The sequence below is a fragment of the Caretta caretta genome, chromosome 5 (genome assembly GCF_965140235.1).
Source record: "Caretta caretta isolate rCarCar2 chromosome 5, rCarCar1.hap1, whole genome shotgun sequence".
In the NCBI taxonomy this organism is placed as follows: Eukaryota; Metazoa; Chordata; order Testudines; family Cheloniidae; genus Caretta; species Caretta caretta.
In genome coordinates, this window is record NC_134210.1 from 48,120,233 (window position 1) to 48,595,660 (window position 475,428).

General features: G+C 42.3%; 5 protein-coding genes across 25 annotated transcripts; 2 read left to right on the forward strand and 3 right to left on the reverse strand.

The window, feature by feature from the left end:
- The first annotated feature begins 122,909 nt into the window (after positions 1-122,909).
- On the forward strand, positions 122,910-175,149 carry POC5 (POC5 centriolar protein). Of its 10 annotated transcripts, XM_048851532.2 has the most exons (13): positions 123,256-123,326; positions 125,064-125,121; positions 126,344-126,428; positions 132,439-132,589; positions 152,383-152,579; positions 155,022-155,198; positions 159,516-159,620; positions 160,966-161,145; positions 163,610-163,772; positions 169,774-169,892; positions 170,884-170,997; positions 172,038-172,214; positions 174,703-175,149. In XM_048851532.2, exons 3-13 carry the CDS (start codon positions 126,345-126,347, stop codon positions 174,850-174,852), a joined length of 1,617 nt encoding a protein of 538 aa, XP_048707489.1. In that variant the 5' UTR covers positions 123,256-123,326; positions 125,064-125,121; position 126,344; the 3' UTR covers positions 174,853-175,149. The 10 variants fall into 10 exon arrangements, with proteins under 10 accessions (XP_048707488.1, XP_074984622.1, XP_048707492.1 ...); XM_048851531.2 differs by lacking the exons at positions 123,256-123,326; positions 125,064-125,121 and adding an exon at positions 122,910-123,061; XM_075128521.1 differs by lacking the exons at positions 123,256-123,326; positions 125,064-125,121 and adding an exon at positions 122,914-123,061 and having other exon boundaries at positions 126,328-126,428.
- Positions 175,150-176,480: 1,331 nt separating this feature from the next.
- On the reverse strand, positions 176,481-223,000 carry ANKDD1B (ankyrin repeat and death domain containing 1B). Of its 7 annotated transcripts, XM_075128532.1 has the most exons (16): positions 217,607-217,697; positions 212,141-212,237; positions 211,370-211,473; positions 209,559-209,657; positions 201,091-201,189; positions 200,892-200,996; positions 199,753-199,851; positions 198,258-198,356; positions 193,031-193,129; positions 191,846-191,944; positions 189,277-189,372; positions 186,442-186,540; positions 181,303-181,398; positions 178,835-179,033; positions 178,056-178,187; positions 176,481-177,774 (listed from the first exon to the last, which is right to left on the reverse strand). In XM_075128532.1, exons 3-16 carry the CDS (start codon positions 211,433-211,435, stop codon positions 177,716-177,718), a joined length of 1,446 nt encoding a protein of 481 aa, XP_074984633.1. In that variant the 5' UTR covers positions 211,436-211,473; positions 212,141-212,237; positions 217,607-217,697; the 3' UTR covers positions 176,481-177,715. The 7 variants fall into 7 exon arrangements, with proteins under 7 accessions (XP_074984633.1, XP_074984629.1, XP_074984628.1 ...); XM_075128528.1 differs by lacking the exon at positions 212,141-212,237 and having other exon boundaries at positions 189,277-189,369; positions 217,607-222,998; XM_075128527.1 differs by lacking the exon at positions 212,141-212,237 and having other exon boundaries at positions 217,607-222,996.
- A 634-nt stretch (positions 223,001-223,634) lies between these two features.
- On the reverse strand, positions 223,635-290,253 carry POLK (DNA polymerase kappa). 4 transcript variants are annotated; one of them, XM_075128524.1, is made up of 15 exons: positions 290,149-290,253; positions 270,135-270,310; positions 267,686-267,805; positions 258,330-258,482; positions 255,733-255,864; positions 251,841-251,994; positions 245,221-245,472; positions 241,314-241,438; positions 240,925-241,091; positions 236,437-236,469; positions 230,759-230,855; positions 229,229-229,400; positions 226,684-227,637; positions 225,319-225,370; positions 223,635-225,151 (listed from the first exon to the last, which is right to left on the reverse strand). In XM_075128524.1, the coding sequence occupies exons 2-15, from the start codon at positions 270,270-270,272 to the stop codon at positions 225,067-225,069; spliced, it is 2,634 nt and encodes an 877-aa protein (XP_074984625.1). In that variant the 5' UTR covers positions 270,273-270,310; positions 290,149-290,253; the 3' UTR covers positions 223,635-225,066. The 4 variants fall into 4 exon arrangements, with proteins under 4 accessions (XP_074984625.1, XP_074984626.1, XP_074984624.1 ...); XM_075128525.1 differs by lacking the exon at positions 290,149-290,253 and adding an exon at positions 290,029-290,108; XM_075128523.1 differs by lacking the exon at positions 290,149-290,253 and adding an exon at positions 289,729-289,831.
- Positions 290,254-290,410: 157 nt separating this feature from the next.
- On the forward strand, positions 290,411-449,585 carry CERT1 (ceramide transporter 1). 2 transcript variants are annotated; one of them, XM_048851577.2, is made up of 18 exons: positions 290,411-290,883; positions 294,706-294,840; positions 336,851-336,967; positions 387,537-387,644; positions 394,136-394,274; positions 396,714-396,797; positions 402,809-402,966; positions 408,951-409,043; positions 414,649-414,735; positions 426,176-426,268; positions 426,854-426,931; positions 435,173-435,268; positions 440,640-440,772; positions 440,882-440,952; positions 442,483-442,611; positions 443,086-443,215; positions 445,912-446,048; positions 447,543-449,585. In XM_048851577.2, exons 1-17 carry the CDS (start codon positions 290,788-290,790, stop codon positions 446,037-446,039), a joined length of 1,875 nt encoding a protein of 624 aa, XP_048707534.1. In that variant the 5' UTR covers positions 290,411-290,787; the 3' UTR covers positions 446,040-446,048; positions 447,543-449,585. The 2 variants fall into 2 exon arrangements, with proteins under 2 accessions (XP_048707534.1, XP_048707537.1); XM_048851580.2 differs by lacking the exon at positions 426,854-426,931.
- Positions 449,586-456,359: 6,774 nt separating this feature from the next.
- On the reverse strand, positions 456,360-459,817 carry MED18 (mediator complex subunit 18). 2 transcript variants are annotated; one of them, XM_048851585.2, is made up of 3 exons: positions 459,558-459,817; positions 459,118-459,203; positions 456,360-458,245 (listed from the first exon to the last, which is right to left on the reverse strand). In XM_048851585.2, the coding sequence occupies exons 1-3, from the start codon at positions 459,689-459,691 to the stop codon at positions 457,692-457,694; spliced, it is 774 nt and encodes a 257-aa protein (XP_048707542.1). In that variant the 5' UTR covers positions 459,692-459,817; the 3' UTR covers positions 456,360-457,691. The 2 variants fall into 2 exon arrangements, with proteins under 2 accessions (XP_048707542.1, XP_048707541.2); XM_048851584.2 differs by having other exon boundaries at positions 459,551-459,675.
- Between the last annotated feature and the right edge of the window lie 15,611 nt (positions 459,818-475,428).

A 475,428-nucleotide genomic window follows, 5' to 3' on the forward strand; every position in this document is an offset into this window, starting at 1 on the left:
TGACTGGCATTTGAAATCTCATTGAGAATTGTTGTTTGTATGAATGACCCACATAGCTCAATAAACTCGTTTTGTATGCGTGTGGAGAGATAATGGACTTGCATGCGCTTTTGACTCTCTTGCAATTCTTGAACATGTTTAACATGCTCTGATAAAAGTGGGTCATATTTTCTGAGGAGCTCAACTATGCCTAGAAAGTTTCCATTTGCATGATTGTCAATACATTGACTGGAACCAAAGAGAGCCAATCCCCACTCAGAAAGGAAAAGGATGACATTTAGGATGCGCTCAAGACGTTTTTTCCAGTTATTAGTTTCTGTAGAGAGTTCAGTGAAGAGTAAATTCTCAGCTGAACTTTCAGCTGATGCTGCCCTACTGGCTGATTTCCATGCAAAATAGCTTTCTTTGTTTGACGTCGAACTCTCATGTGATGGTATTCAGTCTTTCAACTTCCTCCAACCTCTGTTGATGCTCCATCCTGATTGATAAGAGAGAACTGATATTTGCAGCACTTTTGTTGAAAATGAAGCAGGGTGCACAGTACAAAGATTGTTTTTCCGTATTCCAGCATAACCAGTCTCTTGTGCAGGTCTCCATTTGGAAGAGTTTTTGTCAGCAGACGAGCAGGGAAAGCATGATTATCAGCATCTTGTGGAATGTTACTTGGCATTTCAAAACAACTAATTTGAAGAAAAGATTGCATTTGGGCAGCATTGCTTTTGTCAATAATTCCAAAGTCAGTCACAGTCAAACCTGTAGTACTCATGAATTGCTTACACTGCATAAGATCTACATCTTCCTGTCGCTGTTGAGTTTTTTGTTCGTACACAGGATCTTCTGCTGCATCTGTTACTGTTGGCACATCTTCTTGGCTACTGTCCTCATGTTCAGGTATTGGCATTGAAATATCAACTGTTGCAGTTGTGGAGTTTTCATTACCTGTAGCATTGTTTGTTGGGCAAGGTGTGTTTTCCAGTGGTTTGCGAAATGAAGTTATTGGCTTTGAGTTTTTAGCTGCTGCTTCACTCAGTTGTTTTCGCCGTCTCTTGCTTGCACCATTTTCAAATCTCCTCTTCATAGTGATCTATCTGTTCAATATGTAGCCTAGCGACACCTGAAATATTCTGTTGTAAAGTAGTAGCTTATCTACACTTGAAATCTTCTACTGTAAACGTACACAAATGTTGAATGGTTCACAAATGCTGAAAAGACTTAAAATGAAGGAATACTAATTAAGAACACAAAATGGAACAGTCAGACAGGTTATTATCCTTATCGCTGAATTAAAATTCAAGAACGCAAGGTATAATATAACAGGCTGAGCTGAAGACAAAGGGATGACATATATATAGTAAACACTGACATGGACACAGACAGAGGGATAATGTCCAAAAATTTCAAATGATTGTCCTCACGAAACTCACTGTACAAGACTGTCCTCACAAATTTTCACATTGATTCTGGGCCCCTAGATTACTAAAGCCTATGATGATGGCCAAGCTACCAAGCTAGGGCTCAACCAACCAACCAGTCACCTCTTTAAGCTACTATATGAAGATAATAATGAGGAATTCTCTCACATAAATAATTCCTTAGTCAACTAGTTGTAAAACTATAAAGACACTAAAATGTAACAATTCTCTACATTTCAACATGCACTTGATCCAGCACCAGCTACTAGCAGTGGTTTGTTTATATAATCAGCTGATCTGAGAGGACACATTCATCACGGTCTAATCTTGTGCCATCAGAACCAATATATTTTTATTAATATTTATGAACATTTTTAACTCTTTAATATGACAAAATCTATATCAGTTAACAAAAAATTATGTCTTTTACCAAATCACATCTCTTATTTGCTTAAATTTGCAGCTCTAAGCTGAGAGACTGTGTCACATTTTGGTCTGATAGGGATGCGCATAAAAACAAGTTGCGAAACTTATCAAATGCCAAAAAATTAACAAGTGTCTAAATTTGAGGCACCCTTTGCGCTTGAGGCCCAGGCCAAATGGCCCTCCTGCCCTCTCCGCCCTCCCCGATTGGCCCTGAGTACAACAATCACTTGGTCAAAGTCTATGTCTGTATTGTATACAAGAAGTCAGACTAGATTATCAGAATGGTCCCTTCTGGCCTTAACGTCTATGAATCTGTAACAATAAACGTCCATTTATATAGACTGACCTTCTGCTGACTCCAAGCGCTGCTGCATCAAACAAGGGATGGAAGAGCAGGATTACAAGCAAGGCAGGCTAGGTGTGAAGGATAGGCAGAGGGGCAGGAGCCAGGGTGGGCAGTGTCAGTGATATAAGCCAACTGTGAGTGACCAAGGATTCTGTGGGGGGAATTGATTGGATCCTTTCTGTTTGTGTCCAACATTTGCATTTTTGAAGGGGTAAAATTTTTGTTAAACTAATTTGGGGAGTGTATCTGATCTACACTGAAATGCACTTTCAACCTTTTCTTTTTAATCTTTGTGTTTCACTGAGGCTGGGCAGCATTTGTGGCTTGCTGGCTCTCTTTTTAATCTATCTATCTATACACAAACCTCAGTGATACGATGTGCTATCCACAAAGAAATCCTGTGTTTCATTTACAGCGCTGCATACTTCAGGCAAAATTTAAGCAAATAGGTATTTATACAAAAATCAAATACCTGAACGTGTGTTTTCAATCACTGGGCCAAACTGAAAGATAATATGTCAGGATGTGTAAGTTGACATCAGTGGTGTGTGAAAGCAAGTAAGTGGAGGTATTGGTTCACCCATAATTGGGATGTGACAATATCTGTGCAGTGTGGGAAGGGGTAATAAGCATAGGAGCCATAGCTCAGTTGTAAACTGTGTTCTAACCTCAACAAAGACTTGGGGACAAATTACACATTAGTAAGTGGATTGTAAGGTAGGGTACTCACCACCCATAGTGCCCCTTTGTGTCAGAGTGTGATGCTGAAAGGGGACCTTGTCTCTGGTGCCTCTGTCTGGCCATTTGCCTCCCACTAGGTCTTCCCTTGCTCAGCCCTCTGGCCAAGTCACATAAAGTTAAGACCCCTTCCAGGATAACAAAAGGTCCAAATGAAAAGCCAGACTAAACATCCAAATAATAATTATAATTCTTCTACCTGTTTGGGCCTCACTGCAATGTTTTTACTGGCCATCCCTCAGGGCTTCCCTCACAGGAACCTAATCTACTCCTTTAGTTGGGCTTGCATGGCCCTTCCTCAGAGGCTGGTAGGGGAGCCCAGACACACCCTCTGCTCAGAGTTCTGGCCCAGGAATCCTGTATTAAGCAGCTACACCTGCTTCTTGAGACATGCTGCTGTTTCCCTGGGCCACTTTCTACCAATAAACTCCTTTGTGCTGCTTCCCTACAGTCCGTGTATAGTGTAGCCTCCCTTTGGAGCTCAGGCTTCTGGATTCTTCCTTCTCTACTGAACTCATAAGTCTTCTACCCTTCTTGGGTTCCACAAAAGTGCTTTTCCTGACTCTACCTCAGGACCTCTCCCACAGGAACCCAATTCCTGCAGAAATCTTTCTTCATTTCTCCTTAGCAGGCTTTCAGTTTCTCTTTCCCAGGGACTCTGGCAGCTTCCCTTACAGATCTCTCTGCTCCTTTTTGTCCCTAACTCAGAGCTTCCCCCACAGAAGCCTAAGCAGTGTTGGTACCTGTGGGTTCTCCTACCTACAGGAGAGTCATGCCTACTCTGCAGTCTCTTCCTTTAGACTCAGGTCCCAGCTCTATTTAAGTAGTCCTGATTCCCTGCAGCTGAGGTCACTAATTATCATTAAGTTACCATACCCTAGCTGCTAGGTTACAGGCAAGGCTCAGCAGCCAGCCTGTGACATGGGTCTAAAAGTCTGGAAGAACCTCAGTGAAGGTACTTTCACAATGAGGAACTTGAATCAAGTGCGTATTACTCTGCATAGATACACTTGCCCCTAGTCCTGCTCCAACCCTGTTCTTGCTGCTGCCCTGCTCCTAGTCCAGCTCCAACGCCACCCTAGATGCCTGATTCTGGCTCAGAGCATTAATCCTGACCATCTCCATCCCAGTTTCTGACAGAATTCAGTTTAGCAACCATTGAAATGTTTTGTGAAATCGTGTTGGTTTTGCCAAAAATTCATTTTGGAGAAAAATCAGAAAAGATTCAATAATGTTGAAACATCCCATTTCGACATTTTTGGAAACAAATGTTTTGAACTTTTGTTTTGAAATGACTTTGTTCCATTGTTTTATTTGGTATTATAAAATAAAACAGTTAAAATACAAGACAAATACAATGTTTCTTAGGTGAAGATACATAATGAAGAAATATTTCCAAGCATCTAAGGCCCTGATACTGCAAACATCTCTGTGTGGGCACAGGACCTGAAAGGGTATAATACATGCAGAGTATTATGCCTTCAGAAAGTCATCAGCAAAACCTGAGATGGAAAAGACTGGGAAGTGATCTATAAAATTCCAAAACAGACTAAAGCCAAAAATGTATTCCTGATTTCCCCATTGCAAATCAACCACTGACATCTGTAACTTTTCCTCTTCTTTTCTGCCTACAGACTAATTGGTTTTCCAAGATGGAATTCACAAACAATGAACGTTTAGGATCTAATGCATTCGTTGTAACCATAATACCTTTCAAGTTCAATCAGTCCATCCTGACACAAACAGTAATCTCCACCTCTACCTTTCTCATTTTGGACGGTCCTTCTCAATTTAGATCCCGATTTTATCAGTCTTGACTGACTTCTTGCCCTCTCCAAGGAACAGTTTAATCTTTTTCTTCCCTTAAAACTGTTCATTCTCTGACCCAGTTATACCTATGAGGTCTGCCAGGATGATCAAGCTGATTGTAACGTAACTAGAAGGATAATGCATCACTTGTTCTGAATAATTATGTATAAGCAGAAAAACAAACATAATGTAAAGCCTCAGTTAAATGTGTCATGATTTTATTAGAAGTGAATGGGAACATAGGTATACATGTCACACAGACGATCATGTGCCAGCTTAGGCTTCTTGCAGGAGCAAAGCTCTTCTATTCACCACGGTTATTGTATGCAGTGTAGGTGCCAGGATATTAGAGAGACATTTACAGAAATGTAATCATATGATCTGTGGACACAAATCAAGTTTTCAGCCAATGATGACAGTAGCTGGTTACAATGTGGATGTGGCCTAAATGTCTTTAGCCTGCACTGCCTTTGAGCCAAATAATGGGTTGTTCCTCTATAGAGGACATGGAGCTCAGTAAGTTTGATCATTCCTTCATGGGGGGCAAGGGTGCCTCTTCTCCAGCAGAACAGGCAGGGAGGATTCAACCAAAACTTGTAGATCTGTTGAGAGTCTCCATGCCTCTGCACTGCCTCCTGGCCTCCTTAGTAGTATGGTTTCTGCAGAAGTCATGCTCCCATGGACATCCTAGCTGGCTGCTGCTCGTGGGCTTGCTGTAAGGTGAAAAACCCCATGTGTGAAAGGTACAACTTACCTCTTGGGGATAAAGGGAAATACTACATAAGGTTCCCTTAGCTCTGCCTTTTCCAGGCCCTGGTCTGCCATGCATTACCCATGGAGAGGTGAGGCTCAAAGCTGGTGCAAAGCGATACTTCTCCTTCCATAATCTCTTCCTCCTAGGATTCCCTGTTTTTTGGTCCCTTCCGTTCAGAGAGGAGCATTTGGCCCAATAAAACTATGTTGCAGATTTACTACTTTAGAACTTTTACAACATTACAGTGAAACTTCTCGAAGAGAAAAAGTCTCAGTTCTGTTCTTTACTGAGTTTAAAACTTCCAGTAAAAATACTAGTGATCTTTGCACATTCTAAGACATGCCAGATGAATGTTAAACTCAATTATGGGATAAGTAACAAAATTAAGGGTGCTAGAAATAGAAAAACCAGATGTGCTTATCAGAAGATAAGATAATAAAGAAGGGGAGGGGGTGTGGATAGAAAAAAGACCTATCCAGCATACCAGCTGGGGAAAAAATGATCCAAAGCAAAACAATAATGTCTAGCATTTACATATTTTCACTTAGGGTAAGAACAAAAAGTAGAAGAATGAACATGTTGGCAGAGTCAGACTTTTCAACAAAAATTCACTGCAGAAAACAAAACAAAAAACTAACCATACAGTTTAGTTAAAAAACCCACAAAAGGGAAAAGTTTCAAGTATGTAATTATAATGATTAAATTTAGACAAATTGTAGCATTCAGCAATGAGTGAATGGGCTGAAGACCAGGAGGGTCAGTTATGGGTGGTCTAAAGATCTTACAATTAGTGCAGATTATTCCTCATTGCTGTCATTGTCTGATTATCCTTTTCTTCACAGTCTCTGTTCTGCTTTAATTCTTCTCTTATTTCACTGGCAATCTGCAGCCCAGAAGCTTAGCCACCAATGCCAATATTATGTTGATCTGCCAGGAGTGTGGTTGGCCCTCCACAACCAGAAACTAAGGGCCAGATGCCAGTTACAGCAGGGTGGGGGCAGCTGCCAGTTACAACTCCCTGTCCCTCTCCCGTAGCCCCATCGTGGGAGCTGCTCTAACTTGAGCCAGCTGGCTATGACTTCCCAAGGAACCATAGCCAATTGGGGATAGCTGGAGCACATGGTGGTCTGGTCATACCCCTCTGCCTGAGATGTCCCCCTGTGCTCATGGTGACAAGGAGAAGGGTGTAGGAGCTAGTTCTGCTGGCTCTATGCCCCCTTGAGAATCTCCCAAACTGGGGGAACCCCAAGCAGGTGATTGGTAGGTGGTTTTCATTCCGTTTGGGCCACCTGAAGAGCACAAAAGGAGAACAAGGCAGAGCATCTACCCCTAAGATTCTCATTTGCGTGATCTCCTCACTTCATTCATTCTGTCTTAGATTTTAAGGTCTGTTCATGACTCATCTTGAGATGGATGAATATTTATATACTTGCCACACACTCGTACTCAGGAGTACCATCAAAAAACCTGACTTACTATGTGAGTAAACTTGATGTTCATATGCATTACCTTTCACCAACTTAACACATTTTTGCTGCCACAAAAACAACTGTCAAAATGGTACTTTAATGAATTATGGGAAAAACATAGCTTTGTGTCCACCTAATGTACAGCCTAGTATGTACAGCGGTCCCTGGACTGGATGGAACTAGAACTACTCGTAATTTGTAATCCTCTGAGATGACCAGCACCTCCAACTGAAGTAAGTTGAAAGTTGAGAACATGCAGCATCTCACAAGAGGTGCTAACTGTCAGTTTAAAATTGCACCCTAAGTCACCTTCAAGTGGCAGGCTTACAAACTATACTAACTATCTTGAATGGAAACACTCCTTTAACTGACGCATGCCTGTGGTTCTGACAGAAAAAAACTTCTAGTCTGCAAATCACATGTCCAGAGTTTAGACGACAGATTTCATTTCTAACCCGCTGTATGTACAAGAACATGGATTCATTATAGTCCTTCCATTTTCCCTCTCCCCACACTGGCAGGCAAAGGAGAAAGTAAACTTCAAAACTTCTGGACAGTAAGGATAGTGGAGACCTATATTTAGCAAGACCTAAACTCTGGAGGTGTAGCTGATATATCAGATCTAGTCAAACCCCTTTACTCTCCCATTTGCAGTGATCACTTTTAAATAAACTGTATCACCAAGTAGCTGAAGAGTTTCTTGTTCTCCACAAAGTGGCTTTTTAGAACTGCTGGTTTTGGTGTGGAAATGCTGCAGAGATTGTTAGGGGTGGGTGGACACTTTCAGCAAGAAGGCCCTGTTGGAAACTGATTACATTTGGGATAATAAAAAAAAGTGATTCCCCTAGAGATCTTTTGTAGGCGTAATTAGTAATCATAAAGGTAGGAGGATTTAATTATATGTACTAGTCTTCTGCTCTGTACAATGTAATCTTGACAGGCACCTCAGAATATCTGTAACGCTTTTCTTCTGCTTTTTTCAAATTCGGTGTACATTTATTGTCGATTAGCAGCACAAAGAGCCCAGAAGCAATGGTAAGGGATGTGGAGGAAGAAAGGAGGAGTTGCTGAAGTATTCTTCTTTTTGTTCTTTTGAGGTTAATACTAGTAGTGTCATTGTCTACTCAGTGTGTGACTGCTTTTAAGAATACTATTAAAGCTAAAAATCATCACTGATTTTAGAGATTAAGAAGCTGTATCTGGCTTCCCTTCAAGGGAAATGGCTTATTATGGAACAGTCACTCTAGAGTTAAGATTGTATTTATAACAGAAATTCAGTTACACAATATTTGCCCTGTCTCCGAGCTTCACAAAAAAACGTGACCGAAGCCTCAGAATTGGTAGATCTGCTTTGGGGCTGAGAGAGAATTTTTCTTTGAAATTCTAAAGTTATTTATAAAAGTGGTTCTTTAATGATGACACACTAAAGATAGAAGCAGGGCCGGCTCCAGCGTTTTTGCCGCCCCAGGCGGCAAAAAAAGCAAAAAAAAAAACCTTGCCGCCGAACACGGAGGCGGAGTGATGGTGCGGCCGCCAAATTGCCGCCAGCCGCAGAATTGCCACCGAGCACGAAACACGCTGTGACGGAGCGGCCGCCAAATTCGAGGGCAGATTGCCGCCCCAGAGCCCGACCTCCTGCCGCCCCTTTACATTTGCCGCCCTAGGCACCTGCTTGGTTCGCTGGGGCCTGGAGCTGGCCCTGGATAGAAGTGTTCAACAGAATTCAAACATTCTTTTTATTGCCTTTCACAGCAAAAGAAAGAAAGGAGGAGATAAACAACACTTAATTCACTTACCTGAGATCTAGAGCCTAATAACAAGTGGAACTACACTATGGAATATTACTTTCTACAAACTAAGGGCCTAATCCAAAACCCGCTGAAGTCAGAATTCCCCATTGATTTTAATAGGCTCTGGATCAGGCCTTAAACACATTCAGTGGAGGGCAGCGACACATGTGAGTCCAGCAGCCTGTGCTATACAGGATGCCAGACTCCTTAGAACCTGCGTGTGATTATACCCTGCAGCCAACCCATGGCTACAGTAGATATCCAATTATGTACAATCTAGACCCTTCGGATGGGATCCACAAAGGTACATATGCATTTAAGTCTGGCGTTTAGGTGCCTAAATCTTGGGTTTAGGCTCCACTGCAATCCACAAAATTCCCAATGAACACTATAGGTTCCTAAACTCACTCTGATTTTTAGGGAACAAATTCCCTAGGGGCCTATGTTCCCGCCTCCAAGCATGTGTACAGCTGCCTCTCTCTAGGTGTCTGGACACCTTTCTCCTACCTAAGCTGCAAAGCGATCCATGAACTGAGGAAAAATAGATGTTTCCCACTTCTCTTGCATGTGGGAGAGGAAGGAGGAAGTGGTGCTCTCACTGTCCATTTTATAACATTTAGCCCAGAGGTTAGAGCACTCACCTAGGATGTGAGACAGCTAGGTTCAATTCCCACCTCTGCCTGAAGTAGGGGGAGGAAAGGATATGAATAAGAGTTTCCCATCTCTCAGGAGAATGGGCTAATAACTGAGTTATGGGATATTCTGATGTGGGGCCAGGGAGAAAAAGAGCATGAAAATAACTTCAGAGTCCAGTGGTAAGGGCACCCACCTGGGAGTGAGGGACCTCAGATCTGGTCCTGTTGCTCCAATCACGCTTCCATTTATCCACAGTGGAGCAGCTTCAACAGGAGAGACTGAGGGAGCCCCACATCAGAATGCCCCACAACTTTCATGGATTGCATTTGAAGGTGCTTCTCTCTTCCGATTTGTTGTATAGGGAACCTAAGTGTGTAACTCAGACGTTGGGGATCGCACTGTTGTTCCTGTGATTTTCTAGGCTCCTAAAAGTTAGGTGCCATGACGCTGAGCATTGTCACACCGAAGTCCCTTTGTGGAAATACCCTTTGAAAAGATGCTGTTGTGAGGTCATTGTCTCTTTTGTTTTGTGTCTCATTTAATATCCTCTCACCACATCAATCTCTCAAAAGTAAGGCTGACAAAACTCTAAGGAAATTTGACAGCCAAAAAAACTTTGTTAATCTGGAATTACTTTTGCAGCAACATTTCTCTAGTTCCCCAATATTTATTCATCTTCCAAGAACATTGGAGGGGTGGAAAAAAGAGAAAGCAACAAGAACAAAACCAGAAAGCCAGTTAAAGCTGCACATCTCACACAATTGACTCATACTCCAATAGTAACCTAGCTTTAGCTTTGCCCAAGTTGATGCATTGAGGAATTGATATCTATATTTTGTATTGTATATTAGAGTAATCCCTCTAATTCAAAATACACTCTAGTTCAAGATTATCAGTTAGCAAGTACTTATTTTGCCCATTTCTGGAAGGATTTAAGATAAGGGGAAAGGAGAGCACATGAATTCAAACTGGAAGAGGTGCAAAGAAGGGCTACTAATATGCTCAGAGGAATGGAGAATCTACCCTGAGAAAAGACTTAAGGGGCTCAGCTTGTTTAGCTTAACTAAATGAAGGCTTATGGGAGATGCGATTGCTTTCTGTAAATACATCAGCAGAATAAACACCAGGGAGGGAGAGGAGTTATTTAAGTTAACAGCCAGTGTTGGCATTAGAACAAATGGATATAAACTGGCCATCAATAAGTTTAGGCTTGAAGTTAGACAAAGAATTCTAAACACCAGAGAAGTGAAGTTCTGGAACGGCCTCCCAAGGGAAATAGTGGGGGCAAAAAACCCAAACTGAATTCAAGACTGAGCTTGATAAGTGTATGGAGGGGATGATATGATGAGATTGCCTACAATGGCAGGTTGCCCATCTGTGATTGCTAAAAAAAAAAAAAAAAAATCTCCAATAGCTGTAGATGGGACACTAGATGCGGAAAGCTCTGAGTTACTACAGTGAATTCTTTCACAGGTGTCTGGCTGGTGGATTTCATCAATATACTTACGATCTAACTGATCTCCATATTTGGGGTCAGGAACAAATTTTCCCCAGGTCAGATTGGGTCACTTTAAATCATGATTTGAGGACTTCAGTAACTCAGCCAGAGGTTATGGCTCTATTACAGGACGGAGTGGGTAAGGTTCTGTGGCCTGTGATGTTCAGGAGGTCAGACTAGATGATGAAGTGAGCTGTAGCTCACAAAAGCTTAAGCTCAAATAAATCTGTTAGTATAACATAGCAATTTAGCGATGCCAGTAAAATGATGCCAATATAACTGGGAAAAGTCTCTCTGGTAGACAAGCCTTTTGGGCTAGATCCTCAGCAGTGGCCAAGAAGCCCACAGGGCAGCTCAGGACAGGGGCTGAAAAGATGGCATAAACTTGGGCCAGCTGTGTGCCACGTCAATCTCCCATCACAAGTTAAAGGAGCTTTCAGACAACTTTAAATAACACAGGCTGCTGGTGGCCCCAAAGGACCAATGTGGCAGCTGGAGGACAGCAGGGTGTAAGGTGTTGGAGCGTACTCTGCTAGACCTTTCCCTTCCCAGGCACTAGTGTCCCTTTACGGGTTGCTCCTGCTAGCTGCCTTGTCCAATATCCAAATTCTGGAGTCCTCAGTGAGTATTTTAAATAATAAACTTTATAAAAGAAATTAAAGTAAAACCATAAGCACCAGAGCTCTGTTGGTCGGGCAGAGTCACTGAGTAAGGTCAGAAACTGTTGCTAGGCAGAGTAGGAATACTAACCTTCAGCTGGATCACAACCACAACAGGACCTGCAGACCCATGCTCCTCAGGCCAGGTTGCCCTTTTGCACATGTGCAGATCTGCAAAGGTCACACAGCTGCACTCACTCTACTGGCCCTATGCTGTTAGCACAGCCTACATAGGGAAGCAACTGCTATGCCCCTGGCTGTCCCCCTGGGCTCTGCATCACCAGAGCAGCCCTCTACACTGGGGTGATCCCCGTGTCTAGCGATGGCAGCTTTAGGGCTAAAGCAATGTGGGGCATATGTAAGTACAGCAGGACCAATAAAAAAAGGAGAACAGAGAGAAATGGTCTATGGTGTGAATGCACAAAGAATACTTTGAGCCTGTGTTAGTAAGACGGGGGAACTATGAAATCTCATTTAACTACATTTTGAGTCATAGCGTCCAGGACTCTTGATAACAGTACACCAGTCTAGATCTTCATTTTAAAAAAGAAGTCAAAGGCCTGGAGGACGCTAAAAATATAAACAATGAGAGAAAAACATCCATCATATTGTCAGCTTTATCAGGGAATAAGTCATTGATGCAAGCGCTACACATTGAGTTATCAGACAAGAAACTGGAAAAATGCATTATGTGCATTTAGCATTGGTAAGGCACTGTGGTGGAAATAAATCAGTGCTGAATAGCGTTAGTCTTGTTTCATTATATGTTATTACAATACTATTTGCAACAATACAGCTTGTCTAGCAGTGACTGATTCATAACTGAGAAATGTCTAAAGTTTATTAGATCTTTTTTAAAGCTATATGCAAAAGTGCGTATACGGTGTATGAACACACACTGTGTCTACAGGTACTGACAAACTTTTCAGAAATATGTAAAATAAACTAGTAAAAATACGGTAGGATCAATTTTTTTTTCCAAACAAGTCTATGGTTACTATACTCATCCAGAAGGCAGGAATCTAGTTACATTAGATGAAAGTAATGTATGACAGAACTAAAAATATGAAAAAAATTGTTCTAGCTAGAGACCATGCAACATAATCTAAGCTGAATTTATATATCAATTGTCCACATGCAGCATATAAAAGTTTTGTTGAACTTAAAAACAAATGCTGCACATGAACACTTCACAATTTGTTATATTTGCCCAATCAGAAGTTAGCTAAAGTTACCCAATGTAGTTACATTATTTAGGTCTTTCCACCATTTTGCATTCTTGGTAGCCTTTAAACATGGGCCTCCCTTGAGAACAGGGCAGAGCCTCCGCACCGGGGTAGCTGCAGGAAGGACTGTGCTTTAGAAGGTATGCAGACAGAGTATGCACACTGCAGCATGGCCATGATCCAGCAAAGGAATTAAACTCTTATGTGAAGTTACTATTAAGCACATACTCAAGTCCCACTCAGTTCAATGGGATCAGCTGTGCCTTTGAAAATCTCCCCCATAAGCATGAACCCTGAATGTGTCTAGAGGGCAGAACCAGCGCTAGGCATAAGCAGACAAAGCAATTGGTTAGGGCCCGGAGCAGCTCAAGGGACCCCCTATTCATTATTAGGATGTGTTGGGGCGGGGAGCAAAATGTTCCTGCTTAGGCCCTCTGCGAGAAGGTGCAACCTACACACCCCAGAATTGTTGGCCAACTTCATGGGCTTGTGCAGAGGAGGAAGTAAGCTATGATCTTATATCCTCCTTGTCCCCTTTGGGGCTACTTAAACCCCCCCAGGTTACTACATCTGAGCAATCCTTGTGCTACTATATCTGGCCCTTGCTCAGGATGTGTAAGGAAGGGGAAGTTATGGTGTCCCCCACTCCACGTACCTATGCTGGTGCATATTTGTATCTCTTGGCACTCTCCTTACAAAGCTTTGCATTTTAAAATGCTTTTCGTATAAAGTTTATTCAAATCAGAATGCTGGGATTGGGTTGTTTCGGATAGTTAATACTTCGCATTTTACAGCAATTTACATTTCTAAAGTCCTTTCATTATTAAACTCAATTAAATCTAGTAAAACTTAATTACCCATCTCACAGGGGGGTGGAGAGGTTTAACCAGCTAATGTATATGTGATGCTTTGAGGTTCAACCCAGACCAGTAAAGGCTTGTGTCAGAGCCTGCCCTGGAACTCTGGGTGCCTTAAATGAGATGCCGCTGTGGCTCACATCAGCGACACCTGCCCCTGGCCTACAAACCTGCATGTCACAGCCTGGCTTCCATCATCCAGTTACTTTTTTCACAGTGACCCCAACACTCTCCCTGGTTCAAATTTCCCCAAAGCCGTTTATTGGTGTAACAATCTGCTGAAGTTCCCAGAACTGAGAGTTACTGTGTTACCCCTCTCAGCCTCAGCAAGGGAGAGTTTTACGACTGTGTGACAGCACCCTCTTCAGGACTCTGCCAGGCCAAACCTTGCCTTGCAGGTAATAACGAGTGAATCCCAACTCCCGAGTTCCCGACAGACATCTCCCTGCAGTGTCCAGAAGTTAAGTCCATGTTCCTTTAAAGAAACGGTATGCTGCAGCTCATTAATTTAACTGGGGCTTGACAAACACCCATTTCAGTCACAACACTGAATTGGTTTAGAGTAAAAACAAGTTTATTTAACAAAAGGACATAGGATTAAGTGATAGCAAGTATAACGATAGAACGGGTACAAGCAAACAAAAAGTAAAAATACACTTCTAAGACTAAAACTTAATTTCAGCAAGTTACACTCTTTGCCTAAGCAGGTTTCTCACCTAAACTCAGCTCCCAGAGACTTCAAACCCCTTGGTTGAAGGATTCAACATTTTGTGATTTCAAGAGCTCTATCATCTTAAACCCCCAAGTAATGGATAACCTTGGGGTTCTCTCCCCTATCTTTCTATAATCCTCTACAGCTTTGAAATGTATTCTTCAGTAAAATGTATTCGAACTGTATTCTTCAGGAAAGTAAACCCAGAAAAAGCTGCTCTCGCCTGCAGTGGTGTAGATGCCATGCTGTCTTCCCAAAGTTCATTGACTCTGCTTCAAGAGGCAGGAAGGCTTCCTGGGGGTGCAGTCTCCGTCCCCCCTCAAGATTAGGTATTCGTCTTTCCCCACTCGCTCTCCTGATGGCTTTGTCTACCTTGCATGTAAATGCGCTTTCCTTTGTCCCGTTACTTGTTAGCGTGCAGTAGCACTAACAGTAGAGGATAATAAGGTAACAGACTTATAACATCAGAAGTATCCAAAGAGAAGTATCCAGACCATCAGCATCCAGAAGCACACTGCACAGAGGCAGTTTTCCAGGCCCTGGAACTAACCTGCTCCAGATCACAACACCTTTGAGACAGGTTTCAGAGTAACAGCCGTGTTAGTCTGTATTCGCAAAAAGAAAAGGAGTACTTGTGGCACCTTAGAGACTAACCAATTTATTTGAGCATGAGCTTTCGTGAGCTACAGCTCACTACATCGGATGCATACCGTGGAAACTGCAGCAGACTTTATATACACACAGAGAATATGAAACAATACCTCCTCCCACCCCACTGTCCTGCTGTTAATAGCTTATCTAAAGTGATCATCGGGTTGGGCCATTTCCAGCACAAATCCAGGTTTTCTCACCCTCCACCCCCCCACACAAATTCACTCTCCTGCTGGTGATAGCCCATCCTTTGGCCCATCCAAAAGCCAGAATAAGTCAGAGGGAGTTAAGAGTGCTCAATATTTCACAGGGTTGGGCACAATTTCTCCTCCTCTTCCTTCAAATATTCATCATGTATCATGTCCCTCTACCCATCATGTAGCTAATCTATAGTGCTCAAATGATTCAGCTGGTGGAGCTCCATGGGAATCCATTACATTTATCCTAAACTTGGATATTACAACTCATTGACCAACAAAGAAGTTGTCTCCACAGTGAGTCCCATAGCTACACTAGTTGGAGCGCTGTTAACTTTTTCTCAGTTCCTCCAGCATCTTAATCAGTTTTCCTTGGTCTCCTCTGAATTCATCTACATGTTACTCAGCATGGTAATTTCCCCTACATTTAAAATAAGGTCTCAGATTTTACCTATGACTTTGATGTCCATAATAAAATGCAGATAGGTAGCATATAGGTAAAAAAGTATGACTTTGGCAGGAAGAGGGAAATGTAGATTTGAAAGAATTTTATTCCTCTGTAAGGGTAAATTCAAACTGTAAAACTTACTCATTTTGGAAATTTAACTTATTTGTGATGAATATACCAGTTCCTTAGACAAGTACTTTCAACAAGTGTGTGGGGAGGAAACCCTGATTACTATAACATCCCACATTTTCTCTGCCCTAGTTACTATTAGGTGAGTTGCCTCAGAATGCCCTGAAAATTAAATAACTTTAAACTTGAAACATTCTCCATTTTATTTATTGAGATGCTTAGAGAGATTAAATGCAAATTTGTTGCCTTAACATCAAAAGAAATTAAACCGATCTATGCTTTTCTGGCAAAGAAGCAATTACATGTAAGAAAGTTAAAAAAACCGGTTACCAAGCAACTACATTCAGCCTACATATATTGTCTATTCATAATTTCTAGCAAAGTACAGAAAATGACAGGTTGTCACTAAAGAACAGAGACACACAGAATTATAGCATTCTTACCCTGTGTTCTTCCTACAGGAGAAAGTTCAATTATATCCTACATACAATGATGAGTTTAAACAACTGCAGTAAGTATAAAATGTTAGGGTTTCTTAGAAAGAACACAAAAGGCAGAGAGAAGCTTCAAGAAAATAGTCACCACCTCTAAAGCAATTCTACTGTCTATCATACTTTCTGGACAAGTGTCCCAAACAAACTCTCTAGGTAGAAATGGGGCTTGAGCGTTCCCAGAGTTTTGGAAGAGGACCATGTGTTCCCGTTTGGCTTCATTGCTGTTTGTCATTTACAAATCATGGCCCTGATCTTGCAATGTACAACACTCAGGTTGGCTGTTGCACCCTCATTAACTTCAGCGGGACTCCCCTGGGTGTAGTGATCTGCTCACGTGATATAAATTGCAGGATTGAGCCTATTTTTTTTTCTGGGCTTAAAAAAAAACACCAAACAACCCAACTACGTTCTTTGTTAACGGGCTTTCCTGAAAGTCCATCCTTGCTTGCATTTCAAATACCTGATAAAATCCATACCCCACTGAAGTCAATGGGAGTTTTGCCAATTACTTGAGTGGAGCCATAGTCTCACTTCTGGTCTTTATGTCTAAAAGGGTGATGGTTGCTGAAAGGCACAGAGCCTGATGAATAGACATTCCTGTCTTACACATTTTTAAAGGGGTGTTGTGAAGATGCAGAGAGACTGCAGCCGGGCACAGCAGTGGTTAAAGAACACCTTTGGGTTCAGTTAGCTCTGCTGCATTATACCTGCAGCCAATGCCAGGCCTGGAGGAGGGAGAAAAGAAGGGAGCCTGGTTCAGTCAGGGGCAGGAGCTCTCTGGATGCCTGCCTGAAGGCACAGACCAGCAACCTGCCTGGCAACGCAGCCACTGCAGGCAACTAAGTCTTCCCTGGCCAAGGGGAACCTACAGAGAAGCCACAACTGTGGGGCAACTGGACTAGAGGGGCCACGCCCCAAACTAAAAGGACTTGCATAGAGAGCAGGCCAGGAAAACAGGCCCCGAACCCCCCCTCCCCACATCACCACCAGCACACACACATATGACTGGGAGAAAGATCCAGCTCCACTGTATAGAGGTTGAGCAACACAGGAGCCTGGGCCAAGATCTAAGGGAGAAGGGGGGGTCAGGTCTCCCTAGAGCCCCCCTAACCAATGATCTAGCCACTAGGCTGCCCGGCCATTGAGGGCCCTATCACAGGTGTATTTAGTTACAAAATTATGTTTGAAAAAGTAGCTGAAAGCTGAAAACTGATGTCATTGCAAGTTCAACAGATAGGCAGGAATATGAGAACCAGTCAGTTATTCTCTTGCAGTAGTAACAATGAGTAAGTGCCTGAACCCGTAAACATTCAGCACTTATGTCACTGCCACCCACAAGTAGGTAATGTATAATAAATGATAGAGGTTTGAGCAAATGTTACACTTGACTTGATAGTCTCCATTCTCCTTTCTGCCTGTTTCAGTCCCTCATCAGTTTCCCAAATACATTCACTTTGGGCTGTCATTTTTCCAAAATTTGTCTTATGCCCATGGTGAATCGTTGCACAACTTTGAGCAAAATTTGTTGTGCCATGTTTGAGTTTAAAAAGTACAAGCGTTGGGAAAATACAACATACACTTTTCCCATATGTCCCAGTAAAGCACAGTGTGATTGGGTAACACAAAAAAGATAAAATCTTCAAAATTGTCTTGTTTTAAAGTCATAAGGGCCCTATTTTCCATTTTCATTACACTAGTTTTATGCCATATGACCCTGATTGTTGTCAAGTTTTTAGTGGTTGGCTTGTTAACCATATTGCTTTGTTTATGCAAGTTTTTCTCAATAAGCAGCAAAAAATCATGACACGTCCTCTGCAAGTGCAGAGATCCTACATAGGATTCAAGACTTGCAACAAAGTGTCTCACCAGCCAATGCACTGCTTTGTGGCTGGGTACAGCATTGTCAGCTTTGTTCCTCACCATAATCTTGCTGACCAGCGTTTCAGGTCTGCTGCCGGCCATCCTTTGTCCTGCCACTCGATCCTCCAGCCAGGTCACTTTTTAGTCTGACACCTTTCGGGGTAAGTCAGAGTCCAGTGCAATAACAATCCAGCAGCCTTGTGCCAGAGCTTCAGACCAACTCTAAGCCCATTAGGACTAGGGTGTCCCGATTTTTAGTTCTTTGTCCTGTGTCCCGACTGATGTACGGTCGGGACGCCATTTGTCCCGATATTGTGGCTTTGGCTGCTCCAGCGGGGTTTTTTGTTTTGTTTTGTTTTGCTTCGGCAACTCGGCTCCAGCCACCTTTTTTTTTTCTTTTTTTTTCTTCCCCCATGTGCCCCGATATTTTGTCCATTTCATCTGGTCACCCTAATTAGGACTTATGACCCTGCTTCTTCCTGGACTTCTTCCTGCTGTGGTCTGCCTATAGGCCTTCTTTCCCAGCCCTCCAGGGGAAAGTAACAAAGGCAAGGCCCACCACAAAAATAGTCCAAACACGTTCCTGGCCTCCCTCCTTTGGGAGGTACCTGCCGAGCCGTATCATGAAGTGTTCATAGGAACCCTCTGCCAGCCTCATCCTCTGCAATGCTTCTGCTTGGTAGCTGGAGGGAGTGGTCAGTCCATCTCTCAGGGCTGGGCCCTTTTGAACTGGGCCTCTCCATTTTAAGACTCAATCCAAGACTGACGTGCTTCACAAGTGCCACAGAGCAGGGCTACCCTTTAGCCCCTAGTTGCCTGGTGTACATCCCGTCACAGGGCTGCCTGCACATCAGTATGTGATGTAAAGTGGGAAGGTCGGGGGTGGGTGGGGGAGGCGGGTGGGCAAGCGTATTAGTTCTACATAGGGGAACCACAGAGGCTGTTTTAGCTCCAAATCTATAGTAGTGTCTGCAGAGCAACTCCGTATCATTCTGGGGTGGAGAGGGAAGGATTGCTCCCATATTTCTTCTACAGATTTCCCCAACTGCCACACCTGGGGGCAGCGGGTTTCTCCTGAATTCATTGCATGTTACTAATGATGTTGGAAATAATAAAACAAACAGCTCAGACAGATGCAGGCAGATCAAATGGTGAGAATTAGATTTTTCGGTTGAATGAGGAAGCATCCATTTCTTTCTGCTAAGCTCTTGCGATAAATATATAGTCAGTGCAGCTAAGAAGTTCTGTTTTACCTTTTACAGGTGAGTAAAATATTTCTGGCCCTAACAGCATTCCAAATATAAATATAGTGATATCCAGGTCAAACCAAAAATATCCTCCCTAAAGGTGTAAGAAAAAAATTAACTGTATGTGTTATACTCTCTCCCTCTGTGTGTATATATATATATATATATATATATATATATATATATATTTGGGGTTGTGGGTGTCCACATCAGGAGACAAATGGGATCCAAGCCAGCACTTCTTGAACACCAGTAACTACCAGGAAATTCGCTTAGCAAGAAGTACAGGATCAAACCTATGCTGTACACTTGTGCACATATGCTACACACAAAGTAAACACATTAATAAAAGATGAAAGATTTGCACATTTAGCACCAAATTGTCAGCTGCTGTAAATCAATGTAACCTCATCGTAGTCAATGGTGTCCATTGACACGAGTTAAATATCTGATCCTCAGCCTGGAAAAGAATCTATTCATTCAAAGGCCTCTTCAAAGTTCGTATGAACTTTTTGAATTTCTTGTGTGTTGAGCCTGCCCTCTCTAGATTTCTGGTACTTCAAGCTTCCAGTCTGACTGGAAACACCATGAGAACCATTTTTCTCCTATTTTTTTGGCATTTCTGCTTCTAGTCCGGACTGGAACCAGGAGAGTCGGAGCTGAGCAAAACATGAAGAATAAAGGGAAGTTTGCCCGCCCCCAAGATCAAAAGGCTGTCGCATATCACCGTCACCACACACTGGAGAGGTGCACTGGCTCAGCAGGAGTTCTGAGAAGTGAATACACAATCCCACCCCCTCACTACTTCTTTGCAGAAATCTGCTATTGTCCTGTAAAGTCCTTATACTACTTCAGTGCAAGGACTCTTATTGTTCCTGGCTGTTGAATAACTGTCAACTGCGGGGAGAGGCTGGAAAATGTAACCCATTTTGCATAATTACATGCACGCTCTAAGTATTTATACCAATCTGCCTTATTTGTAGGTATATAAGAAAAAATCCTACCAGAGGTTGAGGTAGTGGAAGTGAGATAATTGACTAATGTTTTCAGTAGACTTAGTCCTCATTAACTATGGAAATGAATAATCAATTAATAATGGCCTTTGCCATCAAATATAGTTGTCCTAGAAGTTTACTTGAGACCTAAACAAAAGTTAAAGACAGCAGATGATGTCAAAAGAATGTGTGTGTCTACTTTTATTCCATAAGTATAAAAGTAGACTCCAGAGGATAAGGAGAGTCCAGAAAACAGAGTTAACCTTGCTATAGGGTTGGGTACTGCATAAAGTGAAATGTTCAGGTCAGGCGAAGACATCGATAAGTGATCAGAGAGGAAAAAGGCCTATAAATAGGAGTATGAAGTATAAATAGTTTGAATAATTACCCATAGGATGCAATGCAGATAAATAACAACAATGTGTATCTTCTTGTAGGAACAGAAACATTTGTGTGTTGCTGCTACTGAAAACTCTCATAAACTAGTCTTTTTACCTGCCTTAAAATATTAATGTTTTATATGTAAAACTTAATATATTTTTAACAAACCAAATATTCACAGTGCAATTTTTAAAATTATTTATCTCATATTAGTGGCAGTGCTTCGAAGCTCTGTTCCTTGTTGTTATCGTAATTATTAGCTATACACAGCACTTTACGAATCAGAGAACAGGACACAGTCCCTGCTCTGCAATGCTTAATCTAACTCCATCCTGTTGACCTCGCATGTCATTTTGCATGACAGAGTTGAATAACACAGTAATTCAGGCACCCTTCAAATATCAAGCGTATTCCTGAGCAGCAGCAAGGATACATCATAGATAGTGTGCACAATGTTATCTCAAATGAGGGTATTCTTAATAAAACAAAGCTGCATTATCTTGCTGGGTAGCTTGTGACTTGAAGTCGCTGGAGAAACTCTACAGAAAGTTAGTGCAGCCAATCTTTTTGTAATAGCTGCACTGTGATAAAGCAATGTCAGAGCTGCATGTGGTCTTTGTGTTGTAGGTGAGTTGCCCATTCAAGTATGTTAACAGATTAAGACCTACTTGCTTTCTTCCATACAAACTGCACTTAATATAGGTAATGGAATAGCTTTAAAATTAAGAACTTTCAGCATGACTGCCAGTGCAGGTGCCCTGCCCTGAAGTAAGTTACATTGCATGAGGGCAGCTATAACTTATAAATAGGCTTGGCAGAATTCAATTTTTTTTTTAAATTTTTTACAATTTCAACAGCTATTGATGTTTATTTTTAAGCATTTTTTCAATGTTTATCTATTTAATTTTTCACGGTTGTGGGAATTTTGTTGCAGGGGTCAGACATTCATTATTTAATGATAGCAGAGGTTGAGATTCAAAAAGTTAAAAGTTTTATAACTGTTAAAATACAAATTATCAACCTCACTTGTCAAAATATAATATTAAATATCCTTAAATTAAACTCTAATAAGTTCTCAAAAAGCATTTTTCTTACTTTCCTGTCTGTAAATTTCAATTATTGATGGAATTATTTTTTCTCAGTTCATGTCTATGGTGAAATTGATATTTAGCAAAAAAGAAAAAAAAAATCGAATCCTTCCAAACCTACTTATAAGGGGTTTAGACCCAGCGCCGGCTCTAGGCATCAGCAAAACAATCAGGTGCTTGGGGCGGCACATTTCTAGGGGCGGCAGTCCAGCGCCAGCCATGCTGCCCCTAGAAATGTGTCCCTGCTGCCCCAGCTCGCCTCCCCTCCACCTCCGCCTGCTCCACTGAGCACGCCACCACCTCTCCACATCTCCCCCCTCCCTCCCAGGCTTGCAGTGTACAAAACAGCTGTTTGGTGTGGCAAGCCTGGGAGGGAGGGAGAAGCCGAGCGGCAGCGCGCTCAGGGGAGGTGGCAGCAGCGGTGGTGGAGTGGAGGTGAGCTGGGGCGGGGAGCAGTTCCTCTACCCTCCCGTTACTTCTTGCTCTCCCCCCACCCTCGCTCACCTCCGCTCCGCCTGCTCCCCTGAACGTGCTGCCTCTCCCTCGCCTGAGAGGGAGGGGGAGAAGCGGAGCGGCAGTGTGTTCAGGGGAGCAGGTGGAGCGGAGGTGAGCTAAGGCAGGGGGGAGCCGCAGGAAGCAATGGTGGGGGGGGAAATGCGGCATGCCCAGGGGAGGAGGCGGGGCCAGGGATTTGGGGAAGAGGTTGGGAAGGGGTGGAGTTGGGGCGGCACGAAAAAAAACAGGGGCAGCCAAAAATTTTTTTGCTTGGGGCGGCAAAAATCCTAGAGCCGGCCCTGTTTATATCCATGGGAAATTGGTTTTAGCAGACTCCCACTCTGCCCATGCACCCTCGCTATCTTTCCCAACCCCATCCCCCAAATACCCCTTACTCTGGATGGGAGCTCCCTGCAGCACAGGAGGTGGTGAAACCAATGGCAGAGCTGGTGTGGGAGGCATCAGAAGGAGGTAGCAGGGTCACCTCCTCACTTGTGTAGTTTCCCCCTCCAAAGGGAAATCTCCAGCTGCTTTAGGTTCACTTTCCCCTGCAAACTGGCAGACCAGAGATTCCAACACATTAAATTAAATTGTTAGTTGTTAAAGCTTTGCCCAGATCTGAGTGTTTTCTTCATTTTTATTGGTAAATCCCATTTCACAGTAGTAAGAAACTAGGCCAGAGGGTTACTGTACTTTTCAGAGAGTTAAAGGCTCTTGACTATTGGCCTTGTGCTTTTTAACACCATTCAAGGCTTATTATAATTGGTCCAGAAATGCACTGTCTATTGTGTCTTGTTGGAAAAAACTCATTCCTTTCAATCCCAGCATAATTACATATGGAGAAATGTGACGAAATCTGATGGGCTTCCCACTTGTAGATGATCACTACTCTGAGTGTTTTGCCTTAATAAATATTTGTTAGACCCATCTGCTGATTAAGTGAACCTTAATCGAACAGATTACAGTGTTCATTTACTGAAACAGAATGAAACACCGTGTTATAGCAGCTCTGTGATATAGATATTTCGTGGCACTAACACTGCAACACTTTAGGTCCTCTCAGTCTTTACAAATTATAAAAAACATTTTAGTTAGTGGGGGTGAGGAAGACAGTTATCTAGCATGATCATAAATATTTGCTTGTGATTGAAAATTAACATCCAGAGTTTTGCCCACTAGGAAGTTTTAAACAGCACCAAATTGCAAGGCATGCACATCTCCAGTTGACTCGGGAACTATTTATTGCCTACCCAGCTGATTCAGGCAACCACTACCCCCAATCTCTATCCCAAGCACTCCTTTCCACTCAGCTGTCCCACCTTCCCTAGACATAGGACCCCCGGTATGGGGGAGTAGCTGCTGATCAACTGCTTCTGGGGAGAACAAAGGCATGGAATAGTCTCCTACTGATGACAGCTACTGGAGTAATATTTTCAAGTATTTCTTTACAGAGTGGAAGAATCCAAGAGGTACGTGCTGAACCTTGACAAAGGAATCAATGCAAGAGCAGATCGCAGGACATTTGTTCATTCAGTGCTCTCATTATTTTTAACACTGCAGATTTACTGCTGCTGAGAAAGCTTTTTGTTCTAATTATAACAAGTTAGTGGTGTGCATCAGTAGCAGCTGCTGCAGAGAGATTTTTCTGCTCTTAGTTACTAGCCACATTTGCATTGTGAAAAAAACAGGTTCCCAGAAACGGCTTCCATGTTCTGCTTTTCTGTCCCTGAACTTGATTCATATCTTTCTAACCACATTTGAGAAAAAGCAATATGTTTTTTACTGTTGTTTGTCATTGACATTAAGGACTTACAATGTTCCACACATGTACTGGGACTGTAGATGTGTACTTAGGATGATCACAGCCTTATCCTGGTCTGAGAATTACCTCTTGCTGCTTGGAGTCAGGCTTCCCTTTAGCTCCTGTCAGTGCAGGGGAATGTATTTTGTTGGTCTTCCCTGGCTTTGTGATAGGTCTGGGGTAATTTCAGATTTCTTCAAGGGTTAATACTACCCAGGGGTCCATTGGTCCTGTAAGATGGATCTTACTCTCTACATATATAGGTTGTTTCTTCCTCAATAGCTAAGCCTCTCACAATTTAGATATCACTCAGCATCCAAAGAGATTCTCTCTCCACATTTCCCATCTTTATTCTCTTTCTGCTCCTCAGTCTCTCTTTGTCCCTACTGTGAAGGGGTGATAAATAATTACACCATTAGTGGGGTATGAAGAGGCATGGTTAGGTTAGGGCTCAGATGCATCAATTCCACTGAAAGTTTCACAGCCAGGACCATACTGCTGAGAGCAGAAGACTCTACACCCAGCGCCAAAGAGGTTACCAAGGGTTCTGTTAGCTGTAGCATCCACATGGAGTTTAGTTGTCTTTGAGGGTTGTGGATGGCGAAATGGTGGGACACTAACAGCATCCCAATGCAAGAGGGTAGGGGGCTCACTGGTATCTAGTAGTGAGTTTCAGCTGCCCTGGCCAGTTGGTTGTACTCCAACTCATTAATCTCATGTAAGGTATCAACTGAAAGCTAATAACATTTATTATTACTATTATTGCATGGTGTACATATGGAGGACAAATTCAAAATTACAAACCTATTGGAAATTATGTTTGTGATGGGTTGAACTCCCCTTCCAGGGTGCCACCTGATGTGCTGGGGTTCCAAGGAGCCCTACCATTCCACCAGCCTCGGATCCCTCACCCTGTCCTGCAGTGTCAGGCACACACACCCATGTAGGGACACACCCAGCTGTAGAATCACACAGAGTCTGCCATCAGCTCTGTGTGGGAAGTCTCAGCTTGGAAATTGCCCAGTACTCAAGTGCACACACCCTCTGAGGTGTAAACCCAAAATTATATTGTCTTGCACTGTACAGAGATTTATACAGTGCAAACTCATGAAGTTCGCTCCCTCCCTCAATGTGGAGGAAGATATGCACAGCTTTTCGCCCACCCAGTTATGAATTGCACAAACGGGGTTTTAGAATAAACAAAAAACAAGTTTATTAACTACAAAAGGTAGATTGTAAGTGATTATAAGGGATAGCAAACAGATTGAAGCAGATTACTGAGCAAATAAAACAAACATGCAAACTAGACTTAATACATTAAAGAAATTGGCTACAAATAGTAATTTCTCACCCTAAATGTTGTTTTATGCAGGTTGCAGAGTTTCTTGAAGGTAAACTGCACTGCTTGCAGCTTAAATCTCCAGGTATACCTGTGACAGTGCCCCCCATAAGGCTCCATGGAAATATGCTTATGAATGTGTATATGACATAACTGGAATATGTTTTATGCTGCATATGCCATGTAGCATATCTCTGTAAAGGTTATGATCTACTGAATCTATTCTTCCTATTTGTATGCCTGTGTCATTATTGTATTCAAAGTTGTGAATATTGGCTGTATACTTGTTTGATTTTAAATAACCTTAGTAAGGCATTTCATCAGCTTCTTTAGAAAGGAATTTGCAAGTTAAGTGCCCAGTCAAGAAGTACTTAGTGCACAGTGGATCTTGGAAGGCTCCAATCCACATAAGAAGTCTACATGAGGACGTTCAAGGTAGCATGGACAATGGCTGCTGCCTGTAAAAACTGAGTCATGCATGGACATGTGACTTGCCCAGGTGACTCCAAAACTCCACCTTGGAGCTGGACTTTGCATAGGAGAGAGTCTCAATCCACAAGAGAAAGTCTATTTAAACCCCTGGGAGACCCCTTCATTTTGTCTTCAGATGGCTAAAGGGATAGCCTCTCCAACCCCAAGGATACCTGAAAGAAACTGTAACAAAGGACAGTAACTACAGGGGGTGTGAGTGATTGCTGGACCCAGACTAGAAGGAGACTAGTCTGTAAAAGGAAGCTTACTGGAATTCCTCTGAGGGTGAGGTTTCTATCTGCATTCAGTTTTCTTACTGTATTAGACATAGACTTGTGTGTTCTATTTTATTTTACTTCGTAATTCACTTTGTTCTGTCTGCTATTAATTGGAACCACTTAAATCCTACTTTCTGTATTTAATAAAATCACTTTTTTACTTATTAATTAACCCAGAGCATGTATTAATACCTGGGGGGGGGCAAACAGCTGTGCATACCTCTCTATCAGTGTTATAGAGAGCGAACAATTTATGAATTTACCCTGTATAAGATATATACAGGGTAAAACGGATTTATTTGGGGTTTGGACCCCATTGGGAGTTGAGCATCTGAGTGTTAAAGACAGGAACACTTCTTAAGCTGCTTTCAGTTTAAGCCTACAGCTGTTAGGGGATGTGGTTCAGACCTGGGTCTGGGTTTGCAGCAGGCTAGTGGGTCTGGCTCAAACCAGGCAGGGCACTGAAGTCCCAAGCTGGGAGGGCAGGGAAAGCAGGGTCAGAAGTAGTCTTGACACATCAGTTGGCAGCCCCAAGGGGGTTTCTGTGACCCAACCCATCACAATACCCTTCACAGGCTGACCTTTCTCACCTGGGCTAAGCCCCTGCCTCCCCCACCCCCAGGTTAGTTCCTTTGTTTCTTCGGATGTTTTCAGCACTCTTCCTTCTTGGGTGGGAAAGCAGTGGAGAAGAGCCCAGATTAATTAATTCTCCAGGTTTAAATAGGATTTACATATGGCAGGAATCCTTTGTTTCCTAGTTTGACCCCCACCCCTTTCCAGTGGAAAAATACCAGAAGTCCAAAACGATGTCCAGTATCAGGTGACATGATCACCTGACCCTGCAGTGTTAAAGCAGAATCCCAGGAAACTTCTCAGGAAGGAAGAAGATTAGCATATTCAAAGTCCTATTGTCCTTCCTAATGGCATGGGTGTTCCCCAGGTGCAAGCACTTTTGTAATTGATACATAGTCCATATTCCTAACTTCAGATACAGAAATGATACATGCATATAAATAGGATAATCACATTCAATAACTCATAACCTTTCCAATGATATCTCACATGACCCATCTTGCATAAAACATATCTTAGTTATGCCATATTCATATCATAACAATTTCTATGAAGAATATGGGGCGTAATGTTACAATGTTATCAAAGTGGATCTTGGAGGCAAGGCTAACATTGCCCCCCCAGACAAGGGAATGTGGCTCTGCCACCTGATGGCATTTCCAAGGTACATTATGAGACAAAGGGAATGCAATTTATATAGAAGCTAAACAGGACCATCAAGCCAACAAGTGGAGGAGATAACCACTCAGCATTACAGCAAAGGGAGGAGATTACAGGATCAATTTCCATTTTAGCAAACACCAACAGGGCAAGAAACCAGCATGAAACTTCCTTCTCCAGGAGACTCCCTGTCACCTTCCTCACAACTTGAATTAATTCTACTTTGGGATGTAACCATCAGAAGAGTCCTTTTCAAAGGTTCACTGGACTATAAACAGAAGGGCAAAGAACTGCAACTTACGTTTCACCTAAAAAGACCACAGAACCGAGCACTTTGGACTTTGTGGGGCATCCTGACCAGAGGGCTTGGTCAACCATCTTGCTGGAAGGTAGATTGGTAAGGAAACTACCTTGAACAGAGGCTGTAGCTTGTTTGTTGAGTCATAGCCTCTAGAAAGCATTTTTCACTTTTATTTTGCTTGTAACCATCTCTAAATCTATCCTCTCTCCTTTTATTAATAAACTTCTTTTACTTTTAATCTAAACCAACCCAGTATTGTGTCTGATTTAAAGTGGATATTAACTCCAGTTAATGTGGCAAGCCGCTAGGTATTGTATCTTTAAAGGAACAAATGAACCTTAATTTCTTTCTGAACGGTCCAGAAGAGGGTTACACATTGCAGAACACATGGTTTGGGGAAAATTCAGGACGGGGAGGTGTTGGGGGTCATCTTGCCAGATATGACCATTGCTGGTGGAGGCCAGAGTGTGGCAGTGGTGTAACAAACAGGCTGCTGAAATCAGAGCTACTGAACCAGAACTGCTTAACACATGGACACTCAGTGCATGCTTGTATGCTGGATGGAAGTGTCCAGACAAAAGAGCTGCTGCAGCAGAGCATTTTGAGGTACTCAGGGTTACAGGGCAGTCAGTGACACAACCACTCACTGTTCTGGATTGCACCCCACAATGTGACAAACGGTGTCTAAAGTTTCTGTTGTTCAGCTCATTAAGGGCCTTGTAAGGAGAAGAACACTAATTTCAGTCTAGAGGCAGATGGGGAACCAAAATCTCCCAAAGTTTAAAACAATATAATGTATTATTCATTTATCTCAATGTATTTAAAATGCATCTGTGACAGGGACCTGCCCTTTCTTAGAGCAGGAGAAAGGAGTAGCTAGGTCTATCATTGTCTAGCCTTTCCCAGGTCTTTTGCTCATTAAAATGGAAAATCTCTTGACTTTCTGATCCCCAGAAACCCACTGGAAGTAGAGAGGAGGAGGGAACCAGTAGGTGGTTGCTTCTAGATTAGCATTAGGGCGGGATTGGCTAGCCCCTTTGTACAAGAAGGCTGCCAGAGGGTGATGAGCACCTAGCCACTGGAATAGGATTTATCTGTGGGTGTGACGTAACAATACAACACCTGTTGCAAACCAAATATCTTGCTGCTGCAGGTTAGGGGATTCATTAGTTTAATTCCCTAGGCTTTCTCTTCTAAAGATGACCGTTCGAAATTTTGATTCTGGTCACAAATTTGGGGGGGGGGGGGCAGTGAAAGGGAATGTTTTATTATCATCTTGTGTGGATGCTTGACCACATCACTAAATTTCCAGAGAATTCAGTAGGACTTTTAGTTTTGTCTCAGGATAGTCCCAGAGCTATAACTGACCAAGGGATAATGAGGCTAGGATTGAAATGAATTATCTAAACCATGTAAAAAAAGTGGTTGTCTAATCTATGTTTAGCTTTCACTAGTGTATCTTACCTTCAGAAGCACCAAAATTCACTCCCAAAAGAAACAAAACACATTCCCTCAATGTACTGCATTGTGTGCAAAACATTTTATAGTGGCGGCTAGAAACTGGAGAGCGGAGAATTTAGCATCTGAAAGACCTTCAATGTTTCACTGAAGGATTTTTAGGAACAGGCCAATGCCCAAAATTTCTTGATCATGGTTAAGATTGCTTGAGAATCCATGCTGGCCAGATCTGGCAGATTTGGCCTACTGGCAGTAGCTTTGGTTTCCCCTGCCAAAGCAAAGTATTTACAGGGGATAGAAGAGAAATGTAGCTGCATGATCTCAACCAACTTAAACCAAATTCCAAAAAGACAGTTTCGAGTTGTTTCCATCAAAACCACCTAAAGTCCAACAAACATCTCAACATCTTCCTGAATTGCCACAGGCTACACCACGATCCAAAGCCTGAATACTTAGGTGCTACACTGAAGCACACCGTGACATTCAAGGAACATCCTACCTAGACTTTGCTGAGAATAAAGATAAGAAACAACCTGATCAGCAAATGATCTGGTTCTACCCGGGGAGCCACTGTGCAGACACTAAGATGCTCTGAGTTTGCTTTGTGCTGTTCTGTAGCAGAGTTTTGTTCCCCGATGTGGCTCATATCCTCTCACACAGGACCAGTGGACATTATACGAAACTATGCATATAATAACTGATTCTGTGAGATCAACCAACCTGGCCAGGTTGCTGGTCCTGTCCTGCATTGCCCCTTCTGACATCAGGTGATAAGTCGCCTTCCAGAATCTGCTCTTTAAGGTGCAAAACATACCTTATCTACTCCTGTTTAAAGATATGTCTGATCCACCTATCCACTATCTTAGCTCAAGGCACCCCGTTTGGACAATTCCTTTACAGAACCTCAGTGTCACCTCCAGATGGCGTACTAGATGTCAAGATCAATTTTCAAACCAATTTTCACCAACGCCTATCTCATGACAGATCCAACAGTCCAGACCCCCAGTTTTGACCTTCCACGCCATCTGTGGGCAAAGCTCAATTCCATCAGAAGTAGAGTAACTAGATGTGCCTCAGGTGACTATAAGTGGGGCCTTCTTGACGCTCCTTTGCCCTGTGGCCAATTAGAAGATGTAGATTAAATACATTCAGGCTGCAGCCACTGGCAAGGGCTGCCTCATGAACTTATATAATGCCCTTCCCTCAGCTACTGAATAGTTAAGACATTTAGACCAACCCGCTTGACTTGAATGTCTATGTGAATGCAATTGCAATAAATAAAATTTTACAAAAGAACTTTTCAAAAGCCCAATTGTCATGAAATTCTAGTTGTTTGAAGCACACTGGCTCACATTTATCTGAAACTATTATGACAACATTCATTTTTTAAAAATGGCTTCCAATTACCCAAGCTGAATTTGCTTTCCCCATACTTCAAGCAGAGCAATAGGGTTTTCTTTGTGCTTTCAGTGGTAGGCCCCTTCACGGACTGCTCCTTCTTTTCAAATTACAACTATGTATGTTAAGAATAGCTATCAAGGCACCTTACTTTCAGACTCTGAATGATCAAGTAGGTGTTGTTCTATCAGGGTTTCTGCCAATTCCTCTCCCTCCTGGAGAAAAAAAATTGTGTTGAATCCCCATCAACCCAGTTCTAAATAACCATGGCTTTGTACCTATTAAAGGAATCTTCCATTATCAATGCCAAACAAAGAATGACTCGTAGTGCAACTATCACATACCCAGAAAGTGCCCACCCCTGTCGTGGCTAGACACAATTTACCAAATTGAGATCAATGTATTTCTCCCGAAATAATGAGCATGTACTCTGTGTCTCATCAAGGTGACTGAACCATCTTAATCAAATGGATTGTAATTGGGAAGCTACCTACTGGGGGCCAGATTCTCAGCTGATATAAATTGCCATACAACAATTTACACAAGTGAAGATCTATCCCCAGGAGTCGAATTGCTATATTCCGACAGGTAGTCAAATACCTGAACAAAAAGATGCACTTGCATTTCACCTTAGAAGTGACTAGGCACCTACAAGTGAACTGGCATCCAGTGGAGGGTACAGATCCAGGTATAATGTGCTCAGTCACATTCTGTATGAGCTGATGCTTCTAAATTGCCTTCAAGAGGAGCCACAGTCACAGAATGCTACAATAATCTTGAAGCAACAAAGGCAGAGGTAACCATGGCAAGGTCCATATTGGGAAGAAAAGAGATTGCATTCTCTTGGCTGGTCACTAATGAAAGAAGGTGTTTGAGTCTACCACTTCTCTCTGGGACTCTAAAAGCAAAGCAACACACAGTTCAGCCAGGGATCTCTCTGAAAGGAATGGGTGAGGCTGACCTGAAGTAAATCTGCCATTTCCTGTTTTAGCCTACATTCACATCAACAACACTTCATGATGAACAGTATTGAAGGTTGCTGGTTGATCTAATATAATCAACATGGATGTTTAACCTCATTCCATTGGCCTAAGAAGACCCTTGATCAGCCACTTTAATGCTATCTCCATGCTGTATTCATATCTCTCCATTCTGTATCCATGGTGACTGGGCTTTGAAAACTGAGGCGATACCATATCCTGCTGAATTTGGCTCACCTCAGTCACCCTCTCCAAGGAGGAGAGATAAGAAACTTGATCAGCAGCAGTTGGGGAATTTGTTAATGTCAATAGACAGTTTTCCCCCCACACAGGCACCAGAGCACTGCAGCTTAAAAGCTTGCAAAGCTGCTTGCCCTCCTTCGGAGAGCCATTAATGCTCCCCATCAAGATGGACCCAACCATGCCTTCCTTGTTCCAACTATTTCAACAGTACATATTGATCTACAATAAAGGTGACAGTGTTATGTCACATATTCTGGATGGGATGCGGGAAGGAAATCTAAGATGTCATTTAAAAAGCTGTGCATTTTACAAAAACAAAGGAATAAAGACAATCCAATATGTCAATTTGCAAAACTTAAATCCAAAACATTAGTAGCTGTAGTTTTAGCATTTATACAAGAATGTAAACTATCTTTTAGCGAAACAGAAATCTACATGTATAAACACTATTATAGCACTCTCTCCTGAAATTTCTAATAAAAAAATTGCAGAAGACTTCTCTATCCGTCATTGTGTGCATTATATACTGGGAACCAAATTCCACCCTCAATTATTGGTATTCATCTCCCACAGAGGAATGAGTTGTGAGCATCTGAGGGCAAAATTTGTCCCTGGATAAATGCACAGGAAAGGCCGGATCTTTAAGAGTGATAAACACTCTCATCTCCTGTTTGTGCAAGACTCAGCACTCGTCAACATTACTCAGCAACATAAGTGACCAGCTCCACATTCTCACAAAAGTGTTTTGAAAGAAACTGTATGTAGAATTCTCACCTTCCACTATACGTAAAAAGAATTATAAAATTCAATTATTTATATTCTAATTAAAACACCATTATCAGGAGCTGGAAGTGGCCAGTATTTTCTCATGGTGCCTGCCACCTTGTGCTCTGGAATCAAAACTTTCTTTTTTTCCTAAAATTATTTTTTTAATCTTTAATCTTTTAATCTTTAATCTTAATTCTTTTAATAAATGAATAAAAGCTTCAGAGTGTGAACTGCATATAAACCAATGCAGTAATGTCTGCCTCAGTCTGGAACAATCATTCTAAGATAGTGTTTCTTAACCAGGAGTATGCATACCCCTGGGGGTACACAGAAGTCTTCGAGGGGGTACATCAACTCACCTAAATATTTGACAAGTTTTACATCAGGCTTCATAAAAGGCACTTGCAAAGACAGTACAAACTAAAATTTCATAAAGACATTGACTTGTTTATACCGCTCTATATACTATACGCTGAAATGTAAGTACAATATTTATATTCCAATTGATTTATTTTATAATTATATGGTAAAAATGAGAAAGGAAGCAATTTTTCAGTAACAGTGTGCTGTGACACTTTTGTATTTTTATGTCTGATTTTGTAAGCAAGTAGTTTTTAGTGAGCTGAAACTTGCGTGTACACAAGACAAATTAGCCTACTGAAAGGAGTACAGTAGTCTGGAAAGGTTGAGAGCCACTGTTCTAAGAGGTGTAAACTCATCTCACCAGTGTGTTCACTATGAAGTCTAATGATAGTAGTTTAAATAACTGCAGTGTTAACTATTTCACAAAGATCAAAGAATACAGAGGGAAATGTAAACTACTCATGCACCCTAGAGGATTCTTAATAGTATCAGCTCAAGAAAGAGACCTGGGTGACACTGTAGAGAGCTCATTGAAAACTGCACAATGTGGAGCTGCAGTTAAAAAGGCAAATAAGATAATAGGATGCATAAGGAGTGGGATAGTGAATAATATGGAGATTATTATAATGTCTTTATATTTTAAAATGTGACTTAATTAATTATATCTTATAATCAATGATGCATCCTCATCTGGAATTCTGTGTGCAGTTTTCACCCCATCTCAAAAGGAACCCATGGGAGTTCAGAGAAGGGTGATGAGAATGATCAAAAGCCTGGGGAAAAAATTCTCATTTAAAGAGGGACTGCAAAGATTGGGATTGTTTACCTGGAAAAGGAGAGAAACAAGAGGGGACATAATAAAGTATATAAAATAAAGAATAGTCTAAAGGAGGTAGATCGGGAACTCCTGTTCTCCCTGTCCCATAACACAAGAACAAGAAGACATTCAATGAAATCATAAGATAGTAAACTCAAAACCAGTAAGAGGAAAAATATTTTCAACCAATGTCTAAACAGTCATACTCATTGATACAGTAAGTCTAAAGACCAAAAATTTAATAAGATTCATAAAGGCATAGGCTAATTATGTAGATAATTTAGTATTCTAAATAAATATAACAAAAACTTTGTGGACAGGATATTAAACCTCATGCTTCAAGGTCTAAGCCAATCTCTAACTATTATAGAGCAGGATAAGACCTAATGTGGGACCACATTATCCCACATCTGCTATTGAAGGGTTCTTGCACCTTCCTTTGCAGCATTTGGTTCTGGCCATTGTTGGAGACAGAATACTGGACTAGATGGACCTCAGTCAGATCACAATTCCTATGTTCCTGTGGTCCTACAAGAAAGAAGTAGGATAATCACATGAAAATTCCACAGGTTACTCTGAGAATCATCTTCCTTCGGTGTCTTCAATGGGTAGAGCCTGGGAGAGTACCATTATTTTTTATTTTCCAGTCTGATATCCATTATCATGCATGTGTTTTGTGGGATTATGTGAATGGAAATAAAACACATCGCTAAAATGGGGATAATTATACAACTTCCTTTGCAAAGCACTTGGAGATCTGTAGATGAAAAGTGCTAAACAACAGCTATGAAATAGTAGTAGTAGTGGTGTGTTTAACCTGGTATCCACATGACACATCTAGGACCCCAAACCATGGGAAACATGCAGTCTCTTGCAGGGTCAGGCTCTAGTGAGGAGAATTCTTGACCACAGTGCCTCAGAGTATCTATCCCTTGGTCATAGATGTGAGCCAAATACCCACCAGGCAGGCACACTGTAAGTAATAAGGACTGATTTATCATTTTCTGACACATGTTCACCCATCAGACAGACAGATTTCATATTTTATGTTCTCTTCAACAATTTTCACCTTGCAGAAATTGCCTCCTGCTGAACAGACACGAAGAAGTAGCCTGGTATATTTAAAAAATGTTTTTTGGATGATTCATACCTTTTCTGAACAGAATGTCACCCACAGTATACACAGAAGAGAGAATAAATGTATTCCTCAGTCCTAGAGGAAGTCACAGTTCATGAAAAACAATTCATTTGACAAGAGGAAACAGTTGGGAAATGATTATCAAGCAATAAGATAGAAATCCAGTTAAAAAAAGAAACTTCATGTTATGCTTCTGTTGCATTTGCATCTTAGTGTGATGAGAAAACAGAGCTTGGATCACAATAGGGATATATAATGGGATGTATGGCACTGAAATAAAGAGACAGAGAGCCAACTGACAGACTAAAGTTAGAACTGTGAACAAGTTAACAACAACAGATATGGAGCCCAAACACAGTAGACTGAAGAAATGAAACTGTCTAAAGGAAAAGCAGTTACTGAACTACAATATTTATAGGGCAGATCTAGGTGCTCCCATGTGAGGTAATCTTGGATGAGCAACTTTATCTGAACAAGCCATCATGGTTCTTTTTAGAAGCATTTGAAGAGGACTCTAGTAAACCTCAGGGCTGTCTTTGTTTTTTCATTTCTGCATGATGACGGGGAGCCAAGTGTTTTCCCCCTTTTGGTCATGTGGCTTGCTTTTTCTGAAGAACACATACTCATCAAAAGTAAATTAAGGTGCATAATCCCCACTATACACACTAATGTTTACGGTGCAGCTAGCAAGTCAGGAAGTTACCTTTATTTAAATTACTTGTCATGGCAGCTTCCCCCTTCTGTAGCACCAGCTCTAATTACCTGGTGAGTGAGACTGCCAACATCATTATAAACAGCTTGTTATTCCTACCACAGCAGCAAAGCATGCCAATGGGCATGATGAAAAGAAAGCTGAAAACATGAAAATGGCTACACAGCTTGGAGGAGAAAAAGTGAATCGGTTCATTTCTTTTACGGAACCACTCGTTTGTGCTCTAATTTCCATTCCAGCTGCTTATTCTATAAGCCATCCAGACCTTGGTAGGTACTGCAGAGGTGGCACTGTCAAATGGACTGCATACTGCTTGATACAGCTGTCTAAAATTGGAAAACACATAATAAACCTGAGGTGGGGAAAGCCTGTAGCTTCACAGAAAGATTCTGCAGCAAATACCGTGCACAAGCTATCTATGCTCCCATGTCAACATCCCAAATGATTTATTGGGTAAGAGCTCTGATGGCACTGCCCTCAGAGTGAAAGGCACTTAGAATTTGATAGGTTTTTTCTGGGCTACAGAAATCAACATCCTTCTTCCCTTAGTCAGCAGCTATATTGTTAACATAAATCACATTAGAATATTAAACTGTCCACATGTGTAAAGTACCTATACATGGACTGCTATATGCCTCAGCCTGAAAAAGCCAGAAAGCCGCTTGTGGCAGATAGCCCAATAACATGGAAATAAAGTTAATTTTTACCACTAAGAAACATTTTTTTTCAAGTAAAAAATAATGTTGAGTCTCTCACATGCAGGTAAGCAACGAGAGGAGAGGTATATAATGCCTATGCACCGTTAAAAAATTAAAGCTGATTGACGTATACAGAGCCTGATTTTCTCCACACTTATCCAGGTTTTACACTATTGAAATTCCATGGACTCCATGAGAGCTACTCCTGATTTGCACTGGTGCGTGGAGAATCAGGCCTGTATAGTATTTGCTCTGTGAAACCATTTGCCTTTCTTTAATGGACACCTATAGATAATATCTGAAGAGGTCTCCATCTTCTTTCCATGCAGCCAGGTCAGGCTACAACTAAACACTACCTCCAGAATGGGATTTTCCGGCATTAACTGGCAGCAGTAACGTATCATACTGATACTATTACATCAATTCTTTAATAGCAGGAAAGATGGGAACAAACATGTTACATCCCACCTTCTTGCACAAGTACATGTGTGGAATTATTAGGTACCAAAAAGCCTTTCCTCCCAATGGATAAGTAGGTAGAATCTTTCTCTAAAACATACCTCAATCTTCTTATGGCTACGCATGATATTATATGAAATGCTATGGTCTCCCTTTCCTGCACAATTAATATTATACCTTTTAAAGTAGATTTATTATCTTGAACAAGTTGCATAACCCTTAAGCTGCAAAGTGCCTCTTGATATACACTTTCTTGCGCATATGGGCTAAATGCAAGTTTTATGTATTGGAAAATTTAGGAATAATGGAATTAAAAAGGTATAAAGGCCAGTCTACTAATAGCTGACTGCTTGTACAGAGACAATGGGGGTAAGATAATATCTTTTATTGGACCAAATTCTGTTAGGCCACGCCTACTCTACAAAATTATTTTGACATAAATTATGTTGGCATAAAACTGCCGCGGTTAGCACATCGCTTGTGAGTGTGCATACTCTGATCGTTTTGTTGCGGGTGTGTGTACTCACCAGAAGTGCTTGTATTGATGCACAAAAGTGGTGTGCCACCGGGAGGTATCACCACCATCCAGCGCACTGCTTTTTCAGAAGTTTTGGCAATGCGTGGTGGGGAAGAAAATTAGTTGTGCAGGGGTGACTCAGAGCAAGAGATCAACTTCCCATAATTTTTGAACCTTTTTTCAAAATCCCACAAATCTATGCAGCCCACCTTGCTATCCGCCATCTTCACCAGAAGTGTGGAGCCTGCACAGCTGTGCAGTATTGTCATGAGCATTGCAAGCACAGGGCGCACAATCCTGCAATATTTGCAGATCTGCAAGAAGAACCAATGATTCAGTGGGGAACATGATAATTTCTTGGAGGACAGACTGCTGTGGGACACAGCGAGAATCAATTCAAGGTTGTTGGTGGCATTCATGGAGCAGCCTCAGATAGTGGGATGCTGCTTCTGAGCCCACGAAATGAGCACTGACTGGTGGGAGTATACTGTAATGCAGGCTTGGAATGATAAGCAGTGGCTGCAGAACTTTCGGGAAGGCCACATTCCTGGAACTGTGTGCTGAGTTTGCCCCAGACCTCCAGTACAGGGACATCAAAATGAGAGCTGCACTGACAGTGGAGAAGCAAGTGGTAATTGCACTGTGGAAACTTGCAATGCCAGATTACTACCAGTCAGTTGGAAATCAATTTGGAATCAAGAAATCCACTGTGGGGGCCATTGTCGTGTACATAGGCAGAGCCACTAAGCACCTCTAAATAAATAAATTTGTTAGTCTCTAAGGTGCCACAAGTACTCCTTTTCTAATCACCTCTGCTGTGCAGACTGTGACCCTCAGCAACATGCAGGACATAGTGGATGGATTTACAACAATGGGATTCCCAAACAGTAGTGGAGAGATAAACTGCACACATATCCCTATTTTGACACGAGCCCAGCTTGCCAAAGAGTACTTCAACAGAAACAGCTACTTTTCTATGGGCATGCAAGCATTGGTGGATCACCAGAGATGCTTCGCTGACATCAGTGTGGGCTGTTCAGGGAAGGTGCATGACACGCACATCTTTAAAAACATTGGATTTTTCAGGAAGCTGCAAGCAGGGACTTTCTTTCACAACCAGGGATAACTACTTGAAATGTTGAAATGCCAATAGTGATCCTGGATGACCCGTTATTCAATATGGAATACCAATTTAAATTTATTATAAATATTTTGGATGTTTTTCTACATTTTCAAGTATATTGATTTCAACTGCAACACAGAATACAAAGTGTACAGTGCTCACTTTATATTATTTATTACAAATATTTGACCAGTAAAAAAGAAAAGAAATAGTATTTTTCAATTCACCTCATACAAGTACTGTAGTGCAATCTCTTTATCATAAAAGTGCAACTTACAAATGTAGAATTATTTTTTTTCACATAACTGCACTCAAAAACCAAACAATGTATAACTTCAGAACCTACAAGTTCACTCGGTCCTAATTCTTGTTCAGCCAATTGCTAAGACAAACAAGTTTGTTTATATTTACAGGAGATAATGCTGCCTGCTTTATATTTACAATGTCACCTGAAAATGAGAACAGGTGTTCACATGGCACTGTTGTGGCCAGCGTTGCAAGGTATTTACATGCCAGATATGCTAAACATTCAAATGCCCTTTCATGCTTCGACTTGTAGATTGCACTCGCTTTTCTATTTTTATTACAGTGCAAATATTTGCAATCAAAAATAATAATATAAAGTAAACACTGTACACTTTGTATTCTATGTTGCAATTGAAATCAATATACTTGTAAATGTTATACATCTTTTTGGATATTTTTCACTACATTTAAATAGGTATTTATTATTGTTTACAGTGTGATTAAACAGCGATTAATCATGATTAATTTTTTGATCATTTGACAGCCCTAAAAGAAACTGTGAAATTTTAAAACAAATTATATTTAAAACTTACTAAAACATAATAAATTAAGAGAACTGAACGTATGAAAGGAAAAGAACATTTATGTCCATTTCACCTACACCAACTGCGTGGCTTTCACAAATTAGTGTATGAGAAGCTGTGATTGTCTTTAATGTCCCCCAGATTGGAGTGGTAAGGGTAGTGCAGCAGCCCCTGATGTATGTGGAAAGTTGAGTTCTCAATGGGCTGCAGAGAAGGCGAACCTCGGAATGTTGACGTTGCAGGTCCACCAGCATCTGGAGCATCTGTGTTTGCTGCCTGAGAAGCTCCATTATGTCCTGATGCATCTCCCTCTCTTTTTCCTGCACCTTTCCCCACTCCACTTTTTCCTTCTCCAGACTCTCCTCAGTGTTCATCCTCCAGGCCCTGTGTCATGGTCCGATGCAGCACTGGCTTGCAGGATCTCATTGAACATGTCCTCCCAAGTCGTCTTCTTTATCCTCGTTATCTGGGTCAGGCATTTCTAGTGCGGCCACAAAGGGAGTTATTTCTTTCTTTCTATTAAGCTGTAGGCCAGAGTGAGTGGTTATTTATTGAATTAGAGCCCTTAATTCTGCTAAATTTTCTGGGTGTCCCTGTGGCCAGATTCCCAGTTTACCAGAGTAATAAGGGGTTAAGGTAGTGGCACAGTCTCTTAAGGAGTCAGTGCCGAATGCTACAATATCAATTAAGGTGGCTGGTTGGTTTTGTGCAGTTATGGGTCTGGTCAAACCCGCCATTACCTGCATTAAGCCCCAATGGGTTAAATAATTCTCAGGATCCTCACTGGGTTCTTGTGCCATTATCATCGCTTGTGCCATTAAATGCCTGTGGCCCATCAGTTCCCCAAAAGTTGTTAACAATGCTACAATATTTGTGTTGGGCTCGCAAAATTATTCTATCAATAACCGCCTGAATTTCGGATGCAGCACAGATACTCATTAGGCGCTACACTTCATTTGCATCCAGAGTTTCTCAGCCTGCAAGTTGGAGTGCATTTAAACTCTATTTAGAAAAATTTCTCGATTTAAGGATCCTAACCATTTTGATATGGCTTGGAGATTGGAGGCAGATGCAGGAGTTACAGCGACGGTAGTGCTCCCTCCTTCGTCTGTCACTATTGTAGTCGCAGTGTGTCTTATGGCTGCAACAGGGATTTCAAGTTCCTGGTTTTTAGAATCATAATCCCAAATATCTCCATCCCATACTTCACTGGTATCCCATGGTTCATTATTCCAATTGGGGTGCTGCTTTGCTGGTTGTCACCCCATTATCCTGCCATTACTGCCACTATCTGGCGGGTTTCAAATCCCAATTTTTGCTTAAGGCGTTTAATAAGGGATTCACAGTGATTATGATTGGCAGGGGCTCTGCCTTGTTCTAAAGTTAATTTCTTAACCATCCCTTGTAACACTTGATTCTCTCTATCTTATCCTTCTCCCCGATCTGCTCCACTAACTCTCTCTCTTTCTGTTTCTCTTCTCTAAATGCATCCCGAAGGGAATCTAACTGACTTTGTATTCCTGTTCCCAGTACCTTCCATTTTTCAATTTCTTTTTCTGCTTGGGAAAGCTTCTTATGCAGGGAGACATTCTCCTCTTGGCAAGCAGCCAGACAGATATGACTCATTGCATGCTTCCCATAATAGCCGGATTGCTGCCGAATCTCTTTTAGCCAGGTTGGAAGGTTTATACACCAGCATGTATTTAGCAAACTTGTCTTCTAAATCTGAGTTGGCATGGACATCTGCCAGTACCTGTTTGGTCCATGGACTATGTCCATATTTTTGCAGGATTTGTTTAAAAGGCATAATCTCTTGAACAAAAGGCAGTGATCCCTGTCCTCCTCCCTTGGAGGCATCATTTTTGGATTGCTTCCTTTTAAACATTCTTATAAAGGTGCCACCTTATATACTATTGCTTTATGTACCACTATTTGCCCACATTCCTATATTCTCCAGTGTGGGGTCTTACAGAAATCTATTCCTTGTTTGCCCATGCTCCTCTATCCTTCAGAGCTGGGTCTTACACAGGAAATGCAAGAAATATTGCCTGAAACTCCTATACCCTTTAGAGTTTACTCCGGTGCTTGGGTTAGAGTGAGAAACTCTATGTTCCCCTCTACTTTTACTTGGCTCGCTATGACCGACGATGTGCACACCAAATTCTATTACGATAGATCAATTTGTTTTATGCAGACTCTTACACTCTTACAATAAGCATGGTGTCTCACCTTGTTCCCGCCACCACAATTCTCCACCAAAAATGTTATGCTTATAAGAAGCACACGGAATCTTTTTTTAAGGGGATAAGGCAATCCGCCACGTTTATTGAGAGTACAATTTAAGCATTAAAATCAGCATATGCTTCCATACACACACACGCACACACACACACACCCCCCAAAGGTTCTGCAGCTGGATCTGCAGCTGGTTCTGCAGTCCTTCGTGTTGCTCTGTCAGTTCCAGTGGCCAGCTGAAACTGTACACAAGGGTGGGGAGGAGCTGGAGCTAGGCTTCTGTCAGATGCGTACGAAGGTCCGACGTTGATGCAGAATGAACCCAAAGTCCCATGGTAATACACCCTTCTTTTATAGTAATAAGTTCCCATACAAGTCTAGGGACCTTGCTGTGTCACACTGGAGCTGTTAATCATGAGGTAATCAAGATTGCTCCCAATCAACATTATTTTGGGCTGTTATTGGTCGTATCTGCAGCTGTTTCTTTTCTTGTTCCTCTGGTTCCACTCTTTATCTTGTCCTTGACTACCCTACAGCAAAGGCATATGGCCCAATCTGCCATCTGGATGATTCTGATAATAAAGTTGGTGCCTTTTGACTTCTCCACTCCCCTCTCGACTATCCGGCCCATTAGTACTGGAGCTTCCTATCTCTTCTCTGTCAGCAGGCCACACATTCTTCACTCACACACAAAACAGTAAATAATTTCAAAAGCAAGAATTACAGTCATAACAATTCTAGCCTTCTAAAGACAAACACATAAAGCAAAGAATCAAACCAAAACAATTTCTTCTTACTAATTCAAAGCTAACAAAATAAGCAAAATGGAAAAATATTACTGCTTAGAACAATTCTCATATTATTACTTAAAACAATTTGCTTAAGACAATTTCTCCCCATTAGGCTTTTGGCCTACATGGGCGGTGGTGATGGGGGGAGGACCATCAGGGCCACAATGGCTGCAGCTGCACATAAAACAGAGATACCATTGTCAGTATAGTCACTATGTAAAGCAAAACTTAAGATGAAAAAGTCACTCTCCTTGCTCCCCTAAAGTTTTAAGCACTAGATGCTCATTCTCACTGCTGCTTGGGATTGCTTTTGTGCATGGCACCAGTCACAGAATCATAGAATCATAGAATATCAGGGTTGGAAGGGACCTCAGGAGGTCATCTAATCCAACCCCCTGCTCAAAAGCAGGACCCATCCCCAACTAAATCATCCCAGCCAGGGCTTTGTCAAGCCTGACCTTAAAAACTTCTAAGGAAGGAGATTCCACCACCTCCCTAGGTAACGCATTCCAGTGTTTCACCACCCTCCTAGTGAAAAAGTTTTTCCTAATATCCAACCTAAACCTCCCCCACTGCAACTTGAGACCATTACTCCTTGTCCTGTCCTCTTCCACCACTGAGAATAGTCTAGAACCATCCTCTCTGGAACCACTTCTCAGGTAGTTGAAAGCAGCTATCAAATCCTCCCTCATTCTTCTCTTCCGCAGACTAAACAATCCCAGTTCCCTCAGCCTCTCCTCATAACTCATGTGTTCCAGACCCCTAATCATTTTTCTTGCCCTTCGCTGGACTCTTTCCAATTTATCCACATCCTTCTTGTAGTTTGGGGCCCAAAACTGGACACAGTACTCCAGATGAGGCCTCACCAATGTCGAATAGAGGGGGACGATCACGTCCCTCGATCTGCTCGCTATGCCCCTACTTATACATCCCAAAATGCCATTGGCCTTCTTGGCAAGAAGGGCACACTGCTGACTCATATCCAGCTTCTCGTCCACTGTCACCCCTAGGTCCTTTTCCGCAGAACTGCTGACTAGCCATTCGGTCCCTAGTCTGTAGCTGTGCAGTGGGTTCTTCCGTCCTAAGTGCAGGACCCTGCACTTATCCTTATTGAACCTCATCAGATTTCTTTTGGCCCAATCCTCCAATTTGTCTAGGTCCCTCTGTATCCTATCCCTGCCCTCCAGCATATCTACCACTCCTCCCAGTTTAGTATCATCCGCAAATTTGCTGAGAGTGCAATCCACACCATCCTCCAGATCATTTATGAAGATATTGAACAAAACCGGCCCCAGGGGCACTCCACTTGACACCGGCTGCCAACTAGACATGGAGCCATTGATCACTACCCGTTGAGCCCGACAATCTAGCCAACTTTCTACCCACCTTATAGTGCATTCATCCAGCCCATACTTCTTTAACTTGCTGACAAGAATACTGTGGGAAACCGTGTCAAAAGCTTTGCTAAAGTCAAGATACAATACATCCACTGCTTTCCCTTCATCCACAGAACCAGTAATCTCATCATAGAAGGCGATTAGATTAGTCAGGCATGACCTTCCCTTGGTGAATCCATGCTGACTGTTCCTGATCACTTTCCTCTCATATAAGTGCTTCAGGATTGACTCTTTGAGGACCTGCTCCATGATTTTTCCGGGGACTGAAGTGAGGCTGACTGGCCTGTAGTTCCCAGGATCCTCCTTCTTCCCTTTTTTAAAGATTGGCACTACATTAGCCTTTTCCCAGTCATCCGGGACTTCCCCCGTTCGCCATGAGTTTTCAAAGATAATGGCCAACGGCTCTGCAATCACAGCCGCCAGTTCCTTTAGCACTCTCGGATGCAACTCGTCCGGCCCCATGGACTTGTGCACGTCCAGCTTTTCTAAATAGTCCCTAACCACCTCTTTCTCCACAGAGGGCTGGCCATCTATTCCCCATGTTGTGATGCCCAGCGCAGCAGTCTGGGAGCTGACCTTGTTCGTGAAGACAGAGGCAAAAAAAGCATTGAGTACATTAGCTTTTTCCACATCCTCTGTCACTAGGTTGCCTCCCTCATTGTACAGCATCAGACATGGTGAGTATGGCCCATTGTGGGCTAGAAAAATGAGGAGGGAATTGCTTGGTTGCATGAAACTAGTAGCATAGGGCATTGGCACTGAATGCTGGCACCATTTTCCACAAGTGGTGGTGATTTTAGATGATATCTCACTCCTGAGGGTAACGAACACACAGAGAGCACAGCTGCTGCTGGCATCCCAAAGCCACGTAGGTCCATATACTGCTAGCCTGCGTACTGCAATGATGCCTGTCAAAGTTATCACTGACTGACATGGGAAAGTGTCCTACCGCAGAGTAAGAAATAAGGCTGCCATCCCTAGAAACCTTTGGCAGCGGATTGCGGAAAGGGACAATCAGAGGGGGGGCCAGGAGGGCCAATTGGCCTGGGCCTCAAGCTCAAAGGGGGCCTCAAATTTAGACACTTGTTAATTTTTTGGCATTTGATAAGTTTCGCAACTTGTTTTTATGCGCATCCCTATCGGACCGAAGTGTGACACACTCTCAGCTTAAAAATGCAAATTTAAGCAAATAAGAGATGTGATTTGGTAAAAGACATAATTTTTTTGTTAACGGATATAGATTTTGTCATATTAAAGAGTTTAAAAGGTTCATAAATATTAATAAAAATATATTGGTTCGGATGGCACAAGATTAGACTGTGATGAACGTGTCCCCTCAGATCAGCTGATGATATAAACAAACCATGACTAGTGGCTGGTGCTGGATCAAGTGCATGCTGAAAGGCAGAGAATTGTGACATTTTAGTGTGTTTATAGTTTTATGTCTAGTTGACGAAGGAATTATTTGTGTGAGAGAATTCCTCATTATTATCTTCATATGGCAGCTAAAAGACACGACTCGTTCGTTGGTTGAGTCCTAGCTTGGTAGCTTGGCCATCATCATAGGCTATCATAGTCTATAGGCCCAGATTCAAGGTGAAAGTTTGTGAGGACAATCTTGTACAGTGAATTTTGTGAGAACACACATTTGAAATTTTTGGACTCTGTCTGTATCTGTGTCTGTGTATACTATATCTGTCATCCCTTTGTCTTCAGCTCAGCCTGTTATATTATACCTTGCATGCTTGAGTTTTGGTTCAGTAATAAGGATAACCACCTGTCTGACTGTTTCATTTTGTGTTCTTAATTAGTATTCCTTCGTTTTAAGTCTTTTCAGCATTTGTGTACATGTTTACAGTAGAAGATTTCAAGTGTAGATAAGCTACTTCCTTACAGCAGAATATTTCAAGTGTGGATAGGCTATATATTGACCAGATAGATCACTATGAAGAGGAGATTTGAAAGTGGTGCAAGCAAGAGACGGTGAAAACAACAAAATAAAGCAGCAGTTAAGAGCTCAAAGCCAATAACTTCATTTCTCAAACCACTGGAAAACACACCTTAAACAATGCTACAGATAATGAAAACTCCACAACTGCAAGAGGTGATATTTCAAAGCCAATACCTGAACAGGAGAACAGTAGGCATGAAGGAGATGTGCCAACAGTAACAGATGCAGCAGAAGATCCTGTGTACGATCAAGAAACTCAACAGCAACAAGAAAATGTAGATCTTATGCAGCAAGAGCAATTCATGAGTACTACAGATTTGACTGTGACTGACATTGGTATTATTGATAAGAGCAATGCTGCCCAAATGCAATCTCTTCTTCAAATTGGTTGTTTTGAAATTCTAAGTAACATTGCACGAAATGCTGATAATCATGCTTACCCTGCTCGTCTGCTGACAAAAACTCTTCCAAATGGAGACCTACACAAGAGACTGGTTATACTGGAGTATGGAAAAACAATCTTTGTATTGTGCATCCTGCTTCATTTTCAGCAAAAGTGCTGCAAATGCATCAGTTCTCTCTTATCAATCAGGATGGAGCATCAACAGAGGTTGGAGGAAGTTGAAAGACCGAATACCATCACATGAGAGTTCAACATCACACAAAGAAAACTATGTTGCATGGAAATCAGCCAGTAGGGCAGCATCAGCTGAAAGTTCAGCGGAGAATTTACTCTTCACTGAACTCTGTACAGAAACTAATAACTGCAGCTGTGGAAACCACACACTAAACCTTGTAGGTGTTGACTGTGCTGAATCATGCAAGGAGGCAATTACTTACTTTGGAACTGTTCAGCAAATGTACAATCTCTTCAGTAGCAGTCCACAAAGGTGGGGAATTCTGAAGCAATATCTTCCTGTTTCACTGCATAGGATGTCCAAAACTAGATGGTCTGCACGGATTGATGGTGTTCAACCAGTTGCGCAGCATTAGAATTCAGTGAGAAAGGCTTTAAATGAGCTTGAATCTCTCAATCTCACTGCACAGGCTCAAACTGAACTTCAGTCTATTCAGAAGCACATGTCCAAATTTGAATACATTCTGATGTCCTTTTTGTGGATGAAGCTACTTACAATGATCCACCAAACGAATCTGGTAATTGAAGTACGCAATGCTACACTTGAAGTTAAGCGGGATAACACTGAAAGTCTTATCAATGACATTCAACAGATTCGTGAACAATGGGATGCGATCCTGACTGAGTCCAAATCAGTAGCACAGAATACTGGCATTTCATCTGAGTTCTCCACCAATCGCAACTTACCTACTGAATTCGATGCCGAGCAGCATTACAGGGTCAATGTCTTCCTTGTCGTCATTGACTCTATTCAACCAGGTCTTACACGTCGATCTGAGTCACTGTGACTAATTTGTACCCTTTTGGGTACCTTCTTTGGCAGTTCAACAGACTGAGTAATGAAGATCTACTTTCTGCAGCTGAACAATTTCAGCAACAGTACAACAAAGAAATCTCAAAAGGTCTCAGTGACAAGGTCATCTTCCTCAAACAAATATATTCCATGAACTTTAAATTGGATTGCAAGCCAAAGGAATTGCTTCAAGAAATGCTCGAACTTGGACTCTCCGGGGTGTTTCCTAATATCACACTTGCATTGTGTATTTTTGTCAGTTTGCCTGCATCAGTGGCTTCAGGTGAACGCACCTTCAGTGTGTTGAAGCAGGTAAAGTACTATCACCGTTCAACTATGGGACAAGAGCATTTGAATGGGCTCGCCATGCTTAATATCAACTATGACATTGCACAAAAGCGAGATTTTTCCTCAATAATTAGTGCATTTGCAGAGAAAAAGGCTAGAAAAGCATTTGTTAAATAAAAAAATATTCAAATTATGTCTCACTTTTTTTGGTGCCTTATTTTGTTTTCATGTGTTGTCATTTTTTATTTTTATTATGGCTAAGGGCCTCAAAAGCTGGAAGTGACCTCGGCCTCTCTGGACTTCTGAGAGGGCCTGATTGCAGAGTACCTCCGTGAAAGTTTCATTGGGGAAATCCCTCTGTACATAAACAAACTGCTCTGCATGCCTTTCCCTTCCTCTCCTCCCCAACTCTAGAGGGGACTGAAAAGTGGATAGCAATTCTACCTCTTTTGTTTGTACCACTACCTCTTTTAGCAAGAGTAAATTAATGAAAAGTCAAAAGCTGCGTTCTGCTATTTTGGGGCGGCCATCCCTGTACTGGAAAATTTATGTATACACTTATCTGAAGTTCCTAAGCTCCTAAGCATGTCTTTTGAAGGTGTTGTGCAAGTTTCCTCTGAGGACAAGGACTGAGAGGTTAGATATGGAGTGATTATTTTCTGAAGAAGTGTTCACCCATAGGTGATACGGTGTTTTTGTCTTTTATCATTTTTCTATGTAAGTTCATTCAAGAGCATATTGATTATCTGGTTTCACCCATGTAGTTGTTATTGGGACATTTAGTGCATTGGATGAGGTACACCATATGTTGTGATGGGTTTGTGTAGGACCTTTCTATCTTCACATAGATCATCATAACAGTGGAGATATGTCTGCAGTTTTTACATCTGTTGTTCTGGCAGGGTCTGGTGTCGCTTTGAGTTGGTGGGGCCTGGTTTGAGGGGAGCTAGCTTCTGATGAATGTGGTGAGGTTGGGACATTTTTTGAAGGCCAGAAGAGGGGGTTTTGGAAAGATTTCTTTCACGGTGTGGTCCTCATCAAGCATGGTTTATAACTGTTTGAGGATAGTCAAAATCTGATTTGATGTCTGACTGACTGACTGACATCAATCAGATTGATGACTGACATCTAATCAAGATGGCCCATTTAGATTATCACTACAGAAGTTTTTTTCTCCTGCTGATAATAGCTCATCTTAATTAATTAGCCTCTTACAGTTTGTATGGCGACTTCTACCTTCTCTGTATGTGTGTGTATATATCTTCTTACTATATGTTCCATTCTGTGCACCCAATGAAGTGGGCTGTAGTCCACGAAAGCTTATGCTCTAATAAATTTGTTAGTCTCTAAGGTGCCACAAGTACTCCTGTTCTTTTTGGGGATACAGACTAAGACAGCTGCTACTCTGAAACAACTCAGGTAGGGTTCAGAAGAAGGTCAAAACATTATTATTCTACACTGTAGTAGCATTTAGGAGCCTCAGTCATGGCTCAGGACCCTATTATGCTAGGCACTATACAAACACAGTATCATCATCAACTGCATAATAAGAAAATACTTAAAAAATAAATGGAGATCAAACAATTCTAGTTTTTCAACCAAAACCAGTCTTCCCACAAACATTTCATGCCTAATGGTAACATGAAAAAAGATGCAATGAAACTATTCTACTATTGGAATAAAATTCTACTCCCATATCTAGCGAGGCTAAACACAAAACATGTTTTTTTTAATATTTCTTCTTTTCCTTTTTATTTGAACATTTCTGAATCTTGTATTAAAAATTCATTGCTAGCATAACACCACTGACTTCAGCTGAGTTACATCAGGGATAAATTTGGCTCATTATGTTGTTTCTTTTCTGTGAGTTGGCAGCAGCAGCTCTCAGTCTCCCTCTCCACAGTTCTCAGCCTTTCAAAATGCAGTTTTTCAATTCACTGTCCCCTAAGGCCCAAGCCTTAGATGGACTCAGGTTAACTTGGTTTTACCTTGTGTACTATGAAAAATCCACTTACAGTCTAAGCAAGTAACATGCAAAAGTCAAGCAAACAATATATTGGCTTGGCAGAAATAAAGGCAAACTGCAAACTATAATAGTGTTTATGAAAAGATGGGGGAAAATTGCAATCTAGGCAACATGCTGCAGACAGGAGAAACGTGTGCTGTTAACAGAACTGGAAAATCCCTGTAAGATTTGATAACACACTATTTTTCAGAAGACTTACCAATACACAGATCTCCAAAAAATGATAAGGACAAATATTTTCAGAGAAACCGGATAGTAAAGATATTATTTTATCACTGTTCTTTAAGGGCCATAAGGAAAAACTAAGAAATCACCAGCTATGTTGCCCAATGTCTATTCTTGGTTAAATGTCTATTCTGATCACATAAAAAGAAAGCCTTTACGTAAACAATGGGAAGAGAGGGCCTAATAATGAACAAACAACATGGTCCTATCAAAAATAGGTTATAACAAACAAATCAAGAATAACTGCTGTGGCATTATATGAAATTTAATATCACCAGCTAGCCCCCTGTACACACGAGCCAATAAGAAAAAAGCAGCTATAATATGCTATTCACATATCCAGAAACAGTACTGTGTCCTTTGGAGATTTGATTGTGGATGTCTATTTTAGGTACATTTTAGTCAATAAACGTATCCAGCATATGGAGATGTATTTGAAAATATTCTAAAAAAGTGAGATTAAATTTAAAAATATTAGGGATTGATTTTCAAAATTTGGACATACAAAAATAAGCATTTGACTGCGTACCTAATTTATGTATACATTTATCACAGCTATGAATCCAAATTAGGGCAAAGTTTTGTAAAACAAGTCCCATACGAAGTCTGTGCAAAATATACATGTAAAGGTTACAAACAGGTAATTTTGATGATGATTTTTTGGTACATGTCATTGAATATCCTTCACGTGCAATTATCTGTTTGCACAGTATGTGTATATTTAGCAGATACATATTAAGATAGCCAAATTTTCAAAGATGCGTGTCTTTAGAGATTTGTGCTTTTTTATTTGTACAGTTGTTTATGTGCTTCTTGAGGTACCAGTTTTCAGCTTAGCACACAGGAGTTATATCTTTCTACCAATAACATTCCCTGCCATTTCAAAACACTGTACTATTACAAAATACAATCAGCAACACAAAGCTAACTTAAAAAGTGCCTTTCAAAGCATGTATACTTTCAGACTTAAAAGATCTAAAATCAAACGACAGTGAAAAAATATTAACCTGAAAAGACTTTACAGCACATCAGCAAAAATACTAATTGAGATCTCAATGAGACAGTTTTTAGGGCCACACTACTTTTTCTGGATATAAATGTAAGATTAAGCTTAGTTATCACATGTGCATTCAATCTAAACTATTTGGCTAGAACTTTTTAATCAGGGTTGGTTCTGTTAAGACCCTTCAGTTACCCTTCCTGTCAATTAATGGAAGATTAACAAACATGTGTGGCTGAATCCCTAGAATGATTTGAAAAATCTCACCCAAGGTTTTGAAATCCCCTCTTGCCCAAGACTACAAAATTGTAATTCCATTATTCATCTGATTTTTAAAACCTGAATTTAAATTAAAAAAAGCTGAAAAATATTGCACCTAAATATATCACTCCAGTGCTTAAGTTAGGGAGTGAACAAAACATGTCATGTTGGCTTCAGGCTCCACTAGAAGTGCACCACTGGAGTGGGGATACGTGTTTTGTAAATGAAAATGAAATTTACAGAGAAAAATAATTATATTCAAGCTTCTAATATGCATGCAGATATGGGCCCCAATTTAGCAAAGCACTTGCTAAGGCCTGGTCTACACTGGGGAGGGGAGGGGAGGCGGGAAATTGATCTAAGTTATGCAACTTCAGCTACCTGAATAAAGCAGCTGAAGTTGACGTACTTAGATCTACTGCCACTCCCCCAGGGACTCTGCCTGCGCCTCTCGCTCCAGTGGAGTACCGGAATTGACAGGAGAGTGCTCAGCGGTCGGATTTATCACATCTAGACTAGATGCGATAAATCGACCCCCGCTGGATCGATTGCTGCCCGCCGATCAGCAGGTAGTATAGACAAGCCCTAAGTGTTCTGCGGACTAGATAATAAATAAATAATAAAACCCATCACTTAGAATAGAGCTGGATTTCAGCAGGTACTTAAGTGCCTTTCCAATCAGGGCCATAAGGTACAGTGGGTGAGATCCTGGCCCCGCTGAAGTCAATGAAAACTTCCCATTGACTTGAATAGAGACTGATATTCACTCGGTATGTGGAGATACAGTTAAAAACAAACTCCTGAAAATATCCTTTTAAAGCATGTCACTGTTACTGTCACCAGTCCCTTTTCAGCCTTTTATAAGTAATTGAATAGAGAAAGATACCACCTTGCCACTGCCTGAGGTTCACTACATTGCGCTACAGTGCACACCATGAAGATGTGAAAACGGACTAATGTGTTGCACGCTAATTGGTCTGTGTCGATCCTGCTGGTGCACCCAAAAATTTTCCTAGGGAACTTTCTATACTAGGGAACTTTTAGTGCACACTACCAGAGTCCACACAGACCAATTAGTGCGCAACACATTAGTGCACTTTAGAAATCACTCCCACATAGTGAGCGTTGCAGCACCATCCACACATGCCCTTAGTCTTTGATCTTGAATCACATTTATACATTGATATGCTTTTTAAGTCAATGCAAAGTAACTTCGGGCCTGCAGAGAGACCAGCCACTATTATTTCTCATCTCTGTAGCCTTGTAAATTCATGAAAAAGATTATGAAGAAGAAATTACTCAGTTTTTCAGGAGGAAATATTTCCTCCACAAACATCCATACACTCCCAAACACCTGGAAAGTAATATCTTCAAATGGCTCTCTTCAAAAGGTATAATCAAAGTAGTCTCTCAACTACATTTCTCCTACTCTCCCTTAAACGGCAAAGAAAGAATAAATTATCTTTAAATAGAAGAAAAGGCAGAATCTACAAAACTCTTCCAGCAGTAGCCCAGCTCTAATATTTCTCATCATACTCTCATCCTAAGTCCAATTTTGTGCCTCTGGTTGTTTTTTTCTTAGTCACGATCCTGGTCTCCAATTTCAGACACTATCATATACTCCCTTCTCTCTGGATACATAATCTTATTCTTCAGCTGCATATTGCTTTAGACCAGGGGTTGGCAACTGATGGCAAGCATGCCAAAGATGGCACGCAAGCCAATTTTTAATGGCACGCTGCTGTCTGCCTTCCCTGGCAGACAGCAGCCTGCCATTAAAAATCCTGCCCTGCCCGGCCCGCTCTTCTCCGCCCCCCCGCCCACCACTCTGTCCTTGCAGGGCAGGCAAGCTTCCCCCTCCCGCTGCCTCTTCCCCCAGCATGCTGGGTTCCTGACCCTCCTCCTCTCCCTCCCTGCGGCAGATCAGCTGATGGCCCTTGCTAAGGAGGGGAGAGGGAAAAGCGGAGCCGCAGCACGCTCTCTGCTCCGGGGACCTTGGGGAAGGGGGTGGAATCGGCATATCCCCTCCAGCCCCCTACCATGAGCTGGTCAAGGCAGGGGGCTGGGAGCATCCCCATGACCCCAGCCCACTGCCCTGACCCCTGCACCCCCCCCACACCCCAGCCCTCTGCCCTGACCCCTGAACCCCCACACAATACCCAGCCCCCCACACTCCATGCCCTGACTCTTGCACCCCCCACATCCCCACCCCCACCCTGAGCACCAAACAGGAGTTCCTGCACACACACACACGTTCCCACCTGCATCCCTCACACCAGATGGGAGCTGCCCAGGTAAGCGCTCCACACCCAAACCTCCTGCCCCAACCCTGAGCCCCCTCCCTCATTCTAGCTCCTGGCCAGACCCTGCACGCCAGCCTGCTCCTTCACCCCCCAGCCCTGTTCTCAGCGCACTCCCACCCTCATCTCAGTGCAGAGAGAGGAAGAGAATAACTAGAACCAGGGAGAAGGTAGGTACCTACTCTGTGTAGACAGGGCCGGGACCCCAGACTGGCAGCGGGCTGAGCAGGGCTGGCAGCCAGGACCCTGGCTGGCAGGAGCCTGTGGACAGAACCCCAGACTGGCAGCGGACTGAGTGGCAGCGGGCTGAGCCGCTCAGCCCCTTGCCAGCTGGGGCCCAGCCACAGGCCCTGCTCAGCCCACAGCCGGCCTAGGTGAATGGAACCCCAAGCCAGCAGCGGGCTGAGTGAGCCGGCGGTGTAAGATCAGCATCTTAATTTAATTTTAAATGAAGCTTCTTAAGCATTTTGAAAACCTTGTTTACATACAACAACAGTTCAGTTATATAATATAGAGACATAGAGAGAGACCTTCTAAAAAATGTTAAAATGTATTATTGGCACGCGAAACCTTAAATTAAAGTGAATAAATGAAGACTCAGCACACCACTTCTGAAAGGCTGCAGATGCCTGCTTTAGACTGATGTCTTCTTAAAAATCTTTAGTTGCAACCTTTCAAGCCCAAGTTATTAATTAAAGGGACACTCTCTCGAGGAGTTTAGGTCCCAAATTGGTTTTGCTTAAAAAAAAGCAAAATTAAATAGTGGAGGTGCTGGGGGAAAGGCGCGCTATGAACTCTAAAATAGGACCTGATTCAGAAAAGCACTTAAGCAAGTGCTAAAATCCATTCCTGTTCAGGAAAGACTTAATCACGATTCTAACTTTAAGCATGTCCCATTGTCTTCAGTTAGACTTAATCATGTGTTTAATGCTTTCCTGAGTTAGGGCTGTGAATAGTTCTCATTATTAGCATTTTTTAAATTTTCATTAAATCAGGCAACAGGTATGTGTAGGTGATTTAAACAGTCCCCTCAAAGTGAGGGAAGACTAAACAAAACAATAGTGTGATAGCATATGAGACCCATAAACTAACCATAAAAGAAAATGAAATTGACTAGAACAGTTTTATTATCCACATTTTCACTACCCAAATACAAAAAGTAATTTGCATAAATTGTGAAAACTGACATTTTAAAATATTCCATTTTAATAAATAATAATTAATACCTAGCTTTTATATAGCATTGTTCGTCAGCAGATCTCAAAGCGCCTCACAAACTTTAATGTATTTATCCTCACAATACCTGAGAGATAGGAAAGTTTTGTAACCCCACTTTACAGCTGGAGAACTGAGGCACAGAGAGTCTAAGTAACTTGCCCAAGTATATTAGCGAAAGAGGTGAGACTTTTTTTTAAAAAAATATAAACTGAATCTTGACAGAGTCCCTTTAAAGTTATTGACTGATTTTCTGGGAACCCCCCCCTCCAAAAAAAAAAACCCAGTGTACTGGAAGCCAGCTAACCCAGTATTAGGGCTATCTAAAAAAAAAATCATCTCAGGGCTAGTTTTTTGATGTTCTTATCAAATATAAGAAATTTACAGAGTAGAAAATACTGTGAGTTATACAGATACTGCCTACTATATCTCCACAGGGTATCAATAAGCTGTGACCCTAAGAGCCCCTAGTGCCAACTGGCAAAGGGTTTACGGTCATGTAACAGCAATTCCTGTCAGGTCTGACAAACTCACTACACCTAACACATTGCTATCATAGCATTTATCTAGAAAAATGTTGTGTAAGGTGTCAAATAAAAGCTTATATCATACTGGTCATCATAAGCATGGTGAGGTGTATGTACGGTTGTTATACTAGAAGCTGTTTGTATGGACTAAAATTATGTTTAAACTAAGTAACCAGGCAGGGCTGTGAAACAGGTTTTTCTCAGGCAACGGAATGCTGGTTTACCTATCTGCCTAGCTCACCAATGTAAATCAAGCAATGTGTAAGTCAACACAAAGGAAGCTTTATTTGCATATTACATCATCAGGAAAAGCAAGTTAACAGGAGAGTGAGAAAGGTTTTCTGGACTAAAAGCAGGAGGAAAGGGAGACCCTTGGTTATCCATCATTGAGGGAGCACCTTTTGTAACCATGAAAGCTAGATCCTGGACCCTGGGAAGATAGTAATGCTGAGACATTGCTTTAAGTGAGAAACTTAGCTTAGACCAGTGGTTCTCAACCTATTTACCATTGTGGGCTGCATCCAATACTACCAGTATGACCCTGAGAATGCCACATGGGCTGCAGCTCTGTGCTGATTGGGCTGCAGATTGAGAACCACTGGCTTAGACAGAGATTTTAGCCTGCTAGCATTATGTTTAGTCTCTGAGGAGCATGTTATACTTTTGTTTTATTTGTAGCCATATCAGTTTCTACTATCTTTACTCGGTGTTACTTAAATCTCTATCTTCATTAATAAATGTCTCTGTGTTTTGTCCTGCATAGATCTCAGGGCTGTAATATTAAGCAAAGTGTGAATGCTTAATTGAATCAAATAACTGATGTGTATACTGTCTCTTTGGAAATAGTGAACATGATAATTTCTGTGAGTGTCCACCGACAGGGGCTGGATACTCCAGGGGAATGCTTTTCCAGGGGATTCAGGAACTGGGACAAACCAAGTATTACCTGCAAGGCAAAGTAAGGGCTGACAGAGACCTGAGAAATTGTCTATGGTGGCTAATTAACTGGGGTGACTGGGAGCTGTCACCAAGTCTAGCTCCAGCAAGTCTCTCTTTGCTAAGGCAGAGGGATAAGAGGTCACCCATAGTTCTGGATGCCTTGGGAAAGTGTCACATAAGCATATATTAAATACTTTGTCATCTGGCTAACCCATAGCAAGGGGCAGGGTGTTAATACACTTCCCTGGAGAAGCCTGGGCTCAGGGAATCACAGTCTCCCTCTTGGTCTTCCCACTGCTCTGGGGAGGAAGTAAAGCTACTACTGGCCCACTAAGTATACGACCTAGCATGTTGTGGGGGACTGGACTCAAGGCTCTACCCACTTCCCATCCCCTCCTGCCCACCTTCTCAAGTGGTTAATGTAGTAAGATGAGGCCCTGAAACATAAATCCTTGTATCAGAGGCCTGGTATGAGGCCTGAGGCCCGAACTAAAGTAATGGTTAAGACTTTGCTAACATAAAGCAAAGTTAAGCTGTGAGCCAGAGGCAGGCCCTGCTCACAAAAGTTGTCAAGAAGAAGGCTGCTAATTGGACGTATACACGTCTAAAGGGTATCAAGTACTAAAAGGATAAACGTGCCAGGGTGGCACTGGAACATTCAGGTACAAATACATTCCACAGAGATAATGAGGAACAGGCTGACCCATCCTAAAAGACAGGGTCAAAAGGATACTATGATGGATAGACTTGTTTGTTCAAACCAACATATACCAGTAGAGAGAAATCACCCCAACAGGCAGAGGGGTTGTACCTCAATGCATCAAGAGTGATGTGTAACTTGTTTGTACCTGTGTATAAGAATGCATCCCTGAGTGGATGTCTTTGTCCATCCTAGGGGGCAGTGGAGTATCCTGCCACTAACTGAGCTGTGTCCATTGTCAGGGTGCACATATTCGTAGTATGTCCTGTAGAGTCTGCTGGAAACTATTACTGTGCTTCATTTGACTATAAACCTGGCCAGATGCCTTCAGACCTTATCAGAGTCTGTGGTCATTGTGGGTTCTCTCGGGGTCTGCTGTGTCAGCAATCTGCAGAGCCAGGGCAGCACACAAAGGGAACACATGCACGCAGCCGACTGTTAACAACCTTGAACAAAGCAGAGCACCACACAGGTAACGTCTGATGACAGTTTATATAGTGGCTCTACAAAGACTCCTCCCCTGCATGTAGTATGTGGTGGGAGAGCACACCTGAACAAGGAAGATCCTCAATCTCTTACTCCCTCTCTAGACCAGGTATGCTGGTAGGGATGGAGAATGGGCACAGCCTTTCTTCCTTGTGCTGCTACATAGGATGGGCCACAATCTGGCTCTTTGCTAACCGTATTTAAATTTGTCAGCTAGGCAATAAGTAAAAGAAAAGTGAAGAATTCTACCCAATTGAACCTGATCCTGCAAAGACTTATGTATTTGCTTCATGTGAAGCATGCACCATGTGCCAAAGTCTTTACAGGATCAGAACTTTAGTTTGTATTTCTTTATAATTTTCTTCTTTTTTTCTTATTCCTATCAGATGGAAGACTGATTCTGGATTAGCATACATGGCCAACTAGTAAAAACCTTAGTGAAACAAACTCATACCTTCCAAAACAAATTGTAAAATGAATAATTAATCTCCTTATCCAGAATATCCTCACCTGTTACCCTCTCAAAATAGGCTCTCTCAGTTTTGCACTGTGTGGGAATCCTGAGCTCAAGACAAGGTAATGCTTTCTTGCTGACTCCAACAGCTGCTTCTTAGAGGAGAAATTAGAACCTGGTGTGTAATGCCGATTCAGCTGAGGAACCCATGACAGCTCCATCAAGAACTCAGCAGTGAACTGACAAATTAATGCCTACTTGATCTCATGCTGAAGCTTCATTTCTTGACTCTAATACCAGGTTTCCCCTTAGTTAACATTCAGTCAGTCATTCTGTTCCATCCTTAAAAAAATAAAATAAAATAGCTTGCTACACGCAAGGATTGTACATACATTTACAGAGTGTAAAATCCGACCAGGGGCTGAATTTCAAACACCAGATATCCTGTGAGGGAATGAAGGCAGCGGCACCTTAGCTATCATAACTTCACCATACACTTTCCTCTTATTCAAAGCAGCAAGATTCATTTTGGCATATTTATGATTTTTTCCCCTCCTCACCTTCCTTCTGCCCTATCAGGAACTCAAAAGAGATGCTGTCCATCACGAGGAAAAAAAAGTTGTTAGAAATACTGGCTATCAGGATTCAGAGATTTAATAAATAAACTTCAAATGGCTGGATGCTGGTGAGAAAAGCTGGTTGGGGCTTCCCCAAAAAATGATAATGGGTAACTAGGTTTACTCCAGAATGAGTTTAAAAATAAATGGCCTCTTGTGCATTAATTATCTATTTTGGATTATTTCCTCCCTCCCCCCCATTTTATTTGGTGTGCTTGTGAAAGAATTGACACTGCTTGATAATAAAAGTTCTCTGCTTAATTAATTAGGGCTAGATTCTGACTCTCCCTTCATGCCTGTGCAAAGAAGCAAGAGAAAGAACTCCCTTTACACACCTATGTGGGTTACTTGGCCTTTAGGTCCTGTCATGTAAGAATAAGTTGGCCTACTAGAGTAGGTTCATAGAGAGTCATACAGGGGAAGAGGGATTGCTCAGTGGTTTGAGCATTGGCTTGCTTAAACCCAAGGTTGTGAGTTCAGTCCTTGAGGGGACCATTTAGGGATCTGGGCCAAAAATTGGGGATTGGTCCTGCTTTGAGCAGGGGGTTGGACTAGATGAGATCCCTTCCAACCCTGATATTCTATGATTCCAAGACTAGAAGGAACCATTGTGATCATTTAAGCTGATCTCACGTGTAACCTAGACCCTAGAACTTCCAAAATAGTTCCTAAAGCATATCTTTGGGAAAAAAAATACAATCTTGATTTAAAAATTGTCGGTGATGGAGAATTGATCCTGACCCTTGATAAGTTGTTCCAATGGTTAATAATCCTCACTGTTAAAAATATACACCTTATTTCCAGTTCAGATTTATTAGCCTCAGCTTCCAGCCACTGGATCGTATTTCACCTTTGTCTGCTAGATAGAAGAGCCCATCATCAAATATTTGTTCCCCAAGTAGCTACTTCTAGACTACAGTCAACTCACTCCTTAACCTTCTCTTTGTTAAATTGAATAGAATAAGCCATGTCTTAATTTTTGTGGTTCTTCTCTAAACTCTCTCCATTTTATCAACATCCTTCCTGAATTGTGGATACCAGAAGTAGACACAATTCCAGAAGCAGTCGCATCAGTGTAAAATAGCCTCTTCACTTCTACTTGAGATTCCCTTGTTTATGCATCAAGGATCTCATTGGCCCTTTTGGCCACAGAATTGAACTGGGAGCTCATGTTCTGCTGATTATCCACCATCACCCCCCAAATCTTTTTCAGAGTCACTGCTTCCCAGGATAGAGCCCCCCATCCTGTGAGCATGGCCTACATTCTTTGTTCCTAGATGGATACATTTACATTTAGCCATATTAGAATACATTGTTTGCTTGTGGCCAGCTTACCAAGCAATCCAGACTTCTCTGTATTAGTGACCTGTCCTCCTCATTGTTTACCACACTTACTATTTTTCAGTCATCTGCAATCTTTATCAGTGATGGCTTTAGGTTTTCTTCCAGGTCATTGATGACCCTGTGCTATTTAACATTGTTAAAACAGATCTCTGTGGGACCCCACTAGAAACACACCCACTTGATGATTCCTCATTAACAATTCCATTTTGAGTTCTCTGGTAGCCAGTTTTTAATCCCTTTAACTTGTGCCATGTTAATTTTATATCTTTCTAGTATTTTTAATCAAAATGTCTTGTGGTACCAAGTCAAACAGAAATCTAAGTATATTAGATCAGCATTATTACCTTTATCAACCAAATTTTTCATCTTAATACATTAAAGGGTCAAAGGGACCATTGTGACCATTTAGTCTGTCTTCCTGCATAACACCGGCCAAAAAACCTCACTCTAACTCCTGCATCAATGCAATATCTTCTGGTTGAGCTAGAACATCCCATCAATTTTCTCCCATCACAATCTCCCTTCAGGCTGCTCCAGGAGTCTCTACAAGACTAAAATTATATGGCCCTGTAGTACAATGCCTTCATTTTCCATCACAGAATAAACTGGAGTCTTGGATTTCTCCCAGAAATTCTCTACTTTATAGTTCCAAAAAGAACATATTAAACAAAGATAACATTTTTACATACAGCTCAAATAACTGTCTTAGGTAGGTTAACTAGTATAAGGCAAAAGAACCAATCCCTGCAAGACCCCACTAGAAACACACCTGATTGATTATCATTTCCCATTTACAATTACATTTTGAGATCTATCAGTTAGTCAGCTTTTAATGTATTTAATGTATGTCATGTTATTTTTTATTTAAAAAGTAGAACAATATAAAATTGTCATGCAATACCAAGTGAAAAACCTTGCAGGAGTCTAAGTATATTACATCTACACTATAATTTTTATAAACAAAACTTTTAATTTACTCAAAAAAATATAAAGTTAGTTTGACAGAATCTATATTTAATAAACCCAGGTTGACTGGCATTAATTGCATTATCCTCCTTTAATTCTTTATTAATTGATTTCAGTAGCAGCTACTCTATTATCTTGCCTGGGATCGATGTCAAACTGACAGGCCTATAATTATCTGGGTCATCCCATTTAACTTTTTTTTAAATACTGGCACAACAGTAGCTTTCTTTCAGTCTTCTGGAATTTCCCCAGTGTTCCAAGGCTCATTGAAAATCAACACTAATGGTCCATAAAGCTCCTCAGCCAATACTTTTAAAGCTGTTGGATGCAAGTTATCCATACCTGCTGATTTTAAATGACTAATTTTAGTAGCTGCTTTTTAACATCCTTCGGAGATGCTCATGGAATGGAAAAACTGAGATCATCATATGTTATGACTACATAATCTGTTTTTCCCAAATACAGAACAGATATATTTATTGAACACTTTTTCCTTTTCTGCCTTATTGATAATTCTACCATTTCCATCTAGTAATAGACAAATACCATTGTTAAGATTCCTTTTATTTCTAATATACTTTAAAAATGTATTGTCCTTTAGTTGCTGGCCAGGGACTCCTCCTTGTGTCCCTTTACTTCCATTATCTATTTTCTTTTGTCCTAACTTTTGACTTATATTCATTACTATCAACTTCCCCTTTCTTCAAACTGTTTTTTTTTTATTGCCGTCTTCACTTCCACGCTAAACCAGGTCAGTTTTTTAACCAATATGACCTTCTTCCTCAATTGTGGCTCTTTGAGCATCTAGTAAAATGTTCTTAATCAAGTCCCACTTTACCATTCACATTTTTGTGTGTCTCACAGTTAAGGTTTAGATTTTGTCACAGTTATTTTTAGTAAGTCACAGACAGGTTGCGGGAAATAAACAAAAATTCATGGAAGCCAGGACCTGTCTGTGTCTTACTAAAAATAATGGAGGAGACTGACGGGGATGACGACAACTGAAGCCTGACCCGGTGGGAGGAGAGAGACTGAGCAGAGCCTCATGGCAGCTGGGGACTCACCACCACTCGTGGCAGTTGGGAGATCCGGTGCTCCCCAGCTAGCAGACAGATCCATCTCTGGGCTGAAGTGGAAGATGTCATGGAGGTCTCTGAAAGTCATGGAATCCATGACTTCCATGACAATCTATTCTTACTCATAATTGTTTTTAGCTTTGTGAAACTGGCCCTTTTAAAGCACCAAGTACATATTATTGGTCAGGACTTTATTCTGTCTGCACATTATAAATGTGTTCAAGTCATGATCACTTGTACCTAAGCCACTTTATAATGGCCCACTTTGTTAATCCAAAATTCAGATATAAGGCACCCCACAATGGCCTTTCTACCCTACTAACTCAGTTAACAGGTGGTGGCCCACCCTAGAATTGCCTAGGAATTGCCTAGGTTTTACTAGGGAGTTTGTCTGTGACCAACAGAGGACTCCTGAGAACCGACTAGTTCTGTTAACTCTTGGGAGGACATGAATACAACCTTCTGCTCAAAGGATTAACACTCAGGCAGTAATTTCTTCGAAAATAAAATATTCTTAATTTAACACATAATATTCTCAAATACAATAAGTCTAATGCATATACCAAAGGAATAAACTATAAACATAACAGGCATAAATTAGAATACAAAAACTATCAACACATATGCATATTCAGATACCCAATACCATACAATTAAACACAGTTTTAGGTGGTTACATTCTGCATGCAATGGCCAGTCACATGCAGAATGCTGACAGCACAACGTTAAAACATTAAGCACATAGACACACATACACAGACATCCAGCTTTATTAACTCAGGCATGCACATACACACTTCAATGGGAGTCTTCTATTAAAATCATCATGCTTACTTTCTCCGATGTCTTTTATTCCTTCTGAGAGGTCCTTCTGCTCGGTCTCCTGATGTTGCTCCAAGCTCTGCTTCTTTCTTCTGTGATTTCAGCTCTTACGACGTTCTCCTTCTTGGTCTTGAACTTCTTAATGGTTTCGCTACTGCTCCCATTCACGCCAGCGTGTTTCACTCACGCAGATGACCTTGAACACAGACTGACAGACTGACTAAAGCCTGCCAGCAGTCTGCCTTATATACAGTTGACCCGCCATTCAGCTTCAAGCCCTTTAGAATGTGGACCTGATTGAAAACTTGTGCCTTTAGAGGGACCTGTTTGAAGCCTTACGTTCTACCTGACTGACCCCTCCCTTCAGGCATGGAAGTGACCTTTATTTCACCCCATTCTACCTGCTCACCATTGGTCAGACCATTCTAAGGCCACCATTTTGGTATTCACAGCTCTAATTCCTTGTGGCTGCCATTTTGTTTTCACTCACTGTGACTGCTTAAAACTAACTTTTTAAAACTCTTATAATTACTAAACAAATTACATATTTATATACACCTTATCATTGTGTTTCATGGTCACCACTCCAGTTTCACTAATTTACATAAGCCCAAACCTCAATCTTTTCTCTGCTTCAGCTTATGGTGACAGATCAGCACCATTGATGCTGGACAGCGCCTAGTACTAAACAGCATTTTCAGCACACAGAGAGCAGCTGAAAACTCCTCTGAATCAACTTAGTTTTTGATAGTCCTCCTAGATGGGCAGAGGGACAATTCCCATGCCTGGATTCACAAGTTCAGAGCAAACATTTTCAAAGTTATAAAGTAAAACTTACATATTTTCTTACAGCATGGAATACCGACATTACAAGTGAGATTAATGCATGCTGCAACTTATAAGCATTTCATGGAGTCTAAACATTAAATACATTCTTATAAAACTAATACCTATTTTGAACAAAACAAACATACAGGTGAACAGGTTTGGTTTCCAGCTATAAGTTTGTCAGTTCTTAGCTAACACCTACAGCTTTGGTCAGAGCTGGCTCTTGGTTTACCAGCATCACAACCCCATCTTGTGCTTTAACTGTTAGGACATCAACCCATAAGCATTCAAGATCATTTTCTTCCAACTTATCAGTGACTCTGAAATAGGTGATGCCATTTTGCCACTGCCCCTCCCCTTGTGCCCACTCGATCCTTCCTAAATCAATAACCATTGATTTTAACATTCCCATCATCCTCCGGTAGCAGTGGGGAATGAGCACAGCCTGCGCTTCACCCCACTCACTGGTCACAGTAGCTGAACCAGCATGAGATGGTCCATTATTTAGTTATGATATAGGGATCAGTAAACTATTCCCACACTCAGAGGTGTGTCTGAGTCATAATGCTTCCCAGGGCTACTCCGGGGTTGTTGCAGTTTATAAACCATCCTTATTCAGGGCTGTGCCTAAACTCAGAATTTACCTTATCTGCTTGTACAGCACTTTGAAATTGTGACATGCTATACAAGTGCTACGTGGTATTATTACATAGTCACCGAGGAACACGACAAACATGTTACTAAGATACAGAGACATGTACAGTATAGTCAGAGAGCACAATATGCCTCACCAATGTGCCTCCATATTGCCCTGCATGCTGATGGCAATGCCTATCAGCCGCCACTATTGCACTACCCAAGTCCCACCCACTTTTACATTTTAACAGGTACTTCTAAAGAATATTTCTTATTTTCCCTATTAAATAGTGGCTAACTGCAATGGCATTTCTGCACTGCTACGGGAATTTGAAAGACAAAGCAGGAGAACTCATCTGGGCTCCTTTGGTCCTTCCTGCCTCATCTCTGGAACAGGCAAAGTAAGAAAAATACAGATCCCTTGGTGCTCCTCTTCAGCACCCACGCTGAGAGGGCCTGCCTTGTTTCCAAAGGACAAAGACTGATCATCCAGAAAAATGCCAGGGAAAGGGAACTTCAGGCTGAATGCAATTACTCAGACAGGATTCTAGTCCCCCTGGAAACAGAATTATCCATTCACTCCAGTCCTCTATGAATTGCAATGTTTTCTGCAAATGTACCATTTCCACTCCCAACTCCCCAACACACACTAAAACACTTTGACCTAAGAAGTTCAGGCTTAAAGAGGTTAAATCTGACCTTGGTCAGTAATGTTCACATTTTCAAAATGTGGCTTTAATGTGTGTGTAGGCAATTTTGCATATTCAATCATTTAATGTGAAATTGGGCATTGCCACTGGAGCACATGAATGACAGAATTTACACATGTAAAATCCCATCCCTTCCTCCATTTTCCTCCAGCAACTAATGAGCTGCCTCAAGAATACACCCATCTCTGATAGCCAATAGTCAGATACCTAATAGGAGTCCCAATCTCTGATACATCTCATTTTTTAAAAGGACATATGTAGCATCTCCATGTCTGGAAGGGATCCAAGCAACTGCTGTGTTCTAATAATGCATGTCGTATTTTATCAAGGGTGTTTGAACTCCATTGTATCTTGCAGTCAAAGACAAAGACAGTCTTAAAAAAAGTAATTGTAGTAGTAAAATAATTCCATATTACAGCTCAGAGACTAGTTTCAATAACATGTGAGTGAAGATTCCAGCAGCATATTGAGCACGTTGTACTCAGAGGAAAGGATAATTCCAGTCCCAGCGATGTTTTGTGCGGTGTGTGCGCACACACACAAGATTAATTTCTGGAACAGAGAATGGCAGGGAGGAGAAAACAGCCTTTGTTCCCTGAAGCTGGCTCATGCTGTTGCAATCAGTGCTGGCATTCATAACACACACTCTCATACACACACACTGCTGTGAGAAAAGCTTTTAGCATTCTGGTCCCTCCTTTTGATTCCCAACTGGAAATGATCAAGGAACAGAAAAATAGAGAGGAGAAAGGGGGAAGGAAACTGAGATTAATGTTTTATTTGCAATTTACATTCAATTGTTTTTATCTTTATAATAATTTGAAAACAATGGTGCCATGTTGCCAATGAAAATAAAATAGCGCCTATCTGCTTTGAACTATGGGCCAGATCCTAAACTCTTCCCCTTTGGCTGTTTTGAACTGTGCTGGAGGCTCAAGTCATACTGGCTACCTGGGGATTCCACTAGGTTAAGGGAAGTCACTGGGCAATAATGCCACTACGTCACCCCTGTCCGGGCACAGATGGCATGTTGGTCATGGCTGGGAGAAAGGGGATGTATTCCAATGTCCCCAAAGGGGCTGTAGCAGCTGCACCCAACTTAGAGCAGCCCTGAGGCCACAAAGTTGTGCTGGAAGCCAAATGGGTACAGGTCCAGTCTCAGAATTGGGACGGGGGACAGAGATGGCATCAAGCCACCCACCAGCTGCTCTGGGTGCAATACTACTGCAGCTGAGAATCTAAGCCTATATTCTTAACCTTAAATCTGCCCCCTTGTGCACAAATGTTATGATACAATATTTCACTTCCTGATGATATACTGTAATACTTGCGCAAGAGTCTATCACCAAACTGCTGTTTTTCCTGCATACATATATTGTCTGTAATTTTTTTTCTTATATTTACAACTATTTAATATCCAAAAGTCCAGAAGACGAAAGCTTTGGGATGTAGGTTCTCTTCTGTTTAAGGATATATTTAATAATTGTCACCACCCACATTTCAACCAGAAGCAAAGTCTTCCTTCTTTTGGTGCAATCCAGGTGATAAGGCAATTAACGATACAGCTCACGGAGCTGCACACACCTGCGCAGCACGGACTCTCTCTCAGAGAGGTGCAGCTCAGGGGCTGAGCAAGGGAACTGGGAAGCCAGCGTAACCAACTGTGAAGCCAGTTCAAGGCAACCTGCCACCGTAGGCAACACTTCAGTGTGCTGCCTCCACACCACGCAAATTCTGTCATGACGGAGAAGCAGTCAGGCCAAATCTGCCATCCTCGGCATCTTCCCAGAAAACCGCCATGCCAGGTAGCTGCCTCACTTGCCTATAGCTAGAGCAGCCTCTGTGGGTCATAAATGAGGTAGGGGATGGCAGGAAGAGAAAGGATTGTTTCAGGGCTAGGGCAGTTTGAATGCTGTCCTGGAGAAAAGACAGACAGTTACCTTTTTATGTAACTGGTGTTCTTCGAGGTGTGTTGCTCATGTCCATTCAACTTAGGTGTGTGCGCTCTTCCTGTGCCAGACATTTTTCCCCTCAGCAGTATCTGTAGGGGACCAGCTCTGATGTCCCTTGGAGTGACACAGGTATGCCGCAGCATATGGTGCACCGCCAGCCCCCTCCACCCTCAGTTCCTTCTTGCTGGAAACTCTGACAGTGGGGAAGGAGGGCGGGTTGTGGAATGGACAGGAGCAACACATCTTGAAGAACACCAGTTACAGAAAAAGGTAACTGTCTTTTATTCTTCGAGTGATTGCCCATGTCCAGTCAACGTAGGGGATTCCCAGCAGTACCCCTGGAGGCGGGTAAGGAGTTCACGGACATGTAGATTGCAATACAGCTCTGCCGAACCAAGCATTGTCCCTGGCCTGCGGGTCCGAATGCAAGAGGTGATCCAGTTAGAAATCCTTTGCATGGACACTGGGAGGCCCTTCATCCTATCAGCTGTAGAGATGAAAAGCTGAGTCGACTTATGGAAAGGTATTGTCCAATCTAGGTAGAAAACCAGAGCCCTTCTTATGTCCAAAGCACGAAGGCGTTTCTCTTCACTAGTCTCATGGGGCTTATGGCAGAAGACTGGAAAAAAGATGTCCTGGTTCATGTGGAAAGTGGACACCACCTTGGGGAGGAAGGCCGGGTGGGGCTGGAGCTGGACCTTGTCCTTATAGAAGACCGTGTATGGCAGTTCTGAGGTCAGGGCTTGCAACTTAGAGACTCGCCTCGCCGATGTCAACACTACCAGGAAAGCTACCTTCCATGATAGGTGAGACAGGGAGCATGAGGCCAAAGGCTCAAAGGGCGAGCCTGGACAGAACCAAGTTGAGATCCCACTGAGGGGCCGGGGACCGGACTTGAGGAAAGAGCCTCTCAAGGCCTCTAAGGAACCTGACTGTCATGTAATGGGAGAACACAGCCTGCCCCTGGATTGGTGGATGAAAGGCCAAAATGGCCACCAGGTGCACCCTGATAGAGGAGTACGCCTGGCCCTGGTTCCTTAAATGAAGCAGGTAGTTCAAGATTGATTGCACCGAAGAATACAAAGGGGAGATGCCTCGTTCAGCCACCCAGCAGGAGAACCTCGTCCACTTTGTGTCGAGGGCTTTCTACTCTCAAGGAGGACCTTCTGGACCCCGTCAGAATAGGCTGGTTCATCTGGGTTCAGCCACGCAACATCGACACTGTAAGGTAGAGGGACACAAGCTTGGAGTGCAAGAGTCGGCCATAATCCTGTGACACCAGGTCCAGTCAGTTTGGCAGAGGCCAAGGTGGGATCACTGATAAGCTTGATAGCTTCCTGAACCAGTGCTGGCGAGGCCACACCGAGGCAACTATGATAACCTGCACCTTGATTTTCACTAGGACCTTGCTGAAGAGTGGAATCAGAGGGAACATGTACATCAGGCTTCCTGCCCTGGCAGGAGGAAGGCGTCAGAGAGGGAGCCCTTGCCCAGACCCTGTCTGGAGCAAACCCCCCCACCCCCGGAAGAGCATGCCAGCTACCTCCAGGTAGAGCACCCACTCGTTGTGAGAGGAGAAGTCCCTGCATAGGTGATCTGCTAGCGTGTTCCTGGCACCCAGAAGGTGACACTTCTAGATAGATTCCATGGTCAAAACAGAAGTCTCAGAGATGGAGTGCATCTTGGCAAAGAGCAAGGATTGTGCTCCACCTTGCCTGTTGATGTAGAACATCGAGGCTGTGTTGTCCGTGATGACTCTGACTACTCTGCCCAACAGGTGAGGTAGGAAGACTGTGCATGCTCTGCACACCGCCCTGAGCTCTTTGACATTTATATGTAGCATCGATTTTTCTGGGGACCACATACCTTGGGTCTGAAGGGTGCCGAGGTGCGCCCCCCAGCCAAGGTCCAAAGTGTCTGAAACCAATTTGACTGAGAGAGAAGTGCTGATTAAGCAAAAAGAAAAGGAGTACTTGTGGCACCTTAGAGACTAACCAATTTATTAAGGGAACTCCTTCCAGGACCTTCCCAGGGTTGGTCCACCATTGCAGCAAGGTAAGTACCGTCACAGGGATGGTGACAACCTTCTCCAGGTGGTCCCTGGACTGGGAATAGACCATCGCCAGCCATTGCAGCAGGGGTCACATCCGGAGCCTGGCGTGGCACACCACATATGTACACGCTACCATGTGACCTAGTATGCGTAGGCAAACCCTGGCCATGGTCAGGGAAAACACGGAGACTTCCGCGATGTGGTCCATCAGTGCCCTAAATCTCTCCAGCAGCAGGAACGCCCTGGCATAGGTCGAGTCAAGCACCGCTCCGATAAACTCTATAGGCCGAGGCAACAGCACGTGGCTAGCAGCACCATTGGACCTGGAGTTGCCCTTGACGAGCCAGTCATTGAGGTACAGGTAGATCTGGATATCCCGATGTCTGAGGTAAGCTGTCACCACCAACGTGCACTTGGTAAATATCCATGGTGCTGTCGCTAGGTCACATGGAAGGACCGCGAAGTGATAGTGGTTGGGACCTACCATGAACCAGAGGAAGCGTCTGTGTCCCTTGAAGATGGTGATGTGGAAGTACGCATCTTTCAGATTGAGGGCGACATACCAGTCTCCTGGATCCAGGGAGGGGATGATGGAAGCCAGGGAGACCATATGGATTTTCAGTTTTGCAAAGTAGCAGTTCAAGCCCCGCAGGTCTATTATGGGCTGCAGAACGTCCTTGTCTTTGGGGATTAAAAAGATTGGGAGTAGAACCCCTAGTTCCTGTGGAGTACAGGAACTATCTCCACCGCACCCAGCTGTAGTAGACACTCTGCCGCCTGTTCGAGAAGATTCTCGTGAGAGGGGTTCCTGAAGAGGGATGTGGGGAGTTCTTGGAAGGGGGGATAGAAAGTAACTGAAGGGTGTAACCCTGCACCACTGTACTGAGGACCCATAGGTCCAGTGTTATAGACACCCACACAGGAAGGAAGGAAAAAAGGCATTGGCAAACAGAGGGGAGGAAGGATCCAGGGAACAATCTGGTACGTCACCCTCAGATGTACCCTCAAAACGGGGGCTTGCTCGTTTGCTTACTGCAGGTCAAGCCCGCTTGGGATATAGACAGGGGTTGGTGGCCAGGGTGCCTCTTGTAGCCCCTAGATCTTTTGTGGGGAGGCTCCTGGCAAGGGTGGCTCCCCTGGCTCTGAGGCTGCTGTGGCTTAAACCGCTTGCGGGCAGGACCAGGGATGTACAGGCCCAGTGTTTTTAGGGTCATGCAGGAATCTTTCAGGCCATGGAGTTTAATGTCCGTCTGTTCTGCAAGCAGGGTGTGCCCGTCGAAAGGGAGGTCTTGCATTGACTGCTGAACCTCCAAGGAAAGACCAGAGAGAAGCAGTCACAAAGCCCTGCGCTCTGAGATGGCCAATGCCATGGTATGGGCTGTGGTGTCCACCGCGTCCAATGCCACCTGGAGAGTTGCTCTGGCTGCAGTCAAACCCTCACACAGGATCACCTAGAAGCCTCAGGAAGGGAACTCTCGAACTTGGTCTTGGCTTGCTACATATTAAAATCATTGCGGCCTATTAAGGCCTGATGGTTGGCCACCCGCAACTATAGACTGGAAAACGAATAAATTTTACGCCCAAACAAGTCTAGTCTCCTTGAGTCTTTATTCTTAGGGGTAGCCCCCAGTTGACCCTGTCTCTCCCTGTGGTTGACCCCTCTCTACCACTAAGGAATTGGGAGCAGGGTGGGTATAAAGGTACTCGTGGCCCTTGGATGGCACAAAGTACTTGCGCTCCACCTTCTTGGAGATTGGAGGCAAGGAGGAGGGGGTTTGCCAGAGGGCATCTATCATTTTAATGACCCCATCATGTAGGAGCAAAGTACCCTGGCTGGAGCCGTGGGGCAGAGAACATTAAAGAGGGAGTCTGCAGGTTCCTCTAATTCCTCCGCTTGGAGGCCCAGGTTGGTGGTAACCCTCTTTAACAGCTCCTGATGTGCCTTAGCATCATCCTGGGGCACCAGTGGAGAGGGCCCCACTATGGCCTCATTGGACGACAACGAGGAGGAAGCCGGTACCAAGGGGTCCTCCCCAATCATAGGTTGTCCAGCGGCTTGCTTGCCCACTTCCTTCTGTGCCTGCAGGGTGCCTGCAGTCGAGGCCTCTTGGGCTGGAGGGGGTCAGGAGAGGGCGGTAGCTGGTCTCGCCAAAGCTTTGGATAGCGAGCGGGGGGCCTGAGAGGGCTGAGTGAACCCCCATGGGTATCACTATGCCGGCCACAGAGTTTGAGGCCATGGACCCGGCTGTGGCGCCGCTGACAGTCTGCACCGTAGGTGCCAGAGCCTGTCCCGCCACTAAGGAACCTTGGTCCAAACCTAAGCCAGAGCCCAAGCAGTCGCTCCCCTGCAACCAAGATGGGGTTAATTGGTGGGCCTGTCCCGATCGGTTCTGGTCGCCCCTCCCTGAGTTGGGTCTGGCTGATCTCGATGAGCATCTGGATTGGGGCCTCGGTGACTGGCAGTGCTCAGCAGATCCGCGACAGCCCCAGGCCAGCGATCTACACCTCATGCTTAACGAGTGGTACTGGAATGTGGAGTGGGAGCAGGAACGAGAGCAGGCTTGGCATCATGGAGATGCCACCCTGGAGGATTGCAACAGCCCAGGGAACTGTACTGTTGGTCCCTTGACCTGTCCCGTGAGCGGTACTGGTGCTGTGGAGATTCTGGGCGCAAACTCTGAAACTCCTGCCGGGGGCGCGTGCCTCCAGAGGTCTGCACCCGGTTACCAGCAAGCAGCGCCTCGAGCCTCTCTGCCCTTGTCCGAAGTCTGAAAACCGGATGGAGCTGTGAAGCTTCTGCCTATCACAGTCAGAAACGTGTCGGCTGCAAGAGGGCGACTGTTGACGGGACGTCCCCTGCGACAGGGAGCGCTGCCGGAAAGGTGGAGGCTGTGGTGGTTCCAATGTGGGTTTACCCCAGGATTGGGACCCCGCAGATGCTGGAGTGGGCAGTACTGGGAGGGACAGAATGTCTTGCGCTGCTTGCAGGGCCTCCGGTGTGGATGGCACCCAGAGCTGACAAGGACCTCCACAGCTATCCAGGGTAGCTGGCGGAGAGCAGGATGGGCTACACCACTCTACTTGAGCCGAGGCCCTGGATTGCGGAGGGAGTGAAGAGGCGCCAGAGACAGGGCCTTGGTCCACCCCAGACTTGTCCTTTCCCTTGCAGGAAGCTGGAGACCTTCCTCTCCCTGTCTTCCTGGGCTTCTTGGCTGGAACCATGGAAGGAGACTGGTGCCAGCTCATAGATGGTACCGGCTGGGTGCTGCACACCGAGGTCATGGTGCTTGGCGCTGAATGGGAACGCTGCTCCGGCATCGGGGAAGGGCAGACTCCATGAGGAGTGCCTTCAATCAAATGTCACACTCCTTCTTCGTCCTGGGCTTGAAGGACTTGCAGATTTTGCACTTATCGCTAATGTGATCTTCGCCCAAGCACCGTAAACAACTATTATGTGGATCACTAATGGGCATGGGCCTTTACAGCAATCGCGGGATTTAAAGCCTGGAGGCGAAGTCCCTTTAGTGACTTATTAAGTCTCTAACTTAACAAATCGGTTGAACTAAACTAGAGAGAAACTACACAATAAAATTTGCAAGAGGCAAATGAGTTCGAATGAACGAAAAGCAACGGCTCTAGCTGAAGCAGCACCAGCTCCATGCACCATCACTGGCAGCAAGAAGGAACTGAGGATGGAGGGGGCCGGTGGCACCTATATGCTGCATCATATGTGCGCCACTCCAGGGGGTTCCAGAGCCGGTTCCCTACAGCTACTGCTGAGGGAAAAAACTTCCAGCACTTGTGCATGTGGTGAGCACACACACCTAAGTTGAACGGACATGAGCAATCACTCGAAGAAGAACTGGATTCTCTCTCTGCCTCTGGCACAGAGTAACCACATAAGGCTGGCAAGTCACTTAGGCTACGTCTACACTAGAAATGATACAGTGGCACAGCTAAAGCTGAGCTGTTGCAGTGTAAACATTTACTACAGTGACAGAAAGGGTTCTTCCATTGCTGTAGTTAATCCACCTCTTCCGTTGACCTAGTGATGTCTATTCGGGGTGGGGGGGCCCTTAGGTCAGCTTAACATCACAAAGGGCATGAAATTTTTCACAGCTCCTTTGTTAAAAATGATTGTAAGAAGCCAGTAAGCTTCTTTATTTGAAAGGCCAGAAAAGCAAAGAGGTCAACTCCACACCTGTAAAATGGGCATAATACTACCCCCTCAGTTCAAAGTGGTGTTGTGAAAATTAATGTCTGTAAAGCACTCAGACAGTATAGTGATGAGTCCTATAGAGAAGCCCATGAGGAAACTGATAATTCTTTCTTCAGAGCAGGGTCTGAATAGTATGCAGTAGGTGAGACATGAAGCCACACATTGAATAATGAGGATAAAACAAAATATTGAATAGCTGCTCATTAAGTGAGCACTGTCCATCCTGTCCAATGAATGAGGTAGGGTCCTGTGGAAAAAAATAGTGTGGTATCCTGTAATGACAGACTACCATAATGTATACAGACTGGGTGGAGAGGTCAAATGAAGGTTGCACAGGCAACCTTAATTCTGGCATTGCCTAACTTCGCAGGTTTTTGCAACCTTAATATTGTTCAAACAGTATATAATTTTCTAGTTTTTTTAAAAAAGCATATTGAAAAGCCAGCAATACTATCATGTGGCATCATATTGATACCAACATGTTTATTAGCAGGGTTAGAACCTTTAGATCGACCACACAGACTTTTGCCACTTGAGCGAGCAGAGTAACTGATAGCAGAAACAGACTGTCATCCACTAAGTGGACCAGCAATAGCGGGGGATGAGACACATACTTGCCCACTGGGTTTTACAGACATTTGCCAACAGCAGAGGAATGGTGAGATTCAGGAATCTTGGGTTCTATTCCAGGCTCTGGAGGGGAGTGTTCTCTTGTGGGCACACACTTTCAGCCCATTCTACTCCATCCCCTCCAAACTGTCTCTTTTCTAGGCTTTTCTTGTCCTAGTCCCAGTCCTCTCATCCCCAACCAAATCTCCTTGCCCAGACACACCTAGTCTCCTCCTTTTGGCTCCCCATAGAAGTCCCAGTTTTTCCCTCTACATCTAGTCTCTCCCTTTTTCTAGTCCCAGTCTCCTTATTCAGTCAAGCCTAGTTTTCCCCCTTCACCTTAACTCCTCATCAGATCTGTCTCCTTTCCCCACCACCCATCTCCCCTTCCCAGCTGCTGCCCAGCCCCAGTGTCCCACAATCCTGGCTCTCAGTCCCCAGCCAGTTCCAGTCTCTCTCTCCACCCTCAACTCCCAGTCCTAGTTTCTCTCTTCCCTTCCCACTCCCAGTCCCAGTTTAACTAGGATCCTTTCCTTCCTCCCTGATCCAGATCTTATCCCCTCAACATTCAAATCAGGCAACTTCCTCCTCCGTACTGCTGGAGTGAGAGCAGGAGTGGGGAAGTCACTGAGGACACAGCGGAGACATGTCCGTGCTCTCAGTTCCCATGCCCATACAAACAGTGAGAGACAGTCCCTGCTCCAAAAGAGTTTACAATCTGAAGTCCCTATCCCAGAGGTGGACAAACTATGGCCCGTGGGCCACATCCGGCCCACAGGACCATCCTGCCCGGTCCTTGACGTCCTGGCCGGGGAAGCTAGCCCCCAGCCCCTCCCCTGCTGTCTCCTCTCCCCCACAGCCTCACCTCGCCATGCTGCCAGCGCTCTGGCCCGCCGCTCCTGCTGGGTAGCGCAGTAGCATGGCTGCAAGCTCCTGCTGCTCTGAGAGGCATGGTAAGGAGACGGGGAGCGGGGGGGGGAGGGTTGGATAAAAGGCAGGGGGTTCCGGGGGACAGTCAAGGGACATGCGGGGTTGAATAGCGGGTAGGGTCCCAGGGGGAAGTTAGGGGTGGGGCTGTGGATAGGGGTCAGGAGACGGCATGGGGGGTTGGGTTCCGGGGGTCAGTTAGGGGGTGGGGATAGGGGTTGGGGCAGTCAGGGGACAGGGAGCAGGGGGGGTTGGATATGGAGTGGGGTCCCGAGGGGTGGTTAGGGCAGGGGTCCTGGGAGGGAGCGGTCAGGGGACAAGGAGCAGGGTGGGGTTGGATGGATTGGGGGTTCTGAGGGGGGAAGTCAGGGGGCGGGAAGTGGGAGGGGGCGGATGGGGGTGGGGGCCAGGCTGTTTGGGGAGGCACAGCCTTCCCTACCCAGCCCTCCATACAGTTTCGCAACCCTGATGTGGCCCTTGGGCCGCAAAGTTTGCCCACCCCGCCCTATCCTGTATTGTAATTGACTTCAGTGGGGCTCTGTGTTGGCTAAAGCATGCAGTGGTGTTGACCACAATGCCAGACCAGTCTAAATATGCAAGACTATAGATGGGAAGGAAAACAGAAGAAAAGTGACTTACTCAAGATAACACAGCAGGTCAGTGGCAAAGCCAGGGATAAACCCCAGGTCCCCTGAGTCCCAGTCCAATGACCGATACACAAGATTATGCTACTTATCTAGACCACACTGCTTAATAGTTAGAATGGAAACTCTTGTGCAGCCTTAACTATAGCCCTACTGCTGTCATAAATTTAGCCTTCAAAATATGTTCTTTTGTTGGCCCACTGTGTGCCACACAAAGGCTTTGCAGCCCAGACAAAGATCCAAGATCTTTTCATTTTCATCCATATAAAAACAGAAACAGTCAGTACTGTACTGCCATGGCCAATAGAAGATTTTAGGTTGCTACCAAATTCACAATTGAACAAATTTGATACATAAAATAAAATAGAAAAGCCAGGCAATTATTAATTCAGTTTCACAGTGAAATTGTATTGCACATGAGAAGCCTTGAAGTCAATGCCTTCATTTAAAAGGACATCAAAATATTTCACACAAAATATTACAAACTCAGTGAAAACTTGAGATTGAAATCCATTTCCTCTTTCATGCTCACACACTGCATATTACTATAGTGTAAGCAGGGTCTGAATGAGCTCTCCCCTGACATCTAGTGATGAGCTGTGGAAGAGGACTTCAGGACCTGATCTTGTTTGCATGAGAATACCAACCCTGCCTAGGTGTTTGCATGGGAATACCAACCCTACCTAGAATGATGGGATTGTTTGCCCAAATTATCACCTTTGGCTGGTGTTGGATTCCCAGTCTCCTTGTTATTGGGGCAGGAGTAATAAAGGGTTGTTATTCTTGTTGTGTGCATCAAAGGCAGCAGAACTGTGCTTGGCATATCCCAATTGAGGGACTCGCCCTCAACTAAACAGCACTCACTAGGCAGGGGACATGAGTTCCAAAGCCCAGTGAGTTGAGAGAGAGGGTAGGGACAGGTATTTGTCCCTTAGGGTGTGGATCTTGCTTATGGGTCTTAGACACCATTTGAGCCTTCTTCTCTCCACTGTGTAATAAAGCTGAAATCACTGATACCTAGGTTTAAGTGTTAGACCTGCTTTAGGACGGTGTCTCTGCTGCAAGGGACTGCTCAGTATGCACCAACAGTGAAGCTCCCCCACTAATAGTTGAAATCACTGAGAGCGGTGTTAAGGGGTGGGACCTGAAGACAACCCGGTGGATTAGTGATCAGCTGGCAGAGCAGCCAGTGGAAAAGGCGTGGCAATTGGCTGGCAAGATAGCTGCTGGAGAGAACCAGAGTGGGGACCCACAGAGCGGCGTGGTGATCAACCAGCAGGGCAGCTGCTGGAGAGGATCAGAGCGGAGCCCAGCAGAGAGGCGTGGTGATTGGCCAGCAGGGCAGCTGGCAGAGAGGAGCAGCAAGCAAGTGCTTGTGCAGCGGAGCAAGTAAGGTGGCTTCTTACCACCCCTCCACCTAGGGTTCACCTCTCACCCTGCACATGTACCTCTGAACTCTGGGTCTGCACTGACCAAGGACAGGAACTGTGAGTGGGGTGCAGAGAAGGGATGGGCATATTAAAGGGACTTTTGGTTGCTGGACTAAGAACCTGAGGGAAAAGGACACTGCCCAACTTACTTGGGGGTGAGCTTTTGCTCATGGTTTATGATTATGACCCCTGTTTGCTGTGTTTTCCCAAATTAATGCCGGGTTACTTCCCCTCCCTTTTATTAAAAGTTTCTTTGCTACACTCAGACTCTGTGCTTGCGAGAGGGGAAGTATTGCCCCTTAGAGGTTCCCAGAGTGTGGTGTGCAATTGCCCCAGGTCACTGGGTGGGGGCTCGAGCTGGTTTTGTGTTGAATTGTTGCAAAAAGGAACCCCTACATACTGAACCCAACCCTTGTTGCTGCCAACGCTGACTGGCAGAAGGGTTACAGTGGGGCTACTCATGAGTGTTGTTCATGGCAATTATTCATCTGGAAAACTGCAATGAAGCATTTGTTTTGGAGAAGAAGAAAAAATAGGTAGATTTCTGATTGTTCCTACCAGTATTCAGAGGAAAAATAGCTATGGGAGCTATATTTATTTGGCACTGGTGCAACTGCTATTGGAATATTGTGTATAGTTCTGGTGTTCATAATTCAAGACAGATGTTGGTAAGTTGGAGAGGGTTAAGAGAAGAGCCACAAGAATGGTTACAGGATTAGAAAACATGCCTTATAGTGATAGACTCAAGGAACTTAACCTATTTACAAAGAGAAAATTAAGGGGTGACTTGATCACAATCTGTAAGTACATGGGGGACAAATATTTGATAATGGGCCATTGAATCTATCAGAGAACGCAATAACATGATCCAATGGCTGGAAGTTGAAGCAAGACAAATTCGGAATAGAAATAAGGTGTACATTTTTAAGAGTGAGTAATTAACCATTGGAACAATTTACAAAGGATCATGGTGGAGTCTCCATCCCTGACATTTTTTAAATCAAGAATGGACATTTTCCTAAAAGATATACTCCATGAATTATTTTGGGGAAGTTCTAAGGCCTGTGTTATAAAGAGGGTCAGACAAGATGATCAACATGGTCCCTTCTGGCCTTGTAATCTGTGAGATTCTGATCTTGTGCAAAGGGAGAGGGTGGGACATAGAAACTACATGGAGCCCTACAATTCTTTAAAAAAGCAGGCTCCATTCCCATGAGTTCTCCGGGCAGTGGTACAAAGAGTAGACCTTTCCATGAAGTCCCCCGGCCATTCCCCTTCCATCTGGCAGCATGGCTCCCTCAGGAACCATGCTGCAAAAGTTTCCCCCCTGCAATTGCAATCACTTTCCCTCCAAGAGGGGTAGAGAGGACATAGGGGGAGTTAAGGCTGCCCAGTGCAACATTAACTCCTTCATGTGTTTACTATTAAAATCTGCTAGGGTCAGAAGGGTCTATGACATGTAAAAGCAGCTGCTCCAAGGCACTGCCTCCAACGTGGCACACTATTGATCCTCAGGTACCAGACAACAGATCATAAGGGTTTGATTTTACAAACTGCCGAGCACTCTGGCCCCAGTTCAACAAAATACATAAGTACTTCAACTTTAAGCGTGTGAGTAGTCTAAAGGGACAATGCATATGCTTCAACTTAAGCACCTGTTTAAGCATTTTGGGGATCAGGGTCAGAGCCCTTGTAGGACTGTGCCCCAACAACAGAGGCTCTTCTGTAGACTTGGGCATGGTGCACCAGGCCAGGGAGCTGCTCTCCCTCCTCTGTGCCTTATTTCCACTTGATATTGCTCCCCTCCATCAACATCTAAGAGATACACTTTAAAAGGGCACAGCTAAATTTTGGGCCAACTATAATTCTTTCAGCATAGCTTAAAAAAATCTCTCTGGAGCTCTAAGGCATATAGAATCCTTCACCATTTTCAGACCTCGGCATATAATCAAAGGAATGTGAGTTATTTCTCCTGGAGCTCCCTGTAGTGCTGAGCCAGGGCAGGCTGCTTGCTCAACTTCCTTCCTCTTCTCTTGTCCTTTGGGCAGCTGTATCCCCACGTTCAAAAACCACTGATCTTAAACAATGAATTCCAAAAGAAAATGGTTGGTTGCAGCTTTAATTTAACAACCCCTTGTTCATTTAGTCATTCATAATGAATACAATGACCACTGCCCATAAGTTTAATAAAGTGCGCGATTCTGATCTCCCCCCAGTGTAAGTCAGGAGCTGCTCCACTGAAAAATCAGTGGCATCACAGCTGTGTAAAACTTGCTTAAGTGCCTGAGGAATATCAGGTCCAAAATTTTAGAGGCAACATTTTACATTATGAGCTCAGTTAACTTGGAATTTAACACATAGGAATATGGTTAGTGAGTGTCTGTTATGGAGAAAAATTTTGATTTTTTTGGCATCAGCATATGATTTAAATACTGCACACAGGTTAACCTGGCAATTGAGAAGACTAAACGGATTATAGTATTAATAATTCTGTAAATACAGCCTTGCACAATTCTATTCACCCAGGTAGGGATTTTTTTTTAAAGGGCATATAAAATATCTTCAGGGGTTTTTTTTATTGTAATTTTCTTTCTATTGAAGGGCAGACAAGCAGCGTTTGTTTGTGTGTGTACGCACATGCGCTCTCTCTCTCACACACACACAGAGCGCGCATGTGCGTACACACACACACACACACTCAGAGTATTGGATGTAACTGGGAACAAAGACTACAGGGAACAGAGTTTAATGGATTGTGATTACTGTTCTGGAACAGATTGAACCTCTTTATAGCCTATGAGAAGACAATGTGAACTGAATTCAAACAAAGAACTGATCATGGGTTTTACTGCAAGCTACATAGTTAAAAAAGAAGCTCTTATAATTTACAACTATGGACAACATTTCAAAGTAAAAAAGGATTTAAAATAAGACATTATCTGGAAAACCACAAACTTATTTATTTTCTCCTGATACAGCAGGCTACCTCCCCTGAAAGCAATACCAATTACATTCTTATTTTTATTTTAACTGTTATCATTACTATTGTTATGTTCTGGTTATTTTGCACGAACATAGTAACTTTCATTTCTTGTTGCTCAATGAAGCTGCTATTCATGTCTCTGTCCAGTACAAGTCCTTGCTGCTGCTGAACCAGACAATTGTACTTCAGCCAATGCTTCAAAATGAAGCATAGTCTGTTTCAGCAATTCTGTTTTGTTCCCTTCTTTACTTCAAATCAAGTATTCAGGCATTTTTCTCCTCTATAATCAGCAGGGTAAGGGGAGAGATGTTTTCTCAGCTATCCATACATGTTCCTGTGTAGCTAGTGGCATGGGGGAGGGGAGACACGCCATCTCTATGTAGGTACCTCCCTTTGTGGCAAAATATTCAGCTCTATGATGCGTCCAGCCTTGGTTTATTCATTTGTATCTGATATCTCCCCAAGTAGGAGAGGAACATGAGACTCCACTATTTCATAGGTAAATGACTCCTGCATTTTAGTAAGAGAATGAGCAAATTAACTAAAACTACAGCATGGAAGCAGCTGCCTCACCTTGCCATGCCATCCTGGTGCAGATATCCCTCTCATAAATCAGAACATGCCTGATCCCATTCCTTACCAATAGAGACTGCTGGGTAACAGTTGCTCTCTGTGGGACTGAAAGCGTTGATGAGTGAACCCATAAAAAACACCAAAATGACTATGAACCCGATTGCGATTTCTCTCACACCAGTGGTATTCAGGAGCAATTTCACCAATGCGAATGGGGTTACACTGGCATAAAAAGTGATGAGATATCAGAATCAGGCCCCAATTCTCTACCACTAAAACTCTACTTTTTCACTGAATTGTGGCAGGTCTGTTCTGTGTACCAACAACAGTTTTCACATCTTGAATTACTGTCCACAAACTGTGACACTAGAAATACTGGTGAGTTTGTCAGAATTGAGCTCAAGTCAAAGTTTTTTGCAGTAGAATATGACTGGGTATTCCCCCCTCCCAAGTCTGAATCCTCCCACAGACGCCTACACTCTTCTAGTCTCTTTGTACTGCCTGCGCAACACACATCTCCAGCAGAAAGACTCAAACAATTACCTAATGGTGCAGAACAAACACGACAGCCCTCTCTGCTGTGCCCCCCATTTCAATGAGGATGTGTTCTGTATGACTCAGAATGAATCAGACTGAAGAAACAGAACTGCAGCCTCAGAAATAATAATGACAGTGTACAATTTGGAGCAAAGATACTACACTGCCTAATCATTGCCCAGCACTTAATTTCATTGCATATTGTATGACTAATAGGATATACATGCGTACTCATGATCATGCTTTTAAAAAATAAATGCCCTTTAAATCAATCATAATTTGATTTTGTTAGGTGCATTATCAAAATAAAATAGTGAGTGATATCAAAAAATCCATTCCCCAGCCAACACTTCAGCTAAATTTTGCTTGGGTCTGCATGGGAGTGTATCACTTGGTTGAGGTCACAAGGACCCTTTACTCCTTAGTCTCATAGACTTTAAGGTCAGAAGGGACCATCATGATTATGTACTTTGACCTGCACATTGCAGGCTACAGAACATCTGCCACCCACTTCTGTAATAGACCCCTAACCTCTAGCTGAGTTACTGAAGTCCTCAAATCATGCATAACAGCCAGGCATGACTGGGCTGTGAATTGCAGGTTCCCAAAAAGAAGCATGGTTATGGACCCACTCTCTTCACATTGGTCTGCAGAGTCCACCTGACAAAGACCTGAGTGCATACTATGCCTTTTGGAAGGTTAGCAAGTCTGTCACTCCGGCACGTGCTCCTCCTGGGCCCCAAGAAGAATTTTGGCTGACTCAGCCAAAATTCCTCCTACTGACGTGCTCCTCTTCCAGTTCTCCTCCAGCACAAAGCATTTCTCAGAGCCCAACTCTGGCCCTTTAGGCACAGATTTTGTGGCAGTTATGTTCAGTCCGAAAATTCCCATTCTTAACCTTTCTTCTTACCTCAGCTAGATTTTCTTTTTTAAAAAATAGAATAGTCCTTTATTAAAATTTTATCAGACAGTTCTTTTGGATTAGAAGAAAAAAAATTATCTTGGATATTACAAAGCAATAATATCATTATTACATTCATGTATCAGGCTCTTACCCCTTCAAATCCTCCAGTATCTATTTTCTGGCTTGTTTTTCTAAATCTAGTCCTCTTGCATACACTAATGTTTCTTATTTCAGTGACTATTTTGCCAACTTCTTTCATGTATTTCTATTAAGCTCTACTCTTACATACTCCCATTTTTGCATTATGTCCTCTTGTTTTTCCTATATTTTTGTCTCCAATAAAGGGTTTATGTGGATCAAATTTTAGCAATACATAGTGAAAGGGTAATTAATCTCAATAAGGTCACTATTAAAAATCTGTTCTTTCACTATTAGGAAGAAGTTCAACCTCCTAAATCATTGCACATAACACAAATCCTTGAGATGTCCTACACTGCTCCATCTCACGGCCAACTGCATCTTTTCAAAAGCATTAAAGTTAATGCAGTACTTACTAACGCTTCTACAGAGGGACATGTTCCCTGGGGACAGTAACTCTGGACCATTGCAGCTGCACATTTTCAATCAAGAACATTTTATTTGTGTTTTCAGTTTGTTACATGTGGTAAATGCCAACATTTCACTTCCCCAGGCTGGGATGGCCTCTGCTCCAGAAGGGCTTCCCCAGAAAGATTTCTGAGTTCTGCTCTGCAAGGCAGAAGAAAGAGCATAAGGCTGCTTTTGTCAACTCTATTTCATCATTTTCTTACCACTAAAGGGAGATGAAATTGATTGTAAAGAACAGATAGATTCCTCAGCAGTCAGCTGCTACAGCTTCCTTTTGTTTCCCAGTTTCTTGATCCACTTGCTTCCTTCAAGGATGACTGCTGGGCTTTGCTTTCTTATTTGACTGCTGTGCTTCATTTGATACAGGAGCTCCAGAATCTGTCCGGAGAGTAAGTTATTCAGAGGCTCCCTCCTGCCCCAGATCACGAACCTCAAAGTCATTTTCACATGGGGAGAAGGGAAAGACAGAAAGGGTCACGCCAGAACAGCAAACGGAGTCTTCAGAAACTTTGTTCTACCACTTTTTTACCACTTCCAATTTTCCCTCACACCAGTCCTCCCCTCCGGGTGCACGAGGCCCCATGAAGTGCCATCTTGCAGCAGGACTGAGGGCAGAAATGGGGTGGTTACAGGAGAGGTTAGAACTAACCCTCACTACCCTGCCCCAAAACTCTGCAGAGGACACTCCCCACATCCAGCCCCTCTGATCTGAGCACACCAGGCCCCATGCAGCACCAATCATCCCCCAGACATGTAGGTTCAGGGAAGGGAGAAATGCCAGGAGGAGCTAGCCCTGAGGCAGAGACAGTAGGCTGGAGCAGACACAGAAGTAGTTGCAGTGGTGGGGGGGGGAGGCATGTGGAAGTGATGAGCCTCCACCTAACCTCCACTTCCTCATCCCCAGGACTGCCCGGGGCCAGAACTACACAGGGGTGAGCCTCCCATACCTCCAAGGGCACCAGGCGCCAGGTAGTGCTACCACTACCCTGGCCAGAGAAAGGAGGAAACTCTTGGGCAGAGCCAGCCAGCAGGAGCAGACATCAATAGGGCAGTAGGAAACTTGGATTTTTGGGGAGGGTAGGTGGTATTTGTTTTCCCCCTCCCAAGTTTTTACACTGGTCTTTCCTTCCCTGGCTGACTGGCAGCTTGCCCTAACACCCCAGCTCCATCTTCCAAAATCACTTCAGTTCAGCCTCACTCCTTCTGCCCTCTGCCTTTTCTTCACTACTTCTTCTCCTTTATCCTCTTTATTAACGTCCCCATAACATTATTAAGAGATTCAGGAAAAGAGCAGCCAGAGACTGCAGCATAAATAGCTTCATTGGTCCTACAAATCCCAGGAACTATGCACTTATTCTTAAGTGCCATCTACTGGCTCCCTAGATATTAACTAGCTACTCACACAGAAACAGAAGACTCCTGAAACAAATGTTCCCTTTCTTCTCTTTTAGTTAATCCCTTCCTTACAATCCCCCGTTGCAAAATTAAACAAAAAAAATCATGGAACTAGTATGACATTTGCAAACCACCACACTGTTTACTCTGCTGGTACACAGATTAACTGAGGTGGAGCAGAAATAAACCCTAGTTATAGTTTGGAGAACACAAACATTCTGTTTTACCTTTATGAAGCTCCTTGTCAAGTAGTTACAGACTACTGAAACTTTGGTTTTATTATTCAGAAAATTAGAGTGAAAGCAGCCATGAAGACTAGAAAGATGGAGATTTGTCTAGACATTCGCTGTGCAACACATTTAAAACTTCCACCAGCAGAGAAATATCTTAATTATGTTGTTGCAAAGTTACTATCTAGAACACTAAGGGTGAGATTTTGTTCAGTTACATTGGTACAAACCTGGAATAATTCTCTTGACTTTAGTGGAATTATTCTGAATTTACACTGGTACAACTGAGAACAGAGTGTGGACCAACCTTTTAAGGGGATTAGAGAGACAAATTAAGCAGATCATGTCTCTTATCTTAGGTACTTATAAGTAAGGTTAAGATTTTGTCATGGTTATTTTTAGTAAAAGTCACGGACAGGTCATGGGCAATAAACAAAAATTCACAGAAGCCGTGACCTGTCTGACTTTTGCTACTGCAGGTCCATAGTTTCTCCTGAGGTGGCTGGGAGCTGCTGGGTCCCCTCCCCACCTCCCATGTGCGTAAGGCTGTCACTGGTCGCTGGAACCCTGCAGGGGGACCCAGAGGAGGCTGTCACCATTGCTGGAACCCTGCTGGGGCCCCACTGGCTGCCAGCTCCAGTCCCACAGCTCCAGGGGCTGAAGCAGGAAATGTCAAGGGTTATCTCTGGATTCTGTGACTTCAGGGACATCAACGTAGACTTACTCATAAGGCTCATTTCTGTGGCATGTAAGCACCTTTAAAGTACTCATCCTCACAAAACCTCTGAGGTGGGGAAGTATTATTTTCCTTGTTTTACAAGTGGGGAACTCAGGCACAGAAAGACAATGTGACTTGTTATGGATCACACCAGAAGTCTGTGACAGAGAAGAGACTTGAACCCTCAAAAGGAAGTTAGTGGGTCATTTAAAAGAATTCACTATGTTAAGAAATATTAAAGAGTTGCCATTAGTAGAAGATCCTATTAAAAAGGAGAACAATAATACTGACTATCTAATACTGAATATAGCACACTCAAAACACTGATGTTTAGTGAAGACTAAACACCTATTGAGAGAAGAGGTCTTTTCCCCAAAGGGACAAAGAAATTCATAGATTTTAGGGCCAGAATGGAGCATTATGATCAACTACTCAGACCTCCTGCATAACACAGGCCAGAGAACTTACCCCAATGTTTCCTGCATCAAACCCATCACTTCCGTTTGAACTACTACACTAGCTTTAGAAAGCCATCCAGATAAATAGAGAAAACAGAAATCTTGTACATTGTACCCTGTGGTTAACTCACAAGTGAGAACCTAGACAGATGTCACTTTATTCCTCAAAGGGACCACAGATTTTTATGAAACACTGCAGAGGAGTCATTACACATTTGAAATAATTGACGAGTATTCCAGATTTCCTGCAATAGCAGTGGTATCATCCGCATCTTTATCAGATTGTTTATTCACAGTGTAAACAATTCAACCAATAGTTAAATCAGACAGTGATCCACCTTTTAAATGTTCCAGGCTTTGTTTATTTTGCAAATGAAATATAGTTTGCACACAGAACGACACCACCACACTGCCTACAGGAAACTGAATGGAGGAGGACTTAAGTCAACAAGATCAAGATTACTGCCATCTATCCAAAGAATTTTAACAGGAAAAGCATTAAATTTCTCTCTAAGATATTGCAGCTCAGGAAAAACTTCAGTTCAGAGGTGAAACTGCTTTAAAGTTAGTGATTAACAAACTGGGGATAATACGCATCCTGAAATCTTAATATACCATTCATTGATCCTCGAATTTAGAAAAAATATTTTAAAAAAAGTCAAGCAAAATGCAGATCTTAAGAAGCAGGCAGTACATTAACTTTTATATCTGAGACACATGGGATGAAATCCTGGTTCTATTGAGGTTGACAGCAAAAGTTGCATTGATATTAATGAGCCCAGGATTGTATCCATAGTATGGGTAAAACAATCTCTTCATTCTGGGTGAAATTCACACCTGTGCAAAGGGCCAGCACAAGGCCTATGTGCCTTTCTAGTTCCATTTAAGATTTATTTTAAGTGCTGCTTAAGTGGTGCATAGGCCTAATGGTGACCCTCTACGGGAGTGAATTTCACCCACTAAGAAGATTACCCATTTAACCCTGTCTGACTATGGGTAACACGGAAGGAAAGGGTGCATGATAACCACAGAAGGATGTGGGAGAACAAAAACTAAAAATTCACCTGATTTCAAAGAGGATCTACTTAGATGGTAAGCTCTCCGGCACTGGGACAGGCTTTTCAATACATGAATGAACAGTGTCTAACTGTACAATGAGGCCCCAGTCCTCAAGAACGGCCTTTATGCACTGCTGAAATTCAGGTGATGCTATTTTGGAAAACACAATGAGAAAACTAGGAAGATGTGAACGTATTTAAAAACATATTTGAATATTAGGTCTCTGTAAATACATAGAAGTTCTATTTTAAAAAGCAGTGTTCTGTATAACCAATAAGACTTTTCTACTGTGACTTTAAAAACTGGCTGCCTAACTGTACCATCAGTCAAGAGTACAACCTCCTGGTGAGTAGAAAGATCAATGGATACTTCTAGTCACTGAACAGAGCAGATATCCTTACTCCATTTCAATAGCAAGTATTAAATAAAGGGGTTTTGATTATAACAAGAAACTGAACTTTCTATCAACTGATTTTCATAATATGCTAAAGCACAACTTTACGGAGGTTATTTTTCCAGGAAGATATTGCAAGATCCAATGCTGAGTTGCCAGCCCATCAATAGCAGTTCTACTTCTACTGCATCGAATCTTAAACCATAATCATATGGATTTCCCTCACTAACGTTTCTGCATGAAACATTCATAAAGTGAACACAACACACGGCTTTTCAAAAATCCATAGGCACAGAAAAAACAGAAATATTGCTCCATTATCCAGCATTCAAGCTTTTAAAACAGAATTACTTCCCTGGTCTTTTGGTAATAAAGTGTCCAAACCTGCACAGTGCTTGCAAGCTTCAACTCCCACCTGCGTCAAATTAAAGGTGATACAGTGGGTTACAACAAAATGCAGAACCTCGCAGGGAATCAATATTTCTCAGGATCAGGGCAGAAGATCTCTTTCTTCATGTAAATTAGTGTATTGGTGTCCTGTTTAACTTGCAAAGGACAGATAGAGAGGAGTAACCAATTAGGCAGAAACCTGAAGCAGGCTGGACAGTGGCTTTGAAAAACTTCCAATCCAATTCCCAATTTTCCTCTCTCTTCCTGTACTCCAGCATTAAGAGTTTAATAAGATTTAAAATGATCTATTATAGTTTACTCTAATTTCCAGTATGCTAACTTGGCAGTAAAACCATATGCATTAATACAATTAGTTTTACTTAAATGGCACTTCTTGCAACTCATTGACAGAATATGCTGCCTTATGAATGGGTGACCCAGCAGAATCCAGGAACAGAGCAGCAAACATGAGCTGCAGCAGCAACTTCGTCAGTGAACCTGTTTAATTATATTTCATTGATTCTCAATCCTGCAAGATGTACAGCCTATTAGTTACAATGATTATTGGCACAAATATACCTCAAAAATAAAAACAGACTCACATGGATAGGAGTTTACCTACTGTCAAGGTTCCTTCCCCACTCTGAACTCTAGGGTACAGATGTGGGGACCTGCATGAAAGACCCCCTAAGCTTATTCTTACCAGCTTAGGTTAAAAACTTCCTCAAGGTACAGACTTTGCCTTGTCCTTGAACCCTATGCTGCCACCAACAAGCGTGTTAAACAAAGAACAGGGAAAGACGTCTTCCCCCCCCCCCCAAGCCCTACACCCCCTTTCCTGGGGAAGTCTTGATAAAAATCCTCACCAATTTGCATAGGTGAACACAGACCCAAACCCTTGGATCTTAAGAACAATGAAAAAGCAATCAGGATCTTACAAGAAGAATTTCAATGAAAGAAAAAGTAAAAGAATCACCTCTGTAAAATCAGGATGGTAAATACCTTACCAGGTAATCAGATTCAAAACAAAGAGAATCCCTCTAGGCAAAACCTTAAGTTACAAAAAGACACAAAAACGGGAATATACATTCCATTCAGCACAGCTTATTTACCAGCCATTTAAACAAAAGGAAATCTAACGCATTTCTAGCTAGCTTACTTACTAACTTAACAGAAGTTCTGAAGAGCATTCCTGACCTGGTCCCGGCAAAAGCTCCAGGCCAATGGGGGCTGCAGGAAGGGCGGTCAGCACATCCCTTGGCCTGCACCACTTCCCGCAGCCCCCACTGGCCTGGAGCAGTGAACCGCGGCCAGTGGGAGCGAAGATCGGCCGAACCTGTGGATGCAGCAGGTAAACAAACCGGCCCACCCTGCCAGAGGCTTTCCCTGAACAAGCGGCAGCCCTAGTTTGAGAACCACTGCCTTAGAGCACTCTTGCAAAAAATAATCAATGGACATAGGATGCCAATCTAGACAAGGAATTTGAAAACTTGAAATAGCTAATTAAGAAGACTCCAGTCCTTAGATTTTATGATTGCAAGTGACAGATTAAGGGGTCCACAGGTGCCACAAAGGCAGGCCTCAGGGCAACGTTACTACAAATGTACAAAGAACACTGGAGACCAGTGACATACGCTTCTGGGGCCCTCACTAAAATTGGATGTCAATATGCACAAATTGAGAAGAAAGCTTTAGCATTGGTGCACAGTTGCAAGAAATTTCATGTGTTCATCTACAGGTCATCGCTGAAACAGACCATATGCCTTTAATATCTGTTGCAAAGAAGGGACTGGCTGACACTCCTCCCAGAATACAGAGACTGTTTTTTCAGTTACAGTTTTATGATTTGAAGATAGAATATAAACCAGAAAGGGGTTTAGTGGTAGCGGACACTCTGTCTAGAGCTTTTGACAATACTGTAGCAGAAAATGATTCACAATCTGAGATATAGTGCATGTGAACCTTATTTAAAAAAAAACAAAACAAAAAACAAAACACCACTACTCAGTCTCTGACAAAATGTGGACTGTGTTTGCAGAAGTCACAGCACAGGATGAAACCTTGCAAAGATTGATCAAAGTTATAACAGTAGTTTGGCCTGGACACCATATACTTACTCCATATTTTCACTTCAAAGAAGTATTTTGTTTAGAGGCGACCAATTAATTGGTTCCCAAAGTGTTTCATAAGTTCTAATAAGCATGTCAGGATGTAAGACATTTAGGAACTGAAAAATGCAGAAGGGTCAGAGATGTGTTGTATTGGCATCAAATGAATGAGGATATAGAAAAAGCAGTTAAATGTGAAATGTTAAATTTACAGCCTACACCTGTGAAAGAGCCTATGCTTTAAAAATTTGGAATAAAGTTGGTGTTCATTTATTCTATTATGCTGACAAAGATTATGTTTTAATTTTAAATTACTCAAACTTTCCAGAGATTGCTTTACTGGACAACACCATGGCAAAGTATGCATAACATGCATTAAATCAATATTTGCTAGACATGGTATTCCTGTAGGTGTAATGTCAGACAACATTTTACAGTTTGCAGGATATGAGCTCAAGAAATTTGCAAGAGACTATGTGTTTAAGAATACTACAGAGAGTCCTACATACTCACAGCCAAATGGTCTTGTAGAGAAGGGTATACAAATAATAAAGAGGCTCCTAAAATGTGAAAGCATCTAATTCAGATCCTTACTTGGCATTGCTTAACTATATGGTAGCACCTTTGAGATGTGGGTTGTCTCCTGCAGAAATTCTGTTCAATGGAAAACTAAAAATAAGACTGCCTAATTTTGTAGAAAATCATGTTAACAATGACCGTGATGTAAAAGGGTTGAAGAAAGCTGATAAGAAAAACAAAAAATGCACTGTGATTGAGGGTCACAAGAACTAGAGCCTTTACAGCCTCAAGATGTTGTGTGCACATACGATGGAAATTGTTGGGAACAAAAGTCAACAGTTACCTGTGCAATGGCTCATAGGGCATATGAAATAGTCACTCCTGAAGAACAGACTTACCAAAGGAACAGGAGACATCGACAATACATTCCTGAAGAAAGGGAGGAGGAGGAATAGGGTTGCCAGGTGTCTGGGTTTTGACCGGAATGCCTGGTCAAAAAGGGACCTTGGCGGCTCCAGTCAGCACTGCTGACCAGGCCGTTAAAAGTCCAGTCGGCGGTGCAGCGGGGCTAAAGGAGGCTCCCTGCCTGCTGTGGCTCTGTGCGGCTCCCGGAAGCAGCAGCACATCCACCGTCCAGCTCCTAGGCATAGTGGCAGCCAGAGGGCTCCGCACACTGCCCCCACCCCAAGCACCAGTTCTGCAGCTCCTGTTGGCCGGGAACCATGGCCAATGGGAACCGCGGTGGCAGTGCCTGCGGATGGGGCAGCGCGTAGGAGCCGGAGGGGAGACATGCCGCTGCTTCCGGGAGCTGCTTGATGTAAGCACCACCCAGGGTCTGCACCCTGACCCCCCCCTCCTCCCCCGCATCCCTTAAAACATAAAATGTGTGATTTTTTTTTTTAAAAATTAGTCACTATATATATTATCTATATTGCAACATAATCAGACTGCAATTTACAGTATATTGTTTACTTAATTGTCTAGGTGTCTTGGATAAACAATTATAACAATATTTTAAATCAAAAATCGGACCAAAATATATATATTTTTTTTACCAAAAAGATTTATGCTTCTAGTTTTACAAACAAAACTCAGTAATTAGGCAGTTTTTGACAATAAATATTATGTACCAAGTAAATGAAAATGACTGTTTGGGTGTTTAGGATGTGTGTTGTGATGGAAAAACACATTGACTATGCACAGAAAATTATTACAGTCCTTTATATCTTGTCTTATTTAATAAAAAAAAATCAAGGAGTTCAATACAGATTATGATCTTGGTTTACTGCTCACACAATTCAATATTTTTAATGAAGCTGCTTTTAGTGTTAGAATGAGTGGGAAGGCTCAAAATTTTACGGCAGGCTTGTGACTTTAAAATGCCCAAATGTATCTGAAAAATAAAGTTTATGAAAATCTTATAAACCCATACACACAAATAGAAACAATAACCGATCTTGAGGGCCTAAATGACATAGTTAGAATAAAAAGATAATAATACAAAATTGATTCCTTCTATACCTCACAATGACCTCTTCTCAGAGAAAAACACCTTTGTGTCCAGCTCTTTAATCAGTTGACACTTTCTGTCTTCATAGAATCTGCTCCTGTTAGACCTCCATAATGCTGCACCTTACTTGCTTCACAGAAAATTCTCTTGGTGTTTTCTAAATTATTGTCCATAATGTCTTTTGCATATTTATTGTCTGCCCTTACAAAATAGCAATATGCCAAGAAAGTCCCAAAAGTCAGCATTCATGAACCATGACCTTTCTTTCCTGAAATCATGTTTGCTGTCTTTAATCAAGCTGCTATTTTTAGACATGCTCACTTCTGGATCCCTTAAGAGTTACCAAGTCTTAGCTAATGTGAAACTAAGTGCTCTTTGATATTTTGTTGTATCCTTAGGCCCTATTTTAAATAATGATGTTGCCATACTAACCATGTCACAGGCTACAAGAGTCTCACCAGAAATAAATAGATTTCTGAGAATTCTAATAAAGCATCTCTAACAACTTACCTTACTATTACGTAAGGCATAATAGTGTCCTGTCTGTTGTAGGCCGCTACTCATCATAGTAGTGGGCAGAACATAGCAGAACTAGCTGCATGGTGGGCACTGAGCCATTCTATCAGCAGAGGATATGATGCCTGACTATAGCCAGTATGGATAAGGAAACATACAGTTGGGTGCAATTTACATAACTTGAAGCAGCATGTAATCCCTTCTCAGGTATACAACTGGTGATAGCACACACAAAGCAGAACAGGTCTCACCATGACCCCTAACTAACAAACTATGCCTCCTTTAGGCCAGAGGATAGTAGCTGTAGTGGTGGCTGATCTCCCAACGTAATGCTCTCGAGTAGTAGGTTTGGAATACAGAGAACCTCAGAGTTACAAACACCAGAGTTATGACCTGACCGGTCAACCACTCACCGCATTTGGAACCAGAAGGACACAATCAGGCAGCACCAGAGACAAAAGAGAGAGAAAAAAAAGAGCAAATACAGTACAGTACTGTGTTAAACATAAGCTACTAAAAAAATAAAGGGAAAGTAGCATATTTCTTCTGCATAGTAATGTTTCAAAACTCTAGCATTAAATCAGTGTTCACTGGTAAACTTTTGAAAGAACAACCATAAAGTTTTGATCAGAGTTTTGAATAACCTCCATTCCCAATGTGTTCATAACTCTGAGGGTCTACTATGTTGTGCCTTGCAGGCATGAACATGGCCTGTGGAGCAAAAGAAGAAACCTCCCCATGACTTCTTCCCCCAACTACAGCTGGACAGTCCAGAGCAGTTCTATACCCAAAATCATTACCCAGTGGCTATAACAGTAAACTCTGGGAAACAGGCACTTTCCTTCTCTCCTCTCTGCATCTGCCTATGTCTCTAACCAGACTGCTTATTTTTTCAGGGATTTCTAGGGCTCTCTATTCCATCTGTCATACTTTTTCTCCTCTATTCCCAAACACTATACATCACAGATACCCTCTTTCCCCTGAGACCTGTGCTGACCTTCCTCTTAAGTCTGTTAACGTCACTAATTTCTTTATTTCAATACAGAGGAATACTATTTGACTCAATAACTCATCAGTCTGAGGATGGTTTCCTACTACCATCAGCATTACTAGCCTTTAGCTTTTTGACATTAACTGTTATGTATAGTGTGACAAGGACTGGAGAAATCAGATATTGAGAGGTATATAATGATTACAAGCATGTAATCAGGCACTCACCCATGACATGTCTCAGAGTGGCAAGGTATCACAATCTTTTTCTTGCATGTGGTGCCCTCTGTAGGCTTCCAGCCAACTTTAGTGGGTCTTCAGTGGCTTGGGCCTCCGGCCAACTCACAAAGTCCAAATGAACCTCTTCTGGGGTATCAGATTGTTTATTTACTAGACTCTTTATCTGCCTCCCTAGGGTCTTCAGCCTCAGCTCTAAGTCCTTTAAATTCATCCCTTTGTTCAAGCTCCCAGGTAAGCTTGTGGGATTCGTAAGAGAGCAAAAGGAATGAAAGAGCTGCCTGCAGAAGACTTGATGCCTGGAGCAAGCTTGCTAAACGACCTAACCAGAGACAGCTGGTGTGAGAAGGAATGTGAGCAGCTGTTTCCTTATAAGAAAGCTGAAACAGTTGTCTAAGGAAGCTGACTCTAGAAAGTCTCTAGGGGAATAAGCTGTCAGTATGACAGATACAAGCTGAACGTTGAGGCAGATCACCCCCTACAAACTCTTAAATAAGGGAAAGGATTTGATGAAGGAACCTTTTTGTTCACCCTGGCTCTGGGGTAAGAGCCATGCCTTGGGACAGATTTTGGGCTCTGAATTTTGCTTTTATATTATTGTTTGAGTAAACCTATATCACTATAAGGGTGATAATTGGACAAACAACTGTGTGGAGTCTCTGTAAAAGAGCCTGGAACAGGGAGAATAAAGGGCAGGGCAGAGGCACTTTGGCTACAAGAGGATACATGGGTGCAGCCCACTCAGCCACAGGATTTATGCAACTTTATCTGTGACTGGTAAGCAAACCCAGGGTTACCTACTATTCCAGCTTCCAATGCAGGGACCCTATAAACAGCACTTAGCAACTAACCTAATTGAGGCTTCTTACCTGGGCCTCTTCCTATATTGTCCCTTCATCTTCACCCTTATCTCAGGGTTAAGGTTCTTAGGTGATCTCTCTCCCTGAAAACCCTGCTATGCAAAATGCAGGCAAAAAACAAACTCTGCTTATTACTCAAGTTCCTTTGGCCAGAGAGGCACACCTTTTTTTTTTAATATATCCTAAACTTGAGGATAAAGGTATATTTAATAGCAATGATAGAAGTGAAGTAACTATAGTTACAGTGATAACTTGTTGTGGCCTGAATTTTAATATATATTTACTAAACAAGCACTGAAGTGGGTTGTGCAACACATGTAAAGTCCAAGAAACAGTTGAGTACTTGCTATAGCAATGCAGGGAGAATTACACAGATAGAAAGATTCTTTATGAAGAACTGAGATGCCTCAAAATGAAAGAATATAGTCTGAAAGGACTGGTGAGAGTTCTGGGAAAGTGGGGTAGCACAAAAAAAGCATTTCTTCACTTTTTAAAGGATATTTGACTGAGTGAGAGGATATAGATTTTTACTAATGCAAAAACTGTGGTAAATGGCAGTCATAGCTTCACATGCTGTGTTAATAAATAAATTCTCCAGCCTCCATTTTTGTCTGCCTGATCTTTTTTTCTGAACAAGCAGGAACTAATTCTCCCTAAGATGGGAGCTGCTGATCTTAAGCGTCCTCAGTCCTGAGACAGGGTGAAAAGTTTTGTCAATTGGCAGAAAACCCAGAATTTCCAAGATAGTGACTTGGCAAAAGGCCAAGTGTGTGTGTAGGGGTCACCAGAATCACTCTGAGGTAAACAATGGCAGTGAACATGTAAAAAGTTAATAGCTACTGAGCATGTGCAGTACAAGGTAAGAGAGAGGTTAGCTAGCTGACTAGTCACAGTGCACTCATGGAGGGGAGATGGATCAGCGTTCATGTCTCACCCCATTAGTTCCCGGGCCAGGGAAGCTAACGATCCAACCAGCAGACCAAATTCAGTGATGAATCGTGGTCACGTTGTGCTTATGCTAAGAAGAACCACACTCATACCTGTTACAACTAGTTCTAAAGATCACGTCCATCAGTCATAGCTCTGAGGTAAAGGTTAACATTGAGCATGTGCAAGTGAAGTAATTGCTTACAAGAATAGGAAGGTATTTTAGGAGAGAGACAGTGCAGCATAAAAGGCCAGCAGGCTGAATGGGATTTGGAGAAAGAGCGATATGGAAAAGATGGATGAAGGGGAGCTGCCACAGAGAGGGGGAAAAAAAGAAGACTCGATCAGAGCAAAGCTGAGTGATCAGAGCCAAGAAGCAGTGGCAGGCAGCAACTATAATTTAAAGGAATACCAACAGATATATAAAGTAAGCTACTATTTTTAATTATAGTATACCAAAAGTACAGTGTAGAATAGTATATAGGATTAGCCTGTGTGTGCTTATAAGAATGCATAATTTCTGTTAATTGCAATTTATCTATGTAAACTTCAAAGCACTTTAAGAACTGCTGTCAGAGATTTGTTGCAAACTGGTCCGTTGTAACAAAGCACTTCACTTATAACCATTTAGCATACATGCTACTGTAGCTTGAATGCTCTTTAAACTTGCAATAAGGGATTTGTGTAAGGGATTGTGCCTTATTTAGGATTTTTAGAATATACTGTACTAGGGATCATTAGTTACATTAATAAAAAGATACTTTGTTTTATCTATAAATAGAATACTGCCTGTGTCAATTACTTTATCAGATGGTTATATCTGTATCCTTTACTGTTTTCCTTAACAATCCTGGAAGTTTATACCTCAGTAAGGACAGATTAAGGAAGCAATAGGCAGGTCATTCTAGGGGCACCCAAAAATTCATTTTTCAGGGTAACAGCTGAGGTGGCTGCGCCATAAAACAACAGGAAAAGAAAGATCTCTTTAGCTTCCAAGATAGCTGCTCCAGTGTGGCTTCTCTAGGCTGGCTTAAAGGACTACCTTTGCTGCTCTTTTCCTCTGACCTCACTGCTTCCTGGAGCAGCAACGCCTCCAGCAGGAGCCATGAAGGCCTGGTACTGTTGGGATAGATAGATAGTGATTCATGTAATATATTATAGGTTATTGAAGCCTAGTATGAATGGCGTGTGCTTGACATGAATACATGCATTGCAAGTTGGCAACTGAAACAAGAATTTAAGGTTAAGAACTATTAGAACTATTTGTGCAAAAACAATTTTGTTATGTTTTGGGAAAAATACGGAAAATTAGCAGAAAAGGAAATGACACCAGCTGGACTGATTATAAAATTGTATGAGAATTGGAGGAAATGGAACACCTTGAATTATGGTAGCCCACCCAGGATTGTTTCTTTGGAAATGTGGGTAGAAAGCCTAGTAAACAAAGGCAAAGAACCAATGATGTGACAGAATGGACTATAAATGGTTGCCTCTGATCTTTGCAAATTGGAGTTGTTTATTAGAGCCCCCTGTGGCTATAGATGTGGTTTTTGCTGACTCCCCGCATCTTAAGATTTTATGATTGGAAGAAATCTCGACTGGCCATCAGGACCATTCTGACCTTTGGACTCTGGTATAGTATGTTTGGGGTGTGAATGCGGAGTAAGTAAAGTTTATTTTGTAATCAATAAAAAGCATTTAAAGTATTCTATAACAACACTTTGTCCAGTATCTGCCTGGTCCCCCATCCTGTAAGAAAACTTCTATTGCGGGTCTAACAGTACGTCCGTCACAAGGTGATGTCACAGAATTAGTCTTTCTGTTCTCTCAGAAAATAATTCCCAGTTTTGCCCAATACTTGCACAGTTCATTTGTAAATGCAGATGCTAAACAATTGTTCAATATCAAGTTCTTGTTTTTTAAACACATTTATCCGTTTGCTAACGTTTTGAAGAGGTAGACTCTTTTTTTATTTTGTATAAAGTCACACATCTTAAAAAGAAAAGGAGTACTTGTGGCACCTTGGAGACTAACCAATTTATTTGAGCATAAGCTTTTGATGCATCTGATGAAGTGAGCTGTAGCTCATGAAAGCTTATGCTCAAATAAATTGGTTAGTCTCTAAGGTGCCACGAGTACTCCTTTTCTTTTTGAGGATACAGACTAACATGGCTGCTACTCTGAAACCTGACATTTTAAAAAGTAATGATCTCTGTCTAAAATCTTAAATTGCTTTTTAAAATGTAGAACTTTCACTGCTTGTGTAACATAAGCTCCATACTTACTACAAATAGACAATTTCACTCTGCATTTTCTGCTAGCACCGTGGAGATGTCACTAGCACACAGTTGCATCTTTCAGTGGATAAACTAGATTACTCAAGTAATCTAGGCAGTAAATAAAAATCAACAGAGAAAATCTAGTTGCTAGTTAGTTTAGAGGCTTGAACTGAAAACAGGATAGAAACACGAGAGAGAGAGTTTAGCCACAAATAATCATATAATTTTCAGGTTTCTTAAGACTATATGTTAAAACTCTGTAACCAATGAGAGGAGAGAGGAAAAGGTTCCAGAGAGTGAAGGCTGCAGTCTTCCCTCCCCCACCCCCCAAAAAAAGCCATTTAGGAAACTATTGTAATTACAGCTGCTACTGAGAACTGATGATCTTTACTAAAGAAGCTATTTCTACAAGTGAAAAAGCCATACTAAAGTGACAAGTGAAAAGAGCTCCCTTTATGGAGGAAAAACTGTGCACAGTTCTAGGGCTGTTCTAGGGCATAAGCTTCTCCAGGACTGACTGTGAAGACCCACTTAGCACGGGAATTCCATAAGAGGGTTTTGAAGGGATATCAAAAGAACTCATCCCTTTAAACTGTATTTTATCAATTTATTCTTGCCAGAGAAATCATGATTAAGACAGAACTGAGAAATGCTACTCTTGGATCAGGTAGGACTGTAGATTTTTATTTATTTCCCCCTTCCTCCCCCCCCCCCACGTCACATTTACATTTCTGGGACTTTTATTTCATTACAAATGCCTCTAGGGGAAATCCTTACATCTGAGCAAGGCTCTGCATTCATAGTCTAAAAGAAATGTTTTTATAACTTTGCCTGGGGAAAAAATATTTGTTTTGACTTAATTGCGAACAGTCATTAATTATCTAAGAGGTAAAGGGATCTGGGGAGAACATTCATGCCCATCTCCAGATGGATGATATGCTTATGCATGCTGCAAAGGGAATTCTCACACGTTAATGTTGAATTAGGCTTTTGTGAATATGTGCTGAGAGGAGAATTTAAGACTGTCATAGGAGTTTAAAACCGCAATCTCTATAGTTAATTAATAGAACAGATAGGAATAGTTCACCTTCAACTGAATGCTAGCTTTTATATTCTATTTCCTTCTTCCTGCATCTTAGCAGACACTTACTTTAGAATTAGAAATGTTCACTACATTTTCACAGCTTTTAAGAGTCCATTGAAAGTAAAATCTCATGGAATACTCACAGTTCTCCTCCCTGCCTCTTTCCTTTGCCACTCTCCTAGCAAACAGCTGCACTTTTCCTTATTCCGCCTTTTCCTGGGCCACACTGGGTTGTTGTTGCTGTGGCAGTTAGCAGTATGGCTGCTGCTGCTCCTCGGCCTAGCACATACAAATAAGCAAGCATGAATGTATAGCTGGTCTCTGCTGTGTTAAATAAATCTGGCGTGAAACATACTAGTAGTTATGAAAGTATCTAGGGTCCTGAAAAATAGAAGCAGAGAACTAATTGTAAGTTGTTGCAGTGCTGGTGCCATTGACTGAGAGTGCTCTCCAATTAATAAAAGGAAAACATCGCTAAAAGATGAATGATGGCAAGTGAATGTTTTTGTTTTGTACAACAGTATTTAGTGCTTGCTAGAAGCTGAACATGGTGAACAAACTAGACCAGAGAGTGAAACCTTTGTGTATAAGGAATACAGGTAGCTCCTACAGAGTTGAAGGGGACATGTCCCTCCAATATTTTACTATTTTGTTCATATTCTTCTCAGTATGACTGCAGGATTGATACATTCTAACTGCTCCTCTACCTTTTAAAATATGATTGCATTACTACAGTAAGGCCCGCTCCTAAGTGTCACATAAGAGATTGAGCTGATGCATGTTTTTAAAAAAATAATAATAATAATAAAAAAATAAAAATACATGTGCTGATAAGAGTTGTGTTTTCAAATTGTGATGCTAATCTGCTAGTGTCACATCCTGAGAAGAAAACTTTGCCAAGAATTTTTAACTAGTAGCTTACATGGTCAAGAAATCAAAGCCCGTTCTTTTCCTAGGAATTCTCACAACAGCAGCTTCCAAGTGTGTTGGTTAATTCACAAATTGTATAAAACAGCCCAATACAAACATGCCTCCCACTCCATTATTAGTGATTTATTAATTTTATTCCAATCAATGTCAAGACTATTGAAATTCTGCAATAATCAATGTTGTCACACTCTATACATCTTATCTGCATAAACATGTCTTTATCTTCTGCCTTCTCCTGTCTTGTAGGTCTGTAACAATTTCCTATAATCACTTTATTCTATTTTATTTTAATTAAAACTCCCCCCGGCCCAGTCATCAGATTATATATTATTCCTCTTTTCAGCTATGTCTCATAATAATGTCCTTCCTAAATTTGGCTCATGTACCAGTTTGTTTTGTTTGACTTTTTGAATAGTTTAAAAGCTTACTCTTTAAACACCTACAATTCCATTTTGATTTTATGTTCATTGCATGTATAGCACAGTACAAGTTTAATTTTTTTTAAGAAAAGATCTTCCTTCTCAGCTTTACATTTCTCTGTGCTTTTCTGTTGTCCATAACACATTGGATCCAACTCAGCTTGGCATAAGCAGACACAGCTCCAATTTAATTTAAGTGGAATTGTGCCAGCTTAGTCCAGAAATTTAGCCCATTCGTATCAACATTTTCACAAGTGGCTGCTGATTTGGGCACCCAGACTGAGAAAGATTGGGCTTGATTACCAGAAGATCTGAGGACCCTTAACTCTAGTTGAAGTTAAGCTCCAGAGAAGTTAAGCTCAAAATGTCTCCAGCTTCCCCCACCAAAACAGAATGAGCTGAAGAAGACTTCTGTGTAAGCTTAAACGCTTCTCTCTCACCAACAGAAATTGGTCCAGTAAACGATATTACCTCACGTACCTTACCACCCCAAAACGAGGCATACAAAATCAATGGCTGCTTCTGAAAATTTGCCTGCAGGTCATTTTTATGTAAACTCAAGCATCTCTTTTTATTCACAGACAGAAATCTGGTCATTAGTCTTATGATGAAAAGGAGCTTCTCTGTATAAATGGGTAGAATTCTTCTATTAATTAGGTGGCAGCAATTTTTTAAGAAAATAATTACAATACTTTATAAAAGTAATTTTTGTTGTTATAAATGTTCACTATTATAATACCAAGGGTCATTTCAAAAAAAATCATTTAATACTTTGAGATAACAATTTTAAAACAAGGCAGGATTTAATTAGTCTTAACCCATATTTCCACCACATCAGTTCCTGGGGACCATTTAACTTGACTTCATTTGAAGAGCTTTGAAAAGAGGATGGTAAAGCTGAGAATCTAACATGTTCATCACCATACCAGTAATAAAGAAGACTTTTCCCCTTACTGGTAGCTGATAAAATTGTGTAAAATCTTGAGGGAAAATGGAATTAATTTAGTATTGGTAAAACACACTAGTCTCTGTAGCTCACGAAAGCTCATGCTCAAATAAATTGGTTAGTCTCTAAGGTGCCACAAGTACTCCTTTTCTTTTTACAGGTGAAAAAAGTTCTCTACAGTCCAAATTCTAGAAATTTCTACAGATCCAAAATGCATCACAAACAGCATGCTTTGAGAATTTGCAGCCCAACAGAGAGGGTGCTAAAGTAGTTATAAAGCACCCTCCTGGTCCTGGGGTGTTCCCATTCTCTCCCAAAGGGAGAAGCACATGCGGTGGAGTACCTTGATTTGGTAGGGTGTCTTTTTCTTTTCAATATAAATATACCTCTTGCAACGTGTTTTAGCACACATTAGAAGGCAAGGCCAAAGAAATGCACCTTGCACTTGGACCAGAAAATGGTGAGGTTTATGATGATCCTTAGTTCTACAGTCTTGGACTGTCTCTGGAGAAAATTCTGTCTCCTGTACAGACGAACTTTACTTTTATTGTTGAGAGTTCCATTTTGCCAGAGGAGCAGAGTTGTTGACCATGGTCAATGCCCTAGAGTTTTAAATGGTTTTTAAAGTATCCTGGGCCCAGGCCAGTGAGCACTTTGAAGATAAGGATTGAGACCTGAAACTTGATTAGAGGGGACTGGACTAGATGACCCCTTGAGGTCCCTTCCAGTTTTATGATTTTATGGGAAGCCAGTGTAGAGAGCAGGGGACAGGTTTGATATGTTCCCAGTAGCCTGCACTCCTGAGGAGATGTGCTGCAGCATTCTGTACTAGCTGGAGTTTTCTAACTGCTGAAGGCTTCACGCCCAGTTAGATTTCATTGCTGTAATCCAGTGAAGGGGTGACAAAAGCAAGTATAACTGGGACCAGGTCTTCATCCACCAGCAAGGGATGGAGTTTCTCAGCTAACTGGAGATGATAGGAAGAGTTACTTGCGGATGCTGCTATATAAGAGTTCAGTGTCAGCAGGGAATTATAGAATCATAGGGTTAGACGGGACTGCAGGGGCCTGAACTGACCAATTGTGGGTCTGTATCTTCAATGAAGGCAGGCACAGTGTCTCCCCAATCTCTTGAGAATACCACCTTCTGCCCACAAGCATCACCTCGGTCTTGCTTGGTTTTAGCTTCAGCCAGCTGTTCTTCATCCAAACATTGGGCCACCTTGAGTCTCTGTCTGACTAGTTCACCTAGTGGTTACATGTAGATGTTGAAAAGGACCAGATAGGAATTGATCCTTGTGGGACTCTACAAGTGAGAGGTGGAGGTTGAGTTTCCCATCACTACTTATTGGGAATGTCCATTTAGGAAGGACTCAACCATTTTATTGCATTACCCTGGACTCCTGCCACCTTCTTCAGGCAAAACAGCAGAATCTCATGGTCAACAGTGCTGAATACTGCAGAGAGGTCTGGCAGGGTAAGAACGGATGTCTGTCCTTTATCCACTGACTGAGAAGATAATCCATCAGTGCTGTTAAAGTGGAATTGAAAAATTCTGTGTCCTGGCCTGAATTCATACTGTGTTGTGTCTAGAATGTTGGCTTCAGTTAGATCTTGTCATTGGCCTTTTCTTAGCTTCTCTGTGAGCTGGGCAGTGATTGTCTAGGACAGATGTATCCAGGGTGGGTTTCGTCAGTGTTGGTCAGCCTATTGCATGGGTGGAAGGGAATAGTCCCCCTCTGAATGAGAGGTTGGCTACTTTGGTTAGAAGTGGCATTAGGTGTTCATGACTATTTCACAAGCCAGGAAGAACATGGGTCAGATTCAGTAGTCTTGGCTGTACTGCAGCCTCAAACCCACTCCCTAAACTGAGGCTTGTGAAGGTATCCTGGAAAAGTAGTCTTAGGACTGTATTCCATAGTGCCTGAGCCAGGGAAATCCATTCCCCGTCTAGATACAAAGCTTTTAGGGTCCTTTTTAAACCACTGCAGCCCCTTTTATGAAGAACAAAGAAGCCAGAGAGGTGCATGTGGGGAAAGGGCAGGCAGCAAATAATGTATTCACAGAGGTGTATGGAACATCTCCGCTTATCCTTCGTAGTTTTGCTCTGCAGTGGTCATCAGCTACTCATTGCAAAGAGTACTGTGGGTAGGTCAAGGGTTATGGTGGGTCAATCATACACAGTGTATTTCCACTAGGCCAAAATGCAAGCGGAATGGGAGCAGTAGACCACAACAACTGCTCCTCCTGCATATACATCTATTAAGAGGCCATGACCCATCTGTAATAATATCATGGTTAGTTGGGTCTGGGGGTTTCATCCCTGAACTCTGCAAAATTGTTGTACCTGGGGTTTGGTAAAATTACCAGGATTTGACCCCAATTATTTATTCCAGGAAATTGAGAAGACAGAGGGCATTCTTTGCCTGTCTGACCCTAGTGCAGACTTCAGCAAGAAATGTCTTTTGCCACTACCATCAATGAAACCCAGACTAAAACCGTCTCTCCTCCTATGCTGTGTAGATTACAGTAACTCCAGTGTACTGGAAGAATTTGTTTTCAAATGCAGCTTCATGACAGAGCAGCATGTTGTGTTGCCACCTGGTGTAGATATGATATATATACTTTTTTAAACAAAACCTCTTTCACTCCTATGTGAGCAAACCTGCATAATTCTCTCAGGAAAGGCAAATCTCTCAGGAAAAGAAAAATATCTCCGCTATTGACCAGCCTGCTGACTCATGCAATGGACTGAAGTTAATTCTGGTGCAGAAGACTATACTCCAACTTGTGATCTAGTCCTGTGAAGGATTCATGCAAGGTTCATGCACTTGGCAACATCCAGGGCACACCCTGAGTGTTTTGTGTAAGAGCAGTGCACACATGGCTCCTCTAAAGGGCATGAACCTTGGAAACTCGCCCAGAGGACATGAACCGTGGGAGTCCTCCCAGGACTGGGCTCAAGGCCCGAGAGCAAGGAATGCGGTAGATAGAAATTGGTAAATAAGAATATTAAACAAAGCCAGTGTATTCCTTTTATCTGTTGGAGTATGTAATGCGCAGGAGGAGGGAGAGAATAAAAGAGAGGGTGGAAAGCTGACAAGGCAGACCAGCCTGCTTGCTTGCTTAAAGCCTTGTTCTGTCTTGTATTTGGACCGCAACAACTGGCGCCCAAACGTGGGGCCCTCAGCACTCACCTCGCCCAGCAAAGGTTTCAGATGCATCACTCATCCGCTTCGTGGATCCCAGTGAGTATTTTTCATCATGGTAAGTATGGGAAGCTCCCTCTCTGCTTTGCAAGTGCAACACCGCAATGAGCTACAGTATTTGCTGCATAAGGCTCAGCATGATTGCCCCACTCGAGAACTCACTCTCCTGCTACAGGAGGTGAGTGCCCAATGCCCGTGGTACCCTGAAGCCGGAACCCTTAAGCTAGAGGACTGGGAGCGGTTGGGCCAGACATTGCACAAAGAGCCTTGGGCGCCCATGCAGACTTTACATGCCTGGCACCTCTGCCGCGACGTGATACAGCATGTCGCATCAGAAAGGCCCTTCCTCACGCCAATAGAGAGGCTGGTGATCTCGCCACTTCCATCCACTCCTGCAGCCATCCCCCCTCCTGGTGATGCGACATAGCGTGTCGCCTCGGAAAGACCCTCTCCCGCGCCAATAGAAGGGCTGCCAATCTCGCCACCCCCGTCCGCTCCTGCAGCCATCCCTCCCCCTGCTTCACCCCCAGTGCCTCAATTACTGCCGCCTCCTTTGTCTTCCCCTCTGGAGCCGGTGAGTGGTCACCGTCCCCCCGTGGGGCCCCCATGCTCCGGGGCCCCCCGGGGGGTCATCCACATCTGCTCAGGGGCTTTCGCTGGTGCAACAAATGGTTCACGCAGCGAAGACTCGCCCAGATCTTACAGCAGAGGAATTAGCTGATCTGGTCTCAGTTTGCCCGGTGACCTCGCAGGATGATGGCCAGGGCAACCAGCTTGCAAACTGGGTCAGTTTGCCTTACTCAGTGATCAGAGAGGTAAAGAAAGCAATTCACGAGTTCAGCCTCACTAGCACGTATGTACGTGGTCTCCTTGAAGGGCGAGGTACTGGGTACACCCTGGTCCCTGAAGATTGGAAGGCGCTGTTGTGCATGATACTGACTGGGCGTCAGCATGTTATTTGGCTTAGTGAGTATCGGCAGATGGCGGAACGCCAAGCCCAGGTATATATAGCGCAAGGGGTCACTTATGAGCAGTTAGCAGGGGAGGGCCTGTTTGCTACCGTTCAGATGGAGTCTCAACTCCAGCAGGCTGTCTTCCCCATTATTTCTGCCTGCGCCCAGCATGCTTTCTGGAAGCTCCTGGATTCAGGCAAGCCTACCAAAAGCTTTGCCAGTATCCGTCAGGGTGCATCAGAGTCCTTTATGGATTTTATCAACAGATTGCAGGAGGCTATCCTCCGACAGGTGGATAACCCTGCGGCAGCTCAGGAGATTCTGTTAAAAATGGCGGTTGAAAATGCGAACGAGGATTGCCGCCGTGCTCTCCAGGCAGCACAAGCCGCTGGTGTTCTAGAGCTGTCGGAAATGCTGCGGGCGTGCCAAAACATTGGCACACAAGCACATAAAGCTGGGGTTCTGGCCGCCGCCCTGCAGAAAAGCAAGAAGGAGGGGAAGCGTTGTTATCGCTGTGGTAAGGAGGGTCACTTTCAGTGGGAGTGCCGCTCATCGACGGCGCCCGCCCGCCCCTCAAAGAAGTGCCCGGCGCCCGCCCGCCCCTCAAAGAAGTGCCCCAAGTGTCGGAAGGGCTATCACTGGGCTAATCAGTGTCGTAGCGGATCAGGAACCCGCACGACGGGTCCCCCCCGAACCCAGGGCCAAACGGGGGTGTTCCGCACTCAGACAACTGTTCCTCTGCCTTAAAATCCATAGACTCCATGAGGGCGGCGACTGCTGGAAATGCAGGGCTTGATCTGATTATGCAGAAGGACGCTGATTTTCAGTTGTCGGGGGAGGTTTGCGCCGTACCTACACAGGTGATGGGACCTCTCCCTGCCGGATTTGTGGGTCTGGTTCTCCCTTGCTCACACGAAACAGGGTTTTTTTGTCATCCCAGGGGTCACTGACGCCGATTACACCGGCATTATTAAGGTTCAGGTGTGGACCCATCTTCTGCAGTCGCTCCCGCGTGGACGGTCAATTGCACAATTGATTTAAGTCCCCTATCAGGTGCCAGCCGCAGAGGATCGAGCCCGGGGCGGAGGCGGCTTTGGATCGACGCTGTCTCAGTCGCCACCTCACGACATGTCCTCTCAATTTGTTGCCCTAACAATGTCGCTCCGCCCCTCGAAACCTCAGTTAACACTTCTTTTAAATAATTTTCCTTTTACAGGGCTGGTGGACACTGGAGCTGACGTTACGGTAATTTGTGATCAGGACTGGCCGGTCAGTTGGCCAACAGTTCCTTCTAAAGAGTTGTGGGGGATCGGGGGTAGCAAACCTGGGCACCAAAGTTTGTCTTGGGTCACGGTCTCTAAACCAGGAGGCCGTGCCATTGCTACAATCCGCCCTTTTGTGCTCCCTATCCATCTCAATATTTGGGGCCGTGACTTACTTGTAAAGCTGGACACCACCCTCGATATTAATATATAATGGCCCAAAACCCTCCCCCACCCACCTTGCCCTCCACATTACCATTGGTATGGCAATCCTTAGAGCCCGTATGGATTGACCAGTGGCCCCTCCCCCTAGAAAAGCTGAAAGTGCTTCATTCACTTGTACAACAATATTTGCATGCACAGCGCTTGGAGAGCTTCACTAGTCCTTGGAACTAGCTGCTGTTATTTTGGCCTTTCAATTTTTTGCTGATTGTCCCTTTAATTTGATTGTGGACACGCATTATGTTTATCAGGTAATCGATCATTTACCCCTTGCCCTCATTACCCCTCAGATTGATGCGGACCTCCTCCGCCTGTTTTTGTCCTTACGGTATCTCCTCACCACTCGTAATTTCCCTTATTTTGTTGCTCATATTCGCAGTCATACCCCTCTGCCTGGGCTACTTACTGAGGGCAATGCGCGCGCTGATCGTGCATTACGTGGTCAGGTAAATTCCCTTTTTTCTGACCCCATCGAAAGCCATTCCTTTTTTCATCAGTCTGCCTCTGTTTTGGCCCGACAGTTTCACATTCCTGCTGATCATGCACGTTCTATTGTTCGTTCCTTCCCCCACTGTGCCGCTGCTGCCCCTAACTTTTCTTATGCCGTTAACCCCAGAGGTACCGCAGCGAATCAGCTGTGGCAAGTGGATGTCACTCACGTGCCACAATTCCACCCCTATTCGTTTTTACATGTTTCCATTGATACCTATTCGGGATTCCTCTGGGTGACCCCACAGCGTGGGGAAGCCACTCCCAAAGTTATTCACCATTTGCTAGCCTGTTTTGCTGTTATGGGTCGCCCGAGCCGGATAAAAACGGATAATGCCCCAGCCTATTGCTCCACAGCCCTCTCCACCTTTTGTGCCCAATGGGACGTCTGTCTCAAACACGGGATCCCTTATAATTCCACAGGCCAAGCTATTGTTGAACGTGCAAATCGCACGCTAAAAACCTTGCTTGACAAACAATTAAAACAAGGGGAGCTGCGTCTCTGAACCTTAGGAGAAATTCAGCAACAATTGCGTGTCCTTTTGTTTACTTTAAATAATTTAACACTGAATACAGATCAGCAGACCCCCGCGGATTGGCATTTTCATAAGTCCGAGGTACTGGAAAGACCGCGTGTCTATTACCGTCAGCTGCCCAATCTGCAATGGTTGGGCCCAGTACCTTTAATTTCTTGGGGTCGGGGATATACTGCTGTGTCTCTCCCTGCAGGACCATTGTGGGTTCCGGCCCGGTGTGTGCGACCGGCACTGAAACAGCATGGTGTGGCACCAGGGGCTGTCGAACCCCATACCGGAGTTTCAGCTGACTTTGGAGGAGAACGCGGTGCCTCCCGGGTCAACAATGGCGGGATGGAGACGGAGGAGACGTAGCGTTCCAAGCCAGCCCGTGACATGGGGAGCAGTGAAAGCATTGGTCGCCACGGCTCAACGAAGACTGGCAGCAAACCAACAGCCAGAGACTCCTGAGACTCTGTTTGTGGCCATTCTCACCCAAATTACTGCTAATTCTGTATTGATTGTGTGCCTTATGTGCCTCCTATTTCCTGTAGGGGTTGACTCGGGAGCGCCTCCTCTGTTATGGGCCCAAATGACATATAACCTATGGAAAAGATTGGCTTCAATAGCAAATGTTACCCACTTTTGTTTATTTGATTTTGTAGCAGCTGAAGAATTGTTAGGTATGTGCCTTATTCCAGTATGTCATCACCCTGAGGAAATAGGGAATGAGACGATGCTCGCTGCTTACGCGAACCTCTCTTCCCAGTACTCTAGCATGGCTAATTGGGGCCCGGCCAACTACACTTTACCTTCTTGGGCTTATTTTTTGCTGTTGCTGTGTGCACTGTATTTCCTTTTTGTTAAGGCTTTGTTGAGACCCGCCCTGGCAGGCTCCACGAGTTATGACCTAGTCTGTCCGGGAGTTAATGGCTTGCAAAAGCAAATTGATGGCTACCAGGAGATGGCTGAGCACAAATAAACAAAAAAGGAGGGGATGAAGGATTCTTGCAGGGTTCATGCACTTGGCAACATTCAGGGCACACCCTGAGTTTTGTGTAGGAGCAGTGCACACACGGCTCCTCTAAAGGGCATGAACCTTGGAAACTCGCCCAGAGGACATGAACTGTGGGAAGCCTCCCAGGACTGGGCTCAAGGCCCGAGAGCAAGGAATGCAGTAGATAGAAATTGGTAAATAAGAATATTAAAAAAAGCTAGTGTATTCCTTTTATCTCTTGGAGTATGTAATGTGCAGGAGGAGGGAGAGAATAAAAGAGAGGGTGGAAAGCTGACAAGGCAGACCAGCCTGCTTGCTTGCTTAAAGCCTTGTTCTGTCTTGTATTTGGACCGCAATAGTCCTGTGTCTAATCCCCACAGCTAGATGATTTGACAAGGGGAAAAGTTAGGATGTCAGGCAAGGGAATTACAGCACTCAAACTGAACGACAACTGTAGAGCTGTACATTTTTTCTATCGCTAACGCTATGATCCTGCCACAAACATTGAGTGTCACACAATCGCTCATATAAATGGGATACTGTTGGAGGAAGGATGAAAGATGGTTTGTTTTTTAAATTAATTTTAAATTTGTTTTTCTTTTCTTGCACATCAGTTTCCAAACAGATCTATACTTTGAATAGAATCTCCTTTATAAAGATTTGACCTAGCATTCCTTTGCACAAAGCAACTCTTAAAAGCAATAATATAAGTAGCATGAATATAATTAAAGCAGACAGATAATGATGGAAGCTATTGTTATTTCTAAAGGGTTTTTATTGAAGTTTAAAAGCTTTTTACTTATGTTCACAAAAAACAGTTTAATTGTTGCCAACAGTTTTGTAGAGTCAACAAGTAAGCCTTTTCTGCCTTTCTTTAAATATTAGGCTAATGCAAACAAGAATTACAAAATAAAAATTGTCTGTCTAGTTTTGAATAACAGATTTCAGAAGAAACTACAGTCCTTTTCTGAAAGATTTTGATATTGTGCATTTTATGGTCATTCAATACTATATAGTTATAGTAGAATTCTATAACTGCTGAAGGAAAATGTCACCATAAATATGTTGCACATATGCGTATTACCATTGAGGTCTCAGGAAATGTTGATGATCTCCTATCACAAGTGATTTTAATTGATCATCTGTTCTTTTTAGTTTTTTAAACTATTAAGATCTTTACCACAGAAATACTCAAGTAGTTGTTTAGCAAAATTCTTGATGGATGTTTTGACTACACTGAAGACTATTTCCGGCAGCAGGAATAAGTCAGTGAATTGGAATGGTGTGACAGAGCACTATTTGTAGCACCCTAGTCACTGCTGTTGCTGCAGCATGAGGAAGGCTGCAGGCTTAGCTATGAGCAGTTATATGCTTTCTGTTGTGGGACCGAGCACCTGCATGCTAATTGCTGGGCTAAAGTTGTATTTGGAGGATACAAGTGGAAGGAAAAGGAAGTAAGGGGGAACTCGGAGGATGAAACTGGCCTGAGGAGCAAAGGCTGTGGGGACACCTTCTCTTGCTATAAACCTGCAGTACACTGTGTTACTTTGCAAGGAAGGAATAAATACACACGTGGTGAAAAGGTGGTGTGTGTCTATGACTGAGAGTCCACACGAACTGGCCAGGCAGTACAGTTGACCAGGTAGTGACAGACACCCTATGACACATGGGGGCTTGTTCAGGAGCATTAATCTTCTCCGCTGAAAGGAGACTCTAAGGGGACCTGCAGAAGGGCAAGAGATGCAGGCACAATGAACGAGATGCTGCACTGAGTAGTGGAACAGCAAAAGGAGATAAAGACCCAGCAGGTGGAGAGGCAAGCACTTCTGGGTTAGCAGGCAGCGCAGCAACCAATGTTATAGGAGTTCAAGGAACAGGCCCAGATGCAGAAATGTCTCCTGCAGAGGCTGGTGAGTTCCAGTGAGGGGATTGGAAATTGAACAGTGAACCTGGGGAAATGCAAAATGTCCCTGGGGGATGACCTGATGCCTCTTTTACTAACCTATTAATGGGTGGCTACTTGTACTGGATGGGAGAAGGATGCATGGGCACTTTGGCTAGCCCCTTATCTGGCTGGTTGATACCCTGTCAGAAAAATACTGCCAAAAGTTCAGGGTAGCCAGTTGAAACGGCAGGATACGTCCCAGGGCCTTTGCACAGAAATTTTCAGATTGGACCACTTGCTGGTTGCAGCCAGATACAGGACACTGAGGCCCTAATGGACTCCATTATTCTGGAACAGTTTACACAGGGCCTCCCTGAGACTACAAGGGTCAGGGTTCAGAGACAGCAGTAAAATTAACAGAGGTGTATGTGGAGATGGACTTTCCATGGAAAGAGCTCTGTCCCCCTGTGGCCAAGGAGAGGGGAAATAAGGCTGAAGAAACTCATGCAGGGAAGCCCAGGAAGGAGATACAAGGGGGCCTCAGCTGCCTGTGCAGTAGCTTGCTACTAGTGCGGGGCAGAGGACACACAAAGAGAAACTTCACTTTCATGGACTGCAGGCTTGCAGAGTTCTATGGGTGGACAGGTGTAAAAGGGAAACCTGGGATAAGGATGATTCCTGTCACAGCAGGCTGAAGAATGACAGAGCATTGTGGATTCTGCAGTAGCATGTTCCCTTGTATAGAGCACCCTGGTTAAGTCTCAGTGGTGACAGGAAGGGGTGACAATAACTATTGTATGCATGGGGGAGTGAGGGAAAGAGCACTTATCCCATGGCAGTTATCCACTTGGAAGTAGAAGGGAAGTTTAGATGGCAGCAAGTAGGGACAGTGAAGTCATTGCCTTACTCAGTAATCCTAGGAACTGACTGGAGCCCATTCCCTTTATGTAAAATGTGTAGACTATGCAGGAAGAGAACCCAACTGCTGGATCCATGCAAAAAGCTCATCAGTATATACTCTCCAGTGAGTCCTCCAGGTCTAGTGTATGATAACCCTAGACATACAGTAACAAGCTCAGAAAAATGCACTACACAAGAAGACTTGGGGAGGGAGAGGAGGAAAACGTGAGAAGGGGGCAGTGAAACAGGGAGTGCTAGATCAGGGACACCTAGAGAAGGAGGGTAGAGGTTTGGCCAACTCCCGGGAGGTACAAGCCCTAATGGATGCCTGGAAAGGCATGGGATAGCGAACACACCGCAGAGGGAAGGGTTCTGACAAAAAAGCTTTGGTGGGCAAACCTATCCTACTAGCCCCAAACTGGGGGCAAGATAGGTCGGGAAGAGAGGGATCCCAAGATTATAGCTCTAGAGGGACAATTCATGGGGGTTGATATGAGCCTGGAGCCAAGTAAACTAGAGGAAAGATGTTTGGGGGAAACCTCCACCCTCTAATTGTACCTTTTGTGGGTGGAAGACAGGAGACCTTCACCAGTGTTCCATGGAAGGCTAGCTCCAAAGGGAACGGGATCCCCCCAGTAGAATCCCAACCCTGTAAAGACTGTAGGGCATGGGCAGTGAAGAAGACCTCTGCTGGAGGCAAGAGAAGACTTCCAGTGATATAAGCACAGGAGGGCTATGACAGGGCCCTGTGAGAAGCACCCTGGTCAGTGCTGTTGCTGAAGCATGAAGAAGGCTGCAGGCTCAGCAATAGCAATTAAACTTTTCTGTTGGGGGCTCACTTATGGTGAGCTCTTCATAAAACAATTTTAAAGTCATGACTTCTGAGGTATGAAGCACTTTTTCACTAGAGACAGACTCTGTTTATGACCATAGCAATCAATGTGTTAATTAGCTACAGGAGGGTATCACAGTTACAGGGTTAAATGCACTTCTCTTCCCCTCTGGTCTCTGAGTTCACCCCCTCAGGCCTTGTCCCCTTATCTCTCCTGGGGTGGAATCATGTGATTCTTCCCCTTTTAGACCAAGCCCTGGTCTACAGTACCCTGTGTATCTACCATGCTTACCTAGCAGGTCTGACTGAGTTCGGAACCTGCAATTCTCCCCATAGGAGTCTGACTAGTGATGAACCAATGACCAGGCAGCTGTCTTAAACCCAAGTATTGTTTTATCTTAACAGTAGGAATAAAGCATAACACAAGAGAAAAAGGATTTTAAATCCGTAAAAGGTCTACACCCCTCTCTTACCTAGAGTCCTGCCATCCTTTAGTAGCACCCCTATTCAGGCCTCACTTTCCCAGTCACCTCTAACCTCTGGGGTCAGTGTGTCAATCTATATCACTCTCTCTCCCTCTGCTTGAAGAAGTATGTCACTTTAAATCTAGTCAGATCTTTCTTCTCTTGTTCTCCTTGGACCCCACCTTGACAGTCTAATCCAGGGAGCTCATCAGGAGGTCAAAGGTAAAACACCAAAGCCAATGGCTCGTGTATTGTCTCTAAGTGTTAGTAGTCGGCTATCTCAAGCCATTAATCTGCTTCCTGATTATTTTTTCCAACAGCCTGCTATTAAACCAAAACATTCGTACATAAACATCCCAATGTTTAGCCCAGTATTGTCATACAGTAAACATCCCAATAACCAGGTCAAATACAGTATTCATACATTACAGAGTAGCCTCTCTTGCACCATGGAGGACTCGCTTATTAGTTTCCAAATTCAAGGGAAACTTATTGAGTATTACAAGAACTTGTGTGTGTGTGTGTGTGTGTGTGTGTGTGTGTGTGTAAGTAACATAGTTCAGGCCAAGCTTGACAAGCATGAAAATGTCATGCAGATGAGACTAAGTTCACTTATACCTTTTAAATCCTTCAATAAGTGTTTTGAAGAACAAGAGTTGGTTTTTTGTTGTAGGTGATATTAAAATGATTAAATCTGTGTAAAAAACACAGAGAGAAAAAAATAAGCGCTACAGTGTTTAGACTTAACTTTTCCTACATGGTTCAGGCTGTACAGATACTTTTTCTGGCTTCAAACCACTACTGTGACTCTTGTTTGGCTAGAAAAGCAAATGAATATAAGTAGCTGGAAAGGCCTAGAATCATTATCTTCCCTCAGTGAAAATATCTGTACATACCGCACTGCACTAGAAGCTAACAGTGAAGATTAGTATTTTTGATGCACAGTAGGAATCAAAAAGTTTCAGTAGATTTCATTAGTTGACAAAACCCGAAGTGTGGGAGGAGAATAATTATTGCCATTTCCCCACTCTCTAGGCATCTACAATTACTACAATGAAAAGGATAATCAGCTTCATACCCTTTGATCTCCTTTTCTTTTATCCACCTAATTACGAAGTGCTGGTGAACGTTTGCACACCTTCTGGTTTGAGTAATCATTGCAAACCTGCCCTGCCCCCCCCCCCCAATTTTCAAATGCTTGCATCTCCTCAACTAAAGGCAGTATCAGGTTGAAAAACTGACCCACTCATTTTCTTAAAGGCCAAATATTGCCCTGACTGGTGAGAATCCTATTGCAATTTATTAATTATTATTATTATATTTATTTATTTATTATGGACCATATGTTTCTGAACTGTTCTGTGGAACATACAGCATTGCTTTATTAAAGAAGGAGCAATGTGCACCCTAAACTAGTTTGTGCTGCACAACACAGCATATGCAATAGCTGTTCAGGAGCTTGACCGTGCTTCTAGTCAGAAGAATGTGTTCCTTAGGTATTCTGGCCTGAGGCAAGATAGCTTGATGCACTGTTGAGAGGGTGGATGGTGAAAAGCCTTACATTTCCTTTTTGCCCTCAACTGTTCCCATGCAGTACAGGTCATATTTGCCCCTATATAACGTAACTTCACATCTTTGGTTACTTTTTAGGAATATCAGAAAACATTTGAAAGATTTTTTTTTAAGAGTTTCACAATGTACATGTACCTCTTATGTAGAAACACTAATCAATCCTTTAACTGACGCATGCTGGAGCAGTCTTTTTAAATGCCCACATGGCATTGCAATATTTCTTTCACAGAAATGTGCCAATTGGGTAGAACTAGAAGTATATATTTACCCCATATTAGTGGTATGATGAGGAAGAAATTAACCCATTGTAAGGGACCAAAGCATAAGCGGCCTGGGCTAGAGATCACAGCTGGGCTGAAGTCCCCAAGTGAGGAACAGTAGCCAGTGAGCAGAGGTCGGAGGAATCTCCAGAGCCAGGTTCAATAAGAAAGAGCTGAATCCACTACGAGGGTCATCTAGTTGAATTTAAACCAGTGGTCACCAACCAGTTGATTGCGATAGACTAGTTGATCCTAGAGGATCTCCCAGTTGATCGCAATCTCCAGCAGCTTAGTGTGGCTGCAGCTAAGGCAGACTCCCTCTCTACCCCAGCCCCACACCACTTGCAGAAGTGGCCAGCGCAGCCCTGCAGCGCCAGGGGTTTCCCTGCTCCTGCCTGTAAGCACCACCCCCAGAGCTCCCATTGGCCGGGAGAGCTGCAGAGGCGGTACTTGCAGAGAGGGGCAGCATGTGGAGCCACGTGCCCCCCGACCTCCCCCATGGACCGCAGGGGCGCATTGGCCCCTTCCAGGAGTGGTGTGGGGCTGGGGTAGGCAAGGAACCTGCCTTACCTCCAGTGGCTCCTGGTCAGTGGTGGGCACAGCGAGGCTAAGTGCTGCCCACTGGGAGGCCACACCCCAACCCTCATCCCTGAACCCCCTCCTGGAGCCAGCACCTCATACTCCTCCTGTACCCCAAACCCCCTCCTGCACCCAAACACTCTGCCCCTGCCCAGACTCCCCTCCTGCATCCAAACTCCCTCCTGGAGCTTGCACCCCTCACCCCCTCATGCACCCAAACTCCCTGCCCCAGGCTCAGCCCAGAGCCCGCACCCATTCCCGAACCTCAGCTCAGTGAAAGTGAGTGAGGGTGTGGGAGAGTGAGCAACAGAGAGAAGGGGAGATGGAGTGAGCGGGGTGGGGCTTTGGGGCAGGGGAGGGGCCTCAGAGAAGGGGTGAGTTTGTCCTTAAATTCAAAAAGTGATCTTGGGTGTAAAAAGGTTGGAGACCACTGATCTAAACCATCCAAGACAGATGGCTATCCAGCCTCCTTTTGAAAACCTTCAGTGAAGGAGCTTCCACAATCTCCCTAGGCAGCCTGTTCCATTGTCCTACTATTCTCACAGTTAGGAAGTTTTCCCCGAAATTTGATCTAAATCTGCTATGCTGTAGTTTCAACCTATTGCCTCTTGTCCTGCCCTCTGTGGCAAGAGAGAACAACTTTTTTCCATCTATTTTATGGCAGCATGTGCCAGGTTGCTGGGAAGGAACACCTGAGCCAGCCCTCTGTCATGCCAGCTCCAATTAAGGGAGGTAAATTGGAGCTGTCTGGAAAAACCTGCACCTGACTGACAAAGGGGAAAGAGCCTGATTAATCTGGGGCTATATGTAGGCCCAGAAGAAGGAAACAGTGGGGAAGCTAGAGAGTGGTATTCTTCTTTCCTGGCTGCAGAGACTGAGAAGTTCCTAAGGCTGAAGCCCACAAGCTGTATGTGGTGAGAAGGTGCTGGGATTGCACGGTGTAAATAAACTGCACCGGTGATTGCTGAGCCAGAAGGTCTCTGAGTGGTTTTTGGAACGCAGCAGAGGCAGGTCCAAGGGGGGCCCTACTGCACCCTGCTACACAGTAATTGAAAACCACTATTATGTTTCCCTTACTCTCCTCTTTTTCCAGCTAAACATACCCAGTTCCTTCAGCCTTTCTTTTCTAATATAGCTTGCATTCTATTCCTTTTGTCACTTGCCTCTGGATCCTTTCCAGTTTCACTACATCCTTTCTGTACGTTGGTGACCAAAATAACTGGACACAGTACTCCAGCTGAGGCCTAATTATCACTGAGTAGAGCAGTACTATCATCTCCCGTGACTTGCACATTATGCTGTTAATGCAGCCTAAAATTTCATTTGCTTTTTTTTTTTTCCTGCAAAAGCATTGCATTGTTGACTCATGTTGATGTTGTGATCCACCACAACTCCCAGATCCTTCTCAGCAGTGCTGTTGCCAATTCTGTATTTGTGCACTTGTTTTTTCTTCCCTAAGTGTATCATCCTATATTTGTCTTTGTTTAATTTCATTGTTGTCTATAGCCCAGTTCTCCAATTTATCAAGATCCTTTTGAATTTTAGTTTTAGACTCAAAAGTGTTAGCAACCCCCCTCCCTCCACCCAGCTTTGTGTCATCCGCTAATTTGATCAGTATGCTCTCTATTCCTATATCCTGGCCATTAATAAAGGTGTTAAATAACACTGAACCCAAAGCAGATCCCTGTGAAACCTCACTTGAGACCTCCCTCCAATCTGAAATCATTCCATTAATAGCTACACTTTGTGGTTGTTTCACCAATTATGTATCCATTTAAAGGTAGTCCTGCCAAGTCCACTTTTCTCCAGTTTACTTATCAGAATGTCATATGGAACTGTGTCAAAAGCCTTGCTGAAGTCCAGGTATATTATGTCCACTGAATTCCCCCTATCCACCAAACCAGTTATCCAGTCAAAGAAGGAAGTCAAGCTGGTCTGGCATGATTTGTTCTTAGTAAATCCATTCTAGCTGCTACTGATTACCCCTTCATCCTCCAGATATTTGCAAACTGAATGTTTTATATATTGCTCTAGTATCTAGGTCAGGCTGACTAGTCCATAGTTCCTCAGCTCCTTTTTCTCCTTTTCAAAGATGGACACTACGTTAGCCCCTCTCCAGTCTTCTGGGACCTCATGTCATCCATGAGTCTGCAAATATAATTGCCAGTGGCTCTCAGATTTCTTCAGCTAATTCCTTCAGCACCCCGGGGGGAATAGCATTGGGCCCCGCTGACTTGAATTGATTGAAATTAGAAGGTCTCGGACATGTTCTTTACTCATCTTGATCTGCATCCCTTCCCCTTTATTGTCTATGGTACTTCACTAGTTGTCTGGTCACATGTTATTTTTGAGAGAAGACTGATAAGAGGCATTGAGCAGCTCTGCCTTATCTTCCATTACCAGCGCATCTTCTCCAGTGTGCAGAGCACCGTCCCTGATCTTTCTTTTTTGTCTGACATTTGTAGAACCTCTTCTTGTTGTCTTGCCAGATGTAACTCATTCTTTGCTTTGGCTTTCCTGCTTTTGTCCCTACACGCTTGTGCTATTCCTATGTATACTTCCTTGGTGACATGCCCCTCCTTCCATTTCCTATATGTATCTCTCTTGGCTTTTAGATAGCTTAAAAAGCTCCTTGTACAGCCACATTTTCTCGCTCTGGCTCCTCTTATCTATCTTCTGCATTGGAATAGCTTGATGTTGAGCCTGTAGTATTTCATCTTTTAGGAACTGCCAGCCATCTTCGACTCCTTTTCTTCCTAATTTGTCTTTCCATGGGCCCTTCTCTACTATTTCTCTGAGTTGGTTGAAATCTCTCTCTCTTTCTGAAGTCCAGTGTCTTTGTTTTGCTGTTCTCATGTCCTCCTTTCCTTTGGATCTTGAATTCTATCAGATCATGATCACTTCCTCCCAAGTTCCTGGCCACCTTCAAATTCACAACCAATTCATCCCTGTTGGTCAACACCAGATCCAAAATGGATGACCTCCTAGTCATTTCAATAACTTTCTGAATCAGAAAGTTGTTCCCCACACACACTAAGAACTTGCAGGACATATTATGTTGTGCTGTAATAGTCTTCCAACAGATATCAGGGAAATTAAAATCCCCAATTAATATTAGCTTGTGTGTGTTAGCTAATCTTGTTACCTGCTTGTAGAAAACCTCATCCACTTCCTCGTCTTGAATTGGTGATCTGTAATAGATTCCCACGATAACATCACTACTATTCTTTTCCCTTTTTATCCTCTCCCAGAAACTCCGTATGTCTCTTGCTCACTTCCTCTTGCACCTCGGAGCAAGTGTATACATTCATGACAAACAGTGCAACTCCTCCTCCTTTTTTCCCATACCTATCCCTATCCCATACCTATTCCCTTTTTTCCCTATCCTTCTGGAACAAGCTATATCCCTCAATGCTGGTACCCCAATCATGGGAGTTGTCCCACCAAGTCTCTGATGCCAATTATGTCTTTTTTTTCAATATACCATGACTTCCAATTCATCCTTGCATTGGTATACGGGGATTGAATATATTTTGCAGCCTGCCCTGTTACTTTTCTTCTTGCCTCTTTAATGCAGTTGTGATTTCCACTCCCTTCTCCAGAATTTAGCCCCTTCCCCTTGTCTTCATGACTTGAGCCTAGATGCACATTGGCCAGATTTTTGTCACCATCCCCCATAAGATCTAATTTAAAGCTTTCTTTATCAGATTAGTGAGATGTCCAAAGATGCTCTTCCCAGTATTTGGTAGATGGAACCCATCCCAGCACAGTAATCCTCTTTTCCAGAGCATCAGCTCATTGGCAGAGAAGCCAAAGCCCTCTCACCAACGCCATCTGTGTAGCCAGGCATTTACTTCCACAATTCAATGCCTGGGCCTTTTCCTTCAACAGGGAGGTTGGACTACAACATCACTTCCGCCCTAAACTCTTTTACCCTTCTTCCAAGAGACATGTAGTCTGCAGTGATTCACTCAAGGTCATTCTTGGCAGAACTGTTGGCGCCCACGTGGATAAGTAGGAAGGCTTGGCGTCCAAGGGTATGATGAGTCTTGGCAGACTCCTCATCACATGCTGAATTTTTAGCACCAGGCAAGCAACACATTTCTTGGGATTCCCAGTCCAATAGCAGATGGATGACTGCCCTCTTAGGAGAGAGGCCCTGACCACCACTGCCCTTCTCCTCTTGGGAGTGGTGGTCATAGAACCCCCATCCCTAGGGCAATGCATCCCATACCTTCCAGTTGACAGGATCTCCTTCTGATCCCTTCTCTCAGATGACTCTTTCAAGGCATTATAAGCAGTAGTACCTGTGCAGATAGAAGTAGGTAATTGCTTTCAGGCTATACTGGTTCTCCTCCTCCTGGAGATGACATGCTGCTAATTTTCTTCCCTTGAGGTCAAAATCAGACCAGGGTTGGAGGCCGGAGATCAGAGATAATACCAGGTTGGTATGAGGAGGCAAGGGTCAGAGTCAGGCTAGGATCAGAGGCCAGAGAAGAGGTGAGGTCTGGAGTCACAGCAGGCCCAAAGTATGTGGTGTTGCCCAAACAACGTCCTGGGCCACTCCTCAGGGTTCAAGAGTCCGGCTGGCCAATCAGAGGGCTACAGGGTCCTGTCACTCTGACTACCTTTGGCAGTAGTTCCTGCAGGGCCTATTCTCCACAGTGCTCCATGGATGAGGCTCTGCACAGCTTCCTGGTAGCACGGGGGGAACATCAGCTCTCTCAGACTTTGCAGATCCACGTTCTAGTTGCCCATCGTGACATTACCCTCTTCTTTAGGGGTACCCTTCCTCCAGATGGGCACTGGGCATGATTTATCCAGGTGGTTTCAATGAAACCTTTTAATCAGGTCAGAGGCATGGACATGGGCAACAGGTTCCCAGGAACATTCCTCAGGACGATAGCCTTCCCAGTGAATTAGGTAGTACAGTTTTCCCTTCTACAGTTTAAAGTCCAGGATAACATGCACTATATATGCCTCATATATAGTGATACATACAACCAAGATACATATACTTGCAATAACTGCTAAAGATCATGCAAATCTTGGATTGGACTATTCAGTTACATGAGACATTGCAAACCATCTACACCATAGGCAGCAATTCCCAACGTGTCTCAGAGATGAAAGTATGCCAATTTATATGCCTCATATAATTTATAATTAAAAAGAATAGGAGTACTTGTGACACCTTAGAGACTAACAAATTTATTGGAGAATACAAAAGCTTATACAGCTACTGTGATTTTGAGTTTACATTCCTTAAAAACATTCACTTTACAATAAATGTTTTTTGAAATCTAGTGCAAAAGTGCACAGGCCAATCATCTTATAGGAAGAAAAATTTATATTAACAGTAATGCAAGATGAGGTCACTGCAGATGCAGAGATGCATTTGTTTCCACAACTTCTAGATGAGACATTTCAATTCATTCATTTTCATCTGAGATCCTTTCTCACGTGATGTTTTCTGATGGCAATTGGTCCAATCAATATTTTGTAGTTAACGAACTTTTGCTCACATAGTTTAGCTTCCAAAAGCATCTGAGGAAAAAATTTAACTGGGTTAATTTGTGGTAGGATGATTGGGCATATGAAGGCCAGTTGTGGGTAAATAAGAGAGATGAAGCCACATTAATCACACAAGGAGCACCTTTTACTGAAAAGTCAACATTTGATGGACTCTTCTAAAGAACTATATATAAACAAGATGTCAACAAATTGACTATTTCTGGCACAACGCCATCCATCTTATTTTTCAGCTTCTGTACATTTCTTCCCTAGCTCTTTACACATCACTGTGACTAGACTTTAAAAATGTCACATGAAAGCAGAAAATAAAGGGAGAGAGAGAGAGCGCGCCCACTGCAATTAAAAACTCACAGCTGGCCTGTGCCAGCTGACTCAAGCTATGGGGCTGTTTAACTGCAGTTGAGATGTTTGGGCTTGGGCTGAAGCCCAGGCTCTATGACCCTGCAAGGTGGGAAGGTCCCAGAGTTCAGGCTGCAGTCTGAGCCCAAACATCTACCAGGCAATTAAACAGACCCGAGGCCTGAGTCAGCTGATATAGGCCAGCCGTGGGTATCTAACTGTAGCGTACACATACCCTATATTATCATGGACTCTTTAGTATTGGAAAGATACTGCACATTCTAAATTACTTACCACTTGGTATGACAATACTAATATTAATTTAAAGAATGAGAGATTTATAGAGTAAGTAGAACAAGGATAAGTTAGAATTAAAGAAGGTTTTAAAGGGGAGAAACAAAAGATACATAAAGAAAAGTGAAAACTTGGGAGATAATCTATGTATCTAAAAAAATCTGTGTTGATTAAACATGTTAGGTAATATATTTTGTTCCAACAATAACCACTTTGTTTACATTTATGCCTTTTCTCCCTATGCTTAGTCAGCTATTTGTTTCACATTGTGAAGCCTATGTGGCAGGATCTGTGTCTTTGTGTTTGGAAGTCACTGGAGCACGTTGTAGGCACTATATATAACAAATTAATACTATAAATATAGATGAAAATAGGAGAGACAAGAGAAAAGGAAGGAAGAAGAAAATATATGAACAACCTCATCTGAAAATATCTGATAAAATGTGTAACAAAGAAAAAGATAAATGGTGCATCATATAACCTCTCCAGCCCATTAACTTTAGCAAACTATACAGGAGGATAATATTTTAAAATATTAAGTGCAAACTTGCTCTGGCTCCTCATTCTGGTTTTCTAAAGTTTCAGCTCTAGAATCTCAACCCCGCTCCCCGCCAGAGTATATACTTATTCCATTCATAAATCTTACCTATCACTTGTGCAAACCTCACACAACGAAAACAGTTGTCTGAGAAAATTAGTTTGCAATTACTGTTTATACATTTCTCTGCAAGGAAAGACCCCTTACAGAAAAACCTTTTACACTCTTCAGCTGCCCTACCTAACATTTCAGAGCAAAACCAATTCATGTTTAACTGATACTACAACAGAGTCCCTGAATTTCTTTAGTCAGCATTCTATTGACAACATGGCAAAGGAATGTACACGGTATCAATAACCTTGAATGTGCCTTGGTAAGAAAAGGTCCCATCCAGTGATGAGCTGCCAAAAGCTGAAGGACCGGTTCCTTCAGTCACTCCGAGTCTTTGGCGGCACATCCTTCACTCCTCGCTCTGGGTCTTCAGCGGCACTGAACGAAGTGCCGCCGAAGACCCGGAGCGAGTGAAGGACGTGCTGCCAAAGACCCGGAGCGCCGCCTGATGCGTAAAAATTGCCTAAAGTTAACCATGTGCTTAAGTGTTCTCTTGTTACAGCATTCAAAAACTTTCTAGTTGCCTTACAGCACACTGTTGGGTTCCTTGTATTCTTTAACAACCGGTTCTAAACCAGCTTCAAAATTTAACAACCGGTTCGTGCAAACCGGCTCCAGCTCACCACTGGTCCTATCCCCCCTGACAAGCTAAAAGAAGAGTTCCTAGAAAGGAAATTTTCCAATAGTTAGTTCTCATGAAACACTGTAATTCTTTGCTGAGATGTTGGCTAAAATAGTGTGCTGGATTGGTGGGTCAGATCAGACTCTGTGTGGAACAGGACCTGAGGTTGGTGGAAGCAAAGGTGCACGTAACCCCACATTTACACTCTCCAGATCCTGAGCTGACCTTAGGGCTTCTCTTACTTGCACCCAAATGCAATGGTCTCTAAGGAGTTACTGTGGCAGCCAAGGAACACTGTAGAAAGGACTTGATGGGGGGGCAATCTGTGTGGGGAGAAGACTTTATTTTGAGGATGGCGACTGACTATTGATGGGGGTGAAGTTTTGTTGTGGTTTGGCTACTTTTATTTTGATTAAGTGTATTTTAATGGGTGTCAAAAGTGTCTAGAAGTAACAGAAGGGTTTTAAAATATATTTATAAAAATCTAAAATAAAATACAGTATATTTTGTGTGTATATTTGCTCTAAGTTTGGCCTGCTATACCCAGGGTTGTGAGTTCAATCCTTGAGGGGGCCATTGAGGGATCTGGGGCAAAAATTGGGGATTGGTCCTGCTTTGAGCAGGGGATTGGACTAGATGACCTCCTGAGGTCCCTTCCAACCCGAATATTCTATGATTCTAAATTTATACATTTAGGTGCTGTGTTACTTCTGTCATCAGGCTAGTGTCAGGCTAAATGTCATGTCTATTTCATAAGTTATCAGAGCTTGACTGTTGTACACCACATGGTGTAGCTGTCACCAGCATAACCCAAGGCTATAATTTAGTGTGGAAGGGTTTTACACCCCACCGCCTGTTCTACAAAAAGCATGATTTAAATGGTATCAGGATCAACAAAGAGACTAACGGGCAAAGGGACGCTCTCTATATTCCCTATTATATGCAAGTACAGCCTTAAAACCTAAGGCTGACTTTCTATTAATTATAGTCCCCGGACTTACTGCTATTGCCCCCTCAATGGTCACACGCAACACATGCATCCCATGAAGTGAGCCGTAGCTCCCGAAAGCTCATGCTCAAATAAATTGGTTAGTCTCTAAGGTGCCACAAGTCCTCCTTTTCTTTATGCAACAGAATGATTTTGCTCCAAATGCCAAAGATGTAGCCTTTGCCAAACACGGAGCGACAGTGCCAGTAGGAGCCAGAGGGGCACCCCCACTCTGTCTCCACTCCAGCTTCCGTTTCTGAGGGTTTCAAACAACCAATGGACGTGGGGGTGACTTTTATGTGTTTTGCTGAATCAGGCCCCAGCACCAGCGCGGGCAGCCCCCTGACGTGACGGGCCGGCTTATCACGGATTTCCGCCACTGACAGAAGCGTCTCAGGCAGCCGCGGCCCTTAGGCCGGGCCCAAGCGTCAGCCACGTACACTACGTGCCTCAGCCGACTGACGGCAACACAAAATCGGCCCTGCTCACGTGACACCCTCACGCTAACTGCCCGTTCGCTGCCCGCCTTCCCGGCCCGGGCAGCATCGCTGGCCAATCAGCGGGCGGAAGCAGTCCTGCCCAGACGCCGGTCTGAGACGGGCAGAGCGCTCCACTCCCAGAGGTGAGGCTCCGTGGAAGCGGCAGCGGCTGCCAGCCGATTGATTACAGGAGGCAGTTACTTGTAAGCCCCGCCCCGAGTTAATTGCGCACATAGTGATTGGCTGCGCTGCGAAACGGCTATCCAATGATAGGCTGCTTTACAAAAGTACTCAGAACCAATCTCAGCGGGTTTGGCTTTTACCGACGGCAGTTTGAAACTGTCAAGCTCTCGAGTCAGCCGGGGCCGCGCTGTGGGAGGCTGAGCCCGGAGGTGGGGGGCCGCGCAGGTATGAAGAGCTTGCAGGGGAGACTGAGTCCCTGCCAGCCTCCCTGGGGGAGGCACGGGGTGCTGCCTGTGGGAGGAGAAGGGAAGCGTGCACACCATACAGTGGAGCGTCTCCACAGCTCCAGGAGCTTGCAGATCCACCCCACCCCATAGCCACGGTCCCCTCCCCCCATGGCTACTGCCCTACAGCCTCGGCCCCTAATTCCCAGCCTGTCCTATAGCTACGGCCCCTCTGCCTCCTCATCCATACCCACAGTCCCTCCTGCCCATAACCTTTAGCCCTCTGTCTCCCTGCCCCATAACCATAGCTGCCGCTGCCCCTCTGCCTACATGACTACTTGTGGAGTTATCCACAGCCCTCACGGAGCACGTGACCTTCCACCTCCTATTTCAGATACCATAATAATCCTCTTCCCCGGTGGGAGTCAGTAACCTGTTTTCTCAGTTGTACGTTCCTGTCTTCTGCATTTCCCCAGAGACTTTTGAAGACTCAGTTGCTCCTCCCCATCTGCACATCTCAGCAATACTATTGTTCAGTCTGATCTTGCTCTCACTTGTGCCCTTTGTAACAATTGTTCACCCACCATTGGAGCAGCTCTACCGGTGGTGCTAATGGTGGAAGCTGTAGAGTGGACATTACTTGGAAATTCCAAATACAAAACTTAATAATATAGCTATCACCTGTGTTTGCAAACTCAGGTGAGGTGTGGAGGGAGGGGGGAAGATGTGGTGAACCCTGGCTTATATAGAGAGAGGACAGATTTTCTTTTCTAATCTACAGAAAGACTCCCCTGCTAAGAGCTGTGTCAATACCAGGTTATTTGCAACATACTAGGCTTACCAAAGAAAAGTAAAAAGAAAAGGAGTACTTGTGGCACCTTAGAGACTAACCAATTTATTTGAGCATGAGCTTTCGTGAGTAAGCATTGAACTGATCTCATATCCTCACTTAAAGTCAAGTGCTTTGCCCACTGAAATCAAAACAAATAAGTTACTCCCTGCCCTAATATGATCTTGATTTCTGAAAATAGTGACCTCAATGCAGTAAGCCAGTTTTCCTGTTTTGTTTTAGTGTGGGTTTCTGTTGTGAAATCTATTCTTCTGGATATAAACTGAGAGAATTCCAAAATTTAAGACATACTAGATTTTCTTCTTTCAAATAAATGACCCAAACCTGAAACTGACAAACCTTGCAATTGTTTTAGTGGCACAATAAAACGCACAGTGAAGTAATACAAAGTGTTTTAGCAAATACTTGAAATTTCACTCTGTATGTCTATATATATATCACCTATTATATAGTTTATGGCACATTGGGCACTAGCATTAATCAGAGACTCAGCGGTCCTGTCTCTTTGAGTTTGGACCAGAAACAATCACAGCCTTTAAATTGTTTTTAAAGCATTTTTAGAATGTCAATTTCTCTGTTCTGAGAGTAACTTTCCATTCCCCAAGTCATGGATAATTCAAAGGCAGGAAATGCTACATCTCCTGTCTTTGAAGTATCTACAACAGTGACCCTGAGCACTGAGAAACCAAAAGTGTGAATTTCAGCAAGGGGTTAAGCATCCTAGGGCTTCCAGTCTCTCTAACTGATTTTAAATGAGTTAAAACAAATTCAGAATCATAGTTGGGAAAGTAGCTTAAAGCTTTTCTTTATCTTTTTACATGACTGTATTGATCTTGGAGGCTATTGTAGCTAACTTGTTCTGATGTCTTTTTGTGCTATCCTCCACAGATGTGAGTTTGGGCCCTGACAGCATGCCTGCGCATCACTGAATTTAGTGGAGCTCTATGTGAGTGCAAGGGTGTGCCCATCTAGAATCAGTTGCAGAATTGGGACCTGGCATTATTAACTAAGTTGTGCTCCCATTTTTAAATCCATTTTATAAAGCAAGCTGCTGTAGCTTTGCTCTTTGCAATGTGTAACGCCCTGACAACATTTACATCAGATGACTGGATTTACGGGTTTATACTTGGTTGGTGTAAAAGTTCAGTATGGTGAAATCTTTGCATACATGATTTCTGCCTACAAAGTTTTCTTCCGCACACCAGAAATTTAGGAAAGTTACTTAAATTCTGCAAGTATTGAAAGTAAAAAACAACTATACTAGTGGCAAAAAGCTTATGTAGTGCAAGAAGAGCCTCTTTAGTTTGTTTTTTTCCATACAAAACAAAATAATACCTGAAACTGTTTAAGCAATACTGGATAATCAATTATTCTGAGTAATGGAGTCTCCCCTCTCTTTAATGTGCAAACACAACTTCCATCCACATTACTACATATAACTAGGGGAATAAGACACTACCTATTTGCTTGTCATTTTGAAAACAACAACAATAGATATACAGATACTTAAAGGCGGTTACTTTCTGCCAATTTAATGATAAAATTTAAAGGAATACTGGCAAATTAAAAATGATACTTCTATCAAAAAATATCTATTTAAAAATTAGATAGAAAGTATGTTTTCAGTTCTCTTTTCATATTTTATTTCACTTGTATAAACAGCCAGTTTTGCCTGTTGTCTGTGTAGGTCTTTTTATACACAACCCTTTCCCCTGTTTATAAAACCACTTGCATGAACGTACTCTAGACAAAACTTCCCTGTTCTCTTTTGCTCAGACACAGCTAATAGCTGTTCCTCACATGCACACCAGATAACTACACCGCCCTGTTATACACTGTCTAATCAGTCCTCCTAGCTCACAAATTCATACTTGACTCAATAATCATTTGTTTATTCACCCATTCTCTTCCGTATACCCTAAAATTAATCAGTTTTCTTTCTGTGCCCAACAAAATCTATTGCCTTTCAGCAGGGGCTCTTCAAAGCTGCAATACGTCAACACCTTTCTTCCTGTTGGGCCTCAAGTCCTTTGGCTGCTGCATGTCCCAGGTCCCTACATAGGGTCTATCCTACCCAACTCCTTTGTTTAGGGAAGGGCCACAATCATTTGTTGTAACTAGAAAATGAAGTTCTGCTTCTGGTATTTTATAGAATTGTCTTTGTGCAGAATGTCATCAGATGAGGAAACAAGCACAAGTCCAGTTTTGCCAAAAGACTCAGATCGAGGCAGTTCTGTCTCTTCAGATCTTCAGGTAGGACAGAAGCAACTGCATTTGAACCTCTTTTACGGCATTTTATTTGACAAAGTGTAACTGTGAAGAAATGCTGTGGATAACTTTTTCATCTTTTTAAATTTTTATTGATTTTAGGCATACAAGAGAAATAAAAATGCTAATGGAAGGAAGCAAAATAGAGAATACAAGCAAAATTTGAGGCTTTAATAAGCAAATAACCACACTGAATCTTTACTAAGCAAAAATTAGCAAACTCGATGTAATTACACAAAAAAATTTAATATATGGAGCATGTGTCTTAACTTAAGTTTAAGAGAGAGCACATTAATCCCAAAAGTAGAAAAGTGCTGCTTTCTTACAGCTGTTCTCACTGGTGTGCATTACTAAATTAAAACAATAAAACTACTATTGAGGATAGAAAGCATCATTCTGCCTTTTGACCTTAGTGGCTAACCAATATTCAAGATCCTGAATGTTCTTTCTGTTAGGAGGAAAGAACGATGCTAGTAGTTTCTTTGGTGCAATCCTGTTTATTTACAAAGAATGTACATAGTCCCGTTTCCTTGAACACAATAGCAATCAAACAGAAGGCAGTTTCTTTGCTTGATATTCCAAGCCTCTTTTTCCAGCCAGCACTCAACCCAGAAGGTTCTCTCTTTGCTTTCTTCCAGCGTCGTGCTGCAAGCACTTCTCTGGCTGTCCTTACCTTTCTGCTGCCTTCTCCTTCTGTGATATTTATCTGTCTGTCCGCCCCCCCCCCCCCCCCCGCACAACTCCCATGCCCCCCCTCCCCAAGTACCCAGTCTTCTGCATTTGCATTCTTCCTCCAGTGAAACCTGTCTGCCCACATAGCTCAGCTTGTGACTAGTGTTGCCTCTGGCATGTCTTTTGGATGGTTGTTCTTATTATTTCAGCTATCTTACTTAAACAATGAAGCTTTCTCTCCCCCCAACCCCCATTTATCCCGAATGAAGGATAAATGGGTGAAATCTTGGCTCCCTCTATGTCAATGGCAACATTTCACCCGTTGTGTTTGGCCTGTGTGATGAGGCTTGATTTAGAAAATATAATAATTCTATTGTTTTTTATAAGTAATGTCTTCTGCTGCCTTGAGGATTCTAATAGAGATTATTATGGTGGTGGTTGTTCTTCTTTCCAGTTTACACATAGGAATTCTATAGCTCCTTTCAACAGAAATATCCTCCTTAGTAATATCAATTTTCATGAGCGTAAGAGGAGATTGTCACAGATCTGGTTGGGCTCCCCTTGATGGCACCCAGATGGCTGTGAGAGAATCGAGACCCTCAATCCAGCATGTGCTGTGTGCTTTCCTGGGTCTGAGGTACCTGGAGTGCTATTTCCTCCCTTAGCCTCTTTGGCATACTTCCTGTGCACTTTCTGCTACCCCTTCATGGAAATTGAGCCCTGCAGCCCACTTGCCTCAGGCCCCAAAGACCAGCATTGACCCATACGATACCCTAGTAACTCAAATATACCCTCTCCCAGAATTCCTCCCAAATTATTGAGCCTTCCAGTTTCCTTCTTCAACAGGCCAAATGGTAGGTAGAGACTTAGCTCAATATTCTAACACCATTGCACTCTGCTTAACAAATAATGCACAAGAGTACATATCATTTAGAAAACAACTAACATCCTAAAGGCAGTGCTGCTCACTAGCTCATCCTTCCCATCTGTGTTCAGGAAGGCAGGGTTCTCCCTACCTCATTAGGGTCCTACATGCAACTCTTTTCAGCCTGAGCTGGTGAAAAATGACTGAAGAGTCTGAAGGGACTGAAGGATCAGCTCCTGTCTTTTTATAACCTTCTAGTCCCTCTGTCATGTGACCTCCTGGCCAGTACCAACTATTGATCTTGTTGCTAGGGGGACCTCTGCCGTGACAAACTAGTTCTCCAGGTTGAGAGCCTGTCTTTTGGTAGAGCAATTACATTTGAGTGGTCAAGTACTTGAGTCAGTGGCCCTATTTGTCCCTTTGAACTATAGATTTAGAAGTGATACATTTTTGCAAGGCATGTGCTTCTTCCCCAAGTATAGTATATATGGCTATGCCTCTTGTTGAATCCACATCAGAAAGCCTATCAATAAGAACAATTCATCCATATTGCCAACACTTAAGTCAGAGGATAAGACAAAAGCGTTGTTATATAAGTTCTGAAAATAGACAGGACTGTGTCTGCATTAAATTGTTACTGAATATCAGGCAGATCCTGAGGACAACATGCAGATAATAATCATCCTTACAGTTGGTTCAAAGTCTAGTCTAGTGTGACATAGTCACTATGGGTCAGATTTACAGAGGTACTTAACATCTATATACTGATGCTGCTTTTCTTAGAACTATTAGAGTCTGATTATTTTTTTAAATCTTGAAATAATAGAATCCTAGAAACAGGACTGGAAGGGATCTCAATAGGCCATCTAGTTCAGTCCTCTGCACTGAGGCAAGACTAAGTATTATCTTCATCCCTGACAGGTGTTTGTCTAACCTGCTCTTAAAAATCTCCACTGATGTAGGTTCACAGCTTGTCTAGGTAATTTGTTCCACTGAATAAGTACCCTGACAGTTAGGAAGATTTTCCTAATATCTAACCTAAATATCCCCTTGCTGCAATTTAAATCCACTACTTCTTGTCCTGTCCTGGATAAGGAGGAGAGTTATAAACTGTTCTCTTTATAACCTCCTTTTACATACTTGAAGACTGTTACCATGTACCCCCTCAGTCTTCTCTTCTCCAGACTACACAAACCCATTTTTTTCTATCTTTCCTCGTAGGTCATGTTTTCTAGACCTATAATCATTTTTGTTGCTCTCCTCTGGATTTTCTCCAATTTGTCCAAATCTTTCCTGAAGTGTGGTGCCCGGAACTAGACACACTAGTTCAGGTGAGGCCTTATCAGTGCTGAGTAGAATGGAAGAATTACTTCTTGTGTCTTACTTACAACGCTCCGGCTAATATATCCCAGAATGATGTTTGCTTTTTTGCAGCAGTATTACATTGTTGACTCATATTTAGTTTGTGACCCACTATAATCCTTTCCTACAGTACTCCTTCCTAGGCAGTCATTTCCCATTTTGTATTTGTGCAATTGATTGTTCCTTCCTGAGTGTAGTACTTTGCATTTGTCCTTATTAAACTTCATCCTATTTATATCAGACCATTTCTCCTGTTTGTAAAGATCATTTTGAATTCTAATCCTGTCCTCCAAAGTGCTTGCACTCCGTCTCAGCTTGGGTTTGTCTGCAAACTTTATAAGTGTATTCTCTCTATGCAGATATTTAATAGAACCAGACCCTGGACAGATTCTTGCAGGATCCCACTTGATATGCCCTTCCAGATTGACAGTGAAGCACTGATAACTATTGAGTTTGGTTTTCCAACCATATGCACCCACCTTATAGTAGGTTCGTCTAGGCTATATTTCCCTAGTTTGCTTATGAGAAGGTCATGTGAAACAGTATCAGAGCCTCACTAAAGTTAAGATATATTACATCATCTTCTTCTCTCCACCCACAGGGGTTCTTACTCTGTCAAATAAGGCTATTAGATTGGTTTGACTTGATTTGTTCTTGATGAATCCATGCTGACTGTTACTTATCACCTTATGTCTAGGTGCTTACAAGTTGATTTTTTAATTATTTGCTCAAATTTCTTTCTGGGTACCAAAGTTAAGATGTGTTGATAATTCCCTGGGTGGTTGTTATTCTCTCCCTCACCCCCCCCCTTTTTTTTTTATAGATAGGTACTATATTTGCCCTTTTTCAGTTGTCTGGTATCTCTCCCATTTTCCACGAGTTCTCAAAGATAATCGCTAGTGGCTCAGATCTCTTCAGCCAGTTTCTTAAGTATTCTAGGATGTATTTCATCAGGCCCTGCTGACTTGAAAACATCTAGCTTGTCTAAGTAATTCTTAACTTGTTCTTTCCTTATTTTAGCCTTAGATCCTACCCATTTACACTGATGTTCGCTACGTTTGTCATCCGATCATGCTAACCTTTTTGGCATAAGCTGAAATTAAAAAAAAATCGTTTAATGCTTCGGCTGTTGCTGAGTTTTCTGTTTTAGTTTTTCCCATCTCATAGAATAATGGAAATACTGTGTTCTCAAATACATTAATGTTTTAATATTGCAAAACTAGGCTAAATAATCCCAACCTCTCTGACCTCCAGTTTCCAGCACTTTACCTCTAGAAGCCAATTTTATGCTCCAGTGGGATTTTGTAGTTGATGTGCAGCACTGAAATAGCTTTGGAGTGATATTTAGACCATGGGGTGTGTGTGTGTGTGGGGGGGGGGGGGGGGGATAACGTTTTGTATCCATGTGAACCTTAAACCAGTTGGGGGTTTTTTTATACTTCACAATTGTTGGCCACCTCTGCACTTCAATGACAGGGCTGTTTTTTTTCGTTTTTTTTTTTAATAGGATAGCGGCTTCTCCTTTTGGTTAATTACTTAAAATGTTCATAGTCCACATTAAATCTCATAGTTTGCTCTTTTCTTGTTTCAATTAAAAAAAGAAAATACAAACTTCCTTTCTGTCAGCATTGCCCTGTAACTTTCTATGGCAAAGTTTCATGCCATAAATTCGGTGGCTGTTTTAGATTACATGAGCAATACTTCCATGATATTACATGTTGGATCAGTTTGGATATAGCGTCATATTTGTTCTTGCAAGTAATGAATGGGGTCTTACTGAGAGAAATGAGAACTTCAGAGGACTGTCTATATACTCTAATTTTCCCTTGGGTTTGGTATGAATATTTTGAGTGCTCGGGATGTACATATTAAGCAGCATGACCGTGAGAAGAAGAGTGTGGCCAAACCATGTGACTGGAAATGAAAATATCTGTGTTGTATCTGTGTGTCTTGCTACCTTCTTGCTGTCTGTTTTTCAGCAGATGCATTAACCTTGGTTAAATAATTAATCCTTACTTAACTCACCATGCAGGGTTGCAATGAAACTTAATTTATCATTTGTATTGTGTAGTGCCTTGATATTCTAAAATAGAAGGGACAGTAGGAGTAAATAGTGATGCTGTTAGTTCACTAACAACTTTGAACTGTTGGTTGGGCTTTCATTTCCTTGATATCTCACTGTGTTCTGGTCACAGCAAATTTCAAAGGAATCCAATTTAGCATTTCATTTTTAGAGGACTTAGAAAGCTCAACCTTTAAACAGGAGTTGTGATGTAACCTCAACTATAGTGGTGTTGCAGGATTGCTATAATACATGGCAGATTTCTGAACAGTTTCACTAGAGGTGCTTGCATACTATCCAAAGTGATACAACCCATTTCCAATATGCTACAATAACACACATTGAAAATTATAGAATCCAAGTTCTGGAGTTTGTGGTGGTGGCCTTTGTTTTTCCAATAAGGTATAAATGTAACACACAACAAAAGTTAAATATTTTAAAGTAAGTGAGAATATTCAAATCAAATTTAGACGGGAGGACATTAAACAACCAAATGTCGTATTTGTAATTCCTCCCAAATATATTCTCATTGTGCAAACATTGAAATCTGATGTACTCCTCATTGGCACCTCTGTGTTGGGAATAAAAGTATACTTCTTCATATACAATAAGAATGATGCGCAAAAGTAGTAGTAGGTCATCTGATAACTTAAGTGATTTGAAGAAATATTTGTCCAACACTTATGCTGTTTTTTAAAGTAATTTAGAGTGCTTCCTATAAGATCTGTAATTTTAATTCAGATAGCAAAGAATTATTTAGAATGTGTACTGTATGGTCGTTATAATGCATTAACTAGAATGCAGTATGGGCTTTCTAAAATAGGAAATAAAAGGGAGCTAAATCATTAACTCTGCCTATTAAATTGAAGGGAAACAGCTGAGCCATGAAAACATAAGTAAAATTATTATTCTACCATGTGATACAAAACACTCATTTAAAAGCTAACATATCCATTTTCATTCCTTTCTTCCTGTGTTCGTGTTTAAAAACTATAACAGTAGCTTTATAATTATTTATCATCCTGTTGTGACAGGATGAATATGAAGAGCTGCTTCGTTATGCTGTAGTGACTCCAAAGTTTGAACCATGTGTCCTGAGGCAGTCTGAGCCTGCTGCAGAACTGACAGCACATGACAGGTTTTCAAGTTTAATGGATGAAGTCATCAATTACCCTAAGACTCCAGGTAGTGTGTGTGGGGGGGAGAGGGAGAAATGTGTTTATATGTTAGAGTATAAATAGAATTTTCGTAACATAAATAGATACTATTATCTGAGTATCTGGTGATTGCATCATTTGAACTGCACTGGCTGATATAATATGCAAACTTTGGTTACCTTAAGAAAAAAAACTCCGTGATAAAGGGTTCTTCTAAATATCTGCTATTCTGGAGCTCAAAACATAAGTGTTTGTGATATAGTTAAAGCCTGTAGCATTGTTTGTCTAGTCTTAAGTTTTGTAGGGAATTTTGACGTTTTTAAAGAAACTACTCTGTCAGTCTTATATCTTACTTTAGCTTAAATCTACCTTGTGTAATAGTTTGAAAATAAGCTAAAGAGGGAGTTCTACTAACAGGGATCCCAAAACCACTGTCTGTGGAGCACTCCAGATGGTTTATGGAAACTGGCTGGTTACATGGTGCTGGTGGTTCTCTTAACTTCTAGTTGCTAAATCACAACAAAGAACTAAAAATACATAAATAGTTTGTTTTCCTGTAGGCGATTGCCATAGTTACCATAGGGATATTTTGCAATATGGAATGGGAGGGGAAGTGGTCCACAAAGTGCACTCTGTTAAGATGTGGTCTGCATTAAGAGCAAGTATTTTCAATGTTTTTCAAATACATACTATGAGATTATATGTGCTTCTTTTAAGAAGTGAACATACTAGCAAATAACACCAAAATAAAATAGTCTCCTTTTCACTTACATCCATGCAAATATATGATATTTCTCTGATGCTAGTGACCGAGTATTGCCCCTTGATAATACCCTTCCACTGATGTCTTTGAACTGACAACTTTAAACCTAAGAAACCAGTGCTATGTGTTACTTCAAAGTTTCTTGGATAATATTCCCTTTCATCTTAATAACATATACTAACTTCTCCTAAGAACATAGCTTTTCATGTTAGAGAGCTGTTGTGAGAGTAGTTTGAGCAAGAATAATAAGCATCCTAAGATAAAGCAAAGCATTTTGTGTGTTGTCTAATGTGAAAAGATGCTCCAACATGGAGAGCATTTATTAATGTGCTTTTTTATCATTAGGAATCTGCTACATCTACACAATGTTTGAATGGCTTATTTTTTTAATGGTGTTTGTTTTTTTAATTTTCAAGTAGTAACAATTTAATGGTTCATTGGATATTCCAGGCCGTAAGTCAATGTTTTCAGGGCAGCAGTAGCAGCTGTGTCCCTTGTACTTCCCCTTCCACAGAGGTTTGGCCAGTTAATCTGTGTAGTGAAAGCCACATTCATGCACTCTGGCCAGCAACACCCTTTCTCCTACTCTACCCCTCCTTTCCAAACACACAGATGCCACTTGAAGAAATATTTCTTCATTTATAAGAGGCGCTGAGTCCCATTAGTGCATCATCTCCAAAACTTCTCCCCAGTGCAGCACAACCACAGTGGATTCTCTGAACACAAGAACCTCTGTGGGAAGGGGTAGAAGGCCGGTTTTTACCCCTGATAAGAGCACAAGAGTGGCAGGTGATACTGAAATGCAGACACACACACAAGGAATTTGAAAACTCATACTTGAGAACAATTAATGCTGTCATGGAAAGGTTCAAATGCAGTCTGCGTAGTTCTGTACTTATGAAGTTTATGGGCATGAGCATGAAGTGACCTCTCTGGGATGAGAAGAGATTATGAGAATGTCTGTGGCTATATCCACACTACAGCTGGGATTGACACTCTGATATCAATCCACCGGCAGTTGATTTAGCGGGTCTAGTGAAGACCCACCAAATCAACAGCAGATCACTCTCCAATTGACCTCCGGTGGTAATTCGACCTAAGTTATGTTGACTCCAGCTACATGAATAACGTAAAAAGAAAAGGAGTACTTGTGGCACCTTAGAGACTAACCAATTTATTTGAGCATGAGCTTTCGTGAGCTACAGCTCACTTCATCGGATGCATACTGTGGAAACTACAGAAGACATTATATACACAGAGACCATGAAACAATACCTCCTCCCACCCCACTCTCCTGCTGGTAATAGCTTATCTAAAGTGATCATCAGGTTGGGCCATTTCCAGCACAAATCCAGATTTTCTCACCCTCTGCCCCCCCCCCCCCCCCAAACTCACTCTCCTGCTGGTAATAGCCCATCCAAAGTGACCACTCTCTTTAAAATGTGCATGATAATCAAGGTGGGCCATTTCCAGCACAAATCCAGATTTTCTCACCCTCTGCCCCCCCCCCCCCCAAACTCACTCTCCTGCTGGTAATAGCCCATCCAAAGTGACCACTCTCTTTAAAATGTGCATGATAATCAAGGTGGGCCATTTCCAGCACAAATCCAGGTTTTCTCACCCCCCCCACCCCCCTCCAAAAACCACACACACAAACTCACTCTCCTGCTGGTAATAGCTCATCCAAAGTGACCACTCTCCCTACAATGTGCATGATAATCAAGGTGGGCCATTGCCAGCACAAATCCAGGTTTTCTCACCCCCCCCCACACACAAACTCACTCTCCTGCTGGCAACAGCTTATCCAAACTGACCACTCTCCTTACAATGTGCATGATAATCAAGGTGGGCCATTTCCAGCATAAATCCAAGTTTAACCAGAACGTCGGGGGTGGGGAGGGTAGAAAAAAACAAGGGGAAATAGGCTACCTTGCATAATGACTTAGCCACTCCCAGTCTCTATTTAAGCCTAAATTAATAGTATCCAGTTTGCAAATGAATTCCAATTCAGCAGTTTCTCGCTGGAGTCTGGATTTGAAGTTTTTTTGTTGTAAGATAGCGACCTTCATGTCTGTGATTGCGTGACCAGAGAGATTGAAGTTTTCTCCGAGTGGTTTATGAATGTTATAATTCTTGACATCTGATTTGTGTCCATTTATTCTTTTATGTAGAGACTATCCAGTTTGACCAATGTACATGGCAGAGGGGCACTGCTGGCACATGATGGCATATATCACATTGGTGGATGTGCAGGTGAACGAGCCTCTGATAGTGTGGCTGATGTGATTAGGCCCTTTGATGGTGTCCCCTGAATAGATATGTGGGCACAGTTGGCAACGGGCTTTGTTGCAAGGATAGGTTCCTGGGTTAGTGGTTCTGTTGTGTGCTATGTGGTTGTTGGTGAGTATTTGCTTCAGGTTGGGGGCTGTCTGTAGGCAAGGACTGGCCTGTCTCCCAAGATTTGTGAGAGTTTTGGGTCATCCTTCAGGATAGGTTGTAGATCCTTAATAATGCGTTGGAGAGGTTTTAGTTGGGGGCTGAAGGTGACGGCTAGTGGCGTTCTGTTAGGCCTGTCCTGTAGTAGGTGACTTCTGGGAACTCTTCTGACTCTATCAATCTGTTTCTTCACTTCAGCAGGTGGGTATTGTAGTTGTAAGAATGCTTGATAGAGATCTTGTAGGTGTTTGTCTCTGTCTGAGGGGTTGGAGCAAATGCGGTTGTATCGCAGAGCTTGGCTGTAGACGATGGATCGTGTGGTGTGGTCAGGGTGAAAGCTGGAGGCATGCAGGTAGGAATAGCGGTCAGTAGGTTTCCGGTATAGGGTGGTGTTTATGTGACCATTGTTTATTAGCACTGTAGTGTCCAGGAAGTGGATCTCTTGTGTGGACTGGACCAGGCTGAGGTTGATGGTGGGATGGAAATTGTTGAAATCATGGTGGAATTCCTCAAGGGCTTCTTTTCCATGGGTCCAGATGATGATGATGTCATCAATATAGCGCAAGTAGAGTAGGGGCGTTAGAACAACGCTTCCTCAGCTCTCGTCCCCGAAGTCAGCCATAAAAATGTTGGCATACTGTGGGGCCACGCGGGTACCCATAGCAGTGCCGCTGATCTGAAGGTATACATTGTCCCCAAATGTAAAATAGTTATGGGTAAGGACAAAGTCACAAAGTTCAGCCACCATGTTAGCCATGACATTATCGGGGATACTGTTCTTGATGGCTTGTAGTCCATCTTTGTGTGGTGTAGAGGGCTTCTACATCCATAGTGGCCAAGATGGTGTTATCAGGAAGATCACCGATGGATTGTAGTTTCCTCAGGAAGTCAGTGATGTCTCGAAGGTAGCTGGGAGTGTTGGTAGCGTAGGGGCTGAGGAGGGAGTCTACATAGCCAGACAATCCTGCTGTCAGGGTGCCAATGCCTGAGATGATGGGGCGTCCAGGATTTCCAGGTTTATGGATCTTGGGTAGTAGATAGAATATCCCAGGTCGGAGTTCCAGGGGTGTGTCTGTGCGGATTTGATCTTGTGCTTTTTCAGGAAGTTTCTTGAGCAAATGCTGTAGTTGCTTTTGGTAACTCTCAGTGGGATCATAGGGTAATGGCTTGTAGAAAGTGGTATTGTAGAGCTGCTGAGCAGCCTCTTGTTCATATTCCGACCTATTCATGATGACAGCACCTCCTTTGTCAGCCTTTTTGATTCTGATGTCAGAGTTGTTTCTGAGGCTGTGGATGGCATTGTGTTCTGCACAGCTGAGGTTATGGGGCAAGTGATGCTGCTTTTCCACAATTTCAGCCCGTGCACGTCAGCGGAAGCAGTCTATGTAGAAGTCCAGTCTGCTGTTTCGACCTTCAGTCCACCTAGAATCCTTCTTTTTGTAATGTTGGTAGGGAGGCCTCTGTGGATTAGTATGTTGTTCAGAGGTATTTTGGAAATATTCCTTGAGTCGGAGACGTCGAAAATAGGATTCTAGGTCACCACAGAACTGTATCATGTTCGTGGGGGTGGAGGGGCAGAAGGAGAGGCCCCGAGATAAGACAGCTGCTTCTGCTGGGCTGAGAGTATAGTTGGATAGGTTAACAATATTGCTGGGTGGGTTGAGCGAACCATTGCTGTGGCCCCTTGTAGCATGTAGTAGTTTAGAAAGTTTAGTGTCCTTTTTCTTTTGTAGAGAAGCAAAGTGTGCGTTGTAAATGGCTTGTCTAGTTTTAGTAAAATCCAGCCCAAGAGGAAGTTTGTGTGGAAGGTTGTTTTTTTATGAGAGTATCCATTTTTGAGAGCTCATTCTTAATCTTTCCCTGTTTGCTGTAGAGGATGTTGATCAGGTGATTCCACAGTTTCTTTGAGAGCGTATGGCACAAGCTGTCAGCATAGTCTGTGTGGTATGTAGATTGTAATGGATTTTTTACCTTCAGTCCTTTTGGTACAATGTCCATCTGTTTGCATTTGGAAAGGAAGATGATGTCTGTCTGTATCTGTACAAGTTTTTTCATGCAGTTGATAGATTTCCACTCCATACGGCTAAATGCAGTGCCTTGCATAATGACAGGTTTCAGAGTAACAGCCGTGTTAGTCTGTATTCGCAAAAAGAAAAGGAGTACTTGTGGCACCTTAGAGACTAACCAATTTATTTGAGCATGAGCTTTCGTGAGCTACAGCTCACTTCATCGACTACAGAAGACATTATATACACAGAGACCATGAAACAATACCTCCTCCCACCCCACTCTCCTGCTGGTAATAGCTTATCTAAAGTGATCATCAGGTTGGGCCATTTCCAGCACAAATCCAGGTTTTCTCACCCTCCGCCCCCCCACACACAAACTCACTCTCCTGCTGGCAATAGCTTATCCAAACTGACCACTCTCTTTACAATGTGCATGATAATCAAGGTGGGCCATTTGCGTAGTGTAGGTCGACTTACTGCGGTAGTGTAGACATAGCCTGTATGCGAAGTGTGTCAGTGCTGTGTAATAAACAGTAACATGCCCAGTGCCGACAGCCAGAGCCAAAGAAGTCACAGATCTGTTAAAGTCACAGAATACATGACCTCTGTGACTAATTCGTATCCTTAATCATAGAGTTCCATGTTGTCCTCCAACTCTTGCTAGAGTAAGAGCAGATACATCTGGGAATAGAGTCCACTATGGTATAAATGATTTGAAGTCAAAAGAATTTTTCTCTGGGCTTCAAATCTCCCAACACAATGAATGCGGATGGTGAGGGAAACATTAATTACAACTGGTTGGTTTTATGTATCTTTCAGTTTCTCCTTCTGTAAAATAGGGGTAATGAGACTCATCCCCATTGGAAAGCATTTTGATATCTATGGTTAAAAGCACTAAGAAAGAGTTAGGTGGTATTAACATGATGATGTAGGTCAACAGGATTCAAACACAATTGTAACACTCTAGAATTGTAGGACAGTTCTAGAACAAGTTACTGGAAACCCCTGAGTTGCTGAGCCTGTGAAGGTAAATGAGGAAAAGTCCCAATTTTGTACCAGTTCGGAACAACATTACATAGCAAATCCCAGTCAAAAAAAATACTGCTGGTGTTGTCTAGAGATTTCAATTCCAACTACACTGAAATCATAGAATCATAGAATATCAGGGTTGGAAGGGACCTCAGGAGGTCATCTAGTCCAACTCCCTGCTCAAAGCAGGACCAATCCCCAATTTTTGCCCTACATCCCTAAATGGCCCCCTCAAGGATTGAGCTTACAACCCTGGGTGTAGCAGGCCGAAGCTCAAACCACTGAGCTATCCCTCCCCCCAATATTTTTTTTTTTAAATTTAAAGATTAATTAAAAAAAAAAAAAGCAGGACCAATCCCCAATCAGTCTCCATGGATACAGTTTTCTGGTTCATGGTATGATTTTCTTCAGAATTGAACAAATGTAGTGGTTGATGCTGACATCCTATTCAAGTTCAGTACCTTGCTCTGCAACAGGATTATTTATGGAGTATGATAATACTTGGTATAAGTAAAGGTAACAGAATCAGGGCCCATAGACAGCCGTTTGTTTGATGATTGCTCCTACTTTCTTGAAGAGGGTACTACAGGAAGATAGGCTATCTGTCTGAAAAGAATGCTGAGAATTTTTAAAGCTACCATGTACACCACAAATACGCATTTATTTTCAGTCAGGCAAAACAGACTGGTTACACTGGCATTTCTAGAATGAAACAGCCAAAACCTTGTGAAGGACAAGCTTAATAACTGAATAAGAAACTGAGAGATTTTCTCCCTGCAAGTTATTCTTCTAAAAATTTTCATAAATTAAAAATAATCGTACATCCAAGGTCAGCGCTCAGGATTCTGTGTTTTTTCTTGTCATGATTTATGAGCTTACTATTTAAAGTTTATTTTTTTATACTGTGCTCATCATCTCTGTATCTGAGTGCCTAACAGTGTAGAGTTGAATTGGCAGTTCTGCTTTAGTTTGAGTGGGTATTCTTGCTGTCTAAACATAGAACCTGAGCTGCTAAATTGTCAGGTCAGAAAGGAAAAATTGACTTTTGAGACTAAATATTTCCAGATAAACAATGTTTTCTTTCATGGTTCAATTAAAACTGACAAATAGAAAAGGGAACTAAAGAACCTTTAGGTTCTTTACAGAAAAAAGATTCACCTTTACTTCTCTTCAGTCCTCATTGGCCGTGAATTAACATTTTGTGTCTCATTTTAAAACCTTTGAGTTTGTAATTTGGTCGTAATTTGTTCTGAACTTAAAATGGAAACATTTTTCTAGGTGAGCTATACGCAAAATGCAGCCTCTCAGTTATGCTCCATTCAATTTATCCTGGATCATTTTATACCTCTAAAGATGTATGGTTTATCTGTTGCAATGATTTAGGCTCATTGGTGAGTAGCAGTTCACCCATCACCCCCACCCAATTAAAGGATCTTCAGTTTCTGCACATTCTACAGTTAAATGATTCCTTAAGAGGATGATTTATCTTTACGCTTGGGTATGGAATTCCTCCACCTCATCCTACTTAAGCTTAATTCTTACTAGATTTAACTTTCCACCATTTGAGTGTGCTGGGGACTATTCCTTATACCATCTCTAAAGTTTTGTTTGTGCTTATTTCAATTGATAGAATAAGTGAAATTTAGGTGCTTGTTGATCCTCCTTTCATAGGTGTGTGTTTTTTGTTAATTTTTTTTTAAACACAAGCGTAAACTGACATTACATCCTTCCTCTGGAAAGCCTTCTGATTTATTATCCTGACAATCTTTCTATTCCCATGCAGTTCATGTGGAGAAGCCAGAGTATATAGATTCCAAGGCCAGAAGGAACCATTATGATCATGTAGTCTGACCCTGTATAACATAGGCCATAGAACTTCCCTAAAACAATTCCTAGAACATCTCTCTTAGAAAAACAGCCAATTCTGATTTAAAAATTCAGTGATGGAGAATGCACCACGACCCTTGGTAAACTGTTCCAAGTTAATTACTCTCACCATCAAAAATGTATGCCTTATTTCCTTCTGAATTTGTGTAGGTTCAACTTCCAGCTATTGTTTGTGTTATAAATTTCTCAGCTAGCTTGAAGAACTCATTATTAAATATTTGTTCCCTAGGGAGGTACTTATAGGCTAATCAAGTCACTCCTTAACCATCTCTTTATTAGACTCAAGGAGCTCAATCTATTTAGCTTATCACTATAAGGCATGTTTTCTAATAGTTTAATCATTCTCATGAGTTTTTTCTGAATCCTCTCCAGTTTTTCAACATCCTTTTTGAATTTTTGACACCGGAACTAGAAACAATATTCCAGCAGCAGTCACACCAATGCCAAATTTAGAGGTAAACATAACCTCACTCCTCCTCGAAATTCCCCGGTTTATGCATTCAAGGATCGCATCAGCCCTGCTGACCACAGCATCATAGTGAGCACTCATCTTTAGCTGATTATCAACCATCACCCCAAATCTTTTTCAGAGTCGCTGCTTCTCAAAATAGTCCCCCATCCTGTAAGTATGGCCTACATTCTTTGTTCCTAGATGTATATGTTTACATATCGTTTGCTTGCATTCAGTTTACCACGCAATCCAGACTGCTCTGAGTCGGTGACCTGTCCTATTCATTATTTTCCACTTCCCCAATTTTTGTGACATCTGCAAACTTTATCAGTGATTTTTGTTTTCTTCCATGTCATTTGATAAAAATATTGAATAGGGTAGGGCCAATAACAATCCCTGCTGGACCCCATTGGAAATAGACCCACTCAATGATAGTTTCCCATTTACAGTTACATTGAGACAAATTAATTAGCCAGTTTTAACCCATTAAATGTGCCCCCACGTTCATTATATATTATAGTTTTTTTTAAATCAAAATGTCATGCAGTAGCAAGTCAAATGCCTTACAGAAGTCTAAGTATATTATTTCAAAACTATTACTTCTGTCAGACAAACTTGTCGTCTCGTCCAAAAAAAATCAAGTTAGTTTGACAGGATCGGTTTTTCATGAACCTGTGACAATTTGCATCAATTACATTATCTTCCTTTAGTTCTGTATTAATCGAGTCTGGTATCAGCTGCTCCATTATCTTGTCCAGAATCAATTTCAGACTGACAGGCCTATAATTACCTGGGTCATTCTGTTTACTGTTTAAAAAAAATTGCACATTAGCTTTCTTCCAGTCTTCTGAAACTTCCCCAGTGCTCCAAGGCTTACTGAAAATCAAATCAACAGTCTGAGCTCCTCAGCCAGCTCTCTAAAAACTCTTGAATGCAAGTTATCCAGACCTGCTGATTTTAAAATGTCTAACTCTACTAGCTTCTGTTTACTATCCTCCAGATATACTAGTGGAATGGGAAGAGTATCATCACCACCATATGGTGAGAATATATCATCTGTTTCTTCCCCCCAAATATAGGGCAGAAATATTTATTGAACCCTTCTGACTTTTCTGCATTATTATTATTATTATTATTATTTTATTTTATGATTCTACCATTTCCTCATAGTAATAGACCAATACCACTGTTGGGGTTCTTTTTGTTCCTAATATATTTCAAAAACTCCTTTTGTCCTTATATCTGCTAGGCTTCCTTCATCAATTTTCTACAATTCCTAACTTCTGATTTATATTCATCACTATCAACTTCCTCTTTCCTTCATGTTTTTTATATATATATATTTTGTGTGTGTGTGTGTGTGTACACACACACCTGCCTTCACTTCCCCTCTGAACCAGGTTGTTTTTTTAAACAAGTCCAGCCTTCTCCCTTGATTGTGGTTGGTTTGATTTTTTTATTTATTTATTTTTGGCGGGGGGCATCTAATAGGGTGTTCTTAAATGATTCCCGCTTACTCACATTTTTTTCTGATTTACATTCTTCCTCACAGAGGATTTGGCTCATAATTGTTTTCAGCTTTGTGAAATTGGCCATATTTAAGCACCGTGTGTGTGTGTGTGTGTGTGTGTGTGTGTATATTTCACATATATAAAAATAATAAATACATATAAATATAATGTTAATGGTCTGGGCTTTATTCTGCTTGCACATTATAAATGCAATCCAGTTATGATCACTTGTACCTAAGCTCCTATTCATTTTTAGTTCTCTGATCAGTTTTTCTTTATCATAAACTAAGAGATTTAAGACCTATTTCAATGCCTTGAATAGGGCCAAACTCTTTTGGAAATTATCCTGCTTATTCGTAGCCTTTGTCTACATAATAGGTATTTTCAGATGTTCTCCCACTGTTAATTTAGCACTGGTGCAACTCTACCAGTGCTAGGAATGCTAGTGGTGTACAGCCCAGTCACAGAGGGTTTTACTCCAGTATCATCTTAACCCAGTTCTGAAAATGCCTTTCCCTGCTTTACCCTAGAGAGCTTATCATTCTGAGCACCAGGGGTGTTTCAAAAGACTAAGGGGGGATCTTCAACAAAAATTCTTGTGCTGCTCTGCTCCCATTTGGTCTTTATCTATAGCTGTGTTATGACAGTAAAATTCTCAAGACCGGGTTCTATAACTTTTTTTTTTAACTGCCTGCACAGGGGGGAAGTGTACACCTATGTTGTATATAATATTAAATGGCTGGAGTTCTCAGTATTCTTGTTTACCCAGCTTCCCCTCATTTTTTGAAGTTTATTTTTTTTCCCCACCCACTAGATTTTTGAACTTGAGGGCAATTGGAATTGCAACTCTTACAAGGCCGTGTTCTATACGGTATGTATGAGGGATAAGTGTGTAGGTGGCTCCATTGGTTACTGTTTTTTTCAAATAGTTGCATGACTTTTGGAAGCATGCATTTCAAGTCAATGAGTGTGGCTCTGCAGAGGTGATATACTGTAGATGTAGAACTTCAATTGTCGTAACCTTTGTTAAAATAGTTTTCACAATAAATAATAGTTTCCAGTCAAATAAGAAAACTACTCAGAATAAAACATGCTGTGCTGTTAAAGCCAGAGTTCAGAGGCTTTGGAATTTTAAAAATTAACATTTAGTTTCCTGTTCCGTGTTATCAGTGTAGTTAATTGGATCTGAAAACTTGAGAGACTGGAACAAGACATTTCTTGTAGCAGAGGTGTACAGTGGTGACTCCTCTCCAAACAGTTGAGAAGTGAGTTCTCTTTAGGCTATCAGTCCTCAATACTGACCCATTATATACCACATTTGCAGTTTACTTAACAAAATTCTCTCCCTGAATATTGTTTTTAAAAGTTGATAATGTGCTTAGAATGTAAACAGGGCACCCCAGTGGGCCTGAACTCCCAGCTCATTTAAGAGAATATGATGGACCTCCAAAATCTCCCCCCACCCAGCCTTCCAAACCCCTAATCATTTTAGTTGCGCTTTTCTGAACCTTTTCTATTGCCAGAATATCATTTTTTTAAATGAGGGGACCACATCTGTACTCCGTATTTAAGATGTGGACGTACCATGGATTTATATAAGGGCAATAAGATATTCTCCGTCTTATTCTCTATCCCTTTTTTAATGATTCCTAACATCCCGTTTGCTTTTTTGATTGCCGCTGCACTCTGCGTGGATGTCTTCAGAGAACTATCCATGATGACTCCAAGAAACTTTCTCCTGATTAGTTGTAGCTAAATTAGCCCCCATCATATTGTATGTATAGTTAGGGTTATTTTTTCCAATGTGCATTACTTTACATTTATCCACATTAAATTTCATGTGCCATTTTGTTGCCCAATCACTTAGTTTTGTGAGATCTTTTTGAAGTTCTTCACAGTCTGCTTTGGTCTTGACTATCTTGAGCAGTTTAGTATCATCTGCAAACTTTGCCACGTCATTGTTTACCCCTTTCTCCAGATCATTTATGAATAAGTTGAATAGAATTGGTCCTAGGACTGACCCTTGGGGAACACCACTAGTTACCCCTCTCCATTCTGAAAATTTAACATTTATTCCTACTCTTTATTCCCTGTCTTTTAACCAGTTCTCAGTCCATGAAAGGATCTTCCCTCTTATCCCATGACAACTTAATTTACGTAAGAGCCTTTGGTGAGGAACCTTGTCAAAGGCTTTCTGGAAAGCTAAGTACACTATATCCACTGGATTCCCCTAGTCCACATGTTTGTTGATACTCCCCCCCCCCCCCCCCCCAAGAACGGTAATAGATTAGTAAGACATGATCTCCCTTTACAAAAACCATGTTGACTTTTGCGCAACAATTTATTCTATGTGTCTGAGAATTTTATTCTTTACTATTGTTTCAATTAATTTGCGCAGTACTGATGTTAGACTTACCAGTCTGTAATTGCCAGGATCACCTCTAGAGCCCTTCTTAAATATTGGCCTTACATGAGCTATCTTACAGTCATTGGATACAGTAGCTGATTTAAAGGAAAGGTTACTAACCATAGTTAATAGTTCTGCAATTTCACATTTGAGTTCTTTCAGAACTCTTGGGTGAATGCCATCTGGTCCCGGTGACTTGTTACTGTTAAGTTTCTCAAAAATTCCAAAATCTCCTCTCGTGACACTTCAATCTGTGACAATTCCTCAGGTTTGTCACCTACAAAAGACTGCTCAGGTTTGGGAATCTCCCTAACATCCTCAGCTGTGAAGACTGAAGCAAAGAATTCATTTAGTTTCTCTGCAATGACTTCATCGTCTTTAAGTGCTCCTTTTGTATCTCGATCGTCCAGGGGTCCCACTGGTTGTTTAGCAGGCTTCCTGCTTCTGATGTACTTAAAAAACATTTTGTTATTACCTTTTAAGTTTTTTGCTAGCTGTTCTTCAAACTCCTTTTTGGCTTTTCTTATTACATTTTTACATTTAATTTGGCAGTGTTTATGCTCCTTTCTGTTTACCTCGCTAGGATTTGACTTCCACTTTTTAAAAGATGCTTTTATCTCTCACTGCTTCTTTTACATGGTGGTTGTCACGGTGGCTCTTTTTTAGTTCCTTACTGTGTTTTTTAATTTGGGGTGTACATTTAAGTTGAGCCTCTATTATGATGTCTTTGAAAAGTGTCCATGCAGCTTGCAGGGATTTCACTCCAGTCACTGTACCTTTTAACTTCTGTTTAATGAACCTCCTCATAGTTCCCCTTTCTGAAATTAAATGCCACAGTGTTGGGCTGTTGAGGTGGTGTTCCAACCACAGGCATGTTAAATGTTATGGTCACTATTTCCAAGCGGTCCTGTTATGGTTTTCTCTTGGACTAGATCCTGTGCTCCACTCAGAACTAGATTGTGTTGCCTCTCCCCGTGTGGGTTTCTGTACCAGCTGCTCCAAGAAGCAGTCATTTAAAGTATTGAGAAATTTTGTCTCTGCATTTCTTCTTGAAGTGACATGTACCCAGTCAATATGGGGATAATTGAAATCCCCCACTATTATTGAGTTTTTTATTTTGATAGCCTCTCTAATCTCCGGTTTCAGAGTAGCAGTTGTGTTAGTCTGTATCCGCAAAAAGAAAAGGAGTACTTGTGGCACCTTAGAGACTAATAAATTTGTTAGTCTCTAAGGTGCCACAAGTACTCCTTTTCTCTAATCTCCCTTAGCATTTCATCGTCACTATCACTGTCCTGGTCAGGTGGTCGATAATAGATCCCTACTGTTACATTCTTATTAGGGCATGGAATTACTATCCATACAGAGTCCATGGAACATGTGGATTCATTTAAGATTTTTATTTCATTTGATTCTACATTTTTTTCGCATATAGTGCCACTCTTCCCCCCCCCTTCCACCTCCCTGCATGTCCTGACCTGTTCTGTCCTTCTGATATATTTTGTACCCCGGAATCATAGAATATCAGGGTTGGAAGGGACCTCAGGAGGTCATCTAGTCCAACCCCCTGCTCAAAGCAGGACCAATCCCCAATTTTTGCCCCAGATCCCAAATGGCCCCCTCAAGGATTGAACTCACAACCCCGGGTTTAGCAGGCCAGTGCTCAAACCACTGAGCTATAGATTGTGTCCCATTGATTAATTGTCCTCACTCCACCAGGTTTCTGTGATGCCTGTTATATCAATATCCTCCTTTAACACGAGGCGCTCTAGTTCACCCATCTTATTATTTAGACTTCTAGCATTTGTGTACAAACATTTTAAAAATTTGTCACTGTTTATTTGCCTGCCCTTTTCTGACGTGTCAGATTCTTTATGTGAATGTTTCTTGTCTGATCTGGCCCATACTTTATCCTCTTCCGTCCCCTCCTCCTGACTAAAACCTAGAGAATCTCTACGGATAGACTCTCCTTTAAGAGAAGTCTCTGTCCAATTCACGTGTGCTTCTGCAGCAATCAGCTTTCCCTCATCTCTTAACATTAAAAAGGTTGCAGAGCAGTTTTTAAACTAAGTGCCAGCAGTCTGGATCCACTTTGGTTTAGGTGGAGCCCATCCTTCCTGTGTAGGCTCCCACTATCCCAAAAGTTTCCCCAGTTCCTAACTCGCTCCTCTCTACACCATCATCTCATCCAAGCATTGAGACTCTAAAGCTCTCCCTGCCTACCTGGCTCTGCATGTGGAACTGGAAGCATTTCTGAGAATGCCACCATAGAGGTCCTGGATTTCAGTCTCTTTCCTAGCAGCCTAAATTTGACCTCCAGGACGTCTCTTCTACCCTTCCCTGTGTCATTGGTATCTACATGTACCACGACCACCTGCTCATCCCCAGCACTACACGTAAGTCTATTTAGATGCCTCAAGAGATCCGCAACCTTCGCACCAGGCGGACAAGTCACCATACGGTTCTCCCAGTCATCACAAATGCAGCTATCTATTTCTAATGATCAAATCTCCCATTACTAACACTGGCCTTTTCCTAATGACTGGTGTTCCCTCCCCCAGAGAGGTAACCTCAGTGCGAGAGGATACCCCAACATCATCTGGAAGGAGGGTCCCAACTATGGGAAGGTTTCCCTCTGTTCCCATTGACTGCTTTCCTTCTCTGGGCCTTTCATCCTCCTTAACAGCACAGGGGCTGTCTGACCAGAAGTGGGACAAATCTACAGTGTCCCGGAAAGCCTCATCAACATATCTCTCTGCCTCCCTCAGCTCCTCCAGTTCCGCCACTCTGGCCTCCAAAGCCCATACACTGTCTCTGAGAGCCAGGAGCTCCTTGCACCGAATGCACACAATGCCACCCGCCCACAGAGCAGGCAATCATACATGCTACACTGAGCGCAATAAACAGGATAGCCCCCACTCTGCTGCTGGGCTTCTGCCTGCATTTTCTCCTACAGCTACCTAGGTTAATGATAGGATTTTTGTTTAAATCAAGAAGTTTTGATTATAGTTTAGTTTAAAGGTTTTAAAGAACGGCAAGTGTACCTCGCCACCTTTCCACTCCCCTTCCAAACTCCCTCTTGAAACTCCCTGTTAACGGTCCCTGGTTGCAAAGCTCCCTGGCCACTTGCTCGCTGCTTTATAAAGCCCTGGCCTTCTTGATAGCCCCGCCCCCTGACTAAGGCTCAGCCAATGAACAGAGGCTTCTAGATTTCAAGCCTTGTTTAGAAGCTCACAGCTTCCAACTGCCGGCCACAGCACATGGTCCTTCAGACAGACAGACAAACACAAGCTCAGCACACAGCAAGTAACCCCCCAAACACAAACACGCACTACAGACAGCCACTTACCCCGAGGGTCCTGTATTTGCTCCTCCTTCACCTGGAGAACTCCCTCTCAAAGCTTCCTGTTAGCGGTCCCTGTTTACAAAGCTGTGATGGCAAGGATAGAAGGTATAGTTTTTTCAGGATTGAGCAGGTGGTGGATTTATTCTCAAGTAATAGGCATTCTCCTACTGCAAGTATAATATTCTTCCATATGTTTACTGCGTAGTTAACCACTTGTGTTATTTGGCATGACTTGCTGTCCCTGTTAAATCTCAAGCATTAAAGGGAATGTAATGACTAAAAGAGTATTGATTTTATAGGGGTGTGTTAAATTGCAGGATAGGAATAGAAAGTAACAGTTTCTATCTCTAATGTTCATGGCATAATGTAGCAAAAGCAAAGGTGTGTGCAGAAGTAGTATTGGGCAATCGTATTGGGAAAGGTGGAATAGGAGGATGACAGCATGAAAAATCTGGAAGGCCAAGAAAAATGCAAAAGTTGAATGTACTTTGGAAATGTATGTATAATTTGTATAAATACATTCATATAGTGAAAAGGAAGGTAAATTTGCAGTGACGATTAAATAAAAATCAAAGCTAAAAACCTATACTGCTACTAAAATACAGGAATACACCAATTGTCCATCTAGCCTAATATCCTGTCTCTAACTGTTACCTATATGAAATGCTTTAGAGTAATGTGAAAACAGAATAAAAGGCATCTGGCAAGCTATGCAAAAACATATAATGGAATATGTATATCTCCCTAAACCAAGTTGGTGATTTAATTTATGCCTTGGAGTGTGAGAGACTTTTTAATTCTTGATTTCAGATGCTAATCTGAGTTTAAATGTTTTCCTGCTTGGAAGGAAATATCAGTCTAGGGAAGGCATTCCTGCTGACGCCACTCACCCTCAGTGCCCTAACTTATTTCCCTGAATGGCCATAATGTAGAGTCACAATCGAGTCCCAAAAGACTGCTAGCCAACTTGCCTTGGGTAGACTGAAACACACATTTTCTGGCTCCGTATGCTCAGTCTATCAGATGCTGCTGCTGTTCAAATGAACACAGAATTCAAGACTAATATTAATTATGTACAGTAGAACCTCAGTTACAAACACCTTGGGAATGGAAATTTGTAACTCTGAACAAAACGTTATGGTTGTTCTTCAAAAGTTTACAACAGAACATTGATTTAATACAGCTTTGAAACTTTACTGTACAGAATTAAAATGCTGCTTTCCCTTCATTTTTTTTTTAGTAGTTTACATTTAACAGTACTGTACTTGTTGTTTTGGGGGGGTTTCTCTCTCTGTTGCTGCCTGATAGCATACTTCTGGTTCCAAATGAGGTATGTGGCTGACTGGTCAGTTTGTAACTCTGGTATTCGTAAGTCTGTGGTTCTGCTGTAATTCTATTTTCTGTTCCCTTAATAGAGCCTGGCTGTCTTGTTGTTTTGCTCCATGGCAGTTGCAACTTAATTGGATCTTTGCACTGATAATAGTGACTGTTTCCTCCTCCCCCTGAAATATTTCTGTTCAGTGTATGTTACTTTTTGCTTGTCTGTGCTGACTTTCTATAGGTCCTTTCAGAGTTAGCAAAAACTCTTCCAGTACACTAAATATTTAGAATCCAAATGATATTCCCCAGCCAGATTGTAATTATAACATCTCAACTTTTCATTTACAAGACAATGTCCATTATATGTTAAGTTTCAAAAATCAACATTATCTTGCAATTTTCTCTACACACCCACCCACCCACCCTCAGAAATGTTGAGAACTAAAATAAAACACAAATGTGTGAGACTTCTCCTTTCCCTGTGTACAAGAAAAGAGGCGTTCTATCTGGGGCTGCTTTTTAATACCTTTTTAAAAATTAGAATTTGTTCTTGTCAGGGGGTGCTCCCCTGTCGCTACACTGGTGACTCCCCTTGGTCACTCTGTTGATTACCTCTTGAGGTAGACATCCTCTGGTCTGCAGCTCCTCTTTTGCTCCAGGATCCTCAGTGTCTCCTTTGTGACCTAGCCCTCCAGCTAGGTCACTCAGCATTCCCCCTTCCTGGGGACAGTCCATTAGCAGTTCTAGGCAGTTTTCCCATTCACTGCCTCAGGTCTATGCTATGTGGTGTCCACTAGGGGAACCTGGGCCTGCCCTCTTCTCAGTGTTCCAATCCAGGGACCCTCAGCTCAGTGGTTCTGGGCTTCCTCTTTCTGCCCTCGCTGCTCCTTCTCTGGACTGATTCCTACACTCTGGTTTCCCCCATCTCTTTCTCCCCGCCCCCCTTCTTAGGGAGTGACTGCTGCCTGATTTCCAAACAGCCCAGTATGTAGCCTGCTACCTGTCTTTATAGGCCCTGCCTGTTCCTGCACAGGTTAGCCTCTCTCTAATTAACTGCCTCTGGTCTAAAGCTTCCTCTCTTTGCAGTCAATTATCTGATTGGGTCTACCTGGCCCTATTCTGTTCTTGCAGGGCTAGTGTGGGGATCTCCCCCATCCCAGTTTTAAATATAACACTAACAACAGAAATTTTCCAATGGCTATGCTTTCCAATTGCTCTTAAAAATATTGTTCATCTTCATATTGTGAACTTGGGGGACTTGTTGCATATTTTAGTTGTTCTTTGTGTATAAGCATATTTACCTTTCCTGGATTAAGTAAAGTCCAGTCCTACTTCTTCTTCAGTCTGTCTCCAATAGTTTCTTGGCATTTATTTATCTGTATTGCAGTGGCACCTAGTAGCCCCAACTCACAGTTAGGACCTATCGTGTTAAGGCATGGTGCAAACTCATAGTAGGATACTGCCTGCCCCAAAGAGTTAAAAATCATAACAGGCGATCAAATCAAAGGGTGCCGGAAACGTAGGCATTATTTCTTCCATTTACAGCTGGGGTACCAAGGCACAGAGAATCCAGTGTAATGTTTCATTTATTTATGGAGTGCTGTTTATGTTGATACCATGGTGAGGAGGGCCATATACATATCTGAATGTATAAATAAAGGTACACTGTACATTGCAAACATACAAAACATGCTCCCTGCTCTGAGGCGCTTACTGTCTAATGTAGATACAGTAGAACCCCATTTATCGGACCCTCCATTATCCGGTTCTACATGGAAAACCAGTGCACACAAGTCCAGAAAGTCTGGGGAGGGGGGTGGGTCTCTCCTGAGGCGCTGCAGCATTGCGCTTTCCCATTCTCTGGTTATCCGGATTTTAGATTATCCAGTCTGGCCCCAGTCCCAATTAGATCTCATAAATAGGGTCCTGCTGTATTATGAAACCTGGGGAAACAATTCAGAAAATGGTGAGGGTAATGTTTAAATGGAACTCCACTTGACATGATTTTCTGAAAGAAGTTTTTCAAGTAGAGGGAAGCTTTCTGCTTCCTTGTAAAGATAGTTTCTCAACACTAGAAAATTCACTTGGTCCATAAACAGTGCTATGTTTTGGCATAAATGACCTTGAAAGTTTCTGGTTTTAAAGAGAGCAATACTTTGACTTGGGAAGCATAGTTCATTCTTTCTAAGAGTAAAACTTATCAGCCAACTGCTGTTTTACAGATGTTCATCGCTTAGGATATGTCTACACTGCAGCTGGGAGTGTACTTCCCAGCTTGAGCGGACCTAGCATGCTAAAAGTAGCAGTGTAGCCAGGGGGTAGCTTGGTGCCTGAGCACGTACCTAGGGTGTCCGAACAGGGGTGTGTACTTGCGGGGGCCTGACCCAAGCTGCCACTTGGGCTGCCCCTGGCTAGGCTAATATTTTCGGTGTGCTGGTCTGAGCAGAGTTAGTATGTCTGTCTGCCCTCACTGGGAAGCGTGCTCCCAGATGCAGTGTAGACATACGCTTAGAGGCATACTTTTGAATAGGGTTTACATGCATAGTGAAGGAAGATTTCTGATGACATAGGGCTTTTGTATACCCAACTTCTGACTTGCCTCCTGAATATTCAACAGCTAAACCCTTCAAAGAATCAACTTTTAACCTTTTTGTTTTATTTTTAGTTTTAACACCGGTAAAGGGACCTTCTCAGGCAGACATGGAAGGACTTTGCCCTGTTCGTTCAGGAGAGACTTCTTCACAAGGGTCCTCATCTGGTCCAAGAGAGATTGATGAGACTATGGTGACTGAGTTAACTATTTCAGATGAAAAAGTGACCCAGATAGAAAGCATACTTGATCTCTGGAGTGGAAGTCTTAAGGTATTAAATTTGTGCTAAATGTAATATCCTTATATTGAGCAGATGATTATTGTGGCATTTGTAGAAGCACAGGGGAAAATATAATCTAACTACGTTGGGAAATCGATGTAACTTCTATTGCTTGATAGCTAAGCAGTTGAAAACCTACTGGACTGGCACAGAGATGGACTAATAATCTGCTTGCCTTTGACTAGCGAACACTAAATGCTCCAAGAATCAGTTCTGTTCATGCAGTGGAAGCTATAAGTGTGTCTGTATCTGTGGTCCCAGAAAGATCCTTACATTTCAAGCTCTGTGGATGTGCACAGGCTGGATCAGAACTGCCAATCAAAAACATAGATCAAATGACAGGTTTCAGAGTAACAGCCGTGTTAGTCTGTATTCGCAAAAAGAAAAGGAGTACTTGTGGCACCTTAGAGACTAACCAATTTATTTGAGCATGAGCTTTCGTGAGCTATAGCTCACTTCATCGGATGCATACTGTGGAAACTGCAGAAGACATTATACACACAGAGACCATGAAACAATACCTCCTCCCACCCCACTCTCCTGCTGGTAATAGCTTATCTAAAGTGATCATCAAGTTGGGCCATTTCCAAGCTCTGCGATACAACCGCATTTGCTCCAACCCCTCAGACAGAGACAAACACCTACAAGATCTCTATCAAGCATTCTTACAACTACAATACCCACCTGTGGAAGTGAAGAAACAGATTGATAGAGCCAGAAGAGTTCCCAAAAGTCACCTACTACAGGACAGGCCTAACAAAGAAAATAACAGAACGCCACTAGCCGTCACCTTCAGCCCCCAACTAAAACCCCTCCAACGCATTATTAAGCATCTACAACCTATCCTGAAGGATGACCCAACACTCTCACAAATCTTGGGAGACAGGCCAGTCCTTGCCTACAGACAGCCCCTCAACCTGAAGCAAATACTTACCAACAACCACATACCACACAACAGAACCACTAACCCAGGAACCTATCCTTGCAACAAAGCCCGTTGCCAACTGTGCCCACATATCTATTCAGGGGACACCATCAAAGGGCCTAATAACATCAGCCACACTATCAGAGGCTCGTTCACCTGCACATCCACCAATGTGATCTATGCCATCATGTGCCAGCAATGCCCCTCTGCCATGTACATTGGTCAAACTGGATAGTCTCTACGTAAAAGAATAAATGGACACAAATCAGATGTCAAGAATTATAACATTCATAAACCACTCGGAGAACACTTCAATCTCTCTGGTCACGCAATCACAGACATGAAGGTCGCTATCTTACAACAAAAAAACTTCAAATCCAGACTCCAGCGAGAAACTGCTGAATTGGAATTCATTTGCAAACTGGATACTATTAATTTAGGCTTAAATAGAGACTGGGAGTGGCTAAGTCATTATGCAAGGTAGCTTATTTCCCCTTGTTTTTTTCTACCCTCCCCCCCCCCCCCCCCCGATGTTCTGGTTAAACTTGGATTTATGCTGGAAATGGCCCACCTTGATTATCATGCACATTGTAAGGAGAGTGGTCACTTTGGATGGGCTATTACCAGCAGGAGAGTGAGTTTGTGTGGGGGGGGGCGGAGGGTGAGAGAACCTGGATTTGTCCTGGAAATGGCCCAACTTGATGATCACTTTAGATAAGCTATTACCAGCAGGAGAGTGGGGTGGGAGGAGGTATTGTTTCATGGTCTCTGTGTATATAATGTCTTCTGCAGTTTCCACAGTATGCATCCGATGAAGTGAGCTATAGCTCACGAAAGCTCATGCTCAAATAAATTGGTTAGTCTCTAAGGTGCCACAAGTACTCCTTTTCTTTTTATAGATCAAATGGGAATGGGTGGAGCAATAGTTGTATTCTTCCATCTCCCACCTGCAACCAAGCTCCACCCACTTGAGACACCAGAATGAGACTCCAGTCACAGTAGAATGGGTCATATTTTAAACGTCTGCACATTCATGTTCTGTTGGATTTCTCAGGATTGGCTCCTTTTCAGTGGAATTTGTAACATCAATGGGCTCTGCTGGACTTCTTTGAGTTTGGCTCCGAGTGAAGCTGGATGCCCTGTAGGGGTGGCTTCCTCTTAGTGGTGCTCAGTTACCCAAGCTCCTCTCAACTCCCTTGTTGGCTCCACTGGCTAGATTAAAATGGTACTTTTCCAAGTGTCACTGGTTGTGGCACCAAAATGAAATATTCTTAGTAGATTGATCATGATTTGATTCTTCTCCTCCTATCTTACATGCTTTTATTAGCAGTCTAATAATTAAATGTTTGTATTTAAGTTATCATAATTAGATGTGTCTGGTAATTGGACAAAGTTGTACATGCAAGGTTCAGTGTAAATTTTGATGTCTGATTAGCTGCCATGTGTTCTAGGATTAAAAGACTTGGAGAGGATAATCTTCCTAGTTTAATTAGTGCTACCCTTTTCAGACAAATGTTCTGACTGAACTCAGAAAATGGAAAATGACTTTTATTGAACATCACAAGCTGGAAATGAGACAAGAGAAAGAGAAACATGCTGCACATGTGAGACAACTGAACAATCAGATGGAGAACCTGAGAGAGCTGCTACATACTTATGAAATCTCCATTGGCAGAAAGGATGAGGTAACAGTGTTCTTATTCTGTTCTGTCTTCTATTTTTAGAACTCTCTGAGATTTGAATCTTTTTTTAATTGTACTTTCACATCAGGAACTCGTTTTGCAACAGGTAATTTATACACTCTAAACTTACTTGCTTAGTCAGAAAAGAAGCATCAGGGTATTTCAAGCCAGTCAGGATGAACTTTAGCAAGGGTAGACTCAAACAACATTATCAGTAAACCACATAATTACTGTGCATTCTCTAATACTAATAGGGAAATTTTACTGTTTTGTCCCTAATTTATGGTTTTTCTTCCATGAAAATCACACTGTTTTGGATTAGTAATTACAAATCGCTTCCACTTACCTCATCCCTTACAACCAAGTTGGTTTAAAGGCTTTAATTTAATTTTTTTGTGTAGATAGGATGGGTCTCCACATAATCTTTCAAATGGGAAGAAATCTCTTACATATTTAGGGGGAGTTTTCTTTTAGTATAATCTGATATAAAATGAGCACTATGGTTCTGTGGTCTTAGAGTAAAAATTTCCTTGCAGCACCTACACCAATTGTCTTGAATTCAACTAGTATTATACAGATAGGTATAAAAGAGTAGGAACTGTGGGAATCTTGCAATCATATGCCACTTTAATCCCCTCTTCTACATAATAGCATTTAAAACCTTCACTTGAGAACACTTCAGCTGAATTTTGAATTTTAACAATTTATTTTGAAAATACTCACAAACACCCACTGAAAGACAGTACGTAGAAAGAGTAAAAGTACACTCCCCGGATTCACTGGACATACACAGAGCCCAGTTACGCAGACCATGTACATTCAATTGCTGCAACTGCATACAAATCCCATATTTGCCGGTGGAATTTCGCTTGCATTCAGTCAGGCCCACAATCCTTCCAATGTATTCCATTTTGATATATTTAGTTCCAGATGGAGTAATTCAATGCAAAAATTATACTTGTATAGCACTAATATGAATGTATTGGAATTGCTGGTGATGCATTTACAACATTAACACCTCTACCCCTATAAGACTAACTCTTCCTCACCAAATCGCGTCCATCAGTATCCTTTATGGAGCTAATTGTGTAATGATAATGGCATATTTTGATTTAGTTGTAGATGGGTGTTCTGCTTCCTCACTTCAGTGCATGATTTGGTGGAATGAATTCTAAAATATTGGTCCATAGGCCTTTTTAGAGGTTGACCTAAATTGTTCACTGCTTTAACCTTTCTCCTAACAAGAATGACAAAGTCTTAAACTTCAAGTAGTAATCACCTACCAATTTCATAAATAAAAATTGTTCATAATTTAGGTTCTTGCTGTAGTCTTAAAAACCTTACAAAGATCTATCACTGATTTTTCTGTCTTAATAGCAAGAAGTATTTAATGTTTTTCATTTACAGCAGCTGCCTTAAACTTGTACAGTTTTAAGAAGTTGGCAGTGGCTATATGTGCCACTGTAAACACAATAACAGGCAAAAATATTGCCAACATGAAAATCAAATAGCCTGTAAACTACTAAATAAAATATATGCAAAAACGGTTTTGTTTTCTAATTGACTTGTAAACACTTCATGATTACGTTGTAGTGTTACATCAGTTCAGCATTTATACTGAAATTGCAAAAAGCTAAAATTAGCCATGACACCCAGGCAGAACAAAGTAGTTTAACCAAAGTAGATTTCACAAAATACAACATTATGAATTGCTAATCTTTAAAAACTAAAGAAGGATCAGCCTTACTTAAGATACTTCAAATAGGCTTTTACTATTGCTGCTTTTAGTATTTTTGAGCTAAACTTAAGTTGGCTCAAAAGGCATAATTTTCTTAAATTGTTGTTTTCTGCAAACTACAACCACTACAGCATGAGTTAATTTCTGCATGGAGGTATAGGAATACTGCACTAGTCACTAGGTAACGGCTTTGATTACAAAGCAATTCTGGTCCATTACTTCTATGATAAATGTACATTAATGGAATGAATCATAGAAATGTAGGACTGGAAGGGACCTTGAGAGGTCGTCGAGTCCATACCAAGGCAGGACCAAGTATATCAAACCATCCCTGACAGAGTTTGTCTAACCTGTTCTTAAAATTCTCCAGTGATGGGAATTCCTCAGCCTCCCTTGGAAACCTATCCCAGTACTTGACTAGCCTTACAGACAGACAGATTTTCCATATCTTTCTTAGTATGGCACCCAAAATCGGACACAATACTCCAGGTGAGGCCTTACCATTGTCAGGTAGAGCGGAACAATCACCTCCCATGTCTTACATTTGATGCTCCTGTTGTTAAACTCCAGAATATTTGCTTTTTTTTTTTTTTTTTTTTTGCAACTGCATCACACTTTTGGCTCATATTTGATTTATAATCCACAATAACTGCAAATCTTTTTCTGCCGTAGTACTGCCTAACCAGTTATCCACCATTTTGTAATTCTGCATTTTATTTTTCCTTCCGAAGTGTAGTACTTTGCATGTATTTACTGAATTTCATTTTCTTGGTTTCCAACCAGTTTCCAACTTATCAAGGTCATTTTGAATTCTAATCCTGTCCTTCAAAGTGGTAGTTATGTGGCAAATTATTAATAGCACAGTGTGTCTGAAGTGGTGGGTCCTGCTGTATTATTTAGATGAAATAAATGGGCCAAACGTGTTAACATAACAGTTACTGTCCAGCATTTAAATAGTGTTAAACGAGGTCTGGGTTTTGGTATACAGAGACCTTTACCTGCTTAGTACCTTCTAATCTTTATTACAGATACAGAAAAGAAGGAAAAACAATGGCAGTTTCTGAAATGTGAAGTATTAAGTGAGGCTTTCAGTTTAACAGGTGTTGTTCCCTTTCCCTTTAGCTGGAGAGAGAGTTTTAGAAGGAAAACCTCCTTTGTTTGACTGTCTCTTAAATGGTATCAAAGATGGTAACAATGGTCCTTTTGGGGAAAAGAGAAGAAGTTAGGTGAGATGGGCTGGAGCTGCTGCTGCTGTTAAAATCTGATCCCATTTCATCTCAGGTGGTGGCTGGGATTAAGATGGAGCTGGCAGGGGTGGCAATGTCATTGGGCGCGCTCTCTCGCTCGTTAGGACATCCCTCAAGAGTAGGATGATAAAACCCATGGTCTGAGGAGATAATGTGGGGTGGCAACCATGATGGTGAAGCTTGCTTAAGTAGCCTCTATCTATCTGTTCTTCCATTTTTCCTCCAAAACTTTCCTTTAAGGACACAAAAAGGGAGTGAGGGATGGAATAGCCCATTCCCTCATTATTTTGTCCACCATTTAGGCCTAATATTTGACACACCAATTTTGGTTCATTACTTTCCAGTTCCACGTCTTCTGTTTTTTACCAAGCATGATTTCAGCATAGTCCATGAATCATATCAGCTTGGCCTTTCTATTTGGACTAATTTGGGTTTTTTTTGGTCTGGTTCTATTGCACCTGTTTATAATATTCATGATAGAAAGTAGGTCAGGTTGTTTTCAATAAACATTTGATGTTGTAGGTTATTGTAACATCTTATGAACTCTCATATCTTCTTATAATTAAGCTCACAATTAGGGTAAATTTGTCAGCCCAATTATTAAACAGTTCCAAGATGGGTCATGCGGTCTGGTGCAGAGGAGGCCTGGGGCCATGGAAAGCAATCACACCTTGCACTCACCCCGCAGTGGCGGCTCCTGTCCTGTGGGACTTGGCCTCGCTCCCTGCTCTGAGTGTTACGACCTAGTGCTTATGGTTGCAGCACTAATGAGGTTTGGCCCTGAATCTGCACCCTGGGTGGATTGCAAAACAAAAAGAGAGAAAAGGTGTGTCACCTAAGTAAAAATTTTGGGAACCACTGAGTTACCACAGATATTTACCCATTTTAGTATATCTTTTCAAATACTAATTTCCATAATTCTTCTGTGAGGTAGCAAATATATTATCCTCATGTCAAACTTTCAGTAATACAAATCATCATTGTTTCTGACTTGCTGTGTTGTGTTAAGTTTTTGCTTCCTTCAGTGATGCCGCAGTGTAGCATTCATGACATACGTTTGCAGATATAGTAGAAAATAACAGTTTAATTTTGATAGAAGTTTTTACACTGTGTAACTTCTGAGTGTATCAATGTCATTGAATGATGAAGTTGAGTTAATTTTAGTTCTGATTTGAACTTTATTGTTCTTCTTTTAAGGAAAAGACACATGGAAAGCTTGTTAGAAGTATTTCATTAAAATGATAAATAACTTATCCAGGTAGTAAACTTCCATTCATTCCCCAAAGAGCATAAAAATATCTATCTAAATCTTCTCTTTAATAAATATTTTGGCAGGTAATCACTAACTTGTCCCATGCAATAGACAAGCAAAAGGAGAGGATAGAGCTAATGAAAACATTTACACGGTGGCGGATTCAGCACGTGGAGGCCAGACAAGAGGTATGTGTGGAAAACAGAAGATGTGATGGTAGATAAGCCTCTGAACTGAAAAGGGTCAGAGTTACTGCAGATCTTGTTACAATCAAAAGAAATGACACATCAAAATAGAAAAGTTATGTGACAAGATATTGAATAAGTTCAAGAGCATCAGTTCAAAAGAGAACATTACACCGTACTTTCAGAAATAGTCATGGCAGGGACAAGTGAATCAAAATTATGCCCTTTTTATCACTAATTAGAAGGTTATGCTGATAGCTGATCACAATGTCAGTTACCACCTATATTAGTAAGGATGATATCTTCCCAGTATCTGCAAGAGCACGAATAAAAGTGTTCATTCTAAAATCCTGTCATAAAAGCTATTGCTTTTATGTGAAATGTGAAAAATACATTTCTTATAACCATTTGATTTTGGTGCTGGTTTTGCAGTTAAGGTCTGTGGTGTTGTCCTCCTCTTCCCTATATTTGGTGTCTCCACACTTCTTCCTCAGCCCTAAAACATCTGTCAGCCACACTCTCACAGATGTTGGGGTCTGATAGTCAGCTAACTAAACCTACTAGCCAATTACTGACATGAAAGATGAAAGGCCCCACTGTCCAGGGTCAATTCCCAAACCCCCTCTCACCCCAACCTGAGTCCCAGTCAGTAAGGACTCTCTGGGCTCCATTTTTCATTAAGGTTTTTGATGGTGTTTGCGAAGTCTGACGCTCCTCATCACACAAAACCCCTCTGGCTGCTAGAAGGGAGGAGCATTTTCTCTCTTCTCCCTTCCCACCTAGAGTTTGCTGGTAGCTGTGAGGCTGATGTGGACATCTTTTGGCTACTCAGCCTTTCTTCAGCTTGTTCTTTTTGTTTTAATCTCACTGATAGACTGGATAAGTGGATCTACTGTTACCATTTTAGAAAAATATTTTGAGTGTCGGGTACTTTTAAAATATAATTTAATTTTTTTTTTAAAAAAAAGGTACAAATCCCTCGTGTGTGTGTGAGAGAGAGATTGAAAACTCAATTATTTTAAAAATGACATCTGGTACATGTGAATCTCCAGCTACGACTGTGACTGCAGGTGCTATACTGCATAGCTCCTATGCAGTGTAGCATATGCTCATATGCTGCTGCGGTAACTCCATACAAGTACCTTGCACTTCTGAAGTGGCAGCAGTATGTGTGTGGTGTGTCAGCTAAAGTATATGTAAACAAAGTACAAACTACAATATTTCATATAATCTGTTATGCTATAATCCATTTAATGTTACAAAACAATTGACTATATTCTCTTTAATGATCATAGTGCTCATTAAAGAAATAGGAAACACATAATTTGGTAATATTTTACTGTTTAAGGCATATGCAAATAAACTGGCGGACAGACAGTTCCAGATAGCTTTGATGAAGAGGGTTTGGGCAGCTTGGCGCTCTCTTAGTGAAGCAAGATGGAAAGAGAAAGTAGCAAAAGCCTGTCAGTCAAGGGCTGAGGAAGTCTGTTTTCAGCTTTCCAAGGATTATGAAGCTAAAATTGCAGAGGTAAGGTGTTGTGTTTTTTTTGAGTGCCTCTTACTAAACAAACTTTTAAATAAATGCACTGCTTTTCTTCAGAGTGCCAGGAAACCTTTACCAATTGCAGGACTGGGAATTGGGAGATCTGGGTTATGTAGGTAGCTCTGCTATAGATTCCAACTTTCTAGGCCTGAGTCACCTGTCACTTATGCTAGTCAGGGCCATACCTACCCATACACAAAGTATGCAGCTGTGTAGGGCACCAGGAAATTTTTGTGTGCTGCTCTAGCCCCTGCTCCGCCTCTTCCACATGGCTCCCACCCCTGCAGGAGGGGTCGGGCTCCCTGCACTCACTGGCGGCGGTAAGCAGAGCAACCTGGCCCCAGCCTGCTCCGCTCCCCTGGCTCCCAGCTGTGCCGCCAGCTGGGAGGCCATTCCAAGCCTGGAAGCCAGGGGAGCAGAGCAGGCTGGGACCGGGTCACTCCACTTCCCACAGGAAGTGGCCAGTCCCGCCCCCCACCCAACTGCAGGGGCCTGGGGCCCCGCGAGGGAGCTGTGTAGGGCACCAAAATGGCTAGGGACGGCCCTAGTGCTAGTTGTATACCAATATAAATGAAGTTACTCAACACTTATGCCAGAGAGGAAAATCAGAACCTATGATGCATCTGAAGAAGTGGGTTTTTTACCCATGAAAGCTTATGCCCAAATAAATTTGTTAGTCTTTAAGGTGCCACCGGATTCCTCGTTGTTTTTGTGGATACAGACTAACACAGCTACCCCTCTGATACTAGAATCTGTGTTTGAAATTAGATGAGTCACTTAATTTATCTGTTGGCTCCTTTTGTCTGTCTGCAAAAAGGGGATGACATATACAAATACCACTGTTAAGTAGGTAAGTCTTAATTCATTAATGTTTGTAAAGTCTTTCGGATCCTCTCATGGATGGTCCTATAGCAGAGGTGGGCAAACTACAGCACACAGGACCCTCCTGCCCAGTCCCTGAGCTCCTGGCCTGGGAGGCTAGCCCCCGGCCCCTCCCCTGCAGCCTCAGCGTGCCATGCCACACTCTGGGGGCCAGGCAGCACAGTTGCAGACCTGCGGCCTGACCCGGTGCTCTGGGCGGCACGGCTGTAGCGCCACCAGCCACTGGTGCTCCAGGCAGCGTGGTAAGGGGACGGGGGGGTTGGATAGAGGGCAGGGGAGTTTGGGGGTGTGGATAGAGGTTGGGGGGGGTCAGAGGGCAGGGAACAGGGGTCCTGGCAGGGCAGTCAGGAATGAGGGAGGGGGGGTTGGATGGGGAGGCAGGGGGCAGTCAGGGGTGGGATGTCTGGGAGTGGTCAGGGGACAGGGAATAGGGGAGGTTGGATGGGGCAGGAGTCCCGGGGGAGCCATCAGGGGGCGAGTAGTGGCGGGGGGGGTCAGATAGGAGGCGGGGGCTGGGCCACACCTGGCTGTTTGGGGAGACACAGCCTCCTCTAACCGGCCCTCCATACAATTTTGGAAACCCGATGCAGCCCTCAGGCCTAAAAGTTTGCCCGCCCCTGTCCTATAGAAATGCAAGATTATTATTGTGAATGAGCAAGTCTATCATATTGTAAAAACAGAAATCTTTGTATAATAACTGCTTTTCTGTTAAAAGTTGATAAAGATATTTTCCTTACAACTCTCAACTTCATCCTAATGAAGATGTGTGAAAATTTAAGCTAAGGTAGCTATCACACATCAGACCACTGTGATATTACTTTTCAAGATTGTTACAATTTAAAGAAATTAAAAAGCACAGTCAAAGAGGACTTGTGCTCCTAAGTCACTTAGATGCTTTTGAAAATCCTGCCCGAAAACAATTAATTTTGAAAATGTAACTTAAGGAAAAATATCCAAATCCCTTGCTTTATGCATGTGTAACTTAATCTGTCCTTAACCAACACAGACCTTGTGTTTTGCAAATGGTTGTAAAATGATAGATGTGTTTGTGGATGCAGTTAAGGAAGTTCATGGAAGTATGGCTTTGCATAACAGGATAAGAATAACAGCTGGGGTTACATTACAGGAGCAAAGATAAAATTATAAGATACAGTTAGACTGATCTCTAGGTGGGGTCAGGAAGAAGTATTTGCTGTGTTTCCCCCTGCCATACCACGGTATTGTATAGCACAGTTAAATACATTACAAGGATTTGACCTGGAAGTTCCTGGTTTTAATCATGGTTGGGTCTGAATACTGGACTGCACAGACTGTTAGTCTTTTTGGGTATGGTAGCACCTGTGGTTTCCATCCTTGCCATGTACATACTCTAGACTGAGGTATTCAAACAATTGTGTTTGAGAGACCTATATTTAATCTTATTTCTAAAACAACAAAGTCATGGAGGGAATATATTACACTGAGGAATTAGTAAAGTGGCTTTTTAAAGTTGAATGAATAATATGGTGGTTTTGTGTATTCACAGGTGTATAAAAATAATTCTTTGGTTTTTATCTCTTTATTGTAGTTAAACGTTAATCTGGAAGAGGCAAAAGCTGATATCCTGAGACTGCATAGTGAAAGGGAACAATATGAAGGCACCATGAAAAAAGCCTTTATGCGTGGTGTGTGTGCACTGAATCTAGAAGCAATGACCATGTTTCAGGGCAAAGAAAGTAGGACAGACCATGGTTAGTATTAAAAGTAAAGTAAAAATATATCCCTGCATGGCATTGCTCACAGTGCCATTTGGATTAGTTTACTCTTTATTTTTAATTTGGGGATTTAAATAGGAGTATGACAGCACCAAACTTATCATGGGATCAGCTTTGTTACATGCTTAAAAAAATGCACTGAATATGTAAATTAATTAATTGCACTGTTAAATAATAGAATACCAATTGAAATTTATTAAATATTTTGGATGTTTTTCTACATTTTCATATATATTGTATTCTGTACTGTAATTGAAATCTGTGTATATTATTTTTAATTACAAATATTTGCACTGTAAAAATGATAAAACAAAATAGTATTTTTCAGTTCACCTTATACAAGTACTGTAGTGCAATCTTTGTCATGAAAGTGCAACTTAAAAATGTAGAGTTTTTTTTTACATAACTGCACTCAAAAACAAAACTATGTAAAACTTCTGAGCCTACAAGTCCACTCAGTCCTATTTCTTGTTCAGCCAATCGCTAAGACAAATAAGTTTGTTTACATTTACAGGAGATAATGCTGCCCTCTTCTCACTGTCTGGTGACGCTGTAAATAAGAACAGGTATTTGCATGGAACTTTTGTAGCCGGCATTGAAAGGTGATTTACGTGCCAGATATACTAAAAATTCATAGCCCCTTCATGCTTTGGCCATCACTCCAGAGAACGTGCGTCCATGCTGATGACGCTCATTAAAAAATAATGCGTTAATTAAATTTGTGACTGAACTTCTTGGGGGAGAATTTTATGTCCCCTGCTCTATTTTACCCACGTTCTGCCATATATTTCATGTTATAGCAGTCTCTGATGATGACCCAGCATAAGTTCATTTTAAGAATGCTTTCACTGCAGATTTGACAAATCGCAAAGAAGGTACCAATATGAGATTTCTAAAGATAGCTACAGCACTCAACTCAAGATTTAAGAATCTGAAGTGCCTTCCAAAATCTGAGAGGGACGAGGCGTGGAGCATGCTTTCAGAAGTCTTAAAAGAGCAACGCTCCAATGCAGAAACTACAGAACCCAAACCACCAAAAAAGAAAATCAACCTTGTGCTGGTGGAATTTGACTCAGATAATGAAAATGAACAGACATCAGTACACACGGTTTTGGATTCTTATCGAGCAGAACTGGCCATCAGTTGGACCCATGTCCCCTGGAATGGTGGTTGAAGCATGAAGGGGACATATGAATATTGAGTGCATCTGGCATGTAAATACCTTATCATTCCAGCAACAAAAGTGCCATGAGAACGCATGTTCTCACTGTCAGGTGACATTGTAAACAAGAACTGAGCAGTATTATCTCCTGCAAATGTAAACAAACCTGTTTGTCCGAGCGATTGGCTTAACAAGAAGTAGGACTGAGTGGACTAGCAGGCTCTAAAATTTTGCATTGTTTTATTTTTGAATGCAGGGTTTTATCTGTACATAATTCTACATTTCTAAGTTTAACTTTCAACTACAGTACTTGTATTAGCAAAAAGAAAAGGAGTACTTGTGGCACCTTAGAGACTAACCAATTTATTTGAGCATAAGCTTTCGTGAGCTACAGCTCACTTCATCGGATGCATACTGTGGAAAGTGTAGAAGATCTTTTTATACACACAAAGCATGAAAAAATACCTCCCCCCACCCCACTCTCCTGCTGGTAATAGCTTATCTAAAGTGATCATCAAGTTGGGCCATTTCCAGCCCAAATCCAGGTTTTCTCACCCTCCACCTCCCCACACACAGACCCACTCTCCTGTTGGTAATAGCTTATCTAAAGTTACCACTCTCCTTACAATGTGTATGATAATCAAGGTGGGCCATTTCCAGCACAAATCCAGGGTTTAACAAGAACGTCTGAGGAGGGGGGGGTAGGAAAAAACAAGGGGAAATAGGTTACCTTGCATAATGACTTAGCCACTCCCAGTCTCTATTCAAGCCTAAGTTAATTGTATCCAATTTGCAAATGAATTCCAATTCAGCAGTCTCTCGCTGGAGTTTGGATTTGAAGTTTTTTTGTTGTAATATCGCAACTTTCATGTCTGTAATCGCGTGACCAGAGAGATTGAAGTGTTCTCCGACTGGTTTATGAATGTTATAATTCTTGACATCTGATTTGTGTCCCTGAAAAAACACAAGATCAAATCCGCACAGACACACCTCTGGGAACCCCGACCTGGGATATTCTATCTACTACCCAAGTTCCATAAACCTGGAAATCCTGGGTGCCCTATCGTCTCAGGCATTGGCACCCTGACAGCAGGATTGTCTGGCTATGTAGACTCCCTCCTCAGCCCCTATGCTACCAGCACTCCCAGCTACCTTCAAGACACCACTGACTTCCTGAGGAAACTACAATCCATCGGTGATCTTTCTGATAACACCATCCTGGCCACTATGGATGTAGAAGCCCTCTACACCAACATTCCACACAAAGATGGACTACAAGCCATCAAGAACAGTATCCCCGATAATGTCATGGCTAACGTGGTGGCTGAACTTTGTGACTTTGTCCTTACCCATAACTATTTTACATTTGGGGACAATGTATACCTTCAAATCAGCGGCACTGCTATGGGTACCCGCATGGCCCCACAGTATGCCAACATTTTTATGGCTGACTTAGAACAATGCTTCCTCAGCTCTCGTCTCCTAACGCCCCTACTCTACTTGCGCTATATTGATGACCTCTTCATCTGGACCCATGGAAAAGAAGCCCTTGAGGAATTCCACCATGATTTCAACAATTTCCATCCCACCATCAACCTCAGCCTGGTCCAGTCCACACAAGAGATCCACTTCCTGGACACTACAGTGCTAATAAACGATGGTCACATAAACACCCCCCTATACCAGAAACCTACTGACCGCTATTCCTACCTACATGCCTCCAGCTTTCACCCTGACCACACCACACGATCCATCGTCTACAGCCAAGCTCTGCGATACAACCGCATTTGCTCCAACCCCTCAGACAGAGACAAACACCTACCAGATCTCTATCAAGCATTCTTACAACTACAGTACCCACCTGCAGAAGTGAAGAAACAGATTGATAGAGTCAGAAGAGTTCCCAGAAGTCACCTACTACAGGACAGGCCTAACAAAGAAAATAACAGAACGCCACTAGCCATCACCTTCAGCCCCCAACTAAAACCCCTCCAACGCATTATTAAGGATCTATAACCTATCCTGGGGGATAACCCATCACTCTCACAAATCTTGGGAGACAGGCCAGTCCTTGCCTACAGACAGCCCCCCAACCTGAAGCGAATACTCATCAGCAACCACATACCACACAATAGAACCACTAACCCAGGAACCTATCCTTGCAACAAAGCCCGTTGCCAACTGTGCCCACATATCTATTCAGGGGACACCATCAAAGGGCCTAATAACATCAGCCACACTATCAGAGGCTCGTTCACCTGCACATCCACCAATGTGATATATGCCATCATGTGCCAGCAATGCCCCTCTGCCATGTACATTGGTCAAAGAATAAATGGACACAAATCAGAATTCAAGAATTATAACATTCATAAACCAGTCGGAGAACACTTCAATCTCTCTGGTCACGCGATTACAGACATGAAAGTTGCGATATTACAACAAAAAAACTTCAAATCCAGACTCCAGCGAGAGACTGCTGAATTGGAATTCATTTGCAAATTGGATACAATTAACTTAGGCTTGAATAGAGACTGGGAGTGGCTAAGTCATTATGCAAGGTAACCTATTTCCCCTTGTTTTTTCCTACCCCCCCTTGACGTTCTTGTTAAACCCTGGATTTGTGCTAGAAATGGCCCAACTTGATTATAATACACATTGTAAGGAGAGTGTTCACTTTAGATAAGCTATTACCAGCAGGAGAGTGGGGTGGGGGAGGTATTTTTTCATGCTTTGTGTGTATAAAAAGATCTTCTACACTTTCCACAGTATGCATCCGATGAAGTGAGCTGTAGCTCACGAAAGCTTATGCTCAGATAATTTGGTTCGTCTCTAAGGTGCCACAAGTACTCCTTTTCTTTTTGCAAATACAGACTAACACAGCTGTTACTCTGATACTTGTATTAGGTCAATTGAAAAATATTATTTCTGTTTTTTACAGTGCAAATGCTTCTAATCAAAAATAAAGTGAGCACTGTACACTGTTTTCTGTGTAGTTGAAATCAATATATTTGAAAATGTAGAAAACATCTAAAAATATTTAAATAAATGGTATTCTATTATTAACAATGATTTTGTTTTTTTAAAGTAGTTTGACTACTCTGAGTACTAATTGGAATGACAGACATTTAAGTTTTCTAAATTTTCTTAGCTGGGTTATATTTTAACAAAGTTTTTGCAGTTGTGGAACTTGAGAATAAAAGTTTAAGGGCCGCATTAGGTACTTCAACTTTTAGCTTTGTTCCAGAACAGTAGAAAGGGACTATCTCTTGAACACTTGACTATAACACTTCTTTTCTCCTTCTATTCAGCAAGCAATTTTTTTGTTTACTTGTTGGTTAATAAAATTTTGTAGTTCAGTGGGTCTCCCAGTCATTAGTGAGAGGGTATTTACAAATGTACACACCTGTGAGATAGGAAGAGAGAAAACCTCTCTAAAACTATAGCAGGAGACCAGGCAGGAAGGGGCTGGACAAGATTCGAGGCAGAAGTTCTATAGTGAAGGAGGGAGTGGCAGAATAGTATTAGGGATGACCGTATTCCTTTAGGAGGGCAGACTAGATGATAAACAGTGGTCCTTCTGGCTTTATAATCTATGAATTTGAAAGCTTCAAAGACCATAGGCCAAAAATTAGTGATCAGTTATTTATGCACAACTCCTGTTTTTGAAGACAAGAATCAGCTACAGAAATGACTTTTAAACTGTTTAATTAAAAACTCCTCCCTTTCCCCTTGGCGTGGATGTATGGCACTCAGGTCTGATGGAGATAGGTCTGAAAATCCATCCAAGTTTTATATTTTCTCTCTGTATATTTGAAAAAAAAGAAATCAAAGCATCTGAACTCACACATGTCATTACAAAAAACACTTCTTAGGTTATTTTTATTTTCTGACTTCAGTAGTGATTATTGTATTAACAGAAATGTCCTGCTTATTGACTTGTTTTTTCTAGAAAAATACAAGTTTAAACCAACACATCATAAAAGCAAATATTATGAAATGAATACATATAGGAGAAAATTAAAGTAGTAATGTTAGGTTGTTCTAAAACTTAGAGTGATGAAAATTTAACTGCCACATGGGGTCACTGTAGTCTATAGAATGATCAAAATCTCTAAGCACTACCAATAGTGAAAATTTCAGCTTTGTGAATCTGCGTTTAGAGAGGGCAAGGAAGTCAATAAATAAAAACCATATTCCTGCTTGCTGTTTTAAAGAAACTGTGTGTTCTGAAAGAAAAGAACAAAACCTGTTTGGAAAAGGTACTGGACTCTGTTCTCCCTGACCTCTGCTTTGTGCAGAGTGTTGGGAGCTGGTTATGGCTCCCTGAATCTGTAGCAGGCCAATTCTCAGGTGAGTTAGTTACTTTACCCTACGGATGCAGTGTCCCTAAGTGATCTTGCACCAGTACAGCAGGGCTCCAACATGCTACCTCCTTTTGTTGCCATGCTCCCTACACCAAGGGTGGGGTGGGGCACCCAACATGGTAGCCCCTCTGCCTAGGGAATTCTCCATTGGCAAGTTATGTCCAGAATCCTACCTATTTGCATCACCTGACCAGCACCAAGGGGTTGGGGTGTAACAGAGGATCTGGCCCATGGTATTTGCAAGCTTCTGAGAGAGGGATTCAAATGGAGGAGAGAGAAATAAAACCCTATGTAATAATAGACTGATCCTTTTAATAAGATTATATACAAATCCCAAAGGAACAGAGAGGTTTTACTGTGACTCATCTTCTCTCTTTAAGGCTTGCTAGTGTTCATTGGGTTTACCAGGTTCTATGCTTGTTGCTTTAATCTGTGTTTCTAATAATAGATCCAGTAAATAGGAGAGAAGATCCTGGAACTAATGCCATTGGAAGGCTCCCTCCTTCCCAATTTGATCCTCCATCACCACCCCCTCCAACAGCAGCCACTGTTTCACAAGAGGAAATTGTACGTACTATAGCAGGAATAGAATTTAAAAAATGTGGTGGTAGAAAAAGTTTATTCATTAAGCTATTTAGACATCAGGTTTTTTCACTGAACAAATTGAATAACTCCTACACTGAGAGAACTTTCGGTAATGTTTTTGCACTTGGATAATTTACAAATAGCTTCTTTTTAAAATGTCAGAACTTAGTTACTTTGGAAACATAAGTACTTATATATAACAGCATGTACTATAGTATAAAACACTATATGCACACGGTTGTTGGGTTACGGTTGCTATGTTGTTTTTTCAGAAAGTTCTAATTTTGTAAGTAGAAAATTTGTAAACTAGTTACTTAGGATAAAAAAGGTCACAATCTTAAGCAGAATCTGCTTTCCAAGGTACCTTTGTGGAAAACAGTTGCTGAGACTTGTTTGGAAAAAATAGCTGAACTTGATTTCAATTGAGAAAATAGAATTTTACATAATTTAAAGGCTAATTTTCAGAAATGTATTATTTACAATGGACAGTGCCAACTTGGAATCTAGTCATTTTCAAAACCTGAATTAAAAATAGTTTCAGGTACTACATCTGCCCTTAGATCCCACTGACAATTTGTGATGTTTACAGTTACATTTTTCCATTTTATTAAAGACCCGCCCAAGCAGGGGAAACAGTGAAATTGACTACACACAAAATAGCCAAACTGAAAAAGTGTCAACATTTTTTACTTCTGATCTTTGTTACAGAATCTTGGATATTACTCAGATCTCTATAGTAATATCCAAGATTCTGGATATTACTATCCAGACAACTTTCTGACAATGTGTTGGTCTTTAAGTTGAGTGTGACTCTATTTAGCTTTATGAGTACAGAATCTGTAAAGAATAAAAGTCAGCAGTTAACGGAAGTGTCAGACTAATCAAATAATAAAACTGCATTTTCAGTAAAGAATTAAGTATGATCCAAACTACAGTTCTCATTCCTCTGTGAAACCCTTTGATTTATTTACAGTTTTCATCCCATCTGGGCCACGCAAGTACTTCTCAGACCAGATTAGAATCAAATTCTCCAGTAATAGTCGCTAGTGCAGCTGTAGGATCTGGCATTACATCCGCTCAAAAACTGGTAACAAACTAGAATGAATTGATTAATATTTGAAGTCATTGTAGGTATTAAAGTTTGTCTTGGTTCCTTTTTTGTGAGTATTTGGGGTAACATACAGAAGTATGAAGTGGAGGTGTTTGTCCAAGAGTTTAGGTAAAGGCCTGGAGAGAAACTTGAAAATGCATCAGTTCATTTTAAATGGATTATTTGTTGCATATTAAATTAAGTTAAAAATGGGGAAGGCTTTTAGGAAAAGAAATGTGTGGGGTTAGGAAATAAAATGGATGATGTGAGAGGAAACATTTGTGCAAAATTATATACAGCACATCATGAGCAATTAACATTTCAACAGCTGAAAGGTTGGGTTTGGGTTTTTTTTTTTAAACAAATCTGCCTCGCTTTTAGCTTACTAATTGAAATCTGTTCCTCATTCCCTCCTCTGCTCTTGCATCTAACAGACTCCTTTTTGTTTCTCTTCCTCCTCCATCTTCTCTGTTGCTAAGCTCACTCCTATCTGGCAGTTTGCTCCCAGTACTTCCTCTGGGGAAGGATGGAAGATTGAAAAATTGCAGTGCCTCAGTTTCATTATGTGTAACCTTTTTGGTGCCTGGTACATTATTGATTCAAGGACCCTGCTGGGCTGATGTGGGTGCCGACAGCTGTCACTAGCTTGCAGCCAGAAAGTAAAGCTACAATTGTTCCATATTGCTAGATTTGTCAAAAAAGCTGACAAAGAGGGCCCTTTCATGAACGAGGTTTGCTATGCTTCAGCACGATAGCCATTAATCACATCACCGTACTTGCTAGTATCATGATAAATGTAGCATTGCCTTTATATAGAATTGGAAATACCATGGTAAATGTAACTGCAGGTAATAAATACCCAATTTTTAATTGTGCCCACTGTATGGAATCTGTTCTATACCATTATGGACTCTAGTTTACCTACAGTACCCATAAATTCTACTCATATATGTAGCTAATAAACCAAAGCAGCTGCCTGGTTGCATTGTAAATACTGTGTGTAGGCATCTCTACTAATGTGTCTTGTTTGTTCGTAGCCTGTAGCAAGAGTAGTGACATCTGCTCAGCAGAAGGCAGGAAGAACAATCACTGCTCGAATCACAGGCCGATCTGATTTGGGACAAAAGAACAGAATTTGTAGTAGTTTAGCTGTAATGGGAGTCTCCCCACCCATGAGTTCAGTTGTTGTAGAAAAGCATCATCCAGTCACTCAGGTAAGTCCAACTGATATTGGGGTAATAATTGCCTTGTTACACCATGTCTACAAGTAGTTTAAAAGCTCATCGTGGTGGGGCGGTCTCATCTTTGTTTTAACAGGTACATGTGAGCGCTATTAGAGTAAATAAGCAGTATTTTTTTTTCTGGTGGGTGTGTTCTAGCAACAAAGATTCACATCAAAGTGATGAGGGCTGGAAATGAATAATCCCACTTAAACTCTACCCTCATTTCCCCCTTCTGGTTGTAATAATAGTTTTGATAGGTTTAGAAGCCTTTGTTGGTTCATTGTACATCTCCTGCTGTCGGTCCCCTCTGCACAATGGAGGTTAAATAGCTTTTTGGAAGCAATGCTTCCTCAGTCGTTGTGGAGCTAGAACTTGAGTATGAACTTGATTTAATGAGTGAGAAATGTGGGTGGGTCAAAAGCGGTAGTGACAGGATGTACTGACTTAAAGCATGTATCACTTTTCTTAATATCATGCCCCAACCAAACCACTGTGTGGATGGCAACAAAGTCGTCCTGTGTCCGTCCCCCCACCCCCTCTTTTTGCTGTACTTGATTCTTCTACTCCCTTCCCTACCGCGCACGCATCCTTTCCTATGCAGTATGTTGTGTGATGGTGAATTGAATGACTATAGCAATAGGATATTGGATAGCCAATATACACCAAGGAAAGAGGGTTTTGAGCAGTGGCTTTATTAGCATAAAGAGATCATTCTAAGTTGTTTGTACAGCTAATTAGGCTGACCACCATCAGAGCAAGAGCCTTTGGTCTCTTGGATGTATATGAAGGAGGAATCTAGCTGAAGATGTGAGTTTTAACCTGTGAAGTCCTAAGTTGTTTGGGTCTGGTTACATGAAAGATCATCTGCCTCCTGGGGTGATATTGCCATAATAGCTCAGATGTGCTTGAGCTTCTTTGATATAAGCAGCTGGGGTTGCCAACAGAACACTTCCTCAACTCTACATTGGTTTTCCAGGACAATTTTCCATTGGTTTTGGTTCACCAGAGCCTGGATTTAACCTTCTAGCATGTGGCAAGTCGTCTTTTCCAGGGGCTTTTGGGAAAGATACAGGTTCGTAAGCAGTGGTGGTCTGTGCCCTGGGCAGGGATGAAAGTAAGACGGCATCGGTAAAAAGTAGCCGCCAGTAGTGGCCCATACTGCTGACTTTAAAGTGCTGCCGCAGCAGCCCTTTAACATCGCTGCCCCTTTCGCGCCCCTCATCGATGGCCCTGCTGGGTCCCTACCGGCAGGGCCGCCAAGGTGGGGGCGCAGAAGGGGCAGCGATGTTAAAGCGCTGCCATGGCAGTGCTTTAATGTTGTTGCCCCTTTGGTCCCCTGCTGATGGGGAAGGGAGGGGAGGGAGGCAAAAGAAGTAGCTGTCCTGGGGCTGCGAATTAAAAGGGCCCGCAGCGGCAGCCAGAGCCCTGGGCCCTTTAAATGGCCGCTGGAGCCCTTGGCAGCATGGGCTGGGGGATGCTGACCCCAGCCCCGCCCATTTCAGGGGGGCCAGAGCTCCATTTTACTTTCGGCCCTGGGGCTCCTGAGGCATGCTGTTAGCTTTATTTTTCTGACAGCGAGGACTGGATGCAGATTGTATGACTATATGGACGCTCAAACTGTTGGACTGTTTGTAGAGGTGTTAAATATGAGCTGGCTAGAGCTTGGAAAAGGAATTTAAAAAGGGGCAGGGGATGAGAGCAAATTTGGAAGGCATGTGCACCCTCTGTTCAGCCTCAAACTAGAAAAGGAAACTAGGCCCCCTTGAAGCTCTCTGAACCAGGGGATGTTTCAGGCCTTTGTCACACATACCTTACCACTTGTCATGTACATTTGGCAATAAATACATAATGCTGCATCAGCTGTCGTGAAGTGGTTTTCTGATTGAATTAATCTTTGGCAATGGAAAGATTCTGGCTGGAGAGTAGTTAAGTGTGATTAAAATGAGAATGACCATAGTTACTGCAACAGGGAGGCCATCTGCCTTGTAGCAAAACAGCCTTAAGCCTTGTAAGGAAACATAACTGTCTTCTTACCAAAGGGTAACTGACATCTGAATATTTCCTTAGGAGGAAGCCATCTTGATTTATTCAGAAACTATCCTAACTTTAAAGGAATGTTGCTGTAACTAAATCGGACCACAAAAGAATAACTCAACCAAGGTGCTTGAATTAAACAGTCTGATCTTTTTCTAAGCTAATTACAGAAGCTTAGCACTGTTGTCTGCACTGTTTATTAAAAGCTTCCATCTGCACAAATAAGAACTTTTTTTTAATTTTGAAAAGAGTTACAGCATAGATGGTGATGAATAGCTAAGAGAAAGTGAGGTCAGTGACCTGTATTACTCTCCATCCATTACTGGTTGGTTCTTCTGTTTTAGGTTCAGGTTCACTGCATTCCAGCTAACTTAATGGGGAATTCAATTTCTAGGAGTACTTTTTAAAATGTTCATAGTAAGATGTATCTTATTTTATTTTTCAGCAAACTATATCCCAAGCCACTGCTGCTAAATACTCTCGAACTGTGCACCATGCTTCTAATGCCACCAGTGTGAGACCTACTGGACATGGTGGACGAACACCTCATAGCCAGGCTCATACTAATGTTCAGTCAATAAAAGTTGTGGACTAAGGAGTATTTTGAAAGGCTTGAATTTTTCCTTCCAGGTGCAGAGTTTTACCAAGTTGCAGAGTAAAGCTCTTCCCAATGTTTCCAGACTGATGTAACAAGGCTCAAGGATACATCATGTTTTTACTTTTTAAAAATCAAATTGTAGACATATTCAAATGTTGAGGAGGAAAAATAGCAATTTGACTTTGCAATGCACTTCTCTGTAAGTGCAAGCTATGTCTATTTGAGAACCTATTTTATTATATGTATATTTAAGGAAGCTGTTGAATACGGTTTTTAATAAAGGATCAAAATCAATGTTTGTCCAGGGTTTTTTATATAAAATGTTAATTACAAGTAGGTTTAAGTTTTTTAAAAGAAACTGAACTGGATTCAGTCGCTGACTGAAAGACTTAAGATTCTGTGTAGTACTGTAACATATGAAATTAGGTGTGCGGATTAATGCTAGGGAAAGAGTATGAAGGTAACTTTAGCTAACAGATCCAAGATAGTACAAGGAGAAAAAAATTCACCATAGCAGCCTCCTAGCTGTTTCCATAAAAATGGAAGGAATCTCAATACTCATTGAGACCAAACCAATGGATTGTTTCATAGAATCATAGAATATAAGGGTTGGAAGGGACCCCAGAAGGTCATCTAGTCCAACCCCCTGCTCGAAGCAGGACCAATTCCCAGTTAAATCATCCCAGCCAGGGCTTTGTCAAGCCTGACCTTAAAAACCTCTAAGGAAGGAGATTCTACCACCTCCCTAGGTAACGCATTCCAGTGTTTCACCACCCTCTTAGTGAAAAAGTTTTTCCTAATATCCAATCTAAACCTCCCCCACTGCAGCTTGAGACCATTACTCCTCGTTCTGTCATCTGCTACCATTGAGAACAGTCTAGAGCCATCCTCTTTGGAACCCCCTTTCAGGTAGTTGAAAGCAGCTATCAAATCCCCCCTCATTCTTCTCTTCTGCAGGCTAAACAATCCCAGCTCCCTCAGCCTCTCCTCATAACTCATGTGTTCCAGACCCCTAATCATTTTTGTTGCCCTTCGCTGGACTCTCTCCAATTTATCCACATCCTTCTTGAAGTGTGGGGCCCAAAACTGGACACAGTACTCCAGATGAGGCCTCACCAATGTCGAATAGAGGGGAACGATCACGTCCCTCGATCTGCTCGCTATGCCCCTACTTATGCATCCCAAAATGCCATTGGCCTTCTTGGCAACAAGGGCACACTGCTGACTCATATCCAGCTTCTCGTCCACTGTCACCCCTAGGTCCTTTTCCGCAGAACTGCTGCCTAGCCATTCGGTCCCTAGTCTGTAGCTGTGCATTGGGTTCTTCTGTCCTAAGTGCAGGACCCTGCACTTATCCTTATTGAACCTCATCAGATTTCTTTTGGCCCAATCCTCCAATTTGTCTAGGTCCTTTCAGCTCATGTGACAACACAGTCACTATTCATCTAAGATGTTAGAGGAAGGGAACCTGGTCCTACGCTCTTGCACAGGTGCAAATGCCCAGGACTGCAGAATGCTTTTAATGCAGAATTTGTTTTATTACCACCTTTACCAAAGCAACCGTCAGGCTTGCTGGAGATTTTTTTTCCCCCAGATGAGTGCAACTAGAAAAGAATAAGTTTCAGTTTTGTCATTAGAATTTAATAAATGAAAAAATTACCAGATGAACAGATACTTTAAATGAACAAGTCAAGCATCTTCTGCAGAACCAAATGTAAATTGTTAAAACAGCCCCATGGTACTCTCAACAAATGTTCAGTGCTCTCATTCTAGAGAAAAGCTACCATCACATATTAATTCCCAAATAACAAAGCTTTGTTGTTTTGGAAAAGGAACAGTACAGCTGCATCCACAAGCTGTTTACAAGAGTAATCTGTATATAGTGTTGTGTCCTTTTGTTGGATAAGTTTATTCCTATTATGAGGCACCTGCCCATGTTATATTGAAGTTGTATCTTGTACTTTCGTCCTGTATAAGCAAAAAATGTTAAGAATAAATATCCACCCAAGTCATGTCATTAAACAAGTCAAAGCCAGTCAAAACAGGAAACAGTTATCCTCTTCGCAATTTACTTTAAAATGAGCTAAATCTCAAATTTAGGCTGGGTGCTGGCCTATTTATGGAGAAAGTGTTTATTATGTATTCACATAATCCTCATTTATGAAATACAAGTGATCTGCTTTCTAGCTGACAGGAACTACATTCAGTATTAAGCACAAACTGGTTTAAGTGCAGTTCCAATATGGAATTAGTGTATTAGTTTAAGTCATACACAAACATTGTAGCATGTTCTCTCACTTGGCAGGATAGTCACAAATTAACATTCGTGTAATTGTAGTGGTCATTCTCTGCCATAAAAAATTCAATTAAAATTACTGTGTAATTTCTTTCAAAGATGAACTGTCAAAGGCAGAGTCTGGAACTAACCAAATTAATAACTCAGGTATAGAAGTTTGTAGCACTAATAAATAAGCTTTGAAAAACTTCATAGATGGTGAGCTACATTTTGCAAATACAGTAGAACCTCACAGTTATGAGCTGACCAGTCACCCACACACCTCATTTAGAACCAGAAGTAGACAATCAGGCAGAAACAGAGGTGAAAAAAAAGTACAGTACTGTGTTAAATGTGTAAACTACTAAAAAAAATATAAAGGAAAGCAGTATTTTTCTTCTGTAAAGTTTCAAAGCTGTATCAAGTCAATGTTTAGTTGTAAACTTTTGAAATATTTTGTTCAGAGTTACAAACAACCTCCATTCCTGAAGGTTCTATTGTAAGATCTTTTCTGGAAAGAGCATTTACAAATGATTTTCCATCTGGAACGTAGTCCATAGCCTATGACAGCTTCTATTAAAGAGTTCATGAAACTGCACATTTCCTCGAATCCATCTCTGGGCTCATTTCAGCTCTGATTTTATCTGTAAAGAAAGATGGAAAAATGCTCTTACTAGACAGGCATTGCTCCTTCCCAGGCCCGTGTCAGGTATGCTACTACAATTGGAACTGCGTTTGTTGTAAAAAGTCTGTCCATCTCCCCACCCCCCAACCCTGAAGTAATTTTAATAGTTTCCTCTGCCCAGTCAAGCCCAAAATCCCCATAACTACAGATCTAGTAGGGAGCCTTGTTCTTTTTGCAGGACTGCACTTACAGAGCATCTCCCCCACATAGCTTTGTCTTGCATATTAAACAATAGCTTACCGGCTACTTGTTGAAATCCTACATGCACCAGATCTTCATATATATATTTGACTGGATTCTGGTGAGCCAGCAATACACCATGTAACCAGATGAGCAGCATTCGGTGTCCATGTTCCTTATAGCTCTTCTTTCCTATGCAATATACAACATACATGTCTGTGCCATCTGCTTGGAGTAAAAAACCCTGTTGTCCCAGCTGCTTTTGTAAAAGATCCCAGTTTGTACGGCATTCCTCCAACTCTACTCACGCACTTATTTCCTTTCTGTCCTATAAGCAAGATGGAAACTAAGACTTCCAAAGGTGAAAGACTAGTTTTCACTCTAAAGCGAATGGAAAAAATCAAGGTTAATGGTTCTTAAAATAAATTTCTTCTTTTAACTTGTGTTAATGTATGGAAATACACCATGGTGTACTAGCAAAGAATGCAGTATGTGCTGCAGAAATGGTGAACTGTCAACACTATATGGTTCTTTCCTAAAAAATATGGAGAGATTGTCAGCAGTCCCCGAGGATTCTGAAGCAGGTGCATGAATGAGGTCTCTCAGGATGTGTTAACATGAAATTTATTTAAATTCACAATTGAAGTTAATTTAAAAAAAATCAGATAAAATAGCATGAATTTGATTTGAGTGAAATGTCCCTATTTGACTAAGGAAATAATGTGTAGCTGTGAACCCATATGTCAAAAACCAGGTCAGAGTTGACTATAACTCCCAGCAGCCATGTCTTCACCTAAGCTATTTATATACTACTGTACCTGATCAGTGCATTTCATTACCTGTCCACTGTTCTTCAATAGCTTTAATTTGCTCCTCTGTAAACTTCCAGAACGAGGCCAGTGTCTTCCACTCTTGGGGTTTTAACTGATTGTAAGCCAGATTCCAGAGGCAGTAACGGATTTGCTTAGTCTGTGCACTGTGATCCTGTTTGAAGACTAGACTAAAATCTGGTGCATCAACATGGTTTTCTAGATGTTCCTAAAAAGAAAACAAAGATGTTAAATAAGCTGCACAAATTTTAACTACAGATTCAGAAACAATAGTGAACATTTGTACTTGGCTACCCTGACAGTTAAACCACGTTCAGCTGTGGACTTTGAAATCCATTGTCAGCAACAGGTAATTTTCTTAGTGTAGATAAAATAAAGAGTACCCTGTTACCATAGTTTGGCTAGCTAGCAGAGCTCTAAGCAGGGGGGAAATCCCTTTTCCCCATTGCTTAGGGCAACTGCAACTAATCTCAAAACATGGCTGAGCAAAATTAACTGTAGAGTGGACAGGACCTAAAGCCTGTTGTTGTATGAGTTAAAATGTAATATATTAAGATACTTGTCAAATTAAATGCTGATTTCACCAGCAATCTTGCTATAGATTTACTGTTAATATGCTTTTGTAGGTAGGCCCCGTCTATGCTACCGTAATGATCATTTTTAAACATAATTGTGACTAAGCCACATAAGATGTTTTCTGTTGCCTCTGTGAACAGAAAAAACACGTGCAAGCCATGTTTCGTGGTCTGTCTACATTAGGCTTTGTCAAATTTCCTACCACTGGCTCAATGTCCTTAGTGAGGACACTAGTATAGACAATGCGCTGGTTGCTGGCAAGTTAACCACAGCAACGTGTAGACAACTCTCACAGTTAGATGACATGGTTAGAAGCAGAACACAGTGGACCCTTGGAGTCCTTACTTCATTGAGGCTCTTACTAATGGAGCAGCACCAGTGGAGAATCTTGGAAGGGTGGGGGGAAAACAAGGGAGTTTTATCATTGACATCAAAGGGCCAGAATGGTACCTCTATTGCAGACATCTTGTAAGGCCCCAATTCAGCAAAGCATCTAAGCCTGTCAATTCAATGGGACTAAAGTATGTGCTTAACTCTGCTCATAATGGGAGTGGGATGAATATTTTAAACCCCAGAACAGTGTGCCAGGAGAATAAGAGGGTAGCTGTCTAAAGCATCCGAAGTATGGCTTTGGATTGTAGGACATTTTAATTTAATAAAAGTGTTCTAAAATAATGGTTCAAAACAATATAGTTAGAATATTGTAACACCACCACTTGTTTATTTCCTAGCAGCTTATGTTCCATACTAGTAATATTTTTGCTACTCCAGTGCCCTTGCCCATCTGTATTGAGATACTTAGCTACAGATAATGTGGTAGAAAATAAAACCATAGTGCTTCTAACATCTGTTCAACTGTTTCACAAAAACACCTGCTTATACATCTTTTCTTTTCCTCAGACAGTTAAGTAAATGTATCGAAAGGAGTATTCCTTAGTGCTATCTCAGTGGTCATATTTTCTCCAGGAATGAATAGCCTGACCTCCACTTCCCTTTTAAGCTGAAAGGAATAATAATGTACCTGACAACAATTCCAGCTGGACCAAACCCAATCAGACACACACAGAAGCTGTGCAGTCCGTGGACTTGTTTTTCCCAAGAACTCTGCTTTACCTGCACTGGTTCCCTGCAGCATTAATTATCAGGAAATATGAAGGAAAGACAAGTAATGTATCTGTGTAATAGCTTAGCAATGATAAGCAGAGGTAAAGCAGAGAAAAGATTACAGAGTTACACACTGAAGTATAACAAGGAGGCAGGCAACTGCATGTCTCTCTCAGTCTATTTATATTTCCAAGGAACTAGTAAGAACCAGCAAACATTGTCAAAAGGCAGGTGGTTCCATTGTCTGACTGGGTGTGTGTATTGTAAGTAGTGATATAAGTCCACTTGCCAATACTTATATAATGGTGGGCCTCTCAGCCAGAGGAAATGTCTCACTGGATGCCAGGAAAGGAAGGCTGGTCAGGTGAGAATGCTGTGAGAGACACATTAACTGAACTGAAGCTTAGTTAATGCTTTTGGCTGGTTGCTTTTTTTAAATAGGTGGGGCTTGATTTTCAGAGGAGCAGCCTGGATCTGGAACAGCCTGGCTCCTGGGACTTCATGGAACAATGTGAAGTTTGGTTAATGTTGTCACCTCTGCAGTTTTTTCCATGTGTTAGTGCCTGGGGCAGAGAGGGGAAGGGATATGCCCAAGGCCTCACAGTTAGTTAGAGGCAAAACCTGGACTAGAACTCTGGACTCTCCAATCCTGCACTCACTCTTCTGAATTTTGTAAATGGTAGGTGACACTTGGTGATAGGCAAGAAGGAAACCAGGTGAGGCAGAAGGGACTTTAAATCTGGTTAGAATCTGCTTCTTCAGCTACTGGCCCCTTTGGAAAGAGAGCTGTTTCGTACCTGTTTCAAGGTGTAATGCCTTTCTGCTTTAATAATCATATCAACAACGAGGGCATGGTTGCTCCTGGATGCGACAGCCAGCGCAGTTTTTCCTTGCTGAAAACAGAGACCGTGAGTTACAGCATGTGTCCAGGAGACGGGCAGAATAGCAAGAATCTAAAGTCTTTGTTTACTGAGCCCTGACATTTGCAAAGAAAATATTTCAATATAATTTTATGCCTCCAGAGTGACAGTATGTCACTGTCGCTGCTCTGGGTGAACTGGAGCCCTTTAGTTCAGTGCATTCCAGACTGCAAATGGACGAGTAGAGCATTTCAGATATTTGTGGTTACTAAGGTAGGGATGAGAAGCCCCTAGCATAAGAACAAGTTTATGTCCCAGACCCTGGTATATTGCTGCTGCTCACCTCTCATTCTCTATTGTGTACTCTAGCCTGTAAAGGACATGGGCTGTTTGAATACAGGGTGGAGCAACTTCTTGGCAGGTTAACTAGGAGGTGGTGCTCAGTGTCTGGTACAGCCACCAAAACACATAAGAACCACTGCTTTAATTCCAGCCACAGAGCACTATTTAATCCATATGAATACTTTACTACTAACAGTTCAAAGCCATGTAAATGCTTCTGTGACTTTACTGGTTTATCTCTGTAATCCTTTTTTGTCACTGGATTTGCACGGAGCTCAGCCGCCCTACATATAAGTATTCTAGATATTTTCCACCTATTAAGGTGTAGGTGATCTGTCACATTAGGACTGAAAGAAATCAGCCTCTAATTAGAGGGCTCAGAAATTAAATTACAAAGCACTTTAACACTCCAGCTATTATAAAGTTCGCTAATATATACCTTCTGAATTCCAGCTCCATTCAAGGTCATTATAATTAGCCCATTTGGGAGCCCAGGAATTTACATTTCACAAAATCCTCATCAGAGAGAGAACATTCTACATAAAAGAAAAGACAAAGGGCCTAAAGAACTTACTGGAACCCACATCTGCCTGGTCGCTCCCCATTCACAGGAGAGCAATCCTGCCTTCTCTAATATATGTTCATGCCATTAGGACACCTGTTGCTATACTCAGTAAGTTACACGACATCCTGACAAATGGGGGGGTTCTTTCCTGGCCACTGAAAAGTCCAATAACCAAGGTAGAATTTTAATGAATCTGGAGAAAGAAACAGGGCCAAACGGAGCATCCTCTGTGCACTAAGAAGCAACAACACGCATCTAGGAGCAGCCCGTCACCTTTCTAGCCACAAAAATTGAAGACTCAAGATGTGGGAGGGGAGAAAGGCCTGGCAACAACACAAGATCAATCCAAGCAGGCTGCCTTTTCCCTAACACAGGGATGGGAATGCCCCGACCCACTCACCCCATTCCAAACCAATCGAGAGAGTCAAGGGGCAGGGGTTTTTATTCCCGCTACTTCCTAATCCCCAAGGCCAAGGGCGGGCTTCGGCCCATCCCGGACCTACGCGGACTCAACAAATACATGGTAAAGTTGAAGTTCTGCATTGTCTCTCTAGGGAACATTATTCCTTCCTTAGATCCTGGAGACTGGTATGCCGCCCTTGACATGTGTCAAAGTTTGACTCAGACTCACAATTTATCAGACCACTCTGTTTATTTAGCAAAGCTGCTCTGCTAATACATTTAGAAGTAAGCCCCCCGAGTGGGACTTGTGTCTCTTAATTTATACAGCTTGCTGGAGAACAAGTTACAGAGAAGTTACAGACAAAAGAAGAAAAAGATTTTAGTCACCACCCTTCGAGATCCCTGAGACCAGTCACGTATCTTCAATCTCCTTTAACAGCTTCCAGTTAACTTAACTAATTGCCCTTCACACCTTCCATTCTGATGCCTGCTTCTTAGACGTGCTGGCTCTATCTTAATTGCTTCTCCATTCAAAAGCTAACCGTCCCTACGTGTGCTCCCTCAGATACTTTGTAACATGTTTTGGCATGCCCTCTCATATACAATGTATCCAGCATGTCCCCTTATACAACGTTATACTTATAAACTGTTATACTTCCACACATGAATGACGCATACTTCCACACTGTGATCTACCCAGCGCACAGACGGTTCCTTCGCTTTGTGGTCAATCAACAGCACTTTCAATTCACCGTCCTTCCTTTTGGCTTATCTACGGCCCCTAGGGTGTTTACCAAGTGCATGGCTGTTGTGGCTGCCTCCCTTCGTCGACAACGGATCCAAGTGTTCCCATACCTCGATGACTGGCTTATTTGGGGCTGCTCCACGGATCAGGTGCAGTCTCATGTCCAGCTCACCATCAACATGTTCAGTCGACTGGACCTCCTGCTCAATGGTCGCAAAATCTACTCTGGTACCAACCCAGAGGATAGAATTCATAGGAGCAGTCTTAGACTCAGGCCTAGCCTGAGCACTTCTGCCAGGAGCACGCTTCCAATCCCTGGTGAACATCGTCCACAGTCTGCAAAACTTCCCAACCTCAGCCGTGAAAACATGCCTATGCCTCCTCAGACATACGGCCTCTTGCACATATGTTACCATGCACGCCAGGCTGCAGCTACATCCACTCCAAGCCTGGCTATCAACAGTATACCGCCCAGGTCAGGACAGCTTGAGCACGGTGGTTACCATCCCGCCAGGGATATTAGCCTCTCTAGACTGGTGGCTGGACCCCAAATCAGTGTGCAAAGGGGTGAAACTTCACACCCCGCAGCCCTCTGTGTCCCTGGTCACGGATGCATCATCCCTGGGATGGGGCGCCAACCTTGGCGTCCTCCGTACACAGGGGCTATGGTTGGCAGGAGAGTTATCCCTGCACATCACCGTACGGGAACTCAGAGCTGTGCGCCTGGGGTGTCAAGCATTCCGAGAGCGCATTCAAGGCCGTTGTGTTGCAGTCCCCACAGACAACATAACGGCCTTGTTTTACATCAACAAGCAAGGGGGAGCCCGCTCGTCGCCCCATTGTCAGGAGGCCACTCATCTGTGGGAATTCTGTATAGCCCACTCGATCCATCTGGTGGCGTCATTTCTCCCAGGAGTCCAAAACACCTTAGCAGACCATCTCAGCAAATCATTTCAGACTCACGAGTGGTCGGTTCGCCAGGACGTCATCCACTCTGTCTTCTTGAAGTGGGGCTTTCCCCAATAGACCTATTCGCCTCTCGCGAGAATCAGAAATGCCAAGTGTTCTGCTTTCTACAAGGACGCTCTCCAGGTTCCCTGTCAAACTCCTTCCTCGTACAGTGGAAGAATCACCTGTGCTATGCCTTCCCTCCATTCCCGCTAGTCCACAGGGTCCTGCTCAAGCTGTGCAGGCACAGAGCCTGTCTGATTTTGGTCGCCCCGGCATGGCCCAGGCAGCACTGGTATACTACTCTCCTAGAGCTGTCGGTGGACACTCCAATTTCTCTCCCACTGTGGCCAGACCTGAGCACTCAGGACCACGGACGACTCTGTCATCCTGACCTGCAATCTCTCCACCTCAGAGTGGATGCTGCATGGCTAACTCCATCTGAGCTGTGCTGCTCTTGCTTGGTACAGCAGGTCCTTTTGGGTGGCAGGAGGCCCTCTACCAGATCCATGTACTTAGCCAAGTGGAAGCGTTTTTCCTGCTGGTGCGCTCAGAGTCATATGGCCCTGCTACAGGCCTCAGTACCTATCATCTTGGACTACCTCCTGTCCTTAAAACAGCAGGACTTGGCAATATCATCCGTCAGAGTGCACCTGGCAGCTATTTCAGCTTTCCACCTGGGCGAAAACGGGCGTTTGGTCTTCTCCAAAGCCATGGTCCGCAGATTTCTCGAGGGGTTGGAGTGCCTGTTCCCACGAATTCAACAACCGGTCCCCTATGTGGGATCTTAACCTGGTCCTCCCCAAACTCATGGCTGCCCCGTTCGAGCCGATGGCCACCTGCTCACTCCTGTACCTTTCCTGGAAGACAGCCTTCCTCGTAGCTATCGCTTCGGCGAGGCATGTGTCTGAGCTCAGGGCACTCACATCGGAACCGCCGTATACGGTGTTCCATAGGGACAAGGTACAGCTGTGACACCCCCCACCCCCCGGCCTTCCTCCCTAAGGTGGTGTCTGCCTTCCATCTCAACCAGGACATCTTCTACCCGAAGCCGCACGACTCTCGATGGGAACAACAGCTGCACTCCCTTGATGTTCACAGGGCCCTCACCTTCTACATCGAGTGAACGAAACCTTTTAGGAAAACGTCGCAACTGTTTGTTGCTGTGGCAGACCAGATGAAGAGCCTTCCAGTCTCCTCCCAGCTCATCTCATCCTGGATCACATCATGCATCCGTGTGTACTATGACTTGGCTGATGTCCCAACTATGCACCTTACCGCCCACTCCACGCAGGCTCAGGCTTTATCTTCTGCTTTCCTGGCATATGTACCCGTACAGGAGATATGTAGGGCAGCGACTTGGTCATCGGTGTGTACCTTCGCTGCTCACTATGCGATAATTCAGTAGTCTAGGGGTGATGCTGCATTTGGTTCAGCAGTCCTTCACTCTGCGACATCTCATTCCGATCCCACCGCCTAGGTAAGGCTTCGGAGTCACCTAATTGGAATCAATATGAGCAAGCACTTGAAAAAGAAAAGAAAAACAGCTTTGTAACTGTTGGTCTTCGAGATGTGTTGCTCATATCCATTCCAAACCCGCCCTCCTTCCCCTCTGTCAGAGTAGCTGGCAAGAAGGAACTGAGGGGGCGCTCGGTTGGCTGGGGCATATATCCGGCGCCATGAAGGCGCCACTCCAGGGGGTGCCTCAGCCGACCCACCAAGTGTTGCTGGGGTAAAAATCTTGTGATGATCGTGCACGCGGCGCGCACACACCTAATTGGAATGGAGATGAGCAACACATGTCGAAGAACAACAGTTCCAAAGGTGAGTAACCGTCTTTTTTCGTCACATTTGACCTCACAAATAGCTATTCACTAAAATAAATTCAGATCTCTGTGAGTTGTAGCCCCGTGACAGTATGAAAGGGAAACTCTCTTCATAACAGCTACATTCTAGTCATGCTCATTTTATGAAGAATGTTTGGAAACACTGACCTCCACATTTTCAACGAGAGGGGCATCAAAGCAATCATCACATAACTGCAGCGCCATGTGAATAATGCAGTACTCTATACCTTGTCGGCAATCTTGAGATCACAGCCTGCCTTTAGCAGCAGTTCCACAAGTTCCACATTGCCAAGATCAGCTGCCAGGTGGAGAGGGGTTTGTTGCTTCTGCAGGGATTAATACAAAAAAGTGCAGTAAACCAGTTTGTATCTTTGGAAATAAAACACAGATGATTAAAATCCAAAGGTTTATGATGAGAACATGCACTTCACTGGAAAACCCTGAACAGAATGAAGACATGTAACAGCTGAATGATCAAACTGTCAATTTTCTTTCAAACAAGAGAGTGACTGGAGTCTCTAAAGCAATGCATATCACATATGCAGAAATGTTTTGGCTGTGTACATGACTTGTGTTTACATAGATGAGAACTGGCAAAGGAGAAAAGCCTAAAATTTCTCGCATTAGAAATGTTTGTTTCAAAGTAGCAGCAAACCCAGCTGTAGATCATGTTTGCTACCTATGTTACCCTTTCTTTGCCTGTTTAATCGACCAGCTTCATGGACGGTCCATTTTCTGAGAGAGAGAATTACAAGCAGATTAGCAGGATTTTATAGTTTGTTTACTGACTGTTCAGAGGGAAGGAGAATCCAGCTTGCGTAAATTAAGTACCACTGAACAGTAAATAGGGGTGAAATTCACCCTGGGAGGAATCTTTGTTCAAGGCCCTGCACACTACTTAAGCCATGTAGTGAAGCTATGCAGAGGGAAAGCAGTGGATAGTCTTGGTGGAATTCTCATGTATTCATTGATTTTAAGGTCAGAAGGGAGCGTTATAGTCATCCAGTCTGACCTCCTGTGTAACACAGGACATGGAATTTCACCAAGCGATTCCAGTATTGAGCCCATAACTTCTGTTTGAGCTACAGCATATATTTTAGAACGACATCCAGTCTTGATTCAATGGGATGGAGAATCCACGGTCTTCCTACGCAAGTTAGCGTACACTCTATGGAGAGAAGTCTCCAAACCAGCCCTGGCATCGAAATTGGAGGAAAGCCAGAGGAGGAGCCACAGAATCTGTAATCATGCAGGTTCAGTGGCCTTCAAACTGTGAACAAAAGGCACACAGACTGGAGCAGTGGGCCCAGGGGTGCTACACTTCAGTTTCATTCCCTGAACCTGAAAATGGGAATCTTGTTGTTGTCCCCACCCCACCTCCCACAATGCTCTTCACTTCACCCACATAAAGCCTAATTACTTGGCCTTTCTGGAGCATTACATTCCAAACAAGATTTTAACTCAGTATACACTGGAATTCAGTTCTAGTAATCACTCCCCTAACAATCAAACTGAATTTCCCACTTTCTTTTCATGATGAACCATTTGCCCCTTGCTTATATCAGACTGAAAGGTAATTCTTTGATTTTCTTTGTTATCTAGTATAGAAAGTATAGGAAAGTATTTAACACCTGTATGAGTGCCACTTCACTGCAGATAAGGTATGTTATTTATGGGAGTGCCATATAAGAATCAAAATATTTTGATAACTTTGGATTGAAAAATCTCATGTTGTCCACAGGGTCCTTGTAAGTTAAAGATTTTTTGATTCTATGCTCCTGCTAATTTATGAAGTCTGTGGGTCTGTTTAGAGTGATTTTTATGTCTTTATATATCCATTATAAATCTAGCATAAAAGAATGTTAAGATTGCATGGCTAAATGCTCACAAATCAGGAAATGCCAGAGTTACGTTTCCATATGCCTTCTTGTGCTTATGCACCATGATACAGTCTTTGATTGCATGATCACTTACTCTTCTTCATAAAATGTCACAACTTTTTCTACAATCTTAAAAATACAAATACAATATCTCTTACTAGCATGTATTTATCTAAGTGTGCCAGAGATAATAAAAGTAACTTGTATATAAGATGGGCCAGAAAAGTTTGCAGAAGTGTGTGTGTTGAGAAGTTAATGTTTTTGTTTATCTCTGGTATTACTTTAAAAATAATACACAGTTTAACTACATGATCCATGCTATTTCTCATGTTTAGATTTAGAAATATGAAAAATCCTGCCTCTCTCCAGTTCCAGGTGTCCTGTAACAATATTACAAATACAATCCAAGAGCTACAATAGAGAAAAAGCAGCAGATTCCACAAAACCCAGTAGTTCTTCAGAAAACAACATATGCACAAGGAGGCAGAGGAATCTTAAGTCTGGTATTTTCTGACTCTTAACTGCCTAATTGGGCAATTTTAATTTTCTCTTGATGTAGTTGTTTTCATGGAATTCCTTCACTGCTTTTTGTTCTTGTTTTTTTTTGGTCAAGGACAAATAAATACCTAATCTGGAACTATTTGACTGGACCTGCACAAGGTTCCCATTAACCAAGGGAAGGGCTTCTATGTGGATCAAAACTTTATGCATCACATCAAGTTTTCAACTGTGTGAGTTAACTGGGATCCTACAAGCCTCTGCCTCATTTAACATGCACCTTAGAAGATCACTTTGAAAGGAAAAAAAGTGGGGGTGGATTTAGACTTTTTCTTGAGGAAATAAAATGTTCTTCCATGTTCTGACATGCTGCAGCGGGTTTGTCTTTAGGTTCAAGTAGAGTGATATGCTTTACCAAAGTATTAAATATAAAGTATAATATTCAAATAGAAATTAATGAAAGCATTTTCTGAATATATATCACATTACTGTCCAACTCTAAAACAATACCAGCCGAATGTGTGGAATGAACAACACACTCATGCATAAATCGAAGGCAACTGCCTTTTCTTCCCCCTTTTTGTACTTTGACCTCTTTCAGAGATATGTAAAACAAACACACGCTTATATTTAAAGTGAAGAAAATACAATCTCTTTTTTTGGTCTCTGATTCAGTTTGCTTACCTGATTCAAGGTGTTTATATCATGATTAGCATCCAAGAGGCTAATTACTACCAGAAGGTGATTATTGAGGACAGCCAAATGGAGAGGGGAATTCTGCTGTAGAGAGAAACAAATGAACTGTAAGACTAGTACAATTTCATTAACAATAGCATTCAGATAATACAGGAGAGTCCCATTAAAACCTGTTGCTCAGATTTGAAACACATGGCATGATCCAGTAAAAATTTTCTGTCAAAACATATCTCCTTGGCAGCCAATTGTTTTACACCAGTGGTTCTCAACCAGGGGTACATGTACCCCTGGGGGCACACAGCGGTCTTCCAGGCCAGGGGTTCTCAAACTTTTTCTTTCCAAGGCCCCCACAACATGCTATAAAAATTCCACGTCCTGTCTGTACCACAACAACTGTTTTTCTGCATATAAAAGCTAGGGCAGCGTTAGAGGATAGCAAGTCAGGTAATTGCCCAGGGCCCCAGGCCACAGGTGATCCTGTGAAGCTAAATTGCTCAGGCTTTGGCTTCAGCCCCAGGTGGTGGGGCTTCAGGTTTCTGCCCTGGGTCCCAGCAAGTCTAATGCTGGCCCTACTTGGCAGATGCCCTGAAACCTGCTCACGGCCCCCAGCTGGGCCCCAGACCCCTGGTTGAGAACCACTGTTCCAGAGGGTATGCGTTCATCTGCATATTTGCCTAGTTTTACAACGTTTACAATTTGCTGTGACACTTTTGTATTTTTGTGTCTGATCTTGAAAGCAAGTAGTTTTTAAGTGATGTGAAACTGGGGGTATGCAAATCAGACTCCTGAAAAGGGTACAGTAATCTGGGAAGGTTGAGAACCACTGCTTTACACAAAGTGGTACTGTGTTGAGAACCACTGCTTTACACAAAGTGGTACTGTGAATTGGGGGGAGGGATAGCTCAGTGGTTTGAGCATTGGCCTGCTAAACCCAGGGTTGTGAGTTCAATCCCTGAGGGGGCCATTTAGTGATCGGGGGCAAAAATTGGGGATTGGTCCTGCTTTGAGCAGGGGGTTGGACTAGATGACCTCCTGAGGTCCCTTCCAACCCTGATATTCTATGTCTATGAGAAGGGCCCATGGAAAAGAGAACTACCTGAATTCTGCCTCACGGATTAAGTATTCTCTGTTATATATTAAAAAAAAAAAAATTTCTAAATAACTATTGTTTCCCCCATATTTAAACAAACTGTGATTTAGGGATACCCCTTCATCCTTGTAATACTAAAAAGTCCTTTTAAGGTTGCCAAGAAAGAAATTAAGCAGCTATTCAAAATCATCTGCACTTACAGCTGAGTGACTATATTGTCTTAGAGAAGGTATTTGACACATTTGGGCCCTGGTCCCCAACAGGATGCAGGTCACCACAGAGGTGCAGGGTTCTGGGGTAGATCTAGTCACAGGGCTCAGTTCCTAGCCCCTTCCCACTTACAAATGACCCAAAAGCAGCTTTCAAAGAACAAACAGAATAGAGAAAAATGTAATTATTCACTGCATAATGTCTATGAATAATTCTTGGTCTGTAGATTGTCTGCAAGCAGTCCATAATAAGTATTTCATTTTAAAGAAGTGCTGGTATAGTTTTGATTGAATACATTGGTCACATGGCATTATTTCTGTTTGCCCTAGCAACATGATTGGAGGTTGCACCCATTCAATCAAATTGGATGAACTGTGCATAGCTGTGAATCCGGCTTCTGGGAAAATACTCAAGAATACACATTCAAAATCCACTTTCCAGGAATATTCTCTAACATTCACTTAAATATTACTGCTTCGGTGAGCATTCTTGCCAGTGAACTTGTTTGCTACAATATCTGTGGAGAGTGAACACAGCTGGAAGTGAGTTCAGTTTTACTATTCAAGTGATTATTATTGGAAAAAATTATCAGGCATTTGCCCAACTCTAGTCACCATGCAACCATGAGACTGATCAGATCAGTTTCTATGTTGAACCTGTAAACCAGGGAGGTTCCCTGTTAAATAGATCTTTTAGAAAAATCAGCATCAGTTCCAGTTCATTACTCTCTTTTTAAACAATACCCATTTCTTCAAGGCTGTAGAAAAATAAAGCTCTTATCCAGTTTTTTACTGAAGACATTTCAAAGAAAAAAAACCCACTGATATTAACATTTTATAAGTTACTGCAGCCATAGAAGGAGAATGTAAATAAGCAGTACTACCATGGCTGACTGGTTTTTAAACTAATAAAATAAACTGTTTCAAAGACTTTAATATTATTTATATAATTGCACCTCCTCCACAGTGATAAAACAAACAGCAAATAGTCAGTAGACAGCGTAGCTGTAGCCGGGTCAGTCCCAGGATATTAGAGAGACAAGGTGCATGAGACAATATTTTTATTGGACCAACTCCCGTTAGCCTGTGATACACAGGAGGTCGGGCTAGGTGATCTGATGCTCCCTTCTGGCTTTAAACTCTATGACTAACAGTAATAGGTAAATGACCACAAATCTCAGAAAAGGCAGTCAAGATAGATAAAACACGCTTGACAACAATGGAAGTAACACTAAAACAGTAACTGTAATAGACTCACCTCAGGTTTAGGAACCAGATTGATATTTTTACTTATAAGAAATCTGACCAAGGACATATGTCCATGCCGTGTTGCAATGTGCAAAGCATTACTATTGTGCTGAAAGAAACACATTGGGAAGGGAGAAAAGACTTTTTACCACTGGAAAGAATTCAGAGAATTATAAAAAACTGTTTTTAAAACATCTTTTGAAACAGAGGAAGCTTCCGTTTAAATTTGTGTTACTGTCAAAACTAGTCCCTTTAGTTAAATGATGAAGTAGGATATAAATTCACACAACATTTTTATGACCGTCAAAGGTACTATAAATCATTACTAGACTACAACACAGGTAGTTGGCAAAATATGTATCCAGCAGTGATGATAATTTACTACTCCTTTTTAATCTACCATAAAAAAGAGAAGAATCAGTTTTGTCAGCCATCCTGTGTCACTGAAAATTAGGATTTCAATTTATCTCCCAGTCCTGTAGCTGGGTATGATCTTTAACAAGTAATTACATTCACATTTACACACTTTGAAAACCACTGAAAAACCTTCCTTTAATACTTCCGCTAAAGGCAGCAAAGATGAGCTTTCCTGAGGATCAAAACTAGTCATTTGTGCTGCAGACGAGAATTCACCCTGCTGATGAATTATCAAACACTGTAATTATTAATGGTTTCCAAGTCAAAACATATCAGAAATTCTTTCATATTTTAATATAAGCAACAGTCACTGTCTTGATTGTTATCAGCACATGCTTCTGTTCTCAATTTGCTAGGGACCAAAAGGTTCACCTCAAATTCCTACAGCGTGTGAGCCATAAAACAAATCAAACTTGGACCTAAGTCCAGGAACCAGATGTGGAAAACAGGCTTATTATTAGCTTAGTTTTATATCCTGCCAAAAATGCAGATTTTTCAATTACTTCTCTTTGTCACATTTCCAAGCCATATGTTGTATTACTGCACATACATCAAATAAAAAGCTCCAACACAATACAATGTAAAATAAATCTATTTTTCCTTTTCTTTTTCCATATCGTTTTTCAAATATTAAAGTTCTCCATATTCTTGAGTAATACCCTATTAAACAATATAAGTCACATTTGCCTATTTGCCACATAGAGAGCAGACAGGATGTGGATCTTTGTAGAGTCTATGATGTCCTGATAATATGCCAGAGGGAATATTAAGTCCGTACTTTATTTGAAATGTTGATGTCACTTCCTGCTTCCAGTAACAGCTCAGCACATTTTTCATGATCTCCTTCAACAGCCAAATAAAATGGTGTTTCTCCATTCTGGCCCAACACAATGAAAGAGAAAAATGTCTGTTCAAATTCAGACTGTGCAATTGTAAAGCTGATTTATTACAGCATGATATTTGGTACAGGTGGTATGCAAGCTTAACCAGACTGATACAGTGTAAAGGGAAAATAAGATTTGGTCACAAATGTCAATAGAGTAAAAGCTTTGCTATCCAGCATGTTGGGGCAATGGGGGTGCCAGTTAGTCAAAAATTCAAGTTAACAAAGAGGGAGTTTGGGTGCAGGAGGGGTCTCGGGGCAGGGGACTGGGGTACGGGGTGCTGGATCCAGGCAGCACTCACATCAGGCGGCTCCCCACAAGCGGCAACATGTCCTTAATGCTCCTAGGCAGAGGCACGGCCAGGCAGTTCTGCGCGCTGCCTCCACCTGTGGACGCCGCCTCCGCAGCTCCCATTGGCTGTGGCTCCTGGGCAATGGGAGCTGCAGAACCAGCGCTCGGAGCAGGATGGAGCAGGAGCAGCACAAGGAACCTCCCTGGCCGTTTTTCTGCCTAGGAGCAGCAGGGACATGTCGCTGATTCCGGAGAGCCACACAGAGCCAGGTAGGGAGCCAGCTGGCCCTGCACCAACCGGACTCTATTGAAGATCAGAAATGCAGGTTATAAAGCTTTCTAGTTGGTAAACTGCTGGATAACACAGCTTTTACTAAAAAAAAGAAAAGGAGAACTTGTGGCACCTTAGAGACTAACAAATTTATCTGAGCATAAGCTTTCATGAGCTACAGCTCACTTCATCGGATGTATGCAGTGGAAAATACAGTGAGCTATTACCAGCAGGAGAATGGGGCGGGAAAAATCCTTTTGTAGTGATAATCAAGGTGGGTCATTTCCAGCAGACGACGAGAACGTGTGAGGAACAGCGGGGATGGGGTAGGGGAATAAACACGGGAAAATAGTTTTACTTTGTGTACCAACACTACAAAAAGAAGGAATCTGGGTGGACTCTTCCTGAAGGTCGAAACAACAGACTGGACTTCTACATAGAGTGCTTCCGCTGATGTGCACGGGCTGAAATTGTGGAAAAGCAGCATCACTTTCCCCATAATCTCAGCTGTGCAGAACACAATGCCATCCACAGCCTCAGAAACAACTCTGACATCATAATCAAAAAGGCTGACAAAGGAGGTGCTGTCGTCATCATGAATAGGTCGGAATATGAACAAGAGGCTTCTAGGCAGCTCTCCAATACCACATTCTACAAGCCTCTGATCCCACTGCGGGTTACCAAAAGAAACTATACCATTTGCTCAAGAAACTCCCTGAAAAAGCACAAGAACAAATCCGCACAAACACACCCCTAGAACTCAGAGCAGGGGTATTCTATCTGCTACCCAAGATCCATAAACCTGGAAATCCTAGACGCCCCATCATCTCAGGCATTGGCACCCTGACAGCAGGATTATCTGGCTATGTAGACTCCCTCCTCAAGCCCTACGCTACCAGCACTCCCAGCTATCTTCGAGACACCACTGACTTCCTGAAGGAACTACAATCCATCAGTTTCAGAGTAACAGCCATCTTAGTCTGTATTCGCAAAAAGAAAAGGAGTACTTGTGGCACCTTAGAGATTAACCAATTTATTTGAGCATAAGCTTTCGTGAGCTACAGCTCACTTCATCGGATGCATACTGTGGAAAGTGTAGAAGATCTTTTTATACACACAAAGCATGAAAAATACCTCCCCCCACCCCACTCTCCTGATGGTAATAACTTATCTAAAGTGATCACTTTCCTTACAATGTGTATGATAATCAAGTTGGGCCATTTCCAGCACAAATCCAGGTTTTCTCCCCTCCCCCCACACACAAACCACACACAAACCCACTCTCCTGCTGTGTGTGGTTTGTGTGTGGGGGGAGGGGAGAAAACCTGGATTTGTGCTGGAAATGGCCCAACTTGATTATCATACACATTGTAAGGAGAGTGATCACTTTAGATAAGTTATTACCAGCAGGAGAGTGGGGTGGGGGGAGGTATTTTTCATGCTTTGTGTGTATAAAAAGATCTTCTACACTTTCCACAGTATGCATCCGATGAAGTGAGCTGTAGCTCATGAAAGCTTATGCTCAAATAAATTGGTTAGTCTCTAAGGTGCCACAAGTACTCCTTTTCTTTTTACAATCCATCGATTATCTTCCTGAAAACACCATCCTGGCCACTATGGATGTAGAAGCCCTCTACACCAACATTCCACACAAAGATGGACTACAAGCTGTCAGGAACAGTATCCCCGATAATGTCACGGCAAACCTGGTGGCTGAACTTTGTGACTTTGTCCTCACCCATAACTATTTCACATTTGGGGACAATGTATACCTTCAAATCAGTGGCACAGCTATGCGTACCCACATGGCCCCACAGTATGCCAACATTTTTATGGCTTCCTCAGCTCTCGTCCCCTAATGCCCCTACTCTACTTACGCTATATTGATGACATCTTCATCATCTGAACCCATGGAAAAGAAGCCCTTGAGGAATCCCACCATGATTTCAACAATTTCCATCCCACCATCAACCTCAGCCTGGACCAGTCCACACAAGAGATCCACTTCCTGGACACTACAGTGCTAATAAGCGATGGTCACATAAATACCACACTATACCGGAAACCTACTGACCGCTATTCCTACTTACATGCCTCCAGCTTTCATCCAGAACACACCACACGATCCATTGTGTACAGCCAAGCTCTACGATACAACCACATTTGCTCCAACCCCTCAGACAGAGACAAATACCTACAAGATCTCTATCAAGCGTTCTTACAACTACAATACCCACCTGCTGAAGTGAAGAAACAGATTGACAGAGCCAGAAGAGTACCCAGAAGTTACCTACTACAGGACAGGCCCAACAAAGAAAACAACAGAACGCCAACTAAACGCCAATGCATCATCAAGGATCTACAACCTATCCTGAAGGACGACCCATCACTCTCACAGATCTTGGGAGACAGGCCAGTCCTTGCCCACAGACAGCCCCCCAACCTGAAGCAAATACTCACCAGCAACCACACAACAAAACCACTAGCCCAGGAACCTATCCTTGCAACAAAGCCCGTTGCCAACTGTGTCCACATATCTATTCAGGGGACACCATCATAGGGCCTAATCACATCAGCCACACTCTCAGACGCTCGTTCACCTACACATCTACCAATGTGATATATGCCATCGTGTGCCAGCAATGCCCCTCTGCCATGTACATTGGCCAAACTAGACTGTCTCTATGTAAAAGAATAAATGGACACAAATCAGACGTCAAGAATTATAACATTCAAAAACCAGTCGGAGAACACTTCAGTCTCTCTGGTCACTCGATTACAGACGTAAAAGTGGCAATTCTTCAACAAAAAAACTTCAAAAACAGACTCCAATGAGAGACTGCTGAATTGGAATTAATTTGCAAACTGGACACCATTAACTTAGGCTTGAATAAAGACTGGGCATGGATGTTTCATTACACAAAGTAGAACTATTTCCCCATGTTTATCTCCCCCCCTCCTGGTGTTCCTCACATGTTCTTGTCAACTGCTGGAAATGGCCCACCTTGATTATCATTACAAAAGGTGTTTTTTCTCTCCTGCTGTTACCTGATCACTCTCGTTACAGTGTGTATGGTAACACCCATCATTTCATGTTCTCTGTGTATATAAAATCTCCCCACTGTATTTTCCATTGCATGCATCCAATGAAGTGAGCTATAGCTCACAAAAACTTATGCTCAAATAAATTTGTTAGTCTCTAAGGTGCCACAAGTCCTCCTTTTCTTTTTGCGCATACAGACTAACACGGCTGCTACTCTGAAACAGCTTTTACTGTAATCTGAATAATTCAATATTAGCATTCAGATACAATGGTACTTAACAACAAACATTTCTAACACAAATTTATCCTTTATCTAATGTGTCAAAAATATAGACAAGCTACTAAATATTTTTAATGCGTTCTTGTGTTTAAAAAAAAACAACCTGTGCTAATACAGTGTTACAACAGCTTGCAATGACTGACTCCTATAGTAAAACATTATCATTACATTTGTGACCCATGAAGCACAGATCACAAATGCTAGAAACTATAGTTTTGGCTAATCCAGCTTCATGAGTTTGTATGTCCTTGATTTTGGCACCAGTTAAAAAGAGCAGTAATCCTCAGGACACGATTACATTAAACCACCACTACCACCACCACCAAGCCTTAGTGGGTCTTTAAAATAAAACTACATTCTGCTCTTTTATGGACTACCTATGCTTATTTCAAATCACCGCATTCACTGCGGTATTAAAAATTTCTAGCTCTATTGCGCCTGAACTCTGGGTGATTTTTTTTATTGTTCTTTTAGTAAATTTAGTGTTTGTGAAAGGCACCACCCTGACAACCGTGGAGGCGGAAGTTCTCTATCCATCCACAGAACAGAGCAGGTAAATACAACCCAGAGAGCAGCACTCCACTCACAGTACTCTGCCAACGGAATTCAGCTTTGGGCTATGCTTGAAAGTTAGGTTGACACCCCTAACTTGTGGAAAAACACCCCCACTCCCCCGCCCCGCTCCCAGCCAACCTAGCTATGTCAATCTTACCCCAAGCTATGCTGCTAGAAGAATGCTTCCATCAACCTACCTACTGTGGTTTGGGGAGGTGGTAATCCACATCAGAAGGGACCACTTCTAGGAGTGAAGCCTTTGTGTCTGTTTAGTCTAGGACCTCTCCACTGAGACTACAACATGGAGTTCAAGCTGTCAGAGAGTTTTCTGTGATGCACATTCCATTAGGAATTGGACTGATCCAACCAATTCATTTCAGATGCACCACAAATTGGCCAACAGATAGCGTCTTTCAGACACTACTGACCTGGGTTGGATTCCAATCAGAAAACTTGAGAAAGACTATAGCTTACTAGTCATTCCTCTTTAACGGAGCTCTAGGTCTAAAGGGATCTTGGTGGTTTCGAGCTTTGTGCTGATTAGCTTGACCACCACAGAAATGAGATTCCATTTACAGATATTTGTAGGTTCTGGGTATTTTTTTTAAAACTTTGTTTTCACTTTGTCTTGCACCTTTTACCTTTATTCTTTATCTCCCTCTGCAGCTTCTGTGTCCTTACCTGATTGAGTTCATTTATTTCTTCCCATTGATTTAGCAGAACTTCTAGCACCTCACAGTGACCATTTTTAGCAGCTAGATGCACTGCTGTGTTTCCCTCCTGTAAATGAAAACAGCCACCAACATACTGTAAATCCCAAATTAAGTAGAACATGCTGCAATTAATAAAAACAACCACCTACGGACTGTGGACAAGTACTTTAACACAAGGTCCTATGGTCTCTTCCTCCAGCATGTACAGAAGGGATGCAAACCTAGTGAAACCACCTCCTCATGTGACAGACAGGAAAGAAGCAGCTTTACAGAATGTTCTGACACAGCCCTAATTCTAAGGAAGTCCTTCCATGTGTACACAGAGGAAGCCATGCTAACAAGAGGGAAAGGAGCTCTGAGGATTTAATGGATGTCTCAATATCTCTTCAATTTCCCTCCACTTCTCAGGACATCTGTTGATGTAAAGGCCTGAAATTCTTACCTATTCTACCAGGGGACAAACCCCCATTCCCCGCATGGACAATTCGGAAGAAAATCCATGAAGTAAATCTTGGAACTGCCAGTGAGTTTTTTCCATAGGTTTCTCCATGGAAGGGGACTGGGCTAGCCCACAGTCCCTTGAAAAACAATGTAAAGATTAAGGGCCAAAACCTGATCTTGTGTAATTAGGCATAGCTTAATTGAAGTCAGTGTAGTCATCTTCCCCTTGCTGACACCATCCCCTACTATATAAAATTAAAAAAAGGAAAACAACTAAAAGCAGCTCACAGAGCTAACATAGCATTGGCCACCCATCACCCTGCTTGCATGTTATATACAGCTTTCTCCTCCCTCACCATTATGGCATTTTCTGTTTGGAATGTAAGCTAATGGATACTTATCTATCCAAAGTACTCATAGGGCCCCCATTTCCATAGTTTCTGAGGCAGGGGAGTGTTGTTACCCCATTTTACAGATGGGCAACTGAGGCACAAGGAGACTAAGAGCCAGATATTTAAAGTTGTTTGGGCACCTAAAAGATGCAGACGTCACCCGGTGGTTTCCAAAAGTTACATCAATGGGAGTTACACTCCTAGACATCTCTGCATCATTAGGTACCTAAATGCCTTGAAAATCTGGCCCTGTGGGACCTGCCTAAGGTCACACAGGAAGTCTGCAGCAGAGCACGGAACTGAACCCAAGTTTCCCAAGTCCTAGGCTACGCACTAGACCGTCCTTCCTCTCCAAGCATTAGAAAGCTTAACTTCAGATTGCATCACATGTCCTACTAATATGCATACAAAACCTTGCTGGCAATAATTACTGACAGCTCCACTATTCTCTCTGGATTACTGAAAATCACTGTGCTCGTCTGTCTACATTTTGTATACCACATCCAGTACCATGGTAGCCGAACACTGTGCATGCGTTTATGACCTTTAGTTACACAAGTAACTACACTGGGGACAGTTATGACTCTTAAGCACACTTTATCTGGATTTGTATGGAAAGGGGAGGCTTACCTTATCTTTTTCAGAGGTGAACAGCTTGAGAGAAATCAGACTGTATATCATTTCAACATGGCCTTTTTCAGCTGCCAGAAGAAATGCCCTTTTACCTTTCTAATAGGAAATAATCAAATAAAAAGTCACTCTGTTGCAGAAAGTTCACCAATTATTAGAAAAGCCAGGTCATATGTAGGTGCACATATATTGTGAATAAATATTTACATGTCATATGCACAGGTAAACAAAAAACTGGAGTCTAGATCCACCCATGAAGGGGAAAAAGAAGTAAAATGTCTTCAGTGTAAAATCTGGATTAAATACTTTAAAGAAAACATTTGTAAACTGACCAGAAATCCTGAAATAACAATACTAGAAACAGAAGCTGTTCTTCAAATATTTAATATTTAGCTATTACATCTTCCTGAGATGCAAATATTGGTTGGAAAGATTATTTCACTACTGTTTGTAAATCATTTGAGCTCCTCAGAAAGAGGCACTCTAAAAGTCCAAAAAAATATTATTTTTATTATATGCTGTATGTGACCAGAATTTTGAAAACAGAGCCAGCTCTAGATACCTCTGAAATCAAGAGGGGTGTAGAAGGTGGAGAGGGAATTAGAGAATTTTTATTCATCTTAACCCACCATAGTATTTACAACTGAGTCCTAGCAAACTCTCCTGAAACAATACTGTGGGAATTGCCTTTCCAGATCAGGCCATCTAGCCAGCCACCAATGGGATAGATAGATGCTTCAGAGCGAGATGCATAAAACTCCAAAACAGACAATTATGGAATAACCTGCCCAAAGATACCTCAGTGCAAACTGAGGGTGCTTAGAACCTTGCACAATCAGATTATTATGGCCCATTAGCTTCAAAGGAAGATGTGGGAGTTCAGCACCTGACATGATCAGATCCTAGATGACTACATTCTCGTGTGCAAAGATAAAAATACACCACTTGGCTAGGTAAGCCCGCAATGTGGGATCCTGACACAGCAAGGCAAAGGGCTAATCAGAAAAAGTTCAGGTCTGTCCCTGACACTCCAGAAAATCCAAGGAGTCTCTGTGTGATGCAGGTCATATTGTACTTCACTTCACAATGTGAAGGAAACAAGCCCCTATACTTTGTAAGTAACTAGACACATACTGTACCTCATCTTGCTTGTTTAGGTCCTTCAGTTGAAGTTCCTGGAGAAGATAATCCACTATGTCAACGTTATTGTTCAGAGCTGCAAAATGCAGGACATTCCTTCCCTCCTAAGGAAAACACAAGCCAGTTCTATAAGATTACATTATACTTCTTCTCAAGATGAATATGTTTAGTGCTGGTTTAAATTTGTCATCAACAAACCTGGTTTGTAGCCTTTTGGTCAGCACCTGCTTTAACTAACATTCGCATTATGCCTAGGTTTCCAGACCAAGCTGCAAGATGAATCGCCATCAACCCGTGCTTAAAATAAAATGAAAAAGGCAAACATTACCATTAAAATATCCCAGACTACTATTCAAATTGCACTATATGATCTTATATGATTAATGTGCTGAGCTGACTCAATGACACAGGCTCTAGGGCACCCCTGTTAACACTATTCCCAGACACTGAGGGACTAACTGTGAATAACATAGCCATAATTTTTCCAGGTGAATAAAAGTTACCTCCTTTCATTTTCATTCCTTTGTCCTGCATTTCTTCATCTCTGATAAACCTCTTTGGGCTCTCTCTCTCTCTCTCTCTGAGCCTCCTCCTCAACTCCCACCAAAGGAATACACATCAGGAGCTCCTAATCTCTCTATCTCTGCACCATTCTCATAGGTATTCTGTCTCTTGTCCTCCTTGGATCCCCCATCTCTCTTCCTTTATTGGCATTATTATTATTTATACTGGAGCCTCAATCAAGGACAAGGACCCATTGTTCTAGGTGCTGGACAGACACACAACAAAATGACAGCCCCTGCCACAAAGAGTTTATAATCTAAGTATAAAACAAGACACAACCGATGGATACAGACAGTCGGGGGAGTATGGAGAAACAATAAGGCAATTGCTTAATGGCTATGTCCTGCCACCAACCTCTCTCTGTTCAGTCCTACCTCTTGTTCCCTGTCACAATCCCACTCCATCTCCTCTCTGCAAAGCAAACCTGGCTACTTGTTCCTCAATCTGTGATCCTAGTTCTCTGAAGTCAGTGAGAATAAAGGCAAGCAGGATACACAAGAGGACTGTTAAAGTCCTCCAGAGCCATACAGCCAAGGAACTAAGAGATTAAACAAGCCTGTTTCAGCAGTACAGGTGAATAGGACACAGGGACAATCAGAATCAAGGGACCTACTGTGGAGACCTCTGGACTCAGAATTTTGACCAGATGTGTGTAGCGATTTGCTATTATACTTATGCTCCCCCTGCCATAGGGATATAATCACGTTGTATGAAGGATCACCACCAAATTGAAAATCACATTTCTATCTGAAAATGTTGTACCTGCCTTTGTTACAGTTGATATTAAAAAGGCTAGCGTAGAAATTAGAGAAAAGCAATTATTTTATCCTATTTATTCCCCAGTTGTCAACTTAGTACATTTGTGTATAGTTAGTTTCACTATATTGTTGATGGTATACCTTCTCCCCTAGAGTCTACAATAGGATGCGGGGACTATGTCTTCATGTGTGTTGGTACCGCATTCAGCATAATAGGTCTTTGATTGTGACTGGGGCCTCGGGGTGCTACTGTAATATAAATATTAAACAACAATGAACAGCAGCAACAGAGCTGAAAGTGAATGTGGAACAAGCATCACCCACCGTGCACACGTAAAGAAAGAGGGTAGACGGGTGGGATTGTGGCTCACAAAGACCTTTCTAAACAAACATGGGAGCAGAAGAAAGCTTAATTTTTTTTAAAAGGAGTTTTACAAACCTCACAATTTCACACCATACTGTTCAAAAGGAGCTCAGTTAGAATACAGGATTACATAAGAACGGCCATACTGTGTCAGACCAAAGGTCCATCTAGCCCAGTATCCTGTCTTCCAACAGTGGCCAATGCCAGGTGCTCCAGAGGGAATGAACAGAACAGGGAATCATCAAGTGATCCATCCCCTGTTGCCCATTCCCAGCTTCCGGCAAACAGAGGTTAGGGACATTATCCCTGTTTAAAAAAAAAAAAAGACACTTTAATCATAAAAGTCCCCATCTTTGCAAAATGTGTGCATGTGCTTGACTTCAGCAGGATTACCTGCGTGCTCAGAGTTAAACATGTGATTAAATGTTTGCAAGATGGAGTCCTTAAAGTGTGTCTTTAGTCATTTCTGGAATCTACCTCTCTGAACACAGCAGTACTTTAGAGGTGGCTGGTGTAATGTGAGAAATGTTAAACTGCCTGCGGCATTATTCCCCCCACCTGCAATAATACTTTCTAGATGTTGTAATTCCAGGAATAAAGCCAGAACACACTGTGTCATCTCCACAGACATAGTATTAGACATTATTTCCATAGTGGACTAGTAAGTAGAATAAAAAGGAAAAATGCTTTTAAATGTATCATTTTTAACAGGTAAGCTGAAAAATGAAGAACAATATTATGTTTATTTCCGAGGTTTTAATTTCCCCCCCCCCAACTTAAATTTTGCACAAACAATGATTTTTAAGAACACCTTGGACCCTACTGTTATTTATTTGGAATTTTATTTACTTGGAATAGAATGAAGATGAAATTCATACCAGATTCAGAAACAAAGTCAGAATGTTTGATATATCATAGCATTTCTTATTAATTGCAAGCTACAACTGACTGCCAAAGAGTGTATGAGTTATCTGCAAGCGCATTACATTATACAGATTTTAAATTTCAATTAATAACGATGGGGAAAATATTTCCATAGGGTTTTCAGTGGAGGGAGAACTAGGGGATTACCAACATTTACTAATTAAATTAATTAAAACCTAATCCTTCCAAGCCTAGTTATAATCAGAACAAGACACTGAGGGGCATGTTTAATGAGGCAACTAGCATACACCTTTGTAATTCCACAGCCTTATGATGCACCCAAAAATATTAATGATCCCATAAAATTATTTTATTGCTTAAATATACTTTAAAAAAAGCTCAGAGAGAGAATATTGGAAATAGTTTACCACTGACGATAGCTTAATACAATTTAGATATAAGTTATACAAATACAGAAGATACAAACTTGGAATTAATATACATTACAATTATATATATTAGGGATTATCTTCAAGAACTCATGGAGGACAGGTGAGGTCCCAGAAGACTGGAAAAGAGCAAACATAGCACCTATCTTCAAAAAGGGGAACAAAGAGGACCTGGGAAATTATAGACCAGTCAGCCTAACTCCAACATCTGGGAAGATACTGGAACCAATTATTAAAAAAATCAGTCTGTAAACACCTAGAGGATTTTAAGGATTAAGCAAGGACAACTCATGCCAAACCAACCTAATTTCCTTCTTTGTCAGGTTTGGCCTACTGAATGGCAGACAGAGTTGTAGATGTGGTATATCTGATTTACTAAGGCTTTTGACACAGTCCCACATGACAGTCTCATAAACAAACTAGGGAAATGTGGTTCAGGTGAAGTTACTATATGGTAGGTGCACAACTGGTTGAAAGACTGTACTCAGTGAGTACTTATTAATGGTTCACTGCCAAACTGGGAGAATGTATCTATTTGGGTCCTGCAAACGTACATCCTGGGTCCAGTATTATCGATATAACCCTATTACCATAGATCATAGCTAGCTTGCGTACAGCAGCAGTGTAGCTGCAGCAGCAAGGGTGGTGGCACAGGCTAGCCTCCCGAGTACAACCCTACCCAGGGTATACCCTTAAGCGGCTAGTCCGTGCCACTGCAGCTACCCTGCAATTGTTACTCCAGCTAGTTGTGATCTAGCTAGTTCAAAGCTGACTTAGGCACATCTACATGTGCTGCAATCACACCTCATGACTGCAGTATAGGCAGTCCCTTAGTCATTGTTATGGAGGATTATTGTTCAAAGCCAGCTGTCCACCACTTATAAAATTGATCTGTTAAGGTTATGTATTACAGCTGTAGTCATTTTAGAACTTTTCATATAAATCATACATGCGGCTTTCAGCTTGTCAGACAAAAAAAAGGTACAATCACATGGCTAATTCGCTATGAACATTTTGGGTTCAGAATGATAAGACTTACTTAATTGTCTTTCCTGATGGTATAAATCAGGGGTCGGCAACCTTTCAGAAGTGGGGTGCCGAGTCTTCATTTATTCACTTTAATTTAAGGTTTTGCGTGTCAGTAATACATTTTAACATTTTTAGAAGGTCTCTCTCTCTAAGTCTATATATAATATAACTAAACTATTGTCATATGGAAAGTAAACAAGGTTTTCAAAATGTTTAAGAAACTTCATTTAAAATGAAACTAAAATGCTGATCTTACCCAGCTCAGCCCATTGCCAGCCTGGGCTTCCGTTCACCTAGGCCGGCAGCAGGCTGAGCGGGGCCTGCGGTTGGGACCCCAGACTGGCAGTGGGCTGAGCGGCTCCTGCCAGCCAGGGTCCCAGCTGCCAGCCCCGCTCAGCCCGCTGCCCGTCTGGGATCTCAGCCCTGCTCACATAGAGTGGGTACCTACCTTCTCCCTGGTTCTAGCCATTCTCTTCCTCTCTCTCTGCACTGAGCTGAGGGTGGGAGTGCACTGAACACAGGGCTGGGAGTGAAGGAGCAGGCTTCTGGGGGTTGGGATGGAGGGTCTGGCCAGGAGCTAGAATGAGGGAGGGGGCTCAGGGTTGGGGAAGGAGGTTTGGTGTGGAGTGCTTACCTGGGCAGCTCCCATTTGGTGCGAGGGGTGCAGGTGGGAATGTGGGGGGTGAGTGTGTGTGCGCAGGTGCTCCCATTTGGTGCTCAGGGTGGGGGGTGTAAGAGTCAGGGCATGGGGTGTGGGGGGTGCAGGGGTCAGGGCATAGTGCTGGGTGTGAGGGGAGTGCAAAGGTCAGGGCAGAGGGCTGGGTGTGGGTGGGGGGGTGCAGGTGTCAGGGCAGAGGACTGGGTGTGGGGGTTGGTGGTATAGGGGTCAGGGCAGAGGGTGTTGGCTAGGATCCTGGGGATGCTCCCACCTCCCTACCCAGAGCGGCTCACGGCAGAGGGCTGGAGGGGATATGCTCCGATTCCACCTCCCTTCCCCAAGGCCCCGCTCCTGCCTTTTCTCTGCCTCCTCCCCTCCCCAGAGCAGTGAGCAGGCTGCTGCTCCATTTCTCCCCCTCCCTCGCAAGGGCCATCAGCTGATTGGCGGCAGGGAGGGAGACGAGGGGGGTAGGGGCAGGAACCCAGCACGCTGGGGGAAGAGGCAGGGGAGGCGGGAGCTTCTTCACCCTGCCTCCGTGGGGGCCGGGTGGAGAAGAGTGGGCCGGGGCGGGCAGGATTTTTAATGGCATGCTGTTGCCTGCCGGGGTCCCAGCCGCCAGCCCACTCAGCCCGCTGCCGGCCTGGGTTTGGCAGCCGACACCGTAGGTTGCCGACCCCTGCTATAAATATTTAAGTTTCTAAATGGTAACTCTGTTTAGTTTCCCAGCCCTGCTTGCAAGTGATTCACAATAAGGAAATCTCTGAGCTGTAGTACAAGTCAAAGACTATGGGATGTACAAAAGTTAACTCAGTTGCAGACCCTGGCAGCAGTGGACAATATTGCTCAGGTGATTTCAGCTCTACCTTTCAAAAAGATCCCTGCAGGTGGTCTAGGTTAATTGCTCCACCATGCTAAAGTCTCTTCCTCATGGGGCTCTGCAGGATTCTGTTCTGTCTCACCTCTCCTGTACTGTACATATGCCGACTGGGAGAGACAGTTTGGAAGGCGCAGATATCAGTATGCAGAGGACACTGAGCACCAGGTCTCTCTCTCACTGAGCCCAAAGGCTACATTATCTTTGTTTTTCCAGTGCCTGGCCAAGGTAGGGGGTTTGGAGTAGAGCGAACTGGCCAAAACTCAAACCAGACAGGATGGAAGGGATATTGGTTGATTGGAGGAGAGCATCTGAAGGACATGGTAGGGATAGCGTCTGCCTCCTTAACTGAGCTGGTGTTTATCCAAGCCTTTGTCAAAGAGGTACACAATTTAGGGGTCCTTCTGGAGCCTCATTTGCTCTGGAGTCCCAGGTGGACTTGGTGGCACAAGTGACTTTTTCCATCAACATCTCACACAAACTGTTTCTCTTGAATGAAGACCTTATAACAGTTATTCATGCCTTTCGACCTCCACTGGAACACTGTATAACACTGCACATGGGGCTACTCTTTAAAGACCACTCAGAAGCCATAGCTGGAGCACAGTGCGATATTAGCGATGGGAAGCACCAATTTGCGCTGGCTCTTTGTTCACTTCCGAGTGTTTCTATTGTTCTTTATATATAGCTTTAATTAAATATAGTTGCTTTCACATGCCCCAGTGCCTAAAGCTACAAGGATAGTTGTGATAAATCCACTTTGTAGACTGCACATACATTTTTAACCTAGGACTATAGAAGCCCAATCCTGCCTCAGTTGAAGTCCAGGGCAAAACTTCCATAGACTTCAATGGAGCAGAACGCTCTGCAGAACAAAAAAGCAGTTGTATTGCCAAGGTCTGCAATAGTAACAAAAAAACAGGTGAAATGGGGCTACAAAAGAGTGACATCTTGGCACTTTTTCCTGATCAAACTAATCACCCCATTCTTCCCCTCGCTGCCTTAATCTGGATTCCCGTTTGCAACACAGAGCCAGCATTTGTGTGACGTAACACAGTAGCCCATATGCCAGGCAGCCTCCTTTCTCCCTTTGGGACACTTCACTGCCTTCAAATTAAAGTATTCTACAATATCTAACATACCCTGGAACATGCCCTGCCATGGCATTTTTTTTGAAGCTTATGAATATCACATACTGTGGAAGAGATAGGTCACACAAAGAAGTATTCACATATTTGACAGATAATTATTTTCCCTCCTAACTCACAACCAGCTGTCTCATTGTGGTCTCAGGGTAACCTTGCAAGTAGCCCTTTGCCTCATTTTCCCTTTTGGCTTCTCAGTAATTCCACAGAAGCACACACTCAAGTCCATAACATAATTTATTTACCAAACACAATACAAAAGTCTCCAAGAATAGTCCATATCACCCCAGTTCAAGTAAGCCTTAAAAATCATATATCCTCTTGGTTATTCACTTTACACATACCACTTTCCAGTGTCCTCTGCCACACCCAGACTCTTTGTTAGTCCTCCTTTGTTCCTCTATCAACACAGCCACCCTAACCCTCCTTCTGGGGTACAACCCCACTCTTCCCAGTGGGAACTTCCACAGCCTCTTTGCTGAGAGCCTCTTATTGTTCCTCTGGGCCCCAGCTCTCCAGCAAGGACATACCAGCAGGTAATTTCCTCTACTTCTCTCCCTTCCTTCAGCCTCTTTGGCCCTTAGCTCCAGCCCTCTGTCACAGAGTCAACAGGATCTCACTCTGCTGTTTCGCCTGCCTTTAGCGCTCTCCAGCCCTGGCTCTCTAGCTTGGGAATGCCAGCCAGCAATCTCCTTGTGGATCTCCTGCCTTCATCCTCTCCCAGGAAGCACCTTCTTTCTCTGATAGCTCTCATCTCCTGCTCTGTCTCCTGACTAATTCTGTCTGTTCTGATGCACTGGGTCTCATTAGACAGAGTATCCTAGGTGCTGCCCCGCCCTCTTAAGTGGCCCAACTGGGAGCACCTGGACAGGAACAGATTCACTGAGCCCCATTCCTCTTAATGGCCCAGCCACCCTGTTAATCTCACCCGTAATCAGGATTGCACTGTAAATTCTTTTTAGCGATGGTTTAGTTTTAGTTTAGAAAAAAAAGTATAAAACAGGAGAAGTCTTGCATGAAAAGGGTATAAATATTTCTAGAATTTTCACAAAAACATCTCTAATATAATGTTTTAAGAACTCCAAAACCTCTCTACTGGGCCCTTAAACAGGAATGAGAAATTCTAGAAGGAAGGACAGAGACAGTTTATACCTAAATGTCAGTTTTATTTTTTAAAAATTACACCACCTAATTATTCATAGAAATATTGTCATGAATTACAAGTCATAACTTGTAACCCAGCTGTTTGGATGTATACATTTCCCTTCAGTCAAACATTACAGCACTGTATTAGTTATGGGAAGACAGTTAAACAAACCGAAACAAAATTCAAAATGGCTAATCTCTTTGCATCATATCCAAACAGAATGAAGTACAAAAAGTAAACAAACAGCATATCTAGTGAAAAGTGAATTGCATTTTAAAAACTCTTTCCCTTTGAAATCTGTTCACTCTTACTAATCCATAAGGAGTTTTGCTTCATTAGTATATGGGCCAGATCTCCCACTGTGCTGCAGCCACTCTGCCTCATACTGCCGGCCAAAGTGGCTCTAAAACTGACATAATCTAGCCATCCACCCCAGTGCAGGGAGTCCTTTGAGGGCATAGAGACAGCATAGTGACTACTATACTACTCCCCTCTCAGCTGCCAGAGGAGGGGTGGTGTGCTGGAGGAAAGGGGACATGGCCAGTGGTTATCTGTTCTCCAGTGATCCCTGGTTGCTTTGTCAGCCCGTTGGGGCTACTGGTGGTGTAAATGAGAACAGTCTAACAGCTGCTCTAATTTACAGAGAGATCCAAACTGGGACACACCCACCCCAGGATTGGGGAACTGCACTGATGGCATTAAATCACCTTTACACACACACAGATACCTCTCCTGTGCTGTGCTGTGCTGTTGCAACTGTAGCAGCCAAGGGTTCAGACCATGTTTTTTGATCTGACAGTAGTGGTTTGCTTACCTTATCTGCAACATCCACTCTAGCTTTGTGATGGAGAAGAAAATCCACAGTAGACACATGATTTCCTGCCACAGCAAAATGGAGAGCTGTGCGCTGCAGCTGAAATAAAACAAGCCTGGGTGGATAGGTATGTAATATAATTATTTTTATTACACAAATTATCAGGATTTCTGAATCCTCTGATCAAAGCTCACCAATACACATTCATTTGCACATTCTCTAGCCAACATTTGCCATTATCTGTATTTCTGTTCCCTTGTATCTAAATTAAATATTGTGTTTAATGAAATCTAGTAGAACCAGAGTACATTAGGTATTTATGTGCCATTCTAATCCATTCACTGCAACTCACTAACGTGTCATTAACAGGGCTTTACTAAACACACACTGCTTAGAAAGAGGAGATATGCTATGCAGAAAACATTCATTTTCACAATTTCTATTTTACTGTTTGATTTTAAAAGCAAAGATTTAGGTGATATCTATACCACGAGTGCTCTGCAATAGCTGTAGACCAGGCCTAAGATTTATGTAATTCCATTTATTTCTTGATGATATCCTGGTTGCTACATATTTGTTTTTGATTTTATCTCTGTAATGCACGACTCAAATGCTCCTTTTACTTGGTATTAGTCACCATTTCAGTTTGGTCTGTTGTTTATGCAAACAAAGGTTTCCATCCTCCAACCCTCAATGAATAACTTTACACGTGCAAATAAACTGAAGGAGTTCAGTGGGTCTGCCCATATGAAATAGGCGTGGTCTGCACTTAAAAAAGAGATCAACCTAGTTACATTACTCAGGGCTGTCAAAAATTTCATGTCCAGAGTACCATTAATAGCAGTATGTATTGATGGAAACAATATTCTTATTCAAAAGAATGTAATTTTAAAGGGATCCTTTTTCTCTTTCTTTTCTGAAGGAGGACTCAGGAATCCAGCTGCAGGTACTCTTATTTCCCCTGTTCAAAACCAAGCATGTGGAAAAGGAGGCACATTTTTTTCAGAACTTGTGATTAAGTAATAGGATGCGCTAAGTCAGACAGTTTACACCTAAATGTTTGATGCAGGCTGGCAACCATCTGTACGAACCCCCTGAATGGGCTGCCTAAGGGGAGTGAATTGCCGTGGGTGGGCAGGCACTATAGGGGGAAAAAGGCCCACTCTTTGTTATTCCGGGATGGGACTAACATTCTTCTCCATGAAATGTTGCAACACTTTCTGTAGAATATTCTAGTCCAAATTTAGATCTACACCACAAGGCTACAACTCTTGTTGATATCAATAGAGTTCCATCTGCTTGCACCAGGTCTGAATTCTGACCTCACCTTGTAGCCACACAATACAAGTGCAGTCATGTTGCAGCACACATTGAACAGCACAACTCTTTATGTGCATTTTAATCTGCAAAGCATTTCACAAGAACCAAAAATGTCTGTGAGGTTAAGTATACCCATTTTACAGATGGGGATACTGAGGCAGAGGTTAAACTAATTGCCCAAGGTCATAGAGTATCAAGATTATAACTCAGAAGTTCCTGGTCCCACTCTTATACACTGACCACTAGACCTATGAATTACGGATCACCCTACACTCTCGCTAAGTGCAAGTGGAGGGCACTCTTCACTTCACAAGATTTGGGCACTTAACTGGACACCTGAAATACTACTTGTGCAGAGAATTTTCTTCAAGGGTATCTTTATACTCCTCCTCTTGCAGTCAAATACACTAGTACTTTTGAGATTTCACTTAGCAACCATACACAAGGCATATTTCTGGTAATTAAAATATCATACAGTATTTTATACTCACAGTATTTACAGCATTAATGTTAACATTCTTCCTAAGTAAGTTCTCCATGGTTTCCAAATTGTTCATTTTAGCAGCATGATGAAATTCTCTCTCATGTGGTAACACTGTAGAAAATGTGACAAAGTAGTTTATGGTATTTAAGAAATAGTCATAAAAAACTTAAATGACAACTCTACTTTGTTCAACATCTTCATTAATGATCTGGATGATGGGATGGATTGCACCCTCAGCAGGTTTGCAGATGACACTAAGATGGGGGGAGAGGTAGATATGCTAGAGGGTAGGGATAGGGTCCAGAGCGACCTAGACAAATTGGAGGACTGGGCCAAAAGAAATCTGATGAGGTTCAAAAAGGACAAGTGCAGAGCCCTGCACTTAGGATGGAAGAATCCCATGTACTGCTACAGGCTGGGAACCGACTGGCTAAGCAGCAGTTCTCAGAAAAGAACACGGGGATTACAGTGGATAAGAAGCTGGATATGAGTCAATAGTGTGCCCTTGTTACCAAGCAGGCTAATGGCATTTTGGATTGCATTAGTAGGAGCATTGCCAGCAGATGGAGGGAAGTGATTATCCCTCTCTAATTCAGCACTGGTGAGGCCACATCTGGAGAATTGCGTCCAGTTTTGGGCCCCCTACTACAGAGAGTTCAGCAGACAGCAACGAAAATGATTGGGGGCTGGGGCATATGACTTAGAAGGAGAGGGTGAGGGAACTGGGCTTATTTAGAAAAGAAGGGTGAGGGGGGATTTGATAGCAGCCTTCAACTACCTGAAGGGGGGTTCCAAAGAGGATGGAGCTAGGCTGTTCTCAGTGGTGCCAGATGACAGAACAAGGAGCAATGGTCTCAAGTTGCAGTGGTGGAGGTCTAGGTTGGATATTAGGAAAAACTATTTCACTAGGAGCGTGGTGAAGCACTGGAATTGGTTGCCTACGGAGGTGGTGGAATCTCCATCCTTAGAGGTTTTTAAGGCCCAGCTTGACAAAGCCCTGGCTGGGATGATTCAGTTGGAGTTGGTCCTGCTTTGAGCAGGGTGTTGGAGTAGATGACCTCTTGAGGTCTCTTCCAACCCTAAACTTCTATGATTCTACTCCCCTTACCTCCTGTTGTTTGAGATATGCACCTCTTGTTTCAATATTCAAAGTGAATTATTTACTTTTTATCATGGAATTGTTGTTACAATATTACATCTCCCCCCCAGGAATCTGGTTGATCTCTCTAGTTCCAATTCTTTAAGAACAAATAGAAACAGAATTTTCACAACACAAAAATATCATTAATTGCACTTCCCAGAATAATGATACTGCATTTCTATAGGTCCTGTCACCCAAATGAGTCCGAGGGTGCTTTACAAATGTAACAACCAACAGTACAAAACTACAGGAATTATTTCACTCATTCTTTTAAATACAGCCACCTTGGGAGTGAAACGAAGCAATTGTTTGAGAGACAAGGTGCGTGAGGTAATATCTTGTATTGGACCACTTCTGCTGGTGAGAGCGACAAGCTTTTTTAAGCTCAAATGCTTGTCTCTCTCACCAGAAGAAGTTGGTTCAATAAAAATATTACCTCATCCACCTTGTCTCTCTAATGGGACTGACTCCCTGGGACTGACACAGCTACAACAACATTGCATACAACTATATAACAGAACACACCACCAATCTCCATAATACTGTAGGGCAGGAACTGACGCATGCATACGTCCAAGTAAAACTGACAGAGGAGTTTAGGTAGAAAGAAGGTGATTACCTACTTGGAATTTGACTGGGACACCTGAGATAATACAGTATTCCGATTCTTGGAAAATTCACGAGATTTACTAGAGCTCAAGACCTTGGTTTTATGCCTCACCCAAAAAGAGAGCACCTCTAGTAACAAAGAAACCTGGGGAAGCTGGGCTTTTTTGGGTACCGTAACAAAATCACTAGGCACCCACATGGTTGGCTTTGACAAAACTATTAATGTTTAATAAACTCAGAAAAGAGATTTCAAAGAGTGAGCATTAAACATCAGTCTAGCTAAAATAGAAGTCTAAGGCTATGTCTACACTTACAAGCTTACAGTGGCACAACTGTACCGATACAGCTGGTCTCCCATGTAGCCGTGTTATGCTGACAGGAGAGAGCTCTCCCGTCGACATAATAAAACCAGCTCAACGAGCAGTGGTAGCTATGTCAGCGGGAACGTGTCTCTCGCCAACATAGCACTCTGCACACAAGTGCTTATGGCGGCAAAACTTTTGTCGCTCAGGGGGTATTTATTTCACCCGCCGAGCGACAAAAGTTTTGCTGACAGAAGTGCTAGTGTAGACATGGCCCTAGACACTTCTCTGTCAGCACACCTCTTTCCTAGCACAATAGATACAGATAACTAACCTTTAGCTGTTAGGCTAAAATATCATAGAGACCAGATATCTGACGGGGCACCAGTTTGGAACGGTCGCAGAGAGGACAGTGCTACCTACTGAACCACCAGCACCACTTTCTGCAGCAACTACTCATCTCCAAGAAAATCAGCAAGATGCAAACAAACATGCATTTCTGCACTAAATACGAAAGACAACAGCCTAAGAAGTTATCCAGCCATGCTTCACCAAAGCTGTGATATCCCAAGAGCTATTATATTGCAGTAATGTGGAAGTTCCCCACCATACTAAGGGCATGTCTACACATACAGTGCTGCAGCAGTATAGCTGTATGGATGCAGCTGCGCTGCTCCAGCACATCGAGTGAACACACTCTCACGTCGGCATAATAAAACCACCTCCGCGAACGGCAGAAGCTATGGCAGCAGGAGAAGCCTGAGTGCTTATATCAGTGTAACTTATATTGCTCAGGGGGCTGGTTTATTCACACCTCTGAGCGACATACATTATACTGACATAACCTGTAGTGTAGACATAGTCTAATTCTCCCTCTCACCCGGAGTCCTGAAGTCTGAATTTCTCAAATGTCGAAAAATTAATTAATTTTCAAGTGGGCTTAATGTAAAAAAACATTCTACTCTGTTCACACTGTGCCTGGGATAAAGAGGAGTAAGACTGATGGCAGAAACAGTACAGAAGAAATAACCTGCACAGAAACAAGAAAAAATCATGTTTGGAAGGCCAAGCCTACAAATCCCTATGCTTCTTCCATTGCCACATTTAACCATTATTTCAGCACTAATGGACCCGATTCTCCTTTACCTACATTGCTGTAAACTAGGAATAATTCTATTGAAATCAAGAGTTGAAAGAGAAGTCCTTTGGTATGCTCACTGTGTGGAAGAAGGCAAGGACACATGGTATGGATTTTTAACCAGGCTGCAACTTTGTCAAATTACACCCAAGATTCTCATCAGGGGACAGCCCAGAGCAGTCACTCACTTCTCTTTGAACATTTGCCAATCCTTGGAGTCTTCCACTACAGGGGGAGCCAATCATCACACAAGGAGGGTCTCTGTGAGCTCTACTTGCCTGCTAGCTCCCTCACACTTTTGGGGGTTGAGGCAAGGAGGGAGCTCAACCCCCAGCCAGCACCGCTGCCAGGTGTGTTGGCAGAGCAGTCCACCAAGGTAGTGCCCTGGCCACTGGTTTGCATTTGCTCCTAGTGGGTTAGACATGATGCCCCCATCTCATAAGAAGATGCCCTTGGGATGCCTACAGAATTACCTTTTTGGATCCGGAGCCTAAATCAGCCAGTTCCTGCACTGGGCACCTGCCAAAAGTTGGAACAACTAAATGACTCTCTTGCAGGTCCAAGCTGTGACCTTTGGGAGGGGGAGAATTCCAGCCTTCTGGCTGTCCAATATCCAACCCCTAGGTTTCACTGGGAGGAAGGCAAACAAAAACAAATAAAACCAACCAGCTTCACTCAGTCTGGTGGTACAGGGAAAAAATCCTTCCTAGCCCCAAAGTGGCAACTAGCACAGCCCACAAAGAACCTAGGTAGCTGAGGCAGGGTGGGTGGACTACTGGAAACCAACAAACAGGAAGTGGCTCTGAGCACTTGGGTTTTATTAAATCCAAATCTCCTGGCTCCAAATCACTGGCCAAATCCCAGGAGACCGAAGCCTATCCTGAAGTCTTGATGGAGCCGGAAATCTCACAGGACGCAGCCTGTCCTTTTTGCCCTCTTCCATTGCAGGAGCCACCAAAACACACCCCTCACTAAGCCTGAGGTTTGCATTGCTCCAGCATTCTCTCTTGGAATGGTTTAGAGCTGGGATAGTCAATTATTTTGTGTCAAGGTCCAATTTTCTCAGTCAAGGTACAGTCGAGGTCCAGACTCAAGAGAAAATAATAATAAAAAACCAACAAAAATTGATAGTAAGTAAATAAAGATTTCAGGGTCTGGTCAAAAGTGTCTGGAGGTTTGGATTGGGCCAATGGTCCACCTATTGACTACCCTTGGTTTAGAGTTTGAATAATGAATCTTTCTATGCTTGTCTCACTTTTAGTTTCCTGCCATGTTAGCCACAAAGATAAAATCTCTCATTACCCTGCAAGAAATACAATGTTTTGCAGGCTCAACAGAGTTTAGCTGGTTGAATAGTTGGGGAAGAGGGTTCTGAGAAGGTATGATTTTTCATTTACTCAATTTTTTGGTGAAATTTTTCATTTTGAATTTTAATTTTTTCAGGTTTCTGTCTTTTCCTCCAAACCTTCTCCCCCTTTTCGCCATTGAACTGGGGGAAGGAGGGAAAAAATGAAAAATACATTTTAAAATTAACATTTCCGATGTCTAAAAAAGGGCCATTTTCCTGTTAAAAAATTATTCACTTGACAAATGTCTGCCAGCTCTTACAGAGACAGGGTTCAGAGTAGCAGCCGTGTTAGTCTGGATCCACAAAAACAAAAGGAATACTTGCTCAAATAAATTTCAGAGTAACAGCCGTGTTAGTCTGTATTCGCAAAAAGAAAAGGAGTACTTGTGGCACCTTAGAGACTAACCAATTTATTTGAGCATAAACTGTAGCTCACAAAAGCTTATGCTCAAATAAATTGGTTAGTCTCTAAGGTGCCACAAGTACTCCTTTTCTTTTTTCAAATAAATTTGTTAGTCTCTAAAGCTCTTATAGCAATATTTCTTGACTTATCAACTATAAGTTATTGTACCCTTTCCCACCTAACTTCAAAAGTGTTTTCTGTTCGGGCTGCAGACAGGAAGGAGGATACCACACCCTGGTGACAGCAAAAGTTTTACCATTGACTGCAGTGGGGCCAGACATTCACCCAGTGTCCTTTCATAGTTGATTTGGGCCCTAATTCTGCAAAATGTCTGTATGTGTTTCAAGCATGTGAGCAGCCCCATTGAAATCAGGGGGATTTCTTATGTGTTTCAAGTTAAGTGTGTGCACAAGTGTTTGCAGGTTCAGGGACTTGGACTGGACATGGGCCAAAACCAGCACCCCTGATTCTCATTATACCAGATTTATAAAGACTGAGGGGCTCTGATAGATATTCATGTGCATTATTTTTAATGTACATAAAATTGCACATAGTTTGATTACTTCCTTCTCTGCCACCCTTGGTATTTTCCTTCCTTTGGGACAAAAAGGAAAACCAAAAAATGGACCTGATAACCTGACCACTTCACTTGCATGTTGTATCTTGTTCCCCCACCCCTTTGTCTGCTCCTCCTCTAGTTTAGAAGGTAAGTTCTCTCAGACACCGTGTGTGTCATAGCTTAAAGCCTCCTGATTAGATGCTACTATACCAATAACACAAATTAATAATAATCCCCCCAAACATGTTGGGAGGGGAAGGAATTCAGACTTGTAGCCAAACTTTATAGCTCCCCTCCACTTTCCACAGTGGGACAACCCCGAACTGCAGAGCCAAACATCCCAGGCCCTTGGGAAAGTCTGGATCTTAATTGTGGAGCTTGAGCCCGCGCCAAAAGCAGATCAGGGAGGGGGCGCGAAGAAACCCGCAGGCCTTCGATTTCTCTCAGTCGAGGCTCAGGGAACCACCTCCTGCAAGGGATCTGACGGGGATTGTAAAACGGGTGCCTGAGAAGTGCAAACGGCCCGGTGCAGAGCCGAGGAACAGCCTCTGCCCAGTCTAGCTGTCTAAAAGCAGTCCCTTCCCCTTCCTACAGCAGGGCTGCTCTCTCCCGCCTCACGCTTGCTCCGCAGCAGTTGGGCCACGTTCCCCCCTTCCGTGGTCTGCCCGCGGCGCGTTCCCCGCTGCTCCAGCCCGCTGTGGCTGCGCAGCGCCGAGCCCCAGCCCCAGCCTCGCGCTCACTCACGCGTCTCATTGTCGGCGGCGGGTAGCTCCGCCGCCGCTTTTTGCGTTCCATCGTGTCTGGGGCTCAGCGCGCCCAGGAAATCGGTCAGCGCCTTCATAGCGCGGCCCCAACTCCTCTCCTTTGCCCTCCAGCGAAGCAGCCGCCTTCAGGTAGGGCTCTGGGGCTAGCGCTACTCAACAGGGTGCGAGGAGGGAGGTGCCCGCCGGCAGCAGCGCCCTGTGTGCGTAGGAGAAGTATTTGACTTTGACTTGTTTTAAGTGCATAGAAAAACCGGTTGGTTAGGGTTGTTATTATGCAGGCTATAACCGAGAGGCAGCTAGAATGGGCCACTCTGCCCTCCCGGCACAGGCTGTGGGGCACACAATACTAGTAGTGAGCCCAAACCATGCCAGGCACCATCAAGTACAACTCCCATCCTCCACCACCAGCTTTACCGCCTCCTTGACAAAAGGAAAAGATTAAAATCACCTTAAAATAAGGCAGACAGGAAATAACCAAACACTGATATTGCCCAGGCAACAGAGACCGTCTAATTGCTGCTCACTGTACAAACTATGATGGTGTCACCTTTATCTGGACTTCCCCTTATTAGTCTCTTTTCATACATTTAGATTGTAAACTCTTTGGAGACAGCACAGACTTTTATGATACAGCTACAGGAATACAAATAAATCAATAATGTACATTCAATGTCTAATACAATGGGTCCTGAGGGTATGTCTACACTGCAATAACACACAGCTGGCCCATGTTGGCTGACTCAGGCTCGGGAGGCCATAAAATTGCAGTGTAGTCATTCCATTTAGGCTCCAGCCTGAGCAGGAACATGCTGCAATTTTATAGTCCTACAGTCTGAGTTAGCTGGTCTGGGCCAGCCACAAGTGTTTTATTGCACTGAAGACATACCTTAAGTGCTACCACAGTACAAATAAGTAATAACCGTGTATGAAAATACTGGCTTTGCACATGCAAATTGGTGTGCTTCTACAAAGTCAAGACATGTGGCAGTACCACCAAACTAGGTCCACTCCCCATTGCTATTTTGATCTACTTTAGCCACTCTTTATTTATTATTTAAGAGGCAAGTATGCTTTTGTTATAGAATATAGAAATATTTTTCTTTTAATGTGACCTTTTAAAAACATGAATATAACATTCTGTAATAATATTGTTAACTTGATATTGGAAAAACTACCTCAACACGGGCAAAAATATCATTAATCTATCTTGTGTGGTTGAAGGCACTTTTAAGGTTAAATATTTTTGCCTCTGGCTATTGAATTAAGTGCTAACATTTCAATAGCTTAATTGTCTTTTTAATTATTTTAAAAAATATTAACAGGAATTTACATAGCATGTTTCATCTGACTCTCACAGTGGTTTACAAATTAAGTAGAGTGGGGTATAGAATCCAGAAGTCTTGGTTGCTAGTCTTAGGTTCGAATCACTGTGCAATGCATTATTTTACAGCTTTTTCTGTCAGCTGGCTAAAATCTTTCCAATACAGTCATGCTGAAGTGCATAACCTTAAATACGATAAACCTAGGCCTAATTATGAGAGGCAACGTCATCAACGTACACGTCAGAGATAATAAAAAAAAATGAATCAGTGTGAAAGTAAACATCTAAAGATGAGAATGTATGACTTACCATGTCACAGCTGAATCACAGAGGTTTTGCTTTCAGTTGCTTAAAATTCCTATGAGTCAGGTATTCCAGAATAGTTTCTTTTGAGTAGGAGACTTATTTTTGTATTATACCTGACACTGGTCATTTAATACAGGTCTGAGTATTAATTTCCCACAGTAAAACCCAAAGAAGAGTAACTATCTAAACAATAAGGTTTACCTTGTGAAATTGGCACCACTGAGGGTAGGGATTTGCAGCTTCATAAAGAACCAGGGGTAGAGCTGAGTATAGAATCCAGGAGTACTGGCTGCTAGTTCAAGGTTCTAATCAGTACTTACAGCACCAGTTTACAATTCCTCTCCGTCATCTGAATTAACGCTTCCATTACAGCCATGTCATAAGTGCTCAAACTTTGAAGATGATAAAACCAGAGCACCAAATGAGGTGAACTTGCCATGGAATTCACCAGGCTAGTGACCATTTCAGAAGGCTTCAGCATCTTCCAGAAGACTGAGTGAGTAGCTGCCAACAGTACCAGGGCAAAGGGGTAGCTGTAAATCTCCCTCATTCTGTGCCCCTAGACTAGAGCCAGGATTTCGCAGCTCATAGCCCCAGAAGCCCAGGGTTTATCTTTGAGAGCTAAAGGCATTAGTTTATATTACAAAAATTGTGGCTAAGCTAGTAATATTAGGCAGAGTGGTGGCTGAAGATAGTTTTCTATTATTTGTTTGTGTTTGTTCCCTTTCCTTTTTAATAGCCTAAGTGAACCTTGGGTCGCTTTTCACAGGGATTAGGGGACAGAAGCAAAAATTGCAGGAGCACAGATTATTTGATTTTGATAGGGAAATAACATTTACATGTACGTGATTCAGAACCATCAATTCATGCACACACTATTAGCTTGTGTAACAACAGTGCCTTGTTATCCTGATTATTGGAGTCCTTCTCCTTCCTCCTCACCCCTTGTCTCCTATTATTTGTTATGCTCATTTGTTGTGCCTTGTCTTTAATCAGAGTACAAGCTCCTTGGAGCAGGGCAAATCTCAACAAAGGTATTTAAACAGAGTTGAGCACAAAGGAGCCTGATCCCAATTGGTGCTGTAGTAATATAAATAGCGATGTGAATGGGGGCATAGCTGTGAGATTCCCTCAGAACAAAAACATGCAAGAGGAAATCTGTTCCCAGCCCCAGGGCATCTTGGTGGGTATTGAGCCCCCTCTGGGCTGCTCCCCAGGCCTCTCTCCTGGCAGCATGACTTCTAACAGACATCCCCCACATTTGCCTCCTTTGGGATAGAAGACGGAGAAAAGGATTTCAGTTGATTTGTAAATACAGCAATAATTTCAGTGTATGAGTCTACCAGTAGTTCAGGAGTGGAACTGCTGCCCAGACTCAGCCCCTGCTGTCCACACCTTTGGAGCTACCATCAATTAGAGTGGCTTTTGGAACTGGGAAGAAAGCAAAACAGTGGTTGGAATATCACCCCAATTTTGGAAGAATCAAATGCTTTCCAAATCTCCAATCTGATCAGGTACGTGGGTGGGTGCAGAAGGAAGGTGACTGACTGGACCCGTAGCATATTCAGGAATCCAACTACAGCAGAACCCCATTTATGCGATCGAATTGGGATCTGGGCCAGATCTGATAGTCAAATTTGGGTAAGATGGAGAATGGGAAAGTCCAAGGCTGCAGTGCCATCTAGTGGCCACAGGAGAGATCACCCACTTCTGTACCTGTGTGCGCTGGTTGTTCGGTTAATACAGAGAGCCACGTAACAGAGGGTCGGATAAAAGGGAGTCTACTGTAATGGACTCTGGACAATTAAAAGAAACTATACAAAGTTAGTCATAGTATTATCAAATGATGGTGAGATATTCTGTAGGTAAGATTAGGATGACACTTCAGAATTTAGAAGTAAAAAGCAAACGACAAACTTACTGTAGATAGATATGTGTTAAATTGACTCAATGCTGTTATAATGCTATTACACTCAACTGCGTTATTTGGTTCTGTTAATTTACATGATAATTGAAACCTGCTTTGTGCTTAAGAGGACCTCACCTTATGTTTGTGCTAGCCATGCTAAGCATATGCTTCCCCCAACAAATTCCCTCCAAACCATCAGTGTTCAGCTTGTTGCTTTTTTGTTTCTCTTCTTCAGAAGCAGCAGTGCAAAGTATAAACTCTTCATGCCTTTCATGGCTAGGGCCATGAAATATTCACCCTTCACTCGGTCACTTGCAACTAAAAGAAACATGAATTCAAGAAGAAGAAATGTTCTTTTTATCATTTTAAGTAAAAAGAAAGAAACTCATATTGCACGAAAGCTGAGTGAAAGAGCTACAGAACTAAAAGTAGGGCATATTGAGAATGGAGAGCAGTTCAAGATCTCCATTTTCTACACCAAGATTAACCCCCCTTCCCTCCCCAAGCCTTTCCTCTTACATGGATATTTGGTGGTATCAACACAAGGGGACAATGTGGTACAGATGAAATTACTATAAGGTGGGTACACAGCTTGTTGAAAGACCATACTCAGTGTAGTTACCAATGGTTCACTGTCAAACTGTGATGGTGTACCCAGTGGGGTCTCTCAGAGGTCATTTCTGGGTCTGGCAATATTTTCATCAATGACTTGGAAAGTGGAGTGGAGAGTATGCTGATAAAATTTGTGTATGACACCTGGCTGGGAGGAATTTCAAGCACTGTGGAGGATGACATTAGAATTAAAAATGACCTTGACAAATTAGAGAACTGAGCTGAAATCAAGAAGATGAAATTGGAAAGTGCAAATTACTTCACTTAAGAAGAAAATAAAATCATATCCCCAACTGCAAAATGGGGAATAACTGGTTATGCAGTAGAACTGTTGAAAAGGATCTGGGGGGTATAGTGGATCACAGATTGAATAGGAGTCAACAATGTGATACAGTTCCAAAAAGGGCTAATATTCCGGAGCATATTAGCAGGAGTGTTAACTGTCCCACTCTGCTCTGCAGAAGTCAGGCCTCAGGTGTACTGTGTCCAGTTCTGGGAGCCAAACTTTAAGAAAGATGTGGCGATACTACAGAAAGTAACAAAAATGATACAGGTTTAGAAAACTTGACCTATGAGGAAAGGGTAAAAAAATGGGGCATGTTTAGTCCTGAGAAAAGAAGACTGAGGGAAGACCTGACAATAGTCTTCAAATATGCTAAGGGCTGTTATAGAGAGGATGGTGATCATTAGTTCTCCATGTCCACTGAGGGCAGGACAAGAAGTAATGGGCTCAATCTGTAGCAAGGGAGATTTAGGTTAGATATCAAGGTAGCTATGCTCTAGAATAGGCTTCCAAGGGAGGATGTGGAATCCCCGTCATTGGAGGTTTTTAAGAACAGGTTGGACAAACATCTGTCAGGGAAGGGATATATTTAGTCTTACCTCAGCGCAGAGGCTGGACTGGATAATCTCTCACTGTGCTTTCCAGCCCTACATTTCTATGATCTCTACCATCGCTTAGATCCATGCAAGCTAACTTGTCTAAAAAGGACTTCCTGGATGTTAACAAGAGCAAATTTCAGGTCAAGATCTTCTGTCGCTACCTGTATAACAGGAATATTTAATTTAAAACCAACAAGTTCAATACTTAGCTATACATAGAAATCTTTCTCTCTCGCTGTGTATTATATATAAAAGAGAGAGATTAGAAGTGGAAAAATGAAATTTCTCTCTTCTTCAGAGTCACCACACTGAATTTTTCAAAAAGATGTGCATCTGTAAGATGCTACAATCTTGCAAATGACTTCCCTTAAAATATAAATAAATAAATTAATTAAATAAAAAAGTGACTGTGCCTTCTCTAACAAACATAGAGCAAACTGTGTGTATCTAAATTAAAAATCCTACACAAAAATACCCTCCTGCACATACTTCTCTTTCTGGGGAAAGGGCAAGAAAACAAACATGGCAGATGTTTGTCACATTGCTTATTGCTCTATTTTACTACATGAACCTAATTAAAATAAAATAGAAAACATGTTCTATTTCAGACTATATATTCAGCAATCTATTATGTGTATGAAAAGTATTAAACAATCAAGCCAAGTTTCTCCTTTTAAATATATCATCTCTTTTCTAAATGCAGTTAAATTTTATACTTGTACCAAAGAATAACTCACCAAGTTTTCAGGTGTGAAGAAATCACTAATTTTGCACTAGTATTTTATTCCATATATAGAAATAATGCTTCTATGTCAACAGTTATGACACTTTTATATGGATGATGAAATAACTGCCAGTGCCAAAACAAACTTATTTCATCTGTTCAAATAACTGTGGTTGTTTCCTTCTCCTTTAACAACGTGCAACATATGTAAAACCTACTTCTATAAAGCTATGCTCAGAAAAAGAAAAATACACTTGGCTTCTACACTTTTTTATTGACTTAAGTCCCATGTTAGCAGAAGATAAAAAAGTAATCAAGCAATCCAGATAAAGGTTTATCACATTGTATTTAAACAGATGTAAATTGAGAGACAGCCAGATTCATAAAACCAGAGCAGCTGTATTTTTTTTTAAAGGAAAAAAGTCCTCACATAGCTAATGTTCACAAATGCATTATTTGTGGTGGATATTTTCTTTTGAGATGCCATTTTACTTCATATTTTAATGATTTTTAAAAAAAATAAACTCTAAGAATTCTCTCATTATTACAAAGTGACTTGCTTGAAAAAATATTACGTTATAAGCATATTTGATTATAAATTGACACTAAATATTTAAACAGTTGAATTTTTGGGAAGTAAAGAATGTAAATAGAGTATTTTAAATACATAAGTGTACCTTACAGCTTTCCCCCCTTACATATATTCATAAAAACATGGTTTATAAGAAACTACAAAAAGTATTTTTCATAAACTATGTCTCTTCAAAGAGAAAAATGTGAGCAAAAGAAGGAAGGTTATTTCCTGTCTTAATATATTCAGGATTATTATTTCAATGTCATACATATTTGCACATCAGTCACATTATCACTGTACTAGTTTATCCTTAACTTTTCTTAAAGTGAATTTGCTTTTGAAAGGTGCTGGTTTGACAACTGCATAGGAATCTGAAGCTCTCTCTATCTCTAGAACCAGTGAGGCACAGCCAGTACACCCCATACCTATTCTGGGGGTGTCTCACACTCCATGCTCATTGAAGGGGTTGATCCTGCAAGGTGTTTGTAGTCAGTGGGTGTTGAGGTCACTCAACATACCACAAGAGTGCCAAACACTGTTCAGGACTGAGCCCTACACACCTGGCCCATCAGTTCCTACAGAAGTCAGTGGCAGGCTTTCCACTGACTTCAATGAGAGTTGGATTTGGGGCCCAATCCTATGGAGAATATCAACAGGGACATCAATGAGTACCAGTTGTTTTGTGCTGTGGATATCTGGCCACCAGAAACTGAATTCAATCCAACCTCATTTCACACTGGTTAACAAACAGTCATCATGTATTAACTATCGGTCACTAGCAACCTAAGTTGAATTGCTGGTGACTTCCATACCCTGAGTGTCCACTATGTCAAGATAAAACAAAGCCCGCTCTGAGCATGCTCTTTTTTCCACAGATATAATTTAGACAAAAACTATTGTGAAAAAATGATTTGAGTGGAAAATTAATTCAATGTTCTGGTCCCTGGTGGATCATTTATTATTTTGTCTCAAATGTTGTATTTCTCCAGCGGAGGTTTACAGGGGTTCCAAAGTGACAAGTATCAGAGTCCAATCCTTCACCTGCACCAAACTAATTTGAATAATAAAACACTGATTATGAAATTCTTCATATATGATAAAGTGTTACACCATCATTTTAAAAATGTTTCAATCGTTTGTTTGGAAGTACTTGGTTTGGCTTTCTTTGGTGTTGACTGTGGTGTCATTAGTCCAGGCCTAAAATAAAAAAAGAACACATTAGGAACAAACAAAGCAAAACACCCACCAAAAAGCCAAAAACAAACAAATATAAAACCACCTAAAGTAACTTTTACAACACTGAATAGTTTGCTAGCTTGACTTTCAAACACAAGTACATGGACGCTTGAGGAGATCTATCGTACCTTTTTGTTCCTGTTGTGGGATTCATATATTGATGTCCTCTGCCCATGCTTCCTAAAGAACAATTTGTGAACATCAAAATAAATTATTTAAACACACAATGAGCACAGCAGGGAGCTGCATGACTAGCAGAACTTTTAGGAGGAAAGTTCTAGATGAAGAATTTCCTTCCTATTATTTTCTGAAGCAGTTGGATTGAATCTTTTACCAAGCAGATAACATTTGATCATTTCCTTAGTACTGTCAATTATATTCAAAATAAGTAAAAACAAAAAAGCCCTTTAGCCCAATAACAAATTAAGGAATAAATTTGAATGTGATCACAGATTTCTGTAACAGAATGTAATGCTGTTGATTTCCAAGATGGCCTACTGAAATTCATGTTTGTTTTACACTGTTGGTCTTTCTGGGAATAAAACTATTAAAAAATCTTCACTAATATACAGCATTTCTTCTATACCACAACTTGCCTGCATAGCTAGGGAGATCTACACCAGTATTTTAGGAAATCATCTTTGTAAAAACAGTCACATATAGTATAATGCTGCTATTATAGCTTTATAAATATGCTTGGCAACTTTCTCATGTTGGATCAGAAAGGACGCACATTTGAACAGTTTCCTAAATACTAGTCGTAGGTCTCTAATCTTGTCCTATTTATTGAGCCAATTCCAAAGTTAACTCTCCATAATCAAAAAGACAAAGTAAAAGCAAGCCAATTAGTGGCAAAGTAATACACCAAAAAGAAAAGGAGTACTTGTGGCATCTTAGAGACTAACCAATTTATTTGAGCATAAGCTTTTGTGAGCTACAGCTAGCTCACTTCATCGGATGCTTTCACTTCACGAAAGCTTATGATCAAATAAATTGGTTTCAGAGTAACAGCCGTGTTAGTCTGTATTCACAAAAAGAAAAGGAGTACTTGTGGCACCTTAGAGACTAACCAATTTATTTGAGCATAAGCTTTCGTGAGCTACAGCTCACTTCAGCGGATGCATACTAGTGAGCTGTAGCTCACGAAAGCTTATGCTCAAATAAATTGGTTAGTCTCTAAGGTGCCACAAGTACTCCTTTTCAAATAAATTGGTTAGTCTCTAAGGTGCCACAAGTACTCCTTTTCTTTTTGCAAATACAGACTAACACAGCTGTTACTCTGAAACCCGTAATACACCAAACTGATTCATGTCATACAAAGGAATTTGGTATTTTTCAAATGGAAATAGCCAACCCCTTTACACAGGTCTTCTTAAAATTCAATAGCTGTACCAGACTCAGAACCCTAAAATGTACAACACATTCCTTAAAAATCCTATTGTATATTGGATGGGGCAATTTTAAAAGGTGACATTCTTAACTTAAATACTCACCAACTGACTTTGAATTTTCCATAATTTGACTCTTAACTGGATAAACTATTTGCTCTGTCAACTTCTGGATAATGCCTTTATTTAAGCAAACATCCACATGTCTGTTGAACAATGAAAGGTCAGTTGTTTTTTGTTCCACGTTACAAACTGGACAAACCAGAACATTGTCTCTGATGGCTCCAGAGGAGTAGGAAGGCTGAGTTTCTTGTGTACATTCAGACTTTTCAAAGTATTCTGCATTTTCCAATGAAATGATTTTGGAAGAAAAATTCTGTTCTAGGTACATGTTGCTAGCAGTTTCACTAAGCAGACTATGCTCTCTTTCCTTGCTAGTATTAGCTACTACTTTATGGAATGCTTCTGTGTTACTGCTGGTAGAGTTGTCAGCTACTTTTGTTAACTGTACTGTATCCACTGATTTGTTCATTTTATTTTTTTGACACATTTCAAATATTTTCTTTTTAGTGTCAGGAGAAAAATGATATGCATTTTCCCATGAATTCTCACTCGTTGATATTTCTGCATTATCTTTTACCAGTGTCCCATTGAGGCACTTGTCAATATGTCTGTTAAGTGCTTCTAAATTGCTGTCTCTTTGCTCCTTAAAGCAAACAGGGCAAGTGAGGCTATGACACTCATTCAAATTCTCTGAGCCTATGGCATCATTTGTTTCTTCCATAGTATTTACTGATGATTTTATATCATGTGAGTTCTGCTTGTTTGCAGGTTTGTTTATAAGAAGCTCCTGGTTGCTTTGTTGCCTTGCAGCTCGCTTTTTATCAAAAAAACTCTCTCTGTGAGATGTTTCTGAAGCTTTTGTAAAATGTTCATGGCTGGATTTCCCTGGCTGAAGCAGAGAAGCATTTGCTTGTTTTCCTGGCTTTAAGAAATTGATAATGCTCCTCTGTTGGTATTTCTTTTCTTCTTCATTTAGAAACCCTGATACTCGTATACCTGAACATGACAAACAAGACAAATAAAAATGTAATTGTAACTGATAAATAAAACTAAAACTTAATTAATACTAATGGGCATCAAAAAGTTTTGCAAAACAAAGCCACTCAATATAAATAGGTATCTTATAACAGAAACTGTATTATGTACATGTGTTAGCAGCTGATCACAAAGCAATTACAATTTTACTACCAGTCCTGAAGATTTGCCAGCTATTTCAAGTTTACTAGGAATTTCAGTGCCCTTAAAACACCACATTGCAACATCATGTGATACCATAAACCTCACATAGTCATGTGGAAAGTTAAATTCTAAAGTTGTTTATTTCTGGATGCCAGTAATTAGTAATCATGTTTATTGCAGCGCCTAAGGGCCAACCGAGAATGAGGCCTGATTGTGCTAGGGACAATACAAACAGTAGCAGACAGTCCCTGCCTCCAAGAGCTTACAATCTAAATAGACAAGACAGACACAGGGAAGAAGCTTGACACACAAGCAGAGTCATCAATGTGATGACAGAAGATGTCACGTTAGTTCCACAGCTTTTGGTGGAGTTGAGGGAATGGATTTAGTTAGGAGGGGAAGGAGGTTGAGGGGTGCAGGGTAGAACTGAGTAAAATGGGTAGGTGTGGAGTGAAGCTGAGGTGAAGAGACTGCAACTGAGAGGATGCGCTGGAGCAAAGAGCAGACCAATTAGCAAAGGGCAGAGCAAGTCCAGTCAAAACTGTAGAAAGTTCTCTGAATGTTCAGAGGTCCCTGCTTCGGCTGCTTCTGCTCCTAGAGGCTGGAGTCTCTTGCTGGCTCCTCTCTACAATTCTTCCCAAAGACCATGCGGTATGGGAGGAGAGAAGGGGTGGCACTGCATGGATCCCATTGGTCCCAGAATGAGTGTGGAGTGTCCCCTTCAAAAATTTGGGTTTAGCTGGGGAGCAGCCTGGGCCCAGTTGGGCCCCATTTTACCCTGTTTTATCTGCTTCTGTTCCTACTGGCTGGAGTCTCTGGCATGAAATTTTCCATTAAAATATTTATTCTTTGAACTTTTTCTTAAAACTGGGATATTACTTTTTTTTTTTTTAAAGGAATAGTGGACTATTTACATTTAGAATAAACAAATACTATTTATTTCAGCAAGAAATCTTAACTTCAGACAAAATATAGCACCACCAAGTTATAAACACCATAATTTAGGCCATTCCTCTGTCAAAAATATAGAGCCATATACTCAACTCTTCCCTGATGCAGTGCAAAGGAGACTTAAAAACTTTAAGGAGGCAAAGCTGAGGATTCCCATGTCACAGGATGGCGCCTCAATATTGGCATAAGGGTGTTCCCGTGGCGGCAGTGGTTGGGGAGGAGGCAATCTCAGCTGGTGGAGCAACTCCCTGGGACCCACTATCCACCAGGACAAGTTAGAGCAACCCTGAAACTGCTCTAACATGCATCAGGGGCTTTGCCCCCAGCAGCTCTCAAGATTACTGGGGGGAGGGTAAAACCAACTATGCCGCCCGTTCCCAGGTGTGTAGCATGCTTGATCTGAGGGACTTGGGGATCTTGCCCTAAAAAGGAAACAAAAAAGTTATAAATATTTTACCCATAAGTCTTAGCCGCAAAGGGTGAGGGGCAACACCATCAATTTCTGTCCTTAGCATATCTTTAGCAACAGCAAATATTTCTTCTTCAGTAGAAACAGCAGAGAGCACTGTGGAAGCTCTTGTTTTTACTTCAAAATTCACATTCTTCAGTTTCAAGGTAACGGTTTTACCCTAGAAAACAAATAAAACACTTAACATACATGGTACTGAAGAATTTTTTAAAGTGAAGTCTTTTTTCACCTAGCTGAACTCTACTTCAGTGTCTAAACAATGGCTTTAAAGCAGGGGGCTAGATTCACTGCTGCATCCAACTTGTGCTGGACACAGCATGGATGGTGTGCTATAATAGAGCCTGTTATCATAAGACTCTCTGCCTAGCTATAGCCTGCTGCCAGAGCGGAGTAGCTGGGGGCTGCTCTAACCTGCACCAGCTGGCTATCTCTATCTGTCAGATGCATACTGCTCATGTACTCTGGCCACTTCCCCAGTCTCTACCCACCTCCCATGTATCTCCTGGACTGGGAGATGAAGGGCAGATGCCAGCTATGTCAAGTCTACATCTACTAGGGTCTCTTGTGTGCTTCGGGGATGCCCAGTTAAGGATCTCCAACGTCTCTGCTCGCTTTATATCACTTGAGTGGTGCAAAGGGAGCAGAACAAGGCAGAGAATCTGCCCTAATATTTGTACAGGCAAGTGTGCACATGCAATTCAATAAGTGCACCGTAAATCCCAATCACTTGAAAATGTGTTTGTAAAGTGATAAGCTAAAAGTAGTTACCATATCTCTCTTCCAACTCCAAGAGTTTGGGTAACTCTTTTAAAAGCACTTAAAGGCTTAGGAGCACTGCAAACAATGGGACGTAGGCCAAGTCATTTCAGAGCTTTAGACAAGTTTACCCTTTGTTTGTCAATACAGAAGCTTTTTCTCCATGCTATCATTCCATATCCTTGTGTCGCAACAACCTTCCATGGCTGAAGAGGACTCATTGGTACCTTTAGGAATCTCTGAATGCTACTCTTTGCTTTACCAATAAAAATCCCTGTTGAATAATTGAAGTGTTCCTCCCAGAAAATAAGTAAAAATTCAGTGTATACAGTATATTGTGCTCAATAAAGAATCTGTATATTTACTAATGATAAGACAAGGAGGAATACTTCCTTTCAATGCTTTACAATTTACATGCTTGGCCACAGTAAGGCTCCAGGCAATCCATTTTTTATGCAGCTCTACTACTCCTTCTTTTAATTAACATAGCTTTTAGAACAACATGTACGATATGCTAAATAACTTGGTGAATTGGTTTCACTTCTTAAAGGATCTCACAAGATAGCCCCCTGAAGCTAAATGCAATTTTGTTCTAAATTATTCTAATCATCAATGAACAAAATAACAGAATCCCTTGAAGCCAGAAGGTAGGGCGTGATAATGCAGAAAGCATTACTGCTAACAGAGGGCACTGCGGACCTGGGACCTGATAGTGCAAAGAGGTTGATTTTTTTTTAAATAAGAAAAGAATGATTTAAATACCTTAAGTCCTTCTTTCTGCAGATCCTGAGCGAGATCTCTGCAAAGTTCTTGACACAAGCGGTATTGCTCTTCTACTGTGTTAATTTCACTGAATGTCCTAAATGAACACAAAGATTAGTCATTTTTTCCCCAACATGCATTTTGAAATGATGCATCCTTAAGATTTAAAATTTTTCATGAACAGTTTAACAAGAAAGTTTTGTGGGTTTGAGGGTTTTTTTTTTTTAAAGTCAGGATGTATATTTATATTAAACAGAAACATATATGTACATTTAACAACTGCACAAAATTGGTTTGCAAATCCCACCAAACAAAGAAATGGGGTGTTGTAGTCACACTTCTCATGCAGTGTTTGAAAAGACATGAGATTTAGGTTGATAAATGCTTAAATATATACAAGACAGAATGCTAATACCAACTGAATTCATGGAGCCAGCCAAAACATTTGTATATAAGCTTCTCCGCATAGTGTTGTGTAACATTGGAAGGAAGAGAGGATTAGGAAATTAATCCAAGAGCCAAGTATCAAAGGTAAAGACTGTAACACGGGTGCTAAGAAACAGATGTTATGGTAATTATGTCTAGTACCAGAGAAGGAAAAACTAGCTTTCTGCCAAAAATTTAATTAATTCTGTCTTTGCTGTACCTTTCCAGGGTATACTTACTTACCTTTTCAAGTGTGTATCTGGGCTCTCAGTGATAATGTGAAAGGAAGGCTGGTCTCGTGATTATAGAGGGAATTGGTAGTGACACTCATGGTTGTCTAACGCTTTCGATTGTAAAAGATTCTTTCCATTGAGAAGCTCTTACACCTCCATTTTTTGCAATAGGCTTTTGCTATTTGGCAGTGAGAAAGTCCTTGTGCTAGAGATGTGTCTTTTTCTTGTCCAATTTGTGTTCATGTTTGGCTGATATATAAATTGTTAAAATTGCCATTTCCCTGTTGTAACTTACATTCCTCAAAATATGATGGCATGCTGCCAAAATAATAACTGAACATGAACATTCTAAAGTTGGGCCTACAATGCTCCTAAAGCAGCAGCACCACACTCTGCACTGGGAACATCAAGTTGCTGCTAGAGCTGTTGAAGTGTGAGCGGGATGGACAGGGAGCCCAATCAAGCACATACTCCCAGTAGCTCATCCCTCCCCCAACTGAGAGCATCAGGGAGCAGGAGCTAAACTCCTATCTCTCAGAGAAAAAGAGCGGGCCATGTGAGTTGAACTACCTTGCCTATCCCACTCTGCCCCAGAGAGCACATGGCCACATTAGCCCATTTCTCACTCTTTCCACACAGAAAGAAGTCCTTCCACACCTCCTGAGTATGGGCCAGGCTCTCCACAACTACCCAGATGTAGGGTGACCAGATGTCCCGTTTTTATAGGGACAGTCCCGTTTTTTGGGACTTTTTCTTATATAGGTGTAAGCAGTGTCAGGGTGAACTCCACCCTGACATCTGGTGGTGAGGTGTGGCAAGTTGTGGAAAAGAACTTCAGGGGCCGATCTCATTTGCATAGGCACACCCACCCCGCCTAGAATGAGGCCATAGCTGCCCAAATGGTCACTTTGGCTGCTGTGGGATCCCCAGTGTCTCTGTTATTGGGGCAGAAAGAATAAATTGTTATTACCCTGACTATGGGAACTGTGCTTGGAACTGTACTTGGCCTTTTGTTATGATGGAGGGACTCACCATCAACTAAGTAGCACTCGCTAGGCAAGGGTCATGGGTTCCAAAACTCTGTGAATTGAGAGAGGTTGCGGACAAGTATTAATACTTGGTGGCATGGGCCCCTTGGTGAGGGCCTTACATGCTAGTTGCACTTCCTCCTCTCTCCACTGTAGAATATCAGAGCTAATTTTGATTTCATTAGGAGTCTAGTTACATGCTGCTGAGCTTACTTTGGGCTAATGGTACACCAGCACTGAGGCTCCTCTACTACAAGCTGAATTCACCAAAGAGCTGAACTGACTAAGAGCTGAAATCACTGAGCGTTGTGTTAAGTAGTGGGGGAACCTGAAGATATACTGTGGAGAAGTTTGCGGGATGGCTGGAGTGCCTTGTGAGCAGGCTGGTGGAGCAGTTCATGGGACGGCAGGAGCTGCTGGTGGGACACGGAACGGAGCAGTTCGTGGGACGGTGGGAGCTGCTTGTGGGCTGTGGAGCGGAGCTGAGCAAAGCAGTTTGTGGGGCGGCTGGTGGAACGAAGCGAAGGCCTAGGGAGCTGTGGGGCGGTCCGCTTCAGATCATGTAAGGTGCCTTTTACCCCCACCCCCATCTCCACCCAGGTTGGGAGGTAAAGCTCTGCAGATAAACTTTTGAACTCTGGGGCTGCCCTGACCATGGACAGAGACTTTTGGGTCATTGGACTTTTGGGACTTTGGGTGATTTAGGGTTGCTGGACTCAAGAACCAAAGGGAAAGGGCATGCCCCAATTTGCTTGGGGTGGGTTTTTTTGCTCATGGGTTGTGTTATGAATCCTGTTGGTGGTGTTTCCCCAACATAATGCCACATTGTTTCTCTCTGTTATTAAAAGGCTTTTTGCTACACTCAGACTAGGTGCTTGCGAGAGGGGAAGTATTGCCTCTGGGTGGCGCCCAGTGGGGGTGGTATGTATTTGTCCCAGGTCACTGGGTGGGGGCTCGAGCCGGTTTGCATTGTGTTATTGGAATGGATCCCCTAGATATTGAACCCGGCCCTTGTTGCTGCCAACTCTGACGGGCAGAAGGGTTACATAGGCACCTATTACCCCCCACACCCTGTCCCGTTTTTTCACAGTTGCTATCTGGTCACCCTATTCAGATCCAGCATATGGCTGCCAGTTGCCCATCATCCCTGTGGGATAACCATCTTCTCCTTCTCATAGCTAACATAATCCTATACCTCAAACTGTGTAGAATTTTCAGGATTCAAACATGGCTGCTGATGCATAACAGAGTGTTTGTTACAGTTGTACAAAATAGATTTTGTTATTTTCCTTTAAAAAAAAACAAGGAGGACACACACAAAAAAACCCCAACCTACGTTTAAAGAACTTTACATTATAAAATTAAGCACATGACAGTTAGGAAATGCTACATTTACAGTTGCTTGTGCAACCTTAAGCTTTCCACCTGGTGTGTATGTATTGTGATACAGTCTTTAATTACATGATCGCAAACTATTTTTTCTGCAGGACCCGCCTCATTCAGTGCACAGGCTGGACGCACAAGGGGTGAAAGGTTTCTAGGACAGGCAAAGGAATTGATGGAGAAAAGTAGACAGGAAATCTTGGTGTGGATAACAGGGGAAGAGGAGAGACTGGAAGAAGGGAAAGATGAGGTCATGTTGGATTTTGTCAGTTTTCTCTTTGAAAAAATCAGTGAGATCCTGAGCAGAAGGTGAATTGGGGGCAGGAAAGGTGTCAAAGGTGGTGAACACATGACTGAGATTTCAGATATGGGATTATATCAGGGTGGAAAAGTCAAATTGATTTGCTTGGAGACTAGCAGAATTTAAGGAGAAGAGAACAAAAGTCACTGGTCTGGGACTCAGGAGATACCTGGGGAAGCTGCACCATTGACAGTCACGGGTGGTATCTATAACAGCATATCTACACTGGTACACAATACCCTAGTGAAGCCCAGGCCTAAGACACTTTTAAAATTTTTGTCACTATACACAAATACTTTGTGAACTGCTATTGGAGTTCACCAAACCTATAGCTTACATCTGGAGAAGTTACATCAGCATCAAGAGAAAAAACAAGTTGCTGTTGATAGTATACATTTTATGGGGCAAAAGATAAATACTCCTTTAGAGTATAGTCAGAACAGTTTAGCAGAAAAGGAAATAATTTAGATGCTCCACTGGAGCACAAGACCAATCCATATATATCTGCATATCTATAAATACACAGAGCTGCTTACACTGATGTTTACTTACTTCTTAGGTAATGTCAGAAGCCCCACACTTTCACCCTAGATGATGGCCTAAGAAAAGAAACCTGATGCTTTCTTCTCATTTAAAGCAATCAGGTGGAATGGAGGGTGGAAAACTGGTAGGAAAAAAGTTATGCAGGACCCTGAAGGCAAGGACAGGAAGTTTGACTCTTATGTAGTAAAGTTACTAAACATAAACTTAGCTCTCCTAATACACATAAAATATCAACTAACATTATAGGATTGTACTATCTGATGTCTTAGCCTCTACAGGTATATGTATTGCTAGGTAAGGTCTTGGTATAAGTTAAGTAATAAATAATAAGCCTACAAGGCCTAATAGCTGAGCTAAACAAGACATAAGGTCCAAAAGCCTTAGCATAAACAGCTAACCAGGAGTAACCCTAGCTGGGGAGGCATAGCTCAGTGGTTTCAGCATTGACCTGCTTAACACAGGGTTATGAGTTCAATCCTTGAGGGGGCCATTTAGGGATCTACAGCAAAAAATTGAGGATTGGTCCTGCTTTGCACAGGGGGTTGGACTAGATGACCTCCTGAGGTCCCTTCCAACCCTGATATTCTATGAACATAGAGGCTTCCTTTAATAAGAAGTATTTTATTTCTTTCCCCAGATGTATAATTAATGAATTATAACAAATGGAAATAATATCTCTAAAAACTAGAGAGACAAGGTGGGTGAGGTAATGTCTTTTATTAGACCAAATGCTGTTGATGAAAGAGACAAGCTTTCGACCTTACACTGACCTCGAGGGGGGAGGGATAGCTCAGTGGTTTGAGCATTGGCCTGCTAAACCCAGGGTTATGAGTTCAATCCTTGAGGGGGCCATTTAGGGATCTGGGGCAAAAATTGGGGACTGGTCCTGCTTTGAGCAGGGGGTTAGACTAGATGACCTCCTGAGGTCCCTTCCAACTCTGATATTCTATGATCATAAGATATCACAAGAAAGAATGCTGTAATGACTGAACTGCTGACCGATAACCACAAGATGCTAGTTTATACCAGCTTGGGATATTTTAAATTAGGAACATCAGCATATGTCTGACCACAGGACTGCCATGCTAACTAATTGACATATATGCTAATAAGCTTGAGGTAAACAGACTAGTAACATATGGAAAAAGGGCACCCCCCAACATTAGTAGGGTGAGGAAATACAAATAAGAAAAAGGAGAGAAATCCCTACTGAATATGCATTAGGCATAGTGGAGTCAGTGTAACACATTATTAAATTGTATCTCAGTCGGTGTGCCTTGGGAGATGTAACTTTTGGGAGATGTCAGGCTGATGACTACTGGTAATGATGGTGACCAGTGAGAATGACAACTAACATTTTGGGTCCTTTTTGTCCTTTAGTGGTTGCTCAGACACACATTCTGTATTATCTTTATCTACCTTGCTGGGTTGGAGTGTTTGTGACTTTACTAATTGTGTTAATAAAACTATTTCAAATTCAAAAAGCTTTTCCTAAGTGTGCGTGTTGCAACTGTGCACACTGGGGTTTTCAGCTGAACAGTAATTCTAATGCTACTGGGCCTGATCTTGGGACAAGAATCTACCAAGCCTCAGAATGTTTATGGGGAATTAGTAAGTAATCGATATAAATAATACACAATCAGTAGATCAGGCAACAAGTCAAATAAATGTGATGACTCAACTACATTATTTTACAATGATTAGTTTTAGTTAAGTTAGTGATTAATGTCATCGTTTTTTAGATACTAACATTATCATACATACCGTTCAGTGCTCATACTTTTTCTTTCTCCATACCTTTAAAAAAGAAAAAATGTGTTCATAAACTTAAGTCATTTTCACAGAGAATTTTTAATTTTTTTAATAACCCCTTAGAATCGTAGACTTTAAGGTCAGAAGGGACCATTATGATCATCTAGTCTGACCTCCTGTACAACGCAGGCCATGGAATCTCACCCACCAACTCCTGTAACAAACCCCTAACTTATGTCTGAGCTATTGAAGTCCTCAAATCGTGGTTTAAAGACTTCAAGGTGCAGAGAATCCTCCAGCAAGTGACCCGTGCCCCACGCTGCAGAGGAAGGTGAAAAACCCCCAGGGCCTGCCAATCTGCCCTGGGGGAAAATTCCTTCCCGACCCCAAATATGGTGATCAGCTAAACCCTGAGCATGTGGGCAAGACTCACCAACCAGACACCCAGGAAAGAATTCTCTGTAGTAACTGAGATCCCACCCCATCTAACATCCCATCACAGGCCATTGGGCATATCTTCCGCTACTAGTCGAAGATCAATTAATTGCCAAAATTAAGCTATCCCATCATATCATCTCCTCCATAAACTTTATCAAGCTTTGTCTTGAAGTCAGATATGTCTTTTGCCCCCACTGCTTCATAGTTAACCAAGAAGATTTCAGTGTATAATTGTAATCTTTTCTATGGGATTTGAATGTTAACGTTTCTGAGAACCTTGCATAAATCAGCATTGCAAGGAAATGGAAAACTGGGAATTTTTCTTCCTCTTAAAATTGTGTATATTACAGATGAAGAAAGAAACTGTAGATCAGTAATGGCTGTTAATACAATTAACCATTTGCACTATGAGTCAGCCATACCCATTAGTGACCAGAAGGGCTTTGGGGCTTTAAAAACAAATTAATAGATTACATACAATTCTTCCACTTTCTTGACTCACTATCTCTCGCAAAGTGCTTCTACTAAAATCATGAATATACCAATCTTATTTTTTTTTTAAAAAAAAGAGGAAAATCCTCTTTCCAGTTGAATCAGACTTTCATCCTTTAAAAAAGTGACTTGTAAAGGATTTCTTTTAAGTGGGGCTTGTATGCCTTTTGTCACTTTTTATGAGATATAGTATAAACCAATGTGTCTTCAGGCTTTTTTTTTTTTTTTTAATTAATTTTGGCTTATTTTTGCCTGGATCAGGAATATCAAGTTTGTTCTCCAAAAAAATTAGATACAATCATCTGAGAGCTCTCTGGGATATTTACCGTATACTCAAACATCTTTGGAAGGAGCAAGGATTGAAACTTTAACAAAGGCTTGCTTTCTCCAAAATGTTCATCACTGAAGTTAAAATATGTATTAACAAAACCAAAGAAAAAACAAAGCTTTAAAACAGTTTGACAAAAAATCTCTTGCCTTTCTGATGACTTAATGTTTTTGTTCTTCGTTCTTATAAATGTCCCTATTGCTTTAACTTTTCACAGTCATTATGAAGTCCTCAAGACCAGACAGGACTTTGATTTCTAATGTAAATAAAATCAAGCAGATTATTTTTGTAATTAAAAACAAAAACTTTCAGGCTTTCTTTATCCATCATAAAGAAAAACTGGACAATCTATGTTATCCTTCACAAGTCACCTTTAAAGATATAAATTTACTATGTACTTTGGAAAAAGTACAAAGATTTGTGGTGTTTTTTATTGATCTAAGCTTTTGTGGTGTGAAGACTTTTTTATTTTTATTTTTTTAAATAAATGATAGCTTACATTTATACTGTGCTTTTCAAACCTAAAAAGAGCCCCCAAACTGTTTTTCAAAATGTGTGCTGTTAAACAGCTGTATTTCTTTTGACTACTTATGAGATTATTTTTCAGTCTTAAAGGAAGGATTTCTCATTCTGTTAATACCAGAGAAGCAATGGTAAGAACAAGAGGTAATATTTTCAAAAGTGCTTAAGAGCTTTTGGAGCCTAAGTCCCAGTGACTTTCAGTGAGATTTAGTCTAAGTGCCAAAGCACTTTTGAAAATGGTTTTAGGCTCCAAATTCTCTTAGGGTACATCTACACTGCTTGGTTTTATTTACATTAGAAATTAAAACAAAAAAAACACGGCAATGAGTTTCAGAGCCCAGGTCAACTGATTCAGGCTCTTGGGGCTTGTACTACAAGCCAAAAATAGCAATGCAGATGTTCCTGCTTGGTCTGGAGCCTGGACTTTGAAACGCAGCGAGAGAACACGGTCTCAGAGTCTGGGCCTCAGCCCAAGAGGGAATGTCTACACTGCTATTTTTAGCTTTGTAGCATGAGCCCCATAAGCATGAATCAGTTGACTCAGAGTTTAAGACTTGCTGTCACAGGCTTACCCCCTCTCCCTCACCCCACACACACACTTTCAGTGCAGACATACCCAAAAGCAACAGCATGGCAGGATTAAAAAGAAAGGGTTTCAGAATCTTTAACTAGGGCTCTTGGTTACTAAACATGAGCAGAATGGCAAAATGTTCAGTGGCTTTAGAGTGATGGGAGGATGTGTATTTGCATTCAAGGCAGGCCTGTGGGAGGGTGATAGTTTTTGAGCAGATATTGGACCCTCTTTTTTCTCCATTAGGAGCCTATAAGGGCAGCATTTAGATACTATGATGATAGGAGCTTCAGAAATACTATGGATTAGATTAGATATGAAGAAAGACAGACAAACATTGGGTTCCACCCCAACAAATTCAGAGTTGATCATACTATCAATTTTAAAAAATTATATTTAAACACGGTAGAAGACATAGAAACTAGAGACAGATCCTCAACTGATGTAGTCAATTGAAGTCAATGGAGCTGTGACAATTTACACCAGCTGAAGATCTGACACTGTGTGTTTGTTTTAAGATCATATAGGAATAATTATGAATAGCGAAGGTGTATTAACTACATGGAAGAAATACTTGTGCACTTCTATGATGAAGCTAAATAATTATAATAAAATAAACCCTGTTTAGGTTAGTTATATGTATGACATATCTCGTAATCCATTTTAGTATTGATAAGGTTGTAGTAAGAGAAGGCCCTGAAACATAAACTCTTGTATCAGAGGCCCAGTCTGAGGCCTGAAGCCTGAACCAAAATACTTCCAGGCAGTGTTAAGCAAAGCTGGGCTGTGAGCCAGAGGCAGGTCCCACTCACAGAAGTTGGCAAGAAAAGGTTGTTAGAAGCACGTGCACACACACATAAGTGCTAGTGAGAGGAACGTGTGCCAAGATGGCATCCGAACACTCCACAGACATAACCAGGAACAGACAGGTGCATCTCAAAGATAGGGTCAAAAGGACAACAAGATGGATAGATTCATTTGAACTATGGTGAGTAATCTGTCCTGCAACTGTATAAAAGTAGGTCCGCGAGTGCACATCGTTGTCCAGCCTAGGGGGCAGTGGAGTGTCCCGCCACTGACTGAGCTGTGTCCACTGCCAGGGAGCACAAATTCGTAGTATGCCCTGTAGAGTCTATAGGGAACTATTACCATGCTTCGTATGACAATAAACCTGGCTTGGGTTCCTTTGTGCCTTATTAGAGTCTGTGGTTTTTGGGGGTTCTCTCAAGGTCTGCTGTGTTAGCTATCTGCGCAGAGCTGGGGCAGCACACAGAGGGAACACGCATGCAGCTGACTGTTATCATCATCGAACAAGAGCAGGCAGCACACCGGTAGCTACCGACAACAAAGGTTATTCTAAAACAGTGGTTCTCAAGCAGGGGTCTGGGGCCCCCTGTGGGGCTGTGAGCAGGTTTGAGGGGGTCCACCAAGCAGGGCCAGCATTAGACTTGCTGGGGCCCAGGTCAGAAAGCTGAAGCCCCAGTGCATAGGGCTGAAGCCTGAGGCCTTGAGCCCCACCACCGGGGGATAAAGCTAAAGCCTGAGCAGCTTAGCTTCACAGGGGCCCCAGGCAATTGCCCTCCTTGCAACCCCCTAATGCCGATCCTGGCTTTCATATGCAGAAACTCAGTTCTTGTGCCACAGGTGGGCCGTGGAATTTTTATAGCATGTTGTAGGGGGCCTCAGAAAGAAAAAGGTTGAGAACCCTGTTCTCAACAACATGTGCTCACCGTACAGCTGTCTCAAACTAGGCACTATTCATTTTCTTGGTATGCATGCATGGCCAGAGCTTTGTTTGGCAGACCATTTAGATTTCATAAACCAGACAGGGATTTTGGTTTCTATAAGCTCTCTACCTATTCTGTGTACTCCAAAGAGCCATACATTAACAAATCCTACACTTTTTAAAAAGTGGTTGCTTTGTAAGTTAACATTTGTACAGCAATAAAGCAGGCGTTATGTGTAAGATATTACTAACAGTCACAATTTTTATATACGATACTATCCAAACTTACCTGACAGATATTTTTAATGTCAACCCCAGCAAATCTATCTTATAACACTCACAATGTGTAACATGTGTAACACACTTGGGGAAATATTTAACAAAACGTAAAGTACACGCAGCAAAGCATATACCAAGACATACTTTTCCAAATCCATTGAACCCAAACCAAGTGAGACATCCAAGAAATTATGCCAAGATGTTTCTGAAAAAAGGAGAGAAAGCAGTGTCCTCTGCTGGTAAAGTTCAGTGCAAGTCAGAATTCCAAGAGCTTTTAGCATTTTTTCTGTTACTTTTCCTATACCAGGCACCTGAAGAACAAGAATTAATGTGTCTCAATGAAATTGGAATTTTTGAAATCTTTGGATAAATGCTTAATGTTTAACATTCAGTATAATTCAACTCAAACACATTTTTAGAACTAGGTTGGCACTGAAGAAATGAAATTATCTTTAAGTAAATGATCTGTTTTAGAACACTAGCATTCATGTAAGGAGGACATCAGTGTATAGTAAATTTGATAATATTCTCACCTTTCTAATGGGTAAATCTTTGATGAAGTCCATTACAGATTGCCTATCAGGGGAGATTCTGTACTGTCCATTAGGTTTATTCTGATCACTGCACATTTTTGCCAAAGTCATATTTGGAGCAATTCCTTAAAAACAAACGAACAAAACAAAAGAAAGAAACACAACAAACATTTTAACCACAAGTCTCAATCTTCCATTTCAATGTTCCTAGATTTAAAGGTGTAAAATTAGTCATTCTATGCGTGGCAAAGACCAAACAAGAACAGAAAGGAGAAGACTGATGTAAAACAGAGATTCTCACCCATTCTGTAAAAGCGGCAGAGTCCTGTGGCACCTTATAGACTAAAAGCTTATGCTCCAATACGTCTGTTAGTCTATGAGGTGCCACACGACTCTTTGCCACTTTTACAGGTCCAGACTAACATGGCTACCCCTCTGATACTTCACCCATTTTGGTCACTACAGTCCTTCGGCACTTTTTGAAAGAATAGGCACATGAGAACTGCTATGTTTCATTTTAGTTATGAAATAGTGGCTAAAGCACTCATTGTATATAGTTTGTACATCAGGTTAGGTGTATAAAATACTTTGAGATATGCAGGATGAAAGGGACTATATATAAATGCAATATATATAATTAAGTGATGAGGGGTTACGTTCCTTTAAACGCAAAGTTTTCTGCAACTTGGTACATGATTTCACATTAGTATGACAGTAATTTACAGTAAAAGAGAAAGCTTGGTGTGGAAGAGAAGTTATGTTTGGTCTAAATATGAATGAGGTATCTCAATCAATTACAGTTCAGAGATCTGGCAAATAGTTATGACACATTTAACAACCTAAACATTTTAGTAGAGCTTCACCAAGGATGAGGAAAGATAGTCTAGTGGTTATGGCACTAGCTTACAACTTAGGAGACCTGAGCTCAGGTCCCCGATCCACCACCAACCTTCTGTGGTACTCTGGGCAAGTCATTTAGCTTCTCAGTGCCTCAGTTCTCCCATCTGTAAAAAAGGGATAATAATCTCCCCTACCTCACAGGGATGTTGTGAAAATAATTACACTAAAAACTGTGAGGTGTTCAAGTACTATGGTAATGGGTATCATGTAAGTATCTAGGATAGATGGAATATCTGTCTGTCCTTGAGAATTAAGGGTGATTTATCCTTTTTATTGATTTGTGTGTGTCTTTTTTGCTCTTTTTAGTAAATAAAGTGCCATAGATCCAGCTGGGCACTCCCTTCCAGCCATCCACTGGACTGCTGTGAGGGGAACCCAAGCCTCTGGCTCCCTCAATGTTTTAAGCTTCCAGAGTGTCAGCAGGCTGTAGCCCTGTTTCCTCCCTTGGTCCCTCTAGCACATTGCCTGGGCACTGAATCTCAGGCAGAGCTCCTCAGCCCACTTGCACCTTATATCCCAGGGCCAGCACTGATCCCCAAGGTACCCCAGTTATTTAACCATACTCACCCCCAAAACTACACCCCAAAGGTGTGAAGCTTCTGGTTACAGTTTAGAGCTCTCCAGAGCTTCCGGTAGTTGTAAAGCATATGACATATGCTCTCACACTTTGCATAGAGTCCATTATCTTAATGCTCTTTTACTTAGTCATGTAAAGCACAGATCCTACAGAACAACTAACATTTAACCACAATGCCACTTCCCAGCTCACAATTCCCTTGTGAGCCCTTAGGGACCATCTGTGTCCAGAAAAACAGGCAGGCGGGCCAGGCCTCATGCAAGCTGTTACATGCTGGGTGATTTCTTTCTGTCATAGAGTCCCTTCCCCAGCTTGTGTGATCTTACTTTCACCTGCCCCACACTTCCTTTTCCTGTCTCGTTCTTCCTCTGTTCCTTGTGTGGCTTGCTATTTAACTCCCCCTATCTCCAACTTCCTTTGTTCTGTCTTTTGAGTAACTTTCCATTGCTCCTACCTCCCCCGCCCACTGTCCAGAGAAATAAGATAACACTGGTTTTCCAAGGATGCAGCTGCTTTTTAGCATAACTTTGGAGTGGTTAAAGTACTGTTGTTAAACTTTAGTACTCCCTATTGTCCCTGCTACAGGATCTATCAGTAATGGTGGATCCACATACACAAAGGCACTCATGATACAGCAGTTCTTCATAATACAACTTCATAGTATCAACCAGAAATCATAAACTGTACTGACAGATTTCCCAGTCATCACACAAAATAACTGGGTTTTTACAGCTGAACCCTGTTGGTACTAAGAGGTGAATAGCAGGTGACTAATAGATTGATTTTTCTCTATAGCCTCGATGATTTAAAGACTGACTGCTGTTTACAGTGATTATAATGTATTCCTGGTGATGCTAGGAACCATTCTGTATATCACTGCTTACTAATATTGTCCAATTGGCTTTTTAGATTGTCAGATTATTAAACAGTAATCACCTTTCATTTTCATTCTTCAAATCCCTGGCATCCTTAAGAGGTCCACCCCCCTTTTCTAAACAGTGACTCATCAAGAGAAGGATGAAATTTTAGAGAAATGAAACTAAAAATTTTTTGACAGTCAAGCAGTATTGCTCCTGAGTTTTGCAGGGCCCTATCTGAAGTAACATGTTGGGTTTCATCCAGCTTTGTCTCATCCTATTACTCTCTCCTCTACCCATGTTTTCACATGACATTTCCCCTGCCTACTTCCTGCCTGCCTCTCCCCTATGCTCCAAGCTCCGCAGGCTCTGATAACTCCTTTACACAAATCAGCTAGTCATTAAGGGTTTGTCTACATGGGCAATTTACAGCGCTGCAACTTTCTCGCTCAGGGGTGTGAAAAAACACCCCCCCTGAGAGCAGCAAGTTTCAGCGCTGTAAAGTGCCAGTGTAGACAGTGCACCAGTGCTGTGAGCCGTGCTCCCAGAGCTGGTAACTATTCCCTTCATGGAGGTAGTTTTTTTAGAGCACTGGGAGAGTTCAGCGCTTTAGTGTTGCCAGTGTAGACTAGCCCTAAGAGTCCTGAAGAGCAACTACCTGAACTAATGGACTGAATGCACTTTGGGGATTTAATCTCTGATGCATCCTAATAGGGGCAATTCAGACAGAATATTGTTGGGTATTGGTCCTGCTTTGAGCAGGGGGTTGGACTAGATGACCTCCTGAGGTCCCTTCCAACCCTGAGATTCTATGATTCTATGATATCATAGATCGAGTTCCAGTTGGAAGATCAGTTGGGCAAGTACGAGTTGCACAGATCTAAAACTTCCACTGCCTTGGAAAGTAAATATTAATCTGTCTAGTAAACAGTTTATTTTATTTTTAATATGTCAGTGTATTTCGTGCTCAAGAAAGTGATTAAAAACTAGCTCGAGCAAGGCACAGGATGGGCAAGCGTTGAACATGTTTCTTTCTCCACACAGCTTTGCTAATGTGCCTTTATCCTAACTAGTAGCAACTATAGCATTCCAATGTTAAATCTATCTTTGATCAAAACCTTACAAAATCAGCAGTGCAAGTTAAGATTTAAATGCAGCTGTCCAGAGATGTAAGACTACTGCCTGAGCCAACTGGGTCACTTTTCCACATTAGCGGAGGAGATATGATTGAAAAGGAAACCAGGAAGAAAAAGGATGATGTGACTGCTATCATTAACCAAAAGTATACAATGCCAGCAATAGCAACTAATTAAAGAAGAAAGATTTCTTCTGGTTAAATAAAGCACAATACTGGGTTCTATTCTTGACTCTGAAAGAGATTTCTTGTGTGATGTGGCCTTGAGCAAGTCACAATCTTGGTGCTTCAGTTTACACACCTGTAAATGGGGTATACTTCCTTACACCAAAGAGGTGGTGCAGGGCTAATTTTTTAATGCTTGTAATGCACTTTGAGATCACTGGGTGGAAGGCACTACAAACATGCAATTAGTATTGTTTATATACATGTGTGTACCTGCACTGGCAGTCAATCCAGTTTTTTGCTCAATCCGAAAGCGAATTTCCTTCACAACTTCTTCAGCTGAAGTTCCAAAGACCACTGAATTTAGCAACAGTTCTTGATCTCCCTGTTCTTCAGTGTACAGGTGGGAAGTAGCAACTGGCTGTTCCTCTGTTATAAAAGTATTATCTTCAAACAATATTGGTGAGGATGAGTGTGCATCTTCATTCAACTTTAGTTCATTGGGTGCAGTTACATCTTGTTTACCTACATTATGAAAGGGTACATAGATGTGTAACTCATCCTTCTTAATAAGCAACGTATATTCTGTGAATTGATTCCCCTGCACAGCTCCTGAAAAAAGCTGATTTAGCTATTTCACTTTTTTCTGTTTGCAAAGTTCAAGTAATTATGTAGCTGAAATCATTTCAATTACTGGTCCATTTTTTTAAAAAGAAAGGTCATAACCATCTCATTGTATATGCAATTTGAGCTTGGCCCAGGATTAGATTTGGCCAGGAAACTGAATTTCACTTTGGTGGGGAAAAAAATTGAAATTTTGGAAATGTTTTTGTCCCAAATTGAGATAAAAAGTTAAAACGTTACAATTTTTTTGTGGAAGTGAAATTCTGCAACATTTTGTTTCAGAAACACTAAAACATTCTCTCTGTGGGAATATTCTGGTGTTTCTGAAACAAGGGTGCCTAGAAGCTTTGGCTCTGCTGCAGCCTGCCATGTGGCCCCCCCAAGCAGGATACTGAGGATCCCAAGTTCCCTGGTTCCTCTGCAGCTCACCTGGCAGGCTGCAGCAGAATTCAGGCTCCCAACAGCCAGAGCTTCCCAGCCTCATGGGAAGCTCACCTGGTGAGCTACCAGGGAGCCCACATTCCTAGTGCCAGGCAGGCTGCAGGAGAGCCAGGAAGATTATGACCCCAGGTTCCCAAACTCCTTGCCATATGGGCTGTGAGGAACTTGAGTCTGGAATCCTTGGTAACCTGGACTGCTGAGGGGTTCCACTGAAAGACTGGTGAAAAGACACATATTCATGCAGAACATGTAGCTTTTGATGAATCTGCATTTTCTAATGGAAAAACAGTCCACTGAAAATTTCTGACCAGCTCTATCCAATATCTTCTAGGTGTATCCAACCAGGTAAAGTCCAGTGAGGGGCTCTGCAGTGCAGCTTGCAAAAGTACCAAAGCAGGGAAGGTAACAAACTGAAAAAAGATTATAGTACTTAGATAATATGGAAAATATTACCAAGTTTTGCACATATTTACAACAGCTAAGAGATCAGTTGAAAAGAAAACTGTAATGAGAAAAAAAATGGAAAGAACAAGTGGGAGTAGATGTGTTTGTGAGATCCTGTGTAAATTACACAACATCTTGGGGAATATTCAGGCCCACTGTGTCCTCAAGGGAGAGAGAGAAAAATACTTTTTATGCTGATTATGGCCCATGGCAGGAGCGAAATGGGAATTCCAGATGCACCTGGCCCCCGAGGTTTGGCGAACAGAATGTATATGTGGGGAGAGCAGGGGAGGAGAGGGTAAATAATCAGATGTCCTCCCCTCCCCACAATTAAAACACTTATTTCACTAAGGAAAAGGATTTCACTGTCAAGGTTCCAAAGATTTATTTTAATGTTATAAAAATATACCTTGAAAGTGTCTTTTTTAATATCAGATTTTTTTCCAAAATAGTTTGAAGGAATTTTTGCATTAAAAAGCAGATTTAAAATATATATATATATATGTTACTAATGCAGCATATTAAAACTGATTTTTAAATCTCTGATTATTAAAAATCCAATAAAAACAATTTAAAAAATGACTTAAAAATGCTGATTATTTACTTTTTTGGACTTCACTTGACTCGGAAATTAAAATAGATTAGTCAGGATCAGTTTCAGTTTTTCATGCAGTAGCAAAACGTTGCCATATCTAGGTTGCACACACTGAAAGGGAATATTTATATCCAAAACCAAAAATTGTTCACTGAAGTGTATAAAGTTCCTACAATATTTCTATTAATATAGCTTTAGATTTTGTAAATTATTTTCTTTTAAATACACAAAGTCTACCACAAATTTAGGGTCAAAACTACTTTAAGGTATCCATTAAAAGCATAACTTCAGTGTTAAAAAAAAAAAGGAAAGCTTTGCTTACAATCTTATTTTGAAATATCTAAACCATTTGCTCTAAGTTCTTCTCTGAATGAAAACCCTTTAACCAGACTTCTCTGCCAACCTCAACAAGAGGCTTGCCATGTAAATTTTGTCAGTCACTGAAAATTAGTAGATAAGATCCCATGGGACGCAAGCAAAAGAGAAAAAGAGTTCAGGAGAGTTGGCAGTTTTTAAAAAAGAGACATTATTAAGGCAAAAGAGATGCACAGGAAAGACAGGAAGTGAGGACACCCTGGCTTTCCCAGGAGATCTTCAATGACCTAAAACTTAAAAAAGAGTCATACAAGAAGTGGAAACTAGGTCACATTATACAGGATGAATATAAAAAAACAAACACAAGCATGTAGGGACAAAATTAGAAAGGCCAAGGCACAAAACAAGATTAAACTAGCTAGAGATATAAAGGATAACAAGAAGCATTTTACAAATACATTAGAAGCAAGAGGAAGACCAGGGACAGCGTAGGCCCATTACTGAATGAGGAGGGAAAACAACAACAGAAAATGCAGCAATGGCTGAACTGTTAAATGCCTTTTCAGTTTTCACCAAAAAAATCAGCAGTGATTGGATGACTACCACAGTGAACATCAGTGTAAATGGGGTAGGATCTGAGGCTAAAATCGACAAAGAACAAATTAAGAATTACTTAGATAAGTTCAATGTCTTCAAGTCGGCAGAGCCTGGTGAAATACACAGTAGATTATTTAAGAAACTGTCTGAAGAGATCTCTGAGACATAAGTAATTATCTTTGAGAACTCATGGAGGACGGGAGAGATAACAGAGGACTGGAAAATGGCAAATATAGTATGTATCTATAAAAAAGAGGAATAAAAACAACCCAGGGAATTATACATCAGTCAGCTTAACTTTGGTACCTGGAAAGATAATGGAGCAAATAATTGATCAATTTGTAAGCATCTGGAAGAAAATAAGGTAATAAATTACAGTCAACATGGATTTGTCAAAAACAAATCTTGTCAAACCAACCTAATAGCCTTCTTTGACAAGGTAACAAGCCTTGTGCATAGGGGTGGAGCAGTAAAAGTCATATATGTTGACCCTCTTAAGGCTTCTCATACCATCTCACATGACCTTTTCATAAAGAAACTAAAGAAATATAGCCTAGACAAACCTATTACAAGTTCATCTTATACTGACTGGAAAACCGTACTCAGGGAGTAGTTATTAGTGGTTCAGAATCAAGCTGGAAGGGCATAGAGTGGGCTCCTGCACTGGGTCCACCCTCCACAGCCCCTCCGCGGGGGGTGCATGTGGGACCCCAGGCTTCTGCGGGGAGGGGGAGGGAGGGGAGCTGGGCCAGAGGCCTCCAGGAGGGGAGGGGGCCTGGCTTGGTGGGCAGGGGGAACCACCTCCCAGCTCTCACTGGCAGTGCGACTGGGGCTGGGTTGCTGCACTCCCGCCGCCGGAGAGTGCAGGCCTGGCCCTGCTGCACTCTTCAGGGGAGTGGGGGTGCGGCTGGGGCAGGGGGCCTGGAGAAGAGGTGGAGCAGGGACGGGAGCAGCACACAGCTGCACAGGGCACCAGGAAATAAATTTCTTGGTGCCCTACATAGCTGCGTGCTTTGCACATGGGTAAGAACGGCCCTGATGACTGAGGTCAATAAAATCATGACTGATGTGGAGAAAGTAAATAAGGAAGTGTTATTTACTCCTTCTCATAACACAAGAACTCGGGGTCACCAAATTAAATTCATAGGCAGCAGGTTTAAAACAGACAAAAGGAAGTATTTTTTTCACACAATGCACAGACTATGGAACTCTTTGCCAGAGGATGTTGTGAAGGCCAAGACTATAATAGGGTTCAAAAAGGAACTAGATAAGTTCATGGAGGATAGGTCCATCAATGGCTATTAGCCAGGATGGGCAGGGATGGTGTCCCTAGCCTCTGTTCGCCAGAAGCTGGGAATGGGCAACGGGCGATGGATCACTTGAGATTGCCTGTTCTAGTCATTCCCTCTGGGGCACCTGGCATTGGCCACTGTCGGAAGATAGGTTTCAGAATAGCAGCCGTGTTAGTCTGTATCTGCAAAAAGAAAAGGAGGACTTGTGGCACCTTAGAGACTAACAAATTTATCTGAGCATAAGCTTTTGTGAGCTGCAGCTCACTTTTTACAGCTGTAGCTCACGAAAGCTTATGCTCAAATAAATTTGTTAGTCTCTAAGGTGCCACAAGTCCTCCTTTTCTTTTTGTCGGAAGACAGGATACTGGGCTAGATGGACCTTTGGTCTGACCCATTGTGGCCTCTCTGACATTCTTATTGAATATCTTCATAAATGATTTGGATAATGGCATAGAGAGTACACTTATAAAGTTTGCAGATGATACCAAGCTGCGAGGGGTTGCAAACATGTGTGCCAGGTTTGTATAATTTTTGGTGGTGTCCAGAATGGGTCCAAGCAGAGCCGACCAGTCCATAGGACAGACTAGGGCAACCATTATGGGGGGCCTGGCACGGGCAGCAGCAAGCGACCCGGCCCAAGCCTGCCCCTGCTCCGCCCTCTCCCCACCCACATTCCACCCCTTCCCCCAAGTATCCGCCCCACCTCCTTCCAGCTTCCACCCCCTCCACCGAGCGACACTGGGAGCCAGCGGGGTGGAGCGGAGCAGGGCAGGCCGGGGCCGGGTCGCTTGCTGCTGCCCGTGCCAGGCCCCCCTGCTAGCTCCCCAGGCCACCCTGGACCCCGCGTCCCTCTGAAGCAAGGGGCCCCCAAAGCATGGTAAGCCCAAACATTGATGGAGCTGGGCACAGGTTCCTAAATATTGGTGGAGCGCGGGCACCACAGGTCCATATAACTTGCTGCCTATAGTTGCAAACACTTTGGAGGACAGGATTAAAATTCAAAATGATCTTGACAAACTGGAGAAATGGTCTGAAATAAATAAGATGAAATTCAATAAGGACAAATGCAAAGTACTACACTCAGGAAGGATTAATCAACTGCACAAACACAAACTGGGAAATGACTGCCTAAGAAGGAGTACTGTAGAAAAGGATCTGAGGGTAATAGTGGGTCACAAACTAAATATGAGACAAAAATATAATACTATTGCAAAAAAAGCAAACATCGTTCTGGGATGTATTAGCAGGAGTGTTGTAAGCAAGACACAAGAAGTAATTCTTTCACACTACTCAGCACTGATAAGGCCTCAGCTGGACTACTGTGTCTAGTTCTGGGCACCACACTTCAGGAAAGATTTGGACAAATTGGAGAAAATCCAGAGGAGAGAAACAAAAATGATTAACCGTCTAGAAAACATGACCCACGAGGAAAGACTGAAAAAATTAGGTTTGTTTAGTCTGGAGAAAAGAAGACTGAGAGGGGACATGGTAACAGTCTTCAAATATATAAAAGGTGGTTATAAAGAAGAGGTGATAATCTGTTCTTATCCACTGAGGACAGGACAAGAAGTAATGGGGTTAAATTGCAGCAATGCTGATTTAGGTTAGACATAGAAAAACTAAAATGTAAGGGTAGTTAAGCACCGGAACAAATTACCTAGGAAGGTTGTGAAGTCTCTGTCATTGGAGGTTTTTAAGAACAGGTTAGACAAATACCTTGTCACAGATGGTTTAGATAATACTTAGTCCTGCCTCAGTGCAGGGGACTGGGCTAAATGACCTATTGGGGTCCCTTCCAGTCCTACATTTTTATGATTCTCAGGGTCTGACTCTACAAGCCTTCAACATTCAGAGCCACCATTGACTTCAATGAGAATTCCATGTCCCGAGGGTTTGCAAGTGGTATTAAAAAAAAAAGAAGTGGGTTCATTTAAGCATAAACTGTGTTATTTTGAAGTTAGACATGCCTAAGTGCATACTTGCCAATATGCAACATATTTATAATGCCCATTTTGTTACATCTTTGTACTGATAGAAGATGGGCCAGTGTTTTTCAGTAGAATTGAAAGGTCTTCTTGTTTAGCTCCTCTGTGGCCTTCTTGATAGTTTTGAAATGTGAGAGATTAAAATTATGCAGTTTATCTGTGCATAAAGTCAATAACTGGCATAAGCCTTTGCCTACAAAACTTTTTAATATCCCCAGTGGTGGATCCCGCTGTGGGAATTTCTGCCTTTCCACATTCCAATAGCAAGAACTGATGTAATCATGTTTTACTCATTCTTTATTTTTGAAGAATTTCATTTCTTATGTATTTTTATTCTTGTAATGCACTTTAATGGAGCTCAGGTGCACTGCCTTTTTAACATGATTTCTGACACTTCTAAAGTTAGGGCTTATATACCATGGTGCTGATTGCAGTATGCTATAAAATACCTATTCAGAGAGTCAAGATCCTCTATAATAGGGAAGAGATTTGTTTACATTTCAGAACTGACTACTCTACGGAGCTATACATCATAATTTTCATATATAATAATTTCCATTTTACTATGCTAATATCTATAATATTTAGTAATTTGGTTACCATTTTTTGCAGTGTTTTCTCTTTTGATGAAGTAACTTCTTTTATCCTCAGGCCAGTTCTGTCTTTCCTCTAAGTACTCCGTTATGTTCAAGTAGGCTTCATCTAGGCCAATGGGCATAAAACTAGGATCATATTCAACCAGTATTTCTCTAACCTTGATAAACACACAAAGAAAGTTTAAAGTTGTGCTGCAATAGCAAAACATGTTGGTGTGTATTAAAATGCAGTTGATACTTTTGCAATAACATGCATACCTTGCACATCCATTATGATCAATCAGTACCATTACTGTAAGTATTTATGAGGCAAATAATGTATTGATATGAAAAATTTATAAAACTTCTGTTTCTCATTTAAAAGCAGCAATAAGTCAGTATTACACACCAAAACAAAGAACAGGCTCTCTGAGCAATGCTCATTTTACTGAAGAGGTAGCTGTGATATATATGTTTAAGTGGCTATATACTCTCACATCATTAGGTTCCCAGGACACTGTGGTAACCATGTGAAAAAAGTTCAAGAGGCTTGTAAGTTTATCAGAAACTTGGGATGCGTATGTGGTCTAATTCAGTTTTTCATGCTGTGCTGTGATTTGCATTGATATCTGAAGGATATAATACATTTAATTTAACATATGGAAAACTGATTGCCCAAGAGAAGAAAGCTTTAACCATAGGAAAAATAAAATGATGTAGCTGACAGCTTGAGGATATTTTAGTGTAGTTGTTGAGGACAATAGGCAATGCTTAGTGCTAGTTATATTCCTACCAATAATCACACAGCTCATTTTAGTTAATTTACATACTGCAATTCTTTTGATAAAATACAGAAAAGTTTTGTGGTTTCTTACACCTAAGAAGTTATAATTCATTGCTCTGACCACACTAACACTAACACCACTCTTACATAAGTGGTGTGTAAAAGTACTACTTTTTCAATCTGATAGTGACATTTCTTTGTATTAAAGAAATTTACTGTTTATTTAATGGATATGACCTTAAAACCCATTTATGTCTATCAGATCTTCATCTCCCCAAACCACTCACAGTGGTCATCTCTTGTTTAAATATTCTTTTGAAGATCTTATAAAATGCAAATCTTAGAATAAATCCTCAAAATAAAATTCTGATACCTATTTCTGTAGTTTTAAATGCTTCATTTTCACTATAAAATACTTGAGAATTCTTAGTAAAATTTTGTGATTTAAATCTTCAAGGACAGTCGTAGGTTCTTCCTCTTCTTGAAAGTGACTAAAACATAGCCTTCCCAACGAGTTTTGATTGCTAATGTGAAATCAGTTCGCTATTTTCAATCCAGGTCTGAGTAAAAATGGTATAAATATAATAAAAACAACCACAACAAATGAGAGGAAATGGAAATTTTCAAGAGGGGGCCAAGGCCTAAGGGCATAATCCTGCACCACTGAAGTCAATGGAAGATCTGCCATTGACTTCAGTGGATATAACATCAGGCCCTAAATGGGTCTGTACACTGATCCATACTATTACCAAAAGAGTGATCCCTACACATCAGATTTCAGGCTCTGGACTGGCACTCAGGAGATCTAGATTAAATTTCTGGCTCTGCCACGGAGGCCATGGGCAAGCAATTAGTCTTGCTGAGCCTCAGTTCTTCATCTGTAAAATGGGAACAACGCTGCCTCCTTCCTCCTAATCTTTGGAATCAATGGAAGGTGCAACAATTTGTATATGGGGAAGTCTGGCCTCATTATATCAAATGCTCCCTTAATGGAATGGGCCAGGATCGGGCCAGATGGCTACAGGAGAGTGATAGAAGGCAGATATATTAGCCCCAGGTTAAATAGGTCCCTTTTCCCTGGGCAAGGTAACAGGGAAGGTTCCAGAACAATAAGGAACTTTCTAGAAACAATTAAGGCAGACAGGCTGATTAGAATACCTGCAGCCAATCAAGAAACTGCTAGAATCAATTAAGGCAGGCTAATCAGGGAACCTGGGTTTAAAAAGGAGCTCACTTCAGTTTGTGGTGCATGCGAGGAGCTAGGAGCAAGAGGCGCCAGGAGCTGAGAGTGAGAAGGCATACTACCGGAAGACTGAGAAGGACAAGCATTATCAGACATCTGGACGAAGGTCCTGTGGTGAGAATAAAGAAGGTGTTGGGCGGAGGTCATGGGGAAGTAGCCCAGGGAGTTGTAGCTGTCACGCAGCTGTTACAGGAGCCACTGTAGACAGCTGCAATCCACAGGGCCCTGGGCTGGAACCCGGAGTAGAGGGTGGGCCCGGGTTCCCCCCATCCCTCTATCCCCCCAACTCCCTACTTGATACCGGAGAAGTTGAACTGGACTGTGGGTTCCACCAGAGGGGAAGGTCTCTGGCCTGTTCCCCAATCCACCAGGTGGATCAGCAGAAACTGCGGGGATTGTTCTTCCTTTCCCCATGCTGGCCAGTGATGAGGCTAACTGCGTGAATGGCAGATTTGAGCCATGAAAGTGGCCAAACTGAGGGCTGCCGTGAACCTCTGAGGTGAGAAAATCCGCCAGTAAGCGCAGGACCCACCAAGGCAGAGGAGGAACTTTGTCATAGGAAATAATATCTGAAGTGCCAATAATAAAAGAACATAAAAATATATACAGATCTTCAACTATTTTACCCTTATCCACAAGACAAACTGTAATACAAGACTACATCCATATCCTGAGGTCCTGATTACACCATAAACAAGACCAATTCGTTCTCAAAACCACATATTTATATAATATACATTATATTCATAAAATGGAACTGAAGAACCTCAAATATAATTAACATCAGTGTTTAGTTTACCAGTAATCTTGTAAAGTGAAAAAAACACACTATTTTTTGTAGATCTTGGGTCAAATTCATCCCTGCTGTAACTCATCTGAAATTAATGGATTTACACCAACAATTAATTTGCCTCAACATCTACAGAATATATTTCATCTTTCTTCATACAAGGTTATATGTATTCTAAATACTTTTGCGGATGTTAATCCAAACTGAGCTTTTGCAACTCTCTCATATGAATCTTTAAGATTATAATCTAAACCAATTTATTTAAATCTTAAAAGAACACAAAGTATCTAAACATATACAGGTTTCAGAGTAGCAGCCGTGTTAGTCTGTATTCGCAAAAAGAAAAGGAGGACTTGTGGCACCTTAGAGACTAACAAATTTATCTGAGCATAAGCTTTCGTGATCCGATGAAGTGAGCTGTAGCTCACGAACGCTTATGCTCAAATAAATTTGTTAGTCTCTAAGGTGCCACAAGTACTCCTTTTCTTTAAACGTATACAGTTATTCATCATAATATATTAATTACATGCATGGGGTTTTTTTTCCCTTAATGGAAAGGAATGTACCATACTTTTCTAGGGACAAGAAACAGTAATCACCTTTCCTTCCTCCTTAATTGTTTCCACTTTACTCCTCAGTCCATTCATTCTCTGGAAACAAATGTAGATGTCTTTTGAGCTCATTAATGCTCTTTGATTCAAGAGTTCTCCCAGGTAATTAGTATTCCATACGGTTATTATGGTATGAAGTAATTCTCTTTGCTCTCCCTATTTACCCCTAGTTTCCTAATTATTAGATTATGTGCTATGGTTTTGAATTTACCAATATAACAACATCATCTGTTCATTACATAATTTTGAAAACCTCTATTACCTTATCTCTATATGGAACCAGATTAGGGATGAATTTGTCCCTGTTGCCACAGAATGTTAATTTAAATGCTGTATTTAATTTACATTCAAAGCCATGTCTTGAAAATTTAACCTTTAAAATTAGCTTTTTTGAATCTTATGTACAAGTTTTGATTTACTGTTGTCTTAAAATCTAAAACAAAGTATGTACAGCTATTGGTTTGAGAGATGTTCTCGTTGAGTACTTACCTCTTTACTCACTTCTTCATACTTTTTGAAGTTTAATGGCACTATAGTAAGATGTGGGCATAGTTTCTTAGCAATAAATCCAGGCATGGCTGCACGTACCCCAAATCTCCGAGCATGGTAATTTGAAGTGGACTTAGCAAGGAAAAAATAGATGTAGCGTTAAATAATCATATCCTACAGTATACTTGTGAGTTTTAATACATGCAGCAATTTTAAAGATTGAAGTAAAAAGATATAGAGACAATGCTCTCGTCACAGAACATCCATCAAACTGCAGTAACCAGTTCCATTGTAGATTCAGTATGTTATGTTTCATTGTAATTTATTCGCATTATGAGAACTACATGATTTTAGGGACTGGTAACTGGACAGTTTTCATCTCTAGTTTGCGGGTTCAGATTAAGTCAATTTGTTAATTGATAAACTTATTTAACTGAAGTGTTTTCAGTTTTTGCAGATCTGCTTAGAGAGGCACTAACCCGGCATTTGTTAGAAACGTTAGCAAAGGGCACAGTATTGAGCAGGCCATAGACACTGTTCCCATTTGCCCCCAAAAGGTGGTCTCTCTAGAAGAGGAGTGAGTCAAATTGGCTGAACAGCATGGGGAAGCTTGTATGGCTGTTGTCTATGCCATTCTTGTTCCAGGGCTAAAGGACATCAGTCTCCTGTCAATCCAGCATCTTTCACATGCCCTTTAAACTATACTTCTCTTTCTTGCTTTGGAGATTAATTCCAATATTAATAACAAAAATTGAAATTAAATGGTCATCCAAGACAATATTAATTTTAAAAGTTAATAAAATTCCACTATGCTTGATATTTTTTATTAACTGAAGGCCTCCACTTTTAGTATACTCTGAGGAGCAGTAGGGCTCACTGAAATATGGGAAAAGGACTGAGACATGACATGCTGTGAGGCTATGTGGGAGACACATATCTGGAGATTGAATTATTTCCCAGGACTAGTTCCAGAGAAAGCAATAAACAAACTAAAGAAAGGTTAAGTTACTACTGCTTCTGCTCTATTCAGAGCCTATAGGCTTAATCTTGCAAGGTACTGAGCACCCTCAACTCTATTAGACCAGAAAAAATAAAAGCGCCACCAAAAAATCTGTTAAAATGGATAATATCTCTAAAGTAATGATAATTCTACACCCTGTTCGCTTCTATAGCATACTATATACAATGGATCAAATTCTAGGATGATATATTCCCCATGCAACTCCATTGACTGAATTTGATGTAAATCAGCACAAACCTTGGCCCAATATGTGCCACTCAAATTAATCATAATCCACATCAGCATCATTTTTAGAATCAGACAAAATAAATCCATTGGTTTATAAATAAATTCTAAAGGCTTTCTTGTATGCTTTAATGTAGTTTTCTTTTCACACTTAAATCGATGGGAATCTGCTAATAATGGGGTTGCCAGGTGTCCTGTTTTCGACCGGAATGCCCGGTCGAAAAGGGACCTTAGTGGCTGTGGTCAATACTGCTGATCGGGCTGTTAAAAGTCCATTTGGTGCGGGGCTGGCAGGCTCCTTACCTGTTTCGAGCAGCTCCCTGAAGTGGCATCCTGCTCCTAGACTTAGGAGCGGCCAGGGGGGCACTGTGTGCTGTCCCCACCCTGAGCGCTGGTTCCACAGCTCCCATTGTCCAGGAACCACGGCAAATGGGAGCTGCGGGGACAGCGCCTGTGGACAGGGGGAGTGTGCTGAGATTCCTGGCCGCCCCTGTGCCTAGGAGCCAGAGGGACATGCCAGCTGCTTCCCGGGAGTTGCCGGAAGTAAACACTGCCCAGAGCCTGCACCCCAACCCCCTACCCCAGTCCTGTGCCCCCCTCCTGCACCCCAACCTCCTGCCCCAGCCCGGTGAAAATGAGCTAGTGAGCAAGGGTGGGGGAGAGCGAGGGAGGGACGGAGGTTGGATGGAGTGGGCAGGGGTTCGGAAAAAGGGCGTGACAAGGGTGTTTGGTTTTCTGCCATTAGAAAGTTGGCAACCCTAGCTAATAATGAACAGTCAAGGACAAAAAAAGACTTCAAAATGCCGGTCTCATTTTACATATTTAAAATAATTTGAATCTAAGTAGTTTAAGTTCTAAGGATCTCCCTCAATTAGTATATCTTTTCATATTTTAATCAATAACAAAATGAATAAATTTTATTCCATGTAGGAGCTATACATTAGATTGGAGCTAAACATTAGACTGGCTTCTAATTTTGCCAACCAAAGTGTGCCCCGCAGAGCTCTACAGTTAAGCCTAGGGTGGCTCTAAACATCAAAATAAAGATACAGCACAAAGAGACTACAGGCCCCAACATGCAATTCTCCACCTTGAATTGAATGACCAGGCCAAGAGTTTATATGCTTAATAGACAACTTTTTCCTTTCTGTTACCTCTTCATAACTTAAAATTTTGCAAACTACCTTGTCCTTTGAAACGTAAAATCCAAATTTACACAGTAAGAAAACAAATATTTTTGCCATCTGTGTTATTTTTGTATGCATTTCTAATGTCCCTGTCACAGCAGTATCTTGTTTCTCTGAATCTTTACGTAATTTGGTCTTTGTATCAGCTTGACATTTGACCGTACCAGCATACTCATCGATCCCACAGCTATGGGTTTTTCCTTCAGCTCTGGATTGTCTCTCATTTCTACTGCTGCATAAAAGGCATCCATGTCAATGTGTACAATAGTGCAGCTGAGATCACGGCTCTGCTCTAGCTCCAGCACAAGTTTGTCAGCCTGTACAAAAGTGTATAAAACGTACACAAACACAGAAATTACAGAAATATATTAGTCTGGCCAAGGTGCCACAGTCCAAACAATCCTAAAAGAAAACCCTTGTCACATAGTAAAAAGGAGAAAAAATAGTTACTCACTTTTGAGTACTCACTGTTCTTCGAGATGTGTTGCTCATATCCATTCCAGTTAGGTGTGCGCGCACCACGTGCACAGTCATCGGAAAGATTTCCCTTGGCGGAACCCGTCGGGTTGGCTGTGGAGCCCCCTGGAGTGGTGCCTCTATGGCGCTCAATATATGACCCTGCTGACCTGGCGCCTCCTCAGTTCCTTCTTGCCAGTTACTTTGACAGAGGGGAAGGCGAATGGGTCTGGAATGCACATGAGCAACGCATCTCTAAGAACAATAGTTGCGAGAACGTGAGTAACCATTTTTCCTTCTTCGAGTGCTTGCTCATATTGATTCCAGTTAGGTGTCTCCAACCCCTACCTTGGAGGTGGGGTCAGAGTTATGGAATGACAGACTGGAGCACTGCTCTACCAAAGGCTGCATCATCTCTACCATGCTGGGTTATAGTGTAGTGAATGGCAAATGTATGCACCGATGACCATGTCGCCGCCTTGCAGATTTCTTGGATTGGCACCTGGGCCAGGAACGCTGTTGATGAGGCCTGTGCCCTCGTGGAATGGGCCGTGAGAGCCCGGGCTCGAAAGTTGCCCAATTCGTAGAAATTGCAGATACGGGAGGTAATTCACAATGAGATCCTCTGCAACGAGGCCAGGAGACCTTTCATGTGATCTGCTACCACCACGAATAATTAGTTCGACTTCCGGAATGGCCTTGCATGGTTGATATAAAAGGCAAGCGCCCATCGAATGTCCAGAGAGTGGAGGCATTGCTTTTGGTTATTCGCATGGGGTTTAGGGTAAAACATAGGCATGAAAATGGCCTGGTTAGAGTGAAATTGGGACACCACCTTTGGAAGGAAAGCCAGATGAGGCCTGAGCTGCACCTTATCCTTAAAGAAAACCATGTATGGAGGATCAGAGGTGAGGGCCTTGAGCTCCGAAACCCTCCTTGCTGAAGTAATGGCAACCAGAAAAACAACCTTCCATGGTAGATACAGAAGTGAGCAAGTTGCCAACGGTTCAAATGGTGGTCCCACTAGTTGAGGTCCCATGCAGGGATCAGTTGGCTAGAGGTGCTCCAGGCCCTAGAGGAAGTGGCCTACCATGGGGTTGGCAAAGATGGAGCGCCCAGCCATTCTCAGGTGGAATGCAGAGATAGCTGCCAGGTGCACCTTGATGGACGAAGCAGCCAGACCTTGCTGCTTGAGCTTCAGCAGGTCCAGGAGGACAGGAATGGGGGCCTGCAATGGTGGAGAATGGCCCTGGGAGCACCAGATCGCAAACCGTTTCTATTTTGCCTGATAGGTGGCCCAACTGGAGGGTTTCCTGCTATCGAGCAGAATTTCCCTGACCACCTCTGAGCACAGGAGCTCCATGGAATTTAGCCATGAAGCTTCCAGGCCGTGAGGTGGAGAGACTGGAGGTCTGGGTGACGAAGGCGACCATGATCTTGGGTAATCAGGTACGGGATCAGTGGCAGCGTGATTGGAGTGTCTACCAAGAGGTCCAGGAGCGTGGTGTATCAGTGTTGTCATGGCCACGCTGGAACCACCAGGATGACTGCCACCTTGTCCCTGCGGACTTTGAATAGGATCTTGTGCACGAGAGGAAGCGGTGGGAACACATACATGAGATGATCCGACCATGGAGGAGGAAGGTGTCCGCAAGGGAGCCCTGACTGTGGTTCCAGAAGGAGCAGAACCTTGGGCACTTCCTGTTGCTCCAAATGGTGAAGAGACTGATACGGGGAGTTCCCCACCTCTGGAAGATGGTAAGAATGACATCCGGCCAGATAGACCACTTGAGGTTGTGGAACGATCTGCTGAGGTAGTCCACCAGCTCGTTCTGTGATCTTGGGAGATATGTCGCCTCCAGGTGGATAGAGTGGGCTATGCAGAACTCCCACAGCTGGAGGGCTTCCTGACAGAGGGGAGAGAAACGGGCCCCACCCTGCTTGTTTATGTAAAATGCTGCAGTTGTGTTGTCCGTCATGACTCTCACACATTGACACATCAAGCGAGCCTGGAAGGTGTGGCACACTAGCCGAACCGCTCTCAACTACTTGATGTTGATGTGGAGTGAGAGCTCATCTTGAGACCAGAGTCCCTGAGTCTGAAGGTCCCCCAGGTGTGCGTCCCACCCCAGTGCCAACGCATCCGTTACCGGGGACAGGGAGGGCTGAGGTCTGTGGAAGGGGACTCCCTTGCACACATCTGGTTGATTGAGCCACCAGCCCAGGGACTGGAGGAAGTGACGTGGAAGAGTAACCACCGAGTCCAGACTGTCATGTCCTGGGCAAAACTATGATACGAGCCAAATCTAGAGAGATCTGAGATGCATCCTGGTATGCTGTACCATGTACGTACAAGATGCCATGTGACCAAGTAGCCTCAGGCAGGCCCTTGCTGTGGTGGTAGGGTACCGTCTGAGACATTGTATGAAGTCCGAGATAGTCAGAAAACGGGCCTCTGGCAGGAATGCTCTGGCATGACCTGAGTCCAGTACTGCCCCGATAAACTCTACACTTTGAGTGGGTATCAGGGTCGACTTGCTCTCGTTGAGAAGAAGGCCCAACCTGTTGAACGTGGACCTCATGATGCGTATCTGCTCTTCTACCTGGTCCCTGGAGTGCCCCGGGAGCAGCCAGTCATCAAGGTATGGATATACCTGCACCTGTCTCTGCCGAAGAAAGGCGGCAATGACCAACATGCACTTGGTGAACACCTGAGGGGCTGTGGACAGGCTGAAGGTGAGAACCTTAAACTGGAAGTGGTTGTGATTGAGGTATCATCTGTGAGCAGGACATATGGATATATAAAAATACACGTCCTTGACACTGAGGGCGGCGTACCAATCTCCCGGATCCAGAGAAGGAATTATGGAGTTCAGGGAGACTATGCAGACTTCAGCTTCACCATGAATCTGTTGAGGCCCCGCAGGTCCAGAATGGGTCTGAGACCCTCTTTGGCTTTGGGGATTAGGAAATATTGGGAATAGAATCCCTTGCCCCTTAGCTCCTGAGGAACCTCCTCCACTGCCACTGTGGTAGCCCTGAAGTAGAAGTCCCCACCACCACCTTCTCTGGAGAGGACAACGAGGATGCAAGCAGGGGAAAAAGGACTATCCTGGACCTCTTAGTCCATTGGGATCTCCTGCCCAGCTTCCTGTTCCGGGTCAGCTATCACCGGGTCCACTGACAGAGCAGGGGTTGGTTCCGGGGGAAGCACTGAGGCCAGAGTCCCGTCAGCACCCCACGGGGCAGAGTGGCTGTCTGAAGCCGCTGGCAACCTGGGTTCGGATAGCACCGACCAGGAGCCCTTGGACAAAGTACCCTGGGCCTGGTGATATGCCCAGGGGGTCCAAAAGGGCAACTGTGCGGGTCCCTGCCATTGCACCAGTCATGGCATTGTGCCCACATCGGGACGTCTATGTGCCAACCGGTGCAGGCTCTGGCGTGAGTATCTGGATTCTGTCTCCAAGCCCAAAGATGAGGACCAGGATCTTGATGGCCATGGTGGTGCCAAGCAGAGCTGGGCCAGTGAGCAGTGCCGCGAGGATGGGGAAGAGTGCCCAGATCAGGATCGATGCCGGGATCGGGAGCAGTGCAATGATGACAACTGGTGCCGAGACCTCGATTGCTGCCGTGGTGACTGGTGCCGAAAACAGGACTTCCCTCACATCGGGGATTGGTGCCAGGATAGTGATTGGTGCAGCAAGTCAGACTGGTGTCGCGAGTCCAACCGGTGCTGCAAGTCAGAGCAGTGCCAAGAGATGGATTGGTGCTGCGACTCAGAGCAGTGTCTCTGTGTTGTCGGTGAGCGGTGCTTTGGAGATGCAGGCAGACACAACATTGCCGGCTAGCCCTGTGACAGTGCTGCCTTCGTTGGCGCTAGGGGCTTGTCCCGGAGGGCTGGAGACTGCAGTGCGATCATGGCAAAGGTGTCTGGGGTGGATGGCAGCCCCACTTCTTCCAGCATATGGCTTGGGGAGTCCAATGGCACTGAACTCAACGATTCCCTTTGCGGGGCCTAAGTCAATGGTGCTGACTCCAAAGGTTCTGGCACCAGGTGCGCCTCCCTGAGGCGCGCCCCATTGGCCAACTCTGAAGGAGTGGGTCTCAAAGACTAAGATCCACTCCTACTCTGCTTCCGGTGCTGCTCCTGTGGGGCCAGGGACTGGGATCGGTGCCGGACAGTTCCCATCGGCTTTGGCAGCGGGGAGCAGCAGTGACGCAGGTCTCTATGCTCCAAGTCCTTCTGCGGTGTCGCATCTGCCACGGATGCTGGAGTGCTCCGCACCGTTGAACTTGGTGTCAGGTCTTGCCACGCTGAGGTGGATTGCGGTCTCAGAACTGCCTCCATAAGGAACTGTTTTAAACGGAAGTCCCACTCCTTTTTTGTTCTCGAGCAAAACCCTTTACAAATCCTGCACCTATTGGCCTGGTGCGCCTCCCCCAGACACTTTAGACAAACGTTGTGGGGGTCACCTGTCGGCATGGGCTTATTGCAGGACTTGCAAGGGGAGATAGGCAGTCGGGATGGAGGGGAAACCCACACAACCAACAGCTAAAAATACTAACACTAAAACTACAACAAACTGAAAGCTAGGAGAACTTTCTAAGCAAATCACCATAGTTCCAAGAACCATCACTGGTGGTAAGAACGAACTGAGGAGGCGCCAGGTTGGCAGGGTCATATTATGAGCGCCATAGAGGTGCCACTCCAGGGGGCACCACAGCCGACCCAACAGGTGCTGCTAGGGTAAAACTTTCTGACGACTGTGGTCGTGGCGCGCACACACCTAATTGGAATCTATATGAGCAAGCACTAGATGAAGAAAGCTTGTTTTTGCTGCAACCTGTTCTGTGGGGAAAGGAGGTAGCTAACAGATGGAAAGTGAAAAAGTCTGTCATATTTATACATATAAATGCAAGTACGTATAATATTCCACAAATATACAAGTTGTATTTATTGTTTACAGAACTACTTTTTAAAAAAACCTAAAGGTTTCTCCCCTCTCACTTAATTGTGCTCTCATGCTGCAACTTATTTGCTAAAAGGATCACTACTGAGTAATATGAGATTCCCCCCTTCCTTCTGGTTTGCGCTGAGCCATTTTGTTTGAACACTGAAAGACCACAATGCGGAATCAAATTAAGCTCTTCCACATAGCAATACCCAGCACATATCCTAGTTCAGTGCGTTGGGCTGGTCAAACTGGTTTGTATAAAATGTAAGGCACCAGTGGGAAGGGTAGAAGGTGAGGAATTCAAATAACAACAGAAGAAATATTTGAAAAAATAATGAAAAGAGCATGATACAATATATAGAAGAAAAACAAGTAATTACGTTTAAATCCTCCAGGACTCAGCTATTTTCATTGTAATATCAATTAAGCAAGGGCTAATATCCATGTAAAATTATCAAAAGGCATTTCTCTACATTTTAATTAATTTTTTTCTCCTTTGTTAGTTCTGATCTCATATTCTACGAACTATAGTAGGTTATTCTCAAACTCAAATGATCTTTAATTACTTGAATTTATATTGCCTCCCATACCCTCAGTCACACAATTTAATCTGTATTTCCAGATATTGTCTTTATACAAAACTTTTGTTTTTCCCCAAACTGCATTACTAGCATAATCTCATATCTAATGATTCACTAGTATCTTATGCACATATAAAAATAGAGATGGAAACCCCTTTAAGCTAGTCACGAATTAAAATGATGATTATTTAAAATAGCAACAGCAGCTCATTAAAGGAAACAGTAAAACAAAAGCTTTGTAGATGTATTTCTGAGAACCATGTTTGTCTGTAACCAGATGTCCCTACTAAAACTGAAGACAGTTAAAGACTAGTTTCTCAGAGGTAAACCAGGTGCATAAGTTTAAAAATTATGTAGCATTCTTTTTTGAAAGAAAATTCTGATATGGAAGATTTAGGGGGTTTTCTATATATTTTATAGGGGAAAAGTGCTGAAAATATGGGCCATTAGTCTTTTAAAATTCTTACATTTTTATATTTATTTTTAGACAAATTGATTGAAGAAGTTATTGTGATTTGTTCTTGCCCAAAGATGTGATATAGACGCCGAAAAACTTTCTTAAGTAACATATATGAAATAAGAATTAAAGAACTTAATTTGGTGCCTATTTATGTTTGCAAAACTATCTGACAGAATGGAGAGAAACTAGGAGGGACTACTAATACCCTGTTACAAAGGGACAGCAATGTCATGCAGAGTTAAAAACTAAGCTAGAAACCAGCATCCATAAAAATGGCACCAATGGCTGTTGGCAATAGTGAATACAATTCAGAAGCTGGATACTTCTGAAAGTTTTAAATTAATCATAGTATTGAATAAATGAATATAAAAATATAGCTTTTATCCTTCACATTATGGATTATTGGAGAACTTCAGACACTTCTGAGTTGTGTAGTAGACGAGTCTCAACCAGCCATGAACAATTTATCCGAAGTGGGAACTTACTGCATATAGTATTGTATAGGAAAACTTGGCCCGACTAATAAACGATTTTATTTTATTTATAAAGCCAAATAAAATATTTTAAAATGCTAAAGGTAAGTTTTGAGGGGTTTACTTACTGCCCAAGAGTACTGAAGATGTTAGAGATTACTTTGGGACATTTGTGGTGATAAGTGCTCCTTTGCCCCTAGCTGGCTGCAGAGAAGGCTGTCTAAAATAAAGAAAAACAAACAGACAAAGAGTCCCACAGCAGGTGCAGGGTCTATTATATCAACAAAACACTAGAAAAAGGAGTATTATGTTGCAGACGCTATGGATTTATGTTGCTGCCATGTCCAGCATCACTGGGATACTGTCTAGCAAAAGGAATGGCTTTTTAGAAATCTTGTATATTACAGTATCAGCACTGAAAAGAACTGTCATGTTAGTGAGCACCCTAAAAGGGCCCAGTTTCCATCCCTCTACCATCCTATAAACTGATAAGACTTGAGCTGAAGATAAGAATTTACAGTGTTACACAGAAGCATGGAGCTTTTCATACTTCTGTAACTCTGCACAAGTTGTCTCCCCCTTACCAAGCTGAGGCAAATACTAGAGCAGGGCTTCTCACACTTCATTGCACCGCAATCCCCTTCTGACAACAAAAGTTACTGCATGACTCCAGGAACGGGGACTGAAGCCTGAGCCCTGTCACCCTGGACAGCAGGGCTGAAGCCCAACCCACATCGCCCTGTGGGGGAGGGGCAAAGCTTGAGGGCTTCAGCCCTGAGCAAGGGGACTGTAACCTAAACCCTGCCACCGAGGGCTGAAGCAGAAGCCTGAGCCCCACCGCCCAGGGCTGAATCCTTCTGGCTTCAACGTCCACCCTGGGTAGTGGGGCTTGGACTTTGGCTTCAGCCCCAGGCCCCAGCAAGTCTTATGCCAACCCTGGCGAATCCATTAAAACAAGGTCCCGACCCACTTTGGGGTCCCGACCCACAGTTTGAGAACTGCTGGACTAGAGCATCTGGTTACAGATCATAAGGAAGTGATATCAGAAAGTAAAAGAAAACATGGTTTCATGGGTAATACAGTTGAATGTTGCCTTGGAGAACTGCCTCTTTCAGAGAGTTCCTATGTGATGATAGGCAAGTCATTATCAAAAAAAAAAAAAGCTTTTCACAGGTGGTCACTAATTGCTTGTTCCTCATTTTCTGAGTACCCAACTTGATACCCTGTGGTCTGGTCTGCAGAAGTGTTGAGCACTCACATCTGCAAATGAAGTCACTGGGAGCTGCGTGTTAAACATATACAGTATGATATAATTCCAAGTACTCTGAAAAATCAAGTCCTAGGCATTCAGTGGTCAAATTGGGAACCCAAAATTAGTGGACTCTTTAACCTTAATTTCTCTGTGCCTTCATTTCCCACATGTAAAATGGGGATAATAATATGACCTGGGTGTTGTGAAAATAAATTCATCAATGTTTGTGAAGCACTCACATACTATAGTGATGAGCACCACAGAAAAAAATATGAGGAAATTAGTAATTCTGTATCCAGATCAGAGTTAGACTAGCATATGGTAAACAAGACATGGGGCCACATATTGAACAATGAAGATAAAACAAAATGTTGAACAGCTGCTCATTCAGTGAACACCGTCTATCCTGTGCACAGAATGAGGCAGGGATCACATTGAAAAAAGTAGTATGCAATCACGTAATTAAAGATTGAATTATACTGCATGTAAACAAAGAGACAAATTAAGGTGCTTGACTTAGCAACTTCAATGTTCTTTTGATGTGATTTTTGTATGCAATACTGTCTAGGGCCTGATAACATTGTCCAACACTACAGTATCTGAATACCTATGCAAAAGTGCTTCTTTTGGACCACAGAAACATTTCTTATATCCATAGTTTTCTCAGACTCTTTATTTTCTTCCACTGTATATGGATGTTCATAACCAAGGCCCTAATAAAGGAAACCAATTTTCTATTGTAGGCAATATGCACCTTTGGCCAGATTTTATATATATAAAACTTTGAAAACTTCAATGACACAATCATAGTAGTTAGCACGCAAAGATAGATAAATCACCAGCTGAAGTAATACGATAATCCTAGTGACATTTCTCCCTATCACTATAAACCATCTAACATAATACATGCATAAGCCAGGACTTTTTTTAAAAAATACACACAAAATGTTTAAGCCAAAATGACTACTCTGGTATTTGTTAAGAAAATTAATCAGTGAGTTTCATAGGAGTACATCATGAGCAATGGATTTTATTTATTAGTTGATTTGGTGTTTTCAGCACTGGGGGAAAGGAGTTCTTGTTTTAATTCCATTTTGTTCATACAAGAAATACTTCAAATAAAGAGTCTTATTATCTATTTAAATTTTCTTCTAACTAAATATAAATTTACACCATCAAAACATTATGCAGGGTTTAGTTGCACAATTGTTGCTAACATCAAATGGAACCAGGCAACTAACAACTTGTGCACTACCATGAAATTTTAGGACAGGCATCAATAATATACTCCTAAAAATTGTTATTCTCTCTCCTCTCAAAAAACTTCCCAAATTGGTTAGTACCTGTAGTTGTGCTTTCAGAAGCTGTTGGCTGGTAATTTTATCTTTTAGCTGCATCATTTTTTCAATTCGTTGGTTGACTTGTTGATCTTTCTTAAGCTCATTTTCATAAAATCTAGAACCCTATAAGAAAAATAAAAAGTTAAGATATATCTGAAAGTTCATTGTTTTCCTTATAATCTTACAATAACTGAACTACAGAAGAAGATGCAACTTGTCTGCTAACAACTCATTTAAATGGAAAAAACCAGCACTGAAATAAAATGGACAGTTGTTTCCAATCCTATCAGAGAAGCAGATACAGCCTTATGATATGCTGGGCTCTGTATATTTTAAGGATTTCTTACGCGTATTATATATATTTTGGATATTCATATAATTGAGGTATACACACAAAAGACAACTGTGGTACTCAGATTACATGAAGTTCATATTCTTCCTTCCCTCTGCCACTCAGAGTTTAATATACTTTTGAGGAAACCTGCATGGCACCAGCAAGGCGGGAACATGTCCTGATGTGATGATGATGCAATTCTAAAAACATTAGCTAGATCAGAGAGATGCCAAAATAACTCAAAAGAAATAAGTTACTTGTACTCTCTAGGCTATTTTCTGTTATATCTTGAAAGATATTGAATGCAAAAATTGAAAATTGACCTCAGGCATTTTTACTTTTCATGTGCAGCATTTCCTCATTGGTCCATATGGTCTCATCTGGAGAAAAATAATGCCATTGTGTAAGTCAATGGTACAACCTCATCTGGAATACTGCGCACAGTACTTGTCACCCAATCTCAGAAGGATATTGCAGAATTAGAAAGAGTTTAAAAGAGGGTGATGAGAATGTTCAGGGGTATGCAAAATCTCCATATGAAGAGAGATGGAAAAGACTGAGATTATTTGGAAAGGAAATGAATAAGAGGGGATATGATGAAGGTATAGAAAATAATAAATGAAATAGAGAAGGTAGATCAGGAACTTCTTTTCTCCCTGTCTCATAACACAGGAACAAGAGGGGATATTCAGTGAAAATAAAAGGGAGCAGAATCAAAACATATTAAATACTTTTTCACAGAATGTGTAGTTAGAGTACAACACTCGTTGCCACAGGATGCCATTGAGGCCAAGAATTTAATAAGATTCAGAGAGGAATGTAATCCAGTTTTATAACAGTTAATGCTAAAAAAAAGTATTGGAAGAGATATAAAACCTCATTCTTCAAAGTTTAAACCAATCTCTAACTAGCATATAGTAGGATGAACTTTCCTTCAGTATCAGGCATGCATGTAATCTTCTCTTCCCGCGATAAGTGAACATTAGGGATTGTGCTTACTGGAAAGAAAGTCCCATACTTTTTCTCATTGGTGCTAGTAGTAAATTTTTTACAGGTATTTAAGAGGTTGGTAAATGCTGTCAAGGAACTATGAAATTTGGGTTCCCTATATCTGTCTTGTAGCTCCTCACAGTAGTGATGCAATAAGATTGTGTTCCTTACAAGGGCTTTTTTGTTTGTTTTCTGGAGCGGCTGAAAAGGAAGAGAGATTTGGGAGAGTTCCATACAAGAATCTACAACTATAATACACCTGATACTTTACAGTTTGTTGATTTTTTCCCCCCAACAAATGTAGATTTTTAAAAGGGCATGAGACTTGTTCTCCTCATTTTATCTATTATTCACTTGGCTCCATCTCTCTCTCAACATAACGGCAGCAGCCGTAGCAGTTTTGCAGGAATTATTTCAACAAATACCAAATGGGATGTGTCTTACAAAGGATTATGGTTTGAGGAACTGCTGAACAGTAAGATCAGATGAAATATATGAAAAACTAAACCCTTTGTTTCATGCAAATATCCTTAGCACGGTGAAAAAATGGACAATACAAAAGCAGTCTGCAATAGCAGAATTGTTTTTTAATGCTATATTTTTCAAAGTTCTCCCTAAAGTATTAGCTCTTCCATAAAGCAACAGTACAACATTCATTATTTTACCATAATTGTTTAACAAAAAATCTAGGGCCAGATTGACCCCCCCCTTGTAATAGAATGCTGTGGGCGGGGAGGGGGGGTCACTCTGAGAGGTTACCCTTGCTCGGTTATCCCTAGATTGTCTGATGGGAGGACTCTGAAAACCTCATAGATTTGGGGCCTCTTCCCAAGTTCCAAAGGAGAGGTGCTGACAGGTACTGCACCACTGGCTGCTTTCGCTTCGAACACACCCTAAAAAGGACGTGTAGTCAGCCCTGAGGAGTTCTACTGAAAAAGTTTATACAACCGCAAACCATATTAACTTTTCCAGCAGATTCCCCAATGGTTGTGGGGAGGGTGATGAAAAGCAACCTTTCCTGTGTCACCCACATACAGAACAGAGGAGGCTGCCCCATTTATGCATGCAAAACTAAGAAATAAAAAAGTAAAAACCGAAGCATTAGTGAAAAAGGTTACACAAACGAACCTTGGTGGCCTCCATTATGATTTTATTGATTTTCTCTTTATCCAGTCCTTGCATTCCAGCCTTGTTATCATTGAGGCCCACTCTAAGCAGAAATCCACCATCATCAGAAGTGTTAACAACTTTCTTTGTGCTGTCCATAGCGCAACGCAGTGAGTGCTTTTTCAAACTTTAATAACCTAAAAGAGAATATAAGTTACATACGTCTTTCAAAACTCCAGTTGATGAATAATACAATTCCACAATCACTTTCAATTTTATTAGACACACCAAATACTGTGGTTTAATATGGAATTCTTCAAAGTAGCTCAACTACACACAGTCACCAAACAAAGAATAAACCTCAACTGTGTTAGTGTCTGAAGTACAGCTGCATGGGAAATGATTTATCATCCTGTGAAAATGTTCAAGATTCAGTAATTTTCCTCATTCTACATTGGGGCGAAAGAACATCAGAGAGAGACAGGAACATGAGCCTGGGGCTTCCACATCCCAGGTGAGTGCTCTAACCACTTGGCTATTAGCTACTCTGAGTGATTCCTCTTTATCTTGTTTTGACCAGAAATTCCATCCTGGACTTGAGAAACCTTCACATCAAAAATTTTGTCTAAACTGATACATTCCCACAAAAAGTTTAGTTTCCAACGAACTGGCATTTTCCAACCAAAAAACCTGTTTGAAAAATTTCCGACTAGCTTTATATCTGGTTCACTTGGTAACTTGGGCTCAAGCAAATGATAAGCATTTTAATATGGCCAAATGTCAAGTTACACGTCACGGTACAAAGAACATAGGCCATTCTTGCAGAAAGGAGGACTCAATTCTGGGAAACTCTGATTCTGAAAAAGACTTGGGGGTCATGGTGGACAAATATGAGTTTCCTGAACAATACTGTAGCCAAATGGGCCAATGCAACTCTTGAATGCATAAACAGGGGAATTTCAAGTAGGATTAGAGGGGTTATTTTACCTCTGTATTTGGCCAGGTGTGACCGCCACTAGCATACTGTGTACAGTTCTACTATCCACAGTTCAAAAAGGATGTTAATAAAATGGAGAGGAAGTTCAGAGAAGAGCCATGATAAATGATTAAAGGATTGGAAAACATACCTTACAGTGATAGATTAAAGGAACTCAATCTAGTTTAACAAAGAGAAGGTTAAGGGGGGACTTGATCACAGTGTTTAAGAACCTATAAGGGGAATAAAATGGGTTCTTCAATCAAGCAGACAAAGATATAACAAGATGCAATGGCTGGAAGTTGACGCAAGACAAATTCAGACTGGAAATAAGGTGAACATTTCTTGACAGTGAGGGTAATTAACCATTGGAACAACTTCCTAAGGGTTGTGGTGGACTGTTCATCACTAGCCATTTTTAAACCAAATTTGGTTATTTTTCTAAAAGATATGTTGTCACTCAAACAGGAATTAATTCAGGGAAGCCCCATAGGGTTACCAACTTTCTAATTGCACAAAACCGAACACCCTTGCCCCGCCCTCTTCCCGGAGGCCCTGCCCCCATTCATTCCACTCCCCCTCCCTCCATTGCTTGCTCTCCTCCACCCTCAGTCACTTCCACTGGTGGGGCACGGGGTCGGTGTGCGGGAGGGCGTGAGGGTTCTGACTGGGGGTGCTGGCTCCGGAGTGGGGCCAGAAATGAGGGGTTCAGGGTGTGGGAGGGTCTCCAGACTGGGACAGGAGGTCGGGGTGCGAGACGGGGTGAGGGCTCCGACTGGGGGTGTGGGCTCTGGGGTGCGGCAGGGGGTCAGAGTGTTGGAGGAGGTTCAGGATGCAGGCTCCAGCCGGGTGGTGCTTACTTCCAGCAGCTCCTGGAAGCTGCCAGCATGTCCGGTTCTAGGCGGAGGGGCCAGAGGACTCTGCACACTGCCCACACCTGCAAGCGCCACCTGTGCAGCTCCCATTGGCCGCGGTTTCTCGTCAATAGGCGCTGCAAAGCCAATGTTCAGGGTGGGGGCAGTGCGCGGAAACCCTGTCGCTGCCCCTGCACTAGGAGCCGGACATGCAAGACACTTCTGGGAGCCACGTGGAGCCAGACTTAGCCCTGCTGCGCCACCAGACGGACTTTTAGCAGTTGAAATCCAGATGCCTGGCAACCCTAAAGCCCCATAGTCTGTTTGATACAGGAGGTCTGACTAAACAATCACAATAGTCCTTTCTGAGAGGTTTTGTTTACAAAATAAATAAATAAATAACACTGCCAATTTGAAGTAAAAAACATTCCTATGTGCAAAGCTTACTGCATTAAACTTACAGCTGTACAGAGGCTCTTTTTGTGACAGGCTATCTTTCCAGACTCATTGTAAAAATAAAATCAAACTGGCACTGCCCACCAGCATGTTAAATTTATTTTTTAAATGTAAATTAATAGATTTTAAGGCCAGAAGGGACAGTTATGATCATCTAGAGACCTGACTTCCTGCATGACACAGGCCACAAAACCTAAACTAGTAATTTCTACATCAAACCATAACTTCTGTTTGAGCTAGAGCATATCTTTTAGAAAGACATCCAGTCTTGATATAAAGACTTGAAGTGATGGAGAACCTACCATGTCCCTAGGAAAGTTATTCTATTTGTTCATTATCCTCATTGTTAATTTTTTTTTTCTTGTTTGAATTTGTCTAGCTTCAGCATCTAACCATTGGATCTCATTATGCTTATTTCTGCTAGTATTAAACAGCCATCTACTATCACTTGTTTCTTATCCATGTAGGTATTTGCAGATCATAAGCAAGTCACCCATAACCTTTACTTGGATACAGTAAGTTGATTGAGCCTCTTAAATCTCTCACTCTCAGCATGTTTTCCAGACCTCATGTCATTCTTCAATAAAATGTAAATGAAATGCTGCCCAAGCAACTGTCACATGACAAAATCTCCTTTTCAGTGGGTTAGCACAAAAAAAGCAGAGTTCTCAGAATGACAACTCAGCATGAGCTCAATAAATTAGAGAACATGTATTTATTATCGGAAGAGGGTATAAAGGCAGCTCCCTCCTACTGCTGATTAAAAAAACAATTTCATCTTCTCTCCCAGGCAAGGAGCACCCATCTCCTTAACTTCCTCTCAGTTACTTCCGCAGTCAAGGGTCCTTTCTGTCTGATAGGAGCCACACCCCTTCAAGAGCTGTCTCTCAATGTGCTGCACACCCAGACCCAGTTACCACAGTAACTCTATTGCACAACAATGGTGTGACATTGCACTCTATATGATTTTATAAAAATATGCTAATGAGTGTGAATATAATGTAACTGGAATATGCTTCATGCAAAAGGTCTCTTGTAAGGTATCATTACAAAGCTTATGATCTACTGAGCATGGTCATCCTATTTGTATAACTGTATCACTCTTGTACCTTAAACTAGAAATATGAAATATAACTCTGAGGTCCTATTGTAGTTATGCAAAGTGTGGGCCATTAATGGTAGTTTGGAATCTTAATGGCTCCCATTAACCAGGACAATTGACTGTAGATGGCTCTGTTTTAGTTGTAAGTCTTCCTGTATACCTGTGGGCTGGCAAATGGGTAATGAAGTCTTACAGTGACATGTGATGTCACCTGAACTGGAATCCATCTTTAACCTGGTGCTTTTCCATTGAGAAGGAGGGGTGGGAACCCAGAGGGACAAAGGATTCCCACCTTATGCAAAAGATATATAAGTGGCTGGCACAGAACAAATGAGGCGGTGGCCATCATGAGAAATCCCCTAGCTACCACTTGAGCTGGAACAAGGGCTGTACCAGGGGAAAGGATTGTGCCCAGACTAGGAAGGCGTCCAGTCTGTGAAAGAAACTTATTGAAACATCTCTGAGGGTGAGATTTTATCTGTATTCAGTTTTATTACTGTACTAGACTTAGACTTGTGTGTTTTGTTTTATTTTGCTTGGTAATTCACTTTGTTCTGTCAGTTACTACTTGAAACCACTTAAATCCTGCTTTCTGTATTTAATAAAATCACTTTTTACTTATTAATTAACCCAGAGTACGTATTAGTACCTGGAAGGGGGTGGGAGGCTGGCAAACAGCTGCGCATATCTCTCTATCAGTGTTCTAGAGGGTGAACAATTTACGAGTTTACCCTGTATAAGCTTTATACAGGGTAAAACAGATTTATTTGGGGTTTGGACCCCATTGGAAGTTGGGCATCTGAGTGTTAAAGACAGGAACACTTCTTAAGTTGCTTTCAGTTAAGTCTGCAGCTTTGGGGCACGTGGTTCAAACCCTGGGTCTGTGTTGGAGCAGACTGGCGTGTCTGGCTCAGCAAGACAGGGTGCTGGAATATCAAGCTGGCAGGGAAAGCAGGGGCAGAAGTAGTCTTGGCACATCAGTTGGCACCCCCAAAGGGGGTTTCTGCAATCCAACCCATCACAAATGGATATAAAACTGTGCTGGAACATTGCAAGCAAGACGCATGTTTAAAAACTGTTGCTTCTCCAGCTGAGGGGTTAGGAAAGAATAAGCATGATCCCCTACCAAAGATATGGAGGCAGCCCACATTTGTGTTTAGGCATTTACGGTTGAATTTTCCACCTGAAATGATCACATATGGTTCATGGAGGAAAAGGATTCCTCTATATGTTAATTACTCAGAAGACTGACCCAAAAGCATCACTAATTAATTAATTTTTAATCTTGTGTTTTTTAACTCATTCTTAGGATTTTTAAGCTCTTGACAGTATGGCATTCTGTTCACATTTAGACGGTTATGTTCCCAATTGTATTAGAAATGAAAGCTGAAAGTTTCTGCAGAAACTTATGAGTAACCCTAATCAAGGAACTTCTTTATTCATTGTGAGTGAATGGATTTATCAAATCTTCAAGCAAATGCATTTGTTTCCCTTATTTTCTATAATGACGGAGGTGTTCGTTTTTGCTTAAATTTTTTCCCTTGGAACAGGAGACCAACTGCATTCCTGTAGTAGAGCAAGTTATATTTTTAAAATATAAAAGTTCTATCTGATTAAAAAAATCTTAAGTTTTAATTATATTCAGTGCATTGGGTTTATTATTTGTGACATTTTTTCAGAAGAGCCAAGACCAGCTGAGTAATAATCTGTGTGTTTTTTGGCTCTTGCCTGTCAGAACACAGAACAGGAGTTACCGAGACAAAGCAGACATCAGACTAACACCTTGGGTGCTCTGAGGCCAGCAGGAAGTGGGGAGTGCCAGGCAGACCTGAGACCATTTCAGCACATTTTCATACTCTCTCCACCCATGCTGGTGCAATCTACCACACTGTTGGGAACCACTGGCCCTGCAACTGCAACAGAGTAGCTAGTCTTCCCAGCTCAAGCCAAAAGCACTGTTCCCCATGTTTCAGTGATCACACTAAACTCTGTGCAAGGTTAACTGTCACTTCCATTTCAGTCAGTCCAACAGTAACCATACTGGTACTGGCAATGCCTGGTTGTGAGAATGTGTGGGGGAGAAAAGCAATTTAGAAGCTGCACCAGTAATAGACATTATAAATACCAATGGATTTAATGACTTTTCCCCAGAGAAAATGCCTCACCAAGCCTACATTTTAGATAATTTCTCTCTCCTTACCTCCTTCCTTTGCCCACTCCAGTCTTTGTGGCTTCTTCCATGCTGCTCCCTATGCTTGGATTGATCTCCTTATCCCAGCACATCAGGTTTCAACCCTCTCCTAATTAACATTATTTCTAAAGACTCAGTTTTTCTGCAAGAGCTTCAAGCATTAACTCATGTCAGTCAAATGCCTTCTTTACCTCAATATACATAAATGGGAGGAGAATGATGAAGACATTGGTGATGAAAAAACAGTAACATTTTAAGGTAATACTAATTCTGGTCTATTAATGTGTCTTTGACACTGTAGGCTCCTCTAGGTAGGGCTAGTCTTGTATAGCACAGAGCACATTATTAGTACTTAAATAATAAAGTAAATAAATATAAATTAATAGCTTAATTATAATTGAGAAAAAATTATTTATTGGAGACATGAGTTTAGTTCTCCATAGGATTTACAGATGCACAAAACAGAAAAGGTGAGCCATAGGTAAATACCTTTCAGCTGCCTAGTGGGACAAACAGAAACTGAAGACCATTTTGTTTACAGAAAGGCGTGTCCTTAGGAAAAAAAAGACATCAGCTCACTGCACTGAAATGAACTGTGGAAGCAATAATAAAACAACAGGCACAGCACTGTCAAATCAAAGTAGTTGGAGATCTACCAGTGTAAACAGAATAAAAAGAACAAATTTAAACATGTAAAGAAACACCAGAGGGGGAGAACATGTGACACTGCAAAAACAAAGTTGAAGGAACAAAATGTTGCTGATAGCAGTGCAGAAATTGATAAGGAGTAAAGGTTTAAATGGACCTATGAAAATTAACTATAAGAATCCCTGTCTGACTTTAAAGCACAGTGAGATTAAAGTTTGTTTATGACAACTTGAAAAAGGGTGAAAAGTTTTATGGTTTGAAGCAACATAAATGAACATATTCTACTCAGAACAGGAGGCAGAGTAGATGGCTACACAGAAAAATGTATTTTGGGGGTGCTGTCACCACAAGAAACCTGTGTAAGATTGCATTGTTTCCCTTATAGCATTCAATGCAAGGGATGCTAAATATCTTAGTGTCCCATTGTGTAGAGTGTAGGATCAGAGAAGCCCATGAAGACAGTCAGCCTGCAATTAAGCATCAACCTATTTCTCCAGTTATTTGGGAGTAGGGTGACCTGATGTCCCGATTTTATAGGGACAGTCCTGACATTCGGGGCTTTGTCTTATATAGGCGCCTATTACCCCCGCACCTTGTGTCCTGATTTTTCACACTTGCTATCTGGTCATCCTATTTTGGAAGGAGAGGACCTACTATAACTAGGGGAGAATACAAGTGTTTCTTCTGAGAGTTCCCTAATGAGGGTGAAGAGGAGCAGCTGCTGTCCTCCATAGCTCCGTAGGAGATACAGAATCAAGTGGTGGTGGTGGCAGCTCAGAGGATGTCACTAATGTGTGGGATGCTCTACCGGTGAGATGGGCTCCACTGAGAAGAAATTGGGCTGTGTATCCCACCTTGAAGTAATTTTATGATCAGGACTGAAGGCAGCAAACAGCAAGGAAGCATTACTTATTGCAGGGAAGAGGCAAGGCACAGAAGCCTGAAAGAAATGGGGAATCTAATAGTCCTGGAAATACCAGAAAGGGAGCAGCATGGGGAGAGCAGAGGAGGAATAAGGATGTGTGTGTGGAGTGGCACTAAGAGGAAATGATTATATATCAAGTGCCCCTCTCCTAACTTAAATAAGCATCTATTTTTGCTGCAACCCTGTAGCTTGCCTTCGTTCAAATGCCAGTAATTCCACCACCAGAATCCTCTGACTTGCTGTTTGTGATGTGCTAAAAAATTAACTAACCTCATTCCAATAAGAGAAAAGATTTACAGTAGAACCTCAGAGTCACGAACACCAGTTATGAACTGACCAGTCAACATACCACATTTGGAATCAGAAGTACACAATCAGGCAGAAGCAGACCAAAAAAACAAATGCAGTACAATACTGTGCTAAATGTAAACTACTAAAAAATAGGGCTGTCGATTAATCACAGTTAACTCACACAATTAACTCAAAAACATTAATCGCGATTAAGCATAGTTTTAATTGTGCTGTTAAACAACAGAATACAAATTGAAATTTATAAAATATTTTGGATGTTTTTCTACATTTTCATATATATTGTATTCTGTGTTGTAACTGAAATCAAAGTGTGTATTTCTGATTATAAATATTTGCACTGTAAAAATGATAAACAAAAGAAATAGTATTTTTCAATTCACCTTTTACAAGTACTGTAGTGCAATCTCTGTCATAAAAATGAAATTTACAAATGTAGAATTTTTTTTGTTACATAACTGCACTCAAAAACAAAACAATGTAAACTTCAGAGCCTACAAGTCCACTCAGTCTTACTTATTATTCAGGCAATCACTAAGAGACAAACAAGTTTGTTTAGATTTACAGGAGATAATGCTGCCCTCTTCTTATTTACAATGTCAACAGAAAGTGAGAACAGGCATTTGCTTGGCACTTTTGTAGCCAGCATTGCAAGGTATTTACACGTCAGATATACTAAACAGAAGCCTTAAAAGAGCAACACTCTGATCCGGAAACTACAGAACCCGAACCACCAAAATAGAGAATGAAAACTCAGATAATGAAAATGAATATGCATCGGTCCGTACTGCTTTGGATTGTTATCGAGCAGAAACCGTCATCAGCATGGACCCATGTCCTCTGGAATGATGGTTGAAGCATGAAGACATCTGGCAAATAAATATTTTGGGATGCCAGCTACAACAGTGCCATCAGAACACCTGTTCTCACTTTCAAGTGCTATTGTAAACAAGTATCAGTGGATAGCTGTGTTAGCCTGTATCCACAAAAACAACAAGGAGTCTGGTGGCACCTTAAAGACTAACAGATTTATTTGGGCATAAGCTTTCGTGGGCTGGAACCCACTTCATCAAATGCATGGAGTGAAAATTACAGTTGCAGACATTATTATACTATGCTTATTATGCTTCATGTGTCAGTATAATAATGCATGCATCTGTAATTTTTACTCCATGCATCTGATGAAGTGGGTTCCAGCCCACGAAAGCTTATGCCCAAATAAATCTGTTTGTCTTTAAGGTGCCACCGGATTCCTTATCGTAAACAAGAAGTGGGTAGCATTACCGCCTCCAAATGTAAACAAACTTGTCTGTCTGAGCGATTGGCTGAACAAGAAGTAGGACTGAGTGGACTTGCAGCCTCTAAAATTTTGCTTCTTTTATTTTACTTCTTTACTGTTTTATTTCTGAATACAGTTTTTTTTGTTCATAATTCTACATTTGTAACTTCAACTTTCATGATAAAGTGACTGCACTACAGTACTTGATTTAGGTGAACTGATAAATACTTTTTCTTTTGTTTTTTACAGTACAAATACTTGTAATAAAAATAAATATAAAGTGAGTCCTGTACACTTTGTATTCTGTGTTGTAACTGAAATCAGTATATTTGAAAATGTAGAAAATATCCCAAAATATTTAAATAAATGGTAATCTATTAATGTTTAACAGTTTGATTAATCACGATTAATTTTTTTAAGCGCTTGACAGCCCTATTAAAAAAATAAATGGAAAGCAACATTTTTCTTCTGCATAGTAAAGTTTCAAAGCTGTATTAAGTCAATGGTCAGTTGTAAACTTTTGAAAGAACAACCATAACATTTTGTTCAGAGTTACGAATATTTCAGAGTTATCAACAACCTCCATTCCTGAGGTATTCGTAACTCTGAGGTTCTACTGTATAAACAGGAAAAAGAAACCCTAAAATAATACTGCCAAGACTAGAAAGTTTGGTGGAGGCTATGTCATGGTGCAGGGCTGTATTGAAGTTTGTTGGCAAGTTGCGTTTCACTCACGGTGAAATGGACAGTTATGAAGGAATATTAGGACTCGAAAGTGATCCAAGTAGGGACAAAGCTTTGGAGAGAATTTATTTCCAATCAGGATGACTGAAAACACACATCATATTTTGCATACACCTCTTTCAAGAAAAGCAAATGTGTAGCACTTTAACCATCACAGTCATCTGACTTGAGACCAAAAGAAAAAATGTGGAGTAAGTTGAAAAAACTACCCAAAAAATCCTACTGTTAATTCGCACACCCAAAAATCCCACCCGAAAAACTGCCCTAAAATTGCATATTTTGAACAACGACTCATGTATGTGTACCAAATAAACAAACAAAAACCTAAACAAACAAACACCTAATGGTGGAAATAGCAAATAGGATTTTTGCAGTCATTCTTTCTTAGGAAAAAAAAAACCTGTTCAGTTTTAGAAGGACTAAAGTCAGGAGCCCCATTTCATGATTTCTTCACAATTCCAATAAGACTATTAAATGACAACAAAAACATTTAATTAAAACTTAACACTTGGTATCATTACTGCATGGCCTTAAAATAAGCTTCTGAGACTTTCACAAGTAAAAATAGATTTAACTATTCTTTTACCTCTGCTTTTGTAGATATGTCTGTTTTCAAATGAGAACAAGGCAAAGTATAAGAGTTATCTCAACACACAAATGTTGGGAATGAAAAAACCCTACTGGATAATTGTACACATTCCCCTATTAGTGCAGGATTTAATCCACAGAGAGAGGGCATATCAATGTAAAACTAATATTATCTTTGATCCTAGTGAAAAAAGCCAGTATGCAGCAATGAGTGCAACTCTTATTAATGTTAATAAGAATTCTACAGATGCACCAAAGGGACAAGAGACACCACAGTTAACTAAGTCAGAAGAAAAAGGATTTAATTTCATTGAATTCTGACTGCAAGGGATCACTGTGCATACAAAACGAGAGATACAAAAGGGATAGGGTACTCTGAAGTTAATAGTACAAATGAGATTATCAAAGAGAAACAGAATAAAAGACCAGAATTTACCCTGGCTTCCCATCAATGTGGCACCTAACCAGGGATGGCTATCAATAAATACAAGATACCACTTACAATTGGGATTGAAGTGCTTTACAGTCATGCAGCCCAGGGATCAAGAGGCTAAAACCAGGAGTTGAACTCTCCTTTCCCTAGTGACAGAGTACACTATATAATTTCTTTCTTTTTTTTTTTAATAAAAAATGAATATTATAAGTAGCCTACTGTTAAGTACTGTTAAAATCCAAAGTGCTCTGTATGGTGGAAAAATCTCTTACATTTGTGTTTAATAGACTTGTTGATTCCTCAGCAGATTATAAACTTCTGGGATACATTTGGCAATAATCACATCTATGCACCTATTGGCTGCAAATTAAGTTGCTAGAGGACCACTTAACTCAGGCTTATTATATCCTGCTGTGAAGTGGAGAAAGGTTGGTTCTTTCTTCTTCACTTCACCACACTTGGTTCCATCACCAATAATGTACATTTACAGAATAGCTATTTTAAATATCCGGTACAATTCACATAGTAATTTGTCATATTTATGATTTTCTTGGGTACTTGATTACACAGAATCCTTCAAGAGCAGAATCTTTTCAGTTTTCTCTACATATTTATCACAGACACCTGGAGTATAATATTGCCCCCATTGAAGTCAATGGCAAAATTCCCATTTGACTTCAATAGGGCCAGGACTGCAGCCAGAAGTGTGAAAATGTGCCCAACCTCACAATTAGTTTATCAATATTAATATATTACATACAAAAACTGTGTTAGGAGTATTAAGTTTGCAATGTCAAGCACTCAAAAGTTAGAAAACGCAACACTGAAGTTGCTCATACAACCTTAATTCACCCATCTCCCCTTTGGCTTATGCATTAGATACAGTCTTTAATTCCTTGATCACATACTATTCTTCTTCCACAGGGTGGATGAACCTCAATGAATGTGTAGCTATTCAATATTTATTTTTATTATCATCAGTGAATGTGTGATGACATGCCTTATTTACTGCAGACAATCCCATCTCTATACCGAATACCGAGCTATCAGACTCTTTGTGGGCTTTTTTATGGTGCTCATAGTAATATCTGATTTAGTGGATTTCTTTTCATCCCTATTATCATCCCCATTTTGCAGTTGGGGAATTAAGGCACAGAGATGAAATTGTCAAAATTGTTCACTGATTTTGAGTACCCAACTTGAAGCATCTTATAAAAAACATTTTTGCTATGAACAGTTTGCTATTCATTCCTGCTTCACTTCTTGAGCAAAATCCGTTGTGTGCACTGAATGGGACCTGTTTGGAGAATTTTTCTTTAAGCTCTACTGAGCATATCCAAATGGTGATTTTCAGTGGCTTATAATTCTGCTAATTGTATGGATTTTCACATGGACAGCAAAAGACACCTCCTGGCCCAGGGCAATGCCTCGACCCCCCGAATTTCAAGTCTCTGCTTCAATGCTTGGAGGCACTAGACCTTTTAATAAAACACTTGTAAGAATTTTTCAACATTGGGAAAATAGCATATTTTTCTTTAACATCCTTCATGGAAATAGCCGAACCATTTTTATTGAAATTTATAGGTGGGTTGGGGGGGCGGGGAGGGGGAGTTAAGCCTCAGATAGACACCTGGAATAGGAAATTTCAGCCCAAATGGTTAAAGTTTTGCAAATTTACTAGCAACTGAAAAGAGTCTTCTAATGGAAAGTATTAGGCAATGTCAGCTCCACCTATAATTACACAGGCATGAGTTCAGAAATAGACTTGGAATTTCTCAGATGAAGAACATACATAACACTAAGGCCTTTACATGGATAGGCAGGTGAAAAATTATCCTAAAGAAATCCACAGCTACCAGTACCAGAGATTAAAAATCAGACAAGAATATTTACCTTTTAAAAAAATCCCACAATAAAATCATTCATTTTTAGTTAAACACTAAAACTGCATTCATGCTGAGCTTAGTCAAACATCAGAAAAGAGTTAAACACAACACTGATTACAATTCACTGCTATAAGGGTGTGGGGATAATTCAGTATTCTTTTGGGATTCAGAAAGCAGTGAATTACCCCAATAAATATATTTGTCATGACAACTTTACTGTGCCTCCTCCCCACTTTCCTACCCCCCTGGGGCAGGCAAAGGACTCAAGAGCCAAGGCAAATAACAAGGATAGCAGGCAAACAGGCTAAGTGCCTCAACATAGCATAATGTTATGAAAGGAAGTCATTGATAATCATAGCCTCTCCTTTAACTTAACAGATCAGTCAGACTGCAAGCTGTCAAAAGCCCAACTTTTTTTGAACAACTTTTCACCACTAAAAATACAATATGCTAAAACATTAACAGATATTATTTTGGATCTCTGATAGGTAGGTTCCTACTAGTCTATTTGCTTAGAGTGTGTTTTATAAGGTAAAGAAACTATGTGGCACACACATCCTGGACTGGAGAATAGAGATCAGAGCTTTGGTGTTACACATACTTGAACCAAGTTCAGAGAAGGGTACAAAATTAAGCTCCATCACATACGTGAGTAGAGCATATTCTTGGGCACAAATAAGGTTAAGTACTAGGTACAATCCTCTACAAGTGAGCATCACACACCTCATGCACCTGCTTCCTTACTTTTTGCAGGATAGAATAAGAGTGAAGTATGGATGGAGAACAGGCAAAGGTCTAAGGAGATAGTTTAAGAGTAATCCTCAGCCACCACCCTTCATATGTCACTTTACTTAGATTATAAACTATCTGAGGCAGGGACCATGTCTTGTAGGATCAGAGCCTTAGAACAATGGGGCCCTTATTTTGGTTGGTGCCTATGAGTTCTACTTTAAGACTCATCTCTTTTGTAAAGCACTTTGGGATCCACAGGTGAAAAGCAGTACACAAAAACTCAGTATTATTATTAAAAAATTAAGATATTTTAACTATGTGATCCATTTATTGGCTTTATTCCTATTGCTGAATAGGAGGGATTTGGCGGCCATATAGGAACACTTCCCACCATTACATAATTAAATTACAACCATCCAAGTACAAGAATAAGCTGATCTTGATAAATGTACATAAAATACAAAAGATAAGCCAATAGAATCATAGAATATCAGGGTTGGAAGGGACCTCAGGAGGTCATCTAGTCCAACCCCCTGCTCAAAGCAGGACCAATCCCCAATTTTTGCCCCAGATCCCTAAATGGCCCTCTCAAGGATAGAACTCACAACCCGGGGTTTAGCAGGCCAATGCTCAAACCACTGAGCTATCCCTCCCCCAAATAGACCCAGGGGGGTTCCCCAAATGCATAGTTTTAATTACTTGCTGAATCTCTAGGCAGCAACAGAAGACGTACATCCATTTGTTTCTGTTAGTTAGAGTTAGGGAAGTTCAATACTATTAAAATATTTCTTAAGAACTTATGTATTGGAAAGTTATTCTGCCAAGTTCAGCATTTTGTTGAATTCAAACTACAATATTTGATTTATCCTTTATTTGGATGTATCCCAGCCTGTCCCACGCCCCAGCACAGCCCTGGCAGGGCAAAAGGAGGCAGGGGTCTCTGCACACTGATCCTGCCTGCAAGCACCGCCCCTGCAACTCCTATTGGCTGGGAATGGAGAACTGTGGCCAATGGGAGCAGAGAGGGACGGCGCATGGAGCCATGTGCTGTGCCCCCCACAGGGGCGCATTGGCCCCTTCCAAGAGTGGCGTGGGGCCGGGTAAGGCAGGTAGCCTGCCTTAGTCCCGCTGCACTGCCAACTGGGAGCCGACCAACGTAAGTGCTGCCTGGTGGGAGCCCGTACCCTATACCCCTTCCTGTACCCTGAACCCACTCCTGCATTCCAAGCCCCCACCCCAGCTCTGAGCCCCCTCCCAGAGTCAGCACTCCGATCCCCTGCCCCAGCGTTGACCCCCTTCCTGGAGACAGCACCCCATACCCCCTCCTGCACCCCAACACTCTGCTCCATCCTGGAGCCCTCTCCTGCACCCAAACTTCCTCCTAGAGCTTGCACCCCTCACCCGCTCCTGTACCCCAACCCCCTGCCCCAGGCTCAGCCTGGAGCCTCCTCCTGCACCCCAAACCCCTTGTCCCCAGCTCAGAGCCTGCACCCCCTCCCAAACCCCAATCCCCTGCTCCAGTCCAGTGAAAGTGAGTGAGGGTGGGGGAGAGCGAGAAATGGAGGGAGGGGGATAGAGTGAGTGGGGTGGGGCTTCCAGGAAGGGGAGGGTAGATCCTGGGTTGCACTTAAATTCAAAAAGTGACCTTGTGCATAAAAAGATTGGTGACCACTGTTTTAACCTAAAATAATAACACTGTATTCCAGATTTCTCTCTGAATAATGTCTATGCGCCTAATGTATATCCCCCTGTGCTATTGAGGATTCCTGTAGAAAAAGAACACTGGCTGACAGGCTCAAATGAACCTTCTCTTTAAGCCCTTTAAAAAATAGTTTAATCGTTGAAAGGGGAACATCTATCAGCAGCTGTGTTAAACCACAAACAAACAAAGACACCTGCCAATATGCAGGTCACAGGGTCACAAGCTCCATTCTTTTGATCCACAGGGGTTTGAAATTTACAACAGCTCTGGTTTCTGAAGAACCTGGAGAACAGGATTCTTGTCAGTTTCAATCCCCTGCTGATTTACAAGAATAGAACTGGCAGGAAGAACTGATGGATAGTGACAGTAGCATCTATGCATACACAAACTTAACATCCTCCGTTTGCTGTTGACGCATTCAGATGAAGAGCGGAGATTGTTACACGTTTGTAGCCTTTGTTTTACAGAGCTACTAATGAAACATGTAAAGAGAGAAATTTAAGTATTTTATCCCAATTTTGTATTGCAAAATTGTAAATTGTAAATTGCTAAGGATGTGATGTGCTGATACAGCTGAATAGATGAATATAAAACTAGGCCAAGATTTTCAGACAAGACTAGTGATTTTGGGTGCTGAAGTTGAGACATCTTAATGAGACCTGATTTTTGAAAGAGCAGTTGGCTCAGTATTTTCTGATAATCAGGCTCCCTCACAGATGTCTGAAATCATGTCTCTTCTGAAACACAGTATTTGAAAGCAAACAAACAAAAAAATAAAGAAAAAATGTCAATGATTATGCTATCACCTATTATTAAATTATTTGAACTCCACTGAGTGCTGTCCACACACATATCAATTCTCCCAAGATAAGGCTGTAATCAGGTCCCATTATAAGCTCAGTTTTTAGCTCCTTTACAACTTTGGCTAGAAAAATTGGTTTGGTTTGAAGATTTCCAAATTTACTTTGAAGACAAAGAATTGTTTTGTTATCTCAGTTTTTCCTCTCAATATTTATGTAGCATTACAATATCTTTTCAAATGAAATCCACTGGTCTTGGTTTGCAGTATATAGATATGCTTATTGATATTATTTAATATATCTGAACCACAGAAAACAAATGTTGAACAATTTGTAACATACCCAGAAAAGGTTACTTAAAAAATTGCCATGATCAAAATTCGCTAGCAGAGGGCATGCCAAAAGGTGTACTGCCACTTGCAATCTCGTTTTTACAGAAAAATGTACATTTATATTCTGTATAATCTTTCAGCAACAGAACTTCTAAAATATTTCGTTTTTCACTTAAAAAATTCCTAAATTGTATTCTCTTTTCTGGAAATCACATGCAATTGTTCTGGAAAGAAATCAAATTTTCAAAAATATTAAAAGTGGTGTAAATATCAGAGCCAAATTTTGCTGTTTAAACAAAAACACTTGAAGGACAGCCTTTTAAAATGGTTTTAAATGCAAGAACAATTATAAATTGATATCTCTGAAAGAATACAGGATCCTGAAGGCTCCAGCTCAAGCTGTGTTTATGCAGGATTCGGAAAACGAAGATCAAGAGTCACATAGGGAAACTGGGGACAGTAATGGGAAAATAAGGGAAAGACAGAAGCAGTAGAGAAAAAGTGAGTGAACCAATCATTCATACATTTAAAACTTATTCTTTTTAAAGATAAATCATGATCACTAGAGTCCTGTGCGGATATAAAATTTGTATCTGTATATCATCTGTGATCTGCAGAAATGATCTGTGATAAAGCAGATATCCGCAGATTTGCAGGGCTCTAATGATCATCTAATACAAATGTCATACTTTGTTTAATAGAACTATGAAAAGCTATTTTTGTATTTTATTTTCTTGTATTTTACTCAATACATCATAATTATGGAGCAACAGTAGCTACTCCACGGTTTAGATTGATGCTAGTTTCCCATTATAAAACTAGTTTTTAAGCTCCCCACAATTTATATCTAGGAGACCAGAAGGAACAGAGATTGGGGTAGGGAACTAAGAGGTCACATGGACCCTGGTCTAAAAATGGGGATTCTGGAGGAGGAACACAGAAGGGGCATGGAATAGGGGTGGGGGACAAAGGGAAGTAAGACAGGGAAAGTGAGTGCTGGGGACCAGAAAAGCCATGAGAGAGTGTAGCACACTGAGGGTGGCACGAACAAGGCTGCACAGGGGACTAAGATGAAGCATGGAAAAGAGGATAAGGATACCAAGAAAAATAAAAGGGTGCATGGAAGAAAAAGGTATGGGAGTGTCTGGAAAGGAGCGTAAAGTACTGGGAGACACATAGGGGCACAGGACCTGGAGATGGCAGAACAAGAGACATTAAAAAGATGTGATAGGGACTAGAGTGGGCATGGAGATAGTTACAAGGAATCAGGAAAAGGCACAGAGAAGAATGTAGAGGACCAGGATAAATCATGGAGGGGGTGAGTTATAGGTAAAAGTGTGAATAAAAGCTTTATATGTTTACAATTTTTTAGTCAAAAAGGATGAAGGGTTATATGGCTGTGGGAAGGCTAGACATTGTACCACTGGGGTGTTTCTGAATGTGGACTTTTAAAAAAAAAAAAGCCAATGTAAAAAAGAAGCTGGATTCAAATCAAACACACTTTCAATCTTAACCCTTTCTTTTTTAAAATTTTGTTTATTTGAACCCCTGCCTGTAAGGTGTTAAAATAATGTTTGCCAGTATGATTCATTAAATGCACAATTTTACATTAGATGTAAAACTTGCTTGAATGAGGTTTTTCTGTCAGTTTTAGCAACCTGGAAGTATTTCTATTTTTGGTACTCAGTTTCTGTTTATATTATATGTTTTGTTAACCCCTTTCTTCTTTATATTTAGGCCAGGTCTACACTATAAATTTATATCGGTATAACGATGTCACTCCGGGATGTGAAAAATCCTCATGCCTAAGCAAAGCAGTTATACCAACCTTAACACGCCCACCCACCCTCCCGTGTAGGCAGCACTACACCAATGGGAGAACTTCTCCTGCTGTCATAGCTACCGCCTCTCATGGAGGTGGAGTTATTAAGCTGACGGGAGAGCTCTCTTCTATTGTCTTAGAATGTCTTCACCATACACGCTACAGCGGTGCAGCTATACCAATGTAAATTTGTAGTGTAGGCCTGCCCTTACACTACTTATTCATAAGTGATTTTGAAAACCAACAAAAAAAAATCACAAATCCTTGTCATTGTTCTCTGCACTGTACAATATTATGTAGCTAAAGTTTACTACATTGATTACACAAATATAAGGCATGACTTTCTTTTTTGAGTGCCAAGTTTGTAATAATGTTCCACCAACATACAATTTGCCTCCTCTTTTTGTAGCAAGATAATCAAAATGAAACTAAACCACTATATCAGTGATCCCCAAACTGTGGCGCGTGCCCCGCTATGAGGGCACAGAGGAATGTTTGGGGCAGGGCAGAGTGGAGCCCAGGCCAGACCCCACAGTGGGTGGGGAGAGAGCATGACCCAGCCCGATCTACCCCAGCTCTGCTCTGGCCCCACCCCCAGCTACAGCCCCAAACACAGCCCAGCCCTGGCCCCAGGTTGCAGCTCCCGGCTGCAGTCCCAGCCACAGCTCCAGCCCCTGACCGTTGCCTGGTTCCTGGATGCAGCCCCAGCCACAGCGCCCGTGGGGCGTGGACAGATTACATTATAGCTGGGGGGGAAGCATGACATTAAAAGTTTGGGGCCTACTGCACTATATGCAATTAAACCTTGAATGTATCTCTACACTACATACTAAACATGGGTTTGTTGGACCTGGACTTGTGGACTTGGTGTTCCCCAAGCTTCCACACTGTATCGCACAACTTGATTTACAATTCCTGGAACCAGCTGTCACGGGACCATACTATGCAGACCTTCTGACTCGGGTCCGCAGCTTGACCTGCATCCTGCAAAAATAATAGGACTTGGACCAGTCTCACAACAGGTCTTGGGCTCTGACATACCCCCTATTCCCCCACGAAGGATCCTAGGACCTAAGTCCTAAGTGCTTGCTGACTTGAATCTGACTGATGTGTGTGTGTGGATGGAAGGGGAGCAGGGACTGGATTAAAACCAGAGTCAGAGCCTAGGCTAAGGCCATGTCTACACTAGAGAGTTTACAGTGGCACAGCTGTACTGATTCAGCTGCATAGCTGTAAGATCTCCCATGTATGCTGATAGGACTGGGAGAGAACTCTCCTGTCGACATAATTAAACCACTCTTAATGAGTGACAGTAGCTATGTTGGTAGGAGAGCATCTCCTGTCCATATAGCACTGCTCACACCAGTGTTTCTGTCAGTGTACTTATGTCACTCAGGGGTGTGTTTTTTTCACACCCCCCCCCCCCCGTGATATAAGTTATATGGACAAAAGTGCTAGTGTAGACATAGCCTTAGTGTGCAGTACAGACATGCCCGGTCATGCCAGAAAAGCAGACTGTCAGAGTCACACATCAGTGCAGAAAGGATTTCGTTCAAAACCACTATGCAGTTCAGAGGTTAGCACATTTATTTTGAGAAGGGCAGGGGACAGTGCAGTGAATGGCCTCCCCCCCCCAAGTCTCTCTCGCTCAGTCTGGAAGGGAGGCGAGAACTGGGCAGAGGATGATTTGGCTGCTGCTGGTTTCCCTCTTTCTGTCTCAGCTCCTCAGTGACCCGCGTGAGTCCCAGCCCCTTCTGTACCGACCCCACGAAAAGTGGGCAGAGCCCAGCGTGCCCAGGACGGGAGGACGCTGCGGCTAGGCGCGGCATGTTTTACCTGTGGATGGGAAGAAGCTTCACTTCCGAGCTCCCCCTGCTCTGTCTCTCAGCTCAGAGCCGGAGGCATCTAACTTCCCTGCTCCCCCCCCCCACACTTCCTGTGTTCTCATTGACCCCCCCCCACCGCCTCCATATTGGTTAAGGGAAACGTCTGTAACTGGAGGAAACACCGAGCCTGTTCCCCGAAGGGCCATGCCGGGGGGAAGGGAGGGAAGCCAGCCTCAACTGACAGCCGCAGTGTGGAGGACGAGGACACGGGGGTGGCGGGAGGGACGATTTGCCTCCTTCCTTGCCCTACCTGGGAAGAGGAACCCGCTCCCGCCCGTCCGACAGGGGCTAGAGGAAAGAGCGGGTGACAGGTCAGGGTACAGACCAGCCTCCCTATTGCCTTAACCGAAGTGAAGCCGCAGCTACGCACCTGGGCGGGCGCTGGCTAAGGACTTGGGGGGGGGGGGGGAGGCCGTAATTAGAAGACACACAACCGAACCAAAATGGCCGTCCTCAGCTTCCAAATCAAAAGCGGAGGCCTTCCCCCGCCCTAGACTACAACTCCCAGGATGCAGTGCTCCATGAGGGCATCATTCCCCCCACCCGTGGCATTCCCATGATGCATCGCGCCATCAGACCCTCCCTGCATCGTGCTCCTCCCTCCAGACTACAATTCCCAGCAAGCAATGCGCCCCCCCTCCAAAGTGGGGCTGCGGGGAGTTGGTAAATAGTAGCAGAGAGCGAGCTCCTGCCTGGAGGAAGATGGCGGCAGCAGCTGCGGTGGCGCTCTGAGCGGAGACAGGCACTCGTCCCTCGCACTGTGGCTCTCGCTGTGGGTCGGGGCCGCGGCGCTGCAGTGAGGGCAGAGGCGGAGAGTCGAGTCACGGAGCCGCGGCCCCGGCAGCTGCAGAGAGGGCAGGCGCGGCTGGCGCCCCCCCGGGAGCTGAGAGGTGTCGCCCAGGTAGAGCCCACCCGGCCGTCGCTCCCGTCCCCAAGGCAGGAAGAGGCTGCTGTGGGCGGGGGCCGCTCGCTGTTTCCCTGCTCGGTGGTGGCTGCGGGCGGCGTCTCCATGTCGGACAACCAGAGCTGGAATTCCTCCGGCTCCGAGGAGGATCCCGAGACCGAGTCCGGGCCGCCTGTTGAGCTCTGCGGGGTCCTCAGCAAGGTGAGCAGCCCCTTCCCTCGCACCACCTGGGGGACTCGGAGCCTCCTCCTTCCCGGGCGGGTGGGGACCGTGTGCACCCCCGCGCTGCCCGGCGGAATCGGGCTAGGATCCCCTGTCTCGCCCGGTTACCCGCCTGTGGGGCAGCCCCGCAGCCCTTTTCGCCTGCGGAGACAGGGCTCTGGCTTGGCTGGGGCAGTGGCCGCATGACCTGGGGGAGCCTGGCAATGAGTCACTCGCCGCAAAACATCCACTCCCAGCCCGCGGGAGGGGCTCTAACGGCCCGCACACACCGCGAGGCCGTCCCCTCCAGCCCGCCCTGCTGCGAGAGGAACCCCCGCAGTACTCCCAGCTCTCCCCCGTCTCTCCGGGAGAAGCTAAGCGCCGCTTTCAGTGCCCTCCTTCCTGTAAACTAGGCGGGGCGGGGAGCCTTTCCTCGCGGGGAGGCTGTGGAGACAGTCTTAAAATCCATCCTCCAAACGGATGGGGGAGTCTCTCCTAGCTTCCTTCCCCTCCTAAATGAGGAGGCATCCTCGGTATGAATGAGCGTCCCCTTGTCCCTTCTTTCTCGATCCCCCCACTTTGCACCCCACCCTTTGACTCACCCTCCCCAAGTGTAAATTTTGGGACAGCAGGGTCTGTAAGTAGAATAATTCTCATGCAGAATGTGAGTGCTGGCAGCGAGGGCATCTCCATTCATCAGGTTTTTGACTGGAGCTTGGCAATCCTATCCTAGGTAGTGTGCGCTGCGGGCTAGGTTGTATTGATACTTGTGCTGACTGATGTAGGACTACACGCTGAGCCTGTGTGGGGAAGAGGGAGAGTTCTTGGGGTTGCAGAGGAAATGCTGCTTTTTTTTTCTTGCCAAGACTTTTTTGCAGGAAGTAGCAGCATGTGATATGTACATACAAATCACTTCCAATCAATAGGGATACGTCAAAGAGGAGTGGCATGGGCTTTAGTCCCAGCAGCAAAATAGTGCAATAAAATACCCTTGCAGTGGGAGATCCGAGTGAAGGGTGGGGAACAAGGGAAAATTGCGGGAATGCTTGCTTAAAAAAATTTTTTTTGCTTATGTTGTGGGGGGCATGGGGAAGGATTAAACCTATTTCTCCCTTTGTATTACTGTGAATTTAATAAATCAGTTTGACGTGTGTGAGATGAGGTTAGGGAATTCAGTTTTAAGGAGTGTTTTAAAGACTAAATATTCTGAGCGAACACTTTCGGTAGCAGAAAGTAGCTTTTTAATTCTCTGGATATTTGGGTATATATTGAGATGTTGTTTTTGTATCTCTCTGTCACTTTACACTGTGAGGAGGGGTTTAAGCTAGAACTGAATGCATGATCTCGGTATCCCATGACCTGTGAACATCCCCTGTATACTGAAAAACCTATGGTACTGTTTCTGTGAGAGAGTAGGACTCTGTTTATGAACTCTTTCCAATTAAAAAAATGTTTGAGCTCATAGAGGGGAGCAATGTTGAGGAGAGGAGGCAGGCCTTGGCACGCTGATCTGCAGGGTCTCATATCTGATGTTGGGGAGGGACAGGAGGTATGTTACAGTAGGTTTTTTGGTTTGGAAGTGTGGTTTATTGCCTGAGATTTCTGCAATGTTACCACCTTTTTAGGTGATCCAGATCATTAAGTAGAAATGATCTGGTATTTGTTTGTAGTACGCCATCCATTTTAATATTGGCAAATGAAATGGAGTCTAAAATTGTATTCTAAATCTTAATGGTGGGTTTTCATGTATGCTAAATCCCAAGGTGTTTCCCAAACATCTGTGTCTTATTATACACGCACTATGTACAATTTTGAGTTTTGTTTGTAGTGCTTATACTTATATTACAGCTATTGTCTTTTCTGTTAACCTCCAAGTGAAAACACATAATGAAAAATAACCTGAATTGTGAAATATGATAAAACCTGTTGGAGTGAACCTGCTAGAAGGTATTATGAGTGACTGTCTAACTTTAATTTCTTTGCTGCTTAATTAATGTCTTCTGTAACACCTGCAAGGCAAATGAGTTTAACTGAAATTATTGCATAATAACGTGTTTTGTCAGCAAATAGAGATTAAATATAAAAAAAAGCTTTTTAAAAACAAGACTCCAAACCAGTAATAAAAGGTTGCATTTCTTTGCATTCCCTGTGGTGTTTTAGGTGCTCAAGATTTCATCATTTTTGCAGGAGGGAAAAGCCTGAGCTTATGGCTTGTCTATAGAGGAAGTTCAAGGGGAAGTTAGTGCAAAATAGTGAGGATGTTAATTTAAAGTGCAGTAACTGTTCTGCACTACCCCCTTGTGGTCATTCTGGTTCTGTACTAAGAGTGCTTGAACCTAAGCACCACAAAAGCACTTTTAGTGTGGAAGAAGTGTGTCCACATGAGGAGCTAGTGCAGAATAGCTATTTTAGGGTCTTCTCGCGGTCTAGATAAGCCCTCATTATTCCACAAGTAAGGGAAAAAGAAGCTAAATTTTAAGTTTTTTGATTTTTAAATGTATTTAGAATGCCTAAATTTTCCCATACATTGTCCTACTGATTAGAAATTTTAACCATTTGAAAAGCACTTTTTACAATGTGTGTATTGTTCATCACTTAAAGGTGGATACAAACTAGGGAAGATTTTCAGGTATATCAGACATTTTAGTTTGTGTCACATGTAAATAAATTCACTTGTTCAAACAGTTAGAATTTTCTTTACCAGAGATCTTTTCTTCTGTCCGGTATTACATTGAAGACATAATGGTGAATTTGGGAAACTTTTTCAGAGCAACAGACCAATGTCATAAGCACGAGATTCTGATTAATAAAAGCTGTTCAAAGGTACCATCTAACTTGTGTTAGTGGAGGAACGGCTCTCTTCCCTTTTCCCATTCTCCTGCCTTACAATGAAAGAATCCTCCTGTTATAATGAAAGAAATATAAAATATTTTTCAGCATTTCCTCATCTTGTTTCAGTGATAATTTTCATTTTAGAACCACTATCATGATCTACTAAACATTTAAGAACAATTTTACGAACAACATTTTTGTACTCACTTTCCCATTATTGCTCTTTAAGTAGTATATCCTCTTCTAACTCGTTGTTGCTTTGAGCCGAATAATTTAGAGAGAACTTGAATGCCAAAGTATGTGCTCATTAGTCAGGGTGTACAGTGTTAGTACCCAAAAGTGACTTTGAGACTCTGGCAAATGTTAAGTTACTAGTGTGAAAACGGTGATTTTTAATGTACAGAACTGTATTTCTCCATTTATATTGCTGTAAAGGGGGATTAAGGGAGCACCTTGTATAAATGAATCTTTATATGATCTAGAGGATGAGACTCTTTTAAAACAGTATCTTTATCTTACGGAAACAGTTCTTATGAAAGCTCACCTTCTGTTTTACTTAAATAGAAAGTTTAGCAACATTAAAACCAAAAGATTAACTTCTAAGCCTAGAAAAGATAAAACCTATATTTTTTACCAATTAATAGTTCTAATTTTTCACTAAACTTCTTTCTGCATCAGTGCTCTTAATTGTAAAGAACATTTTGTTTTAGTTGGGTGTGATACCGCTTTTACAGACGACATAATTTTAGTCTTATTGTTAATGAAGCAAAATTGGCTTAAGGTACTGTGCAACACAAATGGTTGATGAAAAATGTTGAGAGTTCTGATCAAGGGGATAGCAAATCCATCATTTGGGGAGAAATTTGAAAAACTTTTTCTAGTTTTTAAATAACGAAATTTAATAAGCAAACAAGGTGTCTTCTCATCAGTATTTTTACTATTTTCAGACCTTGCTCAGCTTTTTGAGATTTATTTCTTTGTTCTCTACAGTGGACCAACTACATTCATGGGTGGCAGGACCGATGGGTAGTTTTGAAAAACAACACTCTAAGTTACTACAAATCTGAAGATGAAACTGAGTATGGCTGCAGGGGCTCGATTTGTCTAAGCAAGGCTGTTATTACGGTAAGCATTATCTCAAAGTTGATGTCTTTCATGTTTCACTAGAGCTTTATAGATAGGTTTTTATTTTTATGGACAAAAAGCTTGGTGAAAATGGCTAAGGAAAATGATTTTTATGATGGTATGTCCTCTTTTGTCAGTGGTTTAAAAGCAATATGTTTGCAACCGAACAGGGAACATATGTAAGATAATAAAGAATAAATATGCAGTCTAGGATGGAGATCATGATTGACTTCTTCACTCCTCTGACACAACAGAATATTCTACAATAAAAGTAAAGGTCGTCTGTGCAGTAGACGGAGTTTTCTTGGGAGTTGACCCAAGCCTGTGGAATGAACTCCCATGGGGAGTAGGGCCCATCACAAACCTAAGCAACTTCTGCTCCAGGTGCAAGATGTTTCTGTGACCTTGTCTACTCTAACATAAATATAGCTCTGTGTGTGTGTGTGTATGCCTGCCCATGTCCATTCATGTAAATGTAGAAATATTAAATTATAAAGTCCAGAACACTTTACTGTGAACACTTCTCCCCTGTCGAAAGGATGAGAAAACGTATGATGAATGTTAGTCACGCTGCTTAATTGAACTCTTGGAAGGAACTCAGATACTACAGTGTCTAGAATCTAATAGAATAGAATTCAAAAAAGTGAAACCGCTCCAGCAAGCCTGGAAACTTTGTGGGTTTTTTTAGCTTTAGGAATATTATCGTATGGTTTCATGTGGTTTAATACTATATAGAGAGCTACAAAATGTGCAGCAACTTTGCAAGGATAACGTTTGATGGGTTCAGTTGAATATTTGTCATCCTTTGAGTGAGTTATGTGATATGGGAAATACCAGATAGTGTTTTGTAGTATAAAATTGGACAAAAGCAGCAATGCTTAAACTTTCTGCAAGCCCAAAAACCAGAATGTGTTCAGTTTTTATAGCTGTAAAGTGGGGGTGAGGTGAGAATTTTACTACTTATAAATATACCTGTCACTGAAGGTATTTGATTGGATTAACTATAGAAACTACTAATTTTGAAAGGTAGATTTGAAAAAAGTAAGACTTTTCCATTTGGCTGTTCGGCAGTTACAGACATCCATCATCTAAAATGATTGTTAAAAATAGCATATTATGCTATACTTAAAGCTTTTTTAAAAAATGGGTACCTTGTTCTGACCCACTAAGGAGCATATGGTGCACAACAGTGGGCTATACAAATACTCCTTTACTGGATATACTTTGAACACTAATTAAGGCCGGGTCTTAAAAAAATTTACCTGACACTTATTAGTCAAAAAGGCAAACATGATAGCCAGTGGTAGACATGAAGTGGGATAGTGGCAGGAAGGTGGCCTTAGAGAGCTCTAAGTAGAGTGCCTTGTTGAGAAGCAAGGCCCATCCCTAGCAGCCTGAAATCTAGTTTCTGTGGTGGATAGTACTGAGATTTCTATTAGAGTTCTTAAAGCAGGATCCAGCAAAAAGGGAAGTTGGAATCTTTCATATCTGCTGGCTAATAGGTGTCTAAACTTGAAGGTCAACATGCATGCATACAGCTGCTGGAAGGCAGAAGGAGCTCTCCGTCTCCCCTCGCCATCTACAGCTTCTTAGCTGCTAGAAGGTACAGTGGACTCTTCACCACTTTGCCCCCTCTCAGAACCTCTTGAACATGGTAAGGAAGAGTGGGGAAGAATTCTGCTACTCCATTTTTGTTGGTAGGGAGTACATCTCCCAAATAACTAAAGTGACTGTCCCTGTTGCTCAGTTTTATCAGGATTATTAAATTGACGTGATTCTTGAGTTCCACTATTTTGGCTTTTGAATTCTGAAGGGCTTCAGCAAAACTGAGCAGAGTCCTGTTATTATCATGCTGCTGATAGCAGGCAAATCTTTGAATGTTAGTGTAGGCGCTAGGAGCTCAGGAAAACTATTACGTCAGTTAACTTTCCAAATGTTAAAGAAGTGTGCTGTCTGATACTATCAAGGGCTAAAAATTCTTTAAATCAAAGCTTATTCAGAAATTGTTGGCTTAGGCCCCAGTACTCTAGAAGGAGTGCTTACCACTTGTTCTGGTTAGTAGCAAGTCAGCGAGCAGACTCTTTAACCCTGAATTATTGAGGAAAGCATAGACTAGTTAGCTGAATGAGCCTCCAAACCGGATTTTGTTTCACAGACTTTCTGTGGGCAAGTTCAGACATGTGAATAGATGTTAGAAGCCTCTTCAAATGCCTCCTTATGCAAGGTGGCCAAGCAGTGGACTGGTAGGTTCTCATTTTGGGTAATATTTTAAGAGTTTCCGCTTACGTGGATTAAGCATAGGTGACATGGATCTTGAGTAAAGTATGATGCTCCAATTACAATTTAGTATGGCTAATTTGTTTCATCAATATAAAATCTGAATAATGTAATCAGAGTATGTTTAGGCTTTTTAGAACTGGTTGAGCACAATAACGTTGGGATTCCTAAGGGATTCTTGTTACATAAAAAGTAGACTGAGGTTGCACATGGGTGACAATAACTTACATTTATAATTACGCTTCAGTCACGAGTTTCTTAACACAATAAGGGTAGAAAATGCAACTGAATGTCAGTCAAATTAAGAAATCTAAAATGTGCATCAGCTATAAATAGATATTTGCAAGGAAATCTTAATGTTGGCCCTCAGATTTTCTTTTAATCGTCACAACAGAGCTAGTTGGCTTGTGTATTTATACTCAAACTCTATATAAAAACATTAGTAACTGATAAGATAAATAGATGAAGAAGGGCAGAAGACTTGTGTATCAGCAGAAATTGTTCTCTACTGTGTCTGGTCTATGATTGCATCAATGGAAAGTGGAAATCTTGACTTATCTTGACTTCTCACTATCCACTAGTGTTTGGCGATGATACTGAATTGACAAAGTCAGAATCTTTATTAGGAATATCTACTTGTACAGACCTCTATTAGGCTTTAAATTTAACCTATCTTTAGTGTCTCGTGATCTTGCCAGATCTCATAAGTTAGGCATAGTTAATAGTTGTGTACAAGTTCTTAATGGCAAACAACAATGCAGGAAGTGGAGTGTGCGACAGTCTTTCCTCTGAATTGATATTGAAAGAACTGCCTCAGCATGATGCTAGATGGCACTATACTAATAGGTGATATCTTTGGTCTGAGACATAAAACATTTGTTATTAAAGGACAACTTCCATGATGCTTTCTTGAAAGAAAAGGTACAGGTTCTCTTATGTGATGGGCAAATTCACATTTAGGTAGTCATGCATATTCAAAACTTGCCTGCAGTTTCAACTGGAGACCTTTTCTTTTTTTCTTTTTTACTTCTTTCTTATAAAGGATTATTTAGTGCTTCTTGTTCAGAATGACTACATTTCATGGATCAGTAAGCTTTTAAGGGTAGAAAGTAACTATCCAGAATTATGGCAGTACTTCCATTGTAGCTTACAGTATTAAGAAAACAATAATATTGTGCATGCTGAAAGAAAAGGAGTGCTTGTGGCACCTTAGAGACTAACCAATTTATTTGAGCATAAGCTTTCGTGAGCTACAGCTCACTGCATCCGATGAAGTGAGCTGTAGCTCACGAAAGCTTATGATCAGATAAATTGATTAGTCTCTAAGGTGCCACAAGTACTCCTTTTCTTTTTGCAAATACAGACTAACATGGCTGTTACTCTGAAACCTGTCATTGTGCATGCTGGTTACTGAGACACAATACCAGCCATGAGACCTGATAACATGATTGTAAGGGAGCCACTCTCCCCCCCCCCCCCCCCAACCTCCTCTTCTGATCTCTTCTAGATGCTAGCAATGCTAGTATATAGAATAGAGTTTACTAGTGCTTTTGCTGGTATTAGTTCTCTTTGTAGTGGGGAAACAGCCCTCCTCAAGCCAGTATTGCTCGCCAAGGCAGGAGAGTCCCTGAGCTGTCCCTTCTAGCAGCTGACCCCTCTCTCCCTGCTGAGGTCTTTTTAAAAAAATAAAACCACAACTGTAGGTTACAGATTAGATCTTGTGCCTCATTATTGCTTTGAACACTGTCCAGGAGACTTCTGTTCTGTTCTGCAGGAGGCCTCTGTTTTTGTGCTTCATACCATCACTGCTCATGTGCAAAAGAAGGACAAATTGCTGTTAGATTTCCATAGCACCAGCTCTCAATGGTCATATGGCTCAGCAGAATGTGTATAGTATTACTATAGTCCTAGCTCTAGTAGCAAGGATTGCATTACTACTAAAGTTGCTGTTTTCATATAATATAGCTTGTAAAATTCTTTGAAAACCTTCAGAATTAAAAAAATGCCCATTTTATGAGGTGTGCCCATTGTCAGAACAGCCCTTCAGCATGGAGCTGAACAGATGATTTTACTAAACATTTGGGAAAATGTCATGTTTGAGAAATCCTCAGAGAATCTTAAACTCTAATGGTCATATGCTACTAAACTTTATTACAAGAAGTAACTGATGCATGCAAGACCTGCCCCCCATATCATTGCTCCAAATAATCTATGACTTCACTGCAAATGGGCTTCTTTATTAAAACAGTGACATCATGCAGTTTTAATCAGCAGTGATTCCTATATTCTACTGTAAAAAAACTGTTTTTATTTTCCATTTGGAAGACCAGACAAGACTTGTCAATTTTCATGCAGTTGTATAGATTTTTCTCTATTTTTGCTTATATTTACACTGAGATTGTTGTGACCAAACCAATAAGAAAATTGTGAAATGGATAGACACTGAAGTAACTGAATAAGTACCAAGGACCATTCTTGAGGTTTTTCGTAACATTTTTTTGTCATATTTCTGTATTGTAAAGAGAGATGTTTTAGATTTGGACACTTAGTGACTGCACTTGGGACATGAGTAATCATCATAATTTGGTATCTCAGGGAATACAAAGAGATTGGAATAGGTGACAATGTCCTCTTCATTAAAGTCTCTAATTTGTTTATGCTTACCAAAAGCAACTTTTTCTACAGACTTGGTAAATACTCAAGTTTTTCAGCAAGCTAACATTTCTGATTTCCTTTTCGTGACCTAATTTATTTCTGGATTATTTACAGTATGTTCTTGGTTACCACTGTGTATTGGGAACTAATGGTGAAAGCTAAAAGGAAATATAGGAAGAGGCAGTGAAATCCTTCTTTAAATAGACTGGCTTTTAAAACCGTGAGAGAGGATGTCCTGCATTTGTCAATTTGAACACATACAGATGAGTTTTCCTGTGTGAAATCCCTTTCAGAGAGTCTCCATGTTTTAAAACCTGAAAATATAATTTAACTCTTGATTTCTACTTGCTTACTAGTAAAAATAAGAACCTGGGGTGTCAGAACTACTGTTAAACAAAAAATATGCTTAGAACAACAATTAGATTGACATGCATTTTCTTTTAAGTAGTCTTGTTTATAAAATACAATTTCAGGACTTGGATTAATTAAAGTTGGAAAATTTAAATGGAAACTTGACTTTATCCGTAGTTCTAATCTCCTTAAAGTTGTCTCTTGTATTTCATTTTAAAATGTATACAATGGGAAATTCAAAATGGGCTACTGGATTTATTCAGGATGAAATTAAGCAATTTTATAAGTGCATTTAAAGGATGAATAAAGATGAACTTCCCAGGTAGCCCCTTAAGTGAATCTGGGGATTAATTTTCTCCAACTTGCACATCCTGAACTCCTGAATGAGCAATATTACTAAAAAAGAAATTCCAGTTAAAATATAAATATACACTTATGACTGTTGTCCACTGGTAGGTTTGATTAAGTTTGTGCAGTCAGCTAGTTAAATTAAATGCAATCATCATTTAGCCTTTAGTTACTACGGTGGTGGGCTTTATAGAAAAGACTTGAATAGATCAATGCTATGTGTTCAGATAACAAGGCAGTGGATTTGTGTACCAAAAAAAATACTATTTACACTAAAGAATAGTAACTCCTTTCCAACTCCTTAATTTGTAAAAAAAAATAAGCCTATAAAGGCTGTTTTAACAAATATTTAGCATTTAAGTAAACAGTTCATTTTTTCCTGGTTTGGTACAGCATTTATTCAGCCGCCTCTTTACTAAACAGAGGCCCTGAACTAATTTAGAAATGGAGACTATATGGGCTGTGAAATCACTAACTAGATTCTGAGGCTTGTTTGACGTAGAAGGTGATTAGGACTTCTAGATTTTAAGGCATATCTTAAATAACCAAATGGATATTTCCGGATTTGAGAGGGTGTAAGATGGAATTGGAGAACTGATTGTAGACAGTGACCTTCGAAATAAGAGGAAGATGGGACACTAGTTGGAGAGGCAAGTGGGGGTTGGGGTAGGTTCTGAAGATGAGAGCAACTAAAACATGCTTGTATTATCAGGGGAAAGAAGCAAAGGAGAATGAGGGGTTAAGGAGAAAAGTAAGGGAAGGGATGAGTGGGAGCAAGGGAGATTTGGGGATAGGATGGGCTGGGGTCACTGTGGCAAGTGGAGCTTTCTACATGAGCCCCTGCCTTGGACAATTTTTGTTTAACAATCATATTTTCCTGTTTTAAAAATGTTTCTCTTTCCTATTTGCATATTTCACACAACAATAGGGAAACGGGTAAAGTGGTGGTATGCACAAAATCTGAAAATGAGAAATGGTTTTTGTCTTTGAATTACTGTGCTTAAATGTTACTAGTAACTCTACTAGGTAGGTGTTTGGAGAACTGAGAATTTTAAATTGATTATGGTCCTTTAATTAGCTAACTACATTTTTGGATGATGTTCTTGGAAAGAAAAAGATGTCTGCTTTCTTGGGATAGCATTGATATGGAGAGGGATTCCTTTCAATAGTAGTAATTAAACTAATTCCTAAGTAAAGAGTGAAAAATAACTGACACTGATCCAGATTATGTTGAACAAGTTGTCCCAATCCACAAGTACTTACAGAATTATTCTATTTTAGAATGTTTTTAATTTCAAACACATCATTGTAATAAACAGTTACTCTACAATTCAGACATGGAATTAATGATAAATTGTATAGTGTAAAAATATTTTGGACTGACTGCAGTTAGTATCCTTCAAGAGAAAAGCCATTTCTCTCAATATTGCATCATTTTGACTTCAGCTGTGTGTTAAAACCTCTTCGAAAGTGAGGGATATGGTTTAGTACTAAATGGGCCAAAATTGTTTGTTATGACCACTACTTACATACAATAAATAATACATGTATTATCATAACACTTGTGTAGTGGGCCATGACTGGGACTCCGAAGAAATTTATGCTATCAGTGTTACTTTGTTTCCTTTTTATTTTCACATTAGCTTTTTACTGAAAGATTTAAATATTAAATTTGACTGAATGTTCTGAATCAGAATATTTTGGTACCAGCAATCTTTGTCAGAACACATGATAATTCAGGCTAGACATGTTATACATCAGAAATGTACGTCATCCTCCTGGTTGCTGTAGGCCAAAGGATTTTTGTAATGGAACACTCTTCACCCATGCTCTGTCAGCGTCAAATATATACTTAACATCCTGATTGTTGCATAACTATTAAAGCTGTTAGAAATTGAACAAGGCTTGCTCCTCACACACACACTTGTACTCCTTAATTCTGCTGAATCTGTGAATTTGTATTCATTTTCATAATAAATTATGGTTTGCTAACTACTAGAAATTATTACTTGTAAGATGCAGCAGAAGCTGGGCTGGGAAGGACAAACTATTAAAACTGTTATTGAAGTGCTGACAGTTTGCTCTGGGCTGTCCAAAACAAATAGTTGTGCCTAAGAAGCTAACAATTTAAAATATACTGCTATATTTAATAGCAAAGAATACAAAAATACTTGCAAGCAAGTTAATTTTTGTGAAGAAACTTTGAAGTCATCTTTGCAGCCTAGACGCCATGTGAAATTTTCCCATTAAATTATAAATGTCTTATGTTTACCAAAGAAATTAGGCACTTGCTTGGTAAAATCTGGGGAGCAATTTACAAAATTGGGCAGTTACTGTATTAAATGTGTAGCCTATAGGTGCATAGGTATAAGTTAAGGCCCTAATGCAATGAGCCTATAGTACACAAGGCCTGTAAAACGTAGCTAAACTAATAAAGGCATAAGGTCAAAAAGCCTTAGCATAAGAAGCGAACCAAGAGTAAACATAGATCATAAGATAGAATGCTGTAATGACCAAACGGCTGATAGGTAACCCCAAGATGCTAGTCTATACTAATTTAGGATGTTTTAAAGTAGGGACATCAGCAGATCATGAGAAAGCCATGGTAACTAATGGATGCATATGTAAAAGATTAATAGCCTATGGAAGAGGGGTACCCCAACATTAGTAGGAAATAGGGAAAAGGGGCTGAAATTCCAATTGAATATGTATTGGGTGAAGTGGTGTGAGTGTAACACATTATAAAAGCTGTATCCCAGCCTGCATGCCTTGGGAGATGTTTGGATAATGACCACTAGTGATGGTGATGATTGTGTGGGGGAAGATGGTTCTGCAGGAGTTGCTGTGAGTATATGGATGTTCAACTCATTTTGTTTTCTCTCTTCTCACTGTCTTAATAAAAACTATTACAAATATAGAAAGTTTTTCCTAAGTGTGCGTTGCAACCATGCACACTGAAGTTCCCAATTAGACAGGGTAAGAGATGTGTCTTTTAGCTCATGCAGTAAAAGCTCATGCATTAAGCTCCAGAGGTTCCAGGTTTGATCCCAGTGCCAACAGATCAACATTACACTAATTTGGCAGAAATTACTTTCCCCAGCATCAGCAGGACAAGAGATGCTGTACTCTGGTGGCTGGGGATGTATTACAAGAAAATCTTGACTAGTAAAATTTGTAATTTAAATATCGCAGCCTCATTGTTAAAATGGAGCGCTCTTAAACCAACTAACTTTGAGGCATGTTCAAGAAGTATATAGAATACTATTTGCCATATAGAAGAGCATACTTCTGATATAATCATCCCAATGAAAAGTACTACAGCTGGTTATTTCTTCTGTTAAAAATATCAGTTTCATAAGTAAGAAACTTAAAGTGAGTTGAAAGGCCATATAATAATAAGTGATCCTTTTTTCCCCAAATATACATACATCAGCCATAACTAGGGCTCCATGTCTGTCATTGATGTCGTGGAAGTCATGGATTCCGTGACTTCTGCAGGGGCCAGTGTGGCTGACCCCAGGGTCGCCCAAGCAGCTGGCTCCTGGGCCAGCTGCTCAGGTGGTCCACACCAGCTGCTACTTTGGCAGCCCTGGGCAGAGGTCTGGCCGGCTGGAGCACTTGTGGTCCATTGGCCCCGGGCAGCAGTCTCCAGCTGGCTGGAGCAGCTGCTGGCCCCAGCTCTCGGAAGCTGGTGCTGCTGTCCCACCCAGCAACAGCCCCCTTCCTCTCCTTACCCCCCATCCCCCCACCTGATTTAATCATGGGTATAAGTCATGGACAGGTCACCAGCCCTGAATTTTTGTTTATTGCCCATGACCTGTCCATGACTTTTACTAAAAATACATGTGATTGAATCGTAGCCTTAGTCATAACCAAAATGTTTTAAAAAGCATTTAGTAACATTGACAGATGTATTAAAAATGATCCCTTTCTTGAAATTAGATCAGGGTATCTCATCTGTTTGGATCCTTCTTGCTTAATAACCACAGCCTCTGCAAATAACAAACAACACTGTCATCACATGTGCACGGCAAAAGAGTTTGCACATATAACTCACTAATGTGTGTATTGCACAGGTTCTTCTCTGTGCCAGTCTACAGAGGATGAATTGTTCTAGCCCGCAGCTACAGAGCTTTAGCTCAAGCTGTAGCAGCTCATGCTTTTAGTTTTGGAGGCCCCTGGTTCAATCTCTGCTGTCTGACATGAGGGCAGCTGTCACACACAGACTTATGCATGTACTTTTTACATTACTCATACATCATAATAAATAGCTCCATAAGTAGCACTGGTAGTGTTCCCTAGTTGTGTTGGCTGCTCTCGTTCTTTGATGCTGTTTCTTAGCCTCCCTGACTCACCAGCTGGTCTCAGCATGGTATCTTAATGGGGCAGGGAGGAAGACTTAATGGCAGAGGGGTTTACAGTACTCACCTAGAACTTATATTGGTGGTGGGAGAAGATGTTTGAGAAGCAGCAGTGGGGCCTGCAGTTGCATGCAGCCAAGAGGAATGTACTCTTTTAAAGCGTGAATGCCTGGGCTGGACCCAGTATTTCAGTGGTCTTGATAATACATCCTTTCTCAATCACAGTGGACAACACCATCCTGTGGTCACTTAACCCTATAACCTGGCTGTCATTTTCATCTTGGACATCTCTGTAAATCCTCAAATCTAGACTGTCTGAATCTTGTGGACAGTTTGTGTGTGTAACATCTAAGATACAACCTAGCCTTTCCTATCCATCCACCAAGCTAAAATTCTTATTCTGGGTAGTCTCATCCCACATCTCCATTACTGAAACATTATTTTTTCTGGTCTGGATGAATCTTGCCCATCCATTCAGAATGCCACAGCAAGGATAATTTTCCTAGTCTGTCGCTTCGACCATGTTATATATTTTTTTCATCCCTCCACTGACTGGCTCTCTTTATTTCATCAAACAAGCTACTCATCCTCACTTTAATGACCTTTCACAGCCTATCCCCACCCCTGTCATATTGCATTCATTATTGAGATGTCATCTCCTACCTCCAATTGGCCAGTGATACGAGCCTTCATCACCACTTGTTAAATTTCCAGGCAAGCATCTTTGCTTTCTCCAGTACTGTCCCTCTCAATTGTGAGAAACTCCCATAAACATCTGCAAAGCTACCTCATCCTCCTTAACTCTGCTTTGATAAAATGCCTACAAAAAACTTTGACAACTGTTAGGCTATTGGTGTATTTATCAATATTCTTGTTGTTTCCTTGTACTCCTCCATTGATTTGTTTGTATCCATCTTTTTCTCTTGTTTTATACTTAGATTGTAAATTCAAGGCAGGGACTGTCATTTTGTTTGTTCAGCACCTAGTGCAGTGGGGATCTTGTCCAGGGCTAGGTCTCCTTGGTGGTATGACAATACAAATAATAGTAATAATAATAACTTTTGTGCTTAATAGAAATAGATATAGAAATTGCAGCTAGAGATGCATTTCACAATTCGTCAAGTAAACTCCTCTTGCTTCGCTTCCCCATCCCAGATAATCCCTAGAATTTTTTTCTCCCTCAAGCATGATCAGCTGCCCTAAACATAACATCAAAACAGGCAAATGCTCTGGCAGAAGGTGGAGGATGCCTATTAGTTGAATGGGTGCATCTTGATTACATTTCTCCTCAGACCAGACTGGTCTATCAGATTTTTGTATCATCTTCTCTAAAGTGAACAATGAGTACAAATTTGATGCTTAACTATTCCCCAGTGGATTAGCTGCTGGATAACCTAAGAAAATTCAGATACCTCCAGACCCTGCAGTTGATGAAGAGATTGCTTGAGCCCTCTCTGGATCTAGGAGAAAAAAATGTATTTAACCCCATTTTTGGTTACTTCCTGACCCTTCCATGGGGCCCCTGTGATGTTCCAAGCATTGGTTGAAAAATGTTCTGTGGTTACCTGCAATACAGAGCAACATATTTAGATTATATGGTTGTCTTCATTTGATTGTGAATTGCACATTTGGCCTCTGAGTCTCATTGAGCAGAACTCATGGCCAATCTAACTAAGTGTACCCTGGGAAAAATAGAAACTGAGTATGTGGGTTGGGTTATGTGCTCAGGAAAAATCAGTTTAAACCCACAGTGAGTCTTGTTGAATTACCACCAAAAGAACAGGTGCTGTCAGTGTTTGGACCAGCATGGATGTTAATTTCTCTGTCATCTTGTGCGTTTGTGCCACCAATGTATCTTGTGTGGAAGAATACTCCACCCCAGGTTAATTCTTCAGATGCTTGTGATGATGTGGTTACCAGCTTAAGGATGTTCTTTGTAGCTAACCCATCCTGTGGAGTCCAGACCTTACTAAAAAAACATATCCCTTCCTAGCTGTATAATGCATTGCTTTTTTATCAATATCCGTTATATACTGTACTGGAAAACTCTGTGCACACAGACTTCTTGCCTCATTCCTAGGTACACCACCAGCTAGTCTCATAGCTGTGGTCACTTGAGTTTGGAGTGGGACAGGGACAGTACAGTGGTCCCGGCAACACTTTATCCCCATGTATTAATTTCCCTGCAGGCTTCTAATCCTCCCACTCACTCAGTACCTTAGTTTAAGTACTGCAAAATAAGCACTACAAGCAGTTTGTCGTTTATGGAACACCTATTGTAATTAGGGAATTAAAAATGCAGCAGGAATTCTATACAAATTTTAGTCTTCAAACCTTTCTAAAATTCACATGCATTGTTAAATTGACATGCCAGTTCAGCACTTGGTTGAGGGGCTGTCATAAATATAAAGGGAAGGCTAACCACTTTTAAATCCCTCTTGGCCAGAGGAAAAAACCCTTTCATCTGTAAAGGGTTAAGAAGCTAAAGATAACCGTGCTGGCACCTAACCAAAATGACCAATGAGGAGACAAGATACTTTCAAAGCTGGAGGGGGGGGGGGGGGGGAAACAAAGGGTTCTCTGTCTATGTGGTGTTTTTGCCCGCACCAGAGCAGGAATACAGGAGTTCTGACCTGCAAAGGGCTAATAAGCAGTCTAGTTAGGTATGCATTAGATTCTGTTTTGTTTAAATGGCTGATAAAATAAGTTGTGCTAAATGGAATGTATATTTTTTTAACTTAAGGTTTTGCCTAGAGGAATTCTTTGTTTTGAATCTGATTACCCTGTAAGGTATTTACCATCCTGATTTTACAGAGGTGATTCTTTACTTCTATTAAAATTCTTCTTTTAAGAAACGGATTGCTTTTTCCTTGTTCTTAAGATCCAAGGGTTTGGGTCTGTGGTCACCTATGCAAATTGGTGAGGATTATTATCAAGCCTTTCCAAGGAGAGGGGGTGTAGGATTTGGGAGGATTTTGGGGCGGGGGAAGATGTTTCCAAGTGGGCTCTTTCCATGTTACATATTTGTTAGACGCTTGGTGGTGGCAGCAATAAAGTCCAAGGGCAAAAGGTAAAATAGTTTGTACCTTGGGGAAGTTTTAACTTAAGCTGGTAAAAATAAGCTTGGGGGGTTCTCATGCAGGTCCCCACATCTGTACCCTAAAGTTCAATGTGGGGAAGGAATCTTGGTAGGGGCCCAGGGTAGCATTTGTGTGAAGATGTATATTCTTTTGATCAAGAGGTTCAGGTGCTCCCGAATCCACCAAAAAGACCATTTTTTTGAAGTTTCAATTATTTTGGTGTTTGCACAGAGAGAGAAACAAAAATGGGGAACACAGTATCCATATGAAATCTATCTCGTGAGGTCTAGTGTCCAGCACAAAGAAGAAACTTAGTATCTAAAGATTAAGATTATTGGAGTTTGGTTTTGGCTCTGCTTAGGGCTCAAGATTGACTCATTACTATGCTGTGCAGGCTGGCTTCAAACTCCTGTGAACTTGTCCCTGGTGACTTGCCACCTAAGGAGAGAGGAACCCTCCTCCAGAAGGAACTCTGTAGCTTTGGGGAAGGCGCGTTGGCCTGGAAACCCAAAAGTTCTTTATTTTAGGTATCTTCTTCCATGGAATGCTGTCAGTGTATTTGTGCACTTCACAAGATCTTACCACAAACCTCCTATGTGATGAAGGGAAAGACACTTACACCAGCATTTTTGGATATGGCAACCCTTCTGAAATCTGAGTAAAGAATTACTTCATTCCTTGTGAAATTTAGCAGAAAGGATGGTGATATGGCAATGCACTGAACTGTGACTCATGAGGCTTGGCTTCGACTCCTGGGTTTAGCAATTCCAGACTTTAGTCAAGTGACTTAATCTGTGTCTGGTTCCTTATATAGGCTATTTCGGCTTGTTTAGAATTCAGGAGCTCATGGATGACTTAGTGCTGAGGAGCCTTCTAAAGCTCTGGAAACCATCACAGATCCAGGCAGCTGCACCATTATTTCCTGTTACTGGCTCAATGAGGGCATCCACTCTCAGGCTTCCAGCTCCCCTGGTAGTCACTTACCTTGGGTGGAGACATGTCTTGCTCCCTCTGGACCAGGGTATTTCCAAGCTGAACAGTTCACTGCCTTCACTGTGGTGTTCCCAGCAAAAGACAGGCTACCTAAGCAGGCTTCACATGCCTTCTCTTCAGATACTAATAATGCCTTCTCTTCAGAACAATTGTCAACAATTAAGTTACCACACACACTTCTTGTGCAAGCCTATTTCATTCGTAAGATAAAAGCACTACAGAGGAAAACACATTAAAAACAATAAGAATGTATGTGCATGCCAATGAGCTTGCCAGTGATCACCCCAACTCTAATGTAGGCTCTGTCAGAAGCAGTCCTTGCAAACCCCACAAAGGAGTCTCTCTTCTATGGTCACAAGTTCATAACAGCCTCAGCTCAGAACTAGCACCTTCCTAAAAAGTTTACTCTTTCCTTTATGCAGTTTGGGGGTATTTGGTTGGGAACTGGTTATTAGTAGACAGTAGGTCTTTCCCTCCAGTCTCAGCTTCAAAAGACTGGGTTCAAAGAGGTGGTGTATGTATTTAAGATGGAATATATGGTTTTAAAGAGTTAAGGTGTTAATATAACTCATTTACTGTCCAGCACTACACAGTGTGTTAACTAAGGTTTGAGCTTTGGCATAGAGAGACTTTAGCCTGCTTAGTACTATGGCAAATACACTATTAACTTTTCAAAACTTTTTGTTAAAGATACGGGGGAGGAAAAAAATTCAATTATTTGGAATGTTAAGTAAGGCTTCTATTTTAACACTTCACATTTTATTGGGGTTCTTAAAGGGGGAAAATCCGTGTTTGACAGTTTTTTTTATATAGTATTAAAGTTGGTAATAACTGTCCTTTTTTGGGGAAGAGAAGTAGTTAGTTGAGATGGACTGGAACTGTTGTTGGCATTAAAGCTTGATTCAATTTTCTAAGAAGATAAAACAAGACAAATCCATGCAAAAGGGGAGAGAAGAATAGCAAAGATGGAAAATTCAGCTTCTTTCTCTGATACTGACTTGAAACCTCACTGATGGAAAAACACAGGCACAGCACTGTCATGTTCCAGGGTACAATCTAGACCAGTGAGGTGTGTCACCACCTGCCCCGCAACCGTGGATGCCTCACAATGCTTTGCTGTTGTAGCTCCCAACCGGGGCTTCTTCCAAACAGCCTGACAGCATGCCGGTCACATCCTGAGTATCTGTGTATAGTTGTAGCCCTGGTCCAGCAACTGTGATCCCGGCAGGCTGTCGGCAACACTCCAGTCTTATTCTGGCTTGCACTCGCCTTGTTTACTACTTTCAGGGTGACCCCAACACATTCCCATTCCTGAGGTTTTTCCAAAAATCGTGTGTTCTGCACTGTCCAGCCTTTTTCTGGACAATTCAGGTATTAAAGGTCCATTGCCCCTGTAAAGGGTCAGTATTCAACTGTTAGCTATTTTAACTGAAGTTACCAGGCAGTTCAGTTTAAACACAACACTGGATTATTTTAGATTAAAAAGAATTATTTAATTACAAAGAGAGGTTTTAAGTGATTACAAGTAAAAGATATTAAAGTCAGAAATGGTTACAGGAAAAATAAAGATAAAACGCTTCCTGGGAGCTAAAACTTAACAAGCTAGACTTGGTTCAAGGTAAAATTCTTACCAGAGGTTTCCAGCAATATGGCTGACCAAATTCTCAGGTCAGATTCTCCCCGCAAAGTGAAAGGGCTGGTTTCTTTGTTGTCTTAAGTGAAAGAGAGTAAGACGATAGGATGTTTTTGCTCTTTACTTTTATAGTCCAGTAACCCTATGAATTGCATTTTCTTGAGGGTTACCCCTAGATAAAATTCTTTCCTGCTGTGAGGAAGGATACGTGGAGACTCATGGTGAAAGAGGTTCCAAGTTCGCTAAAATGCAGGTTTATCTGTTCCTGCCCCGCTTTGTTGCCAAAGAAGGCCATTGGACAGGTGATTGCCAAGCAACTTTGACACCTGACTAGAGGTGTCAGCTTGTCCCTTGTCTTTGAGAGAGCCATTTACACGCTCCACAAATCTCCTAAGGCAGGGATTGTCGTGACAAATTTTTTGGTGGGCTCAATGCTTGCTGGTGGCCGCACTGACCCTTTTTTTTTTTTCCTGAAAAATTGTGTTTTCCTAAAGTTGTTAAAGTAATATGCACATATATACATCATTGTAATTTATTTATATAAGGTTTTGGGGTTTTTTGCGGACTCAATAATAAAAAATCATGCACAGTTATCTCTATTCTTTACTGGACCTAACAGAATTGAAACACAGATAAGGTTCTTTGCATGTTCTTGTCTTTTTTTTATTGTTTCTTTTGCTTTTTATGGTTATAGTGGTTGTCTGTATAACAATTCTGAAGTAAATTTAAAAATGCTTTGACATAATAGAAGTCCAAATAATAATGAAAAACCTCTTGGTGGCTTGGGTCTGGGGAGGGAAGGAGAGGCACAGCTGTGGCTGGCCCGGGGCTCCTCTGGGCAGGTGGGGGTGGCTCGGGGCTTCAGCCAGCCTGGAGCCCCTCTGGACGAGGGGCAGGGTGCTCCAGGCTTCATTCAACCCAGAGCTCCTCTGGGCAGGTGTGTGTGTATGTGGGGGTCTTGGAGCCTTGGCCAGCCCAAGGCTCCTGTGGGGGGAGGTGCTCAAGGCTTCTCCAGGCGGGGATCTTGTGGCTGCAGGCTTAGGGGGTTTCGGGCCTGCGGCTACCAGGGGGGAGGCGGAAAGAAGGGGTGGAGTTGGGGGCTAGCCTCCCCAAAGAGCGGCTCCACCTACCGCTCACCTCCTCGTGCACAGGCCCACTACTCATCTCCTGCGTCCCTCCTCAGTCCCCCACCCGCTGCTCATCTCCTCGCTCCCCTGCCCACCTGGAGAACTTCCACTTACTGGTGGCTCACCGCTAACCTCCTCACTCCCCTCCTCACAGCCAGACCCCACCCCGACCCCTGCTTCCTTACCCTGCTGCTGGCTCGCTGCTAGTCTCCTTACTCCTTCACCAGGCTCCCTGCTGCTCACCTCGCTGCTTGCCACCTCACCTTGCTCCTTAAGCATTGTGTGTTCCACCTGTGTCTCCAGAGAGGCGGTGCATGCAGGAGAGTCAGAGGAAGGGGAGGGGCTGATGTTCCCCCCCCCCCCACTGCACAGGAAACTGCTGTGGCCGTAGGGAAACCTGGTGGCTGCATGCAGTCATGGTAGCGGCATTTGAGAAACTGTGTCCTAGAGTATGCCTACACTGTAATATATGCCTGGGTTCAGACTCGTGCTGGAACCCAGACTCCCCCTTCCATCTACACACACACCTCTCCAATTCTGGCTCAGACTTAGGCTCCGAGGACCCTGTGGATATGGAGGGTCTGAGCCAGAGTCAAGCTGTGACCCAGGGTTCAAGCCCTATTGCTTTGCAGTGTAGATTCAGCCCTATCTCCCTCCCCCACTCCTTACTCAGGTTCTGGGACTCGGCCAAAAGTGTCACACAATCCCATGGACCAACTTCCTTTGTCCTTTCTCTCCCAACAATCTCCAACTCTGGTGAAAACGGAAGCAGCCCCCCCTTGGTGTGCAGCAGCAACTTGGTGAGTCAGCATTAACCCTGCCATTATCTTCTGACCACTAAGCTGCAAACATCCCATTCTGTATTTGTAAAGGAGACTGAACAGAAGAAACCTTTAGCAAAGAGTGCTGCTTCATGGTCATGGGAACACAGCCAGATTTTGGTAAATCCTTGACGCAAAGCCAGCAAAAAGTGCACTTTAGTAAGAGTACCAGCAATGATCGCGCATACCAGCAAATAGCAAAGAAGCTGGCAGCTTTGCAATTTACCGGGCTGGTGACCAATGCAGAGAGCAGATTAACTGTCTCAAGAGTGAGTACTGGAAAACCAGGGGTTAGTACGGCACCTTGGGCAGATGGCCAACATCATGCCGGTTTTATGAGTATGACCTGGGTGCTGGGCATCGTGCCCAGCACAGAGCCCAATGGTAACCTGTTAGCTGGAAAGGTGCCCTGCTGGTCCCAGAATCCAGTATGGGGGATGATGGGAGCCAGCAGCAGGCCGTGAGGACAATGAAGTGACTCTGTTGCTGAAACTGGTTCTAGAGCAGGAGCAGCAGCACGTTCTGGGTCCATACTTGGAGCAACTGTTTGATGCCTCCTTGAGAAACAACCCACCTCAGAGTCTGCAGCAGACACAGATGGACAGAAGCTGCCCAAGCCTGGTAAGTTTCTGGCTGCGTTTTAATGTTTATTAATACACTAATTGGAGGCATTTCTGCTCTACGAACTGATGCAAAAGTTATGCAGATTGTCAGCTAGCAGTGTGTACCCACTAATGGCAGATTGTATGCCAGCGCCTTGGCATCCCCCTCCCTCCCTCCTATGCCTGTAAGTATGCTACTTTGTTAGCACTCACCGGTCTACTGAGCTGACTGGAAACAGAGAACTATGTGTGGTTGAAGGATGTGGAAATGTGTTTTTGATTTACAAATCTAGTCCCAAATACTACTGGATTTGAAATTTTACCCAGAAATGTGCCAGAGGTAAAGGAGAGCAGGAAGGCTGTGGAGTTCTGCGTGTTTGCATGCAGCCATAACAGAGTAAGTCATATGGAAGCTAATGTAGCATCCTGCTGATTCCCTCATGAATTCTGACCTATTCCCAGGTGCTGATAGCTGCAAGCTTTTCCTGAAGCAGGAACTCCAGTCAGTCATATTCTGGGGAAGAGCATATTTTTCAGGGCCATCTCGGTAGCTGACCAGCCCACTCCATTCAGATGTACTGTTCAATCACTATATTTGAATACCTCGGTTGCATAAACTGCAGTTTCCTACCCACAGCCTGGAATAACATCTCCCTTTGCCAATTGGGCACCACAAGAACTGCTGTGTCGTTGAAAATATGGAAGGCCTGAAATGATAGTAAAAGATTTTGTAGCACAGTCACTGATGGCACTCTTCTCCCCTACCCCCAACTCAGGTAATTCTGCAGAGTTCTAAAACCAAACAAACAGCTTTGCATTTTTAACTCACCGCTGTGTGTGCACTTCTTTTGCTGCAGTTAATCAAGCTGTGTCCAGTGAAATTCTGTGGTCTGAAGCATCCCTCTCACAATATGTAGAACTACAGTTTGGAGAAGTATCACTTTGTCCATAGGCACCGACTCCGTGGGTGCTCCGGGGCTGGAGCACTCACGGGGAAAAAATGATGGGTGCTGAGCACCCACCAGCAGCCCCCATATCAGCACCTCCCCTCCCTCCTCCCCCAGCGCGTCCTGCCCACTGGCGAGCCCCATTAATCAGCACCTCCCCTTCCCTTCCCGCATGCCACAATAAGCTGTTCCATGGTGTGCAGGAGGCTGGGAGGGAAGGGGGAGGAGCGAGGAAGTGGCCTGCTCGGAAGAGGTGGGCAGGAGTGAGGCCTTGGGGGAAGGGGTCAAGCACCTCCCGGCACTTTGGAAAGTCAGCTCCTGTGACTTTGTCCTTGAAACTTCAAAAGGAATTTTTCTGTACTCCTGCACTGAGCTATTTGAGACAGTAACCCTCCATGTCTTGTTCTGTTCCAGGCCCCTTGACCTCCACTGGCTTCAGTACCTCCACCTTTTGTACACATTGCATCAGAAATCTGGGCCAGTGTACCTTCACAAACCATTCGAAGAGGAAGCCTTTCCCTGATGAATTTAGGGTTAAGGTTTTGGACAAGACCAACAAGCAGGTCCTGTACCAAAAACAGAGGGACTTGCGGCTAGAGGAAAGGCTCAGGCTGGCTGCACAGATTGAGGCCAGGGTTTCAGTGTGGAAGCACGCATTTGAACAGGATAAGTGAACAGGAGAGAGCTCAGCAGAAAACTTTCAGTGGCTCATATTGCTAATGACTGCAAGAGTAGTCTGCAAGGCTCCTGCTGCATCACCCACACCACAGCCTGAGTCCCTTGCCTGCTACCCGGTGCTGCAGTCCAAAAGCAGCTTAGAAGACTCCAGGGCTGGGTGGCACATCCATGAGTGGCTGGGCAGGGCAGCCTTGCCCCATGAAGCCCTCTATGTTCAGTCCCTCCCCTGTGGATGCCTTCAACCCCTTCTCACACTGCCAACTCCACGGCAAATGGGGAGAGAAGAGAAAGGAGAACAGGTGGCCAGAGGACATGCCACGGTAGGAAGTTTGTCCTGTACATGATTTCACTGTTTGCACTGGTTCATACACTTCATTTTTTCTGTAAAATTCTGTTACTGGTGTTTTGATGTGATGACAGCTGGCCTGTCTGGGAATTGATGAATTTTGTACTTTTGTAATACATTGTTTATATAAAGTTTTTTTTATTTCATCAAGAAAGTTTATTGCTATCACTGCTTCACATCATACAATGAATATTTAAAATAATAAAGGTAAATGCATGATCAGGGACAGTTATGAATTTGTCTGCAAAGACTATCCTGCAATACAGTTGTCTAGCAATATATACTTCAATCTTTTCCTTACATCAATCCATACTGTGACTTCCTCCACCCCCTTCAGAAGTGGCCATGTCATTCATAAGTATATGGCATAGTACTAAAACCTGCCACAATCAATGAGCCCCTCTCCCAAACACATTAATAATGGTACTATCTCCCCCTCTTCCATTGGGCCATGTAAGTCAGTAAGGTGGGAGCACAAAGTATCCCTGATGTGCCCGGGTGCATCCAGCTCCATTTGTGATAGGTGCACTTTCTAGCTGAGCATACTGATTCAGTGGCCCCTTGTGGTCATAGGTCTATTCAGGGGGAAATGACTCACCTCTGGCTTCACAAAAATTGTGAAGAGCACATCAAGCCACAGTAATGTGGACAGCATTGATTATGCTGGCATCCAAATGGGTCTCTAGACATCTCCAATGGGATTTCAGCGAGCCAAAAGCACATTCAGCAGCCAGTCATCATCTTCTGAGAGTGTAATTAAACTGTCTTTTGCCGGGCCCTTTTAAATTAGGGTATGGTTTCATAAGCCAAGGTAAAGTGAGTATGCAGGGTCCCCCAGAATACCAGTGGGGACAATAACTCCATTTATGACCAATCTCATTTGGTGAGAATAGTATCCCAGCTTGTCCATGAATGTAGACTCCTGATCAGGAAAAAACCCTGGCATTGTGAACTTTCCCAGTGCAGTCCATGTTAACATTCATGAATTCCCCTCTGTGGTACATGAGGACCTGGATATTTAGTACCTTTTGTGGTTTATGTACTCGTTCCCCTTGAGGAGGGCAAACTGTGGGCACAAGTCTCATCAGTGGCACCAGCACAGTTTGGAAGCCTCATTCTCTCAAAGCCAGCAGTTACTTCACGAGTATCTTCTATGCCCACCACCTTGGGGGTAAACTACAAGCCTAATTGCCTCAGAAAGCTCTGTCACCACTTTACCATAGTCAACTTTCCAACACCAAACTGGTTTGCAATGGACCTGTAGCAGTCTAGGTTAGCCAGCTTTCCAGATGGCTATAGCAATCTGTCTTGTCAGGGCAAGCTGCTCACAAAGCTCCAGAAATGTAGCTTTCTTCATGCGAAAGTTCTGGACCCACTGCTGGTCATCAAAGGTATGCGTGACTGTGATCCCACCAGTCTACATAGCGGGCATCAGTGCCTGTACTGAGTAAATGAGCAGCATCAGCCAATGTGAGTCTGTCATGCCTGGTTGGTGGTGGTACTCCACTAACACCTCCTGCTCTGTCATAAGCTCTGTCAGGTGCCTTTGATAGGTCAGAAAACACTGCCGAAATGTCTACCAGCATTTCATGGCAGCTCTGACTGTTTCGTGACACGGGAGTGAAAGCAAAACAAAGAGAAGTCTTTGAAAAGGTGTCTCCTCAGTGTTGCTGGCTCTGGTAGCTGGGAACACAAGGACCAAAACAACGGCTGGGCAGGATATGTTGGTGGGCTATTCAAAATTCTTGTAAGATGCTGGGCGGACAGTCAAGTTTTTCCACAGTTCACCATGGTCCAAGTGTTAGAGCTGTCACATTTTTGGGAGGGTGCCAGTAGCATGTGTCTGCGCTGCAGTGTGGATGCCAGAGCCCCAGTTTTGAGCTCTAGTTAGATCTTAATGTAGGGTTAACAGTCTATGTAGATGCTCAAGCCCTGGTTTCACTAACCCAGGTCAGCTGACTCAAGTCCTGGGCTTACATTAAGGTGTAGACATACCCTTTCTTTAAGAACCCCAAAAGGAAGTAGTGGATGAAATAGCCCATTCCCATGTTATTTTGTTCACCAGTTAGGCCTAGTTTTTTGACACACCAGTTTTGGTTCACTGATTTTTAATTTACACTTTTTAGTTTACTCATGATTTTAATAGTCTTTGAATTAAGTCCGTGAACCTTTTTGTTTGGACTAACTCAGTTTCTTGTCTCTGTTTTGTAACCTTTCCTATTAATATTTATTATACGTTATTGTGACATTTATGAACTTTTACATACTTTTTACAATTAAGATCTCAATTCAGGTAAATATGGAGGCCCAGTTATTACAACAGGAGAGAATTTGCATTTCCCTCCTCCCAACTACTTTGTAGGAAATCCATTTCATACACGTTATCCAAAAAGCCCTTTCAAGTTCCTAATAATTTCTAGAGATTGTGTTAGTTTCCTAGAAGAGTGACATACAATTCCACAGTAACACACAGATACAACTGCATTTTTAATACAGTTGACCCCAAAGGTATTAAACTTAATTCAATAATGTTTATCTTAATTCCATAAGTTTTTTGTTCAGGATATTGTCAGTCTGTCACAGGGGGATCAAATGTTCTCACACTTAGTTTTTATTTCAGAGATGCCCTCTGTAGGTGGCTCTTGGAGGCAGGTAAGGGGTGGCTGGTATCTAAAAAGGATGTTGAGGGATGCTGCAGGTCTGGGGATCCAGTGTTTTGTGTAGGAATATAGGTCCTGTTAAGGTTTCTTCCACACTTTGAACTTTAGGATACAGATGTGGGGACCTGCATGAAAGAACTCCTAAGCTTATATTTACTAGCTTAGGTTAAAACTTTCCCAAGGCACAGATTTATTTATTTATTTATTTTTGCCTTGGGAACCAGCTTAGGTTAAAAACCTGATACGCTGCCGCCACCAAGCGATTTAAACAAAGAACAGGGAAAGAGACCACTTGGAGACGTCTTCCCCACCCCCTCCAAAATATTCCCCCAAGCCTTACACCCCTTTCCTGGGAAAGGCTTGATGATGATATTCTTACAATTGGTACAGGTGAACGACAGACCCAAACCCTTGGCTTTTAAGAACAATGAAAAATTAATTTATTTAAAGAAAAATTAAAAGAATTACCTTTGTAAAATTAGGATGTAAATACTTTACAGGGTAATCAGATTGGATGCATTTGTGGTTACTAGGAATGGTTTGTTAAAGTCTGGGGCTCTTTGCACAGGGTTAGACATGAGTGTTGCTTTAAGCTGGTTAAAGGCCTTTTGACGCTTTTTAGTTCACTGAACTGCATTTGGCTGGCTTTTTTTGGTTCGGTTTGTTAGTGGGGCGGTGATTTGGCTGTATTGCGGTACAAATCGCCTGTAATATTCGGCCAAGCTTAAGAAGGATTGGACCTGTTTTTTTGACTTTGGGACAAGCCACTTTTGGATAGCATTTACTTTGGCATGTAGGGGGTTGATCGTTTTTTGACCCACCTGGTGTTTAAGGTAAGTTACTTTGTTTAGGCCTATTTGACACTTTTTAGACTTAACCGTTAGTTTTGCCTTTTTTATGCACTTGAAGACTTTTTGTAGATGTGTTAGGTGTTTTGCCCAGGAATCTGAAAATATGGCCATATCCTTAAGGTAGGTGACTGCATATTTTTTTCAGTTTCGCCAGGAAACCATTTACAAGTTTTTGGAAAGTGGCGGGTGCATTTCGCAGCCCAAAAGGGAGTACATTAAATTTATACAGCCCGACGTGTGATAAAGGCTGACGTTTTCTTGGCAGATTTATTTAGCGGCACCTGCCAGTACCCTTTGGTTAAGTTTAAAGCAGAGATGAACTGGGCCTGTCCCAGTTTCTTTATTAGTTTATTTGTGCGTGGCATTGGATAGTTGTCTGGGCAAGTTACAGCATTTAGCTTACGGTAGTCCACGCAAAAACATGTCTCCCCATCTGGTTTGGGAACTAGAACCACTGGAGATGCCCATGCACTGCCAGAGGGGCGGATTACACCCATTTATGGCATATTTTGGATTTTTCGTTTTATAGAAGTTTTAACTTGAGGAGACACCCGGTAAGGTTGGGCTCTAATTGGGTGAGCATTACCTGTATTAATGAAGTGGTATGCACCTTTAGTCAGTTTTGGGGTGGCTGAGAATGTTGGCGCATAGCTAGTGCACAGCTTTTTGATCTGCTGTTGCTGCATACGCCCAAGGGTTATGGAGAGGTTCACCTCTTCCACACCACCATTACTTTTTTTTGTAGTAGACACCTTTACGCCACTTAACGTTGTTTTTTTTTTCTGGGCTGTAAACTGACCTTTAATTTTTTGGAATAAAAGCGCTTTAGAGAATTAATATGGTACACCTTAAGCTTTTGGTTTGAGGTGGGGAATGCTATGAGATAATTAACAGCTTCCAGGCGCTTTTGGACTGCGATTGGCCCTTTTTATGACGCTTTCATTTTATGGGCCTGGAGCACCTTTAAGACCATGACCTGGTCCCCTACTTTGAAGGAACGCTTTTTGGCATGTTTATTATACCTGGCTTTTTACTTTTTTTGAGCATTTTTTAGGTTTTCTTTAGCAAGGGCTAAAGAGGTTAGGAGGATGTTTTGTAGGTTGGTTACAAAGTTTAGAATGTTCCATTTTGGTGAAGGTTTAAACCTCTCCCATTGCTGCTTTACCAGTTGTACTGGCCCCTTAACCTCGTGGCCATATACAAGTTTAAATGGTGAAAACCCTAAACTGGGATGGGGTACAGCTCTGTAGGCAAAGAGCAACTGTTGCAACACTAGGTTCCAATTATTGGAGTGCTTATTTACGAATTTACGTATTATGGCCCCTAAAGTTTAATTAAACTTTTTTCTCCAGGTCATTTGTTTGATGGTGGTAAGGGGTGGCAACCAAGTGATTTACCCCACGAGCTTCCCAAAGGCTTTTTATAGTTTCTGCCAGGAAATTAGTTCCTGCATTTGTAAGGATGTTGGAGGCCAACCTACCCTGGAAAAAATGTTTGTTAGTGCCTGGCACACACTTTTAGCCCTGGTGTTGCTTAGAGCTATTGCTTTCGGCCATTGGGTGGCAAAATTTATGAAAATCAGTTTGTACTGCTGTTTTTTGGGTGTCTTTTTTGGAAAAGGACCCAGAATATTTACAGCTACTTGCTGAAATGGAACCTCCATTATGGGGAGTGGCTGGAGAATGGCTTTGACCTGGTTTGGGGTTTTTTTACTTTTTGGCACACCTTCCAAGACCAGACATCGGTAGAAACATTCTTGCCCATTTTCTTCCAGTGGAACAACTTTTTTAAATGGTTTTTGGTTTTGTTTACCCCAGCATGGTTACTAGGATGATTGTGGGCTAAGCTTAAGAGCTTTACCCGGTACTTATTTGGAACTACCAACTGTTTTTGAGGATGCCAGTCTTTCTGGTGTCCACCAGAAAGAGTTTTCTTGTATAAAAGTCCTCTTTTTACAACAAACCTGGATTGATTAGAAGAGCTGAGAGGCGGTGGGTTGCTTCGTGCTGCCGTCCAAGCTTTTTGGAGGCTTTTATTTGCTTTTTGTATGGTCTGGAACTGTTTCCTTGATGCTGGAGACATTAGTTTTTTATTGGATTGTGGACCTGGGCTAAGTCCCTCTGGAAGCGATGCAGGTGATGGGGCTGTTTTTGTTGACTGTGAACTGCTCTTCGCTGGTGCACTATGTTGGGGTTTAGGCTTTGGCTGAGCCGCTTGTGTAGGGTTATTTGCTGCTGCCAGTGCAGGTTCGGTAGGGCCCTTTGGTGTTGGGGTTGCAAGCATTGGATTCAGTGCTGGCAATGATTTTGGTGCTGGTTGTTTCGCTGGTGCTGGTTTTGGTTTTGGGACTGGCTTTGTTTGGGTCTTTGCGACTAGATCCACTACTGCTGTTGCAGGTGTTGGCATGGGGTCCAGTTTCATTACCTTTGACCAGGTTCTGGTAGAAGTTTTTGGAACAGAGCTAGGTGTGACAGCTTGCTTAGCCTGGCTGCGGGTGACCATTCCCACCCTCTTGGCTAGCTTTACGTGATTGGCCAAGTTTTCCCCCAACAGTATGGGGATGGGATAATCATTATAGACTGCAAAAGTCCACGTTCCTGACCAGCCCTTGTAGTGGACCGGCAACTTGGCTGTAGGCAAGTCAAGAGTTTGACTTGAAGGGTTGAATGTCACTTGGACCTCTGAGTTGATTAAATTGGGGTTCACTAAGGAAGTGTGGCTAGCTGACACTTGTGCTTCGGTGTCCCTCCACGGTGTAACCTTCTTCCCGCCCACACTCAGTTTCCTTCCACTCTGAGGGTATCTGGGAGGCATCTTTGGTGTGATTTCGTTGCAATGAACTGTAATTTGTTGGGGGTTCTTGGCAGTTGGCTCGTTACATTTAAAACATCGCCCAGCTGATTGGTCACTGGGGCAAGGTGGGTTGCTGGAGAACGGTGTGGCGGGACAATAAGGTGTCTGGAGTGTTCCTTGGGGTGTAGTTGGAGCCTTGGGCTGCACCGGGTAGTAGGGTGTGGTCGGAGGGTGTTCCTTTTGGTATTCGCTTAAACTGTGACCCGGGTTGTTCCTCTCTCCTCCCTCCACCCGTTTTCTTTTGGTTTGTCCCGCCTTTTTGGCGGTCTGGGACTGCTCGTATTGATTAGCATAAGAAGCAAGACTTTCTGCTGAGTCCATTTTCTTATTCCATAAACACTGTTTGTTTTATATTATCCTTGGACATATTTAGGAATTGCTCCTGTATCATCAAATTCCACATTTCTCCAAAGTTAGTGACAGCCTGTCCATTGAGCTATTTATCAAACAGATTTGTTATCTGGCTTACATAAGCCACATTACTTAGTCCAGGCCCTCTCTTAAGGGCTTTAAATTTTACTTTGTAAGTTTCAGGTGTAACTTGAAATTGTTTTAAAACCAAATTTTTGAATTTATTTTAGTAAGAAGCCTTCTTAATAGGCATCTTATTGAATATGTCCAGAGCTCTTCCAGTCAATTTTGCGACCAATGTGGTCATCTTGTGAGCTTCAGGAATTTGATGGAGTGTGCACAGTCTCTCAAAGGTGAGAAAATATTCAGCAATATCACTGGATTTATCATACTGTGGACATAGTCGCTCCCATTTGTGGATTGTTGGGCAAGGATTGTTAGGGTTATTCAGTATATTCTGCTGAGCCTTTGCCTTCTCTATCTCCAGTGCATGCTTCCTCTTTTTTCCCCTCCTCCCCGTTTCTTTTTCCTTTGCCTCCATAGCTCTCCTGCAGGCAGCATCGTGGGCTTTCTCTGCCTCTTTCCCTTCCTCTTTATCGAATCGTTTTAATTTGACCAGTCTCCGATGTTCCTTTTTTTTCTCTTCTGCTTCCAGTCGGGCTATCTCCAGTTTCTGTTGGGCATTGCTTTTTGTCATCTCAGCCTCTCTGTTTTTAACCTAGCTATACCCGAGAGATAGAAAGAAAAAAAACCCTGGCTTGTAAAATTTGCTGTACGGTAACCTGATACCTTTGTCTCTGATAGCTGTTTTCAGCCTACAGAGAAATCCTTTTGTTATGGAGCTGCTCTGTTCCCAGGCAGATAGACAGAATCTGCAGCTGCAATCACCTTTTACAAAACCTTTTAAAATCCTTCTGTGCTTCTGGTTCAAAATGATCTCTGGTCCCACCGCTCTGCCACCATGTCAAGGTTCCTTCTCCACTCTGAACTCTAGGGTACAGATGTGGGGACCTGCATGAAAGACCCCCTAAGCTTATTTTTACCAGCTTACGTTAAAACTTCCCCAAGGCAGATTTTATTTTATTTTATTTTATTTTTTGCCTTGGGAACCAGCTTAGGTTAAAACCTGATACGCTGTCACTACCAACCAATTTAAACAAAGAACAGGGAAAGAGACCACTTGGAGACATTTCTCCCCCCCCCCAAATATTCCCCCAAACCCTACACCCCCTTTCCTGGGGAAGACTTGATAATAATAATCTCACCAATTGGTACAGGTGAACACAGATCCAAACCCTTGGATCTTAAGAACAATGAGAAATTAATCAGGTTCTTAAAAGCATTTTATTTAAAGAAAAGGTAAAAGAATCACTTCTGTAAAATCAGGATGGTAAATACAGGGTAATCAAATTTAAAACCTAAAAAATCCCTCTAGGTAAAACCTTAAGTTACAAAAAGACACAAAAACAGGAATACACATTCCCTCCAGCACAGCGAATTTACAAGCCAAAAAACAAAAGAAAATCTAACGCATTTTAGCTAAATTACTTACTAACTTCACAGAAGTTGAAAGGCTTACATCCTTAATCTGTTCCCGGCAAAGGTATCATGCAGACAAACAAAACCTTTTGTGTGTCATCTCTCTTCTCCTCCACCCCCCCCCTCCCCCATTTGAAAATATCTTGTCCCCTCATTGGTCATTTTGGATCAGGTGCCAGTGAGGTTACCTTAGCTTCTTAACCATTTACAGGTAAAAGGAGTTTTCTTCTGGCAAGGAGGAATTTTATAGCACTGTATACAAAAAGGTGGTTACCCTTCCCTTTATCTTTATAACAGGCCCATGTTAGGTTTGGGTGAACTATGGTTTTAAACTGAGTTGGTATATTAACATGAGCAATCAGCCCAAAGCATATGACCAAAAAGAATGAGAGATTGAGAGTTATTGTGTTAAACTTGTAGTGACCCTTTAAAATACCATATCCTCTTATTTAAGGTATGGACTGAAGTAATAGAAATAAAACATGGTTAGCTGCGTATCAGGTGCAATAAATAATTGGCTATATAAGAAACTGCTTCATCTGGCCTTAGCTAAAGTTCTATAATTAGCAGTGACATCACTTGTTTGTAAAGGGGTATAAAAAGTAAACTCTTAAAGAGTCCATTGCTAATACCTACTTGACCAAGTTGGAGCTGAGCAGTATGGGTCTAAGCACTTTTGGGTTTAGTCCATTTTATAAGTATCTTGATCAAATGCTTAAATGTTTTGTTACTCTTTGGGTGCAATAAATTGCTTATTTTTTAAGCTTTTTAGGCATGTTTAGAGCAAATACCATTCAGCCTTTGGATTTAGTAAAGGAATTTATGGTTAAATTAGTGCTGTGGTAATATCCTGGACAAATAATAATAATTCTAACGTTGTGCTTCATACAATGTATTTTTAGATTGTCAACAGTGATTGGGCCCTCTCTTGTGAAAGGGTGGGTCTTGAAAGAGCCCTTGCATATGCAACCTGCCACATTACACTTTTAAAAGCTGTTTTGCAATCTGTATAAGATCCATAGCCAAAACATTTTATGTGAACAGTCTTCTCTTTCTCCACCCTGCTCTCCTATTTGCCTTAATGCTCTCTGGAGGCCTGCATGTGCAGCTTTGCATTTTCTGAGGCTACTGGGGAAATAAGTTGAAACGGGAGCCAGAGTTCCCCTTCTTCTGCTCTAGGTCTGGATGGTGGATAGTGACTCCTATTCACTCACCGCTCCTTGATTAAATGATCCCCTCCTTTACTGGCCTTTCAAAGCTACCAAGGGCAGAGAGGAGGAGTAGAGCTGGTAGCTGAGGATCTGTGATGAGCACCTCGGAAGCTGCTCCCCCAGCAGATGTCACACTGATTCCCCTTCACTTATTCCCAGTTTGCTTTTTTTTAAAAAAGGGAAAATTACATTCAAAAGCTTCATTAATGTGGAAGGTTGCAGGCTCTCTAAGCTCTCCAGAATGTGTATTTCTTAAAGCTCTGTTGTAACATGAGACAATGTCACATTAAGGTCCTTTTTACATATCCCTTCAAAAAAGCTAGCATTAGAAGAAGATAAACATTAGAAAAATAGTAAGTAGTTAAGATGACACGTTCCACACAGTACATCCAGGCAACCTTAACTTTGCCCCCTTAGGGATGCCAAAAAGGAACAGGAACATTGCAGAACCTTCCCAATCTAGAACCGCCATTTTCTTTTTGCCCATTTGACCATTTAGAGATCTTGTGGAGAAAAATGTTTTTTTATTTTTGTTTTTTTTTTGGGGGGGGGGGGGAGAGGCAAGGGGGGAAGGCTGATCTGCAAAAAGTTCTTCAAAATAGGTTGTGGCTGCTTTAGCAAAGTAATTTTCCTGTGGATTATGAAGAGAGACTGCAACTTTAATATTTTTTCTCCATATTGATTGGAAAGTAAAGCAGTATGAAATCTGTTCCATGGTTTATTTCCTCTTTATTATCTCTGTATAGAAAGTTATAATGGTTGGGTATTAAATAATTTTGTTACTAGAACCAGTCAGCTGATTGGTTGTAGTGTGTGCTGCACTTCTGAAGGGAGATTACAGTACTCAGGCTCATGGCCAAAAAAGCATTTGCCATTTCATGGTAATATTGTTGCTTAGTTATATTAAATAACCTAATGATATTTTTCATTTGCTTAATTTTAAAATTATCTTCTTTAAACTTTGTTTTCCTCCTTAAACTGATAGAGTAGAGAGAATTCTGAACAGCATATTGTCTTCTCATACGTACCATGTCTTAGGCTAGTCCTCATATTGTGAAGGAAATACTAGCTGAAACAGTTATACACACACCTCTAATATGTTGTTATCCTTGGAACCATGAGTTCTATGTCATAGAACCTAAGGTAGGTAAAAAGACGATGAGGCCAGAGATAAAAGAAGTGAGGGGAGGAAGTACAGTTGCACCTCTGTTAAAACTAGAGAAGAGCTCCCCTTCCTCTTTCTGGTTTGGGTAAGCCAAACAACTTAGCCCTGGTCTACACTAGGAGTTTAGGTTGAATTTAGCAGTGTTAAATCGATGTAAACCTACACCCGTCCACACAATGAAGCCCTTTTTTTTTTTGACTTAAAGGGCTCTTAAAATCGATTTCCTTACTCCACTCCGACAAGTGGATTAGCGCTTAAATCGGCCTTGCCAGGTCGAATTTGGGGTACTGTGGACGCAATTAGACAGTATTGGCCTCCGAGAGCTATCACAGAGTATTCTATTGTGATCTCTCTGGACAGCACTCTCAACTCAGATGCACTGGCCAGGTAGACAGGAAAAGGCCCGAGAACTTTTGAATTTCAATTTCCTGTTTGCATGGACACCTGTAGCTTGCCACGCTGGCCAGAGCTCATCAGCAGAGGTGACCATGATGGAGTCCCAGAATCGCAAAAGAGCTCCAGCATGGACCGAACGGGAGGTACGGGATCTGATCGCTGTATGGGGAGAGGAATCCGTGCCATCAGAACTCTATTCCAGTTTTTGAAATGCCAAAACATTTGTCAAAATCTCCCAGGGCATGAAGGACAGAGGCCATAACAGGGACCCAAAGCAATGCCGCGTGAAACTTACGGAGCTGAGGCAAGCCTACCAGAAAACCAGAGAGGCAAACGGCCTCTCCAGGTCAGAGCCCCAAACATGCCACTTCTATGATGAGCTGCATGCCATTTTAGGGGGTTCAGCCACCACTACCCCAGCCGTGTTGTTTGACTCCTTCAGTGGAGATGGAGGCAACACGGAAGCAGGTTTTGGGGATGAGGAAGGTGATAGCTCACAGCAAGCAAGCGGAGAAACCGGTTTTCCCGACAGCCAGGAACTGTTTCTCACCCTGGACCTGGAGGCAATCGCCCCCGAACCCACCCAAGGCTGCCTCCCGGATCCGCCAGATGGAGAAGGGATCTCTGGTGAGTGTACCTTTTTAAAATAATATACATGGTTTAAAAGCAAGCATGTTTAATGATTAATTTGCCCTGGCATTTGCGGCTCTCCTGGATGTACTCCCAAAGCCTTTGCAGAAGGTTTCTGGGGAGGGCAGCCTTATTCTGTCCACCATCGTAGGACACTTTACCACGCCAGGCCAGTAGCATGTACTCGGGAATCATTGTAGAACAAAGCATTGCAGTGTATGTTTGCTGGCATTCAAACAACATCCGTTCTTTATCTCTCTGTGTTATCCTCAGGAGAGTGATATCATTCATGGTCACCTGGTTGAAATAGGGTGCTTTTCTTAAGGGTTTCAGAGTAACAGCCGTGTTAGTCTGTATTCGCGAAAAGAAAAGGAGTACTTGTGGCACCTTAGAGACTAACCAATTTATTTGAGCATAAGCTTTCGTGAGCTACAGCTCACTTCATCGGATGCATACTGTGGAAAGTGTAGAAGATCTTATTATATACACACACAAAGCATGAAAAAATACCTCCTCCCACCCCACTCTCCTGCTGGTAATAGCTTATCCAAAGTGACCACTCTCCTTACATTGTGTATGATAAACAAGGTGGGCCATTTCCAGCACAAATCCAGGGTATAACAAGAATGTCTTGGGGGCTGGGGGGGGTAGGAAAAAACAAGGGGAAATAGGCTACCTTGGATAATGACTAAGCCACTCCCAGTCTCTATTCAAGCCTAAGTTAATTGTATCCAATTTGCAAATGAATTCCAATTCAGCAGTCTCTCGCTGGAGTCTGGATTTGAAGTTTTTTTTGTTGTAAAATAGCGACTTTCATGTCTGTAATCGCGTGACCAGAGAGATTGAAGCGTTCTCCGACTGGTTTATGAATGTTATAATTCTTGACGTCTGATTTGTCTGTTTATTCTTTTACCTGGATTTGTGCTGGAAATGGACCACCTTGATTATCATACACATTGTAAGGAGAGTGGTCACTTTGGATAAGCTATTACCAGCAGGAGAGTCTCTAAGGTGAGTCTCTGAGTCTCTAAGGTGCCACAAGTACTCCTTTTCTTTTTCCGTTTTCTTAAGGGGACATTCAGAGGTGCCCGTTCCTGCTGGGCTGTTTGCCTGTGGCTGAACAGAAATGTTCCCCGCTGCTAGCCATGGGGAGAGGTGAGGGGCTAGCCACGTGGTGGGGGGAGGAAAAATGCGACCTTGGAACGAAAGCACATGTGCTGTGTATGTAATGTTAACAGCAAGGTTTACCATGAAAGAGTGTAGCCATTGTTCTAGAAAATGTGTTTTTTTTAATACCACTGCCTCTTTTTTTTCTCCACCAGCTGCATGTGTTTCAAGGATCACAGGATCTTCTCCTTCCCAGAGGCTAGTGAAGATTAGAAGGTGAAAAAAACGCACTTGCGATGAAATGTTTCTGAGCTCATGATGTCCTCCCACACTGACAGAGCATTGACGAATGCGTGGAGGCAGACAATGTCAGAGTGCAGGAAAGCACAAAGTGACTGGCTGAATCTGAAAGGTGGCGGCAGCGTGATGAGAGGAGGCAGGATCAAATGCTGGAGGATCAAACCAATATTCAATGCTGGAGGATCAAACCAATATGCTCCAGCGTATGGTTGAGCTGCAGGAAAGCAGCAGGAGCACAGACGGCCGCTACAGCCCCTGTGTAACCAACCGCCCTCCTCCAAGTTCCATAGCCTCCTCACCCAGACGCCCAAGAACGCGGTGGGGGGGCCTCCGGCCACTCCACCCCAGAGGACTGGCCAAGCAACAGAAGGCTGGCATTCATTAAGTTTTAAAGTTTTAAACTTTTAAAGTGCTGTGTGGCCTTGTCCTTCCCTCCTCCACCACCCCTCCTGGGCTACCTTGGTAGTCATCCCCCTATTTGTGAGATGAATGAATAAAGAATGCATGAATGTGAAGTAACAATGACTTTATTGCCTCTGCAAGTGGTGATCGAAGGGAGGAGGGGAGGGTGGTTAGCTTACAAGGAAGTAGAGTGAACCAAGGGGCGGGGGGGTTCATCAAGGAGAGACCAACAGAACTTTCACACCGTAGCCTGGCCAGTCATGAAACTGGTTTTCAAAGCTTCTCTTATGCGCACCGCGCCCTCCTGTGCTCTTCTAACAGCCCTGGTGTCTGGCTGTGTGAAACCAGCAACCAGGCGATTTGCCTCAACCTCCCACCCCGCCATAAATGTCTCCCCCTTACTCTCACAGATATTGTGGAGTGCACAGCAAGCAGTAATAACAGTGGGAATATTGGTTTCGCTGAGGTCTAACCAAGTCAGTAAACTGTGCCAGCGCGCTTTTAAATGTCCAGATGCACATTCTACCACCATTCTGCACTTGCTCAGCCTGTAGTTGAACAGCTCCCTGACTACTGTCCAGGCTGCCTGTGTACGGCTTTATGAGCCATGGCATTAGGGGGTAGGCTGGGTCCCCAAGGATAACTATAGGCATTTCAACATCCCCAGCAGTTATTTTCTGGTCTGGGAATCAAGTCCCTTCCTGCAGCTTTTGAAACAGACCAGAGTTCTTGAAGATGCCCGCGTCATGTACCTTTCCCGGCCATCCCACGTTGATGTTGGTGAAACGTCCTTTGTGATCCACCAGTGCTTGCAGCACTATTGAAGAGTACCCCTTGCAGTTTATGTACTCGCCGGCTTAGTGCTCCGGTGCCAAGATAGGGATATGGGTTCCGTCTATGGCCCCACCACAGTTAGGGAATCCCATTGCAGCAAAGCCATCCACTATGACCTGCACATTTCCCAGGGTCACTACCCTTGATCATAGAATCATAGAATAACAGAGTTGGAAGGGACCTCTGGAGGCCATCTAGTCCAACCCCCTGCCCAGAGCAGGACCAATCCCAACTAAATCATCCCAACCAGGGCTTTGTCAAGCCTGACCTTAAAAATTTCTAAGGAAGGGGATTCCACCACCTCCCTAGGTAACGCATTCCAGTGTTTCACCATCCTCCTAGTGAAAAAGTTTTTCCTAATATCCAACCTAAATCTCCCCCACTGCAACTTGAGACCATTACTCCTTGTCTTGTCATCTATCACTGAGAATAGTCTAGATCCATTCTCTTTGGATCCACCTTTCAGGTAGTTAAAAGCAGCTATCAAATCCCCCCTCATTCTTCTCTTCCGTAGACTAAACAATCCCAGTTCCCTCAGCCTCTCCTCATAAGTCATGTGTTCCAGTCCCCTAATCATTTTTGTTGCCCTTCGCTGGACTCTCTCCAATTTCTCCACATCCTTCTTGTAGTGTGGGGCCCAAAACTGGACACAGTACTCCAGATGAGGCCTCACCAATGTCAAATAGAGGGGAACGATCACGTCCCTTGATCTACTGGTAGTGCCCCTACTTATACACCCCAAAATGCCATTGGCCTTCTTGGCAACAAGGGCACACTGTTGACTCATATCCAGCTTCTCGTCCACTGTCACCCCTAGGTCCTTCTCTGCAGAACTGCTGCCTAGCCATTCGGTCCCTAGTCTGTAGCGGTGCATTGGATTCTTCCGTCCTAAGTGCAGAACTCTGCACTTGTCCTTGTTGAACCTCATCAGATTTCTTTTGGCCCAATCCTCCAATTTGTCTAGGTTCCTCTGTATTCTATCCCTACCCTCCAGAGTATCTACCACTCCTCCCAGTTTAGTGTCATCGGCAAACTTGCTGAGGGTGCAATCCACACCATCCTCCAGATCATTTATGAAGATATTGAACAAAACCGGCCCCAGAACTGACCCTTGGGGCACTCCGCTAGATACCGGCTGCCAACTAGACAATCACTACCCGTTGAGCCTGACAATCTAGCCAACTTTCTACCCACCTTATAGTCCATCCATCCAGCCCATACTTCTTTAACTTGCTGGCAAGAATACTGTGGGAGACCGTTTCAAAAGCTTTGCTAAAGTCGAGGAATAACACGTCCACTGCTCTCCCTTCATCCACAGAACCAGTTTTCTCATCATAGAAGGTAATTAGATTAGTCAGGCATGACTTTCCCTTGGTGAATCCATGCTGACTGTTCCTGATCACTTTCCTTTCGTCTAAGTGCTTCAGAATTGATTCCTTGAGGACATGCTCCATGATTTTTCTGGGGACTGAGGTGAGGCTGACTGGCCTGTAGTTCCCAGGATCATCCTTCTTCCCTTTTTTAAAGATGGGCACTACATTAGCCTTTTTCCAATCTTCCGGGACTTCCCCCGATCGCCATGAGTTTTCAAAGATAATGGCCAATAGCTCTGCAATCACATCCGCCAATTCCTTTAGCACTCTCGGATGCAACGCATCCGGCCCTATGGACTTATGCACATCCAGATTTTCTAAATAGTCCCGAACCACTACTTCTTTCACAGAGGGCTGGCCACCTCCTCCCCATGCTGTGCTGCCCAGTACAGTAGTCTGGGAGCTGACCTTGTTCGTGAAGACAGAGGCAAAAAAAGCATTGAGTACGTTAGCTTTTTCCACATCCTTTGTCACTAGGTTGCCTCCCTCATTTGGTAGGGCCCACACTTTCCTTGGCTTTCTTCTTATTGCCAACATACCTGAAGAAACCCTTCTTGTTACTCTTAACATCCCTCGCTAGCTGCAACTCCAGGTATGATTTAGCCTTCCTGATTCCATTCCAACATGCCCGAGCAATATTTATATACTCATCCCTGGACATTTGTCCAATCTTCCACTTCTTGTAAGCCTCTTTTTTGTGTTTAAGATCAGCAAGGATTTCACTGTTAAGACAAGCTGGTTGCCTGCCATATTTACTATTCTTTCTACACATTGGGATGGTTTGTCCCTGTAATCTCAATAAGGATTCTTTAAAATACAGCAGATCTGTATCAGCAGATCTTTGTATCTGTATCTGATATCAGCAGGTCTTTGATTGCGTTGGCTACTTGCATCACAGCAGCCCCCACAGTAGATTTGCCCACTCTAAATTGATTCCTGACTGACCGGTAGCTGTCTGGCATTGCAAGCTTCCATAGGGCTATTGCCACTCGCTTCTCAACTGTGAGGGCTGCTCTCATCTTGGTATTCTTGCGCTTCAGGGCATGGTGAAGCAAGTCCCAAAGTTCCATGAAAGTGCCCTTAAGCATGCAGAAGTTTCGCAACTACTGGGAATCGTCCCAGACCCGCAACACTATGCGGTCCCATCAGTCTGTGCCTGTTTCCCGGGCCAAGAATCGGCATTCCACGGCATGAACCTGCCCCATTAGTACCATGATGCCCACGTTGGCAGGGCCCGTGCTTGAGAGAAGTCTCTGTCCATGTCAGCATGGTGATGTGAGTGATGAGGTCGTCACCTACTCACCCAGTATTGCTTTGCCAGGTTCTGGTGCCGCATATACCGCTGGATAATGCGTGTGGTGTTTAATGTGCTCCTGATTGCCAAAGTGATCTGAGCGGGCTCCATGCTTGCCTTGGTATGGCGTCCGCACAGAAAAAAGGCGCGGAACGATTGTCTGCCGTTGCTCTGACAGAGGGAGGGGTGACTGACGACATGGCTTACAGGGAATTAAAATCAACGAAGGGGGTGGCTTTGCGAGAAACTGAATGGCCCCCTCAGGGACAGAACTCAAAACCTCAAGGGTAGAACTCAAAACTGGGTTTAACAGGCCGTTTATTTCACAGAGGGAGGGAGGAGAAAATGAATACAAAACAAATCTGGTCTATTTCTTGTTTTGAGCCACTTCATCTGTCTTTATACATCTTGCTAGCAGCAGACTGTGCAGTACGACCGCTAGCCATCATCATCTCCTGTGTGCTCGGCAGAAGACGGTGCAGTATGACGTCTAGCCATCATCTTCTGCTGGCTGGAGGTTAAAAGACAGTGCACTGCCGGTAGGACTGAATCGCCACAAGACAAAACAAGGGAAATGACCTGGCTGAGTCACTCCCATGTTTGCCCAGACATCTGATTTAAAGAGCACCCAGGACTACGTTGATTACTGCTACCAGTCATACTGCACTGTCTGCTGCCAAAAGGCAATTAACTGCTGCTGTGTAGCAATGCAGTACCATGTCTGCCAGCACCCAGGAGACATACGGTGACGGTTAGCTGAGTGAGCTCCATGCTTGCTGTGGTATGGCGTCTGCCCAGGTAGCTCAAGAAAAAAGACGCAAAACGATTGTCTGCCCTTGCCTTCACGGAGAGAGGGAGGGAACGGGGGCCTGACGATATGTACCCAGAACCACCCGTGACAATGTTTTAGCCCCATCAGGCACTGGGATTTCTACCCAGAATTCAAATGGGCCGCAGAGACTGCGGGAACTGTGGGATAGCCACCCACAGTGCCACGCTCCGGAAGTCGACTGTTGTCTCGGTACTGTGGACACACTCCGCCAACTACATGCACTTAGAGCATTTGTGTGGGGACACACACAATCAACTGTATAAAAACGCTTTCTACAAAACCGACTTCTATAAATTCGACCTAATTTCGTAGTGTAGACATACCCTTAGTGTTCTAATAAATCCCACTTCCTTGGCTATTGTGAGAATTCACCCTCCTGTTTCAATCTCTAACCACTGGATGAGGTACAGACTGTCATTTACCTCCTCTTCCTATTTCTGCACCTGAACAGGGAGGTGTTACTGGATCACACGCTCTGGCATCTGAAAAAGAATGCATTTTTATCAGCCTTGAATATATTGCTATTCTGGAGGGTTGTGGCTATCTCCTGACTTGGCATTAATGAAATTTTATGGCCCTGTGCTTTTATATAAATATAATATTATGACAGTATTTATATTTTCAAAGCGCTTTGTCTTTACAACAGCCTTGTGAGGTAAGCAATTTTTCTCATTTTGAATAAGGAATATAAAAGCTTTCATTTTCCCAAAGCTATACAGTTAATAGTTGGCACAGCCAGGGATTGAGATCAGGAGTTCCTGATTCCCAGCCCTATGCCCAATTCACTAGATTAACTGCTGTGTTTTTTAGTATATAAATATTGCCTACAAAAAAACTGTTAAAATAATGTTGAACTTTGTGAAGCAAAGCACTCCAGTTAGGAAATGTCAGAATTAAGGTTGCCTGTGTAATCTTAATTCAGTTCCCTTGTGCGTATGTGTTATGATAGCCTGTACTTACTTGATCCTGTATTGCTTTTCAGAGTGAGGCAGGAATCTGAGTTGGCTAGCTAGGGGAACAGTATTGGCAGTTTCTTTTTGAGGCAGCCTAATGTTTGTGGAGAGGGGCAAGTAATTTACCAACTAAGCCTCTTTTTTCCTGTCTCCCTCCACAGTCTAACTGCATTCCTTCTTTGTTCAGCTCCTTCTTCTGTCTCTTGCTGCTGTTGCCTCCTTAGAGCTTGTTATATCTATCCATGGTGCTGTCAGACAGAGGCAGCCAAGTACCTAATCACTAATTCCCTGCTGAACTAGCTATAAACATACTGTTAATGTTTTATTTTAAAATCCGTTTTAATCGGAGCTATCCTACCCATGAGTGATTGCAGATCTCTGCACATGTGAATTGGTGATTTCTAATATTCTGTTGGAAAGGTAGAAATGGACTGAAAGTGAGGCACTTAAGAAATTTTTAAACTATTATTTTTTAATATTGTTATTTTTAAGTATTCCTGATTTCTGAAATGCTGTGGTTAAAAAATCAACACTTTAACCTAAAATGATCACCCATTTCTTTATTTCAATACAGTCTACATAGTAAGTTACATTTGGGAGATGGGAGGTTAAAATAAATTACTTAGATGTCAACCTTAACTATGAAGTCTCTGTTAAATGAGAGAAATGATGTAATATTGAGATTTTTATGTATTATTCTAAAATGGTTCATGTGGCATAGCTCCAAAGCAGGAGTTTACAACCTTTTTCTTTCTGAGGCCCCCAATATGCTATTAAAAAAACTCCATAGCCCACCCGTGCCACAATAAATGGTATTCTGCATATAAAAGCCAGGGCTGGTGTTATGGGGTTGCAAGCAGGGCAACTGCCTGTGGCCCCATGCCCCAAGGGGCCCTGCAAAGCTACATTGCTCAGGCTTTGGCTTCAGCCCCAGGTGGCAGGGCTCAGGGCCCTGGGCTTCTACCCATACATGAGGCTTCAGCTTTCTGCCTTGGGCCCCAGCAAGTGTAATGCTGGCCCTGCTTGGTAGACTGCCAGAAAACTCCTCACAGCCCCCCCAGGGAGCTCCGTAACCCTGATTGAGAACCACTGTCCCAAAGTATTTTCTACCATGCTTCATGAATGCATAGTAATGTTTAAGTATTTGAAGACAGAACACGACAGGCCACATTTCAAATCAGCCTCTGAAATTGTGTAGGCAAACTGCATGCAAAGTCTCTGTGCGCTTGTAAACAAGATAGTCACCCAGTGTGCGTGGCCAGTTTCCATTTCATATGTGAAAGTCGAACGTATGTAATTTCAGAGACTGTAGTTAAATATTTGGGTTCCATATTTGAGATTGTGAGCTAGTCCTTGTACTAAGACAGAGGTGGGCAAAGTATGGCCTGAGGGCTGCATCTGGACCTTCGGGCATTTTAATCCGTCCCTCAAGGTCCCGCTGGGAAGCAGGGTCCGCGGCTTGCCCTGCTTCGGCGCTCCAGTTGGGGAGTGGGGTTCACACACACACCCACCCCTGCGCTCTGGCTCCCACACACACACACACACACACACACACCCACCCCTGCGCTCTGGCTCCCACACACACACACACACACACCCGCCCCTGCGCTCTGGCTCCTACACACACACACCCCCGCCCCTGCGCTCTGGCTCCTACATGTGAGGACTGCCAAAGGACTCCACACACTGCCCTCGCCCCAAGCACCATCCCCACAGCTCCCATTGGCTGGGAACCATGGCTAATGGGAGCTGCAGGGGTGGTGCCTGCAGACGGGGCAGAGTGCAGAAGTGCCTGGCCATGCCTCCATGTAGGAGCCAGAGAGGGAGCATGCCACTGCTTCTGGGAGCTGCTTGAGGTAAGCGCTGCCTGGAGCCTGCACCCCCACCCTCTCCCCCCACCCACGCCTCAACCCCCTGCCGCAGCCCTGATCCCCCTCCTGCCCTCTGAACCCCTTGGTCCCAGCCCAGAGCACCTTCCTGTACCCCAAACCCTCAGCCCCACCCCCGAACCTGCACTCCCAGCCAGTGCCCTCACCCCCTCCCACAGCCCAACCACCAATTTCATGAGCATTCATGGCCCGCCATACAATTTCCATACCTGGATGTGGTCCTCCGACCAAAAAGTTTGCCCACCCCTGTACTAAGATACCCGTTACCCCATAGCAATCAACTTTTAATGTTGATTGTGGTTTTTCTATGTAACATTTAAAGGCATGTTTTTAATTAACTTTTTGTCAACTTATTGTTACTGGTGTTCACAGTATCTGTATACTGTAATGTCTCATTTATTGTGTATTCTTTTAAATTTTCTGTTAGCCTTTTGATTAAATGTGATTATCTGGGGATTTTGAAGGTTCTTTGTGATCTGTCAGACCATACTTTTGTCTGTCAACTAGCATTGCATTTGTATCGTTCTACATGAACACAAATGTTTAGTAGGTAATCTAGCTTATGGTTTTATATTGCTGTCCATTACTACAGTATCTAAAATCAGTAGTAGTAGCCACAGTGGACTTTATGGAGTGTCTGCCTCTCCTCTTTTTTCTGAAGTTAAAACTCAGCTGGGGGTATTTATTAGTTTCGCTTTTTTAGTCTGCTATAAGATTGGTTTGGTTTTTGTTTTTTATTTGGATGGGGGAAGGAGTGTTTGGTCTATGTTTGGGTAGAATCCCAAGAATACTTCAGTGTTTTTAAATGGATCTTGTGGCAGTTGCTATAATGTTTCATCAACTCTTACTATATGCAATATGTCATGCTGTAAACTTCTGCTGGCTGTTTTCTGGGTTGGTGTAAGGTGTAATTTATTGGTTTAACATTTTTTTAAACGTAAAATTTACCTAAATTCTTATTTAGACCCACCATACAAAATGGAGCTAATACTATAAAAGGAATTTAATTAACTCTATGGTTAAAAAAGCAAATAGTGTGGTCTACAACATCTTATAGCTAGACTATCAGCATTCTGCTTGATATAGCTAATCTTTATTATGCTTAATTCTGGCGCTGCTTCTCATATTCCCCTTTTCGTTTCCCTCCACAGCCTCATGATTTTGATGAATGCAGATTTGACATTAGCGTAAACGATAGTGTTTGGTACCTACGAGCTCAGGATCCTGATCATAGACAACAATGGATAGATGCGATAGAACAACACAAGGTATGGCTTCTGTTGATTTTTTTTCAAAATTGATATCTGTATGTGCTTATGGAGAGTTATACATCTGAATCTGCAGTCATTAAAATACTTACAAAGGTACATGTGATTTAAAAATGTTCTTGAATATAATTTAAAAGGGCAAATAGAGCTTTTAGAAGCCTACTTCAAAAATAATGGAGCAAAAAAAAAGCAAAAACTAAAAACATTAACCTTTCTTGAGTATCTTTTAGCCAGTACCTGATTTTACCATAGGTACATCCGTACATTTCAAAGATTTGGCCTTTTCTGTTTTTTAAGGCTGTTTAGACTCTCATCTCACACTTAGGACTACTGCATTCTGTTCTCCCTCTGACCTTGATGTCACCCAAATCACTTAAGTCAGCACTTAGGCACTGTTGAAAACTTCATTCTGTCCAGACCTGGAGTAAGACAATCCCCATCCTGAAGTTTTTTGTCTCTTTATTTGTGCTGTTTCTAGCACAATAGCGCCCCAATCTTTGGTGTGCTCAGATGCTATGGTAATAACTTAAGTTTACCTATTTTTATTTTTTTTATCTTTATGAACTTCCAGCAGTGTTTTCACTGGTATATACTTATCTGAGACTCTTAAATTTCTCCTTTTATCAGGTACAATTAAACACCACATGTGCATTACCATTCCGAAATCTTTTGCGTTAAATTGCATTTGGTTGTGTAGAAAGTGCTCTTAGGAAATATACTGACTTGATTAAAAATACTTTTCTATTGGTAGATAATAGTTTCTGAATATCTCTTTCCTGTATTGTGCCTTTTTATGTCGTCAATTTAAGGTGTATCCAGAACACTTTTGAGTGTATATAACTAGTCCCAAACCAGAATTCCTTTTTGTGCAGTCAGTAGTAGAGGTGGTAAGAGGTCCACTTTGCATCACTTCTTCTGCAATACCTAAAGAGAGCTCTCAACTAATAATGGATAGATCAAGCAAGGTGTTGAGTGTAAATTATTTTTTGAAAACATATCTGGAGTTGAACATATTTTGACCAAATACCTTCTCTATTAACCCTTTATGTGTTGGTCCTCTTCAGGAATGGATGTGGGAAAAGATGGAACTAATAAGATGTGCTTACACCTTGACCTTGCTTGTATTGTCCCATTCACCACTTCGTTTGTCTTTTTTAGATTGTAAACTCTTCACAGCAGGGACTCTCTTTTATTTGGTACAATGCCTAGCAAATTGGGGCCTCTGGCAATACCATAATATCAGTAATACAGGAGTTCTTTCTTCAATACTCTCCCAATCCTTTGATTCCAGGCCAGTGGGGTTTGCTGTGGCAACATTTCCCAACTCCTTTGCAAGTTTTGTTCTGCTAATCAGTGATTTCCTGCCATTTTGTATTCTGGGACAGAAATGGCGTTCTGGAGAGCGTTTTGTCCAGCAGCCGCATGGGCTGTAGGTGATTACATGTGAAATTCTCTTGAAAGGCTGGAATAGCACCATGGTAGACAAGATTTCCCTTGACTGCGGGAAGAGGAGTGGGTAAAGTGAAAGAACTATCATCCTTCCATATGAGGGCTTAGGAGTTAGCGCTCTAGGATCTTCACTACTAGTCCTGAGAATTGCGTACACTCTCCTGGAAAAGGCCAGTGTAAGGGGAGGAGCTGCAGTAGAAGATTAAGTCCCTGGAGACTCTTAGATGACTAGAATTTAGGAGCCTTTCAGATTGGGTAGTTTGCTAGTTTCTCTTCCTGTGTCATCCTCAAAGTTGAGGGGAAAAGAGACAGTCATTTTAGTTCTGATCTAGGTATCACCAGACATTTATTATATATAATGTTCAATTCTTATAAAGTCAGTGTGTGGTAAGCTACTTTTGGTCAGATCTGAGCAAATTAATTGGTGTTCATGTCAGTTTTCTGTAGGTAACTATACATTACATTCTGTTCAAATAAAGTTGAAGGTGAATTGCAAAGCTTAAAACAAAAGTCGAATTGAGCAGAAAATTTTGCACACCAGTTTCCCCCAGCCAGACTGTGGGGGAGATTAAGCAAAGAAATAAGTTTAACTGATCTTAAACTCCCCCCGCCCCCATTTGAAAGTATCTTTTGTCCCCATTGGTTTCTTTGTTCAGGTGCCAACCAGGTTATTTGAGCTTCTTAACCCCTTACAGGTAACAAGGAATTTTAGGCTACCCTTGTGGTTGTGACCGTCTTACTTTGACCTTTCTCATTCCATACAACTTTGTGTATGCTCAGGAAAAGTAACAACTATTTTAAAATACAAAAACCAAACTCGTGTCAATACAACTGTTGTCAGAGCACATCATTTACTATAATAAAGCAACAAATTATTTAATAAAAAAAATTGAATATATAATACAAGAAACTAAATACTCTGATGAAGACAAGGCTTGCACTGTGTTTCCATATAACATACCCGGTTAATTCTCTGTCCTTAGCAGGCCTCTTCTCCTAAAATAATGGACATTAAACAAATTGGTGATACACTTGGTTTCTCAAGATGTTTCAAGAGACCACTGTATTTACCAATAACTCTGACTTAGAATATGATATAATTTAAATTAACCTGAAATGTGGGGGGGAAAGAAGTGGGGTTATTACCTTGTTTCTCTGCCTGAACATGTTGTTTTTATTTATTTGTTCATGCTTAAATTATGGGGTTGCAATTATTATTACCATTAATAATAATAATAATAATAAAGGGAATAATTCACACTAATTCAACCAGAAATTCCTTTATTAAATCTAAAGGCCAAGTAGCATTTATACAGCTGCTCTGAACATGCCTTAAGTGTCTCAGCAATAACCATACCCATTTAGCATGGATCAGGTACTTACAACTGGTTTATACCTGGCATGCTCAAACCTGTGTTGAATGTCTCTAACTTGGTCATAATTAATAACTGCTGTCTGAAGATTGATTGATTGGTTTTAAGCGTTAGTTCTTTGCCCAACGTTCACATCCCACATTGAGTAATTAAGAAAGGTAATGATTTTTAGTTATAGTCAAAAACTTTAATACCCTGTTAATTCAGGCACCTGCCAAACTCTGCATAACAGCTGCCAGAGACCTCCTGTGAGTGTATTCTGGTCCTCCTAGGAAACCTGCAACAAAAACTGAAGCCCAATTTCCATATTATTAACTTCAAGAACAAACTTTTTTGCGTCAGGCCGGGCAGGGGAGGAACCCTTTCAAGTGTTCTGTGGAGTGTGTATATATACCACATTCATGGCCATGATATCTGAACATCTCCATTATAGAGGAGCAAAAATGGCACAATTCCAATTTTTTATTTGCAGGTTATCTTTGAAGGACAATATCAGAGTTACTAAGCACAAAGATATATTCATATCTTATTGAGGGGATCCTCGTATTGTTTCATGAGTCTTGCTCTTTCTAGACCTGCAGATTAATCAAAACCATTAAAGCAGCTGTGAACTTTAGGAATTGAAGATGTTGTTCTAACATTAGGACAACTCCATTGTACATTTTTTTTTTTCTAAATGTCCCCTTGCCCCCACTTTAAACTGATTTAAACTGCAATTACACTCTGGAAGACTACAAAGTTGACAGTGGAGTGTTCCACATTTCCTCTGTGACTGATATCAGACTCAATTTGCAAGTTGTGCGTCTCATTATTGCAAACTCAACTTGGGATCTGAAAGTCTGGCTTTCTTGCTTCCACATCATTGTTAAAGGTCTGCCTTTGGACCTTAGTTAACAGTGCTGTTGTGTGAGCCAGAGTAGAATCAGCTCACATTCCCCGATTGTACTGTTTCTATAGTGATGACAATATTTTAAAGAAATTAATCTCTTCATAAAAGCAAGCAGATATGACTTCAGAATAATATCTAGTCTCTCTTACCAACTTTAGCATTTTAAAATGCCAGAATAAACCCTTGCATCGCATAAAGAAATATGTGTACTTTAAGAAAACCCTAAATCTTGGTTCCTTTCCATGTCTTGGATATAAGCACACCTCTAAAATACCTCTAGGTATTCTGGTTTTCAACAGGCAAATAAGCATGCCAGATACATTACCTGCGTCCATACTCTTGCAGATAGTACTGGTTCAGAATGTAACTTTTGAACTGGATTACATTTTATGTGGTCAGATCATGTGTAATTTCTGTCCTTAGTTTTCAGCTAAATGTATGGAAGCTCTTCTAAATAATTTCCTCTCATCTTGGATACATTTGCAGCATTGGCTGTGACCAAGCTGCATACTAGACATCTGAATTTTTTTCAGTTTGTTATAGCTTTTACTGCTACTTGTAAGTATTCTGCTGTGTGTGCTTTTCCTGATGTATCAATTGTTTCTGTAAGGAAGACATTCCCTTCTGTTATCACACAAGCACATACAACAGGATCATTGTGGACATTGCTCCACCCATCAAGACTCAGGTTAACAATTTTAACCTCTAGACCTTTTGCACACTGCTCAATTTTTCTTTCATAGACTTTATCCAGCAGTTTGCCTGCGACATCTGCTCTGTTGGATGGACTGTACATCTTGTCCATGGTCTTAATGACTGAACCGTGCTAATGAAATGTGGGTTCTCAATCATACAGAAAGGAAAGTTTGTTGAATAAACAAACAGGGCAGTTTTTTCAGTAATTACCTCTTCTTGTAATCTGCTGGTTCTTACCACAAACTTATCTATGGTTGTTTCTGGATGATGATTTCTTTTTCTTTTTGCTACAGGTGATATATACTGTGGCTATGTGACATACATGATGTGACTGAAACACTATCATTGGCAGATAACTCTGAAACTATAGAAAATGAGGGTGATCTTGAAGGTGGATAGTCTTCAGAATCCTGTATGTTGAGCATGGATTCTCCTAAACAAAATAAGTCAGTACAGTTATTTAATTATTATTACCATACTGCTCATTTAGTATTACTCATTGCATTCAGTGACACTCAGTACTACTTTAGAGGTGAAATTGTAAAAGGAAGATCTGCCTATTTCAGCTATTTATTTTTTATCACAACTGTATCTAAAACGATAGTACCATAGAGTAACAACTACATTTTTTGCTCAAACGTAAGAATGCAAGAATAGTCTGGAAGGAAGACAGGCAGTCCTTAAGAAAGGAGTATGAAATAAAAAAGTTTACCAACCTGAAGATCCTGCATGTTCAGACATGTTCCTTTCATCATCTTCAATGCAGCTTACTCCTGAGAAGGAACACTTCTCATGATGTTTCATTCGGGCAGCCAGGCCGTGCATTTCTTTGTTGCACTGTTTTGCATTTTGCATGCATGCCTGTCTTACCCACAGGTAGAGGAACTTCATTCAAATATTCCAAAACTGGGTCTCTCTTACGGCCTGCTGCCATTATAGGTTTTCCCTTCTAGTGAGAGAATGGAATGGTAGATATCAAATCAATGAAGGCTACACTCAAAGACCTCAAGACTTCTGCTGCTCAAACAGTTTCACATTTGTTTCTACTGCCTGTCCTTCCCTTCTCACATTTATCTCCAGACTTCTTCTCCTTGTCCAGATCTATTCTGCCCCCAACAATCTTCTATTCATTGAACTTTTTGAAACTTTGCCCTTTTAGAGAGAGGTAAGGGGTTGACTGTGTACACAAATTTGCAGAGGAACAATAGGGTTGAGGTCTGTTGTTTCTCACATCTGTCTGTCTAATTTTTTTTATTTTTTTTATTTAAAAACATTTTTGCTGTTAACAAGCCAGTTATCTCTGGAAGCACAAATCACAGTTTGAGAACTGCAAAACTAAGCATCTCTGATGGTATCTTCTGGACTGAGCACTGAGTCCCATTGGGTAGATAGAAAAAGTAACCTAAAAAATCTATACAGAAGCTCCTGGAACCTCAGATTGGGTCCCTAATCCATAAATTATTGGAACTCATTTGCAAAACTTTTCTTAAATATTACATGAATATATTATCTCCTATTATAGAATTAGAATTTATAATCCCTATTCCATGATGAGATATCTTTGAGCTATAATGTATAGTTTTTTTCCTCAAAAGAATCGGATTTAAATAAAAAAAAATTTTTTTTTTTTAAATCATTGATTTTTATCCACCCTGCTTTTTTGACCTTATTAGGACATACTTTGTACTTGCTATTACATTATAGTATAACAGTCTTATTATGTTTTAAGCAGTTACTGTGACTTCATAGTTGTAGAACACATTGCTATTTTGTCAATAGCTATTATATACTGGATTTAGAAAAACTGTAGATACTATCTGCTTCATTGACAATGACACCACTACCTACTCTTATAACTCTTGTCTCTTGCTGTCGCTTGAATTTGGAGTGGGAGAGGGACAGTACAGTGGTCCTAGCAACCCCTTATCCCCATGCATTACTTTCCCTGAAGGCTTCTAATCCTCCCACTGAATATCTTAGTTTCAGTTCTGCAAAATAAGCACTTCAAGCAGTTTATCACTTATGGAACACCTATTGTAGTTAGGGAGATAAAGTTGCCCTGGAATTCTGTTCATATTCCAGTCTTCAAACCTTTTTAAAATTCATATGGACTGTCCAATTGGCTTAAAATTGGCATTCCAGTTCAGTACTTGGTGGAGGGACCCAGAGTGGAGTTTGTGGTGAAAATGTTGATTCTTTTGATCAAGGAGTTCCTGACTTGCAGGCCCCCAACAAATACCGGTTGTTTTGGGGTTGGGGGGAGGGGGTTCAACTTTTGAGTGCACGCGCACACAAACAAAATGCTGGATAGAGCATCCGTATGAAACCAATGGCAGCATCTGTAAGACAAGCCTGGCTTATAACTATGCTGCGCAGATTGACTTCAAACTTCTGAGAGCTGTTCCTGGTCCTTAGCCATGTAGGGAGAGAGGAAATTCACCCAAATTTAGCTATGATAAATATCTGAAAATTCCCATTTGTACCTATTTAGTAGAGCTTTGTTATTTGGGTCACATTACTCCAAACATTGTACTGGGCTCCATCCTGGGACTGCAGGATATATAGGAGCCAAACAGAACTCTTCTTGCAGTTGTACTTCTTGGCTGCAATGGCACTGGTACAGGAGCAGAGCAGGTAGCCTGTGACCTGTGTTCTCAGTGCTCTTCCAACATGACTGTAATTACATGGGTGAGCAGCAAAAGGGAGACGGAGAGAATATGAGAAAGGTGGGCAAACTACGGCCCGCGGGACTGTCCTGCCCGGCCCCTGAGTTCCTGGCAGGGGAGGCTAGCCCCTGGCCCCTCCTCCGCTGTCCTTCCTCCCCTGCAGTTATGCCGCTGTGCGGGTAGCGAAGCTTGCGCCCACCCACCTCCCAGGCTTTCCAATAAGCCTGTCCTGCTGCTCTGAGCAGCATGGTAAAGGGGTGGGGGGAGACAGGGTTGGATAAGGGGCAGGAGGTCCCAGGGGCAGTCAGGGGACAGGGGGCAGCTGGATGGGGTGGAGGTTTGGGGAGGGGAGTTGAATAAGGAGTGGGGTCCCGGGGGTCCTGGGAGTGGGGGGGACAAGGGGATGGGAGGGTTCAATGGGGGTAGAGTCCCAGGGGGGCGGTTAGGGACAGGGAGTCCCAGGAGGGGGCGGTGAGGGGACAAGGGGGGGTTGGATGGGTCGGAGGTTCTGAGGGGGGCAGTCAGGGGGCAGGAAGTGGGAGGGGGTGAATATGGGGCAGAGGCACCGCTTACCGTACCCAGCCCTCCATACCATTTCACAACCTCTATGTAGCCCTCGGGCCACAAAGTTTACCCACCCCTTGCATTGGAGATGATTGGGGGCTAAAACAAGTTGGAAGTGATGGTGTGAAATATATAATGAAGGTGGAAACAGGAACAAAAGGAGGTCAGTTTCATGGACAGAAGGGATCGGGTTAAGGAGAACCGGGGCAGTTGCATAACCAGAAGCTCTCACTTTCCTCCAGAATATAATATTGATCTAGGATTTCTAAATATCAGTGTTCCTTTCCTGCTATTTATAGTTCTTTTTGCTCAAGGGGCAGAGGTAAGTACTGTGGATCTATTGGTTGCAATGCTGCTGCAAACCCATGTGGGAGTCAGCATGGTTCCACATGACAGAATTTCCTAGAAAATCCCATAAGAACCAAATCAGTATTTAATGCAGGGTTTGGATTGTTTGCAGTAACTAAGGCCTCAGGGCTACACACACAAGATGAGAATAAAACAAGATATTAAAAAGCTTCCTATTCAGTGAACACCTTCTACCCTGTGCAGTGAATAAGGATGTGTCTTGGGGGAAATAGTATGTAACCATGTAATGAGATGGTATAATACCAACACTCAACTGGCTGACTTAAGAGTGCTCAACCAACCTTCATTATGGAATATTCTAGCTTTCTGGAAGTGATGAATGACTATCAGGCCATTCGAAGCCTGTTCTTTATTTTTAGGAGTATCTAAAATACTCCCTTGGTTAACAACCAACTCTTTCAGTTAAGGGCTTAAAGCTCCCAATCTACTTTTCTGACAACCTAACTAATCCTTGTACAAAACTCGGTTTTACGTTCCTGATAGCTATGGTTAAACATAAACAGGTGGAGAGGCTTTCTCAGGCCTTCTTTTTATGTACCATAAAAGAAGCAGAAAAAGCCCAAATTATTTTTTTCCTTTCATTACCTTTAGTGATCCTCCCTGAGAGAACCCATATATTCATCTGCCCCAGCTAAGAGTGTACTTTGAGATTGCATTTCCTTTTTATCCAAATGTAGTAATTTAAAATTCATTTTCACTGTATTTTCTAAGTAGAACTCTCCAACACAGTTACAAATCTGTATCTTAAAGGCAATACATTTTGCTATTGCCACAGCAAATTTACGAGGTCTGAAGGGGTGGTGTCTGTAGAGGCAGCAAATTACTCAATTTCCTTGATTAAATTTAGGATAATGAAAGATAGCTGCTTGAAGGATTTTTCATGGAGTAGTGTTGATACTTTCTACCCATCCTTAAAAAGTACTATCCTATGTTGTAATTCTTGTTGAAGCTTTTAATCCAAACCTTTTTTGAGATGAGCAAGGGAAAAAGGTTAGACTCTTTCAGAAAGTGAAATACTACATTTTTTTCCCCAAATTGTACATATTATGTGGCTTACCTAGTTAACCTGGAAGTTTGCAAAGAAATATTCCTGATTTTAAATGTCACAAGTGTAAAATTTCAGGTAGAAAGGTCAAAATTGGTCTTCCAGGTTACACAAATTTAAATTAATTGGCTACCATAATACTATAAATAAAGTTGGGGAAAATTACTTTGTTTACCGTAACTATTTCTAAGTGGATATTTTGTCTTCTGGTTTAAAAATTCCCTTGGATTAGTTAATCCAGCATTTTATGGACTATTTACTGTTTTGGTTTTTTTAAGTGTAAAATTCTTTGTTGGTTACTAAGTGGGTAGGTAGCTCTAAGTAGGTTGCTGAAGTTCCTTGTTAACAAAACTATATTTGTAAGACTTATGGTAGCATGTCACAAGGAGGGTGTTTATCTTTCAAGTATGAAAGCCAAGGCTGTACGAGTTTTGTAACTGCATTCCATTGTACTCTGAACAGAAAACATTGATTTAAACTGAACTTTAAGTTTCATTTTGAGTGTGAGCATACTTAGAAAAGACATGGATGAGTAGCTGGTAGCAGAGGAGAAATGTAAACTGTTTCAGGTTCATGCAGGAGAACTAGATTAGAGTTTACTACTCTATGTATTTGTCGTCTTTTTTGCTTTTGTATGCATTCTGAGGGTCCTGAGCCTTGGCCAAATCAAAAGCTTCCCAGATACAGCTTGTAAAGTGCTTGTGAACTACCTAAATCTCTGCAAATCTGAGAAGGGAGACTCTGATCCTTGCTTTTCAAAGTTTTGCAATCAAGAAAATCATCTTGAGTTAAGTTTTATTGAACTTTTTAAAATTCCCCAAATTCTGGAGGCAACAGTATGTCAAACTGGATTACTCCTGTATCTGATAATCCATGTGTGTATATTAGGTATGTGGAAGAGAGAGGATTCCCTGGATTCTTTACAGTTCAGGACAGTCACCTAAAGATACTGCACCACGAAATACCATCTTACCATTTATGATTGGGGTGGAAGATGTGACCCTTGCTCTATTAATTTAGATGGATTAAATAGGCCAGAGATGTTAACATAACCTGGTCACTGTTCAACATTTAACAGTGTTAAACAAGGTTTGGGATTTGGTATACGGAGATCTTCGCCAGCTTAGTACCATGGCTCAAACACCGTTAAAGATAAAGAAAAGGAGGAAAAACAGTTGAAGCATTTGAAGTGTAAAGTATTAAATACGTCTTTCAATTTGACAGCATTCGTTGTTCCCTTTCTGTTTAGCTGGAGAGGTTTTAGTTTAAAAGTCTTTTAGGTGGTATTAAAGATGGTGGTAACTGTTCTTTTGGGGAAAAGAGAAGTTAGTTGAGATGAGCTGGAGCAGTGGTGGTTGTTGCTGCTGCTGCTAAGTCGGATCCCGTCTTATCCCAGCTAGAGCTGATAGATTTGTCCATGTTATCTGGGTCCCTCTCTCTGGTTCGGTGTGGTCAGAACATCTTTCAGGATTAGGATGATGAAGGCCTAGAGTCCAGAAAATGGTGGGGGTGGCAGCCATGCTGGTGAAGATTGTGCTAGTAGCCTCAGTCTGTTCTTTCTCCATATTTCCCACCATCTCCATATTTTCCCACCATTGGATCTTTCTTTAAGGATCCAAAAAGGGAGTGATGGATGGAATAGCCTATCTCATCATTATTTTGTTCACTAATTAGGCCAAATATGCAACACATCAGTTTTGGTTAATTTCTGGACCCATATTTTCTTGTTTATTAACCATGATCTTAATACAGTCCTTGAGTTATATCAGTAGGCCTGAGTGTTTGGACTAATTCGGTCTTTGTCTCCCTTTTGTACTTTTCCCTGTCAACATTTGTTGTTATAGGTTATTTTGACATCTTATGAACTTTCACGTACTTTTTACAGCTGAGCTCACAATTAGATTAAGTCTGTAGATCAAAGAATCACAATAAGAACATAAGAACAGCCATACTGGGTCAGATCAATGGCCCATCTAGCCCAATATCCTATCTTCTGACAGTGGCCAGTGCCAGGTATCCCCGAGGGAATGAACAGAACAGGTAATCCTCAAGTGATCCATCCCCCTGTCGCCCATTCCCAGCTTCTGGCAAACAGAGGCTAGGGATACCATCCCTGCCCATTGTGGCTAATAGCCATTGATGGACCTACCCTCCATGAATTTATCTATTTCTTTTTTGAACCCTGGTATGGCCTTGGTCTTAACAACATCTTCTGTCAAGGAGTTCCACAGGTTGACTGTGCATTGTGTGGGGAAAAAATACTTCCTTTTGTTTGTTTTTAAACCTGCTACTTATTCATTAAATTTGGTGACCCCTGGTTCTTGTGTTATGGGAAAAAGTAAATAACACATCCTTATTTACTTTCTCTGCACCAGTCATGATTTTATAGACCTCTATCATATCCCCCCTTAGTCATCTCTTTTCCAAGCTGAAAAGTCCCAGTCGTCTTAACCTTGCCTCATATGGCAACTGCCATACCCCCTAAAGTCTCCTTTTTATGATAGTGAGAGGTATCTGGTGGCTTCCTTCAAGGTCTATCATTGTAAAGAGACTATTCTGATCATCATTTTATTGGAAAAAATGAGCCACTCAATGGCGCAGCATTGAATGGAAAAGATAAGATTGATAAATTTGACATAAAAAGTTCTATTGTGCTAGTTTTCAAGCTGAATGGGGAAATAAACTTTTGAGAACCAAAACCAGAATTGATGGGGGAATAAAGGTAATCTTAATTTTAAAGCAACTATAATCCTGTCAATACCAATTGTAGAATAGAATATGTACATATGTAGACTTATTATAGAAATTCAGTTAACTTGTTTTGGAGATGTAAATATCTGCCAAAATGTAAATCCAGTAAGACCCTTCCACATTTATTTTACCTTGGTCTTTACTGTTTTAATGGCTTACAGTACAATACTTATAGGAACAGTGGAGAACCACAAACTTGGGTTTTGGCAGGCTAGTGAATAAAGAAATGATCAAATATCTTTAAATGTGAAATCTAAAAGTTTATGCATTCTAGTTCAAATTTACATATTTGTACATCTTAAAGCATTATCCTTTTGGTGAACATTGAAGCTCGTGTTTCCAAAAAGAGTAAAACTGACTTAATTTTGAAATGACTCCCCACTGCCTTAGGATCCCAGTATATTGCTTCAACTAGAACCTATAGTGAGTTTGCTTGTTAAACACAGTTAAGTCTAGAAACACACTATCCTATACTGATAGCAGCTCTTTACCATAAAATCCTCAAAGTATCAAGGTACTATGGATAATTACTATTTGAGAATTCTCAGACTCTAGAAATATTCTTGACTCTGTCACCACTAGGTTTTTTTTCTTGCTGGAATCAGATTGTAAAGCATTGTTAGGCTATGGTTACTTTAGAGCAGTAGTTTTCAACCTTTTTTCATTTGCAGACCCCTAAAAAATTTCCAGTGGAAGTGCGGACCCCTTTGGATGTAAATCTTTAGTTTATACCTTATAAATAAATTGCTCTGTTACATGGAATAATTTATTTTACTTAGTTTATTTACAGTCCTTTGTGAAATATTTAAAAATGATCTGTGGATAAAGATTATGGAAGATACCGTGGGATACTACCTGTCACTTTTTTAGATTTTTCACCCTTCATGCCTCCCAATTTATGCACAATTTTATCTGGTAATCCACGGTTTAAAAAGTCTTACTTTCAGGTTGTTCTCAGTTTTATCTGCCTCCAGCAAGATGGGGATAATGTTCTCATTACCAGACCGTTTTAGGACCAAATACTATCTGTAGCATTCACTTTTGGTTTTCTTGCATGGTTTACTTGAATAAATTGTGCTTTTAATAGCAAGTTGGTTGCAAGAAAACACAAATAAAATGGTAAATGTTAAACTACAGTATTTGGTATAGTTTCTAGAGAGCTGGAAAAGCTATTCTATAACCGTATTTACAAAAAAGGGGAAAATAGGTTAAGTTATTCAGGAATCTTAACCATGATTCTTTTGGAATTCACCACTGTCTGTAGGTCCATCCGTCCCCCCCTCCCTTCCCCCCCCAGACATGGGCTCATTGAGAGAGAGAGCGCCTATCTAGCATCAGAACAGCAATACCTGGGGGGTTGGTTTTGAGAGACCCCAAAGCATACATTTTTGATGAGTGATCAAAAATTTTCATTGAAAATTGAAAAAACAGTATTTTAAAAACAAAATAATGTTGAAAGAATGCTTAAATACATTTGTACTTTTTGCACAATACTAAACTTAGCTATCAACATTAAAAGTAATTATTTGACGAGTACATCTTTAATCTCTTTTTGACCAAGTGAAACACTCCTTTCCAACACAACACCCCTTCTTCCCACCCCTCATAGAACAATGGCATGACAATGCCCTTATCCAAAAATTGGCTATAGAACAATGGCATGACAATGCCCTTATCCAAAAGTAGTTTCAAAACTCTCAAGCAAACCATCTCTGCTACAGGCTGAACATTTAAGGCTGAAACATTTAAGCAATATTAACAAAGTTTAGTTACGATTTATTCCCATAGATAAGGGTAAAATAAGAACTTGAAAATGGATGGATTTCAAGATCGGCAAGGAAGCATAGTGGAATTTAGTAAGATTGTAGAAATATTTGGTTCAGAATAACAGTTTTCTCGTATTAGGTAAAAGAGGTTGAAGTAGGTTTGTATCTCTGGTCTAACTTCTGACATTAATTTAGCTATACTTAAGGGGTTTTGTTTTTATTCTTTGGCAGCCTTTTCTCTTGCACTCTTAAAAATTATGTCTCAGAAGGGTGCTTTTATTTTAGAGGAAATCCTTCTCAAATGATTACATAAATCCTGATTAACTTGATCTATATTCCCTCCGAGAGTTGATATTTTAAACATTAGTGCTTGTGTGTGTTCTAAAAAACCTTAATTTCGTCAGGCATTTGTGTGTAGACGTCTGACTAAGACTTCTGGCTAATAGTATAGTCCTTTTTTTGGCAGCCATACCGGTAATTTATTTGACTCCATTACTGGTGATATATTAATTTTGTTAGTCCATTGGGAATTATTTTGGTTATAATGCGGATTCACAGTGTCTTGCACAAATTTTAATTGGTGCAGCAGTTTACTTTCTGGGTTTGTTTATATTTGGGCACTGATGTAAAAAGTCATTATTAGTGAACAATCAATTGTACTGTTAATGTCTTGATGTTGGCAATTGAATACAAACCATTGCTATTGAAAATCACTCCTATTTATTAACATTCTAGGCTTCCATATTATACTTATAACAAAATTTTCTCGAATGGAAAAGTGCTGAGTATAGTTTATTTTTTCCAGATTGGGAGGCTCCGCAGACAAACAGTATCACACACATCTAGCTTAATAAACTGCTGTTCTTTGCTACACTGTCATCAAGAAGCTTAATCCCCTTCATGGTTGCTAGGCTTTGGTGTCCAGGATAGCTCCTCCTTTCAGCAGGTCTCAATCAACTCAAGTTTTCTGCTATTTTCATGATCATAAAGGATCTGCTTCTGCACCAGTATGGTCAAATCAAAATGCAGTGGCCTGTGTACCAGAGTGGGCCTGGTGTTTTCTGTGGTTCTTTATGCCCTGCTATGTCCCATGGGCCTTTCACTCACATGACCATTCCCGTTTCCCAGCTCCAGGGCCCCCACCACCCATGGGGGCTCAGAGCTCCAGGGTCCCCTCCACTTGGCCTGGTGGCCTGGGAGCTGCCGGGGATCCCCCTGCTGCTGCCATGGCTGGCGGGGAGCTGCCGGTGTTCCCCTGCTGCTGCCGCCACGGCTTTCAGGGAGCTGCCAGGTACCTCCGCTGCCCATGGCGGCGTGGAGCTTGGGGGCCGCTGCCTCAAGCAGCGGGCACAGCTCCCTGGCACTGCAGGAGGCGACGGGACCCTGCAGCTCCCAGCCACTGGCTGAAGTCACGGTGGTCTTTGGAAGTCACAGATTCTGTGACTAAATCGTAGCCTTATTCATCAGCACCAAAATGCATAGTGCAGTTTGGTGTTTGAGTGTCAGCCCTGTGATTGAGGGAAACATTCAGAATTGATGTATCAAAATGCACTAGCAAGACTTGAGTTTTTTTGGCTTTGGGAGTACCAATCTCACTGAACCTAAACTATCCAAGATACTGTTTCTGTCTTCTGACACTATTATTTAAGCATAATAAATGCTTCAGAATAAATTCTGAAGAGCAAATATATTTGTGCTTTTATTATCAATAGAAAGCAGTCAGCAAAACATATGTACAGTGATCTAGTTTCTATAGTTTATTAAATAACACCTAAAAAGACCATACTGTGAAATTATTAACCTTCATAACTTATTGATACTAAAAATATTTGATGCGTTTCTAAAAGAAGTAGAGCTATACTTAGGCTCCAGTTTATAATCCTATGTTTGGCAGAATTCCTAGGAAGCCTTGCCAAACTTTTCCTGTCTTAAGAGTTGACAACTAATTTAACTAATTAATAATCACAATTACAATTTTCCTCTTCAACTATACACTTGAAATAATTTATGTTCCTAGTTCTGTATTCACTGCCTTATAAGGTTTCCCTGAGAGCAACTTCAGAACAGAACAAGATTATATTATTAACACTAAGGCTATCATAAACATTCCATCCTTCAATATGTCTACACAAGACCTCATTTTTATATTTGTAGAATTCTTTTAATTTGGGTTTTGTAATTCAAAATTGTACAATTAACTAATGAAGTTGTAAGCTACAGCAAACCTCTTTAGTCTTGCCTCTCGATGGCGCTTCTCTAGTTGCATTAGGCAGTGACTGGTAGAGTTGTAATATGCCCTAACTTCTTCTGACAATAATTTGTTATGAACATTGGCCTCATAAACTGCAACATATATTAAGGCTCTTGAATGGAAGCAAAAACTTGCATCGTATATGAGCTGCCAGGGAGTAGCTAAAGTCTTAAAACAGGAGTAATATGCTAAAAAAGGCATGTGCCTGTAAAGATGAGAGGCTGCATTTAGAGTCAGCTGCATCCTAAATATGCATGCAGTAGCTCCTGAGAATAAAGAACAGTGATCTAGCCTTGAAAACTCACAAGTACTAATAGCTCCAAAATCTGTTTTGCAGAATAATTGTTGGCTTTGTGGTGATCGCTACTAGTAGTGATGGTAAAGTTTTACTAAGGACCAAAGATATACACCATCGTTTAAATCTGAGGATAATATCCATACTTGAAGATAAATTATTGAACACAATCTCGAATTGCAATATCACTCAGCAGCAACTCTTGTGTTATGATTAGTGCCTGACTCTGTTCTGTTCATAAAGCTATGGAACATCCATTGCCAAAAGCACCATTAACTGATTTGAGAGGCTGTTGCAGTAGGATACTCAGGTAAGAGTAAAATTTAAGTGTTTTTTTCAAGGTATAGAAGTCCAGCTATTACCTCTTTGTAAGGGATGGAAATGTATAGGCTAGTCTGTAGTGATGAAGGTATATGGGGTCTAAGGATGTTATTAGAATCCCTAGTTTTGAAACTAGAACAACTAACTTTGTAGTTCAGCGTTTTGTGTAAAAATTCTTATCTGCCTTTATTGCAGCAGTCAGACCATAGTAATCATTTTAAATTATGCAAAGCTGCAAAGAAAAAAACATTAAAAACACTTGGAATTCAAGAGTGAAATGGTTATCAATTTTGGAAAAGTTCCTCTTTCTTATTTCTATATTCAGTAAAGTACCTCGGGGATGTTAGTTAAAAAGTCTCTGGCTGGTACCAGAAGTTGGCTTTGGGGGGAAAGAATTAGTTTACTGTTTTTGGCTTAATCAATTCTGCTTTTAAGACAAACATGAGAAATGCATACCAGGTTGGGGGGAGGAGGATAGAAAAGTGAAAACTTGTTTCACTGATGGTGGTTTCACTGGTGTACTCCAGGCAAGTTATGGTACATAGATGACTCACGAATTGGTGCACTTTAGCCTATGAACCTTGGCTTTTCCCCATGATCTAGGATGACATCTTGTGGTGATTGGGGAAATCTGTCTGTACAGTTTATGAATAAGGCTACAAGTAGGTCACAGATGTTGTGGAAGTCACGGATTCTGTGACTTTCTGCGACCTCCATGACATTGGGGCCCTGCAGCAGTCTGGCCGCCATGGTAGAGGGGGATTCCCCCGAGCTCCCCAGCCCCCACGGGTGGCGGGGATCTCCCGCAGCTTCCAGCCCTACAGGGCAGTGGGGTATCCCCCACAGCTCCTAGCGCCCGTGGGCAGTGGGGAAATACCCTGGAGCTTTCTAGTTGCTTCCACCTGCAGGGGATACACTAGAGCCCCAGCCCATGTGGGTGGCAGGGAGCCCCCGGAGTTCCACATCTGCCTCCGCTGGCAGGGGCAAGGGGCCGCAGCTCCCTGCCACTGCATGCAGCAGGGCAGCGTGCTGGAATCTCCTCCCTCCCCATTTTGTCAGGGATGTTTTTAGTAAAAGTCAGGGACAGGTCACGGCTTCCGTGAATTTTTGTTCATTGCCTGTGAACTGTCCATGACTTTTATTAAAAATATCCATGACAAAATCGTAGCCTTAATGATGAATGCTGGTTCATATTGTGAAGTTGTTCATATAAAAATTGCTGTACCATGAAATGCCTCTGTATATCCACCATTGCTGACAAACCTGTAAGCATATCTCTCCCAGATTAGTTGACCTTAATGACTGCACTTCGGTTGGTCAAGTGATATGTTAAGAAGGTTGGCTGAATTTGGGGGAAGCCGCTTGTCTGTTGGAGGCTGGGGTTTGGAGAACTACCAGTTCTGGAGAACTACCAGTGGTAGCCAGAGGAAACAAGTAGTGGAATATATAAATCTGAGGGACTTGGAGGAAGCTTTGGGCCGGAAGGGAAGCGAATGACATGCATTTGTCACTAAGGGGGCATTTTAGCTGTGTGACCAACCAAGCTCAGAGAAAGCAAGCTGACCTGGAGAGAGAAGCTGCATGATTGAGAAGACAAGCCATGGGCTGCAGCAGAAGGATGGCCCCAGAGGGGTCTGATCCCAGCTTTAATGTTCTGGAGTGGTGAGGATACTGAAGCATGGAAATGCATGTATGGTTTATTTTTTTATGTCTGTGCATTTCTCATGCCATTGAAGAGAGCAGTGGTGGCTTAAAATCATGTGAAAAGTCTGTCAATTACATTTATCATGTGCCCTTGGAGAGTTAATCTGTGGACCTAGAAAACACACACACGCACACAGCTGGAGTTCTGCAGAAAGTGTGCTGAAGCTGTGTGAGTGTCTGAGGGGTCATCATTGGTAACAGAGACTAGGCAGTTGGACAGTGAGGTCTCAGCTCTTAGGTTGGGGTTCTACACAGGGGATCTGCATCCTGAGGGTTTGTCTATAAACCCCAAACCTGGGCAGTGCCTGGACTTTTTTCAGACTCCTGAGACTTAAAGCACATGAGGCCCAGTGAGAGAGGTTCTGTCACAGCAATCTGGTGAGTGACCAGAAGATGGCACTTGACTAGCCCTGTGACATTTGGCTACCGTACTTCAGTCTCTTCCCATCACTAGTCCTCCTTTATGCTAGAGCAGAAGTGGACAAACTAGAGGCCACATCCGGCCACGGGACCCTCCTGCTGGGCCCCTGAGTTCCTGGCCCAGGAGGCTAGCCCTCCAGCCCCTCCCCTGCTGTTTCCTCCTCCCCCGCAGCCTCAGCGTGCTGCCAGCGCAATGCTCTGGGCAGCCGGGCAGTGCAGTTGCAGAGCCGCAGCCTGACCTGGTGCTCTGGGCGGCGTGGCTGTAGCACTGCCAGCCACCGGTGTTCCAGGCAGCACGGTAAGGAGGCAGGGAGCAGGGGAGGTTGGATAGAGGGCAGGGGAGTTGGGGGTGGTGGTCAGGGGGCGGGGTGTGGATAGGGGTCGGGGCGGTCAGAGGGGTTGGATGGGGCAGGGGTTCTGGGGGACAAGTCAGGAATGAGAGGCGGTGTTGGATGGGGCGGCAGGGGGCAGTAAGGGGTGGGAGGTCTGGTGGTGGTCAGAGGACAGGGAACAGAGGGTGGTGGATGGGGTAGGAGTCCCAGGGGGTCCATCGGGGGACGGGGGGTTGGATGGGGCAGCAGTCCTGGGGAAGCCATTGGGGGCAAGAAGCAGGGGGGGTCAGATAGGAGGCAGGGGCCTGGCTGTTTGGGGAGACACAGCCTCCCCTAACCAGTCCTCCATACAATTTTGGAAACTTGATGTGGCCCTTGGGCCAAAAAGTTTGCCTGCCCTTGTGCTAGAGCCATGCTGCTTATACTGTCTTAAAATAGCATGCTGGTTGTGGTGTCATGAAGTGTAGTAAATTCCAAAGATGGTCTAAGTTAAAATTAGATAGAAGACCAAAAAAGGATCGATGGAGAAAATAGAATAGGAATAAAATGACACTAGAGGAAGTGGATAGCAGTAACCTTAAAGCTTGCATCCCAGAGGTTGCTTAGAGTTCTTGTGGTGGCTTCTTATCTGGTACTCGATCCAAGCATAGGGTGATGAGTCATGATGGTGGTGCACCCATCCTATCAAAAATAGCCAGCTAAAATAAGTAATCATGGTCCATATACATACATGCTTGCTTGCGTTTTCATTTTAAAACCATTTTGGTCTGTTGCTATAACAATTCTGTAATCTCACTGGGAGTTTTGACACTCCCATATAAACTGTTCAGACAAAACTCATTGTGCACGTTCCTTTGACTCAGTTATGTAAAATTACTGAAAGTACAGAAGATGTTTGATAGGTCAGTTTAACCTATAGACGCCTTCTTTCCCCTATGGTTAAACAAGGCTTTTAATACATGTGGCAGAATTTTTAAAGACTCTAAAATTATAGGCCACAACACAAGTCTTCAAAACCAATTCCTAAGGGATACCGTATGAAAAGAAGACATTTTGAAAGTTACTTGATGAGACTGTTACTGCAATGAGTGACAGATACTACTTAAACCTTGTTGGGATATGCTTGATGGACAAGAAACTGATGAACCATTGAGAGAGTCACAAATCCGCTGTACTAAATTACACAGTATCTATTGATGCTAAGAAGACAAGAGCCTGCATCCTTTAAGTATTTTCAGAGCTCTTTCCAGAGTTCTAAATTAAACTGATTAAAACTTCTTACACGCATGAAGTTGTACAAATTAATGGGAAATAAACAAATACCTTTGCTATAAACAACTTTGTAATAGGACAATAAATTAAAATGTCTAATTGCTGTCTAGTTGCTTTCAACAAAGGTAGCAATAACTGAAATTGATAACTATTCCTTGTATCAGAAGTTCTTAGGGGGCTGATGGTGAAGAGATGACAAAGTTTTGGGCTTCTGTTTACAGGATGGCAGAGAGCACTTCTCTTAGTAAGGTCTTCCAGCGCTTGACATGGTTCCCTGAACAGATATGTCAAGCTTCAATTTATTGGAGAAATCCTCTCCAATCCAGGATGGCATGAGGGTTCTCCTTGCTACATTAAAGATACCAAGGTTGAAAGGAGCAGCAGTTGTGGAGCTTCAGCATGAAAGTAGTGGAAGGTTAAACTGCAAAAAGTGGACACCTGTCAAATGGATCTGCATTTAGAAAAGCTGAAAAATTACACCAACCCACTCAACTAGGGGCTCTGCAGCAGAGAGCAAATAGAAATAGTAAGTCAGCGAGCTGCAAGCTTAAGAGCCCCATCTACTTTAGTTTTCGGAAGGTTTCTGGAATTCGTATTTCCCTTCAGTGTGCAGGGAGGATTTACAAGAACAGAAATCCACTGCTGAGCTGACTTAAGGGAACAAAGACCAAAGTTTAGCCTTTAACAATAGGTGTTTATAGAACTTAGTCATATGGGTGGGAATCATGAACTTGGTGCCAGGGGTATTAGCAGAGGAGCGAATTTTGATTGTCGTCCATTATTTTTCTTCCCCAGTGATAGTAAGTTCCTCTGAGACAGCTGAGAGAGCTCATTTAATTCTGAATAGCTGGGTGAGGCTTCACACAAGAAAGGCAGATCTTTTAACAAGACCAATTTAGGAGAGTCCTACTCCTCTAGCTAGTTGGATGGCTGAACACTTAACATGCTGTTGTATTAATGTATATAGAATAAAGGGCCTAAAGAGTTAAAGGTGTTAATCTGCTTAAGTAGCATGGCAAGCACACTATTAAAAATCCTGTTAGCCTTTTATTAAAGATACAGAGAAAGAAGGAAATACAGTTAAAGTATTTGAAATGTAAAGTTAAGTAAGGCATTCATTTTAACATCCCTTGTTCCCTTTAGCTGAAGAAAGATTTTAAAAAGAACCCCCTTCCCTTGTCTGACAGTCTTTCAGATGGCATTAAAGGGGGTAATGATTGTACTTATGAAGGAAAAGAGAAGAAGTTAGTAGAGATGGGCTGGATCTGTCACTGTTGCTGTTAAATTTCGATCCCATTTCCTACAAGAAAAAGAAGACACACAGACAAAAGGGGAAGAAGAACAGCAAAGATGCACTTCATTTTCTGTCTCTGGTGTTGACTCTAACTTGCAGCTTTGCTGGTGGAAAAATATAGGCACAACGCACTATCTTATCACTCCAAGACCTGGCAAACTTGTGCCAGCATCAGGCTGTTTAGGGCATTTTTAGCTGCCTTTCTGGTCACAGGCTTACAGCAGTGTTAAAAATATATAGTCTTGAATGGCTAAGCCAAATACTTACTAGACAGAAGGTAAAAGAAGAGAAGAAATAAGGTGGGAAAGGAAAAGGATGCACTGGAGAGAGTTGGGGTGTGTGTCTTATCCTAGATGGTGTTTGGGATTTAGCTGGACATGGCAGAGGTGGCAGTGTCATCTGGCTCCATCTCTCTAGCCCAGTCTGGTTAGGACATCTCTCAGGATTAGCATGAAGAAAGTCCAGGATCCAGGAGACTGTGAGGGTGGCAGCCATCTTGGTGAAGCTCATTCCTTCCTCTTCTTTCAGCCAGCCATTGTTGTGGTAGCCTGCTTTTCCTCTCAAAGGCATTTTTTAGGATCCCCCTCCCCGCACCCAAAAGGGAGCGATGGTCAGAATAGTCCCATTTTGTCCACCGATTAGACTTGTTTTTTGTTACACCAGTTTTGGTTCATCGATTTCCAGTCCCACACTTTTCTTGTTTACCAGACACGATCTTAACACAATCCTTGAATTACATCAATAGGTCTTTTTGTTTGAATTAATTCAGTCTGTCTCCCTCTTGCACCTTTTCTCATCAATACTTTCTATAGGTTATTGTGATGCTTTATGAACTTTTCACAGTTGATCTTGCAATTAGGATAAATTTGTAGGCCCAATTTTCACAACACTGCCCATCTCAGAAGCTTCTAAGGAAATTCTTGTTACCATAGTAAAATGGAATAGGCAAGAGCTTTCCTCCCTCCCCTTTGGAGGGGAACAGCTCTACAAGATTCATCACTTAACAGTCTTGTGCTCCAGTGTCCCTCCATGCGGTGACCTTCTCCTCGCCCACACTCAGTTTCCCTCCACTCTGAGGGTATCTGGGAGGTATCTAGGCCTGAGGACTTCTGGGGTGATTCCGGTGCAATGAACTGTAATCTGTTGAGGTTCTTGGGGCAGTTGGCCTTTACATGCCCCGGCTCGTTGTCTCTTCTGGTATCCATTCCAACTGTGACCAGTTTTTTTCTTCTCTGCCACCTCCACCCATTTGGCTCCAATCTCCCCCGCCTCGATTACAGTTTTGGGCTTCCCATCTAGGATGTATCTTTCTATTTCCTCAGGAACACCTTCTAAGAACTGTTCCATTTGCATTAGGAAGGGCAAATCCGCTGGAGATTTAACAGTGGCTCCTGATATCCAGGCATCGCAATGTTTCACAATGTAGTAGGCATGTCGGGTAAATGACACGTCTGGTTTCCACCTTAGGGCTCTGAACCGCTGACAGGAATGTTCGGATGTTAGCCTCATTCTGACTCTCGCCTTGGTTTTGAACAGTTCATACTGTTTCATTTGTTCCTTAGGCATTTCAGCCGCCACCTCAGCTAAGGGTCCACTGAGCTGCAGCCTCAGCTCTACCATATATTGGTCTGTAGAGATGCTGTACCCAAGGCAGGCCCTTTCGAAGTTTTCTAAGAAGGCCTCTGTATCATCGCCTGCCTTGTAGGTGGGGAACTTTCTGGGATGGGAAGTGGCACCTGGAGAAGTATTGCTAGGGTTTGTTGGTATATTCTGCTGAGCCTTTGCCTTCTCCATCTCCAGTGCATGCTTCCTCTCTTTTTCCTTCTCCTCCATTTCTTTGTCCCTTGCCTCCATTTCCCTTCTGTTGGCAGCCTCCATTTCTTTTTCCCTGGCCGCATGTGCATCCATCTCCATCTGCATGAGTTCTATCTGTCTTTCATATTCCTTTTGTTTTTCCTCAGCCTCAAATCTGGCTAATTCCAGCTTTTGTTGAACCGTGGAGTCTGTCATCCTAACCTCTCTGTTTTTAACTAACTTTACACCCGAGAGTTAGAAAGAAAACAAAAACAAAAAATACTTGGCTTGTAAAATTTTGCTGTGCTGTCCGGATACCTATGTTCTCTGATAGTGATTGTCAGCCTACAGAGAAATCCTAAAAAAAAAAAACCTAACACCTTTGTCTCCAGGCAAATAGGCAGAAAACCCCTCTAGTTGCTCTTAGGAGAAGAAGAAAAAAACAAAAAGCAAAAAAATTCAGGTCTGTGAAGACTTGTGAATTTCCCTGCAGGAGGTTAACTACCCTGCCTTTAGGTAGAGAAAACTCCAGCTCACAAAAGACAATTTCCTTTTGTCTCTGCTCTGGCCCCAAAGCAGAGAAAAAAACTCCAACTGCTTCCAGTTGGAAACCTGCTTTCCAGCAGCCCAAAGGAAACAAATATTCCCTTTTTAAAATTTCTGTTTCTGGTTCAGAAAATCTCAAATTGATCTCAGGTTAATCCCACCGCTCTGCCACCATGTCAGGGTTCCTTCCCCACTCTGAAATCTAGGGTACAGATGTGGGGACCTGTATGAAAACCACCTAAGCTTACTTTTACCAGCTTAGGTTAAAACTTCCCCAGGGTACAAACTATTTTACCTTTTGCCCTTGGACTTTTGCTGCCACCACCAAATGTCTAACCGGGTTTATTATTGGGAAAGGATTGTTTGGAAACGTCTTTCCCCCCAAAATCCTCACCAAAACCTTGCACCCCCCCTTCCTGGGGAAGGTTTGATAAAAATCCTCACCAATTTGCATAGGTGACCACAGACCCAAACCCTTGGATCTTAAGAACAATGAAAAAAGCATTCAGTTTCTTACAAGAAGAATTTTAATAGAAGAAAAAGTAAAAAGAATCACCTCTGTAAAATCAGGATGGTAAATACCTTACAGAGTAATTAGATTCAAAACATAGAGAATTCCTCTAGGCAAAACCTTAAGTTACAAAAAGACACAGACAGGAATATCCATTCCATTCAGCACAGCTTATTTTCTCAGCCATTTAAAGAAATCATAATCTAACGCATATCTAGCTAGATTACTTACTTAATTCTAAGACTCCATTCCTGGTCTGTCACCGGCAAAAGCATCACATAGACAGACCCAGAACCTTTGTCGCCCCCCTCCCCCCCCAAGCTTTGAAAGTATCTTGTCTCCTCATTGGTCATTTTGTTCAGGTGCCTGCGAGGTTATCCTAGCTTCTTAACCCTTTACAGGTGAAAGGATTTTTCCTCTGGCCGGGAGGGATTTTAAAGGTGTTTACCCTTCCCTTTATATTTATGACAACATACATTACCACTGAGCTGGACTGGGGTCTAGCTAGATAGGACCCAGTCAAACCTCAAACTCAAGCTATCTTGAATCCTGACTTCAGTGAGACTTTTGTGTGCGCAAGGAATTTGGTGTTATGCTCAGAGTTAAGAACACAATGGCCATACTGGTTCAGACCAAAGGTCCATCTAGCCCAGTATCCTGTCTTCTGACAGTGGCCAATGTCAGGTGCCCAAGAGGGAATGAACAGAGCGGGTGGTAATCAGGTGATCCATCTCCTGCCACCCATTCCCAGCTTCTGGCAAACTGTTGAACTCCGTCCTGAAACCAAATTGTCATTAAAAGATTTACATGTAAAAATGAAATTAATTAAATATACTACTTAATAATAAAATAATGGAAAATTGTGCAAGAATGTAGATGAAACTGAGGTGTTTACAGTGACTAACAAGAAATGCCATGTTTCCTAATTTCATGATCTAAAATAAAAATTAATGCTTAGACCAGGGAAGTCTAAAAAGTTAAACATGTAAAAGTGCATTTGGGGGACTTGAGCAAAGTAAGAATTTAAAAAGAGTAAAATATCTATTTTGATTAAAAATAAAGGCCATATTAAAGAGGAAAGGGGGGATTTACTTTTAGTTTTAGCTAATTCCAATTAAGAGATGCGAAATATGGCATATTTTGAGATGTGGAACAAGTACTAAGCTAAAGTAGTTTCACCACACCACCATTGTTTTTTAAGTTTACAAATATTTAAACTCTGAACAAGAACTACTTGAGTTCTCCCTATTTCACCTTTTCAGTGTGTATCCTAAATTATTCCCAGACCCCTTCGCAGCCATAATATCATGGCAGTCATCCATCTCAGAAGTGTTTAGATCCAATTCCCTCCCTCTTCTGTTGCTGCTCCATGAGTTGGCAGGAAGTGTTCACTGCTTGTGTTTTCTTAAGCACACTGAACACTTAACAAATAGATATTTCTTCCCTCAGTTAACTGAGTGTACGGTCTGCCTCAGAAGTTCTACTCCTTGGGGGAATTCTGTGCCACCTCATGCGTGCAAGAATTTGTGTCTAATCCTTTAGTTCCAAAGGTCGCTTTTCTCGCCTTTGCCCTCGTGAACTGAAGCACAGCGTCAGAGAGATCCAAACACTGGTCAAAGGCATTTTCAAGTGATAAAATAGCAAGCAGAGTCAGTCTCTCATTGGCCATCGTCGATTGAAGATGTGTTTTGATGAGCCTGAGCTTTTAAAAGCTATGACTGTGCCCGACAGCATGAACAGAATCCTCAAAGCTGTCCACACATTAGGAAAAATGTCCTTCAGCTCTGCATCATGAATGAATTGAAGAACTTGGAGTGAAGAGTGCATCCCATGTGGCAAAATATAACGGTTGTTGTCCAATTCAACATAGAGGTCCTTATCATTGATGTCCAGTCATTTCCCATGTGTCAATGTACGGTGAAGATCTGTAAATTATTCAAGAGCATTTTCCTGTCCGACAGCTTACTAAGGTCATACCAAAAAAATAAGGTCTTTTATGGTGCTTTCTATCCAAAAATTTCTTCGATAGACACTCGGAGTGTCAGCAAGCGAGCAAAAAGCCTCCCTCCTGAATTTGTCTTCCGAGCTTCCCATCACCTTATTTCTGCCCTGGTAACCAAATTGCCTCGTCTTCTGATGAATATGAGTTTCCTTGAAGACAGGCTCAATTCCTAAGTTTTCCGCCATTTCTTTGGCAACAGGATGGCCTCTTCAAATCTGATGTCTCTGCAGTCTACAGTGAAATCAAGGCAGCTTCTCATCAAGGTAGTAGCGCTTGCGATGTCCATCGACTGAGTTTTTAATGCCTGGCTTACAACATTTAGTTGGAACAGGATTTCTTGCCAAACGACAATAGAGACCAGAAATTTGAAGTCTGTGATCTGGTTTCCTAGGCTTTGCGCCTTGTGTCAGATTCTGGCCTCAGCTTTACTTGACTGCACCTGTTCAATCAGGGTGTTGTAAACCTCAGTCACTTGGTACTTCACTAGCCTTACACTGTCAGTGCGGCTCATTGTCCATGATGATCTTCTACCTGATAGTTGTTACATGAAAACAGGATGTATGTTCTTTCCAGTACTCTGAAGAGATACTGAATCTAAAGAAGATTATGCTGGATCTGACACAACCAGGTTGAGGGAATGGCAGCCACAAGGCATGAAGAAAGCTCTTGGATTCAGCGAAAGGATCCTTGCTTAGATGCCACTGTTTCCTCCCTTCATGTTTGCGCCGTTGTCGTTGCCTTGGCCGTGGCAGTCCTGAAGCTTTATTTTATTCATTCAAAACCTTCTTAAACAGTTCTGTAAGGCTTTTTCCAGTAGTGTCACCTACAGACCGGAAATAGTGTTCCTTTATTTGGATGCAGCCATCCTCGTTGTCAACAAATCTTACCATAAAAGATATTTTTTCACTGTAACTAATGTTGGGAGTGCAGTCCATTATTACTGCATACTACTTCGCTTTGCCGAGCCACATCCAGTATGTTATCAAGCACCTTCCTTGCCATAAGGTCAATCAATTAGTTTTGAATTGTTTTGCAGTAGTAATGGTCCATAGCTTCTTTACAAACTACTCTCAGTGCAGGTGCTCATACATGACATTGTCATATTTCCTAAGGAGATTTTTCCCAAACCAAGGAAATTGCTGTTATGTTCCATGAACAACTTACCTGACGAGCCCCAGAAAGCCAAGTAATGGTTTGCAAGGAAGAGGGTAATGGAGATCAGACCATTGAGCACACTCCTCCAGATAATGTAGAAACCCAGCAATAATATGCTAGTTTTCTGTGTCTCTGCATTTATTCAGCTTGAGCCTGGACTTGACCTCCGTCCATTTGGAGTTGGCCATAAAATGGACTGGTGACTTTTCATGTTGCTTCAGAACATCAGCCAAGTTATGACAGTAATTGTACCCAGAAAGTGCAAGCAACAATTTGGCATTCTTGTAAATATTTTCCAACAAAAACAGAACACTTTGTCAGTTGGTTTTGATTAAACTTGCCAATGCCAATTCAGTTTCTCACCATTCTTCAGCACTCTTTTGCAGTGTGACTTTGAGAAGCGTCTCTTCTGCTCATTTACGGGAAATGTCATAGCCTTGATTTTGCCTGGCCCGTTCAAAATTGTACGATCAATATTGGCAGAGTTTAGGATTGCTGGCCATAAAGCAGGATCTGATATATCGATTTGTGGTGTGCAATTTTTCTCACTGCTGTTTGTCTTCATGCGAGGCTGATTCTTTATCATTTTTCTCCTTATTGTGCAAAACCAGATTTTTGTTCATCACTCTCCTTTACACCTCCAAAAAAACTGGGCGATTCTCCATCACTTTCTTAATATTTCCATTCCTTGTCTTCAGGTAAATCTAATTCCGTAGTAACAGGATTTCCATCATTTTTGCTTTGGTCCTTCTTGAGGCATCTTTTTCTATGGGTGGAAACAGACAGTATTAGGGAGAGCAAAAGTCTATGTTCCGCAGTCTTAGGAAGTCATCCAAACATTACATGTTAAGCATGGCAAAAGAAGTAACAGTATTTCTTTCATATTGTTGAGTTAGGGGTTCAATAGATATCTCTGGTGTCTCATTAAATATGTCCTTTATTAGTCACGACTTACTCTTCAAGTCTTAAAACACAAGTACATTTTCAAAATGACACAGTAAAACAAGATTCATAATATAGCAGCTGAGCTCTCGTTTCACTTCAGTTCGTTCTTATACCTCACTGACTGGTGACGTCCCACCCCTTATATACCTGCAAGGGCATGGCTGACAAAATTCTAGGAGTTTCGAGGAAAATGTAGTTCTCAAAGTCTGGCAGGTTCCACAAGATTCTACTAATGTCCAGAACATTCTAGGAGGTTAGTGGAAAAAATGAATCCACATAAGGAACATCTGAAACATTTTACTTCAAACATTCCATTTTCCTTTTTGTTGCTAACAAAAACAGCACACACACCCCAGCCTAGCACCCTAGGCAGTTGCCTGGATCGCCTGTCCTCAAATCCGGCCCTGGGGCAGGGCAAGCGGTGTGGGGTGGGAGAAAGAGGCGGAAGGGATGGCATAGGGAGGGGGATGTGGGAGTGAAGGGAAGGGGATGGGGCGGGGGATAGGATGGGAAAGAGGCAATAGGGAAGGGGACTGGCGGGAGAGCGGGAGCCCAGCGTGCAGCATCTCCTCGGCAGCAGCTGGGGCTCCCACGTTAAGCCATCCCATTGACCCCCATCCCAACGGGCTACACGCCCCCTGCACTTGGACCACCCCACTGAGCCCCCCCCACACCCCTACACCACTAAGCACCAACCAGATGCACCCAGCCCCCCCACCCCACTAAGACCCATTCCTCCAGCAGCCGGACCCCCCTGACGAATTCCATCGCCACCACACCTACCCTGCAGAGCACTATCTCCCCACACCCAGACCCCCACCTTACTGAGCCCTAGCTACCTTCACCTGAACTCCCCTTGCAGAGTCCCATTGCCCCTGCACCTGAAATCCCCAACGAGCCCCTGTGCATCCAGATCCCCCACTGAGCTGTCTGCACCCAGATTGCCGCACCCGGAATCCTCTCACCCCACACCTTGATCCCGCCCACACTAAACCCCTTCACACTTGGATTCTACTGGGTTGAGCCTGCCTGCCCAAACCTGGTGCGCCTGTCTCTTGCACTGTCAGGGTTGGGTGCAGCCTCACTGCTGAGTCCTGTCCCAGGGTGGATAGAAGGAGTGCTGCAGGGTGATCTCCCATTTCCATTCAGCCAGTGGCCTATGCTCCCCACTGCCATGTCGGAGCCTCCATGTGTATTTATTGAAACAAAATTTGCAAAATGTTGCAGAATTTTAAAATATTATGCTCAGAATTTTTTTGGAAGGGGGGGGCACAGAATTCCCTTAGGAGTACTGAGAAGTGAGTGGGAAAGCCTGATCCATTTCCTTGTGTTGAAGCACTTTAGGATGATTGTGCTAGGACAGTGTGGTTTTTATATAAATTTCCAGGATTGTCACTCTGAAGCCTAAAATGTCTGAGTCATTGTGAAGTGATAACAGTTACAAGCATAGCTGACAGGTATTCTTGTTTAGAATATCACCACATTGAATCATCAATTGGTTTTGTGGTCTGTTACCATCTAATTTTAAAGTTCTCAGGTGTTTTTGACTTTACAAATTAGACCTGTATCATATACAGCTACAGTAAGTCATGCATCTATGCCATGCCAAGAGTTCTAGACCATTGTAATATCAGAGGTAAATCAGCTAATTACCACCCTTACTCTAAGCTAATTTGCATGCAACAGTGGTGTGTGTTGCTTGAGGAAGACTGCACATACTGTGGATTATTTGGTCCAACTGTAACACCCATGCAGCGGGCACAGTTCTCCCAGCAGAACACACCCACCCTCTGATGGGTTGGACCCCCTTTCCGGGGTGCCATTTGATGTGCTGGGGTCCCACTGAGCCTGCCTGTTCCACCAGCCTGGGCTCCCTCACCTTGTCCCGCTGTGTCTCTCTCACCCACCCCGCCCCGTAGAATCGCACAGAGTCTGCAATCAGCTCTATGTAGGAAGACTCGGCTCAGGGAATTTCCCAGCACTCAGGTGAGGAGACCCTCTGGATTGTAAACACAAAGATATATTGTCTTGCGCTATATAGAGATCTATACCGCGTAAACTCATGAAATTCACTTCCTCCCTAAATGTGGAGGAAGATGTGCACAGCTTTTTGTCCCTCCCCCCAGTTATGAATTGCACAAACTAGGTTTTAAAATAAACAAAAAAACAAGTTTATTAACTGCAAAAGGTAGGTTTTAAGTGATTATAAGGGATAGCAAACAGATTAAAGCAGATTACTGAGCAAATAAAACATGCAAACTAGACTAATACATTAAAGAAATTGGCTACAAATAGTAATTTTTCACCCTAAATGTTGTTTTATGCAGGTTGCAGAGTTTCTTGAACGTAAACTGCACTAGTTGCAGCTTAAATCTCCAGCTATACCCTTCATAGGCTGACCTTTCTCGTCTGGGCTCAGCCCCTATTCCCCCCAGTTTAGGCCCTTTGTTTTTTCAGATGTTTGCAGCAGTCTTCCTTCTTGGGCAGGAAGGCAGTGGAGAAGAGCCAAGCTTAACTCACTTCCCAGCCTTAAACAGGATTTGCATATGGCAGGAATCCTTTGTTTCCCAGTTTGACCCACACCCCCTCTTAATGGAAATACACTAGATGTCCAAGATGGAGTCTAGTACCAGGTGACATGGTCACCTGACATTGAAGTGTTAAAGCAGCATCCCAGGAAACTTCTCAGGAAGGAGGGAGATTAGCATCTTCAAAGTCCTATTGTCCTTCCTAATGGCCCATCCAGGCTGATTGCCTACTGTCTGGGCATTCCCCAGGTGCAAGCACTTTTGTAATTGATATATAATGATACATACAAACAGGATAATCACATTCAGTAAATCATAACATTTCCAATGATATCTAACATGACCCATCTTCCATAAAATATAGCTTAGTTATGCCATATTCATATCATCATATCTCTGAAGAATATGGGGCATAGGGTCACACACACACAAAACTAGCATCCATATTAACCAAACACTGTCCCTTACCACAGTGCACACATCTCATTTGCCATGCAGACATCTCTTCCAGCACAAAACAACCCACGCACAACACAACCAACACACGCAACCTGAAACCTAGCCCCTCACTGCAGCACACACCCTCAGTCGCCACTCACACAAATCAGCATCCAGTTTGCAACACAGCCACCCAAAGGATGACACAACCACCACACACGATGCCAAACACACAGCCCTTCACTGCAGCACAGACCCCATCTGCACAAATCCACACAACTCTCCCAGCACAACTCAACTCTCACACAAATCAGCACCACTAGTGGACACAATAAACCCAAACATCACTCTGAAGCTTAGAATATCTGTTGTCTGTGAAGCAGTGGAAACAGTTGCAAGCTCTTTTGTTTAGAATATCACCAGGTGCAATCATCACTAGGATTCGCGTTTAAGTTCTCAGCTACTAGTCTTAATTTAAGATCATTTAAATGCTCTTATTTGTCTCTTTTTAGCTCTTCAAATGTGTTGATATTTCAATTGCTTTTTCTGCCTATGCGTTTCCATTACTAAGACTTAAGGATATACCAATTCCTTTGTTCCACAATGCTTTATATTGCGTGGCAGTGGGAGGGTGCTGCACTGAGGTATCCTTAACTGTTTTTGAACAGAAATGCCATCTAATTATCTTCCAGTACCTCGGATCTGAAAGCATTTTTCTCCTGCATGACCTGAAGTACCAGGTTTCTTAGCTCAATGGCTGCAGTAAACACGCACACCTCTTAGGTCTGCCCATTAGTAGAGGAAAGAGCCACTCTTAAGTGTGACCTCTCCTATTGACAGGTTTCAGAGTAGCAGCCGAGTTAGTCTGTATCCGTAAAAAGAAAAGGAGTACTTGTGGCACCTTAGAGACTAACAGATTTATTAGAGCATAAGCTTTCGTGAGCTACAGCTCTGATGCATCCGATGAAGAGAGCTGTAGCTCACGAAAGCTTATGCTCTAATAAATTTGTTAGTCTCTAAGGTGCCACTAGTACTCCTTTTCTCTCCTATTGAGAGAGTTATACTGCTTGTAAAGTCCTTTGTTGATCTATCTATTTTAAGAATGCCTATCATAACACTTGATTATTGCATATTTGCTTTTTTACTTTTTGTCTTTGCAGAGACAACTATTAGGGTAAATATTTACCAAAAAATCCATATTTAAAGTAGTGATGAAACAGTTTGTGGGGGTTCATTGCCATCCACTTCACATAAATGTTAATATTTTAGAGCAATTGTTCTGAGTGTGGTCTTAGGATAACTTGTTAGTCTGTAGCTAGCTGGCTGGTCGGAAGGTGCTTTTTGTTTGTTCGTTTGTTTCCAGCTGCTAAACCACATTAAAGGCTAAAAAAAATGTTAAATAACAAAAGCAATTGATTACATGGAAAAGTGCTACAGGGATTATATGCAATTACAAAAAGGACTGAAGGCTGTTGTGGTAATCAAGAATGGGCATGGAGGTCCTGTATACAGTCTTAAAATGTGTCAGAGACAAAGTGAGTGAGGTAATATATTTCTTTTATTGGACCAGCTTCTGCTGGTGAGACCTGCAGAAGAGCTTTGTGTGTCTCTTGCTTGTCTCTCTCACCAGCAGAAGTTGTCCAATAAAAGATATTACCTCATCCATCTTGTTGCTCTAATATCCTGGGACCAACCAGGCTACAACTATCTTGAATACATTCAAATGTGTCAATTAGTGAACTCATTTTAGAAGACCATTTCAAAGAGGTGTCCACTAGATGGCATTAAAATGTTCAGTGTGTCCGGATGAAATGTTGTTCTTCTGAGGGATAAAAACAAGTTGGATATCAGCCAGTACTATCCATATCAAGAGAGCAACACAGAAAAAGACTTGAAGTGGAAATGTAGCAATAGCTGAATATCTAAAAATGTATTTTATAACTTACTCCCCGATCTGTTAGTTTCAATGTTCCATTTCCTGCTAGTGTTTGAAAGAACTGTGTTCCACTTCAAGTCTTTCTCTATTGCTCACTTGATATGGATAGAACTGGCTAATATCTAGCTTATTTTTTGTACTATGCACCCTATCTGACACACTGCATGTTTTGATGCCATCTAATGGACACTTCATAGAAACTGTCCTTTAAAACAGGTTCAACTGACACATTTTAAGGCTGTCTTTGGGACCTCTGTGCCCATTCTTGATGATCATAAATAGCCTTCGATCCTATTTGTAATTGCATATCACACCTACCGCACATTTCCATGTAACCAACTGCTTTTGATATTGTGACCAGGGTCTCGGGTGGGGCCTACACTGAGGTTACTCAAGTAGGGCAACTGCAAAGAATTGGGCAGACAATCCCCAAAGCTGGTGGATATTTCAATACTCAGATTTACCAAGACAGCACAAAACCCCTTCAATAATACCTTACTGGTTGCACAGAAGCAAAAAACACAGTTTCCTTATAGCAACCCAGCCTTGGGCTCCCTCCCAACCTCCAAGTCAAATATGAAAGTTCTTCCACTCCCAAAGGACCAGGCACATTACCTCCCAGGTTAATGAATATTTCAGAGCTTACCCAAATACACGCTTACAACTAATTCTTATTAACTAAACTAAAATGTATTTAAAAAGAAAAAAAGATTATTCATTAAATGATTATTATGCATACAGCCATGAGTACAGTTCTGAGATCAATTTCATAGTAGAGATGGTGAGCTTTAGAGTTGCAAAGAGTTCTTTGGTCTAAATTTATGGATTAATTCTATGTTCCATACCAGGGTACTCCAAATTAAATTGGAGATCCCAATCTTGCAGCTCATTGCTTCCCCTGATAAAACATAAGCACATTCAAGAGAAAAAGGATCAGGTCCCAAGACTTTTTTGTATAGTTCCTGGGCAGCATAGGGTCCTTGACTGAACAATAGACCTTTGATGTAATCTTCTGGTTCCCAAACATCACCGGTAATTAACTGCATGGATTAACATAGGGTAATTTATCCATTAAGCAGTTCATATTCTGTTTACCACAAACTTTAAAGAGACATATACGATATTAGTTCACTCACGTGTCCTCTAAATGTTAATATTTCCTTTTGATTTCTGAATCAAAAGCTATAGTAATGGACAGGAATGATCTGTTTACATGGCTAACATCTAACAAGATATAAATAAACACATACGATTAGTATCACCTAATTCTTTAACAATACAGATTTGAATTGCAAAGTTCTAGCCTACCTAACATGGAATGGCCCTAATTACCATTTATATACTTTTCTAACTCTCTAAAGGTTGAATCTCGGTCATTTAGCCTGCAAGCTGCTTAACCCTTTCTGGCCGTGTGTCCAATATTTAATGTATGTTTAGTTTTTAATATGGTTTAGCAACTGCAAGCAAAAAAACACTTTCCGACCCTGTCCACAAGTGATCCTAAGACCACAGTCAAAACAGTTGCTTTAAAATATTAACATTTATGTTCAATATGCAGAATATATTCTTGTTAGTCAGAAATAGCTTTTCCCATTTACTGTCCTTAACCATAAGCAAGGCTTAATATACTCAGTGGCAAATTGAACTCCTCAAATCTGTGACATGTGCTGCTTTTCACAACATTAATGCAGAAAACTAGAAATTCTGCAGCTGCTTCAATAAATTAAATGATTCTAGTCTGTTTGCTTAATGCATGATAGTGCAGTGGCTCTTGTGGTATTCATTTTGTATCCCAAATTCCATTTATTTTACACTATTCCCATGTTCTTTGAGTGCTTGCTCATGTTGATTCCATTTTAGGTGTGTGTTTGCTCATGTGCACCGTTGTCAGAATATTTTGCCTTAGAGGTATCCGTAGGGGCTGGCTGTGGCGCCCTCTGGAGTGCCACGCTAATGCACCGGTATATGAGGCACCGCCGGCCCTATGCCCTCTCAGTTCCTTCTTACCGCCTGTGATGATTGGTCAAAGCGCCTTCCTCTTTCTTTGCAAGTGTGATAATGGTTCTTACAGCCTCTTGACTGTTTCTTTTGTACATAGGTGTCAGATAGTTAGTTAAGTTTTTGTTTAGTTAGAGTCCCAGCAGGGACTTTGTCCCGCTGCGGGGCATGCCCTGGTTCCAGGCTTTAATCTTTGTTCCTCATGCGGTCAGCCTATGCTGGTTAGTGGCCCCCCCAGCAGTTGCCTAAAGTGTTTGAGGGAGTCGTACGTGAAAGAAGTACAGAATCTGCAAGAACTTTAAGCTGAGGATCCAAAAAGAACAGAACACTTAAAGCTCTCTTCATCGAGAGAGACACTTCACCCAGCGTCTGAGCCTTCCTGCTCTGAGTCAATGCATAGTACATAGGCATTTGGTGCGGAGTGCTCTGCCAGCACCTAGTTCCTCCCGGCACCGCTCCTTCCTACTCTCCCCCCCCACCCCCCGCCTGCTGGTGTCCAAGTATAGAGGGGTATAGGGTGTCTGGCAAAGGACCCTGTTCAGGCTGCCTGCCCACCCCTGAGATCCATGGGGGTACCTCCTTGACTGGACCCTTCAGCCTGCCCAGGGATCCAACTCTGACTCCTGGGAGTGGTAGGGGACCCCAGTACTTGTTAGTGCCTTCGACGCCCAAAGTCTTCCAGGCAGTTAGGAACCTTATGGCCCTTCCGGCACCACCTACACCACATGCAACATCTGATTTAGCTAAGGCTCCCCAAACAAAGGGCAAGCCAGCCCACCTCAGAGGGCAGTGGAGCAGAGGGGTCGATCCCTGACTCTGAGGCCACAATCCCTGGCTCTGCAACCACAGTCCCTGGCCACACATCCCAGGTCACCAGCACTGCGCTCGCGGTCCCCACCAACAAGGTGCGGATTGTCTACATTGAGGCACTGGTCTCCGCATCCCTGGTACCAGCCCTCTTTGTGTCAACCAACGTCCCACTGCAGGTCTTCGTCCCCCGGACAGCCGTCAGTGTGCCGGTCCCCATCGCCCTGGCACTGTTCCCCAGAGAGGCATCAGTCACGGGAGCCTCGGCACCAGCCCTCCATTCCTCTGGTCAGCCGACAGAGGCAAGCCTCCATGCCACACACACACACCCCATTCCCCAAGGGATGACTTGTCTGGGTCGGAGCGGGAGTTCAGCCTCTCACTATGGAAACAGCGTTCTCCTTGGGCTCCAGAGTCCAGCGTGGCACTGACGATGGTAGCGTGGCAGCAGGGCCACTGGCCAACTCAGTGGCCCTGTTGGAATCCATGGGGCCTCCTATGATGCCAGTGTCATACTCTCACCACCCCTCCCTGGCTGCCTCGGAGAAGCATCCCCCTGCACTGCTGGCACTGAGGTTAGAACATGACACCGAGTCCGATGCAGGTATGGAAGGACAGGTGCAAACGCCCCATGAACCCTCCCTGATGGAGGAAAGTGCCCCAGGCCCTCCCCCTATGGTGCCATTGTCATCCTTGTCACCGGACAAGGCAGTAGAGGGGCCCTTGCATGCAAGCCCTCCTGAGGACTTGATGGAACACTAAGCCCTACTTAATAGGGTGACATCCAATCTAGATCTGAAGACTGAGGAACTGGCGGAGCCATCGGACACCCTGTTTGATGTTTTGATGGCGGCAGCCCCGACATGGGTTGCTCTGCCAGTTCATGAAGGGGTATTACAGATTGCTAAGACATTGGGGCAAACCCTTTCTTCCATCCCACCCATGTCCAAGCGGGCAGAAAAGAAATATTATGTCCCTGCCAAGGGGCTTGAGTACCTCTGCATTCGCCCTCCCCGCCCCAGCTTTTTTGTAGTTTCAGTGGCTAATGAAAGGGACAGGCAAGCACCATGCCTAAAAATAAGGACACACGAAGACGGGACCTTTTTGGACGAAACATTTATTCAACAGCCAGTCTCCAGTTCAGGGTGTCCAACCCTCAGGCCTCGCTGGGGAGGTATAACTTTAATTTGTGGGACTCCCTCAATAGGTTCAAGAACTCCTTGATGCAGGACGTTGGCCAGGAGTTTGTGGCCATTCTGAAAGAGGGCAAGACAGTCACGAGGGGCTCCCTCCAGATGGCCTGGGACACTGCTGACTCAGCGGCCAGAGTGGTTGCCTCGGCCATAGTGATGAGGCGCAGTTTGTGGTTGCAGTCCTCTGGTCTGTCCCAAGAAATGTACTCCTTCTATTCAAAGGGAATGCACTCTTCTCGGAGCAGACAGATGGGAGGCTGCGTGGGCTGAAAGGCTCTCGGGCCACGCTATGCTCTCTTGGCCTCAAGCGGTTCCAGCCAGGTCACCCAGGTCCTGGGGGCCTCCTGGGCAAAGTACCTTCAGAAGAAAAGGGAGACACAAGGGGGTTTAAAAATACCATTGCCCCTCTTCCTCCCATTTGCCTGCCCAGTCCAGCCCTGCAAGACATCAAGGGGGTTCAAGACAGGCGTTTGATGGTGCGCACAAGGATGGTGCTCCAGTCGGACTCTAGGATCTGACTCCTACCTTATTCCTCAACCAATTGTGCCCCGTCCGTTTTGTCAGCATGTTTTCAGATAATATTGGACAGTTGGGTGCTCAGCAATGTGTCTGTCCATGGGCTATACTCTGCAGTTCTCAACTGCCCCTTCCTCCCTCGCCCCCTTTAGGGACCCTTCTCATGAGCAACTGCTCATTCAGAAGGTGGAAGCCCTCCTGCAGGTGGGAGCAGTAAAGGAGGTCCCTTGAGACATGAAGGGGAAAGGGTTCTACTCCCAATTATTTCCTAATCCAGAATGGGTCTGAAGCTCCCTTTTGCTTTTGGGATCTGTGCCACTTCAAAAAATATCTCAGTAAGATGAAGGTTTGCATGGTCTCTCTAGTCTCCATTATCCCCTCTTTGGATCCAGGAGACAGGTACACTGCTTTCAATTTGAAGGATGCATACTTTCATATTTCCATTTTCTAGGGGCAGAGGCAGTTCCTGCATTTTGCGGTGGGCCAGTGCCATTTCCATGTCACGGCACTACTTTTCAGCCTCTCATCTGCCCCGAGAGTGTTTACAAAGTGTATGGCGCCAGGCATGATCTGGACTGCGTAGTCAGGGTGCTGGAACACAGTGACTGGAATGGTGGTTGGATCCCAGCTCTGTGTTGGAGGGAGGTCTGATCACGGCCCCATCTGTAACTCTGGTCTCCAGTGCCTAAGACCTTGGTTGCGGAGCTCACTTCCGCAATCTCGGCACACAAGGTCGTTGGTCGCAAGATGATTGATCTCTCTGTAAATGTCAGAGCTCTGAGTGCTACGCTTAGCTTTCCTGCTTCACCTGAGGGCCAGGTGGTCCAGGTCCTGATGGACAATACCGCTGCTATGTTTTATATCAACAAGCAAGGAGAAGCTCTCTGGTTGTGAGTCTTTTGTGTGCAGCATGCCGTTCATCTTGTGGCGGTGTACCTTTCGGGGGCCAGGAACATGTTACCAGATCACCTCAGTAGGACCGTCTCGTCTCACCACAAGTGGTCACTCCCTCCAGAGGTGGTCGGCTCCAGGGGTGGGGGACTCCCCAGGTGGACTTATTCTTGTCCAGACAGAATAGGAAGTGCCACATATTCTGCTTAATTCGCAGGATCGACAGAGGCTCGCTGTCCGATGCCTTCTTGCTCCCGTGGTCTCTACTGTACACCTTCCCACCAGCACTATTAATCCACAGAGTCCTCACGAAGATCAAGCAGGACAAGGCGAGGGTAATCTTGATATCTCCGGGTTGGCATCGCCAACATTGGTTCGGCACACTGCTGGACCCCTCTCAGTAGCGGCTCTGCTACAGCTGCCGCTCTGGCTGGGCCTGCCTTCCCAGAAACACAGCTGGCTACTGCACCTGAATCTGGCTGCTCTGCACCTGACAGCTTGGCTGTTGCATGCTTGAATGCGGAGGAACAGGAGTGCTTGGCCTGTGTTTAATAGGTCTTGTTGGGCAGCAGGAAGCCCTCCACTGGAGTGACCTACCTGGACAAATGAAAACAGTTCACGTGTTGGGCTTCGGACCAAGATCTTCGTCCCGAACAGGCCTCGCTAAAGTTGATCCTGGACTATCGTCTGCATCTCAAGCTCCAGGGCTTGTCTCTTTCAACCATCAAGGTTCTCTTGGCCGCTATTTTAACCTTCCACCCTCCGTTCCAAGGCAGGTCAGTCTTTGCTCATGACGTGACAGTCTGGTTTCTAAAAGGTCTGGAGTGGCTCTATTCTCAAGTCCGTGACTCTGTCCCTCCTTGGGACCTGAATCTTGCACTGTCAAGGCTCACGGGTCCTCCCTTCGAGCCATTGGCTGTTTGTTCCCTCCTTCTGCTGTCATGGAAGTTGGCAATAACTTCAGCCCATAGGGTCTCTGAGATTAGAGCACTCTCCTCGGAGCCTCCCTACACTGTGTTCTGTAAGGACACAGTTCAGCTGCGGCCGCACCCAGCATTCCTGCCTCAAGGTAGTTTTGCAGTTTCATACTAACCAGGTCGTTTACTTATGGGTTTTTTTTCCCAGAGCCTCATAAGTCAGATGAGGAACGCAGACTACTCTCTCTGGACATCAGGAGAGCGATAGTCTTTTATATCGAAAGGACCAAGCTATAAGTCGATGCAGCTCTTCAATCACAGTAGCAGATAGAATGAAGGCCCTTCCTGTGTCTGCTCAGAGAATTTTGTCGTGAATCACTACCTGTATCGGGTTTTGCTATGAACAGGCGAAAATGCCACCATCGTAACCTCCCATTCAACCAGGGCGCAAGCCTTGTCGGCTGCCTTCCTGGCCCACATGCCGATTCAGGATATCTGCAGCGCGAGTACCTGGTTGTCCATCCCATGTTTGCGTCCCATTATACGATCACCCAGCAAGCGCAGGACAATGCTGGTTTCAGTAGAGCAGTATTGCAAGCCACACGACTATGAACTCCAAGCCTACCTCCAAGGATACTTCACTTGTGAGTCACCTAGAATGGAATCGACATGAGCAAGCACTTGAAGAAAAACTGTTACCTACCTTTCATAATTGTTCTTTGAGGTGTGTTGCTGTCAATGTTCCTTCCCCACTCTGATCTCTAGGGTACAGATATGGGGACCTGCATGAAAACCCCCCTAAGCTTATTTTTTTCAGCTTAGGTTAAAACTTCCCCAAGGTACAAACTATTTTACCTTTTGCCCTTGGACTTTATTGCTGCCACCACCAAGCGTCTAACAGATATATAACAGGGAAAAAGCCCACTTGGAAATGTCTTTCCCCCCCAAAATCCTCCCCAAACCCTACACCCCCTTTCCTGGGGAAGGCCTGATAAAAATCCTCACCAATTTGCATAAGTGAACACAGACCCAAACCCTTGGATCTTAAGAACAATGAAAAAGCAATCAGGTTCTTAGAAGAAGAATTTTAATTGAAGAAAAAAAGTAAAAGAATCACCTCTGTAAAATCAGGATAGTAAATACCTTACAGAGTAATCCGATTCAAAACATAGAGAGTCCCTCTAGGCAAAACCTTAAGTTACAAAAAAACACAGAAACAGGAATATCCATTCCATACAGCACAGCTTATTTTATCAGCCATTTAAACAAAACCGAATCTAACACACATTTAGCTAGATTACTTACTAAGTTCTAAGACTCCATTCCTTTTCTGTTCCTGGCAAAGCATCACACAGACAGAGAGAACCTTTATTTCTTCCTCTCTCCAGCTTTGAAAGTATCTTGTGTCCTCATTGGTCATTTTGTTCAGGTGCCTGCGAGGTTATCCTAGCTTCTTAATCCTTTACAGGTGAAAGGGTTTTTCTTCTGGCCAGGAGGGATTTTAAAGGCGTTTATCCTTCCCTTTATATTTGACAGTTGCTCATGTCCATTCCATTACCCGCCCTCGTACCCCTCTGTCAGAGTTGCCAGTAAGAAGGAACTGAGGGCATAGGGCTGGTGGCACCTCATATACCGGCGCATGAGCGCAGCACTCCAGAGGGCACCACAGATGGCCTTATGGATACCACTAAGGCAAAAAACTCCAACAGTGGTGCATGTGGGCACGTGCACACTAGAATGGAAGGCGCATGAGCAACACATCTCGAAGAACAGTAGTTACTAAAGGTAGGTAACCGTTGTTGGTTTTTTCAGATTTCATTATACCAGATTTTTGTATTTATAAAATCACCCTGTAGAAAGTTGGAAGAGGTGAGAGGAGGCACAGCTGGAGGCTTCAGCAGCTGGGTGAAGGACAGTCTAGCTATTTACATATTCTGAAAGGATTGGTTCAGCAGTGCCTCTAAGGTGCACTATATGTGGATGCCCCAATACACTTATGCCAGTGTGTCTGGATACTCTCTCTAAATTGTTGCAAGCACAAATAATGATCAGAGGGTTTCCTCAGTTTAATAAGAACTAAATCTGAACATCCCTTGCCTTCAACCTGTTTGAGGTTGAAGGTAAGGGAAAAGTAGAGATCTAAACTGACCTAGTTGAACCAGTGCAGAGCCCTGTGTGGACACTCTAAATTCAATTTAAATATTTATTCTTATAGGTGATGCTGGTAGTTATACCTGTAGTCAAGGTTACCTAACACTTTTCATTAGAAGTATGAGTTCAGTTGCTTATAGCTTGGCCAAACTATAACAGTTTGGACTGAAATTTTCCATGCCAGGTGTCTGCCTGTCACAGGGTCTAGTTGCCGCTAAAGGCCCCTGGTTGCTCTCGGGATTCAGCTCTTTCCAGGTCTGATGCTCCCTGCTGCTGCACACCCTCTCTCTCTCTTCCTTCTCTCCCCCTTGCAACTCACAGTGCTCCTTCTTCATGACCTGGTCCTGGCTTTATAGAAGTGCTGCCTTTTCCCACACAAGTGAGCTTCCCCTGATTAGGGCTTTTCTCTCAGCCTTAATTCTCCCATTTTGTAGGCAAATAGGTTAATTGGCCTATCTGGCCTCCATTAACCCCTTTGGGGTGAACACCCCCATCATTGTACCTCAAACTGAATTTTTTTTGAAAGTTTCAGCAAAAAAAATTAACCATTTCTGAGAACACTAGTAGAAAAGTAAGCACTGGAAGCTCGTGTTCAGTTGCTTATCACTGTAATCCCTAGAAGTTTTTCAGAATCACTGTTTTCCAGGATATAGTCCCCCATTCTGTAGATATGGCCTGCATTCCTTCTTGCTAGATTTATGTAAAACACATTGTAATTGTATTGTAAACACATTTTGTTTGAATGGGACTAGTTTACCAAGTAATCTAGATTGCTCTACATCAGAGGTTCCCAAACTGTGGTATGTGACACATCTCTGGTGGGTATGCGGGAGAAATTATGTAATTGGGGGTTTGTTTATTTATTGCATTTTCATAATAGGCTAATCAGACGAAGCTTTAAAACTTTGTGGGAATTTGTTATATAAAGTACAGTAGTTAATTTACTTAAAGATGTACCAATGAGAATATTGATACACTGAAACATTGATGTACAGAGCCCTCACCTCCCATCACTGTAAAGCGTGGGTTCAGTTGCCCACCAACTCGATCATGGATGGAAGACTAAAGACAGGTAGTGTTAAGAACACTCAAAGTATCAGTGATGAGAAGGGTAGAGGTACTCAGGCAGCTGGTAGATCTGTAACGGGGTATGCAATAAGAAAATTTTGAGAACCTCTGCTCTATAAGATTTCCCTGTCTTCTTTATTACCGCTCTGCCAATCTTTATCATCCACCAGTTTTATCAACAGTGATTTATTTACTTTCATATTATTGATAAAAATGTTGAATAGTATTAGGCCTAGTACCAATCCCAATGGGACCCCACTAGGAACACCACCATTTGATTTCCCATTGAGGATTGGTTTTTGAAATCTGTCAGTTAGCTAGTTCTTGATCCATTAGTGTGTGCTTTATTAATAGTACTGTACAATAATTTTTTATCAGAATGGCATGCGTCACTAAGTCAGATACTTTACTAACTTCTAGATTACATCTGTGCAGTTACTTTATCAGATAAACTTGTAATCTTCTCAAAATTTGACACGCCCTATTTTCTGTAAAATAATGTTCACTGCCATTATTTATATTACTGTCTTTAATTCATTTCACTTGAATCGCTTATTCGCTTTTCCATTATTTTCCCCAGCATTGATGTCTGGCTAACTGGCCTGTAGTTAACCAAGTCATCCTGCTGGCCCTTTTTGAATACTGACCCAACATTAGCATTCATCCAGTCTTCTGGAATTGCCCCACTCTTCACAGATTTATTAAAAATGAACATCAGTGGGCCAGAGCTCTCCTCACCAACTCTTAGGTGTAAGCTATCTAGACCTGCTGGTTTAAAAATGGATGACTACCAAACAGTCTCTAAGGTGCCACAAGTACTCCTGTTCTTTTTGAGGATACAGACTGACACGGCTGCTACTTTGAAACCTACCAAACACTGCTGTCAATTACTCCATTAGCTCAAATTGGGAGTCTGAGCTGTGCACCTGAAGCTTCTAAGCCTGCTGATGACTTAAGAGGGTCAATACAAGTTACAGGGGGGAAAATGTTTTTTCAGTTTGCTTTTTGAAAAACAGGAAATTATATAGACTACATTTAAAAGGACTCCAAGATTGCTGAGTTAAGAAGTTAGGAAATGCGTGATTTTAAACCCATGCAGTGTTGTGCATATGCTTTATGATACAGTCTTCAGTTACATGATCACATAGATCTCTTTTTCAGGGTCTCTCTAATTCACTGCATAGCATCAGATTTGTGTAGTGAATGATGTCTGATGGATTCTTGCCTCATTTGTTGCAAAAATTAGAAAGTGTCGTTACTGAGACAATAAACTGCGGGAAGAGAATGGTCTTATAGTTAAGGCAGTTGAAGGCTACCCAAGAGAATTGGTTTCTATCCCTGGCTCTGCCACAGAGTTCTTGTGTGGTGCAAGTCACTTAAACCAAAATGTTCACAGTTTGGCTACTAATCGTGTTCCTCACTTTCTGGGTGCCTAGCATGAAAGACCTGGGGCTGGATTTGCAGAATTCCTGAGCATAGCTTCCTTCCATCTATTTCCCTTTTATTAATTTTTTTTGTTTGCTCTTCCCCATTTTTACCATTTTCGTTGCTTTTTTTTTTTCTTCGCTCTTTTCCCCATCTCCCTTCACCCCAGGTTTTCTTTTCTCTTTTTTGCCTTTTTGCTGTTTTTTCTTGATCATCTTTTAATACTTCAGTTTTTAGTCTGAAGTCAATAGTAGCATTTTACATAAAAACATTCTAGAGAAGATGGCTAGGATTCCTCCTCAGTTTGTTTTGCCAAACTCCTAGGGCTATATTTGGAAGTGAGGAGTTGCCTATTGCTTGTAGATAATTTATAATGCAGACTAAGAAAAATATCTCCTTTGGTGGACAAGCATCTGTATTGAGACAACTGATATGGTAAAACAAGTCTGCCAAGGCACCGTCAAAAGCAATTGAGGAAACCCAGGAAAGAAATAACGTGCTTTATTTAAGTAGAAGTGTTACCTATAAGTGCATGCTTTATTCTGGAGTATTATTGACCCACTTTAGGAAATACTTAACTGACAAATCATTATGTGCTGTGATGGAGGTCTGCAATGTGATTGTCTGAATACATTTACTGTTGTATTACTGAAAGCTGCTTTCCTGATCTGTTTTGCTGCTGTCACCAGTCCTAGACAAGCAAAGAAGAATCACATGAAGTTATTGATGATGTGCTTGTTGCCTTTCACATCTATCGTTATGAAAAAGACTTCTGAAAGGGATAATGGATTCCATGAAGAGATCTAGAAAACTGGAGATGGTGTTGCAGTATACTAACAATGTCAGTTTTGAGTGTAACTGCGAGGCTACTGTATGTGTGTGGAACTCTAATAAAATTGCATCTGGATGTTCAGCATTGTAATTAGACATTAGTGTGTTAATGCTGTATATTGATTGATGATACAACTTCCATGGGCAATTTGTTCATTTTTGAGCAGTGACTGTTAACTTATCCATCATGCGGACTGTGCCTGCTTACCTAATTTTATTTTTTCCCTACAATAGTTACTAAAACATAATTCTAATGCAAAATAATTGTCAACACCATCTGTAAATGTACACACTTCTGTGATTCATATTTTTAGTTGTGTGCAGCTTAGGCTGCTGAGCTTCCTCCTTATTGGTTGTAAATATAGATAAAATTAGATACTTGCTTTTTATGTAGCAGCTTTTCATTAGAATTATGAGTTACTAGGTCACTTGCTTGTATACCATTTTGAAGTCTGGAAAACTGTTGTAATGGAGCTGTCCAGTACAGTACAAGCAGAACTAATTGATTTGACAGTGTACTGCTGTAAAGGTATCTTTTTGCATTTCCTTCTAAATTAAAATATTTTTGTTTGTGGATAAAGGAGTTTTCTTTCATCTTGAGCTTTTATTCTGCAAATTTAATTAAATTGGCTCTAAAACATAATGGTAACTTTGACAGAAAAGTATAAGGGAAAGTCAGGAATGTTTTGCTTTCGATCAAAGCAAATTAAGACTTATTAAATGACTTTAATTGAATTGGGTTTATTATTCAGTGATGTTACCATCTTTAAATATATATTAGATTAAGCAACAAAACAATACTCAAATATTTAGTAACCTTGGCTGGATCTTCAAAACCACGGACGTTTGGAAGCAAAGCTGAAACTCTCCTTACACTTGTTATGCTTTATTCATCTGTAGACAATTTGGATCCAATTTTTGCATAGCCATATTTTGTCTGTGTGTCCTTGGATTCTAAAACAAAATTTGAAACCAACTGTCCCCTGTTTTTTAACTAAATTTCAGTAGTTCAAAGTGGATGGATGTTTTTGGCACCTTGTTTACTAGTAGCATTTAAAGATAGCTCAGTTTTGAAATCAGAGCCTTACAGAATTTACTGCCAGATAAAAAGAAACAAAATGGGCCACCATTTTCAAAATGACCCTAATATAATATTTTAAAAACACTTTTTGTTAGTAATTGTCTAATTCTAGATATGATAAATATAATATAATTAATTTACTTTATATATAATTTATATTTTCCTGGACATTGAAGCTGGTCTGCAACAGAACAATGCTATGTTGTTTAGGTTTACAGCATTTAAGGTGAAATTTTAAAAGCAAAATTGAATGAAGATGCTCCTACCCTATGTGAAGCAGCAGCAAAGGAGCTGGCCAACAAGGGAGCTTGAGTGGAGATCTATTGGAAGAGAAGGGGGACAAGCCCTTGTTCCTTAGGGGCAGTGAGTGAGTTCTTTTGTTTGTTTGATTGGTTGTAAACTGAAATCAAACCAGCAAGCAAAGTCTGGTAGGGGGCAGTGTGTTTTGACGGAAGAAGCTTTTGATCGCATCTGAACCTTGATTATGGGCTGGGACTTCCTTAGGCCGCAGGCTTATAAAGATAACCAGCCAGCAGCGCAGGAGCAGCACTAGCGCAGAAGCCACCATAGAGGGGGGAGTTGTGAGGCGTGTTTGAGGGAGGGTGTGCATGTGTGTGTTTAGAAGGGACGGCTATGACAGCTACAGAGACGCAAAGAATAAAATAGGTAATGAAGATGAGTGGATGTGGAAATAGCAGGAGGTATATTATTCTGGAGAGGGTACCTGAAAGGTGCTTCATTTGTACGAAGTGCCGCCTGATAGATCTGATGGAAGAGAAGATCCGATGTTTGGAGATGCAGCAAGAAACAATGGTTAAGTTTTAGAAGGGGATTTGAGCAAGTGATGGAGGAAAGGAAAGAGGCGGCTGAAGAAAAAATTCTAGACTTGCAGATGCATGCTGGACAGCGGTACTGTGAGGGTAGACTTCTGGATGAAGAAAGTGGCCTGTGGAGGCATGTGGCTTTTCCTCTGCCTTGCTCCAAGATGGGAGAGCAAGGAAGAAGAGAAGAGAGGCGAGTCCCACAAGAAGGAGGAAAGAGACAATGGAGATAGTCAGAGTTTGGAGCCCAGGAGGATAGAGGGTGACTCACAGGTTGCAAGGGAGAATAGAAGACAAGATGACTGCAGCCAGACAGAACAGAAAGGGAAAGCCCAGAGAATTGCACCCATATCATGAAGAGGCAGGTCTACATAAGTGTGGATTCCCTACTAAGAAGAACAGACAAGTTTCTTCACCAGAGTTGATCCAGAGAACAGAAGGGTTTGTTGTCTTCTGTGAGCCGAGATATGGGATGTGAACCTGAGACTATCACAGATCCTAATGGGAGTGGGAAATAATACACTGTTTGTCCTTCATGTGGGAACAAATTATACTGTTAGATTCTTACTGGGAGGCATCAACGAACACTATGCCAGGCTGGGGATGATGCTTAAAGAAATGGAGGCCCAGGTGATGTTCAGTGGGATTCTAGAGGAGGAGAATGAAGGCAAGACAAGATTATGATGCTCAACAGATGGCTCAGACAATGGTGCTATAATAGGATGTCTGACCACTAGGAGGCATTCATGGACAGAGGTCTGTTCATGTGAGTTGCACCTGAGTAGTGAGGATAATAGGCTTCTGGGATGGAAGCTGGCACAACTGATTAAAAGAGCTTTGAACTAGGAATTTTGGGGAGGATGTTGGGAGATGCTAGTGTAATTTTCACACCTGATTCTAATATTGAGTGGAAGGAAAATCAAGTAAAAGGATACAGCAATTGAGAAAGGAACAACAGAAGGTAGAGAAATGGACAACAAAAGGAAAGATATTGTTAATGCCACTGACCGTGACCGTCAGAAAGGCGATATTGGGAGTAAAATGACCGTACCTAATCAGGTGAGAAATCTGGATGAAGCCAAGCAGAAACAAAATGTGTGTGCATCAGTGCAAGAATCCTGGTAACAACAAGAATTTTGCTATAATCTGGGGACTTATCAGTTGGAAGTGACAAAGGAGGACCCAGACCTGTTTGTTGGTTGATCACAAAATGACTGAGCCCTCAGTGTGATGCAGTTGTGAAAAAAGGCTAATGCAATCCTATGCTGCATCAGGGGAGGTATTTCCAGTAGACACAGGGAAGTATTAGTGCCATTATACAAGGTACTGGTGAGACCTCATCTGGAATACTGTATGCAATTCTGGTCTCCCATGTTTAAGAAAGATGAATTCAAATTGGAATAGGTGCAGAGAAGGGCTACTAGAATGATCCAAAGAATGGAAAAATCTGCCTTATGAGAGGAGACTCAAAGAGCTTGGCTTGTTTAGCCTAACCAAAAGAAGGCTGAGGGGAGATATTAATGCTTTCTAAAATACATCAGAGGGAAAAATACCAGGGAGAGAGAGGAGTTTAAGTTAAGCACCAATGAGGGAACAAGAACAAATGAATATAAATTGTCCAAGTTTAGGCTTGAAATTAGATGAGATTTTCTAACCATCAGAGGAGGGAAGTTCTGGAACAGCCTTCAGAGGGAAGCAGTGTGAGGGAGGGGAACCTAACTGGCTTCAAGACTGAGATTGATAAATGTATGGAGGAGTTGGTATGATGGGTCTGTCTACAATGGCATGTTGCCCATAGGGGAATGGCAGTAGCTAAAATATCCAATGGCTGGAGACAGGCCACTAGATGGGGAGAGCACTGAGTTACTACAGAGAATTATTTCCTAGGGGTCTGGCTGGTGGGTCTTGCTGACATGCTCAGGGTCTAACTGATCTCCATATTTGGAGTCGGGAAGGAATTTTCCCCTGGGTCAGATTGGCAGAGACCCTGAGGTTTTTTCACCATCCTCTGCAGCACAGGTCATAGGTCATTGTCAGGTTTAAACTTGTTTAAATGGTGAATTCTCTGTAACTTAATGTCTTTAAACCATGATTTGAGGACTTCAGTAACTCAACCAGAGATTAAGGGTCTATTACAGGAGTGGGTGGGTGAAGTTCTGTGGCCTGCAATGTGCAGGAGGTCAGACTAGATGATCACAATGGTCCCTTCTGACTTTAAAGTCTATGAGATGGGGACAAGGGGGTGGGTGGGAGAATCTCTCAACTGAAATAACATTTTTCTTCTCTGATTTCATAACATACAGTGGTATATGGTTATAAGAAAACTTCAAGATGGCAAAGATTTCCACCAACATTTCTAGAGTCTGTTCATTTTCCATCACCTCGGATTCAAGCTTCTTGCCTTCATCTCCAAGGCCCTTCTCAATGCTGTCTCTATCTACTTGTTTCGAGGTTCTCTTGTCACATTAGACATTGTCTTTGACCACCTATTTGTCTGCTTCTCACTGTTTACTGTCATGCTACTCCTTATTCATGGAATGTTGCCCTTGAATTAGTACTTACAGCCACTATTATCTATCTTCAGTTCCCTTTTCAAAACCTGCTTCTGCAGTTACGCCTATGAGAAATCAGTGAACTAATGATAGGTCAAGACAAATCACTTTAAATTCAGATCCACCAAGTCAAGTTAAAGGGTAACGAATATGTAATCATGTGAACTTGTTACTATTACCCTTTTCCTCTCTTTCTTTTGTTTCCTGTCTATCATGTATCTCATCTCTTAAATAAGAATGTAATTCTTCAGTGCAGAAGTTGTATCTTCCCAGGTGTGTGGGTAGTGTACAGCACCTAGCAGAATATGGGATCTTGTACCTGAGTGAGATTTTTGGGCACTAACAAAAATCTGCAGACAAACCTTTTACTTTTTTTCCACTGACTCCTCCAGAATTACAGGGATAAATAATACCTTCATAAGAATGAAGTGGCAGTATTCAAACTGTTGGAAGGGTTGACTCTGAGGCTGCTTTCCTCTTCACAGTATGAAGCTATGTGTTAGTGCCTGCAAATAATCATAATTACTGTAGTTTCCTTGTGGAATATTATGTAAATTGGTTGTGTTAGGATTTAAATGTCCAAAAAATGGTGAATCTTTTTTCCTGACGACAAAATTATATTTGGTTTACCCCAGTTTGGATGTTGAAAAGCAGTGTTGTATTTCATATATTGCTCTGGCTGAATTTGTGCAGCCCCTCCAAATTTTTACAAATATTTTATATACCCAAAAATACTGTGCACTTTTGGGGAATAAGGTAACATGAGTGGGCTGTAAATTTTCCTTAATCATGATCTTGGGTAAACAGTGGTGTCAAACTAGAAAGTCAAAAAATTCCTTCCTTATCCTAGTTGCATGCTTTGTGCAATGTTTTGATTGTAAAAATAGTTTGTCACTTACCAGGAAGTAGCATGGGCTTAGTAACTATTCGGCCAGTTTTAGAGGAAATGTTGATTTTCCTTCATGGTTTCTTCATTATTAAAAGGCTTATTACATTTGTGTTTTAGACTGAATCTGGCTATGGATCGGAGTCAAGTTTACGGCGCCATGGCTCCATGGTGTCTCTGGTGTCTGGAGCAAGTGGATATTCTGCTACATCCACCTCATCATTCAAGGTTAGTGAGTGACATTTTATAAATATGATTCGTGAACAAAGGGGAGACACTTCTGAAAAAGAATGTACATGTAAAGAGACCCATGATTCTAATCTGTTCATCTGTAGCAATATAAAATGAAATATCAGTAAAGATACTTTGATTATCATTTTGAAGGTAAGTGTTGCTTAGTTCAATATGTGATAATAGAGGGGTGATACAGTAAGTGTCCATGTGTCTCCATGCTCTATTGTCAGTTTTTAAAAGGTATGTTTCTCCAATAGGAAGCAGTTAAATCTGTGGGAACACTTCACTTGTCTCTTCTGGAAGGACACTGAACAGCAGGACTCTAATTGAAGAGGACTGCAGTTCCCTTGATAGGAACAAATTTGGCTGAAATAAATTGGAAAGAAACGAACAAAAGAGGCATCTTACTATCATAAATGTTCACCATTTTAGCCTTGCTGGGCAGTAGTTTTTGATGAGGAAACAATACTTGGGAAGAGCATCACAGAAAGAAAAGGGATAGAAATTAATCTGTGTAGAGTATAGAGTGGGGCTGTCAATTAATTGCAGTTAACTCGAGTGATTAACTCAAAACAAATTAACTCGATTAAAAAAATGGTGATTAATTGCCATTTTAATCACGCTGTTAAACAATAATAGAATGCCAACTGAAATTTATAATTTATTTTTTGGATGTTTTTCTACATTTTTCAAATATTTTGATTTTGCAGCACAAAGTGAACAGTGCTCAGTTTATATTTTTTATTACAAATATTTTCATTAAAAATAAACAAGAAATATTTTTCAGTTCACCTCATACAAGAACTGTAGTGCAATCTCTTTATTGTGAAAGTGCAATTTACAAACGTAGAATTAATTTTTTTACGTAACTGCACTCAACAGTAAAACAATCTAAAATTTTAGAGCCCACAAGTCCACTCAGTCCTACTTCTTGTTCAGCCACTTGCTAAGACAAACAAGTTTGTTTGCATTTACAGGCGATAATGCTGCCTGCTTCTTGTTTACAATGCCACTTGAAAGTGAAAACAGGCATTCGCATGGCACTGTTGTAGCTGGCATTGCAAGGTCTTTATGTGCCAAGTATGTTAAATGCTTGTATGCCCTTGAATGCTTCAACCACCATTCCAGAGGGCATGTTTCTATGCTGTTGACGGGTTCTGCTCGATAATGATCCAAAGCAGTGCAGACTGATGCACATTCATTTTCATCATCTGAGTCAGATGCCACCAACAGAAGGTTGATTTTCTTTTTGGGGGTTCAGTTTCTGTAGTTTCTGCATTGGAGTGTTGCTCTTTTAAGACTTCTGACAGCATGCTCCACACCTCGTCCCTCTCAGATTTTGGAATGCACTTCAGATTCTTAAACGTTTTGGGTCACGTGCTATAGCTACCTTTAGAAATCTCATATTGGTGCCTTCGCATTTTGTCAAATCTGCAATGCAAGTGTTCTTAAATTGAACAACATATGCTGGGTTGTTATCAGAGACTGTCATAACACTAAATATATGGCAGAATGCGGGTAGAAGCTTGGAGCAGGAGACATACAATTCTCCCCCAAGGAATTCAGTAACAAATTTAATTAAAACATTTTTTTTGCAACTAGCATCATCAGCGTGGAAGCATGTCCTCTGGAATGGTGGTCGAAGCATGATGAGACATATGAATGTTTAGCATACCTGGCACATAAACACTTGGCAATGCTGGCTACAACAGTACCATGCAAACAAGTGTTCTCACTTTCAGGTGACATTGTAAATAAGAAGTGGGTACCATTATCACCTGTAAATGCAAACAAACTTGTTTGTCTTAGCAAGTGGCTGAACAAGAAGTAGGACTGAGTGGACTTGTGGGCTCTAAAGTATTACATTGTTGAGTGTAGTTATGTAAACAAACGAATTATACATTTGTAAGTTGCACTTTCACGATAGAGATTGCACTACAGTACTTGAATTGAGATGAACTGAAAAATACTATCTTTTGTTTTTTTACAGTATACTATTTTTATTATAAATATTTGCAAAGTGAGCACTGTACACTTTGTATTCTGTGTTGTAATTGAAATCAATATATTTGAAAATGTAGAAAACATCCACAAATATTTAAATAAATGGCATTTTCTTACTGTTTAACAATGTGATTAAAACTGCGATTTATTGTGATTAATGTTTTTTAATTGTTTGAAAGCCCTAGTATAGAGTGAAGAACTCTTATGCTGAAACTAGCAGTGTTTTTGATCAAGTATTTAATTAGGTTACGGTTGAGCTGATAGCAGCTGAGATTTCAGTTTAACAGACGGCTTAAACACTTATTTTGTTAAAATCTTCTAAATAGCAGTAAACAGAACACAGATATAAACTTTGAAGATCATTTGAGGAGTTCATGATGGCTTGATGAAAAATGGTTAATACAGAGAAAATAAGAATTCAAAAATAACCACTCGTTGAAACTTATCTCTCCTTTTTTGGAACCCTTCTGTGAGAAATCGGAAATACTCCAGACTTTGCTTCACATGTACCAATTACTCCAATATCCGTTTTATACATGGAAAGTTTGCTGGTATAACAGTTTACCTGTTTAAACATTATTAAAGCATGCCAGGAGTAACCAATCATATTTAGCAGTGACGTTGTCACTGAAGGGCATCTGCATTGTTTCCAGAGATTTTCCCACAAGATGCCCTATAACTTAGAGGAAAGTGCACTGGAGTGGGAGCGAGGAAACCTTAACTGCCTAGTGCAAAGGTTCTCAATCTTTGTCTTTTTGAGGTTCCCCCTCCCCCCCGTGCTATAAAAACTCCACGGCCCACCTGTGCCACAACAACTGTTTTTCTCCATATAAAAGCCAGGGTTAGGAAGCAGGGCAATTGCCTGGGGCCCCATGCCACAGGAGGCACCGGGAACCTAAGTTGCTCAGGCTTCGGCTTTAGTCCCGGGTGTTGAGGTTCAGGGCCATGGGCTGCAGTCCTGCACGGCAGGGCTTCAGCTTTCTGCCCTGGGCCCTAGCAAGTGTAACTCTGGCCATGCTTGGCAGACCTCCTAAAACCAGCTCGTGGTCCCACAGGGGGTCCTAGACCCCTGATTGAGAACCACTGGCCTAGTGTAAAGAAAAGGAGTACTTGTGGCACCTTAGCGACTAACCAATTTATTTGAGCATATGCTTTTGTGAGCTACAGCTCACTTCATCGGATGCATTCAGTGGAAAATACAGTGGGGAGATTTATATACACAGAGAACATGAAACAATGGGTGTTACCGTACACACTGTAAGGAGAGTGATCAGGTAAGGTGAGCTATTACCAGCAGGAGTGATGACCTAGAATCCTATTTTCGACACCTCCAACTCAAGGAGTATTTCCAACACACCTCTGAACAACATACCAACCCACAGAGAACTTCCTACGAAGACTACAAAAAGGAGGATTCTGGGTGGACTCCTCCTGAAGATCGAAACAACAGACTGGACTTCTACATAGAGTGCTTCTGCCGATGTGCACGGGCTGAAATTGTGGAAAAGCAGCATCACTTGTCCCATAACTTCAGCCGTGCAGAACACAGTGCCATCCACAGCCTCAGAAACAACTCACATAATCAAAAAGGCTAACAAAGGAGGTGCTGTCGTTGTCATGAATAGGTCGGAATATGAACAAAAGGCTGCTAGGCAGCTCTCCAACACCACTTTCTACAAGCCATTACCCTCTGATCCCACTGAGGGTTACCAAAAGAAACTACACCATCTGCTCAAGAAACTCCCTGACAAAGCACAAGAACAAATCCGCACAGACACACCCCCTATCTGCTACCCAAGATCCATAAACCTGGATATCCTGGATGCCCCATCATCTCAGGCATTGGCACCCTGACAGCAGGATTGTCTGGCTATGTAGACTCTCTCCTCAGGCCCTATGCTACCAGCACTCCCAGCTATGTTCGAGACACTACTGACTTCTTGAGGAAACTACAATCCATCGGTGATCTTCCTGAAAACACCATCCTGGCCACTATGGATGTAGAAGCCCTTTACGCCAACATTCCACACAAAGATGGACTACAAGCCGTCAGGAACACTATGCCCGATAATGTCACGGCAAACCTGGTGGCTGAACTTTGTGACTTTGTCCTCACCCATAACTATTTTACATTTGGGGACAATGTATACCTTCAAATCAGCGGCACTGCTATGTGTACCCACATGGCCCCACAATATGCCAACATTTTTATGGCTGACTTAGAACAACGCTTCCTCAGCTCTCGTCCCCTAATGCCCCTACTCTACTTACGCTACATTGATGACATCTTCATCATCTGGACCCGTAGAAAAGAAGCTCTTGAGGAATCCCACCATGATTTCAACAATTTCCATCCCACCATCAACCTCAGCCTGGACCAGTCCACACAAGAGATCCACTTCCTGAACACTACAGTGCAAATAAGCGATGGTCACATAAATACCACCCTATAACAGAAACCTACTGACCGCTATTCCTACCTACATGTCTCCAGCTTTCATCCAGACCACACCACACGATCCATTGTCTACAGCCAAGCTCTACGATACAACCACATTTGCTCCAACCCCTCAGACAGAGACAAACACCTACAAGATCTCTATCAAGCGTTCTTACAACTACAGTACCCCCTGCTGAAGTGAAGAAACAGATTGACAGAGCCAGAAGAGTACCCAGAAGTTACCTACTACAGGACAGGCCCAACAAAGAAAATAACAGAATGCCAACTAAACGCCAATGCATCATCAAGGATCTACAACCTATCCTGAAGGACGACCCATCACTCTCGCAGATCTTGGGAGACAGGCCAGTCCTTGCTTACAGACAGCCCCCCAACCTGAAGCAAATACTCACCAGCAACCACACACCACACAACAGAACCACTAGCCCAGGAACCTATCCTTGCAACAAAGCCTGTTGCCAACTGTGTCCACATATCTATTTAGGGGACACCATCATAGGGCCTAATCACATCAGCCACACTATCAGAGGCTCGTTCACCTGCACATCTACCAATGTAATATATGCCATCATGTGCCAGCAACGCCCCTCTGCCATGTACATTGGCCAAACTAGACCGTCTCTATGTAAAAAAATAAATGGGCACAAATCAGACGTCAAGAATTATAGCATTCAAAAACCATTTGGAAAACACTTCAATCTCTCTGGTCGCTCGATTACAGACCTAAAAGTGGCAATTCTTCAACAAAAAAACCTTCAAAACCAGATTCCAACGAGAGACTGCTGAATTGGAATTAATTTGCAAACTGGATACAATTAACTTAGGCTTGAATAGAGACTGGGAATGTATGGGTCATTACACAAAATAAAACTATTTCCCCATGTTTATTCCCCCCCCCCCCCCACTGTTCCTCAGACGTTCTTGTCAACTGCTGGAAATGGCCCACCTTGATTATCACTACAAAAGGTCCCCCGTTCTCCCCCCCTCCCCGTTCCCCCCGCCCCCCCCCACGCTCTCCTGCTGGTAATAGCTCACCTTACCTGATCACTCTCCTTACAGTGTGTATTGTAACACCCATTGTTTCATGTTCTCTGTGTATATAAATCTCCCCACTGTATTTTCCACTGAATGCATCCGATGAAGTGAGCTGTAACTCACGAAAGCTTATGCTCAAATAAATTTTAGTCTCTAAGGTGCCACAAGTACTCCTTTTCTTTTTGCAAATACAGACTAACACGGCTGCTACTCTGAAAACTGGCCTAGTGTGTATAGTTCATGCACATCATAGCCTTTATTGTGGAACGCCTCACGTATTATAATTCAACTAACATTTTAATTCTCTTGAAACAGTGTAATATCTTATAGTACTGTTCATTTCTGAATTTCTGTATCTCAGAGCTATAAAAATGTCCAGCATTTGAAAGTAAGAACCTGTTTTACCCAAGGTATAGGAGGCAATAGTCTCTCAATTTGGGACTCCGCAAGGTAGAGTGAACAAAAATATTAGAAAATATACTACCGGGAATGGAGGTTGTTCATAACTCTGAAATAGTCGTAGCTCTGAACAAAACATTATGGTTCTTCTTTCAAAAGTTTACAACTAACCATTGACTTACTACAGCTTGGAAACTTTACTATGCAGATGAAAAATGCCGTTTTCCCTTTATTTTTTTAATAGTTTACATTTAACAGTACTGTACCGTATTTGCTCTTTCTTTCCGTTTCTGCTGCTGCCTGATTGCATAATTCTGATTCCAAATGAGATGTGTAGTTGACTGGTCCGTTCATAACTGAGGTTCTACTGTAAGTGCATTAGGTCTAACACCTATGACACAGTAACATGGTGCTATAAAATGCAGTAATTACTTTTAACATTTATGGAATGTTATTGGAAGTGTTTATAGGTAGCAATGAGTGCTTGAAATACAACTCTTACACTATTTTTATTTTGTATATTTATTACTATATTTTTCCATTATAAACTGTAGTGTTATTTGAGGCTTTTCTTCCATATTTCCAGAAAGGTCATAGCTTGCGTGAGAAGCTTGCTGAAATGGAAACCTTCAGAGATATCCTCTGTAGACAGGTTGATACTTTACAGAAATATTTTGATGCCTGTGCAGATGCAGTCTCCAAGGATGAACTTCAGAGGGATAAAGGTAAATAAACTAAATAAAATTACTTACTGTATTGTCCTCACTACAGAAAGCTACCATGTTGTGGAATCCACTTTCAAAATAGTGGCATCCATAACAATTAAAATAGTGCAGACAGGATCAAACACTATCTAGGTATTTTAATGTATTGTTCACCATAGTGTGTAGTCAGCCAGACCAAATTATATGAGAGAGCATTGTTAACAATGTCTTTTTTTAAAGGGTGGATTTTGACCTCGCTGCCCATAACCCCACAGCTTTTAAACATATCTTGAACTGGTAGGTTTCAACATCACTGAAGTGTTAAGATATCATCTGAGCCTGTTGCGTTGAACTGTTGGTAGTTCACTTTAAAAAGATTAGCTTAAACCTACAAAAGATGGCAGTCACGTTTATATTTGATATTGCATCCTTCACCTTTGTTGTGACAAATTGAAATGATACTTGGAATAATGGATTATTTCTCAAATCTGAGCTGCTATTCTTAGTTGGTTGGTTTAACTAAGGCAATTTGTCTTAAACCCATAAAGGCCAAGAAGTTAACAAATCACTCAAAAGAAAACTACCTTCTCACTTCAGCATTCGGAAGGTTCACAAAGTATGGTAGCAGGTTTCAGAGTGGTAGCCATGTTAGTCTGTATCAGCAAAAACAACGAGGGGTCCTTGTGGCACCATAGAGACTGACAAATTTATTTGGGCATAAGCTTTCATGGGCTAGAACCCACTTCATCAGATGCATGGAGGCCTTTCTCATTAAATTTCCAGAAAGTATGTTTGTGTAATTTTAGTTTAAATTTGAAATATGAGCCTTCTGGTGGCAGAAATTCTGCTGAAAAGTGATAACATTTGTAAAATCAGCAATATTGAAATTCCAGTATATATTTTGAGTTTCATGCTTTAATATTAGCTTTTTGTCAGAAGACAAACTGTTTGCCGTATTAAATAAAATGTGATAATGTTTGTGTGGTTAAAATTCTTGGTCAAAATTCAGTAGTAAAGCAATGGTGAGGTTCTGTCCGATGAGGAGAGGGCATGGTCAAAGTTGCTCCCATGGTAGAGACTTCTGAGATCTATTGACTCAGGCTCCAGTTCAGCAAAACACACCCAGAGGGCACGCCGAGCACAATTAAGGATGCTCTGATATCCCAAATAAGCAAACCATTTTAGCACATGCACTTAAGCACATGCTTAAGTGCCCTGCTTAATTGGGGTTTCAGTACATCCTTGATTGTGCTAGGAGTGCCCTCTTCTGAAACGCCCTCTAGTTTTATGGCGGTGCTGACTGTCTTTAGTCCCTAGCAAAGTGGGGCAAGGTTGTGGACAGTGTGTACGTGTGTAACCCTCCATTTAGCAGACTTTCTGCTGATGGGGACTCCAGCAAGATCTGTCTGGCTGGTGAGTCTTGCCCACATGCTCAGGATTTAGCTGATCGCCATATTTGGGGTCGGGAAGGAATTTTCCTCCAGGGCAGATTGGCAAAAGCCCTGGGGGTTTTTCGCCTTCCTCTGCAGCGTGGGGCATGGATCACTTCCTGTAGGATTCTCTGCGCCTTGAAGTCTTTAAACCATGATTTGAGGACTTCAGTAGCTCACACATAGGTCAGGGGTTTGTTACAGGATTTGGTGGGTGAGATTCTGTGGCCTGCATTGTACAGGAGGTCAGACTAAATGATCATAATGGTCCCTTCTGACCTTAGTCTGAGTCTATGCTGGACCTTGGAACAATTCTAGTACCTTGTTGCTTATTTAGTACAGTAGAATCTCAGAGTTAAATACCTGAGGAATGAAGGTTGTTCATAAAATGCTGAACAAAACGTTATGGTGGTTCTTTTAAAAGTTTGCAAGTGAACATTGACTTAAGACAGCTTTGAGACTTTACTATGCAGAAGAAAAATGTTGCTTTTAATATCTTAATTTAAATGAAACAAGCACAGAAACAGTTGCCTTGCCAAATCTTTTTTTAAAACTTTTCCTTTATAGTTTTAGTAATTTATGTTTAACTCAGTACTGTGCTGTATAGTATTTGGGTTTATTTGTTTTGGGGTTTTTTGTTTTTGTCTCTGCTGCCTGATTGTGTACTTCCGATTCCAAAAGAGATGTGTGGTTGGCCAGTCAGTTCGTAACTCTGGTGTTCATAACTCTGAGGCTCTATTGTAATAGAGAAAGAAGGAAAACAATTCAGTATTTTACACTGGACTCCAATATTACAGTTCTGTCACTGTTAAGCAAATTATGGCCACAGGCAACAAGAGTCTAAACGTTTCCTATGCAAAATTAAAGTAACTTTAGAAGTATTTATTAATACTTGGAAATATGGAAATACTGGTCAACCATCCAAATGCTACAGTAATACTTTCCTGCTCAATAAGAATTTGAAAAGAACCCTTTTCTGTCATGTGCTTCTTAGTTGGACATGCAAATAATCTCTCTCTCTCAAATTTAGTGGTTGAAGATGATGAAGATGATTTTCCTACAATGCGTTCTGATGCAGATTTCTTGCATAATAGTAATGGCAGTAAGGAAAAATGTAAGTACTTCTAAATTTGCATTAACTCAAGTTTTCTCCAGATATAGGTTATTCCAATTATTCCTATCTTATAGAAAGTATAGTGACAAGCCTGGTATATAAATCTAGAACAGTGGTTCTCAATCTGTGGGCCACTTGCGGCCCAGTTGCTGCAGATGATGCGACATCCTCAGAGCCATACAAGTAATATACATATTGTGTTGATGTGGCCCACGATGGTAAATAGGTTGAGAACCACTGATGTAGATAGTTATAATGTGTTGATTTGCAAAGCAAACAAAACAGCTTAATGATGTGTATAGGAATGGTAGCTGTTCATACCTCACTGATTAAACCATTTTAAATCTATAACTTCACTAGTCAATTACAGTGTCAAGGCTCTCTAAGTCACATTTCAGTATTCTGCTAACATTCACCAACTACTTTTGTGATTGTCACTTTGGAATATTGAATACTAAAGGCTGCACGTAAATGTTAATGTTGTGAGCCTGGCAGCTTCAAATTTCCTGTTGTGCCTAACTCCAGGTCTACACTGTGAACTCTTGCTGGCAATACGATGTTGGTTGGAGTATGATCAGGTGTGATTTATGACTGAAATAGCTGTGCCAGCAAAACCCCTAATGTGCATGCAGCTTAGGGGAAAACTGTGCTTTTGCCAGTATAGCTTATTTCACTTGGGAGGAGGGAGGGAGTGGGGGAGACCACTGGAATAAGCTATGTCAGACGGAGTGCAGTTTGCCCATATAAGATGCATTCATACTAGGGGTGATATGCTGGTAGAATAATGAAGGTAGAATTTTGATCGTAGATGCCCTTTATTTTAATATTTTGTTATGAGACTATAAAGCTGTATGAAGTTGTGCTTGGAAGCTCATGTATAGTGGCAAATACGTTTATTATCTGAAATAATTGTCACTGAACACTATCTATTTATTAAAAGGTCGATTGATTGAATACAATAATCTAATCAAGGAGGTGTGCTAGGATTTAACTATTCTGTTTTTACTAAAGAAAGTAGTTTTCTTTCCATCTCACTTCTATCAGTAGAAACTATCATCATGGAATTAACATTCATCAGCTATATTTTTAGGCCCTGCCTGCACTTACGTGTTTGCTAGTGTCCATATTCAGGGAGAATTATTCGGACAACACCCACACCCCAAGTGAAGACACAGCTTATACAAGCAAGAGTTCTTTTGCTATTATAGTTTAAAACTGTTCCCTGAATAGAATAATCTGCCTTTATGCTAGGGCTTTTACCGACATAGCCATGTTGGTAAGGGTTTGCTTCTCCCCATCCACATTCAAAACTGACAGTTATGCTGGCAAAACTTTTAAGTGTAAATAGACTAAGCCTACTATCCCCCTCATCCTATACAGAAAACCCTTGCTGTTGAGGCCGATGAGAGATATTTAGGGTGGATCCCACAATATTGGAAAAAGCCTTTTCCAATGCCACTTGAATGCAGAGGAGTCATTCGCAATGGGACAAGTGGGGCAGTTACCCGCTTTACCACCCGTTTTGTCCCCCCTGACTTTTGGGAGGTCTGTATGCTCCATTGTCTTCCTTTTTTGTCCTCCCTTTCTCCAACTTTGCAGGATATAATATAACATATATGTTATATATGTTGATGCAACTTTGCCTCCACAGAATTTTTCTGATATGGTTCCATTGCTTGCAAGCTGATGTTTTTTACATGAAAGTATAAGCTGTAATGTTAGCTATTAAAACTAAACTCGGGGAGATACAAACTCTAACTAATTTCACTGCATAATATGTTTTAAAAGGATGAGGTGGAATTGTCAGTAATTCTGTTTCTTTGTATCTGCATTTCAGGGAGATATTTGCTATATAAACTAGATTGTGACGTATGGGACAGCCCATTATGAAATCCACCCCACATTTTGTTTGTGTTTTAATGTGTGCATCTGGTCATCATGGGACTGAAAAATGTAGAAATTATTGTGTCTCTGCATTTCTCGTTTTTATGTTGATATCACTTGAAAATCATGTTCCTTTATAAAAGTTTGCCAAAATAGCCAATTTTAACTCTTCAAGAACAGTTGTAATCGATAGGTCTCAAAGTGTAATTGTAAGTGGGGAATCACTGACCAGTTGTGTTTCTAGTGGAGTCCCACAGAGATCGGTTCTTGACCTTACGTTATTTAACATTTTTATCAAAGACCCGGGAAAAAATAAAATCATCACTGATAAAGTTTGCAGATGGCACAAAAATTGAGGGAGTAATAAATAATGAACAGGACAGAGCAATGATAAAGAGCAATCTGGATCGCTTCTTAAGATGGGCACAATCTTAACAATGTGTTTTAATATGGCTAAATGTAAGTGTCTACATCTAGGAACAAAGAATGTAAGCCATAATTAGGTATCCTAGGAAGTAGTGATTCTGGAAAAGATTTGGGGGGTGGAGGTCGATAATCAGCTGAACGTGAGCTCCCAGTGTGACACTCTGGCGAAAGGACTTAATGCGATCCTTAGGTACATAAACAGGGGAATCTTGAGTAGGAGTAGAGAGGTTATTTTACCCCTTTATTTAGCACTGGTGTGACCGCTGCTGGAATAGTGTGTCCAGTTCTGGCATCCACAGTTCGAAAGGATGTTGATAAATTGGAGAGTATTCCGAGAAGATCCATGAGAATGATTAAAAAATTAGAAAACATGGCTCTCGGTAAACTCAGATCTTAATCTGTTTAGCTTAACAAAGAGAAGGTTAACGGGTGACTTGATTATAGTCTGTAACTACATGGGGAACAAATATTTAATAGTGGGCTCTATCCTCTAACAGAGAAAGGCATAACATGATACAATGGCTAGAAGTCAAAGCTAGACAAATTCGGACTGGAAATAAGGCATACATTTTTTTAAGTGCTGTAATTAGCCTTCAGGACAATTTACCAATGGTCTTAGTGGTTTATCCATCACTAGCATTTTTTTAAATCAAGATTGAGTGTTTTTCTAAAAGATATGGTCTAGGAATTATTTGGGGGAAGTTCTGTCTCCTGTGTTATACAGGAGCTCAGACTGAATTATCACAGTGGTCCCTTCTGGCCTTGGAAGGTATGAATCTATAAAATTACATGTAGTATATTATTGGTACCTGATATATTGGCTGTAGTTTAGGTCACAAAGCAGTTACTGCTATAACCCTTTGCTTTTGTATGCTCGTAACTTTCAAGATGGTCACCTTGTGTGGCTGAAATTTTCCATGCTTGGACACTGCCCAAAGATGAGGTAGTCTGAGTGAAAATTATTCATCTGCATCTTAATGGCAAGTGGGGAGAGTACTTTTTCCCATTGTGTATTTAAAAACAAAAATGATGAGCTTTATTAGTGTATCGTATTGACACTTAGAGGCCTTAACAGAGATTAGGGCCTCTTTGTGATAGGTGGTGCACAGACTCCTAAGAGACTATCCCTGCTCTGAAGAGCTTATTTAATTAGATAGGTAAAGGGTGGGAAAGAGGAAGTATTATCCCCTTTTAACAGATTGGGAGCTATAGCACAGAAAGATTAAGTGACTTGCCTAGGAGCACACAAGGGGTCTGTGGAAGAACCATGAAAGTAACCCAGAGTTCCTGAGTCTCAGTCCCATGCCTTAACCACAATTTCTCTAATCACAATTTTTAATGGGGCTCCAGTAAAACAGCTGAAGATTGAAAATTAAGATGGATGTGGTCCTTATTGTGGACTAGTACCTTCATTTGATATTAGGGACAGTATTAAAATATGAAATGGAAGAATCATTTTTGAGCAAGTTAATATCTAAGAGTCTAATGAGGCCTCCACCCTCTGTCTGATATTACTACAAACATTTTTCCTTCCTGACCTAATCAGGCATCTTTGGCAGAGACAAGCAGTTGGAATAGTTTTCATCAGGGAGACTGCAAGTGCTAATTAAAAACAGACCCAATCTCTTCCCACCACTGTTCAGACCTTGACATAAAGAGCAGGAGAAGTTGTAGATTATCATGATTTTGAGTCTTTGCAGAATTTGCTGCATTCCTATTATGATTTTATATTGTTGATATGGCCTAAAAATCAGGAAGTCCATAATAGTCAGACTCAGTTTTTCTAGGAAACAAGGCAGTAGGGCCTCCTCCCTTAATCCGTCTTTTTCAATACTTCCTATCAATCTCTGAATTCATTTCTAAATTGCTATTGATTTCCAATGCTTTCAGTGAACCCAATGCACCATTTCCTTGCTTCCTCACACAACTCTTACAGTCTTGACCTCCTTTACATTCTTTCACCAGTATTCTCCATCGGTGGCGGAAGAGAATGAGGGAGGTTCTGGCTTTTGCTCAGAGCTTATCTACACCATATGGTAAAGTGCCCTAGGGTGTTTTGATTTCTAAAGTGCATAAAAGTGGTGTGCATTAACTTGTCCATGTAGACCCTGCTGGTGTGCACGAAATGTTCCCTAGTGCACTTTAATTGTAACAGCACTATGTTATAGTGCACTAGGGAACATTTAGTGTGCTTTAACATAATACTGTTACGTTAAAGCACACTAGGGAACATTTAGTACGCACCTGCCGGGTTTACAAAAGTCAATTAGTGCACAATACATTTGTGGGCTTTAGAAATCACAACCCCATAGTGTGCATTACCCCACCGTGTAGACAAAGCCTCACTGTCCCTGTGGAACAATATTTTCTCCTTCCACAACTTTCTTTTCCTGTCTCTCCTACAAATTAAATGATATTTCTCTATATTATTCAACATGGAGTATGTTTTGTTATCTGTATGAGAATACAATTTATTTTCACATCACAATGTGTGTAGATTAGGGTATTTGAAGCCTTTGATTTATACTTAATGATTGGAAGACTTGAAGCGATATATAATCCTTAACCCTCCCTTCAAAAAGCTTTTTCATGTTGTTAAAGGAGGGAATCCTAAGTATCTCTAGAGCATTAGACCACGCATTGAGACCATGTGACACCCTCCTTCCATTCTCCCTGACTGTAGGTGTTTGCAGTCTTTTACCATTAGAGAACAGTGATTACATCTAGATAATTTTTTACTTGAACAGCTTACTCAGATGAAAGCATTAGCTCAGTCTGTCAGACAAATATGTGTTACATAGGTTTATACAAACATTCTTCTATTTTAAAAATTCATAAAATCTAACTTAGATGCAAAGTAAATAATATTGTGACAAACTGACAAAGACCAGAAGATGAATGAAGACAGTTGGTCTTTAGCTTGTTCAATTATGAGTTACTTTCTTATCTAACTATATTAAGAGGGGAGTTGCTTGTGCTTTCTAGTATTTTGTGACATTACATGTGCTGTATTTGATGCACTATTTTGTCACCCTTTGTATGAGCTTGTGTTATAAGTACTTTTTTGTCACATTTTTAAGTGATTTGTTTAAATAGCCTTAGCAACAGATGGTTTGGCTGGCAGCATGAAGTATTTGAAACTACAGAACCCACTGTACTTAAGGAGAATTCAACACACTTGCTATAATGGTTACCTTTTAAAGATAATGTATTTTACTTTATTATTACTATTTTTAAAAAACTCAAATCATCTATTTAAAGCTACTTTAATATTCCATTTTGGGTATGATTACATTTTAAAATTGTTGCTTTTTCAATACATTATCAGTTAAATTTTAAGGTTGTTCTGTTTTAATTAGACCCCACTTCAAGCTGTCAAAATGCTATTGTTAAAAAGTATTACCACTCCCTCCACCCACATGATTTGCTGAGTAACATAGCATAGCGAGTAGACTTGGGGAAATACACTACAGTAAGATGAAGCTGAAGGAATGCGTTCCTGCCTTTGAGCCTCTTTCCTGCTCCTACGGTTAGCTGGGAATTATTGGTCACCTTTATTTTAATTTTTTTAAATGAACTTCACACTAGTTAGCTAGAAGCCTCTTTAGACAGCTGGCTGTAATCTAGGGCTTGTTGTACCCACCTTAGTGACTCAAATGAATACTGTATCAGAGAGAATGAATCTTATCTATTTGTTTCAGTATTTCCACATGTAACACCCAAAGGAATTAATGGAATAGACTTTAAAGGGGAAGCTATAACTTTCAAGGCAACTACTGCTGGAATCCTAGCTACACTTTCTCATTGTATTGAACTCATGGTAAAACGTGAGGAGAGCTGGCAAAAAAGACTGGATAAGGTAAGAGATTTCCCTTCTATTTTGCTATTACAGTAGATCAAGTTGCTGTCTTTTAACCCGAAACTTCAATTGTGATGAGGATGTTAACTTGTATTCCTATTCCATGAAGTTATATAGAAACTAGGCAAATGCCAAAGGTTCATCCTTGTTGTGCAGATCATATAGCATGTCATCCATCCTGTGCTAGTTTTCTATCCACACCTTGTTCCACAGACTATTCCTAAATTTAATTGTTTTTAAATGTAGAGGTGAGCTAGCAGGTCTCCATAACAATAGGCATATTTCGTGCAACTTCTTAAGAGAAAGACCAGTAGCTTTTCTTTATAAAGTTCTCTACAAATCTATAGTACTATGTTAATTGTAATGATAAAGGATGGTGGCAATACTGGGACATAACCATTTTGTGGGGTGCTCTTTTACTACTTTAAAATATTGTCTAAATATATGGTGTAATTAATACACCTGTTGAAAACAAAGTAATTTCTAAATGCTAATGAATCAAATCTTACAGTAATTAGGGAAGCAACTTTAAAGAGAAAAACAGCACCACCTACTCTGGAGCTAATCGCTAATGGCAGTAGTGGTTCATGCTGAATCTGTTCAATGACCATGAATACCGCTAAAGTCTAGAAGGAACAGGGATAATCTCTTCTCCCTTCAGATGAGGTTGCTGGAAGTGTCTGTTACTACCACTTAATGTGTTGATTCCCAGGGCCCAGCCTTCACTGTGATTGGCCTGCCACATGTGCTGTCCTCTAGTCATTTGCCACCTCTTGTTTGAATTTAGTATGTTACCATACTGTGCATCATGTGGTATCTCAGGTCTTACTTCAGTTTGTATAGCATGCTGACATATTAAATTCATATACAAGAGGACCCCAAACGGGAGTCCTAGGATCTTCTGGGAAATTTCTTTGTAGGCCAGTCCAAGCTTGGTATAGAATATCTATTTTAAAATATAAGGTGGTTTTTCTAGAGCATAGCTTTACAAATGACATTTTGTGAAAGAGTGGATTTTGTTTAGCGTGGATATAATGTCCAACTTGTGTGCATATTTTAACACTGATGCAACTTTTGTGAAGATATTTTGCTGTTGCTCCTGGCAAAAAGCAGTGTCAGCATGTAGTTTATTAGCTTAGTTAGGGCCTCTGATTAGTTAAGTGTCATGTTGGTAATCCTTACAAACTGCTGTGATTAACTTCAATCTCTTTCCCCATCCCTCTGCCTTACATGAACTTGAAATGTTTCATACTGAAAGCAATTAAAATGTAATTAACCTATGTGTGAATGGAAAATAGCTTTTTAATTAATTTGGTTGGATTTGGCCTCTAAGTTTAATATATAGGCTACAAAAACTGAATTTCATTTTATTAAAGTTGAATTAGATAAGGAAAAGAAAAGGGAGTAAGCAAGGAAATAAATATCTACATAATCTCCAGCATCTAATCTTTTGTCTGCCCCATGCTAAACCCTTGTGTTGATGCCTTAGTTCTTCAAGTGTCCTCTGCATGTTAATTCCTGAGGCTATGGGTAGACTGCTGCAGCTGAATGGTGGAATGTACTGTTATCAGTGCCTGTTACAATGTTGAAGCACTCAGGCTTCCCCTTCTGCTGCTCCTCCCAGCAGTTGAGCATGTTCTGGGGCAGGGCTATAAAAGGGGGTGCAGCAGCGGTTGCAGCCTCCATTCTTTCTAGCCGCTGACTCAAATGGACATGAACCTTCTTTGGATTTCCTCGATCCGTAGAGTTTTAGATACGAGCCTTGTTCCTTTTGTATATACAATTAGTTAGTGTCAACATGGGCATTGATGGCGGATCTTAAAGATAGACATACAGACACAAGAGATGCACATCACACCCCATGGTCTTTCCTGCATTGGATGCCTACACTCAGAGTTGAAGTTTGAAGTTTTTAAGAGAGGACCATTCTCCTTATATGGGACCTTTACCCCACATGCCAGAAAAGAGGCAGAATAGATTCCAAGCCCTCTTACTACAAGAAGCATTATCTATTAAATCTTATGGATCAGAAATTTCTTAAGCTTCTCATGGGGGGGAGAATAGAGGCCTTAATTGGAATGAGGCATTTCCAGTTCCAGAAAGACGGTGTTGAAATTGTCATCCTCTGCTCTGAGCTTTGGTTCTAAGATAACTGAGATCTTGTTAGCTAAACCTTTGGACCCAGTTCCAAGAAAGGTACAGTTTGACTGAAACAGGTTGCTTTTTTGTTTGAAACTATGCTTGAGGCGCCTATGGATCTGGGACCCTGGTTCTGAGGAAAAAGAAGGCCAAGACTAAACACCTTTTGGTGCCTCTGAAGATTTCCCATTGAGGTGAGTCATTCACCTCAGATTATGGACTTGTGGATCCAAGCCATTTATAGATCCAAACATTAAGGGCTCTATATCATGAGAACGTTCCCATGCAATGGGTCCAAGAAGACAGTTGGATCAGAGTATCTCATCATTTCCAGTTCCAGCTAGTGTTACTGCACAAGTACACTCAGAACCATGTCCCTTGGATCCTTTCAATTCCTCACCAATATTGGGGAACTGTACAAGGACTCTGCTCAGCTCCTTCCATCAGATAAGTGACAGAGAGGAGACATTTTATCACATGGATCTGCAGACATTTTACCATCACCAAAGACCCCTGTTGGATGGTCTGAGAAGAAATTGTTTCCTTTGTCTTTGTAGCAGAACCTTACTTCAGTTGTATCTCCTATAATTTCTCTGTCAGTCTAGAATGGGTTCTGCATTCAGAAGAGCTGGATCAGTCTGTCTGTCCAGAAACTGAGTCATTACCTTTACCTTCTAAGAAACATTTTTCTAAGGTAGACTATCACAAATGTCCTTATCCTGATTACGACATGATACCAGACTAGAACAGTTGTCAGGATTGGCAGATGCCATCCTGGATGCCATCGTTATGCTGGCTGACTCCAGAGTTTCCCTATCAATCCTTTTTAAGATCTACATCTTGATTTTCATGTCCAGGTAGTGGTGCCCCTACAGATCTGAAAAACTTGGATCCTAGACAGTGGGATCCTTAAGTGAAAGATAAGTCACCCACTGTTGTTCCTGATACACTATACATAGAAGAGGAGGAGGGAGATTCACCTTGTCAAATGAACATTCAGCATCATGAACAGGAGTTAGCTGGGGACTCCTCTCCTAATGAAAATGTTGGTGTCCTTTCAGCTTCATCTCCTTCTGAAGATGCTACTCAATTTCAGGAACTAGTCAACAGAATGGTTACTATTTTAAACATACCATCTGTGGCAGTAGAGGAAGCTCCCCATCCTGTCCCTGATATCCTTGATACTACATCTTCTAACAAGGTATATTCTTGCCCCATCTTGGAAGGTCTCTGGCAACCAGGGATATCAGTATGGAATAATCTATCACCCTCTCAACCACTATCTTTACTAAAAAAAAAAAACCAAAAAAAAAACCACCTCTGCATTGTTGCAGCCAGAACAAATGAGATCAAGATCAGAATATTTACTTGTACTTTTAATGACAGAGAAGGGAAAAGACTAGATTCTTTGGGAAGAAAACTTTTTTTCTTCCACTTCTCTGATCATGAGGATCACTAACTATTAAGCTATCATGGCTAGGTACCAATTTCATCATTTGGACATAATTGCACTTTTTTTTTTAAGAATATTTCTGAAATGCATCAAAGATTAGTCAGTGCCCCTGTCAAAGGACAGAATGTGGCTAAGTACATCTGAGGGAGTTCTTTGAAGTCTCAGATGCAGTTTCAAGATCAGCACCCGCTGCCATAACTCTTTGCAGACACACATGGTTATGTTCTTCCTTTCTTCCCTTTGAAACAAAATAAATTCAGGATCTTCCATTTGTGGGAAATGGTCTCTTCAGTTCTGAAATGGACAAAGTCTTAAAGAAAACAGAAGATGAGATCAGCGGCTAGGACTTCGGGTCTTTTGCAGTCCTTTAAAATGAGAAACCTTGCACCTGCCTTAGATATCAGACAATGCTATCTACCTTTCTTTGTTGTCTTCGAATTATACTCCTGAAAATTTCACTATCTACAGCAGCATTCTACTGCTTCTCAACCACAATATGTTGAAAGTGATCCTCCAAATCAGGGTGAGACCAAAGAATTCTTCCACTTCTCTGCATGATGCTAGACCTCAAGTTTTACATCAAGATTGAGAGCTGCAAATCAATCTTGATCCTCCTTTCCCTTTTGGGGACCATCTATCTCATTTTTATATGTTGCAAAATATTACTACAGAGGGGTTTTGAACATCATAAAAAAAGGTTATACCATTTAGTTTGAGGATGCCCCCTCCTTTTCTTGATTCCCTCTCTTAAGAAGCTATTAAGAACAGAAATTCACTCTTTTACTAAAGGAAGCAATAGAGGAGGTCTTAGTAAATCTCAAATCTTGGCTTCTTCTCCCATTATTTACTAGTCCCAAAGACAAATAGGGTTGTACATCTGATCTTGGAGCTAAGAAAATTAAATAGGTTGTCATAAATATAAAGAGAAGGGTAACCACCTTTCTGTATACAGTGCTATAAAATCCCTCCTGGCCAGAGGCAAAACCCTTTCACCTGTGAAGGGTTAAGAAGCTAAGGTAACCTAGCTGGCACCTGACCCAAAATGACGAATGAGAGGGCAAGATACTTTCAAATCTGGAGGGGGGAACAAAGGTTTCTGTCTGTCTGTGTGATGTTTTTGCCGGGAACAGATCAGGAATGCAGACTTACAACTCCTGTTAAGTTAGTAAGTAATCTAGCTAGAAATGCGTTAATTTCCTTTTGTTTAATGGCTGGTAAAATACGCTGTGCTGGATGGCATATACATTCCTGTTTTTGTGTCTTTTTGTAACTTAAGGTTCTCCCTACAGAGATTCTCTGATTTGAATCTGATTACCCTGTAAGGTATTTGCCATCCTGATTTTACAGAGGTGATTCTTTTACCTTTTATTTAACTAAAATTCTTCTTTTAAGAACCTGATTGATTTTTCATTGTTCTTAAGATCCAAGGGTTTGGATCTGTGTTCACCTGTACAAATTGGTGAGGATTCTTATCAAGCCTTCCCCAGGAAAGGGGGTGTAGGGCTTGGGGGGATATTTTGGGGGAAGACATCTCCAAGTGGGCTCTTTCCCTGTTCTTTGTTTAAAATGCTTGGTGGTGGCAGCATATGGTTCAAGGACAAGGCAAAGTTTGTACCTTGAGGAAGTTTTTAACCTAAGCTGGTAAGAATAAGCTTAGGGGGTCTTTCATGCAGGTCCCCACATCTGTACCTTAGAGTTCAGAGTGGAGAAGAAACCTTGACACAGGTACATCTGGAAGTTTCGGTTCAGAATGTTGACTCTTGGATCCATCATCACTTCTTTCATATATAGATAGGTTTGCAGCTCTCAGCCTCAAGGATGTTTATTTCCATATTTTGATGCAGCCATCAGAAGATACCTTCAGTTCTCCTTAGGGCGGGACCATTTTCAATACAAGGATGGTGGATTGCACAAACTTTTTGTACACCATTATTTTGAAGGCTAGAATAATGAACTACAAACATAGGCTATGTACACACTACAGTTTATGTCGGTATAAGTTACGTCGCTCAGATGTGTGAATAAGCCAACCCCCTGAGCAACGTAAATTACACCAACCTAATTGCTGGTGTGGACAGCGCTATATCTCCCACCAACATAGGTACCACTTCTCGCAAGGGATGGAGTGATTAAGTCGACGCGAGAGCTCTCTCCTGTCGGCTTAGAGCATCTGCACTTGTAAGCTCTGTAGTATAGCCATAGTGTACATAAATCTATATATACATAAAGTTCATAAACATCAACATTGCCACAAATGTGCAAAAAGTGAAATTAAAACAGCGTGAGGCGGTACCCCACAACATTTTTTTTAAAGTGGTTGTCCACCTTTTGTCAGACTTTCTCATAATGTTTGAGTCTGATTAATAGCTTCAAAATTTGATTGTTTTTATAGGAAATTGAGAAAAGGCGAAGAATAGAAGAAGCGTACAAAAATGCCATGACGGAACTTAAGAAAAAGTGCCATTTTGGAGGGCCAGACTATGAGGTATGAATTATGCTTATTTCTTTTCTCGCTTAGAGTTTTCACAGATTAAATCCTTTCCTGACTAACTTGTATCCTTCATTGAAGTGATTTTTTTTGTGCAAGTATCAAACATTAAACCATGTGATTTTTTCCTTGTAACTGACATCTGCTTTTATCAATATTTATTAAATACAAACTCTGCAACAGGGAAACTTATAGGAAGGGTTTCAATCCATACATTTGTAGCAAATGAGGGAAAGGAGATAATAAGATACATTTGAGTATACTAAGGGTATGTCTATACTACCCGCCGTATCGGTGGGCAGCGATCGATCTAGCGGGGGTCGATCTGTCGCGTCTAGTCTAGACATGATAAATCGATCCCTGAGTGCTCTCCCGTTGACTCCTGTACTCCACCGCTGCGAGAGACGCAGGCAGAGTCGACGGGGGAGCAGCAGCAATTGACTCACCATAGTGAAGACACCACGGTGAGTAGGTCTAAGTACATCGACTTCAGCTACATTATTGATGTAGCTGAAGTTGCGTAACTTGATCCTCCCACCTAGTGTAGACCAGGGCTTAGTGAGACTGTCAAACATTTTTCTGTCTGAAAGATTTTACTTATTACGAGCAACACCTAAGATTATTATATCGCACCTGGAGCTGCAGCTAGCGAGAGATGTCAAGAGTAACAAGAAGGGTTTCTTCAGGTATGTTGGCAACAAGAAGAAAGCCAAGGAAAGTGTGGGCTCCTTAATGAATGAGGGAGGCAACCTAGTGACAGAGGATGTGGAAAAAACTAATGTACTCAATGCTTTTTTTGCCTCTGTCTTCACGAACAAGGTCAGCTCCCAGACTGCTGCGCTGGGCATCACAACATGGGGAATAGATGGCCAGCCCTCTGTGGAGAAAGAGGTGGTTAGGGACTATTTAGAAAAGCTGGACGTGCACAAGTCCATGGGGCCGGACGAGTTGCATCCGAGAGTGCTAAAGGAATTGGTGGCTGTGATTGCAGAGCCATTGGCTATTATCTTTGAAAACTCGTGGCGAACGGGGGAAGTCCCGGATGACTGGAAAAAGGTTAATGTAGTGCCAATCTTTAAAAAAGGGAAGGAGGATGATCCTGGCAACTACAGGCCAGTCAGCCTCACCTCAGTCCCTGGAAAAATCATGGAGCAGGTCCTCAAGGAATCAATCCTGATGCACTTACATGAGAGGAAAGTGATCAGGAACAGTCAGCATGGATTCACCAAGGGAAGGTCATGCCTGACTAATCTAATCACCTTCTATGACGAGATTACTGGTTCTGTGGATGAAGGGAAAGTAGTGGATGTATTGTTTCTTGACTTTAGCAAAGCTTTTGACACTGTCTCCCACAGTATTCTTGCCAGCAAGTTAAAGAAGTATGGGCTGGATGAATGGACTATAAGGTGGATAGAAAGCTGGCTAGATTGTCGAGCTCAACGGGTAGTTCCATGCCTAGTTGGCAGCCGGTATCAAGTGGAGTGCCCCAAGAGTAGGTCCTGGGGCTGGTTTTGTTCAAAATCTTCATAAATGATCTGGAGGATGGTGTGGATTGCACCCTCAGCAAGTTTGCAGATGACACTAAACTGGGAGAAGAGGTAGGTACGCTGGAGGGTAGGGATAGGATACAGAGGGCCCTAGACAAATTGGAGGATTGGGCCAAAAGAAATCTGAGGTTCAACAAGGACAAGTGCAGAGTCCTGCACTTATGACGGAAGACTCCAATGCACTGCTACAGACTAGGGACCGAATGGCTCGGCAGCAGTTCTGCAGAAAAGGAACTAGGGGTTGCAGTGGACGAGAAGCTGGATATGAGTCAACAGTGTGCCCTTGTTGCCAAGAAGGCCAATGGCATTTTGGGATGTATAAGTAGGGGCATTGGCAGCAGATCGAGGGAAGTGATTGTTCCCCTCTATTCAAGACTGGTGAGGCCTCATCTGGAATACTGTGTCCAGTTTTGGGCCCCACACTACAAGAAGGATGTGGAAAAATTGGAAAGAGCCCAGCGGAGGGCAACAAAAATGATTAGGGGACTGGAACACATGAGTTATGAGGAGAGGTTAAGGGAACTGGGGATGTTTAGTCTACAGAAGAGAAAAATGAGGGGGGATTTGATAGCTGCTTTCAGCTACCTGAAAGGGGGTTCCAAAGAGGATGGCTCTAGACTGTTCTCAGTGGTAGCAGATGACAGAGCAATGAGTAATGGTCTCAAATTGCAGTGGGGGAGATTTAGGTTGGATATTAGGAAAAACATTTTCACTAGGAGGGTGGTGAAACACTGGAATGCGTTACCTAGGGAGGTGGTGGAATCTCCTTCCTTAGAAGTTTTTAAGGTCAGGCTTGACAAAGCCCTGGCTGGGATGATTTAATTGGGGATCGGTCCTGCTTTGAGCAGGGGGTTGGACTAGATGACTTCCTGAGGTCCCTTCCAACCCTGATATTCTGTGATTCCAAGGAATAATCATTTCATTTATTCGATGTATTTTGTCTTCACTCACTTCACTGACTACATGCTTCCTCCCCCATCCTTAACTTTTCCTGTGTGTGACATCTAGCCTTGTGATTTAACAAGAACTAAAAATTTAAAGCTAAAGTCACTGGACTTCTGCAAACATCAGACTTCATAAGATTGCTTTAAAGATAAAAGGAAAAACATTTGTTACCTTTGGAGTTGGTGAATAGGTGAAGTGTGTGAGTGTCTATGGGCCTTGCTAAATGGTGTAACTTACTTATAACACTCACCAACTAACTTTTTTTTGTATTGGATTTTATTACTGCCATAAGAAAATGGCATTTTTAAATCTCCTAGTAATATGATAACTTCACATGTATTTACACACATTTTTAGATGGCCTCAAACAGTGAAGAGGCATTCATTGGGCTTTTGATAAAATTCTCCACTTCTGCAGCCTCATCAGTTACCTTTTTCAGTTCCATTGGCATCCACTTAACTGCCAAAGCTTTCCAGTGAAGTAAACATTGTGTCCAAATAGCTTGGAGTGCAATAGTCTGGATTCTAGTCACAAGATCACTGTATTTTCTTCTTATAGGTCTGGCATTATCAGTGCCAGTCTTAACACAATCCACTCCAGCTGCAAAAACTGAAAGTTGAAAACTTCAGATTTCCCCACACACACCCATCGTCCCATACCACATCCTCTCAGTGGACAGCAAAACAGGCAGTCCTCACATATGGGTCTTTCCTGCTCATATTGGACAAATACTAAGTTGGGCAAAATAAGATACCATAGTTTCATCCAGTTATAATAAGAATTGGCTTCCTTGAGCTCTTCTAAACAGCAGTTTGCCAAATATATCCAGCCATGTCATGAATTTGTCAGTTCACTGAATCACAGGAAAAGGAAATTACTTTAACTTAACAAGCTGAAGCAGATTCCAGCACAACACTGGTTGAAGTTTTTGTCTCAAATATTGTCGTTTCTGTATTTATGAGCCATGGTGTCTTTTACTATCAAATGACACCAAATAATGGCGCTCAAAGGGCTTTCATGTTTACAGGTTTACTATATGAAACAGTCTTCTAATTTTGTAAACTGGTAACTTTTTGCTTAAATTCAATGAGTTTCTTTCTTCAAGATGGATGGTTAGTCTCCAAATGACCCACCTCTTACTGGCTGTATGCATGTCCCAAAATCCTTTGCTAGTTTACTTCAACTCCTTTGAAGTATCAGGGTGGCTGGCAAGCATTCTGTATGTATTTTGGTCTAAGTTTGCCAGAAAGGAAAGTCAGGATGCAAGTGGTCAATCCATAGAAGAGGGAAGAAAGGGTGGGTGGATGGAGCCATCCTACTCCATTGAGTAGGGCAGGAAGGTAATGTGGTTAATTCCCCTTAAAAGAAAAGCTGGGGAGCAAACAGCTACAGGCCATCTGCAGATTCAGCAGGCATGATTTTGTGTTTTTGTTCAGTTCACAGTTTTGAATTTATTTCCACTCTGCTCCTGATGTCTTCTGACCCTCCAGTTAGTACCTTGTCCTGTCCTAGAAATCCCTCATTTTGAGGCTGGTTAGCATGATTCCATGATCCTCTCCTTTGTCTCCCCCAATCCATCATATCCGGGGCCATTGTCACTCTGTGTCCCCAGTCTCTTTGCTCCCCTCCCCCTGGTTCAGCCCAGCAGCTGGAGTTAAAAGGTGAGGTTGTTTCTAAATATTTATATTTATAAACAATGCTCTTTATACATGGTTTTTTTTAAAATACCTCTTTATTTCTTTAAACTTCTATCCACTCCCAAAAATAGTGGCTGTCACTTCTTAGCAAGACTTACAAACAAAAATGAATTTTGAATTTCTGGCGCAGGCCGTTTTAGAAAGATGATTCAGTGTACAAATAGCTTTTAAAAAAAAAAAATCAGACTTCCCACAAAGACTCTTCACTGGAATGATAAGTAGCACACAAAATATCAAGATGTTCCTGTTACTAAATTAGCTGGAGAAGGCTTGAAAACTATGATTATAACAGAATTAGCTTCAACATTAAAATATGGATTATTATGGAGGGGAAGTAGTTTCTCCACAGTAAATCTGTAAAATAAAACTTCATATGTTAAACCACAGAGTCCATTACATGGATTCATGCAAAAACGAAGTAAAGTTGGAGTCGTCTTGAACTTCCATTTAAAAAAATAACTGCTTTTTATTATGTAATGTTAAAACTGACAAACTAATAAAAGAACTTTTAGAGTTGACAGGCCATCTGTTCTTTCAGGAGTCTACGTATAGCAGGGTCCAAGATTTTACATCATATTGTATGTGTTTATAATGGGGTGAATTAAGGAAGAACAGACCGGTGTTAAAAAGCCAGTGTTATGATCATGTTTTTTTAAAAGTATATACATTTATTAGTAATAACACTTTAAGTGATCACGGTTCGAGGAACTTTAAGATCAAACTTAAGCTTTACTATGTTGTTCTTTTCTTTTTGCATATTTCTCTGCGTGGACAATTAACATATTTTAGTTGTGTTGTCAGCCTTTCATGCCTGAAATACAGCTGAATATTTCAGTGTCTTTGTGCTGAAATCCTGTAATGGAATGATGATTTAAATTACACTTTATGCTGGGATTTGCAAAATAATTTATGGAAACATTTTTGTCACAAACTTTGTAAAAGAGTTCTCAAAGTGTGTGTGTGTGTGAGAGAGAGAGTGAGAGAAAAAAATATGTAAAAACTAAATTTGAGGCCAAATTTTACCTGATTGTTGAAGTGCGAATTTCCTGGCTTTTGTTGTCTTATGTTACAGCTCTTAAATTGTAGTTCTTTAAATGCATTGAGTGGAGTATTATCTTATTTTACCAAGTAGTGCTTTATTTTGAATTATACTCCAATAATTGTGTTATACTCAAGTAATGGTGAAAAGACTCGCTGTTATGAAAAATGGCTTTTGTGTATAGGTTCATAACTTTATATTTGATATATGTTTCATCTGCAGATGAATTAGGACTTTTTTACACTGATAAAGAAATGCAATTTTATCAAATTGGCTAACGTTCACTTTTTTAAATTAAACTCCGTTTTCTGAAGTGTAGCACTCGTATTTCCTCCATTTTCTTTAGCTGTTTGCTTTTCTGTATTTTGGTTTAGGAGGGTCCTAATAGTCTGATTAATGAAGAAGAATTCTTTGATGCTGTTGAAGCTGCTCTTGACAGACAGGATAAAATAGAAGAACAGGTATTAATAGTACTAAATGTTTTAAGAGGCAATTATGTTCCTACTTTTAAAAAAATACTGTGCTTCAGCCTAGGATCTTTACGTCTTTTATGGTCCAAATTCTCTCCAGGGATACGTTCACAGAACTTATGTTAACTTGGGTAGGAATTTGCTCACAGGAATGTGTACAGAAGTTTGACAGTTAGAATTTGTATAGTAAAATATTTATGTATTTATAGCACCTGGGATACCTTTTTATGGACAAGGACCCCATTGTGTTGGGCATTGTACAAACAGAACAAAAAGACAGTTTTTCAAGTGCTTGTTCATGTTGATTCCAATCTAGGTGTGCGCGCACCCACATGTGTGGCTGTCAGAGATTTTTGCTTTAGCAGTACCCGTGGGGCCGGCAGTAGCACCCTCTAGAGTGCTGTGCTCATGCCGCGGTATATCAGGTGCTGCTGGCTGGTGTGTCCTCAGTTCCTTCTTACCACCTGTGGTGATGAGTCAGAGTGCCTCTCTCACTTGTCAAGAGCTAGGGGTTTCTTCCAATGGACTTCATGCCTTCAGGCCTTTGCTTGATTGTAGTTAGTGTTACGTTGTTAAGTAGTTGTTAAGGGTATAGTTAGCTGATAGCTAAGGTCCCAGTGGGGACTTTACCTCAAACAGGACATGCCCCGAGCTCCTGGGTTTAAGCCCTGCTCGGTCTGTGACAGGCCTATGCCTGTGAGTGATCCCCCCAACAGCTGCCTTAAGTGCTTGGGGGAATCACACATCAAGGAGCATTGCTGGATTTGTAAGAACTTTTGGCCTCACACCCAGGAGAGGGACATTTGCCTCAGGGCTTCCTGATGGAGTCCCCTCTCCGCCCAACTTCTCAGCCCTCTATGCAGGCTGCACCGAGGATTTCGGTTTCCGTGCACAGTGCATTGGCACTGAAGAAGAAGGCGAAGAAGCACTCACCGGTGCCAAGCAAGAAGGCCCAAGGGTCATCCAGTAGAGAGACCGGGCCTGTCCGCCAGCCTTCTCCAGAGCAACATGAGCATGCCTCTGTGGCTGGGGCTCTTAGCCCTCTTAAAGGTCCATCACCGACTCTGGTGAGCAGCATAGGACTCACCACGCTGCCTGCACCATCGTCATCCCAAGCCCAGGTGCAGAGTGGGCACGGTTCTCCACCTGCTCCTATGATGTCTCAGGTGATGCAGGACCAGTCTAAGGCTTCCTGAGAGAGAAAGCTAGCTGTTAAGTCTCCTCTGGGGACGGGAGAGCTCCATAGGTCACTGGACAAGTAATCCTGTGGCAGGTCACAGCCGCGCCGCCGATTTGCCCAAACTCTCCCCCTGGATGTCGAGACATTATTCCCCAGTGCGGGGTCTGCACTCTCCATATTATGACCGACTCTGTTCCCCCCCTCGCTGAGCCGCATCTAGACGTCTGTCTCGGTTGCTGGGACCGTGGGACTACTTCTCCTCATGTTTACTGGTCTCCCCGGCACCGTTCCACCCGACCCAAATCTCCCTGGGACCAGGACCGTTCACCCCGGAATAGCCGCCGGTCACTTACGCCTGGTCAAAGCTCACTGGTAGCCATGACCAGCAAGTAGACCCAGGCGTCAACAGGTCCTCCCTGGTCACTGAAGATTGGTTCCTTTGGTGCGGAGGCCCAGCTCAGCCCATCGCCCCGGTCTCCACAATGGGTTTGGACACTGGGAACTTCTCTGCTGTCCACGGCACTGTGGTGGCAGCACAGCCAGTGGCCAACACAGTGGCTGTATTGGGGAGCATGGGGCATTTCGGTGATGATGATGCCCCCTTTGCAGCACGTATCAGTGGCTGCGTTGGAGCGAATATAGACTGCCCCACTGGCACCAGATATGGTACTGGAAGCTCGCTCCGAGGTCAGGGTGGAGGATGCGGTGCTTACCCTCAAACCTCCCTCTCCAACGGCTGCTGAGCCCTCATGCCTCCTCTTCCCTGGACAAGGTACTCATGGGACCTTCCAGGGCCAGCTCCCCAGATGACTTTAAAGAACACCAAGCCCTTCTCAGGCGGGTGCCCAAGAACTTGAGGCTGGAAGTGCAGGAGATAGTGGAGCAGGAGGACACCCTTTTCAATCTCCTCTCAAGAAGCTGAAGTTCTGCATGGTCTCCCTGGCCTCCATTATCCCCTCCCTGGATCTGGGAGACTGGTATGCCGCTCTCAACTTAAAGGATGCTTGCTTCCATGTCTCCATATTACTATGAAATGCAGGAACCATCTGTGTCATGGGGACTGGGCACCACTTACAGTTCACAGCACTACCCTTTGGCCTGTCCTCCGCTCCCAGGGTGTTCACGAAATGCATGGCGCCAGTAGTGGCTTACCTCAGATGTCAGGGGATCCAGATCTGTCTGTACCTTGATGACTGGCTCCTCAAGGGCATGTCTCCGGGTCAGGTGCGGAGAAGCCTTGATCTAGTATGCTCTACCTGCAATGACCTGGGCCTGTTAATAGTCACAGAAAAGTCCACGTTAATGCCGGTCCAGCGCATAGAGTTTATCAGAGCGGTTCTCGATTTCACACGAGACAGGGCCTTCATTCCGAAAGCACGCTTTCAGGCCATGGTGGATCTCATTGTCCAGGTGAGGAGACATCCGATCACCATGGCCCATGCTTGCCTGCGGCTGGTGGACCACACGGCAGCATACATGTACGTGGTCAGGCACACCTGGGTTCGTCTGCCACCCCGCATACATGGCTAGCAACGGTCTACGTTCCCAGCAGGTACTGCTGGGACCAAGCAGTCACAGTACTGGACCGCGTCCTCTCATCCTTGAACTATTGGCTAGACCCCTAGTTAGTGCTGCAGGGAGTTGACTTTGTGTCCCTATCACCGTCACTCACTCTGGTCTCAGATGCATCAGATCTGGGCTGGGGAGCCCACCTGGGCGAGTGCGGCAGCCAAGGTCGCTGGATGCAGCACAATTTAGCTCTTTATATCAACGTCAGGGCGGTGGCCTGGCCTGTCAGGTGTTTTTGCCCCACCTAAAAGGCAAGGTGATGCAGGTCCTTATGGACAATATGGCCATGATGTATCACATCAACATTACATCAGGTCCTCAGCCATGTGTCAAGAGCCAAGAAGCCTCAGTCTCTGGGACCTTGGTGTGCAGAACGCCATCCACCTGATGGCCACTTGCTTACCTGGAACGTCCTGGCAGATCACCTCAGCAAAACTTTCTCCTCTCGCCACGAGTGGTCCCTCCATCCAGAGGTGGTCAACCTGATCTTTCAACGGTGGGGGACTCCCCAGGTGGACCTGTTTATGTCCAGGCAGAGCAGGAAGTCCCAGGTGTTCTGCTCCAGGATCAGGAAGGCATCTGACAGGGAACCCTTGTCCCCACCGGGGTTCAGGAGCGCTGATTTATGCTTTTTCGCCAGTGCTGCTTATCCACAGAGTCCTGCTAAAGGTGAAGCAGCACAGAGCATGGATCATTCTCATTGCCCCGGCGTGGCCTCGCCAGCACTGGTTTAGCATGCCAATGAGTCTTTCAGTGATGGACCTGCTGCAGTTACCTTTCTGTCTGGATCTGCTGTCTCAGAAGCATGGCAATCTGCTGCAACCAAATATGGCATCGCTGCACCTGATGATGTGGCTGCTCTATAGCTGTGCACGGACGAGCGAGTGTGCTCCGCAGTGGTCCAACAGGTCCTGCTGAGCAGCAGGAAGCCTTCCACCAAGGCTTCCTTTTTGGCCAAGTGGAACCGCTTCGCATGTTGGGCTTTGGACAAGCACGTTTGTCCTAAGGAGACCTCGTTGCAAGACATCCTGGACTATTTGCTGCATCTAAAGCTCCAGAGGTTGTCTCGTCTTTGGTCAAGATGCACCTGGCAGCCATTTCTGTGTTCCACCCTCTGCTTCAGTGCAGGTTGGTCTTCGCCCCTCCCATGACAGTGTGGTTCCTGAAAGGTCTAGAGCACCTATACCCACATGTCCGAGACCTGGTCTCCCCGTGGGACCTGAATCTGATGCTATTGAAGCTCATGGGCCCTCCCTTTGAAACCCTAGCTTCCTGCTCCCTCCTGCTTCTTTCCTGGAAGGTGTCCTTTTTGGTCGCTATAATGTTGGCTCTACAAGGGCACAATCCAGCTGTGCCCACATCCAGCTTTTCTGCCCAAGGTTGTTTCCCAGTTCCACTTGGGCCAGGATATTTACTTACTGGTCCTGTGTCCGAAGCCTCGCATCAGATGAGGAGTGAAGGTTGCATACGCTGGACGTCAGACGGGCGTTGACCTTCTACGTTGGTAGAACACGGCCATTCCATAAGTCAGCGCAGTTGTTTGTTGCTGTCGCAGACAGGGTGAAGGGCTGCCTGGTGTCAGCCCAGAGAATTTCGTTTTGGATCATGGCGTGCATACGCCACTGCTACGGGCTGGCGAAAGTGCCCCTGCCAGCGACTGATGGCTCATTCCACTAGAGTGCAGGCGTCTTCAGCAGCCTTCCTGGCACAGGTGCCAATTGAAGAAATCTGTTGGGATGCCACCTGGTCATCGGTCCATACGTTCGCGTTGCACTACGCACTGACTCAGCAGGTGCGAGACAACAGTGGCTTTGGCAGAGCTGTACTGCAAGCTGCACAATGGGGAACTCCAAGCCTACCTCCACTGATACTGCTTGTGAGCCACCTAGAATGGAATGGACATAAGCAAGCACTCTAAGAAGAAAAAATGGTTACCTGCCTTTCGGAACTGTTCTTTGAGAAGTGTTGCTCATGTCCATTCCATTACCCTCCCTCCTGCCCCTCTGTCAGAGTTGTCAGAAAGCCCACGCCCTCTCAGTTCCTTCTCTCAGTGCCTGATACACCGCGGCATGAGCGTGGCCCTCTAGAGGGCGCTACAGCCGGCCCTCTGACTGCAGCTAAAGCAAAAATTTCCAGACATGCACGTGGGTGCATGCATACCTAGAATGGCATGGACATGAGCAACACATCTCAAAGAACAACAGTTATGAAAGGTAGGTAACCATTTTTTCTAGACAAATTGGAGGATTGGACCAAAAGAAATCTGACGTTCAACAAGGACAAGTGCAGAGTCTTGCACTTAGGATGGAAGACTCCCATGCACTGCTACAGGCTGGGGACCAAATGGCTAAGCGGCCGTCCAGCAGGAAAGGAGCTGGGGATTACAGTGGACGAGAACCTGGATATGAGTCAGTGTGCCCTTCTTGCCAAGAAGGCTAATAGTATATTGGGCTACATTAGTAGGAGTGTTGTCAGCAAATTGAGGGAAGTGATTATTCCGCTGTATTTGGCACTGGTGAAGCCACATCTGGAGTACTGAGTCCAGTTTTGGGCCCCCACTACAGAAAGGATGTGGACAAATTGGAGAGAGTCCAGCGGAGGGCAACGAAAATGATTAGGGGGCTGGGGCCCATGACTTACGAGGAGAGGCTGAGGTAACTGGGCTTATTTAGTCTTCAGAGGAGTGAGGGGGGATTTGATAGTAACCTTCAACTCCCTGAAGCGTGGTTCCAAAGAGAATGGAGCTAGGCTGTTCTCAGTGGTGGCAGATTATAGAGCAAGGAGCAATAGTCTCAAGTTGCAGTGCGGGAGGTCTAGGTTGGGTTTTAGGAAAAACAATTTCACTAGGAGGGTGGTAAGGCACTGGAATGGGTTGCCTAGGGAGGTGGTAGAATCTCCATCCTTAGAGGTTTTTAAGGCCTGGCTTGACAAAGCCCTGGCTGGGATGATTTAGTTGGGGTTGGTCCTGCTTTGAGCAGGGGTTTAGACTAGATGACTTCCTGAGGTCTCTTCCAACCCTAATCGTCTATGATTCTATGATCTTGAGGAACAACAGTTGCAAAAGGTAGGTAACTGTTTTTTCCTACTCCAAAGAGTCTGCAATCTAAGTAGTAACTACTAGTTCTTCGAATAGTGTCCCTTTTGGTGTTCCACTTCAGGTGTACATGAAGATTGGATGATTTCTAGCTAGCAATGTCTATTCAGCCCACACATAGACCCCATGGCTTCTTGTGGCAGACACTGAGGCTATATAGGGGTACGTGGGCAAACTGCCTGCAGTTTCTTCTCTACCACCTCAGCCTGAGACAGAACCCTAGTGTGTCAGCCTAGAGCATACTTGGACTTCTTTCTTTTCTCTTTTTCTCAGTTAGTTTATTGTTGTAGGTCAGTATTTAGTACAGTTGGTTTCAGATGAGAGGATGTTTTTTTTCTTCCCTCTGGAATACCGGTCTTCTCCTGGCGGGGTATGCCTTGTTTGCCAGGCTTCAAATGCTGCCTCTCTTGCCAGGAGGCTATGCTAGTAAGTGACGGGCACTCCATATGTGTCTGTTGCCTGGGGGAGTCCCTTGTCTCCTAGAAGTATTCCTTCTGTTTGGCCCTTTAAGAGCAAAGCTAGAAAAAACAGGGAGGTAAAGGTCAGACTGTTGGCAAGAGAATGCTCCCTGCAGCTACCCTCTGATCCAGATCAGGAGATTACCCTCCCCTCCTCGGTACATTTGTCCATGGACAGATCCTGCACCCCATCAACCTTGAGGCATGCTTCCCCTAACAAAGGGACGTCTTTGGAGCCTGCTGGGAAGACTCCCAGAAAGAGGAGCATGGACTCTCACTGAGCCAGCTCCAAAAAAGACTTCGTCCCCGTTGAGATCCTTGTACTTCAAGAGTACTGTTGAGGTCAAGGACCCTTTCTCCAGTACCAGTAGGCCTGCAAAGCCCCTGGAGCTCTAAGGACTGGAAGCACAGCTCCGATAGGGCAACTATATCCTCCACCAGTAAGGAGAGTAAGCACAGGGTACTACCTATTTTGGCCCTGCTCAACACCAAAGTATCCTGCTCAGCTATTGATGTTGTGTCTTAACCAGCCATTGGTACTGTTGTAAGCAGCTCAGGCAGGGGTACCGAGCAAACATTGGGACTTGACATCTACAATGCCTGAAGTACACCCATCATCCTTGGGACTGTCAGCTACAGCAACGTCTGCTATGGTGTCGGTACTGGGGTCCTTTCTGGTACCACAGGAGTTCCGATACTCAATGGACCTCTCTGGATCAGACAAACTAGAGTGTCCATTGTTGTTGGGTACCAAGCGTCTCTCAGTACTGAGACCTCAGTCTCTGAGTGGCCACTTCATGGCACAGGACTGTGCTCTGTCCTCAAATCCTGCTCCGCTATGGGAGGATGCGAGAAGGAGACCAGTTGGGAGTCCTCTTTGATTTCAATGAAGGGTTCTCCTGCATACCCCTTCAGGAATCCACTTTCTCACAGGGAGGACCTTGCTGGTCAGCAAGAAAGGTGGAACTAACTTTGTATGCAACCCCTACTTCCTTATGGACATCCCCCAATGGCCATATTGGGACCTATGGGCTGCCGATCGACAGCAATTTAACAGCCACTGGTATTGTCTCTCCAAAGACAAGGTTTCACATCCTCCCCCTACCCATCCAGGACAAGAGAAGATATTTGAAGAGCAGGAGGCTAGGGTAGAAGAAGAGATCACCCCTGAGTTTCCCATTTCATCATTCTTGCTGGAAGAGGCAGTTATAGCTTCACCACCTTCCACAGCTTCAGGCGGTTTCAGGACGTCATTAGAAGGGTAGCAGACACCCTGCAGATCCCTCTGGTGGAGGTCAAAGATCCACAACACAAGCTGCTAGATACTTTGCAGTCGGCAACCCCCCCTTCAGAGTGGCATTACTTATTAATGTGGCTCTCCTGGATCTGGCTAAGACAGTGAGGCAAACGCTTGCCTCTGTTGCACCAATGGATTCCAGCTTTCTATTTTCCCATCTCCCACCTTACTCCCTATTGGTGGATGCAGTGAATGAACAGGTTAGGCAGCAATTTTTTGACATCTGCCCTCTATGACAAGGACCAGAAGTAAGTGAATCTCTTTGGGCAAAAATCTTTCTTGTCCGCAACCCTGTTGTTCCAGATCACAAACTCTCAGGTGCTCATGACCAAATACAATTTTACTAATTGCAACAAGCTCATGGGCGCTATTGAGCAGTTGCCACATGACTGCAGGGAACAATTCCAGTTCATAGTTGCAGAGAGTCACCTGCTGGCCAGAACAGCTCTCCAGGCATCCCTAGATGCTGCTCATTACTGCCAGCTCTATCTCCATGGCAATAGTTATGCGCGGGGTGTCATGGCTCCAACTTTTGGGGTTTCCAGGCGAGTTTCAGAACACAGTAGGGGACCTCCCTCCTGGTCATAGGCTTTTCTCAGAGATCATGAATGACTCCTTGCACATGTTGAAGGACTCCAGGGCTACCCTACCTTTCTTAGGCATTTACACATCAAGGAGCAAGAAGCTTTTTAGTAGGTCAGACTGTCCAGAGATCATGCCCTGTTTAGTTCTTTGGATATCATAGACCCGTGGAACTCCCCAGAGGTTGCACAGCAAGAGGGCTATTCAGTGGCCCTCGACAACCACCCAGGTGTCACCTAAACATGAGTTTTGATGGGCTGGTCAAGAGATGAAATCCCTCCCCCCCCCCCGGATTTACAGTTGCACCCCTTTAGCCCACCTCCCTCCCTCCCCTTTGGGGGCCAAGTTATCCATTTCAACCCAACTTGGGAGTAGATCACCATGGATCAGTGGGTCTTAGAGATCATAACATCAGATTATACCATCCAGTTTGTCTGTCTGTGTGTGTGTCTCTCTCTCTTCCCCCCAATTCTCCTTTCCTCTTCAGGGACCCCTCTCATGAGCTTCTACTAAGGCAAGTTGGACTCTCTCCTCCAACTAGGAGCAATAGAACCAATCCCTTCCCTTTACAGGGTCGGGATTCTACTCAAAATACTTTCTAGTGCCCCAGGAGGACATAAGTTGGAGGCCAATCTTAGATCTAAGACAGATCAGTTGAACAAATTAGTGAAGCCTCAAAAGTTGAGGATGGTGACTCTAGCAACTATAATTGCCCACCTCAACACACTCTGAGTTTAGGGCGGATGGATAGCCCATGAAATTAGTTTTGACATCAACCTGTCGAAGCTCAGGGCAGTCAGGAATTCTTGTCTCCATTTCCTACCCCTCATCAGGGCAGAGCGATCTGGGTCATGATGGACAATATGTCCTTCATGCTTTACATCAACAAGCAGGAAGGAACAAGATCCTCCTTGTGCACTGAAGCTATAAAGCTCTGGAACTGGTGCATAGCCCACCGTATCCATATTTCAGTGGTCCACCTCGCTGGAACACCACAGCCAATGCTCTCAGCAGATACTACTCCCACAACTGTGAATGGGAGCTGGGCACTCAGGTTCTCTATGGCTTATTCTAGAGATGACACTGCCAGAGATCAGTCTTTTCACCACCTCCAAGAACAGGAAGTGTCCTCTTTTCTGTTCAAGGCAGGTCTGAGTCACCAATCCTGTGGAGGAAGAGCCTGTTCTATGCCTTTCCCCCAGCACCCATAATTCTAAGGGTGTTGAACAAGATCAGGCAGGACAAGGCCAGAGTCATCCTTCTAGTACTACCTGGCCGAGACAAGCTTGGTACCCTTAACTGCTTGTGTCCAGCTATCAATCGAGCTCCCAACCATTCCACATCTCCTGTCTCAGGATGCTGGTCATGTGCTTCACCCCAGTCTAGTAGTTTTACACCTCAGTGCATGGTTCCTGGATGGTTCTCAGGAATACAGGTTTTCAGCTCTACGGAGGTGCAGCAGGTGGTGTTAAACAGTAGAAAAACATCAGTCCGCACTACTTACCTGCAAATATGGAAGAGATTCATCTGTTGGGACGGTGGTTGATAACTCTGGCTGGAATCCACTCCTGTTTCCCTCGTCCTAGATTACCTGCTGGATCTGAAGATACCCAGCTTATCCATCATTTTGGTCAAGGTACACTTGCCCACCATATCAGCCTTTCATCTCCCTGTCCAAGGACTTGACATTTTTGCTCCCTGGATATCCTCCAGATTTATTAAGGGTCTGAGTAATTTCCTTCCCCACATTAGACCTCCCACCCCATCTTGAGACCTTAACCTGTTTCTCAGCCATCTCACAAGACCTCAGTTTGTACCAGTGGCGACCTGCTCCCTACTTCATTGGCCAGTAAGGTAAGGGAGATTGGAGCCTTGATGGCAGATTACCCCCTTTACCTTTTATTTTTTTTAAAAAAAAAGTCTCTTTACGTCTGCATCCTAAGTTCGTACCAAAGGTTGCAATTGGATTTTCATCTTAACCAATCAATCCATCTAACAGTATATTTTCTGAAACCTCCATTGTTCTCAGCAGGAGTCCTCTTTTCATATTCTGGATGTTAGAAAGGCCTTGGCCTTCTACCTGGATAGGACTAAGCAGTTTAGGAAAGCTCCTAGACTGTCTGTATCCTTTGCGGATAGATGTGAGGGGGCCCCTGTTTCTGCTCAGACTTTTGAAATGGGTATCAGGCTGTATCTCTACCTGTTGTGAGTCTGCAGGTGCTCATCCCCCTTCCCCCTGGGGTTAGAACACATTCAACCAGATCACAGGCAACATTTGCTGCATTTTTGAAGAATGTTCCATTATTCGAGACACACAGAGCCACTAATTGGATTTCAGACCATATGTTTTTAAAGTTTTAGACCCTGCTTCATGCCATCAGATCTGTTGCGACACTTGGCTCTGCAGTACTGTCTTCAGTTTTGGATCCTGTTCTGAAACTTTCCTCCTAGAATAGTGCTCAGAAATCACCTGAAGTGAGGCACCCACAGGCACAATTCTCAATGAAGGAGGAAATGTGTGTCCCTATGGGTGCTTTGCTATTGGCTCTCCTTCCCCTCTGCTTCAGTTGTTCCCTAGGGGATGACTGAATAGAGGAGGACCTGAGGGCAATTTGTTCACACACCTTTATATAGTCTCAGCCTCTTCCACGAGGAGACAGGGCGCATGTGTGGGTCGAATGGACACTGCTAGCTAGAAATTGCCTATTGAAGGCTCGAGAGGTACATGTGCACCTGAAATGCAGTACACATAGGAACACTCATCTCAAAGAACTACAGTTAGTGCATAGGTGAGTAACATTTCCTTCTATATAACATTTGGTTCTTTTTAATTTATTCATTTTTAAAACTAAAATAATTTGAGAAATTTGGGCACAGTGGAAACAGAAGTCCATTATCTACAGAACATGACAGCATAAAAAGTGTTGTTAATATGGGTCAATTTGTCTCCCCTATTATCTTTAAAGCAATTCTTAATAGATGCAAGTAACTAAAAAATCCTATAGAAAACTCACCTTGACTGTACTTGGGTGAATAACCTACACAAATAAGTATATCCAATACACGATAAATATTTCTTAAATCTAATTGTTGCCACCTGAAGTGCCTGTTACCGTTCATGACCTGTGAAATAGTAAAGAGAGACTATCTAGTTGCTCCCTCCTCTTATATAAGTCTGTCAGTTCTACTGCCACCTACTAAATACTCCACCAAACAGCTATGTACTAATACATTTAACCTGTTTCTCTTAGTCTCAGAGTGAAAAGGTCAGATCACACTGGCCAACATCATTACCCTCTGGTGATGGATACTCTGCTGTGGGGACTCACAGATTTGTCCAAAAGGTGAGATGTTTCCCAGGATCTTTTTAGAGAGTACTTATTGTAAATAAAATCATATTTCCATTTTAACTAATACATTTGTCATACGGATTGGTGAGATCTAATTTATAGATGTTTCTAGTAACTTTGAACACGTCACTCATTGGAATTGACATATCCAGGGTTGGAGAGGACTTTTTCCTTGAAAAAAAATCTTTGAGCGTCTATTTTAGAATATTCCTGATATGTAGCAAGCATGTCATAGTTTGAGATAAAAAAAAAATTATGCCAGAAACTTAATAATCTTTAAATATGCTTTTTCTTAAATATAAAATCATTAAACTAGTTAAAAGAAAAAAAGCTAGGTTTTTTAATCAGGGTTGATTTTGACCTTTTTCAATGTTACTGGAAACACTTTTTTTTTTCAGGGCCATGTTGGGAGTATAATATATAATAGTTGCATGAAATCAGCTTTTGCTGCTGTGCTTGCTGCTTATGGTGCTTTTGTTTTCCTTTTCTTCATTATCTTGTGCTTGGAAGTTGGTACTGAAAGCTCTGTTGTGCCTTTGTTCTGATTACTTGATTTTTTTCTTTGTCTGTCTCTGGTAGCCCTATAGTCGCTCTTCCTCCATGTCTTCCATTGATCTAGTCAGTGCCTCTGATGATGTTCACAGATTCAGCACCCAGGTATTGTAAGCATATAGTGGCTTTGTATATCATTTTGCTGTAGTTCATCTTCTCTCTAACCTGGGTTCCCTTTGTTCCATAAATCACTTGTGCTTGTTTTAGATGAGTACGGATAGACACATACCAAGGAATTCTCTAGTCCTGTTACTGAAAGATTGTCTTTTTGCATTCTGCTTGCATCTATATCACTCTTGCAAGGGCCTGAATCTTAGAAATAATGAGGATTAATATCTGCAGAAAAAATGTGTAACTTCAAGATCCCACATTTCTGATGTAATAACTTAAAATAATAAAAGTGAAATAACAGCTGTGTGGGATGGAGATAAATTTGACTTTAAAATGAAGGAGAGTTGTTATGTTTGCATGTAAATCATTTATTCTAAGAAGTGTTTAATTTCCCAATCTTTTTCACATATTTAGTTCATATATCTTGTAATGACCATTAAGAAACTAAATCTTTCTACAGTCCAACGGTACTGTTTGCACCTCTGAGACTTTGTTTGTAATTCAGCACTAAAAGTGTATGCTAGACTTTATTGGGCATGCACAGTTTGAGTTTGGAACCTTTTTTTAAAATATATTTTATTATACCTATTTGTGGCAGATTCACTAAGGCATGCAATACCAAAGCTAAAATACACTTTTAGATCTGTATAAGCAAGCCAAACATTTTAATGGTCTCCTGGAAGTGTTCAACGGACAAGCTATTCAAAGAAGCAATGGGGAAAACAGTACGAAGATAATAACAATACACCCTTCTGACAATTAAGCAACAGAAGGAGGACTGTTGGACTTCATCAAAAAGCTGACATATTGCTGTCATATAGGCTGGTCTACAGCTTTTAACCATGGCCATGGTATAATTGCTCAATACACCTGTTTTAATAAGCCCTACCAAGAGCTTCCGGGCCAAATTTTTAACAGTATTTAGGCATTGCTGTGCTCAGCATTGCAAAGCATAATTGATTTAGGAGCCCAAGTTTAATTTCCAAAAGGGGTTTAGGCACTTAGGAACCAAATCCCTTTAACAGTCAATGCCTAAATACCTTTAAAAAATCTGGGCCTTAGCCCTTATATTGTTAACAGCAAAGATTGAAGGATGGGCTGCGGACCCATTTTGATGAAAACTTGTTAGTGTCTAGACGAGTAGGGGGCTGTAAATTTTGGAAGAAAATTAGTAGTGTCCATAAACTTAAGAATTTTGAAAGATAAAATAGTGAAGAACTTACTGAATTCCCAGACTTGCCATTCCCACAACTGGGTTTTCCCTCTGCTCTCCATTACTAGAGGCAGAACCAGATCTGTTGGTCATCAGGAAGACAACTTGGCTCTTCTTCAGAATGTGCAAGCCAGTGAAAATACTTCCAAAACTGAAAAACAGTGTAATATTATGTGTGTGTATGTAATAAACTTTCCTTGAATAAGTGTGTCTTCAGAGCATTGTAACAGTTTTCATTAAACTAAACTTGTTCATCCAATTAATGGACAGATTGGAATGACCAATCTGGATATTCAGTGAAGAGAAATCATCATCAGGCATCAAATTTCTCACTCATTTCCAGGCTCCCTATTCCTACTTGTTCATTCCTGGCTGGTGTCGCTATACACACTGGGGCAACACCACTTGGGCATAGTTGTCACACTTCCCCCATCTGTGATCGCTTCCCTTCTTTGTTGGTTGGACCCGCTGGCAGTATGTGCAGGAGTCCCATTCTCAAGACCCCCACCATCGATGTCTCTCATCACAGATGCTTCGGCGATAGACTTGGGAACTCACTTCGGGTCTCTCAGAACTCAGCCTCTGGTCTCCAGAAGAGTTCTTGCTACACATCAACATCAGGGAGCTCAGGGCAGTTCACCTAGTCTGCAGTGCATTCCAACCCCACATGGAGGGCAAGTGCGTGTCAGTTCTTGTAGACAACACAAGAGCGATGTTTTATATAAACGGGCAAGGTGGAGCAGTGCGTTCCTCTCACTGGTGAGGGAAGCTCTTCACTTGTGGGAATTCTGCATAGCCCACTCAATCTGCCTCAAAGCCTTGTATCTCCAGCAGTCACAGTACGAGGAAGCAGATCACCTTAGCAGATCCTTCTCCAACCACCATGAGTGGTCCATCCATCCTGATGTCATAAAAGGCATCTTTCAGAAGTGGGGGACTCCCCGGATAGATCTATTGGCAATGAAAGACAACAGGAAATGTCTTCAGTTTTGCTCCTTCCTGGGTCACAGCCTGGGATTGCTCTGATGCCTTTCTCCTCCCTTGGATGGATCATCTCTTTTATGCATTCCCTCCCATCTCTCTCATACACAAGGCCTTCCTAAGGGACAGACAAGGTCTCATCCTGATAGCCGTGGCCTGGCCATATCTGCACTGGTTCACCATCCTTTTAGAACTCTCGGTAGAAATGCCAATCCATCTGTCTCAGTTTTCAGACATGATCTCTCAAGACTACAGCTGTCTACATCATCCAAACCTTGAGTCCCTTCATCTCATGGCCTGGAAGCTCCATGGCTGAACCCCGCAGCGCTAACGTGCTCTGGGACTGGTCGCAAGGTGCTTTTAGGGAACAGAAAAATGTCCGCTAGAGACACTTATCTGGCAAAATGGAAAAGATTCTCTATCTGCTCTATGCAGAAGTGAGTTTCACCTACACAGTCAACACTTCCGTTCATTTTAGATTACTTATACCACTTGAAACAACAAGGCCTAACCATGTCATCTATTAGGGTCCATCTAGCTGCAATCTCGGCCTTTCACCCATGGATGAACAGCCGTTCTGTTTTCTCAAACTTCATCTATAGTCTATTTCTTAAGGGCCTGGAGAGATTATACCCAAAGGTACAGCAGCCACTTCCTCCCTGGGACCTCAACTTGGTGTTGGCAAGGCTAACAAGGCCTCCATTTGAACTGCTGGCAATGCACTCTCTGCTCTACTTGTCTTGGAAGGTGGCCTTCCTGGAGGCCATTACTTCTGCCAGAAGAGTCTTGGAGGTCCAAGCCCTTACTTTGGAACCACCTTATGTGGTCTTCTTCAGGGACAAGGTTCAATTGCAGCCACATCCAGCCTTCCTTCCAATTCCATAGTAACCAGGATATCTTCCTACCGGTCTTCTGTCTGAAACCACACTCCACTCTCTGGATGTGAGGTGTGCACTAGCCTTCTGCATAGAAAGGACTAGATAAATTCAAAAATATGCTCAGCTTTTTGTAGCCATTGCAGACAGAATGAAAAGCCTTCCAGTCTCGGCCCAGAGAATTTCATCGTGGATCACTTCATGTATCCGCACATGCTACGACCTGGCAAAAGTCCCCTCTCCTGCCCTGACGGTACAGTCTACCAGGGCTCAAACATCTTTGGCAGCATTTGTAGCTCAAGTTCCTATCCAGGACATCTGTTTAGCGGCAATGTAGTCATCGGTTCACACTTTCGTGTCTTGCTATACCGTCACCCAGCAGACTAGAGATGATGCGGGTTTCAGACACTGTGGTATTACAGTCAGCATGCCTAAGAACTCCGAACCCTCCACCTGCACAACTGCTTGGGAGTCACCTACTTCGGAATGGACTGAGCAAGCACTCGAAGAAAAAATTATTACTAACCTTTCATAACTGTTGTTCTTTGAGATGTGTTGCACATGTCCATTCCAAACCATCAACACCCCCTGCCTGTCCCTCTGTTGGAGTTAGCCAGCAAGAAGGAACTGAGGGATCAACGGGGCGGCAGGACCCTTTATACTGGCGCTATGAGCGTGTCATACTGGGGCATTGGAGCTGACCCAACAGATACCACTGAGGAAAAAACTTTCTGGTGGTGGTGCTTGGGGCGAGCACACACCTGCTTTGGAATGGACATGAGCAACACATCTCGAAGAACAACAGTCACAAAAGGTTAGTAATTGTTTTTTTAAGCCAGGGTGATCCGATTCCATGCTTCATCTCTTTCCTATGCACTGGAATAGTTTGCTCTTGTGTCCTTAATGTCTCTTTAAAAAAAAATGCCAACTCTCCTGAACTTTTTTCTTTAAACTTGTTTCCCACACAATCTTACTTATCAATTCTGAGTTTGCTGAAGTCCATTTTCTTCAGTCTGCTGTTCTCCCTCCTACCATTCCTTAGAATCATGAACTGTATCTTTTCATGATTACTTTCTGTCAAACTGCCTTCCACCTTCAAATTTGCATGCATTTCTTTCCTATTTGTCAGAATCAAATCTAGAACAGCCTCTCTCCTAGTTGCTTTCTCCACTTGCTATAATAAAAAGTTACCTCCAAGAACTGGTTGGATAATCTACCTTGTGCTATATCATTTTCCCAATGGATGTCTGGGTAGTTGAAGTCCCCCATCACCACCAAGTCCTGTACTTTGGATGATTTTGTTAGTTAGTTAATAAAAGTTTCATCCACCCCTTCTTCCTTATTAGGTGGTCTATAATAGACCCCTACAGTGACATCATCGTTGTTTTTTACCCCTTTTATCCTTACCTGGAGACTTTCAATAGGTCTGCCTCCCACTTCTATCTCTACCTCAGTGCAAGCGTCGATATATAAGGCAACACCACCTCCCCTTTTCCCTCTTCCTGTCCTTCCTGAAAAAGCTGTACCCTTCTGTACCAATATTCCAGTCATGTGAATCATCCCACCAAGTCCCTGTGATGCCAATTATGTTGTAATTGTGATTATTTACTGTTCCTTCTAGTTCTTCCAGACTATTCTCTATCTTCCTTGGATTAGTATGCAGAAATCTAAGATGTTCATTAGATTTCCCAACTGTATTCCCTCTTGTTTCTCCTTTGCCCCAGCTTTAATTGCCCCTCTTCCTCCCCCCCACCCCCAAATTTCAACCCTTCACCCAGGTCTCCATGTTCTGGACTTACCTGTGGACTTTTGTCTCCTGCCCCCATCGAACTTCGTTTAAAGCCCACCTCACTTACTTAGCCAATCTGTTACATTGTTCCTTAAATATTATCTGTACAAAAATCTCACAATGATTATGAATCTTGATAAGTTATGTGCTTTCAGTACAGACCCTACATGCTACCCTTCACAAATAAATATCATGAAAGTATTGTATTAGGTGTAGTGTGTGTCTCAGGTCTTAGACAGAAGTAGCTTGTAAAGAACAGTGAACCTTGAGCCAGTTGGCACCACTAGACCTCTGTTTTCTGAATTCTGTGGAATGCTGTGTTACTTCTGGGAGTGAAGACTGAATTGAGTTGATTCCTTTTACTGTGGAAGGTACAGTACTGAGATTCTAGCAATAATGCGTCCAGTTCAAACATTGTGTGCACAAGTGATGATTACTAGAAAGGCTGCTTTGATAATTAAGAACAGAAAAACCGAAATACAGTTCAAACAGTGATCTGGTATTTGCACCTACGACTAAGTTTAAATCTGAAAGGAATATTCAGAGTTCTCAGAGAATTAACCAAAGATGCTGCCCTCAGAAATCACTGGAGTTACGGATGAGACACAATCCAACGTTGCTAGTTAACTTACGCTATTGAGGAAGTAGATGAAGAATGCTTTCTGAGCATGTTAGTTTTATGGCCCCCTTCTAGGTTTCAAGGGACCTTTGCTGATCTTAGATAATTTTAGTTGTGCACCATGCTCTAAATTTTGATTGGATTTTATAGAGTATTTGGAATTTGTAAATTGTTTAGACTTGGAAGGGTTAGATTTTTATTGCTAATATCAGTAAATGTCAATTTCACCATGCACACACAAAATGATAAATATTTCCATTGATAATTGAAATTTACAGATAGGCAAAGTAAGAAAAATGCTGCTTGAGAACTTTAGTTTGATTTAAGGATATTTACTTTGTCAATATCACATGTCAAAATGTACAGTGTGTTTTAAGAGTTATAAAGCTTTAAGTTTTTTTAATCTCTACATCTACTATCATTAAATAATAGTCGGACACTGCCCTCCCCATTTCCCACAGCTGTGAAAAGTTAAATGAATAAAAAAAAGTAAAAATGCTAAAAATATCATTAATGTTATCCATCAAAATTATTTTTAAAAAAATCTAATTTGGCCAAGCCTAATTATCTTCTTGAAGCCAGTAAGGTTTCCATTACTCTAGAAGAATTTCTTCAATTATTTGCATTAATTATCAATTACCTAGCTGACTCTTAGTGTCCAGAAGTTTTAGAGGACCTTTACGTAGAAAATCTGCCCACTTGAAGGTTGTAAATGGTGTCCTGGAAAGAAGAGATGGGGTGGAATCGTGTCTAGGAAACCTGTTGCCCAAGTCTAGGAAAGGGTGGCCTTCCTGCCTGAGTTATAAAGTGAAAGGAGGACAAACTTTTCTTTGTCAGTTAGTTTTAACGAAAACTTTGTGGTCTGGTCTCTCATCCTTCCCATATCACTCGTTTTGCTTCCACGGAACATCTATAAATCAGCACTGAACTTCCATGAAATATAGTCCTCATTGCATACAGTGTTTCCTTATTTGTTTGAGAGGCTTAACATTTAAAGTGTGATTCAGGGTACAGTTACCTCCTTTCCTGATCATGAGTGTACAGCCCAGAAGGTACATAGTACAAAAAAAGCCTTCTTTATTTTAAAATAAAATATAAACACAACCTTTTTTGTTTCCATCTCAAGCAAATTAGAAAAACACATTAATAAATATTCCTTTGCTCATGCCTCCATGTAAACTTGTTATAATGTACTTCATTTGATAAATGCCTTTATTTGACAAGTGGCATTTGTTTGTGTATAAAGAAATGTCTTTCTACATCATACACAAGGTATTTATGCCCTAGTGTTGCTAATTTTATTCATGATTGTGTACTGCTTAAAGTACCAGACATACAATGTAATACCTTGTTTATTTTTTAATCAAGATATATATTTTCAAATAAACATCCTTTAGTCACTACCTCTGTAGGATTGACAGACATTGCAAATTACACATTAATCTGCAGGTGTTGTAACACCTATTTTGAGTATTCACTTGTTTTTAAATTACACACAAAAAACTGAAGCAAACTTTTCTACCATGTTATAAAACGTATCTGTGAAGTAACTTGTAATATTCTTTCTTTCCTCCATAATTATCTCAGATTATAATTTCAATTGAAAAAGAGCAGGTCTGGAAATGTGATCTGACAGGATTTGGCACCTACATTCCAGGGCAGACACTATAAATGTGTTTAGAAAACTTAAAGGGACCCTTTCAGCCCTGTTCATACCCCACAGCCATATACCTAAAGGATGCTTTTCATACAGACAGAAGGAGTACAAATATGGTAGTGTTTGTGTAGCTTAAAGAATAGATGGAGGTATATCAAGTACATTTTTCTAAAGACTACAGTAATTCACATACATCACAGTGATTTTAAAAGTTTAAAATATTTTTAAATGATGCAAAAACATAAAATTAAAAGATGACTTAATGAAGGAATGCAAACACGTTGGCAATTAAACTTATTGAGAGTGTCCCTTTAAATCAATCAGCACCCCAGGATGCTATTGAAAGACCATAGCAGCTTGTGCTAATGCAGAATAGTAAATGTTCAACATGTCACATGTTCTTGGTTTTCCTTCACTACAGCCTATAAAGCTTTTGAGACATCTGAATGCTTACAATATGGATTTAACTTTCTAAGCGTAGAAAACTAGTGGCTTTGATCAGTTTTTTTTATTGCTCAGGTTCTTAAATGCTGTTCTTCATTAAATGTAAATTTTCAAAAAAAAGTCCTGCACTTCAGTGTGATTCTGTTTATTTAGGTACTTATAATGGCCAATATCTCTGTAGGATCAGAGCACCTCTTAAATATGCATCCGATGAAGTGAGCTGTAGCTCACAAAAGCTTATGCTCAAATAAATTTGTTAGTCTCTCAGATGCCACAAGTCCTCCTTTTCTTCTTAAATATTGTAATAGAGGTAATCTCTCTTCCTTCCCTATAGGTAGAAGTAAAACTTGAATAGTTAGTACAATTATTCAACTGTTAAAGGTGGGGGTGAAAGAGATGGGGATGGGTGGGAAGTGCTTGTGCGAAGATTCATTTTATTAGGGATCAGTTTTGCTTTTGGTTCTGAATGCTGCAAGGCCTCTGCTAATTTAACCTTCACTGTTTTTTTTGTTCCATTGTCTATGTCCAGCTCATGCACTAGATCTATTGCTAGTATTTTATAGTGGCTTCAGATATTACTGTACAGTGCCCTGAATGTGCTGGCAAGAAGGTGGCAGGAACCTTTATAAATGTTGCATATTTTTTTTTCCTCTAAAGGTGGAAGAGATGGTGCAGAATCACATGACTTACTCTTTACAGGATGTAGGAGGAGATGCCAATTGGCAGTTGGTGGTAGAAGAAGGTGAAATGAAGGTAAATAAAATTGCGTTGCACAATATTTTATAACATTTTTGAATTTATATAAAATGTTACACTGAAATCTGTCTGTCATGTTAATACTGATATAGGCCCATATTCTGATACCCTTACTCCACACGTAGTCACATTGATTTAAAACATGACTATTTGAGTAAGGTACTATCGATGAGATATACAAGGATAACCATTTTATATCTTTAAGTACACACAGTATTCTTTATGACTTCATGCCAGACATTTCATTCCTGTGCAGAGGGAGGTCACTTTCCTTTATCACCCTCTCTTCCTGAAGGTCCCATATTAGACTGGCTTGGGCTAGCTGGAGTGAGAATCTACTCCACACTAGCCTGCCATGGACTAACTGCTTGGACTGTGCTGACACGCGTTAACAGTTTTGTTATTGCTCTTTCATCTAGGCCTCATTGAAATGGGGCTATCTCAAAGTGCATTAACAAACTATTTTTCTTCAAATGGCTTTGCATATACATACTTATAGGTACTATACCACTTTGTGGTGTCTTGCAGTAGAACCTTCTTCTAGCAGTGTCAGCTAGAGCCATGTCACGCACCCCTCTCCTGAGCAGCACTGACGTTCTGAGGGCAAGTCTAGATAGGGAGCTCAGTTCCTTCCAAGCACGTGCTTGGAAGGATGTGAACATTTCTGATGTCTTCAGAGCCGGAACCTTTCTCCTCTTCGTTAGTGTTAGCTTTGTTAGTATAGTTAGTGTTATTCCCGGTTATGGTAGAATTGAAGAAACAGAAGAGGCTGGCATTTAAGAGTGTGTTTCCTGCCCAGTTGTCTTCCTAGCATCTGATGACCACATGTGGTGCTTCAAAAGTTTCGGTCAAGAACATTTGCTTTCTGGGTGTTCAGTTTATCAGACCTTTTTTCCCAAAGCCCACAAGGATAAGGTACTCATTTGGAGCTTCTCCTTCTCAAGGAAGCTCACAATGCTAGACTCTCCTGATCTAATCAGTCCTCCGATCCAAGGTCGAAGGGTAAGTCTACACTATAGTTAAACACCCGTGGCTTGCCCATGCTAACTGACTCAGGCTTTAATTGCAGTATAAATGTTCAGGCTCAGACTGCAGCGTGGCCCCTAGAATCCTGCAAGTTGGAGTGTCCTGAACACATGGCAATTAAACAGCCTGTTAGCTTGAGCTCTGCGAGCCCAAGTCAGCTAGCATAGGCCAGCTGCAGGTTTTTAATTGCAGTGTAGACATACCCTGAGAGGCCAGCCTCAGCTCCTGGGGCTTCCAGTAGCTCCCAGTAACTAAAGGATTCCAAGAGGCCACAGCCCCTGTCAGGGCTGGATCAAGTCCCTGTAACTCCCTCAGTCAAGCCCCCAAGGCTTCACATGTCTGAACCAAGGGCCACCTGGCCAGATCCGACTGCCTCGATTCCGCAAGAGATGTTGAGAGACAGTTTGGCCTCTGTCACCGGTCCTGTATCTCTTGCATCACAGTTACCAAACCCTGATGGAACCCCTCCGGCTGCAGCACCAGAGTCTGTTCTGACTTCCACTTCCAAATCTGGGAAGATGGACTTGATTCATGTGTCAGAATCAGGGCTGTCAGTGCCTTTTAATTCTGTCTGTCCTGGCATCAAAGAAAGAGGCATAGGGACAAAACAGCTGCTGTTAGCAGTGGCTGTTCCCATGCATCAGAACTTTTGGATCCATCAATTCTGACAAGGCTATAACATCTCCAAAGTGTTACCCACACACATTCTCTGTTACACACACACACACACACACACACACACACTAGGGCACCCAACTTTACCTATTTCCCAGGGCTCAAAGCATAACCTACTTGATTTAGGCACCGCTGTCCTTTCCCAATTCCTAGGGTTCAGGGCATACTCTTTGTGGGTTTGCAGGACCTTTTTACAGTGAAAGAGCCTTACACAGTAATATCTTTATCCTCTGTTTGTTAACAATTACCAAGCAAAATACACGTGCTAAGCATACAGTGATATGCTCACGAATCCTGATCATGCAGGCAGACTTTCTCTGTTGGCCAGGCAAGGTCAGTCTCGTCTGGATTCTGGTTGCTGCACGTCACAGTCGTGCAAAGGATTCTTAGCAGCTCTGATCTTAGGCTGTGTCTTAGAAGTGAGTTCCTGTTCTTCTTCATCCAGGTCTTTTCTCCTCCTCCTCCTCCCACCACCACCAGCTGGTCTCCTTGGATCCCAGTTTATATAGTGAAACTTGAGTCCTGCTTAGCTATACCTTAACCAATCATTTTATTAAAATATTACTAAACAATTTTCTAACTAATCCTAACCTATTGTAAAACGATTATTTAACCAATCATACCCCACCACCTTAATTGATTTACACCTAGCAAAATTAATTACGTGACAGACGGAAACAATCAAAGAACCAGACAAAGACCATACAGATAAACAATAGAGAAGTGGGGACCATAAAGACAAAACAATAAAGAAATGGGGATTTCACAACCACAGCTATTGATAAGTGATTTCTTGCCAGACAGAATACTATCAAACTAAGTTTTCTTTAACCATCTTAAGATCTGTTTCTTTATCTGGCGATGGTAGGTAGTATTAGGACAGGATCGCCTTCTTAACAACCCGATATTACAATGTTTTAATGTAATTTAGATGGAATGTGAGAACGTGACTCTGCTTCTTAGCTCATGTCTACTGCTCTCTTAATATGGCTGCAGACGAACGCCTCAGCCCTTACAATATGGCTACAGGAAAAGGCCTTATCCTTAAAAAAGAGGGACCCATTCCACCACCAACTTCAGTAACAAGGGAGATGGATTTGCATATGATGTTGGATCTGATATCCGCTTCTTCGGATTGGTTTTCGGTTCCTGGGTTGGTTCCAGCTTCATCCTCCGTTTCGGAGAGCGCTCTCACGATGGTAGCCCAAATTTACTTTCAAGTCCAGTGTGTTCATTGCTTCAGAGCATGAAACACAAGGTTTCCACAAGGAGACCTGTTTCCCCAGTTCCAAGAACGTTCTTGCCTTCTTCTGTTAGGAAGAGGCCAGAACACATTATGCTTCCTTCTCCTAGGATCCCTACAAGGTCCCCACAAAGAACTGGATCTCCATACTTCCCTCTGGATCCACTGATCCCCGGTGCATTCTGTCTTGGATCCAGACCCATATCTTTACCAGGAGGAAGATAGAAGAAGAATGTGGAGACCTGTGGCTCTATTTGTACCACCTGTGGTCTGCCACCTGCAGGCATGTTCCCAAACCCCCATTGCTGGAGAAACTGGCAGTCCTGGTGCCTTATTGTGGGCCACCTCAGGAATTTCTCAGTTAGCCTCTATGTGGAAGGAGAGGTAATGTTTCATCTGCAAAGGATCTGGCAGTCCAGAGATCCTCGGATCCAGCCCATCTGGATTATGTACAGTGATGCCTGAAATGCTGTCAGGAGGAGGAAGACAAGGAAGTAGCTCCCTCTTCGAGCAGGACCATTTGGAAACAGATTGTGAGTGCAATTTACCCCTGGATGAACGTGTGGGGGTGCCTTTGGCCTCCTCTTCTTCCAAGGACCCATGTACATAGGAGCCGCATGGACAGTTAGTCCACCGCAGGTTAGTGCTAGTTCACACCCCAGCTTGCACAAAATGTTCACATGTACAAGCCCCTCTTCTAGATGTAGAGATTTGGGTATATTTACCTCTGGTGTCATAGAATCATAGATATGTCAGACACCAGACCTGGCTATGGTGATCCATGGATTCATGACCTCCAGGCTTGCTTAATGTACCTCTTACTATGAATGAAGCCAGATTCCCTGAAAAAACTCTAAACTAGTACAAAATGCAGCACCCATTCTAAGCAACATGAGTTGCTGTGAGCAAAACACCATTGGGCTCATTAGCTTCTTAATGAAAACAGAATCTAGTGTAAGGTCTCTATCTTGATCTTTAAAGTCCATGATACTGGTCTTGGCTTCTGGAGATCATTTCCCCATACATATCCATGACCTTTCATTGGGATTTTATTCCACTTGCAAAGTGAAAGTGTTCTTCATTAGGGGGAAACTCTTGAGCATAGGAAATAGAACTCTCACGGTAATGGAGCCAAGGCTTTCAACTTTCTGCCAGAGGTAAAAATGGCCAGTAACCTGAACACACTTAAATAAATGTAAAATTTATTTTTGACTTTACTCACCCATTGGCCCCTGTCTTTTCCGGGGGGGGATCCAAAACCTTAATATTAATCAAAAATTTACTCCTACCTGTTACAAAAGGGATACTTTATCTTTAGGTACTTTGTTGGTGATCAGATACTGTGGTGGAGCGGATATCAATAATAGAATTTGAATGGACAAATTTCTGTTTTAAGTGCTGTGGAGTCCTCAAAAGTACATGCTCACTGATATCCTAGAATGCTCCATTCTGAAAGGTCACAAATACCCCAAAATTGGATGGCAATATTTCTTTAGCTCTGAAGGTGCCTCTTATTAGATGAAATACTTGTTCTAATAATTAAATAAGGTTAGAAAAACATACCATGTACAAAAAATTATAATGGATTGGCTCAGTAATACAGCGAAATATTCCTGTATCAGTGACTTCCACGAAATTCTGCAAACCTGGAATCAGCCAGATGACTTTGTGGCGCTTCCTGTATAGTGTCCAGCATAGTGTGATCATATTGGAGCACATAGGTACTAAAGTATTTCAGATACTATACTATCAGCTTTTAAAGATTAAAGAAAAACAAATTAGTTTCCATCTCTCTGGTGAATATCCCAGACAACCTGGTTAGTGGGGACATCCTTGTCAGGTCCTCAGATAACACTGAGTGTGGTATAAGACAGGGCTGACTCTGGCTTTCTTTTTCTGCAGGTCACCTAAGCATTTCATAATATATTTTGAAATAACTGTTTTCTTGTCCCTTTCTCTCCCTCTCTTACTCCCTTCAATTCACCAAGTTGTAGTCAGATCTGTGGTAACTGGATTTCCCTCTGCTGTTAGGGCAGCCTTTAGTTATTTCTTTTAATCTTAGTACTGCATCCAGCACATTAGCATGAAAAATCAGTCTTGCAGAATTTTTCTCTTACCCCTTTAAGTACTGGATTATATTAATGTTTAGCTTCTTTGATTATCTATTTTAATCACTGACATATTTCCTTCCTAAACATAGCCTTTTTATAAAATATTAAACCATTCAAATAGCATGAATATTCTGTTTAAAAAAAATAATCCACTTTGCCTAGGATTGTTCAGTCATTCTTACTGCTGTTTGATGTAACTTTGTTAAATGGACTGTCAAATTAGATTCTCAGGAAGAAGCACAACAAAAATCCAAAGCCGTTTTAGCCTTTTCTACTGTGCATTTCTTTTGTGCTATTTTGTATTTGCCTAAAGGTGTACAGAAGAGAGGTGGAAGAAAATGGGATAGTCCTAGATCCTTTGAAAGCCACACATGCAGTCAAAGGGGTTACGGGACACGAGGTCTGCCAGTACTTCTGGAATGTTGATGTTCGTAATGACTGGGAAAGTAAGAAATCATTTTTTTTAAGTCATGACTGTTGGTTTGAATGTTTAAAACCTTTACCTAATTTATATATGTTTATGCTTGTACACTGATCTAGTTCTTTTATTTTTAGCAACCATTGAAAATTTCCATGTTGTGGAAACTTTAGCAGATAATGCAATCATCATTTACCAGACACACAAGGTAACAATATCTTACATTTATATAGCACCTGACATCCAGAAGGATCCCAAAGCACTTTATATAGAAACTGCTGTACCAATCACTAAATATAGTCTCCTCTATTGTGAAACGTTGCAGCTGTTTAACAGCACTATACAAAAGTTTAGGACAGGAAGTGAAGAATTCTGTACCCAGTTGCATTTTCCTCAATTTGGAATTTAACAAAGATGGCAGAATTATCACTCTTAGCCTTGCATGTATGTCATGGAGACTTTAGGGTCCATGCTTTCTTTTACATCTCTTTGAAATAATAGCACCTCCATCATTAGTGTGTCTCCTAATGCCAGGTTGCAGTATTGGATCACTAGTAACTCCAGGGAAGAGTCCTGAGTCATCAGAGTCATCAAGACCACTTCCTGTAACACCATGGGTTTTTATTTGAGGTAGTCCTGACCATAGCTGACCCCACACAGTTTGAGAGAACTGACAAGGTTACATTCTGAACTGGTGTGTTACAAGTACAATATTCACTTTGTAATCTTGTTTAATTAGTTCCTATGCAAACATTTGTCAGGATGCTTGTTCGTATTATGTGCTACCCACAGAGTCTGCGCCGAACATTTAATATTAATAGCTTCTGATTATTAGAGAAGAGTCTGAATCAAAATCCTGAACAAACTTTAAGATGGCTGAGATCCAGAACAAATTTTTTTCTTGGATCCAACTCTACCAATAATACACTTTGCCTGAAAGCTGCCAGGAGAGAATAATCTACTATTTATTGGATTGTGTAGCAAGTCTGGCTGTATAGTATTATGAAGCACTCTAAAGACGTTGATTAATTGCCAGTATTTATATAAAATATCAGGAAAGTGGCTTCTGTAATGCCACGTTTTATCTTGTAGCTATTCTGCTTCTAAAACTTTTTTTTCTTGGAAAGTGACATAGTTTGTCATACCCTCCTTTAGCGTTCCTACATAATATATTACTGAATCAATAGTTCTTGCCATTTAAATATTACTTACTGTTCAAAATATGGAGTCCTACTAATGGTGGATAGGTCTATATATTACATATACCATGGAGTTCAGTTTGGTGACTCAGACACCAAACCATACGAAACCTAGATCTGATGCTGGAAAACCCTGAAGGAGCTGCCTATATTTGTTGTTGTTAAAGGGTGACTAACCTGTTGTGTGAGCTGGCACATCATCTCTTTTCATAGAACGCGAGAAAATTTTATCCATTTTTTTAAAATCAGACCAACAGAGATGGACATGAGCAGAATAAATTTAGCTCTGGAACCAAACATAAGAATGCTTGAAATAGCTTATATCCCATTTCAAATATTTTGAAAAAGGAAATGGATTATCAACTGTTACTGAGCTTGAAGAAACTTTCTACTTGATTTTGTCAAACTTGAATTTCTCTACAATAATATGGCTATGGCCATATCATTTGCCAGATTTGTAATTGATGACTTTAGGCTGACATCTGGGCAGTACATATTTTAACTTTTTTTTAACAATCAGCTACTCTCTCTCCCTGCAGAGAGTGTGGCCAGCTTCTCAGCGGGATGTGCTGTATCTGTCTGCTATTAGAAAGATACCAGCGTTCAGTGAAAATGATCCTGAAACTTGGATTGTCTGTAACTTCTCTGTGGAACATGATAGCGCCCCTGTAAGTAATTCCTCTGAATATTATCAAACTGTGCATTCAGAATTTTTTAATCCAAAATCTTAAATGCATCACACTTCATAAAGCTGTCACCTTATTCTCTTCTAAATGCTTCCTTAAAAATCCACCTTTGCCATGATGCCTGCAAATAATCACTTTCTCGTATTGGTTAGACAAGTGGAGAGCTGTGCTTTTCAGTTCAACTCTGTTTTTTTTATTAGTTCCCTCCCCGTTCACCCTTACCACATTTTTCTGTTTCATCCAAACATCACAACCTGTCTGACACCGAGACTGTAAGCTCTTGGGGGCAGAGACTCATCTTTATTACTTGTCTGTGCAGTGCCTAGCACAAATCTTGATTGCCGCTACCAAGCATTACTGTAAAGTAAATTAATATTTTGACATTCAGATGTTAGAAATGCTGATAGAGGAAATAAACTTTGGGTAATGCTTATTAAATGTTTAATTTCTTGGCAGCTGAACAATCGATGTGTTCGTGCCAAAATAAACATTGCTATGATCTGTCAGACGTTGGTGAGCCCACCAGAAGGGAACAAGGAAATAAGCAGAGACAATATCCTATGCAAGATTACATATGTAGCTAATGGTACGTATAGATTTGTCAATACAGTATTCTTTACATTACTTCTAGGGGTTGTGATTGCTGGCAAAAATAAAGTTCAGAGTTTTCTGTTAAACTTACTTTTAGATCAACATCTATGAACCTTTTAGTCAAAATCAGAAAGACCTAAGACAGGTGCCGCAGTCACCAATAAATTCATACATTCACTGTGTGATTGGTTGGGAGAACAGTAGAAATGTCAAATGTGTTGCATCACACAATCATAAATATAGAAAGAGTGTTGAAAAAAAGAAGTTTCAACTCCCCTATTTGAGTTGATTGGCATACATCATACTTTCTTTAGCAGTATACATGTATTAATCTTTTGATGTCAAGTCTGTTATTTCCGTAAACAACCTATTGGCTAGGCTGAGGAGAAGCTGCTGGTAATAAAGGTGTAAAATCTTCTTTCTTTCAAAGTAATTAGCCAAAACAGTGGAAATACATTTGTTTAGCTGGAAAACGACCCCAGGCAGATAGGCTATAGATTTCAGTAGAAATTGAGAATGACAGCTTCTTCCCATGCTGACCAAAATCCTCAACAGCCAAATATAAGATTATCGTCAGTAAACTAAAATTCCTATACATGTACACACATTCAGAGGCCTGCTTGAAAAGAATAATATGGGAACCATGTAACAGTCTGCCACTTTTATGGAAGTGTAGAACATTTCTAACTAGCCTATATATCTTTCATGTTTTCAACATTCTTATCCCCCACTATTAAATAGCATAGTGAAGACTCAATTGTTACCTGCACATCTGAATATTAAATATATTACGGTTCTAATAAGAAGGAAAGGTAAATCTAGTACTAAATTACTTCATAATTGGGTTTCGTAAGTGAATACACCCCTCCCACCCAAGTATTCTGTGGCAAATTTGATCTGAATTTTGCAGCAGAAACTTCAGTATTGTAGAATCTTCAAGTTTCAAACATCAGTCATGACCTCCATTTATAAATCTAATGAAATATGAAAATAATTAAATCAGTATTCCTTGTGTTAATGTGATGCTGAACTTAATTTTGTGCTGATCCTACATATTTATTTGTCGTTGTACTGTGGGATATCGTATTTAAAATACCATAACTTCATTATAGAAGGTGTTGGGGGAAGCTGGAGGTTTTGACAGCTGGGAGGAAATATTTAGGGCTGCATTGGTTTGCATTTGGTTCATGTTTAGAAGGTTTTTGCAACCACAAGGGCTAGAAACTTTTTTGTAATGAGAGCTTCGTTTCTGAAGCACAGTTGTGCAGAAAGTGGCAGACGCTGACCAGTTGCTTGGCTCCAGAAAAGGAGTACATAGGACCAAAGAGATCCATTTGGACTCAACTTTATGAATGCTTTATAATAAGCAGTCACTAAAAATTGAGAGTGCAGTGGTTGTGCAGGCAAATACAACAGCCATTGAGCGCTCAGCAATAAATCAAATAGCCTTTTGTATAAGAATACATTTCTGAAACTGAAAATGTTGACAAGGACACTGGAGTTGTCTCCTGTTCTTTCTGAAAAATGCCATGAGATTATAGTCTTCCATTTGGACATCTACCAAAGATGGGAAAAAGTAACTCTGTTTTAACAACCTCTCCGAAGGGATGATACCATTAAAAATGGACTGCAATTGGTCTTAAAATCTGGGCTCATGCCCTTTTCTGCTGCTTTGACGTATAAAGAGGGCCTGAAAGATACTTTCCCCCATTTTGTTTTACCTTCAAAGTATTGGGAATGCTAATTGTTTTTCCCCGGCTTTGCTAAAGGATCTCCTGAAATGTCTGAGGATGCGTTTTGTTAGCATTCATCCTAACAGGACGGTGAGGGAACGTTGAGTATTAATATGAAAATTTGGGAAGAAGTGATATTAGTGTTAACAAAAGCAAACTCTAAACAATCTGACTAAACTTCCCAGTTGCTCAGCTTTCATTTTGTAGACTCCTATTGCCGTAAGACCTGATCCTATAAGATGATTCATGCAGGTGGACCCCTGCATCTGTGCATAGTCCCATTGATTTCATTGAGCCCTGCATGGATTCAGTGGTCAGCCCATGTGGATCCTATTGCAGGATCAGCACTACAGCCTTCCAAGCTAGACAGGACCTGATTTTCTCATGTAAAAAACAAGCAGAATTGTATACAATTTAAAAAACAAAAAAAAACCTTTCATGTCTTCATCACACTCCAAAAAGAAGCAAAATTGGTCAAAGCTGAGGTGTTGTTTTTCCCCCTCTGCGGGTCACTTAATGAAGCAATAGCCCCTAATGTTGCACTGCATTCCTGATAAGATGTAAACAATGTCAAATATATACCTATACTGCACCTATAGTCTCAGTATGAGCTGTGATCCCAAATCCTGATCTGGAATTTGAGCCTGACCTAGTTCAGAAGCAAGAGTGCTATTAAATGACACATTGTGGTTCTATATAACCAGTAAACTGAAATAGTGCTTTCAATCAATATTAAATTACAAATGTTGAATGAGTTATAGTACAGATTTTCTGATGCTCCTAGCTGTTGAACTAGTAGTTATCAAGAAATGTTGACTCTGGATGCAAAGGGATGGATAGTCAATGTTAAACCAATAATTTGTTTTGTCTACAAATTAGTGTTAAGCATTTACTAGTCCAGCTATATATGTGTTTGTTTTAGAGTATAGCTTTTATCTAGTTTTATCTTTATTTTTAGTGAATCCTGGGGGATGGGCACCAGCCTCAGTGTTACGAGCAGTGGCAAAACGAGAGTATCCCAAATTCCTGAAGCGTTTTACATCATACGTGCAAGACAAAACAGCAGGAAAGCCTATTTTCTTCTAGTATTAACAGGTATTTGCTAAACTTTTTGTGGAGTGTTGTCTTCTGTATATATTGTTCTAAATATTAAAATCCAAACAAAAAAGCTAGACCATCTAGAAATGTGTTTATTACTGTAATTATCACAGCTATTGTGAGTTTATCTGTATTTTGAGCTATATGCTAAAGCGAAGTTAATAAACCAATGCATTTTCTACATACATAAAGAAATAATAAGGTTAATACAATTAGTTGACTTCCTACAAAAAAATATAAAGTCTTTGTGCAAATTTTAAAAATGTATTTTTGCATTATAGGTGATTTTCTGAGTTCAGTGAAAATCTTGGTTTAGTATAGGATCACCTACATATTGGACTGAACAGGTTGACATATTATAAAAATGTATATTTTATATTTTTAGCAAACTAGAAATGCAGGTAGAAAGGATCAAGCACTGGCCTTTCTTCAGATAGCTGCCAAAATCAAACCGTTTAATATTTGGTGTCTTTTAGAATAAGATAATGCAGTGTAATGAGTAGTGTAAATAATTTTAAACTTTTGTAAAAACAGAATGTTGTCATTCAAACTGTAGGAGTTTATCCGGTATTCTTTGGGGTGTTGGCCACCTAATAGTTAAAGCAGGGACTTTGAGATAATGTAATAGTTGATATAAGTCCATCACAGTGTTTGACTGAACAATCTCGTTCTTTTACGCTGCCTAGTTGGCAGGATAGTCATGTTTTAGGATGTGTTATAATGGTTCCAATGCAATCTTAGTTGTCATCAGTACTCAAGGGTTTTGGTGGGTATAGTTTTGGATTTTCAGAGTCTTTTTGATACCCCATCCCTACACAGATATATATGTGTTCTCTATGGATATATTTCAATCATAGATATAGTTTATCTGTTCAAAAATGGCATGTGTTAAACATCAGCAAAAACAAAATTATGTGCTAAACCAGGTTTCAGTCATCCTCAGGGCAGCCTGGCTATATTTATATTAATAGCAGACTGGGCCTTCATTTACTGGAAGATCTTAGTATGTACTCTTGTGATGTTAGATTTAGATTACTACACTACACTTCAGTATTCTTCATTATGCGTAAGTCATGTCAAAACAATCCAGTGCCAGCAGTTTATGCAGAATTTGGCAGTTCTGATATTATGGAGAGTTGATAGAGGGTTTTTGCCTATTTGCTGTCCTGATCTCCCATAGTTGCCTATGTTGAGTAGGTTTTATTCAGTGTACAAAATCCTAGAAGTCTGGGTCATTTGATCTTCTTTGGTAATGATAGTTTGTCCTTATAGGTTCTAGCTCACAACTTACTTCCGTTGCATTTAGTTAAAGAAGGCCTGTCTGAAAATGTGAATAATTAAAAACTCAAGTGTTTGTCATTATCAAACAAGAAAAATTTGGAGACACGACATTGTTTCTAAATTGTACTTTTGGAATGTTTCATAACTATTTCTCATTTACTTACTAGTGTTCTAAATGTATTCTGCTGTGTCCTTTCCATGTTTCTACAGTGATTGGAACAAGACTGTGTGAACATTCCATGTTGGAGGAAAAAAAACAAATTGAAGGCTCCAAGCTGGAACGTAGGATCTACAGTCTTTTTGTGGCCCAAGTCCTAGGCTTTGTGTTCTGAAGTGAAGAAATACTGCAACGCCGTGAGGCTGAACATCTAACACTAGCTGTCTCCTGCTAGCTCTCCTTGTTGAATCAGTGTGTAATTAGAAGTACATGTATTGATACATGTATATGGATATATTTTTATTTGCTTGCTTTAGAGAAGAAAAAAATACAACTTTGAATCACCAACTTGGGTTACTGCTTCAATTTTAAACAATTTGCAAAGCTTTTGTTTACTGTGGCCCTTCATAAGACACTCACACAGTTTTCTGTTTTTGTGCATGTCTAAAAAGCACAAAAGACAAATGCACATATAGCGTACTGTATGTGCTTTATGTGCACAAAAACCTGTGTGTGGTATTTTTTTCAGGTTTGCAGTAAAGTCTAGGTGACCTTTGGGCAGGGGTTTTGTTTTGCTTTGTATAATCATAGTTCATTGCTGCTGGTTTCTATAATGAATCATCTTGTTATGTAAAATGTCTCTTAATTGGGGGCTGTCAATATCCATATGACTTTGCCTTTTCTGTTATCTTACTCCTATGAAGACCTTTGGCTCCGATGGAGGAAGAGTGTGAAAAGCTTTATTTTTTTTCCAAGATATCTTTATATTTCTATTGTATTTTTTAGTTATGTAATTTGTGCTACAGAATTTATTGAACATGATTCAGAAATTTCTAGGTAGATTCTATATGAGAGGACGAGATTGTGCCTGAAAACTACAACAGTACTCTGTCCATGCTACGTTACATGTGGACTGTGGGTTGCATGAAACTACAAGAAGGTACCCTGTAATATTTATTAAAGCAAATTGGACTACATAGGACAACATTCCCAGTCTGCAAATAAGAGCGAGTATATTATTTCCTGGTCCTGCACATTTTTTTTTCTCATCTTAATTAAAGCCATGCTATGAGATATGTGTAGAAAATGTGAGTTGTTAATATTTACTACTTGATCAGAAACTTAACAGAGCTATAAGAATCCACAGATTCTAAATGAAAAGTTCCCCTTAGTTGCTGTGAGAACTTGAATGCAAATATCTGCCTGCCTTTGATCTCTGGAAGTAGCCGTGAGGAGTGGACTGTGGGGGCAGAGACTAGTACTCACTTGAGCGGATATCTCGCTTGGTGGCCTTTAGGTAGAGATTATTTAAAGGCATTTCTTGGGCACTTCACTAACTTGTATATGTAGAACAACATAAGATTCAGATATATTTTTTTCAAAAGAAAGCTGAAAGTCTTATTTAATATAGTATTGCAGGTGCCTGGATATAACTACAAAAGAGTAGTAATGAAGAGTTGGCTGATAAATGTCTGATATCTGCACAATGTTGTAAGTGAATTACTCCTTGTGTCTTAGTCTTCTATATAAAGAGGTACAAACACATATATAACACATGGTTACACACATACATGCAGATTTCATGATCTATAAAACTTGTCTCATTTATTTGCCTTTCTCTAAATGGTGTGCATGGAATATGCCTTATTACAGAATAATTCTGTTCTTGATTTGAATATGTAGAAAAGTGCCTATATGGTAATGCTAGTAAGGCAAACAAGATTAAATTGTACATGTTTACTGTATCACCAGTAAGCATTTTATATAGTGATGTTGAAAAGAATTTCTTATACCTCAAATGTTTCATCTTTTTGAAATCAGCTGAAAAATGGTTCATTGACCATAGCCACTAATGGGAACTTTACAAAAAGTCTTATGCCCAAAATACAACTGTTTAACTCTTTATTTGCCATTTCTGGTAACTATCATTGAACACAGGCAAGTAACTGTTTCTTAATTTAAATGGAGAGCTTTATTTTACAAAGGTATGGAAAGTTTACAAAGCAGTATATAAATCTTAATATCATTAGTTGCATTTGCACTAAATGTGATGTACTTTTGCAATTTATTCTGTAAATAAAATTACACTAAAGATACTATTTGTAAAGAATACATTTTACTTTTAGATAAAAACACTGGTCTTTCACTACAGCTAGTCTTGCCCAATCAGAGTTACAAGAAGCTCCTTACTGAATATGGAAAGAGTTGCAGGTTCAAGAGTCATAAGTAATGACCCTTCAAATAAAAGCTTAGTCTGCAGGCTTCTTCTCATGCTGTGTAAATGTATGTTGAGTATCCATTATGCCCTTTCTTCCAGAAGAGATCTCTGAACCTTTTTTGCATTTATGAAATCTCTCTCCTTCCTCCTCCAACACTTGGGCTTTTTTCTGCCAATTAATGTGTCACCTTAACTATATGTGTTTTGTTACTGTTGCTGAGCACTAGCCTCAGACTTCAGATTTTCATTTTTGTAAGTTAAATCAGTTCTTTTTAATTCAGCCTATTCAGAGAATGCAGCAATCTTCTCCTTCAAATGTGATAGTGTCCCTTAACTTCTGTTACCTTGGGAACCTGGATCTGTCACCAAATTAGATCTTCTCCATGACTAGACACAGTTTTTATTGGGGATGAGGGGATCAGGGAAAGAGGTGGTTCAACCAGTTCTCTGAATCTGAATAATTTCTCATAAGTTTCTCTAGAAAAAATGTGATTGCACCTTTTGAGAGGAAATCATCCTTTACCTAATCGGGCTGAGCTGGTTTATCTGAAGTTGTTGGTTTTTCTTTAAACTAACCAAATTGTCCAGTAAAAATCTTTCACCAAAATTTTTGTCACAGTTGTACAGATGAAGCTGTATTTGAATTGCCACTGTTCCTCCACATACCCAAAACATGAATCATATTCTGAGTACCTTGAGTGCATAGCGTGTAGCTGTTTGTTCTGTGATAGCTTTATGATACTGATAAGTTTTAAAAAATTAAAAGTTGACTCTTCCATGTTACAATCACAAATTTAAAACCAAGATTTAAAAGTGAAAAGTATTAAAATATTATGAAAAATAGCTCTGGTTTGTAGTTATTTTTAATATTTAGTGCCTTGAAGAAGTAAAATGTCATACATAGCGTTTTAATAAAACAAGCAAAGCCTTGCATAGTTCTCATTCCTGAGTCTAAGAAATGAGCTTGTAGGAAAGTAGCTATTTTTTCATTTACTGTGGCCACCTAGTGGAAATGTCCAAAAGTAAATTGGATTGATTTGTAAAATAAGTCTTCCTCTGAGGCATGCTAAAGGATATTGCAGATGATTTTTTTCTCTTTACTGGTAACTTTAAAACTCTCAGTGGGGGAAGGATTTAAAAATACTTATTTTGAATTTGTTTTTAACTAGAAAGGTTTTTTTATATAAAAGTTGTGCCAAGATGATCCAGGCCCAGCTGCATCCCCCTAAATGTTCCTCTGTGTCCCCCTAGTGGGGCATGCCCCACAGTTTGGGGACTACATGCTTAAACCTACATTTCTTTGCCCTCTCCTTGGTCCTATGCCAAGTGCAACTCTCACAGTCCCAAGAATGAGACCCAAGATCTGTTAAACTGTTTTATATGGCACACTTGGCTTGCTGGTTACCGTTTTCTTTGGGTTTCTGCGATTGTTTGACTGTGTTTTCCCACAGAATCATAGAATATCGGGGTTGGAAGGGACCTCAGGAGGTCTAGTCCAACCCCCTGCTCAAAGCAGGACCAATCCCCAATTTTTGCCCCAGATCCCTAAATGGCCCCCTCAGGGATTGAACTCACAACCCTGGGTTTAGCAGGCCAATTCTCGAATCACTGAGCTATCCCTCCCCAAAGCATCTCCCAATGAGGATGGGATGCGAACCCACGTGTGCAGAGCACAATGGATTAGCAGTCCATCAGTTGCACCTTCCAGGCACATCCATCCAATAGCACTGGCTCAAAGAAAAACAGAGCTCTTAGAACTGTTGTGCATGCAGGTTCTTAAACAGCTAGGTCATTCTGAAGGCCTAAAATCTGGGCAAATGGCTAGTCAAGGATGTGGGAGGTGTTATGTAAACTAACTGTTGCTTTACAAAGTTGCTCTCCTCTTTTCCTCTCCCCCTCACCTGCCCAAAAATAAACTTCTCTGTTTTATGGTTGGTATCCTGACAGGTTCCTTTACTCCTTAGTTGGCTACATACACTGTATGTTGAACTTCCTCTTTGAGACATGGTGACAACATGGTGTGCACGGGGGCACTGGAGGTGAAGGCACCATTTTAACAGCACAGATTAATAAACATCCCATTGCTATAAATCAGATGATGCCTCAAATGAGGTCTGCAACATTCTGACTTATGAAAATAAACCCCTTATGCTCATTTTCTAGCATTGCCTAGTGGAATGGGCAGTAGTTATCTTTTGTAACTAAGTATTCAACACACAAGTCTTGACAAAATTCCAGCATAAGTCATTTTGTATCTACTTAACATATTTCCCTCTGTTAACTGGAGACATTACTCTTGATTTTCCCATGGGCTAAAAGAAACACCTGTTGTACTGATGCTGGTGCAGAATGGATGTCATCCCAGTCACAAGGGGGCTGGTGAATAATTCCTAAACAAACATGTTCTGATAATAGAATAAGATGCCCTTTGCTTGTTCGTTCCTGTACTAGTTTTATGGATCACTTGTTTCACTGCTCAAATCTATTTGTCCCTGTGTGATTTAGAAAAGAAAACAGGACACCTTCAGCAGAGAAGGGTGTGGGCAGGCAGGCAACTCTGCTTAAATCCTGAAATTCCTCCTGGCACAGAGTTGTTGTCTTCCCTATGATTGGATTTCTACTCACAGCTTGGAGGATCAGGCCATGCACTGCCCAGTTATCCACACCCTGGTTCACCAAGCAGTGTCCTGTTCTTCCCCCAGCACAGGGACAGGTAGGTTTGGCTCAATCTTACCACTGCTGCAAAACGGCCACAGAAAAGAATCAACCAAGGATGTCTTCTTTCAGTCACAACCGTTGTGTAGATAATGGACATTTACATCCATGTACTACTGAACAACTTCTTTGGGGGTAATTCTGTAAACATTTTTTTCACACCTAAAAAGTACTCTAGTGTTGTGGGTAGCTGTCTGTATCCTAAATTTATCTTCATAGGTAATATTAAAGATGGCTTAATCTCCTGGTGCTAGAAGTTTCAAATCAGAGTGGCAATCTGCCTCCCAGAGTAAAAGAATTTGTGATGATAAAAGAGGCTTTCTGTAGCAATTTGTTATTTTAATCCTTTCATGATGGTAAACAACTTCATGGTGGGAGCATTCCATTCCTTAGAAGCATGGCCTCTATTTTACTAACCAGTGAAATTAACCCTTTCACCATATTACGTAAAACAAAGCACTGTCCTGAACTACATAATATTAATCTCTAAGGTTCTGATCCTGGGAAGAGATGGAACACTTCCGATGGGTTACTTCATGTCCTCCGTGTTAACTGACCTCAATGTGACAACAAGTTTGGAAAATGAGTTCAAATTTATTAATCATTTCCCTGTCATGTAAAAGCTTTATCTCCCAACATTTATTTCTCAAATTTTTTAACTAACTTTACCATTTTAAAACTTCCATTTCTTTCCACCTCCCATATGCTCTTGCCTGTTTCATTTTTTTCAGAGGATTTCTCACTCTGTCCTTCTCCACTCACTTTTTCACCATCTCTCAAGTAGAACATGAGCCCACAAACTTTCAACTCTGAATTCAGCTTTTTAAAGTCATTCTGTTGAGCAGGTGGCACTGGTAATTAGGGGATGTATTTGACCAGCCTTAATAGGAACCAATAGGCTTTTCAAAACTGTAGTGCATTACCTATGGAAAAAACTAATCTGAAAACTTTACATGTCTTCCCTCTTTTGAGAGACACAATTTAATAGAGGGAAAAATTGGCAGTTATGCAGATATATATTGTTGTTGCCTATGTAGAAAACCCACATATGGGTCTTTTCATAGATTTTACTGTTCTAGAATCTGTTTCATTTTAAAAGTAGTTTTTCTAACACTTGTGCTTATGCATACTGAAAATTACTCTATGGAACTCAATTGTCCCAAGATCCATTCGAATTCAGGAGCTTAGCAGAATCTAAAAAAGGTTTATTTGTTTTTACAGATAGAGAACATTAAAAAAACATATATGAAGTAACAAATCTTGTTACTATGGATGTAAGCTAACCGATAACTGTTGTGAAGTCCCTCCACCTCCTTTCATTTCCAGGTGTCAAGGTTGAAGCCTCCTTATTACCATATAAACATAAAGTATGCTTATTCATTGAGGCTGGATATCTACAAGGACTGTGTACAGCACCTAACAGAGAGGAGTCCTGGTCTATGACTAGGGACCCCAGCAATATGGTAATACTACTAATATAGAGTATGATGATCCATTCATTTGAAAGGGTATTGCAGTTAGGAGTAGAGCTATTTTTGATAACTACAAACCTGGGCCCTAATCAAGTTATCCTTAAAATTAATGGACACAGTTCCATTGACTTAAAGGGCATTGCTTCAGCCCATTAGTCTAGATTTGACCCCATCATCAATAGCAGTTGTAAAGTATATGTTCTGTGGTAACTGTCCCGCCATCAGTCCCTTTTCCTTGGACTCTATTTGTCTCATTCAGCATATGGCTTTTTATGTATCCACCCCATGTTACCTAGCTCCAGGACTCATAAGATAGTACAGGATAGCACACCTAAACATTTTTGTTTGTATTCAAATACCCTTTCATGATGTATTTTGGAGGAAAGAGGATGGGAATGGGGAGCGAAGAGGATTGCTGATGAAACAGTAGCTATGCATTTTGAAGATTAAAAATCTTTCTGTCAGTGCTAACATTATTAGCTTCACTGTTATCCCAGTTCCTTATCAGGACAGCAGATTACTTTGTACAACCCACAAGATCACGTTTTCTTAGCAAAGCCAAGTTAGAAGTGGAGCAAGTGGAGTTCCCAATTGAGTTCCCATTCTTTGGGTAGAAACAGGTGAAATTTGACTTCCTCACAATTACAATAATAAAAATCAGTGCCGAGGAGGGTGAAAATGCACAACAAAGCACTCACACCATTTTGTAAGCCATCTTAATGTTTCACTGTAAAAAATGTTGGTTGTAGTGTTATAGCCATGTTGGTCTCAGGAAATAAGAGACAGTGAGGTAATATCACTTCTTGGACTAACTTCTGATAAGTGATAAGATTTTGAGCAACACTGAGCTGCTCTTCAGGTATGGGGAAGGTAATCTGAAAGTCACAGCTAAATACTAAGTGGCATAGATTAAGCATCAAGAGTTAACATCTATTCCATCTTGTATTTAGCTGCGACTTTCTGATTACCTTCTTCAGACCTGAAGAAGAGCTTAGTGTAGCTTGAAAGTTGCTCTCTTTCACTAACAGAAGTTGGTCCAATAAGAGGTATTATCTCCTTCACCATCTCTGACTCAATGAAGAAATATCACAGGTGATTGTGTCAAGTCATAGAAGTTATATCTATCTCATAGGACAGAGACTCACGAGATTCTTTAGTGTTTATGTACCAGCAGAAGGCTACCCAGTAGCAAACAGCAGTACCTACTGTTTGTCATTTAGGGTGTTACAGGAAGTGTTTTTCTGCTCTCTGGATATACAGGTGGTGTAAATATAGGAGAGAGCAAATCTTGAAAGGGTATTATGTACCTTGAAAATGAAGAGAACATGCTTGATTACAAAAGAAAATAGGTCTATTTCTTGAGTGAGGCATAAAGGACACTGTAGGTGCATTTTGGGCCCATGAGAAAAACTACATTCTGTTCCTAGGAAAATAAGCACCATACAAGACAGGGTGGATTGATATAAATCAAGAAGAAGGAAACCTTAATTTAAATTTATTTTTTTCTTCATTTTTACTTATTTTCCTAAAGAGAGGTAACTACTAACTATAGCCTTTATGCTAAATTCGGTACTTTTAGTTAACCAAGTGGATACACTGTATACACATCTACTTAACCAATTATATACATGTCCATTTATTTAGGTTCTTAATTTATTTTTGTTAGAAAATGACAAGTGACACACTAATTTTTTTACTCATTTGTGTTAAGTGGCATTTGGTTGGAAGTTTGATTCAATTAAATGCACAAACGTTTAAAACAGCATTCTAAAATTGTTTTAGATAAACAAAGCTACCTTATGCTCTTAAACAATTTTTTTCTTGTTTAAAATTAACTGATTTAAATGAAGTATTAGCTTTAGTTAGTGAATTGAATTGATTGTTTTTGGTCAGTATGACCCAAACTGTCAAAGGTATTTAGATACCTATGTCCTTCATGATGGTAGAACTCATCCTCACACCTTTTTATTCATAAATTGGAAGAGGAAAACAATTTCTGTTTTTCAACTCCCAGTTGGTTTCTCAACTTCATCTGTGTGGCAGATGGGATGTTCCACTCACCTCGGAACACTTGGCAGTCAACAAGAATAGTTTATTCTAGCCAAATTCTATTATGTATAATTCTGCTGTCCAGCTAGAAGTTCCTTCTGCAGTTTCATCTAAATGTGGTATTCTTCATCAGGGCCTATCCTTAACTGTATTGCTGTATGCCATTCCCCTACAACAGAGTTCTGTGGCAAGGGTGATTGCATGTTAATAGTGAAATGATTGCTCTGTGCATGTTCGTAGAGCATGTTAGGAAACATTTACACACAACCTATTATATGTTTACTGGCATTAATGACAATTTTTTTAAATGAAGGACAATTGTAAGTTATTTACTGTACTTTACCATAAATATTAGCCCTGGGAGAGGGTGGTTAAAAGACCTTTCTGGAATTACAATAACTGTCAGTACAAATATGTATAGTTTGACTACAGCCCTCAGAGGCACGGGATAAGGAATTGTTTAATTAAACAGCTCAGAACGGCTATTAACAAAACCACCAAATAGTAAATTAACAGTGTTGGGCACCTACTAGTCATAAGTCTTTTAATGCCTCCAATTTTACTACAGCAGAAAACTGAAGGCAGCAATTGCTCTAATAGTAAAGAGTACACAAACCCCTTGTTTCACTCATTTAACACAGTCAGAGGGGTCAGGCACCAAAGTGTATGACTTCAAAAAAAATCTGCAACTGGCAATAGGGTGAGGTAAACCTGGCGCCAAAAACTTTGGTTTTCCTAAAACTGACTTTTTGCAAAACCTTAGATGTACAGAATTATTAAAATTCCCCTGAAAACATTGTTTTAAATATTATCTACAAGCTGCTGCTACTACAGCCTGAGAAACTGACCATGTTATTTTCATAGGCCAAGCACAGTGAAGTACGTACAACAAACAGAATTAAAAATAAGTTATGTTTTGAGAGTTCTCAGTTTTGAAAACCTCAAGTCATGACATAGCTAAGCAAATTGGCTTTTAAAATCTATACTTTTTAAAGGGGTACACCTTTACCTTAAACTCATTTCCACCTTAGTTTTGTATCTGCTAGTGTTACAAGTAACACCTAAGGTCGCTAATTGAAAAAATTAGTGTAGGAAAAGATGTGCTCCTCTTTGACAACAGTGTGCAGTCAGTTCCATTGTATTGTTGATTCTGATAGTTGTATTTCCTGTCTCATGCAGTAACATTAGGATATCACTCCTCCATTACTTGAGGGATGAAGCTCATGTACGTGCTCTTTTCCAGTCTTTGCACGATGAGGCTATTAGAATAGAAGCAGCTATGCTGCAAATGAAGAGGCAGCAGCTAGAGATGTGCACTGAGAAAGAGTACTGAACCTAAGCATGTTTGATACTTTGGATCTCACTTTCTGGCGAGTAAGACCCTTATTAATACGGAAGCAGAAACACTAATATGAAGTAATAGAGGAAATTAAGAAATGTTTCTATCCATGCTGTTGAAAGGGATTCTTAATAAGAAAATTCCAAATTAGTAAATTTCAAAAAATGTCAAACTGATGGTAGATCTATATAAAGGGAAACATTAAGTGGGGGAAAAGTGATCCAACTGTCAATTACTGCAGTGACAAAACACACCAGAGACAACCTCTCCACTACCCCTCAACAAAACCAAAAACCTTTAATCTCCTCGGTTCTTGCAAGAGTCATTTTGGAAGAAGAGTCTCTACATGCTGGTCACCAGGACCATTAGGAGAGAGAGGAACTAGACATACTTGTTGGGTCCTTTTCACTCACATGAGCCTTTTAGGGTCAATTTTCTCCAGGTGAACTAAGGGCTTTAGCTGCTCAGCAAAGTTTCGCATGTCATCAGAAACTACGTCTTGTCCTGCTGGAGCTACTACACTCAGCTCCACGAGGTAGGAGAGAGACAAGGGCTCAATGCTATCAGTGTTTCCTGGAACCAGGATGCGGAAAATCTTGTACACTACAATCTTCATGATACCCTTGCGGAACACATGGCCCTTGGCGACAAACTCGTGATCCATGCGGAAGCCCATCTCCACCAGAAAGTCAGTAAGGTTCTCTGAGGTGGCGATGTCAACACAGTTGCGCACCAGAGCATGGCGGTTTTTGTCTCCCATTTCTGGCTGTCCCAAATAGCGTAAGTGCCAGGGTGTGCCAGTTTTGTCCATCGAGCGCCGTGCCCTCAGGACAAAGGGACTGGCCTGCTGCCCTTTCAGGAGGAACACCATCTCATGGTCCAAGAAAGTCTCAGGTTCCATGTTGTCACACAGACCACGCAACCGGTGAAGGAGGCTCTCCAGGCTTTGATCCAAAACACTTCCTGGGAAGGAGAACAAGTTCATTATTTCACCACTGAGCCATTTACTATTGCCATTATGATTGCATTTTTTCATCCACCAGTGCATGGGACACCCCAAATAATTGCACCATATTTAAAAAAAAAAAGCAAAGAGAACAAATGCTCATCCAAACTCATTTTTCAAAAAGAAGCAGAGGATGCAAAACTTATCCCTAGTGCTCTTCATCTGGGAATCTCAAAACATTTACAAATGTATTCCCCATTTTATTTTTTATAGAACGAGAGGTGTACAACACTTGAATAACTTTTCCAAGATCGGCAGTGACGAAAAAGACGTAGCTCTAATTACTAGTCCAAATCTCTGGACCACTCTCCCAACACAACACACCTAGGACCTGCAGGTACATTAGTACTGTTTTTCAATGTCTATACTCCACACTGTAGCTACAACAGCAGCACAGAGACACCACTATAATGTTAATAATTACACTGGAGGCTGTCGCAAAAGCTTCCAGAGGGATTTGCAGCAGAACCAAAAACTATAAGGGCAAGAGCAAAACCCCAAACAAATCTTATCTTCTGTAATGGAATATTCTGCACCAAAAAGGAGTTTGGAAAGGGGGAGGGGGATGGGATGTTGTCCACAGATCGCCTGCTTCTGGAGAGTTTTAGCCCTAAAGGTCAACATCTTTCACAAAAGAAGCCTGACCTCGCTAGTTTAGGATCTGACTGAGGTAAGGTCTTCTCTTCCCCATTCCCCCTCCCCAATTCATCTCAAAACGTTAAATACTGGAATGACTTAGGTACAGTACGGGGAAGCTGAGAGTTTCCAGAAGAACCTGGCAGCATACCACTGTGACCTGAAATCAAACCCATCTTCCCACCAGCCTTACCTTGGAGTAAATACTCCATCATGTTAATGGTGCCGCCAGTGACAGGCATCATGGTAACCGGTGGGGCCTCCATGGTTTTGGCTTCCCTAGATGAAGCACAAAGAAATCAGGTCCACGACTACACCAGGCTTTCAGGCGCCGGGAGACCCCCGCGACCCCGCAGTGTGTGTGTGGGGGGAGGAAGGGAGGCTGCCCTTCCTTGTACGGGAACCGACGCCCCGCTGAGGGGCTCCCCGCGGGAACAGCTCCTTGCAGAGCGCGTAGGGCAACCGGCTGCGGCTTCGATACAACCACCTGGGAGGGGCCGGGGTGCAGGTGAGCCGCGGGGGAGGAAGGATGGCGGGGTTTGGGGACCCGGCCCGGGGCGGGGGAAGAGGAGCGGGAGCTGGCCCCGAGGGGGGCCTGGAGCCCCATGAGCAGGACGGACGCTCACCTCTCACCTGTGGGGCGGCGCGGCGCGGCGGGGGCTCCCCTCTTTACGGGCTGTTCCAAAGCTCCCCCGGCTCCGGCCCGCGCGCCCCGGCACAACCTCACTTCCTCCGCCCAGGCCGCCGACCTGCTCCCGAGCGCGCATGCGCCACACGCGGGCGGGCGGGCGGACTGAGGAAAGGGGGGGCGGGGTTTCCTGCTCGCTCCGAGGCGGAGACCAGCGGGGCTTCGTCTGCGTGGAGAAGCGTACGCGATGCCTTGGCCCCCCTCGCGGCCAGCCCGGGGCACATCCCGCTCAGCAGCCCTGCCCCCGCGGCCAACTCGGGGCACACCCCCCGTCAGCGCCGACCGCGGCCAGCCCGGGGCACCCCCCATCAGCGCCGCCCCCCCCCGGCCGGCTCGGGGCACCCCCCCCCCCTCAGCACCGCCCGCCACCCCCGCCCGCGGCCGGCCCGGGGCACCCCCCATCAGCGCCGCCCCCCCCCGGCCGGCTCGGGGCACGCCCCCCTCAGCACCGCCCGCCACCCCCGCCCGCGGTACACCCCCTCTCAGCACCACCCTCCCCCCCCCCGCGGCCAGCCCGGAGCACCCCCCATCAGCGCTACCCCCGCCCGCGGCCTGCCCGGGGCACACCCCCCCCCCAGCACTACCCTCCCCCAGCGCGGCCGGCCCGGGACACACACCCCCTCAGCGCCGCCCCCCCCGCGCGGCCGGCCCGGGGCACACCCCCCCCCCTCAGCACCGCCCGCCACCCCCGCCCGCGGCCGGCCGGGGGCACACACCCCCTCAGCGCCGCCCCCCCCCCCCCCCCGCGGCCGGCCCGGGGCACACCCCCCGTCAGCACCACCCTCCCCCGCCCGCGGCCGGCCCGGGACACACACCCCCCTCAGCGCCACCCCCGCCTGCGGCCGGCCCGGGACACACACCCCCTCAGCGCCACCCCCGCCCGCGGCCTGCCCGGGGCACACACCCCCTCAGCGTCGCCCCCCCCCCGCGGCCGGCCCGGGGCACACCCCCCCCTCAGCACCGCCCGCCACCCCCGCCCGCGGCCGGCCCGGGGCACACCCCCCGTCAGCAGCACCCCCGCCCGCGGCCGCCCGGGGCACACCCCCCCCCAGCACCATCCTCCCCCCCCCCGCGGCCGGCCCGGGACACACACCCCCCCCCCAGCAGTACCCTCCCCCTCCGCGGCCGGCCTGGGGCACACCCCCCTCAGCGCCGCCGCCCCCCCCCCTCGCGGCCAGCCCGGGTAACACAGGAAGAGGCTGAAGTTGGTTCCTTATTCCCAGCTCCTTATTGGTGGCCCCCGGTTCCTTCTAAAAAGGCGAAAATTAAATTTTCGGTAAGATTAAATTATTAGAAATGGCATTAAAATTAATCTGATAAACATGTAAATCAGTAATTAGTTATTAACTAGATAATCAAATAACCTGGGGTTTGGCTGACTGTATGTGCCTAAACAAGTCTTGGGTCACCCCAGGTGAGTCTGTAACAGGTCCCCATGATGCTCAGACTTTTTCAAAGGATCTGGTAGAAATTGCACTCAAAGTTTCATTCTTGTGCAGTGTGCTGCCATGGCACTCCCTCACCCCACTTTCCTTTTGTATATGGGGCTTGATGGGAAGATGACATTGTTAAATGTTTCGGACGAACGTGGAGAAGAAAGGCAAGAGTGCGAGAAGAATGGCGGACGTGTTGTGATCGGTGCAGTCTTAACGACAGCTGAAGACCAATCGATCCAGGTGATCCAGGTGACAAGGTTGTCCACTGATTTCTTTATATAACCCACATTACCATCATGGGTTTTTCTCTGACCCTCACCACCATAGTATCTGAACACCTTATCCTTGGTAAAGGATTTTATCTTCACATCACACCTGTACAGTAGGGCACTTGCACCCCCATTTTACAGATGAAGAACAGAGTAATTTAAAAAAAAACAATGAGGAGTACTTGTGGCACCTTAGAGACTAACAAATTTATTTGGGCATAAGCTTTCGTGGTCTAAAACCCACTTCATCAGATGCATGGAGTGGAAAATACGGTAGGAAGATATATATACACAGTACATGAAAAGATGGGAATTGCCTTACCAAGTGGGGGTTCAATTCTAACAAGACAATTCAATTAAAGTGGGCTATTATCAACAAGAGAGAAAAATCACTTTTGTAGCAGTAATCAGTGTGGCCCATGACAAACAGTTGACAAGAAAGTGTGAGTACAGTAGGGAGAAATTAGCATGGGGAAATTAGTTTTTAGTTTTTGTTGTGATCCATCCACTCCCAGTCTTTATTCAGGCCTAATTTGATGGTGTCCAGTTCTCCAGTTTCTTATTGGAGTCTGTTTTTTTGTTGAAGAATTGCCACTCCCGATTTTAAGTTTGTTATTGAGGTGTTCTCTGACTGGTTTTTGAATGCTATAATTCTTGACGTCTGATTTATGTCTATTTATTCTTTTGCTTAGAGACTTCAAGTCACACAGGAAGTCTGCAGGTGAGCTAGCAATTGAATCCAGATGTCTTGAGTACTAAAGCAGTGTACTTCCCAGTATGCCATCCTTCTTTGTCCTCCATCTGGTCTGTGAACCACATGAAGAGATTTATGGGCCAGTTAAGGCCCTGTACTTTGGATAGACATCTACACCTGTGCAAAGTTAATGTAAAATACGGCCAGATCAGAAAGGTACCACTATATGCCCACTTCGCACAAGTGTTAATGGTGACACAACATGCAGGGCAACAGAGAATCTGGCCTTCATGATTCAATCCCTGCAGGTAGCTGTGGGATAGAAAGGGGTAACTTTAAATTGTTTGACACCATGTAATTTTATTTTTTTAAATTACTATAAATATTTAGTCCAGAGAATCAAGAAAAGTAGGACAGCTCTTATTGTTTGTTTGTCTTACTGACAATTCAGGGAAAACCAATGTTAAAAGATACTCTCATGAATTGCCTGTATCACTAATTCTATCTCAGAGAGATCTGATTTCCACTATTTTAGTCACAGAGGGTCTTGATGTACCTTAGGGGACACCATGATTGAGACCAAGCAAAATAATCACAGTTATTAACCATGATTATATTATTCTTAAAGAGAGGAAAAGAAAACAAACAAAAACACAAATGACATGACACAACTGATAAAATGGTTCTCCAAGTGGTTGCAGACATGTATTCTACTCAGGTGTGCATGCACCCAGTGTACTGTAGCCGGAGAACTTTGTGCAGCAGTACCTGACAGGGCAGTGCTCGTGCCCTCTGGCTCCTCCTATGGCTATTTAAGGGCGGCGCTGTCCTGATCCCATTCAGTTCCTTCGCGCTGAGCACAGTCTGAGTTGGAGCTTCCTGTGTGGGTTTTGCCTCCTGGTTACTGTGAAGACAATGAGATTCTCTGTAAGCATGGGCACTTTTGTTTTTGCTGGTGGGTGCTTTTGAAGAGGTGTGTGTGCTTGTGGGGGAGCTTTGCCAGTTTTGGTGGGGAGGCTATTTTCAGCATATTTATACACATTCTAGTTATTGAATATGTATGTATGTATCATTGGTATCTACTATTTTAATTGTTAAGAACTACATAATTACATTATCATGAATTACAGCATATTAAAATCATTGCAATCACCTACAAGCTGTCTTCACTAATGTCCCAGTTTAAATACATTACGTCTAACTGCAGCTTTCTGGATAACTGTCAGCCGTTATAAGATGTATAACTTATTTACATCTACTTTCCTGATATGGTCTTGATGCACGTTAAAGACAGCTACATTATTCAGTTGCATCTGTCCCGTAGTAGATGACATTATTCAGTTGCGTCTGTCCCAATTACTGTTTGTGAGTAGAATACACACATCTGCAACCGCTCTAGGAAGAAAAAAGGGTTGCCTACCTGTATTGTAACTGTTATTCTTTGAGATGTGTTACACAATCCACCCTCTGCCCCCTCTGCACCTGAGTCCCCAGTCTTAGATTCCAGGGTGAAGAAACTGAGGGGAGGAGGGGGTACAAGGGCCAGATGGTACGAGTGCTGCCCCAGTGGGTGTGTACTGTTAAGCACAGTTCTCCAGCTTCAGTGAATGAGGCACACGCACACCTGAGCAGAATACATGTCTGCACCCACATTTCGAAGAACAACAGTTACAGTACAGGAAGATAACCATTTTTCACTTCTGTTGGAATTGCTTCTGTATGTCCCTCTGAGAGTGGGCCTGCCTTTGATGGAGGACTCTTCTTTTGGCAAGTTGAGACTAAGGGCTTATTTCCAAAAATGGTTGTGAAACCAATCTTAGTGTATCCTTAGATAATTAAGGGGCAATATAACTTTGTTTAAGGAAAGGTGGATCCTGTTGGTTGTTAGTAATAACCAGTTTATAATTGGGCAAAATAATCAATTGTAACTAAAGCCTATGAAACTGAAGAAAATATTTAAATCAGTTACTTAAAATAAGCCATTTAAGGATCTGTTTTAAAACAGGCCAATTACAAATATTAGGAATCTTAACTCCAATTGAATCCCACTGGTTAGCCCCTGTCTCTTCTCCACGAATACATGGTCTAACCATTTCGTAATTAACAGGAGAACTCTTAAAATATTAAGTTACAACAGCATTTCCATATTGCAAAAACTATTACAAGTTTCTTAAATCTAATCCCTTGGCAGTGTCTCTGTTAACTTTCTCTCACCAATCCATGCTGAAGTCTTGGGGAAGTTTTCCTTGGGTTGGTTTTGTTTTTTGAGTCATCCCTATTTTTTGTAGCTGTCTGTAATAGGATGAGTTATGGAGTGCTTGCTGTTTAAGCAGGATAGCAGGGAGTGTGTGGGGAGGGGCAGGAATGCTTACTTCAAAGATTTTTATACACTCCTCCTTCTTTCTATGAAATTATAGGATAACACACCTCTTTCAGGCTTGTTTAAATTCAGAGTCGGTGCGATCACTCTTTTTTTGGCTTCATGCCTTCAGGATTGTCTCACCTTCAGTTCCTGAATATGCAGTATGCTTAATGAATATGTAACATTTCTTTAATTGCCTTTATTCTTCTTCTGGCAGGAAAAATCACATAACTTTTAAAGTTAGTTTTAACTTTTTTTTTAATTCAGCCCATCTTTAGCGATACTCTTTTTTTATTAGAGTGTAACAGGAAATGAAATTCTGATTTCAAAAAGTCCAAACACTCCTATTCTTTATATAAACTGTTCTTAAGACATTCTTTTTAAACTAAATAACTTGGAGGAAGTCGTTAGCTTAATTAGTTATTAAAGTAGTTTTTTCTCAAAAAAAACCTGCCAATTTTTGGAGTGATGATTCTTCATCTTCCTGATTTGGGTAGGAAAGTTGCTTGAGCATTACCAGCAATTAATTAATTTCCCATTAATATAAATGTTCTATACCAGAGGTTCTCAAACTGTGGTCCGCGGATAGTTCCCTCTAAGGTGCGGGCCTGGGCGGCTGCACATAACAGAATGAAGGTCCACCCACCCATTCAGGTGTGGCTCCACTAATTAGGTGCCTGGACCCTGGAGAAGACACACATGTGAGGTGGTGGTCTTGGGGGGGAATAGGGCATAGGTGGGAGGGAGCAGTGGGGTGAGAAGACGGGGTGGGGGGAATTTAGGATGCGCAGGGCGGCAGCGGCCAGAGAAAGAGCCGACTTTCCCCAGCTCCAGGGCTGCAGCTGCCAGGGAGAGACGGGCCCTCCTTCCCAGCCTCAGCTCTGTGTGTGCTGTGACGGGGGAGAGACCCCCCTCCTTTCCATCCCCAGCTCGGGGGCTGACGCGGCAGGGCAGAGAGGGAGAGACCCCCCCCCCTCCTTCCCAGCCCCAGCTCAGGGACTGCCACGGCGGGGGAGAGAGGGTATATCCATCGCATTAGAAAAGTAAGACTACTGATATTAAAATATGAGTTGTGTGCTTTTATTTGTAGAACAAAAAAAGTTTAGTATTATTAAGGTTTTTTTATCTAGCGCTTTTATCCAAAGCGCTTTACAATAGTTCGCTAATGGTACAATCAACATTTGGAAAGATCATTAAGTGGTACACCAAGACCCTCAGCAATTTTCAAGTGGTCCGCGGGAAAAAAAAGTTTGAGAACCACTGTTCTATACTTAAGTGGCTTCTTACATATTAATTAGTTTAGCAAGGTCATTAGATTCCATGTTGATACATAAAACATTTTACCATTTATATAGTAATAATCCTAGGAACTTGGCATTTAGCTAACATATTTGTAAGTATCCGTTTCACAAAGGTGTTTGCATTTCAACATTTAAGAAATAAACAAAAGGATTAAAACATTTCCAACTAGAGATATTTTTTGTGGAGTTTTAAAGACACAAGCAGAGATTTTTCTTTGAAATGAAAGGGGGGTTGGTATAGGCCCACTTCACTCCTAGGTTTATTGCGCTGATAACATATTCCTACATTCCTTTTTGAGGTATTCTGGTCTAGACAGGACATTCCTTTTTGGTTTGTTGTTTCTTGACCCAAGCCTCCCAGCCTGGAGCTTGCATCTTATGACTCTGAGAACAAAAACCTTTCCTAAAAAGCCTGGGGGACTCCCAGGATTAGAAAACTGATTTTCTATTGCAAAATAACGTAATGGTGGTTTGTATCTTCTAGGGCAGCAGTTCAAAACAAGAGGATGCTAGTAGGCTTGACAGTTATAGGAGGAGGTATGGGGTGACTTGTAGTGGCATCAGTTCAAAGCAAAGCATCACGTTGCCAGAAACTGAGCAGTGCAAGACCTAGGCCACCTTCATGTTCCAGTCTACGTTTGAAATCTCCAGACTCCCTGGAACAACAGGTTCAAACTGTGGCAAACTGTGACTCAGCTCTTCAGCTTCCATGGTTGGTAAATTAAGTACCAGTTGACTGTGTGCAAATATTTCAAAGAAGACCTTCAGTCCCCTTCTATCTAGATACTAATCCAGCCCTTGTCATCATAGTACACTCCTCCTCATGACCATGAATGGATTTTGTCCTCATCCCCATTTTATAGTAGGGTAGATTAAGTGACTTGCCCAAGGTCACACAGAAAGTCTGTTGCTGTTGTGAGCACTGAACCATGATCTTCTTAGTCCCATTCCAGTGCTCAAACAATTAAAACATTCTATCCCTTTGAATTTACCTGGTCTACATGGATATTAAAGATCTCCTAGCCACAGTGAAATTGGAAGTTAACACTCTTTTCCCCCATCCTTTCTTGGCAGTGTGTTTGATACCCAGCTTTAGCACCCTCTGGGCTGTCTTCATTACTGTCTGTATTGTGGAGCTGTCTGTGTCTCTACTGAACTGTTTACTAACATGGAAATGCCAGGTTTATTTTAGTTTGGAAATCAGAAATCTACGGGACTGTGTGAGTTGAAAGTCAGCATACAGTAGCTAATTTGGGAGCAGAGCGGAAAGACCAAGGATTGTTGTCTTTCATGCAGAAAGGATCCCACGCACCAGAGGTACTGGGTAAATAGCCCCAAATGGCAAATATAACCCAAACCTCTTGACTTGTCTGTATCATTTCCAGGTCCCTTTAACAAAAAGGGAGCATAATTTGTAAATGGATTAGGAGACAAATAGCTGGGGATCTATGGTTCAGAGCTGCCATTAGCTCTGTGTGGTGCTGACTGCACACAGTAATGCATGTTGTGGACAAAGGACTGTGTTCTCTCAGTGCCTCCATTAGGGTCACCCAGGTCTGGGCAGGATTTAGTGTTTGCCCCTCCTCGTTATTAAAACCCACCATGGTCGTGCTCCAAACTACCTCACAGATCTCAGGCCTGATTCCCTGCTGCCTATGGAGTCATTTATGTCTGTCCAAAGTGAGTGTAAAATAGTCCCATGGGAATACGTGGAGAGTTCTTATCAAAGAGCCTTTTTCACTTGTGTGCGCGGCGTGCACAGTCGTTGGAAAGTTTTTCCCCTAGCAGCACCCGTCGGGTCAGCTATGGAGCCCCCTGGAGTGGTGCCTTCATGGCGCTCAATATATGACCCGGCACCTCTTCGGTTCCTTCTTGCTGGTTACGCTGACAGAGGGGAAGGCGAGTGGGTTTGGAATGGATATGAGCAACACATCTTGAAGAACAACAGTTACGAGAAGGTGAGCAACCGTTTTTTCTTCTTCAAGTGATTGCTCATATCAACTCCCAAGCCTTACCTAGGCAGTGGGGTTGGAGTTATGGAATCGCAGATTGGAGCACCGCTCTGCTGAAAGCTGCATCATCTCTGACATGCTGGACAATGGCGTAATGAGAGGTGAACGTATGCACCAAGGACCACTTGCTCCCCTGCAGATCTCTTGTATCAGGACCTGGGCCAGGAATGCCGCAGATGAGGCCTGTGCCCTTCTGGAGTATGCCGTAAGTGACGGGGCTGGTGTCTTGGCCAGCTCATAGCACATGCGAATGCAGAACATGATCCAGGAAGATATTCTTTGAGATGAGACCTGTAGTCCTTTCATGCGGTCAGCCACCGCTATGAACAACTGGTTCGATTTCGTGAATGGCTTGATGCATTTGATATAGAAGGCTAACACTCACTGAACAGCCAAGGAGTGCAGCCTCTGCTCATGGCTTCTGGTATCAGGCTTTGGATAAAAAGCAGGTAGGAAAATGTCTTGGCTGGTATGGAAATGTGATACCACCTTACAGAAAGGCTGGGTGAGTTCTGAGCTGCACCTTGTCCTTGTGGAAAACTGTATAAGGTGGGTTGGAGGTAAGGTCCTTTAACTCAGACACCCTTCTTGCTGATGTGATGGCAGTTAGGAAGCCTACCTTCCACAATAGGTAGAGAAGGGAGCAAGTCACCAGCAGCTCGAATGGGGGACCCATTAATTTGGAGAGGACCAAATTAAGGTCCCACACAGGAATAGGCTGTCTAATTTGGGGATGTAGCTAGTTCAGACCCTTGAGGAACCGTCCAACCATGGGGTTGGTGAAGACAGAACGTCCAGAGACTCCGGGGTGGAAAGCTGAGATAGCCATTAGGTGTACCTTTACAGATGATACTGCCAGTCCTTGCTGTTTCAGGTGCAGAAGGTACTCCAGAATAAAGGGTAATGGCGCCTGAAGTGGGGGTGTATGTCACTGGTTACACCAGCAAGTGAACCTCTTCCACTTCACTAGATTTGTGGCCCTCATGGAGGGCTTTCTTCTGCCAAGTAAGACCTCCCTTACCTGCTCCGAGCACAAGACATCCATAGGGTTCGCCTCACAGCCTTGAAGCTTCATGGATGGAGGGACTGGAGGTCTGAGTGATGAAGATGACCGTGTTTCTGAACGATCAAGTTGGGGAGGAGTGGCAACCAACAGATCCAGAAGTGTGGTGTACAGTGTTGTCGAGGTCACAGCGGTGCCACCAGAATTATCTCTGCCCCATCTCTGTGGACCTTGAGTAAGACCTTGTGCACGATAGGGAACGGGGGAAAGGCGTAGAGCAGATGACCTCCCCAGGGAAGCAGGAATGTGTCTGCGAGTGAGCCCAGGCTGCTTTCCTGGAAGGAGCAAAACCACTGGGCACTTACTGTTGCTCTGAGTGGCAAACAGGTAGACCTGGAGAAACCCCATCTCTGGAAGATGAAGTGAATGATGTGTGGCCGGATGGACCACTCTTAGCTATGGAAGGACCTGCTGAGGTGGTCTACCAGTACGTTCTAGACTCCTGGCAGATGTGATGCTTCCAGGTGAACGGAGTGGGCTATACAGAATTCCCAGAGCCTGAGAGCCTCCTGACAGAGGGGCGAGGACTGGGTACCACCCTGCTTGTTGATGTAAAACATTGCAGTGGTGTTGTCCATCATGACTGCCTTGTGCTGGCCTTGCAGACAAGACTGAAAGATCTGGCATGCAAGTCACACCACTCTGAGCTCCTTGATATTGATATGGAGAGAGAGCTCATCCTGTGACCCAGAGGCCCTGCTTTTGGAGATCTTCCATATGGGCGCCCCAACCTAGAGATGATGCATCCGTAACTAGAGACAAGGATAGCTGAGGGCTGCTGAAGGGGACTCCTTCGCAGACTATTCAAGCATTGAGCCACCACTGGAGTGACTCTAGCATCTGCTGTAGCACCATGACCTCTAGTCCCAGGCTGTGGCGCCCCGGGCAGTATGTCGAAGCGAGCCACATCTGTAGAGGCCTGAGTCTCAGCCTGACAGGTCGGATCGTGTACGTGCAGGCCGCCATATGACCAAGGAGACTGAGGCAATTCCTTGCTGTAGTGGTCAGGTACTCTCTCATGCATTGAATGATGCTTGCCATGGCTTGGAATCGGGATTCTGGCAGGCTTGCTCTTGCTTGGACCGAGTCCAACACCGCCCCCAATAAACTCTATCCTCTGGGTCAGAGACAAGGTGAACTTATTCATGTTGAGAAGGAGACCCAGTCTCTTGAACGTGGATATGGCCAGACAGACCTGCGACTCCACCTGTTCTCTGGTGTGCCCCCTGAGTAGCCAATCATCAAGGTAAGGGTATACCTGCACCTGCCTCCTTCGGAGGAAGGCTGCTACCACCAACATGCACTTGGTGGGGCTGTCGACAGGCTGAAGTGAAGGACCGTGAACTGATAATGTTTTTGGTCAATCATGAACCTTAAAAAGCGTCTGTGTGCAGGGCGAATCGCTATGTGAAAGTACCCATCTTTCATGTCGAGGGCAGCGAACCAGTCTCCCGGATCCAGAGAAGGGATAATTGTATTGAGGGAAACCATGCGGAACTTCAACTTTACCATGAACTTGTTTAGTCCTCACAGGTCTAAAATGGGTCTGAGACCTCCCTCCTCCCCTTGGCTTTGGGGATTAAGAAGTAGCGGGAATAGAATCCCTTGCCCCATAGCTCCTGAGGAACCTCCTCCATCGCTGCTGCGTCGAGGAGCGCCTGCACCTCCTGGATAAGGAGGTGCTCATGAGAAGGATCCCTGAAGAGGGACAGGGAAGGAGGGGTGGAAGGGCGGGTAGGAGTAGAATTGGAGAGAATATCCCACTTCCACCATGCGAAGAACCCAGTGGTCCGATGTTATTAGGGACCACACACGGTAGAAGTGGGATAGCTGGTTCAAAAAACACAGGGAAGGATCCGGTGTTGAGACAGGTGCTCTGTCCTTGGGCGCACCTTCAAAATGTCTGCTTTGAGCCTGATGAAGGCTTAGTCGGGCCCTGGCCCTGTGCGGACAGGGGATGGGAAGGCTTATACCTGCCATTCTTACCCCTGTGCCTGTAAAAATCCTGCCTTGGCAGAGGAGGATACAAGCGCCGTTGCAGCAGTTGGGGCTTAAAGGGCTTTCGTTGGGTTGCTGGGGTGTGCATACCCCAAGATTTCATTGTTGCCCTGGAGTCTTTGAGGCTATGCAGTGTGGAGTCAGTCTGTTCGGCAAACAGGATCACCCCATCAAAGGGTAGGTCTTGCATAGATTGCTGAACCTTGGGCGGGAGGCCCAAGGCTTGTAGCCATGCACTATGCCACATAGCTATCCCTGAGGACAAGGAGCGTGCTGCCAAGTCCGCAGCGTCCAGAGAGGCATGTTAAGAGGTCCATGCCACTGCCTTGCCTTCCTCAACAATTGCCCTAAACTCCTCCCTGGACTCTGTTGGTACCAGCTCCCTAAACTTCCTCAGAGTTCCAGGAGTTAAAACTGTACCTGCTCAGGATTGCCTGCTCACTGGCATCCGAATAAATCCAGGCACTTGGCGTCCTTAGATTTAGGCGCTGGGGCTAGCTGACCCTGCCTCTCCCTCTCATTTATTGCCGACACTACCAATGAGCAAGCCTGTGGTTGTATGAATAGGTAGTCGAACCCCTTAGAGGGTACGAAGTACTTCCTCTCCACACCCTTAGTGGTGAAAGGGATGGATGCTGGGATCTGCTAAATGGTCTTTGTATTGGCTTGTATAGTTTTGATGAGGGCTAGAGCGACCCTGGATGATCCTTCTGGTGCCAGGATGTCCACCACAGGTCTTCTGAGTTTACCACTTCCTCAGCCTGCAGGTTCATATTCCGTGCAACCCTGCGCAGGAGTTCCTGGTGGGCATGGCTATCTATAGGGGGTGGCCCCAAGATGGAGGTGCCCACCACCGCCTTGTCTGTGGTGGTTGACAGAGACGCTAGTGGGAGAACTGGGTCCTCCGGACTCTTGGTCCTCAGGGACCTCCTGCCCTGCCTCTAGTGCCGTGCCAGCCACTCCAGGGTCTGGCTCAGGAACTGGGGTGGGTTCCGGAGGAGGTAGTGCGACAGCCGACTCCTCTGCTCCCCTAGGGGTGGGGCGACTGACCGCTGCCTCAGGCACACTAGGCTCAGATCCAATGAGCATGAGGCCTTGGCCTGGGCACCCTGGGCCTGGTGGTACGCCTATGGGTCCAAAATAGCCACTGCACTGGCCTGTGCCACTGCGCAGGCCATGGTCCTGCACCGATGTTAGGTATGCCCCGCACCTACTTGTGCCAGGGTCGCTGCTAATATGTGGACCCCATCTCTGAATCCAAAGATGGGGCCCAGGACTGTGATGGCCATGGCGGTGCCGAGTGCAGCTGAGCCGGGGAGCAGCGCTGCGAGGCTGGGGAGTAGTGCTGCGATCTGGAGCAGTCCCGTGAGCATGGTCTGCGCAGAGAGCCAGATCGGTGCTGATAAAACAGTGCTGAGATCGGGACCTACTGCGTGAAGGCGATCCGTGCTGTGAGAGGGAATGCTGGCGGGATCTGGTTCAGTGCCGCGAGTCAGACCGGCGCCACGAGTGCAACCGGCGCTGCAGGTGCGACCGGCACCAGGACTCCAAGAGCTGCCAGAACTCTGAGCGGTACCTCCCCTCTGCAGGCTGAGTCGAAGGGCGGATCATTGCTGGCTTTCCCCAGCATGGCGCTGCCCGTGGCGGTATCAGAGGCTTTATGCGAAGGGCTGGGGACCTCGGTGCCATCATCGCAATGAGGTTCGTGGCAGCCTCAAAGGTGTCTGGGGTGGAAGGCAGTGCTACCTCCTCCACCACCAGACCCGGGGAGTCCAACTGCACCGGACTCAATGGTCCCCCTTGTGGGGCTGAAGTCAGCGGCACAGGCTCCAAAAGTTTTGACGCCGGGGTTCCTCCCTGGGATGCGCCCCATTGGCCGGCTCCGGTGCTGCTTCTGCGCCGGTGAATGGGATCAGTGCCGGACCAGTCCCACCGTCTTCGGTGCCAGGGAGTGACGTTGCCACGGATCTCTGCCAATGGGAGAAGTGGAGAAATAGGCTACTTGACCCCAGTTCATCTCTCACCAAAGCCAATGTCTGCACCAGGGGCCCACTGCAGGCAGCTTGGGCCTTCTTGTCTTTGGGCTAACTGGGAAAGCTGAGCCTTCAGACCAGGTTAGGGCAGAAGCTTACACATGACATTCTCAGTAGAACCCAAAATAGTTTCTGAAGAAGCTAGTTTGGGAGAAGCGTGATAACTCTGTATAGTCTGAAACTCCCATAACAGTAATACCTCTTTATGTCTCTAGTAGGCCCACGCTTCTTCCTTATCATTGGAGCAGTTTAAGGGTTATACACCTTTAATTACGCCACTATTGTTAAAGTGGTTTTCCCCCCTAGACTGGATGCACTGATACCAGTACAGATGTATTTCTACTGATATAGCTTATTCCCCTTTCTACACAAGAATAGCTATATTGCTATAAAGCACTTTTTATGCTTGTATAACTACATCCACAGTAGGGATTGGAGTAGTGTGACTATTTTGGTTAAAACAAAAACCAGCCCCTAACCAATATAGTTATATCAGTACAAAATATCTGTATACATCAGGCCTTTTCAATAGAATTATGGTTTGGTCCATAAGCCCGAACATGGAACGGCAAGTGGACACAGAAGAGGGTGGTGGGAGAGAGTGGGCACGTTGCCAAGTCCTTTTTATTGGAAGACAGAAGAAGGGGAGAGAGAAGTCTGGTTTCCAGCTCCACTTTATTACACAGAGAATATTATTTGGTTGAAAAGTTGATAGCATATTTCATTTTATGAGGCTTGAGGATCTCTCCTAGGAGTATGGATTCATTACAATTTAATGATAGTACTCCAATCTGGATTGTTTTTGATGGCCTGCATACTATTTCAAAATGGCTATTTTGTAGCATCTCCTAACCTCTTTCCCGCCCGCCCCCCCCCTTTTTTTTCCCACTGTGCCCGACTGTGGGAAGCGACGGCCAGTATGTCCCTCGGCCTGCGACGGTTCCTGCAGCCCCCATTGGCTGGGCAAAGCTAACCGCTGCCAGGGGGAGCTGCGATCGGCCAAACCTGCAGACGCGGCAGGTAAACCGGCCCGGCCCGGCCCGCCGGGGCTTTCCCTGAACAAATGGTGTCCCAAGTTTGGGAAACGCTGCCCTATGAAATGGGGATGGACCACTGTCATCTAGTCTTTTCCTCCCGTAATGATGTTGGTTCTGGCGGGACCCAACTGAGAGTGCCAATTCAGGACAAATTGCTTCAAGCAGGGCAGTTACAGCCCAAGGCTGGGGTTTTTCCACCTCTAAGGCAAATGAAACCAGCCAAACAGAGCAGACTTTGGTCTCACCCCACTGGCTAACCATAAGTCACACAAGCAATTCCCTTAGATACTCCAGTTTCCCAGTGTCTCCACCAGTGCCACTCATTATGGGGATGAATGGTTATGAAAACCAATACCCCAGTAAAAGAAGAAGGAAAAAGGTTCTCTAGATCCCAAAGGACCAAGCCCCAGACCCAGGTCAATATAAAAATCAGATCTTACCCACAAATTATGCTGTTGCCAATCCTTTAGAATCTAAAATCTAAAGGTTTATACATAAAAGGAAAAAGATATAGATGAGAGCTAGAATTGGTTACATGGAATAAATTACATACAGTAATGGCAAATTTCTTGGTTCAGGCTTGTAGCAGTGATGGAATAAACTGCAGGTTCAAAGCAAGTCTCTGGAGTACATCCACGGCTGGGGTGGGTCATCAGTCCTTTGTTCAATGCTTCAGTGTAGCAAAGTTCCTCCAGAGGTAAGAAGCAGGATTGAAGACAAGATGGAGGAGCTGCAGCAGCTTTTTATATTCTCTTGTCATATGGTCTTTCTTTCTTTGTTCCAAAGACAAGCTGTCCATCACATGGCATGGAAAAACCTCAGAGTTCTGTCCAAAGGCATGTCCCTTCATACCTTGCTGAGTCGCAAGGTGTCTGCCTTCTCTCAGTGGGTCAGTTGTATAGCTGATGGTCCTTAATGGACCATCAAGCAGGCTAGGCAGAGCTGACACCCAGAAGCATAGCACAAGTTTGAAAATACAGACAGTATAGAGTCAATATTCATAACTTTAACTACAAAAATGATACATATAGTCAGCATAATCATAATCAGCAAACCATAACCTTGTCTTAGACACCTCATTTGACCCCCTTTATACAAGATTTGGTGCCACTACAGGACTTTGGTTGCAACACTGATCTATGTGGTCCCAGTTCATGTCAATAACATCATATCCCCACACCCTTGAATGGTAGGACATCTAGAATATCACCTGCAACATCACTCATGCAAATATCAGGGCATGTACCTGGTATTGTGGTTTGTCTATTAAATTGACAGGCAACTGGAATGTCAAATCTGCAGATCTATCTGCTAGAATTTCTAAATCCTGGTCCTTCTGGGAACGGACTAATAACTCTCCACTGTGATGCCTGAACAACTCCTATGCTGGAGGGTCCTGCAGGAGGGCACAGAACTACTATAGCCAAGGCCAGGTCTACATGATCAACTTTTGCCGCCATAGCTGTGTCAGTCAGAGGTGTGATTTATGACTGACATAGCTGAGCCACCAAAAGCCCCTGCTGTAGATGCAGTTATTTTGGCAAAACTGAGCTCTTGCTGGGTAGCTTGTTTTGCTCAAGATGGCTGGAATAGGCTATACCCGCAAAAGAA

Coding starts and splice junctions, on each gene's coding strand:
- POC5 (XM_048851531.2), top strand. CDS start 126,345: ATGTCATCAGATGAGGAAACAAGCACAAGTCCAGTTTTGCCAAAAGAC. Junction 126,429..132,438: donor CTGTCTCTTCAGATCTTCAG/GTAGGACAGAAG, acceptor CTGTTGTGACAG/GATGAATATGAAGAGCTGCT. Junction 163,773..169,773: donor AGAAAGTAGGACAGACCATG/GTTAGTATTAAA, acceptor TTCTAATAATAG/ATCCAGTAAATAGGAGAGAA.
- ANKDD1B (XM_075128527.1), bottom strand. CDS start 217,703: ATGAAGGCGCTGACCGATTTCCTGGGCGCGCTGAGCCCCAGACACGAT. Junction 200,997..201,090: donor ACCAAAAGGCTACAAACCAG/GTTTGTTGATGA, acceptor TGTTTTCCTTAG/GAGGGAAGGAATGTCCTGCA. Junction 189,373..191,845: donor ATCTGGTTCCTAAACCTGAG/GTGAGTCTATTA, acceptor TTCTCTCTACAG/CAGAATTCCCCTCTCCATTT.
- POLK (XM_075128524.1), bottom strand. CDS start 270,272: ATGGACAGCACAAAGAAAGTTGTTAACACTTCTGATGATGGTGGATTT. Junction 251,995..255,732: donor ATGAAGAAGTGAGTAAAGAG/GTAAGTACTCAA, acceptor GTGTTTATCAAG/GTTAGAGAAATACTGGTTGA. Junction 225,152..225,318: donor CCCACAACAGGAACAAAAAG/GTACGATAGATC, acceptor TTTTTATTTTAG/GCCTGGACTAATGACACCAC.
- CERT1 (XM_048851577.2), top strand. CDS start 290,788: ATGTCGGACAACCAGAGCTGGAATTCCTCCGGCTCCGAGGAGGATCCC. Junction 402,967..408,950: donor GGCAAAAAAGACTGGATAAG/GTAAGAGATTTC, acceptor TTGTTTTTATAG/GAAATTGAGAAAAGGCGAAG. Junction 443,216..445,911: donor GATTACATATGTAGCTAATG/GTACGTATAGAT, acceptor CTTTATTTTTAG/TGAATCCTGGGGGATGGGCA.
- MED18 (XM_048851585.2), bottom strand. CDS start 459,691: ATGCGCGCTCGGGAGCAGGTCGGCGGCCTGGGCGGAGGAAGTGAGGTT. Junction 459,204..459,557: donor CGCGCCGCGCCGCCCCACAG/GTGAGAGGTGAG, acceptor TGCTTCATCTAG/GGAAGCCAAAACCATGGAGG. Junction 458,246..459,117: donor GATGGAGTATTTACTCCAAG/GTAAGGCTGGTG, acceptor TCTCCTTCCCAG/GAAGTGTTTTGGATCAAAGC.